At 43.9% G+C, this 535,932-nt stretch overlaps 12 protein-coding genes across 25 annotated transcripts; 10 read left to right on the top strand and 2 right to left on the bottom strand.

Moving 5' to 3' along the window:
* Window positions 1–26,136: 26,136 nt before the first annotated feature.
* On the top strand, window positions 26,137–33,908 carry LOC141946861 (flavin-containing monooxygenase 3-like). Its single transcript, XM_074877251.1, has 9 exons — window positions 26,137–26,213; window positions 26,378–26,519; window positions 28,387–28,575; window positions 28,876–29,038; window positions 29,932–30,074; window positions 30,201–30,400; window positions 30,530–30,888; window positions 31,317–31,389; window positions 32,194–33,908. The coding sequence occupies exons 2-9, from the start codon at window positions 26,388–26,390 to the stop codon at window positions 32,531–32,533; spliced, it is 1,599 nt and encodes a 532-aa protein (XP_074733352.1). The 5' UTR covers window positions 26,137–26,213; window positions 26,378–26,387; the 3' UTR covers window positions 32,534–33,908.
* Window positions 33,909–43,704: 9,796 nt separating this feature from the next.
* On the top strand, window positions 43,705–51,557 carry FMO1 (flavin containing dimethylaniline monoxygenase 1). Its single transcript, XM_074876878.1, has 9 exons — window positions 43,705–43,807; window positions 45,210–45,380; window positions 45,589–45,777; window positions 45,862–46,024; window positions 46,723–46,865; window positions 47,179–47,378; window positions 47,894–48,249; window positions 49,259–49,331; window positions 50,529–51,557. The coding sequence occupies exons 2-9, from the start codon at window positions 45,255–45,257 to the stop codon at window positions 50,869–50,871; spliced, it is 1,593 nt and encodes a 530-aa protein (XP_074732979.1). The 5' UTR covers window positions 43,705–43,807; window positions 45,210–45,254; the 3' UTR covers window positions 50,872–51,557.
* A 1,725-nt stretch (window positions 51,558–53,282) lies between these two features.
* Window positions 53,283–58,713, top strand: LOC141946685 (dimethylaniline monooxygenase [N-oxide-forming] 4-like). Of its 2 annotated transcripts, XM_074876876.1 has the most exons (9): window positions 53,283–53,462; window positions 53,766–53,954; window positions 54,325–54,487; window positions 54,892–55,037; window positions 55,390–55,589; window positions 55,770–56,122; window positions 56,427–56,496; window positions 57,822–58,236; window positions 58,390–58,713. In XM_074876876.1, the coding sequence occupies exons 1-8, from the start codon at window positions 53,331–53,333 to the stop codon at window positions 58,207–58,209; spliced, it is 1,641 nt and encodes a 546-aa protein (XP_074732977.1). In that variant the 5' UTR covers window positions 53,283–53,330; the 3' UTR covers window positions 58,210–58,236; window positions 58,390–58,713. The 2 variants fall into 2 exon arrangements, with proteins under 2 accessions (XP_074732977.1, XP_074732976.1); XM_074876875.1 differs by having other exon boundaries at window positions 57,822–58,713.
* A 536-nt stretch (window positions 58,714–59,249) lies between these two features.
* On the top strand, window positions 59,250–135,804 carry PRRC2C (proline rich coiled-coil 2C). 3 transcript variants are annotated; one of them, XM_074876873.1, is made up of 36 exons: window positions 59,250–59,390; window positions 70,610–70,719; window positions 78,467–78,634; window positions 79,878–80,055; window positions 83,800–83,906; window positions 86,898–87,035; window positions 88,964–89,199; window positions 89,580–89,659; window positions 90,603–90,736; window positions 90,820–90,907; window positions 91,186–91,327; window positions 92,375–92,449; window positions 93,223–93,868; window positions 94,691–94,860; window positions 95,460–95,706; window positions 96,758–96,971; window positions 97,771–100,137; window positions 101,287–101,495; window positions 102,101–102,255; window positions 102,708–103,050; window positions 103,542–103,627; window positions 104,584–104,772; window positions 107,495–107,746; window positions 112,901–112,990; window positions 114,723–114,824; window positions 118,946–119,162; window positions 120,089–120,292; window positions 120,993–121,105; window positions 121,682–121,818; window positions 123,808–124,042; window positions 124,505–124,612; window positions 126,179–126,397; window positions 128,458–128,561; window positions 130,275–130,401; window positions 131,428–131,664; window positions 133,940–135,804. In XM_074876873.1, exons 3-36 carry the CDS (start codon window positions 78,520–78,522, stop codon window positions 134,198–134,200), a joined length of 8,325 nt encoding a protein of 2,774 aa, XP_074732974.1. In that variant the 5' UTR covers window positions 59,250–59,390; window positions 70,610–70,719; window positions 78,467–78,519; the 3' UTR covers window positions 134,201–135,804. The 3 variants fall into 3 exon arrangements, with proteins under 3 accessions (XP_074732974.1, XP_074732975.1, XP_074732973.1); XM_074876874.1 differs by lacking the exon at window positions 131,428–131,664; XM_074876872.1 differs by lacking the exons at window positions 70,610–70,719; window positions 131,428–131,664 and adding an exon at window positions 127,213–127,287 and having other exon boundaries at window positions 59,254–59,390; window positions 120,984–121,105; window positions 124,505–124,627.
* A 3,131-nt stretch (window positions 135,805–138,935) lies between these two features.
* On the bottom strand, window positions 138,936–142,377 carry MYOC (myocilin). The gene is made up of 3 exons (XM_074876871.1): window positions 141,564–142,377; window positions 140,920–141,039; window positions 138,936–140,789 (listed from the first exon to the last, which is right to left on the bottom strand). The coding sequence occupies exons 1-3, from the start codon at window positions 142,042–142,044 to the stop codon at window positions 140,005–140,007; spliced, it is 1,386 nt and encodes a 461-aa protein (XP_074732972.1). The 5' UTR covers window positions 142,045–142,377; the 3' UTR covers window positions 138,936–140,004.
* A 74-nt stretch (window positions 142,378–142,451) lies between these two features.
* VAMP4 (vesicle associated membrane protein 4) lies at window positions 142,452–155,383 on the top strand. 2 transcript variants are annotated; one of them, XR_012629904.1, is made up of 9 exons: window positions 142,452–142,596; window positions 142,959–143,070; window positions 145,028–145,074; window positions 145,443–145,493; window positions 152,612–152,712; window positions 153,303–153,382; window positions 153,564–153,615; window positions 154,697–154,787; window positions 155,179–155,383. XR_012629904.1 is itself a non-coding variant. In XM_074876870.1 (8 exons), the coding sequence occupies exons 2-8, from the start codon at window positions 143,005–143,007 to the stop codon at window positions 154,723–154,725; spliced, it is 426 nt and encodes a 141-aa protein (XP_074732971.1). In that variant the 5' UTR covers window positions 142,452–142,596; window positions 142,959–143,004; the 3' UTR covers window positions 154,726–155,383. The 2 variants fall into 2 exon arrangements, 1 of the variants encoding a protein (XP_074732971.1); XM_074876870.1 differs by having other exon boundaries at window positions 154,697–155,383.
* Window positions 155,384–158,781: 3,398 nt separating this feature from the next.
* ITPA (inosine triphosphatase) lies at window positions 158,782–163,419 on the top strand. 2 transcript variants are annotated; one of them, XM_074876868.1, is made up of 8 exons: window positions 158,782–158,922; window positions 159,038–159,095; window positions 159,179–159,243; window positions 159,997–160,070; window positions 160,897–160,928; window positions 161,667–161,782; window positions 162,313–162,389; window positions 163,198–163,419. In XM_074876868.1, exons 1-8 carry the CDS (start codon window positions 158,860–158,862, stop codon window positions 163,316–163,318), a joined length of 606 nt encoding a protein of 201 aa, XP_074732969.1. In that variant the 5' UTR covers window positions 158,782–158,859; the 3' UTR covers window positions 163,319–163,419. The 2 variants fall into 2 exon arrangements, with proteins under 2 accessions (XP_074732969.1, XP_074732970.1); XM_074876869.1 differs by lacking the exons at window positions 159,038–159,095; window positions 159,179–159,243 and having other exon boundaries at window positions 158,814–158,922.
* Window positions 163,420–164,485: 1,066 nt separating this feature from the next.
* METTL13 (methyltransferase 13, eEF1A N-terminus and K55) lies at window positions 164,486–170,194 on the top strand. Of its 2 annotated transcripts, XM_074876867.1 has the most exons (8): window positions 164,486–164,670; window positions 165,089–165,836; window positions 166,578–166,777; window positions 167,386–167,581; window positions 167,835–167,978; window positions 168,183–168,395; window positions 168,768–168,899; window positions 169,402–170,194. In XM_074876867.1, exons 1-8 carry the CDS (start codon window positions 164,518–164,520, stop codon window positions 169,674–169,676), a joined length of 2,061 nt encoding a protein of 686 aa, XP_074732968.1. In that variant the 5' UTR covers window positions 164,486–164,517; the 3' UTR covers window positions 169,677–170,194. The 2 variants fall into 2 exon arrangements, 1 of the variants encoding a protein (XP_074732968.1); XR_012629902.1 differs by lacking the exon at window positions 169,402–170,194 and having other exon boundaries at window positions 168,183–168,679.
* Window positions 170,195–177,504: 7,310 nt separating this feature from the next.
* Window positions 177,505–365,466, top strand: DNM3 (dynamin 3). Of its 5 annotated transcripts, none has more exons than XM_074876866.1 (21): window positions 177,505–177,703; window positions 195,774–195,847; window positions 211,459–211,608; window positions 213,381–213,584; window positions 214,115–214,213; window positions 215,103–215,263; window positions 217,835–217,977; window positions 221,154–221,289; window positions 222,642–222,709; window positions 223,982–224,120; window positions 225,983–226,069; window positions 228,448–228,518; window positions 232,142–232,190; window positions 233,832–233,861; window positions 240,331–240,444; window positions 296,783–296,892; window positions 308,245–308,356; window positions 340,397–340,561; window positions 344,987–345,213; window positions 345,766–346,002; window positions 365,280–365,466. In XM_074876866.1, the coding sequence occupies exons 1-21, from the start codon at window positions 177,558–177,560 to the stop codon at window positions 365,314–365,316; spliced, it is 2,559 nt and encodes an 852-aa protein (XP_074732967.1). In that variant the 5' UTR covers window positions 177,505–177,557; the 3' UTR covers window positions 365,317–365,466. The 5 variants fall into 5 exon arrangements, with proteins under 5 accessions (XP_074732967.1, XP_074732965.1, XP_074732964.1 ...); XM_074876864.1 differs by lacking the exons at window positions 233,832–233,861; window positions 365,280–365,466 and adding exons at window positions 235,079–235,096; window positions 359,469–363,864; XM_074876863.1 differs by lacking the exon at window positions 365,280–365,466 and adding an exon at window positions 363,478–363,864.
* A 4,847-nt stretch (window positions 365,467–370,313) lies between these two features.
* Window positions 370,314–371,390, bottom strand: PIGC (phosphatidylinositol glycan anchor biosynthesis class C). Its single transcript, XM_074876860.1, has one exon. It carries the CDS (start codon window positions 371,300–371,302, stop codon window positions 370,424–370,426), a length of 879 nt encoding a protein of 292 aa, XP_074732961.1. The 5' UTR covers window positions 371,303–371,390; the 3' UTR covers window positions 370,314–370,423.
* A 12,654-nt stretch (window positions 371,391–384,044) lies between these two features.
* On the top strand, window positions 384,045–425,992 carry SUCO (SUN domain containing ossification factor). 4 transcript variants are annotated; one of them, XM_074876857.1, is made up of 24 exons: window positions 384,045–384,314; window positions 396,088–396,196; window positions 398,515–398,616; window positions 399,248–399,393; window positions 402,636–402,776; window positions 402,959–403,109; window positions 405,032–405,152; window positions 405,385–405,509; window positions 405,994–406,061; window positions 406,713–406,820; window positions 407,943–408,048; window positions 409,967–409,987; window positions 410,224–410,279; window positions 411,293–411,384; window positions 412,112–412,177; window positions 414,951–415,025; window positions 415,499–415,595; window positions 416,606–417,772; window positions 418,668–418,755; window positions 420,080–420,184; window positions 421,984–422,138; window positions 422,499–422,581; window positions 423,827–423,882; window positions 424,041–425,992. In XM_074876857.1, exons 1-24 carry the CDS (start codon window positions 384,250–384,252, stop codon window positions 424,485–424,487), a joined length of 3,750 nt encoding a protein of 1,249 aa, XP_074732958.1. In that variant the 5' UTR covers window positions 384,045–384,249; the 3' UTR covers window positions 424,488–425,992. The 4 variants fall into 4 exon arrangements, with proteins under 4 accessions (XP_074732958.1, XP_074732957.1, XP_074732959.1 ...); XM_074876856.1 differs by having other exon boundaries at window positions 422,499–422,590; XM_074876859.1 differs by lacking the exon at window positions 384,045–384,314 and adding an exon at window positions 389,498–389,518 and having other exon boundaries at window positions 422,499–422,590.
* An 8,313-nt stretch (window positions 425,993–434,305) lies between these two features.
* FASLG (Fas ligand) lies at window positions 434,306–439,281 on the top strand. Its single transcript, XM_074876855.1, has 4 exons — window positions 434,306–435,068; window positions 435,441–435,486; window positions 437,393–437,446; window positions 437,879–439,281. The coding sequence occupies exons 1-4, from the start codon at window positions 434,619–434,621 to the stop codon at window positions 438,271–438,273; spliced, it is 945 nt and encodes a 314-aa protein (XP_074732956.1). The 5' UTR covers window positions 434,306–434,618; the 3' UTR covers window positions 438,274–439,281.
* The last annotated feature ends 96,651 nt before the right edge of the window (window positions 439,282–535,932 follow it).

Raw genomic sequence — 535,932 nt, 5'->3', positions numbered from 1 at the left:
ACAGAGGGCTGGGCATCCCTTTGTGGGTGCTGGAGGAGGTGGGGGTGACCAACAGAGAGGGATGGGAGGAGGGGAAGCCAGAAATTATGAAAGGAAAAGGTTTGAGTCCCACCACTTGTGCAGAGAGCAAAAAAAAGATGGGCTCAGCAGGAAAAACGCTCCACTGCAAAGCAAGAGAGGTGGTCAGAAGGAGCTCAGAGGCTAACGATGGCTAATTAGTGCAGCCTATTAAAGTAGGGGTGGGGGAGATACTGAGGAAAAGCTTTTGCCAGGGGAAGATACTCAGCTGGGCTGGAGCTGGTGAGTTGTGCTTCAGAGAGCAGGTTTCTGCTGGGAGTGCTTATGGGGGGTAGGGGGAGGTGCTGGGGGTCTGGGGATGGTGGGTTTCTGTGACTTCCCTTCTTGGTCTCTGAGTCATTCAGATTTGAGACAAATGTTGGGGATCTGGAGTATGTCTGGGTTGGCCTCCTGTTTCCCTGCTGATCTGGATTTTGCCCCACAATGGGCAGCATGTGTGAGGGTTGTTAACCAAGCTGAGTGCACAGGGCAGTGCCATTTCAGCAGCCCACCCCCTGAGAGACCCTGTTAAGGGGAGATAGGTATCTCTGCAAAGCCATCAACAGTCAGCCAAGCTTCCATTCCTTGCAAAGCTGATTATTCACCCCTCTGAAGCTGAAATAATAATAATACCAGCCTCTTACTTATTATTTCTTGATTGCCAGAAGAAGTAGACTCGCAAATAGCATAGCTTCCAAGTTGATTTTGAGACTGGTTTGGACTGAGTTGAAACATGCCTCACATGTCCATCCAGACCTGCAGCCAGTTCAGCTGAGCTCCCTTTGGGCAGGTGTCCATCTTTCCACCTGGCACTGCTGTACTGTGGCTTCTCACCTGATGGCTGCCAGTCACCAATGCACCAGCAGTTACCACCGATGTTGCTCCAGCTCCCAGTTTGGCCTGGATTTCCCAGCAGAACCTATAAAAGCTATGACAGAAGTGTGTGGCTTCTGCAGGTATCTCCTGAACATCTGACCATACATTACACCCCTATAGTATTTCCCTCCACCTCCCCTACCCACAGGAGTAGATACCTAGTTCCCTTGGGCTTCATCTCTCTAGGAAAGTTCTATCTCCTGCTTACCACTTGCTGACAAGGAGTGACACTGCTTCTCTTTATCACAGCCTCTCTTTAGGATCAGGAGGAGTAGATCCAGCCCCTCTTACCCTCACTGTAAGAGGTGTTGGATTAATTTTCAGGTGGAAAGTCTTAATGACAAACATGTGGATGCAGGGGCTGAACATGAGGCTTCTTGATTGAGGTTTCCTTCCAGTGAGAACCTTTTAGCCCTGGGAATGCTGAAAGAGACTTGCATTGGGGCAAGTCCTTGATGTTCTCCTGGGAATGTTTTTTTCTTCACTCAGGGAACCTGAGCCCCATCAGCAGGGGTGATGCTGAAGGAGAGGTGCCAGTCCCAAATTGCACCATGCCCCTGGAAGCCTCCCTTCTCAGGGTCATGCCTGGTCCCTTCTAGGTCCAGCTCTCTGATGGGTGGTTGCTGCTTGCACCCACCTGGATGGGCTGTCATAGAAAGCCAGGAGCTGAAGGTCTGCCAGCACTGCTCCTCCAGCCATGCCCAGCACAGACCCTCTCCCAGCCTTGAGTAACACAGGTACCTGGGTCACATCTTTCCCCAGACTTTGGCATGGCTGTGAGCTTGCCCTTTTGCAGTGTCCTAGAAGGGTCTGGGGCTGCCAGGTGGAGCCATTGGGGTCCTTCACCCCCTTGGTTTTCTCTGCAACACCCGTTGCTGCTTCCAGGAATATTTCAAAGTGGTGCTGCTAATTCCTGCAGCTGTCTGCCAGATTCCCCATCTGTCCCAGAGAGACAACCTGGCTATTCCTGTAGGGTTTTCTTCTTGATCCTAATTGGGAAGGTGAGGCTGGTCATGGCTTGGAGGTGATTGGGACTTGCAAAGCAGATGAAGCTGTGCCCAGCTGCTCTGGGTACTTACAAAAAAATCCCTGCCCAAAGTTGACCCTAAACTCAGAAGAGGGTTTCCTGACCCACTGGAAAACCTGCGTTTCCTGAACCCTGCCTGCAGCAGGGTTGGATGTTGGATGGGATGAGGTGGTGGGACTGGGAGGCTGAAAGTGCAGAGGGGTTGGAGTGCTGTGGGAAGTGGGAGCATAACTTTTCCAGCCTAACAGAGGGCTGGAGCTGGCCCTGAGGTTTTGATGAGGTTGTTGCTTTGTCTAAGGCAGAGGCTGGCCCATAGGTGTGCCCTCCCACTCTGCTCTGTGCTGGTGGAAAAGGGGAAGATACTTAAAACATCAGTAAAATGAGGAAAATCTGTGTAGCTATAGAGCTCTGTGACTGTAGGAAAACACTCAATAAATGTGCCAAATAGGTTTTTGGCCGATGCTGTCTGTCTAGGAAGTTGCTCAGCCCTTCATCTGCAGTTGTGCAAGTACAACTCTGGGAGGAAGAGGAAAAATTTGGAGCCTGTGGCCAGGGCTGGGCACCCTGGCACCAGGGCAGTGCTCAGAGGTGCTCCCTAGGGTTTCTGCTTTCTCTTGCTGGCAATTACTTCACAAAATGGACATGTTATCCCTAAATAATCCCCATCTGCACTTTAATTTATAAACTCCATACACCTGAAGGCTTTGGGGCAAAGCTTTTCAAAGGGTCTTGCATGACTGTAGTCCAAAAGTCATCCACAGAAATATCACTATTGCTCTTAAAACACAGCTCTGGCTCTGAAGCCACTGCAGTGTGTTGGGCAACCGTTGCCCCTCGCCTACATCGCCCTGTTTGTGGAAGGGCCCTGGGTGTCTCCATGCCTGGGGGTTTGCTTGCAGGGCCTTTCCTGCTCATCCTTCCCACTTCTGCCACTGCAGCAAGATCCCAGACGAGTGGGAGCTGCTGCCCAGTGGTTTGGTTGTGTCACTGCAGCCTGGATTTGAGATTTAGCACCGCTCCTGGACACTTCTTGCCTCTCACAGCTTCCCCACCAGATCTTCTTTTTCTGTCCCTCAGCTGCCCAATACACCTCTTACTTTGATGCCTTTTTATGCCTTTCAGCCAAGTGTGGCTCAAATGGGTTATTCTGTGTGTTTCTGCTTCTTCACCAAATGGGATTAAATCACATGAAGCAGCAAAATTCAGCAGAAAAGAGGGAATGGAGAAACCCCAGCTCCTTTCACAAGCCAGGAGTACCTGTGTTTCCTACCAACAGGCAGTTAACATACGTACTGTGCACCCAAGGCCATTCAGAAGTCAGGTCTTGCCAAAAAAAAAGTCTCTGAGAGAGAAGGCAGGTCAGCAATCACTTTTTGGGGCTAGAAAGGACCATATGCTGTGCCCAAACCTTCTTCCACACCCCTAGTGTGTGCTGTGGGGCAGGAGGGTATCTGTGGGGCTGCTGGGATCAGAGTCCCCTGAGTGGGAGAACCCTGGCGAGGTTGTCACATCATCCAAGAGACAGCTGTTGATTTTGAAATGAAGTTGAAAGTAAGGGATTGTCCCCTTTCTAGATGGGATTAGGAGATGGCTGGACCTTGCCCTGTGCTCCCCTGCAGCCTCCCAGCCCACATGCTGGGGTCCCAAGGGCTTCAACCATGAAGATGGTGGGGCAGGGGGATTGACATCTCCATGACATGGCAGGGAGAGGTGCGGTCGGAGTTCACAGCAGGCTGAAGGATGACAAATGGCAACCGGCATCTTACAATGTCTCATCCTTCCCCCCCCCCCCTTTTTTTTTTTTTAATAACTTTAAGATTAGAGTTACTCTTTCCAGCGTCTTGGCCAAATTCTGCTCTCTGTCTAGCTGGAGTCCCTCGGCAGCCTCGGACAGACACTGTTTTCCTTCGCTTCCTGCCTCTGCCTGTCCGAGCGATGCCAGATGTTGTCTCACAGCTGCTGTTTTCCAGCCCAGAGGTGGTTTCAGGGTGGAACCCTCCTTGCGAATGGGAGGTGCTAAAATTAGCCACCCTATAAACACATCTCAGGACACCACAAAGCACCCCATTTCAGTGGCCAGGCTGCCCTGGGGCTGGGCAGTGAGGCCAGTCACACTTGCTCAAAAAGCAGCTGCGTGTGAAGGAGATGAGTGCTCCTCCATGGCCAGCCCCAATGAGCAGAGGAGGCGGTGAGCTTCCATCGAGGTGAGCATGGGATGTGTGGGTTTCCCACTGCTCTCTCCTCCCATCCCTACCATGGGGCTGGCAGGGTGGGTGCTCCCAGCAAAGCCTGTCCCAGGCAGGAAAGATCACACCATGCTTCTGAGGTGGGTCCTCATAACACTGTTGAGTTAACATGGTGGCTTTCCCTCCAGCAGATGTGCAGATCTGAGACTGGTCTGGTAACACAGGTTGAACTATGGTCAAACTAGAAGTGAAAGCAGGACTAAAGCAGCTCCAGAGTGTGCTTCGTCCCCTGCTATGCAGGGTGTGAAGACAGCTAAAGGTCTCCTCCTACTCCACAAGAGAGTGAGCTCCAGTGAGAGCTGTCCTGCCTGGGAAGTGCTGCTTGGTGCAGACCAGAAAGGCAAGTGTTCAACCAGGGGAACGAATCAGGTCCATCCCACAGTGGAATTAGGTGACTTCCACAGCAGGTGCTTTGTCTGCAGGACTGCACCCCACAAAACTGCCTGGCTGTTTTAGTGGTACAGGTAGAAATGGTTTCTGGAGAAACTATGCTGGGGAGTCTTCAGCAGATGTGTGGGTTGACGTGGCTGAGCTGAGGCTGGTCCTTCTGTAGAGCTGGGAACTGAGCTTCTTCCAAGCCAGCACCATCACTTCATCCCTTGCCTCAGCAACAAGATGTGAGTCTTGTAGATATGGGACCCTCGGGGAATGGGGATATCTTGGAGGAGAGCTGATGAAGCATGGATAGATAGCTGAGCTCTCTGCTCATCTGGCTCAGGGGGGTTGGATGGGACAAGGAGCCAGGGAGCTCTGCCACGTGCCCTCTCTTGCTGTTGCCTCCCATCAGAGAAGCAGGCTTATGTGGGAAACTTCAGCCCATCCTCAGAAGGATGGGACAGCAGCACCTCCCCACATTGGCTAGGGGACAAAGACCTTCTGGACCATGTTAGGTCCTTATCTGGGAGGCGAGTGCAGCTCTCCAGGCTGGCAGAATATTTATCACTATGGCCGAAGGCTGTATCTAGAGCTGCTTGAAAAATGGAGTTTCTTTTCCTGTGGCAGCTTCCAAGATTTCACATATTTGACTTCATCCCAAATCAGGCCGAGGAGTGGAAATCTCTAAAAATACTGCAAGGAAAATGCAAATATGTACAGGCATGGCAGGAGCACTGACACGATAGATTTTCCGGCCTTACTGAAGTGGAACATGTTGAGCCTTTGGAAAACAAACTCCAAGAAAACTGTTGCATTTCTGCAGTGCCTGCCTTTGTGGCCCAAGTGAAATGTCCAAGCAGAACACTTAATGTCCTGAGCTTGTCAGGATGTAGACTGTTTTCTCTAGCATTTCTGTCGTGGGTTAGTTCTAGGTGTCTCCTCTGACTGCAGAATGAGCCATGCAGTCAGCCCAGGTGGCTGGATCTTGCCTGTCATGTCTACAATAATTTCATGCACAGACAAATCCGTGTTGCATGTTCAGAAGCTGACCTGGGTGCCTGCTCCTTCCCCATCAGCCAGCTCTCTTAAGGCTGTGAGGACCCCACTGTCATCCAGGTTGAGACACAGGGTGGGAAGAGCAGAAACCCAGGAGAAAGGGCTGCCCAAAATCACGGGGACCAGGGACGGGAGTTACAGTAATTCACTTATTGGTTCTTTTGGCAATGCATGATATGTGAATTTTTTTCCTTTGCAAGCTGTTTGTCAAGGTGGGGTTTCACTGATGGAATGCAGATTTCCAAGAGGTTTTCAGAGGTAAACAGGGGGAATCCTTCTGATACAATGACTTGCCTGTCACATGAGAGCAGAGATGAAGGTCCTAGAGGTGTTGAGCATGTGCAGCAGTAACACATCCTTACACCATAGAGAACTTCTCCCTCCTCAATCAACATCTGCAGGGAGGCAGCCATGGCCACCCTTGGTTTACCAAGGAGAGCTTGCTGACCAAACATGGCAGCTTTGAATAATAAATAATAATAATCTGTCTTTAATTTCCCCTCCCTCTTTTTGGTGATGAATGGCTCCCATCTCAGTGTGTGGAGGAAAAGCAGCTGTTGATGGGGGGGCAGGGTGGCTTCTCCAGGGTTTATTGTTTTAATCATGGCCTGAGTGAAAGTGACAGCCTGAAGATGAAATATCTGCTGAAAGGAAATCATAACTCTGGGTGACTCCACTTAGCTCCACGACTGTTAAGAACGTATTTTTGTTGGACACAGAAGAACATGATTTCAACTGACTATGCATTTAGACGCCGCTTCTGTCTGAGTTAATGCTGTTGGGCTTGCAATGTCTCTGGTGCCTAGGTTGGGAGCTCTTAGACCTACCTGGAGTCTCATGTCAGAGCCTCAGCAGGCCTGGTTTTTCAGTGGATCTGTGCTGCACTAAGGAATAGAAGCCATGACGCTGAATAGGGCTTTATAATCCCAAAGAAGGCAAGGTGGGAAAGACAGTGGGGATGGGGTCTGCTCCCTACTCATGGGGAATGACCCTCCCAGTGGGGGTAGGAGGATGCCAGCAAAGCAGGGAATGCATTGAGTGATACCTGGGCAACTTGCAGCCACCTGGTGACCGTCCTTGTGAGCCACGTCTTGCTCTGCTCAGGCTGTCGTGTCCCTCTCTGGATGTCTGCAGTGTTCTGCACAACCAGTCCCTGCTCTTTCCCTATTGCTGGCCCAGACCCAGCACGAAAATGTGCATTTTGTGTCAGCGCAGTGTTGGATGCTCTAAAGCTGTAGATGGATGGACAGCGAGGAAATCAGCCTACAATGAGCATGGTCATCACACTGCCTAGCCACCAGACTGGGAGTTCTGCACACCCTCTCTCCATGGCACAGACAGAGTTAAATGGCACATGTTGCTGCAACGTGTTTAAACTGGCGCATCTTTCCTCCAAGCACCATAAATATGGGGGGAACAGTTAAAAATAACATCTTCCATGTTCCTGAAAAAATGTTCTCATGTGCTCCGCTGGCTGCAGCCACTGTTATGAAACAAAATATTTCCCATCAACAGTCATTAGCTTTCGAGTCTGGGCTACGATGCTGTTTATTACAATAAGAGCCATTACTGAGAACGGAACAGGATTAGAATAGGAAAGTCAGAAAAGTTATTATTTTCCTAATTAAAAAAACACATCATAGACCACTAATGGTGCCAGGATGTTAGCGTTCCTTCTGCTGGATGGGAGCCCTGCAGCGCCTTTGCACTGTGGTCAATCTTCAGTCCCTGATGTCCCAGTGCAGGGGACTGAGGTGGCAGAGGGAGGGTGTAAGCATGAATGCGCCCATGCAGCCACACGCACACATTGTGTATACCTTCTGCACACAACCCAAGGAAGCTGTGCGTGCAAAGGTGGGTCCCATTCAACAGCTTTCCCTTTGACGAGATGGCATTGCTGCATGTGTGACCTCAAGCTACTTTTGTTGCATGCGTTGGCTTTCTTGAAACCAACAAGGAGAAGCATATCCTGAATGGTAGTGGGAAGATGCCTGTGCCCAAAAATATGTGTTTGGAGAATGTGCATTGCATCTGCACACATGCTACTAATATTTGCTTGTGCTGCATTAACGCATGCAGAGTTACAGCTGTAGGTGCAAGAGTCAGGACAGGGGTGGTGAGATTTGATTTGTTTGGTTTGGTTTGCATATCTCCTCTCCTGCAGGCTCTCATCCTTCCTGGGAGAGCCCTCATGTGACCTTGACGAAGGCCACCAGCTGGTGTGGGCATCCCTTGGCAGTGTGTTTACAGCAGAGCGCAGGCACACCACGCTCCTCGTGTTGTTGCGTGGGGGATGGTTTGCACGTGGACCCACGATGGAGCTGTGATGTTGCGTCCACCTCAGACCTCACAGCACTGATACTCCTGTGGTCGCCCTCTGAGGGTCCAGGCTCTCATCTCCCATCTGGCCACCCTACATGCCCTCTTCTTCATCAGATGTTAACAGTTAGCACAGATCCACTGGGGCAGCAAAAGGAAGAAGGGAAAAGAAAAAGGAAGGGATGGAGAGGAGGTAGGTCCTGGGAAGGGATGGGGTGAGTATGAGCAGAGTCTGGAGGGAGGGTCTGCTTGTATTGAGGCTGGAACCATTCAGGGGCAGGGGGACTCCACCGAAGAGAGAGATGGCTTGAGCCCTGTTGTCCCTGTACCCGTTGGGGCAATGGGGATTTTTGTCCCAAATGTTCATTTTTCTGCAAGGGAGGAAGGGTGAGTTTGTGTTAGTGTTACTGAAAAGCTGCGTTCTCTCCATGTTTTTTGTTCACCTTTCCTAGTTAAAATAAGAGTTGGAGGGAATTGTTTAGAAAAAGAAAAAAAATTGTTTTTCCTGGCCAAAAAATACACTGAACAAACAAATCCAAAATCTTTCAAGAGAAGGCTGAAAATGTGAAAACCACCTCCAAAAACTCTTATGTACTCAAACGTCACTATTTCAATGAATTCTAACACTCATGGTTTATTTGACACTTTGTGACTCTGCCTATGCTTGTTTTTTCTGGGATATCTTCAAGGTATGGGTCATTAAAAGAACCAAAGCTTGAAGATGCCGGCGTGCTGGCCAAGATGGCAGTGTGGTTGTCCATGTCTCGTTATGAATGAGTAACAGGGACACGTACACTTGGTGATTAATAGAAATTCCCACGTTAACAACAAAAGCGATGAGCTGGAAGGAGCTGGGTTTCAAAGCGTGGCGTGCCAGCTTGCTAACCCAGGGAGCACCAGGTCCTGTTGCCAGAGCCTGCTCAGAGCAATTCATCAAACACTGGCCAGTGAGGAAGGAGATTTTTTAACTTTTTTTGATGCCCTTTCATTGGTTTTGGTCATTCCTAGGAGGTGTAATTTGCTTTACTCCATCTCTCAGCATCTCAGAGTTAGATGTATCTGTCCTGATGTTGTATGGATGTATCCAACCACATAACAGGTTTCTTTTCTCCCAGCTGAACTCCGGCAGCTCAGGGGAGGGTCTGGTTGAAGGAGATCTGGATATCTGGACAATTCTGCAATTTGTAAATGCTACCCCAAAACCAAAGGGCTGCTGAACAGAGCAACCAAAGCACGTCCTGGTCTCCTCTTGATGAGGCTGAACAAGTCATGGTGCCACTTCATTACAGGAAATTCAGTGCCTTTGTTTTCAGAAGACTGAACTTGTCCTAATAACTGCCAGGAGTGAAACAACATCTAAAGCTAGCTTAATTCTCATCAAACCTGACCTGTTTTATTCTGTCACCATGAGAGCTGGAAAGCAAAGATGATGCAGCTTCCAACATTGTGGTCCTCTGCTCAGCAGCTCCACTGCTCTACTCTGGAGCCTTATTTCTCCCTCCACCACCTGCTTCTTGCAAAATCAATCACTTTATTACGATTATTTTAATCATATGAATCTTGCAGATGATGTATATCTAGGCTGAGACCCAGGAGGGAACAATTTCAACCCAAAGAAATTTGTCTTGAGAAGCACATTGGCTGTTGGGACTCAAGGAAAAACAATGCTCCAGAGCTCATGTCCTGGGGTGCAACTGAGCCTCTCACAGGTCTATCACACTTTGAGAAGTTTACACAGGTTTTGCCAGCTCTCCTAAGCAAATGAAAAAGAAATATTTTTTTTCCCCTTATACTTTCAAGGATTTCTTTGGCTTGATTTCTGGTAGGGAAATTGCAAAGATACTGATCAAACCTCTTGCAGTCAAAAACACTAAGTAGGCTGTCCCAGCAGAGAGAAAGATCTCCTGAACTTGCTGGAGATGAGGATTTGTTTCCTAGCCAGCATCCCCTGGGAAAGCCCAGACACAGGGGATCTGTTGTACCAAGGCTACTCTGAAAAGCCACCTGCTGCGCTGAATTTATGATTGTAATGCAGCTTGTCCCTAACTCATACAGTTCGCACTTAAATGGCAGTGTTGCAAAATGTTTGGTTTGGAGTGTGACTGGGAGACATGGCCCTTCTCCATCTCTTGGAAGTGGGCGTTCTGTAGCCCCACTGCTGCCTCCTGGGCTTCGTCCCTGCTCCAGACATCCTGTTGCTGCCTCCAGGCTCTCACTGATGGCTGGTTGTGACCCTTTGAGGGGCAGCTGCGCTGTCACCACTGGCGTCTTCCCAGAGAGCACACAGGCAAGGTGATGGGGATGGCCTCTTTCCTGGCAGCTGGGTTGCAGTGGGTTCCCCACCGCCCTTCCTTGCCTGTCACAGAGCTGGAAGAAGGGAAGCACATTACAAAATGCTTTCCATCACCAGGCAGCTCCTTTAGCCCTCATGTTTAGTTTTATTAATGAAAAACATTAGCAGGGCAATATGTCAGCAGGCTACAGTGCTCCAGGACTTGGTCTCCAAGGAATTGCCCTCAAGCAGTAAGACACAGCACTTTTGGTGTCTCTCATACAGCACCTCCTGTAACCCTACCTCTGATGGGCCCTATAAATCCCTCTTGGATTGCTGATGGGACATAAATCTCCCTGAAACCGCGATGCTTACCAAACATTATTGCATTATTGAGCCATAAATCCCACGTCAGCTTAGTGAAATATCTGTGGCTATCGAGTTAAACAAGTCAAGACTGCTACTTAAGTATTCCCAAACATTAGCTTATTAAAATGCAGGCAAGAAGCATATGAGGAGCAGCCCAGAGGAGATGTTTTCTGAGCAGCCATTTATCACGTTTGTACAACAAGTCATAAACAGGTCTACGGCTTTTGGCTGTGCCTTGAATTTCCAGGAATGGAGATACAGTTGGGAAGAGCAGATATGGGAGGGTCTGTTCAGATGCAGGTTGAGTTGGGGTGTCAGCCTAATTGCTACGGAAAGGACCAGTTTTCTGCTGCAGCCAGATGATGCTATGGCATTTGCAGCTTCCCCTTCCCAGGAAAGAGAGGAGTGCTTCCCAGGAGGGGAATAGAGATGCAGATGTACAGGGGGGGCTTCTGAGAAGGAGGCATCTCCAGAAACCCACAGTGAGGTACAAAATGAAATACCAGGTACCGTTATGGAAAAGTAAGAAATAATGGAACTTTTTGACAGCTTGAGTAAGAAAAAAAAAAAGCCTTTCTGTGCCATATTTTAGCATCCCAGGCTGCAAACAATTCCCCATCTCAAGCTGGAGCACAGTCTGTAACAGCAGCGCCCAGGCTGGAAGCTGTGAACCTGCTCCTGGAGCTGCAGCGGGTGTCTCTGTAATGGGGAGGATTTACAGCAGCTCGTTCCCATTACCCTCTCCTCTGGCAGCTGCAGCAAGGGTGCCCTTCTCCCTTGTCTTGCGGGTCTCCCTAGCTTCTCACACTTTGCTTTTTCTTGCAGTGGAGAATATTTTTTCGCCCTGATACCATTATTCTGCATCAGCCTTTTGACCCACCATCGCCAGTGTCAGTGTCCCGGGGGCCAGTGGTGCCCGGCGGGCACTCACAGGCTGTGGCAGGGGCTCCTGGGAGCCAGTCCTTCTGCAGGCACTGGAAACTGAGCCGGGACCGTGGAGCCTCTTTGTGCAACTGGCCACAGAGATCTCTCCCCAGGAAAATGAATCAAACCCTCTGCCAACGGGGACAACCCAATTACGTTATGTTTGCTTGAGGTCAGGGGCTGGGGAGGGGAAGATTTAAAACCCTTTCTCTCCAGGATGCAAAGCCCCATGATTTGGCCGCTCCAGCGACTGTTACGGTCCATGACAGTGTGAAATGTCAGCGCGTATGGTCTGCAAGGCCCGTTTGAACCAGTGACGTGGGAGCATCGCATGGGCGGGTGCCTGAGTCAGCACCCAGCGCTGGGACTGTGCCCGGCGTTTATGTAAACTCTGAACTGTGTACAGCCGCCAAGCTGAGCTATAAATCTCCCAAGAAGTAGCTCTCACAAGGATGCTGATCTTTCCAGGGTAAGCTGAAGCTGGAAGTAGAGGGAGAATAAACTTGCCTGCCGATAAGCGCTGCGTGGACCTGGGTGTGAGTGACCTTCTGGGGGATGCGCAAGGAGATGGTGTCTTTGGAGAGTCTCCAGGGCTGGATTCAGGACGGGTCCAAACACCTGCTCAGGATGTCTTGATGTAGAAAGCAGCACCCTATTAGGAGTCAACCCATCCCATCCCTAAAAGGCCACAATTTCAAAGCGAACACTCACACATGCAAGCCATCAAAACCAACAAATACTCCTCTTTCATCTCCAGCGATACTATGCTTCTTTCAAAAAACATTTGCAACATTATTGGAAGAGCTCAGGAGGTCAGCCCATCAGTTAATCTACTCAGTAGCATGTCCAAAATATGTAGGCCCAGGTAATTGAAACATTTTGTGAGCTCTGTTGGTGCACAGAGCCACTCCAAATGCTTGAAAATGAAAAAGGATATTTATTCCCACAGAGAAAATAAACACAAGGACTGCCGATAACTTAATTTGTTCACAGGGTCCCATCCATTGCCTCACATCCTCCTTTAAAGGCACTTTTAAAATCGCAATATAAAAGCAAAACATCCTGCAACTGTCCCAAGTGCTTTAGGACACGCTTTTCAAAAGGAAGTTTCTCCTTTGAGACAGTGTGCTCAAAAATTAATCGCTTTTGAAAGTGGAAGTTTGGCATCTGCTGTCAAGTAACAGTCAGAAACCAATCCCCAAAACAAGTTAAAAGGAGAATCACATCATACTACCACTTGCTTAGACCAGACCTACACTCCTAATCTCCTGGGCTGGACCATGTCATTAAAGCCTGACCTGTTTGCATCCTATGGGCAAGCAGCTCTTGTGCTTCATCTAGTAAAATCACCCAACAGTGCTGCCAGGTGGGTGGTCCACACCCAAAATTTAAGCATCACACACAGGCATTAGGTTCTCTGTGGTGTTGGCAGGAGAAGCACTGCTGTCCCCACCGAGCAGGAGGGAGCACATGGGTCCAGACCTGTAATCCCAAATGGAGGAAAATCCCAGCCTAGGGGATGTCATCAAATTAACAAACCAAGCAGTTCCTCCCCCAAAAAACTCAGCTGGCTTCCTCCCATCCAGCTGGGTTTTACCCTGCAGGCTTGATCCCTTTCCTCAGGGCTGGAGTTCAAGTGACCTACGTCTTACTTCTCACCGCCTTCTGATGAGTGTTTTCATTACACTTTTCTCCTTCCCAGCTTTGGGGACCTGCCAGAGCTCAGCCAGAGCTGAAATCCTTCTGCTCTTTGACACTGAATTTTGTTCTCCATGGGATATTTCCTGGAGGGCTCATAGGAGCCTTGAGAGAGGCTACCCAGCCCTGTGGTGGGAGGATTCAGTGCTGGTGGGGATGGTGGTGATGCTTTGTGGTCTTGTAAATGGTTGGCAAGCACCAAGACTGACTCAGCCCATGTCAGGGATAGTATGGAGCAACACATCCATCAGCTGATCGATGCCTCGAGGTGATGCAGAGGGGCTGGAGGAGCTGTGGTGCGAGAGGAAAGGTGGACAGGGGTGAGGGAGAACAATGCGTGTCCTGCCCGGCTGTGTCCTCCCCTCCTCTGCCAGTGGGTGACACCCTGGGATTTGATGCAGGATTGTGGGCCAGTGCCTGTTCATGGACCTGGGGTGCTTGAGGCTGGTCCTGCAGCCCCGGCTCTGCCTCGCCCCAAGAGGGATGGCTAAAGGCTGGACGGGGCAGTGGGAATGGCTGGAGATGCATGGGAGATCTGGGAGAAGAAAGGTCAAACAGCAGCTTTTTGCAGAGGAGGTGTGGAATGGGTTGAGGGTGGAGCTGGGGACAGGGATGGAGATGGGGAGCTGGGGACAGGGATGAGGCCGTGCCCCTGCATGCCTGGGAGGGAGCAGCAGAAGTGGAAACCACAGCGCTATCATCGGAAGCTTGTTGCTGTGCTGGAAATGGTGTGGGGTGGCACCCAGCAGCGCAGCGGGTGCAGGGGGACGGTGTATGTAGGAGGGTGCCAGCTGCCATCCTGCTGTGTGCCCTTCTCCAGGCTGCACTGCCTGTCAGCATGGGCACAGGTCTGACCTGAAATCACTGGAAGTGGCATCGGGGGCTCCATGAGATGATGCTGGGTTACCTAGAGGAGAATTGATCGCACTAACAATGAAATCCACTTGGATTTTACAGAGACTGGAATACTGCATGTGGAAAGGAGGCATTTCGTCAGCCTTCTGCCCATGCTGCTCTTTGCTCGAACTATCTATTTTCTTCCCCCATCTTTGCAAACATATGCCCTCCTACGTATGCCCTCCTCTCCCTGCTGTCTGGCTTCTGGGTGATGTTATTTTTGCAGATCTTTGTAGCTATGCTTTTGCTCTAAGCTCACAGCAGAAGGTGCATCTCCTGGTCCCTGCTTCCTGGGGCTGGTGGCTTCCTCTCAGGTGCTTTTAGCCCAACAGCTACCCAAAGAGAGTGAAATCTCCATGGGTTTAGGCTTATTTGGCCCTATCTGCTTTGGTGTGCTATTTTCCCTCTTTCACTAGTTCTTGCAGTATGTTTGGAGGCTTTGTGGCCAAGATGGAGCCCTCTGAGTCTCTCATGCTGCCTGAAGCCTGCAGCTCTGGAGATACAAAGCACTTTGGGTAACCCTTTGTGTTATGTAGCTCCATCAGCAAGGTAGGAAGCCCACCCCTTACAGCCTTTTCATTGTCTATCAGTCGCTTTGTGGGCTGGGGAAGCTGTCATGTGTGCCCTGGACCCAACAGCCATGCGTTTGGAAATGCCTCTGGCCCATGCACCATGGAGAGGAGCTGTCTTTTGGTGCCTCTGCTTATTAGACATCTCTGCAGCCTGTTGACACTCCTCTCATGTACAAGAGTCTGAGTTGGTGCCAACAGCCCTGCACTTTGACATGGAAGTGGCCAAACTCCGTTTTTGGTGTCCTTGGTTCTCTTTGATGTGTTGCCTTGTTGCCCCAAGCTTACGCACCCCAACCCATGCTATTCCCAGAGGTGCACCCGTCTTTCTCAACAGCCATGAGAAACATCGTCCTTGCGGTGTTTCCGGAAGGAAAAATATGTCCTTGGTTGCTGTAAATAGCACAGAGAAATGATTTCTCATGATCCTGCTAGGCCCAGTGTTTCTGTTGCTTGAGCCTCATAAGCTCCCTGGGCAAATGTCAGTGGAGGGCCCTTCTCACCACTCCGTGGCTGGGTCCTTCCCATGCTGTTGACTTCACACAGGCCTTCAGGAGCCCCTGGAGAGACAGGAGCCTGACTGTCCCAGGTGCTGTGAGAAACAGCCCTTTCCTCTGAGAACTCAAGCCCTTCAAAGGAAGATGAATGTGCCCACTTTGCACATGTCAAGCAAAGTTTGCAGACCCTCACTGAACTTGAGTTGCCGGATAATTAAGTGTTGAACCTACAGGTGTGAGTCTGGGATCATTTCATATGGATAGTAACTGACTTCTGATTATCTGTCCTATGATAGGTATCTCAGAAGGTGTTCAACAAATGCTGGCACTGACATACCCATGGCTGGGTGAGGTGGTCCTGTCCTACCTGAGTAAGTTACAGTGCTTACAGTGTGACTGCCGCTCACTTCTGCCCACATGACCATGGGTTTCATACACTCCAGGCATGTGAACTGTCCACATGTTGGGAAATGTGAGGAGGGAAAATAGAGCAAACCTATCTTACCCTTCCTGGCTCCATTTCTAGTCTTGTGCAGAAGCTCTACACCCGCAGCCCAGAGAAGGGCTCCCAGGCAAGGGTCATGGATGCTGCTCCTCTCCTGTGATTAGCTCCAGTTTCATTCCCTTTCTGAAGGTACAGCCTGAGCCGGGAGAGGAAGAGACACAGGGAGGATGGAGGCAGCTTCTTTTTACTGTTGTGGTGACTACGGCAAAACAGCATCTCTCAGGCCACCCGTGTGGCCACTGGCAGAACAGACCGTCCTGAATTCACACCCATGGGCTCATGCTGTGCAGAGATACAGCAGCAAATCACAAGGGTCAGAGGTACAGCTGGCCCTGGCCAAGGAAAGCATAGGGACCAACGGAGCCATCACTCCCTCTGCCGGAGGGCGCTCCCATCCAAAGGCAGTGGCACTGTGTCCCCAGAGCACCCCAAGTGCAGTCTGGTAACCAAACAAGTCCCTTGCAGCATGTTCCTCACGTCTGAAGCTGCCCCATGCATCACTTCCAGGCTGGAACAGAGAGAAAACTGGCCAGGGAAAAAGGGAGGCTATTTCCATATGAAAATAGGACTGTACATAGGGAGCTCTGCTCTGAGCTCCCGTGCCACTATGAATCACCCTCTTCCCAGCCCCTGGGGAAAGTGCCGCCAGAGGCAAACCTGGCATATGGAAATTTCAGCCCTTAAGTCAAATATTATTTCAAAGCTAATGACAAACAAAATCTATTTTTGCAGTGGTCTTGTTTAAAATATTTCCCCTTAATCCTCTTGAAATAGAAGTAATTGAAAACGGTTCTCTGAGATGCCAGTGCATACTTCTTTAATTATATCCTGCGCTGCCTGTTTCCAATGAAAGAGCCCTATCTGTTTGCAGTTACTGGCCTTATGAAAACCAGGCTTGGGCCCAAATCAGCGGGAACCCGAAATAAGAAACATTTCCCTTCAGAGGCATCATTTGAGCTAATTAACTTTAATCAGCCCAGAAACATCTCTTTGAGATTTCTTCCCCTGCCTTGGAGCTGGGATGCATCCAAGCAGCCCTGAGGGTGAAGGCTGGCAGGGCAGTGCTGTCCCTTTGTCCCTTCATCCCCAGGTGACAGGCACTATGACAGTCCTTGCTGATGCACCCAAGGGTCCTCCAGGAGAGGCTGTGGCTGGCAACGCAGTCAGTGGCTGACCAGGGCTGCAAAAATACAGCCTGATGCAAGGGAAAGAGAAACCCTCTTCTGGAGCAAAAACTCAGGACTTCACAGGCAGTTTGAGCTGATGAGGAGCTGTTTTTTCCTGGGGTGGGATGGAGCCACTGTACAAGGACCTGCAGTTGGAAAGAGGGTTTTTACAAACCTACATTGATCATATTACAAAGAGGGAGCAATGAGCTACTGACCGGAGCCACCATCATCTTTTGGAGGTGAGGACCTGACCTTTAGGAGAGGCTGTTTTCTGGGTGGAGAAGCAGGTGATGTGCAGTCTCCACGGCGTGTCCCCGGCACATGTGCCGGAGCATTGCCAGTGTGAGTGGGTTGGTTTGAAGGCCCAGGCAGTGAGAGAGGAGCAGGTAAGAGTGAGTGGTTGATGGGGCATCTTCCCAGCCCTGGGGGTGGCACACAAGCTGGAGGGCTACTCCAAGCCAGGGCTTCGAGGTTTTGCACAGGCTGCTTATAACAGCAGAGGCAAAGCAGAGCCCTGTCATGGCAGCACCAGCAGTTAAGTATAAAGAGCATTGCTATGCTTAAACAGGGATTTAAGTCTTAAATGTTTTCACTCCTCTGTTTCTGTGAAGATGGTGGGGTCAGGGTGATGCTGTCGCTCAAGGGGACATGAGGTTGTGCCCCAGTTTACCGGGTGATGAGTTCAGGTGTGCAGCCAGCATGGGAGCTCATCCCGGTCCTCCCACCTTGGCCCAAGCCCCAGCATGACAGCTCTGTGCTGGACCATGGGCAGCTATGTGAAAAGCCCCACGCCCAGGGCAGGCCGAAGAGAAAACCAGCTCCACTCGGGGACCATCAAATCTCCCCGTGTGGGGTGCTGATGTACTGGCATGGGTCTGGTTGGAGGTGCAGCTGGAGGAGCCAGTACCCCGACTGTGGACCCAGGCTTGGTGCCTGGGGGTGAAGGAAGGAAGGGAAAGGCAGGTGTGCACTCTGTGAGCTTTCCACCCACGCGGGCTGTGCATGGGGTGGAGCTGCTGGGTTTCCCTACAGTTTGGACCCCACAGCTCTGGGCACACTCAGCATTATGGCTGTGGGCACCAGGGAGCCCTGGGAGCCTGGAGCTGGGGGCAGAGAGGTGGCCACATCCATGCTGAAACTAGCCTAGGGCTGTTAACCTTTCCTGACATAAACATCTCTTGCTGCATCTGGGCCATTTTGGACAGAGTCTGGATTAATTTCACCAAAATGCTTCTCACCTGCTGTTTAACCTGCACCATGATTAAGCCCAAGGGAGGAATTGACCTCAACAGCCTGAATGTCAGGGCCCTGAGGGCACTAATGGGCTTTAATTGCCCCAAGCAGCCTCACCTGGTACCCACACACCCAATGCTGGGGCACAGGAACCCTATTTAAGCTCAGGCACTCACACCCTTCTTAAGTATTTTCCCATGTCTTTGTACTGAGTTTTGAGTAGGGAAGGCCTAGTTTTCATACCCTCCCTAAAGGATTTGGAGTTTTTTTCTTCCTCTCAGTAGATGCCTTCCCAAGCTAAGGGAAGCGAGCTGGGATTTTGACTAATTCAGGCTGGATGGTACCTTGAAGGCTCCTGCTAGGGTGGGCTGTGTGCTCCGGGGCTATCCTGACTGAGCCTGAGTGCACACAGACCCAGTAAAGAGCCTGGAAAGCAACCAGTACTCTGCTGTCCTGTTTTATGGCCCTGGACCAACCTAGGCAGAGGCAATGTGGGAAGAGCAAGTCATGAAGGGCAACTTCTGGCACCACCTGTGGAGGGCTCCAGGTTCATCCGGAGGCAGACTTAAAAATTCAACAGATAAGTTCATTGATACCTTAATGCAAATAAACTCAACCATAGAGGCAACATCAGCTCCTTAAAGCCCCTGCAGATGACAGCCCTGTCACCTTGCAGGAGGAGATAGTGATGTCATGTAGCTAACCTGCATGGCTGTGAGCATGCTGCTCCACGGGAGATCTGAGTGCTCGGAGCAAGCAGTGTGAGCAATGACTTGTAATGGCATGAAAGGCTTTAGATGGGGCTTTTGGATTTATTTATTTTTTTTTTTTTTTGGCTAGATGCTGAGGAGCCAGAGATTACAAAGGGTCTGCAGGATTATAAAGTGTTTGCCAGGAGGGCAGCAGCCCAGTGAGCCACAGTACAACCTGCAGGTCCCAGGTCTGGCATTACACCTGCCCAGCAGGCAGGGTTTGGGCCAGGAGCAGTGTGCTATGAGACTGGGGACTTTTCTGACACCAATACCTAAATATTTTAGAGCTGCGTCTGTCAGGGCTTCTTAAGTGCCTGGCTCTCAGTCTCCCAGGCTGGTGATCCAGGGAAACCCAGGGGCAGGAGACATTGGCTGTGAACAGAAACTGATGCAGGAGCTGGCACCAGAAATATGGGGAAAATACTCTTTGCAAGCCTGTTTGCTGGGGCATTTAAAAGTAGTTACAGGAGCAGAAATGAGTGATGGCTCACTTTGCTGTCTGCTCCCTATGCACTTGGAGAGATTTATTGACTGGTAGCAGAAGATCAGATCCCCCTGTTCCAGATTGTCTGTTCAACTAAGCACTAATTATGGTTAATGGTTGTACTGAAGTGGATAATTTTTTTCTAGCATGACAGCAAAATAATATGATTTAGCAATATCCCTACAGCAAGAAGTCCAGAAACTGTTCTGAGGTTATTTCTGCAAGTTTTGCACAACAGGCAGAGCAACAGCAAGAAGACAATGGGAAAGGGCATTGGCATGGGAGGAAATCAGTTCCATCGATGTGGGGTTTGGGATGGGCTTAGTCAACAGAATTGCTCATGTATCTGGGTACAGGGGAGCTCTTGGGGCAGCAAGCCATGGGGGAACAGCCCCAGTCATGGTTTGCCATGCAGAGATGTTTTTCTCCAGCTTCCTAGGCTGCAAGGGGCTTACAAGTGCATGGAGCAGAGGTCTGCTTGCGGGAGGCGCACAGGGAGAAGTGACAGCCACGAGTTCTCTCCACCCCCAAGCTGCCATCTCCTACTCAGTAGATGCGCAGTGGAGAAAAAGAGGGCAGAGGTATGCAGCTGTGTTGAAGTGGAGGTCCTGAGAACAAGGGGGTTGCGTTGCTCCCATTGCTTTGTACCATGAGGAAATTTGGTGCTTTCCCTTCAAAACCAATCTGATCACTAGGACTATCTGGGAATAGGTCATGGGAAGTATAGACGGGTTGTGGGTGCAAAGGTGAGCAGAATAAATACTGCGAGCATAAAAACATCTTAACAGTAGGGATATTGCTTTTGAATGTGTGATATGCAGGGGTTATAAAATATATGAGTACATGAAACAGCTCAGAGTCACAGAGTATGTGACCAAATACAGTGTGGAGAAAGCAATCTACAGAGCGAATAAAATGTAGGTTCAGGCTAGGGCAGCTCCCTGGGCTGCTGTCCCTGGGGCAGTGGTGATCCAGCATCCCGAAAGGGCAGAGGCAGCTGGAATGCAAGTGGGGATATGAAAACCAGGATGCAAGGTGGGCTTTTGTGTGATAGATCCAGATTCCGAATGGAAAAGGCAGCAGGATTTCATCTGTTGATTCAGTGTTTCTCTCAGATTGCCTGGCACAGAAATCAGACAAACTGGATCGTGTATGTGATGCCAATGCCTGTCTAAGCAGCTGGTCACATTGTGCTTTAGATGTGTGTTAAGTAATTCCAGTATATGACTGGGAGCTATAAATATTCCCACAGTGACTGTAGGATACTGCTTAGTAAAGATTTATCCAAGCCAGTTTTATAGCAGCCTGTGTACAGGAGTCACAGGAGGGAGCTAGAGATGAACTTCAGGCTTTTCTTTAAGATGTAGGAGGGTCAAATTTTTGATTTTTTTTTTTTTTTTTTCTTTCACAATAGGCTTAAAGGCGAAAAATCTCCATTGTAAAGAAAGCTGATACTCCTCTTTTAACAGCTCGGCTCCCAAAGCTGGGGCTTGAGCAGCCTTGCTTGAGGCAGCAGTTTGTCTCTCTCCGGAGCTGTTTTCCATGGTTTGAAGCTCTCTCCTCCCCCTTTTCTCATTCAAAATAATGTGCAAACAAAGCTCTAATTACCTGCCTGGCCGAGATTAAGATCTGTGGGTTAGTTTTTCAGGCAGCTTACTTTCCCTAGCTCCTGCTCCAAGCAGCCCTTGAGGCTGCAGAGTGTTTTCACCAGCTGGGTCAGGATCTCTTGGTGTGGGGAGCACCTGTCTAGCCTTCCCAGCAGTGAGCTGGGCCCTTGGCAATTGGTCTGTCCCCAAGCTGGGGGGAACTGGGATGTGATCCTGCCCACATGCCTCTGCTCTCCTTCCCACCCCATGGGTGGGCTTCTGCAAGCTGGACGCTTCTAGGAGGGTTTGCGTGTCTTCTCCCTTGGCATCCCTCATGACTGTGTCCACAATAAATTTGTGCATAGGGAGGAGAAATCACTAAAAATTCCCCACCTGCAGTTTGGGTGGGTGCTGTGGAATTGGGCTGCTGCACCCAGACACCATCCACTGAGCATGTCCTTGGGGCTGGAACAGCTTTTTGGACAGAAGGGACATTTTTCTTCAGGTGGATTTCTTGTAACTTGTAATTAGCAGTGCTAAAACTATAATGAGCCAGCTTGATTCCCTGCTGCTGGGGAGCAGCGGTGGCCTGCAAAGAGAAAAGGGAGCTTGTGCTGTACCCTGGGAGGGCCAAGCATGAGGACCTGGCTGGATATTTTCCTCCTGCTCTGCCTTGGAGGAAGCAACCTAGCTAGCATTTAAGATGTCCAGCTTGCAAGAGCCCATCTCCTCTGGCTCCTGAGCACCACATCGCCCTGCCAGCCCTCAGAGATAGCAGCATTATGGGGAGGGCTTTCAAACTCTGGGTTTGCACCAACCTGCACCCTGGGTCTTGTGATCTCCACTGGAGGAGATGGGATGTGGAAATACAGCACTGGAGGTGCTGGGCTTGATTAGCCTTCCTTCTGTTGCAGCCTTCATCCCACTGAATGTCCTAGACATCTGGCAAATTTCTCCACTGAAGCAAGAAGGGGATCCTTGCCTTTCTATGAAGCACCTGACCAAATGCAGTGGTTCAATCTGTGGATGGCAACTTGCAGCTCAACTTGTCCATGCCACCGGGGCTGGAAGGCATGAGGTGAGGAGCAGCATGTGCCAGTGGAGGTTTGCTCTGGGGGTAGTTGCTGTCTTCCTGCTCCAGGGTAGTTAAACCAGATGCCTTCTACTGGGTACATCCCTCTCTCTGAGGTCAAAAGGGAAAGCATGGTTAATTCTCAGGAATTATGTGATCGTTAAATCCACAAAACCTGTTCCAGGCAGGTGTGGTCACAAAGAACCCCGGAGCAGTTTTGTGCTAAGACTTGAGCTGCTGGTGTCCTGTTCTCTGAATAAAGGTTGTGTTTGTTCCTTCTCTGGTGGGGGTGTGCAGAAAAACAGCTCAAACCTTGCAATCCCAGTCTGGGACCTCACCAAGACTTGGGGCTCCAAGCAAGACTTGCATGTTTGTGATGGAGGACAGCCCTTTTCCTAGGGAGGTCCCTGCCAAGGTCCTGGCGGGGCAGGGGTAGGGGAAACAGCCAGGAGGAAAGGGTTTTCTTGAGGGAAGAGATCCCATGGGTTGTTCATGTCTCTGTAGTGCCCCTGGCGAGCTGCAGCAATTGCTGTAAGCATGGCAGCAGCCCTCTGCCTGGAAAGAGCTGTGTATCACTGGCGAGAGCAGCGCTTCACCTGGGTTGTGGTCAAGTCATTTGATACACGTGTCCTTTTGGGTCTCTGTTTCTCCCTGCCAGGTTGTGTAAGGCTTGGAGCAGAGTATAAGCCAGGTAAACACTTGCATGCCTTTATGCCAGGTGATTGCTCAAGGAAAGGACGATCCTGTGTGATATCCTGAAAGCAGGTACCTTTGGGCAGTTTATACCACAATGGGCTGGCTGTGGCTTCCCGTGAGGTTTCACCTGATGCTCTCAGCAGTTTCTGGGTACTTTAAGGATCTTGCCTGCATCCAAAAAGCACCTCTAGAAAATAGCTCATGGCCAGGAAAAAAAATGAGGGAGGACAGAGAGAGGCTCTGCCTAAGGATGAATCCCAGAGAGGGCATAGAAATGGACTGCAGCACACAAGCTCCAAGGCTGGGTGGTGCTGTAGGGGGAACGGGTTTAGAGGAGAGATGTCTTTCACGTAGATGCAGTGAGATGTGTTACCCTATTGCAACTGCTGCACCCAAAAAAAATTTAATGGAAGTTTTTTTTTTCATGGTGAGTTTTTTGGCTGGTTTGTCCTTTTCTGGGAAGATGATTGTGGTGAGTAATGTCCTCGGAGCTCCCACCTCCATTGAAAGGCTGCAGATCAGAACAGGTCCCTAGGGAACACCAAAACCAATTTTCAGGGCCAACAGGAGGGAAAGCAAAAAGATGCTGTTACATTTTCTCCCCCATTGAAAGGCGTTAGTCTCCCCCCAGGGAGCTCCATCCAACAGCCTTGAACCTAATGGGAGCAGTCCTACAGCCCTTTCCCGGAAGGATTTTACTTGCAAACAAAAACGGGGAAGAAGGGTGTGGAAAAGCAAATGAAAAATGTATCTTTAGCTGCATTCAAGAAAAACAAGAGCCGGTGTGGGAAGCACTCAGGCGCAATTAGTGCAGAGCAAATGTGAGGTCAACGTTCTTGTTTACTGCCTCGCTTTGTGTAGCTCCAGCTGCGGATTTATTGTCCCCCGATCAGCCATGGCTGCTGCAGTGCTGCTGGCTGCTCTGGAGGGCTCTGCCAAGCCTCGCGCGGGGTGTTTCTCATTTCATGCTTCAAAGATGGTTGAACAATGTAGCTGCACATCAAAGGGCTGAGTGGAGCCCAAGGGATGCATGCGGGAGGAGATGATTGGTGGCCCCACAGGAGTTGTGGGCACTCGTGGGGCACAGCCCCCACCACTCCCCAGCTGGGCCAGCGGCACCTCTGGCAAGTTTGGTTTATCCCTGGCTGCCAATGGAGTTGGGAGCCCAGCTGTGGCTCTGTGGTTGCATGGGGTGGTGTGCTCTGGCCAGATCAGAGGAGGCCCCGGGGATGTGGCCTCTGCAAGGCTGAAGGCGGCTCCTGGCCGGCATGGCACCCACCTGGCCCTGGGCCAATTGCTGCAGTCAAGGTACTGCACTGGAGCTTATTCCCCTTTGGCACAGGGAGGGAATCCTCCTCTTGCTGGCTTTTTTGACTGAAATGCTCCTTGAGGAAGCATCTGGCTCTTGCTGCAGGTGTTGTGCTGCATCCAGCACCGGAGAGCCTGGTCCAGATGAAGCAGGAGCGGTGTGGCAGCCTGGAGCCAGGGTCTGGGCCAAGCATCCCTCCAGCTGCTGTCCCAGGGAGCCTTCACATGCAGCAAAGGGGTCAAAATGGGAGGATTTTTCACCCTCTGATTTGCCGCTGCCGCCAGCAGAAGGATTGAGAGCAACTGCACGGGGACCAGCTGTAGTGGCCAGTGACCCCTGCTCACCATCCGCACCAGCCCTTGGTTAATGAATACACGTGTCTCTTGGTGCAGCAGCCCTGATGGCAGCCAGCACAGCACTGCAATTGCACAAGCTGTGCATGGGGCCGGGGTCACAGCATGCACCAAGGCAAACTGTGCCATCGGCCTCTTGTGGCTCCTGCCGTGGCAGTTGTCCTAGCAGGATTCCCGTTGTCACGCTGTGACCCCCTCTGACCGTTGCAGGAAACCACCTCCAGCCTCAGCCATGCCACTGGTGCGAGGCAGCTTTGGACTAGGAGGAGTCAGGTTTTCTGTAGGTGAGATTGCTTTTTTCCCACTGCTCTTGCTTCTTTGGAGGTTAGGAGGCCTTCTGCTCTTGCGTTCTTGTAGCATATGGTGAAAAGTCAAACGGGAGTTTGCAGATGTTGGGCAGAACTATCTCTAGTAATGTTAAAGCTTTTGATTGTTTCTTTCCCCCAGGAATTTTTGAACACCTTAACTTTTTTCCTTTTCTCTGCTTTCCCACACTTGCAGTTCTCCTTCCCTTTGTTTTCCCTTTTTAAATAGGGAAAAATACTCCAAATATTTTTTTTTAATCTTTCAAGGAAAATGATGAGCCAAGAGGTCCAGGATCTTTTTCTCTTTCTGATGCTTGACAGCTGTGTCACTCTGGATAAATGATTGACTCTTCCTGCACCTTTGTTCCCCTCCCTCTGCCTTGGGTTGACCTTTCCTATCCCCATGCCAGGGCCAGGAGCAGGCATGCTCTCTCACTGTGCATTGCTCCTGGGTGTCATTTTCTGACAATCTTTTAATTCATAGAAGTCCTTCTCATCCTCCAGGTTGTTCTGGCAGCAGAGGATCCACACCTCCTCTAGGCTGGGAATTCATAAAGACAGCTTGGTGGTTTGTTTGTATTAAGTCAACTTAACCATGACTCCAAAGCCATTCCCTTGGAAAGCCCAACTAATTCGGCAGATAGTGGAAAAACTAGCTATTTCATTTTTTTTTTCCACTTTGGATGTTCAATCATTTTTCTGGCATCCTCTGCTCTACTTTATTTCAAGTCAATTCATCATGAAATAACAGCCCATCTTAGACAGCTTTAGAGGCTCCAGTAACTTTCAAATGGGCATATCCCCAGCTGAACAGTTGTCCCCCAGGACCTGCCTGGAGGCAGGGTTTTGATGGATGAACTCACACAATGAGACTTATATGAAGAGTGCAGAGATGGATTGAGATTTGCGGACTCCTCTGCACTTGTCAGTGCTTTGTCCTTCCCCACAGATGTCCTCTGAAACACACTTGTCCCGTTTATTAGAAGAGGGGAAGCGGTCAGACACTTTGAACAGGAATTTGCCCGATGCTGGGGTGGCTTGTCCCTGGGGTGACACAGCCAGCTTCCCTCTTTGCAGGGGAATAACTGCAGTGCTGGGGTAGAAGAATGGGGTGACATTGGGCAGCCTGGTCCCACCTGTTGTTCTTTATAACACAGGCATCGCCGTGCCATTTTGGAGAGGTGTGTGTGTGCACAGATATGAGAGATGCTGCTTGTCCCATGGGCCGGAGGTGGCTGCTGCTGCTCAGTGACTCTGGGCTCTATCTTGCAATAACTTCAGTCCAATGCTTTATTCCCTAATTTAGGAGCTCTGTGCCTACAGCTCCTCCTCATGTTACAGCTCTGGGGTTGCTAAAGTCCAAACAGCACAAGTCGCTCATCGAAACAACCCCTCAGCGCTAGCCCTGCCTCCTGCGCAACTCTGCATAAAAGAGCTTTGCACTTTCAGGGGAACTCCTCCTGATCTGCTGCTCTTCTCTGCGAGAGAGCACCGCTGGGTACCGAGGAAAGCTCTTCCACTGTGGCCAAAACTCTCACACACATACCTGGGGCTGCACGAGAAACAGGTGAGCAAAGATCAGCAAGAACCCCCCCAGGTTACTTAAGGAGCTGGGGCAGTTGTGCTCGGGAGGAGGTGCCCTGCTCCCACGGGGCATTGCCAGGGGCTGCAGACCCACCTGGGCAAGTGTGCCCAGCTGGTCTTGGCTCCACCACAGCCATTTCCCCGCAGGCAGGACAGCATGGTGCGGCGTGTGGCGGTGGTGGGCGCAGGCGTCAGTGGGCTGGCAGCCATCAAGTGCTGCCTGGAAGAGGGGCTAGAGCCCACCTGCTTCGAGCGGAGTGAGGACATCGGGGGGCTCTGGCGCTACGAGGTGAGTGGCTTTGGATGCCTGGTTTCAGAGCTGGCTGGGGAAACCTGTGTTCTCAGGGCTGGGAGGCTGCGCTCGGCTGCACCCTGCATGCCTGCACCCACTTGCTCTGCTCTGATGGCTGCATGTGGGAGGGCTTGGCTGGTTCAATGCAGGTCCCCAGATCCCCTCCCTCACACTGGGGACAACCCAGCTGTCCCCTGGCTTGCTGAGCCACCTGCTTCAGCCAAGTCAAGTCCCCTCTGAACTGCCATTCTCTCTCCTTTAGGGACAGAGGGAGCTGCCAGCTTCTCCGCAGCTAAGGGGCTGCACCGAGGACACGCTTCCGCTCCTCTCAAAGCCCATGGAGATAGGGATGGCTCCAAAATGCAGGTCTTCAGGCCACGCAAATGTCACCCCATGGAGCTGTAGGGCTGCCAACAGTCACCCTGCCTTGGGGAGCACTCGCTGCTGCTCAGGATAGCTCTCAGCGTGCTTTTATGTAGTGGCCATGCACCACAGAGCCGAAAAGGAGCCCAAATGAATAATTAGAGGGTTGGACCCAGACCTATCTCATGCTATGTGCCTGCTGGCAGGCTGGAGCTGAGGGCATGGTTTGGGATGCAATTGCAGTTGCAGGAGCAGCTTGGGGTGCCATTAGGGAAAGGAATTGGGGTTGTGCGAGTTAAACTCTGGAGCAGAGGGGAAGGGCAGAAAGCTTGTTCTGAGTGATCTGAAATGTTTGACTCATCTCAAAGCATGGACCACATGTTTTCTGTCTTTCCTGGGGAGGGCTCCAGCTCATTCCTCCAGAAAGTTTGGCAATACTTTTTGATATTAATAATGGAGAATTTCAGAAAAGAATATCACCATTGAGGGGAAAAGTCAAAAACACTTCAGCTCCTTATCTGGCTTGGGGTTTTTTCTTTTATTGGAAGTTGGTAATCTTTTAGCCACCTCAAATATGGATGTTTTCCAGTGTAGAAACCTTACTGTATTTTTCCCAGCTCTGTCCTGGCATCAAAACCATCAGGAAAGGGAAACGCGTTACCTGTTTCATGTTGTTAAGTGCCAAGTATCAGGGCAGACATAGCAGGTGGGGACAAGATGATGTGTGGGGCTGGCCATTCTGGGCAGGACTGGACCAGGCCAGCCCAGGCCCCATTGCATGTGTGATGGTCTTGAGGATTTCAGCAGATCCCCCATGTCCTGCCCTTCTAGATGTCAGGGGGACACTGGCTTGCTGGCATGGGCACTGCTAGCAGTAGGCATAAGCCTCTGTCCGTGTCCCCAGTCAGACCTGCCCCATGGTTGCATAAAGTGTGGGCAGCCGTGCCGCTGAACCAAAGCAAACGCACCCGGCCGGGCTTCTGCCTTTGCTTATGCAATCGCCAAGACTGCGCGCACGAAGGAGCAATGTCCAGGAGCGCCTGTGGGATTCTGGAAGCTTTACAGGCAGACCAGGAGGAAGCTGGGGACTGGGAGGTCCCATGTTAATTGTCTCCTGTGATATTTTGCGTGTGTCTGTGTGCATGGGTGTTACACCTAAACTTCTGAGGCTTTCTGGACATGCAGTGGAGAGGCTCTGGCATGGTCCTTCCATAGCGTTCCCTTCCCCTGAGGTTTCCACTTTCCTGGGCAAATGCACATGTAATCAGCTCCTAAATGCCTTGGGTGATGCAAATCCTCCCCCCAGCCTGTTAGGACACTTCTGTGCTCATAGGGAGTTATTTTGTTATCGCACCTGATGGCTTTTGAGGTTTTTCTCTGGCTCCAGCCTGGAGGTGGAGGACAAGGGGTCATTGTATATGGAGGAGTTGATACAGGGCTCCAGGACAAGCATGGGCCATGTCCTCCCTAATGGGGCACGTCCATGCTCCTCTCCCTCCAGGACCAGGCAGAGGAAGGCAGAGCCAGCATCTACCGCACCGTCTTCACCAACTCCTGCAAAGAGATGATGTGTTACTCTGACTTCCCCTTCCCTGATGACCACCCCAACTACATGCACAACACCAGGCTCCAGCAATACATCTGCAAGTATGCCAAGCACTTTGACCTACTCCGGCACATACGGTTCAAGGTAAAAAGCCTGGAGTGGAGAAGGGTAGTGAGTAGCAGGAGGGATATCACCTCTGTGGCCGGGTCTCCCTGCCACAGGGAAAATCCTGGGACAAAATATTCCAGGGAAAAACTTCCTGGTTTTGTTAAAGCAGGTCTCATCAACTCCCTGCCCTGTACACTCCCCAGAGCTGCCAGCATGAAATCACAGGGGCAAACATTCCCTGGGCTCTCCAGGACCTCTGAATCCCACTGACTCCCTAAACCTCTCGGTCTGCTCTGCGCAGGCACCCATGGATCTCTTTCTCTTGTTTCCCTTAAGACCCTGGTCACCAACGTTAAAAAACGCCCCGACTTTTCTGTGACGGGGCAGTGGGAGGTAGTGACCCAGAGAAATGGAAAGGAAGAGACAGTGGTTTTTGATGCTGTTATGGTTTGCTCTGGGCATCACGTCTATCCAAACCTCCCCCTCGATGACTTCCCAGGTAAGCTGCACCTGTGTAATTCATCCACCAGGACACAGCCAGGCAAATATCTCCCATCACAATGTTTTTCCCTGAAAAAAATGCCTTTTCAGCATTATAACAAGTGTTTTCCTTCAGAGCGCTCTTTTTGGGGATGGCTCTGTTCAGGAAATCAAAACTTCTTTTTAAAGAAAAAAGACCTAGTATCCAAATGGTATGAAAGCAGGGATGTTTTCACTAGAGACAATGCTAATCTTTCCCCAGAAAAGATTATTTCATGGTGTTTCCTTTAATAGAGGATTTTTCATAAAACTATTTTGTAAAACACTTTTTTTGGTGTTTTCCCACAACTTCTAGTACAAATGTCATACGTTCTACCTGACAGCCTTTGCCTCTCTGTGTACAGGCACATTATTGGGCAAAATTTTCTCTCTGGCAAGAAATATTTGGGGCTGCGAGTCTGTTTGAAGGACACGGGCTTGAGGCACCGGCTGGTCAGGAAAACTCCTCTCAGGTCCTTTGCCATCTTCTCTTTTTTTAAATGAATGCTGATTCCCTCTTGCTCAAAACTGCAAGGGTGTAAAGTCACACCAAGGGGATGGAGAGTGATTGTCCAGGCACCTCAGGGTGATGTTGGGGTTGCAGTAGTAACCTTTTTGGGGTACAGAAATGCCATGCAAAGGTATCCTGTGCTTGCACACTACTTCTGTTTAAATATTGAATGAAGCCAGAGGCAGACCTCATTGGACTGTGGGTTGGCAGCATCCCTCTGTGTACAGGAGACATCTGTTATGTGAGAAACACTCAGATGGATGCTTCAGCAGCATCTGCAGGAAGGGAAGATCCCAAAGCCAGCAGAGCCTCTCTTTTTCATTCCTGGGGTGAATTATGATCCTTTCTGTTCTCCTCCCCAGGAATACAGAAGTTTAAAGGCTGCTACTTCCACAGCCGAGAGTACAAGGAGCCAGAGAAATTCAGAGGGAAGAAGGTGCTGGTAGTAGGCTTGGGCAACTCTGGCAGTGACATTGCTGTGGAGCTCAGCACTGTGGCATCACAGGTATGGGGACCTGCCCCAGAGTCATTGGGGAAGGGGGGGATCCTCATCTGCTTGAGCATGTGCTACAGCCCTGGGGGCTCGCAGTCATTGCAAAGGTGACTCACCCCTAACTGGCCATCCCCCCAGGTTTATCTGAGCTCCCGAAGTGGGTCCTGGGTGATGAGCCGTGTTTGGGACAATGGCTACCCCTGGGACATGCTGGTTGTCACTCGTTTCCGGACCTGGCTGGGGAACATCCTCCCCAGCATGCTCAGTGACTGGCTGTATGTGAGAGGCATGAACCGGTTCTTCAAGCACGAGAACTTTGGCCTCATGCCACTGAACAGGTACTCACAGGGCCACCCATCCCCAAGCCCCTCCAGGGGTGCTGGTTCTGGATGGGGCTGGACCGTGCCTATCCTGGGCTGGCAGCAGAAGCCACCTCTGTGACAGCCCCACTTCCTTTGCCCTTGCAGAACTTCCCGCAAGGAGCCGGTGTTCAATGATGACCTTCCGAGCCGCATTGCCTGCGGCGTGGTGGTGATGAAGCCGAACGTGAAGGAGTTCAGAGAAACGTCCGTCTTGTTCCAAGATGGGACTGTGCAGGATGATGTCGATGTGGTAGTCTTTGCCACTGGTTACAGTTACTCCTACCCTTTCATGGAGGATGATTCCATCATCAAAAGCAGGGATGATCAGGTCACCCTCTACAAAGGTATCCTCCCTCCTCATCTGGAGAAGCCAACCATGGCAGTCATTGGGCTGGTCCAGTCCCTCGGACCCATCATCCCAACAGCAGACCTCCAGTGCCGCTGGGCAATCAAGGTGTTTCAGGGTAGGTGGACGGACACATGCTGGGCAAAGGTCTATTTTCTGTCAATGGGAAGTAGCATTTCCAAGCAGCAATGTGCAGGTTCAAACTGAAAATCAAGGCAGTACCTGAGTGCTGAAGAACACAATGGTATTTGGCCAGAAATACCATAATGGCGCCTCCATATGATGGGGTGCCTTGCACTGTGGGAGCAGGTCACCTCTCAGTCTACTGCAGAGGGCAGTGAGGTCCCTGTGGTGGGGCTGCCTGGGGGACAGGGAAGCCACTGTTGTCACATCCTCAACATCCAAGCTTGACCCAAGCCCAGATCTTGACAGTATAGCGAAGAGAGGCACCCAAGAGCTTAGCTGATCCTTGCAAACCCCATCTGCTGCAGGAGGAATCTCCTGGGCATCATCTTCCTTTGTTGATGCTCTTCCTGTTCTTTCCAGGGCAGTGCGTGCTCCCCTCAGTCAGTGAGATGATGGATGACATTGATGAGAAGATGGGGAAGAAGCTCAAGTGGTAAGTGCAGCTCACGGGTCTCCGTGTGCTGACAGAAGAACCCTGCCATCATCTCAGCCCCAGGTGGGCTGGATGCAGGCAATGGGTGAGCTACTGTGGGGACAGTTTGTGAGCAAGGGACAGGCAGGATCCATCCAAGGAGGGTCCTTTGAAAATCCTTCTTCATGTCTCAGACGAATTAACCCACAGGCGGACCCTCTGCAATGAGGAAGCCCCAACCAGCTCACTGGTGTCAGTGGATATGTTTCCACTGGCCACATGGAGACCTGAATCAGGGAAGTTTTGGCGGAAAATTAATGATGGAAATATTTCCTGTCTGAAAAGGCTCATTTGCCATCACTGAGCATTATCAGGCTGAAAAAGCATTTCTCATTCACACACAATCAGGGTGAGGCCTCAGCAGCAATAGAACATTTCCATAGTTATTCTTCAAAGTGACACTTTGTTTCATAAAGTCCATGAAATGCCTTGCTTTCCCCCTCTCTGAGTCTATCTAATCTTATAGTGAAGCAATACAACCAGTGAAAGCTGAACCTGGCCCAAGCAATGTTTTCTTTTGTTTTTAGAAACCGTTGCATTGTAGGAAGTTTCAAAACACAGTTTTCTTGTGAGCCAGATTCCTCCACTAACAGCAGCAATGATGCGTGTCCCCTGGAGCCACGTACCCCAGCCAGCTCTGCTCCCCAGCTTTGGCAGGGGAGAGCAAGGGACAGACTCTGCCTTCCCTGTGCTTAAAAAAAAATTTTTTAAAAAAGGGAAAAACCTAAAGCAACCCCTCTCATCCTCTCCTCTCTTCCCCCGAAGGTATGGGAACAGCACCACGCTGCAGACAGATTATGTCACGTACATGGACGAGCTGGCCTCGGCCATCGGTGTGAAGCCCAATGTGCTGAAGCTCCTGCTGACAGACCCACGGCTGGCCCTGGAGGTCTTCTTTGGCCCCTGCAGCCCCTACCAGTTTCGGCTGAGGGGCCCGGGAAAGTGGAGTGGGGCCAGAAAGGCCATCCTCACCCAGTGGGACCGAACGCTACGGGCCACACAGACACGTATCACTCCTGCTGCACCCACTGCATTCCCCTGCCTGGCTGTGCTGGGGGTGCTCTTCCTCCTGCTCCTCCTCCTCCTTGCCACCCTTTACTGCTAGGGGACCCCGGGGGGATGTTGCAGGGATGGGGAGGGATGCAGGAGTACTGAGCAGTGTGCATGTGTGGGATGCTTTCTCCTGCTGGGCAATGTGTGCTGCTGCCCTGCTCATTACCCCAGAAATAACTCAAGAGATCCCTAAAAAATGGCATCAATAAATCAGGTGCAATCTCCATCCCTTTCAGCTGGGGCTATGAAAGAGTGTAAATACCAGCCCCAGTAAGTAATGTTGGTTATTCTGTCCCTCTAAATGTGTGCAAGTGGTGATGTATTGCCACACATCTTTAAATCTCCTTGTCTACTGTCTCTTTACCCGTGGAAAACTAGAGTCAATGTCTTTGGTTTTTTAAGAAAGGTTGATGTAGAGCATGTGCTCCAGCTGAAATGAGCTTGCCTGAATTGGCCCTTTTGAAAAATAATTTTCATAACAAGTAAAGAAAAACATTCATGTTTTTCTCCAGTGGGGAAAGATGCCCAAATGAAAAAAATTCAGATTAAGATATCAAGGGGAATACTCTGGTATATAAATAAACAGCCCATCACCTCTCAGAACAACATCTGGAAATGTGTGTGCATCTGAAAGCTGAGATGGACTGTGTCTTCCAGCCAAAATGCCTGGCCCAGCCAGGCCTGTGTAACTCAGTGCCATGGCTGCTGCAGCTGTGGCAAGAGCATCCTTGGAGAGATCCCTCTGAGCTGCTCTGATTCCCACAGGACACACCAGCCCTGCAGCAACAGCTTGGATGGGCACCCGCACCTTGGCTTGCCCCTCTCTGTGGCCACCCCAAGGTTTGTCCAGGGATGATGGGGATGTGCCATCTGCCCAGTTACCCAGCCTGGGAGGGGCAAAGCCTCCAAGGTTCACCCTCACCTGAGCAAGTGGGGAGGAGCTGAACTGATCCTGCTGAGCTGCTGAACTCCTGCTGTGGCCAGATCCTGTGGGCTTTTTCTCTGCATCCATCTGCCTGGGGATGGAACCAGCCCTTGGTGTAATTTTGGTGCTCTCCAGGAAGTGCTCTGCCTTCAGGCAGCTGCTGGCATCTCATCTTTTCGCCATACAGCAGTAACTTGTAGCTTTGCAAAATGCTCCATGGTTTTATGAAAGGCACCACATAAATGCAAAATAATATAATTACTGTGAGCTCTAGCCCTGGAAGTGAGACTACAGTATGTCTGTCTTCCCTTTTTCAGTGCCCCTGCCTGAGCGCTCTGCTAACACACTTCCTCCTGCCAGGAGATTAAGGGGTTTGCCTGCTCTTATTTTCTCCAGTCCAAATGATATGTACCTTGGGTGGGAAGAAATTTTTTCTTATGACTGTGGTCCAGGTCAGAAAACCTCAGATGTACTATCTCAGAAATAAACATAAATAAAAATATAGTGGCATCATCTGATCAGTTATTTAAATTCTCTTGCAGCTAACAAGCTGTGTGTGGTGTTATCAGTGTGATTTTTTCTTCCTAGCTGATGACAGCAGCCTTGTTAACCACCTAGGACACAGACCGTGGTGGTGGGGGATGTCACTGCTTGCCTTATGCTGAGCTGCAGGGTGCTGGCAGGACCCAGACCAAACACGATGAGGGTTGGGAGCCCTTCCGTTTGGGAAGCCAAAGTACCAGGTTATGTGAAAGAAGGGGCAGTGGGGAGAAGAGGCAGCTGTTGGAGCTGGAACTGGGAGCTGTGGGATGCACTGGGGAGGTGTAGGGCACCAATGGGGCAAACAGAGAAGATGTCAGGGAATGAAAGAAGAGGATTTGTGGGGCAGGGCAGCCCCACTTCCCCAGGTGCAGTCAATAAATGGACGTGGGCCAGGCTGTCACAGGGGCTCCTTGGGGCTGGCTTACATCTGCAAAATGAGTTGGATGACCTCATCATTATCAGACATGAGGTCACAGCCTGTGTCTGCACTGCTGAGAGCACGACGGCTGCACTGCTCTTCCCCAGGCAGAGTGCAGGGCATTACTGCTGACCAGAGGATCACGGGAAGATACACCCAGCTGCTATTTTTGAATTCCTCTGTTCTGCAGCTGTTCTTATGTGTGCAAACCCACCCCGGGGCCAAACTCCCAAGCCCAACAGCATCCCTCCAAACAAGGACACTGTGGTGTAGTCCTTTGCAGAGCAGAGACGTGTCCTGTGTTTCCTTTCACACCAGCTTCCACCTTCCTCTGCTATTCAAACAATCATTTTACACATGCAAAACCAGTAACCACCCATGATACTTTCACCCATTACCAGATTACTCCAAAAACGCAGAATTTTAGCCAGAATATCATGACATTTCTACTGCTGGGTGCCTTGGGGATGCCAACACTGAGGCCTGCTGAGTGAAGATCAAGAGAACCTGCACAGTGGCCTGCAGACCAAACTCTGTGACCATTATTTTTGCTTTGCTGAAGCAAGTGCTCCACCTAGCAAGGACCAGTTTGCCAGCCCAGCCTGCCTCCCATGGCCCAGAGGTCGCTGAAATGGTGGGAGGCAACAGCACTGGTGCTGGGGAAATGCCTGCCTGCTCCCCATGCACCATGCTGCCAGGGTTGGGCTCTCTGTCCCTGTGTGAGTCAGTAAATGCTTGTTTTCCAGAAATCCCCCACCAATTCAAGGGGAACAAGCCAAGAAGGTCTGAGCTGACCCATTCCTCATAGATGATATTTTAGGGCAAGTGAAGATGGGAAGCACAACTGAGCACCCAGCTCTGCCTGTTTTGCATCAGCATCACACAGCATGTGGGGACCCATGTACTGATGTATTTGCTATGGCTTCCTCTCAGACTACAGTCATCAGGATAAAAAAACCAAATACCAGGACTTCTCAATCACCTGCCAGTGGTTTGTTGTCACTGAAACTAATGGGAAGGAGGAACTGGCCATTTTTGATGCTGTGATGGTTGGTGTCGGTCACCATATACATCCACATGTCCTGCTGGAGTCCATCTGAGGTAAAAGCTGTTCATAGAATGCTGGTAGAGACATATGTCTAGGAGCAGGGTTAACAAGCTGCATATGTACCAGATGGGGAAGTTATTTCCAGACTAATATCAGCTGAGCAGCTGTAAGGTAGAAAGCTGGGGAGGTGGCTGGCCCATCCACAGCCAGCCAGGGCTGCTGGTGCCTGGGACCCAGCCTACACCCCACCAGAGGGGCTGAACCCAAATCCTTCAGCCTGACTTTGGCTGGAAGAAAATGGAAGTTTGCTATGAAGCTGGAAAGAAACCATCCTGCATGGTCTGTGGAAAAGCAGAGGAACAGCCCAAATGCTCAGCCAGCACCGTCCCCTTCCAACACCTTGGTGCTGTGTCCAACGCTGTGGGGCTACAGCCAGGCTACAGCAGCTGTACTTGGCTGTTGACACAAACGCCACGTGGCACGAGATGGATGATTCACCACTATTGGATTATTCCCCCCTTATGCCTCACAAAATGAGACTTGGACCTTTGAAAATATATCATCACAGCCGTTTGTGCTTGTGTTTCTGGTTTCATTGGTAAAGCCCAGAACTGACAGCATTCCTGGAGACCGTGTGGCTGTTACTGGGAGCCAGTGCAGGAGGCAGGCAATGCAGACCCGTGGTCCCCAGATGGGGTACTACACTGCTGGGCTGGTTTTAAACCATGACAGCTGCTCACAGGCTTCTCCAGAAAAGTCCACTTGTCATGAAGGGGAGGCCACAAAAAAAGACCGCTGTAGCTGTTTCCCCACTTTCCCACCAAGCTAAATCCCTGACACAGCCCATTATTGGAGATGCTGGCAAAATCCCACCCAGTGGGCAGGGCAGGGGGGTACCATCTGGGTTTACTGCAAAAAGGCTGTTTGTAATCCCAGCATTTTTCCATGCACATCCCTGCCATTTTGCAGAAGCAGGGCTGTGCGAGTCCTGCGCGTGGCGTTGAGAAATGGGGCGCTGGGAGATGGCTTCTGAGCTTGGGGTGTTTATCTGGGAGAGAGGAGGACAGTGGAGAGTGATCTGTTTCTGAGCTGGTCCCATCACTGTGTGATGCTGCATTTTGCAGGAGAGCTGTTGGGGAGGCGCACATGTTCCCAGCTCGCCTCCTCTAGCCATCTTTAAACCTCTGCCAAAAAATAATGTGGCTCTTTTGCAATACTTAGCAAACAGTGGCTCCCATTTCTGCTGTCTCAGCAGCAGCAAGACAATGTTTCAATAGTTTTTACAGGCCATTTACATGCTTTCCTGAAAACTGACATTTGCTGCATTCATTCACTTCTTTACTGAAGCAATATCATAGCTTCTTTTTTTTCAAGGATGGATGTGTTTCTCATGAACCGTCTGAGCTCAGGCAAAGGCTACTCCCTAATGCAGTGGTTCTGAAGCAAGCAATGAAACAGACCCCTGAGCTCAGTCCTGGCTTCACCCACCTTTCCTCTGTCCATTGACCCAATATATATAGTCTGCTATGTCACCAGCACCAAAGTCTGTGTCCCAGCACCCTGGGATTTTTGGTTGTACCCAAAGTTGTGCTGAATATTGCAATTCAAGGCTCCGAGAGCCCTGGAGACTCCTTTCATTTCTTCTTGCAGATATTGAGAAGTTCAAGGGCCAATATTTCCACAAGACCCCTGAGGGATATGAAGGGAAGACCATTTTGGCATTTGTTCTGGGGAATTTGGGGATGGACATGGTGGTGGGGCTCTCCCCAGAGGCCAAGGAGAAGCTGGGCCCCTCCAGAATGGTCCCTGCTGGGCAGTCAGTCCTGGTGGTGCCTTTCCCTATGCACTAAGGTCACCTCCTGCAGCTGACACTCTGTTTTGCAATACTACAATCTTTCAAAATGTCTTCAGGGAAAACAGATATAGCAGTGATTATCAGAATTATTGTAAAATATGGAGCATGAAAATGCTGGGTTTTGTGTCCTGCAGACCAACACCACTTTGGGCCACACTTTCTCTTTAGAAAAGAGGAAAAATATTTTTATTATGCATTTGCTATCATTAATTTTGCTGTATTTTGTGATCAATGTGTTACAAGCAGGTGGTTTCACCATGAGGACTATGGCCCAGTCCCACACTACAGGTATTTCTGAGTGCAGGGGACACAGGAGTTGATCCCTGGGAAGACAGGACAGGAGAAAAGTCTTGTCTCCAGTCCTGATCAACCCATTATTTACTCTCTGGACACTAATCCTTCCGGAAAAAAAAGGTTTTGTTGTCATTGTTGTATTGTGGAATTGATTACATATTTTGCAACCTGAACAAAACCATGGGAGTCCTTCAGCAAGGGTGACTACGGGTCTGTCAGGGGGAAGCACTAGAGAGCCAGTATTGCTTTAGAAAGGCAGATATGGGATGGCTGGTCTCAGGATTTGTCTGTCCCAGGTCTGATTCAGATAAAGATATTCATTAGGAGCAACTATTTCCAGGTTATTCCACATGTCATTGCTCCTGTTCTCAGATCCATGTTGTATGGATTAAACTGCAGGTCCCAGGCTCTTTTCTTTCAACCCCCGCAGAGGTCGATGTGTCCCTTCTCTTTACAGTCAGAGGGGACAAAAGGGGCAGAGATTGGCTCACAAGATTCCCCAGCAGCATCACATCTCCTTGCTGCACCTTTCTGCTGTTGTTTTTCCTCCTGCCACCCACCCTCTCATGCCATGAGTCCATTTGTTTATTTGCAGTCTGGCTGCCTTGGCCATGGTGGTCCAATCTCTCCCAACTCTGATCTCATGAGCTGGGTGAAGCTCTCAAAGAAATAATCCAATACTCTGACCTCTGCAGAACAATTTCTACATAAAAAATAATTTCCAGAATATAAATAGGAAACACCAGCCAGTGGGGCTACTCTTCAGTAGTGCTGAGCAGCCCCAAGGCCTCAGAACCACCTGCAAGTGCTCAGCAGCTTTCAGAACAATTAGCAAGCCAAGAAATGAGCCAGTCAGATGTCTTCTATCAATTTAATCTGGAAAATTCCCATTTAAACTGATGGAAAGGTGGTGCTGCAAGATACCCTCAACTATCTCCAAATGTCAGCTAACAGCTTGTCTCTGCTGTGGAGATAAGAGAAAGCTTGATGACCACTCCAAAAGCAAGTATGAAGTTAGGTGGGAGGGGCTGGAGTCTCCATCACCAGTTTTAAAAACAGGTGAAGGAAAAAAAGTTGGTGATGGTCAGTTAGAGCTGCTTTTGGAGGAGAAGATGGGTCAGATGTTCCTGAGGTCCCTTCCCATCCTGTCTCCTAGGGTCTGGTGAAGCTGTTGGAGGTGAAAGAAGATCTGCCAGCTGATGTGAGCTAACCAGCTCCACAGTGCCCATGCTGGCTCTTCAGCAAGGTACTTCTGAATGGTCTGAGAGTAGCGCTTTGCTTAGTGTTGGGGGTTTTGTCCTCTTAAAAAACCTAATTTCTGGGAATAAATGCAAAAAAGTGCTCCTAGGTGGGAGGCTGGAGTGGTGCAGGAACACATCTCTGCCTGAATTAGGAGTGCTGCTGTGTTCCTGTGCTGGGGGATGGGAGTGTCAACCACGCACACACCTCTGCTGGAGATGCACTCAGGGAGGTAGCAGGAATTGAAAGCATTCAAACTGCCCGGCCTGGGAGCTTGGTCAATATTTACAGGAAGGGGTCAGCTGCACTGACAGAATTTTTGAAAACACTTGAAGGCTGGTGGATGACTTCACCTGGTGGTGGTAGGGAGGAGCCTTCTGGTTGGGCTGTGCATGCCTTAACCATGTGCTCTCCAGGCAGCTATTCCTTGTGATTATTTGCTTACAAGTCACCTTAACTGTAACTCCTGTTTGCTCTGACAGTCTCTTTAGTAGTTATGTTTTATTACCTGTGAAATGACAGACACAGACCCCCTTAATGCTGAGATTTGGCTCAGAAGAGCTGAGGAGGTTCTAAAGCTCTGCCTAGTGCTGCATGTTTTTTGGGTGCATCTCCCATAGCACTTGGGGAGCGTATGTGTTTATCTGCTTTGAATCCTGGTACAAAGACATGGTGAGCAAGGGAGAGCATGTGCATCCATCATGGCTGTTCTTGTGAAGATTTTTGAGCATTTGCCTGTGAAAGCTCTTAAATGTACATTTTAAAACCGCCCAAACCGAGAAGTTAAAAACTGCAGTTCTCCAGGCTTTATTAACACAATAGGTTTAACAAGGGCAGCAGCTTCCTCCTGACAGATTCCTCAGGTTACATGCCTGGAAAACATGGTGACTTATTATTAAATCAGGTTAAACTTTGCCAAGTATGTTGGAGTAAAACCCTTGTGCCCTCCAAGCAGAGACGTCCTTGCCTAGCAAGCAAATCCCTCTCCCATAGTAGCTGCTACAGCCTATGTCTGCTCCAGAACATCCTTTGGGTCTCAATAGCAATGTCTCTTGAGAGGTTTCAGGAAGAGTTCAAGATATTGAACGTACCTAGCTCTGATTAAAAAGACACTTAAGTGCCCCCTATGTGCTGGGTATAGTAAAGTAAATAGGAAAACAGACCCTGCTGCTTGGGGTAGCGGTTTTGTCTTTTTTTTTTTTAAGTAAGAAATTGCTTTTTGGTCTTGGGGCCAAAGCATAAGCAACTTTTTCAGGGTCAAAATCCAGGGTCTAGGAAATGGGGGAAAAAAATAAATTTTTCCACCAGCAACTGCTTGCAGCCTTTGTTCACCTCATGGATCCCGCAGCCTTTGTTCACCTCATGGATCCCGCAGCCTTTGTTCACCTCATGGATCCCGCAGCCTTTGTTCACCTCATGGATCCCGCAGCCTTTGTTCACCTCATGGATCCCGCAGCCTTGTGGGAAGCAGTGGGAGGCAACAGCCACCTCTGGGGCAGCATCACCTCCACGTGCAGTAAAGAAATGGTGATTAAAGCCTTCTAGTCAGTACGGGGAGGCAGCGATAGTATTGGAGAGGGGAAAATTACTTCTTTCACTGATGAGCCCAGACCCCACATCCTGTCAGCTCCTGACTGTGTATGGCAGCAGCAGTTGCTTGATGGTGAGCACCCCACTTTGCTTAGAGACTGGCTTAGGAAACTCCACTTCTTTTTTGTTGTCCCCATTCACCATGACACATGCCAAAGGCTGCTGACACAAGCCTAGAAAACAGCAAAGCAGGCTGTGCTGAGACTTGTTTGTACATAGATTTGCCCCTCCTTGGCTAAAGTGTTATTTTAAACAAAGATAAACTGGTGCTGGAGTTTTGCGGAGAAGGTGCCTTTCCCATCTGATTAAGACTAAATGGATATATTCAGTTTCTCCTTCCCTCTACTCTAAGGATAAAAAGCCCATTGCAGAGCCCAGGCTTGTGCCACAGTGCCAGGGAGCTTTGCTCCTCAAGGAGAGAAGGGACTCACCAGCAGGCAGGCGTGTGAGCATCCCATTCCTGGTTCTCATCCTGAGTCACCACCAGTAACTTACTGCTTCTGGCTTTCCCCATGGTCCCCCATGACTAATACACCCCCAGCATCTAACAGGCCTTGTGCCTGAGGATGTGGACAAACCCAGCTGTTTGGTATCCCAGGCTGGGTAGAGGGAAGGTGGTAAAACAGATCCCCAAATTACGTGCCCTCACTTGGCCTCACTCCATCTCTAGGGGAAAGCCCATTTTCACCAGCAGTTTGTGTGTGTAATGGTGATGGCAGGGTTCCCCTTTCCTCCCCAACAGGGTGGCAGCAGATCCTGCTTGCTCAGAAATGGGGACAGGGACCTCTGCGGCTGTGTCCATTCCCATCTTTGCAACAACAGAAATTCAGGGGACTGGCCCAAGGGTACCAAGCAATGCTCTGCTTAAACATGAAGCAATGAAGGCTTTTTCCAGCCCTGAGAACATATAAAAACCCACTGATGTGTTGTCTCTTCTATTCTTTTCTCTGCTCCGCACAGACTGTCCCTGTAGAGAAGCTGGATAGATGGGTCCCGGGTGTTCCAGGATGCCGTCCCCTGCCGTGCCAGCAGCAGAGGTGAATAAAGCAACCAGAATTTCCCTGTGTGTTTCCAAGGGCTTTTCAGCACCCTGGGCATGCATGTGCATAATTACAGTAAATACCTCCCTGCTATCACACTGTCCATCTCCACTAATACTTTGTTCTGCATACCTGGTCCAGATCATTGCAGGGGTATTTGTGGAGGGGAACACCACAGACCTGAGGCAAACCATAGGAAAGTGAGTTTTAATCCCAGGGCACTGAGGCTTTGGAGGTGTTCCTACCCTAGACTCATATGGTACCACTCACTGCATCTTGTTCTGCACCTCCAGACCAGATTCCCTATCAGGGATGGCCAGAGCCACCACTGCTGTAAGCAGCTGCAGCAAAGGCATCTGGCCCCGTTTCTACGCCAGTAGCTCATCTATGACAACATACAACTTGTTCTTTTAAAAAATTTCTCTGAACTGCCCTCCTACAAGCACTAACACCACTCCTGGGCATCTGCCACAGTGTCTCTGTAACTGTGAGTCACCTGGATGGCTGCTAGGAAACTCGGAAAAGCAGGAGCATATAGAGAACAAAATATTGGCCTCTGTGAATTCCCTACTCTTTTTTGCTGAGTGCTGGCAAGCATCTTTGCAGGTGCAAGGTTTTGTGCATCTAGAGAAGAGTCCAGAGGGAGGGAGAGCTGGAAGGAGTAGCCTGTGCAAACACCAACAGCGTCCAAGATGTGCAAGGCTTGTTGCCCATTTACCTCAGTAACTGTGTCCCAGTGGCCTGGGAGAGCAAAATCTCAATGTTTCTTCATGCTGCCAACACTGGTCTGGAACCTGACCTCAAATGAATGAGTATGATTTCATAAGCTCCAGCCCGTACAAGAGCATCACTTTCAGCCACCAGTTGCCACGCTGTGCTGGAACATGGCTGGTACAGCCAGCCCCAGACTGGATATGTGCTGCCAGGGGCAGACCCAAGAGCCAGGTGTTGGGCAGAAACAGTGGGAGATCCTGGGGTAGAGAAGCCTGAGAAGGCTGATGTCTGTCTGTGGGTGCTGCAGATGGGTGGCAGTCCAGGTTGCCACACTCCCAGCAGTGCCCCAGCACAGGGGCCATGAGTCCTGTCCCTTCATGAGCCAAACATGTTTTGTTCAAGTGCCTGGGTCCACCACAAAGCTCAGCAGACTTTTTCTATGGCTAGTTACCTTCCTTGATACCAATGTGCATCTTATTTCCACTTTTAGTTTCAACTGCCAGCTACAGGCCCATCTCGTGCCTCTGCAGACCTGAACACAGGCTCTGAGCAGATGTCTGTTGGATGGAGCTGCTTTATTTACCGCTCTCTGTTCTGCAGACCTCAGATGGTTTCTTCTTCCCTTCCCTTGCAGTCTCCTCAGTTATTCAAACTACTTAAAGAGCTGCTATCAATCTGGGCCCATTGCTCCAGGAGTGTCTTTGTCAGTGGCAAGGAGATGCCTTGATGGGGCCGGCAGCTTTCACCACATCCTCTGCACTCACACTGCAGAGCCTCAGTGAGCTATCTGCTGTCACCCCCATGGCACAAGTATCACTATGCCTTTTTCTAAACACTGGTTTTCCTAAAGACCAAGTCTTCTATCAACTGTCTCTCCACTGCCTCTGTGTCCAGATGTATTCATCTGCAGAGATTTCATAGTTTCTCACCTAAATATATTGAGTAGCTGGGGGCAAAGCCCCATCCAAAGCCACCCTTTCCCCCTTCATTGCCATGATCGTTTACCCCTGGGAGATACCTGGATGGGTACTATGTCCTGCATTGATATTTCAGCTAACGTTTCCACTTTCTCTGTGCTTAGGACCTTGGTACACTGGTGTTTGTGGCCATTTCACACTCTCCTAACTTGCATGGGGAGCCTCCTGCCCACCACTGGCAGCTGTACGTGTGGCCGATGGCATGACGCAGCCTCCGCGCCCTGTGAGCCGTGACTGCAAAACCAGCTCTCTTTTTCGGAAGGTGCCCTGGGTGCAAAGTCCTGCCAAAACTCTGCTGTTCTTTGGCCTCTTTGGCTCCCTTTTGGATGGCAGTCATGAGGCAAGTGAAAAGATCCCCCAGCTGGAGCCACCCCCACACACGTGGGTTCTCCTTGCACAACTGCAGGACACATCTGGACTGCTCTGGTCTCTCCCACCAACTCAATCCCCTTTAGGGATCATCTGGCCGTCTGGCTCACCCTGCATGACAGCAGGAGAGTCCAGTTGCTCCTCCCACTATAAACCCCAGTTGTGCAACCGCTGTGGGAGTGGGGTGGCCGGGTGGGGCGGGGGGAGCCGCCCGCCCTCCCCTGCCTCTGCCAAAGCGCTGCGTCTCGCCTATAAATCGGGAGCAAGAGGGGCTTTCCCCGCAGAGACGGAGCACAGGCGGCCAAGGCTGGGAGGTAAGTGTCCCTGGGGGGCTGCGAAGGCTTTTCATTCCTCCCTGCCCCACACAAGCATCCCAAGGCTTGAGACTTCTGAGGTTAGCTGCTACAGATACTTGCAGGGACAGTATGGAAAGTGTGGCAGTAACAGAGACAGTGTTTCCTGGATGTTATTTCTAGCTTCTCTGCAAAAGGGTGGGGAAGTAAACAGCATAGGTAGCTGGGAGATGTTTGTGATATAATTCCCACCATGCAACCGCCCCCCAGACAGTTAATGATGAACAGCTTATGCCAGCACTTTCTTCATTTAAAAAGGAAAAAGTGCAGTTTTCATTCCAACCTTGGAAAGCAGTGTATTCATTAGGTGCTGCTTTCCTACTGAAAGATGAAATTGCTCATGGGGAATTTGGTATTTTTTTAGAAAATACCGTGTCTGACCCCATTTTTCTACTGAAGACTTTTCTTTTTCTTTTTTTTTTTTTTTCCTGATGAATACACCATTCTCTGTGTCTGGTGGAAGCTGAAAGTGCTTCTCAGGACAGAGGAGCCGGTGCCACCCAGCCGTAGTGCCGTCCCAGTATGCCAGGTTAATAACTCAGCTGAGGAGGGTGCTCCCTGCTGGCACTGGGGTTAAACCAGGGGGTGCAGCAGCACCCCCAGGGCCCCTGTGTGGTGGTCCCCGCTCTGGCAATGTCCAGCCCAAGGGTTCAGGTCCATCATTCCCACAGCAGCCCTGGAAGCCTTGTAGGGCTGGATGTCAACCCCGGGGGGGCTGCTGCCTTTCGAGCCCCAGGGTGCAGCCGTTTGCAGGCTTGCAACAGCCTGTCTGTCCAGCCCAGACCTCCCCAGAGGGGCGGCTTTAGGAGACAGACACAAAAGCACCCCTAAAGCTGTGGTGTGCTACACCCGTAGCCCCTCCATCAGCCTCGGTGGCTGTGTCAAAGTCAGGATCATTTTCCCCAGGGATGGGGGACAGCACCCAGTCAGTGATGCAGATTGAATAGCCCCAGTGCACATTTTGTTTTCTTTTCTGAGAAGGGCAGGGGCAGATCTCCAAAGATAAAATACAAATATTTGCAAGACTGATAAGGAGGAATAGTTTAAACACAGCTTGTAAATAAAAATTGGCAGCGAGTTGTGGCTTAACTACATACTTTCAAAGCAAGTTTCCAGGGCAACTGCAGGGTTTTGGAAACTGCCTGGCAAGCGTACTGTAAAAGTGAATGGATTTATTAAAAAAAAAAAAATTGAAAATAGAGAAAATTAAGATTTAATTTAATCTAACTTGTAAATGAAGATCCCAGAATGCTGATAAAAGGAATGAAATGTTTGGGGGTGGCATATAGAGAAATCCCCTATAGAGGGTATGCCAGCAGCTGCTCCCTGAGAGGGTGGTGACTGACTGCAGGGTTTCTCCCAGGTTAAGCCCCGTTCACAGCCCAGGTGCCTGGCAGAGACAGCAAGGATGAGAGTGGCAGTGGTGGGCGCGGGTGTCAGTGGGCTGACGGCCACCAAGTGCTGTCTGGATGAAGGGCTGGAGCCCACCTGCTTCGAGCAGAGCCGGGACATCGGGGGAGTCTGGCGCTACACGGTGAGCTGGCGGTGCCCGTCCTCCCTTTCCATGGCTTTGCAGGCTGGGGAGCAGGTTGAGCCGGGCTCCAGTGAGTGGGGAAGGTGAGCGAGAGCTTGCTGGATGCTGACCTCTCCCAGCTCTGCTCCCTGAGACCAGGGGAAGGGGAGCGGGGGGACAGTCCCCACCCCAGGGCGCAGGACTGATGCACCCTGGGATGCCGTACCAGGAGCACATCGAGGCTGGTCGGCCAAGCCTCTACCCATCAGTCATCAGCAACACCTCGAAGGAGATGTCGGCATTCTCTGACTTTCCCTACCCTGAGGACTTCCCGGTGTTCCTGCCCAATGCCCAGTTCCTGAACTACCTCCAGCGCTATGCCGAGCACTTCGGCCTCCGGAAACACATCAAATTTGGGGTGAGTGATGGGTGCCCTGTCACTGACCCACTCCCCGCCTATGCCAGGCTCCGGTGATGACTCTGCTTTGCTTCCACGTTTCAGACCGCTGTCGTCAGCATCCGTAAACACCCCGACTTTGCCACCACGGGCCAGTGGGACGTGGTCACAGAAGCAGAGGGGAAGCAGACATTGCACGTCTTCGATGCTGTTATGGTTTGCAGTGGCAATTTCTCTGAGCCATACCTCCCCCTGCACTGTTTTCCTGGTATGGTACATGGCTGCCTGTGTTTACCTGCTTCCAGGGTCTGGGGAGAGAAGGATTAGTGGTTCCTCAGGGAAAATGCTTCCTTCCTTTTCTTGCTTCTGCTTTTTAAACCTCCTGGCATGAACTGCCTCAGAAGGCACTGGTCACTTCAGAGCAAACTTTCAAGGTACGATGGTTTAGCCTCAAAGAAACTGTCTGCACTGTATCTGAGATGGGACAAGGTCCTCTCAGTGAAGTGCCATCATCTTTGACGGGGCTGTATTCATCACTACTGTGATGAATTTCCCCAGCTGTCAGCATAGAGAGAGTTGCCTTGTCATCAGCGTTGTCAAATGCTTCTGAAGCCACTCATAGGACAGGAGAAGAGGTTTACTGGCTTTTCTGAACCTTTGCATCCCCATCCCATAAAGGCTGAATCCCAAGACTGCACCAGCACACCTCTTGTATATAACTGTCTTCTAAGTCCTACCCAGCACACGTGTCCCTGCTCGCTGCTGCACAGGGATGAGTGAGATCCCATTTTGGAGAGGAAGCACCAAATCTGTGTGCGTGGGATGAAGGGCTGGAACTCGCAGAGTCCCTGGTGGCCAGCAATTGCACTTCTTTGCTCTTGCCATCTGCATTGTTTCTATGCCAGTTCTCCCAACAAAACCCACAAATGCTCAAGTAATTAAAAGCTTTGTTTCTTTTTCCCCAAGGCATTGAGAGGTTTCAAGGCCAGTACTTTCACAGCCGGCAGTACAAGCATCCGGACGTGTTTCAGGGGAAGCGTGTCCTTGTGGTTGGCATGGGCAATTCAGGAGTGGACATTGCGGTGGAGGCCAGCCGTGTAGCCACAAAGGTACCACCCCCCATAGGTGCAAGGAGGGTGATGATGGGGGCAATAGCTCGTTTTCCATCCTCGCAGGGAGAGCAAGCTGGGTTTACCCTGCATGGTGTCCAAACAGTATTTCTGAACCTGTATTTCTTCGTCAAAAACCTACCCTGAAAGCAAGCTGGTTGTCCTCTCCATCTCCAGCTGCCGGGAGGTCTTAAAGATGCTGTTGCTGCTTTTTCATTACGTAGCTGTCTGTGCCATGCTCCTCTGGGCTTACTTTATAAAGACAAAGCAGCAAATTCATCACCTGAATCGCTGATTCTCTGCTCTCTCCTAGGTGACTGTTAGCACCAGCCGAGGTGCCTGGGTGTTTGGCCGTGTGTTTGACCATGGCTACCCATGGGACATGGTTTACAACACTCGCCTTATGAGCCTGATAAGAAACAGTCTCCCCAGACCCCTTTCATGGGGGTTGATTAACTACAGAGTGAACCAGTGGTTCAATCACAAAAACTATGGCGTTCAACCAGAGCAAAGGTATTTCTTGGTGGCTCCCACCGCAGGTGGTGTCACAGGGCTTGTGCTGCAGGCAGGGAGATCTCCAGCAAGCAACATCAACCAATGCAGCCACCAATGCCCAGACTGGAGTGATCTCCAGCAGGGAGTTTGTAGCCCAGCAGGAGAAGATAAACTGTGGTGTGAGATGGAGCACACTAAGAAGGACCAGAGGAGTTTTCTTCATGAGGCTCTCTGGGAAAAGAGGAGGAGGGAGGTTTAAAGCATGGGTCAGCTCTGAAAAGAGATGGTTTAAAGGGTAACCGAGTGAATGAAGGAAGAAGGCAGGAGATGTCCATGAGTCACTCAGGCTGTGGGACGGGGTGACATTGGTGCAAATGTGAAACATGTCAGTGTTTGGAGAGCAGGGAGGCAGGGCTGTTAGCTCAGAGCAAGTGACACCAGATCTTAGGGCTGGAGGGCCGAGGGTGGGAGCAGGGGCACTGGCAGGGCTTGTTTGTGGTCTCCAACGTTCGGAACCCCTTGGCTCTCCACAGCTGCCTGGTGCGCGAGCCTGTGCTGAATGATGACCTGCCAAGCTACATCCTGACGGGGAGGATCACCATCAAGCCGGGTGTGAAGGAATTCAAGGACAACTCGGTTGTTTTCCACAATTGCCCTGAGGAGGAGCCCATCGATATTGTTGTTTTCTGCACGGGCTACAATGTCTCCTTCCCATTTCTAGAAGAAGCAGTCATCAAGGTGGAAAACAAGCATGCATCCCTCTACAAATACGTGTTCCCAACCCACCTGCAGAGGCCCACCCTGGCTGTCGTTGGGCTGATCAAGACATTAGGAGCCATGATGCCTGTGACAGAGGTGCAAGCACGCTGGGTGACCCGTGTCTTCAAAGGTAGGAGAGCTAACATGAGCTCTCCCATGTACCAAAACACAGTTCAAACTGGACATGTCTTGTCCCCTCCATGCACCAAGAGGGATTTTTGTCTTTGGAAACCCCAGAGCTAAGAAGCTCTCTTCAAAGTGGACAAGGAAGCATTTCTAGGGCTCAGGCTTCTCAAGTTATTTCTCTTCAGCTGAGCTACAGCAACATGAGTGCATGCTTGGTCCAAGCTACATGCAAGTTCATGACATCTACCTTAAATCACTTTTTTTGCCCATTAACCTGGTGCTTTGGCCACTGCCTGCTGCAAGCCAAGAGCGTGCACTGCATTCCTTACTGTGACTCAGCTGATGTGCAGTCCTGCACCTGAGCCTGCAAACCATGGTCTAAACTAAGTTGTTCAAGACAGTATTTTCTCTCTAAAATACTTTAGAAGTCAGAGCATAGAGATGGATATGTAAACTGGGATGCACAGATGAGAGTTGTCTTTAAGATACTGTGTTGGATCCATCCCTGCAGAATTCACTACTCTGTAAGGAACAGGATGGTTTGTCCACCATGACTACCAGAGGAGAAGAGTCCCATTTCCCCACAAGAGGAATTTTTTGTAATTATTGGGGTGAGGAAAGAAACCAACTCTTTGGGGTTTTTTAATAAAAATAACAATAATAACCTCCCACTGGGCTGGTGTGGAGGGCTGCATTAAGGCTTCTCCACAGAGCCAGGGGAAGTTCTGGGGTTTCTCTTTGGGATGATCCTCTCTGGGGCTTGCATGACCCATCTCGCCCCACATCATCTGCCATGCCCTGACAGCACAAATCTGTAAGAGCAGGAAAAAGTGCAGGTGAATTTCTACCACCATGGAGGGCTGGTCTCTGGCAGAATTGCCCCTGCTGAGCTAAATCCAGCAACGAGTCTTTCCTGCTCTCCTGGGGAAGGGCTTCCCATGTTTTGCACTGCTGAATGAGTTCCCAAGTCCTTCCAGGAGTTAAACTATGCAGGACGCTCTCTTCTTTTCTAGGCTTGTGTCAGTTGCCTCCTCAGTCTCTTATGGAGAAGGAAGTAAACGAGAAGAAGAAAAACCAAGTGCGAAGGTAAGCCAGTTCCCAGAGCCCCGAAGGTTTTTTGGTGGATTGAAAAGCCCCTGCAGTTTAGGGGACAGCAACACAGCTCACACTGCAGCTGTTCCCTGCCTGTATACCAGAGGCGAGGGGGGGAAGCTGAGATCTAGCCACCCCCTTATTGGCTTGCGCTGAGCCAATGTAACCTTTGATTTGATTCTGCTATTTTGATTGTTGATGTCAGGAATAAATCAATTCAGGGTAGTTGAGACTAAAGCTTGCTTGGTAGTTGGGGAAGTGTGCCAGGGTCCCCAGAGACTGAGAAATAAAATGGCAGAGAAATTAGTGGTAATAAATGCAGAGTAATTCAGCAGGGGGGGGAAAAGCCAACCTGAAGTGTACATGCAAATTGTCTCACCTTTCAGCATGGAGATCTGAGTCGCTGTGAAGAGGTGTCTAAGCACACCAGCATGTGGTTCACGAGCAGGCAAAAGGTCAGATCAAAGGCTAAGAAATATTAGGAAATGAATGAGATAAAACCAGGAAACTGGGTGGTGTATCAATCCATAGTTCACCTAGATCACTATAGTAGAAAAGGCACAGAAGAGTGAAACAGAGAATTGAACAGAACAATTGCTGTACAATACAAGGCTAAACACATGTGGCTTTTTTCAGCCCACCAAAGGTGAGACATGAAGCTGTGAATTCTGCAGAGAAGGTGAACTGGAAGCAATTCCCCAAATCACCATGTCTTTTTGCAATACTCTTATACTTTTTGCAATACTTTGAAAAAGAATAAGGGAAACTAAAGGGTGCCACCTTTCTCACGCTGCACACTTCTCTGCAGAGAGCAAAGGGAGACTAGTTTTTAAAAAAGCAAACAAAACAAACAAAACTAGTTTGACAAAGTCTTTTAGAAAAAGTCTACCAAAGTGAAGAGAGGGGGTCCGGGCACAACTTGTGGGTGATGAAGTGAAGGAGCAACTGATGCACGTGAGAAGGGTGTGTACCAGAGCCAGCATCACTTTACATGTGCTGTGTCTTGGGCAGGATTTGAGCCCAGACAGACCCTGGTTCCCACTGCACATACACCCAGTGCTTTCCTAAGAGGAATCCCGTTGCATTTGAATGCAATAACAACGTGGATGCAGAGGATCTGACCTCCAGTTCCTCTCGGACGCACTGATGCCAATCCTTCTCCCACATCTTTTTCTTCTCCAATTCATTAAGGTTTGGTCTGTCCTTTGATGAAGTCCTCAAAACCGAGTGGCTGGTCTACATGGATGAGCTGGCCTCCTTCATCGGCGCCAAGCCCAGCGTGCTGGGACTGCTCTGCAGAGACCCCCGGCTGGCCCTCACCATTTTCTTCGGCCCCTGTACCCCCTACCAGTACCGCTTGGGGGGCCCGGGGCGCTGGGAGGGGGCACGCCAGGCCATCCTCACGCAGTGGGACCGAACCCTGAAGCCCACGAGAACGCGAGTCCCCGCCAGCTCCTCCAGCCTCTGCCCTTCTCTCTTGACTGTGGTGGGGGTTCTCCTGCTCCTGGCTGCCCTGGTTTTTGGTTTCCAGTAGATTTTAGAGCCTGTTTAGGTTTTTTTCTTGTCCTTGGGGATGTTATCTCGGGTCAGACAGTTCCACAGAGTGTCACGGGACAGGAAGAAAGGGATTTCACCAGATCACAACCAATTTAAAACTTTAACCAGCAGCACAAACCTCTCTCTGCTGCAGCTCACTCCCAAGCACAGCTTTTCAGACCTGACTAGTGGGGGATGGCAGCCTCCCCCCAGCATTATTGCCTCTCTGCTGCTCTCTTGCCTGCTGCCATGAGCAGAGCATGGCTGTGTGACATGGCCATGCCTGGACCACACTGGCCAGGACGCAATGAGGACAAGACTAGCAAAAATGGCTTTGGGTGTCACAAATGGAAAGGAGCACAGGTGCCCAGCCCTGCCCCAAATCACCCGGGAATTGGGGTCCTTAGTCCAGCAAGGGTTTATGTGGACTGGGTATGCAGGTCAGGCTGTCCCTTCTTCCAACCTTAAACCCTATGACCCAAAAATCCCAGTTTGGGTTGAACCAGTGCATCTTTCCAGCACAAGGGCCCTGACTGCAGTGGTTTGTCAACTCTGAGACCAGGGCTGGTACCCTGCGGGGCTGAGCACTCCCAACACTGCTTCCCTGCACTCCCCACCACCTGGGGCTTTGTTTTGCGCGTGGAGAGACTTTCAATCAATAAAACCTCATCGGCTGTGGCAGGAGCGTGTTGCCGGCTGCTGCCTTGTTGTCTCTCTGTGTGCATGGGAAGAGCTGGGGGGTCCCATGCCTGGGCTGGGGCTGTGCCAGCAGGTGCTGTGGGCAACCCATAAGCCTGGGGCTGCAAGGGCTTTCATCACTCACCAAAAATGAGGCTGCACTGTGCACCATGTCCCCCATCCATGACATCTGCTAGCATGTGGCCAAAGGGAGTGTGCTCCACTGACTTTCCGGGGATGCCGAGTGAATGCCTGCCCAGTACAGGCACAACACGGAGGGGACAGATCAGGACAACCCCAAGCTGCTGCCAGGGCTGGGGCAGCAGCAAGCTGCGGTGCAGGAGTCCTTGCAAGTGCAGCTCCCTTGGGATTATGGTCTGGATTTCCACCCTGCATCACCGCGGGGAGGTTGAGAACTTGCTGCCAGCGCATTTAAGCACAGCAGAGCAGGGGAGTGTGGGTGTAAAGGTCAGTGGTGCAAGAGCTGGGGCGAGCTGCCCGGACTTCAGCCTTTCCTTTAAATCTGTGGCTAGAGAAACTCAAAGCAAAGTTCGGCCGAAGCCTGAACAGCGAAGGCACAGTTCCACCTCTCAAGGTTTGGTTGTTTCTCTCTGGCTGGGTGTTGCAGGCTTTAAAAATGGGCAGCCAGCTCTCTGGGGTTTGGTGTTTGCTGCTGGCTTTGCCTCGCTGCTGGTGTGGGGAGAGGGGGTGTCGCAGGGACCCTCCAGAGCAAAGCAGCGCTGGAAAAGAGGGGTGACTTTAGCGCCTCAGGCATGTCGCTACCATTTCCCAAAGCCAAGGGAGGCTCCGGAAACGGGGGGTGGGCGATTTTTGGTATGTCCTGCCCTGTTTCTGCAGATCAAGGAGTGGCTAAGGCTGGGCTTTTGGATGCAGAGGGGGTTTTGCACCTCACTCATTTTTCCCTGGCTTTCTGCAGTTTCCTTCAGTTCCTGTTTATGTTAACTTACTTTTTTGACACAAAATAGGTATAAAAAAAGTTATAAATTACTCTTTCTTCAGACTCTGCAGTAGGAGTGTTTGTTATCTAATCAAAGTTCATGTGGGTTCATTTTTTCCCTAGTTTCTTTGCTTCCCAGTCAAGCTTGGTGCAGCTCAGTTTACACAGCTCAAGCTTTGAGTTCCTCCCATTTATACACTGCGTTTCCTGGGTTTCTTACCTTTTGTATATTCTGTAATCCCAGCCACACTTTCATGGTGCTGTCTAACTTCTGAATCACTGCGCCGTGCTCCTGCTCAGTCAGGCATCACTTTTTTTAAAAAAAAACCCTTTTTGTTTTCAAGATAATGCCTTTTAATGGGAAATTTAAAAGGAAAGCGTGAAAATGAGCCAGCTTAGCTGAAATTGTTTCTTGAAAAGGTTTCAGAAGGATCACTTTGTGCAGGCAGAAGCAGATAGCTGTGAGCCCCTTCCCTTTCTTTGCATGCCCTGGTTTGGGCCAGGAAAGGGAATAATAGAAGCAGCAGTGCAGTAAGGTTTAAAACTGGCTCCTTTTCCCCCGCCTGCAGGAGGGGAATCACTGGACCCTCAGTGTGGACTTAGCACAGAAGGAAGGGTAACGAGCAGCATCCATCTGTAATGCTCGAGTCAGGAGCTGGCGATGGCTTTCTCCAAGGACAGTTTTTCTCTGTGGACACCCATAGCCAGAGAAGACCAGGGGTGTTTGGGGATGGGAAGAAAGGACTGATGTTTCTGCTAATCCCTAGGCTATTTTATTTCCAGTTGCTCGCACACTGGCCCACAGCCTGCTGCAGGACAGCATGGTGCGGCGCGTGGCTGTTATCGGGGCCGGGGCTGGCGGGTTGGCCTCTGTCAAGTGCTGCCTGGATGAGGGGCTGGAGCCCACATGCTTCGAGAGGAGTGAGGACATCGGGGGGCTCTGGCGCTACACGGTCAGTGGGCTCTGCCTCATGGGGAGGATTGTCCTTGCGTTTGTCCCCTCCCTCAGATGCCCTTTGCCTGCAGCAAAGAGGAAATGGTGGCCATGCCCTCGGGGACTGTCCCTGTCCCAGGCTTGGGGCTCCCCCTGACTCCAAGGTGGAGAAGAAGATGGAGGGAGCAGAAGCCATGGTCACCAGATGCTGGTCCTGGTTTATTCCTTGTATCTGAATACAAGGCAGAAAAATACTCAAATACTCTGGGGGGAGAAAGTCCTTCCCTGCACACCTGTGAACAGCACCACTGGCTTCACACAGGACTCCAGGGATGGCGGGAGGGTCAGCGTGTACCGCTCGGTCATCACTAACACCTCCAAGGAGATGTCCTGCTTCAGCGACTTCCCCTGCCCGGAGAATTTTCCCAGTTTCCTACCCCACAGCCTCCTCCTGGAGTACTTTCGGATGTATGCCCAGCACTTTGACCTCCTGCGACACATACGCTTCAAGGTGAGCAAGGACCCCAAACACCATGGGGAGAAGAGCCATCAGTGGCTGCAGACAGCAGGGCATCGCCCAGGTGGGATGGGACAATGCTGGGTGCGATCTTGTGAGGACCACGTGCCTTTTGCATCCTGAACATAGCCTTTTTGGCTCCATGTTTTAAATTAGGCTGCTTGAACATGGGCTGCCTGGTGCATCTCCCCCCTCAATGCCATCACCAGGGGAAAGGTGCAGGGTGGGATTTAACAGCTTCAGCAGTGGCATGCAGCTCCCCAGGGACTCAGCCTGCCCCTGGCAGCTCCAGCCCTTTGCAGGCAGGTCCTCTCCAAACCACGGCACAGTCCTTGACTGCTGTTCTGTTGGGCTTTGGTGCAAGACGACAGCTCTCAGTGTGAGAAAGCGCCCGGATTTCGCCATCTCGGGGCAGTGGGAGGTGGTCACTGAGACCAATGGCATCCAGGAGTCACACATCTTCGATGCCGTCATGGTTTGCACCGGCCATTACCAGGAGCCCTACTTACCATTGGCTTCTTTCCCAGGTAAGCCCTGCCTCGTCAGTGGGTGGGCTGGGGCTGCCCCGTGGGGCTTCACCCAGCACCCATGGGTCCCTTGGCTCCTTTTACCTCTGCAAGCCTTCCTGCTCCACAAAGCTCCCACACTGGGGCAGGCGGGACATTCACCCCATGGGAATGGTGGGGGGTATTCCCAGGAATGGGGAAAAACACCTCATAAAGATGCAGCCAAGCTCTTGCATGAGAATTTGAAAAGCAGGACCAAGCTGAGGACGAGCAGGAGGGTGGCTTCACCCAGGGAGCCAAGACCTCCATGGGCTTCTCAGCTGCAAGCAGAGGTGGGAGGTGGAGGGTCAGGGGCCACAGAGGGTCCAGGCATGAGTCTGTGGCAAGCAAATGTATGTAGGAGATGCTCCCTGCTCTCTGCCTAGGTATTGACACATGCTTCAAAGGCCAGTACCTCCACAGTCGGGAATACAAAGACGTGGAGGCTTTCCGGGGAAAGCGGGTCCTCGTGGTTGGCATTGGCAACACCGGTGGTGACCTCTCCGTGGAGCTGAGCCGCGTGGCTGCGAAGGTACAGCTCCATGGTGGTGCTGAGCCTGGCCAGGGACCCCAGGAGCCGGTGGCTTGGGGTACGCGCAGGAAGCTTTGCCCACCAGGTTTCTCAATAAGTAGCACTTCAGACTGAGGGCAATTGAAGAAGCTCTGCAATTCCTGGTGAGTTTGGGCCACCTAAGGAGTGGCCATTCAGCAGCTGTGGGAACTTTGCAGAAGCTGCCATGAGCTGTTCGGTTCATCCAAACACCGTCTCCTTCCCTTGGGATAACCCTCTCGGCTCCCACATGTGGGAGATAGGATTTGCCATTCAGGGCAAAACCAGCAACAAGATGTCTGGTCAGGAGGCTGAGACCTGCCTTCTCCCCCAGGTGTTCCTCAGCGCCAGGAGCAACACGTGGGTGTTCAGCCGGGTCTCAGACCATGGCTTCCCCTTGGACATGGTCAGAACCACTCGCTTCAATCATTTTCTGGACTGGATTCTCCCATCAGCCCTCATGAAGAGGATCAAGTTTTGGAAGTGCAATTCATGGTTTAACCACGTGAACTATGGCTTGGCTTCCACCAAAAGGTGTTTTTTATGACTATGTTGTTGGTTGGTCAGGGGGGTTTTAATGGCATGAAATGCTCAATTTTTAATTTCAGGGGATATTTGTGGAATAACAAACCATTGGAGGGGAACTCTGGCCACAAAAGACATTTCAGGTCCCTCCCAGATGCTAACATTGCTGTCCTCTTTTCCACCTGCAAGCTCCAACTTTAAGATAATCGTCAATGAAGAGCTGCCATTTTGCCTCCTCTCTGGGACCGTTGTGTTGAAGCCAAACGTGAAGGAGTTCACCGAAAGCTCTGCTGTTTTTGAAGATGGGACAACCGAAGAGAACATCGATGTGGTGCTCTTTGCCACAGGCTACATCTTCTCATTTCCCTTCCTCGAAGACTCAGTTCGCAGCCTCTTCGATGATAACCGTTCACTCTATAAACGCATCTTCCCTCCCCAGCTAGAAAAGCCAACCCTGGCCATCATCGGCTTAGTCCAGCTGACCGGCTCTGTGATGGTGGGAGCAGAAATGCAGGCCCGCTGGGTGACAGGGATCTTTGCAGGTGGGAGATGGGCTGCAAGAATGGGGGAATCTGCTGTGGTGGGAGGTTTGGGGCAGCCTGACCTGCTGTCCACAGAGTCTAGGGCATATTTTGACTCCTGCTACAATGTCCATGGTGGCCACAGGCATTAGTAGCACCGTGGCCTCTGCCCCTAGCTGCATCCCCATATCACTGTTGCTCCACACACGCTGCTGTAGCCAGCAAGCATGAACGCTCTCGGTAAAGGGGCTGGGAGCATGGGAAGGGGGTGAACTTTTCAGCTTACAGTGCTGCTGAAGGTCTCTGGTTTCTCTGTTCTTCTCAGGCTGGAACAAGCTCCCTCCCACCAGCAGAATGATAGCTGATGTTTTGAAGAAGAAGCCGCCAGTCAAAAGGTGCATGATGCTCCTGTGCTCATGACGCGATGGGCACCGTGTGCCAGGATAACCCCAGGGAAAGGGGGGGCCCTATGGCAGTCATGGGAGGGACCCACTGAGGACACCCAACTATTATTGGATGCATTTATTCCCTCACCACCCAGAGCGAGGTGTGAGGATATGTTGTTGTGGCTCCTTTATGGATGATAGACCAAGACACCAAAGGCATAGTGCTCTGGAGCAGCTTATGTCAAGACCCAAGACCTGCAGGTCCCCTCCGCCAGACCTCCAAGCAATGTCCTTATTCCCAGCATGTCAAGATGGAGGTTGGTTTCCTCCAGACTAAGGGTGCCATCTCGTGGCTTCTCCCTCCCAAATCCAGGCAGCAGGGAGCGCTGGGGTCAGGGCCAAGCCGCATCCAGACAATTAGAGTCAGGTGATGTGGATAGGGGACTGTTTGGTGGCAGTTTTTGACAGGTCAAGATAAGGATTAGACAAGGCTTGAACTCATCTGTTGTGTACATGGGAGCTAACATCCTGCCTTGTTGGCACTGGCATTTTACAGGCAGTTGAAACGTGTCCTCAAGGCTGTGGGATGGGTGATGGTGGATGTGCTGCCTTGCAGCAGCTATCAGAAGAAAGGAGGGGACCTCGGGCCAGGCGGGGTTCAGGCTGGGTTAGGTCTGCCATCAAGGGAGAACTGGCTCATAGGGCACTGGTGAAAATCTGGGACAAAACAGAGCCACAGAGATTGTCACCAGGAGCCCCAGTGATTGCAGACACAATGCTGTTACACAGCAATATGGGAGTCTGAGGTGCAACAGAGACAAACTCGAGGCTGTCCCAAATTTGCTGAAGCAGATTCAGCACACATCCTCCCTCCTGTGAGGGAGATGGGGCCTCAAGCAGAAAATTCCTGGAGGTCCCTCCCAGCATGGGAAGCTTTCTACAACTTCCAGTTTTTCCCAGTCCCCTTGGCAGTCTTTTCTGTGAATGTCTACTCTTCTACCTCTCAAAATCAGCCATATCCACAGCTGTGAACCTTGGGGAAGGATGTGGCATGGGTATTTGAGCATTACAACAATGGCAGTATTATGCTAAACCACTTTTGGGGCCACAACTAGGTTGCAGAGACAAAACAAGCTTCTGCCTATCCACTGACGCAGGTAACTGCTAGGGACCAACACCACAGAGGCTCTTTTAGGTTTGTCTGGGGCTGAGGGAGCTTGGCCCCAGAGACTGGGGCTTGGCCAATGTCTGAGCTGAGCTTTTGCCTTCTGTGGAGCTGGGAACTGAGATGGGATGATGCTATTTCATTTTGTCTCTTTTATGTCCCATTGAAGGGATCTATCCAAGAGGGAGAACTTGAAGATGAGTTTTATCAGCTACACGGATGAAATTGCTTCGTGTGCTGGCGTAAAGCCCAGTGTGCTGAGGCTGCTCCTGACAGACCCCCGTCTGGCCCTGGCTGTCTTCTTTGGCCCCTGCACACCCTACCAGTACCGACTGGTGGGACGGGGGAAGTGGAGCGGGGCCAGAGAGGCCATCCTGACTCAGTGGCACCGGACACTGAAGCCCTTGAGAACTCGAGTGGTGGATGACTCCTCTGATGGCTCTGATGGCCGGCACTGGATGTGGCTGCTGGCCCTGCCAGTGGCTCTTGCAGCAGGTTTCCTCCTCTCCAAATACCCCCGGCTGGGCTGGACCCCCCAGGCAGGTCTCCAGCTGTAGAAGAAACCTGGTGAGACCTGGTCCCAGGTGAGCTGAGGACAGTGCGAAGCTGTGCTGTCAGCGGGGCTGGAGCTGGCCCAGCGCTGGCAGGAGCCCAGACCCCGGCCCTGTTGGGTGTCCGGCCTCCTCCTGCCCATTTCACACCCACCAAGGGCTGTACGGAGCATTTACCCCAAACAGAATCACAGAATCATCTAGGTTGGAAAGGACCTTGAAGATCATCTAGTCCAACCGTAAACCTGCCACAACCCGTGCCTGCGTTGCACCCGTGCCAAGCTGGATCTCCAGAGGACTTTTGGGAAGAGCCATGTTGGGACAGGCAGGTGCACGGGGCCAGCCTTCCTCCCCCCGGCTCGCCCAGAGCTTCCGCCATAAAATTTCAGCAAGACTCACGACACCTTGAGATTTTTCTGAAACACTAACTGTAGAGATCTTTGTGTTTGTCTGGTAACTTTTGGGATGTGAAGTAGAGAGCCACAAATAAACCTCGCGGATTCGATCTTCTCTGATGGTTTTATTAATGGTTTATTATCAGTGGGGGGGTCCCTGTACCCCGAGTTGTGACAGAGGGGAGAGCCCTGTCCTAAGAAATTATGGAGTGACAAATCCAAGTGGGCGAGCATCCCCGCCACTGCCTGAGGAGCCTCAGGCTTGCAGGGAACCCTGAAGCCCACGGGGAGAAGGCAGAGCCCCCACACACACCCGTGGGTGCCTTCGCCGGGGGATTTCGCAGCAAGCCCAGTGGACGGGCACTGCGCACTCGCACTCGGGCTGCAGCCACTTCCCTCCGGGAGAGCGTGTCCCCAGCCGTGTCCGTCCCCCACGACGGTCGCAGGGCGCTGCCGGTCCCCACGCGTGGGGCCGGAGATGGCGGGAGATGGGGGGGGCGACCCCGCCCGCCAGAGGGCGCCCCGGGCCCGGCGCCGCGCGCCCGCCCGACTGCGGCACGGCGTGGCCACGTGAGCGGCGGCGCGGGGGCGGGGCCGGCGGGCGGGTGCGCGCGCGCGCGCGCGGCGCGGTGAGGTCAGACGTCGTTGGCGCCGGCTTGGCCGCCCGCCATCTTGGCCCCTGTGTGGAAGCGGCTGAGGCGCGGCGTCGCGGCGCCGGGAGCGGCAGCGGCCTCGCCGAGTCCGGGAGCCTCCGGGGAGGCCGGAGCGCCGGCCCGCCGCGCTGCGCGCCAGGTAAGCGGCGGCGCTTCCGCTCTACCGCGGCGTCCCGCGGCCCTGCGGCGCGGACCGGCGCCGGGAGGAGCGGGCGAGCGGCCTGCGCCGCATGGCCCCGGGCGGGGGCGGCTTCCGCCCGGCCTGGCGGCCGCGGGCCCGCAGCCGGCGGGAAAGGGGGTGCCCCCAGGGGCCGGCACCCCGCTGCTCGCCGCGGCCGGGCGGAGGGAGGCGGCGCGGCGCTTGGGCCCGCGGCGGGCGGGCGGGCCGGGCTACCCCGCGCCGCTGGGCCGCGCCGCACCGTATCGCCGCCTGGGGCCGGCCGCGCCCCGCGCCGGGCACAGCGCCGGGCCTCGCCCGGGGCAGGCGGGAGGGGGCTGCTGCGGTGGGGGTGGTGAGGGCTGCTCTTGCGGGTGTGCTGCTTTCTTCTCCCGCCCTCCCTCCTGTCCCCCGTTCCCCTCCCCCCGCCCCCCCCCCCCCCCCCCCCCCTTTCTTTTTTTAACGGCTCCAGGTCTCTCCTCTTTCTCGGGAGATTACTCGAGAAACGTGCAGTCCCCTTCGTGCGTTTGCTCTCACTTTGTGGCTGTGATTCTTCCTCCAGAAACGCGGGGGGGAGGGGACCCTTTTCTTACGGGATGCCGAAGGTACATACAGGGCACGCCGCTTTCGTTTTCTAACTCTGAAATACTCGTGCACAGTTCTTGAATTGTATAGTAGAAGGCTATTCCTGGGTTGTTTGATGCAGAACTGAGTGAAGTACGGTTCAGGAAGGTATTGTTCTGCTCCTAGGGACAAGATTTGTAGGAGTGGGGTGAGCAGAATCAGGGGTGTTCCTACGGATAGCCTTAAAGGATGGTGAGAGCATGGTTAGATGACACGGCTAAAATTCAGGCAGCTAGTCTGCAGTGGGCAGAATGCAGCAGGCATAATGGGAGCCAGCATAGAGGGATGCAGAGGTTGAAAATCTTGGGGTAAAGATGGCCTGGGTAGTTTCTGGTTCAGGCCCTCCTTATGGGGAAGGGGAGCATGCATGAGAACGTGGTGCTGGGCGTTGAATGGAACATTTTGTTTGTTCTGTTTCTTTCCCTTTTGTGTCTTGCATATGCATTTTTTAAGCTTCTCCTTTGTGAAAGGCCTTGAACTCTGTATCATTGAGGCAGGACCGTTTTTCCTTGTTGCTGTTTGATTACTGGGGTCAGATGGGTATGTTAGTAGAAATTAGCATTATTTCCAACAGAAGGGACAGGACTCTAATTTTTAATAACTTTGTTTCTTTTGCAGTGAGGTATCAGGCCTACTCGTTGTCTTAAGAGCTCTGCTCAGACAAGAAACTGCTTTTGAAGGGGGGAGGAAACAGGACATGATCTCATTTGTCCATCAGTGAGAAACAAAAGGATTACCGTTTAATACTGACTGCCAGGAGCTAAATGGCTGTCAATTTTCTTTGAATTACGTAGTCTAGATAATTTTTCTTCAACATTAATTTTGGGGTGTCTTAATGTTACTCTGCCACAGTCTCCTTGGGACTAAGGAACCTCAAAGTTTTGGGAGTTCTTTTAACTTGGTGAATGTTCAGTGAAAGGCAATTTGTCCTCAGAATGTTGTGCTCAGTGCATGAGGAGTATGACCACTTTGGTGGAGATGCGGCTTAAGAGGTGGCTGTTTAAAGTGAAGTGAGAATTTAGTTCTCTCATAGGCCAGTGCTTGTGTGTGGAGACTAGGACTCTACTCTCACCTAGTATTCTGCCTTAGTGTATATATGTTTCCTGCATAAAGTTTATTACTTTGTAAGTAAGAGCTTGTAAGATATGTATAAATCAATACACAGTCACTTCTGTGAGTCTTGCTAATGTAAATGTTCTGTCTCTGTGCGGTTTAGTGGCAATTTATAACTTCTTTACTCATTTAGGCCTCATAACAGGAACCCTAGACTTTTGTAGAGCAAAACAGTTACATCAGTTTTAGTTTGGGTTGCTTTAGTCCTTGTTCGATCATACAGATTTATGGTATGCATCTTCTCCTGTTTCTCCCCCATCCTGAAGTCTGCTAGGGAAAGTGAAACAGGGCAGAGCAAGCAAGGAAAAGATGATGCAGTTCAGAAGGGAGCTGTTGTGTAGGTTTTGTTCTGTCCAAGTGAATGCTATATGTCAGTTAAGAGAAAAAATGTAAGTCAGAGCCGTGGGTATGTTGTATGGGGTTGACTTCAACCGGGTGTCCGAAGCCACTGAAAGTGCAAGCCCTTTGTTCCAGAATATTTTCCAGGCTAACTAATGGGAGTGATGTGGAAGTGGAGAGAGGGTGGAAAATTTAGTCTAAATATACCATATAAGGGTGGTGTGGATAAGAGGCTTAGATGTGGAGATAAAAAGAAAAAGGTAGCTCTTGCAGAAGGATTAAACCCTTGCATAGCGTCCTCTTGGAGAGGAATAAACCCTTGTATAGTGTATTGGAGATGTGAGCGAAGAAAAAACATTCCTCTTCCTTCCATTGAAGAAAGAGTGGGACGTCTTTAGAGGCCCTGTACAGTAATGGAGGGTTTGAGGGGGGGAAAAAAACCTCTGCCCTGAAAATGCACCACCTTTCCACTAGTTGGGGATGGATGTTAAGCTTGTAATGACGGGACTGCCAGTGGTGTTTTACTGGTAGAACCAGTTGTTCATCTTCTGTAGGAAATATTTTCTTCGCTCAGTTTCATGCCCTCGTTTTTTTCTGGGTCTGGGTTTCACGAAACCCCGTAGAAACTTATCATGGGTGAAAGCAGGTGTGAAAATAAAAGCTGAGATTTGTGTGAGGAGGTGGGAGGAAATAATACTGTGTTGGTGAAATGAAAACGGAGTGCACAGAAGTCTTAAAAAATGCATAAAGAGCAGAGGAAGATAAAGTCGTAATAAAAATCAGATGAAGACAGCTTTTATGTCTATGAAGAACAGGCTAACAGAAATAGACTGTTTTTATTAGAAATACTTCAACCATTACATAACATTCTAACTAAATGCTAACGAACTAGTCTGTTACAGATTGCAAACACGTATTAAAGGGAGAAGCTGTGTATTGTTCACATTGTTCATGTTTTTAAGTATCTGACACTTTCTTGACTAACAGTAAAATTATAGTGCAAAATCAACATTATGTATCTTCTATGCAAAGTACAAGGGTGATAAATTGGAACTGATAGATATTTGAAAATAACGGGAGCTACACTTTCAGGGGCTTACAGCATCAGAGGTAGGAATTGCTACACTTTATATTCAGGTGCATCAAATGCACATGCAGTGCCTGAAGACCTGTGGCATCACCTGCTGCTGGGTGACTGAGAGAAGAGGGGTCTATTAAATATCTCTTTAAATCGATGTACAGCGGGTTCCTCAGTGAAATGGCAGCTTTACTCAATTCTTAGTTGGAATATAAGATGTAGTTTATCATGCTTAGAGGTACCAAATGGTTTTTCATAGTAAGACCAGCAATGGCCAGGTTGCCCATTTTCTTGCCATGCTGCTTGCTTAAGCTAGCAAATCAAAGTTTTTCTGCTTAGAAAAGCAAACCTTTTCAGGCCATCCTCATTAAATCATATGAACAGCTATAGCTTGTTTTAAAATTAATATTTTGTAACCACGTGGCCTTAATATTCCTAGATTTTAGGGTTTGTAAATTTTAACTTTAAAATTATGACTGTAGACTTAAGTTGTATTTGCAGGAGTAATAGTTTAAGTTATTCTTGGCAAAAGAAACATTTAACTGATTTGAATCTTCAACTAAGGTGGAAGTGCAGGAACATCTTAATTTTATTTGAGAAGCCAATGATTTTCTCCCAATTTAACACTTGATATGCCTTAGGGCTTAATATATTTCTTCTATTTCAAAGTAACTATATATTCCACTGAAGGACCTCACTGTCTAGAACAATGCATAGATGCTTTCATTTTGTAAAAAATAAATGACTGTATTTGCAGGGCTTGTTTTATAATAGTGTTTAGGACAGTCCATGCTTTCTGTACAAGTGTATCTAGATGTATATATAGGTGCACAGCTGAAATGTTCCAGTGAGGAGGAACGATAACATTTTCTCTGGCCACTGTGTGTAAATAGTCTGTAGGAAAGATGTGTTCTAGTAAGAAGAACTCACCTTTGGCTTGTGACATACCTACTTGGTTAATTTCCTTGGTTAGGAGATGTTTTTCATGCCACAGATCAAGCTATCAGCATGGACAGAGCTTTGTAGTATGCACTTAGCTTTGGATAAAAAACGTTAATAGATAAGTATTTTGATAATATATTGAGCCTTAATTATTTACCTACTGCATCTTGGAAGCAGAATATCAAAGGACACATAGGATTTTTTTTTTTTCTAAGCAGAATAAACAGAGAACCAAGAGCAACTGAAGATGTTAAACTTGCATCTGCCAAATGGCTACAGATGAAGTTAACTTCCATGGAAAATGGGTCCTATAATGAAAGGCAAATACATGAAGCTGGGTGTGCTGATAAGGCTTTTCTAATTTAGCTCTTCATTTTTTTCTTTTTTTTTTTTAACAAGACATGATTGAATCCAGTCTAAAGCAGAGGGCTAACGTTGACCCGTAGTGTAATTAACCAGTGTTGTCCAGAGCTGTTGTCAGTGTGATTTTTGCAGCTGCATCTCTTACATGCTGAGCATTCTTTCAGTGAAGAAGATGGTCTCTGTTCCAAGAAACTAGTGAGTCACAGGGAAAAACATGCAGCAAGAGATCTGGAGGATAACAGGCAGCAGGTAGAAGAGACTGAGCAGCGATGAGCTCTGTCCAGGCTGGACCAGACCAAGGAGCAAATTCTACCACCTTTGTATGCACAGGACTGAAGTTTTTTTATTGATGTTGTCAATGGTCTATTATAAGCTGGTACATTTGGGAACCCTGGCTCTCGCTGTCACGGTGGAAGTATCTTAAAAGCTTTAAAAACAAATATGCTGTAACATCTCTTAATACAGAGGAGAAATTATTACTTTTGATGTACAAGAATCAGGTTTGGGAATATGGTAGGAGTTACAGGCACCGCAATTTGGGTATTTAGCAAGGTGGGAAGTTTTGAAGGTGGTGACAAATAGTTTAAGTCATTATGTAACTGATTAGAGTAACTGTTTTGAATGGGTTTTTTTCATTGTGCTAAGGTTATACTCTGTATAAAATTGTTTATTCTGTAGATTCCTAATGTTGATGAGTGTAGTTCTATCTTCACGTTGGACCCTTCAATATCAAAAGTATCTTGAGAGGGTGAAGAGAAAAAAGTTTGGAAAAAATAGCTAGAGAAAAGGGAATTAGTTCCGGCCCATCTGTTCTAAAGAGGAATGAAAATCCTTAAGGTTGTAGCCCTAGAGTGGTTCTTGTGCACTTCCAAAATATTCTGAAAGAGCTCATGAGCAGAAGAGCTTGCCTGAACATTATTTCAAAGCAACATCTGATTTCTGAAATCAAAACCTTAGATGTAACTAATCTATGTTACTTAAGGACTGATCTATGAATAGGGGCTTTGGAAAAACAAGTTTTATATAAACACTTACTTGCAGCTGAGATCAGGGATACTTTAAAGATGCAGAAAGGTATGATGTGGAGATCCACTGGTCAAAATGAGTTGTGGTTCCTTGGGAAGAACACTGAAACTAAGTGTCACTTCTGTCAAGAAATGTTAATTATTACAGTGAGGCTTGGGAATTGTGGTAAAGGAGCAGGAAATGGAAGACTTGGAAAAGATTCTTTGAGTTATTCACAGCAAGGAATGGCTTTACATTTGTCTCTTAATCTATCCTGCCCTCTTCCACTGTCCAATTCAAGGTGGGGTGGGTGGGGAGGGTTGGAAATATGCCACCAGTTTAAATGACATTGTTTCAGAATTTGTAATAAAGTGCAAGGGCTTTTGCAGTAACAAAAGGGAAAAGTAAAACAGCAGAGAGATGGGTAATTCTAAATGGCTGCAACTTCTGCTCATCTGTGGGGAACCTGGTCCACTTCCATATACCTATTGATTATATTTCATCAGCTTCCTAAAAGGAGGTGTTTGGCACTAAACACTGTGACTGACTTAAGGAGTCAACTCTTGTTCAGCTCAGCTGTTGTTTTTGGTAACTTATCCCAGACAGCCGCCTGCAGAGGAACAGATCCTGAGCGCTGTTCAGCCTGCAGCTGGAGTCAGATCTGCCGAAGTGCAGCCGGAAGGGAACCGCAGCTCACTGTTATTCTGTGTGGTTAGAAATAAGAGAAAATCCAGTAATGTGTGGAAACTTACTGCTCATACCTTTTTTGCTGTAGGGTGCAAGCAGTTCTGCTTCCTTTATTCTTGCAAATGGATTCTCAAACCCACCATTATCACCAGCTCTGAGTATTCTTTCTGTGCAATTAAATCTGAATGTAGCAAGTGCAGAGATGTGCCGACCGTTTGAATATTTTCAGCACTCCCATTTGAACGGACGTGGGAACATCTGTATGTCATCAGTTGTGTAATTCTGCTTCTTTTGCAGCCCCACTGTGGACTTCCCTTTTGCTCCCCTGTTCTCAGCCTGACAGAGCAACTGCTACTCAGGATGCCACTGGAGAGGAGACTCCCTATGTCGCTTTGTGTGCACAGGGACAATGGCTATGCTCGTATTTTTGCCTTTCCAGGCTTCTGCTGGATGGTGTGATGCAGTTGAGCAAGAAACAAAGCAGTACTTGTGACAGCATGCTAAGTGCTTTTGTGTTTTTATTTTTTAAGGGACTGTTTGTGATCTTAAACATTAACAGATGTCTTTACAGAGAGCAGTTGTGGTCAGGATAAACTGACCTAAATTAGTTGTAACTTTTTCAGTTAAAAAAGAATTCTGATAGGTAAGACAGGTCGCATTAGTTTTCTGTATTCAGAGAAAAGCTGCATACCAACCATTTGAATACTGTACTTCAGTAGCAGATACGTGGCTTGTTTCTGCAAGAACATGCCTTAATTTATTCCCTTATCTTTTTCTCAAATTAGGCAGAGATTCAGTTTTGAGAGCTTTGAAGTTTTCTCATCCTTCTAAATAATGGGAATTTCTTTAATAAATGGTTTTGCAAATCTTGAAAATAAAAATGTCATTTGGCATCTGCAAGTTGAAAAGCTAATTGGGTGAAAGCACTTACATTGTTCTGTTCCCAGAAGTAATGAGAATGCATCTCATTATGATGCTCTTTTTAATTGTATAGAAACGGTTCTTTTTTTTTTTTCTTGTCCTGGCTTCCTTCCAGCACTTCAAAACTCCTGCCACAATTAAAAATTTACAATTTTAAAAAGTTTCTTAATCAACTGCATGAAACTGGAAAATCAAAAATCTGTCTTGCAAAAAATTTGCTCTAATGCTTAGTGACAAAGAAATAAAGACTTGTAAAGAAATTGTCAGGCTAAGAAGAAACAAAATAGCCTGCCTTAAAAGTGAGCTGCAGAGAAGTTTTGGATCTTAGATTTTAAGAAAAGAATACATTTTTAGTTGAAATGTATTCAGCAATCTTGCAAAACATCTAAATCATTCTAATTTATGTTTGAGGATTATCAGAACATGGCAAGAATAGCTGTGTTGTGTTAGTGCATTAGCTTTATGGTGTGCTAGTTCTGACTTACGTGTGGCACGCACTGTCAATCTCTTTAGGGGAATATCTTGAAAAATCCTTTCTGGCAAAGAAGCTCTTTTAAATGTACTTTTAAATGGGCTGGTACTTGAAGAAATGCTTCTAATACAGTACAGTTAGTAGTAGTTATTCATCTTTGTCATTTTTACTTGAGCTGTGGTGGTGGTATTAAGTTTCTTTCTACTACTCTGGTTTATGTAGAACAAGTGAGTAAATGAGCTAGATGCTTGTAATACCAGTGAAGGCTGTAGTATATTTTACGTTGTTACTATACCTCACTGGTGAAATTTTAGTCTAGTAACAGTGTTCTCATATATTATAGACTGTAGTCTTTTCAGGCTCTGGAAGTTTTTCATTGATGTATCAGTGAGAAACAAGATTTGTTTGCATTGCTGCTTTGTTGTGCCTCAGCCTAAACTGGGAATTGCTCATTCCACTAGCCTGTTGGTCATTACTATTTGAGTTTGCCAGCAGACAGAGAACTATTTCTTTAAGCATGAGTCCATGTTTACTTCAGTCATCAGTGGGAAGCTATCTGGGACAAACGCAACCTTCCAAAACCATGACTGTAAGGACAGAAGCAAGATATGCTGGATCAGTGTTGAGGTTGGTGTGTTTATACCAAGATCGTTCTGGTCCATTTCAGTAGAGGTGAATGCTGAACCCAAAGTGCATTTGGTCTTGTGGCACATACAGGGTTTCTGATTCACACAATTTTATGGTGCCTGTGACACATGCAACTATGGTGTACAACTTCAACCTTGAAGTCTATTCTCTTTATTACTTGGTTGCATGCAAATTCCATTGGTATATTAGCCTAAAGAGCTATGCCTCATGTTGCAAAGAAGTTTGAAAAAAACGGCCAAAGTAAATTTTCTAAACTCGGAAGCCAAATTAAAATCACTTCTGTGTAGATCTTTTAAGCCAGTCATATTTTTCTTGGCTACACAGAAGGTTAGAGACTTAAGACTGAGTCTGGACATTGCATATTTCACTTCTTGAAGGTACCTGAATGCTAGAGTAAGTATGGGAGAGGATTTCTGTAGGAGTCTTGTGTGCCTGAGCGTCCTGCTGCTGGACAGAGCAGATACTGGATTTTTTTAGTTCAGAATTGTAATGTAAATATTCTAAGCAGAATGATTTTTAGGGAGCTGGTGTATTTCATTTAGTATAAGCTGTATAGTTACTCTTTACTTAACTACTTTAGGTTTTCAGAGGAGAGTAGTAGAGACTTTTTTTTGGTTAAAACTCTCTGGTGATACTTTTACCCTTTTTCATTATCTAATTTGTGGTAATTCAAAGAATTACATTCTACTACTGTTTTCTTCTGAACTTCTGGAAATAGTGTTTAATGTGACAAGCAAGAGAGGGGAGCTTTGGAGCTTTGTCATCTGTTTTTAGGTTGAAGATCCAAAATACGTTGAAGGGAGTTTCTTAATTTGACCTTGTTTGATACTTTTAAAAATGGTTTTCTATTTTAATTGTAAACTTATCTTTAAAATACAAAGCTATTGTCCTTCCTTTTCAGAGTATGTAAATTTACTAAAAAACTGACTAGAAAGAGTGAAAACCTAGGTGTAGGAGCAGTAGTCTGAGGAAATGTTCCCTGTGGGGAAGAAGGGCAGGGGTTGGTTGTCAGTTGGTTCTGAACTCCCCTTAAGTCACCTGTTCAGCTGCTGCTGGTTAGCGGGTGTCTGCACTCCAGACCTTGCTCACTGCCTGTTGCTTGGGAGCAGCTGTTGCTTCCTTAGGTCTCTCTTCTGTGGTGATGTGCTGCTTCCTTACAAATTTTGTTTGTTGACTGGGAAGCCCCAATGAGTCTGTTTGCATCTTAGTAGCTGCAAAGTAAAAGTTAAATATGTTGCTGGCTCATGGTGAGTTTCTGAATGGCAACAGTGAAACTACCCATAGAGGGTTACTAGCCACTCTGCTAATTTGAGTCACAGGGTGGGAACTTGAGCTCAAATCATACCCTCTAGGAACTTAATTCCCATTGACTGTAGCAGGAGATAGACGCCTAAATAGATTGGAAGCATTGTGGCTTTAGTCTAAAATTTGAACTGAAATTTAATTTCAATTCATTGGCCTCTTCCAGTGAGAGAGGTGGTGCCAGTGCTTTGTCCTTCCAGCTTTTTTCATCGGAAAAGAGATTTTTTTTTTTTTTTTTCCATTTGAGCCACTTCTTTACTATCTTCATTCTGCTTGATGTAATAACATCCAATGCAGGTCTTTAAATCCTTATCACAGCCAAAGAATTCTGTGCAGGGCTTTGGAGAGAACCTTACTTATAGTTTCAGGAGAATTTGCTTTACTTCAGTACATGGCCATCTCTTGACAAAGATGACAGTGTTTAAAAAAAAAAGTTGTGTAGTCATTGGTCATCTTTTAGTACCTATCAACCTTTAAATCCTGTTATCTCTGTACATCTCAAATATGGCTTTTTGTTCTTTGATAATTTGTAATGTGCCTTCTGTAGCCAGTCTTACAGCTTTTATTTTAAATGTTTCATCGATCGCACTTTGTACACTTTAGATTTGCCTCTCGTGATAAAACTGGGTTTATATCTCGAATGTGGAAGAATCTACAGCCAGAATAATACTTAAAAGTGTAGTTATAAAGCTAAAGCAGAGGTAGTACATCTTCTGCAGCTACAATAGTTGAGAACTGAATAAAATTTTTAGGGAGGTGCTTGCTAATTGCAGATTTTGTTCATAAGAATAGCTGTATTTATGTTTGAGCGCCTTTTTACAGTATCTCCTTCTGTGTTGGTTTTAGCTGGGGTAGAGTTAATTTTCTTCGTAGTAGCTAGTATGAGGCTGTGTGTTGGATTTGTGCTGGAAACAGTGTTGATAACACAGGGATGTTTTTGTTATTGCTGAGCAGTGCTTACACAGAGTCAAGGCCTCTTCTGCCTCTCACCACCCCACCAGCGAGCAGGCTGGGGGTGCACAAGAAGTCGGGAGGGCACAGAGCTGGGACAGCTGACCCCAACTGACCCCAGGGATATCCCACACCATACGGCTTCACGTTCAGCGTATACAGCTGGGGGAAGGAGGAGGAAGGGGGGGACATGTTCAGAGTGATGGTGTTTGTCTTCCCAAGTAACCATTATGTGTGGAGATGGCTGAGCACCTGCTTGCTGATGGGAAGTAGTGAATGAATTCCTTGTTTTGCTTTGCTTGCATGAGTGGCTTTTGCTTTACCTATTAAACTGTCTTCATCTCAACTCATGAGTTTTCTCACTTTTACTCTTCTGATTCCCTCCCCAATCCCACTGGAGGGGAGTGAGCAAGTGGCTCTATGGTGCTTAGTTGCCAGCTGGGATTAAACCATGACACCTTTCTTCCTTGTGTCATGTAGGCAAAAGTATGTATAAGAGCTCTGTTGATGAGCAGCTTCTCTTACCCACTAGAAAGTGGGAGACCAAATTTGGGCCACTGGTGTAAAACATGGGAGAAAGTGACATATATAAACATTAAAAGCATTGAACCCTCTGGGTAACAGTATTGCCTTAAATAATATTTAGATAGTATTTGTCAAAATATTGAACAGCTTTATTTGATACTCTGAATGTAAACATGCAAAAAAAATAATCCTCAAACTAAATTAAATTGAAACTGTCCTTTCTTTTCCCAGAGTTCTTAACTAACTGTACTGGCATCATTCTGCCTGTGAGGGGAGGGGACCATAACCTCTCTTGTTACCTGAGCTCACTTCAGAAGGAGAAGATTTCATAAACAGTACAGGTATCAGAAATTATCTTAGCTAAAAGAAGCAAGTTGTGTGGTACATGAAAATATCGAGTGCATTTTTGACAGTTTTATTGCCAGTGCGAGTTTTATCCTGTCTGTGGCTTTTTGATCCCTTGTTATATGGGCACATTTAAAAAGACAGGCTGATCACAACTGATCCTATGGATCAAGCTTCTTTTGACAGGGCTGTTCCACAGGAATATGATTTCTGTGCGTGTTAAATATTCATGCACATATAGTTAAATATGTATTCAAATCTGTGGATAGAGACAAAATTGAGGTTTGCGTGGTTGCTGTCCTTTTGTCTGTGTTTTTACTCCAAGCAGCTGCTCTTAACTAATTTTTCCTTTTGTTCTCAAGAATGCACTGGAAAAAAATGAATAGATTTGACAGATTATTTCAGTTTGTGCTAATATTTTTGTGCTGCAGGATGTGTCCTAAATGTTTATTTAAAAAGGTCAGTGACTGCTATTAGTGCCATGTTAGACTTGAGAGACTCCTAATAAAAGTTCCCTGAGATGTGGTTGTTTGCTGGTTGTCCTGTTGGAAGGTCACGTTCTAGGTGACTAGTATTTCTCACAGAAGACAAGTCAAAAGCTGCCTTCCAGTCTTTCTAAGACAGCAAGAGATTTACTTGCTCTATAGATTGCTAGTTTAAGCTAACATATGCTTTGTGGTAAAGTTACTTTCTGTGTAGACTTTTTGTGGGTGGCTAATTTTGGTTGTTTTTCATTGCTTAGCTTAGTAGCTCTATTTAGACTGTCGTTAGGTGTCTCTTAGAACTGATGCAGACGTATTTGTGGATGCTCATTTCTGGCATCCACAGACTGCATTTTTAAAAGATGCATCTGTGGGATTGTGTCCTAAAATGGCTTTCTTCTGTCATGATCTGTTTTCCACCTGACATACCTAGTTTTGGTAGTGTTTTGGAAAGACTTTCTTAGGCTTTAAAGGGGAGTAATTTGAAGAATGCAGAACTAGCAAAGCCTGCTTTGCTACAGCTTTGTCTCATAACAGAGTGCTTTGGTTCTAAGGAGCAAAACTCATTTTGATTTTCCATTTGGTGGCCATTAACAATACTCCTCTATAGACTGTCTGGTGCCTCAGGGATTGGCCTGTGCTGCAGTTTTCCTCTGAGGTGATGGGTGCAGAAGAGATGGCGATTAAAAGGTTTTTCTTTTCCTACTCAGCCACCTTTGCAGAATTTATAGAATCAATGCAATCTTTGCATTGTGTACCCTCTTTCAAGCTCTGCTGAAAACCAGTGAGCCCAAAATCTAGAGATGGGGTATTAAAATGGGGATGGAAATGTGTATTAGCCTGGCTTTTAAGGAAATAAAACTTAATATAGATCTTGTTCAAGAATGAGTTGTAGTGAGATCTACCCAGAACTCTTTGAAGATCTGGAGACCTTCCATTCTTGTAGGTTGTAGAGCCGTGTCTGAGGTACATGAATTTAGAAGCTCAAAAGTCCCCAACATCTTTACTGCAATTTTCAGCCTGCTTAGCAACAAGCTACTTGACAATGAACACAAATTGCTTGGAGGGGGTGGGCAGATCCTGACCTTGGAAGCTTTTTTATTGGATACTTTGATTTGGCAGAGCCTTTAGCTACTTAAGTGTTACTTGAGGTTTTTGAGGGTGGTTTTCACGTCATATTAAGCTGACTAGTGCTGAAGCTATTAAGAATTCTTAATAATGGCATAAATGGCTGAAACATGGGGTTTTTTAAATAAAAATTGGGCCTGAAAATCTCAGTCCCAGAATGATGCTTTGAGCACGAGAAAGTTTTAAATATAAGGTCATCAGTAAGAGATTGTTAGTGTGTATTGTTTATAACCATATCCATGTCAGAGAAGTGAAGTCAGTATGTTTAATTGTAATGCCCTTTGTTGTTTGTGTGCAACCTTCTCGGCACAAAACTGTGTATTCATTAGTTAAACAATTATTTCTGAGTGTTCATTTAAAATAACAGGGTTCCTTAATAATGGGCTTCAAATAAAGGACGAGGAAGGCTTTTTGGGTTCCAAGTACATTGAAACCAGTATCCTATGTTTCTCTGTGCTAAATTTGCTTTGTTTTTCTGTAAATGGTCTAAATTACTCTTTTCTGAAGATCTCACAGGTTTGGTTTTCTCGGAATTTATTATCTAGCTGCAGATTATGTTTAGGTCTTACAGTTAGGAGGCAACTTCAGTGGAGTTCTGGAATCTAAATATGCCAGACTTAGAGCTGAACCTTTCCTTTCTAGCTGAATTTTTTAATGCCACATTATTCATCAGGTTTTGAGCACAAGGCTTGTTGAAGGAAGGAGAATTCTCTTTTGAAATTAATAACACTGAATTTGGGAACATCTGCCTCTAACATCAATCGAGCATGTGGCAAAAAAGCTTCATTTTTTCAGTTGTATTTAATTCCAAAATTTACCAGAACCACATTCTTCAGTGTGCCAGAAACAAAGCTATTTTAAGAAAAGTGGCGTTATGGCTGGGTACAAATGACAAATTTGTATATGATGTTTTTTGCCCCTTAACTGCTTTCTTTAGTGTGCTTAAAATAGGGTATGAAAAGTCTTTCTGGATTTGTTTCTTGTTTTCTGTTTTAAAAGAGGTGCTAATGTGTCCCAGTTATGAATAAACCTTCATGTAGTGCTTTTCATGGTGTTTCCCACTTCACAGATGGGCATTTGAGGCACTGTGAGTTGAAGGTCGTATGAAATCTTCAGCAGATTTGAGTCTTGAATGATGTGCTTTGCCTTAAGTCATTCCAGCTCATCCTTCTCCAAATTTAGCCAAAATACAGCCTTGGAGTGGAGGTGGCAGGGACTAGATACCCTAGCTGTGTTGAATAGGGAATGTGGGAATCATTCTAGTATTCACTTAATTTTTTTAACACTTCAGAATCCGGGGAAGCTAATGTACAGGTAACCTATCCTAACTGATTGTGTGCTTGTAGGCTAAATAAGCATGAGGGATGGGTTTTAGGAAGATAGGACTGCATAAAACATAACTATAATATTGCTGAAGAAGTCTCTTGACATGTTACACTTGTGTAAAAAATAAGGACTTCTTTTGTCTAGAGCTTTAAAAATGCAGCGTATAAAACACAGATATAGAGAGTTTGTCATGCAGTTGTCTGTGGTTACATCAGCTTGTATGGGATGTCTGAAAAATACAGGAAATAGTGTTCTCCCAAAGGTGAGGAATGGTGTATGCTGTGCCTCAAAGATATACGGAAACATTAATTGGAAGACCATAACATAGAGTATACAGTTATTTCCAATGGCAGCAGTAAGAGTTGATCTGCCCCCACCAAAAACTGTGGATAAAGAAGCTAAGTTTCCACCTGAACCTTTACAGAACTCTTCCCCTCTCTATGCCTGTCTGTACTTGTTCACTGAGACAGCAAGCTATAGTAGCTTACATGGAATGCTTTTCTGTTCTTGTATGTATGTTAAAACTGTTTTTTTCATGTGTATACTAAAACTACAAAATATTGAAATGGACATGGTGGGAGAGAAGGAAGGAAACCAGACAGAATTGCTGAGTTAGGTTGCTAATGTTTTAAACTTCTTACCACTCCTGTACTCAAAAGTGACCTCAAAATATGTAACACTTTCTTCCTTACTTAATCATGTAAGAACTTTTTGCCAAAGTGGAGGTAAGGTCTTCCCTAGCCTGCGGTTGGTCCTAATGGACCACTATGCAAAATTTACAGACATGGGAGCTAGTATCATTACATTCTAAACAAGTTGTCTTGGGGAATTCCAAAATGATCGGGTGAGCTAGGGACTTTATGGAGAAGGTCCGTGTGCTCTGTATGTGGTATCTGTTTGCTGGGGTTTTATTATTGTTTTTAAAATATGATTCTACATCAGTCTAGAATATACTGCATTCTGTTTGCTCTTCTACCAGCTGTAAGTATCTAAGAGGGTACAAGTAAATATTCCTTAGCAGAGACCAAGACACGTAGAATTTGTGGCAGCTTACTGTGCTAATTTCTGTAGACATGCCTCGTAGTTCATTGCAGGGTCTAAGTAAGCCAACTAGTTGCAATCTGGAAAAGGTCTGGTACAGAAATTAGAGTAATAATTTTAACTGTAAAATCCTAAGGCCACAGTGAAGGTCAGTTAACTTGATAACATTACAGAGCGGCTGAAAGGTAATCTTTGCTCCAGAATTTTGGAAGCATTGTGCCTTCTATAATTATGCATAATAGTAACTGTAGTCATTCCAAATCAACCACTGACTTGCTTAAATTTCTTAATAGTGCAGCGAATCCTGCCAACTGCCCTTATTGCTTGTACTGTTGCCTGTCCTGTTCACTATCATGGTAGTTATTTAATTCTGGTAAGTAGTTCTGACATCTTTTATATGTTGCTGCTGTTCAGAGGTATACAGCTGTCTCATGTTCTTACTCTTATGACAGTGAGTCTAAACCTAGTGGACAGCAGCATTTTGCTTTTAAGGATTTGAATAATAGGGTTCAGTCTAACAGCTACCTTTCTGATAATACAACAGATACAAATATTAAGGGCAAATTAGGAATCACTCGGTGAGTCTAGTACTTGCCAACGTATTGTATGCACGAATCAAACATGTCCTTTGTTAAAATACCTTGTACATGATGCTACAGAGGGAACAATTCCAGTGCTCCAGTATAGGACTGTAGCATATTCAGGTAAAGTTTGAGTGAAAAGGCAAAGGTCTTGGAGCTGGATGCAGCTCAAAATTTTCTTTCATATGGCTTGAAACTATGTAATTACCTCTTTACAACTGTTAGGTGGCACTGGGTGCTTGTTTAATGTGTGACCTGGCAGGTATGTTTGTAGAGGGCCAGATGGGCTCTTCAGAAGGAGGATTCGTCATCCCTGGCTTGAGTACCTGGTCTAAAGTCTAATTTTGCAAGTGTATCTTCTTTGGCAACCAGTATCAGGTCTAAACTTGGTTAAATATGAATATGTTGACTGGCCTAATTTAAAAGAGCGGTGTTTGCAGTGTTTGTTTCTGCAAGTCAGATTACTGAGAAATGTGCCATTTTAATCAATTCAAAATACTCTGTTTCTTTTTCTTTGTGGTGTAATGTTGGAAAAACTTGTCAAACAGAATGAATTTTAATACTCTTAACAGGTATTGGTAGAGCTCAGCTATAACGAGCAGACCAATTTTTGTAAATTTGACTTCAAAAGCATTATTGGGGAACATGATCACCACCTCCTGTTCTTTAAGCTATCAAATGTTGTGGAAAGAACAATTGTTCTAGTTAAATTTGTTCAATTATGAATTCTGTCTTACTCCGTAAAGAAGAGAGTTATGATTAAGATTTTCCATGTTTGATCTCTACCAGAGGCTTCGGAAAGCATGACAAAAACTCAACATTGTCTTAAACCATGCTCAGATTGCCTTCTCTGACTGCATCTGTTAGGGCTTCACTGCATTTATTAATTGGGAGGCAATAAATGATGGGAGTCATCTTTTTCTTTTTTTGCCAACTTTCAGATTATTCACCATTGTGAAGCTACTTGTTTAGAAAATCTGGGGCTGGGATGAGTCTTGGGCTGGAAATTAAAACTGTGTATGTGTTCTCACTTGAAGGTGCGTGCGAGCATAGCGAAGTATCAAGTAATTATAGTGTATTACTTGAAATGGTTATATGCACACCTGGAAGCTTGTTTGCCACCCATGCGCTCCTGATAATGATCTGCCCAATACGTCCTCCTGTGATTGATGCTCCAGGATGAATGTGGTGGACTCTTTATCATAAATACAAGTCTGGGAGCAGAGAGTAACAGGAAAATTGAAGGGAAAGAATCTGACAGGTTCTTTCACAGACATTTTACTGAAGATGTTATGATAAATGGAGTTTCCTCATAGAAGAAGAGACTAATGCAGAGCCTAATGTCTCGTTTAGACTCCAGCTTGATAAACTAGTCTGCCTGGATTCAGGTCTCCAGAGTAGCTGAAAGCGGTTGCGTGGCCATGAATAATAATAATGGGCAAAGCTTGACATGTTGTTGAATTGCAAATAAGTATTGGGGCAGCCTGAACAGTAATGGTTGCTTGAAATCTGCTTGACTGGTAGCTCCAAAGATAAGCTTGTCTAAATTTGTGTATCGGGCTGGGTTTTATTCTTCCCTGTGGCTGTAATGATGATTGAGTAGTGAGCTGTGGCTTCCACTGAAACCTTGCAGCTTCAATATGTAGTTTTTTGGATAGATGAGGGATGGCCTAACAGCCATGTCTGAGGTCTGTGTTCTGGTTACATGCTTCCATCCTGTATTTCATGGTTTTGGATGATGTGAGGAACGGCTGTTGGTGTAACACATGCTGTTGAAGTAGCTGGATGCTGAGTAATTTGGCAAAAAAATCTGAGAGATGCTTTCTTCTTGGGAGAGGCAAGAATATATTTCTTAGCCAGGTATGTGGCCCTGTTTGAAGCTGAAGACTGTCCCCTTTGCAGCAATCTGCATGGATTGTAATAGAGCAGCATCTCGCCCAAATCCTACTGAAGCTGGACTGTCCCAAGGTTGTTTGCCATCTTCATTTCTTAGTCTTGTCGATCATGGCTTGTAAATTGAGGTAGAAGGCAGACGAGAGTGGGAATGTTATCATTCCTATAGAATTGCCCTGATCTTTTGACCATTGGTTAATGTCTGTCATGACCAAGTGCTTTATTCTTTGGACTACTTTCCCATGCTGACTGTTCTTAATACACGAGTGCCTTCCACATGAATCGAGTTCTTTTTGAAGGTCTTCTGAGGTTCTGAGTTTGACTAGGGAGTTTGTTGATCACTGAAGGGTTTCAGCAGGATGTACAGCTCTGCCTTGCTTATTGCTGTCTTCTCTTAGAATGAAGCACAAGAGTACTTAAGCTTACATAACTATTCTGGAATTCATATGGAAATACATAAAAAACTGTTATTGTAAGGGGGGTAGCAGGGTTTTTGGGTGTTATTAAGTCGACTATATAATAATACTCTGTTTAAGTGAGTGCTCACTTGTGTTCCTGCCTGATGATGAGCAGCACCTCTGTCAAGTTCCTTTTAAGCACTTCTAGTGAAATATCCATGGTAATTACTGGGTTCTTTTTCTCCAGGCCTGCTATTCTGGGGGAAGGAGGGAGGAGAGGGGTGACCGGCTCTAACAGCCCTGTAATTTACTGCTGCAAGAAGAATAGTGTAACTCTTGGTTTAAGGAATTCTTCACCCTCCCTATCTGAACATATTGGGTTCCTAGTTTTGATAAAGAAAACTTCTGACTTTGTGTATTTAATTTCTCTAGCTGCTGAGTTCATGATGATTTTAATTGGGGGGGGGAAACCAGATTCCAGAAATACTATATCAGAGTTAATGGTATCTCAGAGCACGGCTGCAGGAGTGAGTGAAGTCATTGAGCTTCCCTGGAGAGGAGCTAGCTAGTGGTGGAAACTATGCATGATTTTTTTCTTTTTTTTTTTTTTCAGATTGTGGACAAAATTTACCAATTTTACAGGGTTTCGTATTAATTAAATGCTGACCCTCTGGATTTTGTGACCTTCAAATTGTGGAGATGGAAATAGTTTAAAATTACATGGTGTTACATAAGGCTTGGTGTTCCTGGGGCTAATGTATTCTATGGCATCACCAATATGCTTAAATGAAACAGTGCTAATGGTGTTAAACATGCTGTCCACTTTTGTTCTATGAACTCTGTCTTAAGTATTGGCTTATATTCAAATTGCTTTTCTGGTGTTTTTCTTTTCAGGCAAATTTTGAGGGGTGAGCAGGAGGTACCAGACTCGATGAGTTTCCATCGAAATGTCGGAAAAGTCAGGCCAGAGTACAAAAGCAAAGGATGGAAAAACAAAGTATGCAACACTCAGTCTGTTTAATACTTACAAGGGAAAGTCACTGGAAACTCAGAAAACCACAGGTGAGTAAACTGGCTTTAGTTTTGCATTCGGTTTCATCATTACTGTGGTACTAATTAAGAGCGTAAAATATATATGAGCACTTAACCACACGAAGATTTTTTTGAACTTCCTGGTGCATCAGTTAAGTGGAGGAATTCTGGCAAGCAATATTGATTACAGTTTCCGGGTAGCTGTAAACAAGAGTATTGGTTCAGGGTGACAGCATTTGCAGACTAGTAGGAAGTAGAATATAGGTAAATAAAAACTGTTATATAGCTGCAATCTCCATTTGTTATCAGTGTATGACATGCCATTCCCTAGCTGTGCTTTTTACTGTATTTCAGAAAATGTTTGCATACTGGAGGTGTTTGTTTAACAGGAAGGCAGTGCTCACTTTCAGATCAGGTGTTTTGTTTTGCAGACAAACACTGGGTGAAACTTACACCGAGGTTTGAAATAAGGCCACTGTGGGTCTGCTTTTTTGTGACTGATTGGATTGAGAACCAGGAGGGAATGATACTCGGAAGTCTTTGAATTTGATTTGACATACTTGCCTAAATGGGGCCATGAAAGTGGGGAAGTGTGTTCAGACTTCGTTAAAATTTGCTGCAATATTATTTTTAAAGGCTGAAACAGAGATGTTTGTAATCATACAATATGCCTAGGGTAGTATCTTGTACTTGTTCACCTGTGGTGATTAGTTGGTACCTGAATGTCCTCTGTAGTGCATTAGCTTCATACTGCTTTTTCATACTTGTGGTCTGGAGTAAATGCAATTTGTACGAATGTTTTTGCAAGAGCAGCATCTGCCAACTGAAACTGGCAGCAAAAAAGGAACAAGCTAGATCAATGTGGGTATTCCTGGACTCGTCAAGGTACATTAAACCCCAAAAGGAGCAAGAAGGTAATGCTTGACAACATGTTAAAGGATATTGAGACATCACCATCATATTTTAAAGGGCTCCTCTAGGTTTCTGTCACTGAGCATTGTGTATAAAGGTGGGGCCATATATACTTTTTAATCTCTGGAATAGGCTAATCATAGTGACTCACTATTCAAAAAGTACTCAGCTTCTCCCCAACCAAGTATTTATAATTCCTCTTTTCTTAATTAAATTATGAAGAATTTTGAGTTTCTAATTCTTATACTCTTAAATTTTCTGAGTTTCTTGGAAAACATTTTTATTGATTTATGCAGCTTTGCATGAACGCTACCTGTTAAACAGCATTGTTAACTTTTGCACTTCCTGTTTTGGCATGCAGTTGCCGCACGCCATGGATTACAGAGTCTTGGAAAAGTTGCTATTTCAAGGAGGATGCCTCCCCCAGCTAACCTCCCCAGTCTCAAAGCAGAGAACAAAGGCAATGACCCTAATGTGAACATTGTGCCTAAAGATGGCACAGGATGGGCTTCAAAACAAGAACAGCATGAAGAAGAAAAGTAAGTGACCAATGAGATCAGGGTTGTTTTGCTGTGCTGTTTCTCTCAAATTTTCCCAAAACTAGGGGTGGGCAGGGCCTCGGAAGAAATTGGTTAGACTTGACTATTCTCAAGGTAGCTACCATAGAGGAAATAGCACCACTGTTAATTTTTGTGAGAAAGAATCTTGCTATTAGGGTGATAGTTTATAAAAAATGCAAAACAAACAAAACCCCACCAATAAAAAAATCCCACCCCCACCACCCCCCCCCCTTAAGTTGAAAGCAGTATGCTTATGAATTGCATATAAGGGGATGAATGTTTCCTTTAGCCACCTGACGTGGCTACATTTGTGTAAGTTCTGATGGCTGCTTAAAGGAAATACTGTAGCATGCTTTTGTACAATCAGTGTAATCACATTAAAATTACCTTGAAGCTCTAGGAGGAATCCTGAGGTACACAGCACCTAAGTTAATTAAAACTTGCAAGTTCCTTAGAGTATGCAGAAATCTGTTTAGTGTGGTTGTGCTGATGTATGGCAGAGAAAGCTCAAAAATTCTTAGTTTGTATACATTTATTTGAATCTCTGCTTTATTTTCCTGATGGTTCATAATATTTGCACTTTAATTTGGTTAGTATGCAATAAATTCTACAGATCTACTAACATTTTCTGTCTTAAACTTTACACTATTGTTTCACACTCCCCCAATATGTGATATAAACAAAATAGAAGTGATGGTGATGTTGATGCACTGGTGTGTATTGTGTATAATATAATTTCCCATGCTCAGTACAACTTAATCTGCTGTTTGTTTCACACTTGTACAGGAGGTCAATTAAAGAAAATAGAGACTAAAACTTTTCAAAAATCTTATTAGAAAGTATTTCTAAAGCAAATTTTTTGCCATGTAAGCTTAAAATAGGATAGCATGCTCACTACAAAAGTAGAATTGGTTTTAAGTGTCTATTCGTTGACATATAAATTGTTCTGAAAAACACTTCAAGATAGCAGCACTGATTGTATGTCTCTAACACTTGTGCAAGCAAAAGATGATTAAAGCTTTTCTTCCCCTTCTTGCTGTTCCTTTATTTCTCCCTGTATACTTTCCTACATTTAAATGTCAAAAATTGACATTTCTCTGAAAAGCTGTTAGAATTCAGGAGTATACTGTTATGTTTAGTTTTTTATTTTAAACTTACGAAACTACAAATTTACAATTTTGTGCCCATGTTTTGTATGGTACTTTAACAAGATCTTCCTGCACTTCAGGGTCACTTAACGCTTTGTCTAGTTAAATCTGTGTTGAGCCAATAGCTTGTTTGACTAAAACACTTTATCTGCGCCTTTGCCTTTCCATAGCCTGCTGCATGAGTTAGAATTATATTCCAGTAGTTGATATTGCATTTAAACATAAATAGCTGTCCCTTATCTGCAGCTGGAAAGTGTTTGCCTTTGTATTTTCATATGCATTATTTTGATAAAGGCCTCAAAGACCACATACAAGTAAAACTAGTTGGGGGAGGGACTCATTCCCAGGAACAGGTATGTGTGTCGAGGCCACGAGGAAATTGTCCTAAATTCAGACCATCTCATGTGTTTGCTCAAGTCTTCTGACCATTTTTGTAACTACTGCTGTATTTCTCCAGTATTTCAACATGCTTATGAATGCTGCAGTTTACATGGAAAGTGTTTTGGTATTCCTCTCACAAGTGTTGTGGATAAAGTCTTGATATCAGCTTGCTTTAGTTTAATTTTTTCTCTTGTATCGCTGCATTGGAGTTCACATGAGTTATTGCTTGTGGTTATGAAAACTTGTTTCTGCTGCTTTCCTAAGTTGTCACTCTTAGGTATTGCCTCACTCCCTTTTTCCTGGGTAGTGTAGCCTGTTTTGTGTATTGGTTTGATTAATTCAACTGCCACCAAGCTGAGTCCCTTATCAAATGGTACACCTATAGGACAATGTTTGGATGCCTTTGAAACAGTAGAACTGCAAGAAATAAACCCTTAACAGGTCTTGTTCCTTTTTTCACTTCTGTGTGAGAAAGTACAGCCCCATAAATTCCAGCTTCCCCAGTCTGTTTAGAAAATGTGCAGGTGTAAGAAAATGCAACTAAGTGGAAACAAGTCAAAATTGCGTTCAGTTATCCTTGTGAGAAGCTGGTGTGCTTCTCCCCAGCAGTGATTTTTTTTTTTTTTTGGTCGTGTTTACTTCTCTGTCATTCCTGAGACTACTGTGTAGTGCTTTGGGCTGATCGCTGCAGAACCCAAATGGACCTGGCAGTCCTCAGAAATTTAGGATTACTTTATGATCTATTTACAGCATTTACAATTGTTTATTGTAAATTAACTTGCATATTGCAGTAGTTATCTCTTTACTGATAAAATGATTCTAGACTACTGGATTTGCCCCATAATTTGTGTTTTATCAAAAATTGCTACTAATGAACTGGAGGTCTTGACTTGTGGACACTAATGCTTTGGAGTCTTAAGTTAGCTGAATATGCAGATTTGAGAAATTGCTATTTTTAAAAGAAGTTAACATCACTGAATCTATAGACTAGAAGGATTTTCTTCAAGAATATGCCTGGGTTTTTTATTGGACAAAATGAGTGCTTATGTCTGCTTCATTGTTAAGATGGTGAAATTGAGACTTTATTCTTAGTAGACTTAAACTTCTGGGCTCCAATTCATGGTACCCGTAAATTTTTTCATGATGTCTTTAGCTTTCCTTATTAGTTCCTTTTACTTTGTAACTTCTGACACATGTATGCCTTCTTTTCCTCAGTTCATGGTGGTTTTTAAATGCTTTTCTCTATTTGAACTCCTGAAGCAAGAGAACATTTGTTGTGGTTTAACCCCAACTGGCAACTAAGCACCACACAGCCACTTGCTCACTCTTTTCCCCCATTGTCTGGTGGGATGGAGAGAAGAATCAGAAAAAAAAGTAAAACTCTTGGGTTGGGATAAGAACAGTTTAATAATTGAAATAAAATATAATATTTTAATGAAAAGATAGATAACAAAAAGAGGGAGAAATAAAACCCAAGAAAGACAAGTGATGCACAGTGCAATTGCTCACTACCCGCTGACTGATGCCCAGCCAGTCCCTGAACAGCAATCAGCATCCCCCAGACAGCTCCCCTGAGTTTATATACTGGGCATGACTTTCTATGATATGGAATATCCCTTTGGCTAGTTGGGGTCAGCTGTCCTGGCCGTGCTCCCTCCCAGCTTCTTGGGCACCTGCTTACTGGCAGAGCATGTGAAACTGAAAAATCCTTAACTTAGGATAAGCACTGCTTAAAACATAAGTGTGTTATCAACATTATTCTCATACTAAATCCAAAACACAGCATTGTACCAGCTACTAGGAAGAAAAGTAACTGTCCCAGCCAGAAACAGGACAACATTATTCCAAGTTATTCCCTTCCATGGTTGTAGATTGATGGGTTTTGATTGTCCAATACACTACTTCAAAAGTTACAATTCTGTTCTTGCCTGACTGCATTTTCTGCCCAGCCATTTTCATTCATTCCTCTCCACTTTAGGAAATCTACTCTTGAAAGAATTAGCTAATTTATTCTGATTTTTAACTGTTACTATAACAACGCCTTTTATATAAGAAAATGCTTTTGCTGCATTAGTTATTGGTTCTTCAGCTGCACAGCTACCTTGTTTTATTCACTTGTTTGTGGTAGTAATCCTGATGATCTTATTCTGTGCTCACCCTCTTGTATTTACAAGTGCTTTCCCTCTAATTCCAGACAGCCAGACGTGCCGCAGACACAGCCAAAACCTGCTGTTCCTGCTCCTCCAGAAGCAGCTCCTGTTGCCAAATCATGGGCCAACACCAAACCAGGTGGACAAGATGGTAAGTGGTGTTCAAGGTGGAAGGGTTCTTGACTGGCCTAGCAGGCTGTGAATGTTGCTGTGGGACACCCCCAGACTCAGTGAACATTACAGTCTTGACTGGGCCAGTTGAAACTACAAATGCTGTGGAAGCAACTTGTTTGGCCGGAGGGTGAGCTGGTCATGTCACTCAGGTGAGCTCCAGCCTGATTTAGCAGCAGGTCTGACTGCTTTTTAAAGGGGTGGTATAGTCACTGCTTTTGGATTGACAGGGAAATGGTGGTGATAGTGTAAGAACTTGATCATGGCTGTGGTGAGGAGGGAAAATTTCAGTCAGTAGTTATAATGCATACAATTTTGGCATGGGGAGGAGAACTGTAAACAGTGGTCATTCTAACCATAATTTTGGATCATTTTGTGCAAAATGTGTGCAGTCTTGCTTCTATCTAAATGCTACACCAATACTTTCCCTTTATTTTATAGATTCCTCGGTTATTTTGTTTTCAAAGTGATAGTGTTTGAGTAGGGTTTTTTCTGGGAAAAGCATTAAAGGTGTGTTTTGGTGTTTTAACATAATTGTATGAAAGGATGAAGAACTATTTCCATTAGTGTGAATCTTAGCTTGAGTGTTTTCGTTACAGATGTAAGATTAGAGCTAAACTTCAGCAGGTTTTTTTAAACTGCTTGTAGAGTGAGAGGTTACTTAGAATTCCTTGTCCCTATTATGAAAAATGACTTACAACATGTTTTATTCCTTAAATTTGAGACTTGCAAGCCTTCTGTGGCTATGAAATAGAGTTTTGGCTTCCAAGTTGAAGTGAGCTCTCTTCTGGATAGAGATCTTAGAATAGTAAAATCTGAATTCCATGGAGGTAGCTTCTAAGCCATTACATGGAGTTTGTTAACATCGCATATCTAATGGTTTTGCCTTTTTTGGCAGTAAGTATTAGAAGTGACAATTCTAGATCTTGCTCTCCTCTCTAATGTTCAGTGTTTCCTTCATTGTAAAATATAGGAACTCTCCTCCTTTAAGCTTTTGCAGGAGTTTTGTAGAATAAAAAAAAGGAATTAACACTGATGCAAAGTGATCTGCATACCAGCCTTTCTACATAAGCTGATAAGATCATCTCTATGACACAGGAAATAGTGATTCGGCTCAGTGGCTTCAAAATGCATTTAGCTAATTATTTTGTAGTTACCATGGCAGCTTGTGTGCCAAACCCAGATGGTGCCCTCATTGCATTCAATTAATGCAGTAGTGGGTTTGCTGTTTCAAGAAGAAATACAGAATGTGAATTGGCATCAGCTGCTTGCTCTCCTCCTCAGTTTGAAACTCGGGATGCTACACCTGTTGTACTCGTGCTTTCCTGATTTGCAGTTGGCTGGTGGAACTTGTAGTTTTTCCAGATGCCTTGTATGTGTTCCAGCAGTCATTCAGCCAGCCACCTCATGCTCTTGTAAGACTTCAGTTGAGTGAGGCGAGACTAAATCCTTCTCTGAGGCTGTTGGTGGCTATGCAGAAAGACTTCTAAAATGAAATGACAGCATGTATTTTTCAGCTCATGTGTTGGCTAAAAGTTGGGGTTAATTGCTACCATAATATCTTTGAATTCTTTAACTTTTGAACTGTTGGCTGACAATCTGTCCTATTTCAGGTTGATAGCTTAAGTCCTGTCAAGCTGATCACTGAGGGGCTATTACTTTGCAGTTAAAACGTTGTTACTGTGTAGACTTGAGCAGAAAACATTTTTCAGGATACCTAAAACCCATGATATGCATGCCACAGGACCTCTGAAGAGGCTCCATTGCCTGGCAGGCCATCTGGTTAGTGCGACTGCGGTTTTCAGTCCTGTTAAGTAACGTATCTGCTTGGGAACGTGAAGAGTCCAATGTCCATTAACACAGAACGAGTTAATGTGATCTGTAGTACATGAAGTTAGAATGAAGATTGAAAGATTTCAAGGCAGTTTGTAGGCACAGGGATAAATAGTGGTATTTGCTGTCGTGCCTTTACAAAGAAAGTACAAAGAGTAAGGAGTTTATCCAGTGCTTGACTCTTAATCTTCAAAAAAGAATCAGGATCCCTGTATTTTGTTGTTATGAAGGATTCTTTCACAGATCCAAGAGAACATAAGCTTTTCTAGCTGTTAGCTTAAAAAACATGGGGATGGGGGGGGGGGGTTGGGTGGCATATACTCAGATCTTTTTTGTGAGTTTGCTCTATAGTCTGTGTAGCCTAATAATGATGTCTCTTATAGTAGCCAGTAGTAAAGACACATATAGGAACAGGGCAATATTCAGACTGTTGGAATAGAAATCCTCTGTCAGTAAGATTATCAGTGATTTGGTACTAGAATGCTATTGACCTGGTAGGTGAATATCCATTATGTGTATGGGGGGTGGAGAAATTGATTCAAAGCAGATGCTAACAAAACTGTCTAAGGAGAAAGTCAATCTATATATTTGGCTTCCCTGCCATGTGCAACAGAAATCTTAAATTCCAATCCTGAGTTATGATGTCAAGGGTTTTAGAAATCCAGGAGAGCTACAGTTCTGATACTTTTCTCATAATGTAAAAGCTGCAGCCTTTTTAAAGTCCTGAAGAATTATTTGTTACTAAAACAGTAATTAATCTTAAGGGCTTTTGCAATAGCATAGTTGCCCATTCTTGGGTTGACTATAGTTGTACAATGAAACAAGGGGAACTTTTGTCTGGAAGGGGGCGATGGGGAAAGTACTAACAAAGATTAGGAATTTCAGCTACTCTCTGTTTTAAGTCTTGCTACATTGTTCATTATTGCTGTCCGGTGCTTCTGGATTTTTCTCAGTGCCAACAGTTGTGATGGTTGGCCTAGTAAATTTAACAACTTTAGTAGCAAATGGGAATGCTTTACGAGGATTGCTCTTGTATGTGAATTATGTTACCTGCAAATTAATGTAGCTTTAACATTCACTTTTTAAGGATGATCAGGCTTTTATTGCTTTGTGACTTTGTGAATATCTTACTGTGTAGGTCCAGCTATTCAAGTAAATAGTTATTTCCAGCAAGAGTTTCCCAGTCTGCCGGCAGCTGGGGATCAGGAAAAGTCAGGCAAAGAGAAAGATGCGCCTGAAGAGCTCCATGGATCAGGACCCAACTTGCGACCACAAAGTAAGTATATACTACAAATTTTTGTGAAATTCCATGGGCTTGTGTGGAAATTGTTTGTTACAACATGTGTCCTGTACAAAATAAGTTGATTAATTGATTGTTTTAACATACTCCTACACTAAAGAAACAGATTCTTGGGGCTTCTTTCTGCTTTACCTTGTTCCTGGTGTGTGGAAAATAGGATGCTTAATCCCATCCTGCAGTTCACTTTCCATTTTCCCAACCTAGTCAGTACTCCACTTGTGCTCTGAGGAACGTTTGTTAGTTGCACAATACTAGCATTTTCTTACTTGCAGCTGCTAAGTGTCACAACAGCTAAAATATGTATTTAAAGAACTGTCCTAATATTAACTAATTACATAAATCATCATTAGGGTTGTCCTCAAGAGGTTACTTAGTACTTAAAAGAGAGTAGCCTGAAAAATGCTGAATAGGAAGTTTAATCTACAGGATGCCAAACGAAGTTGACTGATTTGAAAGGCATTGGCATCTTTAGCTCATGGCTGAGATGCTCTGACTAGCTGGATCTGTTTCAACTGGGGGGGATTAGATCTAGTGAAAACAACTGTAACAGTGCTGGTTTTTGCATGTCTCTGAAGAAATGTATATTGCTTCCCCAGATCCTTTTAACGGGGAGGCATTTGGGATTGTGCTTGTTTCCAGCGAAAAACAGGATTCCTTTCTTCCTCAAAAGTTGGTTTTCAGTGAGGTTTGATGGACTAGGGATGCTTTCCTGCACTGTACGTGGCACTATCTTGTGCCAGTGATAGGCAAGATGTGCACTGCTTTTAGAGGGCTTGGGCTCCTTTCTGTGTTACAGGCCTTGGTTTTCTTGGATTTGTTTGTCAGGTCCTGCAGACTGAGGCTTGTTCAGGTCCTGACTTGATTTTGATGTAAAGAATAAGTTGTCAAGAAATTTGAGAGGTGTCCAGAACTGAAGTAGGAAAATAGCTACGAATGTCTGTTCCAGCCTCTTGCAGGCAGTTACAGTTTTGGTCAGCACTGTAGATGCTATATTAAGCTGCTCTTTCAGGTCTGACAGCAGAAAGCTAAATGAGCTTGGCGAGTACTACCCCTTTAGCAGCTGTGCTCCCCTGCAAAGATAAGTGGAAGAACTGTAATGGATACTTAGGAGCATAGTTCAATGCTGCTTAAAGGGTTTGTGCCCCTAAAGGAACGTTATTTACAGTGTATATCTATGTGAATTTTTGTCCGTCTGCATGGATCTGAATGCTCCTGCTAAGTTTACTCTTTTTTTCTTGGTCCTAACCCGTGCTCTGTAGGCAGAAAATTCTTAAAGAATGGACTGTCTGGCACAAGTGATAGGTCATTAAAATCCCTTACTTTTCCTGGACTTTTTGCTAGACATTCACACGCACCCAGAGTTACAGCCTCATAACTTCTATTCCATCCTTATCAGCCAGAGATACAAGCCAGACTCTGCATACCTGTCTTCACTTAGAAAAATAATGCACAGGTATATGTCATTTTGAGCTGCTTGAGAGTTCTGTGGTAGGCCTTTGCTGCTTAAGCAGCTTGATCTTTCCCTTGACAGCATCTTCACACTGAGTCAACAGTGGCCCACTTACCACAGCTAAATCTGTTTTCTCTCCTGTGCTATTACCAGTATCCTTCATAAATTGCATTGTGTTTTGGAAGGTGGAGTAGGACAACTAGAGCAGTCTATAAATTTAACTCTTACCCTTCAGGAACACAGCTGGATCTAGGGCTGATGAGGGTTAGAAAACAGCCTCTGTTTTCTCAAGTGGCCATTGCTTGTTTCAGGACCAAACATGAACGTGTGTCTGCACAGGTTGTAGTGTCATGGAAAACTGGGTAGGAAAAATGTGGTTTTCATCATGCCTGTCTGTAAATCTGTAATATAAAGTCTGTTCTTGTTTTTTCTTGTACTGATTCTGTCCATGCAGATGCTACTAGTTGGAGAGAAGGTGGTAATAAGAGCAACTCACCCAGTTCTCCAACTGATCAAGAAACTAAGGCTCTTGGACAAGAAGATGGTAATGCTACTCCAGCAGAACAAAATGATGGCCAGAAGGCAGCAGAGAAGAGGGATGTGCGGTTACCACAGGTCCCTCAGCCCAAGCTGAATGGGCAGCAGCAACCACCTATCTCATCTCAGTACAGAGCAATGATGCCACCTTATGTGAGTGATGGTTACATGAAAAGTTTTTAAGCAGCAGGGATTGATTATTGACTAGTGTGATTTCCTTATGCCCCTTTCTCCTCCCTCCATGGAACGCTTAGCAGTTCTGCTAAAAGGGTGGGATTGCAACCAGCTCCTCAAAGGATGGGGCTACCTGTTACTGCTCCTGCTACACTGAGTTTGAACTTGTCAGGAGTTGATTAACGCTTGTAATCACTCCACCTTGGTGACTTGGTGTCACATGCTTGCGATACGAAGCAAACTGTCTTGAGTGCAGAGTCTTGCTTTATTTCCATTGTGATTCCTTTGATGATCTCAGTATGCTTAATGCAGTGATTTTTTTTTTTAACAAATGGCTCCTGTTTTTAAACCTTTCTTAGATGTTTAATCAGTATCCTAGAATGGCATATCCTCCTTCCATGCAAGGTCCAACAAGGTTTCCCAATTCTGAGCCTAGCAGGTAAGAAGCCTTACAAGTGCTACTGTTATGTGGGTATGAACTATGTTTGTGACTCAATATAAAAAAAAAAAAAAAAGAAAATTTGCACTGAGTATCTTGATTATGATTATACACTGCATAAGAACTGCCACTGGTTAGTCTCACAAATTTGGCTTGTGTGGAGTAGTGCCGTGAAGTGATTTGTGTTTGACAACTCAACTGCAAAACTTGAGGGAATTCTGCACATTACAGGGTTTTTGATTGGAAAGAGCAGGAGTCACACCTTTGAAACTTCAACCAGTATTTTGCCTGGAAAAGGACCCTTCCATTCTTATAATGACAGTAGTTAATTCCTGATTCTCAACTCTACTGCTCTCCAATTAAAGTAAAACTGTAATGTATTATAAAATCAGTTTTCCTCCTTTCTGTTCATTTCTTCATAGTTCTGGATGGCTGTGCACATGCATGAGGAAATAAGGGATGCTGTAGGCGGTAGGGTGCAAGCTTTGACAGGTCATCTGCGGTTGGGATCAGGAGGAGGACAGAAAGGCTGATAGGGATGACTGGGACAACTTGAGAATAGGAGTAGGGAGAAGGTACAGAACTTTTGACACTGGGAAAGCATGCAAAGTATAAAGAAATATCTCTGAGCTGTATAAATTGTTATAAAGAAGGATGCCAGATCAATGCAGTGTGTTGTTTGAAAGCTACCAGGCATGTGGTTTTCTACTGTCAGCTGATGTTTTGGCTTGTTTGTGAAGTGCGCAAGCAAGGCTATAACATCTTTCTTTCTCTTCCATAAGGAACTGTATGGTAGCGTAGCAGTAATTATTTGAACTACAGTAATTACATATGTGGATGATAGTTCACATTTATACTGTATTTGAGAGAACAGTACTCTGGTCATTTTGCAGATAAATAGTGACAGTGGTCTTTGTTTCTCTCTCTTTTTTTTTTTTTTAAGAGGGCCAAGGGGAAGAGGACCACCTTCGTGGTGTTCAGAACCAATTGAGCGCCCATCCATTCTTAGTGCTAGTGAACTTAAAGAACTTGACAAATTTGATAATCTAGATGCTGAGGCTGATGAAGGCTGGGCAGGTAAGAACATCAGATTAATGTACTCTGTTATTTGTACATTGAATCCTTCTGTGAGATTAATTGAATATTTGCTTATGCATCAGGTGCTCAGAGTGAAGTGGATTACACTGAGCAGTTGAACTTCAGTGATGATGATGAGCAAGGAAGTAGTCAAAAAGAGAAGGAAAGTGGGTGAGTTGGTGTTGCCAGTTGGGTGTGAATGCCACTTAACTAGCTTATCTTTTGGGAAGATTGAATGAAATGAGTGTAAGTACTCATTCCAATAACAGTAATTTAATACTGTACAAAATTGTATAACTGCCTGCAGACTCCAGTTAGCTGTGTGTGTAGTAGGAATTATCCTTGCTGTGAGGAACTTTTGCCCTTGATGAGAAACATTGAGGACAGAAGATAAATCACCAAATACCTGTGTGGAGTACACCTTCCACTTTTCTTATTTCTTTGCACAGTGATGAACAAACACCGTCAAAAGATTCCCAGAGTCCTGATGGCCAAAAGGAAGCAGAAGAACAGACAAATGCCAAGTCTGCCACCCAGGTTTCCACAGCAGCAACCAAAGGGTCTTATGGCAAAAGCTCTCAGCTTGATCAGGTTTGTGTGTTCTTGTTTTCAGCTTTTCTGGCAGCAGCCTCGTCAGGAGAGGTCCAACTTTGGTGTCTTTCCAAACTGTCGGGTCAATCAAGGTTATGAACATGAGTGAAAGCATTAGCTACTGAAAGCATTATCTGAGCTGTGGTAACTGATCGGGTGCTGCTTAGTCAACTTAGCTGCTTCTGGTTGCAAAATAAAAATAGCATGTCTTTATCTAGTGTGTTCTAATCCACAGTTGTGAGGGGGTGAGAACTCTTGTGTCAGTTACTGTGACTCAACTGACAAGTTTTAACTTGATACTCCTGTCTGTCCATCCCTGTAACAGTGAATGAAGCCGTTCTGGTGTCCATGTTTTACAGTGGCACACAGTAAATAGTGCCCAGTTGGCCCACACATTTTTCCTGAGTGTGAGGTGCCTTTTTTTTTTTGGTATCATGACCCACTTTCTTCAGTGCAACTTAGCTGTAATGTGTCAGCTCACTTCTGACATCTCAGGCAGATAGATTTTTATACAGACCATGTAGAATTCATCAACTCAGCCATTTTGGTTTTTGATTTATCCTATAGTAGAGGAGGATTGACAGTCACCTCAACTTATGCCAGCTTCAGCCCTGTTTATTTTTTTGCCCCCCACCCCCCGGCCCCGAAAAGCTACTGTTGGCTTTGTCTGCAAATTTCCTAGACATGTATTCTCTTGACACCCATAATAATGAAGATGGATCTTGAATTGGTTTTACTTGCACTTCATATATATGTATACAAAGATTACATGGTCTTTCAGGGTTTGATGCTACATTGAATCTGGGGAAAAACCTGCAGTAACATAAACTTTGGATTTTGGATGTGTGAATTTTTAAACTAATTGTTTAGCGCTCAGCACATAAAATGGAAGTGTTCTTGCCCTTGTTTTGCATGTGAAGTTGTATCGTATGCACATAGTTCACTAGGTGTAGTATCTTAATGCAGTAGAAAAAACAGCAAATCTAAAATTTGTCAGCTTGACAGTTACGAGCTTGCCTAACCCTGGTACTGTGTTTGATCCAATAGGATCGGGGTCCAGCACAGCCTTCTATACATGAAAGAGGTGGTCCCACTCTTCATCCAAAATCTATTCTACCACCGGTAAGAAAGATTAGAACTGTCCTTATTTCCTTGAGTTAAATTCTTTAATGTTGTGGTGGAGGGATTTAGACTAAGAAAAATAAAAATATGCTCCACATATGGGTAAAGCTTTTCTTTAACAAGGAAAATGATCATAGTGCCTGGGGCCAGTAAGAATGGGACCCCAGCACAGCTGTGCTGCTAATTGTGTAAAGTGGTCCCATCTTGTAAGTGGCATATGAAATGCATGAGAACTTCAAGAGCTTTCAGTTATCCAGCCCCATGTGGGATCTAGAGAGCACAGGGACATGGGAACAGTGCTGGAGGGCTGGCTGCTGAGGCAGACAGGGAGATAAGTCCCAAATGAAATGTGTATGTAGGAGCTTCTTACCAATTTTCAGCAGTCCTTATTAAAATCGCTGTTATCCTGAGCTACCCTGAATTTCTTTGGCTCCTTGGGGAACTTTTGTCTGAGATCTGCTGTGAGTTTCTGTGATTTAGAGCAGCCTGTAACCAAATCTAAAAGGTGTTTGTCATCTTTGCTGTCACTTTGCCTTGGTCATGGGGAGCAGGAGCAACATGAGCCCAACTGAATCTTTACCTCTCCTTTCTGAGCTCAGTTTGCATAAATCTGAACTGGAGCAGGAAGGTGGGGGCTTGCTTTTTCTTCCAAATCTCGCTTTTTAAAGGTGCCATGCAAATATACGTGTTGACAAATAGTTAAAATGTAATATTTCAAGTGTCTGTTTATATAATACGTGTTCAACTTGACTTAACTGATTTTAATATTGCAGCACCCTCCGCCCCCTGATCGCCAGGTAGGACCTGGAAGGCAGGGACCCTTTCCCCCTAAACCAGTACCAGATGAAGATGAAATTTGGAAACAGAGGAGAAGACAGCAGTCAGAGATATCTGCTGCAGTTGAGCGAGCCCGTAAGAGGCGAGAAGAGGAAGAAAGAAGAATGGAAGAACAGCGAAAAGCAGCTTGTGCTGAAAAGCTAAAACGGTTAAATGAGAAATTTGGCTGTGTGACAAAACCCTCCCGGGAAGACCCTCTGAAAGAGAGAGAAAGGGAAAGGGAGAGAGAGAGGGAGCGGGAGAGGGAAAGGGAAAGAGAAAGGGAACGGGAGAGGGAAAAGGAGAGGGAGCGGGAGAGGGAGCGAGAAAGAGAAAAGGAGAGGGAGAGGGAGAAGGAAAAGGAAAAAGAGAGGGAAAGGGAGAAGGAAAAGGAAAAAGAAGAAAAAGAAAAACTGGAGAAGGCAAAAGAGCAAGAAAGGGAGAAGGAGAAAGAAAAGGAGATGGAAAAAGAAGAAAAGGAGAAGGAAAAAGAAAAAGAAGAGGAGAAACCAGCACATGAGGTTCCTGAGCCTATAGAACCTGTGGCAACACCTGTAGTAGAAAAACAAGAAAGTGAAACCAGGAATAACAAGGAAGAAAAAGGTATGCTTGCACACAAGTAGTTGTCTGTCTTAAAGCTGAGCCACAGAGCATAGTTGTAATTTAGGAGTCTAATGTGCATACCTAATTAACCTAGTGCATCTAGACCATTTCTTTTCCTGGCACATTACAGCTGCTAACTGTCCTTGGAGCTAGACCTGTTTGCCCAACTCATCAAAAAGTTAAAGGAAAAACTGGGCTCTGATTTAGGCTGGACTTTGAAGAATACAGAAAGAAAAGCAGGCTTTCTTTTCTTGCTGAAGGAGGGTCAGCAACTCCATGTTGCTAAAAAGCAATGTAAATTATTTCAGCTATTCTGTTCTTTCAGGAAGCCTAGAGAAGTAGACACAAAGAGTGTGTATTTAAACATAGTGTGTTTTTTGTAGTGGAACTTGAATGCCACAAGAGAACTGTTAGACTATGCTTAATAAGGTCTGTGTTACCGTTTAAATGGGTAAAAGCAATTGTAAAACCAAACCTTGCTTCATAAAAAAGTTGATTCAAATGTAATATGGTAGAATTGATAAAGCACTTCTTAAATCACATAATAGTTTCAACCTAAATGCCAGTGGTTGATTACCCACTGTATTTGAGTTTAAAAGGAACACTGAGTGATGTGTTAACAACAATTGTTCTGTTTTGAGGGGTCATTCTTAACTTTTTTTGCCTTTATGGGTTTTGGAAACTAAGACTGTGAGATTAGAGAAGGCAAACTGTTTTCCTTTTAGAATATCCTTTATGTGACATTCTGGTGAAATTGTCATAGTTTTAAGATTCACTGTCTCCCATGTGTGGTTGGTGGTGTTTTGTTTTTTTTTTTTTCAGAAGATCAAGCAGTCTTTACCAGACAAGATAGTGGTCGGAATGAGAAAGAGATTTCACAGGTGACTCATGAGAGTGAGCCAGACTCAGGATCTCAGCCTCGTCCTGCTGTTTCCTCGGGCTATTCTAAACAGTTCCAGAAATCATTACCACCAAGATTTCAGAGACAGCAGGTAACAAGTTCATTGAAAGAATGATGTCTTCTGCCTCATTCTGAATAAGTATGTGACCATAGAAGTTTCAAAAAGCTTAAGCTGTTGGTTTCCGGCTTCTATAACATCTATGGTATTGGCAGGAATTGCTTTTCATGAAACACTTCTTGTCACTTGCAAAGTATGTAAGTGAGCAGAAGGCAAATGAGGTTTTTAAAACTGGCCATTTTGCATCAGTTGCTGAAGTAGAGCATTGCCCTGAGGTTACCTGTAGAACTCGGGGTTTGATGATCATTGTTTCTGCAGCTCTTCCTTAAAGGGTGTGACACTCACAAATGTAATTTGAACTTGGGTCCTGTGGTCTGAAGAGCACTTTGCGTTAATGAGATGCATGAAGTTGTTCTCTGTCTCACCTGAACACCAGCAAAACTGTAGCTATTCTAAATTGTTCAGTCTGGTTTCCCCCTTTTCTCCTAGTTCATTCTGATGCTCATTTGCAATTTAAATTTCAGAATGCTTAGTGTCCTGGAGATAACTGTACTTTTCCAAGGGTTATTTGAATTTCGCTCAAGTCTTCATCTTAACAATACTATATAATAATACTATTTTCTGTTATACAGGAGCAAATGAAACAGCAGCAGTGGCAGCAACAACAGCAAAGTGTCCTTCCACAGTCTGCTCCCTCACAGCCTTCTAGTGGCCCTGTCCCACCTCCCCAGCACAGACCCCTCTACCAGCCCATGCAACCACATCCTCAGCATTTAGCTTCAATGGGCTTTGATCCACGGTGGCTTATGATGCAGTCTTACATGGACCCACGAATGATGTCAGGAAGACCTGCAATGGATATGCCTCCTATTCATCCAGGTAAAATCTGGCAGCATTTTTTGACTGCTGAACTTCCTTGGTTTTGAAATAGAAGCCTTTCCCTAACCACGCTATGTATAGTAACAGCAAACGGGTGGGTTTTTTAAAAAGAAAACTACAATATTTCACTGTTTGAGACAAAATAGATTTTAGTAGTACTGGAAAAATTGTAGTTCATGTGCCATTGTACACCTGTGACTATAAAGTAAAATCACAGCTTTCTTCTGTATTGCAGGCATGTTAGTGACAGTTCAGAATGTCAGCATAAGCCTTACTTTGTTACAGGTATCAAAGCTGGCATGAGTTAGGCTGGACTGAGAAAAATAGTGTATTTACCATTTGTGCTTCATTACGTGTTAGCACTTGATACTACATTGCTATTTAAAAAAACCCCTATGAAATTTATTATTTTTATGTTGTGTAATAGCACCTCTAGAGTCTTACTAAATTTGTGTTTTCAGATTCTTGGCACAAAAAGGTCCTCCTTAATTTGTGGAATGGCCATCTGATTTGCAGTTAGGAAGGCTATGATACAAGTCTGGCATGTAATGTAATGGAGATACTTATCAAGCTAATGAGCAAGGGAATGCGTATCCTGAATTAAGTGCAAGGAACGAATGGAGGAAGTGGCAGGCTAAGCAAAGATGGTGAAAACTAGAATTTCTTTAAAATGTTACCAAAAAAAAAGACTCAGAGTCCTTAATAGAGTACAAAAAACCACCTGCGTGTACACTCGTCTTGCCTATTGCCATTCAGATCTTGCATCAGAAACTTCATCTGCAAGTTTACAGGTCTGCAGACCTGGTTCATCCCATTATAGTTGAAGCAGACAGCTTTTTCCTTTGGTACAGAGGGTACTAGTGGTGAATATGATTTAGTCAATCAGAGGTCAACTGACAGTGTATAGACATTTGATTTCAACAATGGAAGGTACAGACGAAGGGAGATCAAATGGGAGAGAATAGTGTTCTGATATGCTTTGTTTGTCTTGAGGTAGGTTTCTTTGCTAATGGTAAACTGTTTTCAGTTGTTGAACTTAAATCTGTCACAGGAATTATGCCTCCCAAACCACTGATGAGAAGAGACCAGATAGAGGGATCAGCGACTAGTTCAGACTCATTTGAACATATAGCTCGCTCAGCAAGAGAGCACACTGTTCCTTTGTCAGAGCCCCGCATGATGTGGGGGTCAGACCCGTACCCCCATGCAGAACCTCAGCAATCTAGTTCTCCTCCCAAAGTGTTAGAAGAGCCTGATGATTTGAGGTAAGCCTGAGTTTTGTACTCCTGCATGTCACTTCTCTGAGCCATACTTACTTACACGCTTGGCTGTATAACTTATGTGGCAAACCACAGTTTAAACTGAGTTACAGCTGCTCTTCACACAAAACTTTAAAAGGAGTTGTGGCTGGGGGATGCAGTGTACTTGGTGCTGTTGTATAAAACAAAAGACGTGCCTGCACTGTAGTGGGGTGTAGAAAGACAGTTTACCCCTTGTTTAGGTTCCTTAACCTAATTTGATGAATGGTGATTGCCCTAATATTTTGGATTTTCAGTCTTGTAGAGCACTCCTGTGGTGGTGCTGTTCTCCACCTGCTCTCCCCATATCAGAGAACTTCTGGTGTATATTAGTTTCAGAAGTGGTGTGTTAAGTACAAGTGGTATAAAGCAAGACACAGTCACTTCTGACCTTTGCTGCATGATGAATGGTCAGAAAGGCTTCCTCTACAGCTTAAAAGTACCCAGAAATTCTTTTTGCTGTACTACTGTCTGGGTAATACTTGTGATATTAGCCTGCTAACTTGAAGGCTCCATTTAAAATTGCATGTTTAGCCATTAACAATAATAGATTCCTAAAGCTAATTGTATATTTGACACTGAACTCTTAATCAGGATAGAATAAAATTGATCTCTACAGTGAGCAGCGGCTATGAAAATTAATACCTGTTATTTCCTAGAGCTGACATTAATCCTTCATAGAAATAGAAAATTACTTGATTTAAGTACATATTTATGGGTAAAATTTTTTCCCCCACCCTGACATTCTTAAATGCCTACTGCTTAGGTCTGAGGCACACTTGGAGCAAGAACGAGTTGCTGTCCCTGCCACTGCTTATCCTGTAGAACACAACCAGCTGGACTCTCATCCAAAGACAGACTTTTTCAGAGAATCAGGAGAGGTGGAGGTACAAAAGTTCCCAAGCAGGCCTTTGGAGGACGTACAGCCTCTCCAGACTGACGCACCTAGCACAGCAGTTAATTTTGAAGGAGTGAATGAGAAAGCTACCCATAGCTCTCCAGAAGAGTTGGTGCCTGTGGGGGAAAGTCACTCTTCGCTAAAGAGAAGCATTTCCCATGGTTCAAGTCACTCTCTAAAGTCAGAAGACCAGAGGAATGAGACAGCAGCAAATATCCCTAAATTAAGTAACAGGCCTGTTGAGACAAAGGAGACAATTGAGAGACTTGAGATTAAGCCGAAAAAAGAAATTTTGATCAGTAATAGAACATCAGAAGGACCAAAACCTGAAAAAACTTTCAAACCCAAGTCTGAAACAAGATGGGGTCCTAGGCCAGGTTATGGCAGGAGAGACGAAGGCAGTGATAGACCAGTGAGAAGATCGGGTCCTATTAAAAAACCTGTGCTTAGAGATATGAAGGAAGAGCGTGAACAGAGAGAAGAGCGTGAGCAGAGGAAGGAGAAGGAAGGAGAAAAGACAGCTAGTGAAAAACCTAGCAAGTCTGAAAAAAGTGACAAAAAGGAAGCACCTCAAGTGCCACTGCCTCAGGCTGAGCCAGAGCCTTCCGCCTCCAGCAGCGCTCCTCTGGCTAAGAAGATAACCCAGGATGCTGCTCCGACACCAGCAAGCCAGGAGAGCAGTCAAACCGAGACTGCAGCTAAAGCTCTGGTTCAGCCACCCGCAGCTCCAGTCCAGCAGCAGCTACCGGCTGCCCAGCCTGTTGCTACTCCACAGCTTCCCCCAGCAGTACAGCAGCAGCCGCCTGCTCAACCGGCAGCACAGCAGCAGCCCCATGCTCAGCAGCCAACTACTGCAGTGAAGGAGGAAAAGCAGACTGAGAAGGTGGTTAGCAAGGAGGTTGTGGAGAAACCACGCTTGGAAACCAGGCCAGTAAAAAGAGAGCCTGGCTTACCACCTAGGACATACTGGAAAGAGGCTAGGGATAGAGACTGGTTCCCAGATCAGGGATACAGAGGCAGAGGTCGTGGGGAGTATTATTCTAGAGGTCGTAGCTACAGGGGTTCGTACGGAGGACGTGGTCGGGGCAGTAGAGGCCATAATAGAGAGTACCCACACTACAGAGATCCTAAGCCTAGATCAGACCATGTGCCTTCGGGGCCTGTTAGGCAAAGAGAAGAGAGTGAAACTCGCAGTGAGAGTTCTGACTTTGAAGTAATCCCAAAACGGCGGCGCCAGCATGGTTCAGAGACAGATTCTGACAGCGAAGTTCATGAAAGTGCAAGTGACACACTGCTTTCAGACAAAGACAGTCTAATCAAAGGCAAGCACCCAAAAAGAGAAGAGAGAGCTGATGGCAAGAAGCCTCCAAAGCCCCTGTCATTCAAACCTGAAAACAATATCAGAGTAGACAACAGATCCCTAGAAAAAACATACATAAGAGATGATGAGAACAAACCCAAACCAGGATTTCTTCCTAAAGGAGAACCATCTAGACGAGGCAGAGGGGGAATGTATAGACGTGGTGGCAGGGACCCTGGTGGGCGTCCTCCACGTCCCTCCACAATAAGGAGACCAGCCTACAGAGACAATCAGTGGAACCCTAGGCAAACAGAGATCATTAAACCAGAAGAGGGGGAGCCTCCAAGAAGAAATGAACATTATGGTCCCATACCGGTTGATAAGAGACCTCCAAAATTTGAGAGAAAGTTTGATCCGAATAGAGAGAGGCCACGAAGACAAAGGCCTGCTCGGCCTCCAAGGCAAGATAAACCACCACGCTTTAGGCGCCTAAAAGAAAGAGAGGCTGCATCAAAGATAAATGAGGCAGTAACCAGCTCATCAACAAGTGCCACAGTTAGCAATGCAGTTAATGAGCCCTCCAACACTGCTCTGGATGTGTCAGGAAGTAAGACACCAGACTTGTCCAACCAGAATTCTTCAGACCAGGCAAATGAAGAGTGGGAAACAGCCTCAGAAAGCAGTGACTTCAATGAGAGGCGGGAGAGGGATGAGAAGAAAACAGCAGATGTAGCAGCACAGGTGGCTGCAAAGGCAGGAGAAAATGCTGGAGCTCCAAAAAGGGAAATAGCCAAGAGAAGCTTCTCTAGTCAGCGGCCTGGAATAGACCGTCAAAACCGACGTGGCAACAATGGGCCAGCTAAACCAGGGAGGAACTTCTCAGGGCCTAGGAGTGAAAGGCGGAGTGGTCCTCCACCCAGAAGTGGAAAAAGAGGGTGAGTACCAGCTTCTGCTATGAAGCACGTGGTCATGGTGGTGTCCTCTTGTGATTCAAAGTCATAAGCAGTTGGTTTAGATTTGTAGAATGGTAGAAAAGAGAGCAAGACAAACGCGTGCACCTGTGGCTGTGTACTTTCCATTTATTGTGTTTGTATATGCACAGTGTTAAAAATGCCTAATAAAAAAAGATGCAGTGCTGTTTCAGAGTTGAGCTATGTTTCTTGAGATTCGGATGCAAGCTGAAATGTTAACGTGAGCAGTTTCGCAGTTAATACACGCTGCATTGCATTGTAATCAATCACCTAACATAGACAAGCATGTTGAGATATGCTTCCCATTGAGACTAGATTTTGTTTTTCTGTATGCTGAATTTGATTGAAACTTAATCATTACTTAATGTTACTATTTGCCCACTATTTCATAGCCACAGTGCACAGTAGTCTGGTAAGAGGGAGGCAGGACAAGACATTTCTTCATTGAATGCCTACCCCATACTCAAGGACTCTCGTGCTTGTAGGTTGCTGTATTCTAAGTTCAGGTTTTGCCTGGGCTTAAAAACTTGTGATCAGTGCTTTAGCCTCTGAGTTAAAACTATTAAGAATTCCTTTGGCTAGTCACTTAAGGGTGATGTTGAAGCAAAAATTGGGTATTCCAGGTTCCACAGCAAACTGAGAATGCTGTGAAACTGACTCTTACAGCTTCAAATAGCTTTTGGCGAGTGAGCCTGTAGAGGCAGTATATCGTTTAGATTTGTTCACATTGCATACTGTAAGCTTCTGTTTGGTTTGGGCTTTGGTTTGGTTTTTTTTCCATGGAAGGCTTTACTGCAGTTGAAGTATACTGAATGCATACTTGTTGAGCTTTGGTACCTCTAACTACATAGACCAAGCCAGAGGTGACCTTAAAATAATGCTTTTTTTACTGTGATACCTGTTGACAGGAGGGCATTTGATATGTCCCCAAAACAGCTTTTGCTGTTAAGCTTCTTCTCATTGAGGAGCTGAAAGTAAAAGTCTGGAGCCTTCTAAGAAGTTTCACCGTGGACACTTATAGGCCTGTAATGGGATCTGCATTAGATTCTTAGCTCCTTCCTGAGTGTTCTCTATGGCTGGTCATTAATTTTCACAAATTTTTTTCTAATGTAGGCCATTTGAAGAGCAGACAGCAACTGTGCCTGCTGTTGATCCCACCAACGGCAACTCTTTACATCAGGAAGATGGAGGTGTTACTGCTGCAGGACAAAAGAGCACCAAGGATGCAAGTGGCAAAAAGAGGGAAGAACCTAAGGCTGGTCCAAAGAAGCCTAAGGAAAAAGTGGATGCCTTGTCTCAATTTGATCTTAATAATTACGCAAGTATGTGTTGATAATATGCTAACAAGAATTTGTAATCCTGCTAGTTTTGCTGCATATAGAGCAAGATGTTAGAAAACTTACAGAAGAGGAGAGGTGATTTTTTTTAATGCCAGAGTAACTGTGTATTTGAATATTGTTACCTTTGTCATATCTAATTAACAATGTGTGTGCCTCTAAAAGGTGGCAAATCTCACTGTGTGTTTTTATGTATAGATAAGAATTTTGTTCTATCATGTAATCTTAACTCTGTCATTTATACCACTTTCCACCACACTAATAATTTGCTTAACCTTCATAAGAAAAGGCAGTGGATATCACTGATAAGCTTACAGCTAATATCCGGAAAGGCTGTTCATTATTAAGTTTTGGTTCTTATTTCCTGGAGAGTCTGGTACAGGAACCTTCAGCTTTTTCAGGTCTTCAAGATTAACTCCTTGTCTTCTAGCTCAGCAGCAAAGCACTTGTCAAGCAGAAGCTTACCTTTAATCAGGGCCACCATCTGTGTCTGTGGGGAAATAGCTTCCACTCCAAAGGAGATTTTGGCTCAGTGCACTGCATCTGAAGCCATTAAAACAGCAGCATCTATACCTTTCCTTTTTCTATAGGTGTTGTGATCATTGATGATCACCCTGAAGTGACAGTAGTTGAAGACTCCCAATCTAACTTGAATGATGATGGTTTCACAGAAGTGGTGTCTAAGAAGCAACAAAAACGCTTGCAGGATGAAGAGCGCAGAAAGAAAGAAGAACAAACAGTGCAGGTACAAGACCAGCATTTATAGCAGGAAAGAGCTCCTTGCAGTGCTGGGAATGTTGTGAAGTGTGCAGAATCTTCCTTCCAAAGAAACTATATTTCACCATATAAATATAACTAGATAGCTGTATTAATATTAAGATGTTAAGAATTAGTAAATTAATTTTCACTTAGTCATCTTAGGATTGTGTACTTCCTGATCAGGCACTGTTAGGGAGGAAGAACTGGCAAACTGAAAACACCATTTTTACACTGTGATAAAGATTTATACTACTGCTTGTATATTAGTTGATTGCAAGAGGAAAATGTATGAGAAATTGTTTCTGTGGTTAAATACCCTTAAGAAAATAAACTTCTTTAAAACAGGGTTAACGGGTTTGCTTTTTGCTGCTACACAATGTCCAATTGGTGTCCATACAGACTGTCAGCTATAAGAATAAAATTGGCTTCTGCTTACAGGTTTGGACCAAAAAAGGATCAAGCGAAAAAGGCCGAGGTCAGAATTCCAAGCTCCCTCCCAGATTTGCCAAAAAACAGCAGCAACAGGCAGCAGCTGCAGCTGCGCAGCAGGCACAAGCTCAGGCACAAGCTCAGGCACAGCCTCTCTGTACAACGCAGACTCCAGGTCAGCCACAGGCCTCTGTTCAGCCACAAAACCAGGCTGCAGGAGGGACAGCCAGCACAGAATACACAGTGTCAAGCAAAGTTCTGCAAAGCACCCAGGCTCACAATGGTCTGGGAACTGACTTATGGGAAAACAAGGTGCCTCCTACAGCAGTTCTCAATGACATCTCCAAAAAATGTAAGTGGTGTCTTGAATTTGTGGCAGGGGGCAAGCATTGTAGTTAGAGAGTGATGATTGCCAGCTCTCTATGTTGATATCTCATTTCTACCTGCAGATGTATTTTGCACAGGGAATAGAGGGCAGCATTCCCAAGTGCAGCGTTGTAACCTATGAATATCTCTGAAGAGAGATTTTTGCAGTGTGACATTACTCGGTATTTTATGCTGTTGTCTTGTTCTTCATTTACTATGAATAAGCAGCTGTCAGGCTGTCACTCCCTTCAGGAATTTGTGTTTGTTGGGCTTGGTCATGCTTCCAAACATCATTGCCCCACTTGAAATCAGCTAAATAGGTAGCATATTGTTAACTGCTGAATAGGTTAACAATGTCTTAACCAACGCTTATTTAATCAAGACATCTCTTATTTAATTCTCAGTTAATTGATAACTTTAGTTGATTGCATTTAGCAACGCTGGGGTTTTTTTGACTCTGTTCTCTTTAATTGTTAGTGGGACCCATTAGCCCACCTCAGCCACCTTCGGTCAGTGCTTGGAACAAGCCTTTGACATCTTTTGGTTCGGCTACATCCCCAGAGGTAAGAATGAAGGGAAGAAGAGTAGCTGTATGTGAAGTTTACCCAAACTGTATCTCATTGGGATGGGGTACAGATTATGCATTTATTCACGTGTGCACATACTTAATCTAATATGTGTAGAATTCCATGAAGTCAGGAGGTAGTACACAAGCAGGGGATACAGGCTAGGGCTTTTATGATTGCAGCATGGAAAAACTGTTCTCCTATTAAAAACTCAGCTGTTCACAGATTCTGTTGATAGCTGTTATTCAGTGCAGTTTTAAAGTAAAAATACTGCCTAGTTTGCACATGAAACTTGTGTACAGTTCAGTAATGTAGACAGAAACAGGATGTCTACAAGGAACTAAATGGTTTTTGTGTCCCTTAAATCAGAGATACAAAAAGCAGTAGATGCTTTCTAACTGTATTAGTGCTACTTATCCCAGGAATTTGCATAGTCCTAAACTTTACTTCTAAAGTCCTGTGGTTTTGTTTCCTTGGGCTTTTTTTGGTCTTGACTTTATTGTTTTAAACTGTGAGAATGTGACATAACTCTCTTAGGAAACCATTTGAACTGCATAAGGAGATCTGGAAATATTTTTAATTTCTTATTGTTCCTCCTGAATTGAACATTAAATTTTGAACCCGAATCTGGACATTTTGGTAATTCACTTGTCCCTCTCCCCCTTCTCTACCAGTTCATTGTCTTGGTTTTGTTTACATATTTTTTCACTTTTTTTTTCCTTACTCTTGAGCTTGTATAAACAGTAAAAACTTGAGGAGAGGGAAGTGTACATTCATTTATTGTTTACTCTTGCAAATCTGTTGCAGTCACAAATAATGCTTTTGCTGGCAGAAGGTAAATGTACCCTTCTAGTCGTTTTCAGCTGAGCATATTTGTGCTCTTTTCTGAACAAGTGGCATTGTACTGATCTAGAAATCTTTTGAAACGCAATAAATGTTTACCTTTTAACTAGGGGACAAAGCCTGGGCAAGAAGGTGGAGTTGATCTTGGTATAGAAACTATTCAGTTTGGAGCCCCAGCGTCCAGTGGCAGTGACAATGAAGTTGGCCCTGTACTTTCTGAGAAGTCCACTGACAAGCTACCAGAACCAAAAGAGCAAAGACAGAAACAGCCTCGGGCTGGACCCATCAAAGCGCAAAAGGTAAAAGGTCATATCTTCAGTACAAACTTTTAAACTTAAATAATTTCAACCAAAAAGAGGTTACAAATAATGGAATAGAATACTCATTCACTTAGGCCTAGGCCTATAAAAATTGCATTCCCCTTTTGTATTTCCTAAAACAATCAACAAGTTGGTTCTTGGAGAGAAGATGGGGAATTCAGTTCAAGAAGCAAGTGTAAGTAAACAGCATCCTAGCCCAGCAGAGTTTGTCCATTGGTTATGTGTCTGGGACAAGGGATGTGGCTAGATCAGGGGTGGGATGATGGATTTATGATAATGTTTTTGGGAGACTATGGATGTGGTAGAGCGTTCTGGGTTTTAGTTGGGGGTTTTGGGTTTTCTCTTGAGCTTCCTTTGCTGAGGCTTTGGGAGCTGTCTGGAAGCAGATGTTCTGTTTCTGCCCTGGCTGTATCTCCAGTTTCAGTAGTTCCTTCTGCCACCATGCCTGCCTTGGCCCTCTCTAAATGGTGCGTGGTGCCCTGTTTAGTTTTGTAGTCAGATTACCAAGATAAGTAATAAATCAAGTTGCAGGAAAAGTAACGTTTTGAGGAAAGGGAGGAATGTTAGAGCCGCTGATTTGAAGTCTCAAATTCAAATGCACAGATGTCTGGATAATTAATTTTTTTGCAGTTAATCTAGGAAGACTGGATAGGTAATCAGACTTACCTTGGTTTTTAAAAAATGTGTGTTGCTTGTCCTCCAGAGATTTAGGGGCTCCATTCAATCATCATCATCTTGTATTTCTATTGTTACCACTCATAAGGAGTAATACTTTCTCCTCCTGTCATTTAGATTACACTTAGTGATCCTTCATGTTAATAAAATGTGCTTTCCTGTTATTTCTACCTTCAGTGCATACTTATCTGTGCATCGCTAGCACTCAGCACCATCTTCTTACTCCCAGAAAGAGATGGTTATAGCAGATAAACTTGGCTGGTGACTTAGAGCCAGCTGTTTTAGTCCCTCTTGATGTCTGAGATTTGGCAGCAGTTCCGATGTAATTAAAGCCCTTTTGTCTTTATAGAAGACCGGGTGTTTCTTTGTTTGTGTTGGTTGTGTTTGGGTTTTGGGGTTTTTTTTCCCCAAAAAAAAGCTGAAATCTGAAAGTGCAAGTCACATGTAGAATGAATTTAACCTCCGCTACATGAGGCACTCTGTGGGTATGCTGCAGTTCATGTTTTTTTACTGCAAAATGTAAAACCCATACAGCAGAGATATATGCAGTAGTTAATATTGCTGGTGAATTTCAGTAATCCAGCACACTCAAAACCCATATCTTAGATACACTAGCACCATGCCTAAAACTGCCCCCATGAAATCACTTAAAGATACTGAACTCCAAAGTTAAAAATATATATATATATATATATAGACAGTCTACTTTACACTGTAGAAAGTTCCTTTTTCCTGCTTGGTTATAGCTGTCAAGGCTCCTGTAGATTTTGTTGAAAGACAAATGTGTGACTAAATGGTAAATCTGTTGATGAACATTTTTGTGTGCTCTTCTGAATGAGAGGGCTGTAATCCTTTAACTGTCTTGATGACAAAGAAACCCCAACAAACAAACAATTCCTACACACCCACCATCCCCATGGTGATAGTTTGCTATAAAGCCTAAATACAAACTTATGTTCAGGATTGGAGGTTAGTATTGTTGAACTAACATGGGCATAGTAAGAGGACTGTACTTGAAACAAAGCAATTTACCTTTCCAAGTGTGACCTTAAAGTGTCTGGAAGAATTTCTGCTTCCGTAAACTGTTAGAGCAAAAAATATTTGGGTTGGGGTGGGTCTGATGTTCCTGATTTGGTGCATTGCAGAGCTGAGACATCTGCTTCTACTGTTTTCTTCCTCCCCTCTGAAAGCTAGTCTCTGTTGGCCTCCTGAGGGTACCAAATACCTTTGGGAAACTCCACCCTCCCCGGAGCCCAAAGGCATTGTATTGTAAAGAGTCTTCATCTACTTCTGAAACAGCTGGTTTGTATTTATAGAGACAATACCAGCAGCTTCTGTCTTTCCCCTATGCAAAGTTTAAGGCCCAGAAAGGATATGGCTATTTAAACAGCAGAGCATTCAGGTCCACTGAGGTCCTTCATTCTGCTTTAATTCAGCTGCACAAAAAGGAACTACTGAATTGCAGCAGTTATTCCAGCCGTGGTGTCCCTGATATAAGGCAACACTTGTGTGTAGGTGTTTTATTTTGTCTGGATATCCCCTTAGCACTCAATTCCTAGGGAAAAATGCTGCCAACATCCATACATCGAGATGTCTTCAAATGAAGGTGAAGTCTTCTGTTCTGATTTCCTGGGGCCTTGTAAAATCCTGATTCTCTGAAAATTAAAATAACCTGTATGTATACAAAGTCTTACAGTGGCTTCTATACTTTTGTGCTTCTCTTGTAAGGAGAGTCAAGCTGGCTTTCTTCTGTAGGTTTTAATTGGATCTTATTGTAGTTGACCTCTACCACTTCACATAAAACATGTATTGCTTGAAAACAATGGTTTAGATTCCTGATGTTCAAAATGAATGCACTTCATGTATGTATTGCTAACTTAGTCTCAAATGATTTATCTGTTAGAAAATGCTTACCCTTCAGGAAAGATTTGTTAGATTTAAACAAAATTATTCTAAGCATGTAAGAATATTCTTGTGGGATAGGACATGGGGGGAAGACATAACTGACAAATTAACACTAACTTAGCTTCCAGACTTGAGTCCGGTAGAGAACAAAGAGTATAAACCTGGTCCTATTGGGAAAGAGCGTTCTTTAAAGAACAGGAAGGTGAAGGATGCCCAACAGGGAGAGCCTGAGGGACAGGAGAAGCCTTCTCCCACCTCTGTCAGAAGTCCAGAACCTGTCACTACAAAGGAAACCAAAGCAACAAGTGAACTGAGCACGGAAATAGGAACGATGATATCTGTGTCTGCTCCAGAATTTGGAACAAACACAAAGGTAAGAAAAATATTGACAAATTAATGAGCACTATATGTAAAATATTATTACAGTGATATAATGGACACTTGGTTGCCTGCTGGTGGTAGTTACCCGGACAGCAGAGCCCAATGAATAGCAGTTATGAAACGTATTGGTACTGCTTGAATTAAACAGCTCTCCAGAAGTGGTACGGAGACATGCTGTTTGTCATACCCCTGTACAGAGATCAGCTTGGAAGGTTTTAAACTTTTTTGCTGCCTTCTAAATGTGAAAACTCTGTCCTGAGCCTTGCTGTGGAGAGTGGCACTGGAGCCTGATATAGGCAGATTCTGTGAACTCAGATATATGATATATACAAGATGAGTGCTTAACTTTCAGCGGAGAACTCAAGTAGTGTGCGCGATCGTTGGCTGAATGCGTGGATGACCTGAAGCTGTGGATTAAGTGCTGTTCTGTGAAAACAGAAATCTCTAAACTAGGAATATGCTAAAACATTGGATAAGGCTCGTTCAGTTTACCTAAAGGGTCTGTATGTCAGCTCCTGTTGGCTTGGATATTGTTGAGGTAGCCCTTGCAGCACTCCTTTGGGATGTTGAGGGCTCGTCATAGTTGTCTGCGTGAAACTCCCCTGACTCCTCTGTAACGGCTCAACAGTGAGATGGTGACTTGCTGTCCGGGTTCATTGTTCTGCAGCTCAGTTCTTAGCTGTGGTGCGTTGTTAGCACTGGCTGAAAAACATCCATAGAGGCGCTCTCCTTTTTGCCTAAGGACCTGTATGTGGACTGCCATCACTAAAGCAGCATTGTGTCTTGAGCAAGAACTATGGTTGTTATCTCTTGAATGTAAAGAAACTGTGCAGTTTGTGTAGCTGCTAGTTAATAGTTAGACCTGCTTTGATAAAGGAAAAGTGTTTCTTGTATGTTTGTAAAGCAGTTTTGTGAGTTTAGACTCACGTTTGTTTCATGCTGTCTCAATCTTCCTTTTCATAGTGTTAAGCAGAAATTTTCTGATGCCATTTAGGAAAACTGATACTCTGCAAAAGTTACATTAATAGTTGAAGAATCTGAAATGCAGATCACTCACAATTTCTTTGTCACCTGCAGTTGGAGGGGAAAGGAAAGAAAAAAAAGATTTTGGCAGTTTTTTGCCAAGGTGTCATGCAATCAGAAGATGCTATCTCAATGAAGTGTTGTTACAAAGCAGGTGTTAAGGAGGATATTTGTGTCCGACATGGTAGCTGCAAACTTGATTTTTGAGTGGAATGGCAAATACATTAACAAAATTCAGTGCTGGGATTTCTCATCCTTCATGGCAGTTTCCATCTTGTAAGTAGATGTAAATGGTTTATGTTGATACCTGAAAAAGTTAAAGTGCCATTCTTGTATGCAGAATCAGAAGTGTAGAGCCATAAGCACCAGCTTGCTCAAGTATTTGGTAGGAAGGCTGTTCTTGTGTCATGTGCTTTCTCACTGTCTTTTCAAGCTCCTGTGACCAGAGCTCAAGATAAGAGGAGATGCTTCTTCTAAGCCACATAGAGAATAGGAAACATATCTTTGTTGATCAGGTTAACTCGATAATAGAGTAGCTCTACTAAAATCAGCATCACTTCCTCTCTACAATTTTATTTTTAAAGTCTGAGATCTTCAAAAGGGAAGTCTAGATTTTGTGCCTTTCTGGCCGTAGTTAAACATGGGTTACCAAGATTCTTTGACCTACCACAGTATTAAAGCACCAAGCTTCTGTCTTCTGGAGAGAAGACCAGAGAGAAAGGAAACCTTCCAGTCTGTGCTGGATATGAAAATTCCCAATAATTTCCTCATGAAGTGGTTGTTAATAGAAGGATTGAATGATAGGTGTAAATATTCCTGTTTCAACAGTTCCAGGTTTGCTTTTGAATTCCTTTGTCATGAATATTTCACAGGGCATCAGTAAGTTTGTTTTCTAGGAAAGGGGTGGTCATATTTTATATTTAATTTTATGGAAGTTGAACCAACAACCTGCAGATTTATTGAATAAGATAAGCTTCATCTAGATCTTGCAAGAATAAAGCAGTCTTGCTACTTTTTAAAGTGGCTTCTAAAATGGGTTCAAATACTGCTCCATCCTTGGAGTTCCTGTACTGATTTGTGTTGTAACTGCTTTCTCTTGTCTTTGTACTCTTTCCATTGCTCATTAGTGAGGGAAGAAGCAGTGACATCTTTACTCTGTTGTTTCAATGTCAAGTGTTGCAGTTTTAGCAAACCTAAATGATTTCCCTTTTGATACCCTTTAATATCCTTTTCAGAGCCTACTGCTCAGCTTCCAGGAAAGCACACTTTCTTCACTGTATTTGGCAATTTAAATGGCTGTAAAAGTCAAGCCAGCTGTTCTCCTTCAGAAGCAGAAGCTTTGTAAGAGTACCCCATCTATCCCAAAACAAACATCTTAATTAAGAGTATGTGCATTAATAACAAAATACTGTTTTACCTTAGAAACTGTATAAATAGAAACCATACTGATGAGATGTTTAAGTTTAGAACATAATTATAATGCTCTGAAGCAATTGCAGCTGTTTCTCTTGGGTTCTGCAGTATTTTTGGAGTAAAGGTGATCTGATGGTGTAAGTCTGAATCGGGTAAGACACCCCTTGCCTTTCCCTACCCTACCATCTCTATAAAGTTTTGAAGCTTTCAAATCACAGGAGCGATCAATACCCGGTTGTGGATGTGGCGGTGAAACGTTTGCACAGGTAGTTGATAACAGCTATGTTAGAGATGGTGTCTGAAAGGATACAGGCTGTGCTTGAGAATAAATTTTCCGTATCTGACAAGCTCTCTGGTTTGAGTGATTTATGCAAATCAGGACAAGTCAAGTAGCTAATTAATCTTGTATGTACCCTGAGCCTGTATGGCAAGGTCAGCTCTGAGGTCTGCCTTGTCCTTTTGTTCATAACGTTATTCAGGTTTTGTGATCTCTTATTTTTGAACAGAGTAGGTAGTTGTAAAATGTTTGCGTGTTCTTTCTTCAGGTATAAATAACTTGTAGATAACTCCAAAAAAACATGTACAGCTTTTTGCTCTTGCTATTATTACTGTTACTAGTTTCTTATAAAGTAATCAGTTTCTTCAGTAAAACAGTTGTACAGGAGAATCCGTTTAACTGAATTACAAAAGCTTATGGTGATAAGCCATATCTAGCAAAGAGTCTTAGACTTAATGTACTGTTAAATGAAGGATGGTGGTTAACCTGTGGTTTATGGAGTGATGTTCTTATGGCTAAAACATTGTCTTACCTGCATGTTCAGCATGTAACTCATCCTTGTAGGATGTTTTAGCATTGCATATACACTTTTAAAAGCACCAGAGCTGATACGGTGGCTTGGTTTTAATTCTAGTGAAAAAACATTTCTGTGCTGTAAGTTTCCAAAGTGAGAAGGCTAGCAACAGTCTTGATCTGATTTCTTTTATAAGGAATTTTAGTGCTGAGACCCTGTAAAATTTGCATCCAAACCTTCAAGGAATTTTTGTAATGTTATATCAAAAATTTCCTCTTTCTTTTGCAGTAAAGCATCTTAAAAAAACAAGAAGCCCGTTAATTACATTAGAAGGACTTTGTGGTTAAAGCAGCATCATGTGCTTGCTTGCCTTGTTCTGCCCAAATTAGGGTTGCCTATTGGAATCACATAGAAATGTGCAACTTGCAGTTTTGTAGTTTGGATTGTGGGAAACATCGTGTATATCATATTTAGCCAGTTTAACGAGTAAAGGAAATAACTAAACAGAGAAAATAGTTGTCTGTTTCCTTTGTGAATACAAAAATAAGTCAATGTGCACACTGTGTCCTCTGTCGCCCCATTATGGTTTAGCTTGTTCTAGTCTTTTACCAAAATAAGCTCATCCTTTTAAAGAAGATTCTTTGTTATTTGCCAGTTAGTATCTTAATGCTTTAATTGCTCTTTTAGGAGACATTGCCATAGGCTTGAGGAGTAAATTGAGTGTGCGCTTTTTCAATAGCTTATCATACCAGTTGGATGCAATTAAACAAGCATTATGTGGCATGTGCCTTCAAAATCATTATGTATTGGCAAGTCCAGGCACTCATCAGCAGTTCTGCTGCTAATTTGTCCTTCAGTTCCTTCTTGGTGTTTGGTTCTGTAAGAATAATAGAGCCTTTTCTGGGCTTCAGACATGTAAAACTTTGGAGTTTGTAGTGCTTGCTAGAGAATGAATCTTGGCTAATTCAGGGTCACACCATTTATCTAAAAAAGTCTCTAGGTCGGGTTCAGATAACACCTGTTTACCTGTCCAGAATACTCTCTGGAGATACCTAGTGACAAGAACTAAAAAACAGTGCTCAACGTGGCTTCATAGAAGTACCAGTGCCTTGTTTGTCCATTATAGGCCATTCTCCAGAGAGCTCGTAGTGTTATCAATGAGACACTTTCATCAGGTGGTTTATACCTACAACTGCAATAGTCACTGGCTATAGCTAGGTCCATGAAAGTGGTCCTTGTTCATTGAGCACCTTAAGGTCCACCTAACTGACAAATAAGCTTCAGGGAAGGCCTCTGAGTAGACTGGAAACTAGTCCTTTTCTTCCTTGAAATCACTGCCCAGTGCAGAAATCAGGAGATGTAGGCTTCACCATCCAGAGTAACAGTCTTGTGACTTTCAGAGACAAGATTTCAAGAAAATTGTTTTGCAAATAGCAACGCATTCCTGTGTGTTCTTTTTAATCTGGAGGGCTTACCCAAGAAATTTCTGTATTTTTTTAAAGCTACAGAAAGCTTTAAGCCAATGTATTTTAATTTTTAAATAGGCTAGAAGTGCCTACGGGTGTCTACAGCATCTTGCATGACAAATGATAATTGGTTACACCACCACAGTTCAATATGTCTAGTGCCCAGGCAGTACATCACTCTGTATATTCTTGCTTTACAGACTGTATTTTGACTTGTCTCCAGATGTATGTTGTGAGGTCATGAGGCAAACTGTAATCTCCCAATAATTCTTCTGACCTCAGTAGCAATTTAGCAGTAAGAATTGCTGGACGTGCCTTCTAAGCAAAAACTGGTGTGAAATTCTAGTCTGTTGCTTGGTGAACTCCTCCTGTAGAAAGGCTGACATCTGTCCAAGAAATTTAAATCTAATTTAGGTAAGGGAGATATTTTAATGGAATTATTTTTCTTCACAGGAGTCTGTAACAGACTACACTACACCTTCTTCTCATCCTAACACAGTGGCTACTAGCAGTACAAAAATGGAGGAGACTTTGGTGACGAACGTAAGTCTATTGCAGTGATCGTCTTGACTTTGAAGACAAGAAAATATTTTCACACTTCTTGTAAAGCACAAAGTAGTGCCTTCAGTAAACAAGTCACTAGGGTTTCTTTCATGTTAACTAGCTGTGCATTATCCAGTAATCTTACTCTGAAGGACATTTGGTTTGATGAGTATCTGCTCTGGAATTCTTCAGGTATTTTCTTGTCTTTTGAACAACCACAGTGAACTAAAGAGCATAAAGTGGAGAACATGTTTCTAGGGACAATTCTAAAAAAGCAAAGATAGGCGTAATGAGGGTGTGTACTCTCAGCAGCAGTTGGGACATGAACCTGGTACCAGTAGTAAAGATCTGTTAGGTGAGTTTGAAGAAAGGCTTTTATAGACAAAGCAATTTTGAACTGTAGCCTGAAATCACAGCAACTGCATGTAAACGGATCAGCTTAATGGTTTCTGAAAGCAGACAGCAGCCTTACAGTTCTTCAGTTGCTATGGAGATGAGATGTTTGCAGTCCTCATAAAACCAGTGATCCTGACTCTGTGAGCGTGGTGTAGCATTTGAGAGGACCAGCTGGGTTGTGACTTGTAGTGAAATCAAGTTTGTCTTGAGTGTGTTGGCATGTCAGGGAGCTTCAATCTTGTGATTTTTGTTGTTTGAGGAGCAGAAATAGAATTAGCTCAGAGTTGAGTCATTTGTTGATTGGGAGAAGAAAGAATCGTGCAGTAGGATCTCTGTTTTTTCTGAAGATGTCTTGTGAATTCCATCTAAGAAATGCTTTTCAGTGTACTGCAGCATCCTTTAATGCGATTTTGAAGCAACACTGGTTGAACTTTACTCTCCTGATGGATTTTCTGGTGGTGTTGTGGTTTGTGTCATTGGTGGTTAGTGTGGAAGACTGAATTCTTTTGTGTTAATTAGTGTATGCTCCCCTGTGGCATTCTGGAGTTGGATTTCCAACACAGGAAATAGGGGCTCCTGGCCACAAAGGATCTGTGCTATCATCTGCTTCAAAGCTTCAGTATCTGGGTCTATTGGATTAGCCTGATCTCATCCAGTGGAAGTCTATTAGCTGTGCTCTGAATGGAGAAAGGAATGGTTAGAAGTAATAGACTGGCCACTGCAGTATTTCTGATACATCTCATTTAAAATTTCTAGGAAATCCATCAGTGTTTTCTTAGGCAAAGATAGCAATAGCATTATGTCAAGTTTATTTCCTTAGGTTTCACATCTTTCATCTTTTGAAAGAGAAGATAACTGAATTCAGTTACTGGATGGCAAATCTGTTTTGGTTTGTTTCATGGTCCTGTGACTGCGGAGGTTTATAGCTTCCTCTTTCAGAACGTGCATCTCAGAACTCAAGGTCATGAAGCCCCATGTACTGTATTGGTACAAAAGGGGACAGACTTGGCTTGGGAAGAATTTTTGCATATCAGTAAACTGAAATCGTGCTTTAAAGTAAATCCCAAAGCAGAAAATTGGTATTTGTTTGTGCAGAAGACATGGACACTTTAGAACCTTAGTCTTCAGCCTCTTAAAGAGAAATGAGAAGCATCTCAGCACCTGCTGAATGGCCTTTCCCGCCTACCAAATTTTCACCTTGTTTTATCAAAATCTCCCTGCCAAATGCTCAAGCCTTGAAGAAATTGTAGCTCACTTAATAAAGCTTGAGCTTTGCTTTTCTGGGGCTTTTGTAGTAGACGTAGTTCGAATGTGATGTGTGTTGCCTGCCTTTCAGGTGCCCCTGCCCCACACCCTTCCCCTCCCTAGGAGGGAGACTCTACAACAGAGCTCCAGCCTAACTCCAGTTTCTCCCGCTACCGTCGACCTCACCCTCAAGGTATGTACCACATCCCTCTAAGGGTCGTTTTCTTGCATGCAGGGGAAAAAGTTAATGGAGAACTTGCTGGTGAACCTTTTTTTTAGAGCCTTCCTTTGTTTCCTCTGCTGAACTGCTTTTGCATATAAATGGATGGCTGAAACACAAGACTCTATCAAAGGATGCATTTAAATTATAAATCTCTAACCCCGTTTTGCATTAACACTTGGCATCTCAACCAATCTTGGCTCCCACTGCCCTGAAAAAAAAAGACCCTAGCATTTTAGCATTGTACTGTAGTGTTCATGACAAACCATCAGAATCTGACTGAGGTTTTTCTAGAGTTTAGCTTAAAGTAGGTTGCCTGATTTGGTAGTAAAGGCTGTAAGGGGTTGCTTGGTAAGCCGAGCTTGATTTCTTAGCTGTTAAGATTTTGGTGCAGTGATAATGTGGTTTTGAGTTGGATGGCTCAAGTTCTAAATAATGAAATGTAGGTGGTGTCTTGATGTCTATGAAGCGCAGTTTGATCAGTTAGTCAGAACGTGTGGTGTTGTGTTATAAATGTTGTTTTCTGCTCTCCAGTGAAGAGCAAGTGTGTAGAATATTTTGAATGGTGTTTTACCATTTTGTTGGATTTTGGACTGTGTGCCTTGTATAACTCACTAACATAGAGTTGGGCTATAGCTTTGCTACTGTATCTTTAGAAGTTTTTGGTCTGTCTTTTTTTTTTGGTGTGCTAGATCTGCTTTGTGATTATGACTGCAGGTGACTGAACCAGTAGAAATATTGTTGCTGCTTCTAGTATTAAGGAATAGTGATGTTTGAACTTAGTTCCTCTAAATTTTTGAAAGAAGTAGTGAAACTAGGGATTGGATGCAGAACTAACACTTTGGAGAAACTTGCTTGTCAATCCCAGTGAGACTTGCATCTCGCTGGCATGGTTTGACACCTGCTTGCTTGTGTTCTCTACAGATGATAGTTATTAATGATCTCTTGTTGAATCTTTGCTTTTCTTTTGTTAACACTTTTATTTCCTGAAAAAAATGTAACATCACTTTAAAACAATAGACCAGCAAAAATGGGGAGAGGGCTGGAGGAGGGACAAGTAATTTAACAAAAACCTGGTTTTCTGTTGCATTTTTCTGTAATAAATGACCATAATCTGACTTTCTGGCGCCTGGAAGCATTTTTCTAAAATAGTAGTCTCTAACTGTTCAGCAGCTGGATATCTGATTCACATGTAATACAGGTAGGAATGTTACTATAGCATGATGCTGCAAAGAATGTGACACTGCTCAGTTAAAGCAAACTGCAGTGTTTGTCATTCATCCTGCAGTTTCTTTTTCTGCTGTGCTGGTGTCCGTGATTTGATTGCTTTCTCAGTGAATGATAGATCTTCGATATGTGCTAACAAAATATGTCAAAGATCCGTGTTTCGAGGCTACCTTGAAGAACGCTCTGACTAAAATCTGAATGGAAAGGCATTTGGAAGTAGCTTTGTCTCTAATTTCTCTATTCCAGCCACTGGAGCTCTGCCTCCTTTTTGCAAATGCTGAAGGCAACAAGCTGGTTTTGAAGCATGCACTTGAGACTGTCTCTTTCACAACAGGCCTTCTGGTCCAGACAGATCAGGGTAGCTCTTCATCGTCCTCTTCGATATAATCCTCGCTTCTTTTAAAAGATACTTTTGGAGCAGCAGAAAGGAAAGCATTTCCTTCCTTCTCTTAAAAGAACAAAATCTCCAGGCTCTGCTTCCATAAAGGAATAATCCTTGCAGCTCCTCTTTCCCCTGTCCCCTTTCACAGACAGCTGTCTGTGAGGAGACTCAGCAGGGGAACTCAGTCACAATTGTTCCCCCTACCTGGCATCATTCTGCCAGAGGGTAGGTATAAGGTGCTTATATGGGAAGGCTTGTTGAGATCTCTTGTTCCCTTGGAGTAACTTTGCTAAAGACACCTTTACTAAGGCAGACATCCTCTTAAGGACTTAGCTGATAGGGCTATTGGTAGGTAAGGAGCTGAGCAAAAGAAAGTCCAAAGCAGTCTCAAACTAAGCTGCCTGGTCCTCTTCCATGTTCCAGGGTTCCATCTAAAATTCCTGTGTAGGCATCTGGTCCAGAATCTGGCATGTTTTGACTTTCTGATCACTTAAACTCTGGCGTAGTTAAGGATATGCACATGGGTATTTGTCTCCAGTTAAGTTTTTGGGTACTGGACCGTTATTGGTCAACGGTGAAGAGAACCCTCAAGCAACCATGATCTCCAACTTGTGCTCTCCTTTTTCCCGTAAGCAAGCAGTGAAATTATAGCGTTTTCCCCAGCCCACTTAATTTAGGATCTCTTACTCCTTCATATCTGGTCTGTAGATGGTGCTGCATAGGCACTCCTAGAGTATCGGTCTCTCACATCTCTTTTATGGTTTAAGAAGTTAGAGATTATTAAGAAGCACTCTAAAAGCAAAGCTGTTAGAAAACTCAGGACTCTGTTATATGCCCTTTATTGCAAATTGGAAGACAAAATGCAGTATGTAGACTCTACCTTTTGCTATTAGTAGTTTCTCTGGGACATCATGAAGCTCACTGAACATAGTAGAAGCTTCTACACCTTCTCTATTCAGACATTCTCAGGCAGTTCTTCACTCTTTGTTAGTACAAATGCAGTACAAGATCGTTACCCTGTCTTACCAGAGCCTGTGATGTTCACAAGGGAGTTGTAGTCTTACCTGTACTCCACCTTAAGCAAAATACTGTCCAGCAGATTAATAATAAAATTTGAAAGTTTGCCCTGTGTGCAAGAATCAGAACCCATTTGGAGGAAAATGTTGTGGAGGGGAAACTGAGAGTGATTGCTGGGGAAGATGGTCTTGAAAATAGGTGACTTACCTCCAAACAATTTAAAGTGTAACAAAACTTCCCTCCTTGCCGTTTACTCTTGAGGAATACAGAACTCCACTTTCCACATGGGTGTGTATTGATCACCTGTTACCCATTTCTTTCAATATTGCTTTGCTTTTTTTATCACTTCTGAAACATCTAGACGAATAACCTAAGTCATGTTTTGTCTGTCCTGACTGTGCCTAACTCATGTAAAACAGGGTAGGCTGAAAATAATGACTTTGAGACTGCAAGTCCCAGTTAGGGGGCTCTGTTGATCCAGACAGTAAGGTCAGACTTGTTGGTGAGTATATATTTGCCCTTTTACATATACCATTAAAAACAGCACCTGGTCTTGAGAAGCTTAGTCTGCAGATGAGCAATTTCAGCCTATGGCATCCAGCTCTGCTAGCAAAATCTTTGTTTCATATGGGGACAGCTGAAGATTGTAGAGAAGTCCATGGACTGTGTTTGAGCCTTTAAATTACTGAGAGTAGTCTGAACATTAATATTTCCTTTTCAGTAGTCCCTCAAAAGTGCTTCAGTTCAGATTTGGCATTGTGTGTCTAATGTAGCAATAATTAGGTTGTTATTGGCTGCAGTAAAACAATAGGTCTTTTCACTTTTGGTGGAAGATAATTGTGTATAAAATTTAAATTGAAGTTTCATCTTCCTTGCTGTGCAAGACTTAAACTCATAATAAGAGGAGCATGAATCATTTTTAGCATTAATGTAAAGCAGTGCGCACCAGCTGTGTCAGCTTGTGATTGCTTCTTGAACAGCAGTTGCTTTGGAAATCTAAACTTGACTACTCTCATATTTACTGAAGTGTGCATTAGATATTTCTGGTGGTCACTCAAAGTGGATGATTTACCAAGAAAGGAAGGGGCTGTTTCATTTAAATGGCCCAGAAAACTTGTAAGTGAAGGACTTCATGGAAATATTTAGAGGGTTTTTTTTACATTTCTTTTGCTCACTGTGTCTTTTGCTCTTCATGTCAAACAAAACCAAGCCAAATTAGTGTGAGTGAATTCTCTTTTGAGCATTGAATGTTAAGATGAACTATGCACGTGTGCAGTTGGAACAGTTTAGAAGCTCCAACTTAAGGCTGTATGCTTTTTGCATGAACAGAGTTGCACGATTATGGTGACTTAAAAAAGAGGCTCGCATGAAGCCTGAATTGCCTTTTGAACTAAAAAGAACTGTTAAAAGACTGTTTGACTAGTTGAAACTTCCTAATAGATGAGGAAATTTGTTTTCTTTTAAATAGATGGAGTCTGCACGCAAAGCATGGGAAAATTCCCCAAACATGGGGGAGAAGAGTTCGCCAGTGACCTCAGCAGCATCTCCCATTGCTGGTGGCAGCGGCAGTGGCAGCAGCAGCAGCAGCAACACTGGGCCAAGCAGTGGTACTTACAGCTCTTTCTCTAGTGCATCAATGCCTCCTATTCCTGTGGCCTCGGTTACACCAACAACTTCGCTATCAGGTACCACATGTCAAGGTTGTAGTATCCTGTTGTATTGTTCCTCAGTTACATTTTTCAAGAGATTAGATTCTCTTTGGAATTATATTTAATGCAAAGCTAACAGAAGTTTTATGCTAGTATGAAATGTCAGATCTGAACAGCAGTTTCCCAGATACCTTTTAATTTACAAGGGAAATACTTCACCTGTTTCACTTCAGTCAGCTGAAAAGAATAAGATGATATCTCTGCCTATGCTACTTATAAGGACTTGAAAGAGGAGGTAAACTTCTCCAATTGGCCACCTTATTGGTTTCATTTTGTTCAGCTGAATGAAGGCAAGCAAGCACATTTTGGAGCAGATGGTAGTTCTGATATCCAGCTAACTGCAGTCTTACATTCATTTGTGCTCTTGCTTTTGGAGCTTCGACAGCTCATACCAAAGCCCCTTCATACTAGCAGAGCATATGTCCAGCCGCTCTTCACAAGCAGTGCTGGTTTCCACCTCGGTTCTTTGCAGCAAACAAAAGATGCTATATCTGGTTAAATCTTCACACCTTGGAGTTTTAGAATGTATGCCCAAATCTCAGCTGAAGTGTGTGAAAAAGACCTTTCTTGGGACACTGGCTCTCAGTCATGAGAGGCACAACCACTGTATGTTGCAGTATTTTGTTGCGTAACTAACCGAAATGTCTACTTCAGTATTTTTATATGCTCCTATACTTGAGAAGGGAGATGTATTATGGTTGCAGCACTTCCTGTAGTGACCTTAACAGAATTGTCCTTTCTGTCCATCTGATGTTGATGGAAGCAGCTGCATTAGGTGTCCGTGTCCTTTATCAGTTGTGACTGTGCTTGTGTAGCTGTCCCAAAACTTTGACCACTGAAAGATGAGGCTTTGAAATATCTTTACCTGTTTTATGATGTATCATTTGCTTCTCTCCTCCTAGGAGCTGGAACATACACCACCTCTTCACTGAGTACGAAGACTGCAAGCACCTCAGACCCTCCTAATATATGTAAAGTGAAACCACAGCAGTTGCAGACAAGCAGCCTAGCTTCTGCCAGTCACTTTTCCCAGCTGAGCTGCATGCCATCTCTTATTGCTCAGCAACAGCAAAGTCCCCAGGTCTATGTGTCTCAGTCTGCAGCAGGTAATAGTGTTCATGGCTGAGAAGCCATGTGTCTGCTTTTTTGGAGTTCTGAAGCTGGAGAGTTGAATTCAGTTCTGGTTTTATCCGCAGTAAGGACAGAATGATGGAGAGCATTCTGTAAGCAAATACTCCGTAATTGTGTCTTACTCTAAATATGCAAGTTTCTATCAGTAAGTATAAAGATAACGCTGTGTTGTTAGTTTGTTGAGGAAAGTCAAGTTTGAATCTCTTGATGTATCATTTTCTGTTGCAGAATTGTAAATCACTATTTAAGACCAAGAATGATTTAGTCTTGACTTCTTTCTTAAAGTGCTACAATAGTTTAGAATCATGGCATTTTCCTTTAAAGAAAACCCTACATATAGTTAACCTAAATTACATGACAGTATAGCATGTTCTTCCCCTTCCTTCACCCAAATGCCTGTTTTGGACAGAATCTGTTGCTCGTCCCCCAAGACTTGCATGGGACTGAAGATGCATATGCAAGACTGATAGATTCTGGGGGTGAATTGGAAAAGATACCAAAATTGGCTAAGCACACAGCTTTTCAGTTCTGTTTCTTCTCCCAGTCTCTCTGGTAGCTGTCACACTGGGAAGTACTGGCAGTGGCTGCATCTCCTAACTCTTGATGAAAACATTTCTAGCAGGGAGATGTTTGGAATCAGGTACTAATTGTATTGCTCTTCCTGAGGTACTGCAGCTCAAATCCCAGCATTTTACATGGATACAAGTCATCTATTCAACACCCAACATGCGCGTTTGGCACCACCTTCTCTGGCCCAGCAGCAAGGCTTTCAACCAGGGCTTTCTCAGGTATTTGGGGATGTAATTTTAAATTTTTTTCCCCTCCCTGTCCATGTTGCCTTTAAAGCTCTATTAATGAGCTAATGGGGGCAGGGGAGAGTGGGACTAAAGACTCTGCAAAAATGAGGTCATGTCTGCCCTTGCCATTGCATTCTGGTGCATGCATGTTTGATCTCTGCTGGTCCTGAGAATGACAGCATTTATCATGAAAGCTGAGAGAATAAGCTTTCACTCAAAAACATACTTTATGTAAAAGTACGTATTCACAGGAGGTATTTATGTGGCCATGTTAGTGCAGGTTTATTCAACTTTTGTAGTACAAAATTGTCTGCAATCTTGTGCAGTTGCTTTGTACGCAAATCTAAATGATTCATTCGGTTTCTGCTGGTTATTTGCAAGGAAAAGTGTAAAATTGAACTAGAAAGTAATTTTCTAAATGGGAGCAGTACCAGCTCTGCATGCAGTCTTGGGATTTGACATTCTTTGTTTACTTTTTCTAATGTTACACAAATCCTGGCATACATATAACTAGCTTTTCTACATGACTTTTGTCCTTGAATATTTAATAGTCTCTTTTTTATGCAGCCTGCTTCAGTTCAGCAGATCCCCATCCCCATCTATGCACCCCTGCAAGGACAGCATCAAGCTCAGCTGAGTTTAGGAGCAGCACCAGCTGTTTCACAAGCCCAAGAGTTGTTCAACTCCTCCTTACAACCTTACAGGTAGGTAGCGTATGCAAATCTCTTTGGTTTTTGAGCAGCAGAATTTCTAGAACTTGCTTCTCTGCAGATTTGGGTTCTGTGCTCAATAGTTGCCTCATCTTTCTGTCTTCCCCAAATCTCTTTCATCTGTTTGGCTGAGAACTGTCTGTGCAGATTGTCTGGCTAGTCTGTATATGCATATATAGTTGTGAAATCGTGCATTCAAAAATTATGCATTATATTTGTATCTTCAGGAAACCAGGCTAAGAAGCTGAAAACAACAGTCTTCCATACTAAGAGAACAGAAAAAGAGGAGTCTGTCCCTTTAATTCAATAATTTGTTATTTTTTAATCAAACCAACATTGGAGTCTTGAAATGCTTTGAAATCCTAGTTTGAACCCCATAGGTGGTAGAAACTTAATTTCAGATGCGTAGGGCATAGCAGGGTATGTTTTAAAAAAAATGCTTTCTGTTTGCTACAAAAGATAATAGGAAGAGCAGTATTTCTCAGATGGCATTGATAGCCAGACACATTTCCACTGTGAGGCTTTCCAAAGCTTCCTTGCAGTTCTTATCAAAACTGATTCACAGTGGTACAGTTCTGACAAATTTTGTTAGTTTCACTTTGAGAAAGTTTCTCTGGAAATTTAATTGCAGGGTTTTGCATGTGCTATAGAAAAACCTGCTTGTTGCAATGTAGAAGGCTGAAGCCACAGAAGGTTTAATTGACTACATGTGTATCCTGACTTTGTGCTTGGCTGACTTTGTTGGACCAAATACTGCTTGTCCTGCCACAGCTGACAAAAATTGTTGCAAACAGTTGGGTAGTTGCAGAAACACAATCAGTCTGGCATGCAGTCCAGATTAAATAAATGCTTCTGGCTGATCTGGTCATGCGCAAACCCAGTATTAATGGAGTTTGGGGTTGTGCTATTTATAAGAGTGTGAATACTTTTCCCACATCTCTAAAGGTGCAGAGGAGGATAAGCTTTGAGATGTACAGGTTACTGGTTTAGAAATAAGCAACAACATAAAATTGTGAAAATGTTTATGACCACATTGAAGACAGTCCTCTGCATACATTCTGGAAAAGTTTCTCCAGTGCTCAGAGTGCAACTGTAAGAATGTTTTGCAATTAAGGAAGGGTACAGGACAAGGCTAGCCTGGGCGTTCTGTCAGGCAAACACATGGTCACTGCAGTAACAGGACCAGTGCTATGCTGGTACGTATTGGCCAAGTGATAAAGTGAAAAGGGTTTTTACATCAAAACCGCTCTGAGCTGAAGAGCTTTGAGAGGGGCATTTATTTTTAAACTCTGATTCTTCAGTCTGAGGGTGGCTGTTCAGCAGGCTCTTGATGGAAATGTTTGGATAAATACTTCTGGTGGACTAACCAACCTGTTCCTGGTGCTTTGCTGTACTGTTTTTGGTCTTTGTTAAACAAACTGCAACTTCCCCATGCTGGTGACAAGGGAATAGAATATCTAATTAAAATTAAAGGCTGTGGTGTCTGTTTGTGTTACTGTTTTGAAGCCAGAACATTCACTTGGAAGCTACAGTTGTCAGCATACAGTAATTTAACCTCTAAGTATTAAAAGTTGGACTCTGGAGATCTGTGAAGTCAAGAGAACAAAGCAGTTTATGACTAAGTGAAGCTACTCACATGTGGTGGTTCCCCACTGTCCTACCTTTATAGCACAGGAACTAAGAAAGAACTGGTAGCTTCTGTACATTACAGTTAAGTTACCTGAAAACTGTTTTAGCGCACACATCTAAATAGCTAAATGTACTTTAATATTTAAATAAAAAGCCTAGTCATTTTCTTCTGAGGCTTTTAGTAGCATCTGTTATTTTGTTGTGTGCAGAGTAAATAGAAAAATCTGCCTTTCTCAGGTGAAAATCTGTTCCATAGAGCTAAGCATTGTAATTCCTTTTGAAGGATATAACCTGTGTTCTTAATTTTTGATGCATCTGTCTGCGTTATATGTATAATGCTTCAATCTCTTGCAGATCCCAGCAAGCTTTTATGCAAAGTGGTTTGTCTCAGCCATCACCAGTAGTTCTGTCTGGTACAGCCTTACACAACTTCCCAGCAGTACAACATCAGGAGCTTGCTAAGGCACAGTCAAGCCTGGCATTTCAACAGACGTCTAATACACAACCTATTCCTATCTTATACGAACATCAACTTAGTCAAGCTTCAGGACTGGGAGGCTCTCAGCTCATTGATACACACATTCTCCAGGTAGGAAATGCTTCAAAATGCAAAACTTCTGCAGTGGCTTGCTACAGATAATGCAATAACAAATAAAGTATTGCTCAGCTTGGGGTAAGCCCGCTTCCATGATAATTACATGACAGTCAATGTGGCAGGAAACTTAAGACGCTTGGAAGATAATGTTCTTTTAATTTCATAAAGGTACATTAGCATAATCTCTGAATTGAGTATTGTTCCCTGAACTACAGGGCTCTCTGCACTTCTGTTTCTAACTGGAGCTTCAGGTTTAATTTCTGTTATGGTAGGTGATAAAGGGCTCTTCTGCCACTTGCAAATGAAAGCTTTATCACAGGCTGAAACCTTCAGGTTGTCAGCTTCCTGTGCTGTGGTTTCTGCTGTACTGGTTGAAATGCAGAATGATGTGCCATGCTGTCTCAGAACTGCTCTCTTAAGTATTCTTAAGGTAATGGTGTCTCTTGCTCTTCCTAGGCCAGAGCTACGCTCACTCAGGCTTCAAATCTGTACTCTGGACAAGTTCAGCAGCCTGGCCAGAGCAATTTCTACAACACTGCACAGTCTCCCAGTGCTCTCCAGCAGGTAAACTATGGCATGGTAAATTTCCTAAATTGTATTCTTCTTAAAAGCATGTTGTTGATGTTTTCTGTGGGGTGGGGGTGGGGCCTGGGATGATCTTGAATTCTTCCCAAATGTAAGAATTGAAATTGATTGCAAAGAAGAGCTACTGCAGCAGCACTGAAAAACTGAATTGCTGAGAAGTTGGATGGCCTACAAGTTCATGTTGATCATTTGTCTCTGGCATCCTTCTCTTAAATAGTTCATTTTCCAGTGACAGACAAAGATTTAGTTGGCACAGTGATGTTGCTAATTGATTGAGGCATATGCTGCCTTTATGGGGGCAGGTATCAGTGATAGTGGAGAGAGAGAGACAAGCTCCAAGTGCTTAGTGCAGCCTGGTTGTTAATACCAGATCTCATTGAGATGAAACCTCAGAGCTGCTACAGATCTCAACAATATCAAATATGTAGAAAACAAATGAGAAGTCAGCAGACAGATGATCTTACAGGCAAACAGGACAGCCAAGTCAGTAACCAGTAACCTCTACATCAGGAGGTTTGTGAAATAACTCCAGTGATTTTAAATCTTTTGAACACTTTTGTGAAAGAACTGTTAATTTGCTGTGTGCAAGCATTCTATTTAGAGGATGCTGTCTAGTGGCTTCTAGTGGCTTCCATCTTTAAGTGGCTTTAAAAAAAAAAGCTTATTTTGGACTGGCTTATTATAATAGCCTGCTTCATACACATGAAAAGTTGCCAAGTCAGAAATCTAGAAGAGTCTCAAAAAATTGGATCTCATCTGTTGGAAATCTAGCATAAAGTTTTAAGGACCTTTTAGAAGGGTTAGTGCTTTTAATGTGTTCAAGCTTGGCTGTCCCTATACTTTTAATCCGTTATCCTTCAGAGCAGAACCCTAGTAAGTCTTTCACATCTGGAGAATGTCATTCTTCTAGTCACACTCAGAATATAATTTTGTAGGTTGTGGATTGATGGTCAGAGTAGGAAATGCAGTACAGTAACTCTTACCAGTCAGGTCACTGCTGTGGTATTTTCACATTTATCACTACCATTCTATGGTGATTTCAGCCCACAGCACTCCCTGTGTTAATGCAAGCAAGGGACAGGCTGTGGTTTGGGGCTTGTTTTTTTTTTTTAAGCTCAGACTGCTGGCTGTTGGGACTCCTGGAAAGTAAAATCTAGTTTTCATATCAAACAGCATCCTTAGGATGACTAAAATTATTTGAAGTAAATAACCCCATCCACCCCCGCAACTGACTATTTCATTCTTTTATTTTCTGAGTTGAATTGAATTTACTTCTTCATACAATGAAATCATGCTGAATGATGTTGGAGTTAGGAGCTAGCATGCAACTTTGTTTCTGAAAAGCAAAGACCCAAATGCCATTAGAACTGATTATAAAGACAGGCTAAACAATAAATTCACCTCTTTGCTTGCAGCTCTCTGAGTAATGTATGAACTCATTAAGCCATTTACCTTGAATATAGCTGAAATCATAGAGCTAGTAAAGAAAGTTAAATAATGGCCCTGTGTCTATGTTACTGGTGATTTTGTACTTTTTTTTTCCAGGTGACGGTACCTTTGCCAGGATCACAAATTTCTTTGCCCAACTTTGGATCCACAGCACAGCCGCTTATTGCCCTACCCCAGTCTTTGCAACCACCACTACAGCACACACCACCACAAGCGCAGGCTCAAAATCTAAGCAGACCTGCACAAGTAACCCAGCCTTTCAGAGGATTAATCCCAGCCGGAACTCAACACAGCATGATTGCTGCAACTGGAAAGGTAACAATATTGGTAGATCTACAGTACAAAAATGAATACAAAGCACAGCTGTCTGCTGTTTCAGAAAACCAGCATGGCAACCCATGTTGATGCTTGCATCTAAAAATCTGCCTTGACTTTAAAAGGTAGGGAGGGGAAGATAGAAAAGCCGGTCAAGGTTAGTCCTTTAGTGACTGGGTCTGAGCACTTTGTAAAGGTTTAGCTCAGATTCTGTAGCTAACTTGGTACTAGCCCATTTGCACTATAGGAATACCTACTTGGATGATGACTTCATGGACTAGTAGGATATTTCACATAGAAGCCATGTAGAAAATAGTACAAAGACGTTGTTAGAGCAGCAGACGAATAACATTACACTGTCAGGGCTGGTTTCTGACTTCTGGTCATGCATGTGTTTGTCACTTTGTTTCTGGTCTCATATGAGAGCCAGTTGTATGGGATCAAGTCTTTCCAGTGCAACAAACTGGAGTTTTAAGGGTTTCAATGGACTCTCTCAGCTGTGACCTTAAACCAGAATTAAACTCTACTAATGTTGTTGGGGGTCTGCATTTCTGAATAGCACGGCAAGGTGCGTATTGAGAACGTATGCAAGGCAAGACCCTTGATGTGTTTAAAAAAAAAAAAAAGCTGGTCATGCAGCTGAAGAAAATTCTCCTTGAGTGACAGCTCCAGTAAGGAGATAACACTGAAATAGTGCAAGAAACTTGAACACCTAGGAGGGAATTCCCTCCTCTCCTTTATGTGGAGCTGCTGTGGTAATTGCTAATGAGGGGATGTGTGGAGCTGGCTTCCAATCACAAGGTCTCTTGTCTTAGATGGAATCACAGATTTACAGGCACCTGGGATTTTCGGATAGTGTGCAGCACAACGCAGTTGCAGCATACTTTAAGGTGAGCAGTGGGTGATAACACTGAACGTGAACACAGCTAAGCTTTCTGTTGGATACAGCAAGGCCTTTCCCCAGTACAGGGAGTAATCTAGCTCCGGAGCTGCACCTGAAATCCTTACAGCTTGTGGCCTAGATTTTAGGGTGCTTTTGAGCATAAAATGACCCTGCTGTCTCAATGGTTTACAGCTGTGATAAGAAAAATTTCTCTCAGACGTTAATTCCATGTCTTGGACAGTAATGGCAACCAGAATTCCAGATCACCTAGATGAAGTTTTCATCCTATCACCCACCAGACTATATGGTGATTTTTTTGCACCATGTAGTTTTCTAGCTTCATAGGATCTGGCCAAACCTTTTCACCTTTGTAATTTTTATGAGTCCATCTTCCAAGCAGCAGCGCGTTTCTTGCTACAGTTGTCATTGGAAAATGATCACTCATTTCAACAAGAAACGAGGAAGAACTGCAGTGGGATGGTGGTCTTAGGTGACTTTCCTGCCCTGTGTTAAGGGTTCCATCATGTTCCTGCTAAAGAAAGTCAATTTAAAACAGCCACTCACATTTAACTGATTTATTGTTGCCATTATGCTTCATGGCTGTGTGTGGAAAGATCCTGTTCCTGAGACTAATTTATTCTGTTGTGTGCATCCGCAAAATAACATGCAAGATTCATTGCTCCAATCAGAGTCTGGAGATTTTTTGCATGAATGACAGCTCCGTTTTTGCTGTGCTTTTGTTTGGTTTTTTTGTAGAACTGGATTATTTTATTGCATTCTTCACTTCAGCATTTTTCAGGATTATATGTAATATTTTCATGTGGTACCTGAGATGGGGAAAGAAATTTCAACCCTGAAACATTTTTGAGGGCCAAATATGTGAAATGAGTCACAAATCCCCTTTCATTATGCAGGAAGATCGAGTTAGCCAGTATCATTTGCTGGAAGTGTTGAGAAGTGCAGGATATCTGCAGATAGTGCAGGAAAATTGTACACAGAGGTGCTTGTGGTGCTGGGGTTATCTTAATTATAAGAAACTGGTTTTGCAATTGGGCTTTCACCTCCACTTAAGTCACCTATTTTCATTGAGAAAAATGTGAGGTAAGCTAACAGTTACTTAGTGAATATAATTTTTTCTTTGCATTACAATTAACATGTGGATTGCTGTGTTTTTCAGATATCAGAAATGGACCTGAAGGCCTTTGGAGGTGGCATTGATGTTAAACCTGGAACACCACCAGTTACTGGTAGAAGTACTACTCCAACCTCCAGTCCCTTCCGGTAAATGTCTCTTAAGCTCAAAATTCCTTGAAATCAGAGCTAGAAAATGTACCTAGTCATGCATAAGCAGCCAATTCTGAAAGGTATGAGGTGAAGGGGCTAATAATATAAAATACAGTGCTTTAATCTTAGCTTAAGATTCTCATATCTGCTGTAGTTTGCCAGAAGTACATAGCTCTGAAATAAAACGTTAAAAATATTTTTTTGATTAAAGGAAACATTTGATTAAATGACCTGGGATTGTACCAGGAAAGCATGGAAGTGGCAGGAAAGATGTACTTTGGGTTAGAACTCTAAGACAGTTTAACACTTTTAAAGGCTTACATGACAGTTGTGGCAACAATTCTGTTGGAAAACTAAGAATCGTTGCAAGATACTTAAGCTTCTCTCAAGTGAAATTAGTAAGCTGTTTGCAGGTTTGCTTGGTTAACTGACAGAATTAAGTCTTGCTCATATGCAGATGTACTTCATGATATACCTGTTGGGCTGCTTGTGGGTGAAGTTACTAGTGGGCTGAAGGAACTTGAAAATAGAACTTTGCTACGAGATGGTTTTGTTCTTGAAAGCTGTGTTCCCATGCATAGTAACTATATTTGGTGGCTTTCACTGCAGCAGACTGACAATGTTCAGGCTTTTTCTAGTGAAGTAGAAATGATAGTTTGAACTCAGTGCTGAAGTCATACCTCCAATAGTTCACCTAAGGAAAAAGGTGATGGGATGAGGGAGAAGAAACTTGAATTTGCAAGCTAGTCAGCATTTAGGACAATTGACTCGATGGTATATATGTTAGAGATTCTAGATGAGATGTCTCTTCTAGCAATGAAAGCAGGGCTTATAAGCTTTTGCTCTTAAGTGTAGAGGTACTGGGAAGATTGACAAAAGCAGAGTAGATCTCAAGTTCAAAGTGAAAACTAAACAGAATTCTTTGAATTTACAAAATGTTGGTGTGTATTGAGTTTAGTTGACTTCCTTGCCGCTGGTGCCCCACTGCTCATTTTATGTTAAGTGTATCACCCACACACTCTGCATGAGAACTCTGCAAATCAAGCTCCATTTCCTAAAGAAGGCTGTTCGCTCTCTTTCTCTGAGGACTGTTTGGTGCTGTTCCCCCAGATAATCTTTCAGGCTTCATTTAATTTCATGGTGATTCAACACCTCTTAAAAATTTTAATGGAGGGTCATATTCTTAGCCAAAGAAAACAGGGGGAGAGCATTTTCTGTGAATTCTTGAAATCTGTTCAAGTGCATTTTGAAACATTTGACAACAGGTCAGAGTGGAAGCAGCTGCACATGGCAGCTTCTGCTGTGCGTGCTTAATGCCTGTTGTGACAAGCCCTGAGCTTGACATGATGGAGAACACAGTGTAAAGGGGTAGGACTGAGTATAAGATAGTAGGGATGGGAAGGGGAACGCACGTTTAACATCAGTATTTGTGTTACGAATACTTTAGGGAAAGGTCTTTTTCATACAGACTTTACCCTGGAATCTTTCCATATCCTAAGTATTTCTGATTACAGTTTCTCTCTGTATTTTTAAGCTCTGAGTTTGTTTGCATTTGAAACTAAGGGTAGACACACAAGAAGATCTGATACCGGCTTCTAAGAGATTTTTGGTTTTCCCTCTAGTGCTGAATTTCTAGTTAAGTTGTAACTAAAGGCAGAAACATCCTCTGAATGAGAGCAGTGTGATTCTAACTGGTATTCTTTTCTTCAGCGCTAGTTCTACAAGTCCTAACAATCAGTCCAATAAAATGAACAGCATTGTCTACCAGAAGCAGTTTCAGTCGGCAGCTGCCGCTGTGAGAATGACACAGCCATTTCCTGCACAGTTTGCACCACAGGTAGGTGACCGGTGGCTTCCTACAAACAAATCTGTTTCTCTGTATGACGTGGTGACTCTCTAACTCAGCTGTGTTTTCTCAGGCTTTATCATGGGGAGATACAAAATGGAATCCTTAAAGTGAAATGGTGTGAGAAAACAGATTTCAAGATCAAAGCCAAAAAAAAAAAAAAAAAGCTCTTTGATCTTGCTAACTAGTAGTGCAGATTTGGTGGTGTGTTTAATTTTGAGAGTTCTGTGCACACTGAGGAATTCAATACAAGTTGTGAATGATGTAGAACAGATGGTGGTTCTGCTGGCTTCCCCACACAGCTGTAATGCACCTCATCCTGCAAAAACAGATCATTTGGTTGGGGAAGGGGAGAAGCTTCGTGTCTCAGAAGGGTCCCAGTGCATACTTTAAATGTGTAAAGACAAAGCAGATTTGCAGTTCTTTGTCTGAGATGCAACTCTGAAGTATTGACGGAGCAGTTCAAGTTGAAAAGGATCTCTGGAGGTCATACAGTCCATACAAAGCAGGGCTGATGCCAAAGGGTTTGATTTGCTTCTGACATTCCAGGGAGCACAGCTTACAAGGGTGCTGCATCCCTGTTACAGTGACTGTAGCCAGGCTGCTAGGGAAATGTAGCCTCTGTAAAAATGTAGGATATCTCTGTCTTGTAGTATTTGGAATGTTTGACTGCAGGACCTGAGTTTGGATTGCCATTAGCAGAAACTGCCTAGCCTTTCCAGGGCTGCCTTTCGCTAGCGACTCCTCCACTGCCTTGCATGGGTCTTCTCCCTTACTACAAGCTGTTTTTTAAGTTGTTGGTACTACTTTCAGGCACAACGGCACTACAGGGCTGGTTTTTTTTTTTTTTTGTTCTGGAGTTCAAGCGTGGCCTCTCGACATAAAAGCCTATTTTCTTGACATCAGTTTGACAGCAGAGCAGCAATTTTTTCCCCTTTAAGATAATGCCAACATGCAATCTAGTTGGCAATTTTCTAATTGCAAAATGTCTCTTTTTGTTGTTTTTCCCCCACTTAGATCCTCTCTCAACCTAACCTGCTCCCTCCATTGGTAAGAGCCCCATATACTAACACCTTCCCAGCGCCCGTTCAGAGGCTGCCAGTAGTACTGCATAGTCAGATGCCGTCTCAGATGACCACAGGCCTTATGAGCCACCCTCATTTACCACGTGTGGCCAGAGGTCTTTGTGGATCAGTATCTGGAGCCAGAGGCAATCAGGGCCAGGCTGCGATGAAGGCTGAACGAGACATGAAGGTTAGTATTTGAACAGCAGTGCTGTTAACACCAGTTCAGTCTTGACAGCTTGTAGGGCAAGAATGTGACTGCAAATCATGTCTTAATTAAAATGCCTCTGGACCCAAAGCTGGTAGCTGGGCCTTTAACAGCTGAACACAGGCCTTCTCTAAGCCCTGGGGGTTTTTTATAAGAATTTTACGCTAGAAAAATTTGTAGGGACCTTCCTTTTTCAAGCGGTCTCGTGGTCAGCAGTCGTGACGCTGCCACTGCTGTCAAAGGCAATCTGACAACTAGCTTTCAAGAGCCTGGATTTTTTTGAATGAGTGATGAAGCCTACAAACCTGACTGGTAGCTGTCATTTCACGTCTGCCTCCCCAGCTCTGAGCAGCAGTGTGAAGCCTCCTGTTGTAGCCAGCCTCACCACTCAGTGATTCTGGAGATTCATTTCCCGGTGGTTTGAAATGCCTGTGATTGATTCTCTGTGGTAGAATGCAGTAATGTGGTAACGCTCCACGGAAGAGGTGGCTGCGTTTCAGTAGCGGGTGATGAGTCGTCTAACTTGTTAAAGCACTTCGGGACCCTTCAGGTTGAGGCAAGCTCTTCTTACCAAGGCAGGACTGCAGTGCGGGGTGTCTGCATAGGGACACCATTGTACACTTAGCCTGTTTTCTGCAGAGTAAGTTGCTTGTATGAATAGATGGTACTGAAGACCTCCTTCATCTACTGTCATTTGCCATGACATGTGCATTGAGGTGTAAAAGCAAAAGAGTGTGCTTTTCCTGGTGATATTTGGTTGTGGGAGAATTAATTATCCCTTAAATTCTAGTTGTTGGGTCCATTTAGTTTTGGTAGTTTCGTAGACTTACCAGGTGATGCTTAGTATAGTGTCTTGAGTCTATATTACAAACTGAATCTAGCCAGTCATAGCAAATACTAATACACAGTCCTGGTTTTCTGAATCTCCCTGCAAACACTGTTCAGAAGAATGTCAGTTATTCTGTCATGCTTGGTTACTTGTGATCCAGTCATCCAGCCTTCTAGCCTTAACCTCGGGGGATGCCGGAGATCTATGCAAAAGATTTCAGGTGTCCCTCTGGTGCCAGTAAAATTAGACTGGTGCTACAGTCCTGCGCACCAGAGTTCACAGGTTTGTTTCCTATTCTGTTGCTGGCTGAGTTACTTGGAGCAACTACACAGCATTAAAGCCAAGATCTCCTGTTCCAGGCTTTTGCTGTTTCGTTCCACCCATTGTGTGTGCCCACCCCGCCGGCCCCGTTTTCTGTAAAAAAGCATAAAATACTTAGAGGTACATGGATGGAGCCTTAGTGCCTGTATTGTAGTTGGGGTTTCTTGTATTAAGACACACCTTTTTAATTTAAAAAAGGTGTTTGAGTGTTTTGGGTTTAATCGTGCAGCTTCCAGAAGATTGAACTCTTAATAGAACTCCTGCTTTGCCTGAGTCTGGGCAAGAAGGTCAAGTGCTCGGTCTGAAGCATCTGGTCTGCACAGTGCTTCACTGACAAACAAAAGGTCCAGTGTAAAACTGTAAACAAAATGTAGTTACAAAGGCTGAATTTCACAGGTGCGAGTCAAGGTTACTAGTACAATTCAGAGGAGGGACTTGAAGGAAGCCAGGCAATAGTTTGTGCTTCCTTGGATGAGCACCCGCTTTGAGTGGGAAGCAGATAAGGCTTCAGGTTACATAAAACACAACTTTGAACACGGCTCACTTGCATCCCCATTGCAGACTCTGAAGTCTGTGTCCAGAACAACAGGAGGTAAAAATGTAGGTGCTCAGACTAGATTCTGCTGCTGTGATACAGCCCCTGCGCTCAAGGAGTCCGGACCAGGCGGCAGGAGCAGTGACAGCTGGCACGGCCCAGGGCATGGGCAGTGTGCAGGCACGTGTGCCTTCTGGTCGTGTCTGACTTCTGTGGAGGAGTGAGGCTCCAGTTTGAGCCTGCTGTGGGCAGTGTTTATACTTTTTAAGTTCTGCAATAATAGTGGCATAAAAAGATGTTAGATGGTGCTTCAAACTGTTGTCCTTGATCCTCTTTTCTGGGGTGAGGATTAGGAAGAGCAAGGGAAGCCTAGGTATGACATTAAGCTTCTACTGAGGAGCCAAGCACCCAGATGTGGTGACATCTGGGAAGCAGCTGTATGGACACTGCCTTTCTAGGAAAGTCTGGCCACTGCAGTCAGTTCTTCCTCTTTCATTTAGGAAGTAGCTTTGTGAAGTCACTCTTACTCCAATGTCCTCTCTTCAGTAAATGTATTTTCTCCATTTCTTAAGGCAAAGCAGAGAGCAGAGGTACTTCAGTCCACCCAGAGATTCTTTTCTGAGCAGCAGCAGCAGAGCAAACCCATAGGAGGCAAAGCGCAGAAGGTGGACGAGAACGGGAGCAAACCCACCGAGGCAATTGCTGACTCTTCAGGAGTCTGCCAGGACAAAACCGAGGAAAAGCCTACCCCTGCGCCTGCCACGGCAACAAAACCTGTTAGAACTGGACCAATCAAACCTCAGGCAATCAAAACCGAAGAAACAAAATCTTAGAGGCTGTGTTTCCATGGAGGTGGGGGAAGAGGGGAGGGTGGGTGAGATGACAGCAGCATGAATTTGTAGCCCAAAGGACAAGACAGCAGTCTTCTCTCCCTGCGGGGCTCTGAACAGCGTAAAGGGGCGTAGAAGCTCTCGGCAGTTACGGGTGCACACTGCTGCGTATCCAACCGAGCTTCTAGGCTCTTTGGGCTTGTATCTTCTCTAACAGCATGAAGGCTGCTTTTGGTGTGTGCACGTTCTACACGTGTGCGCGTGTTTTGGCTTACACACCTGTACGCTTCCCAAAGTGGAAAAAAAAAAAAAAGAGAAATAGCAACGGCGGGGAAGAAGGTGGTCGGGGAGGCATGTTCGTAGCTGACAAGATGAATTCTCTTATTTTCTTCAGGCTCTGATCTTCAGCTGCTATTTATCTTTTTATAAACCCATGAGTATGAGAACATGCAGATCTGAAGATGGTGCTGGGCCAAGTAATGTGTGTTTAGTTTTTTAGTAACTTAAGAAGCTTCTATCTTGTAGTAAACAGAGGGATTCATATAGCTGGCAGAATTGCCACGTGACGCCTAACCGAACGTAACAGAGTAATGCTGGTGATGCCGAATTTCCCTCGGAAGGCAGTGCTTTGCTGGCTGCTGCTGCTTGGACGACAGTACACTGTGTTTAGTTCACCATATGAAAATGCTACTTGGCCACCCGTGTTCTCTACACCCGCTCCCCCCTCAGTCGTTCACCTCTGGAGTTGAAAAGTTCATTGCATCAGTAGTCAGATTTGTTCTGTTCACCTCTGTCCAGCTATCTTTATATGATGCGAGTGATCTTTAAACGGTTTCCAGCTTATGTCTGTATACAGCAACGAGCACTTAGAACTGTGCCATGAGAATAAAAGAAACCTTATCGGATTAAAGAGTTTTTTTCTAAAAGGTGCATTCCTTATATCAGAGCTGCGTCGCACCACCTCCTTGCCCACAGTGTGCTGGAAAGTAGAATAAAGTCAAATAAATGCCTTTTTAATTGTATCCTCTAGTATTATAGCTGTAGGACAGTACTGTATGATACTTCTGTGAATGTAAGATATCCTGTACCTGCTTATGATATGTAGTAGTGACTGTGCTATACTGGAGCTGGTTTTAATAATGTTATTCTAGAGGTTTTTTTCCAGACAATGATTGAAAAAGCTAATAAAAAGCACCAGGTACCACATCAGTAGCAGAATTTGCTGTTTTTTTCTGGGATTTTTTTTTTTACATTTTTTGGAAGGAAGAGTTGAAAGTCTAATGTGTATAATTTTGTTCAAATGACTGCAGAAGCTGGAAAGGCTGTTGCTGCTATTGATGCCTAGTGAATTGCTATTGGTTATCTTTTTATATAAATATATATATAATTTGAATTTTTGGAAACTAGCTGTGATGTCAACTTTGGAAAAAAGTATCCCACTTGTAGTGTGAGTTGGCATTGTACAGAAATTAACAGCCATATTGGTCTAGAAATGTTAAACTTAATTTTTTTTCCATTTGTACAGGGGTAACGCACTGTATTAAATATGTACGGTCTTATTTACATGGGTTTGATTACAGAAACTAATAAAGTATTCTCTAAATAAAGTATCCGGGTAATCTCATGATTAGTGCAGTGCTGCAGGATGCAAGGAGAGCGCCTGAACATCGTGTGCCAAGCGAAGAGTGTGTATTACAGCTTGGGAAAACAGACTTCTAAGGAAAAACGGTTTGAAACAGCTTGTTTCTGTTTCCCCCGGCACTTTTGATCTCGCTCTCCAGCGAAGGCCTCGCAGGACACGGCTTCCATCTGGCCCTGGAAGGAGCCTGCCGGTTGCGTTCGCAAGACGGTCCCTCTCCGGCGCGTTGGTGAGCTGCCTGGTGCTGGAGACTCGGGGTTTGGGGCCTAGAGAAGAGCCGCTCGTCGGGGGAGACCAGGATGGACCCGGCTGCTTTGAGCCTGTGGGCGACCACGGGCACCCTCGCAGCAAGGGGCTGTTAAAAGCAAGAGGTTTCCTGCAGCGGGGAGCAGGACTGAGCCTTGACGAGAGCCTGAGCCTTCCCAAGGACGCGGGAGGCTTCCTCCTTGGGCTGCTCCCGAGCCCCTCCCTTCCCAACTTGCTGCAAGCAACACTCACTCGCTCAAATCGCACCGATACTGCCCCTGGCCCTTGAGCCCGGGGCCGGAGGAGGGGTTGAGCTTCCTCCAGCCCTTCCGCTGTGGGGGGGCTGGGCGGGAAGCGGTGCTCTGGGGCACCAGAGGAGCTGGAGTCTCCTGCCGAGGTCGGTTCTTTTAGGGGTTAGAACTGCAGCGCTATGGAGTGAGGAAAGGTGCTGTAATCCACAAACGGAGCCGTGGGCAGAAGTAACCTCGGAGCAGGTAACACCACAGGTAAATCGCCATTTTGTACAGGAACCGTACAAGTACAGCTACAGTAAACGCTCAGGGAAGGGAGGATGGAGGTGGGGGAACGGAGTGAACGTGGACATTGGTTTGGTCTGTAAGTGTGCCTTAAAGAGTAACTGAGTTATGCTGGTGTTTCCTAGGTTTGAGGAATCTTCTGCCTGGTTCATATGGGAAAGACCCCCTAAAAATGGGAAAGCTTTCACTTTATTCTATTTTTAAGGCAATGCTGCTCAAAGGATCAATCTTAAATTCTCCAGTAAAGCCACTGGTAAAGTCAGACAAACTTCCCACACTCTGCTGCGGGAATGTACCAGACTTCTGGCTATTTCTTGCACTGAGCAGAACAAGGGTAATATTTCTGCAGAAACTTAATTAAAAGCAAATGCTTGGGCCTTTAGTGCATCCAAATAACACAATTTTAATGTGTACCTCCCCAAAACAGCCCCGAACTACCCTGGTTGCCTTTGAGGCCAGGTTGGGCTTTCAGTCACTGACTCCGGTTCATTGAATATTTTTATGACATTTAACCAGGTAACTTGCTCTTGGCCATTTACGCTGGAATAGATCTTGCTTTTTTAATTTGAGTAGGATTTGGTGTGTAATCTCTTTTCTAGGACTCCGGTCATCACAAATAATTACGCTGAACCTCCCATAAATTGGGAAACTATTTTGTTGGGGAAATTAAGGAAAAAAAAAAAGTTAATAACTTTCAGTCTGCAAAAGGATGGTAGCTTCTCTCAAGGGCAAGAGCAGAAGGGGGTTAATGTGACTGGGGCCAGAGCCAGCACCCCCCGCCTTGGCTTGGGCTGGCTTCTTGCTGGGATGCAGGAGGGGAGGGACTCTGGGCTTGTTTTTGCAAAGCCTGTTAAGTAAAGCTGTGTATTCAGCGCTGTTCAGCTCCAGCCCAGCTTTCTGGAAATCCTGTCTACAGTGGCTTGTCTTTTTTTTTTTTTAGGTAATTAAGTGATGGACTTCCCAGCCTGAGGAGACCCTGGTGCTGCTGGCAGCAGGGGGAGAGGTGGAAAGGGCTGGGGCTCTGCCCTTGGTGTCTCTGCACAGGGAGAAGGTGTTGGTGCTGCTGCTCCCCGGGGACCTCTGCACAAGGCCTCCCTCTTGGGGGGGGGGTAGGGGGCTCACCTCACGCCTTCCAGGAGTGTGGGGCGAAGCGGGGCTCCAGCCTCGCTGCCTCTCCTCTTTTGGGACAGAGATGCCGTTCTCCCATCCTTGGCGGTGGGTTTTCTGTGCATTGGGCGAGCGCCTGTTTGCCAGGCTGCCCCTGGCTGGGGCGGGGCAGTGCAGTGCAGGCAGGGGCTGCCTGCTGTCTGCCTCCTCGTCCCTGTCCCAGGGGGGATGTGACAGCCCCTGCCTGCTCCTGGGTGCCCCCCAAGGGCTGCCTTCACCTCCGTCTTTACTTCCTTGGATCTTGCCCTGGCCTTTGCCTTGTTTCTCTGCACCAGCCAACCACCCCTCCTGGCTGGGTTTTTGCAGCAGGACCAAGGGATGCTCGGGGCTGAGGCTGCTCCTTGGGGCAGGGCTATGCACCCTGTTTTCTGAGGCCAGGAGACCGCACCATGGCGGCTGTGTGGGAGCATCCCTGGCTGGGGAGACACCTTTGCTCATGGTGAGCTTCCCAGCCTCGTGCTGGGCCTGCCAGGGAGCAAGAAGGGGTCTTTCAGCCTCCTCCCTTGATGTTGTGGTTCCCCCCTTCTGCCCACGCTGCAGCCCCAGGGCTGTGTCCTATCCCACCCCATTCCCTGCCCTGGACTCACCCGGGCAGCCCTGACAGTGGAGGAGGGTGTGCTGCCTGCTGCTGGCACCCCCTTGTCTCCTGCCCTTTGGGAACAGGGTCCATTCTGAGCCGGGGCCATCCCTGCGGCCTCCTGGCTTGGAGCAGCGCCATCCCCTCCGTGAGCAGCCCAACCCTGGCGCTGCAGCAGCAAAGGGGGGAACTGCCTCTGTCCCCCCCCATCCCTCCTGCCCCACGCTGCCCCCCTGGCACCAGCCAGCCCAACCCCCAGCCCTGCTACCTGGAGCTCATTAATCTTTCCCATTCTGTAAATCTCCAGGGTTTAGTGCTGAAGCTTTAACTTTTTTTTTCTGATTCCATGTCGCAGCCCCTCTTCATGCTAAATAAAGGTGCTACTGGGGTCAGTCCTGCCAGCAGTTGCCTCCCAAATGTGGCATTTTCCTGGCCAAAACTTTACAGCTCCCCCCTAGCACCTTCAGCCTGTCAGTGCATCCAGGGGGGCACCAGTGCTTCACCCCCGCTCCAGGCTCCAGCCCACCAAACCCCCAGGAGAAGCCAGGTTTGGAAAGATGAGGTGCAAGGTAGTGGCGGTGGGCAACCTTTATTGGGCCGGGACCCCCGGGGGCTGCGGCCGCTCCTGCCCCGAACACTGGGGAGGGGGGAAGAAAAAGCGTCCTACAAACTTTCTACAATAAATAGTTAAAATCGCGTGTTTTGGCCCGGTGTGGGGAGCGCTGCCGTGCCGCATCGGTGGCCAAGCACGGCCTGTAAAGCTGAACCGCATGGCCGAGAGGGGCTGGGCATGTCAAGGGGCTGCTCAGCTGCAGGATGCTCTGCCAGGACTCCTCACCGCTGCTCTCTTGGCTTTTTTCCCAATAAAACAAGGTTTGTGCAATGAGTGTCCGTATTCCCCGCTGCTGCTGATCCTGCCGCATGATTTTTGGAGGCAGCTGAGCTCCGGGATGCCCCTAGGCACCGGTGGTGTGGGATGCCATGAGGCTTGTGGACTCTTAGCAGGAGAGCTCAGATGCTGTTGGTGGGGGAACACTGCTCTCCTCCCCGAGGCTGGCCTGAACTGGGGAGACCTCCCCAAAACTGCTGCTGCTGAGTGGGGCCTGGGGGGCAGCAGTGGTGCTTGTGCTCAGCTGGAGCCTGGAAACACAAACCCCAGCCCACCAGAGGGGATGGCTGCTTGCAACTAGGGAAGGTGTATATTTTCAGGCGGGATCCTCCTGGACAGCCTCTCCCCACCTCCCCCACCTGGCCGTCGCTGTGCCTGCCCTGCTCTGAACTCAGGGTGGCGGGGCTGGGTGCTCCCCGAGGATGCTGGAGCGGCTGAGGGCTGGGTATTGCTATGGCACATCTGAAACCCACCGAGGCTGGGGAGAGGTGTTTTGCTGGCTCAGCTGAGCTCTGGAGAAGGACTTAATTTCTCTCTGCTGCACTTGAGCACGATGGGATGTTGCTGGAGGTGCCAGCAGGGACGTTGGTGGCCCCATGGCAGCGCGGCTGGGCAGCATGTGGCCCCCACCATCACCCGGGGCTGTCTGGGGCAGCGCTCCTGGCCACACTGGGGGGAGCGGGGGAGCAAAGCGGGGTGCTGAGACACGCACGGGGGTCGCAGGGGCTGAGCTGGTGTGTCCCCAGCCCCGACTCATGCCTGGGAGAGGCGGACGGGGTAGGTGACCATGTTGAAGCTGTCCCAGGCGAAAAGCTGCCGCTCAGCAGGGTTGTAGTCCACCATGCTGAGGTAGCGGAAGCGGTTCTCGAAGGGGATGCTGAGGGCCCGGCTGGTGCTGGTGGCTGTGTTGTAGGCGAAGTTGACGGTGGCGTTGTGTGCCGAGTAGCTGCTGACAGTGTAGAGGGTGCCGCAGATGACGAAGGAGTTGGCCACCCCCCGCTTGCGGATGTTGGTTTCCCAGGTGCGCCGGATCTCCAGCGTCTCGGGGTCCAGCTTGGAGAGGACGATGGCCCCCCGGGCCTTCTCAGTGCTGTAGATCACCCAGAGCCCCGTCTCATCCACCGCCAGATCGATGTCGGTGTAGCCCCCCCAGGAGTAGGGGTACTGCCCGTGGTAGCCAGCGCCAGGGATCTCCCTCTCGACCGTGACAGCCTCTCCCCGCAGGTCGTAGCGGGCCACGGTGCGGGAGCGGCGGGGCTGGAAGAAGAGCCCACCGCGGTAGATGACGGCCCCCGTGCTCTCCAGGGGCTGTGGCAGGATGTGCACCTTGGCGGGGTAGCCCCGGGCCAGCTGCTCGGCCGCCTCGTACTGGAAGAGCTGGCGGACCTCTGTGCCCACCGCGTCCACGCGCCAGGTGGTCTCCCGCGTGAAGGGGGGCACGGGCTCGGGGTCCTTCATCCACACACCGTACTTGCCGGCGATGGACTCTGCCCGGCCAAAGACGACAGGCTCCCCCACCCACACCAGCTCACCGCAGCCTGCTCGGGGACAGGAGGGGAGAGAAAGGGGTTATTGCTCGGCGGTGGCAGCGCCCGGTGAGCCCCTCGGGAGGGCCAACCGGTATTTGTGAGCAGCGGAGCACGGGGCCGGCCGGGCCGGTGGCAGTACCCGAGTCCTTGCTCCCTGGGCGGCCGAGTGCTGTCTCCTCCAGCAGCCGGGACACGGGAACCTCCGTCCTCTCCGACTGCAGTTCCTGGTAAGTGAGGGGCTGCGGGTCCCAGCGGGGGGCTGTGGTGGAGCCAGGTGCAGCGTGAGCAGGGGCCCAGCCAGCCCCCCTCACTGCCACGCCTGCCCTCACCGTCCTCAGTGAGGGGCTCCACACCAGACTGTTGCCCCCCTAAACACCAACGCCTCGGTCAGGAGCCTGGTGCCTGTCCCACCGCAGCAGGGCACGTCTGTGACCTCCTGATGGGGACCCTGCTCCGCAGCTGCTGCCGCCCCCCGGGCGCGGGGTTTAATGCTCTTTGGCAGAAACCCCAATCCCTCCGGATTAGCACCGTCCCCTGCGGCCCCCCTCTGCTGCGGGGCGGATGATGGGATGAGCAGGGCTCTGGCTGCCAGCACTGATTTAAGGATGGGGAGGGGGTTTGGGGCAGTGGGCTGCGACCCCGCCGGGGTGCCCAAGAGCAAGGAGGCAGCAGTAGGTGCATCATGTGGGGGGCAGCAAAGGGACTTGACCAGCGTCCGGGGAAGTGTCAGTGGCAGGGAGACGGTGGCGGGGCTGCACAGGGGGTCCCGGCCCCGGCACTTACCTTTGCCAGGGCCACGCAGGGTGTCGCGGCCGGGCCCCTCTCTACCGGGGGGGCAGCGGGTGGCCCGCAGCCGGGTGATCTCCTGGGTGCTGGTCTCCAGCCGCCTCCCCAGCTCCTCTTTCTCCCGCTCCAGCCGCCCCTTCTCCTCCTCCAGCCGGGACTTGGCCCGCAGCAGCTCGCTGTAGGCAGCCTCCAGGCGAGCGGCCGGCTGGGGCTCCGGTGCCCCCCCCGCCTCGCCGCCCCGCGGCCCCGAGCCCCGCTCCCGGCTCTCCAGCCGGCTCAGGCGGGCGGCGAGGGCGGCCAGCTCGGCCCGCAGCTCCGGCCCGCCGCCGGCATCGGGGCAAGCGGCCTCGACGGGGCTGGCCACCGTGAAGGAGTAGGTGCAGCGGCCGGCGCTGTCCTCGGCCCGCCGGAGGAAGGCCGTCTCGCCGCGGCCGCCCAGGGCCAGGCCCCCCCAGAGCAGCAGCCAGGCCCCCAGCATGGCCCCTGCCCTCGGCGCCGCCGCTCCGCCGCACGCCGGGCGCTGCCGCCCGCATTTATAGAGCGGGAGGGCGGCGGGGAGAGGGTCGGGGCGGCGGGGGGGGACGGCCGAGCCGGAACCTTCCAGATGCCTGTGGCGGCGGCGGCCCCCCCCGAGGCCGCTGGCCGGGCTCCGGCAGCCTGCGGCCACCGCCAGCGGCTCTACTGCGGGGCCGTGTGCCAGGGACGATGCTGGGGGCCGAGGTGGCCGGACCCCCCCCGCTGCTGGCGGGGAGGCGCCGCCGGCCCCCGGGCTCCCGAGCCAGCGCGTCCCCGGGCCGGGGCCGGGGCCGGCCCCGCCCCCGCCGCCCCACGGCCCCGCCCCCGGGAAAGCCCCGCCCCGCCCCGCGCCGCCCTTGCCCCCGGCCCGCCATCGATAGCTCGGTGCTCAGCGCGGCCGGCGGAGCGCCGAGCCGGTCGATGGGACAGCTGACTTGCCGCCGCCGCCGCCGCCGCCGCCGCCGTCGCTGCCGCACCGGCCATTTCCCGCCGGCCCGGCCCGGAGCGGAGCCCGGTGAGCGGGGTGGCGCTGCTGGTGGGGTCTTGTGGCCTTGCGGGGGTGGGGCGTCTCTGTCTGGGCACCGGCTCCGCTTCCTGGCGGCCCCCAAGGCACCGGAGGGCTGGACCGGAACGGCGAGGCCGGGTGAAGGCGTGGGGGCCGGTCACCGGCTGCCCTTGCATCCCCCCTCCCCCGGGGCCATTCCGTCCTTTCCCCCCACCCCTCCGGGCCCAGCGGTAGGGGCGCTCCGCGGCCCCACCACCTGCCGGGCGCTCCCCCCGCTCTGCCGGGCCACGGTGAGGGGCAGCCGGGGCGCCGCCGCGGTTCGGGCGCCGGGCAGCGAGGTGACCCGGCCCTTCCCTGCGCCTCCCCTCCAGGCTTCTCCTCCGGGGCCCGAAGCCGCCTCTCCCGCCGGTAGAGACCATGCCTCCGAAATTCAAGCGGCATCTGAACGACGACGAGGTGACGGGCTCGGTGAAGAGCGAGCGGGTGAGTGCCGGTGGGGCGGGGGACCAGCCTGTCCCTCCGGTGCCGGTGGCCGCAACGGTGCCATAGCGGGCTATTACTTACACAGGGGTGCGTGGGGTAAGGTGCCCATGGTGGGTAGGTGGGTGTTAAACACACTTTGGGGACCCCAAGGCCCCTGGCTTCGCCCTGTGCCGTTAGCTGCCAGGCCGGTGTATGGTAAGTTACAGCTCCCTTTGCCCAAGGGGCTCCTGTCACCACCTTCAGCCACGGGGCCTGGGAGCTGTATCGCTCTTGCTGGCGACATTTAGTTAGTGAAGGGACTGTCTGTGCAGCAAACCTCATCTGTGTATTTTAAAGCAACCCCCATGAGGAGACACGGCTGTTTTGAGAACATGTTTCAGTTCCTTTAGGCGGTGAGATCCCAGCCTGCTCCGGTCTCTCCACAGAACTTGGCCTGAGCACGTCGCTGCTCTCCTCCCCACGTAGCTGGCTGAAGGGCTCCTGTGAAGTTGCCCTGCACTCTACAGCTGAATTTTTCTCTTGTCACCAAGGTCCCCTGACATTTCAGGCTTTGAGTACAGGTCAAAATAGTGCAGTTCTGGACAAGTGGATTTAACCTGATATGTTTATTCTGGGGTCGTAGTGTGCTAAAACTGAGTTTAGACTGTAGTCTGAAATGTTGCTACAGCTCACGATAGCTGTCAGTGAGATGAGGATCCCATGTTGCCACGAGCGGTTCGTTCATCTCTTGAAGGAGGCGATGGTTGAAACTATTGCACGGTCTCGCGGGTTGCTTCAGTTGATTGAGCAAATGTGACAAGCATGGAAATGTAGGTGAGCTTCAAAATAATAGCACTCCGCTTGCAGGTGGGAGCCTGAATTTATGCGCAGGGGAAGCAGCAGCAGCTGTTGGTACCAGAAAGACTGTCTGATGTGTTCCTAGGCCCACACGTTTAGTGTGCCATTTCCTGCTCTTGATTATTTTTGACCCTAAGTAGATGTTACTGGGAGCCCTCCGCTTGACTGGACAATTCACACCACCCTGATGTGAGAAATGAACTCTAGTAACGTATTTGTCCAAAACTTTCAGGCTTAAGTCAGAGGTTGCTCTTAAAAATCAGCCTTTGCGTCATCTGATGGGGTGTACTAGAACACAAATCTGAGCCCAGGAGGAGCCCTTCGGCGCAAAGCAGAGGAGCTACCAGACCGCTCTGCTTTCCAGCCCAGCCTTAGCCTTTGCCTGAGTTGGGGGTTTGGAGGGGCTGACCCCTCTGGACGTGCCGTGCAGGGAGCCCAGCGTGTTTCCTTGCAGTTGTCCTTCTTGCACCTGCTGCCATCAGATGGCTGGAGAAACCACGTGCTCCAAATCAGGAGTGGGTCTGACCTCCCACGTGGGTGGGATGCCCCAGGGTGGCTGTAGGTGATGCTGATGTTTTCTGAGCAGCTGCCATTGACTGAGTGCAGTTCTGGGATTGTCCCTCGAGCAGAGAGGGCCTGCCCTCCACAGCGGCCTGTGCGGGGGCTCTGCTCTGCCTGCTGCTTTCCAAGGCAGGGTTCACCGTGCTGGCGTGCCGGTTGCTTCTGCGTCACAGGGAGTTGTGCTGATCCCTAGAATTGGGGTCTGAACCTGACAGACAACTGGACATTGCCGCAAATCCAGTTTGGCTCAGTGGCAGAGGTGCAAGTTGTCCCAGGTCGGAGCTGCAGAGCTGTGCATCGGTCCGTGTTTTAGAGAATTAGAAAATGCTGCCGAGGTGATAATAGCAGCACAGAGACATCCAGCTCAGCCCTTGGTCACAAGCAGAGAGAAACAGCATGACTCCAGACACCTGAAAAGTGCCGTCAATCCTCTACAAAGGAGGGCTCGCGTGTAACCTGCAGTTGAAGGATGCTGGTTGCATCCTAAGGGCTGGAAGCGTGTGTGTGAAATGGTAGTTGCTTACTGACGAGGTGGTTTGGTTTTCTTCTGTGTTTGCAGAGGAACCTGTTGGAGGAAGATTCAGATGAAGAGGAAGACTTTTTCTTGTGAGTTTCTGAACAGCTGCTGTAGGGAATGTGATGTCTTAACTGCCTACAGCTCTGAGACCGGAGGTGTCAAATACCAAAAGCTGCTCCCTGCCACATAGGTGGGGGCTTGGGAATCAAAACCTTTGATTCCTTTGAGTTGATCTCCCAGAGCCTTGGCACTGAGCGTGAATTAAGCCTCAATAGGTGTGACCTTTATAAGAGTGGGGTGTCCCACATATCCTAAGACATGGGAGGGGCTGATGGGAGGTATGAGAACAATCTTCTGTCCACAAGGCATTGCTTCTCTCTTGCATATCTTCTAAGTCTGGTTTAAAAACATGTTTTCAGTGTATCTCCATCCTGATTGCTCTCTTTTCTGCTTGCAGGAGAGGGCCTTCTGGACCAAGATTTGGACCCAGGAACGACAAGATCAGGCAGTAAGTTGTTTGTTCCTCAGTGTCACAGAGATAATATTTTATTCCAGCACTGCGAGCTCCTGCTGCTGTCTTAACAGAGTATTTCTATGTAGTTCTGAATATGGACATGGCTTGGGCTTGCATTCTTCTAATTGACATTTCCTACCCTACGTGTCCACAGCTCAGGGAAATCTCAAATTTGATTGAAGCTATCAAGAAATTGTCTGTTAACAAAGGCAAAGGGATAGGATTGTATCTCAGTAGCTTAGTGGTGTTTCTAAAGCCCTTGCTATATTCTGGTAATGACCTGTTCTGTGCTTTTATGAGGCTCTTTTTCTAGAGCATTAACTCTCAATTTTATCCTTCACTAGCACCATTTTTTATTGTTTTGTTGCTTTTTTTCTTCATCATGGAACTTCCTTCTCAGTGTTTCAAGAAAGCAAGTGGTTGGGAACATACCAGGACCATGTTTTCTGGGCATGTCCTCTGGCCTCCTCTTCTCCAGATAAAAACCTGATGAGCAGTGACTCAGTGGGTCAAAGCATCTGGAAAACAGGAAACCATTACAGCTGCAGGAGGATTACTGAGTGTATTAGGGCAAGAAGGAAGGAGTGAACACTCTGGATCCTTCTCCCATCGAGTCATTTCCTGGATGATGCTTGTTCTGAGCTCCAGTTTGTCCTGTCCTTTCCTATGAGGGATGCCATGGTGGTATTTAATGGAAAGCAGGGGGGGATATTTACAGACCACTGTTTTGTGTTGCACTGTTTCCTTTGCTGAGCTCCGTGGAGCCAGAACAGAGATCTGTGCAGGGACTGGTGACCGGGTGGTATTCAGACTAGGTTGTCTTGTGTGCAGCCTGAGTGTTGCTCGTCATTAGGGATTTTTTTCATGCCGGGAAGAAGCCAGTCCAGCTCTGAGATGACTCATTGCCAACGTCAGCGTTAGGCAGTGCTTGCTTGTGTGCCTGCTTGCCATGTTACCTTGAGGGGTGAAGTGCACTTGAGTTACACGAGAGGAGGCGGGTCAGTCACTGCGCCCTGACTTTTCAGGGGGTCTCTGTTCCCTCCAGGGTGTGAGGATGCTGTTGGTAGAGGTGCACTGGTCCTTAGAGTTGAGCCAGTGTGGATAAAGCCTCCCTTCTAGGGCAGGGCCAGGCTGATCTGGAGTGAATGAGAAGGATGAGAATTGGTTTTATGAGTGGAGTCCCACCCCAGTAAAAAGGTGGAGATGGGGTGATGTCTATCCCTTCATCCTCCTCTGCTGGAAAGGAATTACAGAGTGTCTTCTGCCTTCTCTGGTGGTGGGGGAAAACAGGAGCTCTTCTGTTCCCACTGGCTTGACCAGGCAGAAGGGAGCAGGGCTTAGGTAGAGGATAGCACTGCAGCTGTGAAGGGGAAGAAAAATGAAACAAGAATTCACCCAGGAGCTGGTGGGTTCATAGGTGTGATGTGACTAATGCCCAACGCACAGGAGGCTTGCCTGTTGCCAGAGATTGCCTGCCTACTGGACCTGGTATGGAATATGTCCCTTGGGGTAGCAAGTGGCTACGTCCAGCTAGTATCTAGAGCATCTATTATAAAATAATATCTATTTTCTGCTCTCATCAATGTTGATTGCTTTGTTTAATAAGCACTTGCAGTATGTGGTCATCACTTCTTGTCACGGAGCTTGTTATTAAGTTTCTGATCAGACCGGCCCTTGTGCTGGATGGATTGATGCCTGGTTTCGTAATGATGCAGTTTGCTCTGGTTTCAGCAGAGGAGGGGAAGGGGGTTTGGATTGCTGCTGAAACACTACAAGGAAAAGACATTTTAAGGAGGAATTTAAGCATTTGGAGAGCTGAGGCGTAGCTGGGCAAAGCTAGAGAGACTGTAGTTGTATGGGGCTGGAGGAATGAGGTGTGAAGATAGGTGTAAAAGGAAACTGGATGGAGGATTGGGTAAGCGGAAAAAGTGATGGGATTATGGGAGCAAAGGTGCAGAACATGTTGAATGTGAGGGGCGAGACTGGAAACTTTTCCTGGTTGTCGTTGGCAGCAAAGGGGCTTGGGTCAGGCTGGAGAGTTTGGCAGCAGAGACCCTCAAGGCTGGCTCAGCTGCAGAAAGAGATGGTGGTGAATACTGCAAACCTTGTAGGGGAAAGAGATGAGTTAGAGCCAGCAATAGTGGAAGGAGGAAGTGTCACAGTCCCCTCCGTGCTGTGTTTTGTCCTGAGGTGTCTGGAAGTTCAGGCTCTGTTGTCCCAACAGCTGCTCAGTTGGCGTGGATGCTGCATGGGGTCCTTTAGGCTGCCTCTGAGACCTCCCCATCCCTGGGGTGGGCTGGAGCTGAAAGTAGCTTTTAACAGGCTTTTATCCTTTTCCCCAAAGTTACAAAGAACAGGTAAGGGAGAACTGATCTCTCTTCTCTGTTTTTGCTTCCAGGCTTTGTCCTGAATGTGTGTTGTAAGAGCTCTTAGTGCCTCTTTGGGGGAAGGTGGGACGTTCATCTTCCACCTGGGTTTCTTTTATTTAGAAAAGGAGCCTCTCATCACAGGTCATCTTTTCAAAAATGCTACTAAAATTGCCCCCTTTTCTGTGCTGCCTGACTTCCTGCACCGCTGATGTTTCTGCTTTCAGGTGCCTGTGCTGCTGGATTCAGGCTCCTGGTCGTGCTGGTGATGAGGCTCAGCACGCTGCTATGGCTCCCCAGGAGCCAGGTCTCAGTCCCTGTGATTCCCCCATTGCGCTGCTAAGGGTGGCCCCAGCATCCCCGGACCTGGGGCTTGGCCCCAGTGGCTCTGCCTCTCTGCAAGCCCCAAGTTACATCCCAAAGAGGGGGAGGGTTTGAGGAATGGTTTGAAGGCAAGAGTTGACAGCAGCTTCCCAGGGCCTGGCTGCTGATCGCAGGCGGTTGGTTGTGCAGTGGACCCCAGCCATAGTCCAGGCTTTCATTTGAAGGTGATACAGAGACCGTGTTGTCAGGCATCATTGTTGGGTATAATCCTTTCAAGGACTCAGAGGCTTCAGGGAGGCATAGACTGCTGTCTTCCTCACAGCCGGGATGAAGCAGCAACCTAAACCCAGGGATTTGTGGCACGGTTCAGCGCTGATGCCCCATTGTTGAGTACAGCAGGGCTTTTTGCCGGGCAGCCCCTCTGCAGAGAGCCGTGCCTCGGGGAGCACTGTGCTCTGCTGGCCTCCTGCCTTTGCACCGTCCATCTGGCTTGGCTCTCCACCCTGTTCCCTCTTCCCTGAGGTACTGCCACAACGAGGGGTGTTTGGGTGTAATTTGCACCAAAATACATGGCACTATTAATATCGCTGGGGTGGAAAATAGAAGTGTGTCATGCTGGCTGTAAACAGCCAGCTTGAAGACAAGAAGTAGCCTTGAGCAGCACACCCCATGGTGTGTGCATGGCCTGTTTACGGTGTCTGAAGAATGCAGCACTGTTGTTAGCCCAACACCGTGACCAGCCCAGGGAGTTTTTCAGTAGCTAACCCGGTGCAGCCAAAATGGAAAGACTTATTTCTTCCACTCTGGACAAAGCACAAGAAGAGAGGAATCTAAACCAAGCTAAGCGCCATTGGGTCTCCTGTTGTTGCTTTGGTGGTGTACACTTGCTGTCCTTGTTGAAAGCATCATATTTGCAGTAATTGGTAAGAAGGAGGGTCATGGGAGACATATTTTAGGCTTTTGTCTTACTCCCTTTCCTGGCAGGTATTTATTCTACTTTATTTCTCTTGGAAATCTGGTGGGAGTGAAGCACATGAAATGTATGTGTCAAAAGCCAATAGCTCCCTAACAGGAAATACGCTTCATATTAGAGGATTCATCCTCTCTTGCCAAATAAAACAAGAAAATATTTTCTTCTCAATGCGACTTGAGTTTCCAGCCTCAAGCATGCCAAACTAGTGGGAATTTTTGAATTTGTTCTGAAACTTCAGGGCTAATACATAGGCTGGGCATCTTTCAGCCCCCTCATGGAGATGCATCTCTTGTTTCTGCTTTCTCCCACCCATCACTGCTACAGAGACTGGCTTAAGGTCTGGTTAAAGCACTGTGTGGAGATCAAAGTTTCATTCCCTGGCTCGGTCTCTTCCTTCCTGTTTTTTCTTCAGGGTTCTCTTTTACATCAGATACCAAAAGGTATTGGGGTGCTGAAATGTGTCTGTGTTTCAATGGGAGTTAAACAGCTTGACATTTGTGAGAGTTTAAGCTTTCATTTTTCTGTGCCTCCATTCTCTGTCTGTGAAATGTTTTGTTCTCCTGGGGGCAGCTAACAGCATGCCCAGGCTCTGGGCAGGTAGCAGAGGCACGCGGCGTTTCACCAGCAGCTCAAGTGGAAAGAGGTGGAATGCTGAGATGCAGCTTGGGCAGTGGGGGGCTGTGTTCCATAGGTGTCTCCCAAATGCTGGTACACAGCAGAGCAGTTTGAAGTTACATACCTTCCCACTCTGCCTCAAACGCTTTGGGGTGTCCTGGGACTGCAACAGCATCTCTCCAGGCTCTGACCTGTACTGGCAGGGCTACAGGTGGCATTGCATTGCGCTGCATGTTCCTCAATGCATTGTAATCTTGTGTGCTCCTGCTTGTTAGTTGTACTAAGATAACTTAGTTACAAATCTGTTGTGGGAGGAAATCTCTTTATTTTGAAGCCAGTAAATGATTTTAGAAACATTTACATACTGCAAATGTAGTCTTCTGCCTGTGGAACTGATGTTTAAGGCCTTAGAGTTTTTGCCAAGTTGGCTCATCTGGGATAGCAGATGTTTCTGCTTTTCCTCTCTCGCCCCAAGCTATAGCAGCGTTGCTGGCGGCTCTGAGCCGGGACTTGTCTGTCGTGCCGAGGTAAGGAAACCCCCTCACAGAGCGTGCCTCCTCCTCACATCCTCACCCGCTGCCCCAGGGAAGGGCCACGGGGCTGTGCGTGCCCTGCGTGGGGTGGACACTTGGCTCCATAGGGTACGGCCACGCATTCCCCAGGCAGCATCTGCCTGCATCCTCAGTGCCACCTCTGCTCTTTCCCAACAGTGGCAGCTCTGCCCCTCGCCTCGTACCTTGTAAAACAAATAGTGGATCAGAACAGGCTCGTGGGCACAGGACAGGTTCCTGCTGAGAGGTGTTTGGGGATTATCTGTGCCTTTCCCCTCCAGATAAGAAACTCCTAGCAGGCGTCTGCCATTGATGTGGAAGGCAGGAGCTGCCACTGCACGGTGTAGATGCTGCTCCCATGGACTCTGAGATGCAGCACAGGGAAGGCACGTTCCTTTCTTATGGTGTCCTAAATAAAGCAAGTTTTTACGTGTGCTGCTGGAGTCCAGAATGTGCCATACAAGGGCTGTTGAGTCAGAAATTGGCTTCAGAGGTGTTGCCTGGTGGTTCCAGCTCTGGAAGCCTCAGTGCAGTGGTGCTGCAGAGCCTGACCTGAAGTACTAAGATGGGAAGCCCCTTCACATTCAAAGACTGGGGCTCTTTCTAGAGCTTTTTGGGGAGAAAAAAGCCTTTTTTTTAATGACTTTCCTTGCTTGTTTTTGGAGGGATAAGTCAATATGAGCAAGGCATGTGCTTTTCCATTGCAACCACTCTTGCTCGTTGCAGCCACTCCTCACGTCTGCGTCTCAGCACAAGCTGACAGGAGAAATAGGTCAATGTGAACCTATGTCTCTAATTAATTAATTAGAGGCATGGTGGCTAGGATGGAGCCCTGTTCCTGGTTCTGCAGTGCCCCATTGACTGGCCTTGGCCAAGTTGCTCCGAGTCTCTCTTGGCCCCGGTTTCCCAGGCCGTGGTGGAGGATATGCTGTCCTTGATCCAAGCGCTCTGAGCTTAGGGGCTGGATGATGGCTCTCTAAGTGGTGGAGTTGGGTCTGGTGCTGCTGTAAAAACCTTATTTTGGCAAATAACGTCTTTGAGCTTCTGCATCTGTGAGATGGCAGTGGGGAGGAGAGGGCTTTGCGTGGGTCCGAAGATGACGTGGCTGGATAATCTGGGAAGCAGGATAGTGTGGGTGCTAAGCAGGTGCTAAAGATGAGGCGCTGGCAATCCTCCTTCCCCTTGGGGACACCGGTGCTGCGCTATTAATAAGAGGTGCTTGTTTCTGTAATGTGAAGAGCTGCTGAAATGGCCTATTTGTGCTGCATATTTAGCAAATGCTGGATGCATTTTGATATGTTTGAAGTGCTTAAATGTTTTTAATCAAGGCAACCTAGGCTGTCAAACCTAAGACTTAGGCAGAGCGAGTGGCCTGGAGCTATTTCTGTTTTGTTGCCCTGTGTGTAGCGTTGCCTCCAAGACATCGCTGTTGCCATTTACTTTCTGGGAACGGTATGTCTCAAACAATGTATTGTCTCCCTAGGGCCTCAAGAAATTTCTTATTTTTATCTCCAGGAAAATAAAAGTGTATTAGCTCCAAAATACAAACCAGAATGTAGCAGTATTTTTCCACCAGGAGAATTTTTCTCTCTTACCAATGTGGCTTTTTTTATGGAGTGAATAAATGCATTTATAATAACCCTGCGGCTGTGATTTAGGCTACTTTTCACTGAAGCGACTACCCACAGAGTTGCGTAACTTATGAGAAGATGGATTATAATAACTTGGTTTAGTTCATATCAGCCATTTCTTTACTGTCCTTTTGATGCCCCTGGCATAGTGGGTTTCATTTAGCAACTCAATTCCCGGAGAGGGGAGTGCACCTTACTTTGATTTCACCCCAAGTTATTTAGCAAAAGTGTGGTGTGAGGTTCTGTGAAATCTGGAAAGATAAGGTGCGGTCTTTATATTTTTTTTTCCCCTTTGTGAGCTCTTCTGCAGCAGAGGTGCCCACCAACAGCGGTTAGTGCCTCTTCTTACTGCATGTGTGTGTTAAAGGTGTTAACACAGGGTGCCCCACTTCAGCTGACTTCCCAGTGCTCTCTCTGAGCCCCTTGGGTACCCCCACCCTTCCTGGGGTTGCCAGAGACCCACCCCAGGCCATACTGTGCCTCTAGCTTTCTCTGCATCCCATCAACCTGCCGCCACTGTTGTCCCCTTGGATTTTTGTCGGTGAGCTCTCGGATCCCGCCAGCCTGGGCAGCTCTGAGCGAGGGCCGGCACTGCAATGCATGGCTGGCGGTGCTCGCTTCTGCTCCTCACGCTGCCTTTGCTCTGCTCTAGTGTCCAGAACCAGGTGGACGAAGTCATGGATGTTATGCAGGAGAACATCACGAAGGTGATTGAAAGAGGCGAGCGTCTGGATGACTTGCAGGATAAATCAGGTGCGATGCTAAATGCAGCTCTGCTGGCCCATTCCCCACATCTCTTCCCTGTTGCTGGGCCAGGTTACCTGGTTTCAGTTCAGAAAGTGCCTAATGACACACCTGGGCTTGTATTTCTGTCCTTCCTGGGAGTGGTGTTTCCCAGCCTTGGGCTGCAGATCTGACTTTCTGCCTACATTCTCCTCTCTCTACCTTCGCCTTCTGCTGCTCTGCGCAGAGGTGTTTTAGTTTGGAGGCATTTGGGTGCTGTGATCTAGTTGGTCCTTCAAGTAAAGGTAGATTGGTCTGTCTCCCAGCGGCCCTGAGCATTTCAGTTGTCCGCTCGCTTGCTGGCCTGCAGAGCAAATTCCTGTCCTCAGAGGGCAGCCAGTACAAAGGGGGCTCAGTGGGACTCAGTGGGACAGCAGGTCTGTGTGTGCTCTAGCGAAGGGCGTCATACTGGCATCTGCTGTGGCTTTGGTGAATCACGCTGTGGTTGGGTCTTTTCCCCTAATGCCGAGTTTATTGCTTAAAACTCAGTGGAGTTAGAACGAGTGGATGCTCTGACTGTGTGTGTGCTGCTGAATCGCCTCCTTTCTTTCCTTCAATAGAAAGTTTATCAGACAACGCAACAGCTTTTAGCAACAGAGCCAAGCAGCTTCGGAGACAGATGTGGTGGCGAGGTTGCAAGGTGAGCAAGGATGGGAACAGGCAGGGTGGGTTTGTGGAGGCCTGGTTACCCCTGCTTCCTGGGAAGGGATGGAGAAGCTCCACTTTCTAGCTGAAAAGATGCTGGAAGCCAAAGGCCTCCTTTCAGGTAGAAGCAGCTACACATGGCACCTGTGTAACACGCCTCTGTGCTTCCCTTGCAGATGAAGGCAATCATAGCGCTGGTGGCGGTCATTCTCCTGCTCGTGATCATTGGTGAGTAGCTCCAGGTCACCCCAGTCATTTCTGGCATTGAAATATTCGTGGCGCTCCACACCACGAGTGACACTGTGGTGCTGTTGTCCCTGGGGGAGAGCACCTGAGCCACTTCCACCTGGCCCCACTCTGCCTTAAGTGGTCAGAAATGGTGCCTGTAGGCCACTCCATGCTGCTCTTCTGCAAGCTTTAAATGCAGAGGAGCAGGCTCAAACCAAATCCTACTGACCATGGCCAAAGAAAGCCAACATTGCCCTGCCCTGCCAATGTTGTACCCATCCAGGGTTGGTACCGACTGATCCTGAGGCTGGTGGGAGTAGATGGAAGACTTTCAGACTGGAGCAATGTCTCCCAAAGGCCTCTCCACATACATCAACCAGATGGTGTGATGGGTCTGATCCCTGCAAACGCTTCTCCCCAAAGCTGCCAGGCTGCTTAATTTTCAGCAAGTAGCTGTTGTGGCTCTACTGTTGGTCCCTTCCCCTGCCCTCTGCCCTTCCTGCTCAGCCTGGAGCTCCCCAGAGCAGAGATGTCGCTGATTTCCTTAGCAAACAGGTAATAACGACCAGAGCGTGTTTCTTCCAGGCAGAAGTAGTAATTCATCCCCCTGTCTGCAGAATGAAGTGCTCCAGGGGTCCCAGCAGCCCAGCCCGGCAGTGCAGCTCTTCTGTTCCACTGGGTCCGGAGGGTTTTCCTCCCACTGACCATGGCCAGGGGCAGCTCTGTAACAGTCCTCGTTACTTCAGCAAAACCCTTGCGGCCTGTTGTCCTGCTGACACACAGCCTGCAGCGGGAGAGGCAGAGCTGGCAGCAGGGTGGGAGCATTGGAGAGAGAGAGAGAGACTGGTGGAAAATCCCATCTGGTTTAATTTTGGGAAGCTGGAAGGAGATGAAGGTGACAGGAAATGTTGTCTAGCGTGTGTGCGGGCAGCAGATTGCATTAGCTTGAGCTTGGAAACACACTTTCCCTTGCAGCTGCTTGGTGTTTGTCACTACAGAAATGGGGGGGATCTCTCTGGCGGGGAGTGGTGTTGCATGCAAAGGTGTGCGGCTGAGAGCTTGGTTTCTTTGTGTTTTCCAGTACCCATAGTCCTGAAGTACCATACCTGACGGGGCAGCTGGAGGCTTCGGTGGAGCTGGCTCTGGGATAACCAAACTGCTGTGTAATTTAAGTGAGATATCTGTATATAGCTTTGAAGTTGTTTTTCTCCAAGGAGGGAGGAGGTGGCGGCAAGTAGCCAGTTCTAACAGAGCGTTTTAAGAACTGCCAAATGACCCTTTTTTTTGGTCGAGTACCTGCTCCTGCTGTCAGACTTTTTTATAACAGAAGATTCAGTTCCCAAACCGCCTGTATTGTGGAATTCCGGGTCTCTGGTTTGGAGCTGGCTACTTGCCACTTGCCACTATGGTTTATCTGTATATATGGTTGAGTTCTAATATTAATAACAATACCATGTGAATAGTTCCCCGCTGCCTGCTGTGGAAGGCAGAGGGGGCTCTGTCCTTTCATCGGAGCAAAGAAGGGGCAAAATGTCTGAAGAGAAACATACCATTATGTTACAGGGAACTGACCCTTCTGTGGAGAACTGCAAGGATGTTGTTTCTCTCTTGTTCAAAAAAAAAAAAAAGGAGAAAAAAAGAAATAATTAGATTCTACAATTCAGAAGACTTTCTGGTCCTGCCATGGGAATGCACAAGCTCAGTGTTTTAAGTATTGCTGCTTACAGCTGTGACTAAAGACATTCCAGTAAACCTATTTTTGACTGTACATCTGGAGTTCCTGCACATCTTCATAGTGTTCTGGAGGACATTCAGGGCTCTTTTCTGCAGGGATTCCATGGGAAAGTTCTGTTTCAGTGTTTTCTTCACCAGAAGCAAGAAGTGTGCGTAAAGCCCAGCTATTAGCCCAATGATATGAGAGACACAGCAGGAGAACAGCAGCTCTCCTGAAACCAGTCCAGGGTGAACAAGTCTGCTTCATATTCAGAGCCCTTCACCTTGATGTGGTGGTTGCAGTCCTGAATGCCAACCCATTTCGCTTCCCTGTGATCCAGTGTGCTGGGGGTTGTTCCCAGACAGATGCACTGGGGTGCTCAGGGAGGTGTAGGGGCCCCTGTGCTCAACTAAACAGGAGCTGATGTCCTCCATCCATGGGTAGGACTGCTGCATGTTGGCTGTTTCCATCCTTGGTCTCAGGTGTCAGTGGCATTTCTGTCTGCCCTTTATTTTTGGGACCCTCATTCCTTCCAGCCCTGAGCCTGGGACTTTAGCTGAGCTGAGATCAGGCTCTCCTGGTTCTCCTTCTGCTGTCTCTTTTCTGATGAGAGAAGCATTGTCCTGCTTAGTGTGTGTCTGAAGTGATGTTGGAGAGGGGAAATGTGCCCCAGAGAATTCCCAGCTTCCTCTTCTGAACCTGCCCCTAGGACCTTGTACGTGGTTTCCACCTGACTGGTGGTGCTGTTACATGCAGAGAAGGGGATTAAAAGTGAACACAGGAGGCTGGTGGAGGGTTGGATGTGATTACAAGCACTGCTTGCCCAGCTGGAGTATAAATAGGGCTTTTCCCTTCTGTGGGCCCTGGTGTCTCCAGCTGGGAACCAGAAAGCCAAGCTGTGTTTTTCCTCCTGAGGTGTAGCCTGGTTTTAAGATCATGTACCCAGTGGAATGGACAAAAATCACCTTGCTTATGCCTTTGGCTACTCGCAAGGGAACAAGAGGGTGGACGAAGAGGGACTGTGTTTGTCTTCAGGGGGGCTGACGGTCTCGCTGAGCTATCGGGTACCTTTTCCTGCCAGCTGGAAAGTGAGTTAATGGCACTGCGAGCCTGTGGAACAGCCGTGCTGTGCCTGCTCTGGCCTGCCTGCTAGGGCAGGCTTTTACTCCTGCTGGTGGAGATTCCTGTCGGTACCTCTGGCTTTCTCTCCCAGCCCCATCTTGCTGCCACTGCTGCTGCCACCTGCCGCAGCAGCGCATCAGGACTTCGGATCCCTGCTGGCACCAGATCTGAGCAAGAGAAGGTAGTTTTGCAGTTGCTTGCTAGAGGCAAAGCCTGGCTTTAAAGCTGGGTGCCTTGGAAAATGGATGCTGGTAGGATGAAGGCTTCATGGCAACCCTACTGTATTAAAGAACTGCTTATAGCTGCTGAATTTGGGAGCTGCTGCTCCACCCTCCATAGACCTGTCCCTGCTGCGTTCGGCCGTTCCCCGTCAGCAGCATGTCCTTAGGCAGAGTTTCCAGATAGCATTGAACTCTCTTCAGTGCAGGCACCAGCGTACCACCCTGAGAAGTGCTGCAGTGACCACCCTGCTGGCAGTGTGCCGCTTCGGACAGGCACAAACGCTTTCCCAGCTGACCCAGAACCATAGAAAAATGAGGTGGCAACGTTAGCACCCCTGACCGTGGACTGTTTGTGTCTTGTACCTGCCTCGGACTCGTCCTTTGGTATCAGCAGGACTGGACCAGGCCCACACTAGGCAGCCAAGCACAGGCAGCACACTCTTGCCCTGGCAAAGCTGGCTTTCCTCAACAGCTTTGCCAGAGTGCTTTTGCAGTGTCTCCCAGGAGGTTGACGTACAAATGGTTGTACTTAAGATGCAGGGCAGGGAAAGCTGCCACGGCCAAAGCCTTCAGCACGCTTCCCTGGGTTGCCAGGATTAGGTGTTGATCAGTTTTATGTTCAAGTCACCGAATGCTGGGGTCATCCTGACCACAGACCTTCTCAAAGGACCAGCTCTGGCTGTGAGAGGCACCACCAGCAGCAAATCAACAGTCCTGGTCAGTAACAGTAATAGAACTTATTGAGCAAGTTTTTATAGATTTTTTTTTTTTTTTTTTTTCCTACAGCTAAAAAGACCATTACAACATCTGGTCTCAGGTACATTATAGAGCAGTCATCCTTATGTTCCTTCAAGATACCATGGTCTTTATATTGCAGCCAGTGCCGTCCCACCCTGGACTGGTGACAGGGAGAGCTCTAGTGAGTGGAAAGGGTTGTTGTTTCCAGCAGTGTCGGCATGCTTTGGGGTTGGTTTTCACTTGGGAGATGTTATCAAGGAGATTGTACAACAAAAACAATTCATTCACCCAAGCATAGGGTCTGTTTTATCCATTCCCTCTTTGTCCAGAAGACAGGCCTCTTCATTAGCTGCTGTTTTCCAGATGATGGCATTTTTACAGGAACAGCATGTTTTGGCTGGAGTGGTGCGTTCCTGTCGCAGGGCTGGTTCCTCCTCCCAGGCTCGCTGGTGTGACCCATGCAGCGAGACCTCGGGGTCCCTATGCCCCAGGCCACAGGGGCTGCAGGGATAGATGTCTGCAGCTCTGACACAGGTGGGGAGAGGCCTCCCTACTCCCAGCTCTGGGAGCTGGCCAAACCAGAGGGGAAGAAGGCCCCCCTGAGGAGTCCCTTTGCAAAACAGAAGCTTCTCGGGGGTCTGGATGTGAGGAGGAGGCCTGGGTACCATTGTGGGAGAGCTCCCAGGACCCTGCTGCTTCACAGCGTACTGCTCCCCACCACCGTTTGTCTGGGGAGCTGTGGGCTTCGCTGACCCTTTCCCTTAGGGCTCCACAGCGGCAGCTGGGCCCATCTCCTGATTCCCGAGTCCAGCTGGTTTTGCTGCAGCCGCCAGCTGGTCCTGCAGCTACCTTGACAAAGATGGGTCACTCCTACGTAGGAAATCTGGTGTCAGAAAGTGCAAAGACGTGCCCAAGGTCGGGAAGTAAATAGCAGCAGCCGTTGGAGCACAATCCACTGCCCGATTCCCCCAGCTACATGTGATTCTACTTCTGGGAAAACAGGGAGAGGGATCCTCCGGCCGCGGCTGCCAAACGCTGGGGAAGTAAACAGGGAGGCGGCCGGCGGGAATAGGGCAGGGACAGGGTCGCCCCCGCCCCGCTGGAGGTGCCGGTGCCCGCTGTAGGCCGGGCCTCAGCCGGCGGGGACCGACGGCCGCGGGGCCTGAGGCGGTGAGGGGCGGGGGACGGGCGCCGAGGGGCGGGCCTGGAGAACACGGCCGCCATGGTACCCGCGCTCCGCCCCGCGCAGCTCTCGCGAGACTTTCCGGGACGAGCCCCCCCCCCCCCCCCCCCCGCGCATGCGCACCGGCGAGGGGCAGGAGCCCTCCCGCAGGGACCGGAAGTTGCGTCTCCGAGGCACGGGCGGAAGCGTTCCCCATTGGCTGGGCCTTGCCGGCCGCCGGTGATTGGCGGCTCAGCGCGCAGGTGCGGCCGCCGCGCGGGCTGGGGATGGCGGCGCCGGCCCGGCGGAGCGTCGTGTTCGTGACGGGCAACGCCAAGAAGCTGGAGGAGGTGGGAGGGGGCGGTTGCGTGGCAACGCGCGGCGGCGGCCAGGCCAGGCCAGGGCCGGGGCTGGGGCCGGGGCCGGGGCCTGACGGGCGGGTTTCCCTCCATTCTCCCTCCGCAGGTCACTCAGATCCTGGGGGACTCCTCTCCCTACACGCTGGTGGCGAAGAAAATTGACCGTAAGTTGGCGGCGGGGCCCGGGGGGACGCGGTGGCGCGGCCCAGCCCGGGGGTCTCCTCAGCGCCGGCCTTTGTGTCCTCAGTGCCGGAGTACCAGGGGGAGCCGGACGACATCTCCGTGCAGAAGTGCCGCGAAGCCGCCCGGCAGGTCGCTCGCTTTCTCCTTCCCCTTTCCCGCCGATTGGAGCGGTGGTGTGGGTGCGGGAGCTCCGGGGCACCCCAGCCCCGGCGGGGTGGGAGGCAGATGGGGGCATCGGGGCTTCTGATCCGGCCCTGAGGAAAGTCAGGGACACATCCGGGCCTGGCCTGGCCTCGCTGCACTCCCATCACCTGGCTGTTCCTGGCCTGTGCTGGGTGATGGGGAATTCTCACTGGTTGCACAGTGCTCCTCTGGCCTCTTGTGTCCCTCAAGCAGCAGAAGGACATGACAGCTCCTTCAGTCCAGCCCCGGCAGTTGTGGGACACTGAGTTTTCTGTCAGCTGGAGCTTCTGATGGATCACCTTCCAGAGCTGTCTCTGGGATGGCTGTCTTAAAATAACCAAGCGAGGATTTGGACTCAAGGAAAATGCAGGCATGCCCCCAGGACACAGGCTTTCCCTCTCCTTGTCCCACCATTCCGGCCCACCAAGAGGGCAGGGGTGTTCACTTCTGTTCAGTTTTCTCGATGGAAGATCTTACCCTCCATGCTTTGGCCACTGCTGCCTGCCTGGGGAGAGCATGGGTTTGGTTGTGTCTGTCTGCTGTGGATTGCCTCTGAAGTGAAGAGCTCTAGTGATTCTGGATTTTTGTGATGTTCCTGTTATTGTGGAATCATAGCAATAGAATAGAGCAAAAAGCTGAGTTTGGAGGCAGTGCCTTCCTCTAGGTCTAATCTTTCCATCTCTTGGGCTTTTGCTGTAGGTTCAGGGACCTGTTATAGTAGAGGATACCTGCTTGTGCTTCAATGCCCTGGGGGGGCTTCCAGGACCCTACATGTAAGTAGGAGGGAATGTGCTTCACTCTTCGTGTCCTAGACTTAAGAGCACAGGCTGGCAGGGTGTGCGTCATGGGGGATTCTCCAGGCACCAGTAGGGTCAGGGAGGTGATTACTGGTCTGTGTCCTTGGCTTCATCCTGTACCCTAGGGACTGGACTTAACTCCTTGAGCCCTGCTGTAAATCATGGTGTAGGACAACACAGACAGACCTGAATTATTGGCTTTGGCTCCTTATCTGTGGTGCCTGCCCTTGCAGGCAGCTTGGGAACCTGGCCCCACAGCGAGCTCTGCATAGTTAAGGCACTGTGTGTTTCAGCAGGACTGTTGGATGAGTGTCCTATAGGTTCTCATAGGGGCTGCTTTAATCCAGCTAATAACAAAATTATTACATTACAGTATAACTCCTCTAATAAAATACTTCCTTAGCTCCTGGAATTAACTTTTAGTGTGATTAATTCTTCCAAACTATCTTTGCTGAGCTAAGCAGAGACATAAAAGCTTTATATTTGAAGTTGGCATTAGAACTGGGTGTAAGATGTGAACAAGTTGAGTCAGCATGTCATTGCCCACGAGTAGAAACTAGGTTGTTTACATAGACCCCAGTAATGCAGTAAATTAAATACCCTGCTGTTGTTTTCACTGTGTCTCATTCAATTTAAGAGCTAAGTTTGTCTTTGTTGGTAAATAGCCTAGAATGAAGTGATTTGACAGCACATTTAAAGGGCTATGGAAGTGTAGACAACAATGTCTTAAGGATGCCTGTATTTCTGAGAAATACGGCAAGTAATAGCAAAAATTCATCTTCCCTCTTTTCTTCCCTTTCAGAAAATGGTTCCTGGAAAAACTCAAACCAGAAGGTACTGCCTCCCATGTTACTGCTCTGCATGTAACTCGGTTCTTTCCAAATGGAATGGATCCCTGCCTGTGCTGGGTTCTGCTGAGCGTGCTTGCCCACCACGCTGCCCATTTAATAGCAGTTTTCTTTCCTGTCTGTCCAGCTCTGACCCCTCGTGTTCTCTCCTTGAGCCTGTTCTGTGCCCTTCATGGGATGTTGCTTTGCCTCAGTAGCTTCACCATCATCCCTGGGTTCCCAGACTCCTGCCTCTGCAGGCTGGTGGCAGGGCTTGTGGGAACTTCTTGTCCTGTCATCAGTGTGACCTGGAAGACCTGCTGCTCCCTTTAGCTTTTGTGCAAGCCCCTCTCCGCTAGTGCTCACGTCCCCTGGTGTGCAGTGACTGCCTTTGATCCCTCGGTTAAGAGTGTGACTGCAAATCCCGCACTGGCATCACGAGCATGAGCATTAATCATGCTAATTCAGAGTGGGCTTTAGTCCTCTATGGTGCCGCACACTCATTTGCTTCCACTCCCAAATTACACTATTAATGGGCCCTGCAGCTCACACAGTGTTAGGTCTGATCCCTTTCATACAAGGGACTGGGTCAAGAGCACCTTGTGCCTGAGCCTTGGCACCTCCCATAGTTCTTCCTCTCCCTCGTGGGTGCGAATGCAGAATGCTCCCTTCATCCGTCTCTAGGTGGGTGTGTTGTGCTCCCAGGGAAAGGCAGTAACGCTGGGATCCTTTCTGTGTTGCTCAGGCCTGTACAAGCTGCTGGCTGGATTTGAAGACAAAACTGCCTACGCACTCTGTACCTTTGCCTTCAGTACTGGAAACCCAGAGGAGCCAGTGAAGCTGTTCAAAGGCCAGACTCATGTAGGTGTTGTGCCTGGGGAAGGGAACATGCTGAGGGGGAGGGCTGTAATGTGAATTTTGTAACACCATTGGATCTGAGGACTATTTTAGTGGCCCCTGGGTCACTGAATGCCCTCGGAGCTTCTCTGTGTTGGGCACAGGCTGAGGGAGAGCACAGCTGGTGGGCAGTAGGTGCCGAATGCTGCAGCCCTTTTGCCCAGCTGTACGTACCGAATGCTTTGCACGTTACCTCAGGCTCCTCAGCCCTCTCCTTCCCCTCTGGCAGGGTTGGATTTGAGTGCAGTTGTTAGCTCTGTTCATTGGGGAGGTAAAGGGGCTTTCAGCATAGGGCAGCATGATGGAGCACTGAGTTTGGAGCTGCTGACTTTGGTCATGCCCTGGGAACGAGGACAGCACCACACAGTGAGCCTGTGGTGGCCACAGCGTGAGCTGGAACTGCGTATAGCTCTTTAGTCTGTCTCTGAAATGCAACTGCGAGGGAAGTGCTGCAAAACCGTGGTTTATGGGGCTGCTTTGCTTTCTCATGGCAGGGGATGATAGTAGAGCCCAGAGGCCCTCGAGATTTTGGCTGGGATCCCTGCTTTCAGCCCGACGGCTACAACCAGACGTAAGTGGTGTTTTACCTACAGCTCTTTACTTAAGGAAAGTTAGGGTCAGGATTGTGTGTCATGAGGAAGGGTGGCAGGGAGAAAACACCCTCGTGGATCTGAACGTGCTGGGTGTCGGGGAACCCCCGGGTCAGGGTGGGGGTTGCTGGCCACTGCAGTCGAGCAGGGAGACAGTGAGCAGAGGGTGAGCTCTTGGTGACTTGGGGGGACAGAATCACAGAATCACAATATTGTCTAGGTTGGAAAAGACCTTGAAGATCATCCAGTCCAACCATCAACCCAACATTAACAGTTCCCAGCTACACCAGGTCCCTCAGCACTAAGTCGACCCAACTCTTAAACACCTCCAGGGATGGGGACTCCACCACCTTCCTGGGCTTTCTGGTCATAACTGGACACACCATGTGGATATTATACAAAAAAAGATTAACTTCCATTTTTAAGCCTTTGGAAGAGGCTACTCGCAAAGAAAAAACACACTTTAGTGAAATAGAGATGCTGTTTATGAGCACAAGGATTTGCTATTTTCTGTGGTCATTTAAGTTAATTGTAAAGCAGCTTCTTCTATGCACAACCTGCCTAAAACCGCAAAGCAGCCTGCTTTTACTTCAAGATTTCTGAGACCATTTATTAGACAAAGTCTATACAAAGTCTTAATATCTAGGTGGTACTTTTCTAAAAGTAATAGGAGACTTGTGATTTCTCCCACAGACATGTAAATTAGTTATCCCATATTTGTTAAGGTCAGTTAAGGACGTGTGCTGTAGCGTCTCTGCTGCTCAGACTTGTGGTTTCTCTCCCCTCCAGCTACGCCGAACTGCCCAAGGCAGTGAAGAACTCGATCTCGCACCGTTACAGGGCGCTGAGTGAGCTCTCCGCCTTCTTTCTTCAGAGCAACTCGACAGAGCCCCGCTCTGGTCCCAGCTAATCTCCCTGGGCCACGGGCGCCCGGGATTGTCTGTGTCACATGCCGCCCCGGGAGAGCTCAGCTCTGCTGCGGACTGTCATTAAAGCTGCTCCTCTTTTGAAGCCACTGCTACAGTTTTTTTCCCCGTTGTTGTTGCTTCAGAAGCGCTGCGCAGCCCAGCAGCTCTGGGTTATTTAGGCTGCACATCTGTGCCTTGCGGGGGACTTGCAGGGGCCGCGGCATCTGGTGGGGGCGGGGGGGGGGGGTGGGCCCGAGCTGGGTGTTCCCTGCTGCCCTGTCAGAGAGGGACCTGAGGGTGTTGACTGACAGTCGGCTGAACATGAGCCAGCAGTGTGCCCAGGTGGCCAAGGTGGCCAATGGTATCCTCGCTTGTATCGGAAATAGCGTGGCCAGCAGGGACAGGGAAGGGATCTTACCCCTGTGCTTGGCACTGGTGAGGCTGCACCTCGATTACTGTGTTCAGTTTTGGGCCCCTCATTACAAAAGAGACATTGAATGACTCGAGCGTGTCCAGAGAAGGGCAACGAAGCTGGTGAAGGGTCTGGAGCACATGTCGTATGAGGAGCGGCTGAGGGAACTGGGGGTGTTTAGTCTGGAGAAGAGGAGGCTGAGGGGAGACCTCATCGCCCTCTACAACTACCTGAAAGGAGGTTGCAGAGAGCTGGGGATGAGTCTCTTGAACCAAGTAATAAGTGACAGGACAAGAGGTAATGGCCTCAAGTTGCACCAGGGAAGGTTTAGACTGGATATTAGGAAGCATTTCTTTACAGAACAGGTTGTTAGGCATTGGAATGGGCTGCCCAGGGAGGTGGTGGAGTCCCCATCCCTGGAGGTGTTTAAGAGTAGGGTTGACATAACGCTTAAGGATATGGTGTAGTTGGGAACTGTCAGTGCTGGGTTAGTGGTTGGACTGGATGATCTTCAAGGTCCTTTCCAACCCAGACAATTCTGTGATTCTCTCCGCCTGGGGAACAGCAGAGACCGCGGTGGTAGCGCGGAGCAGCAGGGCCCGGGCCTGGCGGGGGCGGGGCCAGCGGAGCGGCTAGCCAATGGGAAGCGGTCGGGGGAGGGGCAGCCAATCGGCTGCGGCACCGCCGCGTCCAATGGGCGCGCTGCGCACCCGGATGTCGTCAGCGCGGCGCGGCGGGCGCGCGGACACGTGCGGCGGGAGCGAGCGGCGGCGCTGAGCTGGCCCGGCCATGGAGCTGTTGCCGCGGAGCCCCGGGGACTTCGGCTCGGCACGGTACTGGGATCGGTTCTTCCGGCAGCGCGGGCAGCGGCCCTTCGAGTGGTACGGGGCCTTCCCGGAGCTCTGCCCCGTCCTGCACAAGTACGTCCGGCCCCGCGACAAGGTGAGCTCTGTCTGGTACCCAGCGCCGTGGGCCCGGGCCGCGCCTCGCCCTGGGCGGTGAGCCCTGCGCCGCCGCGTCCCGGCCTAAACGGCCATCGTGCGCGGACACAGAGGATGCGAAGCCCCCGGTGTGCCGTAGTGGGAGGAGACACCCCCGAGTCGCCCTGGTATGGGGAGCTCTGGGGGTTAAAACACCCAGATCATCCCAAAAGAGGTGCAGCAGACGCATCGCTTCTATGCTCATGTGACTTTTCTATATGGAAATGTTATTTTAGTGCCCCGGAGAGTGGGTTTGCAGGTGCTACAGGTGCGGTTGTCACAAAAGGTTCATGGCCGTGCCTGATATTTGCTCATAAAACGCTTTGGGGTGTGTTTCCAGGGTGTTCTCACCATCACGCTGCTCTTGTGCTGCTCCCCAGGTTCTGGTGGTGGGCTGCGGGAACTCGGAGCTGAGCGAGCAGATGTATGACACGGGGATGTGCGAGGACATCGTGAACATTGACGTCAGTGACACCGTGATCCGTCAGATGCAAGAGCGGAGCGGGAGCAGGAGGCCAAAGATGAGCTACGTGCTGATGGACATGCTTCAGATGGACTTCCCTGACGCCCAGTTCCAGGTGGTCCTGGACAAAGGCACACTGGATGCCATCCTCACGGATGAAGAGGAGGCCACGCTAGCCAAGGTGGACAAGATGTTTGCTGAGATCAGCCGGGTCCTGCAGGTAGGAGGGCGCTACCTCTGCGTCTCCCTGGCTCAAGCCCATGTGCTGAAGAAAGCGGTGGAATACTTCTCCCAGGAAGGCTGGGTCGTGCGTGTCCATCAGTTGGCCAGCAGCAGGGACAAGCAGCAGTTTGTCCTACCAGTCTTTGTCTATGTCATGACAAAGTTTAGGAAGATCCCTGGCTCAGCACCGCAGATCCTGGAGATCTGCCCTGAGGAGCAGGACAAGCCGATGCGGGTGGAAAGTGCGGAGCGGCTGGTGGCAGCGGTGAAGGACAGGCAGCATTACGCCCTGCTCTGTAGCCAGCTGAGCAAAACTCCCTGCGGGGAGCAGGTTTCCCTGGATCTGTGTGACAAAGAGAGCAGGAAGCCTCGCTACACGCTGCATGTGGTCGACAGCCCCTCAGTGAAACCTTCCCGGGACAATCACTTCGCCATCTTCATCAGTGAGTACAGCCTCTCCTGCCTGCAATGAGATGGTGCTCTGGCCAGGAGCTGCAAAATGGCCAGCGGTCCTGGCGCCACTGAAATCAGGGCTGGAGAGGGAAATAACCCACCTGTGTGTGGTTTGGTTAATGTTTTAGTCCTGGCTTTGTGGTGGGACATGTGTTTTCCTGGTGGTGCAAGCAAAGATCTGTCACAGAGCTTGCTGGCTGAGTGGATGCCCGTCTGGCAGCAGAGGGATGCTGCCTGCCCTGCCTCCAAAGTGGTGATTCCTGCCTTGATGCTGGTGACAGCTGCCGTAGCACATCGCTGCATAAAGCCAGAGCCCAGCAGATGCAGCTGGAAAGGTGTCGCTGGTCTGTGTGGGCGTCCTGACTTACCAGGCCCAGCCTGCTCGGGGCTGCGCTTCGCTTTTGCATTTGCACCTCGTGGAGTTGTGTTGGGCTCTGCCAGCAGCACTGTTCCCTCCCTGTGTGCCTGCAAAGCTGAGGCTTAGCACAGCCTGGAGACGGGTTTTGAGGCCGTTGGGACACCCCCTTCTTATGAGGTGTGGCTTTTCCAGCCTCCTGCGTGAGCCTGCCCAAAACAGGGAAGGTCCTCTTGATGGTTGCAGAGCACAGCTCTAGGCATGCAGCGGTACCTCCTTGTGATGTCTTGCCATTCCCTGTAGCTCCTCTCTTGGAGGCCGGGGTGGTTTCTCAGGGACTGGGACTGGCCCAGACTGATGGCAGCCCCTTCTGCAGTCCCGCAGGGCAGAGAAACCGAGTGGCTCTTTGGGATGGAGGAAGGGCGGAGGCAGCTGGCCGCCAGCGCGGGCTTCAGGCGCCTTGTCACCGTGGCCCTGCACAGGGAGCAGCACTACGAGGGCATGGCGGGCATCCAGGCAGAGCTGTCGGGGAAGGTGATGGAGCTGGCCCCGCCGGGCCTCCCTGCCCGGCAGCAGGTGAGCCCCACCACCCGTCCCCCTCGCTTGGCTTCCCCAAAACCAGGGCCAGACTGGCTCTCCACCAGCAGCGAGTCCCTCTTCTGTGAGGGACGCCAAGCTGCAATGTGTGAGCTGGCTGCCTTGACAGGGAGGAGGCCGGTCTCAGGTGTAGCTCCTTTGTTTTTTATCTCCAACTGGTTGCCTCTGCTTGGAGGCAGGATTTGAGGTGCCTGCATGGCACAATTCAGTGTGAAGTCCTTGCCCTCTGAGACCCAACATTCCAAGAAAACCAGGCATCCTGAGAGCATCCAGACCCTTCTTAATCTTAGCTTTAATCACTCCTGTCCCTTCTGCCTCCTCCTTCCTGCCCTAATTCTCCAAACCTGAGCTCTTGCAAGAAGTCTTGGGGTATTTTCTCCCTGTACCCCAACACATGTATATGGGAGGGAAGCTGGTGTCCCATGTGCTGGTCCCCAGCTCCCCTGTGGCCATCTATGGCACATCCCACTGCTCCCACACTGTGTCTGCTTTGTCCCAGCTCTTTAGCCGTGGTCAGGACATGAGGAATGCCAGAGTCCGTTCCTACAGCCTTTCCTTCCTCACACTGGTCTCCGTCCTCCCTGCAGGTGCCCTTCCTGTCTGTAGGAGGGGACATCGGGGTGCGGACAGTGCAGCACCGTGACACCAGCCCCCTGAGCGGGGAGTATGTCGTGGAGGACGTGAAGGGGGATGGCAGCTGCTACTTCCGACGCCTCATCTTCCTCCACAACAGGAATGTGGTACAGTCAGAGGCTCGCCTTCTGGCCCCCATGCCTCCTCCAGGTATGTGGGACAGATTGGGCAGCTGGGAAGGGGCAGGGGCCAAGGGTGACTTTTTAGGGTGGTAGAGAGTGAGATTGATAGCAGAGGAAGATAAAAGTCCCGGTAGGAACTGCCTGTCTTGTCACGGGGCAGCTCTGGAAGTGGTTTTGCGCCCTGCTGCCTGCCTCGTGGGTGGGATGGGCTGGGGATGGCTGGTCCCTAGAAAGCATCCTTGTCTGCTGCCTTGCCTTACCAGCCGATGCCTCTTGTTCAGGCCAGAAGAAACGGAGGAAGGACAAGAAGAAACCCAGCCCCACTGAGCCACCCGCAGCCATTGACAAGAGCTACTTGTGCTGTGAGCACCACAAGGCCATGGTCGCGGGGCTCTGCCTGCTGGGGGGCCCCGACCCCCTCCCAGGTGACGAGGCTGGTGGTGGGAGGCTGTGCCCAAGGCAAGCGTGGGGCAGGCATGTGTGTGTCCCCATGCCCCAGCTCATTGGGGAAGGGCTTTCCTGGCTGCGGCACCCCGTGTGCCCTTCCCAGAGCGGTTTGGGCAGGAGGGTGGGATGGGTGGTGTGAGCGGGGCTGTCCCGGTGACTCACAGAGCACTCTCCATTGGCAGGAAGCCCGCTGGCGGTGCTGGTAGTGGGGCTTGGCGGGGGCAGCCTGCCCCTCTTCATCCATGACTACTTCTCACAGGCCCATGTGGCCGTGGTGGAGATCGACCCCTCCATGCTGGAGGTGTCCACGCGCTGGTTTGGCTTCTTCCAGGGCGACCGGATGCGGGTGCACATCTCCGATGGCCTGGACTATGTGGCCAAGCTAGCAGCTGAAGGTACCATCTCGTGGAGCATCCCGGGTGCCCTGTCGAGGCCAGTGGGTGACATGCTGGGGACTGGGCTGCTTTCACCCTCTGCTTCCCATCCCTGCCCATTTCCTGCCATGTGTCACGAGCTCCAGCCTCGCCAGGTCTCAGCAGCTCACAGGCCTGTCCTTGCCAACATGTGCAGGGAACCTTAGATCTGCTGCCTCCCCCAGTGCTGAGGGCTGCTGCTGTGGCTTTCATTTGGAAAGAGAAACCTCAGGAGAGAGAAGCGTCTGTAACGTGGCAGAGGGCGGGTCGTCACCACCCTATTTGTTGCCTCCCCACCGTGCTTGACTCATCTCTTTCCCATGGCATAACAAATATCTGCTCTCCCTCCTGCAGCCTCAGCCCAGTACGATGCCATCATGTTCGATGTGGACAGCAAAGATCTCACAGTGGGGATGAGCTGCCCGCCCCCAGCCTTTGTGGAAAAGCCCTTTCTGCAGAAAGTTAAAACCATCCTCAAGCCGGAAGGTAGGAGGAGACATCTGGCTATGTCCCTGCAGCCAGGCTGGCAGGTCCTGTGCAGAGTTTGAGTAACAGGGCTGTGCTATGGTTTTTCATCCTGGAGAATAGCCACCGTGGCCAGGATTGCTGCATGGCATCTGCTGCTCCTGACAGATCCTGGATCCAGGTGTTTCAGTGGGTGTTGTGACAGCAGGGAGGAGTGGGTGGCCCGTGGCGCTGCTGGGTCAGGGTGGCTGAGACATCCTGGGGGACGAAGAAAGGTTGCGGGAAGGCAGAGGGTGTAGGCGGTACCTGGGAACAGATCATGTGGCCACCCATGACCCGTGTGGCAGCAGGGACGTGGACCTGGGCCAAGGGCACCAGGGGGATGCTGGTCCTCCTCGTGCTGCTGCGGGGAAGATGTTTGCACCGGGGTGGCACCAATTCAGCTGCGTTCCCACAGGGAGGCAGGGAGCAGGGCGGTATATGTGGGATGGTTTGAACTCCCATTCCTCTCGTCCTGCTGCAGGGGTCTTCGTGCTCAACTTGGTGTGCCGTGACGCCCGGCTGAAGGAGTCTGTCCTGGCCACCCTCAGGGAGGTCTTCCCACTGCTCTACGCACGCCGCATTGAAGGGGAAGTCAACGAGATCCTGTTCTGTCAGCCCAGTCCTGAGGGCCAGCGGGACCCCACAGAGCTGGGGGCACGTGCCCAGGCGCTGGAAGGGGCCCTGCGGCAGCCTGGACGCCCCTGGGACAGCTCGTATGTGCTGGCAGACGTGCTGCAGGCTGTCAAGATTCTCTGAGAGGGGCTTTGATGCCACTCGAACAAGAAACAGGTCCTTATTTGGGTGCTGTGGCCCTGCAGCGGAGGGGTGCCTGTGGCTGGGCCTGCCACACTGGAGGGGCCGGTGCTAGCCTGGGTCTGCCTGAGGGATGGAACTGGCATGGGGAAGCACTCCCCACAGCGTGGCTCCCCGGGAAGCGGTCTGGGACCGTGGAGGGCTCCGCAGCCCAAGGGGCAGCGTTGAGGTGGTGAGCGGAGGAAGGTGCTGTGGGACTGGCAGGACTGTGGTTTGGGTCTGTCACCATTGCTTTCCCCTTGTGGGGAAGAACGTCCCTCTGACCATCCCCTTCCCCTCTAGCACAGCTCCTTCCCCCCACCCCCGCCATGCTGCATCTCCCCACATCTCCAGTGTGGTGTCTGGTCACTGGTGTCTGTGCAGAGCCCCAGCTGTGCTCTAGGCCTGGTTGTGGATGTGTGTGGGTAGGCTGAGAGCTGTGAAAATAAAGTGCTCAGGGCTGCTCTGAGGCCCACAGTGTGTTGCTGGGCTTATTTCTTGAGTGGCCAGCACCCCTGGAAACCGTACGGTCACCTCAAGGGCACATCCTGGGGGCAGGCAGCTGCCTCTTGTACCCCCCTGCCCCCTTCCTGCTCACCTTCCCCAAACTGGACCCCGCCATGTGCCTGCCCCGCTTCTGCATCTTTCCAGCCATCACCACTGTGAACTGGGACCTGTAACCCCCGGGGCCCCCAAGCCTCCCGCCCCCTGGGCCAGCAGGGACCCAGCCCTGTGCTCAGGCCCCTGGGCACACCAATCCACTCACTCAGCTGGTGCAGGTCAGTCTTCCAGCAGGATGAAAAGACAGCAGGAGAGTTCCCATGGCACCCTATTGCTGCCGAGGTGCCTCATTTTGTCTCTCCAGAGGGTTTCAAAGCCTGCTCCCTCCCTGTGAAATTTAGCTGAAGAGCTGAGCTGTGTGTCCTGGCTGGTTACAGAGCAGCTGACCTGCTGGTGCTCCCACATTCATCAGAAGTCATTGCTGGGGGGCTTGTCTTCCCTGCAACAGCCGGTACCAAAATGAGTGAGACATGGTACCAAAGTGACCAGCTTGCAACGCGTGACAATGTGCTCAGACACCATGATGCTTTGCCACTGATCCCACACCCTCACCCTGTGCTCCCTTCTGCTGCTGGCAGCCTGAGCAAGGACATCTTTCTGGCAGCTGCTTCCCAAAGCAAACCCTCCCCAGCCACCTTTCACAGCCCAGGGTGGTAACAACACACCCGAAGCAGCTCCAGGAGGGACCTGACCTAGCTGTTGGTGTGGAGGCAACAGCAGCTGCAGGAGCCCTCGCCAGCTTTGCAGCTCATGCACCCTGTCCCACCAGGGTGGTGGTGGGCTGCTGCTCATCAGCTTCTTCCCCAGCAGGACCCATCTCTCCTCCACTTGTGGGAAATCCTCCTTTGTTTGGAAAGCTGAGCCAAGAGGGTGCGTGAGCCCGGGGCTTGCAGTTCCCCAGCCCCCCAGTGACCATGGAAAGGGCACCCCATGAGCTCTTACCCCCTGAACTGATGGGAACTGCAGCCACTGCGCCATGCGAGAAACAGGGCAGCCATGCTGACAGCAAGCACGTCCCTCTGATCAGCGACTGACTGTATTTTAATTTGCCAGCAGGTTCTGCTTTGGAAACCGCTCTGCTCAGATCCCTTCTAGGATGCTCCCTGCCGTACTCACCTTCACACACAGAGGGACAAATCGGTGCCCTACTTTCTTCCTGGGCTGGCCTGCTTCTATGCTGAGGGAGCAGATGCTTTTTTTAAATAAGTGCTTTTGATGGTTCCCAGGCACTTGCTCCCTGCCTCAGATAAAGGATGGCAGCATGGGCATGTGCTCTCCACATGTTGCTCACCACCCGGTCGCTCCTCTGCACTGTAGTGTGTTTGGGGCAGCACGTGGTCACTGGTCAAGGGGAGAGACAAGGCTGGAGCTCAAGCTGGGTGGAAGTCTGCCTGCCCCCATGCAATTAGTTTCTAAAGCTCCTCTGTAATGAGCACTGTTTTGAAAGATACCCATTATCCATCCAGCTTAGCGATGGCAAATTTCTCAATTGGATCAGCACTGCTGCATTTAGTCTATTTTTAACTTAGTTTTCAGTTCTCAACATAATTCCAATGACATAGGTTTGTGTGTGTGTGTCCTTTATCTTACCAAAACCATCTCCTTTCTTCCCCAGGAGGTCATACAAAGGCTGTGTTCATCCCTCCCTTGTCCAGTCCTGCCTTTCTGTTGTGTTTCCTAATCGCTGCGTAACGCCACATCCTGGTGGAAAAACAAAAGCCATCTATTAGAAACAATATAAGGATGAAATCTCAGTTCATTGCAGCTGTCCTTGCAGCTACTGACAGCCCTACAAGTTTGGTCTGGAAATATATTTCAGCTGGAAAACTGGCAAATTCATGAGTGCTGCAAATACCCGAAATCCTCCTCTGCAGGTAAAATGCTCCAAGGCTGGAATAATTGATGTGTAGTAAATATTTCTCTCCTGGCAGCCAAAACATGCAGCTAGTGTATATGTTTGGCAACTGCGTTTCTGTTGAGTGTTTTGGCAATATACTCATGTTTACATCCTTTACTCCTCACTTCCTTCCTTTGCAGCGTAGGCATGCTGTAAGTGGCGGGATAGAAACAAGCGCTGCTGTCACTTAGCAACCTCCGCTGGCTTTGAGATGTTGACTTTCTTCCTTTCTGGATTTCCCCGTATAAAAAGAGATGGCCACGTAACTCATTGCGTGGCTCAGGTGTGAGGCTGTAGCCAGCTGAGGATGCTTTGGTCTGGTTGAGCCCAAATCCCTCTCAGAGCATCACATCCTTGTCCTGCTGCTGCTCCAGTGAGCAAGGCGCTGGGAACTGATGGGTCAGCCCTGGGTTTCCTGATTTTGGGTGGAGGGATGCAGCTGATCATGCCCAGCCGTGGAGGCTCTTTGGCCCAGGGTGACTCTGTGGCCAGGCAGCTAGCAGGACAGAGACACCGTGAGCAGGCAGCAGTGGGGTGCCACACATATACCCTGTATGGTGTAACCTCCTCAGGTGTCACAGCCCAGATCCCTGCTCTGCAGAAGGACTGGAAGTGGCTGGACTTCAGGAAGAGGGTGGAGGTGGATGGGGGACATACTGTCACCAGCTGAAAGTATGTCAAGCAGCTGGGAGATATTTTGCAGTAATAAAAGCTGCAGGGACTGAGTGCTGAGGCTGCTTCCCTCCAGCTGGGAAGAGCTCTGCTGGGGTAAGCCTGGCCCTGCCAGATGGGGATGCTGTTGCCGCCCGGGCAGGGCAGGGTCACAGCACAGCAAGCGCTGCAACAGCTACATCCCGGAGAGTGGAAGTGGTTGGGAAGTGTTCTGTCCATAAAATCTTCCCTCGGGAAAGCACTTGGCTTGCCTGGCTTTGTGACCAAGGAAGCAAGCGTGCTGCCAGGCTGCAGTGAGGGACTATGGCTCTTTCCTGGGGTGCTCAGGGCTGCAGGGAAACATATCTGTGGGCTGCAATGCAGTACAGTGACCTTTTTCTACCCTGCAACTGGATGCACACGACTAAAGGATGCAACTGGAGGTCCCAGAGTGGGAGAGAGGCCATCACACCGGACAGGACAGGGATTGGGGTGTCACTGTCCTGTGATCCATGAGTCAGCAGTGCCACATGCTGCAGGGGAGAAAGCGCCTCCTCTTTACAGGGGAAAATGCTGCAGCCACTCTGGCTTTCTTTCACCAGCTTTAATTCTATCTTTTGCAGCTTCAAGGTCTGAGCTCTCCTCCTGGCAGATACGCAGGCATAATGCTGACTGGTACCTTCCTGCCAGCACTGCAGAGCCAGGTGCTGCTGAGAACCTGGGAGCTCTCCCGTGCACGGGGCTCCTTGCCCACACCTCCTCCTGCTTTGTGCCCATCAGCTGTGTGAAAAGCTCTGCAAGACTCTGGGTTTGTATCTGAAGCAAGAAGGAGGTGAGGAAGGACCCTGGAGAGAAGAAGATCATGTGTGAAGGAGCCTGCCTCTTCTAAATGTTTCCTGGGGGGAGGACTCAGCTGTGCTCTGCTTCCCCTGGGGTCCTGCCTGCTCTCCTGGCAGGGGAGCGTGCCTGGCTCTTCACTGCAGGCATCTGCAAATCTTCTCTCTGGTAGTTTATTTATAACCCATTTTTCATGAAGGGAATTGCACTGGTGTGTGTTTATAAAGTAGCCCGGGGACCTGATCCAAATGTCCTCAGTTTTAACGTCATGCTGCCTGGTTAGGAAGAAGTGTCTGTGGGCAATTTTGTGGGCTCAAATGCTACAGCTGCATCCTGAAGCCAGACTATTTTTGCTGTATATTTTTCTGGAAGTCAAGGCAGGACAAACTTGCTGTCTGTAGGCTTGATCTGAAATGCACTGCAGGCTTCGGCAGGGCTGTGCCGGAGCTGGTGACATCTGAAAGCAAGCAGACTGTGCTGATGGAGTGCCACCGTGGGGAGCAGGGCACCCTTCCCACCATGCTGGGGAGAGGTGGTTGGCAAAGGTCTTCTCTCCTTGCTGAGCCTGTCACGTGGCAAAAAGAAATGATAAATATTGTGGGGCACAACTGAGTGCAGGGTAAAAATAGAGCGTGTTTAGCTGGCTATCCAGTGAGCAATGCAGCTCTGTGCTCTTGGGGATCACACCTGGTGGTCCCCAGGAAAACAGTTTCTTGCCTGGCCCTCTGATGCTTGTTTGGGTCTTTATTTTCAGGGTTATTCATTACAAGAAGCTTTGCAATGGTCTCTAGTACTACCTGTTTCTTTTAATTTAGCCACACTGAATCTCAACAAATTCAAATAGCCAGGCTGGGCTCCGCAGAGGTTTGGAACAAGCTGCTTGGAGAAGTCAGAAAAAACAGAGATCTGAAGATACACTTGGGTGCCCTTCCTTTCCTCGCTGCTCTCTTGGAGTGGTTGCAAAAATGAGCACCCTCGTGATAACACTGGCATGCATAATGAAAATGCTCGAGCCTTTTCAAGGAGGTGGGAAATCTATACTTGACTGCTTGTGGCTTTTTTCTGAGGCGGAGAGTGGATTTTTGTAAGTGATGGAGTTGCAAGGTGAGTGTGGTCACTTAGCGGCTTTAACCCAGCTTCAACAGACAAAGTTTGATTTGGAAACTTCCCAGATTTGGGGAAATTCCTCAAACTTTTCCTAATTATAGATGTTTTCTTATTATATTTTTTTTTTAATTGTGGAAGCAAACAAAGATGTAATTTAAAGACGTAATGGAAAGGACAGTTCCCTAGGTTATCAATTTGAAGGTGTGCATAGCGTTGCTCCCGAGGCATCGTGCTTTTTTTTAATCTTCATTCGTCTCTTGTGGAGATGCAATCCTCTTGCCAGGCTGCTCTTCTACCGATCTTAATTACTTCACTGGGGCAGCACAAAGTGCTCTGAAAATCAGACGAGGCGGATTTGGCCAGAATGCCCTACTGTTCTTCCCGACTTCCAGCCTCCGTAGAAACCCATGAACTGGAGGAAGGCCAGGCAGCTACTCTAGTGCCTCCTGGCATAGCCCGCTAGCTCAGGAGTGGGGAAAAAAATAATCAGGCTGCTAATTGGTATAATTATGTCAATAACCCCCAGGCCCCATCTAGATAGAAATGATTGCAAGGCTTTTCCCAGAGGCTGTGATGCTGGCGAGGTGGTCTAACCGCAGCGGCAAAGCCACTGCTAGAGAAGCCATCTCTGTGTTACGCCGATTAAAAACTTTTTAGCCAGAGCTAAAGCAAACCGTTCATTTGTTTCCAGGGTTAGAATTCAGTCTGTTGTAGAGAGTAATTTTTTTAGAATTATTGAGAGCTCTGGCCAAGAAGTTTTGATAATCTTCCAGATCGTTAGTATCTGTCAGCCGGCAGGATGTTCGCAGTTCCCTTTTGTTTTGCTTTTCACACTGAGTGAGGTCCGTGTCTGGTTTAATACAGAGGATAACTTTTATTGCTGCAGGACGCCAAAGCCCCTGTTTTGGATATTTTTGTGTTGTCACTGCTGCCAGTAATCACAGATAAATCTCATCTCTGTTGTTTGCCCGTGCTTTTAGCTCGGCCTCAGTATGCATTTTTAATTCAACCCACTGCAATGATGTGGCTTGGACCTTGTTATCGCTTCCTAGCCTGTTCCTGAACCACCCACCTGCTACCAGCCCTGCCAGACCCGGCTTCTGCCCTGACACGGGCCTGGGGAATGCCTGGCTGACCCTGGCTGAGCACTGGGGCCATTTGCCAGGGCCCCTCCTGTGCTGCAGGGACAGGTCGTGGTTCCCGCTGCGCCTGTTCCCGAGGCTCTGCAGAGAGACCTGGACAGGCTGGAGCGATGGGCTAAGGCCAACTGGATGAGCTTCAATAAGGCCAAATGCCGGGTGATGCACTTGGGCCACAACAACCCCCAGCAGGGCTACAGGCTTGGGGAGGAGTGGCTGGAGAGCTGCCAGTCAGAGAGGGACCTGGGGGTGTTGATTGACAGCCGGCTGAACATGAGCCAGCAGTGTGCCCAGGTGGCCAAGAAGGCCAATGGCATCCTGGCTTGTATCAGAAATAGCGTGGCCAGCAGGGACAGGGAAGTGATCTTACCCCTGTACTCGGCACTGGTGAGGCTGCACCTTGATTACTGTGTTCAGTTTTGGGCCCCTCACTACAAAAAGGACATTGAATGACTCGAGCGTGTCCAGAGAAGGGCAACAAAGCTGGTGAAGGGTCTGGAGCACATGTCGTATGAGGAGCGGCTGAGGGAACTGGGGGTGTTTAGTCTGGAGAAGAGGAGGCTGAGGGGAGACCTCATCGCCCTCTACAACTACCTGAAAGGAGGTTGCAGAGAGCTGGGGATGAGTCTCTTGAACCAAGTAATAAGTGACAGGACAAGAGGTAATGGCCTCAAGTTGCACCAGGGAAGGTTTAGACTGGATATTAGGAAGTATTTCTTTACAGAACGGGTTGTTAGGCATTGGAATGGGCTGCCCAGGGCAGTGGTGGAGTCCCCATCCCTGGAGGTGTTTAAGAGTCGGGTCGACATAGCACTTAGGGATATGGTGTAGTTGGGATCTGTCAGTGCTGGGTTAGTGGTTGGACTGGATGATCTTCAAGGTCTTTTCCAACCTAGATGATTCTGTGATTCTGTTCCCATCCTAGGCAGGAGCCGGGAGGAATTCAGCCACCGGGCCTGCTCCCAAATCCCCTGCTTGGCAGATGGGGAAGGGCTGACGTCAGGTCGCACACAGGCGAGTGTGACCCAGCTCCCCCCTGTGCTCCCGGTTTGCCCTCTCCCCAGCTCGGTGCCCGAGCCGCAGGGGCAGAGCACGGGCAGAGCGGCGCTGGGTGCCGGCGGGTGGCACAGCCGGGCGCGGCCCTGCGCCCCGGGCTCGGGGGGACGCCGTGGCCCCTCCTGCCAGCGGGACGGGTGGCGCCTGGGGTTGGGGCTCCCGGGGGAGAGCAGGGGCAGCACGGCGGTGTCGTCGGTCCTGTGTGGACCTGGGCGAACGGTGACCCTTGTGCCCGCGGGTCCCCGCACCGAGGCCGGCATGTCCCTGTGCGGGAACGAGCCCACCCGGCCGCTCGAGTGGGCAGCGGGTGCTGCCCGCAAGCTGCTGGCCTGCGCCGGTGACCGGCAGGAGGCGCGGTCGCTGCCGCCGCAGAAAGGGCAGAGGGGACCCCACTACCGCGGGCTGCCGGGGCTCGGCCCTGTCGGCCCGCACCGGGGCCCGCACCGGGCGGGGGCGTGGCCGCGCCGCGGAGGCCCCGCCCGCAGGCTCGGGGGTGGGGCGCATGCGCAGTGCGCCGGCCGTTACCTGTCAGCGGCGGCGGCGGGCGGAGGAGGAGGAGGAGGAGGAAGAAAAAGAGGAGGCGGCGGCGGCGGCGGGATGGAGGGGCTCATCCCGCTCGTCAACCGTCTGCAGGACGCCTTCGCGGCGCTGGGCCAGAGCTGCCTGCTCGACCTGCCGCAGATCGCGGTGGTGGGCGGGCAGAGCGCCGGCAAGAGCTCCGTGCTGGAGAACTGCGTCTCCAGGTGAGGCGGCGGGCACGGCACCCCCTCAGCGACCCCCCTCCCCACCCCGCCCCTTCCCGCGCCGGCGGCAAGCGCCATTCCCAACGGTCGTTCCCCTCCACCTCCAGCGGTCGCCTCGCGCCCCCCCCTCGCCTCAGCGCCGCGCCCCCGTAGCGCGGGGGGCGGCTGGTGGCGACCGGGGATGTACGAGGGGGGCGGGGGGGGTTGTGCTGTCCCGGCTCCGCGCCGGGGGGTGCTCGGTGCGGCCGCCGGTGCCGCGGGGGGGAGCGAGGCGGGCCCTGGCACGGCAGCGCCCTTGGTTTGCGTGTTGCGGGGAAGCGGCCGCAACTCCGGTGCGAGGGCGTTCACGTGCCCGGTGCGGGGGTTAACGGCTCTCGGGGGGGGGGGGGGGGGAACACGGTGTTTAAAACACCAAATCCTAATTACGGTGGGGGTTCTGGGTCTGGTCGCTTAATAGTTCTCACAGCGATGGTTACACTTCGTGCCGTCCTACTGCGCATACGGCTGTTAGCATCTTTTCTAAAAATTACCGAAAGATAAAAGGGGAAGCCTCATGATTTAGGTGGCCCTTTCCACGGACGGACTATGTCTCTGAAGATCTCCCGAGGTAAACGTAAACTTCACCTGCTGTTTCATAAAAGTTCCTGCTGCGTTCGCTGTAAATAACGTGCGGGCTCCTGGAGAGAGGTGGTGTTTTCAGAGCGTAGCTGCAATGTTAGTCTGCATATAGCATCACAAGTACTGTTGTATGGCAGCGATCGGGGAACTTTCATGTGCAGAGATCTTCGTTAAAGGTAATGTTAAACGCTGTGTCTTTCCACAACCTGGCTATGTATCAGGCTGCAATAGCTCTTGATATGCAGTATAAAAATACTAGGCAGTTCTTCTTTATCTCTGCTTCAGAATTTACTCTTACTGTGTTAAATGTCAGTTCTTTCTACTTGAAGGTTGTAGCGAACTACTGATGTTGGGAGTACTGCCAGTCTCTCAAGTTTAGAAAGCACAAGTGAGATCCTCAGAAATCACTACCGGCCATCAATTTATTACAGTTTTCTTCAAACAAGTCTTTAAAACGTATTTTTGTAACCTTTTGACTTTTTGATCTGTGTGTCCACAAAGCTGTGCAAAGCACATGTGCTGAGGAGGAAAGGCGTCTTCATCTTTCCTGTCAATAAGGCTATTTTGGTCCCTGTGGCAAAGCCTTGTCTGGGGTGGCACCCACCTGGGATCGGGGCTGAGTGTGGTGGGCTGATGGCTTTCTTTGGATCCAGCTGTGCTGATGGGAGAGGTTACTGCTCCCAGATGCTCGTTACTGCTCCCCTGCTAGAGGGATCTGCTCCATCTGGTCCGCAGGTGGAGCTCTTCCTTTGAGTGCACCGCACTCCCGCTCCTGCTGCCAGGATGCGCCTGGCTGGAGCGAAAGGTGAAAATGAGCAGTTTGTGCTAATCTGGCCCATTTGCACAAGAGGCTGGAGCCAGCTGCACAAGTGAGACGTGGACATTTTGAGGAAGAATTATGAAGAAAAGCTAAGGGCAATGACTTTTTTCACCCGCATATTTACCACTCAGCCTGCAGACACTGCGAGAGAGTCTCTTCAGAAAAGAGCTTACACACTACTAGGGTGTCTCGGTCTGATCTGGAATTAGGATTCTTTCAACCCAGTCTCAGAGTTCCACATCGTGTTTTATGCAGTAACTTCTTGAGATATAGTGTCAGCTGATCTGTAGTACCTCCCTACTTGCAAGCTTGGAGCTTATTGCAAATGTGACATTAAAATGCATTACTTCAGATCTGTTCTGTGAGACTTCAGCAACTATGTTTTACTCGTGCTTTTCCTCCAGTCTGAGTATGTGTGGTCAGCAGATGTGTACTTGCTAAGCTGTGAGAACTTGATTGTGAAACCTCAGAACCAGATTAATAAATATCCAGGAGATCAGGAAAGCATTTTGCTTGTCAGATTGGTAGGCAAAACAGCCTATGGCTCTTTTTAGTAAGCCATAGGACGTTCCTGTTTTTACAGGATAATAAAGCTGCTCTCTGCAAACGAGAAGTTTATTACACCCACATCTGTCTTAATACGGCTTATAGAGGTAGTGCATCTCGTTGTAGAGACGTGTTGCACTCGTTTCTTACTGTTGGTGGTATATTGCGTGACGTGTCATTAACCACAGGGCGAACATTAACTAATAGTAACACAGCTTTGAAATTCACATCAAAATAAAATAGGCCTAGCACTGCTTTGAAGGAGTGTTAATTCTCATGGTTTTTTGTTTGGGGTGGTGGTGTTTTTTTTTTTTTTTTTTTTTTTTTTTTACCACATGAATCATTATCATTAGTAGATTTTGAACTCTTAGCCTTCAGAGAGACATTTAAGATATTCTCTCTTCAGGAGTAGCTGTAATTGGTAAGAGGAAGACATGCCGTTCTCCACCTGGGGAGTAGGGTCTTGCTACAAACATGCTGTTGGTTGATATCCCAAGTATGTTAGTGGAGCTCTAGTGAGGTTAAAAAGGTTCTTCTTAACTCTAGGATCAGATTGTTATTCTCTGTTGCCTGTAGCCACTAGACCATTGTGCCTGTTCCGGTCCTTCATTGGGTCTTTGGTTGTGCAAGGATGACTTCCCCCCCCACTTGGAGAGAGGAAACCTATTTTCTAGCTTGCAGGTGGTATCAGAGTTGGAGGTTGGTTTTGGAGCCTAACTGCGCAGGAAACATATTGGGCTATCCTGCACTACCCACCATCTAGTTTATGCATTGCCATTGTTTTTCAGAAGGGTTGTGAGGGATCTGGCTCTGGCATAATTCTGTGGGCTGGCAGATGGTTCTGGAAGTGGGATCCAAGTCCTGTTATTTCTGAAGCTGCTGAGTGACATACATCCATCACTGCCCCCAGGGTAGCACCAAGCCTTGTTTAGGTGCACGCGGCAACCTTAATTACTAACAATGGCCAGTGAGTATGTTGGGATTAGATTGCATGTTTGATCTGCGTCAACACTGGTGTTGCATGAGGATGAATTCTGCATGTTTGCCTGGTCCAGGAATTGCGTGACACCCAGAACTATTTAGGTCGTTGTAGGTTGATTTGGAACAAGGCTGGAGTGGGGCAGTGTCAAATCTCCCAAAGTAGCCATTATTGCTACTATTTGGATTAGCATCCACTAAAGTATCTGGAGAGTTTGCTTTTCACTTATTGCTCCTCTGTGTGTAGGAGACCGCTGCTTTTGGTAGTCAAGGACTGTGTTTGACGGGTTTCCTCTTGGGATTCTGGTTATATTTAGATGGAAACAGAGATTCCAGAGAGCACCTGAGGACAACAGTCATTTCCATTTATGGGTTAGACCTTCGTATGTGTTTCTAACTGGATCTCATACTGAGTTTTGCATTTGAAGCAAAAGATCTAGTGCAATCTTCTGGTAGAATTTAGTGGGAGAGAGATTCAAAAGTGCAAAGGGGAGTCAAACATCTCATACCAACAGTTTGCCAGTCTTACTCCTTTGCTACACATGAGTATAGGACCATGACCTTGTATGTTGTTTATGCTTTTGAAACTTCTTGCTTTTGATAATAATAGGGTTACTTAAAAGAAAACTAATCGCAGGAAGCAATCCCTGGAAACTGTATTTGGAGAGAAAGCGTTTTCTATTATTTCATATATCCAAATGGGCTTTTAAGATAACTAAAGGCACAGATGGCAAGCTACCTTGTCAGGGCTTCTTTCTCCAGATTTGAATCAGAACCTTATTTTATTCTTACAAATAGCAAGAAATTAATGATTAGATTTCAAAGCTGAAAGCTGTTTAGTTCCTTCCCTGCTTACTATAATATAAACTGCCTGTGGCCAAATAATTCTTTTATAAGAGATGTGAACTCTTGATTGTAAGCCTGTCAGTCATAATCAAACAAGCACTTTCATTTTAAGAGCCGGAGGTCTGGTTTTGTAACACAGCTTTGCAGCTTTTTGATCTGAGACACTTTGGATAATCTTACAGTCACTGCATGTAGTATAGCTGTTTATTATAACATATGTACTTTTTTTTTTTTTTCAAATTACAATTCCTTCAGTGCACAGCTCATTTTTTTGCTTGAGATGGCGGTTGTGAAAAGACTGCGTTGAGTCATTAGGGGAAGAGAAAGGACTTTAGATCTGGCTGCTGAAGCAGAGAAATTTCTCCAGAGAAAGTAGACACATACTTAGATTGTGTGCTTCCTAGGGGAGATATAGTTGAAATTGGTGCAGATATTTTATTCTTTTAGTTCTTAGTCATTGACATAAAAACTTTTTTACAGAAAAGTCTCCTCTTTTGTGAAACAGGCATGAAAAAGCTAAGCAGTTGGAGATACAAACTGAAGTGTGGTGCTGTGTATTCTTTTTTTAATCTTAAGGATCTTCTGGAAATGAGAATCGGCCACTCCTTTTCCTGACTAATTAAGCCATTGTACTGCTATATTGAGTGTATTAGTCTAGTTATCAGAATACTCTGGTGCACTGAAAGCAAGAATTGTTCCTGGGTCAATACCAGTTATATAGAAATAGCAGTGAATGAGGCAGTGGCTCATTTAGGTTTCTTCCCCAAATACATTTTTAGATTTAGAGGTTGCAGAACGAACTTAGCCATTTAGATGGGATATAGATTGCCTTGTTTTGTCTTAAATGTAACTCTGTTGTGGATTTTAAGATAATTTTTATGTCAAGTCTTGAGAATTGATACATGCAAAATAAAGCAAATGTGTAGTTAAAAACAGATGTGAAACAAAAGTGCTGATCCATCTTCCCCCCCCCACCCCGGTAAAGTAAAAGTTTTCCTCTAAAACTGCTTTGAGGAGCCGTGTGTCTCTTATTTCTGGCATTTAAATTTTACCAATTAAAAGATTTCTTCTCTTTTAAGGAAAGCTGTACTATGTGATGAAGCCCTGACCTATATTCTGGTATTTAAGTTCAGCGTATCAAGCAGTTTACAGAGATGCTAAATCAATAAGTAACAATTAACGCTTTTGTAAAGTGTGCCTGCGAGAATACATGTACATATGGTCTTAATGCAACTTCGGCATACTATGTATGATTAGGCTATTGTAGTGATTTAGTGAACACAAGTTTAGTATTTGAAGTCTGAGACCTAGACTTCAGAAAAAAATCAAAATCTTGCAAAAAGCAACCCTCAAAAAAACGCAGTCTGGTCTTGAGTGCCTTCTGAGAAATCAGTGCTACAAATTTAGTGGCAGTTGTGACTGGAAATTCAATCCATCAGGGTACTGAAGATGACTGCACACCTCTGATCATTTTAAAAGGTGAATAGTCACCTAGTGAGAGGTTTGTGTGGGTTTTTTCTTTTCTTTTTTTTTTCAGAGTGTAGGTATCCACTTCACTTTCCTGATTCTTAATACAGAGACACTTCTGAAAATTTGATTGACTCTCTAGGCTCTCGTATAATGTTATAAATCCCGATACTCACTGCCTTCAGGAAGGAGCCCACACTTAGGATTTTATAGTGTTAAAATCAACATATAACAAGCATCTTTGTTACCTTGCTGTTTCTTGATGGGCATTGCTCCTGCTAATGTTTCAAGCTTATATTATTTACTTTTGTAGATGAAACAGAAAACAAGGCTTTCCAGTTTAGATAAATGGATGTTAACCATATGATTGTTTGGACATTCACCTGTAAACACAGGGAGTGATGCTGCTATGGATTGCAGCAGAGAAGTACGGACACTGTTCTCTGCCACTAATTTACTGTATGCCCTCAAACTGGTTCTTAAACATTAGCTGCACCTGTGTCCACGTGTATATGCCTCAAGTCTTTACTCTGTCTTAACTGTATGGAGGATTTAGATTTTTATTCCTTTGATTTTAAGTTACTTCTATTTCTAAAGGAAGAGGTTAGCATATAATCTTAAAACCAGTGCGGGATAAATCTGATTTTAGTCTAAAACTTGCTGTTGTGCATTTTTCTTTGTGTGATGGCTGCTTTAGATACCTATATAGCACCAAAACTGAGTACTGGATTCTGCTTTGAACAGCTAAGATGTAGCAGCATTTCTTCTTCCCAGAAGGGGACCGTTGCTGGCGTTTAGTTTATACCTTACAGCTTAGTCGTTGAGAGAGATAGTGTTTGTGGTTTGCTATCTGTCTATCAGCTGATCAGTGAGCAAATTGATGATGTTCTTTTAAGTATTTATCTGTTTCTTAATTGCAGGCACAGAGGGGCAGAAGCCATTTTTGCTTTTTCTGTTTGTGTGGGGTTTTTTTTAAGCAGTGCATTTCAAAATAAGGCCTTCTAGTACATCGAAGCCTGTGAACTCCCCTTGTTTGCTATGCTCGTGTGTATTGGGTTACTGTGAATCCTTTTAATGCTGTGTGTCTGCAGTGTAAAGCCTGTAGTGTAAATATGCTGAGAACAGGAAATGAGCATTATTTAACTGTGACCTTGCATCTTTTTCTTCAGCAAGTTGCATTGAGATGAACAAGGCAGCATTATTGAACTAGAGAGGAGCAAAATCCCATTTAACTGCGTGCTGGGCTTTGATGTACTGCCAAGTACTGTTGACTGTGATAGCCTCTGGGATGCAAAGGAGACTGTAGCTGTAGATAAGAGAGGTTTTCAACTGAAGTGTCTAGTGACAATGTCAGCTTTTATAATTTGTATGTGGAAGCTACGCTCTTAATTCAGTGCCTAGCATGGTATTTCTGCATCCTAGTTCCCATGCAAAATCACCAAGATTTCATTCTTCAGATATGCAGGAGATCTGCTGTTTGCTGTAATACAGCTAGGTTTCCATCCTCATAGATGATACAATCAAAGCTAGAGTAACCTTAAGTACTCATTACTTTGTTTACTATGTACAGTGCAGATGCCTAAAAATGTAGACATATATTTAATGGTGCCTAGCTATAGAGGATGCTCTAAAATGGTCTCTGTGTAGTTCACTTGCAGAGAATAAGCAGGGCTCTGCGTGGCAAGCACAAGAACCGCTGTAAGACATCTCTAGCCTCTGCTGCACGAGGGTGGATTGAATGGGCTGTGTTCCAGATCTGTTCAGCAGCCAAGCTGGAAACTGCTGAAGAAATTTTAGCATAATCCATCAGATGCAGTGTTGTGCCCTTGTGTGCACACCTGTTAGTTTATTCAGGTGCTAAACAAATGTTGACAGAAGATCCCCTACGTCCATCAGATCTGGGAAATAGGCTGGAAAGCCTTAGGAGTCTGGGCTGAGACTTCCAGCATTATGACTTTGTTAGTGTTCTGGGAAGTAGCAGCATAAAACCCTGTTTTGGTCAGACTTTCAGTATAAAATTTTCTCATGGTAATAATTCAGTTTCTGGAGAGATGGGAGATCATTGCTGATACTAAATTTCAATGTTTAGCTAAACAGACTTTACATTGTCATGGACAGTATATTAATTTGCACATGCTACAGGCTCAAAGCAGGATAAATAGGCCTGTAAAAAGGATAAAATGGCTAGAGAAGTTGTTTGAGAGACTTGGATCACTTGTTTTGGAAACATCCCCCTTTTCCCCCTTCCTTCTGTAGTTGTCTTTCTGTCTATAAATTTAGGCTGCCTTTATACTGCAGTTCCCATTGTGTATACATTCTGGAGGGAGGAGAAGAATTGAATCCAGTTACATTCCAGCTTTGCAAAATAATCTGAAATGGCTCGTATTGTACCAAGAAAAGTAATCGTACAGTTTGACAACTTGTCCACCACAAAAGAGGTAAATGTATTATCCCAGTGCTTCTGAGGAGGCAAAATTTTTTGGACTTGACTGGGATGCAGTATAGCTGGTTGTATGCTCTACCACTGTTTAAAAAATCTGTATTGATGGATCTGAGTTCAGGACAGTGTGATTTGGGAGGAAGGGCAGGAGCTTATTTTGTCTAGGTTTTTGATGACAGCACTGAAGTTTGCAATATCTAAAAGTTTTGTCATGACAGAGTATGCAGATGTGAATTGTTTGCTAAATGCAAGTAATCGTATAGTAGTTAGCTTCATGTAGCTGATACGTCTGCAGTGTTGGGGACCTGTTTTCTTTCTGATCCTTGCAATCAGATTTTTTTTTTTCCTGTTTATATCTGATTATATAATAGAGGAAAACTTTTTACTCAGATCTTTTCTGTTAATGGTATTTGGCAGCTGTAAGTGATTAAAAAAAACCCTAAACAACTTCTATTTAGAGCACTGACAACAATTTAAAGTGAGTAAAGAATTTTTGTTGTTCATTTCTTGTATCAAGATACAAAATCTTGCTGCATTAGTATTCATCCTGAGAATGGATAGGCTTTTATGCACCAACATCCTATGCAAATTAGTTCTTTCCTAAGAGCAAACATATCTGATTAGGGAGAATACAGTTGTCCTGCAAAGTCTGCTTTATTCTTTGACACAAAAATTCTGGGAATTGTTGGGGGTTTTTTTGTGTTTTGTGGTTTCTTCCCCTCCCAGCCCCCACTTGGAATTGATGGAGAGCACCGTTGGGCAGGAAATAGCAGAAGCTTTTGTAAAAATCTTAAAAGAGAGAGGAAAAAGGGCATTTTCACAAATGGAATTAGGGTGATGCAGCAAAGTTTTGGACGCCTGCCAGGGAGGACAGATGCATCATGCATACAGTGGCTTGCCGACGAGACTGCACATTGGCAGCTTCCCGATCTGTTAATACAGCAAGCCTACAGCCCGAGCATAATCACTGCAAACAGAGCACTGTTCATCTTACCACTTTTGTGGGTTTGCCTGGCAAGTTTTCATAGCTGTGTATGGCAAGTTTTCAGTCCTATAAACATTATTGAGACTTTAAAACTTGCTATCACATAAAAGATTTTTTTTTTTAATACTAAGAAGTGCATTTTCTTTCCTTGCTTCAGTGAACAGACTTGCTTTTTTCTGTGCAGAAATGTAAAGTGAGGTACTCTCACTGCTGTCAAAAGATGACATTATAGTTGGGGTACTAATAATGATCTGCACCTTCTTAGGCCTGTGTTCAAACGTCCCCTACTTCTGAGAACCTGCTGACTCCAGTCATGTTTAATGGAAGACTTCACCACTGGGACTAGAATAAATTTTAGCACTGATTTTTTCATAACTCTATAATGGGTATTTTAATAGGGGAGAGGTAATAATTTCTGGCTTCTTGTTGAGCAGAAATGCTGCTGCTACTTAAAGAAAGCATCTTGCAGATACGAGAGAAGTAAAATGACAGTGACTTTTTTTTTTTTTAAGCCTGCCCTGTTGCTGGTCTTCTGTATGAAGAGGAAATCTCAAGCTTTGCTTTCTTGCCTTAGTGATGCCTAATCACTGTCACTGAATTTAGTTGTTATGGAGGTGCCCAGCTAGTGTGACTGAAATCCCTTGCCATCTTATTTGAAGTTCTTCAAGGGCTTTTCAAAAATACTTTATTTCTCAACTTTTAGAGTCAACACTCAACATATTTCCATGGTTAGGTCTGTTTGGGTGGATTAAAAAATCCCCTCTGGATTTTTGTACAGTTGGTCTCAACTCCATGAAGGACTAAAGAGACATTTTAAGCTGCTAGGTTGTAGTGCTGTGTAAGAGATTAAAGATTTTTTTTTTTTTTTTTTTAAACTCTTGATTCAACTTGTGTGCTTGCCTGAAAGTGATGGATAAGATAACTGGGGAGGTCCCCGCTTTGGCTGTTCAGCTCCAGTAGTTCAACAATGGTGATGGAGGACACTGCTGGGTTGGAAAATGGCTGCTCAAAGACCCCAAGATTACCCATCCTGCTTGAAAGGAAGAGATAGCTAACAGCCCTAGGATGTCTGGATACTCAGTTTCTCACCCCTAAAGGCATGCACAAACTGCATGGGCTGCAATGTGTAGTTACTATTCCTGTTTTGATTCAGCAGGTTAATTAAAATGATTTCTCAGTTGAAGGAAGATTTACCTTGAAAGAATGGTTACTGCAAACTGAGATCAAACTTCATTAGAAAACTTGAACTAAGCACTAAAGTGTCATGATAAGGATGCAAGCATCTATGCTGCGTGGTTTACCAAAAAATCCTGGAAAGACTGGTATATTGAGTTTTAGGAGCTAATATATCTGAGATCACTAAAAATCCACAGCCTCTTAATGCATTTAGCTTGCTCTGTAGGCCTAATTAAGGTAGGTATCATTGGTCTTTGATAAAGAAGATTAATTATTTTGTACATCTTCATGTAAAGCCTGTTACGTTAGCCATTGAACAAACCTGTGGGAGACTCTCCTGACTGACAAACATTGTACCAAAACAAAAAGCATTTACTCTTCTGTAATTAATGGAGGTGAGGGATCAAGTGAGAAGTGATAGTAAGAATTGGTCCCTGTTCTCTTAAGCTAATGAGGAAGAGCATATATAGCCAAATATCAGTGTGTTGTAGAAAGTGATGTATACTACTGTATTACTGAAAAAAAAAAAAATATGGTGTGAGGTTGAGAACATCAAAGCACAACAGAGGTATTGCCTTAAAGCTTTTGTGACTTCTTGAAAATGTGTCTTTGTACTGTCACTTTGGAGGGCAGAGGAATTGTGCCTCCAAAGCCACTAAGTAAGAATAGATACAGTGACGTCTAGTGTCAGTGATGGCAAACCTCCTCTGATAAAGTACTTCACTTGTCATTATGAATTCAATTCCTTAGAAGGCCTCTGCTTAAATATGAAGTATGCTTCCCATCACTTGGATACACCTTGCTTTGGAATGAACGAAAGTGTGGGAAGGATCTACTGCTGGGTTCTCTGGGGTGTTGGTGAGCCCAGGAGCAAGAGTAGGCAAGATAGAAAGAACATGTCTTGTAAAATAGGTCTGCAGATGTGTATTTTTAGCATTAAGAGTTCTTTAGTTATAAATTAACTAGGTTTGGTTTATGGTTTTAGAAAGTGAACCTGAGGAATGAAGTTAGAAATTACTTGCGTGTCTCTTCCTGTAAGCTTACACTGGACTGTGCTTTTCCCTGTTTTGCTCTTTTGTCGCACTTTGTTTTGAGGTTAAATATGATAAATGTAAGAAAAATGAAAGCCTTTTGTCATACTTCTGTGCAGCGTACATTCGCCATGGAACTGGGAGGTGCTTGGCTGTATAGGCACGTGTAGGTGTCACTGTGAAACAGTGTGCTCTTTTGCACAAGATACAGCCGTTCAGCTGTCCGTATGAGCCACAAGTGCTCCTAGTGTGCCAGGCTGGAGTTGTAGAAAACAATAAACACTGGGTTGGGAAAAGGCCCAGGAAAACTGTTGACTTTGGTCATAATTGCTTCCTATTGCAATTGAAGCTGCACTGCAGTCCTTGGCAAACCTTGGGATTCAAGGCCTGCGTGGAATGCTACTGCAGCAGTGTTGAGCAGCCCATGGAACATGGCCTTTCTGCATTTGAGGGAAGGTGAGTGGAAAAACTTTTTTAAGTAACATTACCAATGTTGTTTGGCAAAATGAAGTAGATTTAGATGGGTCATTTGTGCTCTTCTATAAGACAATTATGGATCTTGTCCTGAGCCGGTCTTGTTTCTACCCTTTGTGGAGAATGTGGAGCCTTTTTCTTTGGAGGGACTTCTGATTTTTTTTGATAATTCATCACTATCTGTTTTATTTGTTCCTATCTCTTTCATTAATGCAGTTACTGTGTAATCATTGACATCCTCCTCCATTATTTGATTTCCTGGATTCACCCTAAGTTTCATATGAATTAATTATGTTGGTGTTGATTAATCACCATTTATCCTGTGTAATACCAACCATGTAACTGATAAGTGCAGAATATTTCTGAGTACTATAGTGGCAAAGTAAAGCAGATTTAAGTTACTGTTTTGAAACCATGATTAAGTTTTAAGTGATGAGGAATCATCACTCTTCACACAAACTGGGGATTCTTCTGTTTTTGTCTTTTTTTTTCTTTTGTTCACATAACAAATACTGCTAGTGTGCTGGAGAGCTCCTAAATGGAAACTCTTCCCCTACCTGGAAATCCCCTTGGAATGCATTGTGTTTATAGTTTCTTTGTTTGATATATGTTCTTTTCTTTTGTAAGCTATAGTCCTGCATTATAGTGAGACAACCTCACTTAAGGAGCCCCTGTCTAGTTTGCTTTTCAGCATGTCACTATGCTTTTTGTCCTTTCTGAAATTTGAAAGGGTGTTCCCATCCCGTCCATGGGATTCTTCCTATTAATAATTTGTCTAATTACTTTTTCAGCTTATTTACTTTCTGAGAGTCAGAGAGGGTGGTATGATAAAGGATAGACAACATACAGAAACATGAACCTTTTTCTTTTTTTTCTTACAGTAAAGTTGTCTACTGTACCAAAGATTAGACACCTAACTGTCTGGTCATTATAAACTGCTAAGGTGTTGGTATGGCCATTGACAACTTTTTTCACCATCCTGTGACATCAGTTTTTGAGACCTTGGTTTGCAAGTCAAATTCAGACTAATATCTGTTACCTGCACACATTAAACGTTTTAGTAGATATACTTGTTCACATCTCTGATACTGGAAATGAACTGTATAAAGAGAGCAAAGACAGTATAGTTTGTTGTGCAGTAAGACATGAGTAAGTTTATTGGTTTTTAGGGAAAAAAATATTTGCACCTGAAAATATTTTGCTCTTGAAAATATTTAATGGTATTCTAACAGATGAGTGCATTATAAGGCTGAAGAGTTATTGAAGTGTTGTTCTGGAAGACCTGGCTGCTTGCATCTTGTTTACATTTGATACATTCAGTACTGGGTAAGCAACACTGGACAGGCTTTGCTGCTGGTCTTCAAGCTGTCATGTCACAGCAGCGCTGCTGCTGAGCTAGTATAGCTGTTGTCAGCAGAGTACCTTTTGCTGAAAATATTCTGAGAGTAAAGATGTAAAAGTAGTTTGATTCTTAACGTAGGATGGATGTGTTTTAAAGGACCATCTCTTTCATTCCCAGCTGTATTCTTGCATAGTGTGTTTCATTCTTGTTTCCTGCACCTTGTTATTAAGTGGTTTTGCAGTTCTGCGCACAGGTACTCACAGGCTCGCTCCCCCCACCGCAGAAGACAGCTTTTTCTCTCCCTTGTTGGTCTCTTCGTGCACAAATTCTCAGGCATGTCCTTTTTTCTAGACGGATTTATCTGCAGCTACTTCAACTCTGATGTGACTTTTCTCCCAACTCTCACTAAACATATTTGTGCACACTGACCAAAAGGTTTGGGAAAGCAACTATCTCAAACCTGCCCTTTAAAGAATGTTAAGTGTGCCACCAGGACGTTGAGGGGCAGAAGGAAACTTTGTCACTCAGCTATGTTCAGTCCTATTATATTTCTTGCTGCTGAAACTTTTTTTTTTCTTCTTTAAGTAACGTTTTATTTAGGTAGATATTTTTAGGGAAAAATGAAGGTGTGGGGCCATTCCTTAATACACTGAGGTCTTTTTTGGCACAACAAACCAACCCTGTGTAGAAACCTTTCCATATCAAGGGGAGGGGTAGAAGATCTGCATCCTGTCTTGTGGACGTTGAAGCAGGCATTTCTGCAGAAGCAGTTGTGCAGTATTTAATGAGTCCCTTGCTGCTAGAACTGTAATGTGGTACTATGTTACTTTTCCTAAAAAAGTGCAAGTTATGTCTCAGATTTGACTTACACTTCAGTGTGTGTTTAAAGAACTGCCTTTTTCTAGAAGTGGAGTTTAGGTATTTATTTGTAATATCTGATCTGGGCTATGTAGAGGAAGTGAACAGATGCCATTGCCTTGTGGCTGAAGCTGAAATTTCAAATGTTTGAAAAAAAAGAAAAAAAAAAAATCCCTATCCCTTTGATGGCTGATTTATTGAGGTGAATGTTTCTCTCAGAGAGGTAAAATACACATTCAGCAGTTAATGGGGGGAGGGGGGAAGTTTTCTTCTGAACTCTCCCATGAATTCCTTTTTATCCTCATTCTTTGTTGTTTTTTCCTCTTCAAACTGTGTATCTGAAGCAGAAGCCTTAATGTCCTTCTGCTGCACACTGTTTAAGCTGGTTATGTGATCAACACAGCTTGCCCTCTCACCGAGCGGGAACCTCTCTCTGCTGCTGCTTGTTTGAACAGACGATGGGCTTTTCGACAATATTTCAGTTTGTTAGAGAGGGTTATCAAATGCCATCTATTTTGGACAGGTTAAGAGAACGTTCTGAAGGAAAGTTGTTGTATGTTTCTTTCTAATTTTGCTGTTGAGGGAAGGTCAGTGTTGTATAGCCAGGAGTTGCATTAATGCAGTGTTCTTTATCTCCGAATGTGCTTAGTCTGAAGTAGAAAATCAATAAGTCTTTGCAGCCTCTGACTCCCTGAAGGAGCATTTCACTGCCTCATGTGGTGCTGTAGAGGACCCTAGTTTGTTTTGTGTGATCAGTTTGTCTTGAATGGCAATTCCTTTTAGCTTCTTGATGGAAAAATGATTTTTTTTTTTTTTTTTAAATAAGATATGAAATGCTTGAAAACCAAAGTATGAAACTGTCATCTCAATAGGCGTTTTCTACATGCTGGGCTACTGTCACTTCAGTGCATACAGAGAAATTAATGTTTCTTAAAATTTTGTGCTCTTCCCCATGAGAAAATATCAGTAGATAGCACTTCACTGAGGCACAGGTTTCTCTCCACTGGTAGATACTGAAGTTGTGATAGCCCTTTTGAAGACCCTTAGCATCTCTCTAAGCTAGTTCTTGCATCCTATTGCTGTCTCAAGTGTTGTAAAACATCGCAGCAGATATAAATCAGTATGCATGATGTTTTTGCATTATCTTTGTTTTAGAGAGTACTTGAATTCCTAATTAATTGTACTTTTTATAGAATCACAGAATGGTTTGGGTTGGAAGGGACCTTAAAGCTCATCTAGTCCCAGTGCCCCTGCCATGGGCAGGGACACCTTCCACTAGACCAGGTTGCTCAAAGCCCCGTCCAACCTGGCCTTGAACACTGCCAGGGAGGGGGCAGCCACAGCTTCTCTGGGCAGCCTGTGCCAGTGCCTGACCACCCATGGGTAGGGGCACCTTCCGCTAGACCAGGTTGCACCACCATTTCTGCCTGCAGATCTGTATTTGAGTATAGAAGTTAATAAGCTAACTTGTGTTTGAACAGCCTCTTCTTTTATAGTGTGCTTTAGTCTGCAGAGTGGTCACACCGTAAGTACGCATTAACAGGTTCTGAGAAAGTGAGACTTTTATCTGGAAATTAACTGTTTCATTCAAAATGCTAAAGACTCCTAAAGTGGTGTGGGGCACAGCTGGCAGCCAGTCTTGTGCCTCACAGAATCATCTAGGTTGGAAAAGACCTTGAAGATCACCTAGTCCAACCCAAATTTAGATTTAGTTTGAAACAACATTGTACAACTTTTTAATAACCAATAACTAATGAAAGGTGAACTGGCCAGGGCAATTCTGAAGATAAGAAATGACTGGAACAAATAAAAAGCCCTGTTTTACCAGAAGCATTTCAGTAGTGAAACCAACTGCAAAGAGATGTGAAACAATCTTGCCAGCATTTTTCACATTCACAGATTCATGGAGCCATTCTGCGCACCTGAGGCTGCTAACTATGTGGGGGACGGGGGGAGTTACACTAAAGGCCAACATATGGCAGTAAATCTGGAATAGCTGAACACTGTGATAAATTCACAGTAATAATTCAAGATGCTTCTAGAAAATTTTGGGGGCTGTGCCTTCCTGGTTGCCCTGTAAAGAGACATCAAAGTAGGGGATTAAAAGCATATTCTCAGTGATGATTTACATGCAAAAAATGTGAAATTCAGTTTTGAGAGCAGATTTCTTGCAGCTAATTCTAAAAATTAGGCATCTACTGTAAGGCAGCCTTCTACAACAGTCAGCAGAGACAGACAGTCACCTCGGGACATCACTTCTCAGAAGTAGGGTGACCCGTCTCTGGAGAAGCCTTGTTTCTTCCACTGATCACGCAGGAAAACTGAGCTGTGTGAACATCATGGAACTTGAAAAGGACAGAGTATTTCAATTACAAGATCATGGAAGAGAAAACTGATGTTTTAACTTTTATTTTACTGATTATTTTTACTGGAACTCTGTTTGCCTTATTTCTGCAGCCCTCAAAGGCATGTGAGGAAACAATTAGGGCATAATCTCTTTTGCTTGGTAAAATATGGAGCAATTAAGGGCTGTTAAGATTGATAAGGGGCTGAAGCAAAGCACAAGCCTGGGGTAGATTTCACCTTGCTATTTCTCAGGATGATGCAAAGAAATTGAAGTCGGGCAGGCAAATCACATGCCAAATTGGGAAAAATAAGCCCGGTACACAGTTCCTTTCCTTGGGGTGAGTCTGAATCATTCTGTAGTGTTTCTGCTTCATGTTGTCCAGAAGAACTGGACCAAAATCAGTTTCTCTGAATGGATGATCACACTTAAAAGGAAAACAAAACTGAATACCCAAGGTGAAATATTCATATACATTGAAATATATGCTTTTCTGAGTCAGCTAACAGTCTGGAAAACCACTTCTAAGTCTCTGAGGAGACTTTCAGACAGAACTGCTTGCTTATATGATTTTTTTTTAATACTTTTTTTTTTTATATCTAGATGTTAGGTTGGGAAGAAAAGCTTCAGAACTTCTGTCAAGGGTAGAGTTGCCGTATTTCTCTTCTGCAAGCTGCCAAAGTGTTTGTTACGTTGTTGGCGCTTGTGGCAAGAGGTTCACTGTTATTGCATTCCTGAGCCTGTCTTGACCTGGAACTCCTCAGACCTCATATCTTCTGATTTGCACAAATAATGTCCTGAAGTTCGGTGAAATATTTGTTTTATTTTTCATAGATGTACCCTCTAAGCTTGTTTTAAACCTTGTAGATTTGGGTGCGGCCTTAAAGGAACTGCTGAAATTAAGTAGCACAAGGTCAGTATGAAGATATTCAGTGATTATAGGTAAGATGTGGTTTCTCAAATGGCTTGAGTAGACCCATCTAAGCAGTTCTGTTGAAAGGGCTGATAGGACTGTGTCTTTCTTCCTTTGACTCTTTAGTCCTTCTCTAGCATGTGTGACGACACGGTCACCCAGATCAGCTCTGCCATTTGGCTGAAAATTCATGCCCTAACCATTTGTTGCATTGCTTTTCACCTGAGCCGGAGAGGTGAGTTAGCAATGCTGCCAAGGCAGGTGGGAAGGTGATTCAGCATCCCTGCTAAGGCAGGAAAAAGGAGGGGATTTCAATGAGTTTCAGCCGATTGTGAAACTGTCTGTTTACCTCTGAATTTTATTCCTCTGAAGATGCTTCTTTGGAGGGAGCACTCTTCAGAGCCCCTCACTGAACCTCATCTCAAGGTCTGTAAGAGTTTCATAGGCGTGGCACCTGGGGAAGATCCTGGGAAAAAAGTCTGTTATTTTGCTATGCGTTTCTGATCATTGGTTTTGCGACCAACAATTGGTTCAAAGTTTTTCTAGGGTTTCAGTTGCATAGGGAATCTCCCTGTCTTTGGAGGCATGGAAAGGACCATGGGGATGCATAATGATATGACAGAGCTGCTGTGTTTGCTTCATTGCTTGCTTTCTCATCCAAGGACATTCTTCTGCTGTTCCAGAGTACTTCTAGGGTTCAGCTTTTGCTCAAAAACTTCTGGGCAGATATGTTGCTGGAGAAGTTATTTGAGGATTTGAACTAGCAGAAGTTAAGTGTTGTGAAAGAATAGGTGCAGAGTGCTGGCAATTTGATTTGGCCAGAGCTTTGGTGTGGTGTGTGAGAGTGTGTGTATTGATATGCCCGTATCCTCTTCAAATCAAATATAGGGTGAGGACACATTTAGAGAGCCCAGTAAGTGTGGGCATGACTTCAGGTACTCTTACTATGCAAGGTGATTTTTGAAATGTTTTATATGGTGATTATGAAGAAAGAGAATTGCTAATGCCTCGAGACTAATTTTGTTTTAGTATGTATTTGTGTAATGACCTACTGCACTCTTGAACCAAAATTAACACCCTTACTTCATGCTAGTGTTTGATGTAAATCTGTTCCCACCAACTTTCCATTTTCATCGCAGCTGAAGGTATAGAGGAGGTTCCAATTTAGTCCAATATCTTATGTAACTGGACAGTGCTTTCTGGGTAGTAACTATTTTTTTTAATGTTTCCAGGGATTTTCTTCCACGAGGTTCTGGAATTGTAACAAGACGACCATTGGTCCTGCAACTCATCACTGCCAAAACAGGTAACTTCTTTCTCTTTTTGGTTCAATTCCTGGACAAAGTGCTGATGTACTTCAGTAGGAGGAAAAAAAATTCTAGGAAAACTTAAGCAGTGTGAAGAAAGGTGCAACTAGGCTGGCTGGAACAAAGGCCTGCTGCTTCAAAACGGCATGCTCAGGACCAGCTAATCTCATAGCCCTATCTAGGAAAACAGTAGAATCTAAATCCTAGAGCACATAGTAAATGTAATCCAAGATCAGATTTGAAGCAGTGGAGAAACACGATTACATACAAAGTGTTTTAGAAATTAGTTTTGATTTATTAATTTCTTGATGAGCTTTACAGATGTATTAGTTAACACACCAAAAGTGCTGTACTTCTCCCTTTAACTCTTGCTCCCGTGCACACAGCATTGATTCCACACAGCTTGTTTTCGTGACTTGTCTTTTTCGGTTGGGCTCACTGCACTAAGTAGAGCAGAAGGTAGACTGGGGGAGAACAAGACTTCTGTGTATTTGTCTGGTCAAAAATAAAAATACAGTACATGTATACCACTGTGTTGTGTGACGTGTCAAGATCCTTCATCAGAATTCACCACTTTGTACTCTTCCAAGGGGCACTTCACCTGCTGTTGTGTAGCTCAGTGCCCTAGCGTATGTAAAAGCAGCTACAGTTTTCCATGGTTAAAATGTTTTTGTTGTTGCTTCTAAAGCAATGTAAGCTACAGAATCACTGGTTTACTGTTGATTTCTGCTTAAAATAGTAAAAAGAGATGAAATAACATCCAAACCAGCATTTAAAAATAAAGAGTGCTATTTAAATTACGGAACATGGTGAAACTGGGGAAGAAACAAAATTGAAGCTGCCTATAGAACTTTAGTCTGTCCCTACGTGTGAGATATAATTAAGTTTTTGTGCACATTTTTTTCCTAAAAGGTCTTTTTGTTGTTCAGCAGAAAGGTAGACTTCAGTCTGCCTACGCTCTGGGTTTTTTTCTGAATTACTGCTTTTAAAACACATTCATGCTTTCAATGCCTCTATGAAGTTTTCCATAGTTTATTCTGTGGAAGAGAAAGCAAAAACTGTGGAATCCAGTATTTCTGTATGCTCAGCTTCGAAGCTTCAGGATTTCCAACTGTGTAATATGCTTATAGTGCGCTCTATATATATATATCTTAAAAGATGCAGTTCACTTTAGTTGAAGATATGTACCACTGCCATTTCTGCATACCAGGCTTCTGATCTCTGACAGAGCATGCAGAAATGCATGAATAAGGCTGAGCTATGGAGAATCTTCATCTAATTTTGCCAGCACCATGTAAGAGCAGAAGAAAAAAGGAATCGAGCTCTGTGCTGGCATTCCTAGCAAAGTGACTAAACTGCAGGGACATAGTAGTAAATAAACTCTTACACTCTAACCTCAAGTGGTTAAATACTTATGCTTAGACATCCATCCTAAATTTCCCCAACTGGTCTATATAACCTTGTTTTGTAAAATCATCATTGTCCCTTGGTTACTATCTTTAGGTAGCGCTCTAGGTTTTCATATAGGTACCTTCTCTGCTGAAAAGTAGTTCTTTGTTATGAGTTAAATAACACAACAAAAACTTTAAAAATTCTGGAGAACTGAGCTTCAGCCTGATTTCATGTTTCCTTGATGTCAAGAGGTATTTCTCCCTTTGGGAACTGCTGTGTATTTCTTGTTTGGGATTAGATGCCAAGACCTTGAAAAGGCAAGCTTTAATTATTTTGTTACTTTCTTTAAACTTTGTTCTGCTGTTGTTTGTGGTGATGAAATTCCAAATAACTTTATCTTTTAAGCCACCTTTATCTTTCTGAACTAATTTTAAAAAAGAAAATAAAACCGCTTAGCTTAGAGAAGCGCAGTGTTCTTTTACAGGAAGCAGATGCTGGACTGATTTTTATCAAGTCCATAATTATCTAAAGTATTATAGAAAGTAATTAGAGGATTGTATCAGGTTCTTGCTGCTGTAGTAAGATTAGTTGGTCTCTAATCCTGGGATCTTTCTTGACTCCTTTAAGAGTGACTAGTCTTAATGTTAGAGTATGCCTTGGGAGGGAGGGAACACTTTTTATATAGCCATGCAGAGGTGACTGCAAGATATTTTAGCAACATTTTGGAACTGGCTGAGAATCTTTCTGGAATCTGAATTTGATTGACAGAGGAGGTTAAAGCTTCATTTAACTTTGAGTCATTACACTAAGGGATAGATTGGCAGCTGGGGCATTTGTGCATACCTGAGAGGAAACTTTGACCACTCATTATTAGGGTTGGATGTGCATGGAAGGGTGCAGCAGGATTAGGTTATGAGGAATTATCAGGGGCCCTCCTAACATCTGAAAGATCCTACACATCTGGGTAAAGAGCTGTTATCCCTGTGAATATACAAGGGATAACATGAAGTGATTCATTACTGAGAAATTTATCTCATGAGATGTGGAGTATTTTTTTTTTTAGTATTTTGTTTACTTCCTCTTTTTAAAAAAAAAAACCCTGTGTAATTAGTACAAAGCTATTTTCTAGTGACCTGTTGACCTCCTTTGATCACTAACATATTTGGGTGGGAACAGTACAATTCCTAAATGGCTTTATGCCATTTTGCACTTCCACGTCCATGCAAATACTGTACTCTGCTGAAATCTTAGAGGCAAAGAATATTTATTTAAAATTAAATATTGCAACTGACAAGTCCATCTTTAGTAGTTGTGACTATTTTCCTGTGAGAAATACCTAGTAGCACAGAATAAGTGAAAACATGGATATTAAAAATAATTTCCAGTCCTCTGAAGGACTGTGACTTCTTCCTGACTATCCTACTTCGAGTCTCTTTTGGGACTGCCCAACTGCATTTCAAATGAAATTGTAAATGTGGCCTGTATCCAATAACTTTCTGTACTGGCTAGAGGAGAGAGGAAAAAGAAAATAATCTCCATCTTGTAAATATTTTGAGGCTGCAAGGTGGTTTTCTTCTTGCAGTTTGAGGCTGATGCTCATTACTTGTCCCAAAGTAGTTCATTGCAAGTCCTGTAGGCAGGGTCACAATTTTTCATTCTTATTCTTCATGTCATGTTTTCTGTTCAGTTGCTCCTCTTGAACTGAAGAAAAATGGCATATATGACATCTTGCTGGAAGAGAGAATTGAACCAAATAAGCATGTAGTCTTTGTTCTGTACTAAACAGACCAAAATTCTGGTAAAGCAGCTTTGTTTCCCACCCGTAAGTCACAATACAAAAAAGTTTCCAGCTGCACTCAGGCATGCTAAGCAATCCAGGTGCAGCTTGATACTCTCTCTGGTCGCTGCATTTGGCCGTGGGCAATTCCACAATGTTGGGAATGTCTAGTGTCAGGCCTAATAAGACTCTTGTGCTTTTGTTGTTGCTAGTCTCTGAAGGAGCCCAGAGTATAGAATGGTTTTGGAGAAAATAGTCCCATCTGGGAAGATACAATTCAGTGAGTTTTTAAAAGGCACAGGTGTGGACAGGGTGCTGTTAGCTGGGAGGCTGCCTGATGGTGAACTTCAGGTTTTCCAAGGCAAGCAAGACAGCTGTGATAAATTAGCTTAGCCATTCAGAGGATGGACATGGGAGGAATTCCACCTGCTCTTTTCCTGGATGAGAAGTTGGATGTGAAGGCAGTTTATTTTGTGAGACTCTAATATCTAAATTCAGGCAAAAGACATGCTGCGTTTTTTAGTACTTGAGTGCTGCTGTGTAAGATACAGGGAGCTCATTCTTTCTCCCCAGGCAGTAACTGTTGTGATATTTCAGCAGTTACCAATGAGTGTAGAGTGATGGTCTCTCTTACTCATGATTCCTTTTCAGGAGAAGGAATGCATTATGTATTCCTGTAGTTGTGCTTTTAGAAGGATTTTTCCCTGTGTGTCTTTAAGATGTAAGTGTTGGCCCACAGCTGACCTGGGACAAGAATTTTAAGGCTGTGTTAGTGTTCAGTAGTTTTGGAGCAACATTAACTGAATTCTGCGTAGGGTACGTTAGTTCCATTTCAACTCTTAATCTTCTTTCTGCAAGCTTTGCAATAAGCATGCTGCCTGTAGCGATTTGTCATGTGTTACCATAACTTCTTAAAGGAGGGCTAGTGATCTGGTGGGTTTTTCCTCCTTTTGAGTTGGTATACCTTAAAACCTATTTCTTAAACATTCTAAGTTTTTGCTTCACAACTTTCAGTATACTGCCTAGCTTGGTGATTCTTTGAGATCTAATATATCAGTAAGATTAAATACTTTTTATGGAAATTGATAGATACTTTTAGATGGTGCTGCTGAGTAAGATTTGGGAAGTTAATGACTTGAAAAGCCCAAGAAGGTCTTGAGAAATAGGTTTTTGTGTGTTTTTGTTTGTTTGGTTGTTTTTTTTTTCCCCCCTGTTGCCGCACATTCTGTGTAACCTTAGGTAATCTGGTCTTCCTCTTGTTGTGCTGTCTCCTGCCTGTGGAAGAGAAATAATTATCTAGATTTCTTGGGACTGGGTAGCATACTTTTAAACAGCAGTGACAACAAAAAATGTGCTTAGGTTTTGGGTGAAGTCTTTGTTGTAGGTCTTCTGTTTGTTAAAAATACATTGCCTGCTATAGAAATCCTGTTATTTGTTATTTACGTTTAAAATATCTTGGCTCTAGGAGGGTTATTTCGCTCATTGTGATAACTGTTTTTGGAGGACTTTCAGGTTTTCTTCATGGTCATGGTTCATCATCTTTGCTAAAGAAGTGGCAGATTAATAGATTTTGAAAATCATTATTGAGGTGGACATTTTTAGATGAGTCATATGTACAATACCCACATTTGTTCCAGTTCTGTTAATTAGAACACTAAGTGGAAAGTAAATCATCACAAGGTTCAAAAGACATTCTGACTTTTTCTGAAGTCTTGCAGATGCTCTGTTCTACTGAAGTTGCTGAGCTTTAATGCAAGTATCTTTTGTTGTGAGACTACTCCTCAAGCATACCATCTTTTATTGCCATCTGGTGGCAAAAACAATCCTCTAACAGAAAATATAAAAAGAATTTAGATTGGTTATTTCAGTTAACACATTATCTTAGAGAATTCATCAAGAGGAAGGCATTTGGAGGTCTTCAAGGACAAAACCTAGAAAGGTTCCACAGTGCCAATAGTAGGGAAGAGGCTGGGCACTTTGCAGGGAGGAAAGGAAAACAGTGCCTGTCATTTTCTGGATCCTACTCTGACAGCTACTCATTCAGATGATGAACAGGGATGCTGTAGAGACGAGTAAAGATGTGGGAGATGCGTTCCCCAAAAGCTAAAAAGTGACATCACCATGGGGAAAAGGTGGTAGTGACTGGTGACCCCTTCCTGAGACAGTGAAAGACTCATCACCCAAATAGGACTGATATGCTGGAAGAGGGATAGTGCTGCCTGTCTGAAACCAGAATTTAAGCTGTTAGTGTAAGGTTGCAGAGACTGCAAATCTTCCTTGCTGCTGTCTGTGTGTGTATGTACTTGTAACAGTGTCTGGAGTGACCTGAGCTGATAAGCAGGGACTGCTGAGGTCTGGCAGCATGGGTTTGAGGGCTCAGCCAGTTCTCACATCAGCGCCCTCAAACGCGGTATAGGCTTCAGCTCATGTTGGGACAAATGAATTGTACCCATGAATACTTGGTTTTCCAAGTGGTTTTGCCTGGAAGGATTTGTTTCCTTGATCCTATGTTGATGCTCAGTGACATCAAGAAGGATGGAATCCCCTCACTGAAAGAGTAGAAAATGGCTTTATATTTGCCCATCTTCAAAAAGATAATAAAGAAAAGTGACAGAAAAATCAGTCAAAGTTCACTTTTAGGAAAAGGAAGTCTGTGATTAGTTATTAATTAACAACCTGAAAGGCGCTTGCGATGAATAGCAGCCAACAAAAATTCATCAGGGTAAAAAACACTGTCATGTCAGTCTTATTTTTTTTATTACAGGATAGCAGGCTTGTAAATAAAGGTGTAGTTGCGTGTCTTATCTTGGGTACGGTAAGGGTTTTAAAACTGTCTTGCATGTTGTCTTGTATAATAAACAATCTCAGGAAACATGGTCTAGAAAAGACAGTAAGATGGATGCACAGCTGTTTACAGAGTGGAAAGGGATGTCCCTCCAGGTCATGTTCAGTATTTTGTATTACTGATAGCATGACAGAACAGAGTGTGTTTATTAAGTTTGTAGTTGGCAAATACAAATGAGACTGTGAAATACACTGGAGGGCAGAACTGGAATCCAGATTGCTTGCAAAGGAAGAGAAATGCCCCAGAAGTAGGAAGTTCAGCTGCAATAAGGGCTGTTTCTGTACTGAAAGGCTAGTATTAGATTAGATAGATGGTTTTCAGAAAAGGACTTGGTGCTCACAGTGGATCTCTAACAGAACACAACTCACTGATGTCATGCTGTTGTAAAATACAGAAGTAAATATTGTATGAGATACATCAACAGAAATGCAGTCTTAAAAGTAGTTCTTTCACTTTTTTTTTTCAGTCCTGGAAAGATTTTGGCAAGAGCTCTGCGTCTGCAGCTTTAAGAAAAACGTCTGGAGGATAGCTTTGTGGGTGATGGAAAGTTTAGATAGCATGTTCTGTAGAAGAAGGTTGAAAGAACAGAGATATATTTCTTCTACAAACCAAAAATTTCAAAGATGTGAAAGACTGTTGTATCAAAAAGAATGCTTTTCCTCCTCTGGTATGAGTGTCTATTCCTATAATTAACCATTTCCTTGGTTCCTAAGAACATGACCTGGTATTTTATGCTAGTTACTGTCATCAGATCTACACTATTTTCAATGTTTTTAATCCTTCTACTATGATACTCTTGTCATCCTCTGCATTAACAGCATTTTCTGGTGGTTTTTTTTTTTTTTTTTCCTCAGAAAATACCAGGGTCCTTCTGTTTCTTGTAGCCTTGCTGCTTCAAGGTTAGCAGTGGAATGCCTGAGTTTTGAATATTTTAGCTTCAGCATGTTAGAAAGCTAGAGAAGTGTAGGGATTATAGATTGGATAAGGCAAGGGCTTTTGATACTGCCTCTCTTTTCAATGAAGAACTACTGAATGATTTGTGAGGGTCTAAATAAATTAATTTAACTGCATTTACTTTGTTCAAAAAAAGCTGATCCATCATCAAAGAAGAGGTGATCTACTTTAGCTCATGATGTTTATTTGCAAGTTTTTAAATCACTCTTTTTGAAATCACTCTTCTGAAAAGCATTCTGAGGCTTTGTGGAATGCTTTGTTGAAGCTAACAAGACTGTTGTTGCTTGGGTGACATCTCCCTAAGGGACTGGAAGATGAAAGATGCAGTAATAGGAGGTATTCCCTCTTTGCTCTATATGTTTAAAATGTTTGCTATAGGCCCACAATTTAATGAGCCACCTCTTTGGAAAACTGTAAGTTGGAGACTTAACTCTTGAGTATGCTAGACGATACTGCCACAGGCTTGGAACAACTCTGCTTGAAATCAGGTGGGGAAGAGTTCTGAATCGAGGTCTCTCATCTTGGTAAATGCCTGAACTCTAGTAACATGTTATTCTGTATGGGGTGAAGTCTTTGGGCTTTGTCAGACTTCAAAAGGTCTTGGATTCAGCCTGATGTGGATCAAGGACATTTTCCAAGAAGTCTCTCGTGTAAGGGCTGTTCCATGTCTCATCATGTGGCGTGCCTAACTCGGCTCTCTTTAGTTTGGAGATAGATATGTGAAAGATCTCAAGTGTGTATGAAATTTAAATGGTTTGAAAACAACAATGGCTATTTATTGTTAATAACAATATAACATTGTTCTAGATTAAATCATAAAAGCATTGGGAGAAATAACAGGAAAAATGAGGAACACTTTTGAAAATGTTATAACACTTGTTTGTATGATTTGGCTAATTCAATCAAAATTGAAGAGATGAATAATAGCTCATCATGACACTTGTGGTTGGATGCACTGAAGAGAATGATGCTGCGGTAGCTTTTTCATTCTACGTTATCCGAGGTGCTTTGAATGAATCGGGGAGGGGGTGAGTATTCTACATGCAAAGACAATGCTTTAATTTTTTATCTAATTGTTCTTTCTCTTAACGTAACTTCAATTTTATACAAAAAATACTTGTCTGAAAACTAGACATTAGGCAGGATTGCTTTTTCTTTGCTGGCTTCGTGTCCATTCCCACAAAAATGTAAGCAAAATGTTTTCCTAGTATTCTTCTGTATATGAAAGCTGAAAACTGAAGATTGCATTAAAGCATGTGCTTATCCAGTCTGGCTAAAGGCATCGTTCTATATAATAGGTGTAAATATACAAAAGATACTATAGATAAGTGTAAATAGATATATGTAAATACGTATATGTCCAAATAGATATTATATAAGTAGAAATAGGTAATATATAAACCATATATATTCCTTAAATATATATGTGTGCAAATAGGTATGTAAGTTTAAATGTCTACGGCGTATAAGGTTTTTAAAATGCAAAGAAACCCTACTTATAGAAAGCCTTTAAAAACTTGATGCCCCCTCTGTCTCTCAATTGAAGATATAAAAGTGCTTTCGGAAGCTACCCCTTCCGTGTTTTCCTTTTCCCCCTTTTCCTATCCCAGATTGGGGCTGATTTCCCCCCAAATGGGGACTTGCCCCTGCAGGTCTGTGCACACAGAGCAGAAGCTGCCACCATGGCACAAAATACCACCAAACCCCTGTTTTCAACCACGTAAGGTTTTTCCCCAGATGCCAGAAAGAGGACTTCCAGCATACCTTTATGTTAAAATTAATATGCCTCAAATCAATTTACATACAGCCAGTGAATAGACAGTTGATCCACCTGATCCTTCCCAGTCCTGCCTGCTTTATGTAGCTAATTAGATCAACTTCCTGTTGCTGCATCTACTGTTCAACTTAGAGGTTGTATCTTTTAGTCTTTTAATTATTTAATTTTCTTTGAAAGGTGAACTGTGACTTTGAGGCTCAAACTCAGCGGTCGTTAATACCTTTCAGGAATAGATTTACAAAAGTTATGTTTGTGACCCACCTACCCTAAATATATCTTAAGTATAAGGAGAGCTGAATGAAGAAAACAGAAGTGAAAAGCATACCTTTGAAACGGAGTATACTAATTCAGTAATAGTAAATGTTGTTCCTGAAGATGTACCTGCAGTGGCCTGTGGAGTACACATTTTGAAGGGAAATGGCATCTTGTGTGTGAGGATATTGAAGGACCCCAGTGAAAAGTGCTGAACTTCCCGAATCTTCTAGCTATTTGGCATTGCTGCTTTCATTCAGATCATTTCTTGTAGAGTGCATTGGAATATGAAAGTCTTCTCATTGGTTGCTGGTCATTTTTCCATAGATGCTCTAGGTATGAAGCTAATAGACGGCATTGAACCCACATTCAAATTTATGCCACTATAAGCAGGTGAAACAGGAATTTAAACGACAGATCCCAGTTGTTGAATTACTTCATGCAGCATAAAAAGGATGTTGCTACTGATGGATTGACCACTACAGCTAGTTAAAATACTTTCACTGATTTCTTTATTTATTATTTTTTTTTCTAACTGAAAGTTTGTTTGTATACCTTTCTCCTCTGTATTCCTGATAATACAGCTCAGCTTAAGCTGCTAGCTCAGATTTTTTCTCCTCACTTACAATTGTGTGAAGTTAGCTTTTTTTTTTCAGCTCCCTTCCTAGATCTTGTTTTGCGTGAGCTTTGTCCTTTTTACTTCAATTAGTATCATGAGCACGATGATTTTACACTCATGCAGCTAGTTTGAAAATTCTCGAGTATATTGTTCTGAAGTAGCAAGTTATATATTTTCTGCAGGCTGTTAATTTTCATTTTTAAACGTGGAAAGTTAAATTCCAAACAGTCTAACTTCTTCTGATGTGGAGGAGAGTTAATAGCTAGCAAAATGCCGTGCAAATTCAGCTTTTTTGCTTGAGAAAAACATCTCATTTCTATGCGTTTGCTCATATTTAATACAGCATAGTTTTCAACTTAAAAATGTTCTAGTTTGGGATTTTGTTCAAAATATGTCTTTATTTTTACTTTCAAAATAGTTTCCGTATATTGAACATATTTTGCTGTAAAAATGAAGAGATTTTTTTAAAGGAACTGAGATGATCTCACATCTTTAAAATGTTAAGGAAGTCATAAAAGAGCTCATTGCATATTTTTAAGATCATTGGGGTAGCCAAATGAGTAAAGACAAGAAGTCTAGCCTATGTAATGAAAGGTTCAAGTCTTTAGAAAGATTTCTTGCTAGAGTGAGATTCAAGGCTCTATGATCAGATAAAAGAATAAGCAGAAAGAAGCAATTCTTTAGTCAAGGTTGTTGCTGATTTTCCAAAGATACATTGAATAAAGGAATGTAGATTCAAAGTAACTGTTTCTAGATAGAAAACATTTTTCATACACTTCGGTCAAAATCCTCTGACCCCCTGCAGGGGAATTCATGGTTCAAAATGAAGTGGTAATCAAAGACCCCGTTGTATGAGAAGCCTGGAAGCAGAGTCCATGGAAGGTTTTGTGCAGTGTGGTATATAGAAATCTAAGAGGAAAATGCATTAGCATAGAGTAAATACTGTGGTGGGGTAAAATGACAAGATTGGGCCCAGGAGGAGTGCAGAGCACTGGGTAAAATCCGATGCGAATAGGGTCTGTTTTACCCAGTATAGACTGGCTAGCAATTCTGCTACGGCTACTTCATTGTGGAGTTCTAGTTTATTTCTGTGAGTATCATGGGTGTGAATTCTGTTTACTTTAGATGTGTTCATGGGATTTGAATCTGAGATTGTGTTCCCTACTGCTGGTTTGCTGTTAGGTGTGGGGAAGGGAACATCATTCTGGAATTTCACTCCAAAGTTAGGTGGTAAAATTGCTGGATATTGAAAGAACAAAGAAACAAACTTGAATTATAGCTTCATTTTTGTTTATTCAGCTTTGCTTTCTGAATATTGTTATTTATTGATTTAATAAATATGCAATCAATATCAGTAGCCATGCCCTTCAAAGGTCTGTTTACTAGGAAAACAAAAAAGGAAAAAAATTATTTGATCAATTTAATTTCTCTTATTTTATTGTCTCTGTACAGAACAGAACGGAAACACATGGGTAAAGAAAGGAGGAATAGAGTTTATCTTAGCTTTTGGAGTGGTGTTTCCCTTTGTAGAGAAGGCTGAGCCCTAGTGGCTTAACTCTAGTTTGGATGGGTATAGCTGATTTCCCTAAAGCAATCTCTGAAGATACACTGCATTCAGTGAAGTGGTATTTAAGAGGTTGCCACAGTAGATGCCTTCTAGCCCCAGAGATAGAGACCTCTACCAACTGCTCAGATGTGAACATAGGTCTTGGCAAATGTGTCTTAACAGTTCTTGCTGGATGATTGGGCACTTTGTTTTTGCTGCTTGTCCCTGTCCAGGGTTGCTAGCCAGGGACTAAAGGATTACAGAGACTACAGTAATGGTGGATTGCATGAAAAAAGCTGGTATTATCTTTATTAACCTCCTTCCAAAGAGGAAGAAGATTTTCACCTTTTCTCCCTGGGCCTTCAGAGAGCTGTATGAACCACCCAAAGAAAAAAATAGTGTGTAATTCCAGTAAGCAGTGGCACAAGTTTCCATCCTCTCATCACCTGAAAAGATTTGTTCCCAAATCTGACAAAGGCTACACAGTGGGTTTTTTTAAATTTTCTAAATTTTTTTTTTGACAAGCATATCTCATACGATCAACATTTTCTCTTAGGTAAACGATGAAGTTTTTGAATTGAAAGGGCCGAGCGGTTGGTTGAATATTTGTGCTCTGATATGGTATAGATGTGGTTTTCTGTTCCTCCCTCTCTGTCATGTTACTCTTCATTTTTCCCTGGTTCAGTTTTGTCAGTGTAAGTTACGAGAAAGATGCATCAATGATCCTACTTTTCAAAACCTGGCAGTTGAACAAAATAATAATACATGGAGGTTCTTTTAATTTCCCTTCTGATTTCTGAGACTTGCCATTTGTAGTTTCTGTTGGTCTCTCTCTTGTAAGTTGATGACTTACTGTGGGAGTGGTATTAATTCTAACTGAGCGTGACAGAGTAATGACAACTGGGAGTGTGCTAGAAGAATAGCAAGTGTAAATAAGGTAAATAAAGTGAGCTTAAGATATTACTGACAACTAATTAGGAACTTAATTGAAGCACAGCAAAAGTAGAGGCAATTTTTACCAAAAAACAGCCAACAATTTTTAGCAATATGATTAAAAAAAATTACAAACAACACCTTAAAGACCTGTATTAAAGATTTAAAGATCTGATTTCTTTTTCATTTGCTATCTGCAAATTTATGTTTAATTATATGTGCCATATGTCATACTTTTGTTTAGCACTTCTTGCTGTTTAGCACACTGGAGTCTTGGTTGATAGCTTGTGTTTTTTGGATGGTTTAATATTGGGAAAAAACACTGATATTTATGATAGCATAAATAATATGAAGGGTAATTTTTTTTAAATTATCACAGGTAGGTTTGCCCATTAATAAAAAGTTTGGTTATACTTTTTTCCTCCCAAATTCACTACTACTTATTGCAGTGTTAACCAAAACCCTTGTAAACTGAGGTGTATTGGATTGCTTTCTCATGTTCTTATATTTCCCATGTGGCAAAATTCTCAAAGATCCTAAATATCTGCCTGCAGTCCTTTAAACACGACGTGAAAGGCAATCCCAGGAAATGAATAGTTCTAAAGTTTGCGGATTCTTGTGGGATTCGCATGGGTTTAATAGACCCGTAATGCTGTACTTCCAAGTATTTGTAGCTCTCTTGTTTTAAAATATAAATAAAATCTAAAAGCAAGATGTTGAATAACTTTTCACCCCAAAACTCCTGTAATCACATGGCTACTGCTGTTTGGATTTTTTTTTTTTTTAAAAAGGGGAGTGGGGAAAGACTCAGTATCTTTGAAACAGCAGCAGTCCCAAAATGCCAAATAGATCAGTGCTAAATCACACGGTTTTAATGCCATTGTGATAAGTGACTTATATTAGAACTCAGCTGTGCTTAATTGCTGGATTGCAAAATTAGGAGTAAACCTGTGATTGGTCTATTGTGGGTATGAGCTATCCAATTCCCTCCAGACAAAATAACCTTTTTTCGTTTTTGCCCTTCATTTAGCCGTGGCTCATGGCTAGATATACAGGAACTTCTGGTGTTCTGTGGAGATTTTATCACTTGCCTAGATCTATCTGTACTATTTCAAATTACCTCCTTTGGGCTAGAAAAAACATTTCGGAAGAGCAAGGAAGCAGAGACTTACTGACTTTCTCTATGAAGAATTTTCCTGTAATTGTTTTCACTTTGGGCCAATGCTCTTAAGTGACAGAGATTTAATTTTGCTGATGAAAGTATGGAGAAGAACACTTACAGTTAATTCTCTCTGGTGATACCATTAACTAATCAAAAAGCCCATAGTCTATTGATGATATATAATTATCAAATAACCCATAGCATGGCTTGCATTATTAGTTTTGAGTAGACAAGGAGAAGATATTAAATTGTTCCACTAGCTTTATGTCTGTTTCTGGTTTTAACTGAGTTAGAATTTAATGATTGCCAAGGACAGACTAAGGGCTGAAAGGAGCAAAACAAAGTGCTGCTTGTTCATTTGAATTTTTATTCCGTAGGCTGTGCGTGGCACCACAGGTTATGAACTGTTGTGAAGTCTGTCCCTTCAGAACTAGTGCTACCACAGATGTGGGAGGAATGAGCTATTGATAAATATTAACGCAACTAAAAAGTAGCAAACATTTTCATTTGAACTACCTTGAAGCCATTTCAGATAGGGACTCAAAGATAAAAGCTTCCTTGACTATCAGCTGAGTCAGTCAACAGATTACAACTAGGCACCAAGTATTAATTACTGAATTTTGAAATATTTTTCTGAGAAAATCTGATGAACCACTGAAAAAATAAAAAGTAACGAAGAAGAATACATTTTATTTTATGCCAGGACCAGTGCATGAAGAACTGGGACAAAATAAGAACCACTTGTTGGCTCTTTTATTGAGTAGATAGCTGAGATGACAAATTTTACAAATGTGAATTCTCAAATGTGCTAGAGCAACTGACATATTTTATTTTGTGCACCATATTATCTTTTGCTTTGAAATATTTGAATATTCCTTGTTCTTTTCAATAAACAGTTGACAATGAAATATACCCTGTTCACTGTCATTTTACTGCTAGAGCTAAAAAGGAATATAAGATATTCTGGAATTCTTAAGTTGTCAAGAGTGAGATGGAAGTTTTTGTTAGGTGCTCTCTTCTTTTTAAAATAAGAGGTGTATTATTTTTGTCTTAACAAGGATGGGTTGGTTTTGTTTTTTTTTAACAGCTTTGTTGACAATAGTAATAAAGTGACTGTTGGGAAACAGACTTCAGTAGTGATCCATAAGGTGTTCTATTAATCTGTATTCTCGGATCAGGTCTCCTGAGCTGCCATTCTTTCTTTGAGTGCCAATCAAGCTCTTTGCCCTGGTGTTTGAGGGCTTTTTACCCAGAAACATTTTCTGGGGAAGAAACATCAAAATGGAACTTTGAGATCAGGCTTTGATTGCAGGATGAAATGAACTGGAACATACACAGCTTTGTTCAGCCTTTCTCCAGTCCTACTTCTTAGACCCTGTGGGGACAGGATGTGAGCTTGTATCTGTGATTACCGTTTGTGTCAGTATTTCTGATTACAGCCTTGTTATGTAAGAGAAACTTTTGTGTTCTGTTTTGAAGGAAAAAAACCCCAGTTTTAAAATCCTGAGACGTGTTTTTGGTTATTCACCTCTAAGGCAGGAAATTCAAAAGGTTACAATAATTAGCATTAATATTTGGATTCAAGAGTAGAAAGAGGGGACCAATTTCTAGGTCTACAGTCTAGCAATCTATCTAGACTGTATCTATCACGGATTCCTGGTTGATGCCCTTCTGAGGTAAGAGGGCAAGCTGTATGATATTGAAGACTTAAGAATCAATTGTGTTCTTCCATTGTAGCACAATCACAGCTGTATCTATAAAAGCTTTTACAAACTTCTTAAGTATGGTTTGGATTTAGACTACAAGACGTTTTTAGGAAATGAGGAGTTGTGTTAAAGACATTACAGTGTTTTTAAGTGATTCTATTTTCCTTATGGACTTGTAAAAATGTACAGAACTCCTTTGTTAAAATCATGGGCTGTTAGTTTTTGAAAACAAACACTAATAATCTTTCATGATACAGAATTTGAATTACTTTTGTTCAATTTAGTGATGTATTACAGGCAAGTGTAATCAGATGAAAACTGAGAATCTGATTCAAAATCTGTTCCTTATTCTATTAATGTAAATGAATCTATTTGAATCTTTCAGGTTGTTCCAGAAGATGACATGCTAAAGATAAAAGCAATAAATCATATCCAGTCAACTTGACTTTTTAACTAACCCTTTCTTGTTGTAGGCTGCTTTTCATATGTGCAATCATATCTGTAGCGTGTGCTCATACATAATGCTCTACTGATATCCATGATGACATGCTTTTGTGCATACACATCTGAAGAATACTAGGGGCTTGAAAGTGTGTGTCCAAGTCTATAAGCCTGTGAAATACAGAGTTGCTATTGATATTTTTCAGAGTATGCTGAATTTCTACACTGCAAAGGGAGGAAGTTTACGGATTTTGATGAAGTTCGTCAGGAAATTGAAGTAGAAACAGATAGAATAACAGGAGTGAATAAAGGCATTTCTTCAATTCCTATTAATTTAAGAATATATTCTCCACATGGTAGGTAAAACCATTCTACTTTGTATTTCTGTCATGTAACGTATTATGTAGCTCTGTTTGTCTAGGTGTCTCCTTTTGTATGTGTTCTCACTGCTCAGTCAGAAGTCTTCTGGAATGAAAAAACTTCTGAGACCGAGTTGAACCAGAAGTGGATATGTATCTGGAAGAATTCTCAACTTCCCTGCATTATGAAACTGCTCTGTGGTGGAGAGCTGTTGCCAGTAGACCTGGGCAGAACACAGACTCTCTGTCCCATTTAATGTTCTCATGATTTAAAAATATTCTCACTCTGAATCAGGATGAAACCAATCTTTCCCCCCCGTACATATACCATTAGATAGTAGCTCACTGGTAAAGACAAATAATAGGGGATAGAAGACTTAGAGGCAAAACTTTTTTGCCACCCTCCAGATGGATTCCCTGATCAGTGATCTAGAAAGTCATTATGTCTCCCTGCCTTATAGGATGTTTATTGTTCACTGTCACTAAAAATATATTTAGACAACAGTGGTGTTTGAAGCTATTTTCTGTTGTAGACCCCCAGTATAGATCAAAGTTAGTTCCTCTGGTTGCCATCTGCCCAATTTAATGAAGGCAATCTAGAGAAAATGTTTTGCATTGAATCTGTCTTGGATACAGGAGAAAAGTGGTATGTTTGGCTGAAGCACTTTATTTTTCTAACCACCTCATCTGATGTCTTCATTGCAAATCAAAGGACAAAGATTAAAATAAAAGGAGAGGTAATTAAAAAGATGCTGAACCTCCCTTTGATGTACCATGAGCAGTCTTGGCTCTAAACATATGCCCCTAAGCCCTTCTCTGCTATGCAGATGTGGCACAGCCAACTGGAGAGGAGCTGAACTAATTGCCCTCAAAGCTTGTTTGTTGAACATGCTGACTTCAGGAGAAAGTGAAAATTTCATACCTAATGCTCTTATTTTGTTTTATTAGGATCAGTCTTTTAGTTCAGCAACTGTTGTCTGTATTAGCCAGACTCCAAATACGCTTCTGGAGTTTCCTTTTGAAGAATTGCATTTTCCTCATTTGTCTAAAGGATACTGTGTTACCCCAGTACTAGCTGAACAAGCTAGGGTGCTTCTAGTTGGCAGTGACCTGTACTGAGGAAATCATGCCAGGGCAAAACAGGTTTTCTTAATGGATAAACTTTTTCATGTTTCTTACTTTTTCTTTAGAAGTTAGAGTAAAAAAAACTCAAATCAAAACAACAACGTACCCCAAAACCCCTTAACAACAATTTTTCTATGTAAGTTAGGCTAGCCATTGACTTTCTTAATTGGAGACACTGTTGAAAGCATGGTCAGAGGACTGTATGTAAAAAAAAAAAAACCAAAACAAAACAAAAAAAAAAACACAAAACAAAAAAAACCCTGTTTTGGGATGATGTGAAGGATGCAATGGGAATGGTCTGTTGCCTGTGCTCCTGTTGGTGGAAAAAGCTCAGAAAGCCATGTCAACTTGTTTAAGAGCCTTCAAGGATATTCAGTATAAGTATCATTCTTCTATGCTAGTTGTAATGTTTAAAATATTAACTAGTACTAATAAATTCAGAGATGAAAGACCAACAGGGTAACAAGTGTACTTTTCAGATTGTCAGGCATTTTGTTTGAACCACTGACGATATTTATATACCTATAAAAGGTAATTATGTGGGGGTTTATGTGACTACAATTTGTTTGTAGCCAAGATGTGTAGACCTCTTTAGACATGTCTGGTGTGCTGATCGGTTTTATGATCCTGTGTTTTCCATATAGTATTAAGCCTGACTCTTATTGATTTGCCGGGAATCACTAAAGTGCCAGTAGGGGATCAGCCTCCAGATATTGAGCAACAGATCAGAGACATGATAATGCAGTTCATTTCTCGAGAAAACTGTCTAATACTGGCTGTGACTCCAGCGAACACTGATCTGGCCAACTCAGATGCACTGAAGTTAGCTAAGGAAGTGGACCCTCAAGGTAAGTATGATTGAACATAACCACTTTCTGTGGTAATAGACCAACTCATGTGTGAAATATAATTTATGACATAGATGTGTATGTATACATTCTTATATAGGCTTCAACATCACAATAACTGTTTGCTAGCTTAGTATCATTCAGGGACTGATGCTGTAAATGTATTTTTAAAATTTTGTCCCTGTCCCTTATAAGCAAGTGGGGCAGTGCCTATCTAGAAATTTTTGTAGTACCTAGCAAAATGGACTGTGGTGCTGATGGGATTTCTGGATACTTGCATCATAAATTTTACACAGTCAAATCCCAGGAATGCTGGGCCTTGTTGCACAGATTTGAGGAACACATTTCAGCACTGGCAGTGATGATCCCTTCTTTTCCAGACATACCATAACTTGCAGTTGTAGCCGGTATTGTGTAATGCAGGCTTTGAGAATATCACATATCTGTTATAAAATTCTAAGATATAATTGTTCTTCCTGAATATATATGATTCTTCACTATCTTTTTCCTCCTGTCTCCACCCCGGTCAGGTCTTAGGACTATTGGTGTGATCACAAAATTGGATCTGATGGATGAAGGAACAGATGCAAGAGAAATTCTAGAAAACAAGCTACTCCCTCTTCGTAGAGGTGAGAATGTTCAGTTGCCTATATTCTTTGCAATCCAGATGGTGGTTTGGAATAAGGGCCTGGGATTTGGATTGGGAGTCCTGGAGGTGAATCAGAGGTTATGCTGGACTTGATGAGTTCCTAGCTTTTATTGTTATCTATTCAGCAAACATAAAATGCAGCGGTGCTAAAAACACCCTGCAAGTAAAATATTTTTTTTTCTGGACCTGGAAAATACACTTTACATTCCAGAGGAAGCAAGAAATCTCAGCAGGAGTTGTTAGCCAATTTTCTCTTCTGTGCCAGGTTGCTGTCGCTTGTAACAAAAGAATCTTTTTTTCTTTTACATATGACAGAAACAAGCACGACAGCTTTGGTAATCTCACTGTAAGCCAAGCTTAGACCCCTTCCAGAAATCTTCTATGTGATTGTTCTGGCACCTACTGCCACAGTTGCTCGTATTGTTAACAATACCAAGAATTTTGATTCTAGTTACAATGAGTTGATGAGACCACCATCTCCTCCCATGGAGCATGTTGGTCCTGCAAACGAGAAGAAATTTCTTCTGTATTTTGCTAATATTGTGTCACGTGTAGACCTCTCTGTGTGTGGTGATTTTGGTTTGAGGGGTTTTTTTGTTTGTTTTTGAAGTGATTTCTGTGTGGTACACCAAAGTTTCAGATATTTCTGTATTTGAATCGGTGATTTAAAAGAAAGTATATATATTATGCATAAACAGGATGAACAATTTAGCTGCTGTTAAGGTCATTACAGTACTTGTAAACAGGATCTGAAATGCCTAAATTGGAAAGTTTTGTTTGAACTGAGGCAGTCTAGTTCTATTTAATATGAATTCAGTAGTTCAGGCAATAGCTGCACTGACTTACCCATTGGTTTTGTGATGTTTCAGGTTATATTGGTGTTGTAAACAGAAGCCAGAAAGACATTGATGGGAAGAAGGACATAAAGGCAGCTCTTCTAGCAGAAAGGAAGTTCTTTCTTTCCCACCCAGCATATAGGCACATGGCAGATCGTATGGGAACACCATATCTCCAAAAAGTTCTAAACCAGGTAAAACCTGAAGCCTTTGTGGTGAAGGCAGCTTTTATAATGATAGGACCAATATAAAATCTTTGTTAGAATGAATGTTGGTAATTGAACCTCACTTACTCTTTCCTGATTTTAACCTTTTTTTAATTTTTACAGTGTAATAAACAAAGCTGTATGTTACATGTAACATACAAAAACTGTGAGATGCAGTTTCTGACTTTTACTGACAGTTCTGCATTCCCCTGTTTTCTTGAATAGTGAATATAAACATAAAAAATAAGACTTTTCTCCCTTCCTGAAAATATATCACCCTATTCCTTAATTATCGCATTTCTTATAGTTTAATAGGATTTTTAGAATTCAAATCTAGAAATCTGGGGGGGGGATGGAGAAGACATTTTTAGAAATCATGTGTCCTGAGGGTTCACTGTATGCCTGTGAACCTCAAAATGTGCACTTTATTGTAGCTTTTAATAGAAACAGTATACTGTATACTAATAATATAAATGACAAAATAATTGGAACACTTTGTTCACACTACCTTTAGTTTTGCCCAAAACTTTGGTTTATTTCTATGAGTCCATGCCAAACCCTGAGAGACCACAGCTTCCTTCAGCAGGAAATAGAGGTCTATTTCCCAGTTACCTGGAGGAGAAACCCATATCTTACTGTCCTAATGAAGACACTGCCTACAGCAGACTTGGAGGATTATGTAATTCTCTTCACCATCTTGTGTCTGTGGGTATTACTCTTTTCATAGTGCCATCCCTTGGCTTGAATAGCATGTGACCCTAATGATGATGCATCCCAGCAAGTTTGAAGAGGACAAGGTGAAGTCATGCCTGCCTCTCTAAAATTACTGGTGATGCTATAATTTCTTTTTTTTTAAACTTAGTTTATCAGCTGACCAGTGTTCTTGGCATTCCTACAGGTCAAACTTGATAGTGTTTTTTCAAGTTCACTGTCAAATTGCAGCCTTTGGTCTGGAATAGACAAAGGCCAGATCAGCCTGGCTTTGTCCATTTTGGACAGCAGCTGGAAACAGCAGAAAAGTTATTGATTAAGGTAGGAAACTAAGTGGCTGGCCTGCTTAATTTCTTGCTACAGTGACTTTGCATCTGTAACTTCACAGCCAGGCTATGGCATGCTCTGGACTCACTAAAAAAGAATGCTAATGCCATTTATTTGTGCCTCGGAACAGAAGTCTTCAGCAGGATGCAAGAACTCGCTTGTATCCTGCAATTTTGTCTGTGTTTAGGATGTTCTGCCTCTCTTTGTATCTTGAAAGTTTAATCCATATGTCTTAGTTTTGAGACTGAAGCATGAGCTGCATATACCTTTGGACTGTCTTATCTGTCCTGACTTGCATTGCTTTAGGTACTATTAATTTTTTTGTGAGCTGTTTTGTAAATTTAGCTATTGGAGTATGAACTGTTAGTCTTCTGTTGCTATTACTGTGTGTAGAATATTATATACGGGAAGATCTATTTAAGTTTCATCCCTAAGATATTAGGGACCTATTAGTGTTTGTGATTTCAGGTAGTATTTCTATTTCTCTGCATCCACAAGGTGGTGCTCCAGGGAAACTCCAGCTTTTGATTTTGTGCCTGTTGGGTCTGCTGAACAACTTTTATGTTGAGTTTACATATTTTGGTATATGACATTCTTAACTTATAGCTTGTCTGACTGGGGTTGGAAAGAGGGTTTGCAGCATAGTGCAAGAAGTCCACTTTGGTTTTAATCAAGGAATGGGTACAATGCATGAGAAAATTGTGGCACAGGTAAGACATTGATAGTGCTGTCCAAACACATTACAACATATATATGCAAAAGTATGTGAGGTAAGTTAAATACCAATCTGGTAAGTCTTTCTACTCTCCTTCAATTTATTTTCCAGTACTTTTAGGTATATTTTCACAAATGAAGACTGATAGTCTTGAGTGCTAGAACCTTTTTCAGCTAAAACAAAGTGTTTAAAAACGGTATTTTTCTACAGTCATTAATATGAGGGCAAACTCTCTTTCCTTTAGTATGCTTTGTACAAGGAAGCTGAAATCACATGGAGGTGACTTTTCCCAATAGTGGGAAAGTGCCAAGTAGGTATTTTGTATGTCTACACTTCCCTCCATCTGTGTTCTCAATGGGCTGTGGATGCTCAGAATCTCTTCCTTGTCCCACATTGCCTTGTGGCTGTAAAGTAAAGGAGTTGTCATGCTGAACAAGTGTATAGGGAATTGGGAAACACCCTTAGGAAAACCAGCAAAATGGGAGTGATAGCATCAGTGCTCAGTGATGAGAGGTCATTTCAAATTACATATGTAATGTGTATAACTTTTTTGTGTGTAACTAAACAAGTATGTAGTAACAGGGCTCTGTGTGAGAGGATGAAGGAATTTTTCAAGCCTTATAATATGTATGCAAAGGGATATTGTATTGTTCTTTAACAGTCTCCATTGCTTCAAAGATCAAAAGGACCTACACTGGTAAGCTAGCACAGGTCATGGCTGATACGCTTGGCAGTCAAAAGGAAATGGTTGTGTTCTTGCTTTCATCTTTATTAACAGTATAAAAGGACTTTTATTTGCTTTTTAGCAACTTACCAATCATATTCGGGATACCCTGCCAGCCTTCAGAAGCAAACTCCAGAGCCAGCTGCTTTCTATAGAACATGAAGTAGAAGTATACAAAAACTTCAGACCAGAAGATCCAACCAGAAAAACAAAAGCCCTGTTGCAGTGAGTGTCTAGTTTTTTGTCTGCTTTTTCACTTTGAATAGGTTTGTTTTGTCTTTTCTTTTTCCTTCTAATGAGTTTAAATTTAAAGATTAGGATACGGCTAAGGATTAAACTCCAAAGAATTCTGTGCTTGATGTTCCAGAACACTTTACAATTTCAGCAGTTTTCCCTAAATTAATTTTAGTTATCCTAGAAAAGAGAGAAAGCAGAACAGGAAAAGATACAAAGATGGGCAACATAGATGATCAAAGGTAAGAAACTGCTTCTGATTGTATAGACAGGTTCTTCAGCCTGCCAAAAAGATGACCTCAAGCAAGGGGGAGGAGGTTGTGTTAGAAGTCTGTAAGATGAGGAGTCTGAAAGGATAATAGGGAATGCTGCTTTTTCCAATACAGAAACTTGGCTATCCAAAAGAACTTGAAGATGGCAAGATCAAAATTAATCATAGATGGTAGTCCTTCATGTGATGTGCACCTAAACCACAGAGCTCTTTGCTGCGGGAGCTGATACTAAAAATTTGTGTGCTTTCAGAAAGCAGCTAGGCAAATTCTGGGGGATGAGGGAGACATTTCAGTACAAGGACAAATTTCTGTTGTGTGGAGCCCATAAACAGCAGTTTATTGAGGCAGAGAACGTATTCTGGAGAAATATTACTGTGTGCTTGCTTTGTTCTCCTAGGCACTTATTGTTGGTGACTGTCATGATATGGGTTTTTTTCCACTGTAGTGCAGCCATTCTTAAGTTCAAGTGATAGTGTATCGAGGTGGGTGAAAACCTTGTTCTTGCTGTTTGCCTCTCTGGGCACACATCTGACAACTAGCAGCAAAATAGGTGATGTGCCGTGCCACCTGTGCTTGTGTTTAAAACTGACCTGGCAGATGTTGACCCTTTTGGGCTCAAGAAGTCATAGATTGAATACTGTTGTTTGTCAGAAGAATTGCAGCGATTTCTGGAGCTACATTGTTGTTGTAAATTCTAAACTAGAAAACTTTTTCACTGCTGAGTCACTGTCCAGTTTGGGTCTCATCCACAAAATAAGTCTGTTTGACAAGACTTTGATAACACTATTGTAATGTGACGGAACAGAGATGACTCTTCATCTGACTGTGAATCAAGTGGAAGTGGAATTGGAGCCCTTTGTTGTGGGTTTAGCACTAAGGAAAAAGGGCAATGCTGCCATTATGGATTGAAGCCCAGTTAGCACCCACTGCTTTGCTTCGTGCAGCTGCCTTACTTGGTCTGTTTTCAGGGATGTGTAATACTCAGCATTGCGTATTTTTTCACCTGAAAGGTGAAATGGCAGTGTTTTCTCTCTTTTTCTAATTGTAGCCCTCTGCAGTCACTTCTGTGTTCATACGCAATTCAGATTTACCTCTTAGAAGAGAAAGCATCTAAAGGAAGAAAAAGAGATGTAAAATGGATCTAGCTCTTCTCTTTTGTATGACTGTTGTCATATTCCTACTCCGACTGATTTCAAAGGTTTTCAGCCATCTCAGTGCTGTGGGATAGGTGCTAATAGCACTGGATTATGAAAACACATAAGTTCTGGACAGGATTCATTCTCTAATTAAAAGTCTGGAATTCAGAAGGGAAAATGGTCACCTGAATTAGAGAGGCTTTCGTGAGCCAGCTTGTTTACTCCTTGTTTTTATAACAACTGTGTCCGAAAGAGTAGACATCCCTCGTGACTTTACTTCAGATGTTTTGGTTGCAAAACCAGAGGGACATCACCTCTGACTCTTCCATGACAGTACAACACAGATTTTTTTTATTTACTGTGTATATTTGTTGACTTAACTGCTAGAAACATATATTGTGTTGTGAATTGTTAGGTGTTGCTGGTATCTCATGCTTGTTCTACTATTGTAACGTGTTCTAAAGGAAAAATAATTCTATTTCATTTCAGCCTAAGTCATCCTACTTGATACTTCTCTGCATAGTTTTTTTTTAATTCCTCTGTTATAAGTAGGTGCTATAGGAGAAATTAACTTATTTTCACTTTTCCTTCTTCTGGGGTGTGGAAAGTAATGTAACTAGAACCCTTTCCTCTGATTCTTGAGAACAACCTCACCCCATAAGATGATCTTAAGTTTCTACAGTCCTCTTCAAAAATTGAGTCCGGGGCCCTACACTTAAACTCCTTCTATAATTCTGTTAACCTGGCCATACAGGTATCTGAGGTTTATCTGCAGTTGATACGAAATGTTACTTTTTGGCAGAATCTGTCACTTCAAATTTTATGACCAAATGCCTGTACTTTCTTAATAAAATACAGTTGAGCTATCCCTGAACATTCCATAAATGGAGGAATTCTCATGTGTGTTCATCTAAACGCTCCTGCTGCAGAAATCTAAGCACAGCTAAGCTGGAGCTTGTGGTACTGAGAGCTGCCACACTGACATGTTAGTACTGCTGCTTGGGCTAGCTTTTTGGCATGGAAAAGTGAGTTCCTTAGCAGTCTCTTCCAAAGTTTCCAGCCCTGGATCAGCTTAATGGCTTGATTCACATCATGCTATTGGACTGTATCTTTTTGAAAGATATTTGAAAAATCAAAGGGTCGTTGTGGAGAAGTAAGCTCTCCACAAATGGTACCTTCTGCCATAAAATTGGAGATTTTAGCTTGCGGTGGTCTGCCCTGTTGAGCTCTGCCGTTTCTGTAACAGCATCTAAATATGGGTGTGTCTTTCTATTCCAAATCAGTAAGTATCAGAACTTAAACATTAGGACTTTTATTTGCTTATCCTACTAAAAAGACTGCTATCACTTTTTCTTCTCAGAAAAAAAAAATTAAAAATTTATGTAATAATGGTAACATTTACAATTTTGTGATCTTTGATAAAAGATGAATGTAGCCTGGTACCCTGCTGTATTTGTAGCTGACTTTTAACTCATAAACAGTATTTGAAAAAACCTAAACCAACATTTATGAAGAAAGAAAATAATATACTGAGCTATGTCCTGCGAGACAGGAGGGGTGTAGGGGGGTGTGTATGTAGGTGTGGATTTTATGGATTGACAACTTGACTAAATTAATTGTTGTTATAGATACTTTTGTCAGTTCCTAAACATGTTTTAATAGGGCACTAGTAGTCACATAGTACTGAAGTACAAGTTGGTAGTTGACATGCTTAACTGGTTGTTTGTTTTTTTTTTTTCCTCCTCTCTTTGAAATTCAGGATGGTACAACAGTTTTCAGTGGACTTTGAAAAAAGAATTGAAGGATCAGGAGATCAAGTTGATACGCTAGAACTTTCAGGAGGTGCCAAAATCAATCGCATTTTCCATGAACGTTTTCCTTTTGAACTAGTGAAGGTATTTATCCATCTTGGTGTGCTTTGTGTGTTATTTATGTATTCTTATGTTCATATTGATCGTGGTAAAGCCACGATAAAGTTTGACTGGAAGAACATGCTCTTAACTGTGGAAGAAATTGCATGAAGTCATAATTGAGACATTGGGCTTCATTTCTCATTTTGGATACTCAGACATGCGAAGAAATCTGAAATCTAGTAATTAGAATATCATTATAATCCCAGTTGTACTATTTTCCGTACTTTTAAATTTTTTTATCACAAATGATACCTTCCTTCTGGTTAGATGGGGCAGGTTGGTAAATTTAAGTTGTGTTCAAGTAGCTTGTACCTATTAAAAATAGACTTATGGAAAATAGCCATTTTCTGTGTTTTCTACTTCCTGTTTTCACAGCATTAAATCAAATCCAGCTTTCAGTCCTACATTTTCATAGTGCAAGGTGGAGCAGAAGCAAATTTGGTGTTTTGAGATAATGTTTCTCCTCTTGATACATCTCTTCTTGCTTTACCCATCCGTTGGGTAACAGAATAAGTGGAGGTTCAGTGGGGTGTGAACTAATGAAACCTGTCTTCCTATGAATTTGTATTACGTATTCTTTTTTTTTTTTTCTTTCACTGAGCGGCTTCAGCTTCCCTTCATCATGAACCCTACTGTATCTCTAGTCCCCATTCTTTTACGTTTTTTCTAAGCTTCCTTTCTGCCTGTTTTGTGTTCAACTGCCTTGATATCCCCTAACTTTCAGTTGGGTAGGAACCTGACAGGCCTGTGTCTGGTTCCAAGCTTAAATGTGGTAGGTCAACTAGCAGTCCAACAGAACAGATAATAGTTGGGCTTTGGTAATGACCCATTTGTTTGTGATAACACTAACTTCTCTTCCAGCTAGCTGGCTTTCAAGACACTGCCAGAAAAGCTTTACAACTTCATAACTGAGACCACTCCTCTATTAAATTTGATTGAAAAACACTAGGATGGGAAGGGGAGTATAAACAGAACATAATCACAGAAATTGCACCACTTTAGGAAACCAGGCTTAAAAAAAAAGGTTGCATCTTACTAATGTTGTTTCTGGCTTACTCTATCAACTCATGTCTATTTTGGGATGTTCTGCAAAATCCTTCCAGCGGTAGGTATATCTGGAATGGAAGGGTGCATAATTTTCAACAATCCTTACTGCTGCCCGTAGCCTTAGTTTTAAAATGTTTTAAAATACTTACGCTTTGTTTAACAAAATCAGAAATTACTCTTTTGCCAGTTGAACTTGCCTGTCTTCCAGTTATATTGGGACAGGTAATATTTTCTGTTTTATTTAAAAACTTCCCCTAATATGCTTTTATATGCTTTTGTTCCTCTAGATGGAATTCAATGAGAAGGAACTGCGGAGAGAAATAAGTTATGCAATCAAGAACATACATGGTATCAGGCAAGTGCTCCCGTGTTTTCAAGCCCAGTCACATTATAGAGGGTGTGAACTCTTTAACCTGTGGACACGCTGGCTATTGAGTGGTAAACTATATTACTAATGCCCTGCTCCCAGCAGCTGACTTTTTTCTTCCACTCCTTCATGCTTCTGTTTTTCAGGTAGCTATTTTGGGTCAAACAGCTGGTTTGCCTGAACAGGTTTAATTTACCTGGAAATCCTCAAATTATTTTACCAGAAAAAAAAAGTCATTGATTATTCTCCGTAGTGACTGCAGTTCCACTGAGCCTGTATTCCTGAAACATCATAAGTTTTAGAGGGATAACTTGTGTCTTGATATGGGGGGAAAAAACTTTTCAGCTTGTGTTGCAGCATACTCCTTGCACGATCTTACTCCCCTTTATTCTCAACTGTTTCTTGAAATGACTGATTTACAAGTGAATTGGCTGAGGTTTCATTTTGTGGATATGTCTGCAGTGTATTATTAGGTTTGGGAAGAGGGAGGTATTTGGTTTGGAATGACCTAATTGTCTCATTTTGGAATGATCTGTCCATTTCAGAGGGACACTTCACTAGATACGTTACCCATATAATTGTTCTTTTGATAATAGAAAGACGTGGGTTCTTTTTTTATGGCTTTTTCCCTCCTACCCACTTTTGAAAGTGTTGCTTACAAGCTTTGTTGTTCTTAGTATTTTGGAAAATGTTCTTTGTATTACTTGTACAGTAATGTTACCAAGGTGACTTGGTGAGCTCTCAGCCCTGAAACCTTGAAGCAATACAATACTTTGCATCAGCATATGATGAATTGAGAATGTTATGCAAATCATCTGTAGTCCATTTCTACTTTATTTGAATAATATATCTTGTCAGAGGAAGTAACATGAAATAGACTACCCCAATTTTTCTGAAGGTGTGGGGAAACTGGTATTTTGGGCCAAGATAAAGGGCTGAGGTTGGAGTATGCCATTTATCCCTTACGTAAGGTTTGATGCACTTCTGAAGAGGCTTTACTGAATTATATCAGTATTCCAGAGTGCTCATAGTCATCTTCAAGTAGTAGGGCATGTTTCTACTTTATTCTTACTTGCAGTGGCACTTCGTTTTTTAAAGGAAAAGGAGCAAATACAGTTCTGTGGAAGGCTGTTTGTGTTAGGGATTGTTATTACTCAGCTGTAAGTCTCTGAAAATGAAGATATGAGCAGTTCAGTAAAAATAAAAAATCTTCCTTGCATGATGTTTATATTACTGTCTTACATATTTTTATCTCCACAGAACAGGTTTGTTTACTCCAGATATGGCATTTGAAGCCATTGTTAAAAAACAGATAGTTAAGCTGAAAGGACCTTGCTTAAAAAGTGTGGATCTGGTGATGCAAGAGTTAATCAACACTGTCAAGAAATGCACTAAAAAGGTAACTTGCAAATAGATCTGGTAACGTAAGTATAACATAATGATAATACAAAGCTTGTCTTACGTTTTATGGTATTATAAGAGATTTCTGATCTCGTCACTTGATGTACAGAGTAAGACTATAAAGCAATTACAATTTCTGCAAAACTCAAAACCATGTAATGCTGAAAATGTTCATTTTTTCAATTCCTGTGTTTTGAAAAAATATATATATATCTACACACACCTCATGATTGGAGTTTTGTTGAGAGTTGCCCCCAGTTTTCTCTTTTAAAACCATGTTTTCATTCATACTGAAGATGGAACGTAAGCAGCAATTCTGTGGATGTGTAAATCGGCAAAAAAATTTGTGTTTTAAAGTTTTCTTTTGCAATGCTAGTAAGAGGAAGAAACAATGAAACTCTTCTAAAGCAAAGGCCTCAAATGTGTTCAGAGATGTCTGTCAAGGAGAGAAAAATGCTCCTTCTATATTGAAACTTTACTGGGTAGCACCACAGTTTTTTGCGATGTAAAGGGTCTAAAACTTTACCTGTGCTTTTCTCATACACAACACCAAAATGTCTGATCTCCATCTGTCAAGAAATTAGAAGTAGAAAGCTGGGAAGATTTTTTGTCTCACTTGTATTTGTACAGCCTCACATTAATGTTGATGAATGAGCTTGCTGCACAGAAATGTTGAACATTTAAGTGGAAAGAACTGCTGAGCATTAAACTTCCTGATGTGAAAGTTGTGTGCATCGATTAAACTTTTAACTCAAGATCCTGCAAGTGTAATAAATGAAGAAATAAGTTTATCAAAACTAAACATAGCATTACTATGAGTATTTGTGAATGGTTTTCCTGAAGTGTGTGCTTGTGTTGGTGTACACTGTTAGAATGAAACCTCAAACTTCCAACCCCCCAGCTGTGGCTAAGGAAGCGTTTCAGATATATTAATATGAAGCTTTTTTTTTCTTCATGTTTCTTCCTTCGTAGGAAAGTTGGCATCTGTCAATACTGTGATTCACTTGCTAGAGCATTGACAACTAATAGTTGCTGATTTTCAATTATCTTTTCTCCCATTACTCTGTGATGTTTTAGAAGATCCCATTGACTCTTGTAGACTTCTTAGCTAACTGGCCTCACCTTCTATTCATCTGCTTTACCCTCTTCTCAGGGTGCAGGGCACCCTAATAGTAGCAAGTACAGGAGTGGTTTTGGCATACGAGCACAGATATGCTGAAACTGTTGAGAAATAGCCTGTCATGTCCTTTGCGTTCTTCTGAATAATGCAATTTTTTTGTACCCATGAGCAGGTAAAGGAACTATTTCTCAGTACAGGAAAGGATTACAGTCTTTTAACAAAGATCATAAAGGAGTGGGTTCACTGCAGTATTTTGAGCGGAGTTTCCAGGTTTTTTTCTACTTCCGTCGAAGTTTGCACAATATGTCACATGAATTAATTGTGCAGGTTCTTTTCTCAGTATTGTTATTGAGCTGTAAGAATGTTGCCACAAGGTGGAGCCTTCAAAGAACAAGAAACTTGAAAATTATTTAAAGTGCCAGTCTGGAATTAGGCACAGGAGACGAGAGAAGCACGGAGAAACCTCACCCCAAGGCCGATAAGCTGTGGTTCACATGTCCAAAGTGTCTTTTCCTCAATGTTCCATGGAGCAAAGCACAGAAACAATCCAAGAGTTCGGTCTTTCCAGTTGCTCTGGGAAATGATTATTAATAGAAGTAAGGCTTGCTTTATAGTGTACTTAACTTTTAGCCCAAGCGTTTATAATAATTGCTTGCCTCCAAAGAGGAAAGCTGGAGTCTCCTCTATATTATACGGAAGCCACCCTGTAGGTGTAAACTTTTATTAATTTTCCTTTTCAGTTGGCAACATATCCAAGGTTGTGTGAGGAAACAGAAAGAATTGTTGCCGGCTATATTCGTGAAAGAGAAGAGAAGACCAAGGATCAGGTAAGAATAAATAGGAGATTCAAGAGTTCGGGGAGATGTGTGGAGGAGGAAATTTCTTATGTACAAAGTAGAGGAAGACAATAAAAGATTTTTTAAATTTTTTTTTCAGCAGGCTGCACGCTTTTAGAAGGGGAGAGCAATTGCTCCTCTACCACTGAGCTCTGACAGAGGAAACTAGAATTGTTACAGAAAATCCTAATATGTTTTTTTGAGATTAGGGTTGGTGGCTTAAAGTAGCATTGGCTTCTTCCTGTGCCACAGTGTGCTGTGCTATAACAGCTATTTGTGGGAAATCAATTCATGATTACACAAACACACAGAAATACCCAGCCTTTTTTCTGCTCTGTTCCCAGGTGTTTTTTTTAACACACCAATCCCATGTTCTAATTGCAGTGAGGCCCACGAGCAATTGTACCGGGACACTTGTGGGACTGACAAGCCACGTAGTGGATGTGTGAGCTCTGACAAGCGTTGCTGCTGAAGTTCTGTGTTGCTGAACAATAGCGTCAGCACGCAGGCTGAGCTGAGCAACTTGGCCCTGTCTGTCCCAGGCCGTGCTGAGGTGCATAGTGAAGAACCCCTGAGGGCTCCTGCATGCTTTGAAAGGCAGCATCTCAAACTTGAAAATCAATAAAGTAATTTCTCCTTTGGATTCTAAAATCAGCAAGAAAAAGATTCTTCCTATGGCTATTCTAAAAGGCAGGGACTGCTATCAAGTTGATAATTTTCGGCTGTGGTATTTTAAACTCAAATTCAAGTGTTTTTTAACCAGCACCATTCCAGGTTCATGGATGTAGATATTTTCTGACTGTTGCTTTCCTTGAAGTTTTAAAAAAATAATAATTCAGAGAAACTTCTTTAGAACATGCATCACCCAGATAAGTACTCCAAATCCAGGAAACTTCAATGCTTAAATTACATGTGAGAAAATCCACTGGACATGGAAGCAGGAATTATTGTCTGGAGAGTGCAGAGTGTGACAACAAAAATATTTGGGAAAGAAGGGCTAGGCAGAGCTCTTAAGTTGTTCTGGACTCCTGGCTCTCCAGTCTTGTCCCTGTGAGAGCTAAGGAACTGTGCAGCACGTCCTGCTTCTTTTCCTTTAATCTGTGCTGTGAACATAGCTTTAAAAATAATTTTTTAAAAATTGTTTTTGCTGGGCTTGTACTTACAGGGAGTTCTAGTTAGCACACTCAGCTATTTCAAAATTTGGAAGAAGATACGACTTAGAATAATTGAGTCTTTTTTTCTTATTACTCCATTCTTCACTGTGTGCACTTACCTGGCAATTTCTCAGAACAAAGTACAAAATACCAGTTTTCTGTAAATGCCAAGAATTGGTCAAATAGGTTATTGTCACATATTCACATCATTATTTGTGCTGTTAGCTGTTATCGTTAATAAATCAAAACATTAGTGAGGATAATTTCAGAGGTAAGAGCTAGACCCAAATCCTCACTATCTTTTGCTCTGAGTGAGGCACTTAATATATTCTGGAAACTGTAAAGAATTTGGGAGTGATGCTGTGTTTGAGGAGCTGTACAAAAATAACTCTGTACACTTTGAGGAGATTAAATGCTACCCTTTGGTAGCAATAGGTTTCTTCCATGCTCCCTGCTAATAAATGGAAGTCTGTAAAGAGCAGGGGGAAGTGCAGTCTCATGCATGTTCAAGAAGCTGTTCAAGAGTGGGAGTGACCTTTCTCTAATATCTTAGAAAGTTCTTTGCCAAGTTAGATTATCAAGTTTGAATCAAGTTGTGTCTCTGGGCTATTGAAGGTCTGGCAAGTGATAAGTACAGAAACCATTCATTCTGTTATTTCATTGACTAGCCTATATTTGAAGTCGGATGCGTGCACTAGAATGGCTGTCTACTACCTGGACTGTACGTTTTCTGTGACAGGGCTGGCTTACGTATCACTTCCTTGTGTAGAACCTAAAGAAAATGTAGGTACCCTGATTTTAGGTTTAAGATTTGGGTTCCTTGCTGGCCTGGATGGAATGCTAAAAATAGACAGAATTTTGCTTGACTTGCAAAACGTAGAGCTAGAATCTCTGTTACATATTATTACACACTCTCTGGCCATGTATGATTGATCTTAATGAAGTGGACAAGGGCCAAGATAGTAAAAAAATGAGATCTGTCAGGAGAAAAAATAGAAAGAGGGAATTGCTCTTCTGTAGTCTAGCTTATTAAACAAGGATACAAACAGAAGTGGTGGGATTTAGAAAATATTGTTGCTTTTGGCTTGAACAATTATGAAAGTAATATTCAATAATGCAGAAAACTCAAGTTCTGTTCTTTTCTCCTGGCCTTTTCCTCAATCTCTCTCCCCTACCTTACCCACCCTTTTTTTGCTCTCCTGTCTCCCCTCATAGGTGCTGCTGCTGATTGATATCCAGGTTTCCTACATCAACACTAACCATGAAGACTTCATTGGCTTTGCAAAGTATGTATATAGAGACTTTGTTATAAAGACACTGTCAGTTGTAGTTTTGTTTTTAAAACTAAGTTCAAAACAAAAGTCCTGAAGTGTGACAGCGAAGATGCAAGTTGCAAAGACCCAAAGATGCAGGAACATCCTCTTTCTCAAGATACATACTCTTGAACTCGGTCCCACTTGTAGGGGATTCTTCACCCCAGTCTACAAGCCTGGTTGCACTGAAGCTGAAGCTTATGTCTTGGTCTGGAATCACATGCATCTCAGGAAGCAGCTTTGGCAAGCTGATGCCCTCACTGTATCCATTTTAGGACCACAGATATGTATAACATTGGTGGTCTTTCCACATTGTTGCTAATGCATATTTTGGGAGCTGTGATTCCGTGTGAAACAGCTTTGCTCAGACTAATGGGTGTCACTGAATTGTAAGTGTGCCTGCTGTTTGGTTGTAGAGAATAATAGTAGCAGAATGCCCTGCAGGGCCTGGTTTGACGTTCTCCTTGCTTAATTGAAAAGGCTGTGAGAATATTCTCCAGAATGTTCTCCCTCTGCTTCCAGCAATTTGTGCCTCAGGGACTTCATACCAACATTTTGACACTAGTAAAAACGTTAAAGATGTCTTCACTCTTTGAAGAATAAATGTTCCTTCAGTCATATTCATGCCATATTTGCCATAACAGTGTTTGGAATCACCACAGGTTTCATCCGTGTGGGATGCTGGCAACAAAGTTTGGCACCACAGTACGTATTATACTATGGCCTATTCTAGTTAGCACTGTGAAGGAAGGTCCACGTCTTTGGCAGTATGCCCTGAAGGTTTAAAACATGGAGTTTAGTAAGCTGAGAGGGGAGAAGGCAAAGCCGGGGACTGTTTATGTGTTTTGTTTGAACAACTTTCTCTAGAATCACTTGCAGGTCCTCGATATCCTTATCAGTTCTCTTGACAAATGACAGGATGTTGTAGGAATGGTAGCTGGCCTTCTAGAGGTCAAGATAACAACCTGCCTGCTATTTACTTTTCTTCATCCTTTTCTGACAGGAAAAAGCCTGCTAAAAACACTCCATATATATTCATGGTGTGTGTTATGACCTTGGGAAGTCACATAGTCCAACCTCCTGCTCAGAGGAGGGCCAGTGCTGAGTTCAGACCAGGTTACTTAGGGCTTTGTCCAATCAGATCTGGAAAACTTCCCAAACCAGAGATTCTCCAGCCTCTCTACACAGCCTATTCCAATGCTTGCCTCTCCTCCTGTGAAAAGACTTTTCCTTGGGTTAAGCTTCCATGTCTCATAGTCTTGATTTCTGGAGTGCCAGGCATATCTGGAGCTATTTTATTATGTCTCTCCTCTGGAAAAATCCCCCTCATGGATGCTGCTGCTGGGGCCTGTAGTTCAGTCCATGGTCTTTGCTGCTGTGTTTTTTCCAAGAAGTTGCAATGCCTGAATTCAATTTCTTGGGAAAGCTGCTTCCTCTTTTGCCAGTTGAGATCTAGAAATGCCCAGCCGCTGTGCGTGGGGTATAAGTAGATAACAAATGGCTTTCTGCTTAAGTTCACTGATAAGTTTAAGCAAAAGTTTCTGTAGGTTGCAACTGATGGAAAGGGAATTATCTTTGTTGACATGTGTTCAACTGGAAGAGAAAACTTGGATGACTAAGAACAGTTTAAAATGTAAAATATATTAATTTATGAGCTAAACAGTAGAAAATACGCATTTTCTGTAATCATATTATTGTTATAGTAATTGTGTTAGAACTGGAAAATGAAATAATTTTTGTGTAGCGTATGGGCTTCTGCAGTATCTAAACATCCAGTTCTGGACTATAGATTCCCCAGATTCCCTAGCATTTCCTTTCTTTTGTTGAATCTTCTAGCCAGTTGCCTCACGTGACTGCAATGTTTTATTAAGTGTTAGTCCTGTGAACCTTGCTCATAAGAATGAGAGCGCAAGACACTTCAAAATACCCTGCAGTGTTGCACAGCCTAAAGCAGGCACAATGTGATGTGAATTGACTTGAGAAGGATTTAAGAATGCCAATCTTTAGAACAACTTTGCATAGTTATGAAGTTGTGAAATCTTAGAATATTAATGTTTGTCTAATTTGGGAGAATGAGTGGTAAAATGTTGGGATTGGGTTTGTTTCCAGTTGGTGTAACTCATACATAGCTACATGTTTCGATTTACGTAGAGTAATTTGTGTTTAGAACAGTAAATAGAGGACCAATTGCTGGGCTGTTTCTCAAAGGTGTGGGTTTCTTAGTATGATGTTAATGGTCTAATTAGCTTTCCTAAGGCAATAAAACAAAATTAAAAAAAAAAATAACCAAAACCCCAAACTCAAAACCAAACCAAAAGAATGGCAATGAGGTTTCCTAAAGCCATCTTATGTGTGTTTCTCAAACAACAGATTGGAATTGGTGGAGGGTTTGTGCTGTGTTTTCTGTGTGTGCGTTATTTAATCCTAATTTATGCACCAAAGCTTATGCAACTCAGCCAATGCACCAGGGACGTGCAGTGTTATTTGGCCAAAAGGATCTGGATGATTGAGAGCTAAGCCCAGTGAATAGGCACATGGAATAAACGACCTTGTGGATCTTCTCACAGATTGCTGGTTTGATAGAATATGGTCCGACGGGCAGGATCAGAATTGGGACAGGCTGAGGAATTCTTTGGAAGAACAGTTGTGCACAAAACGGTTGCAGGATTGGCCTGTAGCCTGTGATCCAAGCACACCTTTTGTACTCTTTCAGGGCAGCGTTTGTAGCTGATCTAATATGTATGCTTCTTTCTTCAGTTAATCAGTGCCTGCTGAAATGGTATAATCTAATCCAAACAGAACTTCCTGTCACAAGTGGCTGCTCCGATGGTCAAGCAGCCAAAGCCTGCTGGATGAACACTTTTCTCCTCTTTCCAGCAATATTTTAATTTTGTGGCCTAACACTTTCAAACCACTACATAATGCAAATGCTTTAGAATTAATGACAACTTGTGTGTTTTTGAGACAGGAATGTGTTTTGTTTCAGGAACTGGGATTACCAGATTTCAAGAATGAAAACATATTTAAAATAATTTGCTCAACTTCAGATGTGCTCTACGCTTATAAGATTCCAGCTTTTTGAACCAGCTTTGTGACTGCTTTGTGCATTGGTTATATTTACACCCTCAAAGTGCATAGAAATATTAGAATAATATCCAAAACAGTCAAGACAAAGCTATTAAGGACCCTCTAGCAGGGGAGGGTTTTGTTGTACTGCACTAAATAACAGAAATGGCTTGGTTTTTTGTCTCTTTTGACTATTTCTAGAGGCTAATGCTTCCCAGGTTACCCACATGAGCCATAATTTCTCTGTGCTTTAGTAACCTCTACCAATCCAAGCAGGATGTTGTTACAAAGGAGATGATTAGTAGGAGCTGTCTGCTGTGCATGTCCCTTCTGTCCTAAGCAGGCATTCCTATACTGTAAGAAAAAGTAGTTGAAATATGCGCATATATGCAATGATTTTGCTGTGTTTCTTTGTTCCTCTGGCTTTCTGTGCTGGAATCAGAAGTAACTATTACTGCTAAAATCTATTCCTTGGGAACTGGCTTAGTTCAAGTTTCTTCAGTGTAACTCTTTTCCTCTGCTTCCCTTAGTGCCCAACAAAGAAGCAGTCAGGTTAACAAAAGTGCAGTGGGAAATCAGGTAGGCACCTAACAGAGAATGGATAACGGCATGTGCAAGTTAATCCAAGCTGTTTGGTTTTCTTGGCTGCGTTTATTTGCTGTATCATTTACCTTTTCTGCTTCAGACATAAAATGCGTTATCATCAGCTTGTTTCACTGAATTTTTCAGAGCCACCTGACTTTCATTGTTATCATCATTTATTGTTTAATATTTCTGCTACTGCTTGCACTGCTGGTTAGTGTCTCCCCTCCCATGCCATTTAGTGCGTTGAATCTTTCATGTTACACATCAGTGTATTTTGTCATTAACTGCAAACTTGTGAATTTCAGAATCCAAAATGCTGGTGAGTACTTGCTTGCGTGTGCTTTGTCATAATTGTTTTACTAGTTCTTATATGTTCACAGTTTAATAGCAGTGAAGGGGCAATTCAGCAGGCAAAAGCAGATTTGCCTTTACCTCTTCTGAAAACTTTCAGTTGACTTCACAAAGATGTTAACTGTGTACCACAGGCCTTCCTCAAAGTAAACAAATAATAACTGGTTGATGGTCTCAGATTAATGAGTATTTTCACTGAGATTCATTAATGAAATTACTTGTTTGTTTCTTTTTATCACATAAGAATATGGGATTGATTCTGCAAGATGCTAAGTGCTCCTGAGCTTTGCTGCTTTCTTTGCTTTTGTGTGGGCCAGGGGTGCTCAGTACTTCACAGGATCGGTCCTCTTTTTTTATATGAGATGAAAATAATGAAAATGCTACAACTTTGAGGGTTTCTGCTCACTGTGAGGGTTTTGCAAAGTCTTAAACAGAAAGAAAATGTTATGGAGTTAGTATGTACTTTCAAAGGAAAAAAAAAATTCTAGTAAAAATAAGACAATGAAATTTCGTATAAATAATTACCAGTATTGAACGTCTTCCTCATGTTTTCATGTGCAATTTGGTCAAACAATGCTTAAGAGGTGAAAGGTTGAGGTTTTCAAATGTGACCTCTGAGTTTAGATCCCTCAGGTGATAAACCTGACATTTCAGAAAGTCTGCTGTTGTAGATGAGAATTCTAGCATTTTTTTTAAAACGTAGTCATCTTTCTGGGGCTAGAAGTCCAACCTCTTCCTTCCACCAAGAAATTACTAGTTATTTTTGAAACGTTAGTTAAAATAATCCATTAACTTCTTGGATGTGATGGTCCTCCGCAGCCTGACCAGCATGAGTGGCATTTTTGATGTAATATATGGTTTGGACTAAAATGAAAAAAGTTGAAAGGTCTAAACACTGAAGTGGCTTCAAAGACTGCTCTCTTCCCTCTGAGGGGAGATTTCCTTCTTATCTAGCTGTGCTGAAACATGTGTCAAACACAACAACCGTCATCACTTTGGAGTGGCCCATAAAAGGAAAATCGACCAATTATCTCACTCTTCAAAATACACAAATAAAATGAATGATTTTTTAATTAAGTGAATGTTTTGTCTCTAAAGAAGTGGAGAAAAGCTTGGTGTTTTAAATTAAATGTTGAAACTTGATTACTCTTGGTATAAAGGACTTTGCTGAACCTTTTATTTTAAAGATAATAAACAGATGTTTGTAAGTTAATTGTTTGGAGTTGAAAAGAATGAGAAAATGTTTCCAAAATAAAACTTCATTTTTGCAATTTGCTATTTCAGGGAACCAATCTACCGCCTTCAAGGCAAATTGTACGAGCTAAGTTCTGTAAGCTTTATTGTTGCTTTTTCATTTAGCTTCTCAGAGGGCAAAGTTTGTCTCTAACTCCTTGGTTTGTTGAATACTTGCTACTAAACTATTTAATGTTAAAAGTGTCTTGTCTGTAACACTTCCTCAACAAAGTATAATTGCAGTTCATCACTTAACTGCCACTAACCTGCTGTTACAAGTATGAACTAGTATAACTTAAAATGTTGTAGAAAACTTTGAATAAATTTAATATTTTTATAATTTACTGAGTTTCTCAAACTAAAATGACTAACTGGTGTTTATTTTATTATATAACTGGAAAGCAGTTTTTATCTGATGTAAGTGCCTCTATTCATAGTAAACCTCTTTGAAAGGTGAGCAAATAAGTTTCTTGTAACCGAAAGGAAACATTAGCTCTTGCGTAAATAAACGTGCTGTTTATGGGTACAGGTACTGTTCTTGGTATTTTGTTTATGTAAGTAAATGAGTTACTTCTGATAGAAAAAGTGAATTTTATTAATAAACTTAAAAATATTTAAAGCCTTTTAAGCATTCTTTTCATAGCACCAGGAGGATCAATATATCATGGACAGATTCCTTTCTAACCCTTCCACCTCATGAGTAAATAAATATGTGAATGCCTTTAATATTACTAATTAGAATTAATTGTCTAAACAGTAGTTAATTTTATAACAAGTTACTCTTGGTTCAGTGATGGTTAGGTGTAAGAAGTAAATCTGTTGTGTGCGTTCTTTGCTAATATCTATGATGAAAACATCCACATTTTTCCAGTTTGTTGTCACATTATGAAATTATATTAGTTATCATTTCAAATAAACTGAAACTAATGTTCAATAAAGGAAAAAGGACTAGGCAGCACTGATTCTAACAGCAGTTGAATTGAATCTCTTGGGAGATCAAGATCACTAAGTTTTCCCAAAATAGCGGGATGCTCATTTGCAATCCGTTGCTTTTCTTTTTTGTAGCTTGCTTTGAACTGGAATGATGCAGATAACTATTAACTATTTCTGTGTATCTCAGAAATAAGATGAGTGCAGCAATATTGCATTTTTGGAAGAAGTGTAATGCCCATTCCTCTTAACATGTTTTTTGCTCCTTTTTCCTCTACTACTAATTTATCCTCTCATGCTTAAACTTTGGCCTTTTTTGTTTGTCTTTTCTTTGCTACCGCCTGAGGTTTTGACCTGACTCCACAAAGTTTCTTTTTAAGCCACAGGTTAGTCTGTCTTCTAATTTGCTTGAAATAATCAGTGTAATGCTTGGTTTTACACAGCACACTAGCAAGATCTGGTTCCTGAAAGCTCACCCACTCTTAACTGTGTATTTTGTGTGTTGAGATTTGTTTTGGTGACTAAAATTTAGTGTTTAAAGCTTCCCTTCATGATAAACCTTTGAAGATGAAGGTGTCATTGCTCCATGTGCCCAGTTGATACTCTGTGTGTCATAATGCGAGATACTAAAATTATAGAGGATTATATATAATTTATACAAAATTCTTTTTTGTGTTTTACTTCTGTGGCAAAATCTGGTGCTGTGCTTCAAGTAGTCCCTGTAACTAGAGAAGGGGTTTAAGCTGAACTATGAGTTTCAAGTCACTGTCCAAGTGGTTTGGAGGTTTGGGTTTGAAGGTTTTGTTTGACCTGTCTCTTTTACAACCTTACACCAGCAATCTGATTCACTTGTTCTGGACGCAAGTAGCATTCAGACCCCATCAGTTGGCCTGAACTATAGTGCTAATAAGTAACTTTTTCCCTAGTAACCTCTTTTTTTCTTTTTAATCCTGCTTTGTAGCATGTTTTGCTGCTTCTTTTCTTCAGATATACTTAAATCCTGTTACCTTGCATGACCCAGGAAAAAAATGTGTTTACAGAATTTTTTTAAGGAAGTAGATGGAAATGGAAACTTGTGCCATGGTCAGTGAGGTGGTCATGAAAAATCATGACAAGGCTGTTCTGTTAAGAAATCCCAGTGTTTCTGTAAAAGAGGTGGTGCCCATGAACAACCACAAGGTGCTAAATTTTGAAATATCCTTGAATGAGACATGCTGCTGTTGAATTTTCACCCTGTCAAGACCAGAGAAGTATTGGTGTTCAATGGCCTTTAACTATACTTATTTTCTAGGTTAAGATTTCCTCATGATTGACTTAATCACCTCAATCTTTGTTTAACTACATTTGGAAGTATGTTTCAATTTTTCACTACAGAGTGTTTTGCTTCAATAAAGACTAATTTTTTTCTTTAAAGTAGATGTATTTAGGACTTAAGCCACTGTTGTTATTTTTAAGTTATGCAATATATTGTGCAGCGATTTGGGGAAGCAAGGTCACAAGATCTTGGTTGTGTTCAGTATCAGAACAGATACGATCAGTTTATGCTCTGACATTTTGCAAATTAGTGAAATAGTCTATTAGGTTTCCCCTCTAACCTGTTGCTCCTTTTTAGCCTCTGTAGAGCAAGATCTTCATATTTGAACCTAAAGAACCAATAGCTTGTAAGGATGCCTCACAGAGCAGTTCTTGCCATTTTTGTTCTCTCAATGTGATTACTATTTGGTAACACATGTTATGACGGTGACAATAAGATGGAGTAGTGCTGGGAGTTGCGTGTTCAAAGTTACTTCAATGGAGTTACATAACACAACTTTAATAGAGAGTTATGTTAACTCAACAAATGCTGCTGCTTGTATTGTTGTGGAAGTAGCCAGCCTCATGATTTTCACACTTGTATTTCTGTCTGCCCAGTCAAGTTCACTTATCTTGAAATCATATTTCAAATACTTATTTTAAAGAAATTGTACACTTTCTAATTTTCTAATGTATTTCTTTTACAAATACCTTATTTGATTTAATGGAATGAATAAGTCATGCAGCAATACATAAAATGTACCCTATTGTGTCAAATGCTGCTTTCCTGTTTGTCCATGAAGTGGTGGAGTATAAGAACAACAGATATGGTTTGGGTTTTGTGCAGCTGAACTATCAGAAAATTACTTCCTTCTGGCTTGTTCATGTGCATTCGTACCGTCTAAGTTTCATTTTTCAGACACCCAGATTAGGTATCAGGACCCTGAAGGAAGGAACTGTGTCATCTCTTGTTCATCCTGTACATGGAGTCTAACTACCGGTCAGAATATTGTCTTCGCTAGCTTCTGGCAATGCCCATATTTTTCACCTTCCTGAAGCTCATAACTCATGTCACTAATATCCGGTTTGCACAGAGTGACATTTAGAAATATGAGAGAAAATATTGAAATGGATCTATTTAAATCCAATCAACCAGAAAATGTACTAGTGAAAACAAGAATGAAACACACTAGTTTTTCAAGCTGAAGTACTAAACAGCATAGCTAATGCAATAGTTTAAAAAACAACACGCACCCCCCCATCAGAGTTTCTTTAACTTCAAAAGTCTCTTTGGAAATCTTTGCCGCTTATTGCCCATGGAAGTATGCTTATTTCTAAAACACAGCTTGAGTTATTTTTTGAGAAATTGGCTGGAGTCTAAGGTGTAATTCAGCTTCCCTGGAAAGTAAAACTATGTTGCTTAATCTCATTTTGTATTGCACTTACATGTTGATCTGACATCTCCCTCCCCTCTGAGCCCAATGCTGGTACTATTTTGAAAGTGTAGCTTTTTGTAGTTAACAAATGTGGCTGGAAAACAGGAAAAATTCAATGAAAAGAACGTGAGGCTTAGGACACTAAGCTCATCTTCTCTCTCTTGATGTCCCCTGGAACTGCTTCCAAGTATTTTGGGTAATTATGATCTGGTTTAGTGTCCAGCATATTTTAGAGAACACAGTACCCTGTTTTCCCAGAGGGGTATAGATAAACAGGTCTAGAAATCTGTACATGAAAAACACGTACCCAAGTTACTGCAATAGCCTGGTGGTGCCGTGCTCTTCATGCCATGTTGTGTGGGAATAACAGCTGCATCTAGTCCTCAGCACACAGGATTTTTGAGGAAACAACTGGCAAATTCCTTCCTTTACAAGAGAGTGACCAGTGTTTGTATTGACAAGTCAGCTTGTTTCTGTCCACACCCAGTGATGGTTATGCATCTATGGGGAGATGTGTTGGACTGGAGCAAGACAGCCTTTTAGAGCTATGCAATTAATGGAGTTCCTACACTAGGAGTATTAAAAACTTCATTTCTTCTTAAATGGCTTGTATAGTTTAGATCTTAAAATCTTGGCTTGGTCTGTTCTGAGACCTCTACCACAAATGCGTTCTTGACAAATTGAGAAATTTGACTCTTATGTACATGCTACAAAATCTGGGGTAATGATGAGGGAAAACACTGAATGGAATAAGCAGAGAGTGCTACTTACCTTCCCTTTTAAGTGTTCATCACCTGTAAGGTTCTTGAACGTGCTACTTGGGTATTTCTTACTGGTTGGTTTCTAGAAAGCACCTCTTCATACCCACTGTGACATCAGCCTTCAAATCTTTTACCCTAAGATGTGTCCAAACCAGTTCTCAGTAGCGTGCTGGCCCAGCTCCCTGTGCTTCCTTATGTGGATATGTGCTTTATCAGGAGCATCACAGCCTTTTCGATTGCAGACAACATGGTCCAACAGCATCCTCTTATTCACTTTCTTTATGGCATGGGAATAACTACCTTTATACATTTGCTGTGAAGTGTTTAGTCTGCTTTACAAATATAGCTGACCTTGTTGTGGAGCTAAGTTCAAGTGGTTGGGGAACCTTAATTTCCTGGATTTTTCCTAAAATTCCTTTCATTTGCATTTGTGTAGATCAGTGCAGAAAAAAATGAAATTAACTTGGTTCCAAAACTTGTTCTGTGGCAGCTGCCTGAAGGTCAAGTACACTGGCTATATGTGCATGTTGCTTGTTCCCTGTTAAAAGCTTACTTCAATAAACATCATGAAATAAAATGAGGATTTGATGGGTAATCGAGTTCACCAGTATGTTTCCCTTGCATTTGGAGAAGCATTCCATGTCTATTTGTACTCAGTAATGCCCCCTCTCCACCTTTTTTTTTGTCCTGCCCAATGAACATAAATATTAAAAAAAAAAAAAAAAGACAAACTTCTGTGGAAACATTTGTTGTACAGGCTATTCCATAGCTTGTGCTATACCCTTGAGTCTCTCTACAGGAGTCATGGCCAGTTCTTCATAGCTTACTGAATCTTCAGAACCAAATTGATGCTTTCTTAGCGATTTTCTTACAGGCTGAAAACCTGCAGACTGGTTTTGGATCTTCAGTGGTTTTGTTACACTGCTGGCCTGGTTGGTAGTGAGTGGGAAAACACGATGATCTTATTTGAAATGAAATTGATACTCTTGGATTATATGCATTACCAATATTCTTACTAGCTTTTCAGGTGCGACCTCTGATCTCTTTCTTTGGTTTAGTTATCAAATGTAACTTAGTTCCTTGCTCTGTGCAATACCAAAGGTGTTTTTCAGGGAGTTTACGTGAATGTGCATGCTGAATGGGAGTGAATTCTGATTCTGACACTTTTATAGATGATAAGGAATAGATATTGAGCAATGTTTTCCTCTGGTTATCTGTTGATATTGGAGTTACTAGCCTTGTAAAGCCCTATGAGAGGAATGTTGCAGTCCATGCTTGTGGGACTTGTTGAGGGAGTTCTGAAGGGTTTCTCTGAGCACTTCTATATGATCCATAAACCAGTTCTCATGACCATTCTCTCTTCTTCACCTCTGGAGTTGTCTCATTCTTCCTAAGTTTTCTTTTGTCCCTCTTTGTGTGATGTAGCCTTCTGGCCTTAATATTTATAGGTATGCTGTTCCCATCTGTTCTTTCATCTTTGGCTTGTACCTATTTTATGAAGCTCTGCTTTACCCATTTTCCCCCTGATTTTTTTGCTGCCTTTGTTTCCTCTTTTCCTCTTCTACCTTATGAGAGGAAAATAGCTTTCATATATCTCTCCTTACCACTTTCTACCTTAATTTCAAAGTAACTGTAGAAGATCTGTCCACTTTGTCACTTAATTCAACCCCTTATGAAAATTCCCAGTGTGTGCCAGAAGCCACTTGCTTTGCCAGAATCTAAGGGCTTTTCCTAGTATCCAACTTTACAAATGACCTTGACGATTAGACTAGAACAGAGTAGTCATACATAAAGTTGTATGGATTTTTACAATGTGTTATTATACAGCAAATAAATATCTTCAAGTTTACACTATCCTTAATGAACTTATACATGCTGTAAGTACCATACGATAATATTTAGGCTTCTCCTTCTCCAGCCTTTTGAATTAAAACACTGTATTCACTTTGTTCCATTTTTTTTCTTTGAATGATAGGAACCTGCAAAAACTCTTGAATTTGCCAGAGACTGAAAAAATGCACCTGTTTTTATTTTATTTAACAATTCTTTATTTGAAAGAATGAATGCAACAGCAGAATTATGTCAAGTGAGTAATGAACTAAACTTGTGCCTGACTGCACCTCTGCACAGGTCATCCGGAAAGGCTGGCTCACCATCAACAATATTGGCATCATGAAAGGAGGGTCCAAGGAATACTGGTTCGTTCTAACTGCAGAAAGCTTGTCCTGGTATAAAGATGATGAGGTAAGGAATGAAGAACTTTTTTCTGTTGGGGGAAAAAAAACAGTATTTATTCAGTATTTTGATATCAGCTTAAAATATTATATCAGCTTGTACAGACTTGAACTGAAAGAATCTTCTAAGGTTCTACCTGTGTTTTTTAAATGTTCTGCTTTTGATTCATGGAGAATGCTGACACTCTAAGACTTCTGTTGAAATGTTGATAACATAAATACAGGGTGTTGTGTGGGGTGTTTTTGTTTGGTTTTAGGTTTACTTTTTTCCTCTCTTCCTGTGGTTTCCACACATTGGTCTGAAAAAAAAAAAAAAACCAAAACAACCTGTTTTGGAATGTGCTGGTTCTTGTCCTGTGCCTGTTTGGATTGCTCTTGCACATCTACCGTATGTCTAGGTAAAGTTACTTCTAAAAGTAACTACAGCAGTTGATTTAATGATAACAATTGTTTTCCATCCTCGTATTCTGAGAGGATGAAAAGCCTGTCTGCAGAGTTCTGTGGCTGGTTGGTGTGGATTTTCGAATTTGACAAAAAATGCACCTTGGTAAGAAATGTTGCTGCTGCTGAGTAAATCTGAGGTGAGTGATATGAGAACTGGAAAAAGCATTTCTATGATGAACAGGACATCAATATTGCTTACTTTCTTGAATATGTTGTTAGGCGGCTTGTCTGTTCTGTTTAATTATTTAGCAACGTTGGTAATGATACGCACTGTCCAGAACTCCATTAGTCTTGTTAATTTTTGAAGGTTAAAATAGAATTATTGTGTGCACTATCAGCCTTGCAGTAAAGCCCTTGTGGTTTTTTTAAGGTTTCTGTTGTTTTTTGTAGGAAAATTGGGCTACTTTTTTTTTAAAAATCCTATTATTTTCTGGGTTTTTTAAGTTAAATGTTTTCAGCAAAACTTTAATGATTTTTAGGGTGAACCAGTTCATTGGATGGAAGAGGCACAGGTAAAGAGTTTTAAATGAGCTCTAAAACATCACTCAATCTTTCCATCTTATTCTAAGTAATAATCAAAACACTGGCTTATCCCAGCAAAACAGGGAGTTGATTGATGGGGACTGTGCAGACGATTCATATTCTTTTTAAACAACCTTAGTATTTCGCTGCAGTGGATTTTCTAGAACCACTGGGTAGAGGTCCTGCAATGCATGTACATAAGCCAGAGCTTTGCTGAGTCCTGCGAATCCAGAAATGTGGTACTTCTCATAGGTAGCTACTTCAGTAATACAGTGGCTGGGGGAAACTGTGCTGGTCAGTAGTGGGTTTTTTCCTGAGTCAGTAGCCATTTTGGGATAAACCTTAAGATTGAGGGACAAATTAGGTTAATCATGAAGGTTTTGCCCCTTGCCACTTTATTTAAGACTTAAAAGGATTCACATGAATTTACTGTAACAGGAAGATGAGTGTGTGTCAGACAGAGGGGAGGAGCAAAGTGGTAAGTGTCAAGAGGGGAAGTTTTATTTTCAGATTACTGAAATATTATTTGAAGCATTTTATTGCAATGACATAAAAATGAATTAAATGCAAAGGTGGTGTTATGAATTTTAAAATTTGAAGCTGTTGTTTTTTGTGATCTATCTTGAAACTACTAGAACTTGTTTTAAATTTGGTACCTGTAACTGTAACTAAAATAAGCGATGTGGTGAGATTAGCACCCTGTGCTATGTTCCATCTTAGGCACTTGGAGGTGCATCTAAGACATGCTGTGGCAATTTTTGAGGTAGCTTTAGTGTTGCTTTTTTGAGTCTGATCTTTGTTCAGTGTGCAATGTAAAAATTCCTGAAAATATCTGTGGAATGTCTTCTGCTATGCAACTTCAAAAATAAATTGTTTTGATAGTGTGCTAGAGTGTGTTACCTGGGAATCTCAGAATGGTACGTGGAAGGAATTGGCTGCTGTCTGATTTCCATATGCATTTTTAAAAATGTCTCTTAATTACCAAGCAGTTGTGTTTTGGGAGTCATGACAATACCAGTAGTTCATTCAGGCCAATATGGGAGATCACTCAGGAATTTTTTAGAGTGGTAAGAGAAGATAGCAGTACAGTATTCCATGCCTTGCTGGTGGAAAGAATTCCTTCTTATGTACAGATTTGCTGTATAATTTGATTATTCTGTCCTGGGAAAGTGTTCACAAGGTTATGTTGGATTTTTTTTTTTTTTACTGGACCTTTCTCAGTAGGACTTAAAAAAATTAGTAAGCTGTACTTTAGATACTTTCAGAAGTTGGTCAAAGCCACAGCTTGACCATTAGGTTAATCAAAAGAGTAGTGAGTTGTTTCAGAAACAGAACTACTGGCTTCTCAAAATAAAGCAGCAGATATTTGATCTCCTGGCTGAATTCCAATTTTTATAATTACATTTTGTCTCCTTAAAATGTTCTCCTCACTTTCAGCTTGGTTTGGTAGTTGTCACATCCTGTTCTCAGATGATTATTGAAATGGCTGCATGCTGTTGTATTTCCACCCTGGTAAGATATGTAGTCTTCAGTGATGTGTGAAGTGATACCCATGTTTATGTGTCTGGACTGTGCCTGGGCTCAGTATGGCTGTGCACGCTCTGAGGTCGTAGGGAGTTCAGATCCCCCATGCCTCCCACCCGGGCCGGTCACTTCTGCACTCCTTGCACAGTAGCAAGGGCCTCTTCATCACAGCTGCGGAAGATGCAGAAAGTCAGGTCTCACCTTCGTTCTGCCACAGTGTTGAGCTTGTTCCCCCTGCGCCTCTACCCCTGAGTAAGGAATGTTGTAGCAGCTTGCGTACCAGGGAGCTCTGACAACGTACTGCACAAAGCTATAGTGCTTGCTAGGAACTCTGGGGCTGTGTACCCCCTCTAGTGTAAACTGAGCCCTTTTTCTGTAGTCTGGAATTTACTCCGAGATGAAAATCACCCTCTGAATGCAAGTGGTTGCTTGCTAGTGCCATTAGAAGGATGTAAATTATTTCCTTTATTTATGAGCTGCAGCTTTTATAAATAAAAAATTCACTGTGGAATGCATTTTGAAGCAAGTTACTTTGGCAAAAGATTTCAGAATTTGTTGTATGATATCAGTATTACAAAAGAAACGATTGGTTTCTTGACATGGTCCTGTTGCTTCTCAAACACAACAGGATTTTATTCCTGATGAGATGGGAATCGGTGCCTAAGAATGCTTTTTAGGCTTATAAATACGGAAATATCAAGCTAATGTTTGAACAGTGTGGATAAAGCAGTTATAGATTCAGTTATGTGAATGCTAATCTGGATTAGTTTCTGATCCTGCATGCAGTTTATTGTGTTTACAACATTGCTGCGTGACCAGAACCATTACTTTGTGCTTTTCCATTTGCTTAAAATCAAGCAAGGAAAATACTGTGTACGGCTTTGAGGCTGTTGTAAATAAGTGCAAGATTGGCACATTCATTGACCTCACAAATAAGTTTTCGTTCATAGAGTATTCCATGTAATATTAGCTAAAGTATTATAAGGCATACCTACACACACACAAAAAAAGATTAAAAGCATTTTAGTTCTCAGTTGTTACTGCTTTAAGTAGTGCAAAAAGCTGTAAGCTTTTGTGCTAAGGTTCATTTGAGAGTCAACCTGCAAGTCTGAAGTTTGTGAATTAGCCACGTCTATGTTAGAATAAAATGGACTTTGGGAATGTGGAACACCATTCCAGCTTGTGAATCAAAAAGCCCTTTGTTGTAAACGAAGGGATGCCGTTTGTAAAGTGGTGTAGCATTTTTACAAGGCATGGTCAAAGAATGTGATCTCATTCTTTCTAAAGCATCCAGAGATTTCACTGGCATTATTGGTGTGGAAAGGCTGTCGAGCTGGGCTCTGGGAGAACTTCTAAAAATGTGAAATTTACATTTGTTGGAAAAATTCCCTTTAGTCTTATTTCCAGATAAAATACTTTCATTTTGTTTCAATAAGAAAGGATAATATTATCAACATCTAGTGATAGATGCAGTTTGTATTATAATTTCACAGTTCATTCCCAATTGTAAAATCCTGTGTGGTTTGGGAAGGAGATATGAAAGTAAGTGAGGAGGTGAGAGAGTGGAAAGGGGAGAAGTTACTCTAAGGTCTGATATTGTGTCTGTTTATAGAATTAACTTGCCACACAGCAAGCTGCTCTCAGCTTCTGTGGCTAGCAGGAATGTTAGTGATTTTTATACCAACAATAACATAATAATGTGAGTTGCTCGAGCTATGCCTGGGAAGTAAATGGGAGGATGAACCATACAATGGTGCTGCAAAGCTGCGTATAAATAAAACTTACTGTTAGTGAGTTAATGAGAACAACTAGGAAAAGAGTACTATAGGAAGCACAGTAAAAATTTCAGCAGTGGGTTTTATTGTATTTTATAGGCAGTGTTGGTTTGACTCTAGGTGGGTTGCAGTACGCGGCTTAGTTACTGACCGGCCGTCTGAGATCCAGAGTGACTCTTGGCTGGAGCTGTTGGTGAAGATGCTCTGGTGTGTCAGAGCGGTTTCCCACTGGCGGCTGTCCCTCAGGCTGGGTTGTCATGCGACTGCCTGTCTGTGCCTGCTGTACAGGTGAGAGGATGTTCTGCACAGCAAGTGTAGACAGGCAGACACATGACAACTCCGTCCAGCCAGTCCCTTGGAGCCATCACCGCTGGTGTGCAACAGTTTGTACCATTCCGGTTTGGGGGACTTTGGGGGGAACACACATAACAGAATTAAACTTTAAAACATTGGGATCTGTAGAACAAGAACAGAACTTGATTTTATTCAGAAAAGAAGCATTTCGATACATCAGTTATCATTGTGCTGACATGTATCAGAGATACGATTTCAACAGACTGGTCACACTGCACATTTGGAAAAACAAAAAGGATTGAAGTCATAGTTTATTTTATATGCAATTCGTACAGGATTTTGCCTGCATATTGTACTCACACATAGTAATTTAACCAGATGTTTTTACTCTTCTTGGAAGCACAGAAATACTGCAGTTCAAGATAAAGGATATGTTTATACAGTACATAGTTTCTAGGAGCAGATAAGTAAAATAATCTTGCATGTTAAAAATAAAAATCTTTCTGTGTAAATGGAGGAAACTACTTGCACATTAACCCAGTTAAAGAGAATGTGCTGGAAAGGAGACTGGTTGCATTTTATATCTATTTTGCTAGTATATTGAAGCTACACACTTACAATGGTATTTCTTTCGTATTTTGCCTTGCATATTATTAAAATCTAGCTTTCTCTCAAAATCTCTTCTTTGTAAGAAAACAAAACTTTGTAGAACCTCAGTAAATTTTTTCAGTTAAATATAGACTATGCTATAGATAAAAAGCATGCAAATAGCATCATTTCACACCCCAAGATGTGCTGCTTTGCTAGACTTTCCTGCATATAGAATACATAGAGTGACTGTATCCAATTTAACAATGACATTTGCAACATCACTGGGGTATTGTTTCAAAACGTGTAAAAGACATTGGAAGCTTAAAAGGAGAAAAAATAATTGTATTACTTTTCTGTACAGATAAATGATCCTGCTTTTTAATGGTGTTCTTAAACCACTGGTGCTCGCTAGTGCCTCCATAGGTAAGCAACAAACTTGTGCTTTCAAACCCTTCTCAAACATATTCCATACAGAATAGCAGCAAAACACTTAAGTTCCAGCCTGAAAACTGATTATAAAAGCAATGAATTTACCAAAAGGCTGAAGGTATGGTTAGTGTTGAATTTTTAAATTAAACCAATAATAAATTAATATGTAATTATTCAGGTGTTCTTGCTCTAAATCACTATTTTGCCATAAAGAAAAAGATGCATTTTAGCTAATATACAAGTTGAAGTGTACAAAATAAGTTTATCAATTACATGAATAAAATTCTCCTTGAGCCTAACAAGATAGAATAAGATGTCTTAAAAAAAATGAATGAAGCACAAATCATGACTAGCTAATTCAGACGTGAAAAATGAATTCCAAGACATTAAATATTCTTACTTTGACTTTATAATACGCTTACTTAAATTTTTGTAGCTTTAAGTAAAATTTTAAGTGTATGCTTCAAGTTGGCACGTTTTCCTACCCGCTTAACCATTTTGAAGAAAAACAAAAGTGGCAAATTAGAAGTACTTTTAAACCAAATATAAGCCACTGCTTGTTTTATAGATTTAATCAAATTTTAATATCTGCGTTTAGTCGTTAAATCAAAAATCTTTAGTCTGGGAGAAAATTAGGTCTCAGTTTCTGTGTTATGGATCCTTCCTGAAATAGCAAAGAATTGTACAGTAAAATTCCATTGGCAACCTATAGTATAAAAGGATTGGAAGAACAAAAGTATGCATTTTAATAGGTTGTCTATTAACAACTATCAGGGAAGTTATGCTGCAAGTAAAAGTTGTAAGTGGAAAGATTGTGCAGTCTAATAACTGTACACAAGGATAATTCATCAAGCAATCAGCAAAGAGCTTTACATCTTGAACTGAGGCAAATTTATTTTGCCTTCCAGTTAATTCACTGGGTACTACTAACAACTGGATAGTTGTCTCCACTTGGTTCTTATTTAAAAACTGATATTCCTTGAAATTGCAGTTGATTAGCTGAAAGGGCTTAACATTTTTGGGTGCTGTATGTGTTTGATTCATTCAGTCAGTAAAGGGCTTGAGATTATTTTACAATACTCATAACAAAAAAAAAAAATCATCTCAGGTTTGCCAATATTATACAGAGACTTATATAAAGCTTCTGACTTTAAATACTGGTAGCTTGGAAATTGAGTTGAGAATTGTATTCTCTCCAACTGTGATCAGGACTTTTTGTTTAAGGGCAGGTTGTTATTTTTAGATTATGTTTTGCAATGCAGCGTAAAACGCAGTACTGAAGTACAGTAGCATTATTCAGGAAAGTTTCATTCTTAACTGTGGCATTTCCTGTCTTTTTGTAGGCTTAAACCTGACCCTTAATATTATTTCAATTAGGACTTTTTTTAAAAAAAATGCAGTACAGTTCAGGAAGCAAAGCCTTTTGCAAGTAAGAGTAAAGTTATGCTCTTGATTAAAATTTATTATTTAAAAAAACAACCCACAGTAGGATTTAGACTTTTTTTGTTTTCCAATTTGCCTAACAGATTTTTGATTAAAAGTTTATAATAATTTAACATTCTATTTAGAAGTTTGGAATTTTTATGCAAGTATTTTGCTATTCTGGTTATAATATTTTCCATATAGCAATGATACTTGGGTGGTCTGCAGAAATGTCCGTGGATGCACGGTGATAGTACAGGAAAGGGGGCAAGGAGCGTGGAGAGAACAGCAGTGTCTTTTAGTCTTCTGAAAGTACAGATGCGTTTAAATAGCACTGGTAACAGTAATACAGAAGATAACATGCAACTTAATGACAAGGCAGAAAAATGTTAAATGACATGTTTTTTTTAAAAGTAACTAGCTTTTTTCATATTTGGATGCTTATTTGATCTATACTTATTTCTGTAAAGTTGCCTTTCCCCCACCCTTCTTTGCTTTTTTCTTTTTTTAAACATGAAAGGAATATATAGAAAAGGTTTGAAATATTTTTCTTCCTCTTCCCTATTTAATTTTGTTGAGTGTACTAAAAAGTTATGCTTGTTAAAGATGAAAGTAAGTCCCTTATATTGAAACACTCACCTATTTTAAATGTTTATAGTGGCTTTAATTTGCTTTTCTTGGTTTTGTGTATTCTATGTTAATATGAGCTGTATCGTTTAGTTCATACAGCAGGCTTAAGCATTGAGATCGTCCTGGTTTTACAGAACTCTCACCATGGTTTATTATGCATTGGATCCTGCTAATGTTTTTAGTCATTGCAAAAAGTAACGTTTGGCTTTTTTGTTTTTTTTCCTCTTGAAATACTTGTGTACAGCTATCTTGTGTTAGTTGACATGCATATTTAAAACCTCTTGTTTTATAAGTATGGAAATCTTTTCTGTGTGATTACGATCAACTAGAACTTGTTTCAACTAAAACAGCGCTGTTTTAAGAACCATAGAATCATTTAATTCACTGAAAATGTTTTGATTACTGACTCGAAGTAGATATACTTCCTTATTCATTCCTAACAATACAGCCTTTCTTTCCCTATCTGTTGCTTTCCACACTGCATTCCCCCCTCACCCCCCCCTTCCAAGCCCCATGCCAAGGGGGCCTCCTAGATCTCAGCCTTACAGTCTAAAAATGTAACTTTGAAGAGTCATGGGTGTATGGGAGGGGAATCACTTCCTAAATCCAGAAAGGTCATTTAAAATAAAGATTAATGCAAATAGTGGACTAGAGATAAGAGAAACACTAGTTCCGTATGTTTTCATTGTCCGTGCTTATTTAGCAAAAGTTAAGGCAGACTATCTTTAACAGTTTTTTCACTGAGAGCCTATTATTGCCTGGGTAACAATACTTCCTTTCTTAATTTCTAGAACAGAATTATAAAAAAATAAAAGTAGCTATACAAGTAAGCAGTAGATAGAAAAAATATTTGCAAACGATCATCATATTTCCCTTGAAAGCATATCTGAGCAAGTTTATTAACAAGATTTGAAAACCTTTTTCTACCACTTAAACAAAATCTAAGTCATAAAACTTTTCGGATTTGCTATGCCTAAAACAGCAGTCATACTTAGAGATTGAGCAATATTCCTGCAAGTTTGAATCTGGTTCCTTTCCTTTAATTTCTACCCGTCTCTTCAGATTTTCTATCAATAACTACATTTAACTGTGTGTTCTAACTCCACTTTAAGGTAGAATGAGAATAAAAATTCCCTTTACTCATACTATAATAGATTAAAATCCACTAATTTAATCTTAAAGATAATTTTCCGCGAAATAAAGGAAGAGAGGGTGGATAACCTATAAGTGTGTATATATACGTTGAAAAAGAATTCTTTTAGTCAAAATACATAAGCTTTGATGGGAGACTAAGGGAATTAACAGTGCTAGTTCTTGCTTTGTAGGCTTTAAGGCAGCCAGTATAGGCACAGTCACACTAATGCTACGTGACCATCTCTCCCCAGTAGGACTTCCATTGATTATTGAAGGAGCAATGAAAAAGGTAATAATAATATAAATACTTTTTAAAAAATTGTACAGCATCAAGGCTGTTCAAAATAGAACAAGCATTCTGCAAAACTGCCTGGTTATCATACTAATGGCTGCATATTTATGCTAATTCTTTTTACAGTATAGCTATTCAAAGCCTTCCTGGCAATAATGAGCACCATATAGATGGGATTTTTTTTCCGGTTGCAGTAGTTTGTTACTAGTGTTAACTTTAGGAGAGCTGACTCTGGAGTTCGGCTGGTATCAAATTGCAGCCCAGACTTTTTGTATTATTTTGTCCGTGGGGATTTCATTCAGCCCGAGGGTTTTTTTCCCCTACCAGGACAGCTGGAAATTCACCAAAGCAAACTTCTGCATTCGTTTACAAATTCCATTTTTATCAGTGGGATTCAGGACAAAATAACTTATCGTTTTGAATGTTAGAAGAAATACCAGCAATGCAAAGTATACATGAGAGCGGCAACAATCAATCGGTGCTGATCACTTATAGGCAATGGCCAGCCAGGTATCGGCATGGAAAGCTGTTTGTTCCATTTTATTTATTTATTGGTTTTTTTCCATCACATCCTGAACTTTCAGAGGTAATTTTTCCTGACAATCAAAGACTTTGTATATTACACGGCTGAAACCTAGCATGGAGTAGTCATAGATTTCCTATGGTTTCCCTCCCAGTTTTCATTAGCACATATAGCATAGGTTACTTGCAAAGAAGTTTCAGCTGCATATAAAAATCTAAGTACAGTTCTCCCAAAGGTGATATATTTTACAATAATTTAAAATAATATTCATGCATTCTTTTCTATTACTTTATTACTTTAAGAGAAAATAATTTCTTAAAATTGATCTTCGGATCATAGTTCACAACAGGAGCTATTCAGAATACATACTTCTAGCAAGCCTTTTCTGCATTAAAAAAATTATATACTCCTTAAATATTTATACTGATTGCTACAAGTAAAAAAAAAATATTAAAGTTACCTTATTAGTTTGTGGGGGGGAAAAAAAAGCTTTATTTTAAATTTAAAAAAACAAAAAAAAGAAATGACCGACTTTAACTCTACTCTTGTACACTTCTCTAGGTAGTATACCTCTAGGCAATATACCTCTCTCATTTCTTGCATAGGTTTTAGTAAACCATCAGAGCTCCATCTTTCTTGCAGTGATGACTGGAGGAAGGGGGGAGGGGAGTCACCTAGGTTCGCCAGGTCATAGGCCAGGTGTTCTTCCAAAGTAGGCCTTACCAGAATGTCTTCCCCGCTTTATTCTGAAGTCCTTCTTTTTCACAGTGTCCCTTAGCGTTTCTTATTCCCTAGTGTGCAAAACCTGTGAAGAAAAATACTGTATATGAGATCTGAAAGGAGCAATAACTGTCTTCTCCTTGGCAATAGCAACTTGCGTCCCCAATAGTCCATGCCGCTGCTTTCCCTTGCCCAGTCTAACCAATGTGCAGACTACTGTACAACAGCATTGTCCTGAACAGGTAGTCTGAACACTGGGGCGACGGAGCAGGATCTCCGGACGCGTCTATTTATTTATTTTAAATCCTCTTTTAGTCTCGGGGAAAAACTGCCTTCCTGCATCACGGGTTGTGCTCGGCTCTCCCTCACACTCTGCAGCACTCACTGAAACACACTGAAGTGCTGTGATTTCCAGTCTTGACGTGGCACATTTGCAGCAGACTGGGGATCTGGCAATGAATTTAGGACCAGGAAAAGGGGGAGGGCTGGGCCTGAGAGTCCATATATGGGATGATGTCACCCTGGGGAGGTTTGGGTATGCACTGTGCCGCTGGTGAGACCGCTAGAATTGCCTGCTCTCAGACATGGGTCTGTGTATAAAATGGTACCAGATGTTTTAGTGTAATGTTAAGCAGTCATTTCATCTTCAGGCCAGATTTTTTTCTTCAACTGGGCAGGAAGTGGGCCCCAGTATGGAAAAGCTGTAAAAAGTCAAGATGTACAGTTTCACTGCAGCCAACGGAGAGCGAGTTAATGTAGTCGCAGAATTTGCTGTTTTGTGAAGACTGAAAAACCGAATTTATAAAAAGGATTCTGCTCGGGAAGCTAATGCAACAAGCCAGCGCTTATTTTCTTTCTTTTTAATGACTCTAGTTGTGCTTTTCTATTTTGGCATTTCAGACCAAGAAAAGGGCAAATAGGTTCATTTTTTCTTGGAACTGTCAGCGGCATGCAGGCTGCCGAGACTTGAACAGTAATTAGAGTTACTTCCTGAAAGTGAAGCCCCCATGAAAAGTCTGGAGAAATGTTCTTTGTCATAGCCTCTACATGAGTAATTAGTTCCACATGTGGCCTTCCTATTTCCCTTCAGCTATTTTGGCTGGCTGGTTGAATACTTTGCTATAGCTCAAGACTTAAAGAAGCTTTAAAGTTTTCATTTCAAGCATCCACTGTGAAAATAGCTATTTCTGGTGTCATAATAAATTGCTTCTGGTAGATCAGTGCTATTAGGCCTGGCATTGTTTTTCACTGGTAACCCTGCTGGTCCCATTTTTCTTTTAATGGTGCTTGGTGGAGTTATCCTGCTAAATTTTATCTTTGATGTTTACCAGATCTATTGAATTTTGCCAAGTATGACTTTACCGTAGATTTTAAGATATTCTCCCCACAGGCAACTATCCTTGTTCTCCTGTAAACTTTTTTCTTTGTTACTTGTGCTGTTGAATCTAAGTGTTGTACTTGGTGGTTTGTTTGTTTTGTTTTTTTTTTTTAAATCTGCTTTAGCTCGTGGTCTAAAACAACAACTACCATATCCAGTTAGCTCTTCTGAAGTCAAACCTGGAGGTGAGTGTGTGTAGGTCTGTATACGCACTATATGGAATTGTTGCCAGTAGCTCTTTTTCCGCCTAGAAGCCTGAGGCAAATGTCAGTATTGGGAGTATATTCTGAAAGGTAGATCTCCACCAACTTCCTGGACAGGAACCTATGTAAATCTAAAGGTGCTCTGTGAGCTCTGTGTCCTAAATAACTTCTGTGTGATTTGGTTCTTCCTAGGTTCTGTGAGAGCCATAGCTCCTAGAGGCATGCACAGGGCAGGCTGCAGAATGCTAACTGCAGGGAGAATGAATGCAATAAACTTGGATGTCGGGGAAGTTGGAATTGGAGTCTCAGACCAATGAAAAGGAAAAGTGACCTTCAGGCTGCTTTGTGGTGGTGGCACGCCAAGTTCTGTGTGTCTGTTTCAGATTGTGTCCGATTCTACTGTTTGGATCCCAGTGGGCTACTGTGTGTCCAAGCAGTGATTGGTGGGGGTTTCTTTTTTAATTAGCGAAGGTAGAGATTTGAAGAAGCTGTAGAAAGAGGCTTAATGTGCAGAGTTCTTGGCTTCCTTAGAAACAGGAGCACCACATTGCTGTATAAGAGAAAGTGAGTTGGTGGACAAGAGCTGTCGGAGATAAAGCTGTTGTAACGGAGAAAGTAGAGCACACCATGGATAAACCAGGAGGGCTCCTTGTCTGCATATCACTGCATGTGTAGGAGTTGGCTTTTGTATTATATTCCCCCTTGGCACTTGCCTTGTGGAAGAATATGATTTTTGGAAAGATTGAGTAGTGAGAGATTTTTGTGAGTGGGACCCTCAGTATAGTGGGTCAGATTTTCCCCAGTGAGGAACCATCAGAGATTAATTGCTGCATGTGCCACCAAGAGCAAGAAATTATGTTGTCAAGAAAAGACAGTGTTCCATGGGATCTTCTTTCCATACCAGTAGAAGAGGAGGTATGCTGAATAAAACAGGAGGCAATGCGTTAATGAGCCAAGCAGGCTTGGGGGCTGAGGGAAGTGAAGTTTTGAATCTTGCTGCAGAGTGCAGCAGCATTAGTCTGTGAATTTTTCCTGAGATGGTTAAATAGAACCAGAATAGCTCACCACATTGTGGCCTGGAAATTCATTCCCTGCAAGTGTTTTTTTTTCCTGGCAAAAGCAGAGCTTCAGAGGAATGGAGTACAAGAACAAGGGCTTTGGGTGGTTCTGGGTGCCCAGAAAGATGCTAAAGCCTTGTCAGGGAGCACCTCTAATATAGTGCAAATCTATTCAGATCTCTTATTCACATTTTCTTTCCTTCCTAAGGGCTGCTCAGCTAGTTACATGCATCTGTGCTAGACATTTAGACCCAATCCCTCCTTTTCCACTTGATCTCTGTTTGGAAAGGAATAGGCCCAAAAAGCAATCGACATTTCCATTCCTTTTGATACCAAATTCAGACTATACTTGAAATATTTGAAATCTTCCACTAAATAGCTCCCTGGCTACGCTGTGGGATTTAAAACGGCTTCAGATCAACTTCCGAGTCTCTCATTTAGCTGTAGTTTCTTAAATGGCAGGCTGCTTTCATGGTTGCAGTAATCCTGACTCAGAGAGTTGATACCAATAATAAATTGTTACCCAGAGCTTATTCTAAATGCCTTCCAAAGGTGGTGATAAACTTTCATTTTTCATAAGTTTATCATCATGCTGACATTTGTCATGCCTATGAACTCAGCCGAATGATTAAATTATTTTCCAGAAGTCTGAAATATTACTTGATTTTTAACTTGGAGGGAATTAAGGATTTTGAAAAGTCTGACTTCATTAACGCTTATTTGGAGGGCTACCATGAAAAAGAAAATAGCTACGTTTCTGCTTGATTGTTTTCTTTTCCTAGCAGACGGCAGTGTAGTGCCAGGCCGTTCTTCATACCGAATGGGATGGGCATCTTTGAAACGGCCCTGAAGTGTGTGGCTAGCACAGGAGCTGTGTGCTTCTTGTTTGTAAAACATTCTCGGCTGCATTTACAGTAGTGAAGTGGCTGAATTTGCTGCTAATGTGCATTTTTACATTAAAAGAAGTTACTGTAGAAAGTGTATGGACAACTGTAAATTTTGTATCTATATCTTTGAAAAGCTCTAGATACAATCGAGGGAACTACAGAACTGTAAGTGGGATGTCTGCAGCTGATAAATGAGTTGAAATAATAGCAAACAATTGAACATAGTTATTTTTTAATTTTTTTGCAACAGAAAGCTGTCTGCCATGATTTGTTCTAGGGTTTTTTGCACATCCAGCAGTAAAGGTCAACCCTTTTCAGCACTCAATAAGCTAAATCATGATTTAAGAGGATTAGAAACAGGTAGGCATAGGACACAGGGAACAGTATGGATAGGCTGTCATTGCCATCATAGCAAAAAACCCATGCAAAACTACCTCCAGGATTCTGTAGCTGAGTGAACAAAGTGAATGAAGAATTAAATGCCAATTGGGGTGAACAAATGCAAAGGAGTAGTCTCAATTTGCAGAAATTCCCGAGTTACACTGTGAAATTATGTTCACATTTATCCAGAATGCTTGGGGTATGGATGCAACAAAGACGATAAGGATAATGTGGGGAGAGAAGAGGTGAGGGTGGAGGAAGCATCAACATGTGAGGTGAGAGTATCTGATACTTGCTTCTACAGAGTTTGTCACCTTTCTGTTAATCAACAAATATCACTGGTGGTCGGGCAAGATTTAATGCAGTCTTGCAATCCTGTTAGTTCTTGGTACTCTGCTGCAATCTGACCCATTGATTTTTTTTTTTTTTTTTTAATTTTAATTTTCTTTTTTAAAAGGAAAAATTTGCCCCTTAGCATTTTGTTACTTCTAGCCAATGCATGTAGGAATGATCTGTGCTTATAAGTAGCTGTGCCCATTGTTATGAGAACACATTACAAAGTGTGGTGCTCATTTTGAGCTTGTACCATCATCCTCAACTATTGATAGTAATGTTATTCATGATCTCTGAAAAAATTATGAGTCTGGCAGCAGTTTATCAGTGCTAACTGAAGACCCCCTTTGGTAGGGACCCCTGTATGAAGACTATATGACTGCTAAGAGCCACATCTATGTGCTGCACAGTTTTCCGAGCAGTCTGGCCTTGGTATTGCAGGTAGTGATTTGCTCTGTTATAAATTACTTTAGTACAGCTCTGTGTGTGCTGGGTAATATTCCAGCCTAATGTCCCTCTGTTGGGTAGTTCCTGTGAGTAAAACATAATGGGCAGCTGAAAACTATAGCCTCTACACACTGTGTTCCCTGTTCCCAGTCCTTTCCCCTTCCCCTACCCCTTTTTCACTTGCCCCCTCTGTCCTTTTTTCCCTCCTCATCAAACTTGGATGCTTTAGTATATTTATTCTTCCTCCTACTCTGCAACTTCTCTTTCCCCCGTCCCACTTTTCTGCTCTGCATATGTGCTTGGCCTCATGCTTTGTTCGAGTTTACAGGAGAGACATGAATGAGGAGAAAGCAGAGCTGAAAGGGGTCAGTCCAGCTATTTTGGGCATCTAACAGAGTTGAAATTAATAACAACTAAGTTTAGGAGCATGTGTTTCCTTCATCTTCAGTGAGCAGGGGACAACTTGGCACCTCTAAGGTGGATACCTATAGTTAGCCAATGCTGATTTCTGCCCTTGCAGATGTGAGGAACTGAACTTTTCTGAAGAAAAGATGCCACTTTTTCTTCCCTCATTAGCAGTCTGGTTATTTTCATCCTGGTTCTAATGTGTGCATCACTTTGTGTTCTGTATTTTTCATTGCCTTTCTAGCCAGTGGTCAAAGTTTACCAATGCATAATCGGAAACGTTGGAAAATCACCAGAGTACCGTAGAGCAGGAGTTATCATATACGGGTGACTTTGTGCTCACTGTGTATTTTTCAGCTTAAATTTTGTGTATGCACTCATACATGTATTTGAACATCTGAACTGATTTTTGGATAGTAAATTGTTTTTGGGAAGCCAGGTATACTCAGCACAGTGGTAACAAGTGATTATAACGAATGGCAATGTTTAGATTGCATATAGGTTGTTTTATTTCTGCTAAAACAAATAGCTGCCTTGTTGAATTGTTGTGGCCTAATGGGAGGTATCCTCTCTGCCCGTCATGTTTTTCTTCAGGAAAAGAACAGGATATGGAATAGCTTTGACATTTCCTTAGTCATTGCTTACTCATACACAACACACAATTAGTGGAGATGCAAAATTAGCTGAGCTAAGTTAATTTTCAGAGTGGTGGTGAAGAGCATGATATGCCCTGGATTAACACTGTCTTCTTTCTTGACTGCTGTGATCTCCTCAGACTTTGTTTTAGCCCTGAAGCACGTTAGTGTTAAGCTTTTGGACCCGTTATAAAACCCAGATGTGCAGCTGAATCAAGTGTTCTTTTTCCCCACTGAGACTCAAATGATTCAGTCAGGTTACCACATCACTGGAAGATCATTGCTTCTCTCATAGATGTCAGTTCTGGTACAAAGTGATTGTAGTATTCAGTAAAGCAAAATAACTGGACAATAAAAGGGCACAAAGCATCTGAGTGAGTGTAGGGATGTGTTGTTCAACCAAAGCAAAGATATATAATGCATAAACTCAGTGGTTTTTATTTCTTTTTTCATTCCTTTCTAGAAAAAAAAATCTCTTTGAAAATAGAACTGCCTGGGTGACCAAAAAAAGGGTAAACTTTATAGAAGTTTCTAGTTAAAAATCCTGTGTCTTGTTGGGTTTAAACTGCTGGTTTTGTCTAATTAGAATTTGGGGTTTGATTTACCCCTCAAACATATTTTTATGAACATTCTTTCTTCTGCCCAACTGAGAGACAGTTTGTTGTTACTTTTGTGGTTTTTTTCTGGCAAAAATTTGTGTTGCAGCTATTTCTATGTTTCAGTAACATAATACACTCTGGGGGCAGATCTTGGAGATCTTTGACTCTAATGAATACCAGTCACGTGAGAGCAAGTAGATGATTTATTACTTGAGTATATTTTCGATAGTAATGCCTGTAGATTTTTTTTTAGTGGGGGAAGGGAGATCAAGAAAGAGAAGGATGCAGTTGAAAGAAATTAGTGGCAAAGTGATGTTAACTCTCACCTCAGTTCAAGCCTGTGGTTTGCAATGCCTACATTGTGAATGATCCCAAAACAAAAACATCCATCCTTTTCACATTTAAGAATAATCTCAAGGGAATTGTGTTGTAGAAGCAGATCTTAAAATGAACACCAGCAATATTGCTCAGGGCCTCTAAAACTGAAAGCCATTTCTTCTAGTATTTATTGTGTTTGGCAGAACTATTATCCTCTCTTTATATTAACTGCTGCATGAAGTGTCGTCTTTGTCTTGCCAAAACTCCTGTTCATAATATAACTTTTTCATAGGTTGACTTGCTTTTGATAAAGACTTAACAATAACGAGCCAGGTTCTTGAATGTGAAATCAAGAGTTATTTTCCTGAGGCTCAATATAGAAATCTGTCATTTGTGATGCAGAGATGTATGCTCTAAGAAGCGGTGACTGTCCAAGAGCCTCAGTGAGCAGTATTGCTCCAACTCCTGAAATGCTTTACGTGTATCCACGTAACAAAAGCATTTGTTCTCTTTTACAACTGACTTCTAAATCACATTTCCGAAGATTAATAAGTGATATCCAAGGAGTAGTCATGTGAGTCATATTTTGTCTGACTTTTTCTGGAGTTTTCTGAAGATTTAATCACCTACTGTTACTATCCAACCTGAGTAATGTAGGCGTAAACATTTGCATTAGAATTAAAGGCCAACTTAAAAGCATTTTGATTGCTCAAAGATTTTGAGGTGTCGTGAGAAATTTCTGCAAAATTTGAATGTGAACTGGTGAATGCTGATGCGCCCAGGCATAACTTACATATTTAATCTTTTAGGGAGGTTGTTTTTTGAAAACATGTGAAATAGAAGTTAATAAATCAACGGAATGTAATTTTTTTTTTATTACAGTATCCCTGATATTTATATTTGCTCACTATTTATCAGTGTCTCCCAGGACGAGAGGTTTCAGAATGGCTCATTATCACTCCCCTGTATCTTCCAGTTAAAAAGAACAAGAAATTTTTACTTGTCACTTGAGCTTCCATAGCCAAAAAAGAGGTGATGTCCTGCTTTCATGGCAGTATGTGTTGGTTATTGTTAGTTAACCAAGGTATGATTTATCAGTTTACAATCCTGATAAAGTTGAGGTGCTAACAGATTTTCTCTGTTGATTACTTCACCTGATTACTTTACAAATAAAGTTTTAGTGCTTTGCCTTAGCTGTTGCTTTACATGCAAGGCAAGAAAATGTGTGTGTGTTGTGGCTTCACTAATGTCGTCTTAGCAGTTGAGACAAGTTGTGTTCTAGAAACCTGTGAGCCATTGTGTTGGTCAGGTAGATGTTTCTAAGTGTTTGACAACACTCAACTGTCTAAATTCACTGCAAGTACTAACCAGTAGTTTAGTGAAATATACTCTACTCAGGCCTGTTCATGGTAGAGTTTCAGTTTCTCAAATTGCTAAGCATTTTCAAATGTTGATATACGTTCCAGAGAACTAAACAAGTTACTGAGATAGTTTGAGAGATGGAGCCATGTGAGAGAGACTATGAAGAGCTTTTTAATGGTTAGGTGGTTTAGGTCCCTTTCCTTGTGGATCTTCTTAGTCACAAGGGGATGCTTTAAAACTGTCATGACAAGCACTCAATTGATGCCTCTTGACTCATACTCTTTAGAGGTCAAAAAGTTCTTCCCCCTCCCCATTACTGTCTGAATACATAGCAATAACAACTTTTACAGTATAGGACCCAAAAAGGAACAGTGTTCTTTCTTTGAAGTCCCTCTTTCTGCTTCAGTAATCTTTTTCTGTGGGATCATTCATGACTCTTCTCTCTCCTTTCATGTTTTTGCTAGGCTCATCTATGGTCTGTCATCTCTCGCTCACAGTAACCTTCACTGCGTATTGATTTGTTCCTTTCGTAGCAGTCTCCACAGCTTCAGTCCAGGCCTTCCTTTTGCTGATGGAAAAGCCTTTCCTTGGATGTATAGAATTACCCCCTCTGCTGTCCAATTGAGTACTTCATCCTAAAATAGCAAATACTTTATCGAAGTCTTTTATGCATGGCACTTAACCTCTTGAGGATCTGATCTCGATTTAAAAATAAAACAAAACCAAAAGCCCCAAAACCAGCAACAACCCACCCACCCACAGCCCTCTCTGGGTGCTACTGTAATAAACTATAACACCCATGATTAACTCACTTGTGTCATTGCTCGTATTTCACCTATCTGCAGTGGTTTCCTTTGTCACTCTACAGATTTGCATCTGATATGTGAATCTTAGTATATTCTGAAGATAGCCTAAAGTTTAGGGATGAAGTGGACAGCTATGCTCTTGGTTCCCTAATGGACCTTCCGTTATCTTTTACTCCACCTATCAGGTGTTTTTTAAATGTGTCTTTCCTAAAGCCTTACAGAAGCATTTTTGGTTGAACACTGAATCAAAATATTGCCTTGTGTTGGGAATCATGTGGGGAATGCAGAAAATGCAGAAGAAGCAGCAATGTTTTATGGGTATTAATGTTACTTACAGTATCATTCACAAATGGTATGCATGTAGGGTGAGACCTGAAAAAGGAGTTAAGTGGGTAAATTCAAGAGAGATCCAGGAAAATGGTGAGTATAGATGCCTGGGACATAACGGATGCCTAAGTATGCTTCTGAAAATCTCTGCAACCAAGGAGGTTTCACAAGCCTGGTTGAGCTGAGTATCTTTATTGCTGAAAAAGCTCATGTAACTGGTGTCTGTAAAAAAAAAAAAAAAAAAAAAAAAAAAAAAAAAAAAGACTTCACAGTATAACATTATTTTCCAATAGTTTTCTTCTCTATGCTCTGTTCTGGAATATTTCATCAAGACTTTTAATTGTTACTAGATGTGTTAGTCTTCTGTGTAACTTGCATATCCCACAGGTTCAGTCACTTCAGCTTTTTGTGACCTATAATGTGTTTTATCCATATGTGAGATGGCTATATCAAGGAAATCGGAAAACACCATCAAGTCTTACAGCAGTCACCATCCAGGTTGAGACCAAAGCATATTGTGCAAGTGTAACTTTTTGCATTCTGTTCCAAACCCCAGTTTTCAGTGACCTTAGCAAACCCAGAGTATCAAACGTGTGTCATGTACTTGTGCACAGAGGAAGGAGGTTTTCAGACTGTGTTCCTCGTAGACCAGGACTGGCTGAGAAACCACCAGGGAGATGTACTGAGTTATCCCACAGCTTCCCTCCACAGGTGGACCTGTATGTTTCTTGGAAGGTGGAGATCACTGGACAAAGAAAATATTTGGCTGTAGACTTAACACTAAAAATTAGCAAACTGAAAAGAGTTGTCAGATATCTGAGAATCATCTGGAAGCAAATTCAGAGTTTGGGAAGTTGAAAACTTAGTAAGATTGGAAAAAAAAGTGGTAGGAGAGTGGAAGGGAATAACTGATGGAAAAGTGTGTTCATGCGAGTTTGGCTTTGTTTGGAAGTGAATTTAATGTGAAGACTCTGGGATTAGAAGGTGGTGTCCCAAGCCTTGAATACTTACTGCTTTTTCAGCAACCTGACCTGGCTGGGTTTCAGGGTCACCAGTCAAGGATGCAAAGATCTGAAGTGCCAGGTTGAACTGAGCTATAGACTTTCATGGGGATGCCAGGTCTGTTACTAGATTTTTAGAGCACGTGATACTGTACAGATAGTATGCCTTGTTAACAAGTTGGGTTTTTTTTTAAAAAAAAAAATATTCATATATTTCATATTTTCTTTAGATTTCTATGCACTGCTTCTTTACCTAGGTAACAGTTTTCATTTTCTTATGCACAAAATATAAGGAGATATAGAATCAGCAAAACTTTCTTTTCTTCTTTTAACACATCGAAGTATTCTCAGTCCACTAGTCTCCTTCAAAAATAGACCTGCATAATAGGTAACTTTTGTGCTCTTGATTTTTCTGAACAGGCACATAAATACACAGGTGCTGAGCACCTTTTAAAGCAGAGCCTTTGTCTGTTAGGCAAGATGTGTTCATCCCATGCTTGTGTATATTCTCTCAAAGACAAGATATTGCCATATGTGATTTTTCCAAAGTGTTGCTAAACTTGCTCTTTGCTTCCACCTTGCAACTATGCAAAACTTAAGTGTCTTTACAGGGGTCAGTGCTGTGTCGTTCTGATATGCTAACCATGTAATGCTTCTTGAGAATACTTTTTTCCACACGCATCCCCTCCTGCTTAGAATTTTACCTTGAGGAAAAAGGGAAAGTGCTCCAAATTTTCTTCTATTTCATTTTTTATCCCACTCGGGCCCCCCCTTAAAGCTGATCTCTAAAGGGGAGGAAATTCAAACAATTGTTAACTCATGGAAACAACAAATGCATCTGACAAACAGCAGCTCATAATTCATTCTCTTTCATTGACATGTAAATCCCCTGGGAGTGTCTAGGGAAAGAAGCAGCTTGCTGCTTTGTAAACGTCCTCCCTTGGTGTCTGATAGAAACATGACATGCTTGCTTTGGTGTTTGTATGTCACTACGAACTGCTGAGAATGCAGGAGGAAAAAAAAATTAGTATAGGTTATGAGGAATAGGAGGAAAAGATGCTTTTTTTATAAACAACGTCAGAAAGATCTTGGAAGTAATTGTTTTAATAAGCTAGGAAAGCTGATGGAATGTAATAGTTATGGAGGTGTCCTGGCAGAAGTAGTACTTACTGGCTGGGTTTAGTATAGCACGGAGCATGTCAACTAGGTATAAAGTTGTTAGCGCTGGAAAACTCGGTATGTTGTGAACAGGCATAAAATGCAACAAGCTGTGTGGCGTGGACCAAGCTTAGTATTTCTGTAAACAGAAAACTCTATGGCAGGTTCACACAAACACAGCCAGCATCATTTGAGTGTGCATATTTACATATACTAATTTATTAGCTACATCCAATGGTATTTTTTAGGAATGATTTACCCTAACGAGATGGAGCACAGATGTATTGCAACATTTACGTGCACAGAAAGTTGTCTCCTAACTCCTGTGCTGACAAGATTCTGAAAGTGGACTTCAGATCTGGATTTGTGGGAGGGATTTCTTCATTGACTGTCTATGAAACATTGCATGAAGGAAAATGGAAACCATATGCAATTCACTACACAGATCTGTTTTTCATTTAAATCTTTTCCTGTACTATATTTTCTGCTAGTGGAAGAGAGAGAAACAAACTGCTAGATGAATAGTATGGAGCTTAAAATAAAAGGCAGTGTGGTGGTTGGTTTTTTTTTTTAACCAAACAAAAAAATGGTATTTGATCAGCAGTATAATAATTTCACATAGGATTCTATAGAAATAGGATAATTTGTATATAATATGCTGGAACATCTGTTGTTTTAAGCCTTAGTGGATTGAATTGATATGATATCAACAGAACTGCAAGGTTGCTGAGTTAATAGAAGTGTACTGTTCTAGCAGTGGCACCACAGTTTTGATGAACTCTACATGCAGAACTAAAATACGTAGTAGCTTCTAATACTGTTCAAAAAATCCTTGATCTGGTGTGGAGTTGTGGAAAATTTCACCATCTCTGAAAACAGTCCAGTAGATTTACTCAGAGTTTCAGGATTTGGATTTTTTTTCCTAGTTTTGAACAGAAGTTCAGTTTTTAAAAGTTCACTGAGACTCTTTTGCGCCGAGGTAGTCCCTTGTTTTTTGCACAGAGCCTGGGAAAAGAAGTGCCGCAGGACAAATAAAATAGAATACAGCGCTTTAAAAAAAGCTGAGCTTTTTAATGTGTTGGATATGTTATACTTTAAGTTCAGTCTGTGAATGAAGGACTTAACTGGCTTGAAAGGGAAGTCATGAAGATCTTCTGCCTCTTGGACTTTTTGGAAGCTGTACAAAATGGAGATCTGCAGTGATAATTACCAGGTGCTCAGCAGTATGTGTGTGTCCATGGTAAACACCTACATTTGTCCAGTGATTTCAAGCCGTGCTATCCAGCAATGTAAACAGCGTGGTAAGGAATCTCTTTCATTTGGTCAGGGTAATAGTGAAAATTAAGCAGTGGAAATGGATTCCTAGGTCCAGTTTTCTTAGATTTCCAACGATAACGTTGTCTAAATCTGCTTGAAAAATAACAACGCTATCATAAAGCAACATTGCAGGCGTTCACAAGTGTTTCTGCACCTCCTGTCAGCTGCACAGATTAAGGAAGGTTGAAGGACCAGTTTCAGTTGCTAGATCTCTTTAAAGAGACTTTCAGTATTTTAATGTAACTATTATAAGAATGTTAAAATAGCTTCTGAACACTAGAAATGCACAGATCAAATTATAGCACACACTTTATACAGTGAAGAACTGCACAAAGAGGCACTAAACTCACAAAAGTAATTAGAGGGACTTTCAGAAAGCCTCCGCAGATTGCATGCTGATGACGCTGCTGTCATGCAGTTGGTTGAAATCTGGCTTGATTTAATTAACAGCAAAGACCTGAAGGCACATGAGGGCATAACTGAAAAGCAAGTCAGAGAAGCTATTGAATGTTTCTGCTGTTTTGTCAGTGTCACACAACTCAAATGTTCTCTCAGAATATTTGAATTCCGAGCATGAAAAGAAATTGAAATATGATTCAATGGAATGTAATTCTGAATTCTTGCTTCTTTAACATTAAATACAGGAGTGAATTGTTTCTGCTTCATTCTTTTTTGAGTGGGTGTTAATGAGATATACCTAATTCCTGTATTTTTTTAGAATGCATTGAGATTCCTGTCCTGTGAGAGTTCTACAGTGTAATTTGGGGTTCGTGTAGCCAAAGCTTCATAGAAAACCACACATTGGGGGGGGGGGGGGGGGGGGGGAAAGATACTTTTATTTATGTAGTAGTAAATTGCTGAGTGGACAGGAGATGCAATTACTGTATCCTTGTGTCTTATTGACAAAGCATATCAGATCTTATTTTGATTACTATAGAATAATTTGTAAACATTTCACTCCTCAAAAATCCCAAATTAAACAAAGAACTTTAACAAAATGATGTTAATCCTTATAAAATATGTTTGCCTGGTGTATCTCATTCCCATTCAATGGTCTCTACTTGTATCTTTAAACTGTAGGCACTTCAAAATATTGATTGTCTCTGTGTGCATCCAATGTCAGGGTAAGAGTTGTGAATCTAAGTTATGGCATTTGGATCCTGCTATAACAAAAATATTTACTACCAATAATATTAACATTTGGCTTGTGCTTTGTTTCACAAAATCTCTTTTGTTTTTAGAAGTTTTCTTTTGGGTTCCTTAATTTTGGAGGGATGGGAAATATTTTGTTTTTCAGGTTGCATAAATCAGTGCTGTGTTTGGTCTGAAGTTTTCCAGTTAGCTAGAGAGAAACATGTTTTTCTGTGGAAAATTTAGCTGTTTGAATGCATTTGAATTATCTGAAATTTTATTTATATACTTTCCACCTGTTGAGAAATATTTGTGGTGTTCTTTCAGCTTTCGTTCATAATTCAAGCCCCTGTTTTGAAACTTCATATTTGGCGTACTCTGAGGTATTGACAGACTGTTGCCTTGACTAGGAAAAACAATCATGGGCATTTAAAAAAAACATTCTTGGTGGGGTCCTTCCCTTCTTCACTTTGAAGATTCACCAGGCGTTTAATTATGTAAAGTCAATATGCTGCTATTTTGGAAGTCTCAGTTATGTTTAAAGATACTGTGCATTCAATTCCAGGGCAGTTAGTGTTTTGTTCATTCATAGAAGGGCTGATAGAAAATTTCCTGTGCAAGACAGCAAGCTTGTATAAATGTCCATGTAATGCGAATATTTCTTTTCATGACTGCAGTTTATTGTCTGTTTATTACACCATTAGCTTTCCTTTTTAAAAATTGCACATGTCTTGCAATTGTAATAAAATCCTAACGTAGGAGTTGAAACAAATATTTGAGTTGATCAGTGATAGGAGAGAGATAGTAATCTATGAAGGCAGAATTTAATTACTTGAAAAGGGATGACCATAACAGACTGTCAGATGTGACAGATTACACGGCCCACTCAGTAACTGCAATGCCACTGTCCTCCCAGCAACCACATTGTCCCTGAAAATCAAATTGTTCTTGAAGCTAGCTGGGAAAATCAATGAAGAAATCAGCTCTGATTGCAGATGGTACTCCAGAGAGAGGCTGTAGCCCTATGTGAGGTCTGCGTAAACCTCTTCTCCAGAGGCTGAGACTACACATGTAGGTATATGTACAGTGCTTCATAGAATGAAGTAATCAGCAGGATCTATTTTGGTTTTGTGGTTTTGTTTTTTTTTTTCCACAAGTTGTTCATTTTCATTATAGACTTGGGGATTTAAAGGCACAATGATAATGCTTCCTCCCACAGGAGGAGATGGTGAAAAAGCATTAGCTCGGGAAAGATAGAAGGGAAGGAACTTTCATATTTCACCAATATTGGATAGAGGAGTTAAATATGTCTATTGACGATAATATGTTCGGAATAAGCAGTATGATTGGAGTGAAGATTGAATCAAGATTTTTGCCTTTGTCTGTGTCACCTACTTGTATGACCTTCAGCAAATTCTTTATGCTTTGGGTTCTTTCTCTTTTCTGAAAGCCTTCAAAAGAAGATTGTGTTAAAATGCGTTGCAAAGTACTTGTCTGGAGTTGCATTAAAATAGTAACGGAAACAGGTAGTAGGGAATGTTTGAAGTTACACAAGATATGCTATCCAAGTATGCGATGGGAGATGAATGTGTGTACAATTATGTTTTATAGGCTTTAAGATTGAATTCTGTCCCACAATCTCCTGCAGTGTACCCTTTATGATAACTCTCAGAAGTCCTACATTGAACAGCTAGAGGAGAAAAAACCTCTTTATACAATATACTGCTTCAGTCTTAAGAAAAAAGGTTTACAGAAAGATCATGTGTGGATACAGCCTGTCTTTGGAATATAATATGTCAGTCAGCGCCTCTGGATCCTTACACCTGTAAAATTCATCTAAGACTACTTTGGACTTCAGTGAATTGAATTCAGTTTGGAACTTCAGTGAAATCTCCTTTGTCACATGGCCTGAAGGCCACGTTTTTGAATCTGTGTTTTTGAAAACATGTCGCCTATGGCATCTATCAGATGGTCTTTTGAACTAATTCTGCTAAGCTCTTTGTTCCATTGCTCTGAACCACAGAGATGTTTCCTTGCCTGAGAGATGAGAAGTGGTTTCCTGCAGGTCTTGGTAGTTCTTTCCCTTCCAGCTACCTCCATCATCCTACCATCACCATTTACCAATCTCTTTCTTTGGGGACCTTCGGTTCCTTCCCCCAGTGACTTTCTCTCTTCTTCCACTGTATTATCTGCAAGCCACAGTCTCCTAATAACTGCCATCAAGGGATATAATACTGCAATTCTTTCTGCATCCAGTCCCTTTACTCCTCAGAAGCAGTCTAGTCCCACTTAACCATTTCTGCACTCTTCTCCTTCATGTCCAGTATATTTCACTTGCGTCAGAAACTTTAGTGGCAAAAACTTGGTTGCTTTCGTTATCCTTCACCAGTGTTTCAACAAAACTCCCTTGCCTGTGACATTACTCCAGCTTCCAAGAATGACCTCCCCAAATCTTGTTATTCTTTTCAAACTTTTTTCTACTCTCTCCATGGATATCTCACCAATATGTTTGATAGGGTTAATAGTTAATTTACTGTGCATAGAAATAAAAAAACACAACCAGAAATATTAATATGCCCCTATAACTATGTATTTTGGGGGCAAATAAGTAATAATATACCAAAAAGGTGTGGATTTTTTCTCAAATGAGATTGGGTTACCAAAAGACTGTTTTCAATACGGAATGACTGTTCTAAACAATGAACAGTTCTTTCAGGGCTTTGGTCTGTGTGGTGTTGTGTCTACTTGTGATGGACTTGAGTATTCTGCTGGAGGTCTGGTTTTTGTTTTTCCTTTTATTTTTCTGTTGTTTTTTTTTGCTTTGCACTCAACTGACCATACAGAAGAAAAACTTAGTTTGTGACCAGTCTGTCATCAGAGACCTTGCTATACCACCTGTGGTTGAATTTGGAAAAAATGTCCTCTAGGAGAGGAACCTGTGGAAATCATGGTTTATTCACCTAATTGCAGCTGCAGTCTAATCTCCCACAGAATTTCTTTTTACATAGAGGTTACATTTATCTTCACTACCTATCATAATTTCAGTATTTTAAAATAATTAATAAAGATGTCTGCTAAAGGCCAAAAAACTAATGGTAAATTCCTTTTACATAGGGTATGTGCATATAATTAAAGAAAAACATTCTCTAGAGTCAGGAAGTCAGAAATGAGACCTGCCTTTATGGTATCGGAAGGTAACATCAGGGAGAGCTATTAAACGCATGCCCATTTTATAGTCTTCTGTGCAGAATCTGATATTTTACACCATGCTCCACTCCTTATGTTTATGAAGGTGTTGGTGATTTGTTCTTTTAATCTATGAATTTTGGTCTGTTTTATTGTATCTGAACGTGTTTATCTGACTGGGTCTATATTAAAACCAAAAAGCATCTTTCGTAATCTTTGAGATTTACCTATACAAAGGCGTTAAGATTAATCATAACTGTGTTGCATTTGTTTACCCCATTTGGCCTATCTTCCCCAAGATGAGTTGTGACTTGATTTGTGATGATAGTGATATACCTGATTGAGGTCAAAAGAAGTGAGGATCTTAAGAGGAGTCAACTGAAATTGTTCAGTGTGCCTTATAAGACTGTTACTGAATTAGCCTCATCTTGTGGATAGTCTCCAGGTTTGTATTTCTGTGGGGCTTGGGGTACATTGTGAAGAAAGGGAAAGCGGAGCCTATGTCAGTACAGTAAAGGAAAAACAGCAGAAAAGATGCTGAGCAAATACTATCAGATGGAAGGAGATTGGAGAAGTGGGGACAGCAAGCTTGGGAAGGAAGACTTGGAGAAGGAGCACACTCTGTAGTGGAGACTCTCATGTGGAACAGGTAGCAGTCTTAGAAGACCAGGTACAAGTCTTAGAAGACCATAAGGAGCCTAAATAATGTTGGCAGCATCCCAGAAATCTTCATGTGACGGTTGTAAGTTTAATGATAAAAATCAAACTTGTTGATAGCACTGAAGTTCTCCAAGGGTTTGTGGGCACAAATGCAGGTGTTAGACCCTGAAAGAGCATCTAAAAAAGGTTGGAGAAGGTATGCTCAAAGACTTTGTTAGCTGATTAAGAAATGCAGATGTTGGTATTTAGTTTATCCATCAGTCTTACCTAGGTGACTGCTTAGTAATGAACACTGGTTCTGTTTTATGTTGTGTGGAAACAGATCATCAAAATTAGCACTTTGTGTGGATTGTACCTGAAGATGTTTACCTTGAACTGGTTTGAGCATGTGAAGGACATAGCCTGAACACTCTTACTAGGCAATTAAAGGTTAGCTTTGAGAAGCTCTTTCTGTGTATTCATTACCTGCTATTCAAACTGGTTTGCTAATATTGTTCTGAACAATATTTATTTTGAATCAAAGATGTTGCTCCAGTGTGCGTGTGGGGAAAAATCCTGCTCTCCTGTCCTATAATAATCTCTTAGAATTTCTGAAAATGAATGACCCAGTTTGTACTTTCCAGCAGAGAGGTTACCTATTGAGGCCATTGCTAAAGCATGGTTATGTATATTAACAGAAATATCTACTTGCTTCCATACTGCTTTTGTAATAAAGTCACATTTAACCTGAAAATGCAGCGTTCTGGTTTCCATCTCCATTAAGACCCACTGTAAGCCATGTTATGGAAATTCCTGAATGAATTGCAATATTGGAGACCTGCTTACCTGTTTCCAATAGAAATGCCAACCCCAATTTACCTGAGATGTTTAGTCTGTCTAGTGAAAAACATGAATTTGCCGAGGGATATTTCCTTCAGAACTCTGTCCCAGCATCTTCCCAGTGTCAACGGGAAAGTTTAAGAATTCCTGCAAGCGCTGGATAGCATGGAATGCCACTAGAAGAGGAGCTAGATATTCACGGAAATACCACACCTCTACTTTTATTCTTCTCAGTGCTGGCTTACTTATTTGGGGTTTGGATTTTAATTTTACTGCTTTCTCCTGCTCACTGTCCTACTCGCTTACATAGCTAAGGGAAAGTAAAGGAGAAACAGTAGTTTGCAAAGTTGTGTTTGCTTCCACCCAGTACAAATACCCTAACAGTTAAAGAAGTTGAACAAGCTGAATTTAGGTGAGTATCTGAAACTGCAGGATGTATCTGACTTTTGGAGATGCGGCAGAAATCCCCATCTGAGTTGGTGGGGTTTTCCTCTATGAGCTCTCAAAGTAGAATCAATGAGACCTGGTAATATAGGACCCTTCAGTACTATTTTTATGGTTGTTTTTCAAAGTAGAACCACAGGTTACTAACCAGTGCCTTTAGCTGCCTAAGAACTCTGCTTGGGGGCTATGGAGTAAAAGTATTATATCTGTATTAATCCAGTGCCACCTGCTGAGCCAGCAACTGCATTGTGCACTGTGTCTTTTCTGGTCATAGAGTTGCGTTGAACAAGATGACGCTCTGATAGTCTAACGTGTGTTTAAAAGCTACTGCCTTGAAGACATGTTTCTGGAAATTTATAAGAGGTACTTTCTGGTTTTCTTGCAAGTTGTATTGGGTAAGATCTGCGCCCTCTCCTGCAGCTCAGAACTTCTGCTTTACTAAAACAGCACCATGATCTCCAGTAGTTTTAAAGGGAAAACCTGGCTTATTTTATGTATTACTATTTTCCTTATTTTTTTGTAGCAGTGCAATTAAAATGCTATTTACTATAGGTTGCCCTCCAACCCCCCCACCCCTTCTTAATTGTTTACTTGGAGCTCAGAGAACACAGTTCATTGTTAGGAAGAAAGAGAATAATTCAGACAACTTGGTCAATCAGTGTGCAGCTTGTTTTAATTTTTACACTGCCTCTATTGTGTGGAAAATATGACTTTTATAAGCATGATAGTGCAACCATGAAATGAGAGTTTTCGAAAATGTTACATGTATAAAATGAGAGGATTTCAGAAATGGATTATGTACTCTTAGACAGTACTATAATTTAAGCTGTTGCAATGTTCTTTAGGTGTATGCTGTACAAATATTACAACTAATATCTACATGAAAGGAACATTGTTTGCAGAGTCAAGTACTCAGAAGCTAGGAAATACGGGATTAATGGTTGTTTGTGCAAATGTAATTCTCTCCTCTTGTATGTGCTTTCTGCACACTGAATGAGTCCGTAGTCCCAGAGAAAAACAGTGCACAATCACGTAATCAGATACTTAATCACAATGCATACACATGTGGAGTGGAATGAAGGTTGTATGTGCAACCATAAATCTGACATTCCCTGACTCTCAGGTACTTGATGTTGAAAGAATTTCATTTAAGTTGCAACATTTGTTGGTTTTAGGTACCATTTCCTAACTTTAGAAGGGAAAAGGCTAAAATTCTTTATGCAACTGTTAAGGTTGGATGCAACTCTGAGGATGCAAGTTTAGGGTGAGGGGCTGAACTTCACAGCTGGTCCAATTCTCAAGTAACGCAGCACAAGCTACTTTGCAGCAGTGTAGGTGCTGGGGACACCAGCTATGCTTAACCAGTAATTAAGCACTGCAACTGTAACCTCTTCCTGCCCTTTGGACCTTCTACCTTCAGCATTGCAATAGAAATCATTGCAGGAGGAGTTGTAGGGATTAGCAGTGGTAGCTGGCAGGGCAGGAGAACTGTCTGTGTAGTGGTGATAAATTGACAGATTCAGGTATTGTGGGCATCAGGAATGCCAAACTCAATTTGTTTTCCTTCTGGGTGAAGAGAAGGGGAGCAGAATTTCATGGGGTGAGGGAAGAAAAAAAAAAAAGCTTATAGTTTGAGGAGGAGGTTTGTGGGTTTTTTTTTTTTCTGCTATGTATTATCAAGAGCCTACTACAAACTGCACAGATTTGAGAGATCTTCAAAGATAAATCCACAAGATGAATTAATAATGGGAAATGTGAGGGAGTTAAAATATTTTAGATTACTATCATCTGCTGAATTTGAAATGGTGTGCCCAGATTGGTTATCTTACACTGCATCAAGATATTTGGAAAAGAGTAGGTGGCTGTAAGAAGATTTCAGTTCAATTTATCTTACGTAAATAGCCTATCAAACCTGATGGATAATTGTTCAAAAATATAACAGCCATCTTGCACAAAAGAAGCCAACCCAAAACAACCTATAGCTGTCCAACTATTCCTGCCAGCAGCTAACTGCTTTTGGAAAAGCTTCGTAAACTGGGCACAGTTCAGCTCCCTTGTCACCCTGCCTTGACAGCTACATCACAGCGTAGAATTGCCTGTGCTGTTGGAGCGCAAGTGGGATTTGTGCATCCAGCACTGTATTTGGGTCAGAAAGCTTGCAGTCAAGTGAGTAGATTCTTGGCCTTCGACCCTTTGCTTTTTAATGCATCACCTCAGTTCTGTAGCTCTCATGTGGAACTGCACTGATCAGAAGTGTAATGTGAAACTGATTTTGCAAAACAATAAATTGCAGAGAGCTTGAGGAAACAGGTGGTTTTGGTTAGTAAATTGCACATAAAATACAAAACATCAGTAAATGGAAGTCTTGGCCCCAGGAGAGGAGAAGCAGTGTTTAGCCCCCTTGCTTTCTGTTCTGGTGATTGGTTTAAGCTCACTTGTCTTTGGCCCCAAAGGGGGCTGTTCTAGCAGCCTAGAATAGCCAGAGACTGCAGAAGCCCAGTCACAACCTTCCTGTCCGCATTTGCTGAGGATTGTAAATAGCAAGTTACAGCAGCAAGGAATCTGAGCTTCACATGAGAATACCTCCGATACGGGGATTTCCCAAATTGCTAGATTTGCCAACTCTATGGACCCTGTTAGTGGCTGGAGTGGCATAATCTGCTAGGTTATCTGGAACCCCTTCGAGGTTTTACAGTGCTTCTCTTTGTGGTGGCATATCATTTGCAAAGACAGATGATACCAAGAAAAACTAAAGAAAAAAAAAATCCTTTGCAATTTACGCTGAAAAACTTTTCATGAGTTTCAAACTAACTGCGGTAATAAAATGTAGTTGATGTTGAATTAATCTTACCAATTTGATGCATGTGGTAAGGATGACGGTTGCTTCAATCCTTACTGTACCAAAGATATATAAATGTAAATTGTGTTTTCTGAACTGGAGCTCTCTTTAATGTTGACTTCTAGCTGTGTTGCAGCTAAACCCGTGCCCAGATCCAAGACTGCAGACGCTCGCACACAATTAATCTCACAAATTTATGAATGCCAGAGCATGGAGCAAAATGAAAACAACTGGAGGAATGTATAAGGGGAATAATTGGACTGTATCCAGATGTGCATGTGTAAAACATCACCGATTGACTCCTCCCCCATATCCTGTCTGAAGAAAGGAATTTTTTCAAAAATAAACTGGGGTTATTTGAAAGAAGTTGTGGTGTCTGAATGAAATCTAATAGGCAGGATTAGTGGTAATTAGGTACATTCTTTGCTCCTTGTTTTTTGTTTTGTTTTTTTCACCACTTTTAGTATCACTGAAATTAGCAGATTTGTTGCCAGTGTCAGTGTTACAACTGGAGCTTTTGCTACACATTGAGCTGCAGGATAGAAGAGGAGAAGCACAAGGACTGTATGAATGTGTGTGTTGTGCACTGTAAATTTTATGAGTAGCGACGGGCACTTGTGAGTTGTCTATCAGGATATTTCTGTAGTGAAGACCAGTTAAGAGGCAGAGGGATGCTTGAAAGGTTTACTAAGCTGGAGAAAAAAAAAAGTGGCCCTTCCTCATGTTGTATTTGCAGATCGGAATAGAAATGAAGATAACAAACATGCTTTTACACAGATTTTGTTAAATTGCTGGCTTTCAGTGAAAGAGGACTATCACAATATATACAGTCAGGGCCAGCGTCTTTCTTCTCAGCCACGACTGTACTTTCTGACAGATCTATCGTTACAACAGGGATGGGAAGAGAAGAAACGGGGAAGGGAAGAAGAAAAGTCTAGACTGGAAAAAAAAGTCAACTTTTGCTTTACTGCTTTGATTAAAAAAAAAGAGATAACTCTATTGTTCCTCTAATTATTTTGATGCACTTTCTATGTTCTTCCTCTTTAATAAATTGCATTGCCCACCTTTAAAATACCTGGGTGCTTTCTCAGCACAAACTTTTCCTAGACATTTTGTAACGCTTATTTTTCTCCCCAAATTAAAATCGCAGGAACCTTGGCTGAGTTTCACAAAACACTCTCACAGGCTTGCTCTACTGTCTTATGTTTACTTGGGTTCTACACCCACATAGGTTGAGAAAAAAGAAAGAAATAGTACTGAATCTTCTTAAAAGCTGCAATTGATACTTACTGCGGGGAAGACTCGTAATGTTCTGATTCTTTTTTCTAGTCCTTGCTCACACAGCAGTGTCCCCGAAGCCAAGGACATGAAAATAAAAAAAATTCTTTGGGGTTTGGACCACGAGACTCTAGCCACCTCCCTCCACAAAAGCCTTTATCACAGAGCACTCTGTGCCGATGTCTTTTCACAAAATCTTGTTTTGGATTTCAACCTTTATTTTAGTTCTGCTTAAAATGGAGTTGAAGCAATACAGTTTGGCTTCTGTTGAAGGAATGGGTTAGAACTTGGGCTTTCTGTGCCTCAAGGAGTTAGACTTTTTTTTTTTTTTTCCCCCCCTCTAATGGAAAAGGACATGCTAAACTGTCCGGGCAGACTCGTATTGTTGCCAGAGATGTAAAATTCTTGCACTTAAACTGAATGAACACAGAGGCACGATACTGTTTTTACACCAGGTATAAAATTGCCAGACACAAATCTGATTTAACAGAATGTTTTTGAACTTAATGTCACAATGTTTCCAGTAGAATACAGTGAAAGATATTTTTGAGAAATAGCTATAGTCCTTGGATAAAGAGCCCCAGAGGTTCATCTGAAAATGCTTTATAGTTGGAAAGACTCTTTAAAAAAAAAAAAAAAAAAAGAGGCAGTATTGCCACAGCTCGGCATGTTGATTTGCTGAAGTTGCAGCAGCTGTCGAGGTGAGATCGAGTTGTCTTGGCAACAGCACATATTGTATAACAGTACCACACCACCATCAAACCACTGAGGTGAGAAGTAGTTTAAAAGCATTACTAAATTTTTATGATACGTCTGCTACATTTTCAACCTTGTGGTTGGCTGAGTTTACCCAGCTTAGCCTTCATGGAGCCCAGAAAGCTCAGCTGCTGAGTACTGTTTGGTGAAGAAAGGGGGGGAAAAATCCCTAATTGGTGGGGTTTTTATAAATGCTGAAGTTAAGCTGTCTCTATATAACTGTTCTTGTTAATTATGCTCATGCTCACAATGCAGAGTTACTGCTACGTGTAAATGCATTTTTCTCTCCTTTTTTATGCCTTCTATTACAAGCAAGAGTGACTTCTTTTCACTGGTTTGGGTAATGAAAGCAGGAGATACTTAGAAAAATCCATTAAAACTTGGCAGAGAAAGCCCCAAAACATAAAATTGGCCTGGTTTTATGGTTGCATTATAAATTTGGGCAAAATCCCTAAAGCGGTTTCTGTCTTTTGTGACGACACCTAGGTACTGTGCTTTCTTTCCAATTTGCTTGCTTTTCAATCCTTTGTGCTTCCCACAGCAGTTTAATAGAATATATAATCACTTCCAACCCCATTATTCACAAGGGATATCTGTGCCCCACCCTGTAAGCCATACATTCAACTAGAGAACTTAAAATCAATTATTTTACCAGTTCAGTGGCCTCCAAAAATATCTTTAATGTTCTTTTCAGTATTTCTTTACTAACAATCATGTGTCTTGGTGGGGTAATTGGTCATATAAATTTTTCACCTACCTTCACCATTATTTCACTTTTTTTTTGGTTAATTTTGACAAAGATTCAGATCACCTTGAGTCTCTTTTGGGCTGTGATATTTAAATGGCTTTAATTAGAAGCCAGGCAAAAAACAGTAGTTAGGTTATTTCACACTTTTAAACTTAAATCTGAAAACAAACAAAAAAAAACCAACCCATGATCAAAAACATGGTATCAACCTTAAGCAGAGGGGGGGGGAAAGCAGCAAGAGGAGCAAGTGTTGTGAAAACCCTGCAAATCACAACCACCTGGTTAGAGTATCGACTCCCATGTAACTTAAAGAAGGAACTGACTTCAGTTGCAACGTCCAAAAAACAAACCTGCGAGATGCTGCCCAAAGCACTAGTTAATAATTATTGCATGCAGCTTGGAATCAGCCCAGATTCTACAGTGCTGTTGGATCCTCTCATGGGTTCGTGCATACCACAATGATTATTGAATACTTTTACAAGGTCCATTGTATGTTCTTACTCATGGGATTTGGTGCCTCTAGTGTTGAGCTGTGGAACTATTTAACAAAGCTGTGTCAACAGCAGGTATGGTAGCATTTCTGTTCTGTAGCGATCTCCTGGTCTGTGTAAGTTCAGCTGGTTTTAAGCATGCCATACAGATCTGAAAGAAATGATTTCTTGTGCCTGGGAGCTGATCTAGCTATAGAACATTTTGTAAAAGTTATGCGTAGCATACTTAAGAGCTGATGGAGTCGCTTGCTGCTGCTGTTCTTTAGAATCAGAGGGCATTCAAAAAGCCTCTCTCCTGCTCATCTGTATTTCTGGGGACTGGCTTGCACATTCAGTGTCCTGGTTAGTGAAGAGAGGCTGAAGGTGTGTCCCTGGGCACATATATTGCTCACTGAGCGAGTTCACAGCTGTTCTGAAACTGAAAACACTGTCATCACACCTGCACAGGTACTTGTGCTGATAACCTTATTAAAAGTTAGGGCTCACGAACCTGGGTGCAGCCCCTTGGAAACAGGTCTATCCTACTTCCAGATTTGTGCTCAGTATCTTGGTTCAGCGATGCCCTGTGCAGGATGATACCAGCTGATGAAAATCAACTTGGCAGGGCTTCCTGCATTTTGTTCTAGTGTGGCCTTAACACAGGTGATGCTGTATTCACTTTTCTAGTGTTGGTCAGTCCAGCAAAGGATATTTGGTGCTTGTGGATTTTGAAGACTAGGAAGAAGAAACTGAAGTGATGAGGGAGGAATCTTTCCTTACACTAGACTTTAAAGCCTATTAAACTATCTAGCCCAAGCACTACTTTGTTCCTAAGCAGACGCAGTTTTGTTGTGTAGTTGCGTAGCTTGACACTTTGTACTTAATCTAAGTGAGGCTGCATGGAGGCAAGTCTTAAAAAACAGTTATCAGTTTGTAACTAATGCTCATTGTCCTAACATGATATGGTTTTGCAGCCTTTGAAATAAGGTCTAGCTGCAACATCAGAGGAAAGAGCATGTTTTTGGAAGACTGCCAGATGACTACCATGCTTTTAGTCAAGGTGATAAGGATTGTTAGCCCTTAGGGCAAGAAATGGTGTAAGTATTTTTACAGGCCAGTTTGAAATACTCTTTAGATGCTCCCACAGTGCAAGAGTGATGATAATGGTCCTGTTACTAGTCTTGAGTTTAGCGGTAGACTGGTATCTGCATTTCTCAGACCTGTCTAACTTCTGCTCCTATTGCATCATAGACCCACAAATTTGAATGTATATTTTTACCAGTAATCAGAATATGACTGAGTTCTACTGAGCTCTCTCTATTAACCACAAGTAACAGACCTAGTAACTATAGCATTTTTTTGGCTGAAACGTTTTGTTAATTGCTTATTTTAGTTGCTTGGTTGAGTGAGCTAGACTGTTAAATCTTCCAGTAGTTTTAAATAATAACTTGATTTTTGGAAGCTATTTTCTATTAGCTGAGGCAACCAAATTATTCTCTTGGCAGTCAGAGCACAACATATGTACCAGAGCAAAAACTATTAGGAAGGGGATCAGAAAACTGATTAGTACATCAGGCTGTTAGTTGTCATGAAGGTTTCTGTGTTCTGCACAGGAGAAGCTTTTTTTTTTTTTTTTTTTTTTTTTTTTTGTACAGCTTTGAAGGCAGTTTTATCCTGAGCTGTAGAGAAAAGGCATCATTATTTTTGATTTGTTGATAACCTGCCATTGGGGAATTGTATAGCAGATGCAGTTGTTTGTTCCTCTTTTCCATTCACTTGAGGATTATCTTACTCGTAGGTCGGATCCTTAAAGAAATGGTATTTGAATTCATTCGGTCTCTCTTTATAATGGCAAAATAGAGAGGCTGATATTTGAACACACTTATTTTTTGAAGAATTGCCATTATGCTTTCTTTTGCATTAATGTCCTTTCTTTGACAGTACTGAGGGTGCAGACCACTGTCTGTGCATGCAGTAGAGCTGTTGAATTGACTAGTAGTTCTCTTGTATTTCAAGTCTTTATATGTGGCTGTTATCACCATGAGATTTAACATCCTTTCTTCTTGAGGATGTGAATGTATATCAGTGAGATCCATAGCTTGGTGGATTTTGTCATGATGGCCATCTTGGCATATCTAATTGGATGAGAATGAGAATATTCCTGAAGCCTCATGTCGCTGAAGCGTAATGCCATTTTCAGCAGGAATAGCAATTATGCTCTGACTTCCCCCACTGAAGCTCCCCTAGGTCCGAGTGGAAAAAGGCAGGCAGGTGTTGAGTGTGTACCCCGTAACTCCATAACACTGGGCTAATATCTACCCCAGGACACATGTGCAGTGAAGCACTGAGTGTGCCCTGTGGGTGGAGGCTGGTATGGATGTGCGTGCAGTCTGTCTGCAAGAGCTTTGACTAGGCTGCCTGGCGTCTGGGAATCCTGAATAAGTGACCGTGACCCTTTTTTTCAGTTAGGAAATGTTTCCATTGGGGTAAACAGGTATTTCCCGGGAAGTGTTATCAAATGGTGCCTTAGCTGGCATATATCTAATTTACTGATTGCTAGAATGTGGGACCTCAACGAAATCAACACACTGAAACAGGAATAGAAAGAAATCATTGAAATATGAGTTGGTGTATGCTTGTGTTCTGTTAAAGTCAAATCTGCCATTTTCCCATCCATGGAGTCACTTAAGTCAGAGAGACAGGAGATGACATGAGGATGGTAACAAGCATCAGTGGAAGAGATGACAATGACTCCAGTCTGAAAATAAGGGTTGTACAAATAGGAATGTTCTTGTTTGATCTAATAGTGTGGGAGTAATTGCTGCAGATGAGATAGGTTGCAGGACTGGGTACAGTATCTCTTCTGTTATTTGTTACTATATAACTTCTAGTCAATCCTTGGCTATTGATAAAAGTCATGAAAACAGACTGTAACTTTTGTGAGTAGCTTTTATGTGACACATCATCTTTTACAAGAGACATCCCATGTGCGGATCCATGTTTCTAAGCATATCTATTGTGCTCTTTATCTAAAATTATTCCTTTTGGTTTCCCACTTTTGCACCGCTCTTTTAATTTTATTACCTGGATAACAAGTGAGAAGTAAACTCAGGGTAGTGGTTTAAACATTTTGCAAGAAAAAATAATCTTGTAACTAAAACATAGGATGAACAGTTAAAAGCTATGATTCGGTTCCAGTTTCTACTGTTTATCTTGTCGTTAAACTCACTGTATGGAGGTACTGTCACTGTAAAATCAGACTTCAATCTGCAATTTTGTTATCTCCTAGAGGTAAACAAAACTTGACCATAATGAAAAAGCTAAGGAAAAAAATCTCTGCTTTTGACATTGTGTATTTGACAGCATTTTGAAAAGTAGCAATTCCCGTCCTGAATTGGATCAATGTGTTTGTGAAAGCAGCAAATGCCAGATGCTAAAGAGGAACTAAACCTAACGGACTACTCCGGTCCCCACAGCAGACGGTTGGGCAGCATTTGGCTCACTTCCCTGCCTTTACAATACTTTATTTTCCGTGCATGGTTTCCTTTTTTCTTTTCTAATGCAGCTGGGGGCATCCATAGGAAAGGATTCCTGGAATTGCAATAAATTCTTAGTCTCAAGGATGCTTGGCATCAGTGGCGGTTATAGCTTGAAGTATGTGCTTTGTTTAAAGGAACTTCTGTTTATCAGCTTTCGCAGAGGAAATGCAAACGTTGGTCACTTGTTTGATTTCATCTTCTGTTTATGTGGGAGAAAACAATGTTCTCAAACATAGAAAATTAATTTTAAAGCTACAGAATAAGAGTTGGGTGCTTGGAGGAACAGGTGGAACCTTACACTACTGAATATAGCATTGGTTTTGTTTGTTTTAAATGAAAACATCAAATTAATGTTTCTGTAACGTTGCAAACTCTCACACCCATAAAATATCATGCATCTTCCCTTTACTGTTTCAATTTAATAATTAATGTTTAGAGAGAGTGCTTAAATCCTTTGTGCAATGCGTAAAGGCAAAAAAAAAAAAAGTTGCCTAAACATTTAAATGCCAGTGCTCAACAATGGGTTAAAAATACTGCATATTTTTGGTAATGTTAGAAGCCCTGATGGGTGGAGTACGGCAATGGGCGTTTTAGCGTAGATGGGTTTTACTAACCCTTTGCTGTACAGCTGAAATACAAAAAGGCTGAAGTAATGGCCAGCAGGAAAGTGGATTCTCAGGAAGCTGTGTTTGATGAAGCCTGTTTAAAAACCTTTTCTGCGCAAAAGAGATTTAGTGTTTTCTGCTGCAGGAGGAGCAAGGATTTTAACCATTTTCGAATCACTAGCTTTTTCTTGTAAATACTGTAGGAAAAGCATTGCAAGAACAGCTTTAAAGAGTTAGGAAAGCTCATTAGCAACCAGTTGCCAAAATATCTGTTTCTACGTATTCTACCCGTTAGAATGATTAAATTAAACGAAAGATGGTTTTTACATCTGGTTTTGAATCTGGAAATAAGTTGATACAGACAGAGATTCACTGGACAGTTTAATTGCTATAATAAATTTGCAGTAAACCTTGTGGAAATAATATTTTCTTTTTTCACTGGGAAGATGGGTTTATCCTTACATAAAGAGAAGCCTGCTTCCTCCTTTGTCTCGTTGACAACTATAAATTTTCAGTTAGGTTTTTGTAATGGGTTACTACACATAAGAAATCCCATCAATATGAAAAAAACTCTGGAAAGCATAGGCATCCACAGAGGTGGTCAATAAGCTGTGCTGCTAACAACAAACTCTAGGAAGAAATGCCTTTTTATTATGCTTTTCAAAAATAGTTTCTGAAGATTCCACACGGGTGCTTTGTGGGAGAGCATTCCACGCTGTGGGAGCAGAGCAAGTGCCTTTAGGCATCTGAGGTCAAAATGTGAACAAGGACCTCAGACATTTATAGTTGTGTTTTTCCCTGCTTATGAAAAAATTATCTCAACAGTTTAGGGATAGTTTATATAGCAAGCTTAATTTGGGGATAACCAATACTTTATTGGCACAAGTTACATCAAACTTAAAATTCCAAGTTCTCCATGATTTCCATAATGACCTCTTTGCTGTGTACAGTGCACATGTTCCTATAGCCTTCATTTAAGACATGTGAAATGATGCTTCTCTGCAAATTATTTGCCACTGAGGTGATGGACCTACACCCTACCCTACCAAATGGAAAAGATGACTAGCTACTCCCGGGCTAGGCTGGGACTCAGCCAGGAGGGGATAAAGGAAGGTGTGGTGCATTATTTCCCACAGTGTTGACCCCTTTGTTTTTGGAGCAGAACCAGATGTTGACCTCTTCTCTGGAAGATGAAGGTGCCTCTACGGATTGAGTCTCCTGCCCAGCTGGACTTGCCATTGCGTGGTAGAAAGCAGATGCTCCTCTTCTCTGGGTTTGGTTTGTACTGGCAGTTTATTCTGTAGACTGGCAGTGTTGGGTAAGCCTGGGGTGCTCTTGCCTTTCAGCCCTGCACTGATAAGTAGTTGCACCATTCCTAGTAAATTCAGTTCTTGAGTTCTGTCAGTTCTTGAGTTCTGTCATTAGAACCCTTGTCTCGTGCCTCTGCCTCAGGCACCTCTGCCAAGCTCTGTCTAACGCACCACTCCGAGCACCTTCCTGAGGAGCATGGCATGGGAGCTGGGACTTTCAAAAAGCAGTTCCGGAGAAAAGGAGCTAAGCAGATGCAGGCCTACAGTATGCAAAACTGTCTGCACTGGGGTGAAGCAGAGAGGAAAAGAGAATGTGCTTAAAATAGAAAAACATTTGAGAATCTCTGAGTTAGGCTGTGTTTTCGCTGCGTGTCATCTTGTACAGCAAAGATGCTAGCTGCAGTGTAAATAGCAGGGTAAGAGTAGGGCTTATTTCCAAGGAACTCTTGTGCTTTTTAAGTCAGGTTTGCTTTTCTGTTCACTCTGTGTAATTTAGATAAAAGCTTTACACACATCAGTTGCAGAGTTTTTACTCTTATGACTTTAAGCTGTTGATTCAAAACTGAGGCACTTGGGAGAACTGAAAGAAGGGGGGTGGTGGCTATTGAACTTAGCATTTTATGCTAGTGCTTCATTTTCTTTAACATAACTGTAATTATTTTTACTGCTTCTTAGGCTTTTTAGTGAAGAGCAATGTGAAAGAAGGATTGAATATTGGAACTTTCTCAACATTGCCTATTAACAGGTTTCCCTCTCAACCAAGCACTGAGTTAGCTTTTTCCATGGTGTCTCTCTTTTGGTTAAAATACCTCATTATCATCAAGTCCTGTACTGTGAATCATTATAGTGATCACTGACAGTCCCGGTGATGGTGACCACATGTTCTTTGTTCCTTAGTTGCCTTCAGGAAAGTTCAGAAGGTATCTTTTCCTGTTTGGTGTCAACCCCACACCCGTATATGTGGTTTTGATATGAAAGATGCCACTTTCCCAGTTACTTTCTGTGTGACTTACTAAACAAGAATATAAAGACATGTCAGTTTTCCAGATTATGTGAATTATTCCACTATGTCTCTGTTAGATCAATTAAGGAATAATTTTGATTCTGATTGAAAATGTCTAGCTTCTTTATTTTGTGTGCCTTTAGTAAGTCAGTCCACAGACATTTTAGGTACCTGTGCAGCAGTTTCTTCCATAACACTTTACTAGCCTTACTCCCACCTCTACAGCCTCTTGTCCAGGTCACCATGTGTTATACTTATCAATAGGTCTTTCTACATTCTCATTTTCATCTTTGAGGTACTCTGGACTGTTTTAAAGTCCTCTTCACTAGATTCTTCTTCCCCACAGCCCCACCTCCCCTTTAGGATATGGATAAATAGGGAAAAAGTGTTGTGATTCTGTAATTAACAGCCTTTTTAAGCAGTGCTGTTTCTGTGTGGATTTGTGTGTGAGACCAGTGAGGATTTTCTTAAACTGAAAAGTTGAGAACTTTCAGCCTAATTCATATTAATTGGAAATATGTTGTTATGAAACTCAGCACCTGACATCAGTCAAGTTTTGCGCTAAATGATCCTAATAATGAAATAATGAAGATCTTTTGGCTGTGTTGTTTAAGCTCAGAGAATTTAGAATCCAATGGTAATTGTATAATTATTTCAGATTGAGGGGTGTACACGTGTTATTATATATAAAACTTTCCTCCTCTCAGTGAGCATAAGAAAAATTCCTTCTCTTCGAGATGATCTTGTGTCCTAGTGTTCTGAAAGAGTCTGGGATTTTGTTTGTGCCTGCTGAAAATATTGGGGGCCATGGTGTTCCCATCTTCACTTACCTCGAAGAAGGAGGTAGTGTCTGTTTTGTAAGTCTGCGACATATGGTTTCAGTCTCTTTACAAACAGTGACCTTCTCTGCAAAATGTCCCTAGAAGTAGTGGTCTTTGTTGACATACAATCTGTGGCCGAAGTCGTCTTTGCATTTCAGTAGTTCCTATATTTAAAAACACTTCTCGCACCAAATATCCTCAGCAGGAAATGTGAGAGGTGAATGGGGAAATGGAAGTGAATGCAAGAAAAGCAAGGGGAATTTGGGTTCACCTGTAAAGGCTCTGTTCAGCTGCCAAATTAATTTGATTTTAAAATTTCAGTTTTGTGTTCTTAGACTAAAGTGTATTTTTTCCTCTGTCTGAATTAGATTCTCTCCCTCCCCATTTCTAAAGTGCAGTTTCAGAGCAGATTGAAATGTATTTGAGGTATTCTGTTTCCATTAGGAAATATGAATTTCTTTTAAATGTAAATTTTCCAGGTTTATAACACTTGGTTTTGGTAGGGTATTTATTTTTTTTTGAGTAATGGCAATAGTTCTGTAATGTATTTTATTCAAATATACATGCATTTAGCCTTGTCTGTTGCCATGTACTTTTTTCTGGAAATTACTAGTAATTATATAGTTTGGTAATGTATTCATGTAAAACCCTCATTATTTCAAACTATTCCAGTGTAATATATTGTTAGACATTTAAAACAAATCTAAACTGCTAGACAATCTAGTTTTTATAACCTTGGGAATATTCTCAAAGGGGAATAGAATGTTATTTCAGCAAAATGAATGAATTGAGAAAATAATTAAAATATACATTCAGGTTGGGTAATGTAAATGTAAAAAACAGATTACAGAAAATCAAATTGCTGAATGCGATGTTTAAATAGCTCTTAGGCAGACTTGGAATATTTTTAAGGAACACTTTTATTTCAACATTTTATTTCAATATTTTTGAGGCTTTTGGAGGGCAGAGGGAGAATTAGCTGACACATTTTTTCTGATTTGGATTGGATTTTTAAATTCTGTTGCATGGACAACTTTGCAATAAGCTGTCCTCCCTGCTTTATATCTTTGTCTTGAAAACAAAATGAGTGGAAAAAATGTTTGTCTAAAATGTTCTTTATTACTTTAGTACAGGTTAAAAGATTATCTCTGTTGATATTAGGAATCACTGTGTGTGAAATGAGCTCACTGACTAATAGTGAGACCGTGTACACCAGTAAGGCTTAGTTGTATGAATTCAGTTTTCGGAATCAATCCTAGAATGAATTTATATGTGGAAAATTATAAACTTGGGAGTTTTAGTACTTGATAGTTTGTTTCACTATTATAGATTCCTTACTGAAATTCAAGTATGTACGTGTATTTGTAAGTTAGTTATCTTCTTTTTACTTGGACTTTTGTTGTCACTGTGCCTCTTTCACGTTGAAACAATCTCAATATGTCAGTGTTAGAAAACAGTTGTAATACATTTTTTCCAGCAGCAGTTCCTTGTTGGTTGCAGTATCTGTAAAAGCTAACGACATTAAGGAGTAATGGAGTATATCTTTCAAAGCACAAGTAACGAGTAATAGGAGTGTTTTGACATAGTGTTTAAAGAAAAAAAAAATAATCATGGAATTTGGTTTCTTGCCCAGAACTTTGACTGACTGTCTGGGAATTCACTGCCGTATGTCAGTGTTATGTAGAATTAGTGTACATACTTTGGAGTGATTCTTTACAAATATAATAGAGTTCTGCAAGTTTAGGGCCAGTGTATTGATAATCTACAATATTTTGAGTCAGCATTGATGGAGACCTATATTCTTGAGGAAATGGTACATTTTCTAATAAATATTTCACTTTCTTCTGGAGAAGCAGAGTTGTTATCTTTCTCATCTGTAATACAACTGTATACTATAAAAATTCAGTTTTTGCAGGCGTGTTTCAACTTTCAGATTTCAGTATGCCTTTTTTGTTGTCTTTTCTGTGTTTGCAATAATGTCATTACCGCCTGCATTGTCGTTGCTTGTTTATAGTTCTGAAACTCCTGGAGGCTTTAAGACATTGTATCTTTCATAGGTTCTTTGAAACAGCTGAGGTTAAGCATGTATAGACAGTTCTGCTGGAGCAAAAACTTACATCTTGTTTATCGACTCTTTAAAATCTTATTTTCATATTATCACTTCATCAACAATAGCTATCCAAGCTGCATGTTGCAGATTTTAGAGTGTGATGGAGATAGTTCTCAATAGCTATTTTGATCATTGGTTAGAGTTTTGGGGGGTTTTTTTGTAGAAAAGAGCTCCTGCCCTAATTGTGTTCTTGGGGAGTCTGACTGACAGGATCTTAACAGAGATGATTAAGTGAATGCAGGTGTTAGTCATCTTAACACAACTTCTAGTCCACACAATAGTATATTCAGTTTGTATTTTCCTCCCTAAGCAAACAGCATGGAATAAAAGAGGGTGTTAGGTATGAGTCAGAATAATGCTTGATTGCAGGAATCCAGGCAAGGGAAGAACAGAAATTCTTTAAAGATGATGTTATTTTATACAGAGGAGAAATGACATATTTTAAAATGTCATAGCAAGAAAAGACAAGGTTTGATGTTAGTATGTATTGGAAGAGATACAGAGAAAAGTAGAAAAACAATTAAAAATATTTAAAAGTTATTAGTAAGGATGTTATTTTGAAAAAGCAAAATAATATAACTCCAAGATTCTTAATCTGGCAGTTACTGGAGACCTCATCCACCACGCCGAAGCAAGGGAAATGCCTCCTCCTCCCAGGTGCTGATACTCTTCAGAGACACTCTCATTGCCCAGTCTTAGTGCTTGTTGCTCCCAGCAATGATGATGGAGTCTCTGGTTGACTGAACCTTCATGGCTCCTTCAGTGGAAATTAATCTGGCAGCCAGAAGTATCACAGATGTTGTCTCCTGACTTCAGTACCCCACTTCCCTCCGGTGCCTGCACTGCACAGTGGCAATCCTGCTTTGTTTGTAGGTCTTGGTTGTGGCAGTGCATGATCTGACTCTTAGCAGAAGCCTCTAGCTGTTGCCTCCAATGTAGTGAAACTAATACCACATGACTGAAGTTTTGCTTTAAGTTTACGCTTGCAGAGTGTTTCACTAGCCTGTTTCTTAGCTCTGTGCTCTGTTCTAGCTGGCTGCAAAACGTAGCTTTGGATAATCTGTTACTGGACACGAGCATTGCCTGCTCTGGGCCTGCAGAACTGCCTTCAGTGTATCTGACAGTCCCTAAGGCTTTGGTGTAGGGGTATTGCCCTGTTGCTCTGATTCAGCAAGGACGAAAAGGTGAGCATGTATGGAGCCGACAAAGGTGATCTGTCAATAAATTAATCAAGTTCTGCCATCACAAAAAAGGGCAGTGATGGCACTTGGACAGTCATGGTTATTCCTGTTTGATGATGTCTCATCCCTTCCAGAGGTGCTGCTCTAAGCTTCCCCAAACTGTGGTACTTCCTGCTGACATCTGTCCTAGTTCAACATCTGCCATGATATTTAAAGGTAGCATGTGGCCAAGGCAGTAGAATTTGTCCCTCCATTTTAGTTGTGTGTTGTTAAGGTATGCTGTAAGCTTGGCGCACTTTTCCTTTAGCGTGACACTGAGACAGGACCTCAGTTTTCTGTATAGTACTGCCAGCAAACAGCCAAGCAGCACAGTTGAAACAGCTAGCAACAAGTCGAGTGTCCTTCACGGTACGTGCATTCGCACGTGAAACAACAACATAGCGTTGTCAGGGAAGAGCTGGTGGTGGGTGTGAGCAACACTTGGATGTTTTCATTTAAAATGCAGGACCTGCAGATTGAAAACTGCCATGTTTAGCAGCTCTCCTACACACACTTCCTTCTGCATGTAGTCCTAGTGGTAGGAGTCAGTAGTAAGTTAACACTGCCTAGCACCTTGCAGTCACTGTTTTTTAATGACAGTAACTTTAAAGAATGCTTTGAGGTTGCATCTTTTGCTGCTGTCCTCTAGCTCTTGATTGTTCATGATAGTTTCATGGTGTCTTGGATGTTCTACCAACCTTTTTTTCCACATTCCCATGCCCATGTTTGCCGGGTTCCTTTTTCTGAGTTCAGGTATTGCTATGGGTTTGCTATGATAAATTCTGCAATCCCCACTCGCATTCAAGTACCTACTGGGGCAGATGATGTACATTTAGAAGTGACTTCTGTCTTTAGAGGGTTACAGTCTACAGACAACTTATGGTCAGTTTGAGGAACAGCTTTGGCTATGAGCTTCAGGAGTGTTTCAGTCTGGGACAGTTTCATAGAAACAGTCTTCCTGATAAATGTTTCTAAGGAGGCTTCAATCTAATGACTATTAATTTCCAGGGGCAGGGGGTTGCATGTTTTCCTCCACATCACCATAATTATTTTAGGATATCTTTTGTCAAATTCTGAGACACATTTCAAAACCCACTCCCTTGAAGATTTGATGGCATATGTCGCTTAGCATTTGAAGGTAATGTTCTTCATATAACGTAGAAATAGTGCTCGATGATTATGGTGTATTCAATTTTCTTTGTTTATTTAATATAGGAATATCCCTAGGGCTGTTTATTTTACAAAAAAAACCCAGAAATGTTGTTATGATAGAGTAAGCAGGTGGGTTTCTCACCCTTTTGTTACAATTCAACAGTTTTTCTTTGATGAAATTAAGAAACCAGAGTGTATTTATACTTATTACGTAGATCAAGGAAGGAGGTATCTTCAGACAGTTGTCTCAGACGTTAACGTTTTCCATGATCCAAGTATCTTGGCTTGTTTTAAAAAAAAATTTAAAACAGAGAAAGAAAAAAAGCTGAAATGTACCTTTCAAAAAAATGCTGCTATAAAAAAAAAAAAAAAAGGAGGGGTGATGGGGGAGAAGTCTTGACACCAGAAGCTCTGTCATAGCAGAGTTTCTCTCGGATGTCTGGAAAAAGTCTTATACTTCTGGGATGCTTTCCAAAATATTTTCAGTGACCATTGCCACAGGCGTGAACTTCTTAATGCATTTTGCAGTAATCTCCACCACAGTGAAACTGATTACTGTCTGAAAGCTTTTAATGATAACAAGCAAGTAGGGCAGCATAAATGCCATGAACTAATTTGTATGTGAGTGTTTTGTTGCATCTTCAGGAGTCTTGCAGAGACAGACAGGTTGCCTCAGGAAAATCCTCCTTATTGTTTTTTACATAATTATGTAATTGCATTTTGATTTATGTAATTTTTATTTTGGTAAGAAGGATTATTTTTTTTCCACACACACGCAAAGGATCTAGTGTCTCTCCAGATACTTCACTTGGTACCCAAAGAAAAGTATCTGGTGGCTTTCCTGAGTTTGAGCTTTTCTAGGATTCATTTTATAGAAACTGAAATGAATTCAAAAGCTAGAATAGTTTTAAGAAATGCCTGTCCAGCAGAAAACAGGGGTAATGTGGCAAAGGTGTATCTTCTTCATATACCTACCAAGGAATTGCAGGAGGCTTATAAACGAGAGGCTCTCTTTTTATGTGCAAGTTAAGGGGGTCCAGGAAGCTGAAAATACAGTTAAACTTACTGGTTTTTTTCAGTCTTAACTTAGTATTCCTAATGCAAGAGGTCATTAGAACAGGAAAGGTTCATCCACCCAGACCGTCACCTTCTCAGGATTGAAATCTGAGCTGCACTTCTATTCAAAGAGAATAGGTTTCAGGAATTATGTTTTTCCTTTAAATAAAAAAAAATCCCACCACCAAAACATATGTGTGTGTGTACATATATAAAAAAAATATTTTTATACACACACATATATATGATAGAGTACATGTATATATGTAATAAGCAAAATTGTAAACTGTATGAATGGAAATCTGTACCCAGCTGCAAAGCTGGATCTCCCAGGAACTGTTATGTCATTGTCACTCTGTGCCCTCTGCCAGCACAGACATGCTGCACCAAAGCCCTTCATCCTGCACTATCGCTCCCACAAACCACTGTGATTGCTGGATGATCTGCAGTACGTGAAAAGTGAAAAGTAATATCTTGAGCACCCGTAGAGAAAAACAAGCTGTCATAAGCAGGCTTCATTGCAAGGGATAAAAAGGTCAAAGGATACTTTTTTTTCCCCTCTACCTTTGGAGCAGCCACTAGACACATCCAGCAGAATTTTTTCCAGACTGTCAACTGGTTCATCAGTCAGGGCTTTCTCTCAATTTTAAATGCCAGCACCGCTTCAGTTCAGAGGAATTGCTGGCTTCTTTCCCAGACAAGATTTCCCAAATTCAAAATGACCTTTCAAGATCCTAACTAATAGGAGCTAAACAGAGATTTCCTCTTCATCAGCCCCTTTCTCAGATTGATCCTTTTACTGACAGCACATCCCCATAGCACAGACCAGTGAAAGACCAGCCCTTCCACTTGTGATAATAAACACCTCTTTTGAAGAGGGGCAATCTTAAATCATGTTGAATTTGTTATATATTCCAGAAACTTTAACACTTCTGTTTGATGCACTGATTATGTAAAGGCACAGGGAGTACCAGTCAAATAACTGGGATTTTTTAATTTTTTTTTTTTTTAATCCAGCCATTGAGTCTCTGCACTAATACAATGGGATGCCTGCTCAGACACCCCTCAGTACTGAGGGAAATGAGAGATGGAGATGGGAAAGTTGTTTATCTGGGTACCATAACGTGGGGACTGCTGCGCAGGCAGCAACCACATGGAGCTAGCTTAGTGCCACAGGTTTGTTAGCTCCTGCTTAAGGGTCAGTTTGGTTGCTCGGCACAGCACTCCCCAAGGATTCTGGTTGTTCGTTGTTGTGTGCTATGCCCATCCTCTCATGCAGGCAGGAATGATTCAGGGCTGCCCAGCTCTGAGCAGGTGGATTGTGAGGTTCTGCTCTGGTGTGTGCTGCATGAATGCAAGCTGCAGCTTCAGCTCCCTGGAAACCCTCAGCTAAAGTTGGACAGCTGTGCTGCAAAATGGTTGTATAGAGACATCCTATATCGGTGTCCTTCTGTGAAATCTTGAAATGTAGCAGGATAGTAAACTCCTTTCAAGAAAGACACCAGTGACCATTTCATGAAAAGATGAAGTATTTCAAATACAAAGTTGTGAAGTCTTGTGGTTCTATTCCTGAAGAAGCTTGGGCAGAAGGAAAGTGCAGAAACAGATATAATATCACTTCTTACGAGATAAAAACACTGTGAGAAATGAGTAACACACTGTAAAATGAATGACAACACCAGACTAAGGACTGATTTAACATTAGGATCAGATTTAATCCAAAGAAACACCAGAGATATAACACGCCTCTTAAATTTTTTTTAAATAATATGTTGTGGGAAAAGGTACCAGAAGATTGGGGAAAAATGGAAAGTGCCAAGAGTATGCATAATTGCCTAGAAAAGATATTACAAATACAAAATATAAAAAGATAGCAACTCAAACCTGAAATAGCTTGATTCTATCATCAGATCTCTGTTTTTCAACTGCAGTTTCAGGTTTGGCATTTTCAGCTTTGATTTGTATAAGGAACTCTATCTCCACCATGGCAGAGTATAAAGTCTTGTAACACAGAGGGAATCTAAGATTTGGTGTTTGTGCTCTGTGCCATGCACTCCTTTGTTCTAACAGTCTGTCTTGCCACACTAAGCTGTTGTCACATTTTTGTATTGAGACTTTCAATTTGGAGCTCTCGTTTTATTCTTTAGCATTTTCCTAGAATTGTTTCTCTTATATGTTGCACAATGGGTCTTCTGTGTCTTTGTTGATTCTTAATTATATATATGCCTATATGTGACAGCTCTCTAATATGTCATACTGGATTATTCTTGTCAATATGGATACATGTAATAGCACTGCTCTCTAGGTAACATACATCCGTTGCGGTGTAGCACAGCTATAGAGTTCTCCTGGCACATGGTGAGAGCAGAGCGGGAAGGGGAATGGTAGTGTAATCATGGAGATGTAATCCACCTGCCTGTGGAGGAGTCTCAGGGAGAGAGACAATAATTTTTCATTTTTTGCCTGAAGTTTTTGTCTGAAAACTTTCACTTGAGCACACAGGGAATCATTTGTACATATCGGAGTGCTTCTTGATGCCCATGTGGCTGGCTTTATTGAAGAATCAGAATCTATGGTGGTTCGAATCCGGTTTCAGTGGTCAAAGAAAAGAAACTCCTGGAAAAGTGCTTGGCTTCAATACTTTATTATCAACAGCTAAAGCCATGTAGGAGTTGATTGTAGAAGACTGGAGGGAGTTGTGCATAGGTGGAAGAAACATGGTCTTCTCATCTGCAACTTACTAAGTATTCTTTTGCTATGCTTTTCATTAAAATGTTAGAATGTTTATGTATACATTGTTTTTCTGTTAAAGCAGCTCCTTAATTTTTTGGACAGTTTAGAATTATGTTTTCTACAGCTGTACCCAGGAGCATGTTCAGGCCTGAATCCCACATTGCAAAGTTGTCTGTAATAAAATAACTTGCTTTGTTTTTCTTCAGAAGTCTGCAGTAATATGTATCTCATGCTTCATTTTTCAGAGTATGCTTTAAAGCCAAGTGTGGTAAAGCAGAGACCATTGTGGAAGATGCTGTGTGGCTTTCTGAACTGAGAGAGAAAAATAAACTGAAATAGAAACACAGTAAAATTCTCTTGGGTATATTTAAAGTTAGAATATAGTTAACTCTTGGGTATTGATTTCAATACTATAAAAGTTGCTATGAGACATCTTAATAGTTTGCATTTTCATCAAATGCTACAGAGTACACACTGGCGGTGAGAGCAGTTCCTAGGTGTAAACAAGTCTCAGCCTTTCCTTTTCAGGAGTAAACAGGCATAGTTTCAGCCCACCACCAGCATTTCCTGACACTTCCTATTTTTTTCTTCTTTCTTCGATATAGATTGGCTCAGCAGGTTCACAAGCCACTGCTGCTTGTGTCTGTTCCTGTCTGTAAAATGAAGGTAGTGATCCAGCCATCTATAGTAGTGCAGTACTGTAGAACATCTTCACTTTGGTATTTTCTGCCTCTGCTGCTTAACTGCTTTGCCAAATAGTTGCTCAGCTTTGGTGTTCCACCTACACATTTTAGCACCCTGATTTCAGGATACCTTAATGATGCCCTGCCATCACTAGCTGCTTGCAGAAACGAGGTCTAGCGTGATGCTTGTGAGCAGGGGAAGTATTAGGCCTCAGTTACTAACGTGAAAACAAATGCAGAGACTAGTACAGTGTCAGTCTGGAAATCTAGTCCAGAGGCAGAAATACCAATCTTTTTATCTGCTGTTCTCAAGCTTTAATTCAAAGCTGTTCTTCCTCAGTTTATCATTTTATAGTAGTTCACTATTTTGCCTTATTAATGCATAATACTAATGGCAGAGGCATTTAATGGATTTGCTATCAGTGCGCAGTAATCACTCCTGAGAATTGTAATTTCAGTACAAAGTGATACACCCGGATGAATCCTGCTGTAAAACCAGCCTGTGTTCCAACTTTTCCAGTGTGTCCTGCACTTCCAGTTGGGAGCTGGATTTCTTTTAACCTGTAGTCCCCACAATCAGCAGAGGCAGGTTTTGGTTGGTGCTGTGACTCCCCGGTTGGAAATTGGTGTTCTAAAAAGCATTACAAAGTGGTGAGCAAACTGGCTCCGTTCCCCGTGATGTAACTGAAAGTGTGACTAGGCCAGCGCTCAGGCTCAGACCTGCCTTTCAGAATCTGAGCATCATATATTTGAATTGTCCTGCATGAATTTTGCTTCTGTTGCTCAGGATACGAAGTGGGGAGTAGAGTTTGTCCTGCATGCTGCTGTTGTGCAGTAGCCATCCTGAAGCAACAAATAAAAATGTAACAAATCCACCTTTGATAGCTGGAAAAAGCTAAAATAATTTAACAATCTCTTTTCTTTGAAGTAAAGGAATTTTATTCCCTTTATAATCCAGTTAGCTGACATTGTGTCCAAGGCTGTTTCTTCTGCTGTTCTGACGGAGCCTACAAAGTTCCAAAATGAGGGAATGATTTCTGCCCCTGGCTGAAAATGAAATGAAGTTCATTAGCTTGGAAGGGCTGGCTGAGACCTTGCTGGGGGGAAGGGAGCTGCTGTTGTATTTTTTGCATCCCTTGTGCCATTTTGGACTTCAGCAGTATTTATTTTTAGTACATTTAAACACTGCAGAAGGAAGGGGCAGTTGTAATATGGCATATTTACATCATGCTGTCAGTTCCTGGCAGCTCACTTGCCTGTCAGAGAACAGAACTAGTCCATTAAAGATGTGAGTGCTACTTATGCCCACGAGTGGTGAAACATCGTCTCAAGGGTGGGAAGGCCTCCCCAGGCTAGCAGGTTGGTTTGTTTTTCTATGGTGCATTATGGGGATTTTTTTTTTTTTTTTTTTTTTTCATGTCACAGAGAGAGGAATGGGCCATGCTACCTCCCACTTTTTCCTTCTCTTCTACTCTGTATAGGAAAAAGAGAGACAAAGTCTCTACATGAGATCAGCATGTGCTGGTTTTTCCCCTCATGTCACACTTAAGTTCTCTGCCCCATTATAAAAATAAAAATCTATAAATAAAAAAGAACAAGTGCTGAAGGGGGACAAACTGGACCCACAGTTATGTGCATGTTGTCACTTGTAGAAGTGTGCCTAGCCCCATTCCTCCCAGGGTTCATACATTCCCTGTTTCTTATGCTGTCAGCCTCTGAGGGTGGGAAACATGCACAGATAATCCTGGCTGGAGCTTTTTTTTGCCCTGACATAACATAATATTAATTGACCTAAGGGTGAAATGATGTTGGGCTCATCTGCTGTTGAATTAGCTCATGCTCCATTTATATATATTTTTTTCCTCTTTGTTTGGGGGGGGGGGGGAAAAAAAGGTTGCTATGGGTTTTGCTGCCACACTTCAATGTCGCAGTAATACCTTTCTCCTGGAATTAAGCAGTATTTAAGTCTGATCTCTCATAGGTGACATGCTGTCTGTTAGCTTCAAGCATAGGCACCCTATGATTTCCCTTTCTTGGAAACTGCTCTGTCTCAGCGTGTGGGTAGGAGGCCATGTAAATAAATACCAACCACTTCTTAGCCTTCAGTAGGCATTTCCTTTTTCCTAGTGGCTACAGAAGAAACGCTTTCTCACAGTTTGGCATCATACATTTATAAAACTTTCCTGCTTGTGGAATTTTTGTTTAGACAATCAGATTCTTGGTATAGTTTTTTCATCAGTTTCTATTTTTACTCATCTGTGGTTGCTTAGTTTGCCAATAAATAGTGTCTGTCCGAACAAACACTTCATCAGAAACTTCTTAAATTTCTGGTAATCGAATAGTAAATCATTATAAGCATATTCTGTAGTAATGAAAAATAAGTTTTAAAGATTAAAATTAAGCTTATCTAGTTTTTTTCTTTGTTATGATGGAATAAATATCTTTTGGGGAGAAATATAAATTTTTTTTTATGTAATCTGTTTGAAATAGAAAACAAAGTATCTTGCATTAGCATGCAGTCCAGCTTTCAGCTGAAAAAAATCACTTGCTTTTAACACAAAGTTTAATATGTGTTCTCCTGAATTTATATGCTATGATCTTTTTCAAGTGTGTGCCACTTTGTTAAGTCAGCAAAGCTAACATATTGTTACCTTTTAAATGCTACCAGAACTATTTAGGACATTAGTTTATAATATCAAACCAAATCATATCGATAAAACTCGGTATTAGAGGACAGTGTACTTCTAATTTTTATATGTAAATATCTTATCTATAAGTTCTTTATTTTGTTTCATTTACTATTATTTATTTACTTTTTTATTGTCAAATTCTGAAATTACTTTGCTTAGTTTTGTTTATCTCAGTGGTAATACTTACTGAATGGATGACAGTATACTCTTCCTTCAGAGAGAGCCCCAAAGGTTCAGAGAGTATATATTCCCTGGAAGCAGAATATAGATATGAACTGTGATAAATAGCTATAGACTGGCACAGAACTAGACTCTTTCATCGGAATTGTTGCTAGATGAGAGAGTGAAGAATGTGCATATGTATTATCTTTTGTGGGTAATAATTTCTAGGATGGCTAAGCTAGAGGCAGTTTGAAAATCCATCAAGTACATTTTATGTAATACTCCCACACTGCATTTGATAACTTTTGTATTCAACAAAACAAGACTTTTCCAGAAGGGCCTTTGAAATATGCTTTTTCCTCTACTGAGGCCTGTTATGAAGCTGTCTAGGAAAGTGATCCATTGTTGGACACGTTGCTGTATTTTTATAGTTTCACTCTTAGGTACATTCTCATCCGGTTTAGTTTTGCAATCTGCTGAAGCTTAGCCAAGTTGAATTGCATCTGCCCTCACAGTACACACATCTCTGTCTAGCAAGGACTTCTTCTAGTTCTGTGCAGTGGAAGTTACTTTTGTGTATTTCTTCTGGGAAATATGTATTGAGAAAAATAAGTCCTAGTTTGTCCCTTTTGCCCTGTTCTATGGCATACAATAAATTATTATCACATGCATATTTCTTACTTGAGCCAACCATTGTAAGTGATGTCCCAGTTTGCAATTCTCCAGCAAGTCCAATGGGTGCTAGACTTGACAGCTAGTTCTGATGATGTCTAGACAGAGACGAGTCAGTCTTGCTTCATGTTGGCAGATAAGGGACTGTGAAGGAATTCTAAGTTTTCCAACTCTGGTGATTTATTGAACTTCTGTAGAGTCATTGGGTAGCCATATTCAAGAGAACCTCACTTGGTATCCACTGCACAAATTCTGGGGCATAAATCCTCTCCACGCTCCATTGCTGCCATGATAATGGCACCAGCCTTAACAGTACCTTACTAGCCTTTGAAAAGTGTTAAACTCTGTACTGTGTTGGGACCCTTATCAGCAATTTTATTGTGATGTGCAAAAACAGAATGAGGGCACGAGGATGCAAGTGTTGCCCCTTTTGTCTTTGGATTGCTTCTACTTAGCATCGGGTGTATTTGCAAAGCAAAATGGAGAGGTTTGCCCTGGTTTATCCATCAGTAGGAGGACTTCAAGGAAGTTTAACACAATGGGAACAGCTGATAATCTCAGGGCTTTTTTGTTCTGACATTATAAGGTACTTTGAGAGTGGTACTAGTCCTTAATTTGGAGTGACAGGAAGCAAGAAACCTAGAAAAGGTGAAATTATAGTGATTTTGCTGTAAATGAGAATGTGTTGTAAATGAGAGTTGTGATGAAAATGCAAAAAGAGTTGGGTACAGCAAGTGAATAAATAATTCTTGCTGTTTGGAGAAACAAGCTGGTTAGATTAGAGTCTGGTTTTGTTTGTATATGGTATATGTAAAACCTTGATGATGGTATGATTTTGATTGATTTGTATGATTTTTTTTTTTTTTTTTGGTATTTTTTACCAGAAGAATGAAAATTTATCCCTGGGAACATCAAATGCCACTGCTAAATAATTAATAATAGTAATTCTAGATGAGATTAATTTTATGTCACAGGTTTCTCCAGTTGCTATGCAGATATGGTAGAAGAGTTCTGTATTGATTAAACACTTCCATTTTAGTTAAGTCTGGCCCTTTTCTTTTTAGAATTTAGAGGAATGAAGAATAATAAATGTAGATGCTTATGTGTTTGAGTTGGAATTTTTTATCAGGAAATGTTTTAAGAGGGTCAGTGAAAAACAGAGCTGCAATTGAGGTTTCATTTCTGTGGCAGGCATGTCTATGAAACATAAGCAGACATTTCAATTATGGATATTCCCTTACGATAATAAATGTACTGAAGGCATTACCAACTAAGCAGAGCTTGCTGAGATCAAGCTTCTCCAAAACTCCTCACACAGTGTTGTTTTAATCTGTTTTTTTTTCTAGGAAAAGGAGAAAAAGTATATGCTTCCTTTGGACAACTTGAAAGTGCGAGATGTTGAAAAGAGTTTCATGTCTAGCAAACATATCTTTGCATTGTTTAACACGGAGCAGAGGTAAGAAAATGTGCTATTCTGCAGATATTTCTGTAAAACTATCTAGCTGAGCATTTTAATAACTGGGAATGCAGTTCTGGTATTTCCACTTTGTTGAGTGAAGAAACATCTTTATACCCTTAATATATCTGCTGCTTTGCTGTTGCATAATCATGGGATGAAAGGTTAGTGTCCTTCTAGCCACTCATGGAGTAAAACAGCTCCATGATTAGTCATCTAGTTCTTTTGTATGGCTGAATAATCATCTCCTGATCCTGTTTTTGTTTTGTTTGGCAATCACCTAGGCTTACCAAAACATTCATGACTTCTGTACCTTGTGACCAAATTCAACTGTTGTAAATCACAAAAGCGTCATTGCTTTTCACTTTCTCCAGTGGAAAATCTTGCCTGTCTGTAATCTTGGGAGTCACTTTATTGTTTGTTTGGGTTTATATACTGCTGAATGGAGAACAAATAAGATTCCTCTGCTTCCCTAATGAATAGAATCTTTGCTTTGTAGCGTTTGCCTCATAGTTTTCCTTTCAGACTCCATCCTCTGATTTAAGTGGTACGGGTGCTCTGTGGAAGCCTACTCCTGATGCACAGCCAGTTCAGATTACTGTGCACAAATAAGAAACATGACAACACTTAGACATACAAATGACCTGTAAATTTTATTTTTTTTTTTTTTTACTGAAGAGGAGAGTTGCATTTGCAGCCATCTCAGTGGAATTGCATTTGAGCAGATAAGGTGTAATTTCTGTAAGTTCTTTTTCAGGAAAATAAATTAATTGTAGGGTAGCATGGATAGATGCCCTTGTCTTCCTCTTCTCTTCTGCTAAGTCCCTCTACACCATCTCCCCCCTCATGTTGCCAAAGCTTGGCAATACATTCAGATGTTGCTCAAGATGATGAGGGCTGGATGTGGCTCCCTGCAGAGCCAGCTGTTGTTGCTCCTGAACTGGCCAGAAATAGTCCTTTCAGAAGCAAGGGGTGTTCCTCCCTCCTGCAAAGAAAAAGCAAAGCACAGGATTTCTGGGCTGTCAAGTTTCTGCTAGCCCCAGAAACATGAGGACGCAATGTGAGTCTCGCTCTGAACTTACCCCATGAACACTTCGCCTACATCTGCAGAGATCTCAGCTAGCCTACATGTGGACATTGTCTGCCAGGAGATGCCCTTTGAAAGTATGTCACACACATACTTGCTGGGATTAAGATTTCAAACACTTGACCACTTGCATTTCTGGAGCACAGAAGAAAGCTTTGAAAAACTTTTTGTGTTTTTCAAAACGTAAATGATCTTCAGATGCTGGAAATTAATCTAATTATGATTATTCTGCTATAGATATGTGTGAATCATCCCAACATTGCACGTATATCAGTCAGTCAAGATAACTTTGTCCTGGTGGCTTAATATCAGCTGTACATGTTAAGTTCCTTCCATGAGAAATCTGTTAATTTTAGCTCGTTGTTTCTCCTTTGTTTTGGCTAATGGCTTTTGGGTATTTTCATCATTTAAATATTAATCACTGAACTGCTGTGAAAATTCAAGAGAAGTACGCATTTCCATTGGCAAATTTGGGATTTATTTGGGTGTTATATTCATTCACATTTTCACTGGATCTTTGTACACACTGGACAGCAAGGATTTCAAAATCAGATGTCTAAAATGTTTGCCATGTCTGTAATAACCCTGCCCATTTGGGCTGTGAGGAGACTCTCCAGCATCTGCAAGCTGCTCTAAAAACATCTTTATATCTATCTATATGGGCATGTTAAGACACGACAGCACAGCGATAAGACAACAAAATAACTTTTCCTTGGAAGAGGCTGTTTATGGAGATAGTCTTGGAGCTTAAAAGGAGGCAGAAGTTGTTCATGAAGAAGTATTTATTGAATTCTAATTACAACGGCAATTCCTCTGTCACTGTAAAAGAGCTGACTTTTGATATTTCTAAAAATCTGCCTGCTGGCACAAAGTGGTCAAAACAAGTTTAGTATCAGTTTCCACTGTCTCCTGAATTCAGAGATTGTGTCAGCAGAAGGAGGGATACTGGGGCTTGAGTAAAGTGATCTGGCCCGCAACTGGGGACTATTCCCTGTCCCACATTCTTAGGGAAACTGAAACAGGGAATCAGTAAAGATCTGTTGAAATAAGGAGTCTTCTTGTTGTTTTACTTTACGCTAATCCGTGGTTTCTGAATGGGGGGTGTGTGTGTGTGTCTGAATATGGCTTTCTTGCTTTTCAAAATTCATGTAAATTAACTTAGTTTCTGGTTGTTTGGGGGGGGGGGGGGGGGAGAGGAGAGTGGTTGGTTTTTTTAATTAAAGAAACCTTAGCAATTGAGAAAGAAATCAGCTTTCTCTTTCTGAGTTTGCCCACTGAGGGTTCTGGTTATGGAACCATTTTGCTATTTAAGATGTAGATCGTTAAAGAACAAAGGCAAAATCATCTGTTCCAGCTTCCATGATAGCATGGAGATTATTCTGTGTATCTTTTTTTTTTTCCCCATAATCTGCAGCATTTTTTTTCATTGACTATGCAAACTTTCTTAATGTTGAATTAAAGTATTTTAATTTTCAAGCAAAATCCTTTAGGAGAAGAATTTTAATAAGCTTGTTCTCTTTTTCATACCCAGGCCCTCACTGCATAGGTATTTGCTACAGCCATATGTTTCTGATACTGTACATTTCAATAGTTTCCTGGATTATGCCCTGCATTTTTTCCATTTATGAAAACCTTTCCAGTTCTGAAATACAGTTACCAGGAAAATGCTTATTTCACTGCATAGAAGGAAAAACCATCTTGAGTTAGCTGAGGCTTGGGGATAGATGCAGAAGGAAACTAACAGTATCCGTCATTTTGATTTACTGCAGAAGTCAACAGTTCTCTGACAGGAATCAAATGTGACTTGGTAATGTATAGTAAATGGAGACTGTGACGATTGATTTCACAGTGAAGATAAATTCTCATGAAGTGAACGTAACTGTATGTTTATGAAAAGGCTGTGTTGTGAAATAATTAAATTATTTTCCTGTTACTTTCTAATTACAATTTTTTAAAAAGGAGAAAAAAAAGAAAACTCTAGGTGTGAAATAGATATAGTGTTGCTTAAAGGATGGGGGGGGGGGTGAGTTTTCAGCAAACTAAGTAATTTATTTAAAGTTTTTGAGTGGGCCCATCTACTTAATTTATAGACACCATGGAAGACCTTTAGAGATGGTCTCCTCTCGTTTACTTACCTTAGCATTACTTGATATTAAAACAAAGTATATTAGAGTGAGTGCCCTTTGACTCCTGGATCATTTTTGGCCATGTCCATCTACGGGAGTCTGCCTTTAAGCAACTGAAGTTGGGCTGTTAGAGTCAAGTAGTATGTGTCTAAACATAAAGCTGTCAAGAAAGTAAATCCTATTTTGTGTTAACCATCCTTTTCTCCTCCGCAGTAAACTGCTGGCAAGTCTTTTAGATGGGAAAAGAGATCAAATATATTAAAAGTATATGACAATAATTATACTGTAGGAACTGTTTGCAGTACTGCTGTAGAACGTAATGTGAAGTTGTGTAGATGTAGCCACTGACTGGCTTAGGCAGAGCTAAGAATGGAGGAGAGATGATTTTGTCAGTGCCTGTAGATTAACCTGCGATGTCCTCATTGATGAATGTGTAAGACTTGTGCAGAGTTCAAGAACAAACAAAACAAATTCTGCCCATCCCAGAAAGTTTACTTTCTTTCTAGGATTTAATTCCAAACACTTTGCCTATTCCCCATGTATTTCCTGTAAAAATTATTTGCTGATTGGTGCTTTTTCTTTTAGCTAAGTGCTGTAGTATGAGACAAGAACTGTAGTCTTAAATGTACCTCCCTTTAGGATCTGTGCAACGGGTTCCATCTCTCCCTAGTTAAGAAGGGCAAGCAGTCATTCTTTCTCATGATCTTGCCCAGTTGACTACAGGATCCACATGGAACTATTTTACTAGATTCTGTGTCGTTCTAAAGTAATCCTTTGCCTTTGCAGTGGAGTAGTTGTACTTTTTTCCTGATTTATTGGTCAATAAATTGTATTACTGTATTACAACTCCATCTAAATACTACTTCTCTTCTAAATAAAGGAGGAAGGATAAGTAAAAACTCTCTTCTTTTGCTACAAGCAGAGAAGAAGCTTCCTTTCTATCTCTTCTCCAACTCTGGAGAGATTAATTCTTTCTCTTTTGTGGAAGAAGAGATTCTACTAGGTAAAGATTTTGGGGCTTATAAAATGGTGGTAGGCTGAAGTTTGTTGTTGGTGAATTTTCAGGCCTTTCCTACCAATACTGGGAGTAGCAACTGTACAACGGGGAAGAGTTACCTGCCGGAGAGTCCCTTGTCAGTAGTCTTTCCTATGCAGGAAGCTCTATTCCTCTTCAGACTCATTCCTTTCCTTGGAGCCAAAGAAGCAGGAGCAGTGTGTGAAATACTCCCTTCCTTGCAGAGGAAGATCCCACCAAGTGTCCCTTTCTTTTACTTTCCTCCCAACCAGGATCCAGATGAAACCAAATAATGGTGTTGCTTTCCTCACCTCTGTGGTTCTGTATGATAGGGGGATGTGAGGAGCAAATTGAAAGCACAGAACTGTTCCTGTTTGCCTTCACAAGAATAGGCTCCTGAGAGCTAAATGCTCCTCAATAATCATGAAGCAGTGTGACAGAACCTGCCATCCCTCCATGAGAGCTGACTGTCTGGGGCAGGCTCGTTGTAGAAACAGATCCTTAATCTGAAAAACAGATGAATGTCAAGAGGAAAGTGATCAAAAGGAAGTTTTGAGGGCATACAATAGGACTGGAAATAGAACTGCCAGACGATGAATTTTAGCTACTGACTCCTGAGTACACTCTGACTGTCAGGAATCATATTGCACAAGAAACTGTGTTGTCTAGTAGGACCCTGGAAAATACGCTATGTCTACTAAGTGAAAGGTATGACAGCATTTATTTTGGGTGCATGTTGTTGTCTGAGTGTTGCTCTAGAATGGGATGGAGCACAAGTCTTCTCTGGGACTCCAAATGCACTAGACCTTTAAGTACTGAATTTCTTCTTACGGACAGCAACTGGTTAACTACTATCCATATATAAGGGAAATTGGGCAAGAGCCAAAATAAAGGGAACTAGTGAAAGGAGACCAGGTCAGAGGAGGTGTTGGATGGAATCTATGCTAAAGGAGAAAGCCTAAGATGAGATGTATGTTTAGTTACTGTTTTTGAATTACTCAGAAACCTAAGCCCCAGGAAGAGCTGGACTATGAGCTATTCAGAGCCCTCTCTGTTAGAGATGGAAAAATGAGAATCTATTTAATTAAAAAACCCTACAAATTTAATCCAGAAGAAAGCTGCTAATGTTTGTAAACAAACTTCTAAGATGCTGGTGAGTATAATATTGAAGAATAGGAAAAAAATACAAACCCAAGGAATAACTAGCCTTTATCCCCCAAGTCTATTCCATTTAAAAAAAGAAAAAGAAAAGTTGTTTTTTTCCTGGAATGTTTCCTTTTTGTTATCATTGACAAGAATTCTTTGTATGATAAATAAAACATAGTATGGTGGATAGGTGGTGCAGGTATTGAGACTTAAAACTGCTATTACTAAGCTAAAAGGCTAAAAGTTCTCAGGGAAAGAAAGCAGCAGTGCCAAACCCATACCTTAAATATCATTATTCAACTGTACTTGGAGAAAATTCTCTAAGTGATTGTGTGGGATCTGAAATGTTAGTGACACCTACAAGAGACACGGGTGTTGTAAGCATGGGCTAAGTCATGGCTGGTAGACTTGACTCAGCCTGCAGGACAGCTTCACCTTGCTTGCTGACTGTGACCCAGCAAGATCTGGCTCCCCCTGCCCCGACTGGAGCAGGCAACGTGGTCCTGCCATGCCTGATGCGGGACTGGCAGCTGTGAGCAGCTTTTGCATCTGTGTGGCCCCAAGGCAGGTTCCAAAACAGGCTTCCATCCCTCACCACAAAAACGATCAAACCTTCTTCTCCAGGGAGTTATGGAATATTTTAGTGCCAGTTACTGTTACTACTGCAGATTTTGGCTTGTGTGATGTTAATTTTGGCTGCATTTCTGTTCTGGATTACATATAGAACTCTAGACACTTCATTGTCCAGGCTTGGCTATATACTGAGCAGCATATCTTCCATTCATTTTCACCTTTAAATTGTGTGGTTTTGTGTGTGTATTTGTGTGTGAACTTGAAAAGATCCTTATACTTCTGGGACACCCATGAGTTAGGCGGTAAAATCCTTAAGTGCTATTATTTCATGTCATGAGATTGTCTCTTTGGCTTTTCTGGATATTAAGAAAAAATCTCCAAAGACATGTGTAATTAATTTTAATTAGCATTCACATTGGACTGATCTGAAATGGCATGCCTTGATAGAAATTGTTAGTCATTGCTGTTAACTCAGAGCAGATGGTCATTTTTGTTTCTTCAAAATATATGATTTGCGGGGCTTCTAGTAGAGTTTTCCTATATGAAAAATAGTGCATATATTCAGAATACTCATTGTGGAATTACAGGTGTATAAAATGGTATACAAAGACTAAGGTTGAATAAGCAGAGTGTATACAGTGTGGTTGCAGAGAACATAGAGCAGAGTTTCATCCAGTATTATCTTTCCCACTTGTGCGAGCGTATTTGGAGTATCTGGATTCTGTTGTTTTCTCCCTTTTTCATTTTAGGTAACTATTTATGAAACCCATATTCTGTAGGATTTCAATTTCAATCAAATAAGAAATACCTAAGAATTGAATCTTTTGTATTTTTCATGCAATAAAATTGGGCCGATTTGCATTTGGTTCTCAATTGCTAACGTTCATTTTAGTTCTGCTTGCATCCCAATAAAAAGATGAGATGTTTACCAAAAAATCGTTTGAGATGATAAGCACAGTTGTTTGAAATCCCTGTAAAAGAAGATATTCCTTTATCTTTCAGTCTGTGAGTAGCTTTGCTTGTTTCAGTGTGACTGCTGAAGTTAAATGTGGTTTTGTGTTCTGGAGGATTAAAGTGGCTTATAGGCACAGTTCTAAAAATTTCACTAATGTTCTTGCTCTGTAATTGCTTTTCTGTCTCCTCCCATATTGGCAAGAATAAACGCATCTTCATTTAATCTTGGTTTGTATTTTCTCTCTCTATAAAAAATTCCATGCATACACAGTATGTCTTTGTCTACTGAAATGTTCCAGATCCAACTCCATCTAAAAGCTGTCAATGCGTATGGTTAAGATGTGGATAAGTATTAATATATATGCATGCATATTAATTGGGTTTGTAATGTGTCTACAGTGGTTGTCCTTAAAATCTTTACAGGTTTGTTGGAGATAAATATTTAACCTTATCTTAGTATATGTCTTGAGGTTTGGTGGTTGTGTTTGCTCACATAACAAGCAGTTTTGATGTGGCAACTGCTGTAGAGAGAAGCCAGCTAATATTGCCTCCACTGTAGCAGGCAACTAGAAAGTTCTTTCTTTGTGATTTTCAGTTGTGTGTTATTCACCTGTGGTCCTGGATTGTATAGTTCTGCTGTTTTATAGGCAATCAAACCTCTACGCAATATTGACAGCCCAGGCTTCAGGACTAGTGGGACTGGAATCTCAGTAACTCATAGCTGGGCTCAGTCTTCAAACTTACCTGGCACGTCTCCGTTTCCTCTTGTACACTTTGAAATACCTTACTGCATTCCTACATTTTCATGTTAGGATTCTTCAGTGATGGGAGGGCTTAAAGAAATACCTATGGACAATGTGAAGGTCATTTCTGCATTAGAAAGTTCACTTTGGGCCCTGAAATATAGGGGGGGGAAGGAATCCAGTATGCTGGAAACAAAGGTAATAATAAAGTGAAGAAGTTGTTGGGTATGGAAAGTTACAGCTTGGTGTCTGCTGAAACTTCAAGTATTGGGTCTGGCCTAGAGAAGGTATGTCCTGAGTGTGGAACTATTCCAGAATCGGAAATGATGCTTTTAGTCCAATTGACTGTTCATCTCCATAAGCAATTATGTTGTGTTTTTTCTGGAATGAAGTTCTTAAGGTTTATATATCTAGAGTGTAATAAAATCTGCAGATAACAAATGGTAACCTTTTGTATTTTTCACTCTGGAAAAAAAGTAGTATTATGTTAATTTCCAGTAATGCTGCTATAGATACATTTTCATCTACTATGCAGAATATTAAAGTACAATGATGAGACTCTGTAGGAGGAATCAGCATAGGTAGATGTGGTATATGCATATAGCTTTGCACACAGCTTCCCCATTTATGTGTTTACATTTAAAAAACATTAAATATTCAAGGGAAATGTTGCACACAAATTGCACTTCTAGAAATGTTCCCATTTATTGTATCTGCTTTATTTCTACAGTCTCTTAGATTTAAAGATGCCTGAATATCAACAAGATTTGTACTGTTGAGAGTTTTTGCTTCTTGGTATCCTGTATCATATCATTCTTTTTGATGTGTAATGTCCCATTTAGCTGCTATAGAGATGATAATGAGAACGTGACCTCACTGTATTCCATATGGAGTAAGTAGGTGAGGATTGAGTAGTAACTGTTTCTGTGCTGATATCTTTAGCAATTTTAAAAAGTGAAAGAGAGAACAAAACAGAAAATCTGAATTGTATTCAAGAACGTTTTTACAGCTTTCCATGAGACGCCAGTGGATTCCTAATGAGTAAAACATGTTAATGTGTTTTTGTAAGATTCCACTAGTAACAGAAAAAGGACACACTCTGCAGAAGTTATTTTGGCTTTGTTGCCTTTGAGAAGTTCCTGTGCCTGTCAGCCTTTCTGGAAGAAAGAAAGGCAAAGGAAGTCTAGTAGCAAGGAAGCTGATTTGGGAGGCAAGCATCCATTTACCTACGTTACTGTAAGCTTCCTATGAGTTCTGGCTCTGTGTGTATGTCCTTCAGTTCCTCACTTAGGCTGAAACTTGTGTCTGTGGTGGTGGGTAAGAGTAGCTGGAGACATCAGCTGCTTGCCCATAAGGTGTCCCTAGACCTATGAAAAGTCTTGACATGGAGACAGGAATGCAGGATTGCCATCTCCCATGTGTTCAAAGCAGTTGGCGAAAATCCCTTCTTCTACAGCTATGTTTGATGTAGCAAGTCACAAAATGCCGAAACGTTTAATATGTAACACGACAGTCCTGAAAAAATGTTTTCACAAGCTGGTGTCATGTTGTTTTGCTCTTGTAGATAAAAATATTTTTGGAACTTCCCTATCGCTATGCTTTACAGCCTTTATTTGCTCTATTGTTATTTTTAGTCATCTTTTCTGAGAGAACCTTTTTACCATTTCAGCTTCCTATTTCTTCTAAGTTATAGCTGCTTAGTTAACTTAGCCAAAAAACTTATCTCAGTAAAAGTTTCTCCTAACAATAAATTAAAGCATTTTTTCTCTGGTGATTTCATTTTGCTTCTCTTTTTATTTTGAGTTCTTTGTTTTGTTTAGTAAATGTTGACTCAGAGTTCCATAATATTGCAAATTGAATAAAATTCAAGTGTTTTGTCATCAGTTCAAGATAACGGCATCTGAGGAGGTCATCCAGGCTATCATTTGCCTTAAGGCAGGATGAGCACCTTTGGAGTCAGGGAAGAAAAAGGTTTAATTTTGAATTTCTAATCCGTAAAAAAATCCATGGAGCTTTCAATCGTTCATACTGTCAGTGGCTTTGCCTAAACTGTGGGACCTGACCCTTTAGTGTCTCTCTGTCCCTTTGTGGGCCAACTTCTCTGGGAAGGAAGCGCAAGTGTGCTGCCCTGAGGGGCACTGAAGCACACACCAGTGGCATCTCCAGTCCAGATGCTTTCAAGGAGTGGTGCAAGCCCAGTGCTGAGCACGCCTGCCTGGCTGCTCAGATGTAACCATTGAAATTGGTGAGAATTATGTCACCCACATAAGGAAATCTGAGTATGTCCTTTATTCTTTGCAGTTTTGAATGCAATCTGTAAGCCTGCTAAAGATACCTGATTTCCCTCTATTCGGAGGTGGGTACGCTCTGGTTTCATGGCTGATAATTTAATGATTAGGTGTCATGGTTGCTTCACGCTCAGGCATTAATACTTACTGTTCAATTACAATTTTTCTGCCTGTTTTCTATCTGTTTCCTAAGACTACCCCTAAAAAGCAAGGCTAGGAGCTGTCTGGTGACATTGTTCATAAGGGAGAAGCCCTTCTGTGAGTGGGAATTAAATCAAGTTGCTTGTATTCCAGCAGTGTGACGCTAAAATCCCACCAGTCCCTGAATGCTAAAGAAATTTGTCTAGGCAGTGATAATAATAGCTTTATTTCCTGGTGCTATAGTGTATTCAATTTTTTCCCCTCAAAATATGTGGCAGGAATGACCTCTATAGTTGCATAATGAAACTAAAAGGCCCCTTATCATTTGCTGTCTTTGAAAGTGAAGTAATCTCCTTCAACCTCCCTCCCCACTCCCCCTTCTCCATAGCTCGCTAAGGAAAGAAAACAGTCTGGTTGCGATGGAAGATTGATTCTTGTGCAACTCTTAATATCTAGCAAAATGTGGTTTCCTAACCTTTGTTAGCTAAGCTTGTGGCCTTTCCTAAAAAGACTGTTGGCTGACAAATTTACAGCGATCTGGTCTGTATATAGAATTTGAATTCGGAAACTAATGGCTAAACCGTAAGGGGAAAATCTGTTCTGTTTATTGGAGAATTTACAAGTACCACCATCCTACATACGTATTTTTCCTCCTTTCTCTTGTCTTCCATTAAGTGATTCCCTATATTTATCTATTTATGTAAATTACCTGCAAGAAGTGTTATTTAAACGTGCCTCGATTTTCTTACTATCATGGCAGACATCAGAGGTTTGTTTTGTTTGTTTAAATATCTGATTATCATTGTTTTCTTTCCCCTTTTATTAATGATGTCTAAAAGCTAAAAAGGGTATAAAATGCACTGAAAGGACTTAAAGATGGGAAAAAGTTGTATTGTTAATTACTTAGATATTTATTGGTTACAGCAGCAATCAGTCACAGGACATGCAGTTTTGCTGGTGTGTTGTATGTGTTTGTCCTCTGCATCACAACAGACTTTTTTTCCTAGAAGTGTTCCATTTTGGCAAAAGCTGGAAAATGGATTTTAAGTAGTTTCACGGTACTTTCAGATGATTATTATTTCCAGAGCTGTGCTGTAGCATTCTAAGATATTTTAAGTACTCCATGTAATTACTAAACAAGCACCTGTCCCATAAACTCTGTTGTCCAAAACAATTACCAAGTAATTTCTGATCCAAAAGGATTTTTAATTTAAAATGCTGGGTGCATGACACAGAGTAGTAAAATGCTAGTTTTACAATGTGGTGCTCTTTCTTCTAGGAATGTTTACAAGGATTACCGTTTCCTTGAGCTAGCCTGTGACTCCCAAGAGGAGGTGGATAGCTGGAAGGCATCTCTGCTACGAGCCGGTGTCTACCCTGATAAATCCTCAGTAAGTTAAACAGCTCACTAGTTTTCCAGTAGCTGCTCTGTTTGAGTCAGAAAAAACAATCTTATCTGGGAAAGCACAATGTTTGCAGATAACGCAAGAAATGGTGGCCTTTTCATTGCACTCTTCTGTGGTAATTTTGAAATATTCATAATGAAATATTTTAAGATCAATTTGTGCGTCAAACCTCCATATTAAAAAAAAAAAGAAAACCACAAACCAATCCTTCCAAAATGTTTTTCATTGGATCTGTGTAGTTAAAAGCGTTGAGCAATTTGGGGTTTCCTGAGCTTCGTTGTTTCTATTAATGTCTTCTAAGGTAAAGATGTGCTTTGAAGAGTTAATTCCCTCAAGCTCTGTGTTACAGAACTGACAGAAGCATTCCAGGCAATCATGTATATTTATTTTACTGATTCACTGCATGTTTTTTGTGTATGAAACACATGCTAAACCTTTCCAAAGGCAGTTTTACTCAGCGAATCGTCATGTGGAGCAAATTGAACATGATATAGTAAAAAAGCCTCTATTAATTTAACAGAAAAGACAAAGTTGGGAAATGGGATATGCCCAACTACCATTTCATATTTTTTGTACTTGGCTATTTTGATATTTAATGTATCAAATGAAGGTTTGAGATGTGTCCAGTGAGGAGGCTGACTAGCAAAAATACCTGTCATTTCAGTTTTTGAAAGTTTCTCTAATGCATGGTTCACCTTTCATCAGTAAGTCTGCTAGATTCCTTCAGCAGAAGATCTGTTCTGAGAAATGATGCTTTGATTTTGATGGAATTTGTTCTTCTTCCTGCTTGTTTTCCACGGGAAGGCCAGGTCCATTGAGTCCAGGGTCTTGTGCTGTCTTCTATCTCTTCATCTTTCTCTTCCTCATATTTCCCTTACACTTGTGATACCTCCACAGCTTCCAGTATAATTCTGTCTGCATTTCCTCCAGCTGCTATTTATGCAAACAACCCTCAGCTTCCACTCTTCATACCAAGTTTCAAGGCTATCATCAAAAGACAAATCAGAGAATCCTTGAACTGCTGTATTCTCCAATTATTATAGAAATAAACAGTGATGATGATAATGACTTTTGAAAGAATAGTTCAAAAACAAATTTATCAGGAGACCTACCAGGTATCTGAGACTTTACCTTTTTTAAAAAAAACCTTTTTTTTGGTGACTCTTCAGTAGGTTGCCTGTCCCAGTAGATCAGTTCCTACCTAAGACTATCAGAAGTCATATTACAAGGATCAGTTACAAGAGGTTACCTAATTAATTACTAAGAACAAAGTACTGTGTTGGTTTTATTTTTTTTCTTACTCAGGTTTTAATAATGATGTCAAAAAAGCCTGTTGCTGCTTCTGGTTTAATGTTGTATTCTGTGACATGTTTATCACATTCATATCTCTGTTACTTTGTCTTTAAACAAGATAGACTAGTTGGATTTCTAAACTTCTCTTCTGTCTTCCTGTCTCTCCCCCCTAAAAATATTTTGTATTTAAAATATGTTTATAAAAATTTATTGGTTTTGTTTAAAGTTGGTCTGTCAAAGGGGTCTTAGATACAAGATGAGAGACTTCCTTGAAAGACAGAAGGGAGTCAAAATTCAGTTCTCCTTTGAGCTGGAATTATCTTTACATTACAAGAAGAGTGAATATTGTTGTTCCAAACACCTGTAGTTTGAAATTCACCCACTAGTCTATCAAGCTGTTCAGGAAAGATGCTTGATGCTACTCTAGTCTTGCAAAGCACTTTGTTCCTACAGGACTAGAGGTCCAAATGTGGATTGCAAGTCTGCTGTTAAAGTTTTGAATTTTGTAAAGCAAAAGCTCTGAAGCCCAGGGTACCTTAGAAGCTCCAGTGGAACCTAAATAAAAATCATCAGCATTTCATTAAAATCCTGTGCATACTCCTCAGTTTCACGCATTCCTCTGACAAAATAAAATAGCTTTAGAGATACCCCCCCAGTCTTTTATTCTCCTTCGAAGGTTTAGACACCATGTTTTTATGTAAGAGAGACTGCCAGGAAATGGCAGCAACTTGCGTTCACTTCAGAGCTTCCCCACAGCTTTGCAATTCCAGAGTTAAAAAGGCAGAGAGGTACCCTAGCCCCTTCCCAGACTGACCTTCTCGCTCTTTTTCATGTGCGAGTCACAGCTGGTAACTTTGAGCATCCAAGGCTTTGGCACCAGAAGTAGAAAAAATTGCTGCTTAGAAATGAAAAATAGATTAATAGTGCTGTAAACCTGGAGTATTGCAGTGGTGAAGCTGGCCTGCTTTCTGTAACTGCCAGAGCAGTGTGTGCAGCCTGGAATTTGAAAGCTAAGCTGTGTGCTTTCATTAACAGTTCTGCTGCTTGCGTACAAGGACGCTGATGTAAAACCCAACGCAGTTGTCCCTAGCAGGGTTCCTTCTGCAGTGGCAGGAAAAGTAGGAATTTGTCACTGAATTAAAGAGATTTTTTCTGAATTCTCACCAGGGGCAAATCTCTTAACTAGGAATATTAATTTTTTGTTGTTTTTTCAGTAGTGCTGCTTAAAATTGTGTGATTATAGTGGTAACGCAGCTCAGTACTCACTGCCACTAATACAAAGTCTCTATTACTAATTTAGTCCTGTAAACAAGTCCAAGGTTGATTTTTAATTTTCCTTTTTGCCTGAGCAAATCTCATTAATATATTAAAAATTGAAGGCCAGATATCACCCCATTCCTCCATTTCCTTGCTTCATTTTGCCTGCCTTTCCTGGCCCTCTGCACATGGGGATGCACAATCACGTTCATATATTCACTCTCTTGTTAAATATCTTTAATCAGCTCTCAGTTTGCTCTATAAGCCCCCAAATTCTTTTGCAGTTTGCCAAGTCACCTCCTTCTCCCAAGAGATTTGCTTTTGTCAGGACGTGGGCTTTGACAGCCACCCGGATAGCAGTGAATCAGTGTTTGTATTTTTCCAACCCATATGCAACTCAGCTTGCTTGATATAAATCACACTGTGGCCAATTCACTTTGAAACGGGATATCCATTTACCAGCTGACTTTACTGCTGGGTTTTTGGACTGATGCATCCAAAAACCTCCTTTTTTAAAAAATGACTACAACTTTGTGACTAACCTTTCCAGACTGTATTTCTCAACTGTAGGCTGGTGTTTATTTTGGCTGACTTCCCACTGTATAATATACACTGTTCATGCCAGCTCATGGCAAAACTCACAATTAAAAAAAAAATAATAGCACAGATGTTTGTCGTAACTTGCTCTGCACGCTTTACCTTGCTAGCACCATCCATTCCTTTTCCCCTTTCCCCTAATGCCATCTCCTCCTTATTTTTATTACTAATCTAAAAGTTCAATATTTGCTTTTTAAAAATCATTGGATCATGAAACTTTCCATTCATTAGCATGTTGTAGGGAGTGGCTGTCATGCAAGGGTAAGCAGACATGTTTAGTGGGTTGCTTCGCATACTGGAAGTTCAGTATTACCAATGCACGAAAATCCCTCTGGCTTCCCTCCCATCCCTAGATCATTTCAGGCCTCATTTTCTTCTCCCTTGTGTTAGTGTCCACCAACTTCCCAGGAGCTGCTCCTGATTTACACTGAAGGAAGCAAAAGTGGAATCAGAATGTTTGTGTAGAGAGGAAATCTTGAAACAGTGTGAATTTACAACTTCACCGAACATTTTATATCCTTTGCAAACGTCCTATGCTCCCCTGGAAGCTGTCTAGTTAAAGGATTCAGTGAATGTTCTTTGAGTCAGTTCCTCATTTGGTTTGAGCTCTTTCCAGAACTGTACGAGTTAGACTGGATGCATGTAAAATAAATGTATCTAATATTTCTTTTTTTTTCCCTCTTTACTCCTTGCTGCATCCTGCAAAGGGGAACAACAGAGTAAGTTGTTTGTCCTTTTACAAAATCCTTTCGTATCTTGTCTCAAGGGTTTTGTCAGGAAAATTGGTTTCTCTTTTGGTTTACACAACTATTGCCTGCATACTCTTAACAGCAAACTCCGATTAAAAATGTGGGTGCAAAAGTGTCTTCTAGAATACTATTAATGGCTCTTTGTTTTAATTTGGGGGAAGGAGATGTGTTAAGTGTTGCTGAGTGTTGTTTTTTTTAAGGTGGTTCAGTAAGAATGATACTATAAAACAGTATTGGGACCAAAGATTATGAAGGTATAGTAATAAAGACCTTCTGAGGAAAGGTTACTACATTCTGATGAAACTCATTACAGCTGGATTTTTTGACCATACATCAAAGCTTGTATTAATGGGCAGTTATAAAAACCCAGCACTAAAGTCTTAAATAACAGATTTGCTGGCGTTGTTGGCTAAGCTGAACTAGATCAGTGTACTGGCTTTGAAGGTGCCTTAAAATGGATGGAGGAGGGTGGGGTCAACATTTGACTTGGCTTCTAGACCCTTGATGTGTTCCAGCTGGACAGCAGCAGAAGGGTGTGGGGTGTGGAGAGGGAAAACTGAAATATGCGTGGTAGGGTTTTTTTTGAAAGTAAGCAGCACATAAAAAGACAGTTTTGCTGATGTTGATCTGATAAACTAATAATCAAGCAGTTCCCAGGGTTAGTGCTTTTTAATGCTGTTTTTACTGAGCTTAAGAATGGAAATTGCACATCTCACACTTTGGAATATGATGCAGAGAGAGTTTGTCATACCACGGAAAGAAGTCATACCACTTTTGTGCCTTTTTTTTTTTCCCCCCCTTCCTGTTTTGGTATATTAACCCTTAGGAAGCTGTATTTGGAGCATCAAAAGATGCTTCATAGCAAATGTTGAAAGTAGCTCCTGAAATATTGCCTGTAGCATCTCATCATGACCTTGAAGCATTTCTGGGGTATTTGGGAAAGACCCAGGTGGATTTTAAATGTTCTGCATGTTAGGGAATTTTGTCTGCTTTTAATTTTTGTATTTTTTAACCAGTTTTTGACCACTTCTGTCTTCGCAGTAGCTGAGCTCAGAAGCACGAAAATCTGCTGTTGGCCTGCCTGAGATAAGGGGCTCTTAGTGTTGGGTGGGGAGGAGTTAAGAGAAGTGGTGTACTGATGGCATGGAGAGGGGGACTTTACATAGAAGGTGGTGTGAAATGTAAATGTTAACTGTGTACACTAAAATGTCAAGGTAATGTTTATAATGTTTCGTCATGATATGCTGACTTAAGGCTTTGCTGCTGCAGTGGATGCTGATCTGATCTCCAGAGAGAGGTTAGACTGCAGATGCTCTGTCAAGAGAAATGGAGATAGATGGGGCACCAAAGAGCTCTTGGGGCTGGCAGAAACAGAGTCTGGAGGTCAGGGGTTGCATGGACCAGCTCTGTTCTTCAGAGACCTGAGCTATGGGACATCCCCAGGAGGTCAGGACCAGTAGCATCTGACACAGTCAATTGCTAGCATAAGGCAGGATACCCATAAGCAAGTGTAGGAGAAACCCATGAGATGTGAGGATTGGTGGAGCTGTTAGCTCTCCTTTCACTCTGAGCAGAGGGAATTCTTGTTGTAGGTTCAGAAATGTTCTCCCTCTGGCCTGGGCTGTCAGCCAGGAGGTAACTCCAAGAGAAATCTCTAGAAAATCATCCTGATCTTTCTCTTGGACCCAGTTCCTTACAAGGATTCTTGTATCCTCATCTGTGTACCCCCCTTCTCTTTCACACAGGTCATTCGTGCCGGATTCTGGAGGTTACACTATCCCAATGAGACAGGTAGAATTAACCTGCAGCTGCCTGCAGGGGCTCAAACCCCACAAACATCTTGAGATTTCTGCACCTAGTGGCATGGAAAATGTAATGGGTAAACCTGAGAGGTGACGAGAGTTTTTGAGAAGGGGTCGGGGGAAGAGACAAACAGCAGGTTGAGAATGATGATGGTTTCTCAAAGCTTCTTACACAGCTTTATGCTGCAAAGCTGCATAATGCTTCCTGACTCTCCTGGTACAGATTTACTGGGTAGCTAGCAGAGCTGTAACCCTCCTGCTAGTGCTGCCCAGCATGGCATTCATACTGTGGATCATGTCATATGTGCATATGTAAAGATCCTGTACCCACCCATTCAGATTGTGGCTGCTTTTATACCTCTGCCTCCTGCTTTGCACTCTTAGATTTACAAAAGTAAAAATAAACATTGGAGTAATGAGTTCCTAAGAAAAATGGGGGGGAAGGGAAGAGGGTTTATATTCATCAGTGGACTACTAATCATTTTTATTTTTACTTTTTATTGCACAATCATTAACGTAAGTGAGATTTCTCACATGGTTAAAGATAAATATATCTTCAAAAGCTTTGTTGGATAAAATATGTAAAAGGGTCGTGTAGAATGAGGTAATGGAGACCTACCTCATTCAGCAAGCACATGTTGGCAAGCCCCATCGTACTAATATTAAAACTGAACTCCGCTCCACAGCCGTGCGCAGAGGAAGAGTGGAGCATTGTGCAGAGTTGCGCAGAGCATTGTAGCTTCAGTCCAGGTATTGAAGACAGTGGAGCTGAATGCTTCTGAGTGTCTTAACCCACCATTGTGAATTTGCTTCCTCCCCTGTGTGTCTTCATCACCCTCATCTAAAAAACAAAAAAAATCCCCCCAAAACAATCCTTCAGCGCCTGCTGTTTGAAAACAGCAAAACCTGTAACATTCTCATGAAGTCCATCTTCAGTATGCTTCTAACGTTGTTGGGTTAAAAGATTAGATGATGCTGTGTCCTTAAGAAATTTTGATTCGAAAGCTCTAGGCACTCAAGCAGTAAAACAACAATAAAAAACTCCCGGAAAACCCAAAGTGACAATTCAACATAAAAAATTAACCTTTCCTTTGTCATCCTTAAGCCCTGAGTTAGCCAATCATTTCTGCTTAATTTGAAGGATCAAACAATCACTTTAATGCTGAGCTCAGACTTGAGAAAATTCAACTTGGAAAATAAGAATCTGATTTTAAAAGTGACTACAAAGTTGTTCTAATTATTTTGCATTACTGTGCTTGCTGATTCACAAAACATGTAGAACTGAAGTATGTGGATCCTATATTCGCATCTCAGTGGAGTTGTCACAGTGCAGATAATACTGTGCATGTGAACATTCATTGAATATCAAGTCAGTGTAATTTAGTTTGAATTTTCTCTTGGGAAAAACAGAATTCCCTTTGAAAGGAGAAGGAAAATACTCTCCCTGCCAGGTTAGTTTGCATGTTATTCCTTAAAATCCTTTTTGGTGACATATTAATTGCTTAGATTGAAGGATTTTCCTTTTTTTTCTCCTTCTTTCTCCTTCTTTCTCCTTCTTTCTCCTTCTTTCTCCTTCTTTCTCCTTCTTTCTCCTTCTTTCTCCTTCTTTCTCCTTCTTTCTCCTTCTTTCTCCTTCTTTCTCCTTCTTTCTCCTTCTTTCTCCTTCTTTCTCCTTCTTTCTCCTTCTTTCTCCTTCTTTCTCCTTCTTTCTCCTTCTTTCTCCTTCTTTCTCCTTCTTTCTCCTTCTTTCTCCTTCTTTCTCCTTCTTTCTCCTTCTTTCTCCTTCTTTCTCCTTCTTTCTCCTTCTTTCTCCTTCTTTCTCCTTCTTTCTCCTTCTTTCTCCTTCTTTCTCCTTCTTTCTTTTTTTCTTTCTTTTGGGGGGTAGTTTCACTAAACCCAGATTCCAGATCAGCTACTTCATTAAGAAGACCAGATGTCCTACTTTCTCCTGAGACAATCCTGGAAAATGGAAACTGAGTGAAGTCAGTATACTCATTCTACCTACGTATATGACAACAGCTCTCTCAGTTCATCAGTTCATCTATTTCATGCTTGGCTATTGACATGTTTAAATGTGGATCTAGTGCCAGAAGCCACATGTATCTTTGCATTGTAATAAGGCTCCGATGTTTTCTTTTTCAAATTCGGCCATGTTTCTGAAGGGTCTTCAATTACCTCCCAGACATAAACTCTTGACTCAGCCAGTTACTGGCTGTGGTGATGCTCTACAAGTGCCCCAGCCAGATTCAAACTGAAAGTAAGTGGTTCTGCTCTGGGATTTCTAAAGTCAGTGTTCGAGTTAAGTTCCTAAACTAGAAGAAGTAAAGCCTCGTTTGGGTTTGTTGCACAGTAGTAAGTTGAAAAGCAAACTGTGCTGATATGTCAGAGGGTAAAACCGTGTAGACAGAAGTGTAAACTGTGCATTTACCGGTTTTACTTCTTTTTGGTTTTCTTTTTTTCCCAAACTAATGTATTTTAGAAAAGGAAGGCATCGAATTCTAGGAAAAGAAGTTTCTGAAGTTCCACTTCAGTTATGACTAAAATTGGCTTCGGACCAACTAAGTTTAAAAATAACTTTTAAATGAAGAAGTGTTAAAAATTTTTTTTTAAGTGGAAAAATGCCATAATTTTATAGACAGTGTTTCAGTCATTGCTTTGAACAGATGAATTGAATTTTACAGTGAAGTCACGGTGTAAAAGAGCAGACCAAGCGAGCGAGTGTGCATGCGCACACATGCTGGGTCAAAAGCAGTCCAAATTACAGGGAGGAAACGAAATGGCAGGCTGTTTTTCAGTCCCTTTCTTGCTGCCTCACTGTTTCAGTGCTGTGAAAACATGTTTCAGATAAAAACTATCTTCTTGTTCTCCTAAATATTCACTAGTTCAAACAAAAGTTAGCTGCAACCTTGTTCCCCCAATGTTCCCTAAGAAACAGAGCACCCCTGGTTTATATTCTTGTAAGAGTAAAATAATTGCTGGCACGAGAGAGTTAAAAATGTACAGGGGAAAAAGAGATTCATACTATTGCATCAGTTGCACTGACTGTAACAAGATGCAGGCTAACGGACTGAATGATTTCAAAACCAGTCCGGCAAAGCTGGTAACTGCCTATCAGGGGTCGGGGGTTCAATAACTGTCACAGGGTTTTACATTTCTGCTATTAAGTGGGACTGCTGACATTAAGCAAACTCCAGGAAATTTAGAAATGAGCAAATATTTTTTATTTCTGTAACGTATTCATGGTGGGCTCTTTACGGTGCTTTTGGCAAGGCATCCGCATATTGAAAATATTTTTAAATTCTTCGTTCTTTATGGCGCAGCTAATTTTTGCACCACTTCCACTCTGATGAAGGATTCCGTTGAAGCTCTGCAGAAAGGTGAAAACTCTCTGGTTGTGAAGTTTCAGGTCGGGGAGTGTGAGTGTCAGCACTGTTCTGGACATATAGTGAGATTTACCCTGGGGAAGGCAGTGAAGGTGGCCAACCTCTAAGGATGCTTTCCCAGCCCTGGTTAATGAGCACTGAGAGTTGTCTGGTGGAGAGGAAGGTACTTCTGGACTGTGCTGCACCCACCTCTGCCACAAAGGTCCCTTGGACTCCAGGCTGACATCTGCAGCTGGTGTCCCTGTGTCTCCAGGTCTCACAATAGCTGCAGTCAGGAAGGTCTGATTGCCCCTTTCATGCAACAGTATGGGGTCACCCATGAGGGGCACTGAACAGAAGGGGAAACACACTCACAAGTATCACAAGGCTTTGGGACAATCCTAAAATATCTTCCTTGTCTTCCAAGTGAGTAATTGCACAAAAACGTACTCCCGAGTAGTAATTGGGAGTAAATAAAAATTTGAAAGTTCTTTTCTGCCAAAAATGTCACCAGGCTCATCCTTCCATAGCATTTACAGTGTAACAGGAAATGTAGTCATTGGACATGAGGGTGGAGGGCAGCTGGTGAATGGCCAGATACTTTTTTTTTTTTTCTCATTTACAAGGGAAAACAAGATGATCGGGAGAAACTGAATGCTGTTTCCCCTGACTCCATTTTGGACAAAAACAAAGCTATGCAATGTCTAGTCTGATACATAGTTCATCCTGGATTTCCTTAACCTTTCCCACCTGTCTTTTTTTTGTGGAGATAGGTTTGTAATTACTTCCCACATGCCCAGACAGACTCAAGTGTGTAAAATCCTCCATTCTGGAGCTGCATTCTCCACTCATGTAATTCCCCTTCCATGATATCATGTGTTCCTGCTCTGTGGTCACTCCTCAGCTCCTGTCCCACCCATTTCCTAGGTCCAGTGTGGCCTTTGATTGACTGATGTCTTCCTTGTCCTACTATTTGTTGTATTGTATGATACTTGATATATTGAGTGTGCCAGTTTTGGAGAATTGGGATTTCCCACTAGGAAGAACTGGCTATGGATGTTTTGCAGTGTTTGGTCAGTGCAATTCTTTGGTGATTTTCATACCCTTGTTTCTAAAACTGCTGTTCCTGCAGTTGAGAAACCAGTGGTCTTACTGTGTTTCCTTCACATTCTTTCTCTTTTAAACTCAACCTCTGCTTTTCCTCTTTTATAATCAAGTTATTTGTAATTCAAATAGAGAATTGTATGTCATAGAATGTTCTGCTATGTTCAAATAATGTATGTTAAATTATTTGGTTAGGTATAAGCTCTGTGATGAGTAGATAAAGTTACCATGAGCTGTTACACGTGGTGTGAGGCCCATTGCAGACCCCTTAAATCAGCAGATATTTAAATTTTCCAGTCACATTTGTTGCACAGTGTTATCCTGACCTGTTCAACAGTTGGGGTTTCTATCCTGGGTGTCAGCATACCTAAGGGCAGTTAGGGAAATCAACTAAAGAAACTAATGCAGAGCACGGAATATAAAGTTCATGAGAAAAATTAAGTCTTATGCAATGTAACTTGACTTTCAGTTGTAGTTTGGTGGTTTAAAACTCTGCTTGATTTGCAGACCTAGATATTTTCCAGTGGAAGCAGGAATCACCATATAATGAATAGAAGCCTTTCCACTCACAGGCCAGTTGTCCCTAGCTGTGTTCTGCAGACATTGTGTAGAAGTAGTCTCTAGTTGCTCAGGACCACGGTCTGGAAAAAACTGCTGTCCCATAATTCTAAATTATAGTTATTAAAGGTCATCTGACTGATTCAGATAGCAAATTCTAAGAAGTTTGTGAGCAAGATTATCCTTAGCTCTGCTGTGAGGGCAGTGAACCAAATGGCAGAGGCTGTACGCTGCTGTGAAAGTGGATAAAAGGACAGTCAGGCATCCTCTAATAGCTCAATGACTCTTTCACATCACCTGTGACCCGAGATGTGGCTGCAAACACTCAAGAGATAGGAAGTTTCATGCCAGCTCTGTGCACCGAGAAGCTCTGTGGACATAGTTCCTTGCTGTTCCTCAGCTGAGAGCTTCGATGTAGTCTGACTCTATGAACAATGACACCAGTAGGCAGCCTCAAATGTGTTGGTGTCTAGAGCTGTGGGATTATATGTGAACCAGAGTTGGCATATTTATATGTGGTCCGAAGTATGTCTCTCTATGTACATACAAGTAACCAATGTCCTATGGAAAAGTAAATTCTTACCCTCATTTGTAGGACTTCTTTGCTTCTAGAGCAATGGCTTCTGGTTAAGCACCAGAATGTTAAAATGTTAAAGCTAAGGCTAACAGTGAGAACAAAATATAGCACTGTCTGCAGTCCTTAACACCATCTCTGTTGCCTTGGTATGTTGAAAATCTAGATTCTTGCTTGAGGAAGCTCGTCCTTCACTTGTCTTCAATAGTTAGAAAATATCAACTATCTGCGCTCTTTGTTATATACTGTTCTGCAGGAAATACCTCTTAACCTGATGAGTGAGTGCATATGCTCAGAAATTATTTAAATGCAACCAATCTAGGTCATGGAAAGTCTGGAAGATGGGCATGGTGAAGTCAATGGCATCAACTTCCCGAGAGTTAGAATTTCACCCATTGTGAGTGGGTGTGTTGTCCTTAGTGTGGTATGTTTTTAGGGGACTGTTGTTTTTTTCCGTGCTTTCTGTAGTCTGATTAGTGTTCTGCTAAAATAAAGTTCTCCTTTCCTAGAACCAGTCCTGGCACTGTCTGATTGGGGCTGTGATTTCTGCCCCATGTCATATTTCTTTTATTTAGTTCCATCTTATTTATACAGTTTCTTTTGTAAGCCACAGCATGATGCCTTTCCAGCAGCTGTTTTTAATATTGTGAATAGATACTATTTGTCTAGAAGATGCAGTTGTGGACCAGGATCCTATTTTGCAAACTTAGAGTAAAACATGGTTCCTTGCAGTCAAAGAATGACATGAGACAATTGATGGATAATTGCGGAACAGTATACTGTCTGTGTTTTCTCTTAGAAGTTTGTCACTAGCCTCTGGAAAACAGAGGGTCTTGAGGCAAACTACCTGTTTGTCACTGGTGTGGCTAGCAGAGGACATAGGATTTAGGATTGTTTTGTTACTAATAAATTCTGTTGTGGTGGTTTGACCTTGGCTAAATGCCAGGTACCCGGTACATCTGTAAAGAAGGAGCATGGTTTCTTTCACAGGAGCTCTCCCTTCAAGCCTGAGAAGGCAGTATTATGAGTGGTTTGGAGCAGGTCTGGCAAGGTGTCTTCATCTTTTATTCTTTAAAAATACCTCACTCCAACATCTTTTGAGTATGCAGTGATTACTTTCTTCCCGTCTTTTAAGAACAAGCAGTGATTAATCCTCCTGTTCTGGTTATTTCCCAGACTCTCTTCAATTCATCTCTATAATTTGACACTAGTTCATTTGAGTGTCCATCCCTACCTGTTGGAAACACCTCAGCCTAAAGTATGATTGCAAATTTGCTCAAGTGGTTTTGTTGGGTCAGTTGTTCAAGTGATTTAAATTGGTAATCCTTGTGAACTAGCCTAGATGTAAGCATGCATATGAAGTTCTTCATCCTTTTGTTTCAATGGAGAAGTCAAGAGAGAGTGAGTGTGTGTGTGCATGTGTGTGTGTTTTCAAAGAACCCTGGTGTCTTTGCTCAAATACACTGAATGGGTTTCCTTTAGTGTATACAAGTATCAACATTTTCCCATCAAAATTCAGATCTTTTCTGATGGGATGCTACTGGGGAATTGCATGTATTTCTAGGGATCTGTGTCTAGAATAATCTGTGATTATTCCTTCCAAGTCTGGATCTCTTGATTGTAGAGTACTTCACTGTCCCTTCGTAGACAGTGGCTCCTTGGAAGCAGAAGCTCAGCTGTCCTGAGTGCCAGGTTCCTAGGTAATTGTCTATGGGCAACATGACAGTAAAGCAAGGGAACTCAAATTTTCGATGGAGTACTTAAATACACATCTTTTTTTCTGGTAAGGCTCAGGAATGTTGCCATTCCATGAAAGATAAAAGGATGCATCACTTCTCAGTGTGACCTGTTCCTCCTCTGTGTGTTGCTGGGTTTTCAGGCAAAGTCTTTCCTGCCTATGCTCTTTGTAGTTGAATCTTCCATTTCAGATGTTGGAAGGATTTACTTGACCTAAAAGATGCTTCTGTTTTAAAGCAGTTACGTATATCGTACTTGCAGCTGCAATTTTTTCTGTGTGAAGCTCGTTCTTCTTCGGTATTGGTGGCTTTTAGGCTGCTCTTTCATAGTTTTTTATAAAGTATATTTTATCATATATATAAGAGCATTAAGCTATCTACCAGAGTTTACAGATTGCCACAAATACCCTGTTCCTTCCAAATTCAACCCCCAACTGACAATGGAAAATTACAGTTCAAATATCAGTGATGCTACTACCTCTTTTGTTGCTGAGCGTTTTGGTAAAAACACCACTTTACTATGGTAACTCCACAATCCCTTGGGAATGACTCTTCAGTGCTTCCAACCTTCAGGTTTTTTCTTGACAAGTTTCTGGCTATATCCTGGAAGATTTCTGGAGTCTGCTATGGATCTATAGCAACTGAAAATATGGGAAGCAGCATAAACTAAAACATGTTATGTTCAGTATGAAAAGGAATAACTTTGGGCAGGGGAGGTTTCCGGTGCAAATTAAAATGTCCACATTCACGCTTAACAAGCTAAAAACTCATTAGAGAGCGAGATGAAGTTACTAAGAAGGTACTACCAAGTTTCCACTCTGTCCTCCTGGACATCTGCAAAAACTAAGTGGCTTTGCTACAAAATGTAAGCTCTGCTTGACAGAGAATGCTGTTGTTAATATTCCTACCTGGAATCCCCAACAGTGGAGCTTTTCAGTCAGTCCAAGCTCAGGCGTCACAGTGTTCAGATCTGGTCATTTGTTTGGAACCCACTGTTATTTCTCTTGTTTTTATGAACTTACTTTACTGAGTTTAAGTGCCTTTGCTGGAAGATATGCTTAAAAACACACAGCATGCTTACAAAATGTTGTGCTAATTGAAGAAAAAAAAAAAAAAGACAAAGAAAGAAAATGAAAGGAAAAAAACCCTTATAGCCAAAGAAGTTATACATTGCAAGTTGTATACTCTTTGGACAGAGTACTGTTTCTTGCACAGCTTGCTGTGTGTCTGATAACATATTCCAGAGAGGCTGTGCATGCAGCGAGCTTTTCATTCTGTTTCTTTGGGCATAGTACGGAGAATATTTGAATCCGTAACAGTTATAAAAGATGCAGAATATATTGAAATCCAGGCATTTATATGTCTTGAGAATACAACTGCACGTAGTCAACAGAGAAGCACTCTCCAGTGCTGTAAGGAAAAGCATTCTTTTCACATTTCTTCCCAGTTTGCATTAGACATGACATACAAGAGCTAGAATATGAGGCAGAATTTGCAAGCAGCCACAGCAGTTCTTACTGGTTTTTGGGTTTCCCAAAGAGAACTGTGCTCAGCAGGTTGTTCTGCTGCCAAAGGTTTTATCATGTGGACTGAGTATCGTAACGGAACAGACAACACCATCTTCATGTGTTTTTAGACATGTTATTTACTGGGGTTTCCCTGAAGAAAGCTTAGGGATTCTTTCCTTATGAGTCACTAACCAAGTGATTGTTTTTATATAAACTTTCTTTCAGCTGGTTGGAGTTGGAACACAGTGTCTTCTGCTCCTTCTGGGGTCTGACTTTTCTCTTAATTTCTTTTAATAGTTGTTCCTGCAGCCAACAGGATGGTTTGAACCTCGTGGCCTTCCCCTGCACCCTCCCCGAGTTCCATAGTCTTGAAAATCGCTGGTCTAGCCAGCAGAAGTGCTGGTGGCAATCACTATTTGTGTGTAATTCCACTTTTCAGCTTTCTACCTTGTGGTGCTTTTCCAACTCTGCACTTTTACTTGTGGCTTAGGGAGAATGTGCTGTTGACATTAGCCAAACTGGAGTTTGCATTTTGTGTGCTGAAATTAAAACAAAAAGTTGATATTTGACTTCAGCAGCATAGAGGTTAAAAGCTGTGAAGCACTGTGTTTCCATGATGGAAATCACTGAAGCTAGAAACACACATGCCTTCTCTTACATACCCCTGAATCCTTTCCTGCCCTCCCTCGGTGGCTGCAGCGAGAGTCTTCTTTTGCCAGTGCAGTGGTGCAGAGTCACTTTTAATTACCTCCTTCCACTGCTTTTGATTTCAAGCCCAACTGATGGCGCCAAGGGCTGAGCCACAGGGAGATCTCCAGGCAAGTCCTGCCTATGTCAGGCAGCCTTACCAGGCAGATGCTGTACAGCCCGCTGCACTTCCTTGTGATTTTTTTTTTTTACTACATTTTATTTCTTTTATCCTGAGACGGAAGCTATGTTAAAATCTAGTAACTCTGTAATGGACTTGTACATGTGAAATTCTAGGTTACGATCACCAGCTTCTCTTTCGCTCCCTGACCTTGCTTCAGATATTTATACTCTGCATGTACATGTATATGTACGTTTGACTTCACAGGTAACGTATCCTGTGTATACAGATTTGTCAGAATGCATGGCATTATTTTAAGCCAAGAAGTATGCAGAGTTCTTTGAGTCTTTTTCATAACCCAAGATTGGATTTCTTTATTTTTACAGGAACAGGAATGGTTTAGCTGGAATGAAAATGTTCATTCCACTGCATCATTAGCTACAGGCAATCTTCAGTTGAAGCCTAGCCCATTTTTCATGCTAAACCTCTAATAGTTTGACTATTAATCAACATGTAGGATGAATTTCTGGGGCTGAGAGTGCTTGTCTGCATGCCTGTAATTTAAGCTGAACTCCTTTTTTCCTTATGAAAGGAAGGTAGCCAGAAAATAAATTATATTTTAAAGAGTTCACCTCCCTCTCACCCCCTTCTACCATTCCCCTTCTGATAAACACCCCAAAAGTTTTCACTAGGCGGATATGGAGATTTAGCTGGAGTAGCAGATCCTCAAATGTGTCATTTGATCCTCTACTAATTCTAAAGCAACCTTCTGTTAGATGAGACTAGTCACTGACATGGTGATTATCTCAGGTGTGATACTTAGTACCGAGGGTCCAATCCTACTTCCTTTTGTCAATTTAAATGTTAATTTTAGGGTCTTAGATAAAGATTTTTCTTCTCTTCTTCATTACATGGAAGCTGTAACCAGCAGCCCGTGTGATAACGGGAGCATCAAGACCTTTAGTCAGCTTTTACCTGCATTTTCAGCTGCCTACTCTTCTCACACAAGGGTCACGCCCTCTTTCCAAGTTGGATGAAGGCTTCTGGAGGGGTGACAGAAGGTGACAAGTCAACCCATGGGACCAGGCCACTGTACTGACAGTGACAGTCTCTGTTTGCTCCTCCTGCTGTCAGATCACTCTTTATGGCCCGGCCTCTCTCCTCCCTACATAACAAGCCCGTAGAAGGTGAAGATTCAGAGGATTGATCCTCCAGTTCAGAGACGGGAATGGAAGAATCATGCTTGGAAGGGCAGGAATTGTTTCCTTACACCACTTCTCTACTCTAGTCTGACCAGGCTCCCTAAATCATTCTGCACAAACCTGTGGAACATGCAGTACTTCTCCAGCCCCTGCTGAAGAAAGTGGTCAAACAACAGTCTCCATGCCCGGTGGCTTCTTATGAAAAGTCTTTTCCAAAGGCCACATTCCTCTTTTCCCAGGCCCAGTAAGCAGCAGAAGCAGCTTTGGGTCGATCAGTGTGTGCATGGGAGTTTTTGGAGATCACTAACCAAGTATCTTCGCTCTTTCCTCCCAGATATACTCCTCAGATTAATGAGAGAGCTGATGCAGAGCCCTTTCCAGCTCGGAGGCAGGGGAGTATGGTTTGGAACATGGACAAGGACCTTGTTGGGGAGGAGGGAAGGGAGACATATAGTTCATATAAGATGCAGTGCTATTTCAATTTAACTGTCTAGGGCTCTCAAAGACTGTAGTGCTCTATGCTGTGGAGGCTGAAAAGCAGTTTCAATGCTATTGTGATAAAATCTTCTTGTTCTGGCCATGCAGTTTCATTTGATTCTTAGTGAAATAGTGCAGCAGCCCTGGAAACAAGGGACACGTAAAGCATTATCTTTTACCAGAAGGCACATAACCTCCTCCTCCAGTGATCCAGACAAGATCGCACCAGTATTGTACAAAAGAGTGTTCCCTCTATTGGACCTGCATTGCTCGTAACAGAGACTACCAATGCATTTGATCTTCTCATGGCCACGTTATTGCAGTGTCTTGGAATTATTTGATGCTTAGTTAGAGGTGTTTGGGCTCTCTTTGCCTTTGTTATTGCTAGCTGATGAGCTCACAGTCCAGTGCAGCAGCTGTCATTAGTCTGTCAGCATATAACTATTATTTTATCCTCTTTCTGTTTTTCCAGTCCTTGAAGTTATCTGTGTCTTCGAGGACACTGTTCAATCTCCCACTGTGTTGACAATACCTCACAATTTTGTGTTATGGGCAGAAACAAATTTAATTGACAAGTTCATGCTCTTTTATTTTAGTAAGACTGATCCATTGGACACTTCAACGGTGAAATCCTTCAAGGCTTCTAGTTGTTCTTCCCATGTTATCGTTTATTTATCTGTTAGACAGGGTTTTTTACCGTACCATTCTTTCATCTTTATAAACTTGTCAGTCTTCAAGGGTACCACTTTGCTGAATCAAAGATTTGTAAAGTTTCCCTCAGTCAGAAGATCAGTTAACTTACTGAGTCTGGCATGGTCTGCCATCTTTCTTTTTCTTTTTCTTTTTTTATTTCTTAATTTTATTTAAAGCCTGTCTTTAGAAACATGTTCAAAAGCCTTGCACGCAGTCATGGTTCGACTAACAAACCTGTACTTGCATCGCTTTTCTTCCCATTTTGTTGAGTGTGGGCGCTGCAGTTGTGGTTCCACAGACCCAAGTACCATGCTGATACCTTCATGCTGTGATTCTGCACCCACTCCATGGGCAGTAGCAGGAGCTGTTGCGTTACTGGCAGCTGATGACTGGATCTGGGTGTATATCAATGATACTTTTAGGAGACACTGCACAATGTCTTTCTTTTTTTGAGGGTAGTGATTTATTCCCTCACTGCCTCTCTTCACATTTCCTGTCCTGGTTAGGAAAGAATGATAATGATACAGTAAGTTTTGCTTCACCTGAGACAGTAGGTACAAGAATGCAAGAACTTTTGTCTGTGAAAGCTTGGTACTCAAAATACTTTGCTCTGAGGAACCCAATGGAAATCATCTTGTCAAATAGCAAGCTTCAGGGCCAATGACTCAGGTTTTCCCCTGCTCTGGTCTGGATGACAAGAAACTGCCCATGACAGCCCTGAGGAGCTGAAAGCGGTAATTCACACTCCTGCGACACAGCATTTTCTCCTTTGATGTTATCAGTAAATTGCACCCTGAAATACAGCCTGCAATTCCAGAACACAGTCTTTTCTCTGTGCCTCCTTTGCTGCTTGCCTGGCCACTGACCGCTTTTCCTTTTCAGGGCTTTTAATTTTTATACTAATTCAGTTCCCATTCCTCTTCCAACGCTTCCAAACAGACAGTTGCGTTCCCTCAGGCTGGTTGATCTGTTAGTGCGTGTTTTGCATAAGCCTTCACTTTCTCCAGACATGATCATTCATGGTTCACATCACTGTAGGTTTTCTTGCCAATAACCGTTGCCCCTGCACACACGCGTGGTATCTGCGTGTGGGTGTAAAGAAGTACACGCATTTGTAGGCATCTGAATTTAAATTGTGCTAGTTAACGCTGAGGTATATTTCTGTCTAATTCTAGAGAGTATTAGGCACAAATAAGAATAGTTTAACGTGCAATATGTACTTACCAATTGAAAAATCTGCACCCTCTCAGATGCCTTGTCAACACTACATGTCTCAAAATGTGTAGTATCCAGGAAACTGTGGTGTTAACCTTTTCTAGTCCATGCTGAACATGTGAAAAATCAGTACTTTTTTGTGTTTGCATGGGATCGTTGTTCACTGTGATTAATGGTCCACTAACAATGTCCAATACAAGTTCAGTGCAATGTACAAAGTGTCTTTGATGCCAGACATTCTACAGTGCTGTGCAGAAACTAAAGCTAATAGTCGTAAGCTTGAGAGGACTGGAATGTTTTCAATTTACTTTTAAACAAATGACTTTATTGTGCCATTCTCACATGGGAGTAAATTCCGCAGTCTTAGTGCCACATTAGACAAAACTTTTTTACCTGCTGATTTCTGTTTATACTTGGAGAAAAGAAATTAACCTCAGTTAGATATTGAGGGGAATAGGACAGGACTATTAAACTCGGTGGGAATTTTGCCAGGAGCTTTGCTGGGAGCAGAGTGGGATGCAGGAGTACAGGATGTAGCTGAAGGATGATTTGTGGTGCAGAGCGGAGTTTAGGAATTCTGTGTGCCTGAAAATCAAACTCATGCAGGGCACTTATAGGAAAAGCTTTAAAACTGGTTTTGCCACTCCTGAAATGTAAGGAAGCAGTTGTTGTATTCTGAGTAGATGCCAGTGGATATTGGGAGGAAGATTCCTAGTGACTGCAGTTAGAGATAAATAAGGCTCAATTCCTTGAAAGTAACAATTCTCAAATAAGTAATGGGCATCTGTAGTCATAAAGGAATGACATCTCTTGACTTCAAGGAGAGAAGGTGTCTCTGAATTTACCACGTTGTTATTGTAATGGTAAAGGCTTTCAGACCAAGATAGGGAAGTTTAGAAAGAATGAGTCTTTAATGCTTATAGGATGGTCTAATACCATGGATTTGTAAAAATATAAAATAGTTGCAAATTGCTTAAATAAGGAACATGGATCCATTCAGTGTTGCTCCAAGTGGTAGACCCTCTAATGCTAATAAGTGCATTGTAGTCTTCTGATAGGTATAATACCGAGCCCATTCCAGTAACTCCTTTTGATTGAAACATGACTGTACATTAATTACTAATAGAACCAAGAACGCTGGATTTTTTTTTTTTTTAACTGCTCACTAGGCCTTTTTTGTACTAAACCTTCTTTTACAAGGCTTTTGTTTTGTCCTTGTCATGTGGTTTTATTGCTGTATAAATCCATAAGCAATCAAGAAAAGGTTTGAGTTTTGCTTTGACTAATGTTTTTACTCTTACTTTGGCCATCTATAATTCGTTAGTATTTATGTTACGCATCACTGTGTGGAAATGCAGATGGAAAAAATGACAAGTTTAGGTGATGCTTAGGTAAGTGCAACTGCAGAAATTGGACAAATAAATCCACTCATGTGAAAATTGCTTTAGAGCCTTTTGTCTTCCTCTGATGTTTCTAACCACCGTCTGGTCTTTTCCAAAATAATAGCTCATCTCTGTGCAATGGCCTCCCATAAAACCTTACCTCAGTTATAGAATGAACAATGTAAATGGTTCAAATCAATTTGTGGTGTCCTCAGAACCCTAAAGCCTTTGCTGCCACTGATTTGGCCTCTAGAGGAAGATACACCTAAAGCTTTTGTAGACTGTCAAAAGCAATAGGGAAAAGGGTCTGAAAGCTATTTCCATTGTCACTTGCAAGGCAGGGAAAGTCTGTCCAGTTGGTTTCTTCTCACTTGGTAGCTTTTTTCCTTTTTCAAAAAAATGGTGTATGTTGATCATTACTGAAAAGAAACCAGTATGTGTGTATAGAGGGCAACAGCTTTTACGCAGCCAAATGCTGCCATGAGTCAAAACTGAGATCAGGATCATTACTTGGCAGTGCCCGTTCCTTCCTGGGTGATGCCTGTATGTGGTTTATTTCCAGGAGCAGAACAATGACTTTGTTACAAATCTGGATTTTCTAAAAAGTCTTAAGATGTGTTTTGGGAGTTGTTACAAAGCTTCTCTCCCTGTGGTGGGGAAGAAACCATGTAGGAGAGGGCAGGATCACTTTTGTTTAAACCAGGCTGAATGTTACTGGGCAGCAGCTCTCCATTCTGTCCCAGCAGCAGTTGCCCAGCTGCCCTCTTCAAATGGGAGACACAACTGCAGAGGCTGTATTAGCTTTCCAGACTGGGTAGAGGAAGGAGCAATTATGTGCTTTTGCCTAAGACTCCTCAAACTCTGCCTCTAACCCACTCGCTTCCTGCCCATCTGGAAAGACAGGCCCCTCACTTGCAAAACGTCTTGGGAAAAGAGAGGAGGAAGGAATAGCTTCGATGGAAGCATCTCATCCCCTTTGTCTCCCCAATGCCTGTCTACAGTAGGGATGTAATCTGTGCTTAAAGGTGGCTCCCTGGGGGGCCCCAGTTTGGCAGGCAGACTGGTAGGGAACACGTGCTCTGAAACCAGAGGGTGTCTCAAATGAAATTATACTTGAATCTCATCATGAAAGTCTTAATAATCCATGAGCCTTAATATGGCCATAAGGCTATAAATTTGGGGATTTTGACCTCAAAGTCTTCAAGTGTTTAAAAATAGCTCACCCATCCTCATTTTATCACTTCATATACTCTGACACAATTTTGGAACCTGCCTCCCATCCCATCTAGCAGGGGAACACTATAATTAAGAATCAGTTTTGAAAGGCTGTTCTCTCTTAGCTTAAGGCAGAATAAGGCTTTATGTATTTTGCAGGCGATTATAAACAATTCATCGGCTAAAATTAGCAGTAAAAAGGGAGCCCCAGTTCTTTCCTGCGCTGTGGTTTGTACCACAAAGACTTAGTGTTTTTAAATCATGACAGAGCTCTCTAAAAACCTTGAAAGCATATTATGTATGTGTCACTTTGGCTCAGTTAGGAATAGTCTCACCTCTAAGCTAGAAGGCCATGGGTTCAAGTTCCATGCCCGCCCTTGGATTTAGCTGTCTCACAGTAATTTTATTACAGAAAACATTTTAAAATAGAACCATAGGGGAAGAAGATTGAAACTTTTGTATCTGTAACTGCACTGAGAGACATTCAGTCATTGGGACGATACGTTAAACCACTGCTCTCACAACCCAGCTTTGCTCAGCATGCATAAACCCTCTATCCCTAATGTTGTGGCAGTTTTTTCTCTTCTTGACAAAACCAGATCTAATCCTTGGGAGTGTGTGTGTGAGCTACTGTTCCCTGTCTGAAAAAAGTTTGCATTTTCATCGTGCTGTTGCAAGGACAGAGTTCCTTGATTGTACGTTGCTGTGCAAGAGCTGAAAAATGAGAGATGTCAAATGAGTCTTGATTTTTGCTGCTGACCAGTAACAGAAGGGGGAGGGGGAAAAAATCAGTCCTTTGAACTGAAAATGCCATAGGTCATTCAAAAAGTTAATTTGCAAAAATATCCAACTGAAGTGTGAAGTTAAGGGTGTTTGTGGCAACAATAAAGCCAGGTGATCTTAACTGCAAAGGTAAACTGTATTGTGTTTGCTTGGACCTTGGGGTAGTGTGCTAATCACTGATGTCCTTTAACTTCCCTACAGAGAGGAGGTCAGAGTGACTGAAGATTTAAACTTTATAGGTTCATTTTGGTTTGTGCCAACATGCATGTGGTCTTATAACATGAAATGTTTATGTTTGTTGCTTACAGACATGTGTATTAACTTAGCAGAATCTCACTGTCTCTTAAATACAATTTGCTTTTATTTTAGGGAGGGGAAAAACTAATCTTTCATTTTCTACTGTTTTTATAGAATATTTAGAATGGTTTTGTCATATTTATACAAAATGTCCTAAAGCAGTATCTAATTTCATTTGGTCCGGGATTATGCGCAGCATAGTTGCTCACAACTCGTTTTTTCCCTGAAAATAATGTTACCCATTAATTTTCAATTTCTGTTCTTGTGGCATGAATCCAAAATTCTCCTGGATGGATGATTTTGTTTTGTATAGAAATTTTTTGTTTAGAAATCAGTAAAGCACTTGGGTTTTCAAATTCATCTTCTGATCTGTTTTGAGGCTTTTCTGCTATAGGAATGTTGAAGCTCAAACTTTTGCTTGCAAAGTTAGAGGAGTTCTTAAATGGAGAGTATGGATGGTGGTGACCTATTGGGGTAAGAATTCCTGTCAGAATTTGTAGACCACTGTCACTCTACCTGATGGAGGGCTTATGGAAAACTTATTAATGTGTATGAGAGCTTTGAGTTTTAGGATTTGAATTATCAAATGAAATGTTTTGACGAGAACTCTGGCCAAGATATGTTTGGCATATGACTAACATCTGGGAAAGGTAGATTTATCTACATAAGATGCTGGTGGTTCTTACATGTCCACTTGCTAAATTAAATTAAGTACATTCCTGTTATTAATTTTTTTTCAGATAAGCAATTACTGGGAGTGCTGTAGAGACTATGAGAATTGGGGTAAGAGATGGGGACATAATCCATCTTGTCCTGGCAGGAATGTTGGCTCATTTAGTCACATCTGGGATGCGGGTGGGGTGGTCTGTGCAAGGCTTGACTTTGTAATGGTCTGTCAAAAATCAGGGTAAAGGGTGGGCTAGCCAGCTCGCCTGCGAGGGGAAGTGTCCACAAGACAGATTTCTGTACTAAGAAGTGGTCCGTGCTGGGAGAAAAAGATTGAGAATCCTTTCTGTAGAGCCTGGCTTAGCTGTATTGACTGAATGTGAGGCAAAGGGGAAAGGAAATGGTGCCGCTCTGGAGCACAGTGATCCAACTGTGTGAAATCAGTGTGGGTGCTATTAAAATGCCATCTTCCTCTCCCTTCCCCTTTCCTTCCTCCCTCCCTCCCCCTCTGCTGTCAGCCTGGCTGAGGAAAAGTCAAATAACGTACGACTGTGTTCCTTGGCATCACAACTGCAATTTCCCTTTAGGGGCTTCAAACTTGAGAATGGGAGGTTTTAAATCTTGCTGATTCGTGCTGTTCCAGCAAGCATATGTGTGAGGAGAAAGAACAATGCCAGTTCGAAACAGAAATCACAAATGAGAAATCATTGCTGCTAAATCAGGTGTTGCAGAGGCCAGTGGAAAAATCAGACACTAAGAAAAGTAGGAAATTACTTTGTTTAGAGCTGGGAAGGTTAATGAGAATGAATTAGAAAGTGCTCTCTGTGTATTCAGCCCCTAAGGATTTGAGCAAAGTTAGAGGGATTTATTTACTGATTATCCAGACTATACAACTGGCAATAAGATTAAGTGAGGAATTTTGGAACATGCTGACATTTCTTATTTGCATCATTTACTATGGAGATCATTTGTCGGTACTGCACTGAGTTTGTGGTGAACCAGGGCTTAGTCTGGCCCAGCAGAGACGGATCTGGTACTTCTCATGGCTTGAGGGATGTGGGGGTGAAAACAGTTTAACGTCCTCTTTTGCGTCTCGGAGAGGAAACATCAAGTTTGTCTAGGTGCTTATCAGAGGAGAATTTCAGAATATTTTCCTAGACATCATTAATTATGGAAAAGAGTGCAGTTATAGGTGACACATTGCATTAGATCAACTAAAAATAGAAGACAAGGCTGTAATTTATAGAGCCCCTGCATTGGACGCTGTACAGAGCTCCCCCAATACAAGGCCTCCGCCAAGTCCGTCCCTCCCAGCATACACACAGATATGCACGCTGCCCTTCTCCTCCTGTATTCAAATTTCTTTAAACCAGGCTGATAAATACTGAGAAGTTATCATCTGGGCTGGAAGAAATGAAGGGGGACCATGGAATTAGGAGTTCAGTACAGGATCTAGGAAAAACAGAATTGTGATTTTTATTCTTATTCTGGGTGCCTGCTTCTAAAATGATCATATTTTGTGAAAAACATGCAGCTCCTGTATTATACACATAAACACATGAAGTCATAAACTATGCTTTAAATGTGTCATCTTGGACAATGTGTTTTCCAAGATTTGCCTTCACTAACCCACTGTCCATGCACTGAGCATGCACGTGCCCCATTTTAATCTCCTAAAGTAAGACAATTCCTTGTCCTTAAAGGAGTCCTTCAGCCATCTCAGCACTGTTGCTGGAATAAGGAAAATTTAGTTAGTGACCCACTCTTGCATGGTTACTGCTAAGTAAAAGTCCTCAATAGTGATCAGTTCTGCCAACATTTCTTCTAAGAATGATTTTGATAAGGAAGTAAGTAGCAGAGATAAAAGGCAAGGTGTTATTTCAGTCTTCGTGATGACTCCTAATACTTCCCTCAGCATCATGTGTGACTAATTGTCCTGCTTTCTATTTTCATCATCTTTGGTAGAAGCTCCAAGACTTCTAGTTGTTTTCCTTCTTAGGGCAACTGCATACCACGGCCAGTTGCTTTAATCCTTTAATCTTCAGATGTCCAGTTGATGCCTCCAACCATTGATTACCTCTTTTTCACAGAAATGATCCTGTTCCTTTCACAATTAATGTCCACTGCTGGATCAGACTGTTGTCTCTGGGAATGGTTTCACGCAATTGGTAACAAGTGCACAATCAATTTCAGCCAGAACATCATCTGGGCTAATCATCGCACTTCAAGTCTTCATCATCATGACTTGAATTCCAGGGTAACTCACCGCTATTTGAGACTTCCCAATATCCATTGACCTCCTTCTACACTGAAATAATGGCAAATATCATGCCAATAGCATCTCACATCCTAGATTTCTTTTTCTAATGTTCTCTTATAAATATGGGGCACTTCATGTGTTGTTATGACAAGGAAATTCTTTGACTGAAAAGTGTGCAAATTCCAAAGTAGTATTTGTTTTATAAACAAAGGTACTGTTTTCCTTATGCCAGCCTCTTTCTGCTTTTGCTTGTCCAGCAGTCTGTTCTGAAAGGCATGAAGCAGCTGTTGGCCCCGAATCAAAACTTGCAGCACAGGGAGGGTTATGTAAAAGTCCTTTGTGCGAGAGATGTACATGGCAGCAAATGGTGAAATTGGAGTACAGATTCTTTGAGGGGAGATGACTATCCATGGCAGTGTTTTATTTTTTAATTGATTTTTGCACAGAACAAAAAGAAAAGTAGAAAATATTGGGGATTTTTTTTATGTTTTCAGAAACACTTTTCCTGTTGCAGTGTTGTGGGCTCATAATTTCATGCTGCTTTGCACCCAGTATGACCCACTGGATGAAAGGGCTGCAAGAAGTTGTCTAGTTTTCATCCTGCCTCAAGGAAGGATCTCTTTACCTAGTCCATTTATGAGGGATGTTTGTCTGATATTTGGAGGAGATTCTGCAACTCTCCTAGTCCATCTATTTCTGTGCTTCACTGCTCTTACCATGTAACACTTTCCAAATATTTGTTTGACATCTTTTCCTATCTGCAAAGACACTCATCTCTTCCCTTCCAGAGGTGGTTTCTTCTGAACTCAAAATATGCCATAAATTTCTGGTAGTGTGATAACCAGAATTGGATGCACAATTCTTGTACTGATTTCATAATAGCAAGACACTGTTGACTAATACTCTGTTTATATTGCACTGTAGACACAGTTCCTTTTCTGCTGAACTGCTCCTTAAGTGGCCATTCTCATGCTGTATGTTTACAACTGATTTATTCCTGCCCAAGTCAAATATTTTCTATTCATTATGAATTTCATCTAGATTTTTAAACTGTTTCTCCAGATCATTGTGAACTCTGGTTCTGTCATCTAACATATTCACTCCCCTTCCAGTTTCTTCTCATCTGCAAATGTAATAAGCACAGGCTAAAATCCACCATCCTGAGAATTAACGCATTAATAATAAATACAGCCCATATGAAAGTTCCCTTGATAGAGTTTTCCAGTGTGCAGTGAGCCATTGACAGCTTTTCTATGGAAATGAGCATCCAACCAGTAACAGCGGGGAGAGCGCGCTTCCATTAATGAAAATGTCACTTGAGATTGTGTCAACAAGCTTTACTGAAGTCTGAAATATGTGGCATCTAATGTTAGTACCTTACCCATAAGATCTGAATCCTTGCTCTAAAAGGAGATTGGATTGATTTGATGTGATTAGTTGTCAACCTGTTAAGAACTATAAGACAAAAGTAACTCCAAATGTGTTGGAGTGCTGGTAATACATCATTCCTTTCTGTCTCGTTGTTCCAAATCAGCTTCTTGATTGAAGAGGGCAGGGAGAGAGCCTAACGTAGGTTTTGAATGTTTGCAATCATAAAAGCTATGTAAATATCTGGGGAGCAGCATGTGGATTCAGCAGAAGGTTTTAGCTAATAGTCTGTGCTATACAATGTCTGTAACCACAAAGAAGAATCTAAGTAGGTGATTGGTTAAACTAATCCAGAGAGTTAAATACTTCTGAATCAAATTGAGCTAGGCTATATCTTTCTTCTGTGTGGGTATGAAGTGAGAGAGAACGTGTGTGCAAGGGAAAGCCGGATCATAACCTCTACTTAGAGCTGTTCAAGCCTGCTACTGAAAGCATAGTAGCTGAAAGGGGCAGCCCGTGGGTGGCTCAGTAAAGACGACAGCAGTACAAAGTCAAGAGATGCTGAAAGCATGGAAGAGAGTGGCAAAGTCATGCTCTGAGGGAAAAGGACAGCTTCCAAGCTACCCGGGAAATGTTCTTTTTCTGCTGCTTGCTTTGTTGTAAATACGCAAAAGTAATGTATTGTCATTTACTTGTGGTTCCTTCCAGTAAGAAAACCTCACTGTGTGAAGCCATCATGTGGTTTCAGCAGTCCCCTGGCAAAAGGCACGCTATGTACAGCTGAGAGTATGTTAGCTAAATTATATATACAGCATCAAACTGCAATGAAGAGAGAGTATCAAGAATCAGTTGTAAAGATTTAGGAAAAAGCAGGGGGTTTTAGGACAACTGCAACGTCTGAGTGTTGGTGCATTAAAGAAAAACTTTACTTGGACAGGAATAGATAAAATAGATTATATATTCAGCAGCTGTGAATTAAAATATAAATACAGTCTGGAGGGAATAATTCATTTTCAGATGGTGGTTGTTGTTATGAACTTGCATCTGAAAATGAAAGACACGAAAGCAGCTTTTAAATTATTGGTTTCTCACTGCAGCCATGGACTTATTTCTTAGCATACAGAGCATTGCTCTACTGCTGCTTTGACTTTTACCCTTTCATCAGTCACCTTCCAGTCTGCTTCCTCTCAGTCATTTTTAATAGAATGCCTTTTTGATTAGAGAAAATTGGTTGATACATTGATCTAATGAAAATGCTAGACGAATGCTCCTTCTTGGAACTGACATCAGGAATGTTATACAAGACATTCTTAAATATGCTGGCAGCTGCCCTGAATGTAATGAAATCATGGAAATTAGAAGTATTGCACTCTCTGTGTGGCCAGCTCAGGACTGTTTTCAGTATTTTACCCAATTTTGCTGTGACTTTCAAAAGGAATCACTTTTCCTAAATTTTTCTTGGGACATTCATCAACATGCTTATAATTCCCACAATCAGGAAAATTATCCTGATATTCTGAGATACTGCCCTTGCTTTTTTTTTTGATTGCACACAATTCCTTATGCAATCCCTTTGTACCATGCTAAATCATTCCTCGTACAGCAGAGAGTCTGCAGTCTTCAGAAGACCTATAACTTTTCTAGTAGAAATGCATGTGTAGGGTGAAATTCCATTCCCACTGCAGCCAGCAGTAAAATTCCCACAAACTTAAGTGGTTTGGATTTCACATGCATTTTTAGTCTTCTCTTGTATGACACTTTAATTAATCCTTACTACATTCTTAGTACAGAAGCTATCTGAATGTGGGAGAAGTAGAACAGTGGCGATGATGCATGCTTTGTGTTTCACTAGCACCTCTCCATGTAGGGATCACAAAGCAGCTTATGAAAGACAGGTGAGACCTGCTGCAGAGCATAAGGAATAGATATTATTTTCATTCTTCTAAAGTGCAGAGAAGGTAGAAGGGAAGGACCTTATCTCTGTGGCAATATGTATGGAAGCACTATCCTCGCTTCCATGTTACCTTCCCTTCATCCGTGTTTTCTTCACCTATCGCTTCTCTGTAGCTTTGGTGTATTTTCATCAGATATTCTGAATTTGAGTTTTCCAAGATGAATCTAATTTTCTTTACCTAGTTTTTAGCACTCCAGATTCTTCCACAGCTTCTTTGTTGGAGGCTTACAAAAGTTTCTGCAGTAATTGCAGTTGTGTTTGAAGTAATAATATTCCGTTCCTGTCAACAATTAATAGCAGTATTAAGCAAAAGTCAACTGAACAAAAACTTAGACCAAATTCATATGCTGTCGCTTAACACTTGCTATTGGAACTAGCAAGTTCTGGCTTGAGGATGAGGAGCACTGAAAGAGGACTGTGGCTGCCTTGGCTGTTGGGGAAGGAGGTGCAGAAACCTGTTCCCACCTTTTTTGTTCTCCTTTTCTGTTCAGCGTGAACGTTCTGTTCAACAGCCGTCAGAGAGATGTGAGGGTTTTCTTACGTATTCTGGTTTGGGTTTATTCATCGCAGCAGACTTGCAAGAAGCTTTCTAGAACACGGAGTGGCAGGGACCTGGGCTGAGGGGTGGCTTGCACCAAAGCTAGAGTCATCAGGCTGCTCAGTGAGAAAACCAGCCGTTTTCAAAGGATGACATGGAGATGAAACAGGGCGTCTACATCACTTCTGTCTGTACCAGGCAGCTTCACTCTCAGCTGCTGCTGTTGGCATGACACAGAGATGGCTTACAAAAGAAAGCCTGATAACGCTCGTAGGTCTACTGTACAGCGTAGAAATCTGTCAGAAGCAGATTTCCATGTGCATGATGCGATGCAAACAAGATGGTTTCTGGCATGAAAACCCTTCAGTTGAAACATCAAATCGTTAAGAATGCTATGGCCAGAAGCTTTTGTAATAAATTACTGTAAACTCATGAAAGATTGATCTTTTTTGATTTCAGAGAAAATAAAGCAACAGTATGAAGTCAGCTCTATTACAGTTTCAAACGAGAGACAGGCTCCTGAAGTATTATCCACTTTCTGTAAATATCACCTATGAGCCTGTATATAAAAGGTTAAATGTTTGCAGACTATTACCCTTTGCCTTAAAGATCAGAGACAAATTACTATTTTTACTTTACATTCTCTTGATGAGGATAATGATAAACATCTGTCACTTTGCTGCTTAGCCAGCTAAGAATCTTACTGCAATCTGTAATTTAAACAGTGAAGGAAAAAAAGAAAAGAAAAAAAAAATACATGGACAAACTGCACTTTATATAGACAGCAAAGAAGAAAAGAAAGAGAATAGTATTAAGTCAAATGCAGAGGAGCTGGGCAGGAGGCACTTTCAGTCTGCAGTTACTTGGCTAAAATCTGTGGATATATGATAGATGTATGATTTTCCATTTATTTGGTATTTTACAGGTAAAATTACAGTTAGTTTCTTTTCAGGCATGGAGGCTAAGAAAAATACTCAATCTGCGTGCTGTGACTTTTTGGCACATGCAGTTTATTAACAGAATTATTAAGGTTTATAGGGTAGTGTGTCTACTGGTGTTACAGAATTGAAAACACTATTTTCATGAAGGGCTCTTTCAGTGTCCTGCACAGTCCCAAGATTTTTAGGTAACTAATTATTTTTCAAGTCCATAGATTAGCTGGTTTTCCAGTAATTCATCTGTAATTGAAAACAATCTGAACTTTTGAAACTTTCTACAAACATTTAGTTTTGTTTCTAAATGGTACATTGGATCTTATTTCTTAACAAAACTGTAACTTAACAACCGTCGCCATTTCATTTAGACTGGACTGACCAAATCATAGTTTACAAGGACTAGATACAAAGTGATCTACCTGCCAATGCTGCATGAGCAGAAGCAGACCCTGCATTAGGAGATGAAACTCTGATCTCGTTTTGGCCCAGCAAGAATGGATTTCACGCAGGGAGAAGACCCTTTGGGGACATGTTTGCATATCTAATGCTCTTTTGCTAATGGGTTAGCTACTGATTTTCACTGCTCCGGGAATCTGTAAAGCACTAGTGATGTGTGAATTTTAGCTAAATGCTATATTGTAAATGGAGTTGTGCTGGCAGGAGTCTGGCTGGTATATAACTGGTTTGCGTTATTGGGTTATTCACTTTTTGCAAGTACTTTTCTGTTTCTGTGTGTTATGCTTCTAGATACCAACAGAACAGGTTTGGATTTTATAGTCCATGCTAATATGGCTTTGGTGGTAATTTTCAGGGAGAAGTATTATATGTCAGAGTTTGGGGAAAGAACATTTTTCTTTGTACTTTTCAGGTTGAAATTTCATTCTTTTGGCATCTTTGAGCCTCAGAAAGCAGTTTGATTTTCGCCAAAAGGCTACTATTCTTTTTTTAGGTTTTCTTATATTTATACAGGCCAGACCAAAGGAAAGTACATACCTTTTAGCTTCCAGTTAAAGTTCCTGGTATTTTCTTTAATTAGGTCAGCTGTTTACATACAAAGAAGTTTTTTTTCTGTCCAATGAAAAAGAGACCTGTAATATATAATCCAGCCTATGTTATGCTGAGCCTTGAGCACTGGAACCAATGATGCTTTTGGTGTTATCCTTCGTAAATCCTTTGTTTACATAGGTGCTATTCACATATAACAAGTTTGAAGCTGAAGTGTGGAATTTGTCACAACTGAGTCAGTCTTAAATAACAAGGATGTTTTTTACCCATAGGAGGGTAAAATTAAGATGTGCTTTCTTGCATGGGTCAAGCTGACTGAATCTGAATGGTTAAAGATTTGATAATAAGTGTTGCTGTAAGTGATCTGAGATAATTTATTGGGGTTTCATTTACCACCACATGTCTTTGTCTGAAAACTTTCTTTAATACAAAATTACAAATTTGTGTGGAAATATATAATGTACTTTGTGAAAAAGTTCTTGCATCTCATACTGCATTAACCTCTAAAGGTCCAGATTTCATGACATTAAACACTAATGTTATACAGGCCAGTAGTTCATATTTTAACCTCCAGACGTTGTATGAGTTACGTTGCAGGATTACTACAGTGTAAGTCCCGTTTTTTTCCCCAATATATTTCCAGTTTACTGCAGTCTGAAAGACTTGACTTTTTTTTTTTTTGTGCAGACTGAAAACGATGAGAATGGCCAAGCAGACAATTTTTCAATGGACCCCCAGCTGGAGAGACAGGTGGAGACAATTCGAAATCTTGTCGACTCCTACATGTCTATTATCAACAAATGTATCCGAGATTTGATACCAAAAACAATCATGCATCTTATGATCAATAATGTAAGTAACAGCCAGGGTTCTAAATTATTTTAACATCTGTCAGATCTCTTGCGCTTATACAAACATGCCTCTTGAATATGGCAGCAACAACAGCAGGTACTGAAGAGAAGAACACGCTCCCCTAAATGGCACACTCTTAGACAAAATATTTCAATCTTCTGTAGTAGCAGGAAGTTCTGCAGCCTTCTGAAAGGCCGGCACACTGCCTTGAGTGTTTACTCCAAAACGCTAAAGATTGAATTAATTTACATATTAATCAGAAAATAAGTTATTATTGAAAGGTAAATCAAGGATTTTTTTTTTCTTTCTTTCTTTTGATATAACAGGCAAAGGGAGTTGGGAGCTCCATCTAGGTGGTCTGTGAGAGTAGCAGAGCAGAGCTGTACTTCTTTGATTTTTAATCTGTACCCCTTTGCCATGGTTTCTTAAAGCAGTTCTTATTTTATGTGGGTTTCTTTATACTTTCAGGTTACCATTTTCAAGGAATAAATCTAGAAGCCTTGGACATTGTTGTTTAGATAAGCAGATGTGGTTGTTTGATTTATTGTATGTGTCTGTCTGAGGACCTGAAGATTATTTGGTTAAAGAAATGGCTTTGAGATACCATTGTTTTTCCACTGCATTAGGATCTCAGCCTTCACCTCCTGGCAGAGTTCTGAATGGACCTTGTTGAAAGCTAAGCTGAATATTAGTGTCACTGCTGCCATATAAATTAATAATGGAGTGCACAGCTCCTGTTAGTTATGGGTAGCACCTTTTCTGTTAGGTCATCAAACCAATCAGTTTTTACAAATATAATATGCTATAAAGCAAATCTGGTTAGAAAGTCGCATTTACTTTTGACTCAGTCATCTCTAGCCTTAGTCTGATGGATTTCATTAGCCCTGTGGAATTTGTGTTGCACTTAAGAGTTAGGTGGTTGGACAGGAAATTTCAGTGGGATTTCCTGGTACATATAATACAATCACAATTTTTGAACGAGACAAAAGTTAATACTTCTTTAGGTTTAGGGGAGTCAGGCTCCAAATACTGCTCTAATGGCTGAATTTTTATAAAAGAGCATGGGAACAATGGAACTGCCCTTTTTTTTTTTTTCCTGAAATCAGCCATGCTCTCGAATTTACAGGGCGAGCATGTTCCCTCTGCTCTTTCCAGATCACAGCTAGCAACTTGCTCCTTCGACTTAGCACAACTTCAGTGCCTTTTGAAAGGGCTGGGTTTTAGCTCTCATTTCATAAACTGCAGAGTTCGGTGAGCAGTTCCTTTTGAAAGTTTACATTCAATTTTCTGCCACTCACCTCCTCATATGGAATAGTTTAAGGGTCTCTGAAGTGCATGCTTTACTTAGAAGCAGAATACTATAAGATTTTATACTTCTGATCTCATCAGCTGTTACATGGGTAAAGTCTGCCATGCTGGCTGACCATAGCACACAGAAACAACCTACTTAGAACACTGTCTACCTTTCAGTTGACTTCATAGTCCATAGCTGTGTTTGGGCTTGCTAGTGAGGTAAGACCTCCACCTCAATCCTAGAATTTAAATTTGTGGCAAAGAATCAAAACGTTTTAAAGGACTGTGAAGAGCGAGACTAAAAACGTTAGCACGCTTGTTTCTGTGCAGCATAGGCAGTAAAATATCATCTTAAAAACAATAGCTAAAATATCGATTGAAAAAAATCAGTGCTATTAAAGAGAGAAAGAAATGCTTGAATTAAGACTGCTGAGCCATGCCAAAAGGTTGTGCAAAGACCTGAAAAGCAGTGAAGCTGTGATGGGAGGTGGGTCCTGTTAAGTGTTGTGTGTGTGTGTGTTCCTTGGAGTCTTTGGAAGTCCAACCTATCCACCAGGAGTTAAGTGAAAACACCCTCCCTCCCCCTTAATGAGCATATTCCGTACTTTCTGCTGCCCCATCATGTTGCCTCCAAAACTCTGGAAACAAATAGATCCCAAGGAGTTTGTTTCCATGACAATTGTAACCTCCCAAGTCCTCCTAGAACTTCCTTTCCACTTTGTGGGCCTGTAAATGAGCACTTAGAATTCAAGGGAAGTATCAGATTCAAACTCAGTGTACAGAAAATAATTAGGTGCTGTCCCTAAGCATATTTTGAGGCCTAAGCATAGATTGTTGTATTCCAAATGCATCCCTTACTCTTCCCTTAGGGTGGATGTTGATTACCTTAAAAGAAAATACGTTTACCACACAGAACTGCATTGAGTTACCATTAGCAATTCAAACACGCACAAACAAAACACACATTTCGGAATTTGTATTTCATAGTGCCTAGGTATCACAGATTATACAAGAGGGGTGGTTTTACAGTAGACAGTGTATACTCCATGAGCAGTGCTGTTATTAATCTCAGGTGAGTAGAAAAACTCCAAAGTACTTGTTACTACCAAACTTAAGGTTAAGGAATGGATTGTGTTTGCGTTTGAGTCATGTATGTTGTAGTCTGCCCACTGATGAAGTTGCAAGTACATCTTACCCCACTGCAGAGTGACAGGGCAGGCTTTGTGGCATTGGCGTTTTGGATGCTTGCTATGGTTCAGCTTTGACTGCAGGTCTGATGTCTGTGAAGGAAAATGTTTTAAACCATTCCTGAGAGTCTTTCTGTTTTCTAGAAAGAAGCAAAGGTGTGTTGCTTTCCCTTCCTTTTCCAAGCTGGAGAAAGTGGCTATTGTGGAAGATCTTCCTCTGTCTAGTACAGTGCAATCTGATGGCAGAAGGCCGGAGGTTGATCCAAGAACTGTCCTTAATGCAACAGTCTTCCTCTTTCAGAAGAGTTCAGAGTTGCTTGAGTCTCCTGCTAGTGGCAGACAGGAATCTCTCATGATAATTGTCACAGGCTGATTTTTTCAAACAGATATCTGTGGTTTAACAATGCCTTTACAATCAGCTCTGGCCTTAATCTAATTTTAGGATGATGATGACTTCTTTTTTTGAAGTGATGCCATTAAAATGCTCATTTCATCAAGTAGAATGTGATGCTGTTTAACTATGATATCTGTTTTTAATGTGGAGTTTTTGGCAATCATGAGGAAAGTAGTGTACTCTGGCTCTTGATCAGTACCATCTACTGGAAAACAGCATGAGACTCATGGAAAGTTTTTGCAGGCTTTGCTAAGAATTTGTGCATCTCCTGTTGTACGTGAATGGGAAATGACAGCCAAACCCAGGCAATATGGTTTTGTTTCCCTGTAGGGTCTATCCTGGTCTTCTTTTCATTGCTAGGTGACCATAAAGGGTCTCAATCCCCTGCAATTTGACTGCTTTCACTGACCTTGTCTGAACAGAAACATTGCCTTAGTCTGTCAGGATTTAAGTCAATGTTGCTGAACTAGCACAAACCCATGTGCAAACAGAGCTCAGATTTACGTAATCAGAATTTTGGGAATGTATTATTGTTGGTATTTCCAACTCAAAAAAGCTTTATAGAGTAAAAAGCCAGGTGACAAATAGATCAGAACAGCAACAGAAGTCTCAAATGCAAGGATTTAGTAGGTCAGCTGTTGGTCTATTTACCACAGTCTTATTTAATCAGAGTACCTCTAGCTTTTTATCTCTCTTAATGTGGCCCAGGTTTCCATAACCAGGGCAGGCATAGCAGGAAATCAATGTAGTAAATTAGATTACTCGGAGACTTCTCCCTTCAGTTTGAATGCATGTGGATGGGATATTTAGAATCTGACTAAGCTGTTGGAGATCAAAGACACCATCTACGGTAGGGTAAATTGTTGCTAAGAAAATAATTGACAGAGATGTTATAAAGCCTGAAAATTCCCATTCCTGGGCAAATTTAATATCATTTAACTCTTAGCCATTTAGAATTGGACCAAAATGCCAGCTCACTCCTGGGAGCTGTTGGGAAGCCTGTTTGAAATGAACTGTAAACATAGGTGTCACCTTAGAGCTGTAGATCAGTGCTAACTCCAGCCGTGTCCAGTGTTTCAAAGGCAGACCAAAAAAAAGGCCACAGAGCATTGTGGAGTGACTGCACAAAACCATCTTATCTTCACATGTGAATCGTTGTCTCAGAATGTGGCTTCGTAATTGAACTAAGCCCATCTACGTGCAGGCAGCTGCTAAAAGGTCCAGTCCATCCTTTTCCAGCTGCTCTACCCAGCTGCACATGCCAGCCTTTCCTTGGGCCACAGCTAGACCTCACGCTGCTGCACCATCAGCTCAATCAGAGTTCGGCATTTTTTAGTCCTTGATCTGACCTAATGAAAACTGCATGACCAGTAGAATTGATGTAAGGTAGCAGGAGAAAGCAATTAAATTGAGATATGTCTGTCTCCTGGTTCCATGGATCTCACACCATATTTATTCAGTGTTATATTTTCAATAGGGTGGGGGGTTTTTTGTTTATTTGTTTGGTGGTTTGTTGTTTGTTTGGTTGGTTTTTTTTGTCTGATGAAATAGGTAAAAGAATTTATCAACGCAGAGCTCCTGGCTCACTTGTATTCTTCTGAGGACCAAAACACTCTAATGGAGGAGTCGGCTGAACAGGCGCAGAGGCGAGATGAAATGCTCCGCATGTACCAAGCCCTAAAGGAAGCCCTAGCAATCATTGGTGATATTAGCACCAGCACTGTCTCAACCCCTGCACCCCCTCCTGTAGATGACTCTTGGCTTCAGCAGGCCCGCAGGTAACGATCCTCAAATCTGTATGGCAATGAAATTTGTAAGGGAAATCAAAACAATTTTCTACGTATACATATTCTAAGGGTATGTATGTGAACACCAGATGGGATATTTGCCTTGTAGAGTACCATCCAGTGGATTTATAGCTTGTCTGATGCTTCAGATAGCAGCTGCTTCTGTCACCTCGATTGTGCATTCACAAGGCCTCTTATAGCAAACTGTTATAATAATTCAGCATCTCAGGCTCCACGTCCTAGAAAATCCACTTAACAGAACATTATTAGAACTGTAATATTAAAATCCCTTACATTTACCTCTTTGCGTGTATGTTTATTTCCGACTATGGTAAGTCTGTGGGAAGGGTAAGTGTGAGACTTAAATATATGTGATGCTCTGACACTGACAGCAAAGGAAAATGCCAAGAAAAAATAATTGTCATAGGCATAAAAAATGGTTTAATTTCTGTTTAAAAATAATAAAATGCAATAATTTTTTAAAAAAAACAAACTCCCATGCCCAACCTTACTGAACTTCTTAAATCTCTGATATTTCATTAGATCACCTCCTCCAAGCCCCTCAACTCAGAGAAGGCCTACATTAAACAATCCCCCAACCAGACCTTTATCTGGCCGAGGACCTGCTCCTGCAATCCCATCTCCAGGCCCTCAGTCAGGGGCTCCCCCGGTCCCGTTCCGCCCAGGACCACTGCCTCCATTTCCAAGTGGTGGTGAAGCCCTTGGAGGACCTCCCCAGGTTCCCTCTCGGCCAACCCGGGCTCCTCCCAGCGTCCCAAGGTAAGACGTCTAATCTTCCTGGTGTTGGGGCATGGTTCTCTCCCTCTAGCATAACAGACAGATTCTGCACTGTGTCGGAAAGTTGAGCACCATTGTTGAGTAAGTCTTGTAACAAAGCAAAATTGGGCATTCCTTGCAGAGAGTCAAAGGCGTTTTGAGGAGCCAGTTTTTAGCACAAATATGACTTTTTGGAAAGATAGGAAGTTTTTTCATGAAGAAAAAAATTCCAGTCAGTTTGAAGACACTATATTTTCTTACACTCAGAGCCCCTGTTCTGGTTGTGTTGTACCCACATAGGGGTTCACAGAGGGAGAAGTCATCTACCCCTCCACTAGAAGAGGGTCAGGGGTGCAACTCCTCACTTCTACCATTTGGAGTCCTCACCTGAGGAAATAATGGCTCTTCTGGGAGAGAGCAGGAACAATCCTTGCAGAAGCAGTGGAACAAACTGATAGGAGTCTGATTTTTATTTCACAAGGCAAGTAATTTACAGCCACTTGAAAACAATTCATAGTTGTCTAACAGTGTAGGTCATATGGTACAAAACAATTAGTTAAGGAACATGATTTTCATGACCACATTGTTTCCTTTCCTTCCCAGGGCTTTGCATTTATCAGTACTTTTTAAAGTAACTTTGCATATTTTATAATTTTGTGTGGCATTAACTGCTTTTTTATATAAGTTATATGAATAAAATGTCCTTAGTATTTATTTTCACAATGACATAATACAGGTAATCACTCATATATGTATATATGAAAGTTTCTGATTCCAAGGGCTTCAGTAACTTCCTAAATTATGACAGGCGTGGGCAGATTAGGCAATGTTGGAACAAAGAGGTTTCTCCATTTTTAATAAATTAACTGTTACATTAAAATTAGTCACAGTTAGCAAAAAAATGCCAGTTAAATAGAAACAAAAAGAAAATATGCACATTTTCAATTTTAGAAATGGTAATTGCGAAGAGAATCTTTGGAGAAGAATTTTCTTTTAAATATGTGAGATCTGTTGTAGTTGTCAGTAACTTAAATTTGAGCTGTTTCTAACATAATTACCCCTATAATATGAAGAATAAATAAATGAGGTATATCAAAGGAATTAAGTATTTTTACATATTTGCTGTGAAATGGCATTGTTGCATCAGTGCCCGACCCTGAAATGCACTCTTTCATCTTAGTGGATGTCCCACAGCTCGCAGTAGGACCACTGGGGAGAAACCTAGAATTGCCTTTCTGGGTACTAAACTTTGCGCTGAAAGGGAAGAAGTCCAAGCAGCATCCCCTCACTGGGAGAGCCAGGAACTGAGCTGAAGGGCACTGGCCCCAGTGTTTTCCCTGTGCCGTCAGAGGATAAATCATGTTCTAGATACAGCAGTGAGGTCCGGCGTTTTGTCAGTTGTACTACTGGAGAGAACCATAGCTCCCTGGCATCTCTCACCTTGCCTTGCCAACGAGCATGTCTCCTTTGTCCTGCCTGGCTGTGATTTTGCATGAACATTGCTTTCCTGAGGTGGCTTGCCAAGAGCATGTCTGATGATAATCTTTTTGATGCTAAAGTGATAGGTGGGATAGAGACCAGAAAGGAATTTTCTAGTGCACTAAAGACACTCGGGTAAGCAGCCTGTGAACAACTCAATTCACGACTGCCACTGGTGGCATGCAAAGCAGTGGCTGATAAAGGAGGTCAGTGTTTTTAAAATGCTGTAGCTGGATATATAATTGAATGTACAACTGCCTGACATTTTTGTGGAAAAAATATCTGCAATACACATCTTCTGGACTGGATCCTAGATGTCTTTTATAGAGCTATGAAAGCCTCAGACATAAAAAAAATCTCAGCTGCTTAAGAATGAAGGAAGGGTTTGCCATTGTGTTGAAACTTCAGGTTTCTCCTGCTGACTAAACTCTGAGAGAGGAAATCCCAGGGAAGGGGCTGCAGGGGAAATCACCTGAGGGGGACAGTGTGGCCGGCTCCTGGGCCTATTAAACTTTTCTTTTGAGCCCTGGAATTTCTGCTACGCTTGGTCTGGTTTTAATAACAGCCTTTGCAGGATCATAGGAAATTGACTCAGAAAATGGGTCTGAGATATTAAAAGGGAAAAAAAAATAAAATAGTTTTGAGGAAGAGTTCTTGTGGAAACTTGAGCTTTCTCTGTGACTTATTTTTGAACTGGGGCTCTGTTCTGACTGCTCTACCACCATTTTCTGCAATGATTCCTTGAAGTGTCAGGATCTCTCCTATCTAGGGAAATAGATTAGCTTCCTGAGAAGAAAGTTGTACTTTTAAAAGTCCTTCTAGCTTTCCAAAGGAGATTTTTGTTGCAGCCCCCGCCACTGTCAAATGGAGTTGAAAATCCTGGTATGCTGCAGAAATACAACCTTTCTATTTTCTCCTGTTTTGCCTTAAGATAAAAAGACTGTTTCAGGGGTAAGACTTGGACCATCCTTTTCCAATGAGCAGCTGAGCACACGTTTGCTTTGGAGAATTGGCCACCTTATAGTGAGATACAAGCCTTGCCTTTAAAAAAATCCTTTTTCTCCTCAACTTTATTAGCATTTAATAAAAGGAATTGAACAGAAATGGTGAGCTCTCAGCATTTTCTCACTGTTCCTCACTTACTGTACAGGGAAAGGAAAAGGGTTAGGGGAGCAGGAAATAATTTTCTTCCTTGCTTCGCTCCGATTCTAAAGCTGTTTTGGGTTATGTGCTCTGAATATTTCTGTAAGGAAACAGAAACTATTTGCATGATACATGCCTCTTTTAATTAATCCCACTTGAGGTGGGTGGATCTCTCCCAGCAAAGCCTGTGAGTAAAGGCCCCTGGCTTTAAGGGCTTGATGCCAAAGCATATATGATTTGTGAAATATTCCCCACTGCCAGAATTTAGATTATTCCCCTTCTCTCTTAAAAGGCTACAGTAGTATTTTAAAAGAAAATGCAGCTGTGTGCTTGCTTTGGTAAGATGGCTTTAAGCAGGCATTAGAAGCCACTTTAGCTTACCATAATGTGTGTGTGCCTGCCTGTTTGGAAAGCCCGATCTTGACCAATTTTAGTTCTACTGTGGATGCTTTGATTTATGGCTTTTAAATGTCCTGAATGGGAATCTCAGCTTTGCCACAAGGAAAACAATTGGATTGGAAATGGTTTTCTCCTGGCAGCAGAGCACATGGTGTTAGTGAGGGTGGGAGGGTGCTCCCCTTTTCTCTCTGTGTCCTGGTCTGCAGTGCTACTGTGGATTCATGAAGGCTTTCCCAGCGAAGTACTGGAGATCATTACTCACTTTGCCATTAAAACATACGTGCCCCTGTGTGATGTGGAACCCTGGGGCCAGGTTAAACAGGGGTCTTGAAGGGCTGGACACAGCTGCTCAAGCAGGCAAGGACTTAAATGCACTCAAGCACATCTGTGTCACCCTCGGGCGTGCTGGTGCTCAGTCCTTGGGGGCTGAGGGTGGTCTTTACATGTGAGACAAGCAGCAGGGAGAGAATTCATGTTATACTCTTCATGAACAGTCCCATACTTTCCTTACCACCTCTTTCAGCTGTCTCTGTACAATCTGCTTCAACCCACAGCCAGCCAGCATGGAAGAGGTGATGGCTGCTATGCAGCTACGTTTTATTATGCCACTGAGGCTAATTACATGACCTGTTATGTTTGTAACTAATCTATGTTGTAAGCCATTATTACGTATTTCTGCCAACCCGACACAAAAAAGTACTTATACTTGACAGTAATTACAGTTAGAAAATTCCAGACAAAGCCAGAAGCACTGCAGAAAGCATCACTGCCTGGCGCTTCCTGGTCCGCAGGCTCTGTACTCAGCTCTTTGATTGCCAGATATCAACCATTAAGTAAGTTTTCTGTAATGGATTTTTATGGATTAGAGTTCTTTGGAAAGTTTTAATGTAATGTCTAACCCTGTGCATTGAATGCTGAGGGGATCCCTTGCAAAAATTGCACGTGAGCTTCTGATTAAAATCTGTCATAGTGCATAGGCTTATAAGGCCAGAAGAGTTCTCCTGCCTTAGCCTGGGAGTCTTCTCTCTTCTGAAAGTTTGACCTTGCAGCCTTAAAAGCTTACTGTATTTTTAATGGAATAGAAATAATAATCAAGTAGCCATTGCTTCAAACTCTTCTGGCAGGATGAATAAGTGCCCACCTCAAAACATTTGCATGCTGAGTTCGATGATCTCAATCCGAACACCCAGGTAGAGGAGCACAGCTCCATCCAACAGTAGCATCCATTTGTCCTCTCTGAATCGATCTTCAGTGAAGGTTATATTCAAAAAGTATAATCAGCAGTGAGGAGTGTTTCATGCAAGCAAAGACACAAGAGTGTTATTTGGAGGGATTTCAAAATCCTGATGAATTTAAGGGGGGAAAGGAAGCCAAAGAATAACTAATTTAGGTCTGCATATATATACAGCTGGATGATGCAAAGCCAGAGTCCATCACGGGAGGGGATATTGCTCTTCCGTAGTCAGTATGTTTCCAACTCTGCCTGTCCAAGGACTGCAAAATCGCAAGACTTATGAGAATATCAGTTATTCTTTCTGTGATTTCTGCCCTGGGGGAAGACACCCCTGTGTAATTTGTTACCAGTCTAATTTACATTTTTGTTGAAATGCACACCCAGTAATGTGCTTCTTTTGCTGCTGGCTGCTCGAAGCAAGAGAGTCCATTTATTTTTCCTTATCTCCTAGAAAGGAGCTCTTTCACTTCCTCCACTGGCTCCTTTATCGCTATTTTGTTTTCCCTTTTTTCTGCCCTTCCCTTGCTGTCCCTTTCTTGACCATCCTGTTTGCTTCCTCTTTCACCTTCTCCCTTCACTTGGTTTCCTGCCCAGTACATTTGTCTCCCTTCTCCACATATTCCCTCCTTTCTTTCTTACAGTCTTGTCTTGGTTTCTTTCCAACTTATTCCTTCCCTGGCACCTTCGTAAATCTGTCTCCTGCTCTTGCATTTCTCTCGTCTTTTAAAGTTTTACAGACAGTTTTCAAACCATAAAACGCAATATCTGGCAATCTTTCTTAACAGCAGCCTGGTGTCAGTGGTTGAGACAACCATTAGAAACACTACTTAGGGTAGCCATTCTACCACGTGCAAAACCAGTTGAGGAATATTGGTCATCTTACCTGGGGTCATCTTGCAACTTCAGTCCTAACAGAAGCAATGAAAGAAGTAGCATTCTGAATGAGGATAAATATTGGAGGGATTGGCCAGAAAGCAGGTCACAGCAGGTTTTAAAAATATGTAAAGTATCACAATACAACAACTCTTGTGGTTTTATTGTAATTCTGGAATACTGATCTTATGAGAAATTTGGAACGGCATTTGCACAGAACTGATTCTTCAGCTGCCTGAACTGTAATACCATGGGGGATAAAGGAGGGTCTCCACTTCTGCTCTGGGAGCTTCACTGATTGCTGCCGGTAAAAGGATGGCTTTCTTCTAGACTAGCAATAGGATTTTGTTCACTGCCTTCCTTCATATACCTCTCCTCTAGGCAACTATCCTGAAGATCAAGTAAAACAACATTCGTAGGAGGTCAGACATTGCAGCCTAGGTGCTATACCTGCTGCCACTGAGTCTAACTCTCGTCAGCATCTCCTTTCATCAAACCAGAGGCAGGCTCATATCTTCAGTGGTCTAGGAATTTTCTGATGGGCAATACACTATGACAGTTGAACAAATGTATCTGAAGAGTCACTTGTTCTACGTGGAGTTTAGGTTTGATCTTATTTGTTGTATCTCAGGTAGTTTTGATCATCTTTAGTATTGTTCTTGACCTACCAGCTCCTGCCTTGTTCAACAAAAAATTGTTTTTAAAACAAAGTGAACTGGGAGAGATACATTTGATTGGGACTGGTGCAAGTTACTTTCAAAGTTCAGCAAAGGATCAGGCTGGGAAATGGCTCTGCACTACTCTTAGTATAGACCAGTCCCATGTGATGGGGAAGGGTGAGTAAAAGTGATGAAAGATAAAGGAAGCAGAAAAAGAAGGAACCTGAAAAGAGTTGAAAGAAGTGATTCTGGAATAAAGATGACGATATGAGTGCAGTCCTCAAACACAGTAGAAGCCTGCTTTGGGGGTGTCAGCTGGTGAACTGAATGAGTAAGTAATTTATTCTGTTAGGTATTTTCAGCAAAAGCTTCTTTTTTTTTTCTTCCCTAGCCTTTTCTCTCTCAAGATACTGTTAGTAGAAGGAAGTGGTTTTTATTTTTAGCATCTCTCAACTTGAAAAAGGAAAGTAGAGTCAAACAATAGCAAATGTTGTTTGACGGAAACACAGGAACCTGAAGATGTGTTTTGTCCCCGGTAATTATTTAATCTCATAGCAGAGTAGTTTAATGACAGTTGCCCTGAAGGCTATGCAGAATTAGAGCAAGGGTGTTTAGCAGGAAATTTCTTGCCTTGTCTGAAAGAGTGGGCAGAATTTGAGTGCACTTCTAGCCTTCCTTATGCTAGAAGAGAAAACATATGACAGTAAATAGAGAGAAAGCAGTGATGATTTGAACTTCCTGAACCTGCAGGCATCTTGAGAGGCTCTCCTTGAAACTCTCCTGTCCCCTGCAAGCTGTATTGGATCATTAGTGAATGAGGGCACGCAATGGCTACATCAGGAACCGTGACACTGATAATCACATTAGTTGTCATCATGGACAAGAAGAGGTGCAACTCCAGCTGGAAGTGACAACCAGGATGTTTGCTCCCTTTCTTGCACCAAGGAAAGCAAAGAGGAAAGAGGCAAAAAGGCAGAGGAAGGTGAAAGATGAGTAGGAAGGAAGCACAGAGCAGGCAGAAGTAGATGTGGTGTTCAAAGAACAGGGTACATGATTCACACTGATGCTGAACAGTACGGCTAAACACAGACCAGCACACAAGACTCGAGCTACTATGCAAAGAATAGATATTCCTCCTGCTGGTTTTGTGGCCCTTCATGTTCTGTGGACAGAGGAAGGTAGAGCAGCATTCATTCACTCAGCACTCCTAACTCTCTTCTTCCATGGGCAGTTTTGATCCTCTTGACCATCCTGACCTAAGGTTTCTGAAAGGTTGGGATAGTTGTCCACTAATGTGTTGCATGCTTGCTTACTTGGCATGTTGCCCGCTGAAGGACAAACAAGAACACACAGTTTGTTAAGAATAATAGTCTTTCTTGGTCGCTCCATTGAATTAATTTTTTTGTTTATTCAAGCTAAGTTTTCCATATGACACATTAATTCCCTGAAATGACTAATTCGAAAAGGCAACACCCGCATAAACATACAACCATATTTGTATGTGTGTGTGATAGATGTTAATTTAAGATGGTCATATGGAAAATGTAGCTTGAGTTGCAAACAGTAAATTAATCTAGTGGAGCATCATATTTTGGACCTCTTTGCCTCTGAAGGATCTGTATGAAGTTAGTGGAACCTCGGTAACCCTAATGCTTTGTAACAGTGTTAGCATTTGAATTAATGGAGATGTGTATCACTGCAGTGTAGTGGTGGCTAGTGGAAGGACACATTCTTCCCATTCACTCTTACTTTTTTTGTTTCTTCCACTTAAATAGGTACTAGATAAAACAGCATAATCTAATAACTTTAACTTGCTTACACTTCACCAGAATTCTTCCACTGACAGGGTATTGTGCAGCTGGGTCATCTGAAATCGTGAGGTTCAGCTGTATGTGTAGCTGTGCAAGTATCTGGTGCTATAGTCGCATTTGTGGAGCCTGATACATACGTGTCCAGCTGGAGAGCTACTTCAGAACTGGTACACATCCTCAAACACTGTGCTGTGCATCTCAGAGCTTCTGTTCCTGACTTGCCCACTGATAGTAATCTTGTGGGCATGCTTACCAGAGACATTTCACGTTTGACAAAATGACATTTTTCAGTACAGAAACAAATCTGAGAAATTTTCACTCTCTTGGACCCCATTATGTTGGGGTTAGGGACCATCTCAGACAGGTATTCCCCAACTACTTTTTCCTTGCATCACCACTGAGTGCTGTTTCTCATTTCCTCCATAATCATCTCTTCCTGATTTTTTTCCGTGATTCCTGCTTTACTCCTCTTAATGCCATCACCCTTTTTCTGCTTTTCCCACTTTCTTACAACCTGTGTCAATAGTATCAAGTGCCTTTCCACCTCTTGGTTTCCCACTTCCAATCAAGATCCTTTCTCCTGAGCTGATGTTCAGAAGACTCTGCAGTAGCCATGCTGCATCTGCTGTAGGCCAGAAAAAGTATGCATAGACTGTAGACTTAACTAATCAGGCCTACAAACCATGTCTTGCCTCTATTCTTCAACCATGATGGCTACAGTAGTTTCACTTCTGGTTTGGATTTTCTTCCAAATCTAGAGGCTGACGTAGGTCAAGAGGTACCATATAAAAGTTAGACAGGTTGGTATAAGAACTGGGAAAAGTAGAGGGTAAGCTGTGTGGGTCTGTCAGGCTCTTACTGCAACAGAGAAAACCATATAAAAAGAAAATCAGTCAAGGTATTAGAACTGTCCCAAGAAAAGCAAATTACTTAGTCTCTCTAAATAATCACCCAAATGAGAAATGATGTTTATTCCTCACCTGACGTAAGTCACTCTTTTATCCTCTTATTTATGTGTATGCCTCACATCCAGATTTGCATTGTCACCTAAAATAAAATTTGCCTGCAGTCAGACTTAAGGCCACTTAGAGATTTTGTCTGAACATTTTCTCATTAAATTCTGCAATGACAAGGTCACATATCAGGGTACTCCAAGAGGGCTGCATTATAGGGAAGCCAAGATTATGGAAAAGGGAGAGAATAACGTATTTTTGTTTACAATTTCAGATCTATAGGATGTATTGTAAAATCTAGTTATGTGCACGCCTTCTGCAAGTGTTCTCTGGTGGTCACAAGCAAACAAGAATGTAAAATATAAGTGGAAATGAAAGCCTTTTATTTAGAAGTATGTTAGCTGTGCTCTGAGAAGAGGAGCCATCTTCTTCAAGTGGGGCCTCCCATGGTAATTACAGCCATGCTTTACTAAAAGCATATTTTGTGGACGCTGTGTGGGGAGCGATAGCACTTCTCAAAAGGCAAATGCTTGAAGAGCTCCCATATGTTTCTGATCGAATTTAAGTCTAGACTTGCTTTATTTAGTTTCTTTTGCTCTGCATTTGCCTAGCTAATGCTTTTAGGAGTTCTTTTAAAACTGGAAAAATGGGGTGTGCTGCTTAGGTTAAAAATAAATGTAAAACTTTTCCTTTTTTAAAAAGTTTTTGCATGGGGGTAAGAGTTACCCTCCGTTCAAAACCCCACTGAGCTCTTCAAAGGAGGAGTCTCTGCAGCAACATCAGGGAGTTATTAAATACATACTTAGTCCACAATTTTCATTGGTAAATTCTTTATGTCCGCTTAATATGTGCTAGTTAGAAGAACTGATTCTTTCTGCAGACTCGTTTACTCAACCCTGGGGACCTATGATCCCCTGCCCCTTTAGCACTAACTTTTACAAACACTGTTTCCTTTTTTTTTGGGTGTTTTTTTTTTTTTTAGTTTTTTTTTTTTTAAAAAAAAAAAACCACACACCAACAGGCTGAGCAGCCCATTAAAGGGGCCAGGCAACGGGACTCAGCCCCAAAACTCAAAAACCCAGCTGAAATGTTGGAGACAATAACCAAATTGGAATTACCGCAGCAGTGACATTTTTATAAGAAGGAGCTTTCTATGAACCGGGAGCCGCCTTTCGGGGCCTGGGAACAGCTCAGCCTTGCAAACGCACCCCTGGGCTGGCGGAGTCTGTCCGATAACGGAGAGAAAACGCGGTCTACGCCGTCTCTACCGCTATCATCTGTTGGCCTCAGACTAAACATTTAATTGGGCTTAGTCACATATTTAGTCACTGACATGGCAGCTAGTGGGGAGCCGGGACCTGGGGGAGGTTGTTTTTCTCTGGTTTTCCCTCGCTCCTGTCCATGGGCAGGCTGGAGCTCCCCCTGCTGCTCTGCTCTCCGGGTTACTGCTCGGCATTTCTCCACTTTTGGAGGGTCTGGCAACGCTCATTTATGTAAGCGATGGTGCCGAAATCACGCCAGGCTTCCCGCAGACCTTCGTTTGTTGGAGGTGCCCAGAACAGAGAGGAAGGTGGGACTACATTGGCAAGGAGCAGCGTGGCGCTGGGCTGCTGGCTCGGTTGTCTCAAGGTGGTGGTTTGGGTGCCCAGGCTCCTGCACCCCTCCATCCCGGGGGGCACTCGCACTCCCAGCCACCGCTCAGGGCGTAGAGGATGGGGAGAGGCAAGAGGCATGCAGGTTGGCCTCTTCTCCTGTCTTTGGGGTTGAGATTCCTGTTAGAGGGGGGAAAAAAAGGTTTGAGTCCTACTCCCAGTGTAAAAACAGTCACATAATGACTTGTCACCTCGACAGAGAAATCTAGTGACAGGCAACTTCTGGGCTTGTCTTTTCCTTCAGTTTAACTTGAGTTTTGGTTCATGCCAGTTGATACTGTGTGCTGGTGGCTAACAAAGGTGAGGTCTCTTCCCCGAGCTGAACCCCTGCGCTGTGCTCTGCCCAGGGACTTGGGAGCACGGCCCCTTTCTTGCATTACTGGCACAGGGAACCGGAGATGGCCCAGGAGACTGTCAGCAGCAGGACTGGAGGTGAATGGTGCTTTTACAGGCCTTTTCCCAAATATCTTCCCCTCCTCTGGAAGGCACCTCTGGTCTCCAGTTGGAGGTTCCACTCCCCTATTCATGGTGTGCTGGGCGAAGGAGCTGGAAGGAAGCCCAGTGCAACTGCAGAGGAGCCAGGCAGCACCCTTAAGGGGCAGCGGAGAGGGGCTGGAGCTAAGGAGAGGTCTGCCCATTCCTCCTGTACATCCCTGCCCGTACCCATTGGGAAGACACACACAAGTGTACATATGCAGAGCATCCCAGATCCATGCATCTCCAGCGGGAGGTATTCGTAGTGTGAGGCGGTGGGGGAGAGCCTGGGCTGTGCAGGGTCCCCTGGCTGAGCAGCCCTGCCTGTCGAGCAGTGCCCCAGGGAGAACAAGGCTCTGCCCGCTGCGTGGGGCAGGGGGAGAGGCTGCAGCGTGGCACTGCACCTCAGGCTCCTTGGTGGAGAGGGCCCCTCAGGGCTATCGGCTTCTTGAAGTGGTACTCTGGAATAGAAACAAGATCCTTCTGGAGGACTTTCTGTTCAGGTCTGGACTGGGCTTGAATGAAAATCCAAAATAATGGCCAGAGTGCAATAACAACTCTGGTTCAAGGAGGAAATGGGGCTCAGACCTGATTTTGGTTCAGGTTTGGTTTGACTGATTATATCCAGGAAATCCTCCCACTGAGCTCTCCAGTTTCTGATCTTGCTGGGCTAAATAGCAATTTGACTAAATTACATTATTTGAATCTAGTGTGCTGCATTCAACCTGGTTTTAAAATGCATGCTTGGGCTTGTATCTTTTACATTTGATATGAAGACAGCTGTATGCATTTTCCCTTGTTTGTAAATTGTATACACATGATACGATGTTTTCAGTAAGCGCTAAACAATGCAATGTGAGGCATTTCAACAAAGGAATAATTTAATGCAACCCAGCAGAAATGCAGAGCCTTAGAAGTGGTTCTTTATGAAACTACAAATTTTGGAAATGAGTCCAGAAGACCTACACTGGAGCAACACAAGAAACAATAGTTAACACAGTAACATTTTTTCTGTAAGAAAAATACACCATGAAGAAATTATATTTTGCCTATTTTTTTAGCTTGTTGATTTACTTGAATGCTTCGGTTGGCATATTTTGTATTTGTTGCATGTTAGAGATTAAAATTCTAATTTCTTCACCAAAAGAGAATATTGTCGTACAAGATGCCCTTTGAGCCAAGCAAGACTTTTTTTGTCAAGTGTAAATTTGTCTCATATATTATGTTCCAGTTCAAAGAAGATTAACACAGTTACATTCTTTTCATCTTCTATTTAGCTTTAACAGAATGAGACATGTTTCCTTTGTAATCTTCTTCAGAGACAGGAACTGTTCCTACTTTCACAGGTGGAGGACAGCATTAGAGAGGGCTGTACAATTTGTCTTGGCCATTAATGAAGTCTGCTGAAGCTGGATGGGAACTGAAGAGTCCCCAGCTCCCCACATTGTTCAGATCCTGCGTTCATGCCTCTCTTAGAGCAGCTATGCACTCTCATGGTGATCTGGGCTGGTTTAAGGAATAAAGAGAGAGCTGGTACTTCCTGTTAAAGAAAATGGGGAGCAAAGATACCATGTAAGAGATGGATTGGAGTAACTGCAGCAACAAAACCCTGCTGGAGGGTGCAATAGCTACCTAAGGGGGCAGGCTGGCTGTGAGGAACAGTCTCTTTAAGTACTGCACAAAGCAGTGCCAGGCAGAACTGTCTGAGCTAGTGCAGGCGCTGGAGGCCAAACAGGTATTGTCATCTCAGATTCTGCACAGGCTTTGCTCAGCGGTGGGGTGTTTTAGCCCAGGTGGAATGGAGCATTAACAAAATACTCTTTATAACTAAGCTGGTGGAGTTATTTCCACACAGCACTGCTGTGAATCATGTACCCTAAGTACACACAAAACTGTAAAAGGCAATCACGTAGCTATCGGAGTCTGTCTACACCTCCAGCAGAGTTGGTGCATCATCCTTGGACAAGGTGAGGAAAGGGAAGGTCTCAGCCTGGACTATCCCTGCTCAGCCTGGACTGCAGGTGGAACATGCCTGGGGATTGTACTGCTGCCAACTCTTGCACTGTGGGCTTTTATCAGATGATGATGCAGTCCAAATTGAAATGCAGGGGTTTGCAGTACACAGGAGCCTGTGCTGAATCAGCCGTTTAAAACAGGGGAAAAAAGATCCATAAGCCTTTCCAAAAAATCTGTGACTCCCTTAGCAGTTACTGAAGTTGACAGAGGAATGCATTAGTGGTAAATGAATGAATCCAGAAGCAATAGCCACGGCTAGCATTTTCATAAGTGGCCATTGATATAAATCTTTAAATTTGTGCCTCAATTCTGGGAAAATTGGCTCCAGTTGGCCCAACTGTACAAGAAGCTGCATGTTTTTCTGCTTCTGCAAACAGCAGCTGAAGTCTGCAGGCTGTCTTCCCAAATCCAGCTGGCCACACTGAAACATGCCTGTAAGCCTGCCCTGTGGCTGTCCAGGCTGAGACTGACCCTTGAGAAAATGATGCTCCCTTGACAGTTTCTGTGGCCCGAGAAGGTAACGGTTCAGACAATACCCAGGCTGTGGACCAGGGAGAAGAGCTGTCCGATGCGTGAGAGGGCTAAGGCATGGTATGCACGTGGGAAACCCATCCCTCTCTTCCTTATTGTGGATGCTTAGGGCTGTCATGCTTCAGTGTACACGGAAATAAGATTGTTGTGTTTAGGAGCATGTGCATGTTCACATAGCGACAGCAAAAAGTGCCAGGTTTGTTCTCAGTGTTTGTGCTTGTTGTTTCTTCTCTCTTTCTCTCCAGTCGAAGACCACCCCCTTCACCTACTCGGCCCACTGTAATTCGTCCATTAGATTCATCCCTGTTAGACTAAAAGAAGTTTCTGGCATGTCATTCATTGTTAACCAAATATGTGGAAACAAATTGCTTGATAACTGTTGCAATAACCAATGTATAGTCGCATGTATGGACATCTATAGGCAAGTAACCAATTTTACTGATATACTCTCTGTCCATTCTGCATTGTTTATGAAGTCTTAAATGTTTTGGGAAGGTCTGTGCTGCCTTGACTTTTCCTTTTGCAATAGCTGATGTTAGCTAACTTACTGACACATATCTTCACCCAGGAAACTGTACTCACAGTCCTGTACAGCAAATGGAGGGCTTGACTTTGTCTGTGTTTGTGCACGTGTTGATTTGATCCGCTTCTTTTTTTCCTCTTATCTGAAACGAATCTTGCTTTTATTTGTACCTTTCAGGTTTTCTATTGTTTGGAATTACACAGTTATGCCAATTTTCTCTTTTAATGGTCAAACTGGGCAAAGAAAAGCAATGTGGTTTCTTACCAAGCTCTTCTGAAGGCCCTGCACTTCCATGTCTCTCTTGCAAGAAGCTTGCTGGATGGCTGCTTCTCCTATAATTTCTCTTTATCCGAAATCTAGTTTTTAAGGAATGTTGTTAAACAAGAAGGGTGTGTATGGGACAACGTGTGTTTTACTTTATTTCCACGTTGGCAGTTGACATGCGAAGCTGGTTGAGTGGTTGGTAAGGAGCAGGCTGTGGTGCCCCAGCTTGCAGGGCTCAGTGGGGAGCCGTCTCACCCTGCAGCAAGGATGTGAAAGGGTGGTTTGAAGAGCCATTACATGACAGAGCAGTGTGTGCCAGCTCACTTTGTCCTCTACTACTTACTCACATTCATACTCCCACTGAACTCGTAAGAAGCCTTGGGGGTGTGTGAGTGCATGTAATATGTACTGCGCAGCAGGATCCAGAGAACTGAGTGTTGCTTTTGGTCGTTTTGTGAAACAGAAGGAGATATAGATACAGATATATGCACAGCTGTAAATGGGCTACTGCTCCTCTGCCCACTGTGTGAGCCAGTTCACAGAGCTATGGTCTAAATTTGCGTCTGAGCTTTCCAAGAGTCCAGTTTGGATTTGAGATATTTGCTCACGCCAGTCGATAAAGTTCCACTATGCTCCCTATATAAAGATTTTCTCTTTGCATCACTTGAAGTCCTGCACACCTTGGATTAGGGTTGCTTTATCCAACTAGGTACTGAGAAGTGCTCAGCTGTGCATCCTGGCAATGGATTATTTTAGTAGATGTTCACTTGCAGAGGTCCTCTCTGCCTGTTGTCTTGTATGTTATATATTAATGCGTTATAAAAACCTTTTGTCTTAACTGCATTACTTCACTTGAAACACTTAGGGTCAGTGTCACCCTTACAGCTTAAAACTTACTGAATTAACGGAATTAAACTGGAGATGAATTTGGCCTTGTTTCTTAAAAAAATATTAATTGCTGTTATTACAATTATGGTTACAGATCCCTAGGCAAAGCAATTGGTGGTTTCAAAGGCCCACAGTATAATTAGTCTAATAAATTTATTTATTGAGACTGCATGGAGGGCCTCAGTATGCTGTAGCCCCATGGTTAGCAAGAATCCAATCAAAGAGCCACAACAAATTTAGCCTAGTAAGTATTCCCAGACTGCTGATTAGTTGTGCTCACCACTGAAGCAAATCATGTTTCAGCTTGCACAAGAGAGACGAGCTTGGGAAAGCATCATGATTTGTATGTTAGCTTAACTTTAATTTCCTGTCAACCTCATACTCGTGACACACGCCTGGGGAGTCTAGAGGTCAACATCTGAAGCACAGTGAAGATGGAGTTTGTCAGAGCACTGGCATCTTGGTGATCTCAGAGGACTGCTTAAGCGGCCGGTGTTTGTTTGAAGAACAGGCCAAGATCTCCAACACCAAGTGCACAGAATCAGCTTTCAAGGAAAAAAAAGGTTGCAAACCCAACTATTGATTTTTACTCCAAAAAAAGAAAACATATTTTGGTTATTTTTCTTGTGTTCAAGACAGTTTTCCACTGTGTAGCGCACTCTGCTGTAACATGCACTGCATCTCTTAGATGTATTTTTTATAAGTAGCTGTGGTAGTCCATGCTGTTGCCGAGCCAGCAAACCTGTATATAGTTAATCAGAACTCTCTGTTACTGACTGACAGCTGCCTGCTGATGGAAAGCCAGGCTTAGCGCCTCAGCCACAGAAAGTCACTTTAACCCCAAATTTTGATATTCATTCAGTGGTATTGCAAGGCCATGGGTTGGGTTTATCCCATCATACCCCAAGCACTCGACATAGTTGTCCAAGGTCCCCTTTGTTCAGTGGAACTAGGCAGCACCTCCAGAAGGTGATTCAGACTGGTGTGGCTGCATGGGAGACAAGGGTGGCAATGCCGGTGAGTTAGGAGCCTCAATTAGATGACATAGATCCTGGCCTAAAAACATGTTTTTAAATCCTCTGCGCTTGAGACTCCTTAATTTACTGTAATGACTGTTTCTGTCAAGCATAAGGAAGTAGGTAACAATTCAGCACTGTCTTTAACTCGGCCCCCCAAGAAATTGTATTTCTCATCAGTAATCCTGAATTGTAAATAAACCCCTCAAGGATGGATTTATCCAAAATAGGAGGAGGAAGAGGCAGCGAGGCACCTGTGGCACCACTGTCAGCGCTGTCTGTTTCTGCACTCAGTGTTGAGGTGGTGGGACACAGCTGCACAGTCCTCCCTCCGCTTCCTCATTCACATCACGTCTAAATCTGGTCCTGTGCCCTAAATGCAACACTTTTAGTTGTGCAGGTTAATAATTAACCTTGAGCACAGATCCAGAGTTTGATGATTTTACATCTATATTCTTGCACATACGCTTTTCAGAATAAACTGCATAGAACTGTTGTTTCTAGGAAAAACGTTAAGTGCTTCCCAAGAAATCTCCACATCCAATTGAGTAAGTACTGTCCTCCAACCTTGGCCTGTCTTCTCCTGCCGTACAGTGTCTGGAATGGGTTGGTTTGTCCCACTCGCTCCTGATGCTCGTGTCTCTCCCATCCCTTGGTCTCAGAGGAGCAGCCTTGGCAGCAACTCACTCCATGCCTGAAGGAGAGCAGGATGGGCACCCCGTGGGTCTGCTAAAGGGACTGGCCCCCTCAGACTGGCCACTGCCACCTCTGCAGACACCCTTAGACAGGGTGAGCTAAGCCTCAACTCCCATGTCTGAGAAGCGTGGGTTGTTCTCTCTTTCTTTGATTTCCTTTGGCAAAGCCCAGAAGATTGCCAGGGAGTAGTGGAGACTCCCATTAAGCAACAGCAGGGTTTCTGATCTTATGTGAGGTGGTAGCGAGGTTTCAGGAGGGTGCTTATCTAGCATTGCATTTAGGCTAAACCTGAGTCTCTGCCTAGAGAACATGTTCCATCTCACCTCATCATGGCTGACCAACAGCTGAAGAGCTTGTGCATGCCATAAATAGCTCTCGGCCTTTAATCTCAAGGGATCTTGTGTTAGGATTAAAAAGATTGTATGCTCAATGAAAAGGCTTATGTACATAGTTAATGTGTGTTTATTTTACTGCTGATCTCGTTGCACTTTCTGAGTAAGCCTCATAAAAGTAGATTATTTATTATATTAAAGGAGGTACAGTATAAGTTACGGCATCTCGTGTTAAAGCATAACATAGAAAATATTAGACTCTCTATTGCAGACAGCTACACTAAACAACGTGTATACGGCATATTGAGATTACTAGCTAGTTCTGTCTTTCTGTCTTAAAATAGTCCAAACGTCCTGAATTGAAAGCAGACCTATTTTGCACCTGTGACACTGGGGAGGCATCCAACCTCTTGGTGTGCTTATGGCACAGTTCCTCCCGCTGTGGCATTGATCCTCCTCCCCAGGCTCTAGCAGAACAGCTCTCTTGTGTAAATGAATGTTACTCTGCCTGTCTTTCCTCTTGCTTTGTCTGCAGGCGAGCTGATACCGATGGCTCCTCCCGTCCAGACAGTCCTCCACTCTTGCTTGATATATGATTTGTCCCATCTTGCCAGCCGTTTGCTTTACTGCCTGTCTCTTTACTTTTCCAGGATGGTGTAAACGACTTCTTTTTGTAAGAAGAAAACGCTTAATTTCTTTCTGAATTTTGCTCTGTATGTTAATGCCCTACTTCATATGAGCCAAAACATCTGCCTTTGGTTTCATAATCTGTAAATGGTTCCTGGTATTGACCTTTGAGCACAGCGAGTCAATTCCCGAAACCATGGTCGTTACTGAGCATCACGTACACTTGCTGTAAAAATGTTATGCTGCATTTCTGAACCTGAAATAAACTGTAACTCTTGATGGGCTTTTATTATCACTTTCTGGATGTGCATGAGTGGTCTTCTGTCTCTCACACCATCATCTCGGCATGCCGCACTCCGCCTCTGTTGGGACTGCAGTGAGGATTTATCGGGGATGTGTGTCGCACTGAGATCACTGGAGATGTCATTAAAAGGGGAGATGGGGGAGTTGTAACCCATGGGAAGCATTCAGCTTCCCTGCAAGGGGCTTGGAGGGCTGCAGGGATGGTTTGTTGGGAAATGGATGAATGCTTTTCAAGCAATACCTGGTATTCATTTCATTGCTGGGGAAAGTGTGTTTTGGGGAGATTCAGAGCTGAGCAGGTGGCCAGACTGTCTTCCAGAGCAGGAGCTGGAGTGAAAATGTGCATGTGTACGCGTTATGTCTGGAAGGCATTTCCCCCTAAAATGGTTGTGTATGAATGTGCGTATGTCTTCATTACTCAATTCCTCCTTCAGATCAGCATGAGCCAAGTAACTGGAATCGGTGCTTGGAGGAGATGGTCTGTATGGCACAAGAAGCACAACAGCTTCCTACCAGAGAGGACGCTTCTCACTGAGCGCAACAGTCACTACATTGGTCCTTAGGTTTTGGGAAAGGGAGGAGCAAAAGGTGGGATGAGCAAAGTAGCAACGTCCCTGTCGTATTCACTTGCTTACTTTAACATTTGGAGATTTTTTTTTTTTAATAGTCTTTAATGGCTATGCCTGAGGCAGTCTGTGCGCTCCCCCTCAGTGAGCAGCAGTGTCACACGTGTCCCATGTGGCTGGAGTACATTACATACCCCTGTGTGAGCGTGGTTCCTGGCATGCTGGTCAGCGACACGTCAGTGCTCTATGCTGGGTAACAGGAGGAGCATCTGCTCTTCTCTCACCACTGCACTGGGCCATCAACTGCTAGGGTTGGCAGTAGACTCATTGCACTGCCATCACCCACGTTTTTAACCTTCCCAGCAGTGTCCACTCCAGATACCCCAGCCCAGCCCATAGGCCATCTTGTTTGATCATTCTCGATTTCATCAGAATCCCACTTAAAAAAGGTCTACTCCAGGAACAGTGTTTGCAGCAGATAGTGGTGCAAATTTTAAGGTTGGTGGGGAAAAGCTCTTCCAGAGGATATTATTTGCTGCAAGAAAATTAGAAAGCCTGTGACCAGCAACCTCCACGCTTGTGATGTGACTGTCCCAGTTCTCTGGCGCCAGCAAGTCAGATGGGAAGCGGTGAGGATGAAAGCTGTGGCTGTGCTGATAGCCAGCTGATTCTAATCTTGCTCTTGCTCTTTTCCTTAATGTGCATGTTCTGTGCCTTTTTCTCTTAACCCATTTTATTAAGATAATTTTGTATATGAGTCATTTTATTGTATCTTGACCTTTTGGTTTAGATCTTCCACCCTTCCCCATGAATTTTGGGTTATTTTTTGTCTTTTTCCTAGGCGACCTCCACCAGCTGTTCCAGGAAGATCGTCCTAACGCATTTTTGTTACATGCAATCTGTCTTTTTTTTTGGTTCAAAATTATCTTTAATTTGCACTAGCCTATTTGTAAATGAAAGATTTTATTTTCAGATGTCAGTGATAAGCCTGGATATAAAGAAAATAAAAATTCTGACTACAAAACAAAGGTGTGCTGGTTTTCTACTGAAGGGTCTACCCACTCCTTCTCAAATGGAGCCATTCACACCCCATGGAAGAAATTGCCTTGGCTCTGTACTCTCCAAGGTGGTGGAGGGAGGGACATTCTGCTGGGATTCCACCACAGCTTCTGAATGCATTAACCACCAGGATTACTCTGTATGAATGGCTTTGGCTTAGCATTAGCAGGAAGAATAGCCAGCTGCTTTAACAATAGAAGAGTCCTAAAACACGTCTAACGCTCCAGTGGCAGGACCTGTCTGAGTGGAAAGTCAAAGGGGAAGATTGCAGCAGTCTCTAGACTGATGAATCTGCACAATTATAAATAAATCACAGCTGCTCTGACCATTTTTTTTTCAAGCTAAACCTCTGAATTCCTTGCAAGCCGACCTCACAGGAACATCTGAACTCAAATAGCTGTAAGTAGCTACCTCTGGGATTCCAAATGTCCCTATGGGAAAGAGAAAATCTGGGATTTAACATTTAGATGTGCTTATTTTTGGTGCCAGAGAAGTATATGAAGAGTAAGCCTAAAAAAAGGGAAAACTTTCGGCTTTTATTGACTTTTTTCTCTTGTGAAAATGAAGAAGGGGTATCTCACAAACCATGCAGATAAATCAGAAGGCACTGCACAGATATGAAGTGGAAGCACAACACAGCATCAGAACTTCAGGAGCACAAACAAGACATTTCTCTGTAGTAGGAGGTTCATGGTGAGAGGGAGCTGCAGTGGTGCTGCTCAGGGGACGGGGGCAGGAGCGTGGAGGAGGTCAGTATCGTGTGTGTAGAAGGAGCCTGACAACACACAGGCTGTGCTTGGTTTCAAGGCAGGTCTGACACAACTTTGCTGAATTTGGGCAATTCCTCTTGTTCCAGGTAATTTAGGTCCCTGCTGACCTCTCGTATATCCAGGGAGGTGCTGAACCACCTGCATGTGCTGGTAAATGCCAGACACTGAGTTTGCTCAAATTATAAGGGAGTGCAAGCCCAGAGAGCTGTAGACTTAGATTTTTCTTCCCACTTCTTAGACTTTGTTTTTTGGTAGAGTGCAACTGAAGAAACAGCAATGGTATTAGCAAACAGGGGAAAAAACCCAATTCTTAGGAGAGGGAGATAAATAGTCATTCCTACTAGACATTGAACGGCATGTGCTGAACTAGGAATTGCTGGAGCTGGAAAGAGCACACTGATGGGCAAGGTGCTTCCCAGCACCCTGGGAAAAGGGAGAAATGGAGGCTGTTAACAGTCCTGTGAACACAGCTGTCCCAAGAGTAGGGGATGAGGAGGGGAGCTCAGATTGCTGTATCTTCTTTCATCTGTGGAACTCATTGCTGTCAGGTACTGAGGCAAAAATCCTCAGCAGTGTTCAGGAATTGTGTATTTTCAGGACTACTACAGAAGCGATGGTATTTGTACCCAGTGATCTCTTGAGGAGGTTCTGGTCATGCTTCACCTCTCAGGTAAGAGGGAATGGGAACATGCTGAATTTCACAAGCTGCTTTTTTTCAAGGTTGTTCAAAATCTGTTCTGCACTGGGGGAAGCTGTGACTGCATTCCCTCTGGGGGACAGCATGGTACCAACAGATGAACCAACAACAAATAAAAGGTGGCTGATATTTTAGTTGTATGACCTTACCTACAGCACCCCAACCAGGAGCTGCTGCTGTCCTCCTAGCTGCCCCCTGACCTCCATGCATGAGGCTGTAAGGCGCAAACTTTTTTCTTGGGGCATTTTATGGTGTTAAACCTTTCACAGAAATCCTTGCCGCCTTCTGAAGTATTTGTCAAAAAATTGTTGGAAATAAGACTCCAAACTTCACAGTTCTCTGGCAGGTATTCCTAAAACCTCCTAAGTAGAAAGACAAAGGTATTGGTGTGCTGGCAAACCTTGGCCTGTTCTTTAGCATCAAATAACAGGATGACTTTTTGAAGAAGCTGCTTAACCTTGTCTGTGCTATTTCCACCCTGCAGTGGTATACATTCTGTGGCTAGGTGGAGAAGGCTAAGGGTGCTGCACCAGCTGGTGGCATTATGTGTCCTAAGCTGCTTTGCACAGGGTGGGTTAGGACCAAAATCCTATTTTGGTTTCCTGATCATTCATGTTGTTGCTATCACCTCTCACATCACAAAGCTGAGAAAAGCTTAGTGATTACTGTGGGAATTGAAGAGATAGAAAGATCTTGCCTTCAAAGACTGAAGCTTTACTCTTTCCAGGCTTCCCAGATCCAGTCTCCCACGTGAGGAGGGACACAGGCCCCTGACAGCACGGTGTGGGTGGCTGACGCTTGCCTTTCCCTGCTGCAGAGGCTGGAGATGGAGATTCCAGACGGCACGTGTCAGTGGCTCCCCCAGGATCAAGGCTTATCCCCAGCCAGTTTACAATTACTCACATTTGGCCAGCTTCAAATCAAATGTCCCATTGAAGTACTGGATCTCAGTGGACTTGGAAACTTAAGAGAAAGCAACTGCACTTCCTTATAATGTAAAATAACATTTAACTCTTTAGAGCTGGTTGATGATGATTTGGTTGCCTACAAACTGACCTCTTTCTTTGGTCTCAGCATGTGCTTCATCTGAGAAGCCGCAGACCGGTACGCTCAGGTAGCGAATGCTCAAAGGGCATTCAGCTTTACTGCTGAGGTGGACGTAGAGTTATGGCAAAGTTTTGGTCTGTAGAGGATATTCTGACCTCAGGCATGAGGACATACTCATAATGGCCATTTATTTAGCATCTTAAATAATTTCAGCAGCATTGCAGAGCATGTGTCCTCAGGAGAAGGTCAGAGAACTCCTAGGGAAACTCTGCCTGGCTTTTGTGTCTCCTCTCCTCTCCCTGGCTCTCACTTGCATTTTTCCTTCCTTCCCTTTGTGCATCCAGGTTGTGGACTGGACTTTATATTTTCATCTCCCAGGTTAGGGAGAGCAGGGTATCTGCGGGCAAGCTAAGCAGAGGGCTAAGCCTTTCCCCAGGGGATCTCTGGGCAAGGACTGAGGCTAAGGAGGAGGTGAAGGGAAGGAACAGAGAGGCCTGGGGCTGTGGGCTGGGATGCAGCTGCCTGCAGCGGGCTGGACGGGACACATCCTGCATCCTGCCTGGAGCTGGGTGGACAAGGCCTGCTGCATCAGTTGGAGCCCAGGGATCTGCACGGGTGATCCACTGGGTTCCAGCTGTGGCTGAGGTGACAGTCTGTGTCTGTCTCCACCTGGAATGTCTGGGTAGTTGATGTTTGCACTTTTCCTAACCCAGAGCTGGTTTTGAGAGTCTGAATTTGGGAAGAGTATTTTTTGGGAAATCTTTCTCCTTGGGGGAATGGGTGCAGCAGAAGCTCTGCTTTCTTGTAGCCTCTACCATGACAGATATTAACACCAGGCGCCAGGCAAGCTAGATTTGATTTACTTTTGATTTACACTGAAGCCTTGCCGTCCTGATGGACTCTGTGAATTGGCTTTGGATGGCAGTGTTACAATGGCATTAGCCCAGCGCAAGATGGGACACCCTGGTTGCTGAGCAGCCTTCTGGGAAACCTCTCTGTGAAAAAACAGTCTTCTTTCTGAAGAACCAAAAAATACCATCTTGACTGCGAGCATCTGGCTACACTGTGTTCCCTGTGAGACTGGAGCCCGGGCTCTAAACTTTCGCAGGTTTTAATTAAAACCAAAATGACATGTTGTCATCATGACGAAAACAGCAACATTTAACACTTGGCAAGAGCTGTGACAAAGCACTGGAGGTGTTGGGGACTCCACTGGGGGTTGCTCATTTCTGAGAATGCCCAAGGAGTGCACGGCAAGCGCCCGCTCGCTGGGGAGAGACCCGGACGCTCAAAGGGATGGGGTAAATCAAGCAGAAGGTTGTACTTCTGCAGCGTTGGGTTTCATAAAACCCGGGTAGTGCCAAAAGCATCCCTGCGAGGTGGGGCCGGGGCAGGTGCGTGCATCCCTTCCCTCTCGCGGTGCCGGCTCCGGCAGGCTCAGCTCCCTGGGGTGCCCGGAGGGGGGCCAGGCTGTCGAGGGACATCCCAGGAGCGGGGAAAGGGAAGGTGCCGGGGAAGCCCTCCCGGCGCTCAGCCTGGCCTGACCTGGCCTCCAGCGGGACTTGTTTGCCGGGAGCGCCCTCTGTTGCGGTGTGTGCGGTGCCGGACAGACGGCCGCTGGACAGATGGCCACCAGACAGGCCCTCGACAGGCCCCGCCGCGCTCCCAGCGAGCCGGGGACTGCGCCTGCAGGGGTCTGTGCTGAGCTCCATCCCTCTGGCTCGGGGTCTGGCCCTGCAGCGAGGCCAGATCCACCTCTGGGAGGGGGTTAGAGAGGGGAGGAAGGTGTCTTGCCCCCTCACCCCCACCTCTCCTAAAGGATTTGGGTGATGTGGTGCCTGGCAGTATCATGAGGCTATTCTGTCATCAGTGACCCATCCCAGCTGCCCTCGTGTTCAGCCCTGCTTGGTCCTGCAGCACGCACCACCCCACACGTCCATCCTGCCCGCAGCGACCCTCACCCAGCTCCCTTCCCCTCCAGGCCACCCAGGGAAGTGCTGTCAGTCCCCATCACACACATCGAGGTCCCTGAGGCTGAGGACCTTCATGGGCATGTCATGGGGCCCATCAGAGCCGGATGTGTGTTTCCAGGTGGTGTTTCTGCTCAGGGGATGCTCACCCTCCTGCACCCCCCCAAACGCAGGTATGGGTCTGCACGGCCAGAGCATGCACTACCCCACTCGCCTGTGCCCCAAGCTGCTGCTCAGGCTGGCCATGTGTGGGGTTCAGCTCCTTCCTTTGCTAAAACCAAGCAGGTCAGGTCTGGAAATAGATGCTGAGGGTAACGCAAACGTGGTCCTCGTTGCTGTGCGAAAGGCTTTATTAGGCTGGTGTCCTCCCCCCAGGGCTGGCCCCCAGCAAGGACCTTTGCACGGCTCACAGCAGAAGGTCCCTTCTCCCCCTAGGCCCAGCCTACATGAGGAACCTGGAGAGGTCCTCCTTGATTTCAGCCTCGTCCCATGGCCCGTGGATGTTGTCCTTGAGCTGCTGAAGGCGGATGAGGCAGTAAGGGCAGAGGCAGGAGATGGCGAGCAGCAGCGAGGCGAAGAGCACAGCGCCCACGCTGGAGACGGTGGCCAGCCCCGCCAATGCTGCCAGCGCGAAGAGCACCGTCACCCCCACGTAGCATCGGGGTGTCTGGGCTTTCAGCTTCTTCTGCAGCATGGGCCAGAGGGCAAAGATCTGCATGGCGAAGGTGACCATGACGAAGGCATGGAGGGAACGAGGCAGGCGGGAGGCCAGGCAGACCGAGGCAAAGATGGCCATGTTGAGGGACAGCGTGCTGGAGACGATGGCGGCGTTGGCACCGTAGTCAAAGAAGATGAGGTGACCGAGGAGCATGAGGGCCGACATGGCGTAGATGGTGTCTGTGCTGATGGACTCCGTCAGCGTCTTCAGCACCGGCGAGAAGCCGTAGGTGAAGGCGGCGAACACCAGGGTGCTCTTCAGGTCGGCCCACCGCGTCCGCCCGCTCTCCCGCCGCCCGGCCCCGCAGTCCACGGCGTCGAAGAGGACGTAGCCGAGCAGGGAGGAGACCAGGGCCGCCCCGAAAAGCCCCTGCGGGCTCAGCATCCCGGCGTCCATGTACCACCAGGTGACGACGAAGACGCAGACGCTGCAGAGCTGCTGCACCACCGCTCCCGACTGGAAGACGACGGCCCGGTACCGGTACCGGCGGGCGTGCACGTTTTTCCGCAGTTCCTCCAGGAACCGCTGGTCCACGTAGTTATCGGGGAAGGGCTGACGCTCGTACAGCACCTTCTGCCACCGCCGCCCGGGGACCGGCTCCATCCCCCCGGGCCGGGCCGGGGAGCGGGGGGGGTGCTCCACCGCCGCCGCACACGCACCCGCGGTCCCGGCCCGGCCCCGCCGCCTCCGCCGGGCCCCGGTGGCGGCGCAAGGGACGCCGGGGCGCTCGGGGCTGCCACCTGCCGGCGGGATCCCCCGGCAAACGGAGCCGTTTACCCTCCGGAACAGGTTCGAGCTGCGGGAGGGGCTCGGAGGGATGAGTTGGGGGCAGCAGGGCCGGGCACCGTCAGGCCTGCGAGGGCCCCCCCGCTGGGGTGACACACACACACACCCCCCCCCTCCCTGCAAGCAGATGTTTCTTGCAGCCAGGTGTTTTGGGTTTTTTTGGGGGGGGTAGGGGGGTGTGTGTGAGGGGAGACCCCAGCGCCATGCCAGGGTCTGGCCACCCTGAGTGCCACAGCCCTTATCCTGCACACAGGCTGCTGCATGGAGGTGCTGCCGGGGCTGCCTCGCTTCTGGCTGTCCCCCCGCAAAACGGCAGGAGGTTCCCGCCACCCCGAGGGAAGGAGGGGTGCCCCTGCTGTGGGCTGGGCAGCCCCTGCCGTGGTCTCAGCAGCAGCTGTGCCCACACGCTGTGGCAAAGGGCGTCTCCCGGGGGACCCTCCAGCAGCCCCAACACGCCCTCCTTGAGCGGCCATCAAGGAGGGCACAGCTGGGCGGTGGGATTTGGTCTCCTCCTCTCTGTGCTTGGACAGCCCCGTCTGTGTCCGGCCTCGCTGCTCAGCGAGTAACCCCAGCTCGTGTTGCAAGCCCCGCGCCCCATCCCAGCCCAGCGAGGCACCTGCTCTTCTGGTCAAACCAGGCTCCAGCGTCGGGGAATGTGGTTGTGATGCTGTGAGCACAGGTTGCCTTTCCCCAGCAGCTCCTGGCTGCTTGCAGCCTGATCCTGCCCCGCTCCTCGAGCCTACTGGCACCCTCAAGAAGCAGAGCAGGAGGAGGAAAGGGAGAAACTGCAGCTGAGCAGGGGCTGAGAAGTGCAGCTCTACAGGGAGCCCCATCTCCTGCACTGTCCATCCCCTCACCAAAAGGACCGAGCTAGCGTGCAGCGAGGGAGCTGGGGAACAAAAATGGGCGAGGGGAGGTTTTGTAGAGGCAAGAGATGTTTTCCCTAACTGTGTGTTTGTTTGTGCTCAGGTCAGAGCCTTCCCAGCCCCGGAGAGGTGCTCACTGCCGAGGAGCTGCTTACTTTGGCCTCACCCAAGAGGCCTTAGCCTGGGGTAGAGCAGCCCTGAACACTGCCCTGTTTGTGCTTCGGGAAGGGGCGTTCATGGCCATCCTGTCATGGTGGGAGCTGGCAAAAGAACTGATGGTTGTTTTCCCCCCACAGCCCTTACACGTTTCCCTTCGCACGGGCAGGAGCCAGCCAGCACCTGCCACGAGGGACTCTCCAAGCGGACCCCACCTCATCCAGATACGTGCAGAGCAGCAGGTAACCCCCACGCTGCTGATGTGCCTTTGGGGGGGCCTTGGGCTGAGCCAGCCTGCAGTGACATCTAAAAAGTGCCACCTCCCAGCCCCATATCATTGCACTTTTGCTGCCAGGCAGGAGCAGCTGCTCACCCTGTGCAGGTACCCCGTGCCAAGGGGCAAAGCTGGCAGCCTCCAAGCCAGGATGGAGCTGGACTCAGTTTTAGCTGCCCTACCTAAAAGCCCCCATCCCCACGCTTTGCACAGAGCCATACCAGTACCTCCCTGTGCACAAGCTGGTGCCCAGAGGGACAAGGAGTGCTGCCAGCTCCTGCGATTGCTGGCATTGCCTTGAAGCCCAAGGGCCTGGGAACTTGAGATTTTGATCACAATGTCGTTCTCCCAAAGTCGCAGAGTAAAGCTGGAGCATGCAAGAGAAAAGCTCAGAGGGCAGCGTGCCCCTCCTGCTCCCCTGAGAAGTGCCGTGGCCACCACGGTGGAGGGATGCCACTTCCCATGGGCACGGGCAGGGCAGCACTCCGCTCTCACTGCAAGTGTACGTAACCACGATGCTCTGGGGACCGGGAACTGTGGGCTGGGCTGGGCTGTGATGTGGCCTTGATGTGGTCAGGGCCTTCTGGAAACCCCAGTGGAGGGGGGGAGCACAGAGGCAAGGGTGTGCCCCTTGAAATCTCCTCTGCAGTGGGCCACCAAAGTCCCCCTCAGAGGCAGGGAGGGGTGGGAGACTGCTGCTGGTCAGTGACTCGCAGCATCCCTAAGCTGTGCCAGGCGATGCCAGCCACGGTGGCAGCAAAGCAAAGCCCCTCTGCACCCTTCGCAGTGACGACCCAGTACCGAGACCCACAGGGCCTGGCACCCACTGGGTGCTTGGGAGACCCCACGGGCTCCAGCACAAAACAGCTGCCGCTACTGCGCTGCCACTGCGTCCCCGCGGGAGGGGACAGTGTGTGCTCTGCCATGGCATGAACCTACCACCCACAGTCCAAAGGGCAGCTCAGCCCTGCTCGGGTGGCCCAGACTTTGGCTGCAGGGGAATGACTCACCTGCCTGTGCACAGTCCTAGCGGGACCCGCTGTAGGACCTGCCACGTCACTCTCCGTCCCTGCAGGTCAGAGGGGACGTGCGCCATGGAGTCACCCCTCAGCCCTCCCAGGGCTACGTGGCCACCAGGGCTCCCTTGGCAGGGACAAGCAGTAGCTAAGGTCAAGGATGCAAAAGCCCTTTGTGAGCATCTTAATTCCCACTCTGGAGTCCGTGCCACGAGACCTCCCTCACCTCAAGATTAGGTGTCCCCGAGTGCCACTGGCCTCTGCAGAGGCTGTGAGATGGCGAGTGCTTTGAGACTCTCTGCTGTAATGCGGGAATGAGGAGGTGGATGCCATGGCACTACAAACTCTGTATATGTTGAGGACCTGTTGGCTTAGCTGTCCCCTGCCCTTTGCAAAGGGACCCCACTGTGTCTGCTGGGCTCCAAATGTTTGAATATGCTGCTAAAGCTGTTTGGAAGGAAAGCTGGAAAAGGTGACAGGCTGGGACTGAAATAGCTGTGACTGATCTAGGCCTCCACTGGAGATATTTGAATATCAAAGTATCGAGGGCACTGCACCCCCCACTGCCGGCTCGGGGCTGCCTCCAGGTGTGCCTGCTTCTCCTCAGGGTGGGACTATCACTTGTGTTGCAGAGAAGTAGGCTTTGAAATAACTAAACAGCACACCCTGCTTAGGCTTTGAACTTGCCTGAGGCTGCTGCATGAGTGAGGGTGGATCCTGCACCTCTCCATGTCCCTCGGCTGGGGCTCTCCCCCTGCATCCTATCTGTGTCACCCTGCGGGGGACAGGGCTCCCCCAGCAGCAAGTCTGCAATGGCACCAGTGACTTTGCAGGCTGCCTCGCAGTGCGGGCTCCATCCTTCTTGTGGTCCCTCTGCAGCCAGCAGTGCCTGCAAGGGTTGTGCTGTATGTCCCGGGCTGTGGCAGCGGAGCTGGGTCCATCCGTGGGCCTGGGGTAGCAGGACAGATGGACCCAGCGAGTGCAGCTATGGATGCTCAGGCTTAATTTCTCTGCCAAGCAACTCCCCAGCCTTCCCCTTTGACCCTGGAGTGAAACCCTCCCTCCGCAGGAATGTTTTTCAGGGGGAGGTTGGCGCAGCTCCAGCTGCTGAATTTTTCCATGCCCAGAAACTGTCTCCTGCCTTAAATGGCCCCGTAACATGGGCTGCATCTGTTCTCCTGCAATCACCTATTTAAGGATTTTTTGGATTCAGTTCCCAGCACGGAGTGGGACACCAGCCCAGTGCCTCGCAGCTGGGCTGAGCCCCATGGGGGGATGCTGGGGCATGTGGGGCTGGTTGCCCTGGAGTCCCCTGCAGCGGTGTGCCCAGGCACAGGGGAGTCCGGTGCTGCTCCAGCTCTGCCAAACATCTCCCTTCCCTGTGTGCAGGTCAGATTTCCTAGATCCAGGTCTGCATCCTGGTCCCAGGGGGATCTGGGCCACTGGCAGCACGTGAGCCAGCAGCGGCATCCCCTGCACAGATGCCCTTGCCATGGGCAGCCCATGCTGCCAAGGGATGCTCCTGGGCCCCCGCAGGCACAGCTCCTGCCACAGCCTCACTGGCCAGACCCAGCTGGAGCTGCCCAGAACCCCGAGCCCTCCTGCTCTCCACAGAATCTTCCACCACCCAGGAAGCCTCCCTGAAAGCTCAGGTGAGGGATGCTCTGTCCCATACAGGCTCAGCAGAGGCCTCACTGGCCCTGGCCATGTGCCACAGTGCAGCCAGGGCAGGGAGCATGCCACGATCCCCGCAGGTCTCCATCCTGAGGCCGGACAGTGTGGGAGCACCAGGAGCTCCTGGTGGGGATCTTACCAGTTTTGGGTGTCAAAGTTCCCTGTCCCAGGCAGGTCACTTCCAGAGCATGACCTGCCCTATGGAGAGGAGCCTGCCCCAGGGCACAAGGCAGGACCTTGCTGTAGACCCCATGGAGGCATTCCTGGGTGAACAGCCCCTGCCCAGGACAGAGAGGACCTAAATGGTGGTGAGTTGTTGTTTTCCCTCGTGGCAGCATCCTAGGGGCATGGGGGACAGGCTGGGCAAGACATGGGGGCTTGCAGGGGAGAACAAGGGTGGTGGGAAGGGAGGCAGAGCAGCCAGGGGGAAACTAGTCCCCTCCCAAGCTGAGATGAAGAGGTACCGAGGAAATTGGGATCGGGTCTGAGGAGTCCAGGCTGGACCGGCATCTGTCAGGGAAAGGTTTGGGATTTGCTGAGTGTGTTACAGAGGAAGAAGGATGGGAAAGCTGCTGTGGAGTTGGGTTGAGGAGCTGGGTTAGGAGAGATATGATGTGGAAAGGCACACACTTGCAGGGACGCAACCTCTGGAAGTCACAGCCTCTGGGGCCACTGTGAAACTGAGCTCCCTCGGTCCTGGCATTCCCCAGCGATCAGCACGGATTGGTGAAGCCCCATGGCAAAACACCCTCCCCACCACCCCTGCTGAGCTCCAGGGAGAGGGACAAGCTGGCCTGGCTGGGGTCCTGGCCAGCTCCAGGGCAGTGGGTCCGTAGGGTCCTGTTTTGTAGGGGAACTCCATGAAGGTCAAGCTGTCACCTAGTCAAGATGTTTTTGGGTTTTAATCTGCTTTAAAAAAAAATCCCTAGGGAACTGCAGCCAAAAATGACGTCAGTGATGTGCTCTGCCAGCTGCAGAGTGCTCCAAGGTGGGACAAGTCCCAAGTTCAGCTGCCCAGGTAAGCTCAGCTCAACCTTCAGCCATACGTGGCACATCCCTAACACACAGACACAGGGAGGAAACCAGACCCTGGGGGCAAAAACCAAAGTCTGCCTGTGGGACCTGAGCATGGGTTGTCATGGAAGCTGGAAGGTGAAAAATGCCTGCGATTTAGGAGTGAGGAGGGTCTTAGGGTTCACACGGGTGCCCCCAAGACCCAGCAGAGCAGGGCTGGGGCTCCGGAACAAAGCTTTGCCAAGTGGTTTCTGACTCTGTTCCCCTTTGTTTAGCCCCAAATTTGAAGCAGGGGGATGGGATGTGAAGTGCTGACCCATCTCTGCCACAATAGGTGGAAAGGCATCAAGAGCTGCAGGTGGCAAAACACTGAGAAATCCAACTCCCTGGAGGGCAAAAGCAATGTACCATTGGGAAGAGCTGGTACCCAGGGTGGTGGTTGCTGGAGCCATGTGCCAGCTCTCCAGTGCCAGCTTTCCATCACCCTGAGCCTCGTCCAGCAGCCACTTCCCTCCCCTTGCAGCTCTGGGATGCAGCACGAGAGGTACGAAGGGACCCAGTGTTTCATAACGAGGTTTTTACCATCTGCCCAGGGGATATGTTTGTTCTGTAGCTGTGCAGGTGCAAAGCAAGCCAGAAATGGACAGAGACAGGGACAGGGAATGAAACAGCACATGCAAATGGGCCAGTTGGGGAAAAGTTCAGCACGTACAGATTGAAAGAGGTTGTAAATCAGCACTTCAGCTTGGTGCACTGTGAAAGGCTCCTCCTCTGTGCTCACCTTCCCACTTGACTAGTAAAGAAGCATAGCCTCAGCCTGGAAACAGCCATTTCAGAGGAGATATGCACCCCAGGAGCCCTTCCTGACCTCTTCCTGTGAACATCTACCTGGAGCCTCTAAGCAGGAGCCTGCGTGCTTGGGAAGAGCGGTTCGATGTCAGGGCTGAGGTGTGTTTTACACATGCAGTGCTTCTCCCTGCAATATGAGCTCGTCCTACCCCAAAATACAGGGAAGAGGGTCCCCTGGGCCTGGCCCTGCAGGACATGTATGTTCCCCTGTAAGCAAGTGGGTCCCAGAGGAGTGACACTCCCTGCTACCAGCCACCCCCTCACCCACCTCCCTATTTTTAAATATCTGCCGGAGAGGGGACGGAGCTGGGGGGGGGGGGGGCGGAATTTAGTTTATTTTAGTACTCGGCAAAAGGGGAAGGGAAGCAGCTGAGCCCATGGCATTCCCTGTGTGTTCCCAGCCAGCCCTTCTCATCTCTCACCCCCACCACTCTCATCTGACGGAGGTGCTGCTGCTCCTGCGCAGGCTCTGCCACCCTCCTGGCACGCTCCCAGCACTGCTGTCACAGGGCCCTGACCCCCCCTCCCAGCCTTGGGAGGTTTGGTTTTGCATTGAGAAAGCCACGGATGTGCCGTCCTGCCAGATCACGCGCCTGCGACATTGCCCACTTTGGCCTCAATTTGCATGGGGCCATGGAGGAAACCCAGCACCGTGTTGCACTGGGTGCTTTCCCAGCCCTTTCACTTGCCCTCAGTGTTTATGGGCAACTTCAGCCCACGCTGTCCTCCCAGAAATAAAGCCCCAAAAAGCATTACACCTCCATCACCAAGTTTTGCTGTTTCTTGGTTTCTGTAGCAATATTTGCTTTTTCTTTTCCCAGGGGGCTCAGCTGGCAGCTACCGGGAAACACCAGGGGAACAGCAGGTGCCTGCCACAATGGTTCACCCTGCTGAAAGCCCCAGGTCCCAAACCACATTTCCATCATGCGACCAAGAGGTGTCTCAGGTGCCAGCAGTCTTTGGACTTTCCCCACTCAGCCTCCCCAAGACGGCAAGAGCAGCTCCTCGGCTGCCGACTATGTTGTCTTCTCTGGCTGGCAGCGGGCAGCGATCTCTGCACCAGCATCACGGCATCAAGCTGAGATGCTGCTGAAGGTGGGTCCCTTCTCCTTGAAGCTGCTTTCCATCTGTTCCCAAGCACCGGCTGTGGGAAAGGTGCTTTCTGTCATGAGGGGTCTCTCTGGTCTTAAAACAGGGCCAGGAGATGCTGTGGCTTCCTGATGTACCCTGCCTGGGCATCCCTGCTGGAGCAATCATTTAGTCTCCTATATCTAGGCAAAGCTAAAATTCAAATGAAGCCACATGAATTGAGCAAACCAAATACAAATGTTTTCAAAAGTGGAATTCCCATTTCAATTAATTTTCTTACTTAAAGTTTTGACTTTCAGGTTTTGAGCCACTAAAGAGGAAATCTCTCTCCAGACCTGGCTGTGCCCCAAGAGAGCCACGTGAGGGGTCTGAGCCTGCCACAGGTGGTCCCAGCCAGGGCTCCGTCAGTGCTTTTGGGAGCTGCGGGACTGTGCCACCCTCTACCCATGCTAGATTTCAAGGCTCTTTCATGCAGAATTGAGGCCGGCTGGCTGGAGATCAGAGCAGTCGCTCTCCTACACCAGGTCACACAGCCCCTGCCAAGTGTCACTGCGTGCCATCGTCCCTGCCAAGAGCAGAGCTGCCCACCGCTCCTCGGCGCCATCGCACACCGCCACGCCGGCCTGCGTTAAGTAAACCTAACGAGGCTCTGTGCAGAGCAAGCGTTTGTGACCCGGCCCGCAGGCAGCTGCAGTTCGATCGGCCGGTCGCGGTGACCGCGGTCACAGCCCAGCAGCCCAGCATGGCAACGTCTGTGCGGGGGGATGTCTGGGGCCCGCAGACACAAGGCCCTCCCTGCAGGACAGGGAGGCAGCCCCAGCCCAGCAGAGGCGTGACAGGAACAGAATCACTGGTGCAAACTCCACCGATGGTGCCTGCTGCCTTGGCCCAGGGTAAAACCCTGCAGCAACCCTCCCCCAAAATCCTGTATCTCAGAGAGACGTTATTGAGTGACGAAAGAGCAATTATCAGCTCGGCTGGAGGCAGAGTTGCTCCTGTTTGGTTTTGCAAGGAAAACGATTCCAACCCCATTTTTTGCACAGCTTGTTTCCCCTCAGTGTGAGCTGCAAAAGACATAAAAGATATTCAGGATTTTTTAAAAGTTTTAAACTGGTTTTCTGGAGTCTCTCCTGCAAGTGGTTAACGCTTCATCTAAAGTCAGGGGAAGCTCTCTGAAGCAATCTTGCAATTTACAGCTTTTCCCTTACTAAATAAGAAACGGTCAGGAAATTAAACAGGAAATTGTGTCTGGAAGGAACAAAAGTTGTGTTGTCAAAACCTGCTTACGAAAGATTTACTTTATTTTAACCAGTGAGGAGCCAAGATCAATAGTCAGAAGAGGAAGGAGTTTGTGCGAATTAAATCACACGTGAAAAAAAAACCCACTTGGGAAAACAAGAAGCCTTTGTAAAGAGCAGATATGGATGAATGGAGGAGAAGGCTTAGCATCTGCAGCAACCAAATGCTGGAAAGTGCTGAAAGACAAAGGCCCAGGGTGTAACCCAAGGTCAGGTGTCTCTCCAGAACTCAAACATTGCTCCACAGCCTCAGTGCCCAAATTTCTGGGAGGCATTCTACAGCCTGTACAACACTCTGAGGTCCATCTGAGTGTCTGAGTGCGATGGACAACCATTGCCCTCTCACTGCACATGGTTTGCAGGTAAAGCAGCGGCGCCTTTTCTTTCCTGCTGCTCAGAAACACCGCACCAAGGTCACCCTTGGGTGGCCACCTCCAGCTCTCCCTACCCGGGGTGCTGAGTGTCACAACCCAGCTTTTATACCCTGTCAGCAGAGCGATGCTTGTACCGCTGCCAGTGCGACCTGTTGTGCTTTGCATGCTCACGGTGTTCTGTAGCTCTGCATCGACACCGCTGGCATGGCGAGTCCCCCCCGCCCAGGAGACACAGGTACGTGCATCATCGGGTGATGCGGTGGCTCGAGTTCAGCCCCGCGGCAGGGCTCACCCTCCGTGGGAACTGCACCAGCCCGCTTCATCCTGGGATTTGGCCAAGAGAAATTTGGCCAAGAAAAATGAAGACCCTGCTGCAAACGTGCAGCACTTTTTGAGAACCCCATGCAAATATTTGTTCCCAGATAACCCTACGGTCCGTTGGGCTTTGGGTTAATTATGGGTTCTAGTTGGGAAATTGGGTAATCTGTAATTTTTTTTTACTGCTCATCTTATCAGTGCTTGAGAAACAAGCTTAGCAAGCGCCAGTATGCGGGTATGTCAGAGGCAATGAATCGAGACTTCTGTCTAGCTAACAGCACCAGGCTTTTTAGGTGGATCCTCATACCTGGTGGGGACTGACTCGAAGGGGCTTTTTCTCTGGGATCCTGCCCAGTCACTGTAATAGTTCCCCTGAAATGATCTGTCCTCCATGACAGCTCCTTAGCTGTGTTTGGTCTAAGCTGTATGTGATTAATGCCCAGCTGGTAACAGGACTGTAGCATGTGGCAGCTGTGCCAGTCGAGAGCAGCTCAGCGGGGTTGAGCAAGTGTGGCTTCATAGCCTTTTCCCCTCCTCTTGGGGAAAAGCTCTTGGGAGGAGGCTGGAGGAATTTCTGTCCTGGGAGCACGACAGAGGCTGATGATGGAGACAGTCCCAGACTGTGGCATGGCCCTGAGCAAAGCATCTCCTGCCAGAGCTGAGGCAAGTGCTCTGACTGGAAATACTGAGTAATGGGTTAATAAATGTTTAACAGCTCTTCTAGCAGACAGCTAAGCAGTTGTTTAAATCTCCAATGCTTTCTGGGTGGATTTCTCTACTGCTCTGGTCCTGGCCATCCCCAACATGCAGAGTTTGTGGCCGAGGCTGTGTTGGTGGGATGGGGAAGTGCTCTCTGCCTGCTGGGTGAGGTGGCCACGGGCAGATCCTCCGGTCGGCGGCAGGACGCTGAGTGTGCAGGTGTACGCTTTGCCCGGCATCTCCCTGTGCCGACACACCACTCTCACTCAAAGGAAAGGTACCATAACTTCTGTAGCATCCATGAAGGAGACTAGTCCTGTGTGCTTCCCTGGGGGGTCACATCCTGGCAGGAGGCAGGGAGGGAGGCAGTTACAGCTGAAGTTCGCGTTGCCCTGCCTCTCTGTGTCACCCTCCAGCCCTGGGGGTGGTGGGGGGGCAGATTTTGGGCACTCCCTGACATGGTTAAAACAGCTGTGGGTGCGATGCGTGCTGTTGCTCCCACGACTTGGGGAATTTCCCACTGCTGAGGCAGCTCCCCTGGCCGGCGCGGAGGCACGCCCCTGGACACAGAGGCTTTCCGCACTGGTGCTGCTCTGGGCACGGCCCTGCTGTGGGTCCCCGGAGGCACAGCCGGACCCTCCGCACAGCGTCTCTTCTCATAACCCTCCTGAGGACGGTCAGACACCCACACAGCCACGGATCCACACTGTCACTGTGCCACGTCTTAGCTCTAGCACTGCAAAAGGCTGAAGAAACTCTCATGACAAAGGTGCTGGCTCACTTCTCATCGTTTTTCAGGACTTGCCTCACTCCCGTAACCAGTTGGGCTGCTCCTGTGTCATCCCCACTCCTGGGGTGACAGGACCTGACCAGTTTGTTGAGCAGCACTGGGGCAGCTGGGCTCACCATTGACCCGCTGGGAGAGCAGCCAGGGGGCTCTGCGGCAGGCACTCGCGCCAGGGACACAAAGCACAGCCGCTCGCTGTCAGAGCCACCCTCCTGGCCACTTTCATCTTGGTGTAATCCATACTGTGGTTTAGTGAACCCATTTCTCCTCTGCTATGCCACGGGCTTCTTCCAAAACCTACCAGTGACTTGCACAGGAATTTCCTCCCATTCAACCTAATGAGTCACAGCCTCATCCAGTGGCTCCAATCCAGGCTTCTGGCTAAGCTGCAAGGTATGGGGCAGTGGGTGCTGCTTTGCACCCTGGCTCACTGCCCCTTGTGCTGTTATCCTGCCATTTTCCAAAGAGACACAGCAGGGATTGGCCCCGGATCCTCCTTTGACAGCCCTCTCCTTGGGCACTGCAGGACAGGCTGTTTCTGTCACAGGACAGCCCGTGGTTTGCTGGCCCGGGGGCTTAAACCCCAGCCTGTGTGGAGATGGGGCACGAAGCTGGAGTTTCTCCCCTTTTCCCTTCTCCTCAATGTGTTGGCACGCAGGCCTGTCTGCTGCCTGTGGCACATGGAGCTCTCAGAAGGGCGGGGGATGCTGAGTGTTAAAGAAAGCACAAAATTACAGGGTAAAAAATCAGGAAAAGAACAGACACAAAGACTCTACAAAGGTTTCCACTGCTGGCTGGGAACATTTACCTGCAGCTGGCTGACTCCAGTCACGCCACCCTGCAGCTTGGTAGCATAAAGTTGAGCCCCGCAGGCCCCTCTCTCCTGTTTGGGAGCCTTCCCAGACAGCCATAAGGGCTGGTCTGTGGGGCTGGGGCTGTGCCTCCTTTGGGAAAAACAGCAGCTGTGGCCTGGGAGAGCCCTGCCCCTGCAAGGACTGCCGTGAGTCACACCTCCCGTGCCTCCCTCCAGGCAAAGCTGTCCTTCCGTGTTCAGAGTCCTGACATGTGCACGTTTCCAACGCGGCATACTCGTGACTAATCCACCTGTGTAGGGCTGTCGTAATGTAACACCCTATGGGTTGGGAGAACAGCACACGTATCTGCTCACTGCAGCTCTGATCACGCTGTGGCAGCAGGAACCCCAATCCTGAGCTGTTTCTTTGCCAAGAGTAAGCTGCAGGGATGGTTCTTTTGGCTGCCATAGCTCAGTGTAAAGCCGACCTAACAATGGCATGTTTTAGATGGGCATATTTAGGCCTGGCTATCTACAAAATCCCTATTGTTTTGATAATAACTGTTGTGTTTTTCTATCACAGTCAACCCAAATGTGCCAGTACCTGGGAAGGCGCCCCTCTTCTGTCCCACATCAGGGGCGGGCACCCACAGATGCTGAGAGCACACTACTAGCTGCCTGGCCTCCCGGGAGGGAAACGGAGAAGTTCTGTGCAGGCAGCTGCAGGGCTGGGGAGGGCCGCAGGGCCGCCGGGGACCCACGCGGGGCAGCCGGCCCCGCCGCGCGGCCTCCCGCCCGGAACTACAACTCCCAGCAGCCCCCGCGCGCCCCGCCCCGCCCACTGGGAAACTGCGTTCCCCCGCCCACTCCGCCACGATTTTTCCGCTGGGGGCCTGCGCCGGCACCAATTAGCGCTCGGCTCTGTGGGGCAACCCGCAGAGAAGCCTGATCGAAACAAAATAATTTAAAAACTGTCATGTCGGAGCGCCGTTCCTTAAAATGTCCCTCGCACCGGAGGTAGTGGCGTTCATCGCGCGCTCCGCGGCTTCGGGTTTTGCTGTCAGCCGTCATTTATTACTATGGCGATTTCCCTGTAACGGCTTGTTTCATGCGGACACCTCCGAGGGGTCCTTGGAGGGGCGGGGAAAGAGAAGGCCGCTCTCCTGATTCGCCGCCGCGCTGGAGGGGAGCAGCCAGTCTGCGCCGGCAGCCGGGAGAAGGGGGCGGGGCCATCGCCACCTGCGCAGGCCATTGGTGGCGGCGGCGCGGGGGGGCGTGGCGGAGCGGCGGGGAGGGTGACGCGTATCCTTCCAGCTCAGCGCGTGAAGGGCTCAGGGGCGGGGGGAGGGGCCCGGTCCGGCGGGGAGGGGCGGCCGCGCTCGCGCCGCTCGCTGTCGCGTTGCGTCGGAGCCGCGCTCGCGCCGCACGGGGGAGGGGCCGCTCCAACGGTCGTTTCTCCTCAGCGGGCCTCCCCGCCGCCTGCGCTTCTCCCGCTGTCCCTCTGCCGGGGAGGATGCGCCGCCTCTTCCCGGCCGCGGCAGGTAGACGGGGGAGACGATGAGGGAGCCGCCCCGCCGGCTCCTGGCCCTGGGCTCCTGCCTTTTTCTCTGCGCCGTGCTCTGGTGAGTCCCGGCCGCGCCGCCGGCCCTCGCTCTGGCGGCGGGGAGGAGGCTGCTCCGAGGCCTCCCGGAGGCGGGGGTGTCCTGCCTCGCGGGGCTCGCGGGGACAAGAGCTGCCCGCCCGCAGCCCTGCCGATGACACTCTCTCCGGGGCTCCCGGGCCGCTCCTGCTGCCCCGCCTGGGGGGGCTTTTTCTGTCCCGGCTCCGGCGGGGAGAGCGCCCTGGTCGGGATGCTGAGAGCTGGTGGTCGGGGCGCGCAGAGCGGGAGGGGAAAGTGGAGATGGTGCTGTCGAGGGCAAAAAAAAGGTGCTTTCCTTTGGAAAAATAAGAATGTGTTAATGTGCTGGCAGCACGCGGTGTTGCGTTAAGGGAAAGGAAGGTATCAGCTTTTAGGAGGGTAATTCCCCCTGCTGTGAATAATAGTCATTTGCTGCGTTTGTGAAAACAAGCAGTGTCAGGTGTGGAGTTAGTCCTCAAATACCAGGGGTTCAGAGTTATGCTGTACCTTTCTGTATGTATTCTGTTGCTAATCAGTGCTTTTCACAGGAAGGCTTACTGGCTTTACTTCTCAGACTGAGCCTTGGATGTGATTTCGGAAAGATCACGATGCCGCCTTCTTAAAATCGATTTTCTGTGACTGGCTGGAGTTGTGTTAAACTAAAGCCCATGAGCCTTTTTATTTTTGCATTGGTTATGTCTTTGAGAGTGTTTTTCATAGTGATTATTTTAGCTATACCTTGTTCCAGCATCTTCTGTTTATTTTGTTTTCAAACTTTCTTAAAAGATGACTTTTATTAGAATGTAAGTATTAGGAGAATATATTTCTGTATGCTAAGTTCTAAGCTTCTTAAACTTTGACCTCCTTTGAACTCTGTGACTCACTGTTTGAGAAATGCTAGACAATTTGAACAGCAAACTGCAAATATTGAAAACTGAACAGCAGCTGTTGTTAGAGATAATTTAGTATCTGATGTGTTACTTTAATACATTTCCTGTAAATTGTTTAAATAGTCTATTTAAAAAAAAGAAATAGTCTTGAAGTTCTGGGTTGTCTCACAGTTGATTCTAGCTGGATGAAGAATGGGGAGCCCAGACATCTCCCTGTACAGAACCAGTTGCGGATCTGGTGCTGACACTTGCTTACTGGGTTCAGACAATCCTGGAGCAAATTTAGTTTGTGTCATCACACTTTTGTTTTTAGGAGACAAAGCAGTGAGTCTAAAAAGTGCTTGAAAACTCTGTTGCCCTGTTTATATTTAGTAAAATTTTAAACAAAAGGCTCCTAGCTATATAGGCTTCATGAAGTGAGCTGTGAACCTGATGAACTGTCTTTACATGGCTTTTCTTTTACTCAGTGGACAACTAAGTTTCTTCAGGGAAGGTTCTACTTGTATAGTTAGATTTCTTATTGGGAAAAGAGTTCTTGTTTCTTTCTTATGTCTTGAAGGCTGGTAACCTGTTTTTGCCTCGAGGTAATTTGTTAACGAAGGTGTTCTCAGCTTAATGATATATATATATATATATATAGATGGTCAGAGTAATTTTTTTGTGCTGTGTTCTTAGTCTGCTGTTATAACAGAACTGCTTAGTTTAAGAAAAAGTTCAGATACCTATTCTATATTGATAAAGGAATATCATGTTCAACTAACTTGTTGAAATAATGTAATTGTTCTGTAAGGCCCAGACAACTCTGTTCATCTTGGGTATGGTTAGGAGAAAAATTGAGATGAGTTTTTTCTTACTCTTTTAAAGAGATTATTCTTTCAAGCAGTGTCTTAACTGATCTCAGAGCATGCACTAGAGTATTCCAAACTTTTTACTCCTATTTAAAAAAAAAGGTTCAGACTGTGTTCACCCTGCTCACTCTGGCTGCTTTAGATTAAAAGAACCAGTAGATTAATTTAGATGTTGGGAGGGGTACAACTGTAGTTCCCTAGTCTCTGTTGTCCAAACATAAATTCACATTAGAGATTTTAAAATCCTTTGTCTACAGGATGGCATTGTGACTTGCTTTAATTTCAGTAGCCATGTCGCAGTTGTAATTAGAAAGTCTTGAAGTCTGTTAATTCCTGCGTTGTTGCTGGACTATGTAACGTGGTAAATAGCGATGTATTTAACTTTTTCCTAAAAAGAAAATGAGCAAATTTGTTCACATAAGCAGTTAAGAAACTTTAAATAGTAAATGGAAGGCTTTGTGTTATAAATGTTGGCATGTGTGACAAATGTTGGCTTTTTAAATTTAGTTGTCTTGAAATGTAATCTTCAAAGGATTTAATGCTAGCAGGAGAGAAGCTCATTTCTTACATGTGAAACTAGTGGTCAACAGATGATCAAATTAAAAACAAAAAAAGCAGGGGAAAAAAACATAAGTCCAAACAGAATTGCTGAAATTGCTGTAAAACTCCTGGAGCTCTTTGGACTCTTTTTTTTTTTTTTTTTTTAAAACCTGGGCTTTGTTTTATTCCTGGATGGGTGGTAGCTTCTTTCTTTGATGAAACTAAGCTTAAAATGGGAATTTTTTAAATCTCCCATCATGCATTTTAAAGCTTGCCTAAAGAAGTTGGCTCAATGGAGAAATATCAATTAGTAAAAATCAAGTGGAGGAAAAAAAGATTTGTTTAACTGGAAACTGTTTTAAAAGATCTCATTCTTTAAGTTAAAAATGTGACTGTGTATTAGGAAACGTACAAAAAACCCAAAAGTTTGAGTTTAGGGATTTGTTAGCTGGTGTCTTTTACTGAAAAGGCAATGTGATGCTCTTTGGGAGTGCAGGATCAGAGAGGTATTGGTACTTGAAGCTTTCTGAAGCTGGAATAAACACAGCTCTCTGACAAACCTCAGCCAGCGACGTTGTTCCGAGTAGTTCAAAAGAGTGAGATGGCTGCATAGCTTTAGAGAAACACTTTTGATGGAGGTAAGGCTTAGGGATGTAGTGCTCTAAAAATAATACACATCTGTGCAGATTTGACAGCATGACAGTTGTCCTGAATTTACAAAGACTTCTTTTATGCTTCAGTTAATCCCTTTGTGTGGATGATCATAATATAAAAAATACTTCTAAAACTTGTGCTTTGTAGTTTGTCAGTATACAGAGCTGAATAAGTAGAGTAGATTTAGAAGCTTTTAGGGATACTACTATCTGAATTGAGACTAGCTATGACAGTTGTTTGAAGAGTAACCTGTATAAATTGTTCTGACACCAGCTTTTGCCTGCCATAAGCTGCACTTTCAGTGTTAGCTGTGAGTTTACTGAAGAAATCATGCATACACTAATTTGTCTTTCTATGATTCATTGTATCCCAGAAAGTGCTTTGCACATCCTGAGCTACTTATCTTTTATGAACTCTTTTATCATCCTCGGTTTTACAACTATGAGTAAAAGGAAGATGGGGATAAGTGCTTGGGCACATCAGGATTCTTCAGTTGTTACACTGTGAGTATGCTGCATATCAAAGTGGCTGAGCAGCAAGATGTGCTGTTTCTGATGGAAACCCCCTGGTCTAGTAGCTCTGACTGAAATCTGTGATGAGAGCGTACCCTGAAAATTTTAAAGGTCAGATTGGGGCAGTGGCATAGCCAGGAATAAAGCCTAGATACAAGTACATTGGAAGGGGGTAGATTTTGACACTGCTTTGTACTCCTACCTATATGTGAAGATTTATGTGAATTTTAATGAGATAAAATATTTCTAGTTTTGGTTTGCATTGGCCTTCTACATTTTTGAAGGCGTACTTGTTGAAAGCTTCTGTAATGCAAGAGGAGCTCTGAAAGAAACGGTGCAATACTGGCAGTGTGATAACATCACTAGTGTTTATTTTGCCGCTCCTGCCCTGCCCAGGCAAAAGCTATGCAAGCCGGATCAGAGATCTCAGAAGTGGAGGTTTTGCTAATTGAGCGTTTATTGGCCATAATACTGACATTTCACTTAAACCTTGAGTTTGCATCTGTTAATAACAGAAAGGTGTTGAGTGGTAGAGCTGGGGAGTCACAGGCTTGTGTTACACTGGAACATGCCTCATCATAGAAGGCAGAGTATAATGTTTGCAGGAGAGTGCCCTAGTGATCTGGATAGAACTGGTAGTGTAACTTGCTTGTAATGGGGCTCAGAATTTCATCTGGTGATTCTCCTCTTACATAGTTACTTAAATCTCTTCAGAAGGCTGATACTAAAATGAGCACTGTGTCTGCATTTTACGGTAGGAAGAAATGATTTGGGCACTGTTCATACAATCACAACTGTTGTACCAGGCATCTGATTTCAGAATGAAAAGTATGTTCCTAGATGCGTAGTATCTTGTTTGGAAGTGCCTTTGCTTTGTAGTCAAGGTTGAGACAAAAGCTGCACTGGAACTCTTGGACTCTTAAAAATCAAATTTAAATATGCTTAGCTTATAGCCTGCTCAGGGTGAAGATGTTGTATGCAAGCAGGGGCTCTGGTGTCTTATGCAAAACAAGTGTTTGACTCAAATCAATTATTGAATATTTACCTTCTAAAATTATTTCAAAACCAGTGAAGTGTTTTCATGCAGTATCTTGTAAAATTTATTTGTCCTAGAAACTTCAAATTTCTTTGTTGTGCAAGTGGTGTGCTAAAGTGGCGTGTACCCCCTCACCAGGTTGTTGGGTTGGTGTATAAGACCCTGCCTGTTGCAATGAGATGTGCCTCACTTGAGCACTTAATTTCAACTTTTTCTGAAATGTCTTTCTCTAACCTGTTATTAGTTCTTTTTCACTTTAATGTTCTTATCACTGAGTACTTTACAGAATACTTTTTGGCTTTTTCACCTTTCTTGTCTTTAGTTTTAATTACTAACCTAGTTTTTGGCGAATTCTGTGCTTCTTTCAAGGGGAGGATGTGCAACGTCTTCTAGTTAACACTTGGAGGTGCTACAGCCCTCTGCCTGAAGAGGGTGTCGTTTCTGTGCATGAAAACTTTTTGCTGAGAACAGGGTAACATAGAACTGCAAGTCTGAAAAGGCTCTTGTAATTCTTGGTGAAAATACTGCGGTGGTATAACTGATCCTAAAGCTAGTGCAAAGAACTTTTGCTTGGGTGAGTGAAAATACTGGTATAAATGACTTCTACTGTTACTCCAATCCAGTTTAAGGTTCCAACAGTTCAAAGTTAGCTTAGGTGCTCAAAGGAACCTTCTTGGCTTGGCTGAGTTTTGGAATGGCAATCAAAATTTTGCTGAAATCCTTAAAAGGTAAGTGTATTAAAAATACATTATAAAATGTCTGGGAGTTAGGTGATAGCAGCTTTACAATAATCTAGGGCAAAATTCATGTTGCTAAATTTATGCTAAAATTCCACTCCTTGGCACTGTGTTAAGCTGTGTTGCGTTTCCAGTGGGTTTTAAGAATGGGGAGTTAGTGCAGAGCAGCTGCTGCTGATACTGAGCCTGCTGTTGCAGTATTGTGCCTGTGTAGACAAGCTTATGAATTTCAGCAATGAGGGAAGTCTTCGAAGATGTGTAAATTAGACATTATTACAGGCTCTAAAAGCCTTAAAGTTTAATCGCAGTTTGTGGCTATTCTGCTGTTTTCCTGTAGTCTTTGTGGTCAGCATCAGATATTACTGTGTTTTTCTAGAATATGTTCTTTTCCCCAGACTCTTGCATTAAAGATCATAACTAGAGTTTGACAGTGCAGGGAGGTTCCCTTAAGCTGCAATCTTCAGTGCTGTATTTCAGAAGTCTGTTAGCAGGAATCACTAGTAACTGCCTGTTCCTTTGAGCACTTCCAAATGGACCTTTTGAGAGCTAGAGTTGGTGACTTCTGCCCTGCTTTAAGTGCCTGAAATAAGGTACCTGGATACTCCTTTGAAGGGAGGAGTAAGAGGTATGTGTTTCAGTGTTACTTTGCAGCATGCATCTAATACAGGCTGTTGTCTGTTAGGGGCACTGTATCAAAAAATACACAGTTAAGTACTGTGAAGGTGACACAGCCTTTTGTAGGAAAGGATGAGAATAATATATTAGTATCACTGTAAGAAAGGAATGAAGAGGTTTTCCACTGTTAGTCCTTGGCCTTGATTTCTGTTTAACTTAGGACAACAGTGGACAATCATGGATAAATGGTATGTTCTCCCTCTATCTTCTTGGATTTTTATATCTGAGTATTCACTAGCTCAAAGCTAACTTTTTTGCTCTCAGAAAATTACTGGCATGTGTCCACAGTCTCAAGATCAGATCAGGGGGTGCAGAGGAATGTGTGGCTGAAGGTGGGATGCAGGACTACCCCTTCAGGCAGTAAATCAATTAAATCTGATAAAGTATATGGTGCAACTGTAACCTTATTTTTCAGTCTTTGCATGCTAATGCATTTTAAATGCTGAAAGCTGTATTTTAAACTGATGGTTGGAATCTGATTGTCCAAAGCCATGAAATTCAGTATTGTCAGAAGTATCTTTGTGTTGGGCTCCTCTGAGTAAGTGAAGTAACTGTTTTTTTTGTGTAGCATTCCAGTTAGGAGACAGTTTGGAGAGCACATTTTTTTGCAGAGTGGGCAAGATGATAAAAACCTAAATGAATTGCAAAACAGAATGGATTGGTAAAGAATTTGCAAAACTCCGATTTCTGTTGTGTTGTGTTTTTAGCACATGAATCAAGTTACTGGATAGTGGCAGGAAATAAGATGGTATCAGTGCCTTGCTGGCAGTGTCCTTGCTTAGTCTAGATCTGTAGATCTAGTTTTCAGCTTTTTTCTCCCTTAAAGGTCCATCATAATTTTGAAAACTATCTTAGTAATGCATGCTGCTCTTCTGTGGCAATAAATGGCTTCTGAATGAATGGTGTGGTTTTTGTTTTGGGTTGTTTGGGTTTTTTTAACCAGCATTAAGGAAGATTAATGGTGGTTCTTTGCATTTCCACTTCACATGCAGAAATGAGTGTTGTGTCTGGGGAGGCTGTGCTAAAGCAGTCAGTGCATTGCAAATAGCCTTCTTCCTCTGACTTATTGAAATAATGTTGCTGTCCTAAAAGCCTTTTCTTCATTTTCTGAGAGATTTACTTTGTTCTGCAGGCCCTTTAAAATGCAAGTCCCACTTGCTAAACTGTTCTGAGAGAAGGATTGATTCCATGAAGTTGCTGGGGAGAGGGTGCCCTCCTTTTGCTGTTTTTCCTGTATTACCAGTGGCTGGAAGGCAGATTACTGCTGACTTGAGAGCCTGGTTATGGATCTGCTGAGCATCTTGTTCTTACAGAGCCTTCTTTCTCTTGGACAGGCTAGTGATAACAGTCACAGACCTGTAGGATTTGTTCACAGCAAAAGGTATTTTCCTGCCTTCTTCATCCTTTCACAACTTCCTTCATTTTTTACCAGGTTAATCCAAAAGAAATTATTCTATAATCAAGAAGGTAAGCTTCAACCAACAAATAGGTGCTTCTCCCCCATTCATAGGCCTGGCCTGCTGGTGCTCTGCCCCGCAGGTCCAAAACCCACCCACCTTCTCTTACACAGGCCTATTCTGAACTGATCCTGTGAATGTTTTCAGTAGAAAGTGTCATACGGCAGGGACAGTGACATCTTCATTTTTCCTCTTAGCTGTTGAGCATTGGTCCATCTGCACCTGTTGGTAATACAACCCTCAGAGGTGCAGAAAATGTCAGTGATTGTCCTGGAGGGAGACGCTTCCCTGTGCATTCAAGGAGGGTTTGTAATCGGTACACTGGTGATAGCTTCCTTTTATTTTCCCTTTGCTTAAAATTACTGTCTCACAGATGTCAGCTGTAAACTGTTTTGAACTGCTTTACTCTCCAGTGTCCAGAAATAGGTCTAGTTTAGAGAGAATTTAAGAAAACTCTTGAATCAGAGGACAGATGTGTTTGAACTGAATCTTGTGTGAGTGTCAGTGTTTTTGTATTAAAGTCTTTGGAAAGGAAAAGCTTAGGCGGTTTTTCTCTGGGGCAATCAAATTGTGGAAAAACTGCTCTTAACCTTCAGATTTTGCTCAGTTTGGATTTTTGTCAGCTGTAACTTGTATGATTAAGTTTTCTTACCAGTTGTTTACTTTCTACTTGATTTTCGTTTGTCAAAACAGTTATCTTTAGCTTCACTACCTCTCATAGTCTTCTGCAACCTCCTTCACAATTACTTAAATAGTTTGAGCCAAATTAGAACTGGACTGTCTTTCACATGAAACCTAATACTGCAATTTCAAAGCCACCCGCACTTTTGAATTTCACTGTGTTCCTTTTCAAAGGCCTAACAGCCATCAGTAGACCATAGCTAATTGCATAGCAATAAATGTACCGAACCATTCAGATAGGGGTGAGCAGACTTTCTGCTTCAGTAGAGAACCACAGTATGTGCCTGCCTTGTGAAGAGTAAAGATTTTCCACACGCACACCTCTTTGTCTGGGCTTGCAGCTTTTGCTTTTGGGTTTGTGCATATAAAGCTGAAAAATTCATGGTGTATTAGAGAGAATAGCTTTTAAACTACACTAATGATGATACTAAAAGACTTGTGCTTAAATTTCTTCATTCTTTGAGATTTAATAGCATCTGCTATTTTGAGTTGTACTTAGCAAAAATGGAACCACTGAAAACTTCTGTACCCGTGTAAGTCACTAACTTGGTTACGTGTTTGGTACACTCTCTTGAAGTATTTCTACACTGTTACATCATTTGAAGATGTACCTTGTACCTGAGACAGTATACCTAGTGACTAATGTCCAGTACTGTTTGGGCATTAGATCTGTGTGCTTCGGAGTCAGCATTAAAATACTACTCTTTTGGCATGGAAAGGGAAGAGTATACGGATGCAGAAGCTGCTGTGCTTTCACTGGACATACTGTGCAAGTTTACTAAATTCCAGGGGAATTCTATTCTCTGTAAACACTTAAGTTTTCATGTTTGTCTTTCTGCATATAGAGGAATGCTTAACAGAGGTGCTGTGCCATTTGGCAAAGTTTTTTATTATGGGCTATATCATTTATCAGCTTCTGGCTGAAGAAGCCTGTTGATTTAATATGCAGAATTCTGAAAGAAGAAAAAGAGTAGTGGTGGTCCTGATCAGGTGATTAATTTGACTTCTCACAGAATGGCTGGTGTCATGTGGCCTTGTGTCCTGTGGATTTGTGTTCTTAATGCTCTGTCAGAGCTTGATGGCAACAGTTGAATTGATACATCCTGCCTGCTGCATCCTCTGTTGCAGTAGGGCTCATGTTTACCTGTCAGTGCATGCATGCACACATACAAAATGAATCCTCAGTCCCCTCCCTTGCTTAGAGGGCTCTTGGGAGACATGAAGCATCATGTTTGAGTTGGGGAGTAAACTGAGAAGAATTTCGGAAAATAAGCAAATTGAATACTGGACACAGATTATGTCAGAATAGCTTAAATCTGAGCTGTCAAGGTGCATTCTTCTAAAAGCTGCATTCATGTTCTTATAAAGCATGATTTGTTGTGTTAAAAGTATCAATATATTAAGGCAAGAAATGTATGCCTTTTGTGCTAAGTGCTTTTTGTGACTGCAAGTGCTAAAGTAGTTAATGTGGTTGTGAAAATATACCTTGTGTTTTAAAATGCTGATTCACAGCCAATGATACCTTTCCTTTTCTACATTAAGGGACTTAATGTTGCTCTGTATGGCTCACTGAAGATTTCCCCCACTTAGTGTAAGCAAGATAGGAAATAACATTTGTGCGCATGTATAACAAAGGAGTGGAATGAGCTACAGTAGGTTCTGTATAATTTTTGATCTTGTATTTTTATGAACAACCAGGGAGTCGTCATAGCTGGAAGGAGAGACCAGAGGTACTAGAATTAAGAGCATGTGAATTTCTCCATGAAATTATTGAAACCACTTTTCAGAAGAATGGCTTGAAGTATTTGCATAACTAATTTTTCCAAGTGAGAGCTAGTAAGTAAGGCTGTAAGAGTCCAGTGACATTTCATTCAGTCGCTTAAATGTATGTCCTGTGCTTATGATAGGACAGGTTTGATGGAAAACTTAATACATGGTGGGGTGGGAATTGAAAATGTAACTGCATGATGGAATGGGAATTTAATATGTGTGAGAATGCATATACTCCATTTTCAGCTTAACTGAGATGTGAGGCTTTGTACCCTCTATGAGGTTATAAATGTTTTCATACTCTTATATTCAGTGCTTTATTTTCCAGTAACTGCAGCTGCTTCTGCTTGACTCGAGAGCTTCCATTTAGTTTAGAGGAAGGCTTGTTACCTCAAAGATAAGAGGAATTACTGAGGCGCAGTGGGGCTGAGACAGACCTGGGACACCTTATTTGTCCATCTCTAGAATAGTATGTCAGATCCCACAAGTTCCTTGTCTGCTGTCTTCTGCTCTTTGGTGGTAAGAGCCCTGGGTTTAGAGTGGCTAGTGCCTTGCTGGTGCAGGTGGAAGAGAAGCAGTAGGTTTATATCTTTACAGTAAAAGCCCAATTTTGTGATTGCCTGCAACCTGGAGAAGTAGTGCTCCCTGTGTGTGTGTGTACATATATATATATATATATACATATGAAACTGTTTCTAAAATTTAGTACTTGACTGTGGTCTGTTGTGGCATGGATTCCTCCTTGGTTGAGGAATCTATGCTGCATATGTTTTTCAGTAAAGGTGGTATTCAGGCTTTTAAGATGGGTGCTAATTCAAATTCTAAACACGAGAATGATCCCAGTCATGTAAGCAAATCCTGACCTACTAATAGTCTTATATTATGACTGACTGTTAAGGCTATGTTTTAGTTCTCAAAACTTATGTCAGAAGGTTGCTGTATCCAGATTTCTTGTATGTTTAAAGATCTGCTATAGACTTGTCTCCTCTTAGGAGGAGGGGGCAGCAGCCCTTTTTTCAGGGTGCAGAGCGATGTTTGTGTGAATTCACAAGGGGTCAATACTGATCACCTGGCTATCATGTAAAAAGTGTTTGGCTTTAAAGTGGCAGGTGACTGATGTTCAAGTATTGTTGAAAGCTCCACTAAAAACTCAATTTGTGTAGCATTTTGATAGACTTACACGAAGTCTGGAAGTCTGCGTGAAGACTGTTGCTGGCCTTTTTGCCTCCAGGCTTAATGGTTACGGATGTTATCTAGGATGTGAAGGGGCCATGCACTGTAAGCAACAAAAGATGCTTTTCAGGTGCAAGTGTTTGTGTAGCTGTTGGCTGCTTTTCTATGGAAATAAATGCACTTGTACTGAGAAGCTAAATGGTTCAGAACTGAAAGCACAAAACAAATCTTTATGGAGGTTGTAGCTAAAGCCAGCACCTGGTTTGCTATTTGCCTCTACATTTTAATTGATTTTTGCACAGGCCTTTTGTTTAATATTTGTTTTCTCTAATTCTCTTAAATGTGCTTGATGACCGTACAGAATTTTCTCAGGCGTGATCTGTACAGGGAAATAAGGAGCCTTATTTTTTCAATCTGTGGCTTTAGTTTTTGCTCGGTAATAATCATTGCTAAAGATATTCCATTAGTATATGGCAAAGGATATAGTTGATTCAGATTCTTTCAAACTTGCAGCAACTTAACTAATTTGTCAGCTTCCACTTTGTGACATGGTATCACCTCAATAACTGTTTTGCTGATACTGTTGTCTTTTGGAAGTAGTAAATTTATAGTGTGGTTTCTGTTACTGATTTCTTAAAGTCCTCCAATAGTTTTGATAAATGAGTATCTATGAACTGTGCCTGTATATTTTTATTTTTTAGCCACCTCATGGGAACAACTGAGAAAGGTTGAGGGAGACAATGCTGTGAGGGGATTTAAAAATATCATTCTTTTTAAATCAAGACTTTGACTTTTTTTTAATAGGCTTCCTGTTTGGCATGTCTTTTGTAAAGACAGTCTTTCATCGGCAGTGCAGTATGCTTCAAGTGATGCTTGTGCCCTGGTGAATGATGATGAAAATGTCAAGGAAAAGGTATGCTGAATAAGTCATGTTAATTATCATGTCTTACTTGATATTAGATAAAAAAATTGATCATACACTTTGATTCACAGAGTCTTCTTGGCCAGAAGGTTTAAGGTACTCAGTTGTTTTGTGAACCATGGTGTTATCTTCCCAAGTTTTCGTTTACTTCAAATTTGTTGCAGTTATGTGACAATATAGCTGGACAGTTTGTGTGTGTGTATGGGAACAAATAGGAAAGCTAGTAATGGTGGTTCAGTTTTTTATTGTGTGCCAGATGCTAGAAGAAGTCATCAGAGGTAGTATGTGGCTCTGTAGAGACCACAATAAGAGGTGATGGTCTGGATAAGTCTAGGCTACAGTATGGCAGTTGTATCTGTGTTGTGTTGAAAACGCAGTGCACAAATTATTGCAATCATAAATAGAAGATTGAACAGTAATTGTTTTATTAAGTCAGTATTTATCACTGTTTTCCTCGTGCTTAATACAGATTAACAAAGCTAAAATACATATGTGAAGCGCTAATAATCAAGATTCTGTCCTTTTCTTATTTACCTTACTCAGCACTTTAGGTTAAATTGGGTGTAATATAAAATCTAATTGGGTGTAATGTAAAACCATGATTAACTCATTACGAGTTTCTGCATATTGCAATTTCATAGTGAGTTCCCAAGTTGTTGAGTCATATCAGAAAGTCATGGTAATTTCATTTATTTATTTACACAGGTAAAGAATCAGCCCTATGATAAGCATGGGTAGTATTGATGTTAGTGGTCTTCCCATTTCCTCCATCAATCAGTAGCAGTACTAATTGGAGTCCTGCTAATCAGGACTGCCACATCGAACCTGGAAAACGTGTTGAGCATTGTAGTTGACTCAAGTGGAGACCAGAAAAAAAATACTTCAAATATTGTAGGTTTCTTACCCATTTCAGCATCTAGGGTAGCTGTGGGTTTTTTGCTAGCTTATGTGGCCAAATAGCAGTCAGAGTCCTATTCTTCTGGCTGCCCAAAAAAGGTCCTGCTTGATTTTAATGTCTGATGTAATAAAACTGGGAAGATCAAGTAAGCTTTGAGACTAGGAGGCCACTGGTGTATGTTTTCCTATTTTTTGCAACATTATTCCCTTCATTCTATTAACATGGCTGCATTGTTAAGCAGATTTCTGAACTTAAACCCAAAGATGTGAAAGCTCATGTACTCTTTACTGTACCGTACTGTACTCTTTACTCATTAAAGAAAAAGATCTTGTGTTTATGGGAAATCTTAAACATGTGTCTGTTACTCCTAACTAGGCTGCTGGAGCTGTCCTGCTCAAAAAGAGCAGTCTTGCAACCCTTGATTAGTATTCCTTAGATCAGTTGTCTCTTTGAGCCATTGATGCTATTTAATCTTAGGAACTAGGATGTGAACTAATAATATTTGGGGAAAAATGTTTCTGCTCAAATTTGTACTTCCTGCTCTTCCAGTGTATGCCTTCACTCTCTCAAATGGATGTGATCGTGTAATCTTGTATAGCACAGCACCCCATTTTGGATCCGAACATTAGCACTTCCAATATTTGACCACAGGATTTTAGATAGCCCTTATAAAATGAGCGGTGTGAAATATCTACCACATTTCATGCTGTATTTTAAAGCATTGCTCACAAATAACTTATATATGTTGTAGTCACAACTTAAAGGTTTAAGGCCCAAGTAAATTATTGTTAGTTCTACAGTGTGGTGGTTTTAAAACTTTTTTCCCTCAAGTGTGTATTCTTTTTTACTTTGAGTTCCCTGCACTTGATTGTAAATCTTTAGTTGTAAAAGAGAAAGTTGCTTTAAAAGGTTACATCAGACCTGTGAAATTATTCTAGTTCTGCTGATAAGACTGCTATAACTGAAATGTGCCAGGTATTTTTTTAAATGGTTCTGTTGCAAGTAATTTTAGGATTTTTTTTTTCCTCCTGTTTTGGGCAGCAAGGAGATGGGGTGTATTTGTCAACATGGGAAGTCATAGCAGAATGATTAACTTTCCTTAGCACACAAATGGAACGATTTAAGACAATGTTAAGATGGTCTTTCCTGTGAAGATTTAACTGAATTGTTTTAACTTGCTGTAGTCTTTGTACAGATGAGTTTTTAAACATGTGGACAGTGGCTCTGAAGATTCATGTAGCTTAGCTTCTTGTTGGTATTTTGCTGTTTGTAAAGGTAGTAGTATTCAGTTTGTACCAAAGGTAGCTCCTCTTACTAGAAGAGGAGGCCTGTGTTAGTGCATACTTACTGTTGTTTTACCTATAATGGGGAAGGGGGGAAAACTGTTGTTTTACCTATAATTACCTAATAGGGGGAAGAGGCTGGTCCCAGGCTGGAATTTGAGCACGCAGACTCAAGTACACGGAGTTATTCCACAGAAGAGCTACTTGGTGACTTCACAAAATCTGACCAGGCAAGACTTTTATTTCATTCACTGTCTCCATGTACTCTTCAAGGGCTCCTTGGATTTCAGAGTCTTTCATTTTGGTTATCTAAAGCTCATAGTAACCATCTATCGCATTTCACTTGCACACAGGGTTGTTGTCAGACTTATGTTTCCAATGACGGAGAAAATGTGTGAACTAAGGAATCTTGCATTTTCCATGTGTATAAGTAATAATAAGAGTAGTATTTGTAGGTACTGACTAAATAAATATTTCCAAGATAAATTAAAATTGGACGTTATATAGGTATGGATGTCTCTTTATAAAAAGAAAACTCAAAAAAGCCCTTCTCACTGAGGTCCTTTATGTATATCAGACTTGGTGATCGTAGCAGTCTGTTTTAGCTTTCTCCCATTAATATTTTTATGCTATTATTGTAGACTATGGAAGAGTGTTGCAACTATCCCAAAGTGGCACTGAATACCACCTAGGTTTATGAAGAAACTTTATTTCTTAACTGTCTTGCTGTCTGGTTATCAGGTTCATTGATGACAATTCTGAACTACTGAACTGTTAAAACTCCATACTAGATGTTATTGTATGAATGCTTTTCCTATTCAAGTTTTGAAAAATGTATGTTCATCTATAATGTCTTCACAGACTACAGAAATGGGTGAAGCAAGCCAGCCTGAAGTTGAGACTCCACCTTCAGTAGTTTTAAATGAAGCTTTGTCTAGCATAGTTGCAAGCACTGAAAACATTTCCAGTTCACCTACCTCAGAGATACCTCCAGTCTCACAGCCTGAGTAAGCTTTTTAAATTTTGTTTTGGTCTTTGAGAGAGTATCACTTAATCTGATGTTGTTAAGTGTTACTTATTCAGGGTTTTTTGGGATAAGACTAGACTGCTGCACGTGATTCTTTTGCTGTACTTTAGTTTCTGGTGTTAATGCTCATGGAATATGCCATCATTACTCAGTGTGTGGATTAAGAGTTGTTAACTTGCATGAAGTGTCATATTATTGCCATTATCAGTTTCTAAGGTGCTGCTTTGACAGAAGTCGTCCAGTGTCTTTTATGTGCTAGATAATCTGTACTATAAAAGCCCTCAGGTCCTTACCATTAGGATTTCTGCCCTTCACAAATGTGCTTTCACATCTGTGATAACCAGCATCAAGGCTGCTTCAGTGATGGCCTCTGCTTTCAGTTAAGGAAGCAGCATTTTACTCGAGGATTTAAAACATAGCAGGCTTAAGTTAATATTAAGTTAAGTTAATATTAAGTTAATATTAAGAGACTTCTGATGAAATAGCGAATTTTAGTATAAATACAACCAAGACAGTTTGTAATTCTGGTACTTACTAGTGTATTGCAGAGCTACCTCTGTTGCAGGCAGTCTTCAAGTGTTGGTGTGCTTAATTTTGTTTCCCTTCTTTTGTGGAATGCTGTGGTATCAAATGAGACCTGTAATATGAAAATTCATGTGCATACATTTCTATGTACTCTCACAAAATTTTCCTGGGCTTTTTAATGTTTGCTAAGGGGAATATATTCTGATTGTCTGCTAATAAAGATCTAATATTTTGATATATAAAAATTTAACACATTAAAAATGGAAGTAGACTTCTTTGGCATTTTGGGTTTGAGTGTCCGGTTTTTCTGGTTTACAAAATTTAGTGTCTTTACTGTAGAAAAGGTCTGGAAATTCTGTCTGCTGGCTGATCTTGCCTAGGCTGCTATGGCTAACTCTTGGTACTTCATAAGTGTCTTTAATTGCAAGTCTCCAGAAATCAAGCTTCCTGAATTTGCAGTTTTTATAAATCAAAACTGGAATGTAACTTCAGTGTGTTTCTTTTACAGCTTTTGTTGACTACTGTATTGATTTGTTTATGTAATGTGTTAAGTCCTACTGTTGTCAGGTCTTCGAAGGAGATTCAGGATGTTGTTTTCTTTTGAACATTCAGCTTAGTATCTTGTAGCTGCTGGAAAGAGTCTTGCTGTCATAGTTGGGGAATACTGAGTGATGAACTCTGAAGACTCAAACTATGAAACAAATGAAGATGGAAACTTGTTTTGGAGCACCTGATATATTAGTTAATGTTTGACGGTAGTGTTCTGACACTAGTACCACTTACAGGAAGAAAGGGTAGAATGGGTATAGGAGAGATGCGTATTTATACATTATTTCAAACTTCAGTTTAGCTTTAAATAGTAATAGGTGGCCTCTATTTGAACAGATTAACTCTGATGTCTAAAACAGCTGTAGACCAACTCTATGGTTAAACAAGATCTTTAAAAAGACTCAGTTGCATTTGTTATCTTTAGACAGCATTTTATCCTCTTAGGTGCTGATTCCCATCAGTGTAACAGAGTCCAGCTCCCTTAGGTGTTACTGGTCTGATATTCCAGCAGGACCTCTTAATTAAAATATTCTGGAAGTAATTTTATTCCAGACTATTTTTACTTTGTAATGAATCTTTTTTAGGACAGCACTGATTGTAGCTCTTCTATTCAGACCTAATGTGGGGAAAAATTCTTGAAAAATAATCCGATATCATCTTCTGGCTGCAAGTAGACAGCTGCCATGCAAAGTGTTGCCCTTTAAAAAATTAAGGGAAAGCTACTAACAAATGCAAGTACTCAAAGAAGAGGGAGCTCTATAGGTTTTAAGCTTGTGCTGCTCACCTTCTGCCAAAATTAGTTACTTGAGGCCAGTCAGGTACACCGTGGTATCAGGGTATTTTTACGTTCATACTTGTCCCATATTTTATTCAGTTGGTAATTATTCATGCTGTCGTCTATCCACTGAGATCAAGAATATGTGGAGCTTTTTAATTTTAAGTGTAGTGGTCAACCTTACTTCAGTCGTTAGTGTTACATGCAGAGCTAAACTGCGTGCTTCTCGGATGTGTGCATTTTGGGGTGTTCAGAGAAACTAATAAATTCTTGTATTCCTAGTGTTTGTTATTTTGCTACATAGTAGAAGTCCTGAATAGGTATGAGGTTTTTTGTTTTATACTGTATGAAAGGTAGTGAAACTGGCTCCCTGGGTTTGTTGCAGCAATGTCTGTTGATAATTGTAGCAGTCAGAGAACCAAAAAGATCCGCTTTTAAGTTGCTAATGTGCTGTTTGTGTTTTGGAAGCTCTATACCATGATATTGGATTAACCTAGTTTGTAGCTGACGTTGAAGAAAGCTTATGTTGAATAAAGCTTTTACTTAGATCTGGTTTGTAACCTAGATCAATATGAAAGTCATCCCTGTACTGGAGAAGAGAGGACAGTCACAGAAGTTATCGACTGAAAGTTATTACTTGTCCATCTTCTCCCCACCCATTCCATCATTCCTAAAGAGCATATAGGGAGGCTTTCTTTTCAGTTTTTGCCTTAGGATTTGTCTGATGCAGTGTGTTCAGCTTTTCTGGAGAGAGGAAGTAAAAGCAGTGGGCAGATGAGCTAGTTTAGGCTATTGGTGCAGCTTGGATATTGGTCTGCTGGATTACCTCATCTTTATTACACCAGCAAAAAAAATAATCTACTGTAAAGGAACTGTGACTGGCTCTACTATATATCATTATGCCACCCCTTTTCTCTAGTTTTAGCCAAGTTCAGTTCTGACTGCAGCCCATTGACTTGGGAACATTAGGAGCTTTTAGTGATGGAAATCAGTCTTGTGTTTGATTCCTTTGTTGAAAGGGAAAATTGCTGGCAGACAGGTAACTGTGAAGCTGTTTTTTGTTTGTAGTGATGATGGGAAAAATTATCCACTGCAGTGTTTGGTAAGATGCTAGGTGAGAGTTCTGGGAGATGAGGAGCTAGCTTTGAGTTCCTTCGCTGGGACAAACAGGCTGAAAAAGGAAATTCTATTCTTGCATGGGTACAGCTGAGTGCAGTTCCACAAGTATAGCATACTTCATTCCTCTTACCTTAATTATTTCTGTGAGACTGTTGCTTTTTCAAAACTTAAAAATATCTTTAGTTATGTGGTTGATGAGCAGGGCTACTTGTCTTATCAGAAGGGTAAAAAGCATGTTATTTCTTTCCCTTCAGTGCAATAGAAAATTCCCGTGCTGATATCCCTGTAGTCAGCTCTAGTGAAGCTGAGCAGTCAGAACCTGACTGTGATATTGGTGGGACACTTGAGGCTGACCCTCAGAGTGAGCCTTCCTCTTTTGTCAGTCCACCAGAGAGGTGAGTATTGAAGTAGGTTGTGAGTCTGAATAATTTAAAGGTAATTGTTCTTTTCTGTTCTGGCCTTGCAACAAACATTTGCATGTGCTTGCTTATCTACGTATTTGTGTATGTGTGTTTAATATTGCATATGACTGAAAATGTCGTCATTTTATAGGTCCTAATACTCTTAAAACTTTTAGCCTTGCAGGTCAACATATAGAGAACATATCATCTTCACATGGCAAGGGAAAGAAGACAAAATCTGAGTTTGAGTCGAAAGTTTCAGCAACTGAAAAGGGGGCAGATGAGCAAAAATCTGCTCTGAATGCTTCGGAGAACTTAAAAAGGGAGGTAAGCAGTGCTGATAACCTAAGAGAAGGCATTAGGCTCCTGTGTGTACTGAGTGGATATCACCATTGTTAAAGATGAGTAATATCTATCACTTTCCTGATTGCCACTGTATAAATGGACAGCCCTCATTTTGAGCACTGCGTGCAGTTCTTGTATTGCCATCTCAACAAGAGTATAATAAAATGGGAGAAAAGGGTGGCAAGGTTGATCCATTGGCAGAGAACAGTTTTTCTGAGCTCAGTCTATCTGGAGCAGAATTCAGAAGAAATGTTCTTCATGTAACAGATAGTTAAACTGGGATTTCCTGCAGGATGCTGTGGATACTGAATTTTTTTACATATGTTTAAAAAAGGCGGGGGGAGCTGTTACATGGTCCCAAGTAAGCTTGTAGAAGAGAAGTCTGAGGGTTGAATCTTGACTGAGTCAGGAAGTTCCTGAGTAGCAAGCAGATGGCTAGAGGCACAGATAACAGTTAGAGGAGATACAAAATGTTTGTGTTTATTCTTTCCTAGGTATCTTATTTGGTCACTCTTAAAGTGGGATACTTAGCTAGACAGGTCTTTCAGACTTAACTGCATGACTGCTTTTATGTTCTTACTGTGTTGCACTTCCTAAAGCTTACACTTTTTTGACAGGTAAAGAATGACCAAGACCATGGCAATGCCATTTTTCGCTATTTTAGGATCATGTTTAAACTGTCACTGATAACTTGGATAACTCCCTTTTAAAACTAAAAAGTTTTTCCCCAGATTATTTAACAGAGTAGAGCATGCCCTAAAATAATTACGTGCAATCAGGAAGAGTCTTCTAAAGAACTTACTACAAACAAATTGGTGTAAACCATTATTTAAAAAAAAAAAAAAACAAACAAGACTTTATTTAACCTAATGCCTTAAAGACTGTAATTTAAATAATTATGGCATTGGCCTGATGTCAGAGTTAAGCAAGAGCATGATTTGGCATTGCTTACTCTGTCAGTTTTTTGACTTACCACTTACCACAGTTATATTCCAAGGAGGATCTTATATCCTGAACTTTCTTGGGAGAGGAAGATACAGGGATTTTTAGGTTCTCTCATTTCTAAATATATGTGGGGATGTATTTTTGGGTATGCCACATCTAAAGTTCTGTTGCAGTGTAGTCATGTGAAGAATTCTGTTGTCACTTCTCCAAATATGTGGGTTTGGCGCTCTTTTGAGGGCTTTCAGCTATAGAACTATATGGGAAATAGTTCTTGCTTTAAGTGCAGAGAAAATGTCAATCTACAAAGCAGTCATTCTGGAAACTACCTGTAAAATGTTATATACAAAATAACTGCTACACTTGAAATGTCTAGCAAAAGTGTTTTGCACATCTGGTGGTGTGCTGGAAATATGTTTGTATAAAGGAGAAGTTAAGACTTGAAGTGGTATGGTGTATGGTTAACTTAAAAGGGTTTCTGATTTGTCAGTCAAGTCCAAAATATTATTTCTTTGGTCATTAAACATTAAATAAACCACTTCAAAATAGTATCTCATTCTGCTGGTTTTTGAGGTGTTCAGAAACTCCAGGGGACCTCTGGAATTCTGTCATGACCAACATTCATATTTGAAGATTTCTGCTACAGGGAAACCTTTTCTCCTTAGGAGGAGAAAAAGCAGACTTTTTATGGGACAGAATGCTTATATTTTACTTTATTAGTTTAGCCACAAAAATTACCAGCATCTCGGTGAAAGAATCTGTAATTCTGGGAGGAAAACATCACATGTTTTTTCTGGCTTGTGAGCTTATCTTGGCACTGAGTTTTTAACATCAGTTCAAATTATGTATCTGCCATTGACTTGATGAGAGTGTGCTATTTTTTTAAAAAGCATTGAATTTCATCTTTGTTTTCATCGTTGGTACTGAAAAATATTCACAACTGGTGGCTTGTTCTTTTGCAGAAAGACTATAAGAAAACAGGAGAAATTGACCCTACATCGGTGATAACTCCAAAGGACCCTGGAGACATTCCAACATTTGATGAATGGAAGAAGAAAGTCATGGAAGTAGAGAAAGAAAAGAGTAAGTTCAGGATTCATTGGTTTTGTCTAAATACAGGCCCTCTTCATCTTGTATCAGATTTGAATAGTGAAACGGTCTAAATTTGGACTGCAGCCTGGAACTTCATTTTTCTATTAGAACTATGTAATTAAAAGCATTTATTATATAAAAGCAGTGAGCAGAAGTTCCCTGAAAGTGAAAATACTGTTTGTTCATGTGGTTTGTTACAGTAGCAACATTTTCTTGTTTCTAGGTCAGTCAATGCACCCTTCTGCTGTTGGTGGGCAGCATTCCACAAAAAAAGTCCAGAAAAATAGAAATAATTATGCCTCTGTAGAGTGTGGTGCCAAAATTTTGGCAGCAAATCCAGAGGCAAAGGTAAGCATTTACTGATTATTAGTGTGCAGTACTTGAGTTTACTCTTATGCAAGTAGTAGTACAAAGTACACTTGGTTAAAACTGAACACTGACTTCTGAAGTAATCTTTTATTGCTATGTTTGGGTTTATTGTAATTTTTGATTTATAAAAATGGGACATGAACTATGATCTGTCCCTTTTTTAAGAGGGATTGTTATAGTGAAGTTGATGGGGGTTTTAAGTGAAGTTGGAAGGGGGAGCAGAGTGTACTCAGTACAGAAATTGAACAGCGAACAAAGTTGTATTAACTTACCATAGTAAATAATCTGTGATGGCCCCAGAGTAGTATGGCATATCTCCTGTATATTATCTTGCTGAGAATGTTGTGAAACTTGGTATTAGTCTACATAACTAATATCAAATTTTCTTTTGGAAGAGGGGAAAAACCCTTGGTGATGTGTTAATATCTACCATACAATTTAAAATATTCTCTTTTTTATACAGAGCACTTCAGCTATTTTGATGGAAAACATGGACCTTTATATGCTAAATCCTTGCAGTACTAAAATCTGGTAGGTTGCTGAGGTTTACTTGTATGACAGTGGTTATAGTTTTCTGTCATGATGGGACTGTGTGTATCCTGTGGGACTGACCTGACCTTGGTGTGGGTCTGCCTGAAATGCGTGTGTAAGGAACTTTGACAAATACTTAGGTGCTTATTATGTCCTCCATAGAATTGTGTCTGGTATTGAGAAGTAAGATTAAGGGGATAACTTTATTCACTTTAGTATTTGTAGTTTTTGCGTAAGTATAATCTTGCAGAAGAGAGAGCACTGAGTGTTCAAGTAAAGATTTTGGGTTTTTTCCCCAGCTGTCAAATCATTGTAGGACACATGATCAGAATTTATCCTATACTAACTGGTATTTCAGGTGTGGCTTAAATGACGTTTGCTATCCTTAGTTTTTAGTTCTGTGACTTGTTGCCTTTGAGTACAAGATGGATGAAGCTTTTGTAGGTGCTACCTAGAGTTACAAAGCTAGATATGCAGCTAAATATCACTAGTGATTTTGAAGGGAGCAACAAGTGATGCCTCATTGTACAGCCTTTTTGTAGTGTTCTCTTATACCCAGTGAAGGATGCAGTAACAAGGTAAAGGACTGAGGATTGTAATTGTAGAAACAAAAGTGTGGTGTTTTTTTAATATTTCCTTTTTGTCATCAAGGTTTGTTATTGAGCTCTGTGAACCAGTCCAAGTAAAGCAGCTTGACATTGCAAATCATGAGTTGTTCTCTTCCACCCCTAAAGACTTTCTGGTGTCTATTAGTGACAGGTATGTTATCAAAACCCACCCTTCTGAATGAAAAATGAGGTAATAATTCCTAAATGGACGGCTTCATAAAACATGGTCTGTGTGTGACTTATGCAAAGTGTAATGCATTGTGAAGTTACATGGATTTTCTTTGTGTGTGTATATTATCAATTACTAGCATTTTTTTTTTCCATGGAAAGGGCAACTGTGAGGTTCTAGAATGCATGGCTTGAGTTCTTCCCATGCTTCCTGTATTTTTTTTTTCTTTGCTACCTTAAAAATGAAAAGGAAAAACTTGTTGAAAAGTAGCAATGAAGCAGCAGAAATTATGCAGTAGCTAGGTAGTGGATGGCAGATTATAAAATGAACATTCCTTAACAGAATGCCACTGGGGTTGTGGGCTGTCTCCTTCCTTGTCATTCAGACCATTTTCTACATGTCTTAAGCTCTCTTCAATGCTGAACTCTGTCCAAAAAAACCCAGATTACTTAAAAAGAATAAACAAAAATGGTAGTACACCGCTGAGGAATTGGAAGGGGTAAGAATACTACTGGTTGGCCAAATGGTGGCTTTATCATGTTTTAGGCAATGTTGTACCCCCGCTGCTTTGCGGGAGTGAGCAGACTGTTTGGATATGTGAAAGAGGAGACATTTCATGCAGTGCATCAAAAACCATCACTTTCTTCTTCAGTGCTTAAAGTGTGTAGATTTTGATTTTCAACACTTGATCTCTTGCCTAGTTCTAACTCTGCTCACAGTTTTTTGCTGCTTGCTTACAATAATATTTACAACCTATCACTTGTGTCATGTTTTTCAGTGTTCATCTGAGGTGACTTTTTTCAGTTCCAGAAACTTTACTGTAGGCTGGCTGAATTTCAGTAATTGGATCAAGTATAGGGTTTCATTCTTTAAAGGCATGCAGACTGTTCTAAGTACGTGAAGAGGCACTGCTGAGGTTTTGTGTTGGGACTAGCTTTGTCTTGCAACTCTTGTTTCCATAAAAAACACATTGCTGCTATCTTGCAACTGAAAAAAAAAAAAAGCATCTCTTCTGTGAAGAGGCATTTTGGGAGACTTCAGCAAATGTCTGTAAACAGTGGGTTCTTGTATTTCATTAGTTGACTCCCATTGTTTCTTTTCTAGGTATCCAACAAACAAATGGATTAAATTAGGTACTTTCCATGCCAGAGATGAGAGAAATGTCCAAAGCTTTCCTCTGGATGAACAGATGTATGCAAAATACGTTAAGGTAACTTAACACTGCAAAAGCATCCGTGCTTCTTGGGGATGGAAGGGCTTGTTGGGCTTACCCTGTATAACAGAGCATCCAGAGAAATGTGTTATGAAAGCATGCTTTACCATTAATTGCACTAGTTTCATTAGTGGCCCTAGCGTGATTGGCCGTGTATTAAACCCTTGTCACACAATCACAAGTGTATGACCTTTCTCATAATAGTAAATGAGAGGATCTTGGGAAGCACCTATTACCATGTGTCCCAAGTACATACTTGATATCTGAATTAAGAAAAATCCAGACAATGTTCTGTTCTATTTGACTTAACCAACTGTTTCATGAATGTAAGATTAGAAATATTGACCTATTTTTTTCTCTTGGCTGTACCTGCTTTTTATATATATATATATACACACACACTCTCTCTCTCTCTGGAGCAGAGATTAGAATGTGCACGTTTCTTGACACTTTTGTGCTGTATTCTGCTACACAGTTTTAAGTGAAACTGAAACAGTAAGCATTTGAATTCTCATCAGTAGACCTGAAGTGCAGTTTTGCAGTTACTCAATCATAACAGGCTTATGCGTATTATTTAGGCTTACTGCTACTGGAGCATTTGCCATGATCTCTCTGCCTTCAAAATAACTTGTAGCAAGCTGTCTTTACTCAGGAGACTCAAAGAGAATAAAACTCCATAAATAACGTGGTACTTGGATGGGGATAAAAGCTTTTGTGAAAATATTGGGATGTAGTGGAGGTTTAAATTCAAATAACATACAGACCTTTTGGGTCCTCTCAGTGATAACACAGTGATGTGTTATCTTCCAATTATGGTGCTGCCAAAAAAGAATAATTTGGTTTGTGTTACTGAATTACGATTTGTGCTTTCATGAAGGAGTAGCTATGAATGATAGTTATCTAACTTCTCTACCCAGAAATTCTGCATGAGTTGCAGGATAAAGATTTCATTTATTCTTAATTCTATTTTCTGTCTGAATTAATGCCTTAAGGTAGCTGGAATCTTGCTTGTCACTGAAGTTCTAGAATTATATTAGATGCTTCAGCACTTACTCCCTTGGCAGATACAGTGTTCTGCCTTGAATAATGTAGCATGGTAAAATTTCTAAAGAATTGTTCTTGTAATGTTTTTACGTTATAGCACAAAAAGTAAGCAAGTTCTAAGTATGCCTAGACTACAGAAGAAGAGTCCAAAAATTTTTCAAAAAGTGTGATTTTTGAAGTGGCTTAATGAACTTATATCAAAAACAATGGAACTTATTTTGTAAGAGTGTTTTTATGAGAATAGTTATTTTGATCTCACTTGCAGATTATTACAGTCCTTCAGTGATAGTGTCTACACAGTGGTTTAATAAATTCATTCTACACTGGCAAATTTAGATTAAATGACTATCAGTGTGTAGTCAAGTTCTCACTAGAAATACACAGATGACTGAAGCTTCCAAATGTATCAGATGCTCTATATGATTTCTTCCAGTAGTGTTTCTATAAATTGAAGCATGTTATATTGAACTTGAAGCAGCAGCAGTACATAGAATGCATGCTATGAAGGGTTTTTTCCTTTTGAGTCACTTTCTGTAATCTGTGCTCTTTAAGGGGAAAAAAAAATACACTTTAATTTTAATACACTTCAGTATTCTGTCTGCAATCATGCTGCCTAGAAAAATTGAATAACTTAAGTTCATTAATAAAACACTTGTTGCATGTTACCTTCTATCTGCAAGGTACAAGGGCTAAATGACATCTTGCTACCTAAGACAGATGAAGTAGTGTTGCAACTTTATCCTTCATAACTTGCCGCCTTAGGTATTTATAGTACTGAATTAAAAACAACAAAACTGTAGTTGCCTGTGGCATGTGTTCAGCCTTTGTACTGACATCTTTTTTTTTTCTCTCTTCCTTTCTCTTGCTTCAGATGTTCATCAAGTACATAAAGGTTAGCAACCTCTTCTTTTGGAATGATGAATGCATGGGGCTTGGGGTGTTCTCTACTGTAATACTGTAACTCAGCACTTCAATGCATGGCAAGAACAAATCTTTCAGTCCTTTCTGTTTTGGACAATCTACAAATCACTTGAGTAAACAAAACTTGCAATTTCAAGATTGGATGTATATGTTAAGTGAATTTGACACTGTAGATCTTTGGAGTTTTAAGTACCTTTTATTCTCTAGGTGGAGTTGATATCACACTTTGGATCAGAACATTTTTGTCCTTTAAGTCTTATAAGGTAATAACTGTGTTTTGCTTTGTCTTTCTACCTCTTTGCAGTGAGGATTAGTGTTTTAATAATAGTTAGGCAACAAATTCTAGTTTTTGGTTTAAGTTATTTGCAAATATGGTGAATTGAAGTAGTTGCCTAACTTACCTGCTGTGTAGGATGCTTCACATCTGTTTAAAGAAGCTTTGAATCTTTTGATACTTCAGTATGTAAGGAATAGTTTATATTTGGGGGGGCGGCGGTGTTAGGAATCAGGAGCGTGAGCACCCTTAAGGAGCTCATGAGCATTTCAAGGCTGACCAAGCAAAACAAGTGGTGAACTAAAAAGAGCAGTTGTGGTAAGTGCTTTTGGGAAGCTGCTGTGTTGCATGGCACACCAGGTATGTACAGTTAGTAATGCTTGGAGTATCTAAATCGGAACAACTGTGTGTGTAGTTCAGAGAATAATCAGTCTCTGTACTACTCCTAAAAAGCAACTTCAATTCTCCTGTCAGCTACATCAGAATTTGAACCTGGGAACTCTAGTTTTATAAGCCAAACCATATTTTCAGTTGACAGGACTGCTTTAAATTGGATTGTTTTGATTTGATTTTGGCAGAGCAGGTCAAAGAGGATATAGTATGCAAAGTGAGGTAGTCATGAGTAGATATTCCTAAAGTTAGTCAAAGGTGAAGCTAAGAGGAGGTATAAGAGCTTGTGGAGAGCTTAAGACAAGGAAGTCTTGGTACGAGTTCAAGTTAAAAAGAAGGAAAAGTCTCTTTGGAATTACTAGAATTACAACCAGGATCTTGTTTTGGTGCAGCACTTGAAAGCATGCAGTGGACTTTGTGGATGCAAGTTAGAGAATAAGCATACCTGCTGTTTGGTCTTGGTTAACTGAAGGCAACTATTGCTTATCTAATTTATTTGCTATATATTATATTATATAATATTAATATTGATTATCTAGTTATCAATTATGCCAAGTAATTACATGACTAATAGACTAATATTAGGTTTTTATGTTAAAACTTTGTTCATAGGGTATTTGGTACTAGCATGGTTGAAGAGTATGAAGAAATAGCTGATTCTCAGTATCAATCTGAACGACAAGAACTCTTCGATGAAGATGATGGTAAGCAGATAATTCCTGCATTTTTAACCATTCAGATATGTCTTGTGCTAGTCTGGTGGCTTGTTGCTTCCTGCATATGATAAATGATTTGACTGCTAGATTTAGTCTTGTTGACAGTATTTCCACATTTCTGGGCTTATCCAACAATCCTTTTAAGTTTTAAACAATGCATTGTAACTGTTTGGAGAGTTACTTTGAAATGCTAGTAATAAGTCTTTATTTCACTTGACGGGCTAGGCAATAATATCTTCGTGTGCTGACAGTAGTAAAGGATAATTAAAATAATCAAAGCAGCTCACATGCAACAGCTTTATTCTTAGTGTCTGTAGCCCATTTCCTGAGATTGTATGATCAATGCTGCAAGCAATTGGGAAGGTGCTTATTTTGGCTTGCAGACATTGTGTTCAAATAAAGAAAAATATGATCACACCTACCTCCAGCCCTTATGAGGAGGAGGGGGAAAAACCCTATACAAAGCTCTGTGAGCTGTTTGCTGTATCTATGTCATGAATTCTAGGGAAACTGAAGCTTGAAACCTTTGGGTTTCTCATTGCTTGGAGCTTGATATTTCAGTATGTGATCTCTGACCTTTAACTTTATTTCTGTAGTTTTATTTTCACACTGTTAAACTGACATAGCTGAATGATATGTTAAATCTTGAGGTTTATTTTCTTTGTCCATAACACGTTTAATTTTGATAGTCATAAGTGTTCTTCTTTATACACAGATTATCTGTTGGATTACAATACAGGGGAAGAAAAGTCTTCAAAAAATCTCCTTGGTTCTGCTACAAGTGAGTATGATTTAAGAGAAAAGTTATTACTGTGATGAAACACCATGAGTTAATTGAAAGTGGAATGACATTTTGTCATGGAACAGCTACAGCTTTCATATTTTTATGCTGAAACAATTTATTGTGATTCCTGTTTAATTGCATAGGAATAAATAGTAACAATTTGAAGTTGGGGTATGGTTCTTAAAGTGTTCTTAAACAGAACTTTTCAGTTCTAAGGATCTCTATTTTTTGGAAACTTTGCTTTCTGTACTTAAGGATCCTGAGCACTTAAAATAATATGAATGTTACATAGGGCTGTAAATAACCAGTACTAAAGTGCTGTAGAACCTTAATTATTCAGAACTTGGACAGCTATGCTTAATTAAGGTGCCTTATTTATAGGAGGCAATATAAAGGTTTACTTTGTACAGCTTGAAAGGAAGGGATGGAGAAGGCTTTATGTAAATATTGTAGCTTCTGTGCTCTTAAGAGCTGTGTATTTTTTTGAGAGAACTAGTGTTTCTTGACTGTTTCTTGTCCCTTTTCCATTGGAAAACCTCTAAGTGTGGGATTAGTTTGGCTAAGAATAGTTAAATGCTCAGTTTTGGTGGTATTCTTAACTGCTGAATTATTTAGGATATTATCAGCTGCCACACAACTTCTAAAGAGCTCTTGTGCTGTACCACTCTTCCTTCTGTCCCTGTTAGTGAAGATTTGTTACTGTAGTGTAGATTTGTACTCAAAATGAATGCTGTTTGAGCTCAGGCTTTCCTTTCATCCTGTAGTCGATCAGAGCTGCAGAGTTCTTTGCGACTATTTTCTAGAGCTTAGTTGTCACTTAAGAACAAAAAGGTCATGGCTAGGAATATTGCACAGCTTTGCAGTTTTCAAAGGGGAAAATAGATAGTGGAAAAGGCAATTTATTTCTAAATGTTAGCCTCTCACAGGTGAGAGAAGGTGGTATATTCTTCCCTGACACTGTTTTATCTCTCATCTGTGACTTTCAGAATTCCTATCTTCAAGCTGTCTTGAGTTGTGTTCGTGTGTTCTGTCTGCAAATGCAGTATTGCAAGTTTGAAAAATGCAGTGACTTTTTTATTGTGTGGTGTTTTTTTTTTTTTTAGAGTACTAAAGTTAAGATTAAAAGATTTGAAACACCTATTACTGATAGTGTTTTAGACAGCTGAGCACTGAAACATTGCAGTGATTATTTAGTTCTGGCTGGTAGATCTTGTTACTGAGACCTTTCATCTCTGGCAGGGTAGTCAGTGTTCCTTTTATGGAAGGAATACTGAGTTTGTGGGTGTTTGGTTTTGTGGTGGGTTTTATATGTGCATGCTCAGACAAATGTGATGGACTTCCATTTTGTGTCATTTCTCTTAAATAGACTGATACATGGTGAGGAAGAGTAGTGGGCTTCTCAGACATTTGATCTCAGAAGTATTTTGCAGTCTTCTGCTAGTCTAACCTGTGAGGGTAGTTCACTGTTCTTCCTCCTGCCATTCTCTCAGACTGCAGGCTTCTATACCAACTCTTAATTCTCCCTCTTTTTCTGCTTCTCTGTCAATAATAAGAAACCATTCATACTTCAAGTTTAGCATCTTTTGTTTATCATTACTTTTGAAAGAATACAGCCCCAGATGAACAATGAAATTCACGAGTGTAGTTTGTGATGTATTTTGGTGGAAGGGTAGAACCAAGGTTCTGAACAGAGCTTCCCGGAGTCTAAGAAATTTGTCATTACTAAAATGGCTCTCTAACTTTATGAACTTATCCATGTGACATACAGTACAGAAGTATATTACTGGATGGGGGAGAAATGGGCAAAATTAGGCCAACTTTTGCGTGTTTACAATAAGGGGCTCTTTCCCATCTTCTAAATAAGCTGTTTGTTTTCAATATCAAGACCAAAGAGTTAGCTGTATCTAATATATGTGCTGGTGTAGAGCAGACCCTCTTTGCGTTTATTTCTGTGATTTTTTTTTGGGGGGAAAAAACTGTTCTACTGGACAGATCCTTAAAAAAATATATATATATGTCTCTCTCTCTAAGACAGATCTGTGGATATTTGTAACGGTTTTCTTCCGGTTGCCTTGACTGATGTAGATTGCATTCAAGTAAGATTGTAAAATGTAGATTTTCTTCTTCAAATTTTAAAATATTTAAATTGTTATGTTGCTGCAGTATCAGCTGAAAGCTGATAGGTTCAGGAGTAAGGAGGGAGGTATGATGCAAAATGACAGAGTCCAGCTTAATTTGAAAGAATTTGTAGTTTTCTGTGTCTGTCTTGCTGTCTGTCATCTTGTGTTCAAAGGCAGAATTCTGTCTTGCTCATTTAGCAAATGACATTTGTTGACTCACTACTTCAGTGCTCTTATGACAGATGATCCAACCTGTCTTTATTAGAACTCCGTTTAAGCTCTAAATTTCTGGCTTGGGACCTCCCTGAGTGTTCACATGCTCAGATTGTCGGAAAATTCCATGCCTAAATATTCTCTGTCTGTCTTACTGTTCCTTTGTTTCAGTGGACTAATGATCAGTGAGTACTTCTCACTAGTGTCAGAAGGTCTAGCTGGTAAAGGTTAGATACAGGTTTTCAAATAGAGGTTTCTAGCTTATAAACTTATCCTTTAAAAGCAACAGATGCATCCAGTGTAATGGCTGGATTTTTTTTATGTCCTTAAGCTGTGTTTTGTTTCAAAGAAGTGTTACAGAACAGCAGATTGCTCAGTGGTCCTGACCTCTGGGCCCTCTGAATAAGTCCTCTCTGAGTAGTTGTTTTCTCTTCTAGATGCTATCCTAAGTATGGTGAATATTGCTGCTAATATGCTTAGAGCCAAAACTGAAGAGTCGTCTGAAGCTGAAGGTAATTTTTTTAAAATGAAAAGCATTCTGGGGAGTTTTAACTTCTCTTTGTTAGTTTGTTTAATTCTTTGAGGGGTTGGATGATCTATGTTTAAATTACTTTTTTCACCTTTTATGGCATACCTCATTAGTACCATAAAATTCTTATCCTACTGACTGAAAAGTGTAACAGAGATGCTTAATTTGCTGAGAAGGGATACAAAGATAACACAGGTGTTCACCTGCGTTTGGAGATCTTTATGCTCTGTATTACCCAGCTTCAGTTGTAAAGTCTAACTTGCTGCTTCTTCCTGGAAATATTTGGAGACTGTCCATAACAATGTGTGCATAAACTGTCAGTAGCACTTAATTCAAATAATTCCAACATCTGCAGTTAATAATTAAAAAAACCAAACCACCCCCAAAACACAAAAATTCATTGAAAACAAACATGGTTCTTGAATTTTTATGTTCACATTTTCCTCTTTCCTGCAGCAGGGAACAAAAGTGTGTCTGAAAATGTCACTGCCACCCCTGCAATTTCAACAGCTGCACCAAGACTGCCTGAACCAACTCCTGTTCCTTCACCAGAGTAAGTGATTGGCGTTGGGGTTTTTTTCAGTGTGTTCCTAGCAGAGACTAGCATGCACCAGTCTGGAATCTTTAGGAGCAGAATGCTTAGATATAGCATGCTGCCTTAAAGAAGTAAAAAGGCAAGTATTTGGTGAAATCTGTAGCATGGTAATGTACTAACCAGGGGAATTTATTGCCTTAGTTACTGTTTATAGGTATTTCCATTACTATATGTTTTGTTTTGACACTTAATGTCAAAATGTATCACTTTCTCAACTGTTTGTATTAGTTTGTTTAGAAGTAGGGGTGTTGTTCTTGGCTATTGTTCCAGGTTTTGCAGGTTGTCTCCTGCAAGGGAGACTAATTAGGAATGTAAGTTGTACTGCTGAAACTTCAGCTAAATTGTAATGATAAAAATTCTGCTTTAGAAGCTTATAATTTTTTTGCTAGGCTTTCCTTGATGAAAATACATATGCAGAGATATGGAATTAGGTTGGGAGGAGTTGTATGTTGATATTCTAAGGGTTTTTTTTAGTTGACTACAATTGTTTAGAATTGATTTGGCTACTTAAAGCCGAGACTCTAGCTTTTCAATGTTAAGACCTGACTTGTGCTGTATTTAGTGGTTTTATGGTTTCCTAGCACTCTGATTGTTGAAAGTGAGGATGGTCAGTGGGAAGGTTGTGATTCTTGCATTTGAAGATTGCAGCAGAAGAGCAAGATGCCTGCTATGTAAGAACTTAGTGATATTTGAACTGGTGACTTTTTTTCAGGGGTGAGGAAAGGGGCAATATCTGATTGAGAAGGTTTGCTGTTTCAGAAGCAAGGATTGAAATAATTTGCTTGCAAATCAGGATAGAAAAACACCAGAGGAAATGCTACCAGAATTTCTCTGACTGTATCCAAACTGGCCTTTGGTTACTGGCATAAGCTTCACTAATTTTCTAAAAGATCCTACTTTTGCAGTCTTCCAGATCAGGCATGTGAAACTGTTGAAGTAACATCCTGTCTTTAACTCTTTCGTTGTAGACTTGTTACTACAGATATGCCACAGATAGATAAAGAGCAATTAATTGTGGATTTGACAAAAGAAAGTCCTATTGTTCAGCTAGTACAAGAGTATGAAGAAGATACAAGCCAGTCAACAGTAACCTTGCTGCCCAGTGATGATCAGGAAGAGGAAACATCAGCATGGTTCGAACTTGAGACAGAAAAGTACTGCTATGACATGGCAACAGTATGTTGTATTTCCACCTTTTCAGAATACCTGTTTAAATGGTGTTCAGTTGCAGTAGCCATGCGTCGGCAGCGTAGTAAAACAGAAAGTAAACAAGGGCAAGATTACTCTGCTGATGTTCAGCAGCCACAGGCGGTTCTGACTGAATCTATACATACGTCAATAGATGAGCCTCTGCCTGAGCAATTAGACAGCAAAGTTGAGAGACCATCTGGATCTACTGTTGCAGTTGACTTCAGCAGTGTGGTCCATGAGGAGATCAGTAATGAGACCACAGATTCAATTGAACTGGAACCAAGCCATCCTCAAACTGTCTCTCAATCCCTCCTCTTAGAAGTTACTTCTGAAATTAAGCCGTTGCCAACAACAGACATGGTATTGGAGCCTGCAAAAGAAGATGCAGGCCAGGTAGCATCAAGGGTGACTCCCCAGGTGGATGTAGCTGAGATCAGTGCAGAAACAGAAAAGGTTGAGAGCTCTATTGTAGAAGAAAACCCTGTAGCTTCTGAGACCAGCGTGGCCACTGAGGTAAAGGAGATGAGCACAAGAGAGATTACTGCTACTCCAGTGATTTCAAAGCCTACAGAGACAGTTCTGCAGCCTGAATATACAGTGGGCATGTTAGCTAGTGACTCTGGGGAAGGAAAGGAAAGCACTCCAGAAGTGCAGAAACCTGTTTTGCCTCCTGTTGAGTCTTCTGCACCTGCGGAAACAAAGGAGGAGGATCAGGCGAGTGAAGAAGCTTTAATGGCGATTCCAGTCTCCGGGGGACCGCAGAGAACAGCTACAGACTTTTATGCGGAATTGCAGAATTCAACAGATCTAGGCTACGCTAATGGAAATCTTGTTCATGGATCTAACCAAAAGGAGTCCGTCTTCATGCGTCTTAATAATCGCATAAAAGCCCTAGAAGTAAACATGTCTCTCAGCAGCCGTTATTTAGAAGAACTTAGTCAGAGGTAAGTCTGAGGAAGACTGGTAAGGGTCTGCCATATATAAACATGGTTTTAGCTAACTATACAAAGAAACATACACATATGGAAAGTAGTACAGTGGAAATGGAGTATAATGTAAATCACAGCATAAAGCTTTATGGGAAACTGAGAAAAGTACCTCATCTGAGGTAGCAACCAGAGACCTAAATGTCTGTGTGTGGCAGAGGTTCCCTTTCTGTATTTTGGATACTATCACATTTATCTTGTTTTGAGGAATATTGCTGTGGGTCTTTTAAAAGGATGAAGTGTTTCCAGGATGTAAGCACTAATCCTGTCCATAATCCTTTCAACAAAAGGGCACGTCCTTGTGCTGCTGTTACACTGAATGACACAGACCTACAGTGCTGCCTTTACAGAATTGATTATTTCCACTTAACTACCATGTTACCTGTAATAACTCTACTTGGAGAAGGGGGCATGGAGAGTCAACCAAGAACTTTCTGTGAGGGAGGTACATATGCTAGTGTTTATCTGTGGTGCTCCTTAGCCACAGGAGAATCAGGAAGTGTTCCATTTCAGAACTGGTTCCAAGGAAGGGGCTCTTCATTATATTTACTGTTGTGTTGTCTGGCTTGGCAGTTAGTGTTTGCAGAGAATTCTCCATATTGAATTCCAGTAAATTGGTGCTAAGCTCTAAGGGGTTTAAATAGATTTATTTGACTTTAACCTTAGAATAAACCCACCAAAAACTAGAAGGAGTTTTGCTTGGTGTGAAACTTAAAAGGGAATACCACTTGATGTTTAAATAAAACTTCTTTGGGCAAGGAGAAGTTTTGTGCTGGCCTAGTCATATTTTCTGAAAACAGTGCCGAAGAGTGTTATGAACTAGCATTTCAGACTTTCATGCTCTTTGTTTTAGGTACCGAAAGCAAATGGAAGAAATGCAGAAGGCTTTCAATAAAACAATAATAAAACTTCAGAACACCTCAAGAATAGCAGAAGAGCAGGTACGGTTTGTTGGACTACTTAACTCTCCTAATTAGGGAACACTTTTAAGAAAGTTGTAAGGTACAGAAATTTTCAGTTGAAGATTTTTATTAGCTGCTTATCTGCCCTTTAAAAACATCTGTTCCATGCTTCCCAATTTTTTTTTGTGTAATAAAATTTTTAGCTATGTTCCTAGTCATTTTAGAATAAAGCCATTTCCAGCTCTGTTTCCTGATTTTCTATTTGAAGAAAAAAATCAGTTGTCAGCTGGTAATGATTAAAACTCTTAAATGTCTTTGTCAATGAAAAAGTTAACCAGGTCATTTCCAACCCTTGTTTCTTGCTTGTAGTTGCACTCAAAACTGTTTTTTTTAACTTCGTTTGTTTTTCATCTCCAATTTAAAGTATAGCTAGACAGTTGCTTTGCTGCTGAAGAAACCTAGCCTTTAGAAAGGGAGAGGGATACACTAATGGCTTATGCTGAGCTTGCATTTGAAAGTGTAGTGCATGTAACAAAAGTTTTAGTTCATTCTTTAAAATGGGATGTAAGGAAGTGGGAGCTGAAGGAGGTTTTCCCTGCTCTGCCATCCTAGCTTTCCTGAGCAGCTGTGAAATACAGTGCTACCTGCAGTGCCAAAAAATCACTGAAGCAACTGTACATGTGGCCTAGCAAACTTAATCCCAAACTGTCTGAAATTCAATTTCTGAAGTGCAGTCCCAGGCCTGTAGTTTGCTCATCCATCAACAGTGAAGAAAATCGCAACTTTCCTGAGATCATATGTGTGCTCTTTTCTGCTTTTTTTGAATAGTATCGAATGCTGGTCACTCTGAGCTGCTCCTCTTGGTTAACCTCCCTGATATTCTGCTCACCTTTCTTAAATTCTCATAGGATTAAGAATCCTGTTAGAACTCTTCTGGGAGGGAGATAATACCTGTAAAGGACTTGTTCTGGCTGACCTGGGCTCCTGTCATTAAGTGGCTGGCTCCCTGATCCCAGAACATAACCCGTGTGTCAGCCCTTAGACTTTGGCTCTGCCTGGTCACCCGCATGTGTATTTTGTAACATGACGGTATTCAGTTTCCTGATAGTCATTGCATGGAGCTGGCTACTTAATCTGCCTACTGTAATGAAATGCCCTTGGCATAACGTTACAAAATATTATTTGATAAGTAAAAACGTTGATGTTTCTGTTATGGAAGTTGTGTTGAAAACAATGCTGAATAGATCATGTGTCTATAAATGCCTGGCTGTGTCAGACCAAACGCTAACTCGGTATGTGTGAGGGTATATGATAGTGGGAACCTGACAACTAAATAGCCTGGCCATGGCTCTCTTTAATACAGGATCAGCGGCAAACAGAAGCAATCCAGCAGTTACAAGCACAGCTCACCAACATGACGCAGCTAGTCTCTAATCTGTCAACAACTGTGGCGGAATTAAAACGTGAGGTAATTATAATTCAGCAATATGGCATGAGAACTCAAAATGGATGCATAAACATATCTCAATTTGAAGAGGCCTGAAGTCTTTAAATGGAGCTTTTCATTTGAGAAGTTGTCTGTAGTGTTGCTTTCAGCCTACTTTAGCAGTTAGGGCAAGATAGGGGAGGAAAGTTTGAGTAGCTTGAGGTGTTTTGTGCACAGCAAGATTGGTAATAATTTCTGCTACAATCCTACTAGCCCCATGATTGTAGTCTGAGCTAATGATAAAGATAAAACTTAGTTAGAATAACTTAATATCTCAGCCTTCCTGTAGTGCATTGGAATTGATACTGTTCTGTGAAATGATTCTTAATGAAATTAGAAGACTAACCACTGACTTTGAAATGGCAATAATGGGATTTGTTGCACGTATAGAATGTTTGATGTGTGTCAGAGGGAATGGTAAAGTTCATGCTTCAGGAACTTTTCTGGCACTTGCTGTGTTGTATAACCAGTTGTATTGCATGGCTTTGTTACACGGCTTCAGTAAAATGGGATGGTTTGCAGTGACCAGCACTTACATTGTCCCCTTAAATATTAAGACTCTTGCCATAGGAGGTTTAGTGTGCAAGAGTGTACTGGCCACTGCTCGAAATGGGTTGTAATAACAGATGAGTATGTGGAGGGTTACACTCCTAGCTACTGAATGGGAGGCTCACATGGCTAAGACACCCTTCTCCTTTCCCCTCTGGCTGTTGTGATCTCTTGAGATTAGGGGAGTCTTGGCAACGATGTTAGGAACATATTCTCTCAAATGTTTGTTCTCCAGCCGGGGATTTTAAGCAGTACCATAAACATGACCTTTTTTGTGTGTGCATGTTGCCAAAGACATCTCTTGAGCTGTTTTCTAACAGTTAGTGAGACTCCTTTGACGCCTGGCTGGCTAAGTTCCTGTTCACGAGTGCTGTGCTTTTAACCCGGTTTTGACAGCAGTGATCATAAGGTGATCATCAGATGAGTATCCTGGAATTTGAACACATGGCTTTCCCTGAACTCAGCTCTGGTTGCCTGAGTCTATTAGTCTGAGCCGTTTGCTTGTTACAAAATGGGAAGTGGTGTTCCTTGTCTCTTCTAAAGTCTTCGTATGACTTCTACCTTAAACACACTAAGAGATCTTAGATTTTTTTTTTGGTAGGAAAATGGTGCAATTCATTTTTTAAAACATTATCTGCAAAATACCCTTGTATTTCAGCTGCCATATAATTCTAGTAAGCTTCATCTGTCAATCTTAAATGAACACACTCCAAAAATTCCTTCTGCTAGGTTGTGAAATGGAAGAGTATTCAGAAAGGTGAAACCCGTTGAATCAAGCGAATATAATGGTATTTATTCTGTGAAGTACTGCAACATCAGCTGATGAAAAGCATCATATAAAATTGAGATAGTGTTACATCCATGTCAGCTGTAAAACAGAAGTTACTTTCTTAGTATGCTTTCTTACCGAAAGTATATTACTTTCAGATAGGTTTGAATGCTCTTTGCAAGGGGCAGCTACTTCTTTGTTATGGTAGTACCCTAGTTGGTGACGACATGTCCTGTGTTACCAGCTAGTGGTTTTCAGCCTTCAGTCCTTGAATGCTGTGTAGCCAATAGACTGCATCAAACCTCTGAAAATATCTTCAAATTTGAACAAGTGTTTAGCGAAATTGAAGTGAATTGAGAACATGTCAATTGTGTTCTTTTGAAGATTTTAATGTTTAAAATACAAGTATAATAGTATCATTAAATTATTTTTTGTCTTTAATAACTGTATCAAATCCTTCCAGGTTTCTGATCGGCAGACCTACCTTGTGATTTCTCTGGTTCTCTGTGTCATTCTGGGCTTGGTGCTTTGTGTGCAGCGGTGCAGAAACAATTCCGAGTTCTGTGAAGATTACCTCTCAAAAATTCCCAAAAGTAATCACTACCCTAGCCCCAAAAGGTAATGTATGTATATTTGTAACTTAATTGTTCTTTCAGCTTTTATTGATACTTCCTTAAATCTGCTGGGACTGACACATCTGCTTTAATTCTGAGTCTTCTTTCTGCAAACTCAAAATTGATAGCAAAGAACCCTTACTGCTCTTTAGTAAGTCTCTCCTAGGAGCATTTTGGGGCTGCTACATTTAACATGCTTGATAGCTTGTTGCAAATATAGTCCTGTATCTGTTTGCCGGGCTTTCTTGGGCACCTCAGTGAATAATTCTGGTTTTCTGCCAAAGATGTTTCTTAATGAAAAATGCATATGACAAAGTCCTGAGAAAAATGTGTATAAAAAAGCTTTGTGGATTTTGTTTCCTAGGTGTTTTTCCTCCTATGATGATATGAATTTGAAAAGAAGAACTTCTCTTCCACTGGTCAGATCACAGTCTTTTCAGCTAGCTGGTAAAGAAGGTATCCATATGTCCTACATCTAGTCTCTAGTGTTTACTCAGTGCTATACAATGTGTCTGTTACTGCAAGTGTATGAAAACAGAATTGCAGGTTAATGTCAAAGTACACTGGATTGTAGTAGTTCACCTATACATTCTGGAGGACAAGGTGGTTCATGAACAGGTTACCAGACACTCACAGAACTGTGCTAAATTATGCTAAAACATTAAATATAGTCTTTGCTATCATTTATAATCTACAGATGTCATCTTGGGGTTAGTAACTCTTCAGGCAGGCATTCAGGTCTACAAAGCTATGAAGCTTGCCAAAAGTGGCTGCTTAATTTTTTAATGCTGGATGTGGGAAGTCTGAATGCCCTACTTCTGAGAAGTCCTGATAGCCTGTCTGAAACTTGGCAGATATTGTAGGATCCAAATTTATCAACTGTAGTAAGAAAATTTAGACTATTTATCTTGGCTTGGGTAAGAGGAATGATCTCGTTGTTTCAGTATTCATGTTACACTCGGGACAACTGAATTTTGATTTCTTAGGCCATCATCATCATGCAAAATCAAAAGCATTGCAGATTATACTAACCACCAAGTATATAGCTGACACTGCTTTTCTGGGTGCAGTGAACTTGCTTCATGGTTTTTGTACTGTGACTAAAACTGCATGAAAACTTGAGTTGAATTGGGAACGTGTTGCAATAGACACTAGCTAAGGCATAGACTAATTTTTTTGCAAAACCACCCTTTTTCTGAATTCTCCCCTGCTTTGGCATGGAAGAATGATCCACAAAGCCCTGATGGAGGAATGCCAACCTGGTCTCATGTCAGTCTGAACAGCTGTGTCCTTGATAGGTGCACATGCTTCTAGTATCCTGTCATGGGCAGGCTGCACACCAAGTACTATTAGCTTGGTAACAGTTTGTTTGCATAGAAGTTCACTTTTGCTGATTATTGTTCCTTTTCCCCAAAGGATGTTCTCTGCACCTCTCCTGTGGCCTAATCTACCAGGAGGTGAAGTGTTGTCGGGTGTATGTCACTGACAGCTGCCGTGGCAGCGTAGGGGAATTCCTCTGTGTGTTGACTTCACTTTCAGTGTTCATGTTTTGTGCCTCCATTAACTTACGATGGGAGCAAAAATGTGTGTGTGATAAGTGGAATATTCTGTCATGCTGTTATTTCCTTAGAATTGCGTTGCTCTAGAGCTGGCAGCGTCAGGACTGCTAAGTTTACATTCCCTCTCTTACAGTGGATCCAGAGGACCTGTACATTGTAGAACCCCTGAAGTTTTCCCCAGAGAAGAAGGTACAGTGGTGTGGAGAGGGCGGGCTGGGCTGAGGGGTTTCTGCCGGCAGGTGGTGCAAGTCTCAGCTGCTCTCCCTTGTGCCGGCTCTTAGGCTTGGTTTTTATGCTTTGCTTGCCTTCCAGAACCTAACTGTTTCTCTTTTCGCTTGTGGTTTCAGAAAAAGCGTTGTAAATACAAAAGTGAAAAAATAGAGACTACTAAGCCAACAACAGAGCTTCTGCATCCAATAGCCAATGGGGAAATTAAAGGAAGGAAGCCGTTTACGAATCAGAGGGACTTCTCTAACATTGGGGAAGTTTATCACTCTTCGTATAAGGGTCCTCCATCCGAAGGAAGCTCCGAAACGTCATCGCAGTCTGAGGAGTCTTATTTTTGTGGCATTTCAGCGTGTACAAGTCTGTGCAATGGACAGACCCAAAAGACAAAAACTGAGAAGAGGGCTATAAAACGAAGACGGTCTAAAGCTTCAGACCAAGGGAAGCTCATAAAAACTCTAATACAGACTAAGTCAGGGTCAATGCCAAGCCTGCATGACATAATCAAAGGAAACAAAGATATAACAGTGGGAACACTCGGTGTCACGGCAGTTTCTGGACACATCTAAAACTAGCTGAACTTCTCAAACAGGAGAGTGTTTGTTCGTTTGAGAACAGTCTGTGGTATTCTGTGGGAGGATAGTGGGAGACGAAGAGCTCAACTAATTGGAAAGTATTCAGAAATTTGGTTTCTGCCTTTTTAAATAGATGGGATTGTGTCAATCTTGGCTATAAGCTGCAGCTTTACAAGGCTGATAATTTCCTATGAGAACAGCTCGGGGGGAGGGAGGGCAGGGTTCATTTTATAAAGGTTTTTTTTCACAGTTCCTGGGGCAGAGATTTTTTGAAACCCAGTTTGTTGGGTGGAATAGGGATAAAAGCCTAATCCTCTTCCTTTAGCTTTGTTCCTATTTCTTGCACCTTCCCATATTTATGTGCCTTTTGTCTATTTATAATGCCACTGGAAGAGGGGAGATACAATTGTTTGTCATTTGATTTATTTTGTAATTTCTCTAGCTTTTTTTGAAGATGCAACACTACAGTGCTGTAAAGGGACATGAGTTGGCCTTCAGCTGGACTCAGTAATGTGGACTGGATACTGTAAAAATACTAATAGATGGACTTGCCTGACTAGATTCTGGTTTTGCAAACTCAGTTGAGGAAAATGTCTCAGTAGAGATGGCAATCCTGTTTATTTCCGCCTTCAGTTGCAAATTAGAACGGTAGTCTGATGTACTAAAGGAATGACAGTGGCTCTTTAGGATTTCCTCTGTACGATGGGATCTTAGGCTGATGAATGCATTTGTTACCTAAATTGCCTGCTGTAGTTCTCTGAAGAAAGTGAATGAGCAACACTTGCTTTTCTGTGCTGAGAGGTCAGGAAAAAGCTCAGCTGAAGAATGTGAGGGTGAGCTGGTGCAGCCGGGCTCTTCTCCCAGCCAGCTCTGGATGTGTTGAGTTTGCAAAGCCTTGAAGTCTGACCAGTCAGGCTGGTTCAAAGTGGGTATTTCCATAACGTTTGCTTTTGTATTGGCTAACAAATGTGCAGTGTTTGTATGGTTGGTATTTTCATATCCAAGTGTTTTTTATTTTGACTGTGATTGTATATTTGGATACTATAGGATGTGTGATTGCTAAATTGTTGAGTGTGTTTCTGAGCGAGTGGAACAAAAGGTTATTCCTTTTGACAGGTGTTACAGGTTCACGTTGTAAAAAATAAGTTAACTTATTGAGCACTTTTAGTGGTACCCTTTTTAACAGATCTAATGCCTTTCCTGGGTATTGTATGTAATGTGACTTATTTAAAGCCTTTGGTTTTTTTGCTGCTTTCTTGTTAGTTTATGAATACTTTAAGGTGATGTACTTTTGGAGTTGATCTGCACAATTAGCCAGTCAGAGCACATGAACCAGACATGCTGAGTGTGAATTCAGAAGGGTTTCAAACCTAGATGAGGAAAATACATACCACCTGAGTGCAGCATACAATGTTGTGGAGCAAGAGTATGTAACTACAGAGCTGTAGTGCCATTAGAAACTGTGAATTTCCAAATAAATCTGAACACTTTGTCTTTAACGTACTGGCATTTTTCCTTTGAAAATGAAACTTGTGGCTTAAATTCCCCGAGAAGGACTAGTCTTTAAATTTCAGTCCAGGACTAGGGTCCTTTGGGCCATAATAAGGAGTTCATAAACTTAATTGTCAGCCTAGATGTGTTTGTCTATTTAAGAAAAGTGGGGGTGAGGGGAGGGAAGGTGAAGGGTGTGAGTGCTGCTTTGCCCGAACGTTCAGGAATCATGGCCATGTAAAACTGCTAGAAGTTTCCAGTGGGTGTCAGTTCACATCTTGACCTGGGGAGATCCTTAGAGGCTGTAGCTTTACTGCATGAAATTACCTCTTGGTACTCAGAGCTAAGGTTTGTGAAGGATATAAAAGGCCATTAAAAGAAAATGTTAGTTATTTATCATTTCAAACCAGACTTTTCAGCTTGAAGTTCACCCCTTACTGGTCCCTTCCTCCTAAATTATTTCTAGCAAGCATAGCAGCACTGTGTGCAGCCAACTGCCAAATTCACCAGCCGCCCGGCATGTGCTTCTCTTGTCAAATGAGACCTCCCCAGCACTAATTTCTTGCTTGAGTGTCTCAAGACTCCACTTCATCATAGCGCTGTGATTTAAAAAGCAATTGAATGTGGGGTTTGCTGGGGGTGTGGGGTTTTGTGGTGTGGGGTTTTATTTACTGACCTTCCTCTGGATACATCACTTGTAGAAAGCGTGCTTTCCTTTACTGCCCTGGCAATCACTGAGCTGTTCTTCTCATCAGTATGAATCAGCTGAAGCTGCCTGTGACTGAGTTCTTGAAAGAATTAAAAAAAAAGTTCTTCACTATCTAGCTGAAAACCAAAGCCTGACACACCTAGAATATGCTGATAGGTGTAGAATGAGGCCAAAGGAGGTGTGATGCAATGTGCGGGCAACAAATGTGGCTCTAAGGGGGGTTTGTTTTTCCTTTGTTCTAGCTGGCCTGTAAGCACTGGATGAGAGCAAACTTGGGAATAACGCATATCCTAAAGGGACAGAGCAGAGCGCTGCGGTGAGAATATGGCTTGAGGCCTCATGGCTTCCAGTTCACCCTGGAGATGTGGCAGATGCCCGAAGTGGTAGATAACACAGGGCCAGAAACCCTTCTCACTCAGGCTCCCGTGTTTCAGGACTGTTTTGAGAATGCCTCACAGCATTTCCACTTCTGAAAGCATACCCCCAAATTAATGTAAAGAATAAATGACGTCATGAGCTGTGTGGGTTCACTTTCCTGAAAGCCACTTACTGTTCCTAAGAAATGCTGCCTCTGGGCTCTGAGTCAACTGGAGCTTGTGTGAATGCAGCTGGTGTGATGGGGAGCAAAGGCATTGTGCACAATGTGGACTCCTCTAGTACTTTAAATATCTGGTAAACAGAAACTTGGGTCATATGGTGAAAAATATCAGCCTAGGTGTTCTTTTGTGCCGGGTCAGCAGGGATGGCTGCTGACAGTAGTGGCTCCTGTGAAGAAAGCTCATCTATTGTAGGGTCACTGCTGGTGCAGGTCAGCCAAGGAGTGACTTTCATACTCACCTGAGTTTGTTGCTAACCATTTCAACCATGTCTCAGTCTGAACTTTCTGATCAAAGCACAGGTTATGCTTCAGCCGCAGAGAAAGCCGGCATCTGAAGGAACCTATGGAGCCGATTGTGCTACTGCAGACTCGAGGGTGTTTGTTCTGGCAGTAGACTGGAGATTGAACCACAGCTTCCTCCTGCTGCTGCCTTGCTGCTTTTGATTATTTGTAACCACTTTTCTTTTTGTTTTTTAAAGAAAGATTTAATGTCAAGTTCTTATTGCTTAATGTTTTCCTTTCATGTGGGCACCTGAGTCATTTTTTACTTCCAGTTTTATTAATGTCACACTGACTCTAGCTTTCAAAACTTGATTCTTTGGTGAAATCAAGTCCCTCTTAAATCGGTCATAAACTTTATATAGAGATAATAGTTTCTAAAGAAGATGCCTTATAAATCTTGGCAAATTCCTGTAGTCGTGTGCATACTTAAAGGGAGGGCCTATTCCATCTTGTGATATTGTATGATAAGGTAGGACAGTTGTTGGTGTAAAACGCCAAGAAGTCAGTTTGCGTATGCAGGCTGCACCCTTGAGGTCCTTGGGCAGGTCTTGAGCCCAAGGTCAAAAAATATTGAAGCAACATGAAGGTTTCCCTGGGAGGATGGATAGTCACAAACAGATGCATTGTAGAGGTGAATTGCTGGCCATGTTTGTCAAAATAAAGTATTTAGGTTACATATGTTAAGCATCAGAGTGGAAATCCAGTATTTTTAAAATATGCAAACTCAGCTGTGTGGTACTGGTAATAGAGAACTCGAGTGTAAGGTGTCTTTGTGTGGCTTCTGCTTTTCCCAGGTTACAGTATGAGATGAAACAAGATGGAACAGCTTAGCATGCTTCGCTTAGGTACAAACATGTTCCGCTTCATTTGGAACAATTAAAGTGTAGAGCCCTGACCACAAAGTGCTGTGGGTAGGCCATCGAGCAGCGTGTGTCTCATCTCCTGGAAACGCTGAGTGTCAAACAGCATTGGGTGCTACTGAAGGCATCACTGGGGTTTGTAACAGCTCAAGAAGAATTAGTGTTCCCAGAACTTGCTCAGATAAAATGCGTTAGCTTTGGAAAAGATAGTGAAACTCATGAATCTTAGGTATCCCTTCTCTAATTTAAGAGTAGTAATCTTAAAAGAAGCTGCCAAGGAGCCTTGCTGTTGTCTCGTATTGGACACATGGCCTGGGAGCTGCAGCTTGTCTTACCTGTGCTGCTTTTCACTGGAGTCACTAATTAAGTCACAGATTAGAGGTATGGCTTTTGGTAGGGAATAGGGATGAACTTAACTCCACGCTTTGTGGACCTAGAAACAGAAAAGAAATGCTTGCCATCTTGAGGCTTGTTTTTTCCTTTTAGATGTGGTGGCTAGAGCCTACATCCAGCTGCTGGGCCCTCTGTGAACTCGCAGCAAACAAGAATCCTTGTCTGATTTTTTTCCCAGAAAAATTACTTGAAGCAGCTAATGAATATCTTCTATTAGTCATAAATTTGACACAGTGACCGCTGAAATGTTCAGGTTGTGTATGTGACCTTTAAGCCACCTGTAGCTCAAAGTTAAATCCCAGGAAAGTCAGCTGAAGGTGCCTTGGGGTTTTGGGAAGTCGGCTGACGTGGGTCACTGGTGTCAGGGTGCCTGTGTAGTGAGATGGGCACATCTGGTGTTGGGCGCTCTGTATACTGAACTGCTGCTGGAGGGCCTAAATTTACTGAGCAACACAGAGCTGAGGGGTGATCCTGGTGGAACTCAGTAAGGATCTCGGGTGGGGGGGTTGTTTGGTTTTGGTTTGTTGGGGGTTTTTTATGGGCTGAGAACGGCTGCTCCCAAGAGGGAATAAAATTGTCAAATACAGACGAGGCCACACTGGCCGGCAGGGCCAAGGCTGGCTTTGTGCTGGCAGCCTGGGGTAGGGCACGGATCCTGCTGAGGGGCTGTAAATGGAGTTTTCAACTGTCCCTGGTGAGGATGGGAAATCAACGTCTGCATGTTAACTGTGGTCTTCGCCACAACCTCTGAGTGACCACAACAGCTTGTTCCAGTTTCTCCCATGAGTGAGCTATTGTATGTTGTGAAATGACCTGCTTCTCTCTTTCCTGGGTGTTTGAGCAATAGATCCCACTACCTCATAACCACTACACCTCATTTCCTTGCTCTTACTACAGACACAAAAGAAATAAAATCTCACTCTGCTGCTTTCAATTCTTCGGCTTTTTCTCAGCTGCTTTGGCTCCTTTCTTGCTTGGATTCTCTTCTGCCTCAGGTCAGAGCCCTGCACCTCTTCTGCTGAACCCAGGGCTGCTGCCTGCTTGTTGGGATCATGGTGAAGGAGAGAACAAAGCACCATGCTCACTGGAAGAGGACCATATTAAGCACTACAACGCCAGGCCTGAGCTGTTAGAAATAGATTTTGAAACCTGCTCTTTGAGTGTAAATAGTGAATGTCTCCCTTGTGAGCTGTTGGCACCAAGGCATGGCTTTGCATGTGCCGCAAATGCCTCTAGCGCAGAGAGTAGTTGTTGAGGAAATGGAAAGCATCACCCTTGTCTGGGAAACCGAACTGTTAAAAAACATGTAGTAGAGAAATGATACTAAGATGTCAGTGCTAACTGCAAAGGCTGAGTGAGTTCTGGTATCTTCCGTGCCCCTCAAAGGCTTCAGTGGATGGAGATCCTGCTGCCTTTGGAGGCAGTTCCATTCCAGTGTTCAAGCAAAAGTTCATGTCTCTTTTTTGCACAAACTCCTTCAGCTTTGGCTCCAGGTTAGTGGCTTCCTGGGAAGGTTTTTTCTGTGAGATTCAAGAGCTGTCTGCTGCTGTAAATCGTCCTTCTTCATACAAGGTTTTTATATGCTCTCTGTCCCTCCCTGCCAATTTGCTCTTAAATGGACCAAGTTGAATGGCTTTGGCAGTTACTGCAGCTTCTTCCTGAGCCCAAGTTGAACATAAACTTGCAATGTGGATTCTGGGACTGTCTGTAGCTGCCTAATGCTATATGTGAGCTCACACCTACGGGAGCCTGTGGGCTTTCCCTGCTGGAAGGTCATGTCCAGCTGGGTAGCTTCTCTCCGTTTCAGACTGTGTTTTCTTTCTAGGATGTTATTTTCTATCTAAAGAGTTTGATCTGCAGCCTTTGTTTCTAGACTTGTTTTCTTCTGATTAAATTCTGTCTTCATGGTTACTTAGGATCTCTTAACCAGTTATTTTAGTTTTCAAATATTACTGGTGTAACAGTTTGGTTTTCTCCAGATTGTGGTAAAGGTGTTGAAATAGTGCTGTGTTGAGGACAATCCTGTTAGAAAATCAGAAGCCTTGTCCTGGATGGTGCTCTCAGTTACTCTTTCCACTGTACCCATCAGTGAGTATTAATGGGTGCCATCTCTTCTGCCTGCTGTGTCTGATCCTTACTGGGTTTGCAGTAGTTGCCTCTCCTGGCTCTGATGTCGTGGTTAAGCCTGGGACGGCAAAAGGTTGCCGAGGTTGTTAATATCTCGGATTAATGTTTTGAATCCTGTTTTTTGAATGTGAATGATTCTCAACTTCAGTTGTTCTTGGGTGTAATTTATGCAGCCCTGTGGGCTTTCAATAGTTGCTTTTTGGCATTTCCACTGGTCATTAGTGCAATAGGAAATATTTGTTAATCACTTTCAGACAGACATGTATCTGACGCTGTCCAGAGCCTGATGTGAGCCTCTCCTACGCAGTGGTTCACACTTGTGGGGTTTTTTTTAGACTTTATTTTCTATAAAGTATTACATATAGATCATTGTTCAAGTCCTGCTTCCTTTGGTGTATTTCAAGCAGGTCATCCTTTTGTCCTTAAATCTGCTAATACAAACTTTTAGCTGCTAGCTGATTCTCTTTGCTGTCAACATAAACTTTAGCATAATAGTATGTACCATTAATACAGTGTATTCCTTTGGGGTGAGGTGGGATTCTGAGCAAATCCTCTTTTTCTAACTGGCTTGTCTTTTGTTGGTTTTGGCAAAGGGGGTGGATTCTCTGCTAAAGGACATGGAAGGTGTTTTCATTTGAAAATACTCCCTCCTGTTCAAATGACCCAATAAGGCTGCTGAAAACAGAGTGTGCATCTTGCAGACTGGGTGAAGAGGGGGATAGGGAGGTAGATAAACACAGCCAGCACCCCTTTTGCCCTTATGTCCACCTTTCCTGCTCAGCTGTCCTTGCCCTGTATTTTAGGAGAGCTCACCCTTGTCTAAATTCTGGCTCTAGGCCTTCTAGCAAAACAGATTCATGTGACTTGAGTGTCTACCTACAGCTAATTGTCCCACTATTATTTTAAGCCCTGTTAATATTGGGTGTTGCTTGAGCAATAGGAAGCCAGCAGGATGGAGAGCCTGCAGGCATCGTGATGTGCTACAGATGCAAATGCTTGCCACTGTCTTCCAGTGCATATCATCTTGGTGATCTCTGAAGGCGGTGACAGAGGAATCAGAGCATGACAGCAGAACCAGCACAGTAGAGTGTGCTAGGAAGGGAGAGGTCTCAAAGCATGCTGTGCACCGAAGATGATCCTTTGATGGCAAAATAGCCCCATCTTTGGCTTGCCACAATATGTGGCATTAACAGGCTCTTGATCTGAGCATCCAGAAGAGAAGATGCGGCAGACGTGGCTGAAATGGCTTTCATTGGTTTCATCGTCTCTGCTCTCACCCACCCATAAAAAAACACATCTTTGTGAAAATAGGAAGCAGTGGGTGAGAAATAAGTACGCTTCTGACATTTAAGGGAGACTGCTACTGTGCCTGCAATCCCACCAAGATAAGCTGGCTGCATTAAACAGTGTCAGAAAAAACTTGAGAGTGGATCCTCTCCAGGCAAAGCTATGTGCATGATGACTTTTGACATGCTTGTCAGCAATGCTTCCAACTTTGAGGAAGTCCTGGGCTTCAGTCCCTGCTCCCTGAGCCATCACTCTATTTAATGTCCTCTGTGGCCCATTCAATTGCTCTAAGAGACGGGTGCTCCCTGTCACCCATATCTGTGTTGCAAAGAGCCACGGGTGTGCTGTGCTCACGGCTCAGAGCAAGGGAGTGCAGGGACTGACTGCTGAGCGAGGGGCCTGGGTGGGTGGCAAGGTGCCCGTGGTGGCAGCAGCAGGGCTGGGGTGCTGCGCAGGCAGGGTGGTGGGGAGTGTGCTGGTGGGAGATGCTTGCCCAGCTGTCCTGCTGCCTCTCTTGGCTCCCTGTGCCTTGGAGGCATCTCTCTCTCCATGCCCAGCGCTGGTTAGCAGGCTGGAGTTCACCACGTGGCACAGGAGGTGCAGAGCTGAGCCCAGCCTGTTCTGTGACCCTCTTCTAGTGTTTGTAGGAGTGGACGAAGACCTGTCATTGGGCTGGCTGGGGAGCGTTGTTCTGGGACGCAGAGAGGATTGAGTGAGGGTAGGCGTGACCAGGCTTTGAACTGCTAGAGCTGGAGTTATGTTACTTTTGCATCTTGCATGTCAGAAACCTAGAAGTACAAGGAAGAGCCAGATGGGTTGCTGAAACCTCTCATGTTGCGGATCACTGCTGCAGCAAACAGCTGTGGTGAACATCTTCAAAAAGCAGTGGGGTGTCTGGTGGTGCAGGCAAGGCTTTGAGGACACGTCTGACTTACTGGTGTGGTTGGAGGTAAGGCTGAGCCCTTGCTCTATTCTCAGACCCTAGTTTTGATGTTCAAGATCAAAGCCTGCATGTTGGGATTGCTTCCTTCAGCCACAGAGGAGACAAATCTCCAGTTTGTTCTTGTATTAAACATGTCCTTTTTTAAATACTATCCCATACAAATACACAGTTCAATGTAGGTCTGTAAAATGGAAGAGCAAACTACTGTTTATAACCACTTGTGTGCACCTGTAAATCTGTGGGGAAAATCTCATTGCCACCACTTAGCAATCTGTGGTCAATGAGGAATGGAAATTGAGAAATTGGAAATAGAGGAATGAAAATGTCCCCGTCTCTCCTCATTATGATTTTGTAATGAGCTCTTTTAAGTGCTGGTCTTTGCAGCATGGCTTGAATTCTGGATCCTTTCTTGGAAGGCAAGAGAAATTCTCCCAAGATGAGTAGCACAGTGTCTACCCCAGGCTTTAATCACAAGTTACTCAGCCAGGTTAGGTCCTGCTGCAGTGCTTAGCACTGAACTGAAGAGATAATACAGCAAGCCCTTCCCTATCTAATACAGTAAGCCCTTCCCTATCTAAGGCAGCTTCAGGTTAGAAGAGGACTGTGGGATTGCAGATAATATTTGTAAGGGTAAGACGGGCAGCAGAAGCTGCCAGAAGAGCCTGCTTGTGCCCCAAGGCACTCTGTTTCCCACATTAGAGCACATGGCTGGTTCAGCCTGGCCAGTGCCCCGCCATGATTCGGTGGTGTGGGTGAAGGCAGCCCACTGAGCTGTCTCTACCTGGGCTGTTAATGCTGGGGCAGCTCTGCTGAGGCCGCAGCACTGGCAGTGTCTTCCTCCTCTCAGTTAAGCTGGTTTTTATCACAGTGAGATGGTGTCTGTGACCGGTGTTCTGTGACGTGGGATCTGTGCCCTGTGGAGCAGCCAAGGAAAAGGCGGGATGCGCCACAGACAGCGATAAGTAATTTGTCCTGTGTGAAATGAAGCAATTCCCCAGCACCTACAGCTGCACTTGAGATCAAGTCTTCATCCTTCTGCCGAGAGGAGTCATCCTCAGCTCTGCCTCTCTCCTCTTGTGCAGGGTGCCAGATGTTTTGTCATTCCTTTTGCTCTGCTTGTGGTCCAGGACACCACAGTGGAAAAGCAGCTGCCTCTGCCCGAGTGGGCTGCTGGAAAGGGTGGTTGGCTGGTGGGTGTGCACTGGGCTGATTACTCAGCCCCTACCTGGCAGTGTAGCCCTTGTGTGCACCCCACAAGCACTTCGCTGCTGAGGGCACCTGCTTCCCGACCCTGGCTGCCGAATGTGGTTTTGTGTGAGCAGAGTGTGCTTCTGGGCTGGTCCCGCTGTGTGTGTGTGCTGCCTCGGTGTGGGAGGAGCAGGCAGCTGCCCCGAACTTGCAGCCGAGGGCGGAAACTCTTTGGGGTTTGCTGTTGATGCTTGAGGCTTTCATAGAGTTGCAGCATCTGAGCTGGGTGTTCACTGCTGGAGTGATGCAGGCGTATAAAGGCAGAGCTGGGTCTTCCCCCAGGGCTCAGTCTGGGACAGCCCCGGGGGCAGTTTTTGGCTGCCACATGGAAGATCACGCCAAGCACGTCCAGCCCATCCCGCTCCCGGCCATGCAGCAGAACTTAAACTATGTGTACCCCCAGATCTTTTGGGTGGACGGCTGTGCCAATGCAAGTACTTCCTGCCCCCCGGCACCCCCCGTCTCTCCTTTCCCACCACCAGTACCTGACCGGAGGAGAAAGCCAAGGGACAACAGAGAAAGGAGGAGCGTCGGCTTCCTGGTGATCTCCTTGCTGATCCTGCTGGCCCTCACTGGAGTGGGGCTGAGCATGTTTCAGATTTTCCACCTGGAGAAAGAACTGGCTGAACTCAGAGAGGTGAGGTCTGGCTGGCTGGTCACAGAGGCTCTGGGGAAACATGAAAAAAGAAAAACTTAAATTTGGGTTTGAGATGCTCAGGTGGTGCAAAACTCCCAAGGGGCAGGCTGGTGGAGTTTAAAAGTCTGCCATGCCAGTGTAAGTAGAGTTCCTTATTACTGTGGGGGACTGCTCTAATTGATGACTGATATACCTTGATGTCTTTGTGTTTGGGTGCTGCAAGGTCTCTCTCCGTGTATCTTTCTTACCACTTTGCAGGTCCCCATGAGCACCTGGAATTAGCCACTGTCAAAGATAGTCTTTGACTGCTTTAGATGATGCTCTTGTGCTCTCACTCTGCTAAGACAGCTTGTCACTCTTCTCTTTTGACAGTCTGCCAGCACTGAACACATCCCTCCAGCTTTGGAGAAACTCATAGGTGAGTTGATGCACATAGCGGAGGAACCCCTCTGTGTTAGCATGTGTGAATGCTCTTGTTGAACTCTTCCCTCTCCTCATCGGGGGCAAAGGCAAGGTCACAGCTTGGTGCTCTGAAAGGGCTGACTTAATTGGCTTGGCTGGAAAAAGAACTTTATCTCTGGGATGGAGTTCTGCACCCTGCCTGCTGGAGTGCTTAGACGTGTCAGCCACAGGTTCCCGGGGCAGCGTGCCTCTACCTTAGGGCTCCCCAGGCCTGGTGGGGCAACAGTACCAGGGGTACTCTGCCATAAAAGTGAGTTTCTGGCTGTCCTAACATGTAGGAACAACACAAATGGAAGGAGCAGAATGGAGAAGGGCACTGCACATGTTACTCCTTTCTCTGCTTACTCTTTTAAGATTTTGAGAGGATGCAGAAGGTTTCATTTTCTTTGGGGGTGGGGGATTCACGCCTACCCTTGAGAGTGCAACTTACTTTTTTTTTCCTAAATTCTTTTGGTACAAAGTCTCACTGCAGCCAAAGATAGTTGAGAAGACCCTGATTATGTGTCATTGGGTTTTTTTTCTTTTAGAAATGTCATTTCAGTGAAACTAAAACTTTCAACAAGGATCTACCAATTTTCCTAAACTTCATTAGGAAAATACTAAAGAATTTAAATCTGAATGGAACAAGTTAAAAATCATGTTTTGAACTTCCAAACTATTATTTTACTTTTACATTCCATGTTAATGTTATCAGCGAGATATACCTTTTAAAGATGGCCAAGTTGGAAAGAAATTTTCAGCTCTCTTTGGAAAGAAATTTTCAGCTCTCTTGACAATTCTTACTAGATCTGAAAAGATTATTTTGCCTTGAGGATTTTGGTTAGTAGGAAAACTAATGTGTTTTCAAGTTTGTTCTGATACTAAGTGAAAGCAAACTTGAAAATAACAGAATTCTCTAGAAAGGGCAGTCCTGGTTTCCATCAAGTTCCATATCAATACATTTTGTAATCTGTTGCTTAGGAGAAGGGGGGCTCTCATTTTAACTGGATGCTCAGTGCTCTGATCACAGGCTATTTTAGCGATAGCTGAACATAAGTCATAAATAGTAACCCTGAATTTCTTGAGGGGGATGGATAAATAAATAAAGCTAGGGAAAATAATGTAAAGGAGAAGGGGCAGAGGAGAGGAAAATTTAATTGGCCTAAGAAAAGGCTACTTCTGAAATATGAGAACATGATGCTTGGAAGTAGATGCTGAGAAGGGAAGGATGGAGTGGGATGGGATCCAAATACTGAGTCACTGTAACTGGCCCATCTCTCCAAGGGGAACCGAGCCCTCCAGGGAAGGCAGGATTTTCCCAGCTGTGCTCTGCTTCTCTGAGGACAAGGTCTGCCTGATGGTTTGCAGGATGTCTCAAGTGTCTTCTCTGATCTAGTTGTGAGGAGGGTGGGTATCCAACAGACAGAAGTGCAGTGCCATGGGTGCATCTGTCCTTGGCAGTGCCGTGCTGAAGGGTGGCAATAGAGGTGGCTTATCTACGACAGGACATGAGCGGTCAGCTTGGCATCGGCCAGAGATGCTGTGTAAAGGGGCAGTATTGTCCCTCTCCTCTGCCTGGAGTGAGAGGCCTCTGCTTGAGCTCACCAGCTGAGCCATTTTAAGATGAAAGCTCTCCTTGCTCTTTCCCCTTGCTTTTGATCACATCTAGACCCTTTGCTGTGACTCATCCTTTTTAACTCCTTCTCCTGCCCTGCAGTGTTTGCCCAAGCACTGCTCTGCCTCGCTGCAACAAGCTGTGATGCTTATGTGCCCTCTGCTGCTTTAATTCTGCCCAGTTTCACCTTTGTGGTTGGCTCCCTTCTGCACTCCAGGCTGGCTTCTCCGTGGAGCATGTGGCTAACATCTTCCCTATTTTTGTGCAGGGCAGAAGGAGCAGTCAATGAAAAAGGAAGTGACGAAGGCAGCACACTTAACAGGTATGAGCTGAGGGGCCAGCAAGATGTGGGAGCAGGGGTTAGAGTGAGGGTGGGTGGCATGGCTGTAGTTGTGAGGACCCCACCTCACACAGGCTTTCCTATTTTTCCCTTGGTAATACATGTGCTCTGACAGTGGAAAGTTACACCACACCTAAAATCTCTTTCCCTCATTTAGGCTTTACAGTGAGGGCTCTTTTTTGGTTTGGTTTTTGGTTTTCATTTGGGGTGTGCAGAGAGAAGGCTGTCACAAGTGACTGGCATTGAGTGAGGTGAAGGTGAGAGCTCCCATCAGCATGAGGTTGGGGCAGAATTTCCATGCTGCAGACAAGGGCTTGGAGAACATTTGACTTGTTGTGACACGGGGTATGACTTGAGGAAAAAACACACAACTGCTTGTACTTACCAAACTTTTTCTCTTGTTTTGGACTCCAGGGAACCCAGCCCAGCGGGACCTCCCTCTGGAGTGGGAACCCATCTCTGGTCACGCCTTCACCGATGGCATTCAGTACCGTGATCAGGGCCTCGTCATCAATGAAACCGGCCTGTACTTTGTGTACTCCAATGTGCTCTTCCGGGGCAGCATCTGCAGCAGTCAGGTATTGACTCATGTTGTCTACAAGAAAAACCCGGCTTCACCAGGCAGCCACATCCTGATGGAGGACAAAGGCATCAACTACTGTACAAGTCAGAAAACGTGGGCCCGGAAAAGCTACCTGGGGGCTTTATTCAAGCTCAGGAAGATGGACAGTTTGCATGTTAACGTCTCCAAAATTTCTCTGGTTAATTTTGAGGAATCCAAGACATTCTTTGGCTTATTTAAGCTTTGAATGGGGCTGTTGGAGCATGGCTGGCATCCCCCCCTCTGCCACACTAGGACAAGTGAGGGGTGAGTGCTGCCTGAATGGTAGTGGCCAAGCCAGAGTTCACACCTCTAAGTTCACCAAGAAGTCATCTTCTGGTCTTCTGCATGATGCCTTCAGCATCTTTTGGCTCAAGAAACTGGTAAAGGCTTGAAAGCGGACCTCTGGGAAACACCGGGGCTGTACGGCATCAACCTGAAGAGAATTGCACATTTTTCCCCTCTGAAAAAAAAAAAAACCAACAAACTCAAAATGTGCTGAAGACCTTGTTGAAACTCACTACTTGCTACCTGAGAAGATGCTGGTGCCAGGGGCCCTGCATGGTTTCATGGCCCTACTGAGCTTTGGCCAGCAGGCATGTGGGGATAGCTGGCGGGTGTCAAGGAGGCCACTCGAGCCAGGGCTGTGGGTGCCTGTGCCATGCCACGCCACGCTGCAGGCAGTGGTGTGGGAATGAGTAGTATGGAGGCTTCAACTGCCTCCCCCGAGCCATGGGTGGCCACCCTGCCCAGGCATTTGGCACTGACTGCTATACAACAGGCACCTGCCTGCTAGCTGGCTTGTTATGTGTGGTATGTTCATTTTATGTTAAGTTATCAACTGTTCCCATCCCAGAAAATGTGCCCCAACCCATTTATTTAAATCATTCTGACTGCCCTGCAAGGAATGTGCCAGAAGCAGCCTGCCAGGAGGAGGGTCCCAACCCTGGAGATAAACCATGACTGCACTGTGGTGGTGGGGCTGGTGGGGAGGCCATATGCTCTACTGACAGGATCTGAACAACACAGCAGTGCCTGAGATGAAAGCAGCATCTTCAACCCCCTTCCTGCCCTTTTGATGCATCAGGGTCCCCTACGGAGACCTGATCCTGCAACTCCCTGCACAGTGCTGGCCACCATCAGCAGCATGGCTTTGGCTGGCCCCCTTGTCACAGGTTGTTATCTCCTGAGCAAAACACAGATGGTAAATAAAGGTATATTTTTCTAGTAAGTGGCACTGTCCTCTCCTCATTTGGGACAGCAGGCTTCTGCACTGGCCAAAGCCCTGAAGGCCTCTGTGATCAGGGGCCAGCACCCTGCTCCTTCTCCAGCAGCATGGCAGAAATCTGGGAGCCTGACTCCACTTCCCTGCCATGGAGCTTTGGGGCTCCAGCATCGAAACATCAGGATCTGGGCACCAGGAAGGTGTGATGTGGGCAGCACAGAGCAGGCAGCCCAAGCCCAGTTTGGCCATCAGGAAGGGGACTGATCTTAAAACACAGACTTGAGCTCTAGTGGAGCCAGACGCTTGTTGCTGAGCAGAAGTGCTGCCGTCCCCAAAGGCACCATGTTCCTCTGTGTGCTCTCTGTCTCCAGCAGCACTTCCCCCGTGACAGTCTGAAGGGCAAGGAAGGGAAGTGGTGGTTTGTTAAAAAAGCCCTTATTTGCTCACTCTGGTGTCTGGTCCATGGAGCTCTTCCCTTGCATGGGTTAACCCTGGGGCTGTCTGCCACGTTGTCACCCCACAGTACACAAAAGCTGTAGTTCATCATCTTTGTATGCGGTCCCACCTTCTTGCAGCTCTGATGCTGGTCACAGTGAACAGTGGCTCTTCAGCCTGCAGTGTTTATTTCCTTTTCCACAGTGCTGCTCTCGGTTTGGTGGTGTGTGGCCTGTGGTTTGCTGTGGCTTGATTCAGGGAAATCTATTTCTTCAAAACTTAGAAGTGGACTGGTTACTGGTGTGGCCAGTATGAAGTGAACACTGCATCTTTCTGGTCACTCGGCTGTTGCTGCACTCAGATATTTCCACTGCATTTCTCAGGATGGAAAATACCTTGAAAGGCCAAAGTTTAGGGACATTTCTGCTTGCTTGATGCTTTCTCTCATTGTCCTCACCCCTTCCTAGTATCAGATAGGCAAACCACATCGTGCAGGGATGGAGGTGATGGATCCAGACCCTGCCGGGAAAGGCTGGAAGTTGCTGTCCTCTTCTGATTGTTATTTGTGCTGTGTTGCTTCCCCAGCGACCAAACATCCAAGTGGAGACCGTGCATCTGTGTGTACACATGCCCACAAGCTCGCAGCTATTTCTGTAGCAAAACTAGCTGAGGACATTGCATACTTCCTTTCTTTACTGGTGAGCAGCTTGGAGAGAGACAGGGCATTCAGTGCCCTGAGGAAACTCATGCTGAAGTTACACTCTCTGCTACTACTGTATTGGTGAAGGGCTGGAAAGCTCCCAAAGGTTTCTATAACTCAGCATGCAGTAACTCATCTAGAACGTGAACGTAGTCAGCTCTGGGGCAGCGTGCAGCAGTTGCTATTGCTGCACATCAGGAGGGGGCAAGGATCTGTTAGACTTCTTATCTGAAGTGCTAAAGGCAATGCAGACCTGCATGTTTTGGAGACAGTGGCATGGTGGGGTGGACAGTCATGTTATAAATAGTGCTAAGTTCTCCAGAGGTGGATAGAGTTGGCTTATCTGGGCAGAATAAAACTAGGTGCTGCTAGGGTTGCTCTTGAGTCAGAGTGGCTGTGATTGTGTTGAGTCAGTGGCATGGCTGCCAGTAAGACGTGTGTTTCTGCGTTGTGATCCCTTCCTCAAATATTCCTCTAAACTGCCCGGAGCAAATCCACTACTTAGCTTGTGGGCTCTGACTAAAGATTCAAAGTAAGGTCATGACAGGCTTATACGATTTCAAACCACATAGAGTCAATTAATAGACTGCTTGTGCCACAATGGCTTTATTAAAGTCATCTGTTTAGCTAATGAGCTGTTCATTTAGTGAAATACTTGCTTATTGTTATCATTAAATACTTCATGAATATTTAATGCTGATATTATTAATAGCTCTTGCACTATCTTTAAAATTATTTAATAAAAATATTCAAATTATGGAAATTTATTTTGAAATTATTAAATATTTTGTTTCCTCCCCAGCAAGGGAAGGGTGTCTGTACGAGAGAGGATATTCCAGGTCCATCAGCAGTGCTGGTCATTGTGATGTTTGGGTTTTTTCTGTCTTGAAGAAAATAAGTAACTCTTCCCTGCAGGTCATGTTTCTGGATTGCAGTGGTCTGAGCTGACCTCCTCTCTCCTGATGGAGCAGCCTGGGCCATGTGTGGAGGCACCACGGGGTTTGGGCACCATTTAACAGGGCTCCAGAGAGACTTTCCTCTGCGGAGAAAATGGCTGACAAGAAATGACAAGCCCAGATCATCTTCTGACAAGAGGTTTCTGGTCTTCTCCTACTGCGTGGGAGTCTCCTGGGGTTCACATCCTTTCTTTCTAGGCACAGGCATGCTTTCCTACATGATCCAGCCTGAGGCACCTGGCCAGCGCTGAGCCAACGGGCATGTTGCAGGCACACAGACAGCTCCTGTGGTCAGCTGAACCCTTTCCAGGAAATGTCTGTGCGTCTGGGGGTGCAGCTGGCCAGATCAGGGCTCTGCATGACATAGAAACATTTGTGCTGCTATGTGGCCAAGCACAGCGAGCTGCTTGATAGAGATATGGCCCCTTCTGTGGTTGATGCGTATCAGAGGCTGCATTCTTTTTACCTGCACTGGTGGAGGAAAGGGGGGGCAGCGTGCTAGTGTCTTAAAAACCTTGGGTAGGCCCGGTATGTACAGTAACCAAGGTAGTATGTACAGTAACCGAGGTGGCAGAAGGGACTGCATTATAGAAAAGATTGTATGGATAGGGTCATTGCTGCTTCCACGGCAAAAGCACAGTGGAAGCCAAGGGATGCCCAGTGAGCTATGAGAGTAAAAGCAGAGTGTGAGGCAGGATGAACGGTGAGTAGGGCTGGTGTGTGATGAGTGCTGCTGCACAGTGGGTGCTGTTTCTCACAGATCAGTGGAGATGGGCAGTGGTGTGCTGGGCAAACAGCCCTGCCAGTGCCTGCTGCAGCTCTGCTTTTCCCCAGCAGAGAAACCCTGGTCAGAGAGGGAGGAATATCCCCTGGATAGCTATGGCTAGCATCCCTCATATCAATACTGCGTACTGCATCCATGTGTCCTGACTCTTCACCAGTCTGTGATCACTTGTGACAGGGAGGAAGGTGACTGGTGCACAGCAAAACCCTGAAGGGCACCAGTAATGCAAAGGCAGAAGGAGCAGTTGCTGATCCCCAGCACGTGCTGAGGCATCAGGGTGTCAGAGACAAGAAATGGAGCCACAGCATAGTCTGGCTCTCAGCAGGCTCGCTCAGATACACATCTTGGCTCAGAGACATCACAGCTTAGTTGTCGTAGCTAGCTGGAACTGTCACTGTTGAGATGTGTTATATGTGACTGTTTCTGTAGCCCTCCCAGGAAGAAGAGAGATCATGAGTAAGAATGGAAGAATTGATATGTCTGAAGCCACTCAAATTCTGTGAGTTTAGACAGAAACCTTCTATTTGATCTGACAAGTTTCATTGTTGCTTTGATTGGTTTTTTGGGGGTTGGATTTTTTGTCTTTTATTTTACTTATTCATTTACCTGAAGCCAGCCTTGAGCTTTCTAAGTTTCTGGTACAATGTCTTGTGGGGTTACTTCTTCCAGCCCATGGAGCTGTAAAGACACTGCCAAATTTTTACCAAGTGGAGAAGGAGCATTTTCTAGTGGTTAGAGAGGGGAGAAAAAGAGAAGGGAGGTAAACTTAAATATTGCTATTATTTTTCTAGTACTCTGACATGTGGCCATATTACATCATGGCTACAAAGGTGTAATTCTAGGCATGACTAAGCGACTGAGGTTTAACGCAAAAGAGAGGATAAGGTGAGTAAAGAGAGAAACTTTGATGTGAGGTGAGGCAAGTTGCATGTGAATTTCTTGTTGATTTTAATTAAAAACAAAATCTTGACAACTTGTTGCTGATTCATCTCTCAGGGTAACACGGGGAGTCAAATGTTCCGTTCCCTGCAGATGATCGAAGCTCTGACACAGGAGATGTGGGATCGCAGGCTGTGGTGCAGGGGACTGCTGGCAGTGTCTGCAATGGTGTCTTCTGCCAGACAGAGGTGTGAAGAGATGCTGAGTTCCCTTGCCCCCCACCTGCGGTGTGACCAGCAATGCTGCTTTAGGATCCTACCAGCAGGCACTGGTCTGGCTGGTTTCCCCTGCCAGGACATCGGCAGTCATGTGAACATGCACATAAGCTTTCTGGTGTGAAGACTTGTGTGTTTTTTTAAAAATAAGCTCTTCTCTGGGTAGCAAAGAGACAAAAAGCTCTAGGTGGAATAACAAGCCCCAATGTGCCTTCCTCTGCTTCACCATTGTCTCATTGTGAGACCAATGTCTCACCATTCCTCAGCACGTTCTGTATGACTCGCCCCTCTCTACAGAGAGCCAACTTCTTTCCCCCACTTACAAACCATAAGATAGATTTTACATCTCTCTTTTTCCTATATTCCACAACCAGTTTCCTTCAATAACAGTTGAAAAAGTCTCCTTGCTCAGTTTCCTTTTATTATTAGAGATTCCTCTGGTTCCCCTTTGTCAGGTCATTCTTGAGGAGTGAAATCCTGTTGGTCGGCTAATTCCCTGGGACATTCAGCTTGGAAACCTGCACTAGCCAGGGGAGTATCTAGCTGCCTGAGCCATCTGAATAACTATCAAAACTGGACTGCGTGCTCTCCGGAGCCCTGTGCTGGGGACATGCGTTTCTCTTGGCATTGCTAGTGAGGTTTATGTCAACACAGAGGCAAAAGATTTCAGAAAAAGGCATTGGAGAGGAAGATTTGTCTCTCCTAATTGAAGCAATCTACAAGCTAGCTGTTCATGCTGGAGGTGTGATGAACATGAAATTCTTTAAACAGGGTGCAATCTGTTTATGGTTGGTGCAACTTCAGCTATCATGAGGTCAACCAAAAAACTGGTACAAGCTGCCCAATCTCAGCACAGGCTCTGAAGGACGTGCTGACAGAGTGGCTCGCTACCATTCTCTTTATCTGTGCTCCCTGCTAAGGTTTCTGCATGGAGAACAGGTATCCAAGATTTGACTTTCATTAAAGTCCTGAAAGAGAAATCCAAACCATGGAAGACCAGAAATGCTCTAGCAACCAAAGAGGATGTAATTTGCTCTAATTCCCTGCTCAGTTTCAACTGGGAAGGACTGGGAGAAATTCAGTGTATTCAGCAGACAAATCCCATTGCTGCACTTGGTTTGAGTGAGGGAGGGCTGGCTGGCTAGTTTTTAAATAAGCAGCAGAAGTGGGCTGTTGCAGCCTTTGTGATGTTCCTTGCTGTTGTGCTCTGAAACTGGTACTGCATGTCCTACCCATCGAGCGGGCCTGCCAGGCTGCGTGTGGCCGTGCCTGTGCCCTTCTTTGCTGCTGAGAGCCAATTTAAGGCTTGGACGTGGCAGGGAGTTATTGTGGCTTAGCCAGCTACTGTCTGTTAGCAGAGCTGTGGCCACAGCAAACACGATATTCTTGTCAGAGCCTTTGAAGTTTGGGGGTGCAGGGGCATTTTTGCCTCCTGCTTGCAGCTGTGTTGCTTGTTTATTTGAGCTGCCAAGGACTGGAGTGAGGATCTTTACGAGAGCTCCTCTGCTGTCCTGGTGTGCGAGTTTGCAGCAAGGGTAGGGAATGATGATTTTGAAGGTTTGCTCGAAACTCCCCACTTGCATCCTGTGGAGACCTGGCTTGCTGGGCTGGAGCATGTGACTCAGGCAAGGCTGTTGAAGGAGAGAAGAGGGATGGTAATTTCTTGATCCAGCTCGAACCACCCTTAGGTACTATTTCCCTGCCCTTGACGTGTTTATTTTGTCATCGTATGCATTTTATTCTGCACAGAGGGGGGAGTACAGTGGCAAGACATGGTGTGATCCATCTGTCAGTCTATGCATCCGCATAGTCATTGTATCTAGTGCCCTCCCAGGCACAGAATAAAGATTTTTCAGACCTGGCAGGATTGTCTATGCAATGCTACAAGAGAAGTACCAGGGCTGTGTGCTGTGCCTTGAGATGCATGACTTTCATTTTGATGTTAACATAACTTGTTGCTCTGAGTGGTCCCCGCTCCCAGAATGCACATAGGATGGAAAAGATAGAGATGGTTCCCCAGCGGGGGGAAGGCCGGGAGAGCCTATCCTCTGTGTCTCCCCCAGTGTGTACCAGTGCAGTGAAGACCAGTGCCATTGAGTCTGCTTAGGATGCCAAGGAAAACCATGCTGCAGAACTCCCCTTCACTTCCTCTGGTGCTAGGAAATGTCATTAGAAAGGCTTCTAGGGGCAGGTTGTAGCAGAAACCATCTGTGGGTCCTGTAATTTCTGTGGGGTTTGTAATTTCTACTTTGTTAGCTCATCAGACAGGCTGAGGAACGAAACACAAAGCATGAGAGAAGCTGAAAATGGGCTTGGGACCTTGAACTGAGGGTCAGGGGCAAGCCTGTCCTGGTAGGGAACACAGCACCAACAGCACCCATCCCTGCTGGCACCAGGCTCTTCACCAAGGGCTGGTGGTGGCTGCAGGTGCCACTGGGTACTGGGAGCTTCTGCCTTCATGCGCCGATTCCTCTCTTCTGCAGGACCCTGGCCTGAAAGGTCTAACCATCATTTCAGCAAGAATTGTCCCCTTTTTGTCTTCATGCAGACGTGTTAAACAAAAATCCAGCCCTGTTGCTTGGAGGAAGCTGGAAGATACACTGAGGGGATGAAGGAAGAGAACATGGGGACATGGGAGCAGATTTCAAGGCTGCCATGCTCAAGAGTGGTGTTTGGGACTGTTGGGGCTGAATCCACAGCATACCAACAGCTGTACAGTCACTGAATTCTTTGAAAACAAATCTAAAAATTAGCAGTTGGTGGCAGCCCTTTTGTTTCTCTGTGTTTCAGCTCATTGCCTGTAAACCATGCTTAGTACCTAACTTTATAGGACACTGAAGAAAAGCTTACTAATTTCTCCACAGTGCTCATATTGGGGTTATGACCAGCATCAAACATGCATAAGGAAGTGGTGACAGTAATGAGCCTCTCACCTCTGCCAGCTCGCAGCCAGGTTGAATCAGCACACTGGGCCCTCTGAAGAGAGAGAATAAGGTCATACAAACGAGGGACGTGGTTTAGAGAAAAGAAACTAACGTTTATTGCCTTAAATCATTGACTCTTCAGGAGCCTCACTTAGACAGCAAGTGTTGCTTCTTTGTACAGCCTTCTTGGGAAGTTTGACCTCTTCCTTGTGACTGAATTGCTCTCCTTCTTGCGAGTGTTTTCTAGTGATTTGTACCTTCTACAAGTCTGCTGCTGAACACTTTGCTTTTGCTCTTAGGGTGTGAAAACCTCTTGCAGAACCATTGAATTGTCTGTTAGCAGTATGCTTCACATAATTGGTTTGAAAATTTAGTCTTTCTTTAACCGCTTTCACTCCTCTTGTTCTTTACTTCTATTTCCGCTGTGAAGAAAAGAGAAAAAAAGATGCTGTCCCTCGTAGCCCCACTCTTTAAAAGTGCTATTTCCTGTGGTCTTGAAGAGCACGTTGAACCCAGAAATGTGAACCTGAAATACCTTTGCACCCTCCTGCTGAGTGTAAAAGGAACCAGGTAGGCAGCGAAGCCCCGTGTTGGCTTCCAGTAAACCCCCAGCCTTGTGCGGAGCTGCTGAGTCAGCAGGGTTGTGTGGCTGTCAGGGCTCCCTTCTTCCCCATGCCACTGCGTGGGGTCTCCAAAGGCTCTGTCAGCACTGCAAATGTGTTTCTGCCAGAGATGCAGACAGAAATGCTTTTTTTCTTTCTCAGCATCCCTGTGTGCTGAACAGGGCCAGCGGCTTACCTCTCGGGGGGGAGCAGGACTGAGCCATGTGTAAAGTACTCAGACTCTCACCTGGAATATATTATAGAAATGACACATTTTAAACTTGCTAGATGAATATTCCACATACCTTTGCTTGAAATTTAAATAGTACTTAGAGTCAACCCACCACAACTACTGACCCGCGGATCAACAGCCACCTGGCTGCGTTCTCATTTCTCTTCCTCAACAGGAGGGGGCAGAATATAAGATGGAAAAGCTTGTGGTTGAGATAAAGACAGGGAGATCATTTGTCCATTACTGTCATAAGAAATAATTTGGGGAAATTACATATTGAAAGAAATTTGGATAGTGAGAAACAAACCCAACACTTCCCCCTGTTATCCTTTTTTCCTGGGCTCATCACCTTCATTCCCAGCTCCTCTACCTGTGCCCCCAAAGTGGTACAGGGGGATGGGGAATGGGGGGCTGCAATCGGTCCGTAGCAGGTCCTCTCTGCTTCTCCTTCCTCCTCACATTTTTCCCTTGCCAGAGCATGGGTTCTTCCATGGGCTGCAGTCCTACCCCACTCCTGCGTGGCCTCCCCGGGGCTGCAGGGGATCTTGCCTCTGTGCCTGGAGGTCCTCTCCTCTTCCTCCTCCTCTATCCTTGGTGTCGAAGGGCTGTTTCTCACACTTTTCCCCCTCACTGCTGGGCAGCATTTTCCCCTTTCTCAAACACGCTTTCACAGAGGCACCCCCAGCTTCGCCAAGGGGCCCAGCCGTGGGTCCATTACTGAGGCAGCTGGAACTGGCTGTGCCTCGTGTGGGGCAGCCTTGAACTCTCCTCACAGACACCTCCTGCCGGTGCCTGGGAAGTTGTTAATAAGAAGAAAGTTGTTAACATGCAGCCACGTAACATGGTCAAGCTCTGGGCTTGTCTCTGGGGCTGCGCCTTTGAGCATGACAGAGCAAAGCCCTGTGTTGGGTGTGGGAGGGTGGGCAGCACGCGGAAGGATCTGGAAATGGCTGCGGAGGCAAAGTGACATGGTCACACTGATACAGCAAAAGACTTGTGAGAAGATGGCTGTGGCTGAAATGACTGGCTGCAGAATGCGTGGGAAGATAGAGAGTAATTATTAGTAAGTATTACATATGTCTATAGACAAATATTCCCCCCCTCCCCTTAAATGGATCAAGCTCAAACAAAACACAAATTGCAGCCAGCCATGGAGCAGATAAATAAAACTGTCAGCAGTTTAGGACACTTGAAGTGTTTTGGGTTTACATTTGGAAGAAAATGGAATATAATCTTATCATAACCATGATGTAATAATACCTTTATTTCCAGTGTTAGCTAGTTCACTAATATCAAGCTTGAAACCAGAAGGCCTGGAGGACTTGTGCAGCCAACTTCTATCAGTTTTGTGTGTATGACTGGAGCTACCTGAGCTGCTGGTGTGAGGCTGAACCAAGTCTTGGTGTGCATGTTGAGGACAGGCCAGTAGTTTGATGTCTGTTAAAAATGAAATTGTTGGTGTAAACACAGAGCTAGCAGCTGGAAAGCCTGAACAGAAACTAAGAAACACCTCCTTTTAGTAAGAGACAACTCAGAGCAAGGAGGGAGAATAAAACAGAAGTAAAAAAGGTTTCCCCACAGTGTTACCCAGGGCTGTTTGATCCTTGCAGTCGGGACCTTGCCTCCAGCCACCAATGAGGTCTCCATCACCCCAAGGTTTGTCCTTCTGCCCTGGGCTGACACAACAGCTCCCCCTGGGACTCCTTTCCCTGCCCTCCCCACAAAGTCTAGGGGCCTTTTCCCTGAGGATGGAATAGGTTCCCACCTGACCTCTTCTTAAAAGCAGATAAGAAATGGTGAACACACAAAGTCCCTCACATGAAGTTTTATGAGGAATTTGAGGAGTGGGTCTAGAGTGTTAGAAGTCTAGCAGTGGAGAGCGGCCAGTAAGCAGCAGGTGAGGCCCATCCCTCCCAAGGACACAGGGGCTTCAGACCTGCTGTCTCCCTGACAAGAGTGAGGCAGAGCCAGCAAGCATGTGGTAGTGAGCAAATAACTCTGGGGTGTCTTAGTCTCATGCCCCAGACTGGTCAAGCACCCGCGGCAGAGGGCCACGACACGTGCCCACTGCGTGCACTTGCTCAGTGTGACACCCAAAACGGCTGCAGCAGCTGTGTGAGGTGCTGAGTGGGAAGATGGCTGTAGTCAAGTGGGATGCTGCTTTATGGAGTCCTGCTAGAAAGTACATTTCTTAGCTATTGCGTAGGCTCTTGGTACCCCAGTTTTTAGCTTGGTGTCTTGGGAATTCCCTGTCACACACCCTGAGACAAGCTCTTTCACATCAGGGACACGCAGGAGTTTGTGACTGTGGGTATAAAAGCACAAGAGGACAGTTCACTTGTGCTTTACTTACTACTGGGACTTCTTCATCATAGCCAGTTTCCCCTTTGAAATTAGAAAACTTTGGAATCAGGAGTAGTTACTCCTTTTTCACCAAGAGCAATATATGTTTAGTCCCCAGGCAGTATTTTCCCACACAGCCTTTGCTGGCAGCTGAAATATGTAGCTGTTATTTGCACTCTGTATTGTGTTGTTCTTTGGTCTTTATTTGTGGTTGCATTTTTTGGATGCCTTTCCAGGTGACGTATGATTCTTATTGTTATCTGGTGTGATGATTTATATGTTTCTTGTCAGCATTTAGTGCACTTTGATGTACGGTGGCACCCTGGGGTGTGTGTGCACACACATCTGCAAGTGTTACTGAGGTCTTCTCAGCAATCTGTGATGACTCACATTCTTCATGCTATCCTTTTTTCTGTTTTTCCTTCACCATTGTTGCTTCTTGCATGACCTTAAGTCTAGGATGTACTTTAAAATAAAGTTCCCTCCAAGAGAGATACTCACTTTATATTAAGACATTGGAATAAGTAGCTGGCAATGCTAAGGACGAGGGGAGTGTGCTCTTGACTGGAGATAGCAATGCCTGTGGTAAGCAAAAAATAGCTTAAATGGTGAACATTGGCAAGTGCAGTCAAATGCACATGTGTGCGTGTGGGTGAAAATGTGGTCCTAAATGGAACTATTTTCTGTCTACCACTGTGCTTAAAGCTGTTACAACATCTCTAAAGGCAGCTTCTCTCCACGCAGCTTGTATGGCGTATGGCTCTGTGCCCAGGCAGAGGAGGGTACGTGACTGGTGGTGGGAGGGGGAGAAAATTATGGGGTGAGAAGCCATTTTTTTCTTCAGAAGTCTGGGGTAATGGCTGGTGAAGCTGAAGGGCGCAGGACAGGCTGCAAGCAGCAGCACGGAACAGCTGCTTGTGCCTGGGAGAGTCTCCTGCTAGTGCACTCCAGGCCCCTTGTGCTGGGATGGGAAGCATGTGCAAAGAGTTACAAATGCCCCAAAAGAAGCACTGCTGATGAAGAAAATAGGAGGCAGAGTAGCTAATATTGTATGGACTGTTTGTCCCACCCAGAGATGGCTGTGTGCTGGAGGGAGGGAAGAGCTGCTCTGTAAAAATACTTCAGATACCTTGTAAGCAAGGTTGTATCATCTTTTGACTCGGAACTTTGCTTTGCTGGCATGAGGTGGAACTTGGAAGCTGAGGAAGATGAACACCGCAGCAGCTGTGTTTGCAAGATTATAGGACCTGGCAGAGAAGCAGCTGGGGCGAGCAGCCAGCAGATGTGGCCACGGCAAGGGCTGGGGAGGGGGAAATGCCCTGAGCTCCTTGCTTGGAGGCAGGAGCTGGGTAAGGGTGGATATGGGGGCTGACAACACAGAAGGGAGCAACATATATTGGGGCCTCTCAAACTCTGCTTGGATGAGCAGGGAGTGCATCCTTTCACTTCATAAGGAAATTAGATTCACAGATATAATCTCCTTTGTCTCAGAGCCCAGTATTTTGGGGACACTGGTCTGAACTGGCTCTTGATGTGCAGTTTATGAGTGAGGGCACGGTTACAGGAACATTTTCAGCTGAAGGGGAGTGGAGAAGAGGAAAGGTGTGGCCACACTAACCCTGCAGTAAAGGAGGAAGCTGAAAAAAGGAACAGGGGCCAGAGGCTTGGGGATCAAGATTTGGATGGGTGTTGGCAGGAGTATCCATGCTGAATGAGGCCACAGGTTTTCCAACCACATGAAAAAGTTCTTTGGTGGCACAAAGCAAGCTGAACGACAGGTCCCAGCTGTAGGTAGGGCAGGTCCAGGCTCCAGCCCCATGGCACACGTACCACTAACACTCAGATAAGCCAGTCTCCCTCTGCCCTGCCTGAGTTCCTTGGCTCTGCCACGCAGTGCTGCCAGGAGAACTTGTGGTCTGCGATGTTAGCACCTCACCTGCCAAGTCAGTGTGGCATTGTCAGAGTAGTGTGATACTTCCAAAACAGCCTGGAGACAGCAAGGGCCACAGGTGATTCATAAATATTTGCATTCTGCAAATGACTCTTCTGCTGGGACGGGTGAATCACATCTGGTGGTGGTGAGGGCTTGGGGGGAGATAAGGCCTTTCTTTCCACGATGGGTGGTGGAGTCTTCCCTGACCCACATGCTCTGGCAACATGGCCTGGGCTGAGCTGAGGACCTTTTGGAAACTCTTTCCTCCCCACTGTTGAGCAAGGTGCCTGCCTGATCCTGCAGCAGTGCCCATTCCTTGTGACCAGGTGAACGCTTGGGATGGTGCTGAGGGTGTGCAGCAGTGCCACCAGGCACCCACGGCCTGGGGTCCCCGCAGGCTGGCGTATTGCTGCTCTGGAGAGGTCCCGTGTCTCCTGCAGGACCACAGTGACCGCCCGCGCTGCCCTCCCTGCTGGGTGGGAGGTGATGCTCAAACATTTCCATGATGCTTGGTGGTGGCGGGGGCAGGAAGCGCTGATGATCTAAGCTGTGAGGAGACCTTCTTCCCTGAGATAGCTGGTTTTAGGCTTGGGTGGGTTGTTGGTCCCTGGGGGCCTGAGCAGAGATAGCACTTAGTGGCTGGCTGGCTGGCTGGCTTGCCATGGGTTTGTCTTAATCCCAGCAGTGAGGCTTGTCCTGCAGCTGGAAGACAGAGGTGATGACTTGTGGCTACAGGATGAGGACTTTGCCTGAGTGTACGTTCTCTGCAAAACTTGCAGCCTCCCCTGGAGAGCCTTGAGCTCAGGAGGAGACCTCCTAGGAAGAGATTCTGGCTTCATGGGGGCCAGGGACTTGGAGACTGGGAACTACAGAGTGGGCTGACACATGCCAGCACCCTGCCCTGTTTGTTAGCTGTGCCTGGCACGGGAGGCTGGATGGGGGCTCTCCAGAGAACCCTTCCCACCTTCTGATCAATGCCAGGTCCTGGCTCAGTCCCAGGCTGGAATTGTCCCCCCTCTGTGCAGTGTCTCTGCACTTGGGGTGATGCTTTCACACAGGAAACTCTCCTCCAGCAGCCAGGGAGAAGGAGAAGATGTGCAGAAGGGGCTGAGCATCTCTGAATTCCAGACACCTTTGGGGTGACGGGCTTGTTGCACCCGTAGGTGCTTGTGTCAGGCTGTCCCCCATGACGCCTCTCTGCCACCTGGAAGCGAGCGCACCAGTAGCCATCATGATAAACAGCTTGGGGCTTATTAAAACAGCAGATACAAACAAAGTGTTTCCTCTTTATTTTGTGTAAACACAGCTACAGGAAGTTGAGCTACCTTGGGCAGGAAGCAGAGGTTACTGAGGACAGGGACACACAGTCAGAGGGGTTTTGCATGCTTCTGGCAGCAGTCTTGATCCACTGCTGCTCCAAAGAATTGTCACCATCTTAATTTTCATCACAGCTTATGAACTGCTCTGATGAAATATATAGATGCCTTGAAGACTGGGACAGGGAGGCTTAAAGAGCACAATTTAAATGGAGACCCTGCTTTACAAATGTACATTTGGAGACTTCTTAATATGTGACTTCTGGATGCAGATACCAAATGTGACCGTGTCAAAGTGGGTTTTGGCAAAACCATACCTGGATTGCTTTGAGAATGTTAAGTGGGAAGCTGATTTCAAAGTAATCTTAAAAGTAAAATCCTCAGGAAACTCAAAAGTAGATTAAGATCCAAATAAGCATCTGACTGACTCCAAAGAACTTAGAGGTGGCTATTGCCAGTATTGGTTACTAAGACTATTCACCAGCTAGACACAATACCGTTACTTCCAGCTGCAGAATTTTAGACAAATTAGGTAGTATTAAATTTCTTTGTGACTGGAGCTTTCCCAGTTCTTTTGAAGATTTGCCACATGGGTCTCTTAAGGCCAGTGTGGGCTGACTGTGATATGAAGTTTTAGGTTAGCTCATCAGCAAAGCGCTCAATATTGATATGAAAGCAAAGGGCCTGAGCATACAAAACAGGCATCCTATGATAAATCTTCACTGGACATAGTTTGCAGCCTTCCATTACTCTTCCTCTGCCTTTGGCAACCTGCTTAACTGAGACATCCTTACCAAGAGATGGGTCACTGTTGTCTTGGTTGCTAAGCATGCAAAAAAAAGTCCTGAAAAAGGCAAGCATTTGTAACAAAACTGCCGTAGGCTTGGAAAACACTGTATTTTTTGGGTAAGCAGGACTTTGAGAAGTGGAAAGAAGTGGGAGGAGAAATCAACCCATCAGTAACAAGTTGTTGTTCAGTAATTTCTGATCTGGCTTAGGGACTTGTATCTAAGAGCCTGAAAGCTGTGTGAGAATGTGTGCTAACTTTGAATCTTTGGAAAAGAGTGACATTCCAGACTGGGAACATACCAGTGACCTGTGACAGTAGGTGTAACAGAGGCCAAAGAGCCAACATCACACAAGAAATTCAATTCTGGATCATAACTACCCTTCTTGGGGAAAAATACAGAAAGCTTTTTCCCTTACTGGAGAAAGGCCTGAGATTCACTGGTGAAAAACTGTCCTAATCTGGGTGAAAAATAAAACACCTGGTTTGCACAGGGAGGGGTGATTAACCTGAGGAATTCTGATTTGGGGCAGCCTCACACCTGTGTGGAGAACAAGGTTCAGCCAAAGGTTAATTGCCCTAGTTGGGCAAATTACTTAAAGTAAGGCAAAGGTGGGGGGGGTTGCAGTTTAGTTCTGCTGTGCTGGCTGGCAGGCAAGGTCCCTGTGTGCTCTTCTACCTTCATGCTTTAAACTCTGCAGCTTAATGTTCCTGTCTAGGCATTGCCACTGACTTGGATTTTGCTGTGTGTGTTTGAAAGTGGTCTGGCTTTGTGCAAATTAATCTCTGGTAGCTGAGAAAGTGCCTTAAAATGAGGAGCTTGGATTCTTAATAATTCATTGAATATCTGTTACTGGATAGTGCTAAAGAGTGGACAGAGGCTGGGGGACCCTCAGTCTGACCCAGGAGCTGGTGCAGTGCTGTGTGGTTATTGCATCCTCAGTGTAACTGCTCAGAACCATGTCTCTGGTGGCTCTTTGGGACAGCTGGTGATACAGAGGCTGGACAAACTCTGAAGGCAGCAAAATCCTATTCTACGATGACTGTTCTGGTTCCCTCCTATGTCACTGGTACCTGGACTGCAGAGGGATTTGTGCGCCTTGGCTCCTAAAATCAAGTCTTGTCTATACTGTCTAGATGCAAAAGTGGTGAAAGCTGTCCCTCTGTGACCTTGGCTAACGTGCTGCTCCATATCACCCTATTTACAGGCCTTTGAAGCCTTTGGGACTGCAGTCACAAAAATATTCTTTTGTGGTCATAAACCAAAATGTGAACCTTAAATCCTGCATGTGCTTTTCACACAAGAAAATGCAGTCAAAGGAGAGAGTGTGAGACTCAGCTAACCAGCAGTTACACAGGGATCAAAAAGTGTTTACAAGAAAGGAAACCACCTGTGAAATCTTGATGATTTTACCTGACCGGATCTGTGCTCCCTTCCTGTGCTTCTGAGCACTGGCTCTCCCTCAGGTTGTTGCCTGACACATAAGGGCTGAAGTGACTAAACAGGCACGTGTGTGGCTGCACCTCAACAGGAGTGTTTCCAGCTCTCCTGCCATAAACCCGCTGGTGTGGACTGGGATATGCTGGACTGGAGCGGAGCAACCGCGGGCACTGCATGGAGCTGACTGGGGACGCTGCTGTGCGAGGTAAGGGGGGAGAGGGACTTGCAGAGTCTTAAGGCGTGGAGGGGGTCCTGTCCCAGGGCTGGGTTGGGGTCTAGGAGTGGCGTCGGGTGACATGTCTAGGCAGTTAGTCTCAAACTCTCTCAGGCACTGTTTGATCAGAAGCAGCATAGTAAAAATTCTTCCCCTCTGAAAGCTGATCTGGTGAGATAAGGTACTATCAGTAGGTATTTCCATTAGACATAAAAGAAAATAACCCCTTTTCCACCACCACCACACTAGTTCCATGCCCTGGTGGAGGGAGAGCAGCTCTACCCATGCAGCCCTCCTGCTGCCTCTGAAGACCAGTGCTGACCCAGGGTCTAGCACTCTAACCCAGGACTTCTCTGTACTCTGGTAGCCTGCACAAAAAATGGAGCAGCAGCAGGCTTGAGAAGAAATGTGTGTATACTGCTGCTCCAGAGTTAGCTGGCAGCAGCTCCTTTATAAAGGGGTCTGTTAATTCACTCTATGGCTTGTCTTCTTGTCCTGTCGTGCCTCAGTTGAGTGTGCTTCTAGCCTTCTCTTCTCTGCAGTGGGGCTGGAAAATGGCAAAGAAACAGTGTGTGTGTATATTGATTAGCTGCACTGGGGGATTGAAATGCAAAACCGTCTCCATCTCTTATTTTCATTTTGTTTGTAACTATCATGTACTCCCCCCTGGCTTGTTTGAGTGTCAAAGGCTGAGCATCTTCCTGCCAGGGATCTCAAAGCTGTTCACAGCGTGAGGCTCTCCTGCTGTAGAATCTATGTAAACTGTGCTTGCCCAGGGTTGTTGAGTGAGGCTGGAAGGTAGGAGTCATCCTTCTGTAAGTCCCTGGGAAGGTTTTTGAAAGGTTTTGATTGAGGAAGGTTCATACCTCCTTCCTTGCAGTGCTCCCTTCATCCTTCCTGTAATGCCTCAAGTTCTCATCCATGCTGAAGTGATTTACACCACCTCTGAGATGTGGCAATCAGAGTTTTGTCTCAGAGTTTCTTTTTCATTTATGAAATGAACTGCTTTTAATTACGTGGGAGAAATACCATCTCTTTTCAAAGTCATTTCGTCCTGCTCTAAACTCCCTGTTTAGGCAAAAACATTGTAACTGCCCAGGCTTACTTATTTGGCCTTTTGCCAAGGGATGCATGTTTGTCACCAGGCCTGGGACAACATGATGTTTCTTATTGCCCAGCTAACAGAAGACTGTGCATTTGAGTATTTCAAAACCACATTGGTGGCTTACTTTCCCATGTTGGCTGGTAAAGGGAGTTGGCTTTTCAAGTCCTTTGCAAAATCATCCCCAAAGATACAAGGTCTTCATGCTAGCTGGAACTCTGTTGTTAGGACAAGAATATTCTTGTGATGCTTTTTCCTCTGAGGTTTTACCCCATGTTTCTGAGTTTTACTGTGTTTATTTGTAGAATGATAATTCTGTGAGGGTTGCTCCTGGTGAAAATGCTGCCACTCAGCCTGGGCAGTGGATATGCAGAGAAGTGGTGAGCGTGGCCAGTGCACTGGAGCATGGCCCTTATCTCTTGTATGTTTTGAGCTTTACTACCATGTGTATGGTTTTGTTCTGGGTGGGTTAAGAGGTGCATTGATACCTTGGGTAGTGTAGAGGTTCGTGCTTATCGATCACAGCTACTGGGGTGTCCTGGGAAGGGTTTTTTGCTCTTCCCAAACGGTTAGTCTCCAGCAGCCACAGAGTGAGGAGGGGCTGATGAGGAAGCCCTTGTCTGTGGGTGTGTGGAGGAGCAAGTGGAAGAGATGTGACTGAAAGGAAAATGGCCCTTTTCTTTCCCCATGTGGGAACCGCAGCTTAGGCCTGGGTGACGCTCAGTGGTGAGCAAAGCTGTGCCCTGGGAGGGCGAGGATGCGGAGAAGGGCTGTACCAGTAAACATGAGCCAGTTCCTGCAGCTGTCTCTCATCCTGCCATCCAAAGAGGCATGTGTCAGGTGGGGCCAGTCCCTCTGCTGTTGGCCCTGCTGGTTGAATGGGAGCTGGCGTTGAGTCTGAGGGAATGGATGTCACCCTCCAAACAAGCAGGCAGCTCGTCTGGGTGACATTGCCTGCCTGCCCAGAGCTTGCTGTGTCCTCAATGCCCAAAGTGGCACCTGGTGTAAGAAGCTTTCCCAAATCATCCTGCCCTGGGTTGAAGGCTGCAAAGAGGGGAAGTCTGGTATAAGGTGAAGTGCCTGGAGGAACGTATGGAAGGGGCTGCTGGGTGGTAGGTGGAGAGAAAAGGCAATAAGTATCTGAGGAGGCAGAGCAGAAATGCTGGTGGCAGGGCAGCATGGAATGGAGCAGACCGAAGAGCCCCAAACTCAGACATAGGCATTTATCGGCCCTGGCACAGGGGAGGGGAGTGGTGCAAGTGGCTCTGCATGCTGATGTGATGAATGTTATACATACCCAAATAGGTAGGAAAAATACTATTCTGGTGGTGATTCTGCTTCCCTCCATGATCACTTGCATCCGCATTGTTTTTACCCTGCCCACGCGTTTCAGCTGCTCCAATAAGCACATGAAGAAACCACCCTCCCACTGCTGAGTGACTCAGACTTCACCCCTCCAGGAAACCAAGAGATAATCTCGCTACTGTTGATAACAGCAGCTCCTCCGTAGCTTCACAGGTGATGGGACACCTCTCAAATGCTGCTTGCAGCAGCTCCAGGGGCATCCCCACCTCCTCAAATTCAAATGAGCTCTGGAGATCAAAGAGCTGAGCTCCTCAGCTGCAGCCTGGGACTGGGTCACCTTTGCACAGAGCAGGCAGGGACTCCTCCCCGGGGGTGGCTTTTCCCTTTCCTGCTTTGCACTAGGCTGCCCTTTGAGGCTGTCTGCTTTTCTGTCCTGTACTCCAACCCTTTCTCTGTGGCAGCTGTGCGTGGCGCACTGTCACGCGTGGGATGGAGTCACGGTGTTCAGTGCAGAAACAAGCAAGGATGCCCTAGGAAGAACCTGGTGGGGGAAGTCCAGACCAGGGTGGGAGGAGCAGGGCCTCCAGGAACAAGGGGAAGGCTGTCTCTCTCCAGGTTGGGATTATGTTTGCTTTAAATATAAACTTCGGACAAAAACTTCAAAAAAACAAGACAGTTTGTGGGCACAGAGTCTAGCATGCACACTGCTGCCAGTGTGGTCCTGACACACTGTGACTCTCTCTTGCTTGTTCTCTGCGAGATTTCGGCTTTGTTTGGCAAAACAGTGGGTGTTCAGGATTTCTCTTGTCCCTCCTGGATACAGAGATGGTGATCCATGGCTTTCTGATCGTAAACTGTCCGAACCCTTACTGGTGCGAACCCTCAGTTGCTCCCATCTGCTGCCCCCACACCCTGTGGAAGTCACTCTGAGATAAGACTGAGTTTACTGTCTTCAGGGTATGCTGAAGGCTATCCTCATCAAAAAGTGGAGGGGTAGAAGCACAAAGGCTGAAACTGCCTGGTTTGGGTACTGCAAAGCATCTGTCAGGGTGATATGTATATTACTTTTAAGCAAGATCTGTCAATATTCAGCATTCAGTCTGTTCAAAGACACCTAGCTCCATGCAAATTCAGCACTGCCTCTGCATCCCACCAGGAGATAGCTGCCAGAAGTCACAGCGGTGGTGGGGGCCTGGGGGACAAGGTTGAGGACGTTAATGCCCATGCCCAAGCTGTGCCCTGCAGGACACGGCTTTCTCAGCTAGCAGTTTTCCTATGAGATGGGTATTACAAAGTGTATTGGGGACTTTTCGTGCATGCTGGGTCACACAGGGAAATACAAACTCTTTAAAGCTGTCAGGCTACAGGCCCATGCTCTGGTCCTCTGAGAAAATCCCTGCAGGACGTGGATGAGTAGGGGATGTCTTTGGTCGTGTTGCCCTGGGGGGATCTGCTTGCTGAAATCTCCCGTTACAGGTGCAACACCAGGTTTCCTGTCACCCCTCAGTGCTTTTTCTTTTGGATTTAGCAAGTTTTGTGTTGGCGAGACACTGCTTTGTGACATCTGCCTCTGCTGTTTTTTCTTGTGTGGAGAGGCACAGATGTTTTACCAGATGTGCGTCATACAGATTGTGTACTCACTTCTCTTTCCATAAGGACTGACCTCTCCAAAACGGCCAGAGCACTGGACTGATCTGGAAGTATTTGGTTTGTGGCATGGGTCCCTAAATGACCTTATTTAATTGGCAGCTCTCTGGGGCATGCTGATTCTTTATGTGTGTGCAGTGTCCAACACGGGGGCACCTTGGTTTTACTTTGACAATGCAGATAAATGCTGGCGCTGCTGCGTGGTGGCACTGCTGAGGTTTGAGCACAGACCGCTAGATGTCTGTATAAACCAGGGTTTGACAGGCAGCGCTCCCGGCTGTGGTTTAGGAGTTTATTGGCTTATAAACAGCAGAGATGGGGCACGGATTCATAAATTGCAGTCTCATACAGAGAGCGCAGAAGGGTGGCAGCAAAGGAGGGGGTCAGAGGTGGGTCCTGCAGCAGAGTGGGATGGGGCGTGAGCAGGAGGGGTTCACAGGAGCCCGAGGCCAGGTTAATGCTACCACCTCACAGAGCACTCTGGTGAGACAGGCTCTGTGGTCAGAGCTCCCAGCAAGAGGCCCCCGGAATCCCAGTGAAATCTGTCCTTTGCCAGGAAAGCTTGTTTTGTTTAATGGCAAAAGAGACACTTCTGCTCTTTGCCTGCAGGAATCCTGCCAATTGGAGGAAGTGTCAAGCCTGAGTTGCACGGGTCAGTGTCTGTTGTGTAAGAGGTCGGTACATTTGTGCTTCCACTGGGAAGAAGGTGCTTTCTCAGCTTGCAATTTCCTCATGAGTTGGACATTAAGCTGTGTATCAAGGACCTTTCAAGTATGCTGGGCCATGGAGGGAAATACAAGCTCTTTAAAGCTCTGGGTTCAGCTGGCTCTCTCCACACCATCCCAGCAGCTGTGTGTCTCTTGAGCACAGTGACTGTTTCGAGCAAGGGCTCACAAGTCTCTTTTGAAAGAGAGGTCAAAAGGATAAGAAGGAGCCCTATGCCCTCTTCCCTCACTGCTAGCAGAGCAACATGTGTCTCTGCTCCCCGAATCTTCAGATGTTGCTTGAACCGGTGTCCCACCCCAGAGAGCTGCATTTCCCTGCCAAAGCAGCTTGCTTTGCCTTACTTCTGCAAGATAGGGTGCTGCCAGTACCAGAGAGCAGCTGCCTGCCTGCCTGCTGGGGAGGTAGAGGAGGAGAAAGAGGAAGAGGCTCTCCTAGTGCTTGTCCTCTCGCACGCTTCCCCTACAACCACTAGAGGGCAGGGAGGGTCTGTGAAAGAGCAGGATGGCCTCAGGCAACGCTCAGTGCTCAGCTGTCCCTGGGGTGGGATCCTGCACCTGAGGAAGGATCCTGCTCCCCCCCTTCCTGAAGGGGTCCTGGGACAGGCTGGGCTCGCTGCAGCCTGGCCTGGTGCAGGAGCAGTCCCTCGTTCCCCAAATCCCATCCCCTGCCACCTCTCTGCATTTACATAGACCCTTCCTACTCTGCTCCACCCTGTTTTATCCCTTGTTCCAGCCCCACCAGCCCAGGCTGGAGCACCACCTTAGCCTGCCCGGGATGCTCAGCCCTGCCGTAGAGGTTTTGGGAGCCTGCTCAGAGGGACGAGCGGTCTCCCTGCAGGGTGACTCTGGTGCTTTGCATCTTCAACACATGGGGAATCGGAGGGCTCAGTGGCTGAGCTTGAGTGCGAGCTCCTGAACTGCAAAATGCATGAGGACTGTTAAAGGCAGAAATTACTGTAATGTGGTAATGGAGGAGTAGCTCACCCCCCTCGAGCTGGCTGTGTGGAGAAGTGATAGGAAGTGGCAAAGTGCACAGGGACTGTGTCCCCTTACAATAGATCATGGGTTAGCCCAGTGCAAGGGGCAGCCATGGCTGGGGTGGGTAACTGGCCTGTGAACCACCCACAGCTGTGCCTGAGCCTGCCCGTGCGACCTTGGAGCTCTGGGAGCATAACAGGGCAAAGAGGAATGTGCAGCTACGGGAAGACAGTTACAGCATGCTGTGCTCCTTGTATTGTGCCACACCAGACATGTATGAAATCCGAGTCAAGGGATTTCATCAGGATGTGGTTGGAGGCTCTCTCTGACTGGGAGTGTGACCTGGTCAGAGCTGTGGGTGTTTCTGCAGTTCCCTGGAATGTGGATGTGCTCTCTGAAGATGAATATCAGACCCACGCTCTGCTCCTCGCTGCACCAGCTGGCAGAGCCCAGGGTAAAGCAGCCAGAAGCAGAGAGGGTTGCAGCTGGAAGATGAGCCAGAGGAAGCTGGGGTCCTGCATGGGGGCATCGGAGCCATAGCACAGGGTGTAAATGAGGAAGGGGAGTCACGGGGCAAAGCTGGCCCTGTCTTCTGCCCTTATCTTTAAAAGAACATTTGTCTTTGGCTTTTCTTGAAGGAAGCTTGAGCTTTCAGGAAGGTCCTGCCTACAGATGTCTGTGCCCAATTAGGGTGTTGCTCAATGGTGTTTATTCCAGGGTCAGCCTTTACAAAGTATGGAGCACACCATGGGTCTCTTGAGGATCCTATCTTTTTTTTTTTTCTTTAATTCCAGTTAGCAAGGCAATCTATTGAAATTAGTTTAGGCAGATAGTCTCCAAATTGATTAAATCATGGTATTGGATAAGCTTTGATGTACACTTTGAAGAAACCCAAGAATCCACACTTCAGGGAAGACACCACTGCTTGCTCCTGAGTGCTCTTCACTGTTGCACCTATCTTTGAATCCAGCGGATACATTTGCCAGCTGGGAAGGGAAGGGGACTCTATTTCTGTCTTATGAAGAAAATATGAACACTTGCAGTTCTGACATAGCTGGGAACAGAGCATGGAGCCCTGTGAAGGCAGTGCTAGGGCTCAGCTGGTTATCTGGCAGCTGGGCTGTGTCAAACCAGGAGTTTGCTTGCCCTGCCAACAGTGTGGATACATGTATCCTCTGGCAGCCGGGTCACATTAAGCTTTTTTAATAACTTCAAAGTTCTATGGATTGATGTATTCGAGGCTGAGTAGTAGTCAGGCAGGCCTTTGAATCTCTAAACCCTGGATTTATTCCCAAGCCAAACAGATGTACTATTAACACTGAACTGTCTGGAAGTGCAAGATTACCTTCTGTATCCAAAACTAAGAGCAAGAAAAATGGCACCTTCTGCTACAGCCTCCTAGCTGGCTAGAGGCAGGAAGAGGTTGCAGCTGGGTGCAGAGTAAGTGTGTGAGCAGGAGATGGGAGAAGTTGCTTCTTGGAGGAATGGAAGCCTCCAGCTTGATGCAGCCTTTGGAAAGGCATAAACTAAGGCTTGCTCAGCTCTGAATCTCTGTGCAAAACATTGAATGTCACAGAGTATCACAAAAGCGCTGAGAGTCTGCAATACAGCTGCCTTTTCTGGGAGCTGCCATTCTGAGACCTCATCAGAGCAGCAGAGATGGAAAACTGCTTCAGTTTTGTAGATGCTCTGGGACAGGATGCCCTCTTCCACCACTGAAATCGGTGGGTGCCCCAGTAGGCTGTGTGATGGGCAGAACAGGGTTTGTTTCTTGCTGAGCAGAACTGTGACAATTCCAGAGAAGTTCGGAAGCATCTGACCCTTTGCCAAGTGTCACCTCCTCTTTCAGATTTGCATCTGTCCTTACTTTTTAGTTTTATTTTTTGCAGAAACGTCTGTGTTCAGCACAACATTACCCTCTGTTTTATTCCAGTTGACTCAGCTGGATGTACTTCCAGCTTGTGAAGGAGACAAAGCCAGGAGGAGAGGACAAAACATGGAGAGGAAATGGGGGGCAGCTAAGAGCACAGCAAAGAGCCAAGAAGGGGAAATAAGTATGCAGTGCCATGCCAGAGATGTATTTTTCTTATTCCCAAATGAGGAGACTTTTTTCAGTAACTGCTGAATAAGCAAGATGGTGCCATGGTAATTGGGGCCACATTTGATAGCAACAGTCTGTGGCTGAGTTCATTGATCTGTGTTTGCAGTTACTGCTTGCAGCTGTGGCTTCTACCCGGTTTCAGATTTCTGACTGATTTCCTGTCTTTGGATTGGGGGTCCCATCTCAGCACACACCCTATTTTATGACATTTGTTCTAATCTTTTGGCTGCTGCCTCCATAGTAGAGTGCTATGCAGTTGCCTCTGGCCTGTTTCTCCCCAACAAGCAGCATGCATGTCGCAGCCAGGTGGGACGTGCTGTTCCTATGGCCTGGCCTCATCACTGCCACAGTGACAGTCTTGTTGGAGATGTTGGGAGAAGACTCAAGGAGATCACCCAGGCTCACGATGACTTGCTGTAAACAGTCTTGTTCTGCCATATGTGGGTGAAGTGATGTCCATGTGGAGAAGATTATGACAATGGAAAATATTTCTTGGAGGGTTAAGGTGAGATCAGAGTGGTGAGAGCTGGAGGTGGGAGAGTTTACACCTACCAGTTGATCTTGAGGCCTTCCCAACTATGTTAACAGACGTTGTGTGACTAGTCCCTAAGCCTGGAGTAACACCCAGCCCTGACAAGGTTTGTTTCACACCACTGAAATTTTGGGGTTGGAACCAGCCATGAGTGTGAAAATCTTTACAACACTAGTAAGATGAGTCAAAACCTCCAACACCCAGTGTCCTGCACTGAGTGGTTCTGACATTTCTGAAACATGATGCTGAGCAAGTCTGGATGTGCTCCTATCTGAAGGCTTATTTGGCTGACAGCTTTCTATTGACAAGCTTGGAAACTTACTCCTCATCCCAGAAAAGTCTTGCTTTAAGGGGGAGCCAGATGAAATTCCCTGTGAGGCACACATTGTAGTCATTTCTTTGCCAGTCTGACAAATTCAGTCTTGCTGTTCAGAGAGTTCTTTCAGTTGCCTAAAAATGCTTTGATTCCTCTGACTGCAGGATTCCTCTGAGCACCCTTTTTTCAAGCAAGCTCAGAGCAGTAGCTTCTCCCACCATATGAGCCGGTTGACTGGCTCTGATGTGGTTTGTGGTTACATATAGCATTGCTCATGTGGCCCTTCTGTGCTTTTGATTTTCTGAATCACCAGAGTGCACTTTCACAAGCAAGTGTGAGCCTTGCTCAGGAGGTGTGTGTAAATACCATGGAAAGACACTGAGAGGGTCAGCTTCTTCCAACCTGACCTGCAGGGTCCCTGTGCCTACTGGAGGTGTGGGTGTGCAGTCTCCAGGTGCTGCTGCAGCAGGCACTGTGGAGCCCCGTACCACTATGCAGCCCCAGGAGACACCTCACCAGGCACAGTCCTTGTGCTGAGCTGCTGTGGACTCCAGCCACCCTCCAGTATGGGATAAAGTTTCCCAGGTTTAGATGGTATCCAGTGGGTAGTGAGAAGTAATCAGGGGCTCCAGTCTTATTCCTCACTTGCCAAATTAACACCTCTCCATTGACAATTTGATGCAATGCTTGAATCTTGAAAGATTCAGAGAGTCCTGGTGTTGACCTGCTGCAGTGTGGGGGCTTTGAAGACATTTCTTCTACTGGTGCCCATGCTGAGTGTCTTAAGCAAATAAAAGGCAGACACTGGTGTTCCAAGGTGTCAAACCAGCCATTGCATGTTGATGGCAGAGGCCAGGCATGATGCTGCCATTGGAATGTGGTGTTGAGTTGGTGCATTTTCTGCTAAAAGATGGCAAAGCAAATGACAGAAAGTAAACTTTGCAGGAGTGTTGGTTTCTCTAAATTGCAGGTCAGGCACAGGTCTGTATCGGAGCCTGGGTCCAGTGGGTGCTAATACAGTTTGGAGCTACCATGCTGTTGCTGGTCCAAATCCTGTGTTATCTCACACAGGCATGGGATGTCATGTTATATCGGGCTGTACTAGAGCTAGACACCACAAGGAACTGAGTTCAGTGCATCTGCAGAGAAGTATAATGAATCACACAGTCTCGGGATTGGCATCTCTCTTGACTTGCAGGATGGTAATGAAAAATGTGGCACAACTGTTGAATCAAGATGTTGTTAGAGAAGATACCTAAGAACAGGAACTGGTGTACAACAGGGTGGTCCTAGCACACTTACAGTAACTTGTAGGTTGTCTGAATCTCTCTGGTGCATGCACGCCCCCTTGACTGCATCTTCACCTCTGAATGCTGCTGAGCTTATGGCAGTAAGTTAGCAAGCCAGCTAAACCACAAAGAAGTCTTCAACAAGGCCTGACCCCATTAATCAGCAAAATTCACCCCCCTCCTCTGCTGAACTGTTTCATAGCCAGAGATATAGCACATTGGTAATGGCACCCAGTGTCGGTAATGGCAGTAGAGGTGCAGGATGTTTGAGTGGTAGTGGGAGGGTGACAGGAAAGAGGGTGCCCTAGATGAGAAGGTGATTGCAGGTCTGCTCCAAAATGGCACCCAAGGAAACAAAAACTCCTCAGTGAGAGGCACAAGCAGAGGGAATTGTGCATCTGGAGCTGGGAAATAGAAACTGGTGGTTGAAGTCACTCACAACTGAGATGCAATCTGAGAAGAGCTTTCTTATGGAAACAGGAATACCATTAAAGCTCGTTAGAAAGGTGAATTTTACTATGTAAAGATGCTGAGAGATTTCCCATAAAACTTTTTGCCTTGGCATTTTTCTCTTAATTCCTTGGTGCTACTTCTGCCCCAAATGATGTGAGACAATATTGTCCCTTGGAGAGGAGGTAATGCTAGCAATAAACCCAGCTTCTGATCCTACCCTGACAGATGCAAAACAAACCAGAGGATACTGCAAGCATCATTACAAGAGTCTCTTTAGTTCAATGGCTCTTCTGCAAAGGAAGTGACATTTTCCTATGGTGTTTTCCTCCTGCCATTGAGTTTATCATCCTCTTCTGTCTCCTTTAAAGAAGAAAAAAAAAGCCATACTGAGTAAATTAGCCAAATCTTTGTAGCGTATCCAGGATGGACTCCAGATAGGTGCTACTGTGCATGCTGAGGTTTTTCTGCAGTGTTTTCTTATGTCGCTCATTTTGGGTAAGTCGAGCACTTGTGAGGCCCTTTAAAATAGAAATTTCAAGATTGTGTTTGTGTTCTTGCCATATAGATATGTGCCCTACACACCTACAGGGAGATTTGATTTGGAAGTGCAGTGACTTTGCATGCTTATAAATGACATCTTGGGTCTGAGTCTCCTGGGACACAGGCCTGAGCGATATTCAGATCTGCCTGTCAGACAGGGCCTGGCCCGTTTCCTTTCATCGTGTTGTGCAATGATGCATTTAACTTCCAATATCAAAGACTGGCAGTGCTGTGCAGCTGTCTGAGAAAGGTCACCGAAAGCCAGAGGAGTTTCAGAAAAAACACAGATGAAAAGTTGAGTCAGATTCACTGAAACGAACAAAACTCTTCTCTTTTTCTTTTAGAATTATCTGTTTTTTGTGAAACTTGCTGGTTTTTCGATGACCTTTATCTTTTACTCAGTTACAAGAGAGTTTGTTTTTGCAGGCACGTGGGGAAGGACTTTAATACAGACAGAGTTCGCATCTTGTGCTTGGTACTGCAGGGTGGATTGAGATTTCCTGTGGCAATCCCGTCACCAGTGGCTCCCCTTGCCAGCCTCTGCCGTTGCTGGTGCCACTGAGTGAGAGGTTTACAGCTGGCAGTGATAGGTGATGCTTCCATCTAGCATCTGCCTCTGGCAGCCTGGCAATATTCCTGCCTGCCAGAGTTGCCTTGGACTGTGCTAAACCATGTGTGTGCTCTGGGGATCACATCCAGAATCCTTCCCTTCATTCATCGTCTGTGATTTGATGCCTTCAGGCCAAAGATTTTCCTGCCTGCCACTGACAAACAAAGATCCTAGAAGATAAAAAGGAGCTGTGACCTCTGTATGAATGGCAGTGTCCCAGGCCGTACATCAGCCTGGCCTGAATTTAGAGGATTTTGCTGACATCTCTGACATCCAGCTACAGTGCCAGGCAGGCGTGCTGTTAGTGTGGCTCCTGCATTCTTTTCTTGTAGCACGGTTTGTCTTTTCTGTGTGTAACCAAGCAGGTAAAATAGATGATCGATATCTGATTGAGGTGTCAAGAAGGTGCCAGTGTAGAATAGTGAGCAATATGAGGTTGTGATGCCCTAGATATTTTGGGGGAGGGCTGATATTTGAGGTAAGAGGTCACAGTCTCAGGTGACTTTAGGATGCTATTAATAGTCTGTCAAGCATAATGTCTTGCTTTGAAACTAGCAGCTGTTGGCTGCGGTGGCTGATGGCCTCTATGTGGGTTGGTGGTTCCCACAGACACCACTGAAACTGGTACTCTTGCCTTGCCACTGCCATCTCAAGAGAGAGGTTGGGAAGCACAGTGAAGCCCCCATGACACTGGGCTGCAGATAGGAGGGAAGTCATACATGACTTAAGTTTGTAATAAAGAAAGAAACTTCTTCAGGATGGAGTGTCCTGGCCATCAGAGAAAAGGTGCCCCAGTGCTGCTGTAGGGGGCCTTGGTTCTGCCCAGACTGTGATTTTTAAAGAAAAGTGAATTTAAGTACTAGTTGCAGAGCAGGCTGTCCATGGTCTTATTTCTTGCTACAAAGTGATTGAGAGGCCTCTCATTTTAACGTTTTGAGGACTGGTGATGACTGGAGATGGGCAAGTTCCCCAGCTGCTTTTCCTAGCCCAGGTGGCTTATGCCTGTGGGGTTTGCTTGTTCTTTGACTGCAGCAGTAGCCTAGAGCTCTTGAAACACTATTAGGACTCCAAGCCCGAGTGGTCTTTGTGTGCTATAACCATTCCCATCTCTCTAGAGAGACCCTGCCTTTGTCCCCCTCCAATGAGAAGTGGGTGGGAGTCACTGTGCCTCACCATAGCCATGTAAAAGAAAGGGAGCTTGTCTAAAGCATGTGGGTCACTTCATCATCAATGAAGATTCAAAATCCCTCAGGGATAGTCCCAGCATCACCAGCTTGAGCATAGCCTAATCAATATGCATGGTGTGATTGGGTGGATCAAGTCTAAACGCATATGAACATCCATGTTAGCTTTCTGTAGCTTTGAAACCACCTGGGAAGCTGGGAGGAAAAAGCTGATCTTAAAAAATGTGAATTTGGGAGCCTCTGGTAATGTTTTCAGAAGCCTGTAAAGAAAGTACAGCCTAAATTCCCAAGTAAATCCAAAGAGTATCTTTAAAGATATGCCTTCTGTCTCATTTGCAGTTACAGGAACAGCAGCTGGGCTCCGACATCACTTTGAAGGTCAATGGGGCCTGAGTCCTGCGTATCTGGAATGCTTATTCAGAGATTTCTTTAGCTGCATATTGTTTATGTCATGTCTTTCCCATTTGTCAAGACAGAGAAGTCATTCTTGGGGCACATTCTTATTGTAAGAATACGACTAGCCCTTTCAATGAGTTGACTAGCTGATCAGATGAGGTGGTGCAGTTTCTGTGGGTTGAAACAGGGACCACGTGTTTGTAAACAAAGAAGAAAATTGCCTGTATTTAATTAAAGCTGTGATTAAGAGCTTTGTCCATAAAACTGGGGTAGAACCTGCAGAGGAACCCTCAGGGCTAAGTTATGCAGTTGGTTTAAGGAGCCTTTAGGTGAAGTGGCTGCATTTGCTAAGCAGTATGAAATGTATGTGTGTCTGCTGGCCCTCCTTGATCATGAGTCAACTGCATCTGACTGCAGACCAGTCATGCACTCTCCCCACTGACGCATAAACACGCTTGTGCCTCTGATGATTTGCAAATACTTATAGAGGTTTGTCGGTCAGGCAGTAACACTTCAAGTCTTCCCTGAGTTGGTTTCAGCCCATTAGGAATCAGAGCTGACTGGAAATAAGCAATTACTCAAATGCGAACGAGCATCTAGTGCCTATCCAGCTCAAGCAGTTGAAGTTCACAACTTAAATCTCACTAGCATAACTTGCTCTGCCCCTTCACCCAGATGGACATCATTCAATAAGTAAGTCCACAGGAAATTACTCCTTCTTAGAAAAGATGGGGATTGCTAAAAGGTGCATTAGGAGTTACTTTACTGGGAGACAACCAGCAGTACCAAAACAAGAGATATTGGGATGGCTGGAGATGAGGAGTACTCCTTAGGACTCAACCTTAGTTACTATTTTCACTAATTCTCCTGGATCGAAAACCTGGTGCTAGTTAAAAAAAAGTGCTTTGAATAGACGTTAGGAAGCAATTTCACCGTGGGGAAGGGCCAGAATATCATACCAGGAATGCTGAGACCAGAGTAGTAGAAATGGGCTGAAACTCAGCTGTACAAGGGTGCTCAGTGACTAATAACAAAAAACTGTTCTTAAGCAGGGGACTCATCAGTTAGAAAATACTGAGAAGGAGATAGATGTCTGTGTACTGGCTGATCACAAGATGACTACAAACCATCCATATGATGTTCTTGTGAAAAAGGCAAATTTAGTGTGAGGAATCACCAGGTGAGTCGTGATGGGCCCTAGTCCCCTGTGTGGTGCAGTTGTGAAGAATGACAATGTAGATGTCTGAGGACACTGGGCATTTATTCCACAAGATCACATTGAAAGGAAGCCTACAAGGAGGCAAGCAAAATGAAAGGATTGAATATTTGGAGGGGCCAGGAGCCTAAACTGAAGGATAGTGCTGTCAGAAGAAGAAAACTATGAGAAATAGTGATGAACATATCTGGACTGCAAAAATTAGGAGGTTTTCTAGCCATCAAGGTCTAGAATATCCTCCTCCTAGAAATAGAAGTGTCTAGAAATCTAGCCTTTCCCTAAAATGACATGCTACCAAATGACAGGCCCATAAAAGCACAGGATTGGCTTTGATGGTCCGTAAGCCTTCATCCAGTTTAGTGCTCCCAGACAAGCTGTTGGTTCAACTGCCTCAAGTTTTGCAGCTAGGTTGTGAGCGCAGTTAATCAGTGGAAGCCAGTTTGCTGAAAATGTATAGAAGCAGGCATTTGTAACTGGCTTAACTACAGAATTTTGCAGAGATTTAAAGTAAGCTTTTCCAAGTTGTGTGTTCGCAAGCCCCAGGTTTGCTGAGGCAAGATAAGCTAAGATAGATCGAGGGAACATTGGTTTCAGGAAAGCGGCCCAGCACACTTTCACACTGATTTAAGTACACAATTTGAAGGCTTGTTACTAGATGATAGAGCTTTGATTTCTCTCTATTGGTAAGGCCTATGATGAAGAAAACCGAGGAATGCTCAAAGAATTCTTGCCCAGGTGGGGTAATTAAAAACTAGAGAGAGATTTGGAAAGCAAAGGTGGTGCTTGACAATCCATATGTGCTTGGAGCGGTGCGTAGCTGCTGCAACCTTTCTCTGGACTGATGTTCCTGCAGCCATGCTCCAAGACAAAGCCTGTATCCTTATGTGGTGGGGTTTTGGTAGCAGGGGAGAGGCTACAGGCTTCCTAGGAGAAGCTTCTGGAAGCTCCCCTGGCTCCAGGTGGGACCTGCCTCTGGCCAAGAATGAGCCAGTTAGCCATGGTGGCTGTGTCTCTGCGGTAACGTATTTAAGAAGGGGAACCTGCGGTGGAGGAGTGAGGGAAATACCTCTGCAAACACTGAGGTCAGTGGAAGAAAGGAGTGGGAGGTGTACTGGAGCAGAAACCCCCCTGCAGCCCATGGTGAGAGGGCAGGCTGTGCCCCTGAGCCCATGGAGTCACCAGTGGAGCAGATGCTGACCTGCAGTGGAGGACCCCACGCCAGAGCAGAGGCTGCGCCCAGAGAAGGCCGGGACTCTGAGGGAAGCCCGTGCTGGGGCAGTCCATTGCTAGGAGGACTGCAGCCAATGGAAAGGACCCACACTGGAGCAGTTCATGAAGACCTGCAGCCTGTGGAAAGGACTCATGTTGGAGAAGTCTGTGGAGGACTTGTCTCCCATGGGAGGGACCGCACACTGGAGCAGTGGAAGTGTGAGGAGTCCTCCCCTTGAGGAGGAGGGAGCAGCAGAGACAACGGTGATGAATGGACCACAACCCCCATTCCCTGCACTGCTGTGGGGAAGGAGGTAGAGAAATTGGAAGTAAAGCTGAGCCCAGAAAGAAAGGAGGGGTGGAGGGAAAGTGTTTTTAAGATGTTCTTATATTTCTCACTGTTCTACTCCATTTAATTAGTAAATTAGTGGTGGTGGTGTTCAAATTACATTGATGTTCTCTCTTCCCCGAGTTGAGTCTGTCTTTTGCCTGTGACCATAATTGATGAGTTGTCCCCCCCCTATTCTTGTCTTGACCCCTGAGCCTTGTATTTTATTTTCTCCTCCCCATCACACTGGGGGAGGAGTGAGCAAGCAGCTGGTAGTGCTCAGTTGCCCTCTGGGCTTAAACCACAACACCTTGTCACCATAGTTGCTCTTGCATGAAATAGATGCCTGCTGATTTGTCAGTACAGACTTAAGATACTTTTTAATCAATATTTTATCAAGTTAGCTTGTATTGCTAACTCCCATTCAACAGTTGTTTCACTTCTGTATTTTCATGGTGGTGTAATTTAAATAGGAAGAGTCATGTCTGCTGGAGGAAAAAACCTTTTTTCCTTAGTCAAAAGGGACTTGACTGGTTTTGTTTGGGTCGGCTTGGGAGTATCAAAAAATCAGCAGGCAGCCCTAGGAAAATTAAATTTAACAGTGATGTGTGATGCGCGATCTGCTGTGGTACCATGCAGGGCCTGGGAATGTCCTGGGAATTTCCTCCCGCTGCTGTGCTCCAGCAGGCTGAGCTGAGCAGGGCACCGTGGGGGACAGAGATGGTGCAGCTCACCCACCTGCAGCCAGGGCACCTGATCTGCTCACCTGTACATCAAATCCAGGGGTCTGCTTGCTCTCACCTAAAATCCTCGGTGCCTCTATGGTCTGCTTCCCTAAATCGTGAGCAGAAGGGGGGCTGTGTTGGGTCAGAGGGTGGCCTGGAGCAGATGACTGTGGCAGAGCGTAAGAACAGAGTGAGCATGTGGTAGACCTCTGCAGCTCCCTCTGTGATTCACTTCCTATACCACTTTGCAGCTTTTACAGTAGGCTTTGAACCTTTGTTATGTTCTATGCTGGCCCAGCCCCAACCAAGTGAAGCATGTTCCTATGAAGGGAGTATCTTTCTTACCCATTTAGTACCTGCTACAGTATTGATCTGAGGGGGTCTCTAGTTAATGTTTTTTAGTCCAGGAGATTGCTCGGTTTGTGCAGCACTTAAAACTTCCCCTGATGGTTGGAGGGGTTCAGAGTCGGAAACCCAAGTGCTTTTCCAGCAAACCAGGTACAAGCAGTGCAGTGCCAGATCACTGCTGCTTCCTGCAGCAACATCAGGAGCCCTCAGATAGGAGCATCTGGTTCCCATCAGCACCCAACATCTGCCAGGACCCCGTCTACCATGCCTGGTCCCACAAATGGCTACCAAAGGCTTAAAGCCATCTCCACTAAGGCTCCTGATGTTGCTGAATCTGTTGCAGTTTGGAGGGAATTAGAAATGTTGGGAATTTTCTATTAAAAACATTTCTAGTAATGTGGAGTTAGAGAGAGGCACTGTTCACTCCTGCTTGTGGATATTAAGATTGCAGCCTAACGTACTTGTTTCAGAGTACTAGCTAATGTCTAGCAGGCTGTCCCTTAGCAAACCCAGCACTCTTTTGATCATCAGCTTCCCCTGTATTTCCTGCTTGTTCTGAGAATTGCTCTGAACTCCCTGGTAGCAACTCATTCTCACATTGCTGCTTTCTGCTGAGTTTATTTTCCATGGATGCCTTTTCCAGCTCCCTGTAGTTCCACTGTGGCCACTCTCTAGAAGCAGTATGGAGCTCAGATCAGAGAGCCAGGGAATTCTGATGAAGCAGGATTGATGTCCCCACCTTTCTGTTTGCTGGGAGTGGTTTGGGCTGTGAAAGACAGCTGGGGCAGCTGGAAAAACTGGGAGATCCCAGCAGCAATCCAGGGCTGATTTCCTTGGTTTGCTTCCTTCCACACACGTGTACCATGAGGCAAAACAAGTGGGAAGATGCTGGAGCAGACTGGGAGTAGTTAATCTGTGTCCTTTTAACTGAGGTGCAAAGCAGTGGGTATCTAGACCTGGCTTCTCTGTGTTGAAGTGGTATTGTTTGAAGAGGCTGAAAACTACTGTTTTGAACATCGTTGGAAGGAAATGAGTTGGTTTTGTATTTTAGTAACAGGGGATATTTCTTGCCTGGAGCCATACAGGCATGTGTCAGCGGCTCAGTGGTGGATAGGTCACACTGAAATTATCTTTTAAACAGAAATCCCCATTTGGAGAAGTTAAACTTTGTGGGCTTTATTCTTTTCCTACTTGCATCCTCCTTTCTGAGATTGTAACTTTCCTTAGTTCATTGGAATTATTCTAGTCCACCTCAATGTGAGTAAAATCAGGAGGAACTCTTGTATTTTTAAATGCAGCTCTGCACATGTAGCAACTGTCAAATATCAAGCTTACTCCTAAAGCCACTGGTTTTAAAAGAACCACTGGAAAGTTTAGGATTTCATTTTGACTCACGCTGCTTTTCTTTTTATGGGAACATCACTAAGAATCTCTTTCTTGATACAGTTTTGAGCCAGCAGGAGCTGGGATAGCCCCTTTGATGAAGCAGTGTGTTTGAATTTCATAGGAACTTAAACAGACTCCAAGGTGAGATAGTTAATAGTGTATGTGTGTGTTTTTGACTCAGGAGAATGTTTATAAGCCAAAGTAAATGTTAGACCTTCTGTTTTCTCCATCCAGATACTGAAATGATCCAGACACCTGACTTATAAAGACTGACTTTCCAATAAGAATTTGTATGTTGTTAAAGTTTGTCTGAAAATTGAGCAAGGGAAAGTCTTTGGGTCAGAAAAGTTTGATTCTTCTACAGTAAAGTCTAAACAGGTCAGACTTCCTTTAACAAAAGAGTATGCGTTGTTCAGGGTTTCACTTATTTAGTAAAGCAGAGGATATTTTTGTCACTGCCAGTCAAACAGCAACAAACTGCAGATAAATTGGCAACGCAACATGATAAACTTATGGTATGAAACCAAGGCTCAGCTCAAACAGCACCAGTAACAATTTCCTTGTGACTCGATATTAATGATGTGCCCTAGCTTATTAGAAACAAAGAAAATGAAGTCAGTACTTTAATATAAAATTAAGAAACATACTGAAACTTAGACTTTATCAGAAATAATTAAACAGTCATCTTTATTTACTGTAAGCCTCTTTTCTGCCCAAAAGAAAGACTACTTGGACATTGCATATGTACGTGGAGGGCAGATGAGTATTTATCTGGAAATTATAACTGCAGACTTCAACTGGGTAATTCTGATTAAGGAGGTAGTTTGGGCCAGCAATACTGAGGGTTTTGACAAGATCAGCCCATGACTAACTGCGGCACTTTCAGGGGTTGCCACCACAACCTCTCACAGCTCTCTTAGCTTGAACTGGCACTGGAAGTCATTTTAACCTATATCCTGTGCTGAGAAGTGTAGCACTCGGGTGCCTCTGTGTCTGCTCCTGAGAGAAGAGCAACTCCTTCACCTGCCCCAACGTCTTGCTCTGTGCGTGAGAGCTGGCCCTTGCTACCTGTGCTTGGGTGAACTCTGCAAGGATGCTCATCTTCAGCGTCGTACAAAGAGGCTGCAAGGCTCACAGGAGAGAAAGCTGGCTTGGGAGCTCAGCAAATCCAACACAAATCTAATACCCTCTCCATGCCTCAATTTCCTAGGAGACAGGGACAGTAAAACTTACCTTCCTATTAATAGTTATATGAGGGTGAATTTGGAGAAAAATGAATGAGAAATGTCTGTAGGTTCTACATGTGACACTTCATGTCAATCAATGCATTGCTACTTTGCAATGGGTTTTGTGTCACCCTCTGCTCGGAAACTTTTTGCCTAAATTGACAGCCCTGGTAGATAGAGTTATCTCTTTCTCCCTAAGGGAACTACAGGATGAGGCTCCATCACCCCCTTCCTTGCCAGCCTACAGGCCTGACTGAGGGGGAGTTTTCCATGGCATTTAGGAAGGCTGCACTTAGCACAGGCTTAAGTAAGGACCTACTCAGGTGACAGACCAGTGTGGTAGAAAAGCTGCACTCTCAAATGGCACTGACCCCAGGGACACAGCACCAGGAGAAAGGCTGTGCAAGAAGGGCAGAGAAGGCAGCAGAGTCTGGTTGCTTGCCACACTGCCTGCCTCTTCCTCTGCAGCAGCCCGCGGCTGGCTGTGCCGTGCTGTCTGGCAGGGCTGAGAGCTGGTGCTTGGATGTGGCAGGGTAGGGTGACACAGACAGGGAGTCTGTGACAGTCCCTGGGCGCAGGGAGCTTGTTTGGTCTTCACCTCTGGCGGGTTTTTCCATCATTGCTCAGCCTGCAGACGAGGCGCGAGGGCCGTTATGTCACTGTATACTGTGCAGGCCCTTGGTTTCCCAACCATGGCCAGCAGCAAAAGGCACCGCAGTGGATGGGACATGTGGGTGATGGATGGGTGGCATCTTCCCGCATGTCTGTGCCTGGGACAGAGGTTACTTAGCTGGAGTGAAGCAGCTCATGGCATGTGGGAGTCAAACTTGGTCTCTATGCAAAGATACCGAAACGGTCATGGAGCTGCCAGCGTCTGAGCCGTCCTGTCCCTGAGAAGGGGGTTTGGGTCTGAGCAAAGACATCCATACTGCTGCCCAGGTGTTGACACCAGGCCTGCCTGAGGTGGTACTGACACAGGGAAGCTCTTGCTGGCTTGGGGGCATAGTCAGCTTCCCCTACACTCACCAGTCTTGCAGTCAAGATGCCTCTGTCCTTATAGAACAGCTCCCACTTAGACCAAAACCAGTCACAAGCCTTAGCACACATCCTGGACTCATGTCCAAACCCAGTGTGGAGATCGCATATGCTTATTTTGAATTAGTCATTCCAGAGTGTACACTGATACTTGTTTTCCTTCCCCAAGAACCACAGGTGGTTTTAACAGATTTAATCTGGCTCCTGGGCTTTGGCTGCAGGAATAACTGCTGACAGAGCCAGTTTGCCCCCCAGTTCTTTGTGGTCCCATTCACAGCATCGCTGGCACCTCTTCTTCCACCGTGGTTTAAAGCTCCCCGAGTGGTGACACTGGACCGCTGGCAATGGGATCCAGTGAGAACAGAGCACTGGAAGAAGGGGTCTGCTGGTGCCAGGAAGGAATGACTTGGAGATGTGCCTGGGCTGCGGTCAGCCTGGGCTTGCAATGGGTAAGATATGCAGACTGACATTCAAATTGATGGTGGCAAAGCAGCAAACAGAAAATAGCCTGTGGCAGTTGTGGAAGGAAAGAGGATCTAGTCTCTCTCCGCATGCATGTGAAGGCCTTTATTTGACTTCTTGCCCAAGAAATACATGATTTTCAATCCCTGCTAGTTAGTTCCTGCAATTTATCAATTATTGGTTAGTGAGGCCATGAAGTGCATGTCATATGGTAGGGAAAGCTTGACTCAGGTTTCCCAGACTGTGGGAAATTTCATGAGGAAGACTTCCTTTCTGAAAGGTGCTCCTGACAGATGCACTACTTGTCTATGCAGCGTCTGAGGGATGTGAGACCTGGCAGCTCTGCTGGGCAGCGAGTCCAGGTGCTATTTCAATTTTAACTATATTTTTGTCATTTAAATGTATCATCTGTCTATGCAGATGTATCTTTATTTATCTATATGTATTAATTTTTCTGTAAACGTTAAAAGGCTGCTCACGTCCTTTGTAGACACAGACCCACGGCCCTCTGCGTGCCTCTGGCAGAAGGGCAGACTTGCTGGTGCGGCTCAGGTGAGAGCTGAGGCTCTGGATCATCCCTCCTCATCCTCCCAAGCTGGGCTCAGGCACAGCCTGGGCACGTCCCAGCCACCTGCTGGGGGAGCTCTGGGGCAGACCTTCCATCCCACAGCAGAGCTGTGGCTGCCTCCCCCAGCTGCCCTGCTGCTGGCTCCTTCTGCAAACTGCTGAGCAGAAAATGGCACTAAAAGCTGCAGCGATCCTTCTGGCACTGCTCGCAGGGTTTCCAGCACACCGTTTTCCAATTATTTTATTTCTGTGTGTGTATAACCCTTGGTTATTGCAGAGCAGTCGGAGACATCTTCACATCCCAAGTGTGTGCTCTGTGTAGACAGGCTCTTGCCCTCTCAGTGTGTGGTTTAGGGTAGTCACAGGCCGTCCCTGGTGGTGTGGTTCAGGATATATTGGCCTTTGACTCTTCAAGCGGTCAGAGCTCAATGTCCTATGTAGCCAGAGCAAATATTTCCGTAGCCAGCAGAGATGCTGGGTCTCCTGTTGTGATTGTGCTCGATTATGCTGCCATTCCCCAAGGTGATTTGGGGCTGTGTGCAAGTCAGGCAGAACTGACCCAAAAGCAATGCCTTGGAAAGTCACAGTAATCACAAGCGAAATACTGATGGCTTTTGACAAAATCAGCACGCAAGTCACCTTTAAAACAAAATCAGCTCCTAATTTTGATCTATGGCAAGATAAGCCAAATTACTTTCAAAGTGGACAGTTCCGTTTTAGCTTCTGGTTTATTGCCTTTGTTAAAATATATATGACTTGGCTTCTTTCTACAACATATCCAGCTTCCTCTGTACAATTGCAATCTTCTCAGTTTCCTGTTAACACTAAAAATAACTGTGATAATTATATTTCTGTCCCTCTAGGATTTCATGACTAATTCCTGAAACAATATGATTAGAATGTAATGTCATTTTGGACTGTATATGTGGAAGAGAAAACATGAATGAGTGAAATATATAGCATTCCCTCCAGCTTCTCTCTCCAGCATCAGGAAAGGGCATGCTGCTTTTTTTTTGTTAGGACGCAGATCTTTCATTCTCTTCCAATATGCAATTGCCTAGGCAAGCCAGGGTGTTTTGTTGTGTTTTTAATTTGCCAGTACCCTTCAGATGTGTTCTCCTGCAGCAGTGCTGTGCTGCTTATCGGGACTCTGGACTTGCCGGCTGCTCTCCAGCCAAAACGTAGCTGAACTCTGCTACTTGTCCAACCTGCTACTGTGTGTTGCTGATGCTGGTGATGGGAAAAAATATTCCTGGACTCTGGCACATCACAGAGAGCTCTGCACCTTGCTGTTTTTATCTGCTGGGATTTCTTCCTAGTGCTTCATATGAGAACTTGTTTTCCTCCCATGGCATCTCTGTGCAGAAACCTTTTTCACCTGCTGTCCTACGCGGGTGAGGAAACCCCTGGGTCCCTTTGGTTGCCACTTTTCATTTGCAGCACAAACAATGCAGAGACCTTGGGAGGATGAGCAGCATGTCCAAAATCTCCATGCAGAGAAGCAGACCACAACAGGGTTGTGAGATTTGTCTGATCCCTAGCCACTACCACGTGTAACAAGGGATGTACACTGCTGATGGAGATCCCCACCCCATGCCACCAAGCTGCCAGTCTTTGACCACTACAAGTGAGTTGCAAATTTGCTTGGAGCATGTAAGTGAGCCTGTCAGTCCTGTGATGATGGCTACACAGTCAGTACTTATTAGTGTGACTTAGCTGTGAGCCGGAAGGATCACAAATGAGCCAGATATAATCGCTGCTTTTCCAGGAGTGGGGATCCCCAGCTGCACAGGAGCCAGTAATGGATACTCAGAGTTGGCATCCCAGTACAAGTAGGAGGATGTACTCTCTGCCTAGCATCCTGCTGCCTGTCTTACTGCAGGTTTTCCTTAATAGCAGAGGTTCACAAACACCAACAGGGGAGTGACTGGAAAAGTGCGGGATGTTGGAGTGCTAAGGGGGATCTAGCTGGGGGAAGGTGACCTTGTTTCTCCTAGAGACGTTGCAATGAGTAGGATATCTATGCTACTTCCATTCTTGGGGGTGTGAGTCTCTCCTTCCAGATGTGGCTCAAGCAGCAGTGTACCTGCTGTCAGACCACTGGCAATGGAAGACTGAATTCAGTAATCGGGAATAGTTGGAAGATGGTGGCATGTATCTTGGGCCAGCCATTTCCTGTCATGGTTTTTGGATGCTGGTGAAGATCTCAGATTTCTGATCCTAGTTATTAAACTTTGCAGTCCTCATGTGCCTAATGTTTTCAGGTGGAGTAACCTCCAGAGGGTAGTACTTAAAATCCTGAGAGTCTGGCTAGAAGGACCACAGGTACCATGCTCCAGTGAGCAAAAGAAACTATTTTCCAGGCACATCCTTGCAGTTTAGGGAGAGACGGAAATGTTTTTCAGTTAGGTCTGCACTGTAGTTAGGATTGTAACTGTGTTTATTCATTAGCTGTGGTTGCTAATGACTTCTCTTTAGGCTTTCTGAAAGTATGAATGTAAAGGAATTTGATCATAGTGCAATTATTAAATTATTTAATGAGGGTTTTGACTATTTAAGGTTCTATCACTACTGTTGTTATCTGTTAGCATACCTGTGGGTTTTTTGCTAGCAAAGCACTTCCCTTGGAAATGAATAACAAAAATCCCCAAATATTTGCAAAGCAAAGGCAGTTGAATCAGCCTGCTCATCAACAGACAGGGTACTAGAGGATCTTACAAATTTGTGTGACTGGATAAGAATATGGCAAATAAAATTTGTTACCAATCACTGCAAAGCAATGTGTGGGGGAAATAAGAGCTTACTCTAGGGATGTATGTTGACATTGAAAATAGCTTTTGCCTCTCTGGAAGGCTGCTGGAATCATTGTAGGTGGCTGGCTGAAAACCCCTCACCCCAGCTCTTAGTGGGAGTAGGAAAGGCAAACAAACAGATTTCAGAGCAAAGCGAAACAAACTCATATTGCACCCACATCTGCAGTGCTGGTGGCACTCCCGGCCAGTTTATCTGAGAAACTTTACAGTAGAGCGATAGCAAATACAGAGATGGGCGACTAGGATGATGAGCTTTCATATGCGAGGTGACTATGCAAAGTTTTTTGTTTAGAAAGAGTCAATTGTGAGGAGTTGTGCTGGAGACTGGCACATTTATCGACACAGAAGTGAAATATGTTTCACTCATGATTGCTCATAGTACAAGTGCAGGGGCATACAGTGACATTATTCAGCAGCAGGTAAGCCAAAGGAAGTAGTGTTTTCGTAACCCACAATCCAATGGATTGCTACAGGATACTTTAGAAGCCAGAAATACACCTGGTCATAGGGATTAGATACATTTGTGGAAAGTAGGTCCATGACTGGCTGTTAAAGACCTCAGCTCAGGAAGCCAGCAAATTTTGCTTGCTGGAAGGTGTAAAGTGGGGTCCCATACAATACACACACCTTTTTATATAATTCCCAAAGAATCCACTTTCTACCACTATCAGAAAGAGGATATTGGGCTAGATGGAATAGCTGTCCTGGATGAAGACCACTGCGAGTGTGTTTATGTAAAAACTGAGAGCACCATGTTGGACAGTGATCTTGTATGGACAGCTTTGAGGCAAAGTCTTGGTTTCTTGGGAGAAGGTGTTTGACCACCATGTACTGCTACCTCCTTTCCTCTGCAGGTGCGTTGTATTGTGCCCCTGAAAATACTAGCAAAGGTTACACAAGTGTTACCTATAAAAGTTGATGAAAAATCAAGACAACAGTCTTGCATGTGCATTAACAGACTGAGGCCTCCAGGGAAAAAGAGAAGGTCTCCCAACCCTGTCCCACTTCGTGGCATCAAGCATGGAGCATGAATACTGATATCCAGAAGCAGAGAATCTTGGAGAAGAATAACTGAGTACCTTTCAGAATAAACCACAAGACCTTTTTTAACAGCTGCCGCATGTTAGTAGGAATTAATCAGCCTGCAACTTTCTTAATATCTGAGGTTTTGCAGAGATTTGTCTCCAAGAGAATTCCCTTGTAATGCTCCATTGTTTTTCTGTTCTTTGTCTTCATGCTTGGATTGCACAGTGTATGTGGGCAGAATGAGGCGAAGAGGAAGGAAAGAAAAGAAGCCTCACAAAGTTTTTGTGGTTTCACCCACAAGAGAAGCCAGATTTCCCCTATTTGCATGCTGTCCTCCCCTCTCTGGGATAATAGCCGCCCTTCTCAGCAAGAGGTGGTGGGTATTCCATGGTCCTGTGAGCTTTCCCCTCAGTGCTGGGCTGTGAATTTGTCTCTGCTCTTGGACGAATAGGGTTAGTATGCTGTTAACTTTTTATATATTTATGGCTTATGGAGAGTGTGGTCTTTTTGTTGTGTGAGGTTCCAAAGAAAGGGTTGAAGATCTGTCAGGAATGCATGATTAAACTGGGGATCTCATTGCTTCAGTATGTTGTGTAGAGCATTAATACATTAAGAAATGGATCTGACACATGGAGGTTGAATTCTTAACCCAATGAATCCTGATGTAACTTCCTGTTAGGAAAACCCTAAACAACACTGCTACTTGAGCTCAGAAGATACACAGAAGGATGACTCATACATGTATCCTAATCCTGATGTGCCTTCTAAAGCACTCGGTGTTACCTACTGCTAGAGGCAGACTTATGAACTACCTTTTGCTGTCTCATCTTGTGCAGCTGTTCTTATGCACGTGTATATACAGTGGTTAACAGTGTATAGCTGTTTGCAAATACACTTTACCGCCCCTTCGTACTAGGAGAGTTATGCAGAAAGATGAATGCTCTACCTACCGTGATGGCCAAGACAAGGGTGTAGGTTCTCACTGCAGTAAAGCAGGTGTGCAGGGAGACATACTTACATCTGCCATTCCTAGCTGTGGTTTTGCATGCCAAGGTGGGGTGCTTCACTCAGTCCTGCACTTCAAAGCAATGTATTTGATGTTTGACTCCACTGCCCTATTTGAAGGTAGCTTCTGGGAGTTCTTCACCCTCAGAGTGGATTCCTGTCACTTGGACTACTCAGACCAAAGTGAAAGTGGGATGCTGGTGTGTTCTGCCAGCCAGCTACACACAAATTACAGCGTCTCTGGCTCTCACAGGGCTGGATGGAGCAGCATAGATAGTCAAGGAAGCTACGTGCAAGATGAAAAGTTATACGCCGAACTGAAGTCTGTAAATTGCAAGGTCTAGAAAGTACAGTTTTGAAGGACAGCTGTTTAGATTTTAATGATCAGTGTTTGCTACCTCCAAAGTGGGTGGAGGGTGGTGTGTGGTGTTATATGCTCTCTAGAGTATTGTGTGACTTTGCTAGTAGAGGATCTGTTGCCTCATGGGTGTGTGCAAGAGCTTTGAATGTGGCTGATGGTCTGCTTGTTGCCATAAAAATAATTTTTGTAATGATATTGAAGAGTAGGATCTGGTCCTGGCTTGTTCATCTCGCCTGTCTGCTGAAATCAGGAGGCCAACAGGTTTCTGTCCTTTCCAGTTTCCCCACATATTGCAATTGCATGCGATATTTGCATTTGCAATATAAATTTGCACTGTGAAGCACAAAGTAGGCTTCTATTTTAACATCTTTCCTCTTCAGTTTGCTGGCCAGCATTTCCACCTACTGGGTATGCCTGTAGTTGTCAAGTTACAAGTAATAAAGTTGATCTCTAAGTACCTAGAGCTGTGCTGATTTACTCTATAGAGAATCTGACCTTCCACTAGTGGGTTTCTGATGACTTGACCCTGTACTTGAGTGTTAGTCTGCCCCCACCCTTGCAATGTAGAAAGTATCTGACTCATTCTTTTGTGATGACTTCTGCTTCTCACCCCCACTGTAAAAATGCTACCTTCTTGAGTTTGTAGGGGTGAATTAAGGAATCAAGAGCTAGGAAACCTTTGTTCTGCCCACCACCAAACTAAAGGACATGGGTTACACCTCTTAGCTACAGCTTTCTGAGAGCATCACATTTGTCCACTTTATATGCCTGCAAGTGCTTATTTATGTGAGTTGGATACTGGCACCATCTCAACTTTTTGTATAATCAGTGATGTCTTTTGACATTCCTCTCACCAGCAGATAATTTTCTGTGCAACTGTTTAATGACTGGAGTGTCCCTTGTTCTGCTAAGCTTGGCTTTAGAGAAATAAGAGCATTATCACTCCTTTCTTCTGACCATTGTGTAAATTCATGTTCAAAATGTCTTTTAGAAGTAGTACATGTAAACATCTCTGGTCTAAAGCAGGAAGTGCAAGTTGGCACAGCCTATATCAGGGAACAAACAAATGGCATTAGACCAGAGGGGAAAAAAGTGAGAAAGCATGAGAGAAGCTGAGTGAGCCTGGTTCTTCATCCTTTTTGCTCTCATGTGACTTAAGGACGTGTCCTTTGGAGTCAATGAAGCAGCATTATTGTTATGAGAGAAGGCTCTCTAGTATGAAAGAAATTAGGTTAGATTGGCCTTGAAGCTTTTATGCAGTGAACATACTAGCTAAGCCCTCATCGATGTCTGATCAATATGCTCCACCCATCCCAGGATCAACTTACTAGTACACAGTGTATTACAGCTGCCTCTTAAATTGACTCCTCTGATGGTTTTTTACCTCTGAGAGAAGAGTAGTGTGGCTGGGAGAACAAGACTGTCATTCAGAGCTGCCAGCCAAAACTTGTGCATTTCTGGCCGTTGTTGCCTTGTGGCCTGATTCTTCTTTAGCTTTACATCTTTGCAGTTTTATTTTCAATTTCAGAAACATTGCTTCTTTCTTACTGGAGAAGGACCACAGTTATTTCTCTCACTTTTTATCAGTGTTACCAGAACAAATATTTATGAAGATCTATTCACGCAAATGCAGTTGCTGTCCTTTGAGAGTCGTCCCAATCTTTCAAATCTCCTCTTTTCTGCTGATGCTCACTGGCAGTCTCATGTTGATTCTGTGACAGATTTAACCTCTTGGCTTTCCATTCAGACCTCTCTTGGCCTTGAGGTTTGAAGCTTTGGTCTGCTGTGTTGCACCTAGCCAAGTATCCTTTGCTTCCAGGCGTGTGATCTGACAGCTGTGTGACACTGCCTTGTCATTGTTGCGCTTGCTCTGGTCCTTCCTTAGAGCTATGCTGTTGTTTGTAGTCCAGGGAATTTAAAGTTGACTGTGTGAAGTTGTGGCAGCATCTAAAATGTCCTGTGGTGGAACATAAAACCTACCTTATATGTTCCTATCCTTTTATTATATATAGGGGTGGAAAAGAAACAGGTTTTTCTGCTTTTCTGATGTGTCATCCTTTCACTGCTGAGGTGTGATGCCTATCAGCACTTGGAGTGTGTTTCTCTGCTACATGAATTTCTGGTGAAGTATTTCAGAACAGTCTGCGTAAGCAGAGCTTTTGAACAGTAGGAATTATTTTATTTTCTTTCTTTGGCATTTTTGAATTTCAAAGAAGTTTTGTCACAGAAAGGTGCAGTCCTTTTGCGAGGCAGATGAGATAGCACAGCTCACATATGGGAAACACACTGCCATCTCTTAGGCACAGATCACCTCTGTTGTGTTCCTCCATGCAAGGTACATCAATGCTTTCTGTTGATAAACATATCTATGAGGACAGGCCTTGGATTGCTAAGATGTGCATTCCCAGAGAATGGCCCAGCTGGTATGTCCTGCTTGTTGGAGAATGCAGTCTTTCACTGAACAGAGGTATGATTCATGCTGTAGAAATAGAAAGTACTGAAGAGGCTGCATTGAAAAAAAAAAAAAAGAAATCAATTTACTCTCCTCCCATGGAAAATGTGAGTGTTTAAAGATATTATTTTAGTCCCGCACTGGGAATAAACAATCTCAGAGCTATTTGTGGAAGAGGGCTATCAACATTTACTTGAAAGTCCCCTTGTTACTTGCCTTGGCCTCAAGCAAAATGTCAGCATGTTGTGATATCCCAGCTGGAGCCTTTTCTCTTAATTTGCTTAAGCATGCTCTAAGGGATGCAGTGTATGGGAATTTGCATTTGGGAGCAATTCCTGTGAGGTCACACACTGGTGCTACTGGAGAGGAGGCTGTGATGCACTGTGGCAGCATTGGTCTGCTCACGCAGATGAACAAGTAAAGCACTTGGATAATAGCTCAGGTGTTTCATCAAGGCCTTTCAAGTTAATGTATCCGAAGAGTAGATTGACCTAGAAAAAAGGTGCTTCAAGAAACTGCCATTTTTCTGTCTTGGAGAACCTAACCAGAAATGTGGCACTTCCAGCTTTCTAGAAAGAAAAATTATGAGGCAAAAAAAATCTGGATTTTCCTAGGGAAAATTGAGCATTTCACATTTTTCTTGGGGAAATATTTTCCCCAAGGGAACATTTCCCAGGCCTAAGCCTTCATTACCAGGAGGAGATGGAAGAGAAAGCCTGTGAGGGAGATATTTGTATAGAATGATATTGCCCATTCCCTTGGATCCTGGCAGAAACACTGGGTGGCTGAAAGCCTCTACATAAACCATCCTTACATCATCTGGATGGTCAACACTGACTCTGGTTAACAGATGGTAGGGAAACTCAAAACCTTTGACTGCCTTCAGGTGGAAGGAGGAATCTGCTGCTTGGGAAGACTGAGCATGAAGGGGAGGATTGGGTCTGTCTGTATGCAGGTGCATTGACAGAACAGCTCATCACTCAGGCTAATTTTGGAAGGTTGCCTTGGGATGGTTAGAGCTAGAGTTTTAGGAAGTCAGCCCATCTGAGCAGGAAGATGGTGTGTCTACCAGCCCTAGGGACATATTGATAAGTTGAAATAATTCTTTGTTTTTCCAGGGACTTGAAATTTAGATCCTGTTGCAAGCCAGGAGCTCATGGAGCTAGAGGTCCAGTTTATGGCAGATTCCTTTCCCTGCTGCAATAATCCCTGAGAACCATGTGCATTTTCTATTTCTGTCTGCTCAGTCCAACTTGTTGTACTGAAGAAGTAGTAGATCCTAGTTTCCAGTGAAGAATTAAACCATCCACAGTGTAAGAATCATATCATGTCTTCTCAACTCAACAAACTCACAAAAGAGTGCAGCAGAGCATGCAACAAAGAACTCTTTGTAGTGGCTCTGGACCGTGCCTCGGTGTCACTGTCCCCTGCCCTCACACCCATCTAAACAGGCTCAGGACCTTCATCATTAATTCCAAGCCTGCAGGAAATTGTCATGTTTTGCTAGTCCTCTAACAGGGTAACTTGTCTGAGCAGTTGAAAAGGCAGCAATTTTTTTTTACTCTCTTCTCTTCAAAACACTGTTGTCCATCGGCAAGGGCAGTTCAAGACAAGCTCAGTTTTGTATTACATTGGATGATAGTCAATGTGAATGAGATTGTTGAAGTATTTAGAATTTATGCCTTGCTTAATCTCAACCTGAACAGCAAGTACGTGTCTTCTAGGAAACCATGGACTGAGCAACATCACGGTCGTAACAAGAAAGGAATGATCCTTTGGGAAGTAACTGTGTCTCCTCTTCAGAGGAGCACTGACATCCTCAGGCCATGTCAGAGACCTTGTCCCACAACTCACACACCCAAGGTGACCATGTGGCAGGTTGTTGTAGGGGGGATGGAGAGATGGAGGGAAACCCCCTCTCCCTGTGGTGTGACTCAGCATTACTTCCATGGTTGTATGAACTGTGCCTGAGAACAATGTCAGAGTAATATGCTGCTGAGTAATATGCAGAGTGCCACTTGGGTTTCTAGAACCAGTAGTCAAGGACCATGGCTAGGACTGCACTACACGTATTTGTCTGAGCTCACCATGGGACTTGGAGACTGGAATTTCCCCTTGTGCACGTTGCTCAGAGGGTGAGAGAGCCCTGGCAGGGTTAAAGCAAGAGCCACTCCACCTCATGCTAGCACAGGCACTTCCTGCAAGGCCAGCCCTGGTGCTGTGGGTGTGCAGAATGCATTTGAGCTGTGAAGTGGGTGGCACTGAGATCAAAAATTCTGCTGGAGGTATTTGCTTGAGCCCTCTGTGGTATAACTGCAGATTTACTCAGCTGACAGGTGCCCTTCCTGTCAGTGCCTTTGTTGTAAAAGACCCACGTGTGGACATTGAAAATGTGTGAGGATGTTGTTGGATCATGGCACCACAGGCTGTTAGGATACAGGCACTTGAAAACTAAGCTTCCCCTTTCTCCTTGCATTTGAATACCTCAGCAGCAAGGTAAAGAGGCACAGCACATCCTGAAAGGAAGTGGAAAAGTTGCATAGTGTTCTCTCAACCAAGTCATCCAGCCTCCCAGTACTTATGTTTACAGCTCCCTGGGCCAGAAGTAAGAGTGGGCCAGAAGTTCAGGGCACAGAGAGAGCAGAGTTGTCCTTGAAGGTTCATAGCTATAAGATTGCTAATAAGAAGAGAGTTTTCCACTCTAATAAATGGAATCAAACCAGGAAAACAAAGAGCTTTATTTTTTTGAGTATGATAGTCCAACAGGATTGCAACTAGAGTTTTGTAACTTTTGCTGCTGCTCATTGACTTCTCAACGAGCTTTTGATCAAAATCTGTTTCTGTCTCTGAACATACTTGCTGAATTCAACATGCCAAAATCATTAAAGGACTGCTCTGTGGAAGTGAGTCTTGGTTTGCTAGAAGATGGTTTTGTTACGCATAAACTATTATGGTTTTGGGTCAGACTTATTTTTGATAAAGTTCCATTTGCTTCAGCAGGTTTCAATCAGCACAGATGTGGTTTAACTTCATCATCAATGATATACATTTTCTGCCTCTGGAATGATAATTAAAATCACAGAACAGTCTTTAAGCAACGAAAACTACCCTGGGTGATGCTTACCTTCAGTGAAAGGGTGGCTAAGTAGACCCTCAGGGGTATCAGTGGTCAATCCCCAGGTCACCAGGGCAGCTGGTGCTCTTGGACCCTCAAAAGGTGGGAAGTCAGTAGTAGTAGCTTTGTAGATATCCTCTTGTCTGAGAAATGAAGTCCTCTGCTTGCTCAGATACAAACTACCAAGGCAAAGTGCTGTCATTTTTATTTTCTTAATCGGAGTGAGCAGAACTACCTGTTTTCTTTTTCTGTGTGTGCTCTGATATCTGTGCATCAGTCTGAAGGCAAAGGAGACTGTAAGACTTAATCAGGACTTCGGAATGTATTTTGAAGTTAGTAACAATGGGAAATAAACAGTACGATTATCTCTAACATCTGCTTTCCATACTGGGTTGGTCTTGGGTAGCTGAGTATCCCACAGCTTCTGAGAAGATAGTGCTGCTATAAGTTAGAGGACAAGAAGAAATCACCTTTTCTCTGTGGCAGCCAATTACTGAATTTTACAAATTCTGAGCCAATTCCCTGACTCAAATATGAAGGTAGGACTATGCATCTTTGCCAGCTTCTGTGAAGGCAGCATGAAGGAGGAAGTGGTCTACTATGCAGGGGAATTGCTTCAAGTTTAAGGGGTATCCACTATCATTTGGTGGGAGTCTATTCGCCATAAATATAGGAACATTTTTTTCCCCAATGGTTTGACTTCTTGGAAAGTGATAGAGGTGCAGCTGGTTCCTTTTTCTTATTGTTAGTAACAGCTGAGGTCTCAGCTGGAAAACGCTATTTACAGTTGTCTAAAAGTTGGACCACATCAACTGCCTGAGCTGAAATTTAATACTGTGAGTTGTTCTGCAACAAAATTTTTCCAGGAAACTGGGACCCAACAACCCAGTGATGTCCAGGCCTAGCTGAATTTTGTGTATAGCAAGTGCCAAAGGAGAGCTGTCCAAAGGCTAAAAGGAGAGCTGTGGGAGGGGATCACAACCAGAGGGGTCCTGAACTCCTGAATTATAACAGGGTCGTTTGAGATTGTTCCTCTGAGACCAGCTCAGTCTGTTTGGTGTGACCCATCCATTTTGTTGTGCCCTCTTGGGAGGGAGTTGCCTGCAGCCTAGTTCTTGTGCCTGCCAGTGAGGGTCATCAGTATTGTTCCCAGAAAAGTATGTTCTGGCTTTTTTTGGACAAACCACCTGCATCAGTGGTGTACCATCTGGTCTGTCCACCTCCAGTCTGTCCTGTTCCTTCCCTGCTATTATGTCTATCTGCATCTCACAGGGTCATGACGCTCGAAAAGTTCTGTGCTGTTGTATAGTGACAATTATAGAAAATCCTTTGAAGAGAAGCCTAATTGCCCCTTTTTAGTGGAAGATTTAAATAGTGTGCATTAATAGGACTAGGGTTGTATGTTAAACAATGGGGAGGAAGCAAATGCCAACTAACACTCAGTAAATGATCATTTGGCTGTCCTTTGTGTGATGACACATTGATGCGTAGGGGAAGAGACTATTTTTAGGTGTAATTGAAAATTATATCATGAGTGCACAAAAGGAAGCCAAACTGAAGTGGCAAACACAAACTTATTTCAGGCATGTCCTGAATCTCGCATCATTAATAATGATTTTTCCATGTGGTTTTATTTTTGTTGTACACTTCATAAATGGAACTAACAACTTTTCCCATAGTCTTATTTTTATGAAAAGATAAACTTCTAGAGAAACCTGTTCTATTTGCAAGAACAGTTCCTCTGCTTTGTGCTATTTTATCCAGTTAAAAGCAGCGGATATTCTAAATATGCGTCATGGTTCTGGAAGGAGCCTTTCCCGATCCGAACTCAAAAGAAAAAAGGGCTTTTAGGAACCGAGTTGGACACAACGTCCAACAGTCTTCCCACACCTACTTTCAGATTTTCACATCACCTCTGTGCTTCCTTCTATCCAGCAGCACAGGCTTCCTCCAAGTGAGAGATGGGGAGCTTTTCATCTTGGACCAGTGCTCAGCCTGTGCTGCCTGTATCTCTGAACAGCACCGCGACTTTAATAAGCAGTGGTGACTTTGTGGAAGTTCCCTCTTTCCAATTTAGTCATGTCAAGCAATCTCATTTCCCTGCTGAGGTTGGATTGTTCTGGGGTTGCCACTTTCTCCAGCTTTCCCATGATGCCTACATTTGGTCAGCTCAGATCTGTGGTACAATGTGCAAAAAATCACAATTGCTGAAGAAAGGTTTGTACTGAAACCTTCAGCAAACACTTGCAGGGGAGGGTAGGGTTCAGGTGCCTCCTCAGTCCGTCTTGTTCTGGAAATGCTTTGGTAGATAGAAAATGCATCAAGTTGTTAGCAGTGACCTGGGAGAGCTACTACTTTGCAGTTGTGTTCCCTGGCACCTGAGCCCTGACAAGCCACCTGTTTCATACTCCCACCAGTAAGCTCTGTCCAAAGCACTAGTCCCTAAACTTCTAAATGCTGTGGACCACTTCTGTGGATGACATGGGGTTTCCCTCAAAGGCAGTCACTGTGGGCAGTTTTAAGGAGGCGAGATCAGTGTCCCTCACGTAATTCTGCCTGTGGTTGGATCTTCCCTGGAGCACAGTTCACAGCTACTTACAGCCAAGTCATACATTGCTGCACTAATTGCTGTCTCCTGGCAGTCTGTTTTTGTGCTCATCTCCATCTGCTAATACATTCCAACTGCAAATTCAGCCACATTTGAATACACCTGGGCTAGTGGAAGGTGTCCCTGCCCATGCAGGGGGGTTGGAACAAGATGATCTTTAAGGTCCCTTCCAACCCAAACCATTCTATGATGTGATTCTATGGTACATCAAAAAATCAACTGCTGCTGTGAAAAGCTTTTTCTGTTTGACTGCCTTATCACACCAGAGGCAAATTCTCCATGCACAAGGGCAACATACAAAATAAACTCAGTGAGGAGATATTCTGGCATTTATACACATTTTACCTTTTTTCCCCCTTAAGTCACAGTCCTTTTCTACTTGGAGAGCAACAAGCTCTGTCCAGAGGCTGTACATTCATGGGAAGCGTGTAGGAATGTCCTGTCACTTCAGCAATGAAGATTCTCTCATTCTGCATGCTTTAAGGAAAGAGTTTCAAAATTGCATTACAAGTTAGCCTAGATAATTTCATGGAGCAGATGAACTATTTCCTGCTGTGCTTTAAGACTGAGATGAGCCTCACTCACAAACTCTGGGGATGAAATTCAGAAACTCCAACACCCACAACACCCATGCAATTTCCTTTGGTCCAGGACTGATGAGCATTTTTTTAGTTCAGAAATCATGATTATGATCACTGCTCACTGTAGTCGGTTGTGAATAATGCTGCTTGTTGTAACAACTCAGCTGAAACATTTTGGCTGTTAAGTATGTGGAAATTTTTGCAGGACCTATGTTGCAATTGTTTTTGATACTAGGCAATTTTGGCAATGCCATCTCCTAAATATGTTGTATTCTAAATATAAAACCAAACTTACAGTAATAGCTTTCTTATGACAAGGTTCCAGGGGTGAGGAAGTTTTAAGAGAGCAGAGATCAATTAAATACTTTGGATGAAATAAGAAACATTTTCCATGGAACTGAGCCTTTTTCTACATCTAAAAAACTTTGGGGCTTCATGTTGGTCTTTGGTCAGCAAACAAACAGAAAACCATTCTTTATTCCTTTCTAGCCTGCCCAACAGAAACTTTCCAAATAGGTGAGAATGAGCTACCCCCATCACATGTTGGGTTAGGATGTCTCATGCCTGTTTCAGGGATATGGCCTCCCATATTGCTTGTAACCATTTTTCGTCTCATAGTTCATTGCTAACTAGTGTGGTATTCAGACACTTTTTTCTTTTCTTTTTTCTTCTTTCTTTTACTCACCTACTTTTGATGTAGCTTCTATGATTTGTTAGTGGAAATAAGTCTCTCTCATTTTTTTAGGGGAACTGCCTCTCAACAAATACTTGGAATACTAATTCTAAGGAGGAGAATTCATTCTGCAATGAGCTCAGTGAGCCTCCAAATTCACCTTGGTGGAGGGAAAGACAGATGAGAAGTGGTGATGTGCAACAAATATTAGGAGGCCTCAGGTATCGCCCTCCTTTATGGCTTTATGCTGTTTTGATGCTTGGTTTGGATAGAGAGAATTACAGCAGGTGTGGAAAAAAAAAAAAAAATCAATTGAAAATATCCAGAATGCATTTGTTTAGTGAAGCTCCAAAGGATGTAGTCTCAGTGGGATGAACTTTTTGTAATTCTTCCAGCCTTTTCCAAATGCAGACTTTTAACATTTATCATTCTTTCAAAAAATAATTAAAGACCAAAGATATAACAAAAAGGTGGTTTTTTTGAAGAAGAAATCAGGCAAGTTTTGTCTGGGGTTGAGACATTATATTTTATCAGCGAGCAGCTAGTCATGGAGTCAAATAACATAGAAATGAGCTGACTTCGTTGTCATTTTAAGACTTTAAACAAAAGCATATAATTTTCTAGAGGAAAAGCTTTGATCAAACCATAAAACTAGAGCTTAATGAAGGAATTAGCCAGCCTGTGGTTATATAACCTAAATTGAGATAATGTAATTTAAGGTCTTTGAGTTCAGTCATCTGACTGTAAATTAAAAAAATTCTTCTAATAACACACTTATGCAACCTTATTTCCCAGCCTCATATACAGTAACCTGTCAATTCCCAAACCAACTGTGTTTTGGCCTTTTGTCCTTTTGGGTATGTTTCAGATGCTACTCATTCAACATGGTATCAGAGCTGTTATTACTTGTTTGAATTCCTCACCACGATGCCTTTAAGCACTGTGGTTTGCATTTGACAAAGGCCATGCTGGCAGGCTCTGTTGTGAACATGATCTACAGTCATTCTGAAAACTGTGTACTTTCTCCTCTCTTAAGCAAGAAGACAATTTTTCACATTCTTGTTCGAAGCTCAGTATGGAGTAACTCTTCTGCCATTTGTCGTGAGTGGACTATATATTGTCTTGTGTTTTGGTAAACTGACTATGGGTGACTTTCAAGATAAAGCCATGGAAAACAGGGCACTCAGAAGTTGGCAGGTTTCCTTGTGATTTAGAAATCCGTGTTTGGGAAATAGAACAGTTGTAGCAATTTGAAGTATAAGCAGGTTTTTCACAGATCACCTACTGTGGGTAGCCTGCCAAGCCCCGTGTGGACAGATGCATCCGGTGTAGGGTTGATCTGGCTGAGTACTCAAGGGTTACATTTCAGCATTCCCTGCCTTTGCCACAGTATTTGTTGTTTCTTGGATCAGCACAGGGCTTTCCCAGGAAATACTACCAAAACTGATGAAACATTAACAGAAATATTAACAGAAGCAGTTCTACAGTTTTCAGTAGTGGCCACAGCATTTGTCTTTAATATGGCCATATGTAGTGGTTTAAGCCCAGAGGGCAACTGAGCACCACTAGCTGCTTGCTCACTCCTTCCCCCCTCCCTCTCCCCCTGTTCAAGGGGGAAGAGAAAATGAAATAAAAGGCTCAGAGATGGAGACAAGGACAGTGAGGGATGACTCACCCATTGTGGTCATGGGCAAAAGACAGACTCAACTTGGGGAAGCGAAAAGAACATAAATTTAATTTGAACACCACCACCGCTTAATTTACCAATCAGAGTAGGACAGTGAGAAATACAAGAACATCTCAAAAAAACCTTCTCCCCATCCCTCCCTTCCTCCTGGGCTCAGCTTTGCTCCTGATTTCTCTACCCCCTCCCCTGAAGTGGCACAGGGGTACAGGGAATGGGGGTTGCGGACAATTCATCACCCATTGTCTCTGCTGCTCTTTCTTCCTCAGAGGGAGGACTCTCACACTCTTCCTCTGCTCCAGTGTGGGGTCCCTCCCACGGGGGACAGTCCTCCCAATGCTGAACAGCAGGGGCTTCCCTCAGAGTCCCGGCCTTCTCTGGGTGCAGCCCCTCTCTGGCGTGGGGTCCTCCACGGGCTGCAGGTCGGCATCTGCTCCACTGGTGACCTCCATGGGTGCAGGGACACAGCCTGCCCTCTCACCGTGGGCTGCAGGAGGGCTCTGCTCCAGTGGACCCCCCACCCACCCCCCTCCTTTCTTTCACTGACCTCAGTGTTTGCAGAGGTATTTCCCACACAGCTCCTCCTCCCAGGTTCCTCTTCTTAAATATGTTATCACAGAGGCACAGCCACCGTTGCTAATTGACTCAGCCTTGGCCAGAGGCGAGTCCAACTTGGAGCTGGGGGAGCTTCCAGAAGCTTCTCACAGGAGCCACCTTTGTTGCCCTCTCCCACTACCAAAACTCCACCACACCCAAACCCAACACACCATAGGAAAGAGATCATTTTAAAGTTTTATATGTATAATATATCACTCCATCAGGCACTCTCCTCTTATCCGTGGTCAGTTTTTAATCTTTGTCCTTCTCTTAACCTATTGACTTACAACAGTGGCTAATTGCACACATGGTCAAGAGTGAACATGAGTGGTAAATTGTAAGATATGGTTGTTGTGGCTGAGCTGGCCAGCAGTTATGTGGTAGCCACAAATGGTAGGGAGTCTCTGTTGCCCTGTGCCACTAGGCTAACTTGACTGCTTTGGTCCTGACTTCGATCCAGCCAAGGGGAGAGCTGCTTCTCATGTCCAAATTGGCCAGTCCTAACGCATTGAAGCAGATGCAGTTAGAGATCTTTTCTGTAGTGATCTCTTGACTAAACTGCAAACTCCTCAACTTGAACCACCACTTCCTTTTATATTTGTGTATTACTTTAACATCCCTGCCACGTTTATGTGCATCCCTACTTATACGTTGGACTAATGCTTCTTTCAGTTTTAGCAGTCACAGATTTGACTCAGAATCTGTCACGGCTATCTACTAATGCAGATAGCAACAAATATGGTTTTTAATCCATCTGTTACCTAGACTAGTGTTAGCTGGTGTGCTGCACGGGGGAGGAGAGGAAGGAAGTGGGGAGGGAGGGAGATTGGGGGGAGTGTGGAAAAATATGTGAAGTAGTAATGTTTGACCTTTGTCACGGTAATTTTCCTTTTAATTGAATAGTTCATTTACCGAACTGCCTTTCATCTTTGTGGCTGTGTAAAATCCCTGTTCTATGCCCCCAGTGGTAACACTCACCCTTCAGCTGCATCTGTGATATCAAGAGGCGCATATGCTGCTCCAACAGCAGGGATTCTTCCCGCTGTGGTGTGGGATGTAGTGATTCAGCAGGGAAATCGGTGCAGCTGCACCAACTCTGCAGTATGGCAAGTCTAGCAACGTAAAGAATACCTTGGGTTTAGCAGCCTTTTCCTGGCTCTGTCAGCAGTGACGAAACTAGCAACAAGGTTTTCAAAGTGCCGGAGTCACGGAGATATTTTTACTTTTTCCCCCCCTTCACGTTTAGTTGTAGTATAAGGAGGTGTAAGGCCCACCATCACCCACCCATTCATTTGCAGACAAGCATGCCCATACTATGCAATCACTGTGTGTGACAGCTTGCCGTACCTGGTCACTGAACTCCCATCCACTTTGTTTTGATGCAGATAGTGTCTGGTCCCTGAGTCTTTGGGAATTGGGCTTTGCACCTTGTAGGGACCGAGTGGTGTGTGTGCAGTGCAGATGTCCAGCACCAGGCAGTGGGAACATTCCCACCTCTGATCTGCAGGGACCTGTGTGACCTGTGTGTTACAGGAGAGTATCAAGTCAAACCCACCAGCTGTGGATGAGGCAGTGTGTGCTGCTTCTGATGATCTTAGGCTGCTGGGCTTAAAACAAGTGAAACTGTGCTAATTACTTTTTTCCCTGTAGTTTTGTTAGTGGGTTTGGTCCAAGTGATGTATTTTTAGATTATTGGCTGGAAGATGCAAAGGCAATGGAAAATATTTTGGCAATTGTTTCACTGTGAGAGCAGAAGCAGGAGGTGAACAGAACTGTATGGGTGTCTGAGAGTATGGGTATCTGGACTGAATCAATCATAGGCTCCATCTACCCCAGGTTATCATCTTCATTACTGGCCACCATAAATTGCCTAAGAGAAGAGTGAAAGAAACCTTAGGGAAACTGTGGAGTTCTTCTGCAGGGAGATTTCCTTTTGTTGTTCTTAGCCTGAAGCTAATGCTCATCTTGGAGAAGAAGGATCTAGATCTCTTGCAGAATTTCAGTTTTAAATCGTTGATATAGCAACCTTGATAGAGATCCTCATCCTGCAGTAAATCTTACGTCATTCTTTTCACCCTGCCAAGACTTTTTCCTCTGTGGCGCCAGTGGCAGCGTGTCCACAGGGAACCCAGCTACTGGTAGACAGGAGCTGTGGACTTATGAGGAATACTGTGGGACTTTGGCCTGCCTTGTAAATCTGTGTCTAAGTGCTGCTATTTAGCTAGAAATCATCTTCCCTTGCAGAAGACACTGTGCTTTTTTTATAGGTGTTGTTCATGTCTTACCTGAACTTTTTAGACTGCAGTTAAAGCAAAAATAGCCCCCAAACCAAAAAGCAATACCAAAAAACCCCCCTGAGTATCAAAAATAAATCAGTGATCAACATGAAGGGCTCTGGGAAGTGCTGTGTTGTCTTTTGAAAGCTATGGCTGCCTCACTGCTCCACAATGATGACTTCCTCACTGCACAGTCTTTAAGCAATCTAAGTGGAAATAAATGAACTGAAAGTGGGGGTCAAGTCTCAAAAGCAGAGGGCTTTTTGTCCTTACTAGACATTCAAGCTGAAATGACAGCTTCATTGTGTGCAATCTTGATTTTGTGAAGAGGCTGACATGGCATGAAAGAGCTCCAAGACTTAGTAAGATTTATCCCTGTGCTGAATTAACCACAGACATGCAGACCCTCACGGCCAGATGGATATCTTGACTGCTTGGATTTTCACTCACCACTTTTTGTACATCTCAAGACCCTGCTTCTCTGGCACCTCATGTATGATATTGCCACCGACACCCACACAAAATGGACTGTTCTGGACCTGTTGGGATGCTGACCACGTTAGGTCCCTGTAACAGGGCCCAGATCAGAACTACCTGGCTGTTTGGTGATGGCATTCTTGCATGATTTTTCCTATAGTCTTCTCATGGGTAAAAGTCCCAAATCAGTTATCAGCCCTCTTTGCCAGGCTCTTTCCAGTTAGAAAAAATTTTCAGGAACACAGGAATCACTTAGGAGTGATAAGTCAGCGCAAGTCAAGGCCAAGAAGGCTGCCTCCTCTCTGTTGCCAACTCTTCTGTGAGCGGCTCTATGTCCCCAGGTCTCACTTTCCACCCTGGTCAGGCAGAAGAAACAACTTTGGATCAGGGAGTTGTTTGACATCTGTAAGGCAGGTTGAGAAGGGAGGGAGTGTGACCTAGGGAGTTGATGTCTGAACATGAAGATCTATAAGGTTTTGTGTTGGCAAGGTAACCTTGTAACTAACATTCACAACTCACTATGGACCTTCTACTGAAACGGCCTGTGCAGTCACAGGGAACTTCCCTGGGACTTGCCACACTGTGCTGGTACAGTCCTGCCTGCTGTGGATGCCTGTCTTCAATGTGTAATAAACTTTCCCAGATTGCACTGATGATGCAGCAGCAGCTTTTAAGCCGTTCTCCTTCAAGCATCTCAAAGTAAGGAAAGCACCCAAAAAGAAAGTGATACCTGCTGCAGCACTGACACCTGGGGACAACCTTCTGTTGACATTTTTACACAGCATGAATCAGGAAATTTGACCTTCCCCCCCTGCACACATTTCTCATGGTATATATTTCTGTGTGATCTCTGCTTCCTGTGACCCAGATAGGACTGTGGTACACTTATGTTTAATCAGCTGGACTTATTGTGAGCCAGGCTTCACTGGCAGAGATGAACAAAGTTTCATGGTGTTTAGCGCCGTCTGTTTGATGTAAAGTAGCTGGGGATACAACCTGTCGCTCCATGTGTTTTGGTTGGTTTGGTTTGGTTTTGTGTAGAAGTGTTGCAGGCTATCCCTACTCTTGCTATGTAGCTTGGCACTTCCTGAACTGGGGAAGGCCAGGCTTGCCTTGGAGGAAGGTGGTGGGTGAAGGAAGCACCAGAGTTGTAGGGAGTCTGCTCAGCAGAGAGATGGCAAGGGAGAAAACAGGGAGAGCCTGCTAAATGCTGGGGCTAGAGTAGAGGCAGACGAGTGGCTTAGCTGGCATATGATATAGAAGAATTTTTTTTTTTTTTTGGAAGGTGAAGGGAAGAGCCAGGGAGCCAGGAGATAGGGTATGGGGGTTTGAGATGGGTTAGAGAAGGGACTATAGAGATAGATACGCCTGTTACTTGTGAGGGGTGACAAGGGAGCAGTACGGAGGGCCAACTCTGCTGCAGAGGGCAAAACACAGAGCCCAGTGCAGGTCTGAAAACTGTTGCTTAAAACTGCTTTAGGCTACATGTCTCATCTCATTAAGGGAGCTGCCAAATCTGCACTGTCCAAATGTCAGAATTTGGTTATGGTTTGGAAAGAGAGGGAGTGGGAAAGGGGATGGTAATGACTGGAAAGAAAACATAGGAGAAAAAGGCAGGAAGAGAGAAGTTCAATTCCACTGCATTTCTAGAAAGCCAGTTTGGTCTCCGAGTAGTACATCTTTCTGTTAAGTTCTCCACTGCTGGTAACTATCAACAGGTAGCAAACAGCAGGGAACATGGCAGCAGCCTAGTAAGATGAATATGAATGTTTTGCTCTATGCTTAACCTTATACAGTGTAGTCACTGATGACACTGTGCCCCTTCCTAGAAGCAGAGGACTCTTTGGTGGTGATGAACCTGGGGCAAGAGGAAGTTACTGTGGAGGTGGACTGGGGAGACCACAGTGTGGGGCTGTGGTTTCTTCTGATATTTGCAAGTTTGCCTGGCAAACAGGTTACACTGCACATTTGCTTTGGAAGGTATAGCATTTTCCTCTTCAGGGGATGCTTGGAGTTCACTGGGGCACAGGGCATGCACACACATCTCTAAAACAGGTGTAATGGTTATTTTCTGGCTCTTCCATGAGCATCCATGCAGGGGATGCTGAGCGATTTATTTTCCTGCCATTGAGTTAGGAAAGGGGACAGCTCCAGCTCCAGCACATTGAGGTGTGTGATGTGCCTCTGTCTAATCCATGAACTGTGGAAAGGGAAGAGTATGTTCCTAATTCCTTCCTGTGACACTGCACCTGCCTGGTGTTCTGGTTACTGCCTTAGTGAAGTCCTGCTGATATTACCAGGAGCTTTGGCATGCATGGCAAATCGTCACTGAAGTATTTTCACTGATAAGCAACAGAATCTCATTTCTTCTCTGTACTTTTTATCCTGCTGAGGGATGAAAAGAGCATAGGGATTTTCTGTTCTTAATACTGGTATCATTCAGTGGCATTAAAATTCAGATGGGATGAATCGGTAGCAAACAAGAGGAGGAATTCCTGTGGGGAATTCTGATAAAATTCTCTGGTTGTGTTCAGCAGAATACAAGACTGAGACATTATAATGATAATTTTGGGGCATATTCCTTATTACACTGGGCCATTAACGCACCAGTTCAGCAAAACAGTTAAGTCTGTGTTTAACTGCAAACATGCAAAAGTTCCCTTTGAATTTAGTGAGTGTTTCAGGCTGTCCTACTAATGGTTGGTTCTCCCTGGGTTTGTGCTATTACCTAATCTTTATGGCAGTAATAGAGGAAGGGCATTTTAGACATATCTGATGATAGGTGCCCAAGTGAGAACACTTGAAATGGAGCTCATTTCCAAACAGTGCATTAATGACTTTTGAAAATGCTGCCAAAGCGTAGTAGCCAAGGGTAATTCCAAAGGAAATGCGAGAAAAAAATGATAAATCCCTTCCAGAGGGGTTGAGAGTCAGTGGTGCTTGCCACCCTGTTAGATGGTTCATTTTGAAGGTAGATATGTAACTGCTGCATCTTAAAGCTGCATGGGCTATTGGCTGGTGACATGTAATCCAGATTGGTACAAACTGTTTTATAACCAATCCTTCCCTCCATCCCCTGAATACCAACATGCGTTTTTATTTTATGACCTGCAGAATGGTCATTATTTTATCTCTGATGAACCTGACAGCTCTCACACAGCCACATGACTCCAAAGCAGAGTGGCTTTAGGTTTCAGGCAAGACTTCACAGTTACTGGTGCTACCAAGCTGTCCTATCCCATCTGGAGTGTTCTTACTTTTGGTAGGTGCCTGGGAGGATGACAGAGGAGATGGCTGTTCAGGTATATGGCAGGAGGGGTGCATCACTCATCCTCCTCTTCCTGTGTCAGGTGATAAATGGCTGATCTTCCTTCCTCTTCCTTGAAAGCAAGGGAATGCTTTCAGCAGGTTACTTTAAGGGACAGCCCCACCTCTCTGCTGATGAGCTATTAATTGCATGCTGTCACATGTGGTTAATATGGTTTAGGAGAGAGAGTCCTCACATCCTTGCCACAGCTCTTCCTCCTCATATGGGTTCTCAGAAAGAAGAAAAAAAAAAAAAATCCCCCTAACCTTGGAAACTCCCGTTACTGAACCTATTTTCTCTCTCCCAGGACCTGTCCCAGTTCTGCGAACTAATGAAACTATCCACCTGAGAGTTGCACATCCCTTAGTCAGACTGCAGCACCGCCTGAGGTTTGCAGAAGTGCTCTAAATGAGCAAATACTTATTCTTGAAATCAACGCCAAGACCATGAAAAAAATACCATTTTGTTGCCCTGTCAGACTTCTTGAAGAGGAGCCACTCTCTCAATGTGGAGAGCACAATGATATTGTCTCTTCACTTCCCTTATTCCTGCAGTTTCAGAGTTTACATGCCCTTTCTGAAACCTCGCTTTTGCTTGACACAAAAATTATTCCTGTGTAGCCGTTCTCTGAGCTACATACTGAGCTTGACTTCTGCTTTTTTACTTTGAGTTATTGCATCCTCCTACTTATCCCACTCTGCTTGGTCAGTGTACACGTTTGCTGTCATTTGTGTGGCAATATATTTGGGTCAAGCAATGGTATCTCTGTTGCTTGCTGGTGTTGTGCTGATACCTTGCTGCATTTGGCCTGCTGCTCTCTCTTCCTATCGATTGACACTGGTGACGTGGAATCGGTGACTAATCTGTGCCTTACTGCTGGTGGCAGCACTTACCATTGCCCTTTTGCTAAAAGGAAAGATGAAAGAGATGCCTTTCATCTGTCACTCTTCTCTGCTATGGGGGCAAGGGGGGGCAGAGAGCTGGGGAGAGATGCTCCTTGCTTTGGTGTGCATGTTGAAGGGTGCCAAAGGCAAAGCAGCAATGGGAGTCTGACTTGCAATTTATCAGGTTCTGAATAAAAGCATGTTTATAACTACATTTTGTTGTTTAAAGTCCTCCTTTCTGCCCAGCCATGACAGTGTGATTAAAATCCCAGGGAAGATTCAGTATGTGCTGTCTCCCTCCTGAACCAAGCACCTGATGGGGCTTTCAGTCCCCTTGGCAGCTCCTCCTCCAGTCTTCCCTGCCCTACTTCCAGGTACAGCTTCCAGAGATGACAGTGCTTTCTTTTGTGTATCTGAGTCTCACTGTTACTGGCTGTTCCCCACGCACACTCTTCCCCATCATGGTATTTATGCTTGGCCACACATAGATGTTGTGGGGAGAAGGTGAAGCGATAAAGGCAAGCTTGACGTGCAGTGGTGATCCTCAAACCAATGAACACTAACATGTAAAGAATACAGTGCCTTGCTCAAATAGGGTAGACCAGGCTGCTCTGCCAACACTGAGGAGTTTCCCACTGTGGTATAGGGCAGTTTCAAAATGACTTGGAGCTGAGCTGTCACTGGAGTCACAATGAAGTCTGTGTTTTCTATTTTCTTCTAGTCCACCATTCATTTGGTTACATACCCTGGGTGTCTATGTTGTCCTAGGTCCCTTGGTAAATGCTGCCTGTGGGGAAGGAGGAAAAATGGCCACTGCTGTTGAGTTTAGAAGAGTTTTGGTGAATCCTCGTGGGCACTTGGTGCTTGCTCTCCCCACTGTCTCCTGTGCAGACCTGTTGGAGGGGGACAGCAAGGCTGGTGGGGTGGATGGGAGCTCACCCAGAGTATCTGCTGGTAACACCTCCTCTCTTCAAGTCAATGCAGTAAACAGGTTTAGTCCGGTTTATTTAGTAACTAAAGATGCATTTCAGGTGAGATGTGTTAATTGGATTGAATACTTGTAGGTCATGGTTTGAGAAAAACAGCTATCACCTTGGCAAAGCAAAACTCTCTAACAAGAAATAATGTCAGATCAGTCTGTCTTTACTGTTGGAGAAAGGACATCCTCTTTATTCTGAAATCCTCATATTTCAAAGTATACTGCTCCTCTGTGGGTCAGGCAGATACTTCTGCAATTAAATTCTAAATGCATATAGGAGTAAAAACTGAAATATCTTAATCCAAACCTTAATCTAAAATCACGAATGTGGAGACAAAGTCTGGGGTAAAGTTTTAACTTTAGCTGTTTCTTCTTGGTTGTCAATGTAATTTTGAAGTTGGTAGTAGAGGATTAGTCTGAGCTGAGGAAAAAGTGGAGACTTTAGTTTGTACTCTTCCTTTATGCAAGCCCTTTTTCTTTGAAGAACTTCTACATGCTATCTTTGGGTGCAAGCTTTAGCCCTAAGTATTGCAGAACAGAAGCTACTCTTAAAAGCACAAGGTAAGCAGGGAAGCAGTTTTGTAGACCTTAGGGCTCTCTTCTGGTGTCCGTGAAGAACAATTGTTTTACACCCATTGGAAAAATAAATGTCCAAATAAGAAAGGGCTGTTGACCTTGCAGTATCACCCTATGAAACTGGCCATTTCTACAGCTGTAGCAAATGGCCTGAGGCAAAAAGCTTTTGGATCTGAATGCTTCAATTGTCAGGTGTAGTTTGGCCATATCAGGTTTTGAATTAACTTGGAGGCCAGTTCTAAATTGCTCCCAAAGGGATCTCATGTCATTGGGATTAAAGGAAACCACAGGATGTGTGGTACAGAATGATCTCATCTTGGAAAAGTAAAGGTAACAACCTAAAAATATGTGTTAACAAACATTTACGAAGTGGAATCAGTTTAATATGGTGGCCTACTGAAGTGATTGAGCTGAAGCTCTGGAGTCAAACACTGAAAAATTGTCCAAGTCAGAGCATTAAGCCTGTTCTAAGATTAATGCTAATGGCCCATGCCCTACCATCTTCATGAATAAGGAACTACTGGCACAACCTGCAGACATATTTCTAAAAGTAGAAGAGAGCAAATATATATAAACTTGGAGGGAAAAAAAAAAAAAAAGCAAGCCTTGAATTAGCCTGCAGAATACTGAATTCAACTGCAAAGTTCAGTCAGTATGAAACTAGTCCTTCTGTAGGCACTTTTGTTCAGTGGCTATTTTAGCTTAAGGTGCGAGCCACATTTCCAGACATTTTAGCACAGTCGTATGTGCTGGTTCCAGGCTCTTGGAGGAAGGGAGGAATGCTGTTCAAGATGATAGATCCATGGCTTGTTTATGGGAGAGAGTCATGGTGGCTCTTTATCTACCTGGCCTGATGCTGTGTGAACAAATTATGGTTAGGAGATGGTCCTGCTCAGGACTCGCATTCTGTCAGAAGGCCTGTTGAGTCTGTGTGGTGTCTCGGCCAGAACCCTCAGGTCCTGTGGGGCAGAAATAATAAGCAGAGTTGAAGCTGGGATCATTGTCCAGAGGTGAAGGATTGGCAAATACTGCCCTGTTGGTGCCCTGGGCCAGGGAGAGAGCTTCCCTGGGGATGTCTGAAGGGTGAGGGAGTATGGGGTGCTGGTGGTCTGAGCTCTGCTGCTCACTTTGCTTTACAGGCAGATGGGACCAGAGGGACTGGTGTGACGTTGTTGATTACATTCAAATGTCGGGTCAGAGTTTAAATACGGAGTCTAATGACAGCTGGAACGTTACTGGGCTGACTCATGTTGCCAAGAATACACTCTCATTTCTGCAGGCACCCCTGCACAAGGGGGTAGAAAACGCTGCTGCAATCTCACATTATCCCAGTGAAACCCAGTTTTAGACCCTGTACCTATTTTGTCCCTTTTATCTCTCTGTTGACTGGATGTGGTCTTCTTGGAATAGGGTTTATTGAATGGTGTTGGACAACAGAGGTTGCTGAAGGGATGTGAATGATCTTGTGTAAAGCACGTTCGACATGTCCTACTGCAAGGCTGAAAGCCCCCACCTTCCTACCTTAGGCCCTTGCCAAGGGCTTGCTCGTCACAGTGTGGTTGTGTTGCAGGCACAGAGACTGGATATGGATGTACTAGCGTTTGCAAGGTACAGCTGCAAAATGTGGCCAAAAGAGCACAGTACAGCTTGCTTCTTACCAGTGACTGAGCCTTTCTCCTTGGAGATAGGCAGCACTTTGAGGAAGCCAACTGTGCAAGAAAGTGCAAGAGGCACTGTTGTCATAGAGCGAACGAGAATAAAAAGGGCAGAGTGAGGTATTACTGCCTTCCTTATTTCAGTAAGGTGAAGGACAGTGGTTCTGACTACACTAATTAGTGCTAACAATAACTTTTTTTTGACCTAGACAGGCAATGAGCCCTGCAAGGAAGAGATGATATGACTGGTGAAAACAAGGGCTGCAATTTTATGGCAGCTCTAACAGCTTTGTCTGTGGCTATAGGAAAGGCTGGGTGGGGCTGCTGGAGAAGGGACCAACTCATTAATCTCTGGAGTCATTTGGTTAAAAGCACAGCTGGGGAGCCTGACAAGGTCACAGCAGTGAGGGTACTGCAGCTAATGACCGAATTTCCCAGAAGAGAAAACCATGGCAAATGCCTTAAGTGTGAGGTTTTGTTAATGAAAAGCCGGGTATAACTGAACACATTTCCTCCGTGGACTAAACAGGACTTCCATGTTTCTCTACGTGTCCAGCCCACATGTCTAAGGCAGAAGTGGGAGACATGAGTCGGATACAGACGGGAAGTGTGGGGATGCCTGGGTGTGTGCCTTCAGGGGTGGAGGGAAGTTGATTTGAGCATGTCACAAATCTAGCCTGGCAGACAGCATTTCTCGGCAGAAGATATTGTATCATTGAAAACACAGTGTGTGGTCACCCCAAAACTGAACATTTCTGCTTTGAAGATTAAAGACGACTATGGATGGGATTACTGGTACATTTGGAAGAAGAGGACTGACATAATAACCATTGCACAATCAGTTCCTGTGCTCTAATTTCACTGTTCCTGTTTCTGAAATAAGTTTTCACTGTTGAGATATACAGTTATCTGGACTTCATTTTCTTTTGATAAGGAGCCTTGCTTTCTCCTTCATAGAGACCTCCTGAAGCCTAGCTGTCACATCGTTCCTCTAGTAGAGGAGATGCTGCTCTGTAAAGCCAGTGTTGGGCCATTGCTGGACACATATATCCATCCTTAGGTCAAGCCCTACCCCACTGTGCTGCAAAAAGAGATAACACCATGAGCATCTTTAAGGTGCTGGACTGTCTAGAATATGTGGCAGAAGAGTGAGGCTTGTGGCTGTACTTGGCTCTTTGGTACAGCATGATGCCATCTCTGTGGATGGGGGCCTGGGGAGACTTCTCAGTCTCTGGGGCTTCACCTTTCGTTGTTGATGTGCATTCAGCCCTGGTGTTGGCCAAGTGCTAGCACAATGTGAATGCAAGGCTTTTAAATAATGCGAAGTTGTCTGCCAGTTGATATTTACCCATTTCTTTCAGTTTGCTTCCAGTAAGTCTTTTTTTCCCCAACTAATAGGTGATGCCAGCTGACAGATGATGCCCTCTGCAAGCCCCAGTGAATGGCGGCATAGGAAGCCTGGCTGAAAAAGCCAAAGCAGCATTACCTCTGGTCACACTGGTGTGGCCGTGCTGGGAATGCAGCAGGCAGCCCTTCAGAGGCCACCCCAGCTGCAGCCTCGAGCAAGCCAGATTCAGGGACAATCTAAAAGGATGGGAGTGCTGTCTGATCCAGCCCCTGAGGCTCAGTGAAGCACTGTGCTTCACCCCGGAATCCTCTGTACGTTGGCTGTAGATGTGGTCAGTGTTTTCCCACTAGAGGGCAGTTTGATCATGCATGCATTTTCCTAGGTAGCTAATCTCATTCAACAGTCTTTAAGACCAACAGAACTTCAGATGAAAGCCATGGTCAGCATTTAATTATTTCAGCAGCTACCAAGTGCCTATATGAATGATAAAAACATTTGTTTGGAAATACACTACTCGATATAAAGCAGGTATTAAGGAACAATTTTTTAAGTGGGTCATGTATCTTTGGGAACAAGCATGCAGCAGATAGGTCACAGTTGCATGGAAATGAGTAAATATGACTGGGGCATATGTTCTGCACTGAGAGCAGGCACACAGCTCCTGGATGCTTCCGCTGGTAAAAGCGGAGAGGTAGCAGGTTTGTATCATGCAAGTTGAATGTAGCAGTCAGGTTTTTATTTTTAAAAATATATTTTGAAGCTTTACAAAGAAAACCAAAAGAATCTCCAAAGAATTCTCAATGAAAATGACAAGTACTCCTTATTAGGATGTTAACAGTCCTGGAGGTTTTGTTTCGCAGATGAATAATGATATACTAATAGGCATTAATATTTCAGAAAGCCAAGTGGATAAGAACTGTGATTTCAGGCTTTTAACAATCTAGACCTCAGAGGCAGCCTGGGGAGCTTTCTGCACTGTGAGGCATGGTTGTGTTGGGTATATCAGACTCAGTTCTGCTGATGATATTGTGAGAGGATGTGACTTGAGTTTCTCAGCTAGTGAGAAACATGAAATCAGTCATGACCTTGTCCTGTAACTCGTAAGTCAAATTTGGTCATGTTCTAATGTGACATTTCTCTCAAATACTGAAGTTGGGCTTGTTTGCTTCTGCTACACCTCAGCTATCCATGCACAGCATGGAGGGAACTTGCTCCTCTGCTCCCTCTAGGTGCCTGGAAACATTCAGAGTTTTGTCTTCCTGAGATCTGAGCCGAGTTAATGTTGTGAGGAATGAGAGATGGTGACCTTGCCAGGAAGCTTAGCAGACAATATTTCTTAGTTGTTTTTTATCTAGTTATACTTGTTTAGGCCATTTGTCCCTGAGCCAGGCACAGTGTCTGGAAAGAGTGGCCGAAGGCATGCCTCATGTCTCCTTTTCTTTGAGGTTAGGAGTTTCTAGGGCTTCACAAAGCTGAGCTCTGATTCAGGCACTGTGATAGTGATGGGTTTGTAAATCTGTGATGCCCTTTCCACTGCCTTGTGGGAAGTGGGCTCCCCAGTAGACAAGCTCATTGTGGGTTACATTCTCTCCAGTGCCTGGCCTAGCTCCACTCCCTCACTTCACGTTTTGAGGAGACCGTAGTGCGCTTTGGGTGTCAGATTCCTTCTCTGCCCTTGTGGAAGCTGCCTGCTCCCACCTGAAGCCAATAGCGCTGGGTCACAGCACCAGGCCCATGCTCTAGAGGCAGGACAACTGCAGAGCAAGGAGCACTGTACAAAGCAGTTACAACCTGAGCAGGTAAAACAGAAATGCTTTTGTTTCCCCAGTGGCTGCTGGGTGCATCAAACATAAAAAGCTATGCAAACTCACCTAGGGCATTCATGGCACAGGTGAGAAGTTACGCTAGATGGACTCTGCAGATGGCTGCTCTTGCTAGACAGCCTGAAAGGCCGTGCCCTTTCTTGTCTGCCTGAATCTTGCTTGCTTGTATTGGGAACTCTGGCTGCGATGCTCCTTCCGTGTGTTGCCTGCCAGAGTTTGTGTGACTCGTCCCTCCAGGACAGTAGGAGCAAGTTTTCAGTTGTCTGGGGCATAAGCAGAATGGTTTCCTTGTGCAGGCTGTGTGGAGCTTAACCCATGCAGTGCTGAGTGAAGCTCTTGTCCTCAAATCATCTGACAGGGCCAGACTCCATTTTCATCTATCCATTCCTCAGTGCTATCCCCTCCTGGTAGTGTGGGTGGAATTCCTCCTCTGGTAACTCTGGAAGTCATAGGAGAGTGGAGACGATCAGCCTGGTGCTACAGGCTCTTGGAGCGTGTCCAAGCCACCTCCTTGATAGCTCTCCTTGTCCTGTTCAAGGGAGACATCTGAGGAAGCTGTCCCGTCTTGTGCAGAAAGACCCCTGTCTCCATGAGGGAACATAGCTCTGTCTTCATCCTTTCCATCCTTGTGAGTTTGATCTTGCACAGTTGACTAGGTTTCTGTGATGGTCTTAACGCATTGTTTCGGGAAATCATGCTGCTTGCCTGTTTTTCTGATTGACTCATTTTCTAAGTGTTTCCAGACAAATTGTAGTCTGGTTCCTGTTGTCCCCCCTGTCCACCTCCTCTCATCTGCCTCTTCCCTTTCTCAAGTTTCCCATGAGAAATTATACTGCCGTTAGGATCCTTGTTCTTCTTTGCTCTCTTGTTGTCCAAGAATTTTTCTCTGTGCAGGTCTCTGTCCACAGTCCTTTCCTTCTCTGAAGTGATAAGAGCTGCTCTGACCCAGGCCGAAGAGAAGCACTTTAGCAGCTTTCTGCCTTCTTCAACAATTAGGAGCAAAGTCTGTGTTTTAAGTTTTCTGTGGGGTTTGAATGGAAAAATATGGGCAAAATCATACTTAAATATGTTGTGGACACCAAAACAATGGGATTTCCTTAAAAAATTATTTTTTTCCTTTTTCAACAATACATTTGGAAATGCTTATTTTGTTTTGAAGTCTGGTCTTTTAGATTGTACTTACTTCACCCTGTTTTCTAGAGGTTTTCTGTATCATGAGAGTATCTCTGATTCTAGCAGCTGGGACTTAAAATATGTATTTATTTCAGACACAGTAAAATTTGTGTTCAGCTTGCTAGAGTTGGTAACACAGATTCTTCTCTACCTAAAACAGATGTTAGAAATAAGCTTTACAGTCTTGCACCAGTTCCTGTCCCACTTAATGTAACAGGGCAGGAACTGGTAGTATTAATGTAGTATTCTGTTCATGTTCTGCTCATATTCCCAGCCTATCATCACTGGCTGTCTTCCCAGGTTTTGTTCATTCTCTCCTTAGCCTTTGTGTTATCCATGGCAGGTGTTGGGTGTTTAGGACCTTGTGTTCTCCTTCTGTGTTTTTTCCCTCAAATGTTGCAGATGTCTAGGTAATGTTTTCTGCTTGCTCTGGTCAACAGCGGTTTGTAATGATAATCTTTCTTGATTACTTGATTTCTGGGTCCTAACTCCATCTGTTTCTGCTAACAACCAGTCTTAAAGACAGTAGTACAAAACAGACTGTTCAGTTAATTCTACTTGTCTATAGAGCACATGCTGATGCTGTCCATTTAAATGCAGCTCATGCTTTTGCTACTTGAAATTACTGCTGTTCATCTTGTCAGGGATAGGGGACAGTTAGGACCACATGCCTTTGATTCTTTAGGGCCACTACTGTATGGTAAGGATTTGAAATTGTTTTCTTGAGCAGAATGGTTTCTTTAGGAGTATCCTTAGTCTGTCCTGCATACGGATTACAGGCTGTCTCCAAAATAGAGCTGGAGCCCACCAGTTAGGCCAACATTGGCAGAAGGAGCACTGTTGGATTGCACAAGCTGCTCTACACCTCTGTGACCTTATTTCAGCCTTATTCCAATATTTAGACTCTATTGCTAGTTGAGGCTTTTTATTCTGTTTCCTCAGAACCCGAAAACATCAAACTATATTTAATCTCTTACACGGAACAGAATAATACCTGTTCTTTTTTAACATATGAGCAGGCAGAGGCACAGTGACTCATTCTGACTCAGCTGAGGTTTTTCAGAAGGGGTAAGGCAGAATCAGGGCTGAAACCTGTCTCACCTTCTCATTGGTTTGTGTGGAAGATTAAAGGACTGTATTGACATGTTTTGAGAACTTTGTGTGAACCTCAGCATCCCAGAATGTTGAGGGTAGCCTCTAACTCCCTTCTTAGGCTGGCATGGTCTCCTACCAGTCTGGTTTTCTGGACCAGGTAGGTACAGTTAGCCATGTCACCTTGTGCTCCTGTGGTAACTGGTGCAGCTGCAGGGTTTGTGTCCTAGCTGGATAATTTGGCTTTTGGTTGGAAGTAATTGTTTTGGACATCAGAAGGTGTTTGAATTTTTCTACCCTTCTTGTATCCTTGTTGAGTTGTCCTTGCCAAAGTGATCTAGGACTTTGGCACCCACAGCCTCCTGGTTTTGGGAGAGTGACAGTGTTGGCACGCATATTCTCACATCACAGCTTGTTACTTAGCTCCTGTGTCCAACTTCATCTCCTTGAACACTACCACCATGGAAAATAACATGGGTGGTGCAGGGAAAAGAGACTTTGTCTCCCAATAAGAAGTTCTGGGAATAGCTGGAAAGGTCTCAATCTCAGTGACTTTTCTAACTCAGTGAACTTTTCTAACAGCTGTATATACAGGATATAATTTGATTCAATTGTTACCCATCGCATCTAAAAGTTTTTAACTAGATTGATATTATCTAATTATTCTCACTCAACGTTTTTCTTTTGAAAGGACACCATTTCCAGTGGTATTTCCACTTAGCTGGAAGAAGTGGGGTACTAAGGAAAATAACTCATGACTAATTTCAGTTGTTGACTCTGCTCCTATCACACATTCCTCTCTTACCTCTTGAGCACTGGGACTGAGGGGGCTTCTCTGGGCTTAGAACTGAGAGCTTTGCAGTTTCCGCAGGACCAGGTGGATTGCCTGTGTCTGCTCTCCAGTGTGCCTCCAACCTATCTTCTGGCCAACAAAACAAATCACAGGTGCTTGTTTCCTCCTGTTTTAGCTCCATGTTTGCAGCATCCTCATTCACTTGAATAGGGCAATCTTGCAGGCCTGTTGGCTTTGACATTTGATTTGCCTGTAAATGCAAGCATTGCTTTAGCCAGTTGCATGTCCTGAGATGGATAAGCCATGCTCTCATCTTGTGCAAATTAGCACAGTTTGAATTCACAGTTGTAAGGTTAGAATCTCAACATCTGTAATCATGTAAAAGTGCTTCCACTGATTTTCAGGCTCAGGCACATTTAGAGATCAGATCTGTCACTTTGTCTGCAAGTGGTCTAGCCACCAAGTTGTCACACAGAAGATGGACACCACTGCTGTTCCACTGTCCCTTTAGTCCTAGATTATGCCTCTGACCAGAGCAAAGCCACCAGCAAGTGAGTGTTGGCTTTAAAGGCTCCATTAATTTCTTGAAGGAAAAATGAAACAGTAAAAATAAAAACTATTGACAGTCTTTACTGGGCTACATCATTAATCCTGTAGATTTTAGTCCAAATAAAACTGCAGGACTGTGTCCTAATGGCAAAAAGCTGCCTGTGATTCATTGGAAGAGGGTGACAAAGTTGCACAGTCAGGTGAATTGGCAGTGTGGAAGGTTTTGTCTGCTTCTGAGCCATCACAAGTAGCTACTCTTAAGCACAGTTCTGTCTAGACATGCAGTCATTTCACTTCTGCTATGACTGGAATAAATGCATCCTGAAACTGCTTCTAATAAAAATCAGAATCTTGAATTAGTAAGTATGTTAACCCAGGATAGATTTCCCACTGTATTCCCAAAAGAAAGGTCAGAGAAGTTCAGATGGTTTCAGAGATGCCATGCCTTGTTTGTTTTATGTCCACCACAATAACTTGCAAAATCAAAGAATAAGCTGAACAAAATTGTGAATTTCCCCATCAAGACAAAATTCTGAAATGTTCTTGCTAGTTTGAAATGTGTCAGGGAAAACAGTGCATTTAAAAATGTTGAGATATTTTTGACATTTTCCCAGATCAAAATAGTTTGGTTTAAAAAACTGAGTTACAGACTTGTCCATTTTCTTCTAGTTCACTGTTAAGTACAATTTTTCCAAGAGCATATTAGCTCATGAGTCTTACAGCTCCTGGACACGCTGCTGCCATTTTAACCTTCGACACAATCTGTCTTGAGGGATTGTATGTCCAAGCTGTGTATAATGCCGCCGGACCCAAGATGACTCTGTAGACATTTTGGCTCCTGCAGCATTATACACAGCTTGGTTCAATTAGAAATTTATTTAACATTACAAGAAATACAGTCCTTCAAAGACCCTAGTAAGAGTAATTTTTTCCAGGCTGTAAGTGAAGTGTAGCTCTGCATTACCTGATACTGCCTGGAAATGAAAAAGCTGCAACACAGTTCAACAAAGTGAAATATTCAGCTACAAATGAGTGACCTGATCAAAACTTTGCTTCGTAATTTTCTTCACAGAATGTTAAAATTTAAAAAAAAAAAAAAATTGCATTTGATTTTGTGGAAACTTCAGTTCCTCTGTGAGAGGTGTATTGTCATTATGTCCTATCCAGACATAACAAGGAACGATCTTTTCACCTTTAAAGGAAACAAAACTAAACAAAAATTTTAAATGCTCAGTACAGCGCTGAATCACTACAACTAATGCATCACTTTCTGAATGTCATCTGCCACTTGTCTGCTTTTCTGCATCTCTTTCTGTTCTTCTAATTGTATGGGCTGAAATTCTGACCCTGCTCAAGTCAATGCCAAAACTTTCACTGATTTCCTTTCAGAGAGGCATTTTACATATTCTCTGTTTTGCTAGTGGCAGGTATAATGAAATACATCTTAGCTGTCATGAAACTACTATACAGTGCTTTTAAGTTCCCATGTAACTCTAGTTTCAATCCTGTGTTTCACTGGTTCTGAGAGAGGAAGTCTAGCTGCCTAGGAAGTCCTAAAGATAAGTCTGACACTCTTTCCACATTTTATACTGTAAATTCAGAATACTCCTATTGACGCTGTGTTAAGGAACTGCATATCTCACGGGGGCCTGTCCTAATAATAGAAAAATTTCTGTTGTATTTTAGTGTTGCTGGTAGGTGATCTGGAGAGTTGGCATTTAAGAATTGGCACATGGCTATGCCAATTTGATTTCGGGATTGTCTGTGAAAGGACACCTCTTCTTTCCCTCCTTGTCAATTTATCACCAGCAGATGAATGTCATCAAATAAAATACTGTGGTGGGCAGAGTGAATTGGAAACTGGGGAGACTGGCCCTGTTGTCCTGGGGCAACAGGAGGCAGAGTACACAAAACTAGCCATTTGAATTCTCACCCCTCCCACTGCTCCCTACAACCTGCCCTAAAGTCAGACAGATTCTCACCTGCATAAACAAAGCTTTACCTGCTCATAGACCTGGGAGCGTGATATCTTCTCTGAAGAGAAGACCTAGGTGAGATTTCTAGTATTTTGCTCACGTGCTTTACACACCTACAGTTTTCTGGCATCTGCCTCCCACGCATAAGAAACTTTCTTCTGTGGTTTGAGACTTTGCTCAAACACCTGCAGCGGCAAAACCCAGTTTGTTTGTGCATCAGTCTCACAGCAGCCCCTGGGACCTGGGCTGCAAGAAATGGAGTGAGGTGCTTCACCTTACTTTGAAGACTTCCTTTTGCCATTGAGTGACTCATATTATTCCCTCTGTCTCCCAACCAGAAAGAATGTCTCCATATTGTGAAGAGAACACAAATAACAAAGGCTTATCAGATATTTTGGGCTCTTTAGACCTCAGGTGTAACCAAGACACAAAGTCTTGCTTTCAGAGGGTCCCAGGGTTACTACTGAATTTGTGGTAGCCTGTGGAACAGCCCAGCCCCTGCAGAGTGGGCAGAAAAGCACATTAGTTTTTAGCTTCACTTCTCAATTGTTAAGTTTCCTCCAAGTTTCTATTGCTTGGGCAGATATTCCCAGGCTGAACTGCTCCTTAAGAGTGAATAATTTTGAAAAACTCATACCCTGAAAAATATTTCAGCTTCACTCACAGAAAATTAGCCTTTTGGTGCTCCATGCTCTTATGACTGTTCAGCTCCTGGTGTCCATATCAGCCTCTCTGCAGACAGCCAAGTTCGCACCACACACGTCAATTGATATTCAGAATCGGGGATTCCTTTGACTTCACTGTCATTGCTGTCGGGGCAAATTTCTCCAGTTTGAGTCTCAAAGTCTGGGTTATGCATTAATCTACAAATCTCTTTGACTGGAGCAGAAGGTTGCCTAGTATCTAATAACTGATTCACCTGTTCCAAAAGTTGCTTAAGTTGACTGTTCTCACACACAAGTTTATCAGTTCGGGTTCCTAGTTTTTCTCCTGTCTCCCTCTCAAAGGCCAATGATAGCACCTTATTTTCTGATTTCAGAGTTTCATATTCTTCAGCAGAAATCCAACTGGGAGCAGCAGCTTCTTTAGCTTCTTGTTGTGCACAAGATAAACAGGCACCTAAAACTTCACAAATAACACCTTTACGTTTTCCTGCTCTGAGCTTTTGCACGGGCTGACACTGCTCAATGTGCTCTACCACTTTCTCTTCATCCTTCCAAATTTTTGGGCCCACTCCTTCCCAGCTGGCGAAAGGGCACAATCATATTTTTGTAGCAGTTTATCCATGGTGATCCTGCTGACTATGCCAATTTTTCTGTTGCATTAAAGGGTGAAGTAATTTGGCAGAAAATAAACCCCCTTGTGCTCCAGCTTATCCTCAGATGTCAGAGAGGCTGGGGGCACCTAGGTTTAGATTCTGAGTGATATCCAGTTTGTCACTATTAGTTTGGTCACGTTCAACTTATCGAACTATCACGATTACGGATGCACTAACAGCGCACTGCACTTTCAGTTTACTCACACTTCACAGACTCACACAGCCAGACTTAGAGAGTTTGGCAGTGCCCAGTGAGAAACGTTTACAGCTAGCTTAACGAATAGCATAGTTTATTAAGGCAACAGAAGTACAGGTTCTTATGGATTGCTGCTGAAAAATAGACTGTTTGCAAAAGCATGTGCAAATTTTGAGATTACAAATAATATAGTGCATGAAATTAAAAAGTGACTCTGTATACAGAGATTTCCAAGTTTTCCAAGCAAGCGCTCAGAATAGTCTGGATCTTACCCAAAGGCGTCCCTGTGGGGGGAGGGAAAGAGAGGCTCAGCCCATCGACTAATCCCAGGAGTCAGAGGCAGTATCTTTCCTGACTTGTTCACAATGATATCTTCCCCTAACATTCCCCCTTTCTCAGGCCATTTATATGCAATTCTTTATCTCCAAGGTGAAACCTGAGTGACTCTAGTCATACATACCTTTATTATGATTGGTGTAAAATTGTCTCACTTCACTTTATAGGTTTAGATTAACAAAATTTCAGAGCGCAAGCTCAGTGAAGGGTGGCCGCTCTTTGGAGGCGGGTAGCCTTTGGGATGGATGTGTGTTTTGGTATTATAATGAGATTATAATGAGCAAAGTTCACACAAAGGACAGCATTTTGTCAGAATAACAGACTATTGGCCCAGGGTGACAAATATGCAGCTTATCAGTACCATAGTATTATGAAGTTCCCATCTCTGCTGTGATTCATAGAGCCTGGCCAGAGAGCCTTCACTCTGCTCCACCCTCCACGCTATCTTGCAGGCAGCATCGACCAGGGAACCACTGTGGAATAGATTCCTTGCATACCGGTTGTGCTCCACCCTGGAAGCTTCTTTGATGTTATACTTTCCTTTAACGTGTGAACAATGCCATGCCTTTAATATAGGTTTGATTTCTAAGTCACCTCCAGTAATTATTCCAATAGCACAATATAGTGATCTTTCCAAGAGCTCTTGCTGTAATTTTCTGTGGTCTGTTGTGTTTACTCTTCTATGTCTCCTTGTTTTCTCTATTTCAGATCTGATTGCCTTCCTGAAATGCAGACTACTGAACACCTGAAAGTCCATGCTTTCCTCCCAGGTGAGATACCAGATGGTGTTAACTCTCCGGTAGGAACAATGAAAATTGGTGTTCAGATATCAGCTAGAGTTTTCAAAAACCCCAGAGGCATTTGCTAGTGAAAGTAGCTGTTTGCAGGAAAATAAGTTTTTATCTGTGTGTGTGTGATGAGAGACACCTCCCTTCTCTGGGAGGTAGATGCTTTTTCTTGCCATAACGGAGTCATGAGGAAGTGAAAATTTAAGCTGGGTGAGGAACTGTGCCCTAATAAAGGAATATTCCTTATATTTCCTAATAATGGAAATATTTCCTAATAAAGGAAAAAGCAAATGTATTTACCAAATATGGAAAAATATGAAAATGTACAATGTTGAGGAAGAGGGCTCTTCTACAAGCCCCCTAGCCACACAGCATCAAAGCAAATCCTACCTGGCCCCTGATTCTACCCCAAGAGCAGATGATGGGGAATGCTTTTGGAAGAGAGCAGCATATGCATTGTTTTACTTTCAGCAATCTCTGATTTACAGTGGTTGCACCATGTTTACGGGTGTAATGTTTACAGATTTTAGGAGACTGCGTTATGTTGTCCAATGTTTTTTCAAACCTGCTTCTATTTTTGGCCTTTGCTGTTTTCCATGGGAGCTTCCACAGTCTGCATAGTAGTATGCAGTAAGGCAAATCTTTTTTGTTTTTTCTTGTAAATTTGATACCTGAAAATCAGCTGCCCCCCCTAGATTTTGTGCAATGAGAAATAAATCTTTTCTACTTATCACTTTTAGTTGTATGTCTGTCTACTACCTGCTCCTTCTCTAGTAGTTTTCCAAACTGAAAAATCCTTCTTTGCCTAATCTCTACTCAGCTTCTCAGTCTTTGCTTTTTCACCTTGTCCCTTTCTTTGTCTTTCTAGTTCTAGCGTATCTTCCCTAAGATAATTTCTAATGCTCTGTCATATCTCACGAGTGCTGAGTTTGTGTATTCAGAATGTTCTGCACAATGACATTGCGTTCTCCTTCCCAATTAATTTAGTAACTATTAGCATGTGTGTATATTGGCAGGTTTTCTTCCCCAGCTGTATTACATAGTATTTACTGATTTTTAATTTCATCTGTTGGTTTTCTGTTCACTTACCCTGGACCAAAAGAGCCCTCTGTGACTCTTCATAGTCACCTTCAGATTTCACAGTTGTGAATATTTGAGCAAACTTTATCATCTCACCTTTCACCCTGAATTTCCTTTATCTGTAATGTGAGTAGCACACATTTCATCTGTTGAAGTTAGAACAAGAATATATCTTGAAACTGAAAATATAGGGGGAAAGAGATATTTTTAAACTTCAGCCCCTGATGTCTTATTTTGTTGCCAGTGTCTTTTTGGAACTGTCTACAACAAAATCCCAAACTAAGTTTTCAGTATGGATAGGTGTATCTCAAGCCTTCACAAATACCTCTGTCAGTTGTAAAGAGTCTTGAGAGTTTTTTCTTATTTCTGAAACACAAATTCCCAGTATTAGTAGGTGACTAGCAATTGCTAGACTTTTTCCTGGTCTTTCATGTTTTGTTGGGAAATGATGTGAAATGAGAATACTTTCCATTTAAATGTTGTTTTCAGTTAGTTGTCAGTCTGCCAAACTTATTCAAGCTAGCTGAAACTGCCCAGTTCATCTCCCGTTTGGAGCTTGCAGGTAGAGTTCCTTGCTGATCAGGTAGTTTTCCTCTATAGGTCCTGCACTGATCTGGGGTTTCTCTCTGCCCCTGGAGTGCCCATTTGAATTTGGCAGAGAAACCATATAGTTTTCAGGAACACACGCTTTTGCAATTGCAGGAAAAATGAATCCAAAGCCAACCAGATTATGAGGTCTGTGTCTCCTTAGCTGGAACATATTCCTGCTTGGCAGCCAAGTGCTGTGAATATGTCTGTGTCTGAAGAGAGTCTGTCTCTATGACTGGGCTGTGGGTTTGCAATGTTATTTCTCCTTTGCATCCAAGCAATACTACTGTTTACAGAACCAAGGGGCAGGAAGTTGCCTTGGACTCTCAATGCTGCCAGTTTCTAAGTAAAAAAAGGAAAATCATGCAGAGGCAAGTAGGATAAAATGCACAGGAGGAGCAGTCCTGGCTAACCGGGGAGGTCCCGACAGATTGGAAACTGGCCATGTGATGCCCATATATAAGAAGGGTCAGAAGGATGATCCGGGAAATCACAGGCCTGTCAGCTTGACTTTGGTGCTTGGGAATCTGATGGAGCAGCTCATCCTGAGTACCATCATACAACACATACGGGACAACCAGATGATCAGGCCCAGTCAGCATGGGTTTATGAAAGGCAGGTCCTGCTTGACAAACCTGATCTCCTTCTACGACAGGGCAACCCACTTATTGGATGAGGGAAGGGCTGTGGATGTTGTCTACCTTGACTTCAGTAAGGCCTTTGACACCATTTCCCACAGCATTCTCCTGGCGAAACTGGCTGCTCGCGGCTTGGATGGGCACATGCTTTGCTGGGTAAAAAACTGGCTGGATGGCCGGGCCCAAAGAGTTGTGGTGAACAGAGTTAAATCTGGTTGGCGGCCGGTCACGAGTGGTGTCCCCCAGGGCTCGGTTTTGGGGCCACTCCTGTTTAACATCTTTATTAATGACCTAGACACGGGGATAGAGTGCACCCTCAGTAAGTTTGCAGATGACACCAAGTTGGGTGGGAGTGTTGATCTGCTCGAGGGTAGGGAGGCTCTGCAGAGAGACCTGGACAGGCTGGAGCGATGGGACAAGGCCAACTCTGTGAGTTTCAGTAAGGCCAAATGCCGGGTGATGCACTTGGGCCACAACAACCCCCAGCAGCGCTACAGGCTTTGAGAGGAGTGGCTGGAGAACTGCCAGTCAGAGTGGGACCTGGGGGGTGTTGATTGACAGCCGGCTGAACATGAGCCAGCAGTGTGCCCAGGTGGCCAAGAAGGCCAATGGCATCCTGGCTTGTATCAGAAATAGCATGGCCAGCAGGGACAGGGAAGTGATCTTGCCCCTGTACTCGGCACTGGTGAGGCCGCACCTCAATTCCTGTGTTCAGTTTTGGGCCCCTCACTACAAAAAGGACATTGAATGACTCGAGCGTGTCCAGAGAAGGGCAACGATGCTGGTGAAGGGTCTGGAGCACATGTCGTACAAGGAGCGGCTGAGGGAACTGGGGGTGTTTCATCTGGAGAAGAGGAGGCTGAGGGGAGACCTCATCGCCCTCTACAACTACCTGAAAGGAGGTTGCAGAGAGCTGGGGATGAGTCAAGTAATAAGTGACAGGACAAGAGGGAATGGCCTCAAGTTGCGCCAGGGAAGGTTTAGACTGGATATTAGGAAGTATTTCTTTACAGAATGGGTTGTTAGGCATTGGAATGGGCTGCCCAGGGAGGTGGTGGAGTCCCCATCCCTGGAGGTGTTTAAGAGTAGGGTCGATTTAGCACTGAGGGATCTGGTGTAGTTGGGATCTGTTAATGTTGGATTGATGGTTGGACTGGATGATCTTCAAGGTCTTTTCCAACCTAGACAATTCTGTGATTCTGTAATGATGTGGAAGAGCTGGTGTGTCTGTGGGTCTGGGAGGGGGAGCTGGCATTGACAGTGAGGTTGTCAGGCAGCAGTGGGTCACACTATGGGAAGATGGGGTCAGGGATGTGTGGGAGCTGGGCAGGAGCAAGCCAGGAGTTAGAAGAAAGCTGGCTGGGAGGTGCAACCTTTGGGATGCACAAGCAATGTAATGACAGCATTTTCTGATCTCTCTGTGACCTTCCTCTGTCTATGGCTGGCTCTGGAGCAGGTGTTTTATTTGAACTGCCCAAGACAACCCGCCTGCATTTTTCCTGATTGGTGTTACCAATTAAGGATCCAGAAATAGTCACAGGAAGCATAAATTAATCCCTTCTAGTGGCTCATTTTGTATTTGTCAAAAATATATTTCCTTTGCACTTGCCTAGTGTAAACCCTGCAGAGAGAAATGAGTCTGGATTTCCATGTTTAGTCTGTCTTTAACTTCAGATAAAAGATGTGTAAGAGCTTCTTGGCTACTAGCTTCGTTGTAAGATCTGGAGCCTGAGTTCCTGTCACAGCTCATGTTATCATTAGAAATAAAGACTGTGCCCTAGGAACTCAGTTTGACAATTTTTGTTTCTGAAGTGGAATAGGACCTTGCTTGCTCTTCCAGTGGGGTCTTAAATATATACTTTTGTAGATCAAATTAACTGGGTCTATTCCATGTAAGAAGAGAAGGCTGAGTAACTTCATAACGGTGTTTGAACAAACAAATAAGCACATGCAGGAAGGAAGATAAATTGTTCTTCAGATCCATGACCAAAAAGTCATGAGCTGTTGTAGTTGAGGAACATTTAGATTGGACCCAAGAGATATCTTTTAATGGTAAGGATGGCAAGGCACTGTCATCAATCATCCATGGCAGCCACTGAATCTCCACTGACAGAGCTTTCCCAGACGAGGCAAGTGCAGCAGCTGTCAGAATTGAGTTAGGCACAGTGGAAGGTTCCAGGGCTCTCCCAGGCAAGCCCACAGGAGATCCAGGCTATTGAAGCACACGTGGATCATACACAGGGCAGATGTTCTCATTAATAAATATTGTTTGTAAACATGCAGCTGCAGTTTCACCCTTTCCATTCTGTCAAAGGCAGAGTGCTGTTTCTGCACTGATCTCATTTCATAAGGAAGTTCTGAGTTGTTTGGCTTCTCTTATGCAAGAATTTCTCCTTTGTCACAAACCCCACTGTATTCTTCTTGTCCTTGTATCTATGCCTATTTGAAACAGCATGCTGCTGTTTTTTTGCTATTTCAGCACAGAAAACAGACACTGTACCAACATAACCCATGCCCTCCAACTGCTGGGTTAAGATGACACACGTGCACATACCCACTCACAGACCGTACTTGTGTTGGGCAATTCCCAAAGAAATTGAGCAGTGAAGCAGTGCAGGAGGCAAAAGCAAATGATCCTGGTATGAACGAGAGGGTGAGAGCTAGTGTGACCTTTGGTAGTTTATCCTGCTTTTCTTATCTCTTTGTATTGCAGTCAAATATTTCATCATGTTGGAAAAACGAGAGTGCAGAAGGGAAAGAGGTAATGAAAGCATCTTACACATGGGAAGTTGTCATGGTTTGAACCTGGCCGGCAGTCAGACACCACGTGGTCACTCGCTCAACCTCCCCCTGCCTGGGGGATAGGGGAAGAAATTGGAGGGGTAAAGGGACACTCATAGGCTGACATAAAAACAGTTTACTAATTGTAATAAAACAAAACAATAACAGAAAGTACAAACGGGTAATGCACAATGCGATTGCTCACCACCTGCTGACTGGTACCCAGCCCATTCCTGGCTAGCAATTCCAAAATCCCAAGATCACGCAATTGCAATCCTGGCAGCGAGAGAGAACCCCCTCCTTCCCAGCCACCCCTCCTTTATATACTGAACATGGCGTTACAAGATATGGAATATTTCATTGGCCAGTTTGGGTCTGGTGCTCTGGCCATGCTCCTTCCCAGCTTCTTGTACACGGGCAGGACATGGGGAGTTGGAGAGTCCTTGATCCCTTAGCAACATCCGTAAACATCAGTGTATTATCAGCACTCTTCTCATACCAAATCCCGTAATGAATCCAAAACACAGAACTATTCTAGGTACTAAGAAGACAAGTTATCTCCATCCCAGCCGAAATCAGGAAGGAAGTGGAACTGCCACAAGGCAAGCTAGGAGTCTCCTGGAGGCAAGGTGTTCTGAAATACCAAAAATAGATGCTCATTCTCTTTTAAAAGAAAATAATTTCTTTGCAATACACATGAAGCTGTGTATGGTGCTGTTTGTATATATAGGCTACATGATGAAAGGAGCAGAAAAGCCCCTGTGTGTCTGTGAGTTCAGAATTCCTTCAAGACTTTGGCAGCAGGGCCAAAAGAAAGGTCTAAAAGACAACAGGAAAGGCCCACTTCCATCTTTACATCTAATAATCCATCATCTGCTGCAATCAAAACTGCAACATAAACCACAAGTATGGCCATGAATCACCATGACTCTTGAGCAGATTTCTTGCTCTCAGTATTGCTCTTTTTAATGCTTTTACCATGTAACGAATTATCCCAGACTTCCGCTCATCAAATCCTTAACATTTCCACGTCATGAAAGTTGGGTAATGCATGTTAAACATGGCATAAATTTGGAGGCTTGCCCGTTGCTGAATTACCTGATTACAGGCTGAGCTTGGTTGACTGATGATCTTTGAACATAACCACAATGCAGGCAATGCATCTCAACTCCAGGGATAAAGGACCTGGTGATTACCAGAGTTTTAATAGTATAGATGAGGCTGTATTTGTCACACAATAATAAGGACTATAATTTTGAATGTGGATCCAGTTTTCCCAGGGGATCAGTGTTCAAATTCTGCCTTGGCATTTTAAGCAAGCTCTAGATCCTTGTGTGTGAACAGCATGTGGCTGAGACTTGTTTTGGAGGTCACAAACATGATGTATAGATGCAGCCACTAACAGAGTAAGTACTAAGCTATTTGGGAATACCTCTGAGGAAAGTCTGTTCTTTACAGAGATATGGCTGAAGTGGTTCAGCCATCAAAAGTGTTAGTGAAAAGTAGCTGTCAGTGTGCTCAGCTAAAGAGGCTAAGAGTGTGTGTGGTTTTTCCTGGTTTTATATACAGGACACTTTTTATTAGCCAGATAACGTACTGCTCTGCTACTCTCAAAGGATCTTTTGACGTGTTTGATAAAAGAACTCCTTTTCAGCTTCAAACCTGCAATTTGGCAATGAAATGAAATGAGTGGGAGAGGTTTGCGGTGTACTGCTGCTCTCACAGGCTGCCATGTTTTCCAGACAGGCAGCTGGGCAGTGCTTGGGGGGTCAGCACTGAATGTCTGTGGGTGTTTTGGCATTTTTTGTCTTTTCAGTCTTCTTCCTCTTAGATGACATGCATACAGGATAGGAAGAAACTCTGCTGTATGAGAGAAGGCAGGAAGCTATTAAGACAGCCTTATGACCTGGCTCTCAGCCTGTTAAACTGTCTCTTGAGGGCTCCCAGTCCCCAATGCTCTTTAGTATGAGGACAGGAGAGGGGACTTTGGTGGAGGAGTGGGTGCTGGGGAGGGAAGCTGTCCCGAAGGGGAGAGAAATATTATCCAGACAGGACCAGATCAGCCGGGAGAAAAGGGACATTAGTTCTGCAGGAAGGACAGAGGGGATGGGCACAGCATAAAGCCCTCCCAGCACATTCTTGAGACCAAATGCACCACTCCCTCTCCACACCTGGTCCTTTAAATGGCACTTTGGAGATCAGGGGCCTCACGATCAGTTCTGCACTGTGCGATGGAACATTTCCATCTACCAGTTTTGCATATGACATCATTTTTTTCTACATATTCCACTTGCGAGAGAGAAGAACACAGGTTCCCAGTCTGCTTTTTCTCATCTATTTATTATTCTGTCTGTCTCAGCCACCTCTTTTCAGGTGTAAACAGTCCCACTTCGGGTTCTAAGTCCTTCTATTAATTGGTTGTTCTGGTTGACTTTTTTGATTTCTGTCTATTTTAATAACAATACTGCTGCTGACAGCATGCCCATGTCTTCAGTCTTTATAATAATGTCATCGCTTTCTAGTCTACAGCATCCAATTCATTATGGACCCTTCCTCCTTCTGACTTTTTGAGGGGGCTTGGGTATGGTCCATAGCTACAGGCAGATCTGAGCTCATCAGGAGAGGAAGGCTGTTTGCCCTGTCCTCATTGCAGCAGCATTCACACAGGCAGAATCTCTGCTATAGGGAAGGATGAATGGGACTTGAGGCAAAGCAGCAGGTTTCCCCAGGTATCCACTAGAAGAAATAAAGGCAGAGTTGTCCAAGTGCAATGTTGTCCCGCAGAGGTGCAGATCACCCTCCAGGTGACCCTCTCCCTAGACAGAAAGGAAAGCAGTGCCACTCTGTAGCATTTGATATGGCTTGTTATTTCTTTAAGAGTCTCCTAACTCTTTTTTACCCTACCATCAGTTCAACATGAGTATTTTTAGCAGCGTGAGGTATCTTGAGAATTGTTAAGTCACCGAATCACAGAATCATCTAGGTTGGAAAAGACCTTGAAGATCATCTAGTCCAACCAGTAACCTAGCACTGACAGATCCCAACTACACCATATCCCTAAGTGCTATGTCAACCCGACTCTTAAACACCTCCAGGGATGGGGACTCCACCACCTCCCTGGGCAGCCCATTCCAATGCCTAACAACCTGTTCTGTAAAGAAATACTTCCTAATATCCAGTCTAAACCTTCCCTGGCGCAACTTGAGGCCATTCCCTCCTGTTCTATCACTCATTACTTGGTTCAAGAGACTCATCCCCAGCTCTCTGCAACCTCCTTTCAGGTAGTTGTAGAGGGTGATGAGGTGTCCTCTCAGCCTCCAAGTCAAGTGTTCCTGTGCAGGAATGGTCTGCAGAGCACAAATCTGATTTCCAGCACTGGGCAAAACCCATTCATTTTTCTTAGTGTAATTGCACCAATTTCAGAACAAGTAGCAACATGCTCATATTAAAATCAGGCATCCACTTTCATGTCCTGACACCTACCCAAACTATTGTATGGTACTTCTGCTGCTTACTTATCTTGCATAAATTCCCTTTCGGTACCACTTAGAGTTGTCTGTATATGAAGGAGCACTCTGTTTGCAGCTTCTCCTATTTGACACTGACATAGAAAGAACCTGTTTCAGTTTCTCTTCTGCCAGTAACAGTAATTACATAATAGGGCCTCTTCAGGTTTCTACATACTTAAGTGTCTCAGTTTCTGTTTTCAGTTTGTTTCTGGGTTTGATGTATCTCACAAACTTTTGCAATGACTGCAGAAAGGATGGTGGCAAATATGAAGCGTCTGTTCTGGAATCTATCCATAAGTCTTAGAAAATTTCTTGGTTTGTTCTTTGCAGCTAATGTTAAGACTAGTGTGTCTTGGTCTTTAGCTTTCAGCATTATTTGTATTTTTAAAAAATGGATTTGAATGAGTCTTGGGACTTTTAGTTATAATCAGCTCTTTACTCTGCAACAGCCTTTGTCATACATTCTGTGTGACAAAATGTTGTCCAGCCAGAGGTGGCTAATTATGAAATACAAAGTCTTTTGGTATTAAAAAGGATTGTTACAAGCCCCCAGCTTACGCTTATATTATTCAAGTGTTTGTTGAGTACACAAGTCTTGGATGAAAAAGCACCAGACGGACCATCCATCACATTCCCCAGTAAGTTGTTCCAAGAATTAATAATTTACTCCAAAACACGTCAAAGTCATGACTGCCACCAAAGGGCCCAGTAATTAGTGAGAAACCGACTGCAAATCTTTCCAGTTCCATGCAGTGACCCCTTGACTAGGCCAGGGGTTTTCAAGCTTTTTGATACTCATCTCAAAAACTTTCCTGTGGAATAACATTGCACATACGGACTGACATTTTTGTAAATGTCAAGTTTAAATATTGAACCAAAGGCCTTCTGCAGAGCTGCTTTGATAGAGCTTCCTACAGCTCTGCCACTGTCTTCATCAAAATGGAAGATACACCTTAGCTGCAGCATTGCTTGACCGGGGACAGCTATGTTGCCAGAGACTCTCAGGAGTGCAAGTCATCACACCTTCCTTCAGACTTCTAGACAGTGACTACCTCTAGGCTTCCTCTGTAGTCCATGAAGAAAGTAAGTAATCTCCAGAGAATTATTTCTCTCACCCTAAACTAGATGAGTGGGTTTCAGAGAAACAATTTTTGCTTGATACTTATCTCTCCCCATTGTTTAGTGACAACTTAGACGACCAGTTAGGCTGAGCAGCTATCACATATCAAATGGTAGGGGAAACTAATCCTGCCTTAAAAGTTTTTGTGTTATTACCTGTGAATCATGGAAATCATCACTTGAATGCTGTCTCCTTTCCCTTGTGAAGGCCACTACTGACAGACATGTGTGAAGGTAGTGTGTGGTTTAACACACTGATATGCTGTTTTCTTTGATGCTTGTGGATGGAGGGAGTACCAGCAACCTCACTCTGGGATTGCTGCTGGAACCAGGTTACAGTGCAGGTCTGAATTGCATCAGATGAACCTCTATTAAATAACAGTCCTTTGTAAGTGTGTCCAACTGGCTTTTGTCCCGTTGTGAGAGAAGTGGTGGTAGAAAACTGTTGAAGTCAGCATGGAGGTGGTTTTTCTGTTTGTGGTAAGACTATGTCAGAGTGTGTGTGAGTGATTCATCCCATGTCTGCAGTTCTACAAACGTACACTTTCCAGAGTGGGCATTCCTATTCTTGTGTGATAAGGAAGGAGGTCTGGCAGTGGGAAGTGGGAAATGTGCTTCTGCTTTCTATCACTTCTTCATATTTGTGCCTTGGCTGTTAAGCTGAGGCTGGTAGTAGCTCTATGCTGCCACATTCAGAGGCCAGCTCACGCTCTCTGTGTACAACCCTGGGCAGAAATACAGGGGAATAGGGGAGATGTCGCTAGGGAGACCTGTTCTGCCCCAAACTCTCAAGCAGCCAAGCACTGCTTGTGCTGTCTAAACTGGAAAGCCAAGATTTGTCCTGGGACTTTTGAGTCACAAATACTGGGTGTGGGAAATGAGGAGATGGGGTTGCTCTGCCTAACCCTTCTTTCCATCCATCCATCCATCCATCCATCCATCCATCCATCCATCCATCCATCCACTCACCCACCCGTCTGTCTGTCTGTCTCTCTCTCTCTCTCTCTCTCTCCTCTAGGTTCAAAAAGGGCCTGCTGCCAAAGATGGCTGGTGGTTAGCAGTCACACCATCTTGATTCAAATCCATGAGTGAAGAGGATTGGTATTTAGGACTTCCATCACAGAGCCTAAGCCAAGCCGACTGTGCCGAGCATCAGGTGTTTGACACCTAGGTGTTAATACACCTAGTAGAGTATTTATGTTCTACATTCCTTGTGTTTGGAAGCTTTATTTATTTTCATTATTCACCTTTCATTGATTCAAAAAGACTTAAAGTCCTTGCGTTGCTTAAGCTGAGGAGAGCCATGTTTAACCTCCCATCTGAGAAGTACACTTCTACCTTTGGGAGTGTAGCTGTCTCTGGCTGTGAGCATTAGAAATGCAGATGGTGAGAACCATCAGACAAGTGAATAGAGGGGAATCAGAAGATTGGAGAAGTTGTCTTCGTGTTTCCCATGTTTTTCCTCTGCCAAGGGATTTCCCTAGCATGTTGCAAGAGCATCAAGCCTCAGGGATGTAGTTGGTGATGTCATCCTGAACCAGTTCTCTAGGTAAACCTGCTGACTCAGACTCCCTTTTCCCTGAGAGTTTTCCTAGGACTGAAAATTAGTAGAAACCTGTAATATCACCTTGATGCACAGAATTTCCAGGGAATGAGTGTCTTTTGCCCCTCATCAATGCTGTCAGTGCAGCCTGGGGTAACAAAGCACAGCTGCAATGACATTAGAAACATAGCTTGCTAGAGAAGGACTCTTACTTTCCAAAGGAATGTGGCTGTTTCTAGTTCCTCTGTGCTACCTGCATCCATGTGCTCAGTTTTTCTTTGACCATCCTGGCCTGAATGGCAGCATTTATCTGTGGTTAGATCAGTAAATCTGGAGATGTCACTTTGCTGTTTGAAAAAAGGAAGACAGGAGTACAAGAATAAGTTGGTGTTTCCATAGTGCTTTGAAAAACATCAGGTGGGGATCAGAAGGGATGGAAAGGAGGAGACAAGTGAAATGGCAAGTGTGAATATGTAGAAGGGGTAAGAAAGGCCAGGGAAGTAAAGCAGCAGCTGCAATCCAAGGAAGAGGTGCAGTGAAAGTCATAGGCAATATCACAGATGAGAGAATCATTCCAGGTCTGAGCTGATGGAGTCTGGTGTACCCTGACACTCTGTTAATTCTTCTCTGAAAGCACTCTAGACTTCAACTCCATTGCTGGGCCTTACTGTCTGGCCAAGACTGAAAAACAGGTATTATTAAGGAGGAATTTACCAGTAGCATTCAATCTACAGTGATGCCAGAATGCCATGACTGAGGTTGGGACCGTGTATGAGATGCAGTACAGGTGTGAAGTGAAAATATGTCCTGTACAGATCTGAGTCCTGATGGGTACACAACTGGTATGGAGCAGGGGACTGTCAAAGATGAGCAACTGAAATATGGACAGGCTGAGGGTGACATCAGAGATGACATATGTCCTTCCAAAGGACTGTGGTGGACCACAGATCTCTTGTGAGGAGTGAAAGGTGGGTGTGCAAATTAGCAAGATGATTGAAGGAAATAGGGCAGAGATCTTGCTCTTCACGGGGTGGAAAGATCTTGGGGCCTTGTTGTCTCTCTCTGACCTTCTTTGTGAGAGACCTAACTTGAGAGGGGTAGTTCATGAAGTTTCCTTCTTCAACCTTCCTAATTCCCAAAGTAGAATGAGATAGTCTCAAAACTATTAGCTTCCTGCGTTGTTTCCTCTGAAACTGCTGCCAAAGTTCTTCACTTTGTGTGGGCATAATTGGAATGCTACAGACATGACCTAAATCTTCCCACCCAAGATTTTCCTTCTCAAAAAAAGGTCACTGTTTTCCACATCCCCTTTTTGCATTAGTCTTCAAGACAGGAGAAAACATCCAGGGTTTTCTTTCCCAGAACTAGAGGTACTTCTAATACTCTACTCCTGTGGTTTTCATGACCTCCAAACTGTTACTGTGCAGCATTTTTCTATATTTCTAACACTTGAACCCTAGAGAGTCCCATGATTTCTGAAACTACGTCAGCATGTGGCAGCAGACACCATCTGCATTGGCCTGCCATTAAATTGCTCATTTCCCTTGTCTCATTAAGGGTGCTGCTATGAGGCCTGGACTGCGATGCCCATGGAGGGGTGGTATATATGGCAGCCATGCAGAACCTGGGCTGATTAGCCTAAGATCTTTCATGCTCTCAGCTGAGATCTATGATGCAAGTGAAAAGAAAATGGAGCAAAACTTCCTGAATTTGTAACTAAAAAGTGAGTAGTTCATCAGTTTTTGGTCTTTCAGGTGAGGCAGTGAGTTGGGTAACCTGTGCACCAACTGCAGTAGAAGCAGGTTGAGTCCATTTTGCAGGACCACTGAGCACAGGGAGCTCAATGTGAGCTATGTGGGACCATGGGAGCACTTGCAACCAGGAGCTGGGGCACTGCTTCCCACTGCTGCCTCACGCAGTGCTGCCCATCGAGCTGCCAGACTCAGAACTCTTCCCTCAGGCCCACTTCTGTTTGTTCGGGTGGATGCTCCCTGTCTTGTTTTGTCTTTCCCCATAATCTGCAAGGTACATTTCCAACTTGTACTGTCAACATTGTGGCTGGAGGCTGAGATAATGTGTAAAGTATTAAAGTTAAGCAGCTGTTTGTCTTGCAAAAGGGATTTGTTATCTGGCAAGGTGCAGAGCAGCTGTGTTATGCACCCTGTGTATGGGAGATAGTTTTTGACATAGTACAGCCTAATTTTGCTCAGACTGTTCTGGAAGCAAGAGGCTGTGACACTAGTTTAGTGCTAGTGTTATACCAACCTGAGCAACATAAAGGAGAGAAAAGTGCTTCATTGGTAGAAGTGACTGCTTTGTGGTTTATCATCAGATTTGCTAAAAAAACTAGGGCTGTAAAATTATCTACTTTCTTTGCTAACTTTTAATCAACTATTTTAGAATAATGTTAGGGAGGAATCACAAATTCGAGAAAAATGAGGGTAAAGAGGAGTCCTGATTTAAGAGAGAGAGATTAGTTTCAGCAAGGATCTATGGAGTCCTAACCCCAAACTGGTTTTGCATCCAGATATGCCTTTGGACTGTAGAATGGGAGCCTTATTGTTTCTTGTAGATGCATTGAGAGAGAAATTAGACCTGTTCATTCAGAACTGATTGACACTGTGGTACATTTGATAGAAAGAGCTGTTTGTCTTAATGAGAGCAGCGGCTTGCTGGGAATAGCCATGGTGAGGTTAATATTGCCTTGGTCTTATCATAACAAATTTAGTCGTAGATCTACTGTCCATGCAAATTGTGGAAAGACCCTGGATGCTGGGCATTGCATGTAGATGGCAGGTGGAGAGGAAAATTCTGACACAAATAGGAGGTATTGTCAGTACAAAAGCAGGTTGGTTAGGATGGCATATAGAAACATCTGGCTGACCTTGAAACTGAAATGATAGTATCTGACTGTAGAGATGGGGCATAGGTTTTTAGCCAAAAACATGAAGCTTGAGCTTCATTTCCATGCAGTAAGAAATTATCGTAAAGAACACTAATGGATCTCCCTGGCTGAGCAAACACCCCCAAGCAAGGGTAAATCTAGAAACTACATGGAATGCAAAGATAGCATGACTATCATGTCCCGGACCCTAGTCATGGATAAAAAGTTGAAATGAAACATGGAAAGAAAACAAGTAGTGGAGAGGAAAACTTTCAGCCTCATAAATAGAAGGAGAACACCTGTGGAGGAACATATAAGGTTAATGTTGGAGTCTGTAATAAAAATGTGAATGTGGTAAGGGAAATTCAGCATCTGGAGTGGAAGAAAAATTTAGGCTGACCACTATGAAAATATCATAGTCCCTGAGTAAATTTTTTCCTTAGCTATTTAAAGAATTGGAGCATGAAATTGCAGATGGGTTTGAGGAGATTTTTTTTATTAATCTGTAAATTTGGGAACAGAGGAGTAGCAGATACAGTGCCTACCTTCAAAAATGGGGAAAAAAAAACCCAGAAATTTGTTTCCTAATTTGCTGCCAAAAGTATCAAGTCTTGACATGCAAGAGGAAGGATGGCTGAAAGTGGAAAGGCAGTGGAAGGGGATAAAGATAAAATCTAAAATCTTCACACACGCACCCCCTGCCAAGGTCAGTCATTTCAGAAGTGATTTAATATATTTTGTTAGAAGATAACTAGCTTCTTAAAAAGGGTAACACCATGGCCATAATCAAGAGTCAAGTAAAACACTGATCCATAGTCCTATAAGGACCTTCTTTTTCACTGTGGAAATGATAAATGGAAATTACAAGACAAAGATGGATTAAGCTAAAGAGAGGTACTGGATGTATTGAAGCTATGACTGATCCTATTTAATATATTCCTTCGTCATGTAGATATTTGGCCATGAAGTTTGCAGATGACACAGCTGGGACTGATATAATTACTTTGGAGGACTTTTTTCTTACAGGAAAATAATCAGATGGTCTTCTGAACTGATGACTGAAAGCAATAGCATGAACTGCACAGTTGCTTTTTAAGAGAAAAGGAGCAAGAACTTTTGCAATATCCTGGGAAGTTGTTCCTGAGAGAGGGTGGAGTAGGAGAGAGAAGGATGGATTGTCAATGTGACTCAGTTGTAAGAAAGCCTTGTAAGGCTGTGGGATGCATCAGACTTTAAATTTCTACCAGAGACAAAGGAGCATTAGTGTAATTTGTAGAAGCTGTTTTTAAGATCCCATTTGGAATATTGGGTACAGTTTAATCCCTGATGTTTAAAAGAAAATAAATAAACTGAAGAGGAGCATAAGGATTCCTAAGAAAAAAAAGAGTGGAGAATTTGTTGTTTATCTTAGCAGTCAGTAGATTTACAGAATATGCCAAGTTTCTCTATAAACATAAAAAAAGGGAGACTACTTCAGTTTAAACTTAATTCTGAGTCCAAAACGAATTAATTATGACTAGATTAAGTTGAAAATTGCTAGAAGCTTTGTAACCATTCTGAACAGCTTTCTGGATGATTTGTGGGATTGCTTCTATATGGATTTAGAGGAGATTATCTGAGGGTAATCTTAGTATAAAGGGTGAAAATTTTAATGGTACAAATCCTTGGATTACCAGTAGTGTTAGGCATGGTAAAAAAGGGATGGAGAGTATTTAACAGCTGTTACTCTTCGGTAATATTAATATTTTATTACTGCTCTGGGATTCTGCTTGTCATCTACTGAGGTCAGGAAGTTTTTGTTCCTCCCTGCTGCAAACTGAATTCCACATCTGGGATTTTTGCCTTTCTGTAAGTGTCAGATACTGGTGACAACTGGAGACAAGAGACTGCATAAGGTGCGTTGGCTCTTTTGCTGATATCAGATGCTCCGGTGCTCGGTGGTCTGCCTTACTCATGCACTTCTGACTTAGCAGATGGCCACATTTCAGAAGAGAAAGGAATTTTTTCCTCTGAGACTGGCAGCAACTATGATGTGCACCATAGCCTTCTTCCAACCACCAGCAGGGAGTTTCACCTGGTAAATTTCCTTCTATTGCCAAGAAAACAGAAAACATTTTTTGTTTCTAAGCATCTCTTATGTGGTGACTTACAACTTCAGTAATACAAAGTATGAGGCCACTCTTTTGGCTGATAGTAGGAATGGCTGCTGTTTCTTGGAAACTCACCTTTTGGAAATGGTGGAAAAGGGAAGGTCTTCAGTCTGTTAAAGATGTAATGCAACTGCATAGGAAGCACATTCATCTCCTGGCTTCATCACATGCAGTCTTTCCATTTGAAAGATTTCTTATTTTCCCTTTCTTACTGTCTATTTCTTGAGAAAGAGAGAACATCAGAAACAATGCTGAAATGTGCTGTATATTCCTACTTTGTAATTGTTTTATAAACCCCTGTGCAAATGACTTATTTTACATAGCTAAAAAAAATTTAAATTATACTCTGAGGAGCTTTGTCACTATCCTAGAGATTTTTAGTTTGTACTCAGAGTGCTTCCCCAAATGCAGAAATTTGTTAACCTATCGAATACAGACCTCAGGAGAAAAACAACATTTCAAGAAGAGGTCCTCAGCCTCACTTATTTAAGCAGATGATTAAGGGCAGGATTGAATTATTGCCCACATGTTTTATTGGACATACTTACGAAGTCTATTTCTATGTGCCTTTCTATGACTAATGGCCTTGTTGCAGTATGTGAAAGAGTTGGCACAGGTTAAAAATAATCATAACAAATTGCGCAGGACTCTTGTGCAATAATGCAGACAGGCATGAACAGACACAGAAAATTCCAAGCCTTCTCTAGGCTTCTATTGAGATGTTGCTAAAACTTTCAAATATATATTTTTTCATTGTCTCATCCCCATTGGATGTGACCTTTCCATGCCCTGAAGTGTAAGAGAAGTCTGTCATAGATACAAAAATGTAACCAAAAATGGAGAGAGCATGATTTCCCTGTGACTTGAATTATCTCATCATTCACGTGAGGGAAAATACTGCTGTTCTGATTAGTGTACATTATGCTGACTCTGGTGGGTTAACCTTGACTGTCTGCCAGGTGCCCACCCTGCCATGCTCTCAGTCCCCCTCCTCAGCAGGACATGGGGAGAAAATAAGATGAAAGATCTCATGGGTCAAGATAAGGACAGGGAGATCACTCACCAATTACTCTCACATGCAAACCAGACTTGGCCTGGGGAAGATTAATTTAATTTATTGCCAGTTAATAACAGAGTAAGATAGCGACAAATAAAAACAAAGTTTAAAAGATCTTCCTCCCACCCCCCTTTTTCCCAGCCTCAACTCCACTCCTGACTCTTTTATGTTCTCCCCCTGAGGTGCGCAGGGGGATGGGAATTGGGGTTGTGGTCAGTTCATAGCACTTCATCTCTGCCACTACTTCCTCCTTGTGCTCTTCTCCAGCATGAGCTCCCTCCCATGGGCTGCAGTGCTTCATGAACTTCTCCAGTGTGGGTCCTTTCCATGGGCTGCAGCTCTTCAAGAACTGCTCGAGCGTGGGTCCTTTCCAGAGGGTATAGTCCTTCAGGAACAGACTGCTCCAGCATGGGTGTCCCCCCAGGCCACAGCTCTTACCAGAAAACCTGCTCCTGCGTGGGCTCCTCTCCATGGGCTGCAGGTCCTGCCAGGAGCCTCCTCTGGCATGGGCTCTCCATGGGCTGCAGCTTCCTTCATGGCCCATCTACCTGCTCTGGTGTGGGGTCCTCCACAGGCTGCAGGCAGACAACCCACTTCACCATGGTCTTCACCACAGGCTGCAGGGGAATCTCTCCTCTGGTGCCTGGACCACCTCCTCCCCTCCTTCACTGACCTTGGTGTCTTCAGGGCTCCTTCTCTCACATTTTTCTCACTCCTCTCTCTCACAGCTGCTGCACAACATTTTTTTTAACCCTTTCTTATGTACCCTTTCACAGAGGCATCACCAGCATTGCTGATGGGCTCAGCTTTGGCCGGTGGTGGGTCTGTTTAGGAGATGGCTGAAACTGGCTCTGTCCAACATGGGGGCAGGTCCTGATCTCACAGACAGCTTCACCCCTGAAGCCCACCCTGCTACCAGGAGGACCCTCTAAGACCTACCATAGTGCCTCCACCAAGAAGACATTAAGTTTAGGCTCCCTTAGGCAGTGAAAAAGTCCAAATATGGGCTGCTGTGGCAGTTTTGAACTACACAAAAGTTTCTGGGATCTCTGTTATGTAATATGCTGCAGCTGTAAGAGATTACTACCCACTCTGAAAGATATGCACTTTTTTAACACTTATTTCTAAAGTCTGGCATACTACTGAGCTAAGTGTCCTTAGGAAGGTCCTTACAAACCCTGTCACAACTGCCTAAGCTTTCCCTTCTCTAATGGGGAAAAAAAGTCTCTTCCCTATTCCCATCCTGAGGATATGCCCAAGTCTGCTACCTATTCTCTCCTACAAGCTATTCCTGCTGCTCTCTTTCCCTGCATCTCTTCCTTCTGTCCTAGGGTACCCTGAATCACATGCAGAAATGCTTGCTGGTTTCTGCTACAGAATCAGATGGTCCCAATGAGCAAAGCAACCTGGGAGGACTCCAGCAATAGGCAGGTGTGAGAGAGCTTGACAAAGGTATGATGACAATGAAAGAGAACTGAGTCTGGCTCCCAGACACATTAGCTCTGCTGGATAGGTCACTGAGAGTAAAGCTATGTGAGTGTCACACGTTTGCTCCTTGGTGGTCTCCAGCTGACCAGTGCGCTGTACCCTGCCTTGCAAGAAAGGCTAGGGATGGTGCTGGGCTGCAAATGGGGCAGAAATATAAATGTCTGCAACCAGGTGCAGAGGCACAACCAGTATATCCCTCAGCAACCTTCAACGGCAGGGAGGACATTTCCCTACATTCCCCTGAAAGCTTTCTAAATGAGGCTGTTGCATGAGGACTTGGTCCTACACATTAAAAGCACTGGAGTTTTCTCATCTATATCTTCTGTCTTGAAAAGAGTTGTCTCACCAGCTAGAAAGGGGATTTTTCACACCATCTGGCTGATGGTCCCTAGTCAAGTATTCTCTGCGTGTGTGGCCAGCAGTACTGGGAAGAAAGCTTTGAGCCACACACAGGGGACAGATACCATAAACTCCTGGAGTAAGTTTCTTGCTGATGCAGAAACCAGCTCTTGGCCTGTGGAAATTTCAGTTGTAGGGATGGAAAAAAACATTATTGTTTCAGCAGGATCTGCCACACCTCCTTGAGGATACCTTTGTTACTAGCCTAAATGACATTTTAGGATAACGCATTGCCAAAATTTCAAATACCCCGTGCCTAAAACTAATTAAAATCTTATCTAAGTACATTTAAACTTTAACATTGGTAATTTGTATTTGGTGGATTTGAGCCATAAAAGGCAAGGTGGAACAGTGAATTTGGTCTTGTCCGCTTGATGTTGTTTCAGAGCCGCTAGCCTTTTTAAAATATAACAAAACCAAACAAATGCTCTGAAAGGGCTTAAAAGTACAAGGTGATTTCCGATAAGCTTCAGGTTTTTTCACAGTTTGTTTTTTGTATTCCATACCTTTTATATGACGTCCTGCAATCATAGTCTTAGTCATTACATTATGGGATGTGAAGTATTTGAGACATTTTCATACTGAATTAACCTAAGACCTTAGTTTTAAACTTAGTTTTAAGAAAGTTTTCTATGTTTGAAGTGCAGTATGTTTTTCTCTTTCAGTCCTGTTTGTGTGTCTCACCATCTCTTGTTATGCTGTTTCAATGTTGTTATCTATTTTGGTCATAGACTTTCATAAGCCAAAGGAGTTGATCATTTGTGAAGTTTTGGTGGCCACTGATCAACACGTGTAGTTTCAGAGAAGCCATATGATAGTGAAAGGAGGAACGTTAACAAATCCCGTCTCAACAGAATCTGAAAGGGGATCCACACAGGGTATCTTGCTGAAGTTGCTAATTTTTCTGTGTGCCCTAAGCAGTAAATCTCTTCTCAGAACAAGAACTGGGACATAAACGAAATGTAGCCAACTGAAAGGATACCTGTGCTAACTTTCATGCAAATGCTGGGCTGCAAGCAAAAAGCCTTCCTGCAGGAGTAACTCCTCCAGGCTTACACACCCTTTCCACTGTGGATGAGAACCTGCAGGGATCAAAATTCCAGTCCCTGTTGTCATTGGCGATCATGCTTCAAAAGTTATCCTTTTTGATGCTGCAGTACTGTGTGATTCATAGCCATCATGTGTTTGAGTAGTACATCCACACTTAGTTGTTTCAAATTGCCGTGGTCTTTGTTTATTGAGGAAAAAGGACATTAAACCCCAGCTCGTCCTAAAGAATTATCAGTGGATTTTTTTTTCCACGTTTCTCCATCTGTGGCAGCATTTTTTGAAATGATCCCTGTGGGGCTGGTCCAGGGAAGAAGGGAGGTGAAATTTTGGCATCTGGCAGAGCAAATGGTTTGAGGAGGAAGGATTCTGCTTGATGACAGGTATTTTTGGACTA

Source organism: Strix uralensis, chromosome 8 (genome assembly GCF_047716275.1).
Source record: "Strix uralensis isolate ZFMK-TIS-50842 chromosome 8, bStrUra1, whole genome shotgun sequence".
NCBI lineage: Eukaryota > Metazoa > Chordata > Aves > Strigiformes > Strigidae > Strix > Strix uralensis.
The sequence above is the reverse complement of the archived record's forward strand: the minus strand, read 5'-3'. Positions and strand labels throughout refer to the sequence as shown.

What these genes read in the sequence shown, in the direction of transcription:
- LOC141946861 (XM_074877251.1), top strand. Translation starts at nt 26,388, where the DNA reads ATGGTGCGGCGTGTGGCGGTGGTGGGCGCAGGCGTCAGTGGGCTGGCA. An exon ending in CCCCCTCGATGACTTCCCAG is followed by an intron (nt 29,039 to 29,931) that starts GTAAGCTGCACC and finishes TCTCCTCCCCAG; the next exon opens with GAATACAGAAGTTTAAAGGC. An exon ending in GGCAATCAAGGTGTTTCAGG is followed by an intron (nt 30,889 to 31,316) that starts GTAGGTGGACGG and finishes TGTTCTTTCCAG; the next exon opens with GGCAGTGCGTGCTCCCCTCA.
- DNM3 (XM_074876862.1), top strand. Translation starts at nt 177,558, where the DNA reads ATGGAGGGGCTCATCCCGCTCGTCAACCGTCTGCAGGACGCCTTCGCG. An exon ending in CTGGAGAACTGCGTCTCCAG is followed by an intron (nt 177,704 to 195,773) that starts GTGAGGCGGCGG and finishes TAATGTTTCCAG; the next exon opens with GGATTTTCTTCCACGAGGTT. An exon ending in AAAACAAAAGCCCTGTTGCA is followed by an intron (nt 217,978 to 221,153) that starts GTGAGTGTCTAG and finishes TTTGAAATTCAG; the next exon opens with GATGGTACAACAGTTTTCAG.
- ITPA (XM_074876868.1), top strand. Translation starts at nt 158,860, where the DNA reads ATGGCGGCGCCGGCCCGGCGGAGCGTCGTGTTCGTGACGGGCAACGCC. An exon ending in GGTGGCGAAGAAAATTGACC is followed by an intron (nt 159,096 to 159,178) that starts GTAAGTTGGCGG and finishes TTGTGTCCTCAG; the next exon opens with TGCCGGAGTACCAGGGGGAG. An exon ending in TGTTCAAAGGCCAGACTCAT is followed by an intron (nt 161,783 to 162,312) that starts GTAGGTGTTGTG and finishes TTCTCATGGCAG; the next exon opens with GGGATGATAGTAGAGCCCAG.
- SUCO (XM_074876856.1), top strand. Translation starts at nt 384,250, where the DNA reads ATGAGGGAGCCGCCCCGCCGGCTCCTGGCCCTGGGCTCCTGCCTTTTT. An exon ending in TTTCTCTGCGCCGTGCTCTG is followed by an intron (nt 384,315 to 396,087) that starts GTGAGTCCCGGC and finishes TTTTTTTAATAG; the next exon opens with GCTTCCTGTTTGGCATGTCT. An exon ending in ATGAAAATGTCAAGGAAAAG is followed by an intron (nt 396,197 to 398,514) that starts GTATGCTGAATA and finishes ATTACCTAATAG; the next exon opens with GGGGAAGAGGCTGGTCCCAG.
- METTL13 (XM_074876867.1), top strand. Translation starts at nt 164,518, where the DNA reads ATGGAGCTGTTGCCGCGGAGCCCCGGGGACTTCGGCTCGGCACGGTAC. An exon ending in GGCCAAGCTAGCAGCTGAAG is followed by an intron (nt 168,396 to 168,767) that starts GTACCATCTCGT and finishes TCCCTCCTGCAG; the next exon opens with CCTCAGCCCAGTACGATGCC. An exon ending in AACCATCCTCAAGCCGGAAG is followed by an intron (nt 168,900 to 169,401) that starts GTAGGAGGAGAC and finishes GTCCTGCTGCAG; the next exon opens with GGGTCTTCGTGCTCAACTTG.
- FASLG (XM_074876855.1), top strand. Translation starts at nt 434,619, where the DNA reads ATGCTTGAGGCTTTCATAGAGTTGCAGCATCTGAGCTGGGTGTTCACT. An exon ending in AACTGGCTGAACTCAGAGAG is followed by an intron (nt 435,069 to 435,440) that starts GTGAGGTCTGGC and finishes CTCTTTTGACAG; the next exon opens with TCTGCCAGCACTGAACACAT. An exon ending in GAAGGCAGCACACTTAACAG is followed by an intron (nt 437,447 to 437,878) that starts GTATGAGCTGAG and finishes TTTGGACTCCAG; the next exon opens with GGAACCCAGCCCAGCGGGAC.
- PIGC (XM_074876860.1), bottom strand. Translation starts at nt 371,302, where the DNA reads ATGGAGCCGGTCCCCGGGCGGCGGTGGCAGAAGGTGCTGTACGAGCGT.
- FMO1 (XM_074876878.1), top strand. Translation starts at nt 45,255, where the DNA reads ATGAGAGTGGCAGTGGTGGGCGCGGGTGTCAGTGGGCTGACGGCCACC. An exon ending in CCAGCCGTGTAGCCACAAAG is followed by an intron (nt 46,866 to 47,178) that starts GTACCACCCCCC and finishes GCTCTCTCCTAG; the next exon opens with GTGACTGTTAGCACCAGCCG. An exon ending in GGCGTTCAACCAGAGCAAAG is followed by an intron (nt 47,379 to 47,893) that starts GTATTTCTTGGT and finishes GGCTCTCCACAG; the next exon opens with CTGCCTGGTGCGCGAGCCTG.
- LOC141946685 (XM_074876876.1), top strand. Translation starts at nt 53,331, where the DNA reads ATGGTGCGGCGCGTGGCTGTTATCGGGGCCGGGGCTGGCGGGTTGGCC. An exon ending in ACCATTGGCTTCTTTCCCAG is followed by an intron (nt 54,488 to 54,891) that starts GTAAGCCCTGCC and finishes CTCTCTGCCTAG; the next exon opens with GTATTGACACATGCTTCAAA. An exon ending in AAGAAGCCGCCAGTCAAAAG is followed by an intron (nt 56,497 to 57,821) that starts GTGCATGATGCT and finishes GTCCCATTGAAG; the next exon opens with GGATCTATCCAAGAGGGAGA.
- MYOC (XM_074876871.1), bottom strand. Translation starts at nt 142,044, where the DNA reads ATGCTGGGGGCCTGGCTGCTGCTCTGGGGGGGCCTGGCCCTGGGCGGC. An exon ending in CCTGCGTGGCCCTGGCAAAG is followed by an intron (nt 141,040 to 141,563) that starts GTAAGTGCCGGG and finishes GCTCCACCACAG; the next exon opens with CCCCCCGCTGGGACCCGCAG. An exon ending in CCCAGGGAGCAAGGACTCGG is followed by an intron (nt 140,790 to 140,919) that starts GTACTGCCACCG and finishes GTCCCCGAGCAG; the next exon opens with GCTGCGGTGAGCTGGTGTGG.
- PRRC2C (XM_074876873.1), top strand. Translation starts at nt 78,520, where the DNA reads ATGTCGGAAAAGTCAGGCCAGAGTACAAAAGCAAAGGATGGAAAAACA. An exon ending in AAAGCTCTCAGCTTGATCAG is followed by an intron (nt 91,328 to 92,374) that starts GTTTGTGTGTTC and finishes TTGATCCAATAG; the next exon opens with GATCGGGGTCCAGCACAGCC. An exon ending in GACCCATCAAAGCGCAAAAG is followed by an intron (nt 104,773 to 107,494) that starts GTAAAAGGTCAT and finishes ACACTAACTTAG; the next exon opens with CTTCCAGACTTGAGTCCGGT.
- VAMP4 (XM_074876870.1), top strand. Translation starts at nt 143,005, where the DNA reads ATGCCTCCGAAATTCAAGCGGCATCTGAACGACGACGAGGTGACGGGC. An exon ending in GAAGAGGAAGACTTTTTCTT is followed by an intron (nt 145,075 to 145,442) that starts GTGAGTTTCTGA and finishes TTCTGCTTGCAG; the next exon opens with GAGAGGGCCTTCTGGACCAA. An exon ending in TCTCCTGCTCGTGATCATTG is followed by an intron (nt 153,616 to 154,696) that starts GTGAGTAGCTCC and finishes TGTGTTTTCCAG; the next exon opens with TACCCATAGTCCTGAAGTAC.